Source organism: Homo sapiens, chromosome 11 (genome assembly GCF_000001405.40).
Source record: "Homo sapiens chromosome 11, GRCh38.p14 Primary Assembly".
Lineage (NCBI taxonomy): Eukaryota > Metazoa > Chordata > Mammalia > Primates > Hominidae > Homo > Homo sapiens.
Genome location: NC_000011.10, coordinates 113,562,537 through 114,058,535, shown reverse-complemented (window position 1 = coordinate 114,058,535; position 495,999 = coordinate 113,562,537). Strand labels below are relative to the sequence as shown.

The 495,999-nt window shown below is 43.8% G+C and overlaps 6 protein-coding genes, 5 long non-coding RNA genes, 1 other non-coding gene and 8 pseudogenes across 77 annotated transcripts, besides 39 other annotated features; 9 read left to right on the top strand and 11 right to left on the bottom strand.

The window, feature by feature from the left end:
• Positions 14,275-14,569: an enhancer, noted in NCBI's record as "tiled region #6346; HepG2 Activating non-DNase unmatched - State 21:Repr". NCBI's record gives its function as "activates a minimal TATA promoter and a strong SV40 promoter by Sharpr-MPRA in HepG2 cells {active_cell/tissue: HepG2}" and the evidence as "EXISTENCE:reporter gene assay evidence [ECO:0000049][PMID:27701403]".
• LOC124902761 (uncharacterized) lies at positions 21,352-23,266 on the bottom strand. Its single transcript, XR_007062896.1, has 2 exons — positions 23,159-23,266; positions 21,352-21,874 (listed from the first exon to the last, which is right to left on the bottom strand). It is a non-coding gene; the product is annotated as an uncharacterized LOC124902761 (long non-coding RNA).
• Positions 21,473-22,413: an enhancer, noted in NCBI's record as "H3K4me1 hESC enhancer chr11:113906845-113907785 (GRCh37/hg19 assembly coordinates)". NCBI's record gives its function as "activates a minimal SCP1, AML or CMV promoter by ChIP-STARR-seq in naive H9 embryonic stem cells {active_cell/tissue: H9 hESC(naive)}" and the evidence as "EXISTENCE:reporter gene assay evidence [ECO:0000049][PMID:30033119]".
• Positions 22,211-22,260: a silencer, noted in NCBI's record as "silent region_3914". NCBI's record gives its function as "represses an Ori minimal core promoter by ATAC-STARR-seq in GM12878 lymphoblastoid cells {active_cell/tissue: GM12878}" and the evidence as "EXISTENCE:reporter gene assay evidence [ECO:0000049][PMID:35858748]".
• Positions 23,267-40,458: 17,192 nt separating the features above from the next.
• LOC124902760 (uncharacterized) lies at positions 40,459-62,575 on the top strand. The gene is made up of 2 exons (XR_007062895.1): positions 40,459-40,672; positions 62,466-62,575. It is a non-coding gene; the product is annotated as an uncharacterized LOC124902760 (long non-coding RNA).
• Positions 41,257-43,179, bottom strand: LOC124902759 (uncharacterized). The gene is made up of 2 exons (XR_007062894.1): positions 43,043-43,179; positions 41,257-41,581 (listed from the first exon to the last, which is right to left on the bottom strand). It is a non-coding gene; the product is annotated as an uncharacterized LOC124902759 (long non-coding RNA).
• HTR3A (5-hydroxytryptamine receptor 3A) lies at positions 68,223-83,428 on the bottom strand. Of its 4 annotated transcripts, none has more exons than NM_000869.6 (9): positions 83,144-83,428; positions 80,614-80,765; positions 79,259-79,303; positions 77,224-77,333; positions 75,247-75,416; positions 72,361-72,521; positions 71,808-72,018; positions 71,490-71,711; positions 68,223-69,071 (listed from the first exon to the last, which is right to left on the bottom strand). In NM_000869.6, the coding sequence occupies exons 1-9, from the start codon at positions 83,208-83,210 to the stop codon at positions 68,773-68,775; spliced, it is 1,437 nt and encodes a 478-aa protein (NP_000860.3). In that variant the 5' UTR covers positions 83,211-83,428; the 3' UTR covers positions 68,223-68,772. The 4 variants fall into 4 exon arrangements, 3 of the variants coding, with proteins under 3 accessions (NP_000860.3, NP_001155244.1, NP_998786.3); NM_001161772.3 differs by lacking the exon at positions 83,144-83,428 and adding an exon at positions 80,960-81,036; NR_046363.2 differs by lacking the exon at positions 72,361-72,521.
• Positions 68,442-68,941: an enhancer, noted in NCBI's record as "H3K4me1 hESC enhancer chr11:113860317-113860816 (GRCh37/hg19 assembly coordinates)". NCBI's record gives its function as "activates a minimal SCP1, AML or CMV promoter by ChIP-STARR-seq in primed H9 embryonic stem cells {active_cell/tissue: H9 hESC(primed)}" and the evidence as "EXISTENCE:reporter gene assay evidence [ECO:0000049][PMID:30033119]".
• Positions 68,942-69,443: an enhancer, noted in NCBI's record as "H3K4me1 hESC enhancer chr11:113859815-113860316 (GRCh37/hg19 assembly coordinates)". NCBI's record gives its function as "activates a minimal SCP1, AML or CMV promoter by ChIP-STARR-seq in primed H9 embryonic stem cells {active_cell/tissue: H9 hESC(primed)}" and the evidence as "EXISTENCE:reporter gene assay evidence [ECO:0000049][PMID:30033119]".
• Positions 82,544-83,203: an enhancer, noted in NCBI's record as "H3K4me1 hESC enhancer chr11:113846055-113846714 (GRCh37/hg19 assembly coordinates)". NCBI's record gives its function as "activates a minimal SCP1, AML or CMV promoter by ChIP-STARR-seq in naive H9 embryonic stem cells {active_cell/tissue: H9 hESC(naive)}" and the evidence as "EXISTENCE:reporter gene assay evidence [ECO:0000049][PMID:30033119]".
• Positions 83,204-83,865: an enhancer, noted in NCBI's record as "H3K4me1 hESC enhancer chr11:113845393-113846054 (GRCh37/hg19 assembly coordinates)". NCBI's record gives its function as "activates a minimal SCP1, AML or CMV promoter by ChIP-STARR-seq in naive H9 embryonic stem cells {active_cell/tissue: H9 hESC(naive)}" and the evidence as "EXISTENCE:reporter gene assay evidence [ECO:0000049][PMID:30033119]".
• Positions 93,174-93,673: an enhancer, noted in NCBI's record as "H3K4me1 hESC enhancer chr11:113835585-113836084 (GRCh37/hg19 assembly coordinates)". NCBI's record gives its function as "activates a minimal SCP1, AML or CMV promoter by ChIP-STARR-seq in primed H9 embryonic stem cells {active_cell/tissue: H9 hESC(primed)}" and the evidence as "EXISTENCE:reporter gene assay evidence [ECO:0000049][PMID:30033119]".
• Positions 100,941-101,826: an enhancer, noted in NCBI's record as "H3K4me1 hESC enhancer chr11:113827432-113828317 (GRCh37/hg19 assembly coordinates)". NCBI's record gives its function as "activates a minimal SCP1, AML or CMV promoter by ChIP-STARR-seq in primed H9 embryonic stem cells {active_cell/tissue: H9 hESC(primed)}" and the evidence as "EXISTENCE:reporter gene assay evidence [ECO:0000049][PMID:30033119]".
• Positions 106,018-106,571: an enhancer, noted in NCBI's record as "H3K27ac-H3K4me1 hESC enhancer chr11:113822687-113823240 (GRCh37/hg19 assembly coordinates)". NCBI's record gives its function as "activates a minimal SCP1, AML or CMV promoter by ChIP-STARR-seq in naive H9 embryonic stem cells {active_cell/tissue: H9 hESC(naive)}" and the evidence as "EXISTENCE:reporter gene assay evidence [ECO:0000049][PMID:30033119]".
• HTR3B (5-hydroxytryptamine receptor 3B) lies at positions 109,457-159,613 on the bottom strand. 5 transcript variants are annotated; one of them, XM_024448767.2, is made up of 9 exons: positions 159,453-159,613; positions 149,081-149,241; positions 127,108-127,152; positions 126,669-126,778; positions 126,078-126,247; positions 125,443-125,600; positions 115,344-115,554; positions 113,781-113,963; positions 109,457-112,634 (listed from the first exon to the last, which is right to left on the bottom strand). In XM_024448767.2, the coding sequence occupies exons 4-9, from the start codon at positions 126,740-126,742 to the stop codon at positions 112,399-112,401; spliced, it is 1,032 nt and encodes a 343-aa protein (XP_024304535.1). In that variant the 5' UTR covers positions 126,743-126,778; positions 127,108-127,152; positions 149,081-149,241; positions 159,453-159,613; the 3' UTR covers positions 109,457-112,398. The 5 variants fall into 5 exon arrangements, with proteins under 5 accessions (XP_024304535.1, NP_006019.1, NP_001350492.1 ...); NM_006028.5 differs by lacking the exon at positions 159,453-159,613 and adding an exon at positions 153,551-153,740; NM_001363563.2 differs by lacking the exon at positions 159,453-159,613 and having other exon boundaries at positions 149,081-149,540.
• Positions 115,325-115,454: a silencer, noted in NCBI's record as "fragment chr11:113813804-113813933 (GRCh37/hg19 assembly coordinates)". NCBI's record gives its function as "represses an EF-1alpha promoter that drives an FKBP-Casp9 reporter gene in an ReSE screen in phorbol 12-myristate 13-acetate-treated (for megakaryocytic differentiation) K562 erythroleukemia cells {active_cell/tissue: K562(+PMA)}" and the evidence as "EXISTENCE:reporter gene assay evidence [ECO:0000049][PMID:32094911]".
• Positions 162,562-162,762: a silencer, noted in NCBI's record as "fragment chr11:113766496-113766696 (GRCh37/hg19 assembly coordinates)". NCBI's record gives its function as "represses an EF-1alpha promoter that drives an FKBP-Casp9 reporter gene in an ReSE screen in HepG2 liver carcinoma cells {active_cell/tissue: HepG2}" and the evidence as "EXISTENCE:reporter gene assay evidence [ECO:0000049][PMID:32094911]".
• Positions 172,376-173,162: an enhancer, noted in NCBI's record as "NANOG-H3K27ac-H3K4me1 hESC enhancer chr11:113756096-113756882 (GRCh37/hg19 assembly coordinates)". NCBI's record gives its function as "activates a minimal SCP1, AML or CMV promoter by ChIP-STARR-seq in naive H9 embryonic stem cells {active_cell/tissue: H9 hESC(naive)}" and the evidence as "EXISTENCE:reporter gene assay evidence [ECO:0000049][PMID:30033119]".
• Positions 175,521-176,307: an enhancer, noted in NCBI's record as "H3K27ac-H3K4me1 hESC enhancer chr11:113752951-113753737 (GRCh37/hg19 assembly coordinates)". NCBI's record gives its function as "activates a minimal SCP1, AML or CMV promoter by ChIP-STARR-seq in naive H9 embryonic stem cells {active_cell/tissue: H9 hESC(naive)}" and the evidence as "EXISTENCE:reporter gene assay evidence [ECO:0000049][PMID:30033119]".
• Positions 181,744-182,405: an enhancer, noted in NCBI's record as "H3K27ac-H3K4me1 hESC enhancer chr11:113746853-113747514 (GRCh37/hg19 assembly coordinates)". NCBI's record gives its function as "activates a minimal SCP1, AML or CMV promoter by ChIP-STARR-seq in naive H9 embryonic stem cells {active_cell/tissue: H9 hESC(naive)}" and the evidence as "EXISTENCE:reporter gene assay evidence [ECO:0000049][PMID:30033119]".
• Positions 182,456-182,705: an enhancer, noted in NCBI's record as "active region_5543". NCBI's record gives its function as "activates an Ori minimal core promoter by ATAC-STARR-seq in GM12878 lymphoblastoid cells {active_cell/tissue: GM12878}" and the evidence as "EXISTENCE:reporter gene assay evidence [ECO:0000049][PMID:35858748]".
• Positions 182,695-182,989: an enhancer, noted in NCBI's record as "tiled region #42; HepG2 Activating DNase unmatched - State 1:Tss, and K562 Activating DNase unmatched - State 1:Tss". NCBI's record gives its function as "activates a minimal TATA promoter and a strong SV40 promoter by Sharpr-MPRA in HepG2 cells, with weaker activation in K562 cells {active_cell/tissue: HepG2 | K562}" and the evidence as "EXISTENCE:reporter gene assay evidence [ECO:0000049][PMID:27701403]".
• Positions 182,695-183,265: a biological region, named in NCBI's record as "Sharpr-MPRA regulatory region 42".
• Positions 182,726-182,885: a silencer, noted in NCBI's record as "silent region_3913". NCBI's record gives its function as "represses an Ori minimal core promoter by ATAC-STARR-seq in GM12878 lymphoblastoid cells {active_cell/tissue: GM12878}" and the evidence as "EXISTENCE:reporter gene assay evidence [ECO:0000049][PMID:35858748]".
• Positions 182,906-183,265: a silencer, noted in NCBI's record as "silent region_3912". NCBI's record gives its function as "represses an Ori minimal core promoter by ATAC-STARR-seq in GM12878 lymphoblastoid cells {active_cell/tissue: GM12878}" and the evidence as "EXISTENCE:reporter gene assay evidence [ECO:0000049][PMID:35858748]".
• USP28 (ubiquitin specific peptidase 28) lies at positions 182,964-260,661 on the top strand. 51 transcript variants are annotated; one of them, NM_001346265.2, is made up of 27 exons: positions 182,964-183,091; positions 204,201-204,278; positions 205,903-206,035; positions 216,768-216,873; positions 217,779-217,938; positions 224,201-224,287; positions 224,979-225,116; positions 226,543-226,616; positions 227,593-227,669; positions 229,191-229,339; positions 229,616-229,692; positions 231,176-231,303; positions 234,836-234,931; positions 240,699-240,878; positions 243,154-243,362; positions 244,581-244,651; positions 246,032-246,260; positions 249,282-249,473; positions 250,099-250,238; positions 250,400-250,585; positions 251,952-252,047; positions 253,490-253,668; positions 253,785-253,863; positions 254,659-254,738; positions 255,255-255,378; positions 256,858-257,053; positions 259,121-260,661. In NM_001346265.2, exons 11-27 carry the CDS (start codon positions 229,690-229,692, stop codon positions 259,294-259,296), a joined length of 2,364 nt encoding a protein of 787 aa, NP_001333194.1. In that variant the 5' UTR covers positions 182,964-183,091; positions 204,201-204,278; positions 205,903-206,035; positions 216,768-216,873; positions 217,779-217,938; positions 224,201-224,287; positions 224,979-225,116; positions 226,543-226,616; positions 227,593-227,669; positions 229,191-229,339; positions 229,616-229,689; the 3' UTR covers positions 259,297-260,661. The 51 variants fall into 51 exon arrangements, 50 of the variants coding, with proteins under 50 accessions (NP_001333194.1, NP_001333199.1, NP_001333181.1 ...); NM_001346270.2 differs by lacking the exon at positions 250,400-250,585 and adding an exon at positions 183,657-184,019; NM_001346252.4 differs by lacking the exon at positions 229,616-229,692.
• Positions 184,576-185,076: an enhancer, noted in NCBI's record as "H3K27ac hESC enhancer chr11:113744182-113744682 (GRCh37/hg19 assembly coordinates)". NCBI's record gives its function as "activates a minimal SCP1, AML or CMV promoter by ChIP-STARR-seq in primed H9 embryonic stem cells {active_cell/tissue: H9 hESC(primed)}" and the evidence as "EXISTENCE:reporter gene assay evidence [ECO:0000049][PMID:30033119]".
• On the top strand, positions 193,223-193,284 carry LOC124902821 (U7 small nuclear RNA). Its single transcript, XR_007062998.1, has one exon. It is a non-coding gene; the product is annotated as a U7 small nuclear RNA (small nuclear RNA).
• RNU6-1107P (RNA, U6 small nuclear 1107, pseudogene) lies at positions 199,087-199,190 on the bottom strand (annotated as a pseudogene).
• Positions 206,713-207,252: an enhancer, noted in NCBI's record as "H3K27ac hESC enhancer chr11:113722006-113722545 (GRCh37/hg19 assembly coordinates)". NCBI's record gives its function as "activates a minimal SCP1, AML or CMV promoter by ChIP-STARR-seq in primed H9 embryonic stem cells {active_cell/tissue: H9 hESC(primed)}" and the evidence as "EXISTENCE:reporter gene assay evidence [ECO:0000049][PMID:30033119]".
• Positions 207,253-207,793: an enhancer, noted in NCBI's record as "H3K27ac hESC enhancer chr11:113721465-113722005 (GRCh37/hg19 assembly coordinates)". NCBI's record gives its function as "activates a minimal SCP1, AML or CMV promoter by ChIP-STARR-seq in primed H9 embryonic stem cells {active_cell/tissue: H9 hESC(primed)}" and the evidence as "EXISTENCE:reporter gene assay evidence [ECO:0000049][PMID:30033119]".
• Positions 207,794-208,334: an enhancer, noted in NCBI's record as "OCT4-NANOG-H3K27ac hESC enhancer chr11:113720924-113721464 (GRCh37/hg19 assembly coordinates)". NCBI's record gives its function as "activates a minimal SCP1, AML or CMV promoter by ChIP-STARR-seq in naive and primed H9 embryonic stem cells {active_cell/tissue: H9 hESC(naive and primed)}" and the evidence as "EXISTENCE:reporter gene assay evidence [ECO:0000049][PMID:30033119]".
• Positions 208,335-208,876: an enhancer, noted in NCBI's record as "OCT4-NANOG-H3K27ac hESC enhancer chr11:113720382-113720923 (GRCh37/hg19 assembly coordinates)". NCBI's record gives its function as "activates a minimal SCP1, AML or CMV promoter by ChIP-STARR-seq in naive and primed H9 embryonic stem cells {active_cell/tissue: H9 hESC(naive and primed)}" and the evidence as "EXISTENCE:reporter gene assay evidence [ECO:0000049][PMID:30033119]".
• Positions 236,634-238,122, top strand: ISG20L2P2 (ISG20L2 pseudogene 2; annotated as a pseudogene).
• Positions 251,851-251,900: a silencer, noted in NCBI's record as "silent region_3911". NCBI's record gives its function as "represses an Ori minimal core promoter by ATAC-STARR-seq in GM12878 lymphoblastoid cells {active_cell/tissue: GM12878}" and the evidence as "EXISTENCE:reporter gene assay evidence [ECO:0000049][PMID:35858748]".
• Positions 266,784-267,070, bottom strand: LRRC37A13P (leucine rich repeat containing 37 member A13, pseudogene; annotated as a pseudogene).
• Positions 267,083-268,498, bottom strand: ATF4P4 (activating transcription factor 4 pseudogene 4; annotated as a pseudogene).
• On the bottom strand, positions 268,539-269,398 carry LOC390251 (SH3 domain containing GRB2 like 1, endophilin A2 pseudogene; annotated as a pseudogene).
• On the bottom strand, positions 278,051-278,740 carry CLDN25 (claudin 25). Its single transcript, NM_001101389.1, has one exon. It carries the CDS (start codon positions 278,738-278,740, stop codon positions 278,051-278,053), a length of 690 nt encoding a protein of 229 aa, NP_001094859.1.
• Positions 284,654-284,713: an enhancer, noted in NCBI's record as "active region_5542". NCBI's record gives its function as "activates an Ori minimal core promoter by ATAC-STARR-seq in GM12878 lymphoblastoid cells {active_cell/tissue: GM12878}" and the evidence as "EXISTENCE:reporter gene assay evidence [ECO:0000049][PMID:35858748]".
• Positions 284,844-285,113: an enhancer, noted in NCBI's record as "active region_5541". NCBI's record gives its function as "activates an Ori minimal core promoter by ATAC-STARR-seq in GM12878 lymphoblastoid cells {active_cell/tissue: GM12878}" and the evidence as "EXISTENCE:reporter gene assay evidence [ECO:0000049][PMID:35858748]".
• ZW10 (zw10 kinetochore protein) lies at positions 284,844-325,349 on the top strand. 2 transcript variants are annotated; one of them, NM_004724.4, is made up of 16 exons: positions 284,844-284,974; positions 289,569-289,703; positions 297,618-297,719; positions 297,946-298,023; positions 298,168-298,327; positions 299,830-299,982; positions 300,683-300,874; positions 310,116-310,279; positions 310,823-311,005; positions 314,496-314,734; positions 316,771-316,842; positions 319,154-319,323; positions 320,142-320,272; positions 320,833-320,964; positions 321,714-321,916; positions 324,722-325,349. In NM_004724.4, the coding sequence occupies exons 1-16, from the start codon at positions 284,870-284,872 to the stop codon at positions 324,840-324,842; spliced, it is 2,340 nt and encodes a 779-aa protein (NP_004715.1). In that variant the 5' UTR covers positions 284,844-284,869; the 3' UTR covers positions 324,843-325,349. The 2 variants fall into 2 exon arrangements, with proteins under 2 accessions (NP_004715.1, XP_016874047.1); XM_017018558.3 differs by lacking the exon at positions 300,683-300,874.
• LOC100288385 (cytochrome c oxidase subunit 7A2 like pseudogene) lies at positions 288,673-288,932 on the bottom strand (annotated as a pseudogene).
• Positions 307,250-307,420, top strand: RPS29P19 (ribosomal protein S29 pseudogene 19; annotated as a pseudogene).
• On the bottom strand, positions 346,137-346,806 carry MTRF1LP1 (mitochondrial translational release factor 1 like pseudogene 1; annotated as a pseudogene).
• TMPRSS5 (transmembrane serine protease 5) lies at positions 352,228-370,986 on the top strand. 7 transcript variants are annotated; one of them, NM_030770.4, is made up of 13 exons: positions 352,228-352,314; positions 358,368-358,470; positions 358,843-358,941; positions 359,509-359,631; positions 361,118-361,253; positions 361,565-361,678; positions 363,093-363,136; positions 363,896-364,058; positions 365,287-365,465; positions 367,597-367,695; positions 368,163-368,305; positions 368,619-368,771; positions 370,262-370,986. In NM_030770.4, exons 1-13 carry the CDS (start codon positions 352,312-352,314, stop codon positions 370,274-370,276), a joined length of 1,374 nt encoding a protein of 457 aa, NP_110397.2. In that variant the 5' UTR covers positions 352,228-352,311; the 3' UTR covers positions 370,277-370,986. The 7 variants fall into 7 exon arrangements, 5 of the variants coding, with proteins under 5 accessions (NP_110397.2, NP_001275680.1, NP_001275679.1 ...); NM_001288751.2 differs by having other exon boundaries at positions 358,368-358,574; NM_001288750.2 differs by lacking the exon at positions 358,368-358,470.
• Positions 367,268-368,467: an enhancer, noted in NCBI's record as "MED14-independent group 3 enhancer chr11:113560791-113561990 (GRCh37/hg19 assembly coordinates)". NCBI's record gives its function as "activates an origin of replication core promoter dependent on BRD2, BRD4, P300/CBP and CDK7 cofactors, and independent of MED14, by STARR-seq in HCT116 cells {active_cell/tissue: HCT116}" and the evidence as "EXISTENCE:reporter gene assay evidence [ECO:0000049][PMID:35650434]".
• Positions 368,695-369,196: an enhancer, noted in NCBI's record as "H3K4me1 hESC enhancer chr11:113560062-113560563 (GRCh37/hg19 assembly coordinates)". NCBI's record gives its function as "activates a minimal SCP1, AML or CMV promoter by ChIP-STARR-seq in primed H9 embryonic stem cells {active_cell/tissue: H9 hESC(primed)}" and the evidence as "EXISTENCE:reporter gene assay evidence [ECO:0000049][PMID:30033119]".
• A 1,039-nt stretch (positions 370,987-372,025) lies between the features above and the next one.
• Positions 372,026-472,136, top strand: LOC107984390 (uncharacterized). Of its 2 annotated transcripts, none has more exons than XR_001748391.2 (3): positions 372,026-377,203; positions 468,423-468,511; positions 471,763-472,136. It is a non-coding gene; the product is annotated as an uncharacterized LOC107984390 (long non-coding RNA). The 2 variants fall into 2 exon arrangements; XR_001748390.2 differs by lacking the exon at positions 471,763-472,136 and adding an exon at positions 470,834-470,955.
• Positions 389,835-390,129: a silencer, noted in NCBI's record as "tiled region #4594; HepG2 Repressive non-DNase unmatched - State 23:Low". NCBI's record gives its function as "represses a minimal TATA promoter and a strong SV40 promoter by Sharpr-MPRA in HepG2 cells {active_cell/tissue: HepG2}" and the evidence as "EXISTENCE:reporter gene assay evidence [ECO:0000049][PMID:27701403]".
• Positions 392,802-395,722, top strand: LOC124902758 (uncharacterized). The gene is made up of 2 exons (XR_007062893.1): positions 392,802-393,447; positions 394,537-395,722. It is a non-coding gene; the product is annotated as an uncharacterized LOC124902758 (long non-coding RNA).
• Positions 393,095-393,389: an enhancer, noted in NCBI's record as "tiled region #4296; K562 Activating DNase matched - State 5:Enh". NCBI's record gives its function as "activates a minimal TATA promoter and a strong SV40 promoter by Sharpr-MPRA in K562 cells {active_cell/tissue: K562}" and the evidence as "EXISTENCE:reporter gene assay evidence [ECO:0000049][PMID:27701403]".
• Positions 393,095-393,389: a silencer, noted in NCBI's record as "tiled region #4296; HepG2 Repressive DNase unmatched - State 6:EnhF". NCBI's record gives its function as "weakly represses a minimal TATA promoter and a strong SV40 promoter by Sharpr-MPRA in HepG2 cells {active_cell/tissue: HepG2}" and the evidence as "EXISTENCE:reporter gene assay evidence [ECO:0000049][PMID:27701403]".
• Positions 428,869-429,867: an enhancer, noted in NCBI's record as "OCT4-NANOG hESC enhancer chr11:113499391-113500389 (GRCh37/hg19 assembly coordinates)". NCBI's record gives its function as "activates a minimal SCP1, AML or CMV promoter by ChIP-STARR-seq in naive and primed H9 embryonic stem cells {active_cell/tissue: H9 hESC(naive and primed)}" and the evidence as "EXISTENCE:reporter gene assay evidence [ECO:0000049][PMID:30033119]".
• Positions 444,677-444,945: a transcriptional cis regulatory region, noted in NCBI's record as "candidate enhancer chr11.5211 targeted for multiplex CRISPR interference". NCBI's record gives its function as "positively regulates C11orf71 gene expression in K562 cells {active_cell/tissue: K562}" and the evidence as "EXISTENCE:mutant phenotype evidence [ECO:0000015][PMID:30612741]".
• Positions 464,542-464,661: a silencer, noted in NCBI's record as "silent region_3910". NCBI's record gives its function as "represses an Ori minimal core promoter by ATAC-STARR-seq in GM12878 lymphoblastoid cells {active_cell/tissue: GM12878}" and the evidence as "EXISTENCE:reporter gene assay evidence [ECO:0000049][PMID:35858748]".
• Positions 470,983-471,032: an enhancer, noted in NCBI's record as "active region_5540". NCBI's record gives its function as "activates an Ori minimal core promoter by ATAC-STARR-seq in GM12878 lymphoblastoid cells {active_cell/tissue: GM12878}" and the evidence as "EXISTENCE:reporter gene assay evidence [ECO:0000049][PMID:35858748]".
• Positions 473,315-473,609: a silencer, noted in NCBI's record as "tiled region #5622; HepG2 Repressive non-DNase unmatched - State 24:Quies, and K562 Repressive DNase matched - State 13:Ctcf". NCBI's record gives its function as "represses a minimal TATA promoter and a strong SV40 promoter by Sharpr-MPRA in HepG2 and K562 cells {active_cell/tissue: HepG2 | K562}" and the evidence as "EXISTENCE:reporter gene assay evidence [ECO:0000049][PMID:27701403]".
• Positions 480,100-480,652: an enhancer, noted in NCBI's record as "NANOG-H3K4me1 hESC enhancer chr11:113448606-113449158 (GRCh37/hg19 assembly coordinates)". NCBI's record gives its function as "activates a minimal SCP1, AML or CMV promoter by ChIP-STARR-seq in naive H9 embryonic stem cells {active_cell/tissue: H9 hESC(naive)}" and the evidence as "EXISTENCE:reporter gene assay evidence [ECO:0000049][PMID:30033119]".

Sequence of the window (495,999 nt, the reverse complement as noted above, 5' to 3'; positions counted from 1 at the left end):
CAGGAGGTTGGGGTGGGAGGTGGGGGTGGCCGAGAGCGCCATCCAGGGTTCTCAGGCCAGTCAGCCCTCGAGGTCACGCGGTTTTAGCAATGCGGAGCTTATGTCACCAAGGCCTGAGTCTGCATGTTCTGTCCGTGACTCACGGGTGGGCCAGAGGTTTTCCGCAGGACTCACCTAGAATCACACCTCCATGCGTGCCTCTGGCACTGCCCCAGACCCAGTCCCATGAACTGTAGGGTCATGGAAGGTGGCAGAAATCTGTATCTGTTCGCTGAAGGCCAGGCGGTAGAGTTTACACATCGGAACTGATCCGGGTTCACAAGAGCCGCTCATGAGGCAGCCCCAAAGACGGGTCATTCCATCCCAGCAAGAGCCACTCCTGACTCTTAAGAGCAGGGAAAGCTCAGCCCAGCAGGAGTCTGCGGAGAGAGCTGGGCAGGGGAACACACTTGAGTGAAGGAAGGGCTCCTCTGATAGCACGGGATACAACCACATCAAACCCAGGGCAAGCGGAGGGGAAGCCCAGTCCCTGGGTATTCATTTCATTAACAATAAAGAGCAATCCCATTTAGAGACTACCTGTTTTTCTAACTAAGGTCTATACACCCTGTTAGAGGAAAGGGATTTAAAGAAAGTTAGGAAAGAACTGGGCTGCAAGGAGAGCAAGAGTGGAGGGATGTAAGGAGAGGAGAAAAGACCCTCCTGGTGCCTCACCAGGGAAACAGAAGAAAGAATCACTACACTTGTTGAGCTTCTGCCTAGATAGTGCCTGCTGGAGGTTTCCGCTTTGCTGTCCACATCCACCTACCAGCCTCTCCTCAGTGCAGTAGCAGGAGAAGCACACAATTAACCCCTGATCCTAATCTCCTATTAATCCTCAAATCAGAGAAAGAGAGAATCTCTGGAAACAATGGGAGAGAAAGCACAATCCTCTATGGCCCTGGCCTCCCCACCCCCGTGCCATATTCACTCTATGTGAAAATCTCCCTTGCTTCATAAACGCTGCCCATTAAAAGCCCAGCCCTTGTTAGTAAGTGTTAAAGAGAGATTAATGCCTGAATTTAAGAGGTGGAGAAGGTAACAAAAAGGAAGAAGGCAGGCGAGGCTGTGGGCTGAATGCCAGCATTGGGCTCCAAGCATTTCCACTTAGCGCTGAAGGCTGGCTGCACAGCAGTTTGATAAGGTTTATTGGGCCCAGATAAAGCAGCAGCAGCTCCCCCACCAAAACTGGCACCATTTATAGCCAGAGCTATGTCCTTGGGTCCTGGGAAGGCTGATGAGAATCCTCAGTTCAGAGATTTCATATGGCAGCACCTAAAAACAAGCAGGATGGAAAATTACAAGAGAATACTCAATCTCTCTCGCGCGCACATGCCCGCTCTCTTTCTGTCTCTCTCATGTTCGTGTATTTAGAGTGATTTTTCTTTTACATTTTTTCTTGAAGCGTCTTTTAAGGGAAACCTGGGTATCAGTTCTAAAAATACAGGAGATCTCAATCTTAGGGGGAGATCATGCTAGAGACAGAGGAATAGATGAGCTGGCCTTTGCATGGAATTCCATTGCTAAATCTTACTCCCTCATCTCCCTCTTTACCCATGTACCTCCCACCACTGGCAGCCTTTCAGAGCTCAGTTAGTGGAACAGGAGGGTATAGCAGTTCTAAGAGATCATACAGGAAGGAGACAGCGAAAATAATAACTCATTCTGAGCACTGACTACGAAACTCAACACATTACCTATGTTGTTTTATTTAATCCACATAACAATCCTATTAATGCAGGTGCTATTATTTTCCCAATTTCTGTGGACATGAAAACTGAGGTTCAGAGAGATTAAGTGCCTTACTGCAGACTGTAGATCTATTAAACATCAGAGCTGAAACTTTAAATCAGACCATTCTGACTGCAAAGCTCATGCTCTTAACTTCTAGATTATGTAGCCTCTAGTGAAATAGATGAAGGAAGCAAGGGCTTTTAATTTTCCTTCTTCTCTTACTCTGCTGAGGCCAAGATCTGTGCAGCAGCCAGCCAAGCTGAGGACCAAATGGTTCTCAGCTTGGTCACCAGGTAAAGAGACTTAGATCCCCCAGGATCTTACACTTTTCCTCCTCCCTCAGAATCTCAGGCAGAAATTGGGGAGGGGGCTTTGAATTACAAAAAAAAACTTCAACTAAAGAGATAGGAAGAAGAATACAGTGGTGTTTTGAGTATCTGAGTATGAATGGAATGTTGCAACTCTTTAAGTTCCAACTCTTAATTTGGAACATATATTTAATTTTTTTATTTCAAAGTAAACTTTTCTATCGTGATTAAAAAAATCAAAGATCCCTACCTTTTGGGGAGAAGATGCCACTTTGCATTTCCCCAAAAACTTGTGATGAGTGGAAAATGAAGCATGTTCAGGGAGAGATGCAGGTAGTGACGCCCCTGAGTAGAGGAAAAGTATTCTCTGCAGTTGAGAACTCCAGATTGCCACTGGGGAACGTACCAGGGCATCAGACCTTTACCCTGCCAGGGACTGTTAGGGGAAGACACCGCAAGCCTATTGTGTCCATTTCTGGAGTCAAAAAATCTTACAGTCTTACAGTCCTTCAGATCATCATTCCAGACATCTACTATAGAGCTGTAGGTGATGTCAACAATTGGGCAGAGTAGGCTGGGCGCAGTGGCTCATGCCTGTACTCCCAGCACTTTAGGAGGCCGAGGCAGGCGGATCACTTGAGGTCAGGAGTTTGAGACCAGCCTGGCCAACATGGTGAAACCCTATCTCTACTAAAAATACAAAAATTAGCCAGGCGTGGTGGCACGTGCCTGTAATACCAGCTACTTAGGGGGCTGAGGCGGGAGAATCGCTTGAACCTGGGAGGTGGTGGCTGCAGTGAGCTGAGATTGCACCACTGCCCTCCAGCCTGGGTGACAGAACAAGATCTCATTTCAAAAAAAAAAAAAAATTAGGCAGAGTGGAATTTACTCCTGCATATGTTGACATTTTGTTTTTGTTTTTAAATTTTAATTCTTTTACATTATGTCCTTAGATGCCCCCTCCAAAAAGCAGAGGGGGAAAGAATCAGGTGATGTATGCATTCCGGTTAGTTGAGGCTCAGCAAACCAAATAAGACAGCTTCTTTGATTAGTGATTGCCATCATCCCTCATCCCCCACCCCACCACTACCACCACCATCACCGCCCCAACCAACAGAGACCTGGTTAGTGGTGTTTACAAACTTGAGTTTCTCTCCCAGGTGCCAAGTATGCCCTTCCCTCATCTGTAGAGTAGAGAGTGACTTTTCAAAAGGGTAGGAGGAGGGATTTTTTTTTTTTAGCTCCTGAGGCCTTGGGTCACTGTGACCCCAAGATCTTCGTGATTAAGGAAGAAAAAGCTTTTTCTTCTCTCTCTGTCTCTTTCCCCAGCATATTGCAAATGGTGTTGGGACCTAATGTTGTCAACTCAGATAGCAAATCTGAGTTGTTATTAGTGCAAAGATGCCCTAAGGGGGTAGGCACTGAGGATGAGATCTGCAACGAATGTTATGGGGAAGTGTGTTTATAATTATAATGGGATTTAATGTACACTGGGACCAGATGATGGCAGCCATTTAAAAAAGAGATGCTTAATAAGAGAGGTCCCTTAATGACAGGCAGCAGGGCTCAGGATATTATGGAAGAAGCACGGTGTTTCACTGGGTGTCACAAACCATGTGCCAGGTTTTATGGGGTTCCTAACAAAGCTTTGGGATGAAGCATAGCAACCATTGACCGCTGTCAGCTATCGGGCATGATATTTGAATATTGTCTTTGAGAGGGGCATACGCACTTAGAGGAAGGCATTTTCTCCCTTTCAGATACACATACTCACCTAAGCACGGACACACAGGCTCTAGGCCAACATTGAATAGTTTTTGGTGTTTCTGGGAATCTGCTTTGTTCTGCAAAAGCTAGCCTCAATTTCAAAACTAAAATTTCATCACTAGGGAAGGGTGCATTTTCCATATCGTGTGCATGAAATGAAGCAGCATGAGTCCTATTATGGGTAATAGGAGTCCCACAGATGAATCCCCAGACACCATGCTGAAAATTAACCCCAAGTCCTCATGGGGAGACATGGGCTTTTTTAACAGTTTGCTGTTTCTTTGTTGGGGGGCCAGGAAGAGGGGATAGGTAACAGTTTCTTATGCTGTTTAATAGCGGACTGCTTAACTTTTGAGTTAACATTATGGATTTCAATCCACGGCAGCTATTTTATAACAGGAGTGTTATAGTAATGGACAAAGCCATGCAAAAGGAAAACCATGCTCCTTAGAGGTGCCACCATAGTCCAGAAATACAACTCCACGTCCTCTACCAAGTTTATTATTTTTTTTTCTCTCTCTCTCTCCTGATGTGAAAGAAGCATATGAAAACCTCATTCATCGAATACAGGCCTCAACCATAGTTACTGTGTTGGCTGTTCACAAAACATGATATTGCCAGACTTAGGGTCCTTAAAGCAGAATATTCCATTTATCCTGACAGGGAGAAAACGCAAGGGGTAAGCAAACACTCACCTTCCAGTCACGTACTCTCAGACACTGAGTTTCTGGAGAAGCCTCTTTTCAAATAGCAGTGGTATGTCAGGGGCACACAAGCCATAAGAAGAAACTATTTTACTTGATAACAGGTAATTTATGCCAATCATATTAAAATTATAGCAAGACAAATGCTCGTATCTTGTGGAGTGGAATTGCAAATTTGTGTGGATTTGTAAGATGAAATGAAAGACGTCTTTGGAGTTCTCCCTTGAGAAAAGCTCAGTGCCTTTCCCTGAAAGGACTGAGTGAGTGGAAGACCGGGAGATGCCTGTGAGCCAAGGCTGTGGTGGGCTTTGAGCCAGACACTTTGACTCTGCCTCCCTTGCCAGGCCAGGTTCATTTGTCTCTTCTGGAAGTCATTGCTGGATCTTGGATGTAATCTTCTCCACCCACCCTTGAGTCAGATTTAATTTCTCCCATTCTCCATAAGCCCCTTAGCACTATCTGAACATTTATCATAGTATTTACCACCATCTGCCTTATATCTGACTGAGTCATGTGCATTCTGACCACCCACTCCTTTGTGAGTTTCTGGAAGGCAAGGCCTCAGTCTTGTTCAATTTAGTATTTCCACTCCCAAGCCCCAGAGCCTAGCACACTGTCAAACAGAGTAGATGTAAATGTTTGTCGATGAACTAACTGAAAGCATGCATGCATGAATGAATGAATGAACATAGAGACCAAATATTTTAGGAATTAGGGAGAGAGGGGACCATTCTGTATTCAAACATTTAGGGCAGAATTCTTTGTGCTATGAGGTTTTCACCAACCTTTGAAAGATGAATGGGATATGGATAAGGGTTGAGGATATCTGTGAATTTAATTGTATACAGCTAATTGAGAGTATAACTGGGCTGTTTCAGTTGATGTCTTCCCCAGTGGCCTAGAACCAAGCTTTTCTCAATATCCTAGAAGTTTTAATAAATATTTATTAAATTGTCTGGGCATGGTGGCTTACGCCTGTAATCCCAGCATTTTGGGAGGCTGAGGCGGGAGAATCACGTGAGTCCAGGACTTGGACAGCAGCCTGGGTAACATAGTGAGACCTCCTGTCTACAAAAAAATAAAAAATAAATGAGCTGAACATGGTGGCATGCACCTGTAGTCCCAGCTACTTGGGAAGCTGAGGAGGGAGAATTGCTTGAGCCCAGGAGGCTGCAGTGAGCCGTAATGGCGCCACTGCTCTCCAGGGTTGGCAACAGCATGACAGCCCGTCTCAAAAAAAAAAAAAAAACCTGCATTGAATTGAAGTGAAATGAATTTGTTTGAATCACATTGCTTATCACTCTCACAATGGCCTTGTCATCCCAGTCCGAAGTAGCTAACCAGTTCAGGGCAAAGAGGAGAGCATCTGACCCCTCCTAGGGACCCCAGCGGATATAGGACTGCTGACTGAATCCAGCACTAGCATATGAGACACGCATTAGGCACGAGTACTGACAGATTCACTCTGCTGTTACCAGGTGTGGCAGAGACTGGCTAGCTGTTCCCCAAACTTCTTCCTGGGCACACCTACATTTTTCTGGCTTAACTTGCAGTTAGGTGCAGGCCATGTGATTGAGTTCTGGCCAATAGATTGTGAGCAGAAATCCTCTGTGCCGCTTCCAGGACTGGCCCATAAAAACTCCCAAGTGGAACTCCACATTCCCTTTTCTTTCCTGTGACTTGACCCCATGAGCATAGAGCTATCTTAGAAGCTGAGCAATGAAAGACGTCAGGGCCAGGATGGACAGAACCCAGAGCCCTGAATTACGCTTAGAGAAGAGCTGCCTGCCTACTAAAAAACATCTATTTTGGACTTTATATAAATAAGAAATAAACTTTTGATGTCTTCCATAGGGCTGCCAAATAAAATAAATTAATGAAAATGTTAAATTTGAATATCAGATAAACAATGAATAACTTTTTAGTATGTCTCAAATATTGCATGGGACATAATTATACTAAAAAAATTGTTTATCTGAAATTCAAATTTCAATTGTTTTTTGTTTGTTTTTATTTTCCTAAATCTGGCAACCCTAGCTTTTAGCTATTATATATTTTTCAGCTTATTGTAGTAGCTAGCATTACCTTAATTAATACACCTTGGTTTCATTTGTCAGAAGCAGCAAGGATATAACACCTGAGCTGGGATTTCACCTGGGACAAGGAGAGGCCTCCAGATCCACTTGACCACGAGGAAGTGATGCATGGGGCATCCTGTGTGGACAGGACCAAAGGGCAAATGAGGAAAGATCCTGACAGTTTCCAGTTTACCCGTTCTCCTACGAGCCTCTTTTTCCTTAGCAGCCTCTTCTACCTGACTGGGTTTCTATGGGTGCAAGGATGGGGGCAGAAAGGAAGGCATCATAATGTGGACCTATTCAAGACCTTGGTCAAGCCAGTGATCTTCCCATCTTCCGCTTCCTCCTTTGTACCGTAAATACTTTATGCTCCTTTGTAGCATAAAGGCTGAGAGCTTGGGCTTTGATTTAATCAGGTGGGTCTATATTCAATACGTCCACCACATTGGTCCTGGGTGGTCTCAGGAAAATTACTTAAGCTCTCTGATTTGCAGTGTGCTCGCCTGTAAACTGAGGACAATTAGAGTATCCACCTCACTAAAGTTTCTGTGAGAATGCTCAAGGAGTGCCTGGCCCACAGTAAAAGATCTGAAAACGTCAGGTAATATTAGTGTTGTCAGGTAATCTCTTTCTTTCTACCCTCCTCCTCCAAAATAACATTATAAATATTTGGAGTAAGGCATTGTAATTAATTTTATTTTTGTTTTGTTTTGCTTTGTTTTTTGAGATGGAGTGTCGCTCTGTTGCCCAGGCTGGAGTACAGTGGTGTGATCTCAGCTTACTGCAACCTCCGCCTCCCAGGTTCAAGAGGTTCTCCTGCCTCAGCCTCCCGAGTAGCTGAGATTACAGGCACCCACCACTATGCCCAGCTAATTTTTGTATTTTTAGTAGAGATGGGGTTTTGCCATTTTAAAGAGGCTGGTCTTGAACTCCTGACCTCAGGTGATCCATCCACCTTGGCCTCCCAAAGTGCTGGGACTACAGGCGTGAGCCACCGTGCCCGGCCAATTTTAAATCTCTTTAAAAGAATGAAGCATGACCTGTGTTTCTTGGCTTCTAATTGCAGCTGAGCGCAGCTGTTTGTGGTCCTGTTCTCCCAGGCTCGTCTCGTTCATTCTGTTGGGAGTGAGGTGAGCAGGCAAATGGAGAGCGAGGCAGGGTGTGCAGGGGGTGGTGGTAATTTTCACCTCGTAGCATGACATGTTTATTAGTGTGTACGTACGTTAAGCGCAGCAGCCTGGTTTCCTTGAGTTAAATAGCAGTCATGCCCAACTGGCTCTCCATGTACCATTACTCCAAGTGATTGAGCCAATTTCTCCCTCTGCCATGAGTTTAAGTTGTAAACCTCTCAGCCAGACAGGGAGGCAATGATGGGCTGCCTGTTGTGATTATTATTAACCTTTAGCATTACACTTACAAGACCAGGGGGGTCTGTAGAGACGCCCAGGGTGACGCAGGCACAGACTACAGGCTCCCATCTACCCACCTCGGTTCAGCCTGCATCTCTTCTCGACAAGAAAGGCAAGCATGTGAGTGTTCACTTTGGCCATGCTGGGAGGCTCCAGCCTACCAATCTGGGGTGAGAGATGGCTTGTGCTGGGTGAATAGAGAAATGTTGGGTGTGCTCTGTTCCATTTGGGCAGAGGAAAAGAAAACACATGGCAGGAAAGCTGGAAAAGAGATTTCTTTCTTTCTTTTTTTTTTTTTTTCTTTTTTTGCCCAGGCTGGAGTGCAATGGCACGATCTCAGCTCACTGCAACCTCCACCTCCCGGGTTCAAGCGATTCTCCTGCCTCAGCCTCCGGAGTAGCTGGGATTACAGGCATCCACCACCACGCCTAGCTAAGTTTTTGTATTTTTAGTAGAGACAGGGTTTCACTATGTTGGCCAGGCTGATCTCAAACTGCTGACCTCACACAATCCACCCGCCTCGGCCTCCCAAAATGCTGGGATTACAGGCCTGAGCCACCGCACCCGGCTGGAAAAGAGATTTTCTAGGGGTGCCTGCATGTTCAGAAATCATTTGCCAGCCAGAATTTTTTCTCTTTGCCATATATTTGTCAGCCAGCTGCTAAGTTATCCAGGCAAAATTTGCAGGGACAGCAGCTACCCCCTAGCTGTTAGCTGGTTGACCAAGACCACATATATTTAGCATAATTATACCGGGAACTTGGAGTCACAGAGGGCTACACGGAAGGAGGAAGTGTTAAGGAAGCTGTCTATCCCAGATCCACCACTCTCCGTGACTTTCCCCCTTCCAGTCCGTATTTCTTTTATTTTCCTTCAAGGAACCAACCTTCTTCCCTGTTGATTAATCACGAATTGGCAGAGATGGCAGTTCCCTGAATGTGGGCAGCTTGTTTTGCTTTTCTGAACAGTTTGGTCTCTGAAAATCTCTGAGAAGAAAAAAAGTCCACCACCCAGCCCTAGGGTGCTTGTGTTGCTGCTTTGTTAAAAATCCGAGGGTACCTTTGGGCTGGCACTGGGGGAAATCTGCAGTCAAAAAATAATTCTGCCCTCAGGAAGGTTACTGTTTAATAAGCAAGGCTGGAATCAGGAAGGGCAGGTGGTGGGAGGCCTTGTGTTACTGTTGTTTCCCAAAATGAAAGAGGATGGGGGAGGGGGAGGTGTTTGGGAGGACAAGCACCACACAGAGCCTGCCTGGGTCAAAGGTAACAGAGTAACCATTGTCTGGCTGAGCAATTTCCTACAGTCTCTTGGAGGGGCCCCTGCCAGCAGCTTGATAAACTCCGTTGTTTATGTAGAATGAATATTGATTTGATAGGTATAAACAAATTTAAACCATACCTTCCATTTATCTTGGCCATGACATTTATTGAATACTGCTTATGAGGGAATAACCTATGGCTAACACAGGTTGAGGACTCACTCGGTGTCAGGCTCTGGCTCTTGACATGTGTCATCTCCTTTACTTATCCAAATAATCCCATGAGTTGTGGACTGTTGTCAAACCCATTTTACAGCTGAAGAAAATGAGACAGAGAGATAAAGCAGCCTTCCTGAGGCCACAAAGCTAAAGAGCAGCCAGCTCCCACAGACTCCATGCCTGGACTGCTTGTCCTTATACTTCCTCTTTGGATTAATTTCCATTCCTGATGGCAGAGGCATTTGGTCCTGCATCAAGAGAAGGGAAGGAGATGGGGCCGGGCTCATGGCTCACGCCTGTAATCTCAACACTTCAGGAGGCCAAGGCAGGCAGATCACTTGAGCTCCAGAGTTTGAGACTAGCCTGGGCAACATGGCAAAACCCTGTCTCTACAAAAAATATATATATATGTAAATTAGCCAGGCATAGTAGCGCGCCTGTAGTCCCAGCTACTTGGGAGGCTAAGGTGGGAGAATCAGTTGAGCCCAGGAGTTTGAGGTTGCAGTGAGCTACGATCACACCACTGTACTTCAGCCCTCTGTGACTCCAGGTTCCTGGTATAATTAAGCTAAATATACATGGTCCTGGTCAACTAGCTAACAACTAGAGGCTGGCCATTGCCCTGCAAATTTCTGCTGGATAACTTAGCGTCAGGCTGATAAATATATGGCAAAGAGAAAAAAAAAACTCTGGCTGATGAATTATTTCTGAATATGGAGATGCTCCTAGGTCTCTTTTCTGGCTTTCCTGCCATGCCCCTTCCTTTCCCCTACCAAATATAACAGAGGACACCCAACATTTCTCTCTTTGATTTTTTTTTTTTTTTTGACAGAGTCTCACTCTGTCGCCCAGACTGGAGTGCAGTGGCGTGATCTCGGCTCACTGCAGCCTCCACCTCCCAGGTTCAAGTGATTCTTCTTCCTCAGCCGCCCGAGTAGCTGGGACTACAGGCATGCACCACCATCCCTGGCTAATTTTTGTATTTTTAGTGGAGACAGGGTTTCACTATATTGGCCAGACTGATCTCAAACTCCTGACCTCAGGGGATCTGCCTGCCTCAGCCTCCCAAAGAGCTGGGATTACAGGCGTGAACCACCACGCCCAGCCTCTTTTTCTTTCCTCTAGGTTGAGGAGAGGAAATGGGGCGGTGGGTTAATATGAAAAATAGATAGACTGGTAAAGCTGTTATGTTCATTTCTAAATGAGTACTCACCAGGCACTCATGCCTATTCGTATACATTAGGTATAACTAGAAGACAAGGCAGTTCACTTTTCCGTAAGCATGCAAGAGTTTGCCCTCTTCAAAATAGTTGCCCTCTTCAAAATGCCAGATAGACTCTTAGAAGCAAAAGAGACTTGAAATATCAACTAGTCCTAAGGTGAGTGGTGGGACTCGACTCCAGAGGCGGGGCTCAGACACCAGACCAGATTGAGGGCTAGCTAAAACACAGACGGGCAGAAGCAGCTCTCCATAACACAGCCCACCTGTGTGCCATGTCAGTTTACCATTGCCATGGCAATACTTGGGAGTTACTGCCCCTTTCCTTGGCAATGAACTGCTGACCCAAAAGTTACTACCCCTTCCCTGGAAACTTCTGCATAAACCACCCCTAATCTGCATGTAATTAAAAGTAGGTATAAATATGACTGCAAAGCTGCCCTGAGCTGCTGCTCTCTGCCTATGGAGCGGCTCTGGTCTGCAGGAGCAGTCACAGAGCTTAGCACCACTGGAGCTGTAACACGGCTGCTTCAGTACAGCTGTTTTCTTCTACCTCAGCTTGCCCTTGAATTCTTTCCTGGATGAAACCAATGACCCTCATGGGCTAAGCCCCAGGTTGGAGTTCACCTGCCCTGCATCAGTCCAATCTCACCATTTTACAAGAGAGGAAGCAGAACAGAGAGGTGGCACAGCATTCCCAAAGCCATACGGCCAATGAGAGCCAGGACTTGGGACCAGAGCCAGTTTGGGGCCATCATGAGGATGTCATGGAAGCCATTCAGCCATTCTTGGAGATCTTTTGGTATTGCCTTCCAAGTACATAGCATTAATTTTTTTTAAAATCTTCAGTCATGGCATGTCTTGCCCATAGAGGGAAGATTTGATTTTCAAAACTAGCACCAATATCTCAAGAGGGTGGTGAAGCTGGGTAATAAAATTTGAGGTCACAAACAAGGGGGACTAGGGAGCAGTAAAGTTGAAATCCTCCTGTAGCTCATAACCCAGCAATAACAGCAACATAGTGGTAAGAATTCTATTCTCAGGGCCGTGGCTCACGCCTGGAATCTCAGCACTTTGGGAGGCCAAGGGGGGTGGATCACCTGAGGTCAGGAGTTTAAGACCAGCCTGGCCAACATAGTGAAACCCCGTCTCTATTAAAAATACAAAAATTAGACAGGCATGGTGGTGGGCACCTGTAATCCCAGCTACTTGGGAGGCTGAGACAGGAGAATCGCTGGAACCCAGGAGGCAGAGGTTGCAGCAAGTTGAGATCACACCACTCCACTCCACCCTGGACAACAGAGCAAGACTCGATCTAAAAAAAAAAAAGATTTATATTCTCTTTCTCAATGTGTAACGTATATTTTCTCAACATGTAATCTACATTTTGAGATATATTATCGCTATATCTGTTTATATATATATATATACCTATGTGTGTCAACACCCACACAGGTGTGTATAGTCATTCTGACATACTAGTTTAAATGTCAGAATCCTGTTACTTGATAGGTGTGATTTCTACGTGCACAATCCATTAATGTTTTTCTTTGGGGTGAGAGATGATTCCGTGGAGAAGCAATGTGCGGTGTCAAGGTCTAGGCTTTGAAATCATACTAATGTGGGTCTCAAACCCAGATCTATCATTTAATAGCTATGAAAGTTTGGCAGATTTCTTAAGCCTCAGTTTCTTTACCAATATAATGATGATATCTAAGGTCTCTGTAACTTTGAAGAAATTAAGGAACATGGCCAAGATCTCCCATTCATAAGAGACAAAGCTGGAAGTAAACCTAGGTCTATCGGATTCCCAAAGCTGGCCCTTTCCTGGACGCCCCTCTGACTGCACCCCATGCATAGGGAAGCAGAGGGCATTTCCCTGGGAATGAATACTACTATTGGATTGGAGATGAGATGCCGATCCTGCCCAATCTTTTCTTTTTAAAGCTACCACTTTTGCCCTGTGTGAAAGCAGCCAATAGGTTAAGATTACGTATGTTTCTAGTGATATGTATATTAGACTCCAGTAAAAAAAAAAAAAAAAAAAATCCTCTCCCACTCCCTCACCCATGACTAAAAATAAAATGCCAAAAATATTGCCAGGAAGAGAAATTTGGTGAAAAGCAGGAAAGACTAAAAATTGACTACAGTCTACTGCAAAACATGGATTTCTCCAGTTTCTTCGTTCTGTATAAACTCTCAGTCATCAGAAGAGATTTTCTTTCAAGGGAAAGCATTCGAATAAACTACACCAATATTTGACTGTGTAGAAGTTCTTCTCAAAGAAAGACAATATCCAATCTTTCCAGAAAGATGATTTTCCTTAATTGAGTTTACTACCTGCTGAGTGCCTTTAGTAACAAGAAAAAAATCATGGAGGGGTGGTAATTTTTTTTTCTTCCCCAGCATCTTTTTGGAATGTTCTGAAATATTTACTTATTGATTTCCATCAGACAGATTGGAGAGAGCATGGTGAAATGATGAGAACATTAGATTTCCACTCAGAAGGCCTAGATTCAAGGTCAGCTCTGCCAAACACTTCCTGCGTAGCCTTGGGCAAGTCACTTAACCTCTCTGTGCTTCAACATTCTCCTGTGTAAAACTGGAGATATACGGAAAAAGTTTTGACCAGTTTAAAGTACTTGCTCAGTTCTTTGAGAAGAGCTCTAAGAGTAGTCTCTAACTGACTCTGAGCTTCAGCAAGTTAATTCCCCTCCTTGGGTTCCTTGTGGAGAACATGAAGATGTTGAGCTAGTTTTATTACTAAACCTCCTCTACCTAGGAAATTCTCTAATACTCTGTGAACTCTATCAGATACACTGAAATGAGGTGCTGGTAGCTGCGGATGGAGAGATGGTGTGATGTGGGTGTGCTTAAAGAAAGGTCTCTTTATCACAACCTTGCCCCCCGATCCTGAGGGTGCTCAGGAACTGAGAGGACTCCACACACAGGAGCAGAATGAGGAGAGTGAATTCAAGCTGGGCTTCAACTTTAGCAGGGAATGGGAAGGCGCCTCTGCCAATGATGGCTCTCTGTGGCTCTGGAAAGGAAACAACATAGCAGCAGTGAAGCCACAGTCAGGTCATAGAGGAGGGAGTAGGAGAGGAGGGCATGGCACCTGTGGTTATGGAGGCTTTAGCTGTGACCCAAATAAGGTCCATGGTATAGAGGGGGATGATGAAGAACTAGAAAGAGATATAGGTAATGCTACTTTGAATCAGGTCTGCAAACACTGTTCCTCCCTTGTTCAGAGATCATTCCCAAACAGCATATGCCTGACTCAAAACAGATAACATAACGAAAGATGGCTAGTGCCCACCTCAGGGCCTTGGCACTTGCTGCTCCCCCTGACTGTAGCTCTCTCTGCAGCACACAATACTCGTTTCCACTGGCCCTTTTCTCAATATCCGCATCAAACAGCTCTTCCCCGCTGAGAGCCAGAGCACCTCCCTACAGCTGCCCTGTCTGGAGCTGTCTCCCTCTCCTTCAGGCCCTCCTCTGGGTTTGATTGTTTTTATAGCGCTTGTTACTCCCAGAAATGGTTTCCTTTGTGTATATGACCTTGTTTATTTCCTGTCGCCGCCCTTCCTGGAAACTCCCTAGGGCTCCCCTCTAGTTAGTGTAAGCTTCATGAGGGCAGAGGGCTGGACTGTGATTCATTCCGTCATACCCCAAGCTCCAGGACAATGGTTGGCATAAAGAGGCTCGTAATAAATATTTGTTCAAAGAATGAAAGAACAAAACAAGAAATGTGCTATTTTTTTTTCTCCCCAGGAAGACTTTTAAACAAACAGGCAGCATGTTCTTGAGAATGTGGGATTCAGGCCCAAAAAATTAACAGCTGGGGAAATGAAAGGAATATGTCCTTCCATCAGCTCTGAGTAGAGATTCCATTTGTGTGTTATGGTTATTTTCATTGATACTGCTAACCGAAAGAAATAGCCTCATGCATCATTATGTCCCTGCTGTCTGAGGGTGGGTCAGCCAGGAAGAAGGCTGGCTGGGCACAGTGGCTCATGCCTTTAATCCCAACACTTTGGGAGGCCAAGGTGGACAGATTACTTGAGGTCAGGAGTTCGAGACCAGCCTGGCCAACATGGCAAAACACCGTCTCTACTAAAAACACAAAAATTAGCTAGGCATGGTGATACGTGCCTGTTGTCTCAGCTACTTGGAAGGCTGAGGCAGGAGAATCGCGTGAATCCAGGAGCTGGAGGTTGCAGGGAGCCACGATCGTGCCACTGTGCTCCAGCCTGGGTGACAGAGTGAGACTCCGTCTCAAAACAAAAAAAGAAGGCAAAATGAATGATAATGTCTGAAATTTGTGTGGACCTATACCCAGTACTTTTACATAGCAGTAGCTTGTTTTACCACTTTGTAAAGTATAGAGCTAAGACCTGGATCCAGGTCCACCAGCAACATCAGCACTCTTGCCTTTGCATTTAAACATAGTACAAATGAACACAGGCGGCCGGGTGTGGTGGCTCACATCTATAATCCCAGCACTTTGGGAGGCCAAGGCGGGAGGGTCACGTGAGGTCAGGAGTTCGAGACCAGCCTGGCCAACATGGTGAAACCCCGTCTCTACCAAAAATACAAAAATTAGCCAGGCGTGGGGCAGGCTGCCTGTAATCTCAGCTACTTGGGAGGCTGAGGCAGAATTGCTTGAACCCAGGAGGTGGAGGTTGCAATGAGCCGAGATCGTGCCACTGCACTCCAGCCTGGGCAACAACAGCGAAACTTCATCTCAAAAAAAAAAAAAAAAATTAACACAGGCTTCCTGGCTCCCCATGGAGAGGTCAAAACCGGAGCCCCTGTAGATGGGGCAGGTGATGAGAAGCTTGCGAGCAAGGCCCAGGACTAGGGTGAGGCAAGTGAGGCAGCTAGGATGCAAAATTCAAAAGGTATCACTCTCGGAGCACTTGCGTGATTCTAAGTGTGATGCCTCCTTACATTTTGTACCATAATGCCACACACTGCCTCACCCAGTGCTGGCCCCGCCCATTGGAGTTTTTTGCAAGTTCTCTGTCCTTTTCTCTCATGTCATCTGATGCTTCTTTGTCTAGAAATAGCATTGAAATAACCAGAGAGTGAATTGATCTTGGAGGAGGATTTGGCCCACTCTGCCAACTTGTTTCTAGCCACCTCTTGGCAAGCTCCTCTCCAAATGGCCGATGGAATTATTTTCTAAAGGACAGATCTGTCACTCCCCTTCAAGGGCTCTTTTCATGACCTACATTTAAAAAAAAAAAACACCCTAAACAACTTGGCATGGCCTTTAAGACCTTTACACGTTGGCAGCATTCTCCTACCCCAGTGAACCGCTCCCCACTCCCTGACTCGGCCATGCACTATCATGCCTCCTCAGCTCTGGACAGACTGTGCCTTCTACTCGAGGCACCCTTCTCTGTCTGTCTAGACCAAAGTCATTTCTCCTTTGAAGTCTAACTCCAAGGTCACCTGTGCCCAGCACACTGCCTCACTTTCAGAAAGTCTGGAGAACATTTAGGTAGACAGATGAGAGGAAGAGAGAAGTTCCAAATTAGGAGAAGTGCAAAGATACTGAGACTTTTGCAGCACCTTAGATTACAGATTTCCTTCGGCACGTTGCCACTGAGAAGGCTAAGGAGGAGGATGGTGAATGTGGTGAGGAGAGATGAGGGATGAATATAAGTCCTTGCACATGTGTATTGGGATATGGCGGACCAGTTGACAGCCAGCGTAAGGTCCTCTTTCCTCATTAGTCCTGGGAAATCCATCCGTGTGCCATGGAATTTTAAAAGGCCGGAAGATACTACCTCTGGCTGACAGTTTGTTTGGGGTGACCCGCCCCCATCCTTCTCCTTTGGTTTCCTCTTCGCCATGATTGTCTCAGAAATTGGAAAGAATCGGCCAGACGCGGTGGCTCACGCCTGTAATCCCAGTACTTTGGGAGACCAAGGCGGGCGGATCACGAGGTCAGGAGATCGAGACCATCCTGGCTAACACGGTGAAACCCCGTCTCTACTAAAAATACAAAAAATTAGCCGGGCGTGGTCACGGGTGCCTGTAGTCCCAGCTACGCAGGAGGCTGAGGCTGGAGAATGGCGTGAACCCAGGAGACGGAGCTTGCAGCGAGCTGAGATTGTGCCACTGCACTCCAGCCTGGGCGACAGTGCAAGACTCTGTCTCAAAAAAAAAAAAAAAAAGAAAAAGAAAGAAAGAAAAGAAAAGAAAAGAAATTGGAAGGAATCAGGCCAGTCAAGGTGGCTCACACCTGTAACCCCAGCACTTTGGGAGGCTGAGATGGGCAGATCACTTGAGGTCAGGAGTTCAAGACTAGCCTGGCCAACATGGTGAAACCCCATCTCTACTAAAATTAAAAAAAAAAAAAATAGCCAGGCATGGTGGCGTGTGCCTGTAGTCCCAGCTACTCGGGAGGCTGAGGCATAAGAATCGCTTGAACCCAGGAGACAGAGGTTACAGTGAGCCGAGATCATGCCACTGCACTCTAGCCCAGGCAACAGAGCGAAACTCTGTATAAAAAAAAAGAAAAAAAAGAAATCAGATGTGAACCCAACTCATTCCTGGTGGCCAGAGGGGTATCCAGATCTAGGAGGTTAGTGCTAGGCACAGGGTTGGGATCCTACCAAGCCAGCCAGCCAGGGCCTCCCAGGGCTCCTGCCCTACATTCCCTGCGCAAAAGGGGGTTGGGGAGTTATCTTTAGTACTTAGCCTGGGCAGAGCTAACTTTATAGCCTGGCTAAGTGTGAGTCACTCTTTGAACTAACTTGTTTATATAGTATTTTCCCGTGACAACCTGGATCCTAGTTGTTGGTTGTAAAATGAAACCAGGTTTCCCGGGACCTCCCCAATCTACCCAGGGCCCATTTTTAGACTTTGCCTTTTAGCATTCAGGCTTCCTCAAGCCGCCGGGGTCAGGGATATGTAACTGGTTTGCAGGCTTAACATGCAGGCTGTACAGAGCCCAGACTCTGGCGGCTCGCCTCCTCCCCATTTTTTGTCTAAGTTGCCATCTATTTGTTTCCCCTCCTCCTCTGTGTTTCAACTTTTCTGTCTTCTTTGCATGATCTTGAGAATCAAGCCAAAGTCAGGCTGACATTTTGGCCTGGTCTCCCCAAGGAACTCAGATCTGAGATCTTTGTTCCTGGAAAGAAAGTTTATGTATGTGTTGGTTCAGAAGAGGCTTTGGGGGAGAAAGGACAGACATGAATGCTGTGATAACAATAATTATAGTCATAGATAATAATGATGTCTACATTTACAGAATGCTAACTCCATAGTAACTAGGCTGAGTGAGTGATTTCTCATGCTTTTTCACAGTTAACTTCACAACAATCCTAGAAGATGGGTTTGGCTGCTATATACCCATTTTAAAGACGGGTATTTCCTATAGTCTGAACGTTTATACACCCCCTCAAATTCATGTGTTGAAACTTAATCACCAAGGTGATGATATTAGGAAGTAGGCCCATTGGAGTGTGAGTAGGTCATGAGAGTAGAGTCCTCATGAATGGGATTAATGTTCCTATAAAAGAGGCCCCACAGAGCTGCCTTATCCCTGCCACCACGTGAGGACACAACCAGAAAGCACCATGTAGGAACCGGGAAATGGGCCTTCACCAGAATGGAATCTACCAGCCCCTGGATCTTGGTCTTCTCAACCTCCAGGTCTGTGAGAAATAAATGCTCAATGTTTATAAGTCACTCAGTTTATGACGTTCTGTTATATCCATCCCAAAGGTGGAAGACAGTGTTATACCTATTTCCAAATGAGAAAATTCAGGCTCAGAGAGTGACATTTGTAGCTAAGTTCACACAGCTAATAAATGGCGTTGGTGTCTGGATCAGTCTTAGAAGCTTTAGCTCTTACAATTTGGGTGACCCTAAGCAAGTCACTTCATCTCTCTGAGCATCAGCTATATTGCATCTGTTACCAAAAACAAACAAACAAACAAAAAAGGCAAGAGAGTCCTACTTACTTTACAAGATAGTTAGGATGATTGCATGGGATGAGGAATGAGAAGAGCTCTGTAAGTGTTGGTAATCATCCTTATGAAATCTGAAACCCCGTGAGATCTGGGATAGAACAGAGTAACATAAGAGACTGGGAATTTTTTTCACTTATAAAAATTATTTAAATGTTTTCTTGTTTTGATTTGAGGCCATCTCTTCTGTTTTGAGAGATTATCATCCCAGAACTATCTCTCCTTGTTTTTTTACAATCCAGTCTCGGATAGACCACGGGACTTGATGCTCTTTAAAAGATGGTTTTATTTGAGCCTTACGCCTATCTTGGGAGTTAAGTAGGACAAATATATCATCCCCATTCTGCAGGCAGGAAAATTGACATAATAAGTGGCTGTCAGGAGGTTGCTCAGAGCTGGATTTATTCTGGTCCTCCTTGCATTCCTTCACATTTCTATTGTAGGAACCTGGGCAGGTGACAGGGCCAGGTGGGGTGAGGGAGGTTTTGGTGGTGAGTATCGTAGGGGAAGATCCTAGGATCTCCCTTAGAGGCCACCATCAGCTTATCAGAATGTGCATATGCCCCTCATTAAAATCGTTTCTATAAAACTGCATAACATGTGAGCTGTGTTAACTACTTTGTCACAATGTTGTTTTGTTGTCATTTAAATAAATGTTTTTAAACCTTTCAGTTTCATCATTTTCTCTTTGCATTTTGGAATCAGTGCAATTTGTCAGGTGTCAGGCAGTTTCATAGACCTTTGTTGGCCCTAAGCACTTTGTTCTAGAATGCTTGGACAGAATAATAAGAGGCTTTACCTTTTATTTTGTTTTAAGGTTGAGCATTGGCCAGACAGATGTGAGTTCAAATCCCATCTCTGCCCCTTACTGCCTGTCTGTCCTGGGCAAATTGCTTAAACTTTCTGGGTCTCATCTGTAAAATGGAGCTGGTAATACATATGTGTGGTATTTTTCAAAGTCGGTATGAGGTTTTTATTTTTTTTAGATGGAGTTTTACTCCTGTTGCCCAGGCTGGAGTGCAATGGTACAATCTCCAATCTCAGCTCACTGCAACCTCCGCCTCCCGGGTTCAAGCAATTCTCCTGCCTCAGCCTCCCAAGTAGCTGGGATTACAGGCATGCGCCACCACACCTGGCTAATTTTGTGTATTTAGTAGAGATGGGGTTTCACTATGTTGGTCAGACTGGTCTCGAACTCCTGACCTCAGGTGATCCACCCTCCTTGGCCTCCCAAAGGGCTGGGATTATAGGTGTGAGCCACTGCACCCAGCCTAAAGTTGGTATAGTTTTAATGTAATGTATATAAAGGTGCCTAGTCTAATGTCTGGAACATAGTAAGTGTTCAATTATGTAGCTATTTTAATTATAGCTTTTTTTTTCTTTTGCCCTAATCTAGATGGGATCATGGAGATGGCTCGCTGCATGGCAGCCTTTTTGACAGTGTCTTTGTGAGAAAAGAGAAAGGGCTGTATCATCGTGATCTGTGGCTCTTTGGAGAAGGTTTTGATGGAGATCCAGGCGGTAGCCAGGCGGGCCCAGGTTGCTGGATAACACAGAAATTAAACTCTAGGTCCCCAGAGCCCTCTTTCCACTGGCTGCCCCTCATTTCTTCACTCCATTAAGGGCCAGGGCAAGACCCAGAACCACATCCACAAGGGCCCCAAGTTTGGTCAACAGGTCAAGTTTCAAACAGCCCCACAATTATCCCATAGTGGGGTGTGGACCCAGAATGTTTGCCCTGCATCAGCTCCTGGGATTGGTAAGGAGAACCAAGGAAAGGCGTAGCATAAATTAGGAGTTAGGAGAAAAGACAGAAGAGCCATTGAGAGAGAACCAGGCCAGGTGGAGAGGGAGAGCCGCCCTGATGACCTTGGCGCCGGAACCAGTGAGAGCGGCTCACAGCTCATCCTGCTAGGAGGACAAAAGGACTGCAGCCCCCTTAGAAGTGTCAAACCCCATCCTAGCCTGTCTCCCTGGACCAGAGCTGAAGTCAAGGCTATAAAAAGAGCCTAGCCTGGAGATGGGGGGCAGCAGAGAGAGAATGCATTCCCCCTTGATAATTTCAGAATCACCATTCTCAGTTGTTACAAATGCAAGTTCCTGAACCCCACCCTAAACCTACCCAATCACCGTCTCTTGGGAGGGTAGGTAGGGTTTAGCAAACTTCACCAAACATTTGCAAGTTAAGAATGGGGTCTTGTGGCCGGACACAGTGGCTCACACCTGTAATCCCAGCACTTTGGGAGGCCAAGGCGGGGAGATCACCTGAGGCCAGGAGTTCGAGACCAGCCTAGCCAAGATGGTGAAACCCCGTCTCTACTAAAAATACAAAAAAGATAGCCAGGTGTGGTGGCAGGCGCCTGTAATCCCAGCTACTCAGGAGGCTGAGGCAGGAGAATTGCTTGAACCCAGGAGGTGGAGGTTGCAGTGAGCCAAGATCACGCTACTGCACTCCAGCCTGGGCAACAAGAGCGAAACTCCGTCTCAAAACAAAACAAAACAAAACAAAACACCAAAAAGAATGGGGACCTGTGTGGAGCTTAACAGAGAAGGGTCTAGAAAAGTTTCTCTCTGGGTTGGTTTTACATATTAGACAAGTTAGATTGAAGACAAGATTGACAACAAACATTTTGGTTTAACAAATGTTTATTGTGCACCTACTATGTGCCCAGAACTTATTCTGCCATCCAGCAGCCTCACAATTTGGAATGAAAGGTGGACTCTATAAGAGGAATCATAATACCCTGTTATGAGCAGCACTCACTAAGAGTGCAAATGCGCAATGTGGTCATGAGGTGTCCAGGAGCCAGAACTAGGAAGGAAGAACCTGGAGCTGATCAGGGAGGCCATCTTATTTTTCATTTTTGAGTTCAGGTATCTTCAGTGGTAGATGAGTCTTCTTTCCATTTCTCTTAAATTGAAATGTAGAGAAGCCAATCCTATGTGCCCTTGGGTGTTATTCTTTTTGAAGATGATGAAGGAAGATTGAACCACTGGTCCGCTTCTATTTGCTCATCAGAAATTCGGGCTCAGGGCAGTTATGTGTGCCACATCTTAGCCAAAGTAAAGGAACTTTCTGTTTTACCCTTCTCCAGCAAAAACAGCAGTGAGTCAAAATAAACAACCCTTGGGATCCAAATGCTGGCTCCTCCTACGGAAAAGACAGAATAGTTATTTTATACTTATGGGGGCCCTGGAGTGCCGGGCTGGCTGTGAGTGCGCGTGAAGCTCGCGCCCACCCGCGCACAGGGCCAGGCAGTGACCAGGTCAGAGAATCCTGGTGCAGAGAGGCTCCCGCTGCGGAAGGGTGGGGGCGGGATTGTGAGGCTTCAATCTGGGATGCTTTTTAAAAACCTTCCAAGTGAAGTTGACTTTCTGCGGCTCACGGGCCTGATTTTGCCAGCAGGCCGCCCCTGCCCCCTTGCGGCGTCCCCTCTTAGCCCGGGGCCAAGTCAGCGCCTGACCTCCGTCCGCTGGAGGCCAGAAGGGGAGAAGGCTGACGGTCCCGCCGCAGCCAGAGCGCAGCGCCGGGCGGGACCCTGCTGGGCCACCCGCGGCCACGTCCTCCAAGCCCTGCTGACCTCTAGTGGTCACCGGGCAGAACCGAACGGGCGCTAGGCCAGAGTGGGAAGGAAGGTACCTCTCAAGGCGCGTTCTCAGCCCTGGTTTGCACATTGGGATCACCTGGGAGCTTTGAAAACTACCACTGTGCAAGCCCCACTGCAGGCTTTTGTTCAGAATTAAGTCAGAAGCGCCGACTGTGGGACCTGAGCGTGGATATCGTTGTTAAAGCTCCCTTGGAGGCTGAGCGCGGTGGCTCACGCCTGTAATCTCAGCATTTTGGGAGGCCAAGGTGGGTGGATCACTTGAGCCCAGGAGTTTGAGACCAGCCTGGCCAACATGGCAAAACCCTGTCTTGGCAAAAAATACAAAAATTAGCCGGGCATGGTGGCGCGTGCCTGTAGTCAGTCTCAGCTACTAGGAGGGCTGAGGTGGGAGGATGGGTTGAGCCTGAATGGTGGAGGCTGTGGTGAGCTATGATCGTGCCACGGCACTCCAGCCTGGGCGACAGAGCAAGACCCTGTCTCAAAGCCCCCACGCACCCCCACAAAAAAACTCCCAGGGAATTCTAACGTGCAGCCTGATAGAGAGCCATTGGGCAAAAGTGGGCATTCGTTCGCCTCTACTGTGGATGTCTGCGCTGGGTGTAATGTCAGTGTCTGCATATGGCTGTCTGTCCTTGATCCAGTCTGTCCCTGCATCCAGTGTCAGACACCAGTGTGGACTTCGTGCCTGCCTGACAGTGTGTGTGTGTGTGTGTGTGTGTGTGATGCTGATGTCTGACTGTGGTGTGGGTCCGTGTGCCTGCATGGAGTGAGTGAGCTGAGGTGGAACTCATACACTAGGTGCAGACTCAGGAGGCGAAGGGTCCTACCAATGTCTCTCTATCCTTAAGAGTTAGAGAAGATGGTTTGCAGCCGCCTTCACGTATTCGCATAGTTCACACTCTTTGCTGTTGGGAAGTTCTTCCTGTTGTCTCACTTCAGTCCCCTGTCAAGAGGAGAAACGTCTAGATTGAAAAAGTGCCAGTTTTCCCATCTTCTCTGGTAGCAGCCATAGGAACGGGAGGAAGTCCGGCCTGGAGCTGCATACCCAGGGCTGCTGGCTGGCGCGGCCGGGCTGTCTTCCTCGGTCTCATCACTCCATCAGGCCCTGATGAAACGGGTTTGAAGGGAGAAGAGCCAGCACCAGCACAATTAAATTAATTTCCAGCAGCTGCATGGGATTAAAATTACCCACTTCTCCTTTCTGGCCTCTATCTAATGTTCCTGAAAATGATCTCCTGATACTCTGCTTCTCCTCATTTCTCTTTCTTATGGTCTCAGCTTTTGGTACATCCACTCCTGATTGCGTTGCCCGTCCCAAGCTGCCCTTCCTTCCCCTACATGTGGCTGTAGATCAAAGTCCTGGTGAGACCCCTGTCCCCCGGGCCTGACTGGCCTGACCCTCTCCTTCCCAGACTGCGGGAGCTGGCCAGAGGCAACATCCAGAGGCAGAGTGACCCTCAGGAGTGGGACAGTCTGTCTTGGTGCCTCAGCCCTCACGGAGGTCCCATGGGAATGGAGACTTGCACTCCCCATGCCTGTCCTTTCAGGAGGCAGAGGAAAGGCAACACCTTATGGTGGAGTGAGCACCAGACTTAGAGTCCAGGCATATGGGCTCCAATGCCTGTGTTTCCATGAGTAACTCGACCCCTCTGAGCATGCCTTGCCTTCTGCAAAATAGAGAAGGGAATATCTATCTTACAGATTGCTGTAAAGACTAAATGAGAAAATATAGGGAAATATGTGTGTGTGTGTGTGTATATATATATATATAATGTACATAGATAGCTAGATAGATACTAGAACCTGCCCCATGGTAGATGATCATGCATAATATTAATGAGTACAGTAATAGCTAGTATTTATTCAGTGCACACTACAGGATGATGTTTTAAGCTTTGAATAGGTTGTGTTTAATCATCACAGCAGTACTTTGAGGTAGAACCTTTGATGACTCCCATTTACAAATGGGGAAAGATGAGGCAGAGAGGTATCAGGAAACATGCCCAAAGACACACAGTTCTTGGGTGATAGATCAGGAACGTGACCTCTGGGAATCTGATTACATGTACTGAAAGAAAAAAAGAATATATCACTGAACTATGCACATACTTAGGTATAGTATTTGCTTGTATCTGTGCATGTAGGAACACACACACACCACACACACACACACACACACACACACACACATCTTTGCATATTATCACTGCATAACCCCAGGCCCTGCACCCTCCCTCCTAGAAGAATCCAGGGGAAACAAACTGGTCAGCTGCAACTAGTAGGAGAAAACTAGCCAGAAAGGAAGCCAGGTGCCTACGGACAGAGGAAAGCTTCCGGAGGAACCTGCTGGGCCAACTGGGTAGGGCAATCTGTATGACTCTCACCTCAAATGATGAAGCAGGCTCATGAAAATGGGAACAGGCTTTCCTTTGACACTGTTCTCACCCAGAGTAACCTGAAGGACTCAGGTTCAGCAGGTTGGGCATGAGGGGCAGCTCTCCCTGCATTGCTATGCTAGAGTCAGCTCATCTCAAAGCCTCATCCACTGATTCCAGCAATGAGGCCTGATCCCTTCTGTGCTTTGCATGTGATTGGCACTTAATGGAATTTAATTTCAAGTTCTCCTCTGCTGCACTCAGTTCCCTTCCTCACTGGTCTGCTGAGTGGAGCTGGAGGATGGGAATGTATTCTAGGGACTGGCCTCTGCCCTCTCCCTGCTGTATAATGGTGGCCTCATCACTGCCTTCTCTGGTCATCTCTAAGGTTTCATCCAGCCTGACATTCTGAGTCTCTGATTCCATTCAGGTCCTTAGCAGCCTTGGCTGCCATGGTTTGAGGGTAGGGGTAGTGTGTGCGGGGGAAGTCATGTAGTTGTAAGCCCCAAACGACACATGGTCCAGTGGAGGAAATGATGTGGAAATGAGGGAAATGTCACCCTGGCGCTGCCCCTGCCCACATGGCTTGACCTCAGGGTCAGAATCAGGATGTGGGATGATGCAGTATGATTGTGGAATTGGGAGCAGTCCACCCTCCCAAATGCCTCAAAGGGATAAAAGGAAACATCAGAGCAAAAGTAAGAGATGGTTCAGGCTAGGCACGGTGGCTCACACCTGTAATCCCAGAACTTTGGGAGACCGAGGCAAGTGGATCACGAGGTCAGGAGTTCGAGACCAGCCTGGCCAACATGGTGAAACCCCGTCTCTACTAAAAATACAAAAATTAGCAGAGCATGGTGGCTCACACCTGTAGTCCCAGCTACTTGGGAGTCTGAGCCAGGAGAATCGCTTGAACCAGTGAGGCGGAGGTTGCAGTGAGCCAAGATCGCACCACTGCACTCCAACCTGGTGACAGAGCAAGACTCTGTCTCAAAAAAAAAGGAAAAAAGAAAAGAAAAGAAAGAGATGGCTCAGTAGAGCCTTCCCCAATCCCAGCTCTCCCCTGTGTAGCACTTGCCTTGTGCCAGCTACTGTCCTAGGCCCTTAAAGAGACCAACTCATTTAGTTGTAGGAATGACCCTATGGCAAGGTACTATTTTTATCCTCGTTTTACAGATGAAGACACTGAGCCATAAAAAGGTTACACAGATAAGTAAATGGTGAAACTAGGATTTGAAATGAGAGACTCTAGGGTTTATCATTTTAACCATTACATTTGATGGCTTTCCAAAGACAGTTGCCATCCAGGTCCAAGGAGTCATTTGAGAAAAGGTAAAGTACAAGGTACTCTCTGGAACCTGCATGGGAATACTGCCCAGGCACACCCTTCATTCAGAGGACGCTGCAGCTGGGAGATGAGGGGAGCCCCTCACAGCTGGAGGACCTGCTTACTAAAGAGCCCCCCGAGTTCCTGCTGTAGTTCTTTGCTTGTAGCCCCAAGGCAAATGCCTTGCACTTCTACATCCAGGGGATAAAGGACAGGGAGATGCTTCGTCCTCTTGAGATGGCTTTGTCGGATTGGCCCTAGGAGGTGCATCTCTCCACCCCTCCTGAAGTCTCCTCTTCCTGCTCTGACCACCCCGGCCCCACCCTCCACAGTGGGAGGACTGGCAAGGCCTGGGCAGCAGAATGCGTTGCTCAACACAGGGCAACATTGGCACATGCATCCATTTCCAGTTTCTACTGAAAACACCGGCTGAAGAAGGCAGAACAGGGAGACAAAGCCCTGAGGAGGGATTAGAACCCAGCAGGCTGCCAGGGCCAGGGGGCTGGGCTATGATGGACCCCAGGAGCAGATGAATTGGGAGAATCCCGAGCGCATCCATCACCCCATCAGCAGCAAACCCCCAGGCCTTGGGGTGGTGTGGGCTGAGATTGACCTCATGCCACAGAAATAAAGAAGTAAGAGGGGAAAGATGAAAGTGAAAACAACCCCAAAAGAGAGCGGGGAGGAAGATGAGTGACAGTCCCAGCTGATGCAAATATTGACATAACCATTATGAGGGTAAATAAAACTCCCATTTATGTTATGCAAGTGCTCTATTCTTTGAATACTTCTGTCTTGAGGAATTTTTTACTTCGCCATAGAAGAAAAATGTTTTCATATTCTCTCCCGCCGCTCAGACCCAGAACCCAGCGAGGCCTTGTGCCCCCGAGAGCCATAATATTATTTGTTAACATTTTTATGATGCCAAATGGTCTGTAGGAGAACGGGCGCCATTCTTTAGCTGGGAAACCATATGGCACGATGAGTAATAAATAAGGTATTGTGATAGTTAATGAACCTAATTGCCAGCGAAGGCTTTAACACGGAGACTGTGCTGCTGAGAATTTAGCACCGCATTAGGGATGCTGCGGAGCTCCCCTGACTTCCGAGGCTTAATTTAAGTTCTATATTGCAAACTCCAGAAAATAATTCCAAACCCTCCTGCTGGAAAAGCAACCTGCTGGTAGACTGTGATTATACCGAATTACTAAAATCGCAATCAATTTTATACACACAGTTAACCCTTGCCAGGAAGTACTCCCAGAGAGGAGAAGGATCAAGATTGTAGCCCATTCTACTTTGCTGCAGACTAAGGAGGACAAGAGTCAGGAAAGGTGTGCCCAAAGGAGGGGACCAGTTAGTTCTAAGGAGGCTTGTTAAGCAAAGAGAGGACGTACGGGAGATGCTCGTAGCAGACCTGAGCATACTTCTCCAGTCCTACAGGGTCTCCTTCATTGAAGGACAAGAAGACAGAAGGTCTTGGAGAGCGGGGTCTATGCTCACCCACCACTCCCAGCAGCAGGAATCCCTGGCAGGAAAAGAAACTGAGCCATTGCTGCTATTATTCCATAAGTCAAGGTTATTAACTAGAGAGGATCGAATCCTGGCAGTCAAATAACCTTGCACTGTGTAAAATGTAAATGCCGAACAGCTGCTGCTGAACTTTCAGTGGTGCCTGGAAGGTTCCCTGGGTGAGAAGAGCACACCACAATGCCAGGGGGAAAGGCATTTCTTCCCAGCTCATTTTCGGAGCTTGTAACTGGCCCTCCAGCCTTGGATAAGATAGAGGAGAATGGTTGGCTGTAGAAAGGGAACTTCCTGGGAACAGGTCAAGCCAGGTGTGACAAGAGAGAATGCTTCAAGACCCTGGATCTCCCTAGAAGATGCCCGTGCCAGGGCACCTCTCATCCATCAGGCCACCTCCCATGGCAATGCCCCAGGCTGTGGTTTGGAGAGCTCAGAAATTTCCTTTCCAGAAGAGTACTCCGAAAGAGATGGGAAACCCCACTTGGCACTCCCTGTGCTAAACTTTCCCGCATTCAGAGAGAGGCCAAGGGGGCAGGCTGAGACGTGGGAGAGGAGATTGGAAATAAGGAATATCTGCATAAGTCAAGAAGACAATGGGAGAAGCTTGGGTCAGAGAAGCCAAGAAGGCCAAAAATGTACAGAGGAGAGTTAGGAAGGTCTTGAGACCAGGTAAGACCCAGAGGCAGGTGTAGAAGAGGGGTCTGGCCCAAAATGTGAAACCCTGCAAGGGATGACCATGAGTGGCCATGTCCCTCCTTCCTCAAGAGCTAGGACAAAGACCCTTTTCCTACTGTGGTCTAAGGCACATTCAGCCTCATCTGGAAGGCAGGGATCTTGGGTAGGCTATGGAAACTCAACAGTAGGGTTTATAGGAGAGAGGCCTCAGGAGCTTTGGCATTGAGAAGTTCTCTACATAAGGCAGAGGCTGAGGCTTGGGAGTAGGATGAAGGATGGGGCATTGCTATAGATGTTAAGCTTCTAGAAGGCAGGGAACCTACCTGATCTTAGCAGCTAGCCTGTATGCACTTGGGAACCTGAGTGAGATGGACATCAGAAAAGTATACTCCACAGGTGACCAGGAGAGGAAGCACTGCATCAACCCAACTTGCCAGGCAGCTGGTGTGGGTGACGGCTTCTCCAGGCAGTGCTGCCAGGATACAGGATCACCATGGTCCTTTTCAGCCCCATTCTGGGTTTTCGACTTTCTCTGCTGCCCTTGGTTTGTCCCAAGGCTGTGGTACTCAGCTGCTGCTGTGGTCCTGAAGTGGAGTCTAGTGGTCCTGAAGTGGAGTCTATTATCTGCCTTGTTTATAATTCCTACCACCAAACCCAGTGATAGAAGCTGAGACCCCAAAGGTATTCCCAATTCCTACCTACAGAGGTAGAGGGTGAGGGAGAAGGGCCATAGGATCCCCACATGGCCCTTGAACTCTGCTGGAGCTTCAGAATCAACTGGGGGCAGTCTTGAAAAACACAGACGCAGGGACCCAATCCCCAGAGGCTCCAATCCAACGGATCCAAGATGTGCCCCTGGCCTGTGCAGGTGTTGAAAGCTCCACAGGTGTTCCTGATGCAAAGCTGGATGGAGAACTATTTCCCCTGGAAGGTCCACACCCAGCCCTCACTCTAAACTTCCCCTTCTCAGCTCCAGATGGTGGAAGGAGAAATACCTACACTCTCCCTGGTAAGCAATTGAGGAACACAGAGATTCTGCCTGAACTACAAGCAAGACATAGAGGCAAAAGGATGACATTCTTAACTCCAGGGTGGTTAAACCCTAGGTAAGAACACAGGTAAAGTTGTTAAGTAAAGTTGTTGAGATCCCCCCTCTGGCAGCCTTTCCAGGTTACACAGATACCCATCTGGGAGCAGAAGGTTGAGCCAAAAGACCTTTAGATCTTTAGCTTTTGTAAGATTATAAGTATTTCCATATTTTATGGATGAGGAAAATAAAGGCCAGAAAGGTTCTGTGACTCTGTGAAGGAATTGACTAGAACCCAGGTGTCTTGACTCTAAGTACGTTTTCTTTCTAGATTATTTTTTGCATCTTTTTTATTCCAGTTATATAATCTGGGCATTGAGAGAATAAAAAAAAGAGCAAAAGAAATTCCAGGATTCATAGTCATACACTGGATGTAAGGAGGACAGTGGGACCCCTGAAGAGGCTTCCAGTTCTGAGATTGTAAGATGCTACAGGGGCTTGTCATCTGGTTGAAGAGACTTTTAAATATTTGACAAAGCCGTGTATTAAATATGCAAGTTAATATGAGCATCAAGGACATGGAATGAAGGACCTAATCCGCCAGTGCTTCCTAGAAAGGGACTCAAGGCAATACCTATTTACTGCTCATCGTAAGTTGATCACCCAACTCTGTGCTTAAGGCTTTGGGGAAATCAAGAGAGGTGGATGATCTTGTGCCTGTCCACAGGGAGCTTTCTGTCTAGTTAGAGAAGCAATGTGCACATGAAAGGGCTGGAGGACACTAAAGCAAGCAAGTCACCAGGACCCAGACACAGATGCTGTGGTCTACTAGTGAGCTCTCACTTTCTCTAGATTCTGAGAAGAGTGGGGAGTTGGACCAAGTTGGACCAAGACTCCCATGGCAAAGGAGGCTCCCTGGGGATTCTGGGCAAAGATCCCAGAGGCAGTGGGGGAATGGCTGCTTTCTCCAAGTCAAGGTGTGTTGAGGGGAAGTTAAAGCTAAACATAGGCTCCTGAGATGGTCTCTCCATACCACTGGGGCCTGTGGCCAAGCCAGTGGCCTCAAAAACCCCAGCTTTCCCTCTCCCAACTGGAAATAGTGGGACCTCGTCAACCCCACCACGGACAGAGCTCTGTCTCATCAGGCAAGTGCTGTGATGAAGAGCCACCTAGTGTGCATTTAATACTGTATATAAATACACTTTACAATCACGAAGAAGACTTTCTACTCAGAGGAGACCACTGGAATATTTTATAGTGATGCAGATCAAGTGAAAAGAAGGAGAATAAATAAAAGGGAAGATAATTATCCGATGGAGTTCTTTCAGTATATGCCACAGCAGGGCATACTTACAAAGAATACATATTACTAGAGAGACACAGCTTTTCAAGCATCAAACTAACCTATAAATTGTCAGACTCGAGAATGAGAGGAAAGGAATGGGAGAGATTTGGGTGCCCATCACGCCATTAGCACTGGGTTCCGTGCTCCACCTTGCTTGCAACAGCTCTACACGCCAGCCACAGCACAGTCCCGCAGAAGGGAGACGCCACCTAATAAATGTCTCTGGAAAATTACGACTGTACTGCTACAGTAAAAAGATGGCGCCGTTTATCTCAGCACCATCTGCACAGGCTCATTTGTTGCTCCTGAGGCAGCCCACACGCACCCAGCAAGTTTGCAACTCTCCAACACTTGGAGTGTTTTCTTCACCAGGATGCTGTGGGACTTGGAATGCAAATTTCTCTCCCGGCTCTGCGAGGTCAGCAGGAGAGATGATGCAAGAGGCCTGCAGCTGGACCTCCTGGCTGGTACAAGTCACCTGCTCCAGCATCCGATCTCAAGGTAGGGACCAGGAGCCTGGAATCCTTCTCATGCCAGTGAAAGCAAACATGAAACATCGTTCGTTGTTCATCCATTCATTCAGCTATTTAACAAACAACATGGAGTAGATGCTACATGCCAGGCACTGCAATGGAAATTAGGAGTACCTGCATAGCTGGCTCATACTTCCTGCAGGTTCTTATTCAAATGTCATCTTCTCAAGGAGGTCTTCTCTGGACCTCCTTCTCTAGAATTGAAACACCTCCTTTTTATAGCAGATTTGGTCCTGCTCTGTCAATATCCCCTCAGATCCCTTTGCCATTTTCATGTGCACGGACTCCCGGCGTGTGCTCATTCCCAGTAGCCAGCACCTGTGTCCCTTTGTAGATTGACTGTCTTCAAAGCTGCTGGAATCTACTTTGCTGTAGGTGCCCGGGAATCTATACAAACTGACTCCTACCCACCCTGGAGGTAGCCTTTAAATATTCATTGAATTCATGTGTACAAATCTATCAATACTTGCCCCCAGTGGCTACTACATTGTGAGGTGTTGGGTGTTGTTGAAACATAAAAGACTGAGGAGGGGGTAGGCAGTTATGAAACTAGGAATATGCAACCTCTGCATTGCACAGGAACTGTGAGCTTTTAAAGCATATGCAGTGAGCTCATTTCAATGACAGGGCTAGAGGCGGCATTGCTGAAAGCTGGCAGCTGAAAGGGACAAGGTGTTGGTGTGGCTGGATGAGGCCACACTTTCTGCTGTGACCCCAGACTATTTTCCTATCCACCTGGAAGACACAGGCTGCTTTAGCATCACTTGTAGTCTCTGCACAGCAGCAACCAGACCGCAAAGACCACATGACCACAGTGGCCTACAGGATTCCTTCCTTCTCTTTGGTAGGCTCCCCCTGCAGGTACTGAAATAAAATCCCCTCTCTGCTCCCTCTAGGCTTTCCTCTGGTTTCCTCCATACCCAGCCCACTTTTCTATATGCAAACCCACCTTCTTGCCTTCAGGAGAAAGAAGCACTGTTCTTGCAGAACAGAATCCACTCCCTGTTGGGCTTTGCTTTGGGACTCATTTGAGCTAGTTATGCCACTGGTGGAGAGAGTGGACGCTGGGGAAATAGGGACCTGATTATGATGAAGCTTGGTTGGGCACTTTTCAGTAGGCAACACAGAGCCAGTGATGGTGTTAATTGTGGAAGAGACCTAATTGGAACTGCAGGAGGGTAGAGAATGAACTAGCTGAGCCCATACAAGAGGTGGGAAGTCCAATGAGGGGCTCTTGGACGTATCTGGGTGACTGTAAGTATAGGCAGTAATGCTATGATCCAGGAGCCTTAGAAGTGGGACTAGAAAGAAGGGAAGAGCTGACGGCTATTCAGGAAGTTTAATCAACAGAAATTTGTTGACTGATTAGATGTTCACGTGGGAGGAGAGCAGATTTTTGTGGGAAGGAGAGATGAAGGACAGAGACAGAAACTGAGAAAGGGAGATAGGCAGAGAGAAAGGGCAAAGAGAGACTAAAAGGATGATAGAAAGACAGATGGAATGACAACACCAAGAGAGAGATGGAAAAGGAGAGTTGACAAGACTCTTAGGGAGACTTTTAACTTATTTGGAACTAATTTTAGACTTACAGAAACATTGAAAAAATAGTACAGAGAATTCCCACATACTGTTCACCCAGCTTGCCCTGAAGTTGGCATCTTACATAACCATAACACAGTTATCAAAACCAGGACATTAACATTGGCACAATGCCATTACTCAAGCACAGACTTTATTCAGATCTCACCAGTTTTGTAGTGAGATGTGGAGAGTGAGAAACATAAATACAGAGAGCCAGACAGGGAGAACGAAGTTAGACACAAGTTCCCAAGTCCCTCCTCCTGGGAGAAAGTTTACAGAGTTGACACATCAGAGCCTGAGGGAACAGGCTAGCTGTTTAGCACGTGCCATATATTAGGTGCCTCATACATGGCTATTTAATAAATAAATGGAGTCAAGCGCTCTAGGCACAGAAGCAAAGGCATTGCAATGAGTGTCCACATACAACCAACCCACAGTTCTTTGTCTTTTCTAAGCTTCCATAGAATCCAGGATCTGGGGCTTACAGCAACAGACATTTCCAAAAGGCCTAATGCCAAGAGCATCTTCTGTTCAGTTCATCAGCTGAGCTTCGTTCTCCAGAGAGAGGTTCCTTTATTAAAGCCCTTTACTGAGCCTTTCCCCTTAAATGCCTTTCTTACAGCACAGTCATGGCCGCCAGGATCTCCACTGCCTCCCTTTGAATTTTATAATTTTTAAGAGCCTAGGGGGAAGTTGATCACTGTTCTACAGGAAGGGAAGGAAGACTTTTAACCCATCAGTGGGATCCTGAGCAATCTTGTCCCCTTAATTTAGGAACCAGGCAGCCTAGGGAGGGGTGAACTGTCAATCACCAGAAAGTTCATTGATTTGTCCCCTCCTGGGTCCATCCAGCATAGAGAGGAGCCATCCTCAGCAGACAGCAAGTGTGGAAATGGCAGTCTAACCAAGGCCCACCATGCCCTCTTCCCAGGCCAACTCCAAAAGCCTGTAAGACAGTCCATGGCCAAGCCAGCCTGCTTCCATAACAATGACACACTCAGAGTCTTCTTTAACAAGTCCCAGTTCTGCAGGTCTTTGTGGCATTAAGAGAAACACATCTGCCATTTTGTCCCCTCTTGACTTCCTTATTTTTACCCCTAGTTATTCAGCAGCCCCTGGGGTTTCTTGATGACCAACAGCAGCCCTTAAGTGGTAGTGTCAGAGGAAAGGTAATGCAAAACTTTCCCCAGCAGCAGATAGCAGGGCAAACCTGTGACGTGTCCCCAGCACCAAAGGACCCATGATTCTGGGTCAATCGAGATTGCCCTTGATGGAGCTCCTAGACCATATCAGAACAGATGCGTGTGTGTGTGTGTGTGTGTGTGTGTGTGTGTGTGTGTAGAATGGGGGAAGGGAAGGGACTGAGGACACCCCTTAGTTGAGGGATATCTAGATAAACTTGGATAAAGTTACATCTCACATACCTCCAGGCACCAGGAGTGGGCCCTGCAGGATACTTGCTTGTCCCAGCCCTTGAAGACCTTCCCCTGGCTCTCCCATACATTCAGAGATAACGCTGATCTTTCTCCCAACTGGTGGAGAGATGCACGGGAGCAACAGACAGAAAGAATCAAGGACCCAAAACCATTTTTTCAGGTTTTTCGTGTTACCTTATTTGACTCAACTCCCTAAATAATGGAGGAAATCACTCATTAGTCCACTTTTATCTTTTTCCCTAATAAGAAGGATAAGAAATAGCTAGCTTATACTGAAGCAGAAGGAACTCAGTTCAGCTATAGTGCCCAGCACAATGCCTGGCACATAGTAGGTGCTCAAAAATATATGCTAACTGAGGCCGGATGCAGTGGCTCACGCGTGTAATCCCAGCACTTTGGGAGGCCGAGGTGGGAGGATCACTTGAGGTCAGGAGTTCGAGACCAGCCCTGGCCAACATGGTGAAACCCTGTCTCTACTAAAAATACAAAAATTAGCCAGGCGTGGTGGCAGGCACCCGTAATCCCAGCTCCTCGGGAGGCTGAGGCAGGAGAACCGCTTGAATCCAGGAGGTAGAGGTTGCAGTGAGCCGAGATTGCGCCACTGCACTCCAGCCAGGTGACAGAGTGAGACTCCACCTCAAAAATAAAAAATAAATAAATAAATAAATAAATAAATAAAAGTAAAATATATGTTAACTGAACAAATGAACAAGTGGTGAATATAGGAGAATCCTTAGTAGCTTATTGTGGAAAGACCTTTGAAATCAGAACCAAGCTGATATTCTGGACCTGCTCCTTCTCGTGTGCCCACGGGTAAGTTGCTCGCCCTCCATCAGCCTCAGTTTTTCTCACTTGTAAACACAAAGATGAATAGCTTGCTCCTTCCTTGCTATGATGAGGATTGAACAGATAATAGGTGTGCTAAGCAGCATGCATAGCACAGTGCCTGGCATGAGGTAGATAATAAATAGTAGCTACTTTAATGGTTTTTTATGTAGTTAGAAGCACTCAAACTGAGAAGGTTCTGAAGAACATTAGCGAAGAGAGCAGACTTAGGGGTTGTTCGAGAGCAGTCCTGCCCCGAGGCAGAAGGATGGACGCTTGAGGTGAAGATCTGAGGCCCAAGCCTGCCTTGGGGTTCTAGGTTTCTGGGTTCCCATTGCCCGTGGGATGTAGTTGTCCCCTAATGACTGGGGAGAGCCAGGTGCTGAAGCATAAAATTAGCAGCCATGTCACCTGTCTTGTCCGTGTCTTCCAGGAGATTTGGGGGTCTGCAGCCCACCCATGTGCATGTGGCTACCCACCTCTCTCCTCCTCTCTTTCTCACAAAAGTCTAAAGATCCCCCAGGGCCACGCCCATGCCCCACAGTCATTCAGTTACCAGTGCATCTCCAGGTGAGAGACATGGGTTGTCTTTGGTGCCAGAACACACTTTTCCTCCCGGGCTACCAGCCTGTAATACTTTAGAGCAAGCTTGCCCGATCCACAGCCTATGGGCCGCATGTGGCCCAGGACAGCTTTGAACGCAGCCTGACACAAATTCGTAAACTTTCTTAAAACATTATGAGATTTTGGGAGGATTTTTTTTTGTTTTTAGCTTGTCAGCTATCATTAGCGTTAGTGTATTTTAGGTGTGGCCCAAGATAATTCTTCTTCTTCCAGTGTAATCAGGGAAGCCAAATATTGGACCCCTCTGCTTTAGAGGGAAGTGAGTGTGTTTTATTATTGCTGGCACTCTGCACACAGTAGGTGCCTAATCAACACTTGTTGATGGCACAGATGAGGAACAAGGGTGTTTCAACAAAAGGGCAGGCAAGATGAGGAGGCTGTGGCAGGCTGAGTTAGATACTGTGCTGTCTGGAAGCAGCAACATGGACAAGAAGCCTTTCTACCTGGTTACAAGTCCACAGCCACAGGGATTTCCACAAGTAGATGACCATTGGCACCAAAGTCAACTAAATAATTGTCTATGGCCATTTTAGGTTTACCAGTCACAACTTCGTCTTCTCACTCTCGCCTTCTGTCTTCTATTTTTTTTTTTTTTTAGACAGAGTCTCTGTCGCCCAGGCTGGAGTGTACTGCAACCCCCACTAAACTTCCCAGGTTCAAGCAATTCCCCTGCCTCAGCCTCATGAGTAGCTGGGATTCCAGGCGCACACCGCCATGCCCAGCTAAGTTTTGTATGTTTAGTAGAGACAGAGTTTTGCCATGTTGGCCAGGCTGGTCTCGAACTCCTGACCTCAAGCAATCCACCTGCCTTGGCCTCCCAAAGTGCTGGGATTACAGGCATGAGCCACTGCACCTGGCCACCTTCTCCTGTCTTCTTCTGATCTCTTACCTGGTTTTGTTTTGATTTCTTTCTTTTTCCTTCCTACCTGTGGCTTAGTAAGACCTTTGGAGGCACCTGCTTACTCAGTGTCTCTGGTCCTTGCTGAGATGGAGTCTGGCTTTAGAATCCCTCAAAGCCTGAGCCACATGAGAGGTCTCCCTCCTCCACAGAAAGAGAGTAAGGGCTGAGGTGCCGGGTGCACCCTGGATCCTCAACCCTCCACTACAGCCAACACTGCAGAGCCCCTTGTGTGACAAGATGTGGTGCCAAGAACTTCATGCTGTCTCCCTATTTAACGCAACAACCCTGCAAACAGACTTTTTCTTCCCATTTACCAGATGAATGAAAGTAAGTCTCAGACAAGGAAAATGACCGCAGGGTGCTCTGCAACTTGAGTGTGCACTAGATTCGCCCTAAGGGCTGGTTAAAACACAGTGTGCAGGGCTCCAGTTTGAGTTTCTGACTCAGTAGGTCAGGGGTGGATAACCGGCATTTCAGCAAGTTCCCAAGTGATGCAGATGCTGCTGCTCAGGGACCAGACATTGAAGCCACTGACTTCAGTGGTCATGGCTGGTAAGTGAAAGGCCCAGGATGGAAATTGGAGGCTTCTGGCCCCCAGTCTAGTGTTCCTTCCCCTCCACCACAGCTGGCTTCCCTCTGCAGAGTGCCTGGGTAGGATCTCTGTCAATGCTCTGAAATCTGTCCACCTGGAAGTCTGGAGGTCCTACAGATGGTCTGGGGTCCCCTGTAAATCTACAGGGCCCCTGGGACATGGGGTAAAGCAAGCACCGAGTATGCTGGGTTCCAGAACCAGGGGAGAAGATCTGAGGACAGAGGCCCCAGTCACAAGCCTGGCTCGCTGGGCCCTAGAGCTTCTTTAACAGGGTGTTTTATGGGGGAGTTTTCAGTGCCAGCATCAGGGCAGGCTGAGGAGCTGAGCCTTGCCAGAGTAAACAGCAGCCTGTTCAACCCATGGGGGCTCCCACCTCAGGGCAGTTTTAAATTGCTACTGTATTTAATTGTTAGCCAAGCTACTCCATTGGTTGTGGGAATGGGGAAGGTGGAGGCAGGCAAGCTCCAGGAATGAGCTGCACGATGTTGTATTTCTCTCCATTTTTGGCTCACTGCGGACTCTGTACAGAGCAGCCCCTTGGGGCTCAGCACTGGAGTTTATGTCAAACCCTGTGCTTGATGGGTTCGAGGTTCGTGCCTCCCGGTTAGTGGGACCCAGGAGGCTGGGAAACCCAGATGCTCCCCGCACACATCTCTCTATCCCTGCAGGTGGGGACTGACTTTGACCTTTGTGGGTCCTGAAAGAGAGGAGCTATCATGCCACACCGTAAAGCTTCTTGGCAGCCACCCGCCGTCACCTGGCTCTTTAGGGCCTCCTACTAGCAGAGCCTCTCCAAAACAGCTGCCCAGAGGCAGGAGGATGGCCTCGGAGGCCCTGCCAGCCCGAAACCCCAAGGACCTTGCGTCTCCTTGAACCTTGTTGTTCAAAGGTGAAAGCAAGTATCTTCTTTCCCTGAGATCTGGGTGTAGTCCAGACATCTGTCTGTCTTTGACTTTCTTTCCCTGCTATAAGTTTTCAATAGGAAACCAAGACCACTGCCTCAGAGTGATTTAATTCAACCCAATGGGGAAAACGTGGAACTAAGGAAACTCTATCCCTAGAGAGAATGATAGCAATAATCATTATTGCTAATAATAATTTTTTTTTGAGATGGAGTCTCACTCTGTCACCTAGGCTGGAGTGCAGTGGTGCGACCTGGGTTCACTGCAACCTCCGCCTCCCAGGTTCAAGCTGTTCTCATGCCTCAGTTTCCTGGGTAGCTGGGATTACAGGCACTCACCACCACACTCAGCTAATTTTGTATTTTTAGTAGAGATGGGGTTTCACCATGTTGGGCGGGCTGGTCTCGAACTCCTGACCTCAAGTGATCCTCCCGCCTTGGCCTCCCAAAGTGCTGGGATTACAGGTGTGAGCCACCATGCCCAGCCAATAATAATTATTAATTAATTATTATTATTATTGCTCTCATTCATTCAGGACATCTAAGTGCTAGGCACTGTTCACATATTTCTTCATTTAATCATCTCAATAAATAATAAACAGACTGGGTACAGTTATTATCTCCATTTTATAGATGGGAAAACTGAAACACTTAGGGGCTGAGTAACTTGGCCTTGGCCACACAGTGGGAGGTGAGTGAGCAAGATGTGAACCTGGCTGGTTTGGCTGCAGGGTGTGCGCCCCTAACCTCTCCTCTCTGTTGCAGCTCAGCGCCCCCCTGCCTGCTACTGCAGCTGCCAGGGCTGGCTTAGGAATTCCCAGCCCCATGCCCTCCAATTATGCGGCCTCCAATATGTATCCTCCAGTTACACGGTTACCAGGGTTCACATAGCATCTAGAGATATATTGCTTTGCAGGAAACGAAATGGCAGGAAGATGACAGTGAGGACAGAGAGCTCTTGGAAAGAATCAGAGGACAGGGCTGTGACCCTCGAGACTGGAATGTAGCAGAAAACACCAGGACTTGGAATCAGAAGACAGAGTTCCTCAGCCAACTACCTGACTGGGGGGGTAGGGGGGTAGGTTACTGAACCCCTTTGGGTCTCCGTTTGCTCACATATAAAATGGAGATGATACTTATGTGACATGCTGAATTGTGTGCCCCTCAAATTCAGATGTTGAAGTCCTATATGACCACATTAGTTTAGGATTGAGAGAAAGATCAGGTGCAGGCCCCACTTGGGTCAATCAAGCAAGGCTTCTTATTTACAGACTGGGAAGGAAGCCAGTTGATTTGGGACGCATGGCAGAGAAGCCAACACCCTTTCCCAGGACAGTGCAAGTGAGAGCTTCGGAGTAAATGAGGGTCACATTAGGTTTTCTGGAAGCCTGAATCTCTCCAAGGTGTTGTGGGCATGAAGCTTATGAAGGGCCCTCTTCAAGAAGAATAATACAAATATGAATATACAATTAGGGACAATGTGAATATTTATTTAGAATGAAAAACGAAGTCAGCAAATTACACATTTTAAAAAGCTAATAAAGCCTGGGTGCGGTGGCTCACATCTGTAATCCCAGCACTTTGGGAGGCCAAGGTGGGCAGATCACTTGAGGTCAGGAGTTCAAGACCAGCCTGGCCAACATGGTGAAACCCCATCTCTACTAAAAATACAAAAAATTAGCCAGGTGTGGTAGTGCCCGCTTGTAATCCCAGCTCCTTGGGAAGCTGACATGGGAGAATCACTTGAATCCAGGAGGTGGAGATCGCAGTGAGCCAAGATAGTGCCATTGCACTCCAGCCTGGGCCACAGAGTAAGACTCCATCTCAAAAAATAAATAAATAAAATAAAAACAAAAAGCTAATAAATACAGCAAACATTCGAGACGGAGCGCTCTGGTGCCCAGGCTGGAGTGCAGTGGCGCGATCTTGCCTCACTGCAACCTCCACCTCCCAGATTCAAGTGATTCTCCTGTCTCAGACTCCCAAGTAGCTGGGACTATAGGCACCTGCCACCACGCCTGGCTAATTTTTGTGTCTTTAGTAGAGACGGAGTTTCACCATTTTGGCCAGGCTGGTCTCAAACTCCTGACCTCAAGTGATCTGCCCGCCTCGGTCTCCCAAAGTGCTGGATTACAGGCATGAGCCACTGCGGCCAGCCAAACATTCATCTTTTAAGGGCCTTGGAAGGGATTTGTGCAAATGAGGGGCCTTGACACTTAGCTTCTGATAAATCTGCTTGCATTTACACTCATATACACATATCCATACCTACACACAAGGCTGGAACATTCAGCACATGACCCACGCCACATTATTGCCAAAGACCCCCACACCTGGGGTCACCGAGTGCATGATCATCTTAGAGTAGTATGCAGGCTCCAGTTTGCACACAATACATTAGGTCATAATGAAAACCTGATCCTGACTCTCCAACACAGCCTGGTCATACTCACTCCTGAACTCAGTGTATAGAACTGGAATAAAAGTTAGTTGCCCTTGCAGGCTCTGAGTCAGGCTGTCAAGCCCGTAGACCAGCTATGGGCCATGTCCTGCCCAGGCATTCCAGGCAGGAGGAAGAGTTTGAGCAAACTCCAAAAGGGAAGAGGTGGCCAGGCCCTTTTGAAGAACTGCTGGCAGTTCAGTGAGACTGGAATTTATTCATGTGGACAGAGGTAAGAGAAGGGCATAGGATAGTGGTTAGTCATGAAGGAATTTGTGGAGATGCCAAAGAGTTTTGATGTTATCATGGAAGCATGGGAAGTCATTGAAAGGAGCTAGACATAAAAAAGTCATATTCAGGGCCAGGCGTGGTGTCTCATGCCTATAATTTCAACATTTTGTGAGACCGAGGCAGGCAAATCATTTGAGGTCAGGAATTCGAGACCACCCTGGCCAACATGGTGAAACCCCATCTCTACTAAAAATACAAAAATTAGCTGGGCATGGTGGCACATGCCTGTAATCCCAACTACTCAGGAGGCTGAGGCACAAGAATCGCTGGAACTCGGGAGGCGGAGGTTGCAGTAAGCCGAGATCGCACCACTGCACTCCATCCTGGGTGGCAGAGTGAGACTATGTCTCAAAAAAAAAAAAAAACAAAAAAACGCATATTCAGGTTATGTTTTGGGAAGATCACTCTGAAAGTAATGTGGAAGGCCAAGTGGCTTAGTAACACAGGGAGACTATTCAGGAGGCTACTGCAGTGATCCAAGTGTATCAGGGTTCTCCAGAGAAACAGACCAATAGGATGGATGTATATATTTATAAAGAGATTTATTATAAGGAATTGGCTCACAGGATGTGGAGGTTAAGAAGTTCCAAGATCTGCAGATGGCAAGCTGGAGACCCAGGAGATTTGATGGTGTAATTCCAGTCCAAGTCCAAAGGCCTGAGAACTAGGAGAGCTGTTGGTGCAAGTTCCGGTCAGAAAGCCAGCAGGTTCAGGATCAAGGAAGAGCTGATGTTTCAGTTCAAATCCAAAAAACAGAAAACAATGGATGTCCCAGCTCACAGCAGTCAGGCAGGAGGAGTTCTCTCTATTCATGGGACGGTGAGCCTTTTTGTTCTATTCAGGCCTTCAGCTGATGGAATGAGGTTAACCCACATTAGGGAGGACACTCTCTCTGCTTTACTCAGTCTACAGATTTAAATCCTTTTTTTCGGGGTAGGGGACAGAGTCTTGCTCTGTCACCCAGGCTGGAGTACGTGATCTCAGCTCACTACCACTTTAACCTCCACCTCTTGGGTTCCAGCGATTCTCCTGTCTCAACCTTCCAAGTAGCTGGGATTACAGGTGCACGCCACCATGCCCAGCTAATTTTTGAATTTTTAGTAGAGACAGGGTTTCACCATGTTGGCCAGGCTGGTCTTGAACTCCTGACCTCAGGTGATCTGCCCGCCTTGGCCTCCCAAAGTCCTGGGATTACAGACGTGAGCCACCGTGCCTGGCCTACAGATTCAAATCTTAATCTCATTCAAAAACCCATAATAATGTTTAACCAAATATCAGGACACCTATGGCTCTGTCAAGTTGACAAATAAATGTCACATCAAGAGAGAAATGACAGGGCTTGAACAAGCACAGTAGCCACAGCTACACAATAATTATAGATTAGAAAAGTGTCAAAAAAGTTGAGGGCTGGGCGCGGTGGCTCACGCCTGTAATCCCAGCACTTTGGGAGGCCGAGGTGGGCAGATCACAAGGTCAGGAGTTTGAGACCAGCCTGGCCAACATGGTGAAACCCCGTCTCTACTAAAAATACAAAAATTAGCTGGGCGTGGTGGCCCGTGCCTGTAATCCCAGCTACTCGGGAGACTGAGGCAGGAGGATCGCTTGAAACCGGAAGGCGGAGCATGCAGTGAGCCGAGATCGCACCATTGCACTCCAGCCTGGGCAACAAGACTGAAACTCTGTCTCAAAAAAAAAAAAAGTTGAACAGGAGTTAAGAACCAATTAATTTTGAAAGATGAAGGAGAGAGAGAGTCTATGAAAACATCTGGGTTTTAGCTTGAGGAGAATAAGTGAGAGATGGTTGCTTTTACTGTGACAGTGTCAGCTGGCTGTCCCTTCATCTCACCAGTTCATAAGAACAAATGTTAGCACATTCACAGGGAAATATCAATTTTTTTTTTTCCTGAGACAGAGTCCTGTTTTGTCACCCAGGCTGGAGTACAATGGTGTGATCTTGGCTCACTGCCTCCTGGGTTCAAGCAATTTTCCTGCCTCAGTCTCCCAAGTAGCTGGGATTACAGGTGCCTGCCACCACACCTGGCTAATTATTGTATTTTTAGTAGGGACAGGGTTTCATCATGTTGGCCAGGCTGATCTCGAACTCCTGACTGACCTCGAGTGAATCTGCCCACCTCAGCCTCTCAACGTGCTGGGATTACAAGTGTAAGCCACCATGCCCAGCCAAATATCAATTTTATTAGCTCTGATTCCCCACCCAAAGATCCTTGCAAAGATGCTTCCCCAAGAGCTCCTGACATCTTAAAAAGCCTTCACCCACATTCGTGAATCCGTTGTTAATGACTGATCCCACCTTTGCGGAAGGTCCACCATGCCTGCCTTCTCATAGGTGTCAGCAGCCAAGCGTAGCTCTGCCCCAGGTGCAACAGAAGCTGCAGGCAGTGCAGGTGGTGCCACGTGGCTGCCTTCTGGGAGGTTCAGAAGAGGAATGCTTCCTCCCTGCTGGCTAGGAGGCTGTCATAGTGACTGACAGCATAATGGTGGATCTTCAGCTCCACCCTCAGAGCCCAGCGTGCAACCTGCCATCCACTGGGTTCTGAGGGTTCCTCCAAACCATCTGCCTTGCAGTACCTAGATCCCTGCCCTCCTTTGACTGCCAGACACTGTTGTTGGATGTACCTCATCTTGCCAGTCTCCTTTGTGGGGCGTTTTCTCCCAGAGGCTCCAAAGTTCTTATGATTTGTCCTCTGCCAGCTACCCCCACTCTCCCCCCTCCCCCCTTCCAGTGCACCTGATGTGCCTTTCTGTGCCTGGAATCCAGATGGGGATACTTAGAGTCCCTGTCCCCATACACCAACCATCTTCGACCCAAGTGAGTCAGTTCATGTAAACAGATACTTGAAGACCTAAGTATTGTGTAAATCTTGGTGGTGGTTTTTTTGTTGTTGTTTTTTGTTTTTTGGCGTTTTTTTGTTTTGTTTTTTTGTTTTGTTTTGTTTTTTGAGCTGGTGTTTTCTTTGCTTACTCTAGTTCTGGTGGTTTGTTTTATTTTGATTTGGATCTCAGGTGCAGACAGTTGAGTTAAGTGTAGTCCCCAGTTCATGTCACCTCTGGAGAATGTGAGGTCTGTGTAAGATCTCTCATTTCTTTATTCCTTTTCTTTTCATATTTACAGTGACCATATATTTACCCTACCAACAAGAGCACTTTTTAGAAGAAAAGGAGGCAATTTAATGATTATTATGCTGAGGCTGGGCGCAGTGGCTCATGCCTATTATCCCAGTACTTTGGGAGGCCGAGGTGGGTGGATCACCTGAGGTCAGGAGTTCGAGACCAGCCTGACCAATATGGTGAAACCCCGTCTCTACTAAAAATATAAAAATTAGCCGGTTGTGGTGGCATGCAACTGCAGTCCCAGCTACTCAGGAGGCTGAGACAGGAGAATTACTTGAACCCAGGAGGCAGAAGTTGCAATGAGTCGAGGTTGCACCACTGCACTTCAGCCTGGGTGACGAAGCGAGACTCCATCTCAAAAAAAAAAAAAAAAAGTTTCTAATGTTTATTATGCTGGGCTCATAAACTAGGCCTGCTGCTGCAAGTAGAACACACGGGCACCCATTTGTACTGTATGTCTGTTCCTGTGTCTCCTCTAAGAAGCCATTCTATATGGTTTACTTTGTGTGTGTACATTTGCTTTTGTTTTGGTTCTGGTTTTGGTTTTGTTCTTTTGAGACAGGGTCTCACTCTGTCACCCAGGCTGGAGTATAGTGGCGCGATCACGGCTCACTGCAGCCTTGACCTCCCAGGCACAATCCATTCTCCCTCCTCAATATCCTGAGTATCTGGGACCACAGGTGCGTTCCACCATGCCAGGCTATTGTTTTTATTTTTTATAGAGACTAGGTCTTGCTATGTTGCCCAGGCTAGTCTCCAACTTGTGGGCTCAAGTGACCCCACCTTGGCCTCCCAAAGTGTTGATATTATAGGCATAAACCACTATGTCCGGCTGGTTTTGCTTTTATATATTCTTATAAAATGTGTTCTCTGTTTGTTTTTTTTGTTTGTTTGTTCGTGATGGAGCCTCACTCTGTCGCCCAGGTTGGAGTGCAGTGGCATGATCTCGGCTCACTGCAACCTCTGCCTCCTGGGTTCAAGCAATTCTCCTGCCTCAGCCTCCTGAGTAGCTGGAATTATAGAAGTGCCACCACATCTGGGTGATTTTTGTATTTTTAGTAAAGTCAGGGTTTCTTTTTTCTTTTTGTTTGAGATGGAGTCTTGCTCTGTCACCCAGGCTGGAGTTCAATGGCACGATCTCGGCTCACTGCAACCTCTGCCTCCCAGGTTCAAGCAGTTCTTCTACCTCAGCCTCCCAAGTAGCTGGGATTACAGGTACCCGCCACTACGCTTGGCTATTTTTTTTTTTTTTTTTGTATTTTTAGCAGAGATGGGGTTTCACCATGTTGGCCAGCCTGGTTTCAAACTCCTGACCTCAAGTGATCTGCCTGCCTCAGTCTCCCAAAGTGCTAAGATGACAGGCGTGAGCCACCACACCTGGCCAGGGACGCGGTTTCACCATGTTGGCCAGGCTGGTCTCGAACTCCTGACCTCAGATGATCCGCCTACTTCGACCTCCCAAAGGGCTGAGATTACAGGCATGAGCCACCATGCCCGGCTTAGAATGCATTTTTGTCTTAAGGTACATGCATTTTAAATGTACATAAATATTTTGTTATGGCTCTACTGTTGTTTCTTACCTTTTCTGCTAAGCTCTGTTCATGTTCATATCTAATCTGTTGCTTCCAATGGACTCAGAGTACTCCACACTGCAGCCACCACACATACTGATGGATGCACCCACCTGGTGATGGGCACCCGGGTTGTGCAGCCTCGCCCCCCTCACAGGTAATGCCATTGTGATTCTCCTTGTCCAGGGATCCTCCAGGTCTGGAGTAAAAACTGCTTTGGGATCTCAGGAGCCGAACTGCTGGCTTGTCATTTAGATACGTAGTGCCAGACTGCTCTCCAAAATTTGCCTACCTCTTTGTGACTACTGTACAGATTTCAGCTCCAGCCCAGCTGGGACACCCAGGGCAGAGAAGGCTGGAAACAGAAGCCAAGGAGGCACCAGCACTTAGGGATTGAGCAAAAAGAGTGATTATGATGATGGAGACTAAGAAGAGAGGAGTCCTAAAGACAGGGGGAAAATGATGAAAGACTGTAGCGAGACAAGACCGTGTTAACAGGGGTGCGGAGTCAGACACGCATGAGTGGAACCCCAGCTCTGCCACCATCTAGCTATGTGACTCTGAGTTCCTTATCTACACTCAGGCTCACTTTCCTCACGAGTAAACTTGTACATCATGAGTCCCTACTTTGACAGGTTGTAACTCAGCTCTGCATCCAGAACATCATAAACACTCAGTAAATATGAGGTATTATATTCTCTAACAGCTTTTCTTGCAAGCACTGATCAGAGTTTGTGGCTATGTTGTCATTTGTATGATTATTTGATGATTATCTATATCTCTCACTAAGTTACATGCTTCCTCGGGACGGAGATCTTGTCTATTTGCTTACCATTTTACTTCTAGCTCCTAGCACAGTGCCTGGCACAGAGGATACACAGTAGATATTTACGAAATTAGTTGACCGATAAAAGGAGAATACAGGGCCGAGTGCAGTGGCTCACCTGTAATCCCAGCACTTTGGGAGGCCGAGGCCGTCAGATCACCTGAGGTCAGGAGTTCAAGACCAGCCTGACCAACATGGAGAAACCCCGTCTCTACTAAAAATACAAAATTAGCCGGGCATGGTGTCACATGCCTGTAATCCCAGCTACTCGAGAGGCTGAGGCAGGAGAATTGTTTGAACTCAGGAGGTGGAGGTTGTGGCGAGCCGAGATTGCACCATTGCACCCCAGCCTGGGCAACAAGAGCGAAACTCCATCTCGAAAAAAATAAAAATAAAAAGTAGAATACAGAGGATGATTATGGATTGTGGTAAGTGTCATAAGGGAAAAAAGCAGCATGATATGTTAGAGAATAACTGAGAGAGGGGTGGAGGTAGAAAGAACAGTCAGGGAAGACTTCTCTGAGGAGGTGACATGAGCTGGGAGAGGAAGAAAGAAAATGCATCATCCACACAGAGAGTTAAGTCCTTTCAGGCAGAAGGACATCATGTTCAAAGGTCCGAGGCAGGAAAGGGTGTGGCACATCATGGGAAGTCAAGGAGGGATCTTACTGGGAAAGTAATAAAAAGAGTAGAAGCAGGGAGAAGGGTTAAGAGGCTGTTGCAGGTGGAAAATGAGGGTGGTTTGAATTCAGTGTCAAAAAGAAGGGAAGGAGTGGATGGCTTTGGGATGCATTTTGGATATAGCAGACAGGGCATGCTGAATGATCGGGTGTAGTGGTGGAGGAAAATATATAAATCAAGGTTGAACTGGACAGTTTTGTGAGTAGTGTTGCCATTTACTGGGACAGGAAACCTTGAGTAGAAATAAAATTGGTGGTGCGGTGGGGAGCATGGGAATTAAAAGTTCACATTTTAACATACTAAGTGTGAGATGACTATGAGATCACTATAGGGAGATGTTGAATACGTGTTGGATAGATCAATCTGAGACTAAGAAGGAGATGTTCAGATTTGTTTTGAGTCATCAGCATCCGGATGGTGTTTACAGTCATGGGATGGAATTGGATAGGCTCCCAGAGTGATAAAGTGTCAATGGAGATGATAAGAAGGTCCTACACAGAGCCTGGGGCTCTCCAGCCAAGAGAGCCACAAAGGAGACTGAGGGCTCATGGAAGGCAAAAGAGAAAAAGACAGCGGTAAACTGTCAAATCCTGCTGGAAGGTCAAGGGGAGTGGAATAAGGAAAAGGGGAATTGGCGATGTGAAGCCTGCTGGTAAGGTTTTTCAATTGCTTTTAAAAATACAGCCTGGGCAACATAACAAGACCCCATTGCTACAAAAAAAAAATCTAAAATTAGCTAGGTGTGGTGGCACATGCCTGTAGTCCCAGCTACTGGGGAAGCTGAGGCAGGAGGATCACTTGAGCCAAGGAGTTTGGGGCTGCAGTGAGCCATGATTGAGCCACTGCACTCCAGCCTGGATGACAGAGTGAGACCTTGTCTCTTAAAATAAGAAATAATAATGAAAAAAAAACTTAAAAACCCAAGTTTATCAAGAGGCAATTCACATGTCACAAAATTCATCAATTTAAAGTGTACAGTAGGCCAGGCCCAACAGCTTATGCCTGTAATCCCAGTGCTTTGGAAGGCTGAGGCAAGAGGATCCCTTGAGGCCAGGAGTTCAAGACCAGCCTGGGCAATATAGTGAGACCCCAGTCTCTATAAAAAGTTTTTAAAAATTAACCAGGAATGGTGGTGAACCCTGTAGTCCCAGCTACTCAAGGAGGCTGAGGCAGGAGGATCCCTTGAGCCCAGGAGGCTGAGGCTACAGGGAGCTGTGATTGAGCCACTGCCCTCCAGCCTAGGCAACAAAACAAGACCCTTTCTCAAAAAAAAAAGTGTACAGTAACAGCAGTTTTTAGTATAATAACAGAGCTGTGCAACCATTATCCCAATCTAATTTTGCAACATTTTCATCACCCTAAAAAGAAACCTCATACTTATTAGCAGTCATTCCCCTTTCTCCTCCTCACAACTCTCCTTAATCCCAGTTCCAGGCAGCCACGAATCTACTTTCTGCCTCTGTAGATTTGCCTATTCTAGATATTTCATATAAAAGAATTATATAATATGTGGCCTTTAGTATCAGACATTTTTCACTGAGTAGAATGTTTTCAAGGATCCGTGTTGTAGCATGTATCAATATTTCATTCTTTTTATGACTAACATTTCATTGTATGGATATTGCAAATTTTATTTATTCATGCATCAGTTGTTGGAAATTTGGGTTGTTTCCACTTTTTGGCTATTATGAATAATTCTGCTATGAACATTGGCATACAAATTTATCTATGGACATATGTTTTCATTTCTCTTGGGTATATACCTAGAGTTGAATTGCTAAGTCATATGGTAGGTCTATGTTTAACATTTTAAGAAACTGCCAAATTGTTTTCCAAAGTAGCTGCACTTAGTCAGGTGCTGGAGCTCATACCACCTGTAATCCCTGCACTTTGGGAGGCCGAGGCTGGTGGATCGCCTGAGGTCAGGAGTTCAAGATAAGCCTGGCCAACATGGTGAAACCTCATCTCTACGAAAAATACAAAAATTAGCCAGGCATGATGGTGTGCGCCTGTAATCCCAGCTACTTCGGAGTCTGAGGCAAGAGAATCACTTGAACCCAGAGGCAGAGATTGCAGTGAGCCGAGATAGTGCCACTGCACTCCAGCCTGGGTGACAGAGCAAGACTCCGTCTCAAAACAAACAAACAAAAAACAATGTCACTGCACCCTTTTTATACCCCCAACAGCCATGTATAAGAGTTCCAATTTCTGTATATCCTCACCATTGCTTGTTATTGTCTGCCTTTTTTATTTGAACCATCCTCATAGATATGAAAAAAATATGTCATTGTGGCTTTGATTGGCATTTCCCTAATGACTGCTGATGTTGAACATCTTTTCATGTGCTTATCGGCCATTTGTATATAGCCACTGGTAAATTTGACAAAGACAGATTCACGGAGTGATGGGTGTTGAGGCCAGACTAAGTTAAAGAAAGAATTGAAAGTGAAGAAGTGGGAAAGGCAAATTAAAAGCTATTTCAAATTTCCCTTTGGAGCAGTTTCAAGGGAGATTTCTTTGTTTTGTGTTTTCTTAGTGATAGGAGACACTAGAATCTGTTGGTTTGTAAGGATGATGCAGTAGACATGGCTGTTCAGGAGGCTGAGGCAGGAGAATTCCTTGAGTCCAGGAGGTCGAGGCTGCAGTGAACCATGGTTGAGCCACTGCCCACCAGCCTGGGCAACAGAGTGAGATCCTCAAAAAAAAAAAAAAAATGTGGGCCAGGGATGGTGGTTCACACCTGAAAACCTAGCACTTTGGGAGGCTGAGGCAGGCGGATCACTTGATCCCAGGAGTTCGAGACCAGCCTGGGCAACATGGCGATGATGCAGAGGAAAGGGGAGATAATTGCAGGGCAGAGTCCTTGAGAAGGCAATAAGGGTGGGGCTCAGAGCACCAGAGGTGGGGGTGCCTTCAAAAGAATCCCCCTTCCGGCATTTTAGCCTGTGAGAATCTGGGTGAAGGAGCTGGTCAGCCTGTGGATTTGGTGGCGGGAAGAGGAAGAGGTTCCTTTGCAATGGCGCCTATTTTCTCTATAGGAGTAAAGGATGAGGTCATCTAACCACGAAGCAAAGTGAGACTGGTGTGGAAAGTTTGAAAAAAAGAGGGGAAATAATAAAAGAATTATTTGGAGAGTGAGAAATACTTCAAAGTGAAGTGTAGGTTTGCCAATGCATGTTTAGTGTCCACTGTGGTTTGAGGCTGTGAATTTATAGTAAATCCAGTCACCTCAGTTTGATTTTCTCCAAGAACATTCAACTACTCAGATGTGGGAGCAGAGAACGTGGCTAAATGGACTCAATCAGGTTGTGGCTTTGTGAGGTAAATACAATAGAAAGGGATCCTCCCAGCCAGAGAGTTGAGGATATGTGTAAAGCAGGCATTAGGATCAGAATCAAGGGCGGTGGTTCTCAGGGTGTGATTCCTGACAGCAGCATAATCACCCAGGCACTTGTTAAATATGTAACATGGTGTCGGGGGGCTCACCCCTGAACTACATGAGAGGACTACGGAGGAGACTGTGTCCTCAGAGGACAGACATGAGTATATTGCGGAGCTAACTGGTTATAGATTGGAAGCTCCAGAGGAGATGTGAAAGCATTTGGGGGATCTGGGAAATGGGTCAGCTTAGAAGATATAATCAGGAGTTTGGAGACAAGTGATCCATTGGACCAGTGATCTAATAGGTGGTCTAAAAGGCTTGGACTTCTGGAGCTTCCTAAAGTAAACAGGGATGTCAGGTATGATGGGATTTACCATGAAAGGCCCTACAGGAAAGTGGGCAAGAGTTCTCTCTAGGGTCCTGAATCCTTAGCTGTAGCTGGAAACTAGCATAATAACAGCACTTCTGCTGTATTCTATTTCATTTTTTGCAGAGATGGAGTCTTGCTATATTGCCCAGTCTGGTCTCAAACTCTTAGCCACATGCAATCCTCCCAAAGTGCTGGTATCACAGGCATGAGCCACCACTCTCAGCCTTCCATATTCTTTTTTTTTTTTTTTGAGATGGAGTCTTGCTCTGTCACCCAGGCTGCAGTACAGTGGCACGATCTTGGCTCACTGCAACCTCTGCCTCCCAGGTTCAAGCAAGTCTCCTGCCTCAGCCTCCTGAGTAGCTGGGATTACAGGCATGCGCCACCATGCCAGGCCATATTCTATTGATTAGAATCACAAATCCAGCCCAGATTTAAGGGACCACACAAGGCGGTGAATACAATCAGGTGTGTTTCATTGAGGGCTGTGAATGTAACACATCACCAAAATAGTTGATGCTTTTTGTGTCCAGCTAAAAAAATATTTGCCTACTATAAGATCATGAAAGTATTCTCTGTTTCTTTTAAAAACTTTGTCATTTTAATTTGTGCATTTAGATGTATCAGTCATCTAGAATTGATGTTTGTGATCGATGTGAAGTCGGATCAAGATACATTTTTTTCTCCATGTGCAGCCCAGTATGTTAAAGGGACCGTCCTTTCACTATCACTGTGCAGTGCCACCTTCACCTAAATCAAGTGTCTGTATGTTTTGAGTTTACTTCTGGATTTTCTATTTTGTTCTGTTGGTATATTTACCTGTGTTTGCATGTGATTATGTAATAAGTCTCGATAACCAATAGTGTACATCTTCCAATCTTGTTATTCTTCTTAAAAGATTTTCTTGGCTTTAAGCATTTTGATATAAATGCATTAGTTATGATACTATAATAAGATTTTTATGGATTAAATTGTGTCCTCTAGGAAAGATAGGTTAAAATCTTAATCCTCACTATCTTAGAATGTGACCTTATTTGCAAACACGTTCCTTGCAGATGTAATCAAGTTGAGATGAGGTCCTATAGAAGTAGGATGGGCCTTTATCCAATATTCTAATGGCTTTATAAGAAGAGGAGCAGGCCAGGCATAGTGGCTCACACCTATAATACCAGCACTTTGGGACGCCAAGGCGGGCGGATCATGAGGTCAGGAGATCGAGACCATCCTGGCTAACATGGTGAAACCCCATGTCTACTAAAAATACAAAAAATTAGCCAGGCATGGTGGCGCGCGCCTGTAGTCCCAGCTACTCAGGAGGCTGAGGCAGGAGAATGGTGTGAACCCGGGAGGCGGAGGTTGCAGTGAGCCAAGATTGAACCACTGCACTCCAGCCTGGGTGACAGAGTGAGACTTCGTCTCTGTCTCAGAAAAAAAAAAAAAAAAAAGAGCAGACAGAGACACAAGGAGAACACCAGGTGACAACAGGCAGACTGGAGTGACATGGCTGCAATCCAAGGAATGCCAAAGATTGACGACCACCATCAGAAGCTAGGAAGAGGCAAGGAAGAGGTCTTCTCTCCAGATTTCAGAGACAGCATGGCACTGCTGGCACCTTCATTTCTGGCCTCCAGTACTGAGAGACAGTACATTTCTATTTTTGAAAGCCACTCGGTTTGTGGGATTTTTTTTTGCAGTAGCCTTGGAAAACTAATATAAAGATGTTATAACAGGATGGGCATGGTGGCTCATGCCTGTAATCCCAGCACTTTGGGAGGCTGAGGTGGGCAGATCACTTGAGGCCAGGAGTTTGAGACCAGCCTGGCCAACATGGCGAAACCCCGTTTCTACTAAAAATACAAAAAATCAGCCGGGCCTGGTGGCTGTAGTGTGCCTGTAATCCCAGCTACTCTGGAGGCCGAGGCAAGAGAATCTCTTGAACCTGGGAGGTGGAGGTTGCAGTGAACCAAGATCTCACCACTGCACTCCAGCCTGGGTGATACAGTGAGATTCTGTATCCAAAAAAAAGTTATAAATGTTGTAACAAACTATTTAATTCCAAAAGATTCTGAAAATTTAAATCAAATTGACACACTCCTAATACAACACAACTTACTAAATTGGCACAAAAAGAAATTGAAAATTTGAGAAATCTTGTATTTTTTTATTTGTTATTTATTTATTTGAGACAGAGTTTCACTCTTGTCGCCCAGGCTGGAGTACAATGGCGCAATCTCGGCTCACTGCAACCTCCACCTCTCAGGTTCAAGCAATTCTTCTGCCTCAGCCTCCCAACTAGCTGGGACTACAGGCATGGCCTGACTAATTTTGTATTTTTAGTAGAGACAGGGCTTCACCATGTTGGTCAAGCTGGCTCGAACTCTTGAACTCAGGTGATCTAGCCGCCTTGGCCTCCCAAAGCTCTGGGATTACAGGGGTGAGCCACTGCACCTGGCCTCCAGTATCTATTAAAGAAATTGAATCTGTAATTAAAAAAATAAAAATCTCTACAAAGAAAATTAGAGACCCAAGTGACTTCACCTGTGAATTCTACCAAACATTAAAAGATGCATTTTAAGTCGTCAGTAACATGGAGAATTGTTCAAGGCTAGAGTTAGGCATTGCTATATCCCAGGCAAAAATGATGGGGACTTTCAGGAAAAATGTGGATGGTAAAGAGAGGATAAATGCAACAGATAATAGGGAGAAAAGGTAGAATCAACAGAACTTGGCTGGACTCAGTGGCTCATGCCTGTAATACCAACACTTTGGGAGGCCACAGTGGGCAGATCGCTTGATCTCAAGAATTCCAGACCAGCGCCTGGGCAAAATGGCGAAACCCTGTCTCTACAAAAATACAATAATGAGCTAGGTGTGGTGGTGCATGCCTGTAATCTCAGCTACTTTGGAGGCTGAGGTGGGAGGATCACTTGAACCCAGGAGGCAGAGGTTATGGTGAGCCAAGATCATGCCACTGCACTCCAGCCTGGGCAACAGAGTGAGACTCTGTCTCAAAACAAAACAAAACAACCAAAAACAAACCCAGAACTTGTGGATGTTCTAGACATGAGAGAAAAAAGATGGAATGACACCCAGGTATGTTGTTGGGACCCCTAAGTCGGTAGTTGTGACATTCACTGAAACAGGAAACATAGAAAGTACAGCTTGTAGGAGGGGGTTGATAGCAAATTGAAATCGCACATGCTGAGTTTGAGGGGGATCTCCAGGGGACGATGTTAGATAGAAACTAGATATGTAATTCAACAGTGCAGTCTGGGTTGGGGACACAGATTTGAGGGTTAGGAGCCCATTGGGTGGTATCTGAAGCTGTGAGAGTGGATGAGGTCTCCCCAGCTGTAAAGTTAGAAGAGAGGAGACCAAGAGCAGACCCTGAGGAACACGAAGACCTAAGGGTTATCAGTCAGAAAACTGTAGCAAGCCAGTAATTGAAAAACAAAAACATACTGCTATTCAACTAGCTTCAATGATAAGGAAAGTTATTTCACATAACAAGCGGTCTCAGTCCAGGGTGTCTGTAGGGTTAGTTTCTAGATCATGAGGTCCTGGTATTAGTGTCCCAGTGCTGCTATAATAAAGTCCCACAAACTGGATGGCTTAAACCCACAATGTATTCTCACAGTTCTGGAAGCTAGACGTCAAAATCAAGGTGTCATCAGGGCCACACTCTCTCTGAAACTGGCAGAGGAGAATCCTTCCTGGACTTTTCCACCTTCTGGCGTTACCAGGAGTCCTTGGCATTTCTTGGCTTGTGGATGCACCCCTCCAGCCTCTGCCTTTGCCATCACACGGCCCTCCTCTTCTGGAGTGTCTCTCTCCTCTTGTTACACCAGTCATGCTGCATGCAGGGCCCTCCCTGTTCGAGTAAGACAGTGTAACTAATTACATCTGCAATGGTCTTACTTATTATATCAATAAGGTCACATTCTGAGGTGCTGGAGGTGAGGATGTCAACATTCCTTTTGGGAGCACTCAATTCGGCCCATAGAAGACCCTTTCCATCTTTCTGCTCTGCCATTCTCAACATGCTGGCTTGCCTGTAGGCTGTTCCTCACTATCAAACCTGGCTACCACAGTCCCAGGCACCACGTCGGCACCACAGTGTTCATCAGATGAAGAGGGCTCATCTCTTCTTCATGTCTCTTCTAGAAGCAAAGAAATCTCTCTGAGACCTTCTCCTCCAGCAAGCTTCTCATCTCACATTTGCAAAAATTTTATCATATCCGTGCCTAATCCAATTACTGGAAAGGGGAACGAGACCACTCACTCACCATGATTGGCTTGGACCAGTGGTTCTCAAACTTGAATACGCATCAGAATGGCCTGGGGTTGGTTAAAACACAGGTTGCTGGATTCCACCCCCAGAGCTTTCAATGCAGTAGGACTCAAAAGAGACTCAAGAATTCAATTTTTTTTTTTTTTTTTTTTGGAGATAGAGTCTGGCTCTGTCGCCCAGGCTGGAGTGCAGTGGCGCAATCTCAGCTCACTACAAGCTCCACCTGCTGGGTTCACGCCGTCCTCCTGCCTCAGCCTCCCGAGTAGCTGGGACTATAGGCACCTGCCACCACGCCTGGCTAATTTTGTGTATTTTTAGTAGAGACGGGGTTTCACTGTGTTAGCCAGGATGGTCTCAATCTCCTGACCTTGTGATCCACCAGCCTCGGCCTCTCAAAGTGCTGGGATTACAGGCATGAGCCACCGCGCCCGGCCAAGAATTCAAATTTCTAACAGTTCCCAGCTGAGGTGGATGCTGTTAGTTCTGGACCACATTTTGAGAACCGGTAGTTTAGACTGACCAGGATTCATTGCAAGGACTGGGCTCAACTCTCAGGAACTCCATTGCCACTCAGAGGAAGGGGGATGCTTGGCCAAAATCAGAATTCCATCAGAAAGGAGCAAGGGAAGAAAACTGTTAGGTAGGCAACAAGTAGTGTCTGCCTCAGAACGGACAAAGGGCAGCCAAGAGGAGACTGAGAGGGAGGCGCCCAGATAGAGGAGAAGAAAGTCAGAACAAGGTGGCATCAAAGGAGCCACAGAGAAGAGATTTGGGAGAGTGTGCTCAACACTGTTAATGTCACAGAGAGGGAGCACTGAAAAGTTTCCATTGGATTGGACAACTAGGAAGTCTGTATTGATCTTAGCAAGAGCAGTTTAGTTTTGAAAACAAGACGTGAGAACAATTATACAAAACACAAAGTGATATATGCATCATTATCTGCTACTGACGATGCCAAGTGCTAGAGCTAACTCATGGATTCCTTGAATCCAGGTGATGAGATGAATAAGAGGAGGCAATGGGGTTTTTCACTGCTGAGCAGTGAAATAAGTTTTCAGAACTGGGGGTTCAAACACAGTCTGAGCTGGGGTTCAAACACAGTCTGAGCTCAGGTTCAAACACAATCATATCCTCAGTCCTGAGTTACAGACAAGATTGTAGGAAGAAGTTTATATATCCTAATCTATTTGCTGGTCCACACATAGCTGCCACATATGTTCAGATACATACACTTTATCCACCTATCCCACCTGTTCCTCTCTATGCATGCACATTAATTGTTTAGCTTAATATACATACAATTATCTGCAGAAGAATCCAGATTCTGCCACTTGCTACTGGAATACCTCTCTTGGCCTCCATTTTTCAACTGTGAAATAGAAATCATAATTGAACTTCTCAGAGTTGTTGTGAGGATTAAGTAAAATCATGTGTATAAATAAAGATGTATATGTTAGATTATTATTATAGCTACACATGCATTACTCTTCCCACATATATAATAACAACACCAGCTAATTAGCATTTGATTCCCAAGTGTTGGATGACAAGTTTAAAAGTATATTTATAGCTATTGACTTATACCCACCTACGTATGTCTATACCTAGAGGTACATACACCTTTGCTTCCAGCACTGCAAATAAACATTTACACGCCACTTCTACCTGTCTCTGTGTCTTCCTAACAACTATCTACACAAACAATATGGAGACACAGAATCTCTAACAGTGACACTCATACATACAATGTCCTCTCTTTATGTAAATGAGAGATGCTCTATTCCAGGTCCTCTGAGAATCAGATGCCAAGACGGGATTAAATGTGCAAGGATTTTATTAGGGCAAAAGCCTGTGAGGGAAATGGGGAGGGAGCCAAGGAAGGCTGTGAGAGCTGTCAGACAGCGATGCAGTGCTGACGTGAGTGAAGGAGGGAGGGAAGGAAGCTTGGGCAGGATCTTCCCAGACTGCCAGGCAGCATAAGGAAGCTTTGGCAAGGCCACTGGGGAGTCCTCCAGCCTGTCAGCCCTCAGAGGAGTCCCCTGTCTCCCAGGAATAGGCCTCCCTTAGCATCCCTGTCCTGCTCAGTCACTGGCTAGGAGCAGCATGGCCTTGGCACAAAAGCAGCCATGGGCTGCCATGGATTTCAGAGCAGTGCTAGGGTCCTTGATCCATTACACCCACTGTAGTTGGGGGTGCAGGGGAGGCCATTCTCATGGCCACCATATGAGGTGCTATTCATTCATCCATTTTTGTGTTTGATCCAAACACTCCAAATTCAGTAAAACAGAAAATCAGTTCAAACCCAGGAGTCTGTGTGGTCCTCCCTGCCACCATGGCTGTTCCAGATGGTGCCTCTGCTCAGATTGCCCCTCAGACTGGCACCTCAAGATGGCCAGAGCAGTGGCTGCCCATGAGCTTCGTTCATCCTCTGCCCAGGCATGACTCGGGGAGCTCTGAGTAAGCCTATTTCTGCCATTCCCTAGCTACCTCCAGGGAAGACTTCTCCACCCAAAGATGGGAGAAGCCAGGACACTCTCGACCTGTGTCTCCGGGGAACCAAACCTCAGATCAGGCACAGGGTGAATGGGGGGAACCCCCTCCAGGACTCTGCACCATGCCTCCCTCTCTCTGGAGTCCATGACCTCCTTCATCCCAGGGTTGTTGCTGTAGCCCTGATCAGAGGACAGGGGATCTGGGGGCTCCATGTGAATCACCTTGTGCTCCAAGGCCAAGTTCCACTGATGAAATCACAGGGAGCTGCAATGATGAAGCCCAGTACTGTACAGATGAAAGTCTTATTTATGTGAAAGATATATCTGCAGAGGGAGCAATAAACCGCAAAGCAAAGTATGAAGGTTTGCAGCAAACGCTGTAAAGTTTTATATTCCTGAAAACTAGGGATAAAAGATGTAACCATTTAAAGCAACGTGGATAAAAGGGGCTTCCACACGATTGTAAAACAGCCTTATAATAGTTAATTGCTAGTTTCTTATTACAACAGAGAGAGTCAAAATAGCCTTTAAAATACCCAGCAATGGAAATGAGAGGAGAGAGAGAAGAGGACAGGAGGGAGTAACCTACTAAAAAGAAGGTTTGGGTCCCAGTTTCCAAGGGTTCTCAGAATAGAGACCACTCTCATTCCTGTAAGACTGCCCTGTCCACAGTACTGAGGGCTCATCACTGCCTGAATCTATCCTGCATGTTCCCATCTGCTGCAAAAGTGAAAGACACTTCACCTGCCTGGGCTGCAGTCTCTTCTTCTGTACAACAAAAGGGTTCGGGATCCCCCACAGGCCCTTCCAGCTCCAATACTCAGTCATCATTATTCACTCCGTGCCTCCATATTCTAGCCACTGTGCTAGGAAGGCAGGGACATGGGGGAGGTTAAGATTCTGAGAAGAGTGGGGAAGACAAACACTTAAATAGATCACTGGGGCCGAGCGCAGTGGCTCACGCCTGTAATCCCAGCACTCTGGGAGGCCGAGGTGGGTGGATCACTTGAGGTCAGGAGTTCGAGACCAGCCTGGCCAACATGGTGAAACCCCATCTCTACTAAAAATACAAAAATTAGCCAGGCATGGTGGTGCATGCCTGTAGTCCCAGCTACTTGGGAAGCTGAGGCAGAAGAATCACTTGAACCCGCGAGGTGGAGGTTGCAGTGATCTGAGATCACACACCACTCTACTCCAGCCTGGACGACAGAATGAGATTCCGTCTCAAAAAAAAAAAAAAAAAAAAATCATTGGAACACTGTGTAGTAAGTCACAGAACAGAAGTCTGTGTGGGCATGATACATGAGCCAAAGAGGAAGACATGAAGACTCCGTGGAGGAGATGAACTCTGAGTTGGGTCTTGTAGGTTGAGTAGGAACTTACCAGAATGACATTCTAGGCAGAGAAACTAGCATGTGTAAAGCCATGTGATGAGAGCTTCCTAAGTGGTACAACTCCAGGGGCCCATTCACATCAGAGTCTATGTAAATGGTGCACCCAGGCCTGTGCAGTACACAACCTCTGCAACCTGACACAGCAATGCTGTAAAGCTGGGGCCCCAGACACAAGCGGGAGATGGTGATGCTGATCCCACATCCCAGCATACATCATAGTAGACCTTTGGCGCAGGGCTTCTTACCCCGTTTGCCACCATCTCTCTGACATCGGGCCCCTTAGAGGGGCTGCTGCTTAGATATGGCCTGGCCCTAGAGGGATTTCTGTTTCACCCTCAAACTCTGGGAACCCCCAGGGAGCTTTCAGGAAGCTCTGAAGAGACCCAAATCTATTTCCCCCTTTAGCAAAAGCAATTGCGCATTCTCTTTACTCTGCAGGGAAGTATATGGGTTTCTCCTCTACAAATGGGATTATTATTGAAAAATAGACTTTCAAGGCAATGGCTTATCTGGGGATCCCTTGTCAACTCAGCTCCATAGAGCCAACTTTCCACCCCACGGAGCATGTCCCCTTTGCCAGCAGCGCCCCTCCACCCACCCCACGTACAAGGATGCCTTCTGGGTAAGGGTGGAGGGAGTGACCAGAACCCTGTCCTTCTGACGGTGGGGGGTGGTGGGGTGACGGGGAGGGAGAGGGGATTCCCTCAGAGCCCCTCCCCGCCTGCAGGCCAGGGCTCCTGACCCTCTCAGCGGCTGCTTCCTGCTCCAGAATCAGCCCATCCTTCTTCCTGGGGGAGGGGAGGGCAGAGGCAGGGCTAGATCTCCTCCTAGCTCTGTTGAGGACATGTGGCATTTGACCTGTGACCCCACAGGAAATTCTTCTGACCTGAGGCGAACCTCAGGAGAAAAGCCATGACCCCACAGTGGACAAAGGGCCTTGCTGAGACCTCTCCCCTCCTCCCCTAGCCGGAGTTCTCTTGACTCTAGGGGGCAGGTCAGAGAATCCCTGGGAATCAGAAGCTCACAGCCCAACCAGCTGGGTCTCTGGTCTCAGCTGGGGCTCTGGTCTCAGCTGAGGAAGAAGGGGAGAACCTGAGAGGTAGCGTCACCGTATGCCCTGCGTGCCTGGGGCAGCCCCACCTGAGGGCGTCGTCTATGTGCAATTGTCAATGCACTTCTTTTTCCAGGACAGAAACTCTCCGGTTTGGATGATAACTTTTATGGTCATCCTGACAGGAAATGGACTTCAAGAGAACCTGCGCTAGCACCCACTTCATTAATTCTACAAAGATTGAGCCTCTGTCCTATGCCCAGCATACCGTGCAGGACTCGATATGGCACTGGGTAAAATCCAGTCAAGTCCTTGCCACAGGGGATCATGGTTTTGGAAGACACAGCCCCAAACCCACTAGAGCACAATGTGGAACTTCCGGGGGAAAAGGATTCGTTTTCTTTTCTTTTCTTTATTTCAGACAGGGACTTGTTCTGTTGCCCAGGCTGGAGTGCAGTGGCACGATCACAGCTTACTGCAGCCTCGACCTGCTAGGCTCAATCCATCCTCCCGCCTCAGCCTCCTGAGGGACTGGGACTAGAGGGATGAGCCTAGCTACTTTTTTATTTTTTGTAGAGACGGGGTCTCACTATGTTGCCCAGGCTGGTCTCAAACTCCTGGACTCAAGCGATCCACCCACTTCAGCCTCCCAAAGTGCTGGGATTACAGGCGTGAGCCACCGATTCATTTTCTTCAGGGGTCTCAGAGAAGATTCACTCTCAGCTGCCTCCACTCTTTTCTCCCTACTCAAACCAGCAGTGATGGTGAGAGCTGAAGAGTAGCCCAGAGAAGGGTTTTAGATATGGTCTTCCTTCTGCATGGTCCATGTCCCTGTTCCCAGCCCCAGTCCATTCATTCATTGCCATGCTCACTAAATACAAAGCGTGAGCTGTGTGTCAAGGGATGTGTGAGTGGAAAAGAGGGTGTGAAATATTTGCCTCCAAGACTTACAGGCTGGGAGCCAGATAAATGCTAAACAAATCACCCAACAATAAACACATGGATTACAGTTGTTGGGAGAGTACAGACGTAGGAGAGGGCATTGAGAGAGCACATCGTGGCTGAGGACAAAGTAGGAGGAGAAATGCTCTGCTCACCTTCAGGGGACTTTTAGGAGTGAACACCTCATGGGAATTTTAAGCCCAAAGACAAGCCCATATGGATTTGAGTTTCATTAGTAAGAACCAGAAAAACGAGCCCTTGGGGGAAAAGGGCAGGGGGGGTGGAAGGGTTGACCAAGAAGAAAGGATGGAGTGCACAGAGCTGGAGCCTGAGCCCTTGATTAGGTGTCACGCAGATGGAAAGGCAGGATTTCCTGGACCTGAAGCTCAGAAGGTCTCTAGAGGTCATCCTGTCCATCTCCTGCCTCTACAGGAGAGGCTTGGAAGGGGTGGGTGTCTCTGTTAAAGGCTTCTGAGTGAATAATTCTACACCCATTCTGTGTTTAACACCTCTTGCTTCAAGAAGTCCTTACCACCATCTGGGCTGGGAGCAGTGGCTCACGCCTGAAATCCCAGCACTTTGGGAGGCTGAGGCAGGTCAGGAGTTTGAGACCAGCCAGGCCATCATAGTGAGACCCCATCTCTACCAAAAAAAAAAAAAAATTAGCTGTGAGTGGTGGCACAAACCTGTAGTCCCAGCTACTTGGGAGGCTGAGGCACAAGAATTGCCTGAATCCAGGAGGCAGAGGTTGGAGTGAGCAGAGATCATGCCCCTGCACTCCAGCCTGGGCGACAGAGCAAGACTCTGCTCAAAAAAAGTGCTTACCACCATCTAAACCCCTCATCTTCCCAGGAAGATGAGCAGATCCTGGGAGTAGGAGGAGGTAGGGAAAAGACAGAGGTCGTCTTTGGCCTGACCATCTGTCTCCTGCCAGTCTGGTGTCCTGGAATCATTACCTCCATGACTCTGCTTTTCTATTCTCTTCTTCTAAAGTTATAAAGGGGCTGGGCACAGTGGCTCACGCCTGTAATCCCAGCGCTTTGGGAGGCCGAGGTGGGCAGATCACTTGAGGCCAGGAGTTTGAGATTAGCCAGGCCAACATGGCAAAACCCTATCTCTACTAAAAATACAAAAATGAGCCAGGTGTGGACCTGGCTGGGGGAGGACCCTTGCCCTCCCCTAGCTCCTGCTCTGGGCAGCACCTCACTCTTGCCCCTCATTTCCTAGGACCATTGAGGAGCACCTCAGAGCCAGTGTGGGATGGGCTGGATTTGGGGCTTTAGAGACATGGGCAGAAGAGAAAAGCAGAGAGTCCTCCATAGCCTGTGTATACATGGGTTTTGGGTAAACCTTCATTGCCATCGCATGGTGCATGAGATTAAATAAATATAATCCCAGTTACTCAGGAGGATGAGACAGGAGAATTGCTTGAACCCAGAGGCAGAGGTTGCAGTGAGCCAAGACTGTGCCACTGCACCCCAGCGTGGGTGACAGAGCAAGACTCTGTCTAAAAAAACAAAGTTGTAAAGGAACTCAATATTCATCACCACAAAGTTGCCATTTTACACAAATGCCTGATAAAAAGTATTATTTCCTTTACAGTATTAATTCAACGGGTCTGTGATGAACCATACCTCAACTTTGTTGTGCAGGAAGCTTCTAGATTTATACATACGAACAATAATAAAACCATAGTTGAAATTTGTCAACCATTTACTTTGTGCCAGACCCTTTACCTGTATCAGCTCCTTTATTCTTCACAGCAATCCATAAGGCAGTGCTTTTATGATGTCACCTTTACAGGTGAGGAAACAGGGAAGTAAAGCAAAGTGCCTAAGGTCTCAGGATAGTAGACAGAATGATGGGCCCCCAAAGATGCCCACTTCCCAATCCCCAGAACATGTGATTATGTTAAGGTGCAAGATGAAAGGGACTTTGTAGTGTAATTAATTTAGGAATCTTGAGATGAGGAGATTATTTTAAATTATCTAGATGGGCCCTTTATAACCACAAAGGTTTTTATAAAGGAAAGATGGAGTTAGGAGAGTCAGAGAAGGAGATGTGACAAAGCAAAGCAGAGAAGCAGAGATGAGATACACACACACACACACACACACACACACACAGAGAGAGAGAGAGAGAGAGAGAGGAGTCAAAGGTACTGAGCTCCTGGCTTTGAAGCTGAAGAAAGGGACTGCGAACTGAGGAATACAGGTGCAGGTGTCTTGCATCTGGAATCCGGGAAAGGCAAGGAAACAGATTCTCTCCTAGATTTCCCAGAAGGAACACAGCCCTGTGGATCCATGTGTTGGACTTCTGACCACCAGAACTGTATGATAACAAATTTGTGTTTCACATTGGTGACTTGTTACGGCAGCAACAGGAAACTAGTCCACACAGCTAGCAGGAGCAACAGCACCTGCCATGGGATGGGTGAGGCAATCATGTCACGAAAACCCTACCTAGAACCAACTTCCTCTCTCCAGTCCTTGCCCTGGAGCCCTTTGATGAGTGAACATCTCCCAGGGTCGCGTCCTCCCCATCTAACCACGGACCTCGTCCTCCCCCAGCTCCTGCTCCGGGCAGCACCTCACTCTTGCCCCTCATTTCCTAGGACCATTGAGGAGCACCTCAAAGCCAGTGTGAGATGAGCTGGAGTTGGGGCTTTAGAGACATGGGCAGAAGAGAAAGGCAGAGAGTCTGTAGCCTCTGTATACGTGGGTTTGGGGTAAAATGGCCTTCTTTGCCATCAGGCATCAATATCTTCATTGCAACAGCAGAAAGGGAAATAGCTGGAGCAACTAACTACACGTGTAGCTGAAGGTGAGGTCCAGGTGTGAGCACATAAGTAGGAGGCTGAGTTGCTGGGGGATCTGCATGGGCACAGGTGTGTGATGGGGTGGGGACTGGGGGCTGGCCTCTGCCAGAGCATCAGAATAGAGTAAAAGCACTCCAAAGCACTCTGGAGCACAGTCCTTAATGATGGCCCAAAGGAAAGTATTGGCCTTGAAGGAAGGGGGCTTCAAAGGCCCCTGGAGAGGGATGAGGGTTTTATTTTGAGGCTGGGGGACGGAAGGGGGCAACAAAATAGTTCCTAAAGGCCCCTCCATAGAACTTCTGGACTTTGCTGCCACCTTGTGGAAACCACTTAGAAGGCAGGGTTGTGGCCGCCCCGGCCAAAGATTGACATCTCACTGGGGTCTTTAGGATGGATACTTCTTTCCATCTGAAGTGGGACGGGGGTTGGGAGGGGGGGGTTGGAGTTCTCCCAGGCTCATGGTGGTGAATTTCCAGGCTCCCCTAGTCCCAGCTGTCATACTCATGATGTGTCTGTCTGCCAAGAGTTTAGCTCTCTTTGCAGATACAGGGACACAGCAGGTGGTGTTGCATAGGAGGAGCACAGAAAAGTTTGCCAGTATCCCATAGGCTTTCCCAGAGCAGGAACTCAAAGGTGTGGTTTTAGGGAGGAACCGTGTGCAAAGAAGCTCTGAGTGTGCAGAGGCAAAGGAGGGAAGGTGGTAATGGGAGAAAAGAGTCAGGAAAGTGTTGGACACAGAGGTCTGGATTCAGCCTGATAGGGACAGGAGCTTCATCCCCCTCTGGGCTTATGCTGAGTGACCAGTTCATCTCACTCGCTCATTTGTAAAATGGGGACATGAAGGAGAAAGGCTTCTCCTCCACAGTGCCCTATGAGCAGTTCTCACCCATTCAGAATGAGATGTGAGCCATCCGAGAAGGGCCGATACGCCTCTAGCCGTCTCCCCACCACAGCCTCATGATTTCCTGGACTTTTGCTCCATATTGGGAGCACGGTCCCCACCACACCTATGAGCCATGTACTAATATGATTCCCATTTTACAGGTGAGAAGATTGAAGTACAGGGCAGCTAAGTGCTTGTCCAGGGTTTCAGAGCTAGCCTGTGTTGGGGCCAGATTTCAAGTTTTGAATCTCCCTGTTCACACGGCACTCTTTCACTGTCCTCAATAAGTATGTTTCAAAAAATGAATAGGAGTGGTCAGGCTTTGGGTGTGCCAGCTCTGGGAGCCCTCCCAACTGGACCTCTGATAGGAAATCAAGGCAGATCTTCTCTTCTTCCTGATCTGCCCCTTCCCAACCTCAACAGATAAAGGTCTCTTTTTAAAGTCTTCTAGGAAATGAGATTCCAATCCTTCCCTTTCCACTCCCGATCTAATTCATGTTAGTAATAGCATTATCAGAAAGTTCTTCCTACAGTCTAAACTCCATGCCTCCAGATAGTAGAAAGAGAATATAGATCAGGCTTCTGTTTCAGAGAGGGATATTCTTGGTCTCTAAAACCAGGGTTTAATTCTCTAACCATGACAGTCAGGGCTGGCCAATCACAGGCCTCAATGGGATAGCTTAAATTATAGAGGACCAAGTTAGAAAAAAGAAAAAAAAATACCCAACTTCCAGAGCTGATACTGCAGCTGATAATTAATTATCTGCTGTTTGTATGCACTGGTAGGGCTCCCCCAACCTCTCACTGATCAGGGTGCACAGTGTGGCCCGGGAAGAAGACCAGTGAGTTGGCGTCAGGTCAAGACTATTGTGTGGGAACCATCCAGAACCTTCTCGACTTCATCCTCCCCCCTCCACCCTTCCACTTCCCTCCAATCAAGGGAGGAGCTGCCCTCTTTCGCTCACCTCCCCTCCCCAAACATTTGGGAGGGAGGAGAGAGAGGGAGTGATTAGCACGGGGCATTGTCCCCAGATAATGGGCCCCAGCTGCTGCATGAAAGAAGAGACAAAGCGCCTGGCGGCTCCACATGCATTATCCCCTCATTAAATCTCTGTTATTAGATTAGATTCAAAATGTATTGATTCAGAAGCTGGGGGGAGGTGGGGGAGGGAAGAGGATCTGGCTGGTGAATGCTGAACTGCACCTCTCTGCAAGCTCTTCCTCCCCCTCCTTCACCCAACCAGGCAACTTTTCTGCCTCGTGTTCTCTGAAGGGAATCTCCCCTATGCCCATATCCTGGCCTCTGAGTGCAGCCAGTCTGCCTGAGCTATTCAGAAAACCACTGAGTGTCCACTCCTGGGAGGTGCCCTTGAGATCCTTGAGGCCAGGTTGCCAACGTCCAGAGGAAAGGCAGCCTCCTTTCCAGGATGGCAGGAGACAGACTCCATGGCTTTGAAGCAGTGCCAGTCACAAACTCACAGAAGGGTTCAGGCTGGGCACTTTCAGCACCTTTGATGGAATCTTTTTAGTAGAAATAACATCACTGAGAAACGGGGTAAATGGGAAAAGGAAATGAGAACTGAGTGTACTTGTTGGTGAATAGAGAAGGCTGCAGGAGAGAAGCGGAGATGGGCAAGAGACTTGGCAAGCTTCCCGGAAGCACTTATAAAGACATGAGTGTTTCTGGTCTCCTCTCTGCTAGGACAGAATGAGAGGCAACTGGCTAAAGTGTCAAGAGGAGGGGAGGAAGCAGCTTCCAGGAGGTATAACAGGTGGGAGGGAAATTCTGGATGTTCTCATACCCTCGATGGAGCAAAAGTCTCCTTGGGAGAAGACCAAGATTTGTACTGATGATCAGGAGTTAGTGCACTGCGGGGGTCTCTGGCCCTGGGCCTCAGTTTCTCATACCTGGGCAACACAGCCCACATGCCAGATCTATGAGCTGATTGGATGTAGCTACTGGAGCAGAAGATGTTACATGTGGTGGCTCATTCTCAAGGTGATTAATTGGCTGCCTCGATGCTGGGCTCTGTCACCCCATTGACTGTGGGTGAAGGGTGGGGAGAGAAAGATGGAGAATCAATAGGATGATTAGTGTCTTACTAGCTCTCTGGTTGGACACTTTGCCAGTAGCCACCCGTTTACTGACCAGTGATGCATTGACAGTGCCAGAATGTTCACCTTCCTATCCCTCTGGCCTGAGACATGAGAATCACCAAACAGCATGGCTAGTCCAAGCAAGTCCTAGTGGAATGGGGCAGCTTTTGGTTCTCAGACCAGGCTCCAACAGATGGGGGCCAGGGGACATCCCAAGAAAGAAGTGATGAACACTCCCCATCTTTAGCCCAATCTCTGCTCAGCAGGAGACAACGATTGTGAGGGCCAATCCCCAGCCTCACAATCTTTTGCTTTTTGCTGGGAGACCCTAATCTCTATCCATCAACAAAGCAAAAATAAATATAAAATTTCTAATGAATCCCTGATAACTAGAATCAAAAGCACATATGTCTGGAGTGGAAGTATCAGATGAAACTTCATTCCTAGTTCATCTTAGGAGCAACCGGCCAGTTAGACAGTATTCAATGACCAAACACCAAACCAGCTGGTGCTGGCCGTGGTGCTGAAGCTCTCATCTCCATTCCGTTGCAGTATCCACTTGCAGGGAGAGAGCTTGCTCCCACCTTCACTAAAAGATCATGAGCCCAGGTAACAGGGCTGTGTGGACCCTTCCAGCATCTTTCCAAGGGGTTGCAAAGCCGAGATTCCCCCTCTTTTCTCTCCATTGCTAAGTGTTCTTGGTCCTGACCCTCATACCTTAAATCCCACCTCCTAGTGTTTCTTCTTATAACAGCTACTTAAAGTACAAAGAGTAACTTACATAACTGCAAACCCACCATTTAATTTAAATTAAAAAACTAATATAACTGAGAATCCCTGTATACCCCTCCTTAGTCTCATCCTCCACTCCTTTTCCAGATCCCTAATATCATGAAGTTGGTGTTTATCCTTCCTGTGCAAATGCTTTTCAACCTATTTGTCATCTCCCAGTTTCCTGGGCCTAGAGGCACCAATCTCTTCTTCTTTTTTTTTTTTTTTTTTTAACAGAATCTAGCTCTGTCACATAGGATGGAGTGCAGTGGTATGATCTCAGCTCACTGCAACCTCTGCCTCCCAGCTTCAAATGATTCTCCTGCCTCAGCCTCCCAGTCAGCTGGGATTACAGGCATGCACCACCATGCCTGGCTAATTTTTGTATTTTTGGCTTTCTTTTTGTAGAGGAGGGTTTCACCATGTTGGCCAGGCTGGTCTCGAACTCCTGACCTCCAGTGATCTGCCTGTCTCGACCTCCCAAAGTGTTGGGATTAACTAACTGTAAATCTCTTCTTCTAACCATCCAACCTCTTCCCAAAGCTGCTGACAAATGGTTAAGAAGAGAGTCTAGCGGGGAGCGGGGAGGGATAGCATTAGGAGATATACCTAATGCTAAATGATGAGTTAATGGGTGCAGCATACCAGCATGGCCCATGTATACATATGTAACAAACCTGCATGTCGTGCACATGTACCCTAAAAATTAAAGTATAATAATAATAAAATTTAAAAAAAAAGAAACAAGCAAAATGTATAAATACAAAAAAAGAAAAAAAAAAGAAGAGAGTTTAGGGTTTCACTGCATTTTATTCTTCCCACTCCCATCATCTGATGGGGGATGAGTGTTCAGGGAAGCTGCCACAAGTGAGGTGAAGAAAAAAAAGACACTAGGGGTTAGAGAAGCCTCGTACAGAGTTATCAGGCCTGTGTAGTAGAGAGTTGGTTTTGCCTTCAACCTAAAAGCAAAGTTGTGAAAGAGAAGCAGAATTCCAAAGTCCCTTATTCAGGTGAGGGTCAATGGGGAAAAGTCCACAACTAGAGTGGACTTAGGGAGTGCCCGAGTTTCTCCTGATCTAAGACAGCATGTTTTAAAGCCATGGTGAGCTGCTGGGGGTGGGACAAGGGTGTAAGGGCCTTGAACACCCAGTTTTTGGTGGAAGGGTTCAGACCTTGGCTTGTGATTGCTGAGATGAATTGGCATTGGAAACAGGGCACGGGACTTTGTCTGTGTCTTGAAAATGTCCCTGGCATTCCCTGGGTCCTGAGGGGCCTAAGCAGAAATCCTCTGTCCCCACCTAACCAGGACTGTACCCCCTCCTCCACTGGGCTGTACCCACTCAAGCGTACTGCCAGATGGACCAGAGCATAACCAGGGTGATGCTGTAGGCCAGCACCGCTAGCAGGTAAATGTGGAATAGCAGCTTGTCCAGCACGGAGCCCACGCGCAGCCAGTCTCGGGCCACCTCTCGGATCTCATCCCGCTTTTCCAGGAATTGCCGGATGGAGGACAGCTCCTGCAGCAGCCCACACACCGCCAGCGAGGCCTCCCGAGGTGGTGGGGGAGGGCTACATCTGTCCCTCGGGCTCTTCTCGAAGTCCTGGGGTCCTCCCATGTGGCTGCAGTGGTTTCCCATGGCTGGAAGAAGGGCAGGGCATTGGCAAGAGAGGGAGACCCCGGGTGGTGACCTGAACATGGTTCCTTATGCTTCTATAGCCTGTAAATTTTTGTTGGGAATAACTTTTTTTTTCTCACTCTGTCACCCAGGCTGGAGGGCAGTGGTGTGATCTAAGCTCACTGCAACCTCCGCCTCCCGAGTTCAAGCAATTCTCCTGCCTCAACCTCCCAAGTAGCTGGGATTACAGGCACGTGCCACTACACCTGGCTAATTTTTTTTTTTTTTTCAATAGAAACTGGATTTCACCACGTTGGCCAGGCTGGTCTTGAACTCTTGACCTCAAGTGATCCGCCTACTTTGGCCTCCCGTGGTGCTGGGATTACAGGTGTGAGCCACCGTGGATGGCCAGGAACAACTTTAGACATAAAAAGTATAAAGAGTAACTTACATACCTGCAAATCCACCATCCAATTTAAATTGAAAAACCAGTATGACTGAGGATCCTCGTATACCCCTCCTTACACACATTCTCCACCCCTCTTCCAGATCATTAATATCACGAAGTATCCTTCCTATATATTGCTTTTCAACCTATGGGCTTTCCTCAGCAATCTGATACACATTATTTCATTTGAGCCTCACAATAGCCTCACAAAAGAGGCAGAGTAGGCGTGATTACTATTCTGTTTGTTTGTTTGTTTGTTTGTTGTTTGTTTGTTTGGAGACCAAGTCTCACTCTCTCGCCCAGGCTAGAGTGCAGTGGTGCAATCTCAGCTCACTGCAACCTCTGCCTCCCGAGTTCAAGCGATTCTCTTTCCTCAGCCTCCTGAGTAGCTGGGATTACAGGTGTGTGTCACCATACCCAGCTAATTTTTGTAATTTTAGTAGAGATGGGGTTTCACCATGTTAGTCAGGCTGGTCTCGAACTCCTGACCTCGTGATCCACCACCCCCCTTGGCCTCCCAAAGTGCTGGGATTACAGGCATGAGCCACTGTGCCCAGCCAACTATTCCAACCATATAAAAAATGGTGAAGCTGAGAGAGGTTAGGTGACTAGCCTGTGGTCACATACTTGGAGGATCATTTAATGATGAGACCACCAAGGCTCAGGTATCTGGACTCCCAATCCACTGCTACTTCTGCTCTATTTTGTTGCCTCAGAGGGGCAGCAGGCTGGAGGGTGCTGCTCTCATGTCCATGACTGCAGGTCATGGACCAGGAAATACACCTACAGAAGTGGCTTCCTTCACCAAGGTAAATTAGGCAGTAGGCTGGCAGACTAGTTCACTAGCTCTTGATGAGATGGCCTTAGATGAGCCAAAAATCTCATGTAAAGGGCCTGGCCCTAGTCAGGAGGAAGGACAAAGGGGAGTGGAGTGGAGAGGAGTGGTTAGAAAGAGAAGCTTAGAGTCAGATGGGCCTGGGTTCTACCAATTCCTGGCTCTGTGATTTAGGACAAGCAAATTCTCTATAGCTCTGCTTCCTTATTGGAAAAATGAGAATGAGAATCCTCTTGGGTTGTCATGAGTATTACATGTGATCATGTAGACAAAGTGCTTTGCACACGCCTGGCACAAAATGTTCAGTGAATAAACCAACCAACTAACCACCACCAACTACAACAAATGGTAGCTATAACAATTCCTCAGGAAGTATGAACTCCACATTTAATGTCTCTCTGCCTCATAGGTGTTTGAAATTCTAAGGAACATGGTCTTTGGGCTGTGTATTTGTTGTTTTTAATTTTTATTTTTGAGACAGGGTCTTACTCTATCTCCAGGTGGGATGCAGTGATGCGAACACAGCTCCCTGCAGCCTCAACCTCCTGGGCTCAAGTGATCCACTTCAGCCTCCTGAAGTAGCTAGGACCACAGGAGTGCATGACCATGCCCAGCCAACTTGAAAAAAAAAATTAGTAGAGATGAGGTCTCACTATGTTGGCCAGGCTGGTCTCGAACTCCTGGGCTCAAGTGATCCTCCCACCTCGGCCTCCCAAAGTGCTGGGATTGTAGGCATGAGCCACCATGCCCTGCTTTGGGCTGTTTAGTATAAGAGTTTTAGAAACCCCAGTGGCAGTATTTAACCGTGTGAGGCAGGGAGACCAATAATTGCCTAAGGGGCATCCGTTTGACTTCACCCATGGGTCCATCCTAGAGAGAGGCCATTCTCAGCCCAGAGGACTCAGCTCCTGACATGCTCAGCCTCTGGGATTCATACCCTCTCTGTCAACACCCAAGGTAATGAGAGGTTGTGTAAGTGAAGAAAGGGTCTGGACTGACATCTTTGGCTGAAGGCTGCCCCCACCCCAAGTAAGGCAGGGCATGGGATGCCATGTGCAGTACAGCACCTCCTTGGCAGGCCACGCCCTCCAGAGACTTTCCACAACATCCAAGCCAGAAGCAGCCCCTCTGTATGGACTCTTCCCTTCTGTTTCTCACCTGAGCAGTCATCAGTCTTGGTGGCTTGGGAGGTGGCTGGGGGCCTCTGGGAAGTTGACTGCTCCCTCAGGCAAAGTAGCCAGGCGATTCTCTCCAGAACCAGGTGACGCAGCCAAGCAGGCACGGGCTGCTGCAGGTCTTGCTTGTGCACCAGCCGCACAATGAAGATGGTCTCGGCCAAACTTATCACCAGCAGAGCCATGCACACCACAAAGTAGACACCTGTGCAGCCCAGGGCAGAGGCAAGAGACACATGCAGGAGGTGGGAGGGGGCGGGTTTCTCACCAGACTGAGCTCTGCTGCCAGGAGGGGCCTTACCAATGAGAGGAGTGCCGATGGCAGTGGCCGGCAGCGTGTCAGAAACGATGATCAGGAAGACCGAGTAGCCCAGGAGGAGTGTAATCTTGAAAGAGACCCTCTCGCCACTGTTGGGGGGCAGGTAGAAGCCCACGATGTCCATGACCATGAGGAAGATGCTGGGCAGTAGCAGGCTGACCACATAGAAGAGGGGCCGCCGGCGGATGACCACCTGGGACCGGAGAAGAGCTTGTGGGAAGCCTGGGGCAAACAGGCTCTGCTCCCAGGAACCACCCCACAAGCTCAGATTCCTTGTTTTATGGGGCTTCCAGCCTGGATTGCTCAGAGAAGAAAACAGACAGACCCCCATACCCTGCCTCTCAATCCAGGCTTATGGCTGTTTAGAATAAGTAAGGGACATTCATGGAGTTTCTCCATCTACTTCACTGAAGTTCCAGATGTGTGCAACCCTGGGGTTGGAAAAAGGCTATAGAAGTTCTCCCAGTATGCCTCCTTAAGTCTACCTGGATGTGAAGCTTTATTCACCATTTTACCCACATTCACTCCCACTCACATAGAACTTCATTTCTGCATAGTAGTTACTGCTTTCCATGCTGAACTCCCGAAAGTAGGGCAGCACCCCCAGCAACTCCCACTCTCCCTGGTTCATGAAGACACTCCTGTCGGATTTCACCTTTTCTGGCAAGCGCCACAAAGAGATGTTGATGTCCTGGACTGAGAGAGAATAAAGCAAGCCAGCTTTGGAATCTAGTACCCAGAGCCTGCTGGACCCTGTGATGATGGGACACAGGTGGGCAGCAATTAAGGGGAGCTGATATCCGATGGCCCAACCTCAACCTCAGCACATCACCTTCAGCCTCAGTGTCCTCAGCTATAAAATAAGGTACTCACCATACCTATCTCACAGGGCCGCACTGAGGGCAGATGAAGTCCTAAATGAAAATGCACGGTGCAAAGAACCATGCAAACCATTCATTAGAAAGCGCTCTCTCTCCTTCACACACACACACACAAACACACACACACACACACCCCTTCCAAACAGCTTTCTAGCTTTCCCTGTTAGAATTGCCCATTGCAACAATGAACAAAAGTCAACATTCTTCACCTTTGCCTTGATGGAACTGCCTATCTTTAAAAGTGAATTAAGAAAATAAGCAAAATCCTCACTTATAGATTGTAATTCCACTTCTCAAGATCTGCAGCAGAGACATATGTACCAGGAACGACAGAAGTATCTATTGCAGCAAAATATTGGAAAATACTGAAATATCCATCAATCAGAAAATGCTTAATAAGCTAGGATGCAACCAAAATCATTAGATGTTTGCATTTGTGGTAGTGGTGAGCACAGCTGCCTTCCAAAATCATGAGCTATTTTATAGCAGCTAAAATTTTTGAGGAAGACCTAAATGTGCATGAACTCCAAAAAATGTCCAAGACCTAATGTTGGGTAAAAAGAATCAAGTAGTAGTATATAATAATATATATACTGATATATTCATCTAAAATACGAACTCGTAAAGCAATTTCCATGTAGTTTCCATAGATGTGTATGTGTGTATGTAAATGTGTAGAGAAGGATTTGGAAAAATATACTGTGCTAGATGAAGTTTCTACTGATAAAAGTGGTTAACTCCTGTTGTTGGTGAAGTTTGGGATTGAGGGTAGAAGTCAAAGCAGACGTTAGCCTTATCTGTAGTTCTGGTTTTGGTCAAGGCAGTCATGCATCACCGTCATAACTTAAGTTTAAGGTAATGAATACATCAGAACAGAAGTGGGGGATGCCTTTTTTTTTTCTTTTTTGAGACGGAGTCTCAGTCAGACTTGTCACCCAGGCTGGAGTGCAGTGGTGCAACCTCGGCTCACTGCAACCTCCACCCTCCGAGTTGAAGTGATTCTCCAGCCTCAGTCTCCTGAGTAGTTGGGATTACAGGCGCCTGCCACTGCACCTGGCTAATTTTTTGTATTTTTAATAGAGACGGGGTTTCACCATGTTGGCCAGGATGGTCTCAATCTCATGACCTCGTGATCCACCTGCCTACGCCTCCCAAAGTGCTGGGATTACAGGCGTGAGCCACCGCGCCCGGCCTGGGGGATGCCTTCTTGCAACAGGGTGGTGTGCATTTCACCAGCCCTCTGGCAAGCCCTTAGCTAGCATTCATCTGCTCGGTAACATTTGCTGAGACCCTTCCTCTGTGCCAGGCCCTGTGCTGGGGATCTAAAGGTGGGCGAGAAATCATGTCCCTGCCCTTTCCAAGTTTTTTTTACTTTTTATTTTTATAGGGTCTCATTATGTTGCTCAGACTGGCCTCAAACTCCTGGGCTGAAGCAATCCTCCTGCCTTGGCCTCCCAAACTGCTGGGACTACATTTGTGAGCCACTGCACCCGCCCCTTTCTAAGTTTATATCTAGGAGAGAAGGACACATTGAATAAGTACTTACAAGGGTGACAGAGGTGGGGAGAGGACCAGGATGCTATAAATTGGGCAACAGGGATGGCCTAGTCTAGGGGATGAGAGGGTAAACTGAGGAGCTGAAACTTATGCTGCCATCAGAAGGGTGAGTAGAGGGGTTGGCCAGGCTAGGTGTGGTTGGGGGGAGCAGCTGTGGGGCAAGTTGGGAGAGGGAGGAAAGGGCCAGGTAGCATAGGAGAGGAAACAACATGTGATAAAGGGAAAGAATATGAGGGTTTGGGGCTAGAAAGGAAGGCAGCTGGGTGGGAGCAGAGCTCAGAGGAGCAGATGAGCCTGGAGCAGCTGGCTGTGGCAGTCAGCTCAAGAGGGTGGATTGTGTTCCAGGGTATCTGGGATCCCATTGAGGGGTTTTAAGTGACACGGTCAGATTCGCATTTTACTAAAATCTCACTGGCTTCTGTGAGAATCGCAAATTTAGGGGGACACGAATGCATGGGGAAACCAGCTAGGAGGCTAAAGCAGAAACCTAGGCAGGAGACGAGGGTGGTTTGCATGGGGGTGAAGTGAAATAAATGGATCTGAGAGATGCTTAGTGCCAGATCCTGTTGGAGATATTGGAAAAAAATTGTCCCTTACTGAGCGTCTTGCCGTCAGTTCACACCCTCATTGAATACTGATATATTAATGTAAAATAAGAACTCATAAAGCAATTTCCATGTACTTTCCATAGATGTGTATGTGTGTATATATACGCACACATGAATGTGTGAATGTAAATGTGTAGAGAAGGATCTGGAAAAATATACTGTGCTATATGAAGTTTCTACTGATAAAAGTGTTTAACTCTTACTGTTGGGGCAGCAAGAGCAGCAGATCTACCTCATGCAGAGGATGAGGAAGCAGAGGCCCAGGGCATTAGTAGGCTGGATACGTGAGAAGGCGCCCTGGGGAGCACTCCTCGCTCAGGTGTCCCTGGGGTCCCCCAACCTCCACCCCTGTCCCGGCGAAGCCCACATACTCACTGGTGTGCAGCCAACTGGTGAAGGTCAGCGAGCAGTTCTGGACATCGAAGGGGAAGTTGTAGATGTCGAGGCTACAGGCAGTCACCACCTGAAGGGGCTTGTAGTTCTGAACTTCGCCTTGATGCCGAATATACACGTACGGGATATTTGGAGACTTCCCCACATCCACGCTGGCGGGGGAAAAGGGGTTAGTTTGGGAGCTCAAGAGACAGGGCAAGCTCTGGGTGCCTGAAGATCTTGGAACAACTGGGTAGGGAGTGAAGTTCGGGGAGGGTATAGGCAGCCGGATAACCTGGATGTTTTGCCTGGCCTCGGTTTTTCCAACCTTCCTATCTTAGGCTTCCTGACCTGCCGTTGTCAAGGCTAGTTTTCAAGCAGTCATGGGCATTTCTCCTTTATTCCCCTGGCTCCTGGCCACACAAGGCAGGGAGGAAAACCCATGGGCCCAAAAGCCATGGACAGTAGGAAGCGTGCCCAGTGGCCCCAACCCGTCACTGCCCTGGGCTGGGCAAAGCTTGGCTCCCAGGATCGCCAGTCCTGCGGGACCAGGCAGGCTTGGTGAAAGAGCAGGATCTTGTGTTCCATCCTGACTCTGGCTTCTCTTTGCTTCCCACCCCTGGAAGTCCTTTGAAATGAAAATAATCATCTCTGGATGAAAAGGAGCTAGAGAAATGGATAAGAATTGGGGAAAGCCAGAAAAGCCCCACAAGACCTCATTCCACTCTCTCAGCTGATGTCAAAGTGGTAGGCCCTCTTGAGTGACCACTGTGGCATGGAGTAGGCTGAGCCCTCAGCCTTCTGTGAGTTCATGCTGAGAGATGAGAAGTCAAGACTAAGGCCACTTCACTGTTGAAACTGGAGAGCCAGCAGAAACTGGGATTTCCCAGAGCCCTCCAGCCTGAGCTATGTAGAGGATGGTGTGTGGTCCAGGTCAACTACCCCCTTGGAAAAATGTCAGTGGCACCCCCTGGAGTTGGACAATGCTGTGGGTATGGGGTAGAGGATGGCTGATCCCACCTGTCACCTTCCCTTTTCCTCCGTCTCCCCAGCCATCTTCCCTGCCCTTGAATTCTGAAACCCAGTTGGTGGGCCCTGAATGAACCTGCAGGATGGGGAGAAGGAATGTTGTCTGGGGCCAAATGGGACCGTGTTTGGCTGCCAGGAGTAAAGCCTGGTGGAACCCACTTCGTATTGGAGAAACAATCTGTGGCCTGTCAGGTAGATGGGTAACTTGGGAGGTCTGAACATGTCCCCCAGCTCCAAATCTCCTTTGCGGGCCAGAAGTGGCAGCCACTATCAGTGTTCCAGTTTTTTGTTTTTTTTTTTTTGGAGACAGAGTCTTGCTGTGTCGCCCAGCAGGCTGGAGTGTAATGGTGTGATCTCGGCTCACCACAACCTCCATCTCCCAGGTTCAAGCAATTCTCCTGCCTCAGCTGCCCGAGTAGCTGGGATTACAGGTGCTCGCCACCACGCCTGGCTAATTTTTGTATTTTTAGTAGAGATGGGGTTTCACCATGTTGGCCAGGCTAGTCTTGAACTCCTGACCTCTGGTGATCTACCCGCCTCGGCCTCCAAAGTGCTGGGATTACAGGTGTGAGCCACTGAGTCTGGCCAAGTGCTCCATTTTTTTTAAATAAACATTTACTGTCTCCTTTATAAGTGCAGCTGTCCCATTAGGTTATTATAACTCAGTGTTAATTCATTCACTGGTTTCTTTCCCTGTGGCAGGGGCCCCTGGACTACGAAGTATGGAATTTCAACATCAAGCACCGAAAAGAAGGAGTTTTCAAAAAGAAAAGAACAGAAAAAGGTCGGGGGGGAAGACAAAGGGAATTTGGACTCACACCAGCTTTATCTACAGTCTGCAATTCCTGGTGGGACATCTCAAATGCAACAGTGACAATCTTGTCTCTCTGTCCCCGGGCTTCTCCAGCTCCTAAGCCACCCAGCCACCTCACAATGGATAACGGTACTCACAACTCATTGATGAGAATGTCCGGGACCCAGATGCTGTCCGTGGGGATGGACAACTTGGTGATGTTGTCAAAGTCCTCAGGGTTCCACTGGAGAAACTCATCAGTCCAGTACTAGGGGAGGAGCAGGGATGGTCACAGGCAGCCCCCTCCATCTCCAGTGAGGGTCGCCTGCAACTCAGGCAGACTTCACCCTCAGTGCCCAGGCAACAGGTGGGCATCTTCCTGGGAGAAGCTGGTGTCAGTGGCGCCCAATTCCCTCAGCAGTAACTGAGAGTCCCCCCACCTCTTCATTCACACTCTGCCTCCACACATAACAACTCGGCTAGATGTAGCCTTGCCCCAGGAAGGAAGTCAGTCATTTCGAATGCTGTGAGTTCCCCCTCCGCCAGCTGAGAATCTCAGACAAATAACTTCTTGGATCTTGGTCTCAACATATTTATATGGAGATCATAACATCTCCTTCACAGGGTGGAGACCGCTCTTGTTAAGTTTTCATTAATATATTCTCCATTTTCAGGCCAGGATGGCCAGTCTAAAATGTAAATTCGATCATGTCACTCCCTTGCTTAAAATCCTTCAGGGGTGCCCCATTGCCTTTAGGATAAAGTTAAACTTCACAGCCGACACAGGCTGATATAATCTGACCTCCGCTATCCCTCTAGCCTCATATTTTGGCCATGCCTCTTTGTGACTTCTACACTGCAGCCGTATGCAATGAAACACTGCTGGAACCTCCATGTCTCTGCGTATCCTGCTCCCTCTCCCCTATCTTCTTTACCAAGGTACATTTTCCTCAGCCTTCTGGGCTTGGCCAAGGCATCTGTCTGTTCCCTTCTCCAGGACATTGTCCATGACCCCCACACCCCAGGCTGGGTGACATGCGTCTCCTCTGTGCTCCCATAGTTAGCACCTTGTCCTTGCCACGTTGGAGTGGCTGTCTTGTTGCATTTCAGTTGTCAGTACCTGTATCTGGTCTGTGAGCTCATGGTGGGCAGGGCCTCGATCTAGTTCGTGTCTCTAATTCCAGTCTCTTAGCACAGTTGCTGGTGCATGTAGACTGTCATTCCCTCACTGCTGATGCAAGTAACTGGGACAGACAAGTGGCCCTAGAGCTCCAGAGGTGAGAGCTCAGACGGATGTCCTGGGAAAGGAGCTCCAGGCTGCCTGTACTTGTTTGGGTCCCTTCCCTTTGGACACTGTAGTAAGGGATCCCTCTGCGAGGCAGGGACAGAGCAGCATCTCAGGGATCAGCATTCTAGCTTCTTCCTCTACCCCACGCCCTGTCCCATGTCTGGTGGTGGTGATGGATGTGCCATGAGCCATGGGGAGGGATAACAGAGACCCACTTATGCCAAGCATGTCCCCAGAGCCTCTTGGGCATGACCTCTGTGAGCTGTCCTCATGCTTCTGCCTCCGTGTGTTCAGCCACTTTAGTTTCTCCTCTGCTCTGACTTCCCAACAACCCCAGGGGCTTCCAGAGCAGGACCCTTGGATAGTGACCTCCACTCTTTTCCTACCCCACCCCAGCTCAAAGCCATAATTCCTGCCAAGCCTCAGATGTATCCACACACCAGGGGCTGACCCAGGCCCATCAGAAGCTAAAAGAGTGGGGAAATGGCTGAGGATGTGAGGACTAAGTGGATGGAACGAACCATCCTGTTTCAATCACCCAATTTGGTTGCTGTCCAATTTGGCTGAATAGAAGGAAGAATGGTCTAGCAAACAGAGCTGGCTGAGAGTGAAGGGGCTGGCTCATGAGTTCCTTTCAACAGAGGCTGGGACAAGCCATAGTTTGGGGTGCTTTGAAGAACTTCAGAAGCCAGAGGGGGTTTGGAGGGTTTCTCCTCCACTATCTTTAAGCCTACTTCCACTCTCAGACCTGAGATGAGGAGATTCCACACTCCTGGATCTCAGGCTGAGGGTGCCCCTCAGCCTCTCCGCTCACCTTCCCTCGCCAAGGCCACTGAAACTCCCGAATTCCCGACTCCTTCCCAGGAGGATGGGTAACGGGGGCAGGGAGGGGCGGGTCTGCTCACCTGCCGGTACCAGATGTAGGTGGTCAGCACCTGATTCTTCTCATCCTGGGAAAGGAAAGGGAGCTTGAACAAGTAACCCTGTGGACTGGAGGGCCACCCTGCACATGCCAGCCCCTAAAGGAGGGGCTTCCTTGTGTCCCTATTGCTTTGGGAAGTGAAAGTGAAGAGCAGGGGCCGGGGTCGGGAAAGTAGATAGACTGGAGCTCCCTGGCCAGACAGGAAAAGTTAGTTGTTCACTAGAGCATACGCAGAAAGAAGTAAAAATGATTCATTTTTTAATTTATTTTGAGACAGTCTTGCTTGCTCTGTTGCCCAGGCTGCAGTGCAGTGGCACAATCTCAGCTCATTGCAACCTCCACCTCCCAGGTTCCAGCGATTCTCATACCTCAGCCTCCTGAGTTGCTGGGACTACAGGTGTGTGCCACCATGCCCGACTAATTTTTGCATTTTTAGTAGAAATGCAGTCGCTATGTTGTCCAGGCTGGTCTTGAACTCCTGGCCTCAAGTGGTCTGCCCACCTCGGCTTCCCAAAGTGCTGGGATTACAGGTGTGAGCCACTGTGCTCTGCCAACAGTGATTTATGTTTCAACTTCTAATATACATATAATGCCGGGAGCAGTGTCTTACGTCTGTAACCCCAGCAATTTGGGAAGCTTAGGCAGGTGGATGGCTTGAGGCCAGGTGTTCGAGACCTGCCTGGCCAATATGGAAAAACCCTGTCTCTACTAAAAATACAAAAATTAGTCAGGAGGGCTGACTAATTTTGGTAGAGTAATTTTACTAGACTAAAATTAGTAGCCACTGTGAAGTTGGGTCCTGCTTACCTGACCCCAACACAGAGCCACTGCATCTCTGCAATTGCCTCCTTGTTTATCTCTGCACAATGTCTGACCACCTCTTCTGAGTAGTGCACCCCACCCTACTGTGGTAGTTGATGAAGGAATTGAGGAATAATTGATCTGTTGGCTGATTCTTCAACAATCATTTAGTGACACCTGCCAGGTACCAGGGATGTGTGTAAGGCACTGGGAGCATAGAGATGCATGGGACCGTCTTAATCCTCATACAGCTGACATAGAGAGATGGTTATCATTATGCAGTGTATGAAGAACCACATGTGGGAAGTGACCCCCTCACTGTATGGGTGTGGGAGCAGCAGCCACAAGGTGACCCCAGGTTTCTGGTTTGGGCAGCTGTGCAGATGATGCTACAATCCATCCTGAGCTGTGGTGCCAGACCGTAGGTCCTATGGGTTCTCAAATGCCTAACAAGCTGCATAGGGGGTGACTTGTCTCACATGGCCTTCTCCCACCCCCAAAAGGTCTGCCTGTGTGCAGCTCGGGGCTGAGCCTCACCACGTTGAGGATGGCATAGACAATGACGTCAATGGATACGGTGGTTGGCTTCCTCCAGTCCCTCACGGGGCGCACACCCTTCCTGTAGTTGGTCAAAAGGTAATCCGACAGCCTCAGCAGAGCGGGCCTGGTGGTGTTTCGGCTCCTCCTGGCTGGGAAGGAGAACAGTTCAAAGTAGACACCAGCCCCCCAAGACTTCCCCCGGTTCTCTTGTCCTGGTTTGTAAGCTGTTAAAAGAGACGTATCCCCACCATCCCCACCTCACAAAATTCTAAACACAGACTGACATTCTCACCACTAGAGCATTTTGTCTGCAGAGATTTCTACCATAATTCAAATGTATTACCTTGTAGAAAGGACCTATGCATTCATTGACAGGAAAGCAGAGATCTGGCTTGGAAGAGCAAGTGGCACAAGACAGCTGAGATTCAAATCAGGTTGAGGGCTAAGAAGGTCGGAGCAGGTGGCCCACGGGGCCTAAGCGAGGGCCTCTGGGGAGCAACAAGGAAGCTGGCTCTCAGGGTATGATACTAAAAGCAAGAGGGTTGCAAGAAAGCATGACCCCAAGTGCACAATTTCTAAGCCCAAGGGTCTGCATCAGGGTTTTCCTCAGCCAAGGTCAAACCTCAGCATCTGCACACAACATCTCCTTTTTGAGTATGAAACAGGTAAAGAAAGAAGGAAGTGTGGGCATCTGGTGAAAACTGACATTTCCTCTACATCCTGCAAAAGCCACCCCAAGAGGATCCTCGCACCCTGCCCCAGGCACACACAAGCTATGGGTGGAGGGCTGGCCCAGTCCACCTCCTAGGGTTGCTGTATGGGCAAACATGATGGGCTTAGATAGGTGGTTGGGGCGAGGTGTGGAGGGAGTGAGAAGAAATCAAACGACTTCCGGGGTAGGTGGCCTATGGGGACAAACCAGTAATGAGACAGCCCAGCTCCTGGACCCTGGTGCTGTTCTATGAAGATTTCATGCACAGCTCAGTTTTCACACTGGAAGCAGCAGGAGCACTTCCAGAAGGGTGGCCTGACATGCAAAAGTGAAAATTCATGGGACGGTGAAGGGAGTACAACCTAGAGGGCCAGCATACGGGCAGCAAAGGGGAGATGGAGCTGGCAGGTAGCCAGGGTCTTTCACTAACCAGGTGCTGGCAAGGCCTGGCTTTTGCTAAACAAGACTGTGTCTTCTCTCATCTAGTGTGCAACCTGTACAACAAATCACTCCTGCAGATTCCCCCTCCTTTCACCCCCTTTTCCCTGATAAGCTACTGGCTTCCCTCAGAAGGACAGAGAAGAGCAGAGAGAACACACACACACACACACACACACACACACACACACACACACAAACTATTTTTTAAGTGTCTCCTTTGGAATAACATCAATAAACATATTCTTCATTTAACTTTAGAACAGTCCACCAGAGTGGCTATTTGCACACAAGGATCCCCAAGCACCAGAAAGGTGAGCACCTTGCTCTGCAAGTGGAGGAACTGAGATTCAAACGCAGACCCGTGTGCGTCTTTACTACACCAGCAAGAGCCTGGGTCCTATTGACTGGGATCCTGACCAGCTTGGAGAGCACTGAACTCATCCCAGCAGGCCCGGGGCAAAGGACCATTGCTAGGAGGGACAGAGTTTCTTCTCAGTCAAGGAAGCCCTCGACCACAGTCATCACTTACAGCTTGCGTTTGCTTAACCCACGGAGCACTCCCAAACGACCGCTCCCGGGAGGAAGGACATCTTACCCAGAGCTCTTCACGTCTGTCCAACCCCTGGATGGCTTCCTCTAATTGTGCCCCAGTATGCTCCACCCCAGCTCTGTAGGGAGAGAAACCTCCTAGAGGGGAATGAACATGGTCTGCAGCAAAAGGAAGCCGGTCCCTTTGTGGCTAAAACACCCTACATTCAAGGGAGTCAGGAGAAGATGGGTGTAGCGAATGTGGAGAGAAATTGGGCGTTACTGGAGTTTAGTCCTGGAAAGGAACTTGGGGAACCGCAGGCCCAGAGAACGAACTCATGCAACAAAACCAGTGAAGCTGAGGAAAGAGGACTAGACTAGTTCTGGTCCCCACTCTGCTGCTAACAAGCTGTGTGACCTTGAATGAATTATCCGCTCCCCACTCTCTGGGCCACAGCATTCCCATTTATAACAGGCAAGGGTGGACCCAATGAGTTCTAAGGTCCCTTGCAGCTTTCATTCAAATAGTTTAGGGAAAGGACAAAAAGGAGAGGAGCCCCCTCCTGGTGCCTGTCTTTTTATTTCTGATACGCCAGGCTACTTCTCTGCTCCCTTCTTTGCAAGCTCCGCTCTTGCCCCACCCCAGGACTCAACATTCCTAACTCTCTCTAGCTTAACCATGATGCCTCAAATGCTGTCATGCTCATAGGTGGTAAGATAGCTGACCTTCCTGCAGCTGCACTGTTCCCCACCCTCCTCTCCACAGCCCTCGGAGGACTGAAGCATCCCCTGCCCCACCTCAGCAGATGGTCAGCCAAGTCCTGCTGCTTCCCGAAGTCTGCTTACCTTCTCCCTGTGCCAGGAGTGTGGGGAGGAGCAAGGCGAGCAGCGCCTGCTGGACCCACAGCAGCATAGCGAGCTTTCCAAGCATAGGAGTGCCTCCGAGTGCTCAGGACGAGGCCCACCAAGGGCCAGCTTGCCTGCCCTCTGCCAACCTCATGTCCCAGCCAGCCTGCCTCTCGTGGCCACTGCTCACACCTTCTGAGGCTGCAGCCTCACACTCCCTGGGCCACCAAGGTTGGGGAGCTGCCAAGTTTTCCTGCAATCAGTCCTTCAGCTGGATCATGTTTCAGGCGGGAGGAAAGGGGAGGGGACAGCTGAGAGGGGAGCCCGCCCTAGCTGATGTCATGCTGTGGGAGCTCAGTCCACCCATTCAGCCAGGGGGCTTGGCCATGTTTCCCCAAGGAGTAACTTAGGTGGGGACAGGGGCTGCAGAAGCCCATGAGACAAGGGTGCAGCCTGACCCCTGGGAGGTGCACCACGCTGCTGCTTTCATTGATGTCCCTTGGCAAGTATGTTTCTGTGGCACTGGGCTGGGGCAGGATAGGGTGAGTCAGGCAGGAGCAGGAAGACCATTCTTTTACTCCCCAGGGTGACATAACCAAGCAGGTGACTGGGCACCTCTGTAGTTACGGGAAGGGTAACTGGAGTCACCACAGGTCTGCCCTTTTGTCCTCATCTAATTAGTTATACTTAAATAGTAAAATATATATTAAAAATAATAAAATATATAATAAAAATAAACTTTTACTATACATATTTATTTCATGCATTCTTGCCATACATAATAAATACATATAGTAAAAATAATAATAATACATGCACTTTGTAGAAAAATATGAAGAAAAATTAAAATCATCTGTAAACTTATGACTCAGAGACAGCCACTCTTAACGTTTTGGTATATATTCTTCCATAATTTTCTTCAGTAATGTGTATACAATGAAGTAAATATCACATACATATAATTTTGTGCCCTCTTTTTTTGCTTGATATCATTTCGTAAGCATTTCTTTTCTTTTCTTTCTTTCTTTTTTTTTTTTTTTTTGAGACAGAGTCTCGCTCTGTCACCCAGGCTAGAGTGCAGTGGCGCAATCACTGCTCACTGCAGCCCCAACCTCCCCCATCTCAGCTGATCCTCCCATCTCAGCCTCTTGAAGAGCTGGGACTACAAATGCGAGCCATGCCTGGCTAATTTTTGTATTTTTGGTAGTCCCCCAAAGGGACTAGAGGCATGAGCAATCACACCTGGCCTCGGAAGCATTTTCAATACCTTCCTCTTAAATGGAAGCGTCTTTCTTGAAAGAAGTGTTTCTTTCTTCATTGCAAGTTAAATAGACAAGTATCTATCCCTCAGGCCTCAGCTGTGTACCCCTAAAGTTGCCTGCAAGAAGAATTACTGTGCATTTTTATTTGAAGGAGTCCTACCCTAGCTCACCATTTGGGTAGATGTCCCCGTACCAATCAAGTTAAGTATCAACAACAAAACATTTTCTTCCTTTTTAATTTATTTTCCACTTGACTCTAAGTGTGGAATAGGCTAGGAACCCTGCAGTAAGGAGGAATTTTCTGAATTGTAGGTAAGTTAAAAAGAAAGAAAAAAAGAAAGAAACTACCTTGGTCAGGGCTGCATCCTTTCAGTTCTTATTCCTGTGCATTATGAAATCTGCATAAAGCATTATACCATTCACCATTGGGGTCCTTTCCTGTGGCCGTTAGCGGGGTGTGGTTCTGCAACGTGCAGTCAAGTTCAGGGAGCCTGGGCTACTCTTCTCTTAAGTCATGTGCTTCATCACTGCACAATCCAGAAAAACATGGACAATTAGCTCCAAGCATTTCCCTCAGGGGAATGGATATGAGGGCAGTGAATAGAAAGAGGGCCCCAAACTTTTAGAGAATTTATAGAGCCAGACCTCCCCAGAATTCCAGAATGAATGTCCTCAGACCTGAGGTTTGACAGCAGGATAAAGCAAGGCAAGAAGAACCAGGCTGCCTCCTAGGCCACCAGGCTGAGGTCTTGAATGGGGCCCAAGCAGAACACTATAGATTCCTAAATGCATCTTCAAGCCCAACAAAGATTCTTTTTTCTTTTTTTTTTTTTTTTGAAACAGGATCTCACTCCATCACCCAGGCTAGAGTGCAGTAGCATGATCACAGCTCACTGCAACCTCAATCTCCCTGGCTTAGGTGATCCCTCCACCTCAGCCTCCCAAGTAGCTGAGACTACAGGGGCATGCTATCATGCCTGGCTAATTTTTGTATTTTTAGTAGAGACAGGGTTTTGCCATGTTGCCCAGGCTGGTCTCAAATTCCTGGGCTCAAGCAATCTGCCCGCCTCGGCCTCCCAGAGTGCTGGGATTACAGGCATGAGCCACTGTGCCTGGCCAACAAAGTATTTAAGCTCCCACTGACGTCTAAGTGGCCATTAGCACTTAGAAATCTGAAAATTTCTAGACGACTTTCTCCTCCTGTTTATGTGCATTATGAAATCTGCATAGAGCATTATGCCATTTGTTGATGGGGTCCCTTCATACAGCCATAAGCTAGGGTTTGGCCTTTAGCAGTAACAAACCCATTTGGGGTTGCCATTATAATCATTTCCTCATTGAAGAGCGAATAGAACTTAATTGCTCCCCTGACACAACCTAACCACTACCACAATGCTCCATTTTGTATTTGGGGTGTTTGTGTATATCCACGAGGGCCTCCCTACCTCTTGCTCCACACCTAGGCTGGTATGGCCTGGGGCCCATTCCTCCCACAGAGCTGAACCATTTGGAGACAGCTGGGAAGAAGCATTAGAAATTGAACTTGTTCTGAAAGGACAGCACCAAAGCGGGAGGGAATGGAGCACAAAAAAAGTGAAAGGTAAAACAATATTTTCACAGTTGTGGGGATCTGGAGAAGGAGAAGAGGGGAGAAGTAAAAAATAAGAGGAACAAGAAGAAAAAGAAGACCAGACAGGAAGAAAGTTAGGAAAGAAACTGAGGAGGAAAAGGAAGATCGGCGGAAAAGGCAAAGAAGAAAGGGAGAAAAAAGAGAGGAAAATGGAAGGAGAAAAGAAAGAGAAGGAGGAGGCGGAGGAAGGATGAAGCAGAAGCAGGAGGTGGCTGAACTATGAAGCCAGGGTGGTCTGGGTGTGGCTCACCCCTTCCCAGTGTAGTACTCTAGAAAGCAGGCTCTCGGCAAGGCGGAGTGGGGTGCCAGCCATGAGCATGTGTTACAACCCCTCCAGAGGTCCTGAGAAATCTAGGAGATCCTGTCCCATCGGCCCCAAGCCTTCATTTCTGCATTGAGCTCCTGGAATCCTCTGGGACTGTCCAATTGTGTTAGGAAGGAAAGAGGATGTCCTCTGCACAGTGCGTGCATTAGAGAATTAGCTCCTTAGGTAACAGGATTAGAGGGAGCCGGGCAGGCCATGGCCTCGGATGGAGATGTATTGCCTGTGTGCCTTTCTGATGGAGCGGCAATCAAGTTTCCCCTGAAGAAATGTCCTATTAATGGATTTGATGGCACAACAGACAGGGGGAAGCTGGAGCCGTGTGGCCAGTGGCGGGGTGTAAATTGCCTCAGATGAAACTGTGGAGTCACTTTTGCCCCTTTTAAATAAGATAAGAATTAGTGCGAGGCCTTGATGAACTCGCCTTGGCTGGTGGGGATGAGGGAAAAGCAGAGCCTGGGCTAATTTGATTCGTGAGCTCTGCCTGCAGACGGCCAGGCTCCTCCCAAGGAATAGAGGCAGACACACAGATGGCGGCGATCCAGTCTGGGTAATGAAAAGCTCCGAGACTGCAGGACCCACAGGCCTGAGCCTTCCTTCCCCTTGTGTCCAGCGGCTCTAGCACTGCAGAGAGAAGGATGTGATCACATGTGGGCCTCAACTTCCCATCTATCGCTGGATGCCGTTGCCCCTTGTCCTACCCCTGATTGCTTTTCTTGCTCCCATTTTCCAGGTTAAAACACAGAGCCCAGAGAACCTCCATGACATGCGTTAATTCCCACAGCTAATTTCAGACGGAACTGAGATCTTCCAGACTCTTGGCTCCAGCCTTTTCTATTACAGCTGTGTTTCCCATCTTCTGCAGTAAAATTTTACTAGTCTGTAAAACTTTTACCACCAAAGAGCCTGACCTTTTAAAACCTATAAATGTACCAAAACTCTTCGACCCTTAGTAACATCTGGCCACACTAGGGACCCACCTGCTAGAAAAGGGCTGGGGGAGGCTTAAGGTTTGTTATCACAGTGCTAAAGGGAAGATTTGCCTTCCTCTTCCCTTATCGCCCCTTTGGTTGGGCACCCATGGTTGGCACTTGCTCATACAGTGCCCCTGCAGAGCCTACCTCTCTCTGTGCTAGGGGTCAGATAAGGAGCACCTTTCCTACTAACCAGTTCCAGAGACTTGACCCATCCTGGTATGGAGGCTGGAAGATTCAGCGGCTGTCTACTCATGGAGGGGGTGGAAGCCAGCAGGATGGCAAAATGCCTGATTCAAGTTTCCCAGTTCACCTGCCTGAAGAGGCAGCAGTGGGCATGATAGGAAGGAGAGAGGCACAGCAGTGTCTTCAACAGACATAGAAGAGCACCTTCCTTCCTGGTCTTCTTTGCCCTGCTGTCCTATCATGTATGACTCAGAGCTTTCCTCCACCAAGGCCCTGGGTCCTTGGAATGGCCCTGTTCTGCACCACTCCACCAACAGTAGCCCTCATTCATCGAGCATATACTATGTGCCCAGCACTGTGCTCAGCTCTTTATCTTATTTAATCTTTATTTCCTATGAAGAAGATATTGTTATTACTCCCATATTGCAGATGAAAAAACTGAGATAAAGTGGCCAGGCACAGTGGCTCACACCTGTAATCCCAGCACTTTGGGAGGCCAAGGCAGGTGGATCACTTGAGCCCAGGAATTGAGACCAACCTGGGCAACATGGTGAGACCTCTACAAAAACTAGAAAAATTAGCCCAGCATGGTGGCGCATGCCTACAGTCCCAGCTACACAGGAGGATGAGGTGGGAGGAGCACCTGAGCCTAGGGAGTTTGAGGCTGCAGTGAGCTGTCTGCAGCCCTCCTCATGGTAGGGAAGAGATGCTAGAGTTTTGGGAGTGTATTATTATTATGTTGGGTCTGAGGGCATGGGGTTTGGCTTCATCTGAAAGGTGTGGTTATTTTTTGTCTCCTGTCCCCATCATCTAGAAGAGGGGAAGAGGTCTCTTCTAGATCTCCAACCGGACAGGTTGGAAATTTTAAAGTAGTGACGCAGTGAAACTTTTTATTCTCGATTGTGACCTCAAAAGGTCAGATGAATGGGAGGTTGCTCCTATTGGTTGGGTGTGTGTATTGCCATCTTCTACATGGTTACAGGCAAGGAATAGAAATTATGAAACCTGGCTGGGTGCGGTGGCTCACATCTGTAATCCCAGCACTTTCAAAGGCCAAGGCGGTGGATCATTTGAGGTCAGGAGTTTGAGACAAGCCTGGGCAACATGGTGAAACGCTGTCTTTACTAAAAATACAAAAATTAGTGAGGTGTGGTGGTGCTCACCTATAATCCCAGGTACTCAGTAGGCTGAGGCATAAGAACTGCTTGAACCCTGGAGGCCAAGGTTGTAGTGAGCTGAGATCACGCCACTGCACTCCAGCCTGGGTGAAAGAGTGAAACCCTGTCTCAAAAAAAAAAAAAGAAGAAGGAATTAAAAAACCCAAATGGGCCTCTGAAGTGGCACTGTACTTTTGGGACTCTATAAAGCTATTTCAGGAAAATTGCACAGGTCTAAAAGAACTGAAACCCCTGGGTGTTACAAGTTCATAGTTCAATCTTCACATACCCCTTTTGCTTACTGCCCCTGTCTCTTCCGTTAATGTATTCATACTGGAATTTCCAATCTTCATGCTCCACATTGAGTGGAAGAGAAGGAAGGGGTCTTTGTTCCTGGTTAGGCCAGCGTGGTGGCAGCAACACCTGTATGAGAGAGAGAAGCACCAGAGTAAGCTGAGACCCAAAGAACTTCATGGTGCTCCTTGGTTCTTGCTCTGTCTGCCTGGAGATCTTCCTGGTGCTAAACTCTGCAGATTCGGGGACTTACGCTCATAAGGGAGGAGGTAATCCTTCATACAAGCCATCAGGGAATGATGGGTATGAGAAATGGCAAAGCAGGCAGGATCCTTCCTTCTTTCTTCCCTTTCACCTCCTTTCTGGCACAGAAGGATGGTCTCACTCCAGTTCTTACAGGTGTTCAAGATGGAAATGTTCTAGCATCTTGAGTATCTCTCCTTCCTAGAAAATGAAACTTTCCCCAAATTTCCTTTAAATTCTAGCTTTTTCAACTACTTGTGGGTGGAAGCTTTTTTCTGTTCCCCAAACAACTCAGTCAACTCTAGAGTGCTCTTCAGGGTAGGTCACCCTGGAAATTGTATCTAAAATTAGCAAGCTGGTAGCAAAAGCTAGGCTTTAATGGGGATAGTGATTGATCATCAGCCTATTGGTCACCCCAGAGCTAGACCTGGGGGCAGAAGGTCATTTGGCTTAGATTTCTCTCTAACCCAAGAGAGTTAATAAACTTAAAGGAGGAAAGGACCAGAGAGGTCATCCTATTCATGACGAGTAGCCATTTGCCCATTCGGCCACCCTGGAACTGGACCTGGGGCAGAAGGTGGTTGGGTTTAAATTTCCCTCTTACTTGAATTCTAAAGAACTTCTAGAAAAGAAGGGATCGAGAGGCTATCTTATCCATCTTCTTGTTTCTGGGAAAAACAGATGCTTAATGTATTATTAGTATTTTCTCAGAAATTTTCAAAGAGACCTCAAAAATCCCTTGGGGATTCTAAAACAAAGTTTCTTCTAATATCTAACTTTAATTGCACTTGGTACAATTTTGAATCATATCCTTTCATCCTGTGGAAATGAGTCCCATCTCCGATCCATCCTTTTCAGAGTCTGAGAAGGAGTGGAAACATAATGGTCATCCATGAGCTCTTCCAGAGGAAATGAAAAAAAAACAGAAGCAGAGAATAATCACATTGACCAATCTTTGTATGGCCATGCATGGTTTACAACATGCTTTCAGGCATGTTCTCTCTTACATGAACTCATTCTAACACTCTGAGGCAGGTGACTGTGTTAGTCCATTTGTATTGCTATAAAGAAATACCTGAGGCTGGTAAATTTATAAAGAAAAGAGGTTTATTTGGCTCGTGGTACTGCAAGCTGTATAAGAAGCATGGTGCCAGCATCTGCTTTTCGTAAGGAACTTCAGGAAGCTTCTACTCATGGTGGAAGCAGAGCGGGGAGCAGGCATGTCACATGGCTAGAGAGGGAGCAAGAGAGAGAGGACGAGATGCCAGGCATTTAAGAATAATCAGGTCTTGGCAGGGCGCGGTGGCTCACGCCTGTAATCCCAGCACTTTGGGAGGCCAAGGTGGGTGGATCACGAGGTCAGGAGATTGAGACCATCCTGGCTAACACAGTGAAACCCCATCTCTACTAAAAATACAAAAAATTAGCCAGGGGTGGTGGCGGGCGCCTGTAGTCCCAGCTACTGGGGAGGCTGAGGCAGGAGAATGGCGTGAGCCCAAGAGGCGGAACTTGCAGTGAGCCGAGATCGCACCACTGCACTCCAGCCTGGGCGACAGAGCAAGACTCAGTCTGAAAATAAATAAATAAATAAATCAGGTATTTTGTGAACTAATAGAGCAAGAACTCACTCATTACTATGAGCATGGCCCAAGCCATTCATGAGAGATCTGCCCCCGTGAGCCAAACACCTCCCACTAGGCCCCACCTCTAACACTGTGGATCACATTTCAACATGAGCTTTGTGGAGGACAAATATGCAAACCATATCAGTGACATTACCCTTATTTTATACATGAGGAACTAAAACTCTGAGATATTTACTAACTTGCCCAAGGTCACTCAGCTATGTATGACCAAACCTGGTATAGAACCCTCAGCCAAGCTAAGACAGCACTCCTAAAGATCTGATTCTGTCTTCTGCCTTTTCTACTGAGGAAAAATGTAAACAGGAAGAAAATACAACAATTGTAATGGTTGTTGCCTTTCAGGGTAGAATGTATGTCTGGCAGACAGGGTAGGGAGAAAGTCATTTTTCACTCTCCACCGTCTTATGCTTTAAATTTTATTTTTAAAAATGAGTGTTTTATTTCAAAAAAAATGAAGTGAGTTTTTAACAAGAAGCAACGGGAAAATGGAATAGAGCCTGGCCCCAGTCCTGGTTCCATTGTGAACTATGTGATCTTGGGCAAACCAACTAAACTGTCTTAATTGCATACTCAATTTCATCAACTATCTAATGGGAATAAAGAAACAATTGCCCTGCCTACTAAATTCACCTATCGAATTCACCAGACTTTTTGGGAATATTATAGTTCAGCAATTATTAATCTGGAATGGGTAAGGCAATATCAACATCACCTGGTTCAAATTATGCATGCCCCTTCTCCCAGATATTCTGATATCCACTCTCTCTTCCCCCTACACAGAAATCATAAAAACCATAATTCACGGTGCTACCAGCTCTCTGGAATCTCTTTATAAGGGCACTAATCACCTCCCAAAGGCCTCACCTCCTAATACCATTACATTGGGGGTTAGGTTTTAACATGTGAATGCTGGGGGTGCACAATCATTCAGTCTATAGCAGTAACTGAAGCGTCCAAACTCAACATCAGTTTTCTTTCTTTCTTACTTTCTTTTTTTTTTTTTTTTGATGGAGTCTCACTCTGTAGCTCAGGCTGGAGTGCTGTGAAGTCGTCTCGGCTCACTGCAACCTCGACCTCTTGGGTTCAAGCGATTCTCCTGTCTCAGCCTCTTGAGTAGCTGGGATAACAGGCACATGCCACCACGCCAGGCTAATTTTGTATTTTTAGTAGAGAAGGGGTTTCACCATGTTGACCACGCATGGTCTCGAACTCCTGGCCTCAAGTGATCTGCCCGCCTCAGTTTCCCAAAGTGCTGGGATTACAGTCATGAACCCCTGCGCCCAGCTCCAACCTCAGTTTTCTCATGTCTAAATTGGGCATAGGCCGGGCACAGTAGCTCACGCCTGCAATCCCAGCACTTTGGGAGACAGAGGCAGGAGGATTGCTTGAGCCCAGGAGTTCAAGACCAGCCTGGTCAACATGGCAAGACCTCACCTCTATGAAGAAAAAAATTAGCCAGGCATGGTGGCATGCACCTGTAATTCCAGCTACACAAGAGGCTGAAGCAGGAGAATCACTTGAGCCCAAGAGTTCGAAGCTGTAGTGAGCTATGGTAGCACCACTGCACTCTAGCCTGCATGACAGAGCAAGACCCTGCCTCAAATAAATGAATGAATGAGTGAATGAATGAATGAATAAATAAGTAAATAAATAAATGGGGCATGGCCATATTTATCCTCATACGTTGCTGTGAAGATTAAATGAGTTGTTGTAGATAAAGTACTCAGCATATGTAGCATATACTCAGCAAACTATGAAATTATATAACCCGTAACAAACCATATGTCCCTTTTATTTACAAATAGAAGAGATTGAGAGGATTAATAAATAAATGAATAGGTCATGAACAGTCTAAAAGAGTTAAATACAGCAGTATAACATAAGAGGGATTATTCTGAGCAGCTTGTCTCCAAGGCCTGAGGGCAGATCCTGGAGAGAGGATTGGAAAGCAATAGCTCAAGTGTGACCCAAGTGACCATCAACTTCCTCAAAGATCAACTTCTCAGTGAGACCTTCTCCATCCACCACCGTATTTTATAGATGAAATTATACCCCCTAATACTCTCTAGAGTCCTTCTCCATAGCACTTGTCAACATCTAACATACCACATGTATGTATTGGGTATTTTTCTGGCTTATGATCTCTCTCTGCCCCTGCCTCCACTAGAATGTAAGCTCTACAAGGCAGATATTTTTATATAATTTGTTGGTTCCAATCTCAGAACCTGGAAGAGTGTCTGTTACATAGTAGATGCTCAACAAATATTTGTTGAATGAATGAGTGGCATTAGCAGATAAGTAGGGGGATCTGGCAAAATACACCTGTGCTCTGGGGCTCTCCCTGCTCCCTCAGAGGCCAGTCAACTGAGGGGGAAGGATGCCACCAGCCCTGGAGCTGGAATCCTTGGCTGCCTCCTCTATTTCTGGGAATGCGCTCAGCAGACAGTCCTTGTCCCACTGCTGCCTGGACTCTGGTCTGCTGCTGTCTCGAGCAGTGAAACACAATGGAACTCACTGGCCATGGGGAACATTTGGGCCCCCAAGCTGCCATTAGCTAGAGAAAGGAAATGCTCTGGGACACGGAGCCTGTAGTCCGGAATGAGTAGACAGAGAGATGAGACAATGAGGAGAGGGCAGGCGTGGGAGAAAGGGTGGAGGCAGTGAGGTGCCACATCCCTGTTCCTCTGAGGGGACACCTCACCTTATGAGAATTCTGCCCACACTACCCTGTGGAGAGGCAAGACCCACTGAGGAGGTCACGTCGCCCTCCTGCCCCGGGGCCACTGTTGTTACCGGGGGTCCTTGCTCCCAGAGCTCCCAAGATGGTGGCGGGCGCTTCCAAAGTGGCGGCGGGCTGCTTCCAAGATGGTGGCAAGCCTCGTGTTCTCTGACCTGGGGTTCTTGGCCTCACGGATTCCAAGGAATGGAACCTTGGGCCCTGCAGTGAGTGTTATAGCTCTATTAGGAGCCGTGGGTCACAGAAGAGAACCGTGGAACCCAGTGACTAGTGTTCAGCTCCATTAGGACGAACCTGGGCACTTAGCCATGCGGGAACAAAGGCAAGCCTTTAGCCCAATCAGGAGTGGCAATGGGGGCCTCACTGGATCAGGAGCACAGCAGACAACCTGCTGGATCCAGAAGGATGGAAGTCAGCGGCAGGTCTGCAACGGCGGCAAACAGCAGTGGGGGATGGAAAGCGAAAGATCAGCTCGAGCGGTAACCAACACGGACCAGAAGAGAGTGTAGTTGCAAGATTTAATAGAGTGAAAACAGAGCTCCCATACAAAGGGAGGGGACCCAAAGAGGGTAGCTGTTGCTGGCTCGAATGCCTGGGTTTATACCCCATGGTTGTCCTTCCCGCTGTGCTCTCAGGCAATAGATGATTGGCTATTTCTTTACCTCCTGTTTGTGCCTAATTAGCATTTTAGTGAGCTCTCTTTACTACCTGATTGGTCAGGTGTGAGCTAAGTTGCAAGCTCCGTGTTTAAAGGTGGATGCGGTCACCTTCCCAGCTAGGCTTAGGGATTCTTAGTCAGCCTAGGAAATCCAGCTAGTCTTGTCTCTCACTGTGTCATTCACCTCAGCATTTGTGGGAGGGCAGCCCATCCCCAGCCGAAAGCAAGACCCTCAGCACATCCCAAAGGACACAAGCCTGTCTTGGTGTCCAAGTCCTCCAGAGATAGAGATAGCAGAGAAAACTCCCTCGGGCCTTAAAAATCATCTAGTCCAGCCTCTTCCCAGCACACAAACCTTGATGACATCCCAGCAAATGATCTTTCAGCCTCTGCAGACCTCCAGTGATGAGACCTCTCAGGATAGCCCATTTCATTTTTGGAGAACTCTTTTCTACACTGATCCCCAAAACTGTTTCCCTAAAACTTCCACCCATCCGGTCCTATCCTTTGGGACTAACTTCTTTTTTATGTGAAAGTCCTTACACCATAACACCTTCTCTTCTCTGGGCACAAACCCCTCAATTCTTTCAGCCCCAAGTGTTGGAGCTGGAAGGACTCTGGACAGGGAGGGCAGAGACTCATCTTAGTGTCTGCAGTGCTGGTCCATGTGCTTGGGGCCTCAGAGGTGCTAGTCAGAGCCTGTGGAATGGGTGGATGAGTGAATGAATCTGGTGCAAGCTGCACAATTTATAAGTGAGGAAAGTGAATCTCTGCAGTGATAGGTGACTCGAGCAAGGTCACACAACACCCAACACAGGAACTAGCTCCCAGTTCGGAGGATTTTCGTGAGTCTCGTACCAGAGTGCTTGCAGCCCTCATTTGCTTTGTCTTCTTTTTTCTTTTCAGGTTTGGCCTGGTTAGTTGCACAGAGGCCCTCATAGCTCATCTGGCCCCTGTTACCTCTTTGTCTTCTCCTGATGTGACTTTCTTTCCCCCCCCCCCTCCGACTAGACAAGTCGTCCAGGAGTATCGCCCAGGCTGGAGTGCAGTGGTGTGATCTTGACTCACCACAGCCTCCACCTCCTGGGTTCAAGCAATTCTCCCACCTCAGCCTCCCTGGTAGCTGGGATTACAGGTGCCTGCCACCATGCCTGGCTAATTTTTGTATGTGTAATAGAGACAGGGTTTCACCATGTTGGCCAGGATGGTCTCGAACTCCTGACCTCAAGTGATCCACCTGCCTTAGCCTTCCAAAGTGCTGGAATTACAGGCATGAGCCACCACACCCGGCCTGCTGTGACTTTCTCCATCAGTCTGCCCACTCCAACCTCATGGCCTTCCTTCTGTTGCTTGCACAGACCAGGTGTGCTCTGCCTTACAGCCTCTGCCCCAGCTCTCCCCTCTGCCTGGAGCTCCCCGCTCTGCATGTCCACTTGGCAAATACCCTCTCCTTCAAGTCTACATAAATCTCCCCTGCTCAGTGAGGCCTCCCGTGGCTACTCCATATAATACCCTCATCTGCCCCATCCCACCTTCTCATGCCTGATCCCTCTTCCCCTGCCCTACTTTTTCTATTTTTCCATAGCCCCATTAGTACCTAACATTCTACACAGTTAACTTCTTTTGACTTCAATTGATTCTTTACTGTCTGTCTCTAATGATGGAACTTTAGCGCCATGAAGGCAGGGACCTCTGTGTGCTTTGTTCACTGATGTATCTATCCCAAGTGCCTGGAATAGTGCCCGACACATAGTAGGACCTCAATAAATATTTGTTGACTGAATCTCCTCCTCAGAGAATCTGCAGGGCCCCAGGTCTGAACTGCCAGCCACAGGACACGGACGCCGAAATCATGACTGCTAATAGATTGGTTGATTCCACGACATGTCTCTTGGAGTCAACTCATGTAATCATTGGTTGATTACATGACAGTAATCATGACATGATTACTGCTCTGTATCACTGTCTATTGGGCACTGGCGACATGGCTGAAGGGAGATGTGTAGACAGGCTTGCTGGGGGTCATCACACAGGTTCCATACACAGCTAGGCCTGCAGGGTGCTTCCTACCCCAGGGCCAAGTGGAAGATCTATGGATGCAGTTGGGTTCACGGTTGATATAGTTTGGATGTTTGTCCCCTCCAAATCTCATGTTTTGAAATGTGATCCCCAAGGTTGGAGGTAAGGCCTAGTGGGAGGAGTTTGTGTCATGGGGGTGGATCCCTCTTGAATGGCTTGGTGCCCTCCCCATGGTGATGAGTGAGTTCTTGCTCGAATTGTTCATACAAGAGCAGGTTGTTGCAGAGCCTAGCTGCCTTGCCCTCTTTCTCTTTCCTCTTCTCTCACCATGTGAAGCCTGCTCCCCTTCACCCTCCACCATCAGTGGAAGTTTCCTGAAGCCCTTACCAGAAGCAGATGCTGGCACTATGCTTCTGGTATAGTCTGCAGAACCATGAGGCAAACAAACTTTTATTTATAAATTATCCAGCCTTGAGTATTCCTTTAGAGCAATGCAAGATGGCCTAAGACAATTGTTGCCCTTTTGCTATTCAAACCATCTCAAAAGCTTTGTGTGGTATCCTGAATAATGGCCCCAAAGATACCCAGGTCCTAATCTCTGGGACCTATAGCTCTTACCTTAGACGGCAAAAGGGAAAATTACAGATGTGATTAAATTAGGGATCTTAAGATGAGAAGTTGTACTGGGTTGCCAGGGTCCGTCCTAAATGTACTGATTTAGTGTCCTTATTAGAGGAAGGCAGAAGGAGATTTGATGATGGAAGAGAAGGCTGTGCATGACAGAAGCAGAAACTGGATTTGAGCCTTGAAGACGGAGGAAGGGGACATGAACTGAAGAATGCCAGTGACCCCTAGAAACTGAAAAAGGCAAGGGCACAGATTCTCCCCTGAGAACCTCCAGAAGGAACCAACTCGGCTGGCAGAATTGGTTTAACCCAGTGAAACTGACTTCGGACTGTTGACCTCCCGATCTGTAAGACAATAAACTTGTGTTGTTTCAAGCAGCTAAATTTATGGTAATTCTTCACCGTGGCAAAGGAAAACGAACCCATGCCATTCCACAGGCAGTTCTCATTTTGCAATCACCAGCACAAACCCTAGTTTTGTTTTCTTACATCACACAAAACCTCAGACCCTCGGAGGCCAAGGTTGGGGCGGGAGGACCCTGCAATATCCTGAGTGATTTTCAGCCCTTCTGGCCTCCTGTTCCTCCTCTGGAGTGCTCTCAGTTGAGCTACCCTCTTCTTCCTCCTCCTCTGGAGCGTTCCACCTCTGTAAATAGACCCTGAAGTGTCTTGCTGGCCTGGAATAGCTTCCTGGAGAGGACCCTCTCAATCTTCCTGGTTCCAAGCATTTAATTAGTCTTAAATGAAGAGTCCTGGAGAAGCGCTCAGCAGTCTGCGTGTATGCTGACATAATCACATTTGCACATTGGCTGTTGCCACTGATTGTCCTCCTGGAAATTTTCCTTTCTCTCTGGGTTCCCTGAAGGTGGTTTCATGCACTCAGAGAGCAGCAGCATTTCCCAAACTTGTCCTCTTGTTTCAGAGGACTCTTCTAAATCCCGTATCTTGATTTGTCATTGCACTGAAAAAGGGTCGAACTGAACAGCCCCAGAGTATTCCTGAACTTCACACATGAACATACTAATGGCTACGACTCAGTGTTCCTAGGCTTGAGATTTTTGTATATTGTCTCATTTATTCACCACAATGACCCTGCAAGGTAGAATTACTATTCCCACCTTTCCGATGAGGAAATGGCAGCTCAGTGCACTGAGGGACTGAGTCGAGCTTGGTGATTAGAAACTATGTGGTAACTGTGAGCACTGTGCCTCGAATATTCCAGTTCTCCCCCTTTCTGGGCACTTGTAAGGATTGTACTTCCTGGCCTTGTGGTGGTTCGGTGGGTTGCACGACAAGGACAGTAGGACACTGAGTTGTGAGCAGAAAGGACGTGTGTATCTTCTTTTTTTTTTTTCTCCTGAGATGGAGGCTCCCTTTGTCTCCCAGGCTAGAGTGCAGTGGTGCAATCTGGGCTCACTGCAACCTCCACCTCCCGGGTTCAAGCGATACTTCTGCCTCAGCCTCCCTAGTAGCTGGAATTACAGGTGCACACCACCATGCCCTGCTAATTTCTGTATTTTTAGTAGAGACGGGTTTCACCATATTGGCCAGGCTGGTCTCAAACTCCTGACCTCGTGATCTGCCCACCTCAGCCTCCCAAAGTGCTGGGATTACAGGCATGAGTCACCGTGCATGGCATTCCTTTTTTTTTTTTTTTTTTTTTTTTTGAGACAGAGTCACTTGCTCTGTCACCCAAGCTAGAGTGCAGTGGTATGATCTAGGCTCACTGCAACCCCCACCTCCTGGGTTCAAGTGATTCTCCTACCTCAGCCTCCCGAGTAGCTAGAACTACAGGCGCCTGCCACCACACCTGCCTAATTCTTGTATTTTTAGTAGAGATGGGGTTCCACCATGTTGGACAGGCTGGTCTTGAACTCCTGACCTTAAATGATCCACACCTACCTCAGCTTCCCAAAGTACTGAGATTACAGGCGTGAGTCACCACACCCAGCCACATGTGTATCTTTCTGTGCTGTGGTGACTGGTGATGTTCGCAATGGAGGCTGCAGCGGCCTGGGTCTCAGGGCGAGGACATAAGATCAGAGCTGGGGCTGACCTCTGTGGGCACAGAGCTTGCTGTCGTAAGCCACAGAGATTTGGGGATCATGTGTTACCACAGCAATAACCTAGCCTGTCCTAACACCATTCAAATGCCAGCTCTGCCACTTCCTAGCTACATGCCTTGGACAGGTTAGTCAGCCTCTCTGAAGGGAGGATGGATACTGTCACCTACCCCAGAGTTTTGGGGAGGACTTAATGAGGTGATCTGAATAAGATTCTTTTTTTTTTTTTGATATGAAGTCTTGCTCTGTCGCCCAGGCTGGAGTGCAGTGGCATGATCTCAGCTCACTGCAATCTCCGCCTCCCAGGTTCAAGTGATTCTCCTGCCTCAGCCTCCTGAGTAGCTGGAATTACAGGTGTTCACCACATGCCTGGCTAATTTTCGTATTTTTAGTAAAGATGGGGTTTCATCATGTTGGCCAGGCTTGTCTCGAACTCCTGACCTCAAGTAATCCACCTGGCCTCAGTCTCCCAAAGTGCTGGGATTACAGGCGTGAGCCACCATGCTGACCTAGCCCAGCCCCATTTCTGACACCTCTCCCTTCCCCACTTCCCTTCCCATTTACATTTCTTTAGCCTGGGCAGGGAGGCCCCTGTGGAGGCCTCAGGATTCTAGCCCAAGGCAATGTGTGCATCTTCTCTTCTGGAGCGGGGGCCTCTTCCCCAGCTGGGTATAACACTGCATGGGGATGATAACCCCTCACCTTTGCAGCTTTCACCCCAGGAGCCTCCACAGCTCCCTGGGGTGGGAGGGGCGTGGGCTCTTACTCTCACCACTTTGCTTTTCAGAGGAAGCTACTAAAGCTGCTTGATGTTCAAGCAAATAATCCTAATACCAAATTCTGCTCTTTCACTCACTCATTGTGTGATGGTAGGCAGGTTTCTTAAACTGGCTGAGCCTTAGTTTCTGTATTTGTAAATGTAACATACCATGGAAGATGGTCATGTGGGCTAAATTAGCTTCACCATGGAAAGTCCTCATACAATGCATGACACATACACGCTTCCCATTTCAGTAGCTATCAGTAATCATTATCATTGTCTTTAGTGTTATCTTGGGTATATTTTTATTTTCTCTCAGCCTCATCTGCAGAATGAGAGCTTTGCATGAGTTGGTCTAGATTCTCCTCCAACTTCAAGTTACTGCCTCAGACACATGTACACACACTCTCTCTCTGCTGCCCAAAGAAGCAGAGTAGGGGACCCCAGGCCTATAAAGGCACAGTGACAAGCTTGGGCTCTGCCTAGTGCCCTCTGTGTCAAGCTCAGGATGGCAGGGAGAGGGATGTGGTGGCTGAAGCGCAAGGGGGTAGGGTGTGATGGGAGGACAGGCTGCGTGGCAGAATTGTCAACAGGCTCAGGGGGACCTAAGTGCCTGGAGTGCAGCCCCAGAGCCATCTCCTGTAGCCTTGGAAGCAATACCCTGTAAAACCTAATGGGTGTTTGAAATATCACCAGAAAGGGAAGATCAGGAAGACGGAGAGAGCTTTCATCCCTCCCAGGGACCAGGGCTGAGACACGGTGGCGGCAGGGAGAACAGGCCACTCGGCAGCCTGGGACCAGAATGAGAAGACAGAGCATCCAGTCTACAAGAGTGATGCCTCCGCCAAGCACTGGCACCTCTGGGAGGAAAGGGAAGGAGCAGTGGCAGCAGCACAGCCTCCCCTGTCACCTGGGATTCTTTCCCCATCACTCTCCACCACCAGGGCTCTGGTAGGAGATGGTGGCCAGGCACTTCCCTCGCTGCAGCCCAGCTGGCTACCTTCCGGGCAAAATGGCATGGATGTTCCTTCAGCCAGAACTCTCCAGTCCTCTGCCCTGTGCCAGCCTTTGTGGTAGAAACTGGAGAAACAGAAGGATGACAACCGCATGGTACCTCTGGTCTCAGGCCTACCTCCACCTGATGTCTTATGTTTCACGCTCCGGGGAAAGGGAAGCATTTGGATGAACAAAAAGGTTGCATCTGTAGGAGGAGAGTCAGCTAAAGAAAGCTTCTCCCTCAGGAAGAGGGACTCACACAACTAAGGGCACCGGGCAGATGGTCCCTTAAGGTACCATGACCATAAGTCAGCAAGCAGGAGGGCCCGGAGGCTGGCCCAGGGCAGCAAGTGAGCTCTGGGAAACGGGGGGCCACCTGATCGCTGGTGCTGGCAGCCCAGTCTTGTTCTCCAGAAAAGAGGGTGTTCACTGCAGGGGAAGGGGGCTGTGGAAGAGGCCCTCTTTGCCCTTCACTCACTCTCTCCTTGGACGGCACACGCAGAGCCATCTCTGCCATCTGCCTGCAGCCTATAATTCAGCTGCCCAGCTGTGCTGAGTGCTTGACTGCTCTGATTGTGAGGCGGGGAGATTACCGTGTGCAGCACAGTGATTGGCAGGTGCCCCGTGGGCCCAGCTGTCCTGGCAGCAGGGGTGGGCTGCATGTAACGCTGGGCTGCCCCTGAACACCCAGCTCCTCAGGCCTCCCTGAGTCTGCGCTCTCACCTTTTACCTCCATCGTTCTTCCATCCCTGCTTCTCCAAAGACAATGTGCACATCACTCCCCTGAGAGAACACTTCGAAATCAGACTCAGATTCAGGAGGTCTGGGAGGACCTGAAATTCTGCGTTTCTAACAAGTCTCCAGGCGATGCTAATGCTGCTGGTCCTGGACCCACACTCTGAGGAGCAAACCCGGCGAGTTTACAAAGCGCTTTCATATGTGATCTCCCTGGGCTCTCATAACAGCCCTGTGGTAAGGTGGTGATGAAGAAGAATTCCTATCCTTTCAATGCCTGAGTGCAAGGCACTGTGCTCAGCACTTAATAAATCTTATCTTTTCTTTTTTTTTTAATTATACTTTAAGTTTTAGGGTACATGTGCACAACGTGCAGGTTAGTTACATATGTTTACATGTGCCATGTTGGTGTGCTGCACTCGTCATTTAACATTAGGTATGTCTCCTAAAGCTATCCCTCCCCACTCCCTGAGAACTGAACAATAAATCTATCTTATTCCATTCTCTCAATACCTCAGCAAAACACCTCTTTCTAGGCTGGGTGCAGTGGCTCACTCCTGTAATCCCAGCATTTTGGGAGGCCGAGGTGGGCAGATTACTTCAGGTCAGGAGTTTGAGACCAGCCTGACCAACAAGGTGAAATCCTGTCACTACTAAAAATACAAAAATTAGCCGGGCGTGATGGTGGGTGCCTGTAATCCCACCTACTCAGCAGGCTGAGGCAGGAGAATCGCTTGGACCCAGGACAAGCAGAGGTTGCAGTGAGCCGAGATCGTGCCACTGCACTCCAGCCTGGGTGACAGAGTGAGACTGTCTCAAACAAACAAACAAACAAACAAACAAAACCCACCTCTTTCTAGAATTTCCAGATGGAAAAGAACCGAGATTCTAAGATAGTGAAGTAACTTGCCCAGAGTCACAAACCAAATGAGTGGTGGGGTTGGAAATGAAATTAATTTATTATAACATGAGCCCCTCCCTCTTACATATAAAGTTGGCAAATATGAGTGGCTTTTAAGAAGTAAAGCTCGGCAAGACGCAATGGCTCACGCCTGTAATTTCAGCACTTTGGGAGGCTGAGGCAGGTGGATCCCTTGAGTCCAGGAGTTCAAGACTAACCTGGGCAACATAGTGAGACCCCCATCTCTACAAAAAATACAAAAATTAGCTGGGCATGGTGGTGCATGCCTGTAGTCCCAGTTACCTGGAAGACTGAGGTGGGAGGATCGCTTGAGCCCAGAAGGTTGAGGTTGCAGTGAGGTGAGATTGTGCCACCGCACTCTAGCCTGGGTGACAGAGTGAGACCCTGTCTCTATTTAAAAGAAAGAGGTGAAGGGAGCATGTCTAGAGTCAGAGTGCACCTGTCCAAGAGCATGGAGTCTGAACCCAGGATGCTTAGATTTGAATCCTAGTTTGGTCACTTTCTAGCTCAGTAATCTTGGGCAATTTACCTAATCTGTCTGTGCCTCAGTCTTTTTTCAACTGTGAAATGGGAATGATAATACTAAGGTTATTATGAGGATTATACATATTATGAGATGTCATTATATATATCTTCATATATATAATTTTCATAACATCCCTAGTATTATCCATAACTCTATCTATCTATCTATCTATATATCTATCTATCTACCTACCTATCTACCTACCTACCTCCCTATCTACCAACCTACCGAGAGAAATTCTAATGGTCTAGAATACTGCCACCCAAAGCATCAGCACAGTGCTTGGCACATGGCAAGCTCTGATTATCCCTCACCTGATGTCACCTGTGGCTGACAGCACTAATTCATTACAGCATGCTTTCCCACAGACCCCACTGGTGGCCCAAAAATCTATCTCCAGACAATACTCCAGGCAGCTTCTGCCAAACCATCAGGTTTGCATTCAGAGGAAATCCATGTCAGCTTTAAGTAACTGTGCTGTAATGGAACTTAAATGCATGTTTCTGACCTCCAAACCTGTATTCTTTTTACTGCACCACTTCTGTTGGATTAAAAGCTCCTTCAAGGCCAGAAACTCTGAGTGTCCTATTCAAGGTGCTATTCTGGCACCTGGCAAGGCCCCTGACACAGAGCTGATGCTCAAACTACTACTACCAAATGAGTGGGTGAGTGGATTAATGCATGAATGAATATGTCTTGCCCAGGTATTGCTTTCCTCAAATAACTTTTCCTGCATGCTTGCCACAATATCCAACATTTTCACCTCTTAAGCCAGTCCTTTGAGTTCTGCTGCCCATTTCTGCTAACCTACCCAGAAAACCAGAAGAAAAGGATACGTCCTGACTGGAATCTCAGAGGGGCTGTATTAACCTTGTCTTTTATTTTTTATATTCTGATGCTTTGACATCTGGGGCCTTGCTGACCCTGGCGAGACTGCCCCTTCCAGGGATAGCCAATTCCTAGAGATAGCAAACAACTCGCCTACAAGCAAACTTTTCAAATACAAACCAATCCAGTGCCCACATCCCCAGTAACCTTTTTTATCAGGTTCTCATACTCCAGGCCACTATCCACATGCCCTAATCATCTCAGAGCCGGATATCAGACAACTAGGGAGAGCTGCCATGCCCCAGAGTCCCCTGAAATGATTCACGCTAGCCCGTCCTAAGCCTGCTTACCCTGCCTTACCTGCTCTTTCCCGCAGAAACAATTAAGGCTCTTCCTCACAGCGCCTCCCCACCCCCTAACCCTGTAATCAACCTGGGTGTTTTCTGCTTGCATGCCCCACTTCCCACGGTGAAGTGTGGCTCATGCTCCCCTGTTGGGAACTAGGAATAATAAACTATCTTTTCCAGCAATTGTCTCCTGATCTGTTGGCCTTGCCAATACCTCAAATTTTGTATTAGTATGATATATTTTAAAGCAAGGGCAGAGCCAAAAAGGATCCCCTTCCATGAAGCCTGAAGTTTTATCTTTAATATGGAATCAACCTAAGTGTCCATCAATAGATGAATGCATAAAGAAAATGTGGTACATACACACAATGAAATATTATTCAGCTATAAAAAAGAATTAAATTGTCATTTGCAGCATGAATGGAACTGGAGGTCATTATGTTAAGTGAAATAAGCCAGGCACAGAAAGACAAGCATTGCATGTTCCCATTTATATGTGGGAGCTAAAAACAAAACAAAACAAAACAAAACAGTTGAACTCATGGAGATAGCAGAACGATGGTTACCAGAGGCTGGGAAAGGTAGTGGGGAGGGAGGGGGGGTAAAGAGGAAATAGTTAATGGGTACAAAATCCAGTTAGATAGAAGGAATGAGATCTAGTGACCAGTAGCACAATAGGACAACTATAGTCAACAATAATTTATTGTACATTTCAAAATAACCAAAGAGTGAGGCCGGGCGCAGTGGCTCATGCCTGTAATCCCAACGGTTTGGGAGGCTGAGGTGGGTGGATCACTGGATGTCAGGAGCTCGGGACCAGCTTGGCCAACGTGGCGAAACCCTGTCTCTACTAAAAAATACAAAAATTAGCTAGACCTGCTGGTGTGTACCCGTAATCCCAGCTACTCAGGAGGCTGAGGCAGGATAATCGCTGGAACCCAGGAGGCGGAGGTTGCAGTGAGCTGAGATCGTGCCACTGCACTCCAGCCTGGGTGACAGAGCGAGACTCTGTCTCAAAGCAAACAAATAAATAAAACCCAAAATAACTGGACAGTGGAGTTGGAATGTTCCTAACACAAAAAAATGATAAATTCTTGAGATGATGGATATTTCAGTTACCCTGATTTGAGCATTACACATTGTATACTTGTATCAAAATATCACATGTACCCTATAAATATGTACCCCTAATAATTAAAAATAAAATATTTTTAAAAATAAAGTTGTATCTTTAAGGTTTTATTCTAAATTTTTGTTTCTTCACCAAAATATATCAGTATGTATTTTCATAGGAAAGTAAATAATTCTCGTAACAATATACTGTTGAGTAAAACCAATGCTTTAGAAGGGAAATCATGTTCATTCTGGGGTTTTGAGTATAGCTAGCACACTGCTGAGCCATGCTAGGGATAATATACCCCAGGTTGAAAATGTGGCATGAACTCATTTCACCAGTTTGTATTTCAGAACAGATTAATTTTAAATGACTGTATTTAAAAGGCATTGGCACAGTGGAAGGATTTTTGGTCTCATTTGTGCACAGTGTCCGGGAAGGTAGATTTGGGAAGAACACAACAGTGAGATGTCCTTTGGGCAGTGTGCCGACATAGGTCCCTGGGTAGATACGCGTGGGAAAGAGGAAGGAATGAGAAGAAACTTCAGCTATTGCACAACTTGGCCAAAGCCAGCCCCGCGTGCAAAAGGGCAGGTGGTGGGAAGAGACCGCAGGAGAATGGGGCTGGGGTAGAGAAGGAGGCTTGTGGAAGGAAGAGCTGCAAGCCGAGACTGGGCAGGGATATGGGGAGAAAAAGAACTGCCAACAGCACCCGATTCCCTTGCTCTCAGCCTGGCGCTCTTCAAAGAGGATGAGCAGGGTGACCAGGAGCTGGCTGTCCACATGCAGCCCGGGTTACCAGTGACACTGAGGAGGGATGACCTTCCCGCTAGACTTACACACACCCCAGGCCTTCAAAGGCCAACACAGGCTGTGGGAGAGGTACAGAGGGTAAGGTAAAGGGGGAGCAAGGGGCTCCCTCTCACTCAGATCTGTAGTCTTGCCTGACACAGAGGCCGCCCACAGCCCAGCAGTTCCTTCCACCCCTGCAGAAAACCTTGATGCAATTCCTGCTTTATAGCCTCTGCCAAATGAAGCACAAACTTAATTACATCACCTCCCCGACAGGACGGGGAGCAGCGTGCTGGGCTTCTTCAGCCCCCTAATCTAATCACTGGCGTGGGTCATTTCAATTACGGACACCAGAGTGTGGGGGGAGCGTGGCTGCTCATAAAAGCCTCCATGCTGTTGCTCAGCTAATTATGAAGCTCTTACTGTCTCCGCAGGTAAATAAGTCAGGACTGAGCAGTTCCGGCTGCTGAGATGGAGTCTGATCGAGGGAACAGGACAAGGTAGGCTAAGCTCGACAGGGTGATGGCTGAGGTGGAGCCCAGGGTCACAGAGGGGGTTGCAAGGAAGGAAGCCCGGCCTTCCCGAAGGGCTCTCTGCCCTGAGGAGACAATCCACCATGCAAGAATTGATTGGTGGATTTTACCTTAAAACCCAAGCTCTGAAGTTTCCTAGAAGCCTCAGAGCCACAGGGCAGGATAAAATTCAGACTCCACCCACTTCTACTAACCTTGCCTTAACATGTGTCATTAGATCTCTGAGAAGGGAGAGCATCTGGGGAAGCCTTGAGGCTGAGCTGAGAGGAGGATGCATTCTAGCAACGGCACTTTCACTCTGGCTCCCCTCATGGCCACTCTCATTTGCTTCCCGGTTCTGGCTCATCCAGGCTGGGACGTCAGACCCCAGGAGACGTGCTGTGTCACAGTGGTTTAAAAGGTGAAAAACTCAGCTTCCTTTATCATGGCAGCTACTGCTCCTCTAGGACAACTGCAAAAGGTGTGGCGGGTATCTTGGGAGGAAAAGGAGACCCTCTGCCACCTGATTATTGGCAATACTCAAGGCTGCAGAGGCTCGGGGAGGTCATCAGAGCAGCACTCAGAAGTCGTCTTGTAATATAATTGAGGCCAGGCGTGGTGGCTCACACCTGTAATCCCAGCACTTTGGGAGGCTGAGGTGGGAGGATCACCTGAGGTCAGAAGTTCGAGACCAGCCTGGCCAACATGGTGAAACCCTGTCTCTACTAAAAATACAAAAATTAGCCAAGTGTGGTGGCGCATGCCTGTAGTCCCAACTACTCAGGAGGCTGAGACACAAGAATCGCTTGAACCCAGGAGGTGGAGACTGCAGTGAGCCAAGATCGCACCACCGCACTCCAGCCTGGGCGACAGAGTGAGACTCTGTCTCAAAAAAAAGAAAAAAAAAAAAGAAATATAATTAAGAGAGCCAAGTACAAAGGGGGAAGATCCCTGGAGAACCCCTGACCAGCCCGCATGCTGGAAGAGCAGGGTAGAGCCATGGAAAGTTCGTGCCCTCTGCGGGGAGGAGAAGCCTGGCCTCTCTCTCCTGTTCTGGGATGTGGTAACTAGGAATTCAATTTGTGAGGTGGGAAAACTGGCTAGCAGACTCTCGCTTTGCTGAGAGTCCCTATTTCCATTTTTTTTTTTTTTTTTTTTTTTTTTTTGCCCAGTAAATTCCATTTTCAAAGTGTCTGCAAGCCTAATTTTTCATGGCTGTATGACAAGGACTCTGTTTTTAGCTGTACTAAGGAGAAAGTTCTACAACATGATGAACTGGGGCTGCCTGGCTGGCCTGGGAGTTAACTAAGTCTTTGTTCTAGACATCAGTGAAGTCCCCAGAACTGGAGCTGTGATTTCTTGGTGAGTGCTGAAACCACCTTGGATTCTGCGAAAGAGCAGATGGTAGGAGTGCTCACAGCTGGGAGAATCCCATTTTTGCTCTGTTCCTCAGTTTCCTTTCTCTATGAAACAGGAATCATGAAATGTATGAACATTTGGAGGGGCTGAGCTAAAGCTGCTCTGCAAATAAGGGCTGCTGGCACCCCATATTCCTCCCACCACAGAGGGACACTATTCCAGGAGGAGATCTGTAGTGCCATTTGTTCATGATGTTGTCGAAGAAAAGAGTCAAACTCTGTAAAATATTGGAAGAGATTTATTCTGAGCCAAATATGTGTGACCACGGCCAGTGACACAGCCCCCAGGAGACCCTGAGAACATGTGCCCAAGGTGGTCAGGGCACAGCTTGGTTTTGTACGTTTTAGGGAGACATGAGACATCAATCAAATACATTTAAGATACATATTGATTCCGTCCAGAAAGGGGGGACAACTTAAAGCCAGTGGGGCAAGGGGTTTCAGATCCTAAGTAGATTTAAAATTTTTGTGATTGGCTATTGTTTAAAAGAGTTATTGTCAATAGAAAGGAATGTCTGGATTATGGTAAGTGGTTGTGGAGACCAAAGTTTTATCATGCAGATGAAGCTTCCAGGCAGCAGGCTTCAGAGAGAGTAGATTGTAAATGTTTCTTTTCTTTTTTTTTTTTTTTGAGACAGAGTCTCACTCTGTTGCCCAGGCTGGAGTGCAGTGGTGCGATCTCAGGTCACCGCAACCTCTACCTCCCAGGTTCAAGCAATTCTTCTGCCTCAGCCTTCCAAGTAGCTGGGATTACAGGCATGTGCCGCCATGCCCAGCTAATTTTTGTATTTTTAGTAGAGATGGGGTTTCATTATGTTGGCCAGGCTGGTCTTGAATTCCTGACCTCAAGTGATCCACCCGCCTCGGCCTCCCAAAGTGCTGGGATTACAGACATGAGCCACTGCGCCCAGCCAGATTGTAAATGTTTCTTATCAGACTTAAGATCTGTATTGATGTTAATGCTGGTGCTGGTCAACTTTTCCTGAATTCCGAAAGAGAGGAGGGCATCATGAGGCATTTCCGACCCCCGCTGCCCATCATGGCCTGAACCCCAGTCTTTGGGATGTCCTCACTGAAAGGATGGAGTCCATTCAGATGGTTGGGGGGCCCTTAGAATTTTATTTTTGGTTTACAATGTCATTGCTTCAGGATGCAGGCCTGACTCTGGGGCTTTGAATGAGTTCTGGGCTGCAGTTGTGATTAAGGCCACTTGCCACTAGACGAAGGAAGTGTACCGGGGACCAGTTTGGCGGCCAGGCTTCACTCTTAAAGGGCTGCTTGTTAGAGGCTGATGTAAAGAACCTGGGCAATGTCATCTGCGAATGGAACAAAGGTGAGCTTCATGTGAGATGGACTGGGAAGTCCCTTTGGCAACCCCTGCCACACAAGTTTCTCTGTAAGGAGGCATGTGATGACTTCAGCCCTTGGCCTTTGGATCCTATAATAGTGGAACAACTGGAGGAGAGTACCAGACCCCATGACTGGATTCTGATAGAGGGAGCTGGAAATCAGATCCCACACCAAAAACTCAAGACTGGAGTCCATCTGTTGATAGCAAGCAGGTCTTATCTTTATTTTGTGATGCATTATTTACTTTTTTTTAAATTATACTTTAAGTTTTAGGGTACATGTGCACAACGTGCAGGTTTGTTACATATGTATACACGTGCCACGTTGCTGTGCTGCACCCATTAACATTAGGTATATCTTCTAATGCTATCCCTCCCCCTTCCCAAAGCACTTTAAACTTTTTTTTTTTTTTGAGATAGAGTTTAGCTCTTGTTGCCCGGGCTGGAGTGCAATGGCACGATCTCGGCTCACCGCAACCTCCACCTCCTGGGTTCAAGCGATTCTCCTGCCTCAGCCCCCCGAGTAGGTGGGATTACAGGCATGTGCCACCACGCCTGGCTAATTTTGTATTTTTAGTAGAGACAGGGTTTCTCCATGTTGGTCAGGCTGGTCTCAAACTCCTGACCTCAGGTAATCCACCCACCTCAGCCTCCCAAAGTGTTGGGATTATAGGCGTGAGCCACCACGCCCCATTATTTACTTTTCAAAGCATTGTTCAATACATTTTTTCATTTTGATCCTCATAACTCTTTGATAGGGGTAGAGCAAATATAAACAGCCCCAATTTCAAATAAGGTAAGTTGAAGTCTGAGAAGTTAAGCTCACAGAGGTCCCCTGGCTAGGTAATGGCAGAGCCAGGACCGTAATCATCAGGACTCCTGACTCTGACACTGGTGCTTTCTCTAAGACATAGTTGGGAAGGAGAGAGACCCCACAGTGAGGAGTTCACCTCAGGCCTTTTCCTCCTTTCCTCCTCTGTTAACTGGAGGAGGAAGTGGAGAAAGCCAGAATCGACATGGATGGCAAGCTAAGGTGACATCAGGACCGTGATGCCTAACTGAGCACGTCAAAGCAGAGGAGGCCAGCAGTAGAAAGTAGGAAGTGAGGAAGGAAACAGGTGGAGGTTTGCATGGACACTTCCTGTTCACAAACTTCTTATGTTCCTCATTTCATTAACAGCAGCAGTGGAATTTCATGGACAATTGGCGCTGAGCACTAACTGGGAGGTAATGAGAGAGGGAAGATGCAGGTAAAGGCTGTTTGAATTTAAATTCTTTTTCTTTGGGGGGATGGAGGGGGGCAGATTTTTCTAAAGGCAATTTTAGTGCTGGAAAAAGTTTCTAGCAAACAGCTTTTGGACTTTTGTGTCTTCTACTGACAGCGTTAAGACTGTCAGCAGGTCTCCAGCCTGCCAGCCTACTCTGCAGAATCTGGACTTGCTAAACCTCCGGAATCACTAGTGTTATGGGCTGAAATATGTCCCCTTTGTCTGCTGCCCACTCCCCAAAATTCATATGTTGACATCCTAACCCCTAGTACTCAGAATATGACTGTTTGAACATAGGGCCTTGAAAAAAGTGATTAAGGTTAAAAGAGGTCACTAGGATGGACCCTAAACCAACAACACTGGTGCCCTTGTTAGAAGAGAAAATCTGGACACAGACATGAGCATGCACAGAGGAAAGGTCATGTGAAAACAAAGCAAGAAGTCAGCAACCTGCAAGCCAAGGACAGGGCTCAGAAGAAAGCCACCCACCCTGTTTGCACCTTGATCTTAGGCTTCTAGCTTCCAGACTGGTGAGAAAATAAATCTCTCTTAAAGCAACTTAGTGTGTAGTATTTCCTAGCTGACTAGTTCAGGGACAGTGGATTATAACTTCCTTGAAGCAAAGGACCGTGAACTATGCCTGTCCTCCCACTCCATGCATTGCCCCTTGTGTGTGGACTAAATGATGTGCTAGACTGGGCTTAGAAGCCTTGGCACCTGCTACTAAAATACAGAAAATTAGCTGGGTGTGGTGGCATGCACCTGTAGTTCCAGCTACTCGGGAGGCTGAGGCAGGGGAATTGCTTGAACCCGGGAGGTGGAGGTTACAGTGAGCCAAGATTGCACCACTGCACTCCAATCTGGTGACAGAGCAAGACTCTGCCTCAAAAAAAAAAAAAGAAGCCTTGGCACCTGGGTTCTCTCCAGTGGGGATGCACTGCTGAAGGGGCACAGGAAGAGGGTGGAGGCAGTGGACTTAGCTGGGAAGTGGTAACAAGAGCCTCAGAAGGTGAGGGATATGGCAGGAATTTTATGCTCTGGTTGGTTGGTACCAGGTTGACCATGGGAATCACAACAAGTGAATAATAACCTGTGCTGACTTATTTTGTATTCTCTGGTGTGCCTAACATAATGCCTAGGACTTAATACTCAATAAAGGTTTTGTTGAATGGGTGACTGAATAAATGGCCAAGGCAGGGCTGGAAGATGGAGCTATCTTACACTTTTTAAAAAACTGCTTAACCATACATAGATGCATGTGTGTGCCTAGAAATCTTCTGGAAGAAATTACTAACAGTGGTTGCTTTGGGTGAGTGGACTGGGATAAGAAGGAAAGTTTACTTTTTTACTGTATACTCATACTGTTTATACATTTTCATGAACATATGATCCTTGGGTCACACAGCAGACTATTAGGTGTATGAAGCTGGACTCAATGGAGAGGCAATGAAGGCAGAAAGCCTTTTATTTTATTTTTTTTGAGACAGGGTCTTGCTCTGTCACCCAGGCTGGGGTGCAGTGGTGCAATCATGGCTCACTGCAGCCTTGAAATCCTGGGCTCAAGCAATCCTCCCACCTCAACCTCCCAAGTAGCTGAGAGTACAGGCATGAGCCACTATGCCCAGCTATTTATTTATTTATTTATTTATTTATTTATTTATTTATTTACTGGTAGAGATGTGGTCTCACTATGTTGCTCTGGCTGGTCTCGAACTCCTGGGCTCAAGCAATCCTCCTGCTATGGCCTCCCAAAGCACTGGGACTATAGGCAAGAACCACCACACCCGACCCAGAAAGCTTTTTAACCCACTATTATTCCCCCTCCTCTCTCTCCTAAGTGCCAGCACAATTACTGAAGAACACTTCAGTCTTCACACGCCGCCCCACAGTGCCCAGAGGGAGCACAGAGTGATGGTGTAGATCCCCAGCATGAAAAGGTAGCTTTGGAAGAGCAGTCGGTCAAAGCGGGACAGGAGGACCAGCCACTCTGCCTCCTGTTGGTCTGTCTGGTCCTGAGTTTGGAGGTAGTTGCTGATAGATTGAAGCTGCGACCAGACTTCCTTCAGGGTTCCTGGCTGGGCCAGGTGCTCTCCATACAGCGAGGACTCTGTGTGATGGAGGAAAACACCCTGGGTGAGCCAGGGACTACCAAGACCCACCTGGACTTTCTCTTGAAGCTGATGGCCTCATCCTTCAAGGAAAGTTGCAGGTGAAACTGAGCAGTGGGTTGTGTTTGGGTTGGGTACTCTCCCCACCCGATTAGGCGAGGCAAAGTTGTACTGCAGGAAGCCTCAGAGAACACGTCAGAGCTGTTATTATGTAAGCAGGGTGTATGTGTGCTAGATCCGTCCAGGAGAGTTTCTGAGTTAGAGGTCAGCCCAAATGGACTCAGTAGGAGCTTTAGGGGCTGGGATGATTCTTATACTTGTTCACATTAAGCAACTAGAACCTAAATGTACACAAGCTCCTTGTATGCATGTGTGCACGTGCATGCCAGCACTGTGCTATTCTGAAATCAATGGCTCAGTCACTTTGGGTAACTGGTTAAAATTGGGGATAAAAACAAACAAATAGGCTGGGTGCGGTAGGCTCACACCTGTAATCCCAGCACTCTGGGAGGCCGAGGTGGGTGGATCACCTGAGGTCAGGAGTTCGAGACCAGCCTGGCCAACATGGTGAAACCCTGTCTCTACTAAAAATACAAAAATTAGCAAGGCATGGTGGCACACGCCTATAGTCCTAGCTACTCGGGAGGCTGAGGCAGGAGAATAGCTTGAGCCTGGGAGGCAGAGGCTGCAGTGAGCAGAGATTGTGCCACTGCAGTCAAGCCTGGGCGACAGAGCGAGATTCTGTCAAAACAAAGAGTAACTGAGGGCCTGAAATTCAAGCCAAAATTAGACTTTCAGCTGAGCGCAGTGGCTCACACCTGCAATCTCAGCACTTTGGGAGGCAAAGGAGGGAAGATCGCCTGAGCCTAGGAGTTCGAGACCAGCCTGCGCAACATGGCAAAACCCTGTCTCAAAAAACCAAACCAAAACAAACAGAAAAACAACAAAATGAGACTTTCTAGAAAGCCAGAAGCAGGCAGCCTTCAGTCTCCAGAGAGATAATATAAAATGCCACACCCAGGCTAAGAAGCAGTTGTTGTAGGTTTTTCACATAGGCCAACGCAATACCTAGTACATCATCAACGGGAATGAATTTTTAAGGTGATCAATCCAGACGGGGGAGAAACACAAGGCTTCTCACACACCTGTTACCACAGCACGTTGGGCCCTGGGTTCCACTCTAGGCCTGTCAGCATCGGTGTCCCCTCGAAGGCACAAGAAGGGCTGCTCCTGTCCACCACGCTGCTCATCATGGAGGAATTTGACCAACACGATGGACTTAGCTAAGCTGAGAACCAAGAAGGCCATGCAGATGGTGAAGAAGTGCCCTGAGAGAAGCCAGAAGAGGTGCAGTTAGCCTCCAGTCTGAAATGCAGCATCAGATTTTTTTGTTTTCTTTAGGGACAGGGTCTTGCTCTATTGCCCAAGCTGGAGTGCAGTGGTGCAATCATGGCTCACTGTAGCCTTAACGTATTGGGCTGAAGTGATTCTCCCTCCTCACCCTCCTGAATAGCTGGGACTACAGGCACACACCACCACACCAGGCTAATTTTTTTTTATTTTTGGTAGAGACAAGGCCTCACGGCCGGACTTGGTGGCTCACGCCTGTAATCCCAACACTTTGGGAGGCTGAGGCGGGTGGATCACAAGGTCAGGAGATCGAGACCATCCTGGCCAACATAGTGAAACCCCGTCTATACTAAAATACAAAAAATTAGCCAGGCATGGTGGCGGGCGCCTGTAGTCCCAGCTACTCTGGAGGCTGAGGCAGGGGAATTGCTTGAACCCAGGAGGCGGAGGTTGCAGGGAGCGGAGATCACACCACTGCACTCCAGCCTGGAGACACAGCAAGACTCCATCTCAAAAAAAAAAAAAAAAGAGAGAGAGACAAGTCCTCACTATGTTGTCTTGAACTCTTGGGCTCAAGCAATCCTCCCACCTCAGCCTCCCAAAATGTTGTGATTATAGGTGTGAGCCACTGCATCTGGCTTGCTCTTCTGTTTTTTTCCCTTCCTTCCTTCCTTCCTTCTTTTCTCTCTTTCTCTCTTTCTTTTTCTCTCTTTCTCTCCCTTCCCCTCCCCTCCCCTTCCCTTCCGTTCTTGCTCTGTCACCCAGGCTGGAGTGCAGTGGTGGGATCATAGCTCACTGCAGACTCAAACTTTTAGACTCAAGCAATCCTCCTGCCTCAGCTTCCTGAATAGCTGAAATCAATGGCTCAGTCACTTTGGGTAATTGGTTGAAATTGGGGATAAAAACAAACAAAGCGGCCAGGCACAGTGGGCTCATGCCTGTAATCCCAGCACTCTGGGAAGCTGAGGTGGGCGGACCACCTGAGGTCAGGAGTTCAAGACCAGCCTGATCAACATCGTGAAACCCCGTCTCTACTAAAAATACAACAAATTAGCCAGGTGTAGTGGTGTGTGCCTATAATCCCAGCTACTCAGGAGGCTGAGGCAGGAGAATTGCTTGAGCCCAGGAGGCAGAGGTTGTAGTGAGTATGCACTGAATGCCCTGTTGATTTTTAAAATTTTTAGTAAAGTCTCACTATGTTGCCTAGGCTGGTCTTGAACTCCTGAGCTGAAGTGGTCCTCCCACCTTGGCCTCCCAAAGTGCTGATATTACGGGCATGAGCCACCATGCCTGGCCAGCATTAGATCTTTCACAGGGGTCATGTAAGATGAGTGTCCAGTGACCCCGAGGCTGCTTACCAATCAGAGGGGTGCTCCCTACACTCCGTGGCACCTGGTTGGACATGTTGACCCTGAAGACGGTGTAGCCCACCAGCACACTGGTCTTGAACACAATCCTGGCTCGGCAGTTGGGTGGCAGGTAGAAGCTCCCCAGGTCCACCAGCATGAGAAAGATGCTAGGAATCAGCAGACTCACGACATAGACCAGGGGGTGCCTGCGCATCACCACCTGGCCGGGAACAAGTGGTCTGATGAAAAGAGGATCTAGGCCAACAGACTCAGATTTGGCCAAATTCATAGCCAGGAATTCTCCCCGAAGACCCAACGTTTTTGCATAATGTGAAAAATCTGTCTAATTTATCTTAGAAATATGTTTCAGGTTACTTTTTGGTTTAGAAAAGAGAAAAAAATCCTTTAAGTTTTACACAGAGCTAATATTAATATTATTAATAGTGATAATAAGAAGCAGCAGCTAGCATTTACTTACCACTTGCTGTGTGCCAGGCACCAGACTCAGTGGCTCATAAACTTAACTTACTCAGTCTTCACAACTTTAAGGGCTGGGTATCAACTTCATTTTACAAACAGGTATCATTAACTTCATTTTACAAACCAGGAAACTGAGTTTCAAAGAGGTTGAATTCCTTGTTTAAACTCACCCAGCTGGTAAGTGAGAAACTGTTTTGAAACTAAAATCTTCCTTCTGAAACCACTTATTATGCAATATATTGTATTACTTTTGTGTGTGTGTGTGACGGAGTTTCGCTCTTGTTGCCCAGGCTAGAGTGCAATGGCGCGATCTCAGCTCAACCTCCACCTCCCAGGCTCAAGCAATTCTCCTGCCTCACCCTCTCAGGTAGCTGGGACTACAGGTGAGTGCCACCATGCCCGGCTTATTTTTTGTATTTTTAGTAGAGACGGGGTTTCTTTTTTTTGAGACGGAGTCTCGCTCTGTCACCCAGGCTGGAGTGCAGTGGTGCGACCTCGGCTCACTGCAAGCTCTGCTAGAGATGGGGTTTCACCATGTTGGCCAGGCTGGTCTCCAACTCCTGACCTCAGGTGATCCCCCTGCCTCAGCCTCCCAAAGTGCTGGGATTACAGGTGTGAGCCACCGTGCCTGGCTTATTGTATTACTTTTTGGTCTAATCTATCTCCTTCCTTGGATTCTGAACTCCTTAGCACCTGTGTGTCTATCATTCCGGGCAGGAAAACTTGCACAATTAAATTTGGAAGTTTGAAGACGGCTCAAAAATGAGACTATCTGCAAGGTGTGAGCAGGCTTTAGGGAAACCACAAGATGGCGGGCAGACCCCTGGGCTTTTCGGGGACTGGGTGATCTGTTACCACCCTTAGGCCTGAAGGAGTCAAGGGCTGGAGTGGTGACCAGACCTGAAGAGAAAGCTGTGCAGAGGCTGCCAGATAGGACCTGTGGTTTTCTCTTAGCCTGCCTGGTGTTGACTCCACTGGGGCAGAAATGGAGAGCTAAGTACCCCGTCTCGGCCCTCCTCCCTCCTCCCATCTCCTGCCACTGCTTCCCCTGCCTGCTTCCTCTCCCTACTGGTCAAGCATGACCAGTGGTCCCATCTTTGCAAGCCACAGCTCAGTCTCCAGGAGCACAGATGCAGGGGGTGGAGGAGTGCGTCTCAGTGGAGGCCGCCTGAAGCTGTCCTGCTGGCCTGCACTGTGCTGGCCACACAGAGCTGCTCTTGTAGCTTGGAATTTGGGTCTCATAAAATTACTACTATTGTTGCCATTTTTTTATACCTCACTTCTTTGAAATGATGATGGCAAGTGTCTTTAATAAGCACACACTCCATTCTCATCCTTCCTAAAGAGAAACAGGTGAATGGCAGGGCTGCTTCCCCACTACGGCCTGGACTGTCATCTCATCCCATCTCTGGGGTAGTTAGATAATCCCCCAAGGGGCCAAAAATAAGACCTATCTTACAGTGGGTATTCAATAAATGTTTATTAAACAAATGAGTATTCTGGACCCTTTGCTGTTGGATTTGGACAAAAATGACATTTGAAATCTCCCGTTTCTCTGATTCACCAAACAATGAACGGCTCAATATGTGTCAGATAGTGTGCCGGACACTTTCACACATATGGTGTGATTTATTTAATCCTCGCTGCAAACTTGGTAGGTAATAGCCTCTACTTTATAGATTTTCAAAAGGAAAGCTGAGCTCCCTTAAGTGAGTAAGTTGAGTAAGAGACAGAGCTGGGATGTGCCCCCACATCTTCCGATTCCAAGCCCAGTGCTTTTTCCCGGGACAAGATAGCTACAACTCTTGACCTGACCAGACCTCTGAGTTGAGTGCAGGGTTCTTCTCCTTCATCCCCATCTCCCACTGGAGAAGAGTGTCACAAAGAAATGAGCCAGGGCAGAGATGAAGTGCAAAGGCCAGTGATGGAGCAGGAGGTGCCGGGAGAAGAGCTTGGCTGGGGGAGATGAAACATCACCTTGCTGATAAGAGTGGGGGCTCTCCAGCCATTGGGTCTGGGAGCACATCCCGACTCTGTGGAGCTTGGCAAGCCAGAGTTGTTTGGCAGATTGTTGTCTGCCTGTTGTCATTCACATTAAACCATAATTGGCTGCAAATACCTAAACCAGAGCGACACTCACTGCTTTGCAATAATCTGGTTAAAACACATTTCTACCAAAGTGCAGTCAACAAGGAAAGCAACAACAAAATTAACTGTCATCAGCCTGCACCCCTCTAGCTCCTGTCATCATGCAGTGACTGAGATGGCTGTGGTTAGGTGGGGGCAGGAAAAAGGGAATCAAGTGGCCAGAGTCCATGGGGGTATTATGTTGTGGCCCATTCTGGGCTATTGGTGATCTAGCCCTGTGGGGTCGGGGTGACGGGGTGACCACCCCTGCTGACTCTGGAGGGTAGAAATGGGAACACTCCCTAGAGACTTGGCAGATACTATACAAAGGGGAAGAAAAACATAAGCAAAGTACAAGAAGCCATGTTGGTTAAGCAGAAAGAGCCCAGACTCAAAATCAAGGGGACAGGCCAGGTGTGATGGCTCAGGCCTGTAATCCTAGCACTTTGGGAGGCCAACGCGGGTGGATCACTTGAGGTCAGGAGTTTGAGACCAACCTGACCAAAGTAGTCAAACCCCATCTCTGCTAAAAATACAAAAATCAGCCAGGTGTGGTGGCATGTGCCTGTAGTCCCAGCTACTCGGGAGGCTGAGGCAGGAGAATCGCTTGAACTCAAGAGGCAGAGGTTGCAGTGAGCCGAGATCCCACCATTGCACTCCAGCCTGGGCAACAGAGTGAGACTCTGTCTCAAAAAAAAAAAAAAAACACCAAGGGGACAGAGTTCCAGAGCCCTTTGATTCCAAGTGTCTGCATGGGCTAGTTTAAGTCCTCCTGGATGATGGAGTCAACTCCTCCATGCCTTGATTTCCTCCTTTTTCAAAAAGCAGTTTACTTTTGCCTTGCCAAACATCTTGGGTACAACTGAGATGAGCAGCTGTGCTCTCTACAGCACGTCCCTATGTAAAGAAAACAAGCTGAGATGACACCTCTCCACCCAGAGGCTGACACGACAGCAAATCTATGTCTGGGACAGAGCCAGAGATGGATGGTGTGGCCCCTCAAGGTCCCTGATTTCCAAGAAAGTACAGGTTTATCAGACCACGTGTTCCCCGAGAAATCATCTGAGGGAGAGCTGTGGCAAGAGCTAAGAGGTTAGGAGGTAGGCAGGCTTTGTGGATATGAACCTATGTAGTCACACAGAGCCTGCTCTTGAAAGGGCCCTGCACTTGGTTTAGTGCTCCACTGGTGCTATTTTGAAATTCTTAAAAATGTTTGAATAAGGGGTCCTGCATTTTCATTTTTCACTAACCCTGCATATTATTAGCTGACCCTGTCAGAAGGATAGTCCTCACTGGATGTCAACAGTAAATGAAGGCAGAGGGAAAAGACATAGGGACAAGGGTGGACAATTAGCTTCTGCTGTAACATAAAGCAAAGCCGTCTCTTGTCTTTGTTTGGCTTATAGAATCGCAAAACTAGATAGGCCTTCCAAAACCACCTCATCCATTCTCTTACCTTTAGGAAGGATGTTCGCATTTCTAAGACACACAAAATAGTACCTATAGTTTTGGGTTTTGGTTTTCTTCCAGAAGAAAGAATCCACCTTTTTCTTGTGGTTATTTAAGGGCAATGTTGCCTATGGACTAGTTTTTTTTTTTTAGACACAATTTCGCTCTTATTGCCCAGACTGGAGTACAATGACGCAATCTCGACTCACTGCAACCTCCGCCTCACAGGTTCAAGCGATTCTCCTGCCTCAGCCTCCTGCGTAGCTGGGATTACAGGCACCTGCCACCACGCCCAGCTAATTTTTGCATTTTTAGGGTTTTGCCATGTTGGCCAGGTTGGTCTCGAACTCCTGACTTCAGGTGATCCACCTGCCTCAGCCTCCCAAAGTCGTTAGCCACAGTGCCAGGCCTAGACTAATTTTCCCTGCAAACCCAGTGCAGCCTAAATAAACTCTAATTTCATCATATAGTTTTCAGAAATTTTTTGTTTTTATTATCTCATTGGATAATCAGAGCCCTTTATTCCTTTGTTCAATAAACATTAATTGAGCATGAACAGGTTGTCTGGTACTATCCTAAATACTGAAGTTAGTACTATTAATAAGACAGTTCCCTGCCCTTATCCCATCTTGTAGGATCAGGCAGCAGATTCTGGTGATTGAGTGTTTCATGAGTCAGTTGCAGGAGAGAAATTTTGCCCCAGAATGGACCATAATCAAGGTCATTACCTGCTTTAGATCATTTAAACAATGAGATTTGGGACTTTTCGAGTTTATATTTAGATGATATTTTGGACTTAAGAGTTGACACTGGAATGATGCTGGGTTAAACTTTGGGGGATGTTGGGATGCGGCTGAATGAATTTGCACATGGAGCAGAAGTGAATTTTGGGTTGCAGACTCTACTAGGTTGAAGAGGGCCCCCAAGAATTCATGTATTTCCTGGAACCTCAGAATGTGACCTTATTTGGAAATGATATCATTGAAGATGTACTAGAGTAGGATGAGGTCATACTGGAGTAGAGTGGGCCCTTAATCCAATGTGACTGGAGTTCTGATAAGAAGAGAAGAGACACACAAGGAGAAGGCCATGTGAAGATGGAGGCAGAGACGGGAGCAACGCATCTACCAGCCAAGGAACACCACAGGTTCCTGGCAGCAACCAGAGGCAGAGGAGAGGCAAGGAGCAGATTCTCCCTCAGAATGCCCAGAAGGAACCAACCCTGCCCAAGTCTTGATTTCAGATTTACAGCCTACATAACTGCAAGAAAATGAATTTCTGTTGTTTTGAGCCACCCAGTTTGGGCTACTTTGTTATGGCAGCCTTGTGACACTAATACACGCGACCTGCCAAGTAATGCCCAGTGGGCAAATGGCAAAGAATGGACCAGAATATACTGCACTGCCTTTAGTTGTGTGTCAGCATGATATGGAATTAGGCACATAGTTTCTGGAGTCAAGTTGCCTGGGTTCAAGTCCAGGCTCCACCAGTCACCTTGCAGCCTCCTGTAAGTTACTTAACTTCTCTGCACCTCAATTCATTTATTTGTAAAAATGCAGATACTTGGATCACTCATCTCCTAGGGATGTGAGGATTATAGGTACAAACTTTAAAATGGTGCTTGGCATAGGCTAAGTGCTCAGCTTTGTGGTTATTGCTATTATGTCTCCCTGGGCAGATTTTGGGGATCTGTGATAGATGTCAGGAGCCTTCATTTATTCATCTTTATGTCCTAAGTGTTCACCATGGAGCCTGGCACATGGTAAGAACTCAAAAGATGTTTATTGAATTGTACTGGAGTCTGGTAGTAGCACTACTTTTAGTTCCAATATAATGGAAGTGTGGAGTTAGCCTGAATGGAGGCTATCCTCTTGAGGTCAGTCTTTCTGAGGGCGACCTCTCTGCAGATCATGCAAGAAGCAGTGACTCCTGCTTCTGCTGAGTAGAAGGCATGTCACCTGCTCAGTGAGACACTGCTCTCTGCAAAACTGCCCCTACCTACAGCTCATCATTTCTAATGGACTAAAGGAGCTGGTGCCTTTAAATTCCACAGAAAGGGAAGAAAAAGCACTTTAGTTTCAGTCCATGTTCCCCATTAGACACCCTTCAGGTGTTAGCAATATTATGCCACAATTTCATTATCCATTAAAGCCAGGTAATAATAAGTACACAAAGGTATTTGGAGCCTATTGATGTTAATGAAAGAGATCAATCTAATTCCGAATGTGTGTGTGGAGAGCTCCTTGGAGATGGAATAGGCCCCAAGGTTAGCCTGTAATTGCCTCCTTGATGGTAGACCCCACCAGTACTCAGTTTTGCATGACCGTCTTTATGACACAGTTGGAATTTTGACGCCTAGACTCCGCTTCATACAGAAGAACCCATTTGCCTCCTCTCCAAAGCCCCTCCCAGCATTCCCAACTCAGAAAGAACAGGAAAGTTGCTGCCATTTAAGCACCGGAGTCAGAGTTACTTGGATCTAGACTATGGGTCGCTCTGGATTAGCAGAAAGTCAGTCTGTGATTCCCACATCACTTGAGTGACCCAGAAAGGATATCCAGGGCTCTAAATTCTCTCTCTCTTTCTCTCTCTCTCTCTCATATGATCTGCTAGCACTTAGAGGGATCTTGATTTTCTATCAAGTTTATAAGCTGCATTCAATAAGTATCTCAACAAAGTTACTCTACCTAATCTAGAAAAAAAATTATAACAGAAAAAGAGGATAAATGAAGCACCTTTCTTTCCCAAATGCCCGCTTTGCATTTTCTAGGACACCCTGTGCGCACCCCAATTCCTGCCCGAATAAACACTTTACTTGGTGTGAGGATATCTGTGGTTGGGCTCGGTTTAGTTTCCACAGCTGTCCACCCTTTTCCATCCAACACGAGTTCCTAAATTGTATTCCTACCTCCTCCCACTTCTACCCTCATTCTTTAAAGAAAAAAAAGAAAAAAACCACTGCCATGCAAAATCAAATGCTCTCACCCTGCTGTTTCTGGGAACCAGCACCTCCAATAATATATTGGAGGAAACCTCCCCTCCCATGGCTGCTGGGCCGGGTCCCAGGCTGTACACAGACATCTTTGTAGGGAGAAGTGCCTATGCTCTGGGCCCCCTGTGGAATGTAGCCTGACTCCAAAGTATCCGTGGTGTCCTCTGATAAACAATTTGTGTCCCAGAGTCGGCAGCTATGATTGCACATTAGCTGAAACTCATGGGGCATCCGGAGCACTTGATTTAGTATAAATGGCAGCAGTGTACCTCAGGCCAAGGGCAAGGATGAATTTAGAATAGATTATTGCTTCTCCTGACTTCCCTACCCGTCCCCAACCTCCCGCTGGGCAGCCTGGACTGAGACACAGCCGGCGAGTAGATTAAGAGGAGATGGTCCTTTGCTGTCAGGACCCTGGCAGGCCCAGTGTTGGCATAATAGAATCAGGCTCTGAATTTCACATCACTGGCCAAGGGCTGTTGAAGGAAAGCCAGGTGCCTTGGTTGCTAAATTCAGAGTGGGATGTCTGGTATGGAGTAAGAGAATGAGCCTAGGCTCTGTGCACAGAGCAGAAATGCATGGAGGCTGAGCGAGGTTGGGAGGCAGAAAACTGTGATCGTCACTGAATCCACTTTTAGTCTTTCTAAAGCTGCAGAATTGCTCCTGAGTCTGGCCTCCTGTCCCACCAAATATGATCTGTGACTCTACTCAGGATTCTCTCCCTACTCTGCTCCTGAGGACCAGGGCAGAGGCCAGCCCTGCTAGATAACCCACGTCCACCCCCGGGGCAAAAGGACCCATGGAAAAGTTCCAAGAGCATGAAATCAAATTGCACCTGCCTCCAGCACACTTCCACTTCAAAACGTACCCGGGGGGAAGCATGGCAGTGAGGAGAGCAGAGGAACTGGACCATGGCTCTGAGATCCAGGGAAGCCTCCCCTCCATTAGACAATCTTCTGTCTCTGTTCATCATAATTAAAATGGAGATGGTATATAGAAAACCTTCAGCTGCTGTTGACGAATTAACATTTAGGGTGAAGGAAAGTGACATGTAACTACAAATAATAGCTGCTCTATGGAGAGAGAGAGAGTGTGTGTGTGTGTGTGTGTGCACATGTGTGCCTGTGTATGCAAGCACACGCCCTTGTTTACCTGCCCCATCTCTTTCCTGTGTTTGTCTCCTCCGTGCAGTGTAGGTAATGGTGTGTGCAGTGTTCTCAGGAGCACTTGGTAGGTGACTATGTTCCACCTTGCATGTGCTACTCCTTCACATTTCCCTTTAATGCTCTCCATTATTCGGGCTGCATTAATAATGTTTGTGGGCTGATATCTTTAAAATTAATGAGGTGTTTACTCCTAGCCAAGAAACTCATTGAAATTTAAAAAAAAAAAAAGCTTGCTTGCTTTCCTTCCCTTTTCCTTACAAGAAAAGTGGACAAACAGGCCACAATGCAAGCTTTGCTTAAAACCAAGCAGGATTCTAGGCAAGAGCCCAAAGCCCACCATCAGGAGGGTATGAGTTGCGATTATACTAGCCAGCATTATACATTAGTCAGGTTCAAACCACAACTGTGTCTAAGAGGCCCAGATTTAACAAGAGCTTTGCTGGAAAGCTGTATACACCTTTAACCAATTAAGGGATACCTGTAACCTCAATAATAGTTTCTTTCTTTCTTTCTTTTTTCTTTCTTTCTTTCCTTCTTTCTTTTTTCTTTCTTTCTTTCCTTCTTTCTTTCTTTCTTTTTTTCTTTCTTTCCTTCTTTCTTCTTCCATCCTTCCTTCCTTCCTTTCTTTTCTTTTGACAGAGTCTCCCTGTGTCACCCAGGCTGGAGCGCAGTGGTATGATCTTGGCTCACTGCAACCTCCACCTCCCGGCTTCAAGCGATTCTCATGCACACACCACTACACCCAGCAAGTTTTTGTATTTTTAGTAAAGATGGGGTTTTGCCATGTTGGCCAGACTAGTCTCGAACTCCTGACCTCAAATGATCTGCCTGCCTTGGCCTCCCAGAGTTCTGGGATTACAGGCATGAGCCACCGCACTCAGCGAATGATAGTTTATTTCTTCACCTCCCCTTAGCATATCCATTGTACCAGAGCACCTTAGTCTAGTCTAAGTTTTCCTTCTTATTCCAAAGGTATATTTTTAGGATAATTCATCTTGTGTGCAGTCCTGACCTGCCTGTGGTTTCTATTTTTCAACTGAATCCATTACTTGGCATGAAGGACCACCATTCCCTCACTACCACCACCACTAGCTGACTTTTTGCAGAAAAGAAGAATGCACTGCTGAATACTAATGATGTAGTTTACCAGTTGTGTGAAATTGTTGCAGACCATGTGTCAAAACAGTTTCCCAGGGGGCCAAAGATGGGACAATGGCTGCCTCTGGAGTACAAATCAGCGGGCTTCACTGTCCTGTACCCCACCATCCCCTAGTTTCATGCCGGACAAATTTCCCTATGAACAATGCAGCCAAGGGCTGCATCGGAGGAGTGTGGGTTCCCATCATAATTTTGAGGGGGTTAATTGTTCCCTCTGATCCAGAAGCTACCAGTGGTCTCTGTGGGTCTTATTGGCTAATCCCTTAAGATATTCAAGTTAATAATATTATCGTATTATGCATCTGCATCTGGAATTAGTTGATAATTTACTCAATAAAAAAAAAATAGGACAATAATGTTGATGAGAAAGTCTTCCCAATTTGTTGTTGTTGTGTGTGGGTTTGTCTGTGTTTTTTCTGAGTAGCAATTAGAAGCCATAATGTAAGTGTGTGTGGAAAGATTGGAGGATTCCTGCTGCAGGGCATGCTTCAGGCCTCTGGTGTCTGAATACCAGGCCTCTGGTGTCTGTTATCTTCTGGAGGGGCCCAGCATCTCCCACTGAACCTCTGCTCTGTGAAATGCTGGAATGCAGGTGGATGCTCAGAGCCCGCTGAAGTCCCTGTTCTTGGGTGATAATGAATGAGAACATGCAATAGAGCAGAAATTCCTTGGCCCAAGAGAGAAGGCCAAAGGCTGGGGAGAAGCGGGCAACGGGGACAGGTAGTAAAGAACCTACATTAAACTGAATCTGTGCAAATCCTCCAGCGCTGCTCTGCAGGATGCTGTATGTGGAGGACACAGATAGAAGTTCCCACTCACTGTCATTCAAAAACGCCTTTTTGTCATGCTGAATGTCTTCTGGGCTCCTCAGAAAGGCCAGGTCTACGTCTTCCACTGCAAACAACACAAACAATTGACTTTCCCAGAGAGAAAGAGATGCCAACATCCACCCACTTTTCCAGCTCCCAATTCGAATCCTTCCTCGTTCTCCTGCCCCCATAGGCACAGTCTCCTTGGCCTTATTTGAATTAGGGGGTAGGGATGTGGAATAAAATCTTTCTAGTCATAAAAAAACAACAACTGTGAATTTATGGCTTGGAATACACTCTCTGTAGAATGATGGAGCTTGCCTGCGATTTCTATAATATTATCCATGGCAGTAGAGGCCTAACACTGTTTCCAAAACAACTATGGGGGCCTACAGCATCATACTTGGTCTGGATTACAGCAGGAGCCAAAAAACCGCAAGAAGAGATTCCAATTTTTAAATAGCCAATTATCTGCAAGAATAAAATAGACCTGAAGGATAGTATAATATCATTTCACCTATGTGCACCAACCTAGCATTAATGGGTATCTCTCATGGTTTACCTGTATGCAGAATGCTCTTGAAGGTCAGGCTGCAATTCTGGACATCAAATGGAAAAGCATATGTCTCTAAACTGCACGCAGAGACCACCTGGATGGGCTTATAGTTCTCAATGGTCCCAGATGAGTTCACATAAACATAGGGAAGGTCAGGGTATCTTTCAATGTCCACACTATATGAAACACAAGAGAACTTGTTGTCACAGAGAGGATGTTGGTCATTTCAAAACATAGGCTGATTAGGAGATGGTAGTGACCATGAGGTCCAGGACCAGCCTAGCCCTGCAAAACAGAATCGCATTTTCCATGAGATGATTCACCCTGGCAAAGATGAGCTTTTCAGTGACAGCCTCGTAAGTTAACTCATTTGCTGCTATAACAACACAGACATAATGAGTAACCTCAACATTAGTAACCAGATCTGTATCTTAAATAATGTCAACACATGGCACTTCTAACCTGAATACTCCCAACAATATGCTCCCCTTCAACTTGAGAAGCAAAAATGAGCAACACTGACTGAAAGTAAGCAGCAACTGGCCCGACTATACCAAGCAGTCTAAACCCCACAGAAATACACACTGGCACACTTACAACTCATTGATGATGATATCGGGGGCCCAGATGGCACTTAGAGGTAGGGAGATCTCTCTAATCTCATCAAACATGCTGGAGTTCCAGGATAAAAATTCATCATTCCAGACCTGTTAGTAGTAGCCAAAAAGAAAACTTATCAAAATGGGGCAATATCTACTTCGCTAAAGAACTAAAGAGGCATTTGGATTAATAATCCAATTTATCAGCCTCTTGGTTCTACCTGTTAGGAGAAAGGACTTCCCATCTGAATCCTAAAGATGGTAGTCCCAACCAGAAACCAGGGCCATACATCTTAAATGAATTATAATACATTAGGTCTGCTGCAGATCTAAGAAACTATAAATACAAAGATAATACCTATTTCTTAAATAACTATATTTTGCAGCAGATCCAGATCAGGAGTGCAATATATTTAGAAGAAAACATAATTATTTACCTCTTGGTACCATACACTTGTCTTTAATATTTGATTCTCTGCATCCTGCAAGGCAAAAAGAAAATCCACTCCAAATCTTAGAATGTCAATAAATCAAAGGCCAATTCAGCAGTAAGGAAATTCAGAAGAAGAAAATCAAATCTAACCAAATAATGCTGATATTAAAAACATTACCTAGACTCTTCAATACCTAGGCATTCTCAGTTCTTACTTATTATGCACACCTGTCGCTATGAGCTTTACTATATTATCTATGACAAAACGGCACTTTGCCTGCCCTTGACATCTTGAATGATTTGCTAATCTCTTTCCCACTCTAATTAGTTACTCTACCATTAATCAGACTAAAAAATGTTACGTTGTCTTAGTAATTTTGGGCTAAAAAGATGAGACCAAGCTTTGATTTGTAATCAAGATATTATTCATAATCTTTCAATGAGTGTTAGCTCAACTGTTATTGGCAGCCATTCCTGTTAAGTTACCGTATGTTTGGATTTCTCTGCTTATAAAACAGACTGAATGAGCTTATTATAAATGAAACATATTTTAAATGATATAATAGACGTGATTTCCCATGTCTGCAATGAGTCCATAAAATTTTTAAAAGACCCCCCAAAACAGCAATTTAAAAAACCCTCCTGGCTGGGCACAGTGGTTCGTCCCTGTGATTCCACATTTTTGGAGGCCAAGACAGGAGGATTGCCTGAGCCCCGGAGTTTGAGACCAGCCTGGGCAACACAGTGAGATTCTGTCTCTACAAAAAAGTTAAAAATTAGCCAGGTGTGGTGGCACACACCTAGTGGTCCCAGCTACTTGGAAGGCTGAGGTGGAAGGATTGCTTGAGTCCAGGAGGTCAAGATTGCAGTGGGCCATGTTTGTGCCACTGCACTCCAGCCTAGGTGACAGAGAGAGACTCTGTCTCAAAAAAAAAAAAAAAAAAAGAGAAAAGAAAAAAAAACCCTCCTCACCAATTTTTTTCATATCTAATCTAGTAAAGAACATTCTGAAACTCAGATGTTCTTAGGAATTTTTTAAAAAGGGATATCTCACACCGTATATAAACATTAACTCAAAATGAATCATACACCCAAATGTAAGAGCTTAAACTATAAAACTCTTAAAAGAAACCATAGGAGTAAGTAAATCTTCATGACTTTGAATTAGGCAATGGTTTCTTAGACATGACAACAAAAGAAAAATAAATGAGACTTCACCAAAATTAAAAACTTTTGTGCTTTAAAGAACACCATCAAGAAATGAAAAAGACAACCCACAGAATGGGAGAAAATATTTGCAAATCACATATCTATTAAGAGGCTTGTATCCAGGACATAAAGAACTCCCACAACTCAACGACAACAAAAGACAAGCAGCCCTGTTTTAAAATGGGCGAGGCCGGGTGCGGTGGCTCGCACCTGTAATCCCAGCAGTTTGGGAGGCTGAGGCTCGTGGGTGGATCACGAGATCAGGAGATGGAGACCATCCTGGCTAACACGGCAAAACCCCGTCTCTACTAAAAAATACAAAAATTAGCCGGGCGTGGTCGTGGGCGCCTGTAGTCCCAGCTACTCGGGCGGCTGAGGCAGGAGAATGGAGTGAACCCAGGAGGCAGAGCTTGCAGTGAGCCCAGATCCTGCTACTGCACTCCAGCCTGGGTGACAGAGTGAGACTCCGTCTCTAAAAAATAAAAATAAAAATAAAAATGGGTGAGAGACTTGAATAGACATCTCTCTAAAGTAGATACACAAATGACCAATAAGCACATTAAAAGATGCTCGAGGTCACTGCTATGGGCCAAACGGTGTCCCCCCAAAACCCATATGTTGAAACCCTAACTTCCAAGGTGTTCATATTTGGAGACAGGACTTATAGGGAGTAATTAAGGTTAAATGATGTCATAGGGATAGGACCCTAATCTCATAGGATTGGTGGCCTTATAAGACAAGGAAGAGAGAAAGATCTCTCTCTACCATGTGAGTATACAGTGAAAAGGTGACCATCTGAAAGTCAGAAAGTGGGCTCTCACCAAGAACCAAATCAGCCAGAACCTGATGTTGGACTCCCAGCCTCCAGAATTGTGAGAAATAAATTTCTGTTGTTTATGCCACCTAGTCTGTGGTATTTGTTACGGCAGCCCAAACTTCCTAATACAATCACTAATCATTAGGGAAATGCAAATCATCAAAACCACAATGAGATACAAACTCACACTCATTAGAATGGCGACTGTTTTTTAAAAAGCAGAAAATAACAAGTGTTGGTGAGGATGGGGAGAAATTGGAACCCTTGTGCACTGTTGGTGGAAATGTAAAATGGTGCAGCTGCTGTGGAAAACAGTATGGCACTTTCTTAAAAAGTTAAAGATGAAATTACCATATAATCCAGCAATTCCACTTCTGAGTACACACCCAAGAGAACTGAAAGCAGGGGCTTGGACAGGTATTTATACACACATGTTCATAGCAGCATTATTCACAATAGCCAAGGGGTAGAATCAACCCAAGTGTCCATCGACAGATGAATAGATAAGCAAAATGTGGACTATACATAAATTAGAATATTATTCAACCTTAGAAAGGAAGGAAATTCTACAGCTGGGCGCGGTGGCTCACGCCTGTAATCCCAGCACTTTGGGAGGCCGAGGTGGGTGGATCACTTGAGGTCAGGAGTTTGAGACCAGCTTAGCCATCATGGTGAAACCCCGTCTCTACTTAAAATACAAAAATTAGCCAGGAGTGGTAGCGCACACCTGTAATCCCAGCTACGAGGGAGGCTGAGGCAGGAGAATTGCTTGATCCCAGGGGTGGAGGTTGCAGTGAGCCAAGATTGTGCCACTGCACTCCAGCCTGGGCAACAGAATGATACTCCGTCTCAAAAAAAAGGAAGGAAGCAAATTCTGACACATGTTACAACATGGATGAACCTTGAGAACATGATGGGAAGTGAAATAAGCCAGTCACAGAAGGACAAATACTGCCTGATTCCACTTAAATGAGGTACCTAGAGTACTGAAATTCATAGAGACTGAAAACAGAATGAGTTGCTGGGGTGAAGGAAGGGAAAGTTATCGTTGAATGGGTAAACAGTTTCAGTTTTCACTGTTCGCAATAGCAAAAACATGGAATCAACCCAAATGCCCAACAATGATACACTGGATAAAGAAAATGTGGTACATATATACCGTGGAATACCATGCAGCCATAAAAAAAAGAATGAGATCATGTCCTTTGCAGGGGCATGGATGGAGCTGGAAGCCATTATCCTCAGCAAACTAACATAGGAAGAGAAAACCAAACACCACATGTTCTCACTCATAAGTGGGAGCTGAACAATGAGAACACATGGACACGGAGAGGGGAACCACACACACTGGGGCCTGTCAGGGTGGGGTTTTGGGGAGGGAGAGCGTCAGGAAAAATAGCTAATGCATGCTGAGCTTAATACCTAGGTGATGGGTTGATAGGTGCAGCAAACCATGGCACACGTTTACCTATGTAACAAACCTGCACATCCTGCACATGTATCCTGGAACTTAAAATTAAATTAAATTTTACAAAAAAGAGAAAACAGGGCCGGGTGCGGTGGCTCACACCTTGTAATCCCAGCACTTTGGGAGGCCGAGGTGGGAGGATCAACTGATGTCAGGAGTTCAAGACCAGCCTGGCCCATGAAACCCCGTCTCCACTAAAAATACAAAAATTAGCCGGGCTTAGTGGCACGTGCCTGTCATTCCAGCTACTCGGGAGGCTGAGGTAGGAGAATCGCTTGAACCCAGGAGGCAGAGGTTGTAGTGAGCTAAGATTGAGCCACTGCTCTCCAGCCTGGGCAACAAAGCGAGACTCTGTCTCAAAAAAAAAAAAGGAAAGAAAAAACATATACTCTAAAACACATTTGTCCAGAATATCAATTCTATAAGAAAACATGTGCAGAGAAAAGTAAAAATTAGCAGCGATGGTTGCTTTTATAATTTGAATTACGTGAATTTTTTCCTCTATAGTATTATATTCTTCTGTATTTTCTACATATCTATAAGTATATTATAATCAGGAAAAACATTAGTATTTTTTTAAGTTACCAAGCTGTCCCACAAAGAAATATGAATGGCCAGTAATCACATGAAAATGTTTAACCTCAGTAGTAATAAAAGATGGAAAGAATGGTCAAAACAAAAAAGGAGTTTCAGTTTTGCAAGATGAAAGGAGTTCTGGAGACTGAATCACGGTGATGGTAACACAAGAATGTGAATGTACTTAATGCCACTGAACTGTATGCTTAAAAAAGGTCAAGATGATAAATTTTATGTTGTGTATTTTATGACAAGTAAAAATGATAATACAAAGTGGATAAAGGATTTGGCTATATATTTCTCCTAAGGAGATATACAAATGGCCAATAAGCACATGAAAAGACGCTCACCATCATTAGTCACCAGGGAACTGCAAATCAAAACCACGACGAGATACCACTGTATCCTCACTAAGACAGCTAAAATTAAAAAGATAGACAATAACAAATATTGGCAAGGATGTAGAGAAGTTGGAGCCCTCAAACATTGCTGGCAGGATTATTAAGTGATTCAGTCAGTTTGAAAACCAGTCTGGGCTGGGCTCGGTTGCTCACGCCTGTAATCCCAGCACTTTGGAAGGCTGAGGCAGGCAGATCACCTGAGGTCAGCAGTTTGAGACCAGGCTGGCCAACATGGTGAAACCCTTGTCTCTACTAAAAATACAAAAATTAGTTGGGTGTGGCGGCGCACACCTGTGATCCCAGCTACTTGCGAGGCTGAGGCACGAGATCACTTGAACCCGGGAGCTGAAGGTTGCAATGAGCCAAGATCGTGCCACTGCATTCCAGCCTGGGTGACAGAGTGAGACTCTGTCTGAAAAAGAAAAAAAGGAAAGGAAAGGAAAGGAAAGGAAAGGAAAGGAAAGGAAAGGAAAGGAAAGGAAAGGAAAGGAAAAGAAAGGAAAGGAAAGGAAAAGCAGTCTGATATTTACTTAAAAGATTAAACATATATTTATCATATAATGCAACAATTCTACTCAGAAGTATATAACCACGAGAACTGAAGAAATAAGTCCACACAAAAAACCTGTATAAAAATATTCATAGCAGCATTATTTGTGATAGTTAAAAAGTGAAACCAATATAAACATCTATCGACTGATGAGTGAATAAACAAAATGTGATATATCCATACAATCGATTATACAGCAATAAAAAGTAATAAAATACTGATGCATGTGACAACATATATGAACTTTGAAAGCATGCTAAGTGAAAGAAATCAGTCATAAGAAGCCATTTATGGTATGATTCCACTTATATAATATGTCTAGAACAGGCAAATCTATAGAAACAAAAAGTAGATGAGTGTTTGCCTAGGGCTGCTGGGGGTGGAATGTGAGGTGTGACTGCTAATGGATATAGGGCTTCTTTTTGAGGTGATAAAAATGTTCTGAAATTAGATAGTGGTGATGGTTGCATAACTGAATATACTAAAAAACACTGAATTGTATACTTTAAATTGGTGAATTTTGTGGTTGAATTAAATCTCAAAAAAACCTGCTATTTAAAAAAATGTATTAATAAAGAAAAGGGCAATTGTTTTTTAAGACATTTCCAGTAAATTTATAAGAAGTCTGATGCATACTATTAAAGAACTCTCCTTGAACTCATTTTTTTTCATTTCTTTCCATGTATAATCCATCACTAAAAACTGCATCCTTAAAAGAGAATAAAAGGATAAAAAACACAAGATGAAGAAATAGGAAATAAAATGTGTAAGACCAGCCTGGCCAACATGGTGAAACCCCGTCTCTACTAAAAATACAAAAATTAGCTGGGCATGGTGGTGGGAGCCTGTAATCCCAGCTACTTGGGAGGCTGAGGCAGAAGAATCGTTTGAACCCAGGAGGCGGAGGTTGCAGTGAGCAGAGATGGCGCCACTGCACTCCAGTCTGGGTGATAGAGAGAGCCTCTGTTTCAAAAAAAAAAAAAAAAAAAAAAAACAAATTCGTAAAACATTTCCTTTGCTGATTTAGGTTCAAAGCTCAAGAGTCACTTAGGTAACATTCGTATTTCTGTAATATTTAGTACAATACCAAATTTCAGTAAATGAAAGTGTTTAGGAAGTTGATGGCATGAAATCAAATAACAGCTCTCGTTTCCTCCCCAGAACTGGGTATACGAAATTAATTGTCCAATTATCCAGCGACATAAAAATCCATATTCTTTGTGCACAGGGTCAAGACTATGTACTACTCTGGAGAATTCAGGTTGGATAGGGGGTCAGAAGGCACCACTGGTATTATAGTCCATGTTGATGGTGCTCGTGGAATTGTGCAGAACAGAGACTACACAGTGGCTCTGCGCCAGGTGGCATCATTTGAAAGAGAAACAAGAAACTTTTTTAAATTTCCCCTTTTTATAATCAAGAAAGCAAATTACTAACAATAAGCATTATTTTTTCTCTTTGAGAAAGAGAAGGCATTCGGAGCACATAGAAACATAGTCGCCCTGCTTTAGTGGTTCAACAAAGCCTGGTCTGAGTGAACTTGTTCTACAGATATTAATGGAATTTAAATAGATACTTGGGAAAGGCAAGTTTTAAAGTAGTATAAAAAGTGAAAACCTTGAATTCACAAGTATTTCCCCAAGGAACAACTTGGAGCAGATGGACCACAGGGGACTCCCAGACAAGACTGGCTCAACGGGAGTCCTGGTAGCTGAAAAAAAAGCTCTAATGAGAGCTCGAGATTAGGTGTCACCACTTCTTGGCTTTTTTTTTTTTTTTTTTTTTTTGAGACAAGGTCTTGCTTTGTTGCCCAAGCTGGGGTGCAGTGGCACAATCATGGCTCACTGCAGCCTCAACCTCCCAGGCCCAAGTGATCCTCCCATTTCAGCCTCCCAAGTAGCTGGGACCAGAGATGTGCAACACCGTGCCTAGCTAATTAATTTATTATTATTAATTTTTGTAGAAACAGGGTGGTGCTATGTTGCCCAGGTTGGTCTCAAGTTCCCGGACTCAAGCAGTCCTCCCACCTTGGCCTCCCAAAGTGCTAGGATTACAGGTGTGAGCCACCGTGCCCAGCCTTCTTTGCAAATTTTACCAACTGAGAGATCATGAAATAGATTATGTCTCACCCACTAAAGCACAAAAGGTTCCATTCTAGGCTTGGTTGCAATCAATGAGGTTCCCCACAAATAGAAAGAAAAAAAGTTCAAAATGCAGTTTATATCACTGAGATATATAGTAGTTGACTATGCTTTCACAAGAAATACATTTTTACATCTATTCGATGTTCTTACCAGTTTGTTTATCACTGTCATACCCCGTGAATGTGCCTCATTGATTCAGTCATATGGCTGGGAGGAAGGTCTCTGTTTTCATGTTTCATTTCACTATCATTTTATTCAGTTGATTCTTCTTAACTGCCATATTGATGCCTTAGCTTGTTTTTCTCTTCTTGCCCATTGCTTTGCCACATTACATATAACAATGATGTTAAGAATTTTTTTCTAACACTTTATGGGGGTGGTTGAGAGGATTCGTCATTCAGCCCTGAAGAACACAATGTCAAAAAGTATTTTGAGGCTAAAACTAAAATCTTTTTTTGTCAAAGGAAACAAGTTTCTCAATGCCAGCTGGTGAACATAATTGGTTCTCTGGTGGCATTATTCACAGCTTTTCCCTCTGTGTATCTCGCCCTGTTTTTTTTCTTTAGATACCTTCCATCTTGCTTGTTAAAAGCAAAGGATATTTCAGAGAATTGGAATTCATTAGTCTTCCTAACAGAGGGAGTCTATTTAGATCTAAATTGGTGGTTAGCAAATATACAGATAATTCCCCTACATTCTTATTTATCTTTTCCAGTTCCGGAGACTATAGAAACAGATGCCTCAACGTCTGGCTGGGAGGCTCTAGTCAATGGACTGGAATACAAAGGTATCTGGGATTCGGAATTGACAAAACTCAATAGAAACAAATTGAAACTCTTCACTGTTGAGTAGATTATCTCTATAATCAGATTTCCCTAAGGTACTCATAATACCCAGAAATTCTAAGACAAGACTGTAGTCTTTTATATAAACAAAACAGGAGGCAAAACATTATAATGGAGGCGAGGTGCTGGGCTGAAAGCTCTTCATTCTAAACAAAAGTTGCCAGCAGTTCAGATGCTGGCAGATGCATCCAACAAGTTATCTATTCACGTTGGGAGTGTCCTTGTCTGTGCAGAATCTGTGAGTGATTTTTATCAAGTCCTTCAGAACTGTCCCTGCCTCTGGAACTAACTTTAGGCTTATCCCACCTACATGCAATAGAGACATTTACAGAGCATTTTTAGAGTAGCCATTTGTAAAGATAATCCTAGAATTGACCCTTATATTTTTTAATTCATTCATTCATTGGACAAGTATCAATCCAATATCTTGGAAATCAAATACATAGTGCTGCATGTTATGGAAAATATGAATATGAGTAAGAAAGTCCTTCCCTCAAGTAGCATACACTACATTAGGGCATAATTTAACATTTTAACAAATAACTGTGCATTAAGAAATACACAGACTTGCCGGGCGCGGTAGCTCACGCCTATAATCCCAGCACTTTGGGAGGCCAAGGCAGGCGGATCACGAGGTGAGGAGATTGAGACCATCCCGGCTAACATGGTGAAACCCCGTCTCTACTAAAAATACAAAAAATTAGCCGGGCGTAGTGGCGGGCGCCTGTAGTCCCAGCTACTCAGGAGGCTGAGGCAGGAGAATGGCGTGAACCGAGGAGGCGGAGCTTGTAGTGAGCCGAGATCTTGCCACTGCACTCCAGCCTGGGCGACAGAGCGAGACTGCGTCTCGCTCAGAAAAAATAAATAAATAAAATAAAAACACAGACTTGGCTCAGCCCGGCGGCTCATGCCTGTAATCCCAGCACTTTGGGAGGCTGAGGTGAGTGGATCACTTGAGGCCAGGAGTTCGAGACCAGCCTGGGCAACATGGCGAAATTAAGTCTCTACAAAAAATACAAAAATTAGCCCGATATGGTGGTATACACCTATAGTACCAGCTACTTGGGAGGCTGAGGTGGGAGGATCACCTGAGCCTGGGAGGTTGCAGTGAACTGAGGTCACGCCACTGTACTCCAGCCTGGATGATAGAGTGAGACCCTATCTCAAATAAATAAATAAATAAATAAAAACAAAAAAGAAAGAAAAGAAAGGAAAAGAAAATCCACACAGACTTAAGTGGATTTAAAGGAAGTGCTCTTACCTTGGAGAAATGAGGAAAATTTATTTTAAGAGCTGAGATTTGAAGGACTACAATATTTTGCAGATGGAGAATGAAGAGAAAGACATTTGGTAGGGGAAATAGCAGAATGAATGACTTACAGGCAGGAAACAACCATGGGTCCAGGCTCATTGTTGTACTGAGAACCGGGAGAAGATAATGTAAGATGGTAGACAGGGATAAAACTAGAGGGACAGAATATAAAATTTTTTCAGATTTCTGTAAGAAAATTTGCCAAATTCAATATGATGACATGTCTAACATAGTCTAATAACAAACAAGTATATTCTACAATTCTGGTAGGGAAATCCCACATCTTTAAAAAGATAATGGTGTTCTCCTTACCTACCATAAAGAATCTGATTTTACTTTCTTTTGTCAGGGTAGGAAGAAAGAGTTAGAAAAATATTTTCAATTCGATACACTTGTTCCAAGGGAAAATATTAATATAAATACTTTACACCTTTTCCATTTATCTCCAAATAAACCTCTAAAGGAAAGCCTGAGCAATTTTTTTTTTTTTTTTGAGACGGAGTCTCATTCTGTCGCCAAGTTGGAGTGCAGTGGAGCGATCTCAGCTCACTGCAATCTCTGCCTCCTGGGTCCAAGCGATTCTCCTGCCTCAGCCTCCCATCTGGGACTACAGGTGCCCACCACCACGCCCGGCCAGCAATTTTCTTTATCTTAATAAATACGAAGGGGCCGGGTGCAGTGGCTCACACTTGTAATCCTAGCACTTTGGGAGGCTGAGGCGGGCAGATCACAAGGTCAGGAGTTCAAGACCAGCCTGGCCAACATGGTGAAACCCCGTCTCTACTAAAAGTACAAAAATTAGCCAGGCGTGGTGGTGGGTGCCTATAATCCCAGCTACTTGGGAGGCTGAGGCAGGAGAATCACTTGAACCTGGGAGGCGGAGGTTGCAGTGAGCCGAGATCGTGCCACTGCACTCCACCCTGGTGACAGAGTGAGACTCTGACTCAAAAAAAAAATAAAAAATAAAAATAAATAGGAAGTCAGAAAGGAAAAAGATGGGCTGGACGGGATGGCTTATGCCTGTAATCCCACCACTCTGGGAGGCTGAGGTGGGTGGATCACTTGCGGTCTGGAGTTCAAGACCAGCCTGGCCAATGTGGTGAAACCCCATCTCTACTAAAAATACAAAAATTAGCCAGGTGTGGTGGTGGGCACCTGTAATCCCAGCTACTTGGGAGGCTGAGGCAGGAAAATCGCTTGAACCCAGGAGGCAGAGGTTGCAGTGAGCCGAGATTGCACCAGTGCACTCCAGACTGGGCGACAGAGTGAGACTCTGTCTCAAAAAAAAATAAAAATAAAAAACTTGAAGGAATTTTCTATTCAAGCTGTTTAAGACTAGGCTTTTTAGTAAGAGGTATTTCCTGGTATTTAATTAAACAATATTTTCTAAGATCTTAGGGCTAGGACTCTTACTTAATAGGATAATTGGGGAAATATGGCCATGCACAGTAGCTCATGCCTGTAATCCCAGCACTTTGGGAGGCCAAGGTGGGTGGATCACTCAATGTCAGGAGTTTGAGACCAGTCTGGCCAACATAGTGTAACCCCGTCTCTACTAAAAATACAAGTTAGCTGGACATGGTGGTAGGTGCCTGTAATCCTAGCTACTTAGGAGGCTGAGGCAGGAGAATCGTTTGAACCCGGGAGGCGGAGGTTACTGTGAGCCGAGATCATGCCACTGCACTACATCCTGGGTGACAGAGTGAGTCTCCATCTCAAAAAACAAACAAACAAACAAAAAACTGGGAAAAGTACAATTTGTTGTTTAAAAGAGGGAATTCTGGGCCAGGCGCGGTGGCTCACGCCTGTAATCCCAGCACTTTGGGAGGCTGAGGCGGGCAGATCACCTGAGGTCCGGAGTCTGAGACCAGCATGGCCAACATGATGAAACCCAGTCTCTACTAAAAATACAAAATTAGCCTGGCGTGGTGGCACATGCTTGTAATCCCAGCTACTCGGGAGGCTGAGGCAGGAGAATCGCTTGAACCCGGGAGGCGGAGGTTGTGGTGAGCCAAGATCACGCCATTGCACCCCAGCCTGGGCAACAAGAGTGAAACTCCATCTCAAAAAAAGTAAAAATAAAAACAAAAATAAAATAATAAAGGAATTTTTAGGGGTACCATTTAAATATTCCTCTTTACAATGAAACAATTGATTAGGGGTTTATCTAAGTTGGGGGAAAATGACACCAAAGTAACCTGAATCAGTAAAAAGGAAAAAAAATTTAAACCTTGTACTCTTTTTGTTGTTGTTGTTGTTGTTGTTGTTGTTGTTGTTGTTTTGAGATGGAGTTTTGCTCTTGTTGCCCAGGCTGGAGTGCAATGGTGCAATCTCGGCTCACCGCAACCTCCGCCTCCCAGGTTCAAGCAATTCTCCTGCCTCGGTCTCCCAAGTAGCTGGGATTACGAGCATGTGCCACCATGCCCGGCTAATTTTGTATTTTTTTAGTAGAGACAGGGGTTTCTCCATGTTGAGGCTGGTCTCGAACTCCTGACCTCAGGTGATCCACCTGCCTCGGCCTCCCAAAGTGCTGGGATTACAGGCGTGAGCCACAGCGCCCTGCCTAAACCTTGTACTCTTAAGTTTCAAATTAATTTTTTCATTGATTTAAATGCCTAATTCTCAGTCCCAAAAAATCAAAGACTCTGATTCACTGGTAGTACTAAAATAGTAACATAGAAAAACATCCCTATTAAAATAAATTGAAACTGAATCATTAAATTATTTTAACAGGTTACCTTAAAATAATAACATCATTTTGTGGGTATATTTTGTATGTAAATGTAAAATTGAAGATAAAAGTAGCACAAAAGAGGCGGGAGCAGGTAAATGGAATTTTACTGTTGTAAGTTTCGTACATTTTATGTGAAGTGTCAAAATATTAATTCTAAGTACACTGTAATAAGTTAATGATGAATATGGAAATTCCTAAGGCAAAGTCTAAAAAAAATACAAAGATGGATCGCTAAAAAGCTAATAGAGGAACTATAATCCAATATTTAAAATATTTTTAACATTTATTAAAAATTTAAAAATTCCGGAAAATAAAGTAGGATATGAGGAATAGAACAAAAAACAGATGAGAAAACTAGAAAACAAATAGCAAGATGGTACTGGCAAATGAGCTAAACATTTCCACTAAAATGCATAGATTGGCTGGTCACTGTGGCTCATACCTGTAATTCCAACACTTTCGGAGGCCAAGACAGGCAGATCACTTGAGGTCAAGAGTTTAAGACCAGACTGGTCAACATGGTGAAACCCCGTCTCTACTAAAAATACAAAAATTAGCCAGGTGTGGTGGCGCATGCCTGTAATCCCAGCTATTCAGGAGGCTGAGGCAGGAGAATTGCTTAAACCCAGAACGTGGAGGTTGCAGCGAGCCAAGACTGGGCCACTGCACTCCAGCCTGGGGGACAGAGTGAGACTCCATACTGAAAAAAAAAAATGCATAGATTGTCATACTGGTTTAAAAAAAAAAAAAAGCCCTAACCTGGAATAGTATTCAGCAACAAAAAGAAATGAACTATTGGCGTTCACAACAACACAGATGGACCATAAGGGAATTATGCTAAAGGAAAAAAGCCAATCTCAAAGGTAGTATATTGTATGATTCCATTTATATAATATTCTTGAAATAGCCTAAAGATGGAGAAAAGATTAGTGGTTGCCAGGGGTTAGGAGTCAGCAGAGAGAAAGGAATGTGGCTATAAAGGGATAGCACCTGGGGGCCCTGTGGTGTTGATACAATTATGTACTTTGATTGTGGTGCTGATTACAAAAAGCTACACATGTAATAAAATTACATAGAACTACACACACACACACACACACACACACACGAGTACACACAAGCAGGAGAAATCTGAATAAGCTCTATAGATTGTACCAGTGTTCATTTTCTAGTATTGACACTGTAATATATATATATTTGCAAGATGTTAACAGTATGAGAGATTGAGTGAAGTGTACACAGGGCCTGCCTATATATTTCTTTTCAGCATGTACCTAACTATATATTGTTATAAGAAATGACTTCAAATACAAAGGACATCAAATGATACAAATAGGTTGGAAATAAAAGGATGGCCAAGAATATGCCATGTGGGAAGCAAGCATAAGAAAAACTTCATAAAAGGGAATATTATCAGAGATGAAGTGGAGCGTTTCATAACAGTAAAAGGATCTGTTCATTACGAAGACATATAGGCTGGGCACAGTGGCTCACCTGTAATACCAGCACTTTGGGTGGCCAAGGTGGGCAGATTGCTTAAGCTCAGGAGTTAGTGACCATGGTGGGCAATATGGCAAAACCCCGTCTCTACCAAAAATACAAAAACCAGCTGGGTGTGGTGGCATGTGCCTGTAGTCCCAGCTACTCAGGAGGGTGAGGCAGGAGAATTGTCTGAGCCCAGGAGGTTGAGGCTGCAGTGAGACATGCCGCTGCACTCCAGCCTGGGAGACAGAGTAAAATACTGTCTCAAAAAAAACCCCCAAAGACAAAGAAAAATATAAGTCTAAATGTGTATGCACCTAATAACATAGCTTCAAAATACATGAAGCAAAAGTTGGCAGAACCAAAGAGAGAAATAGACAAACAACAATCATAACTGGAGATTTTAACATTCCACTCCATCAAGTTAATAAAACAACTGGAAGAAAAAAAATAGAAGATTTCGGCCGGGTGCAGTGGCTCACGGCTGTAATCTCACCACTTTGGGAGGCCAAGGTGGGTGGATCACCTGAGGTCAGGAGTTCAAGACCAGCCTGGCCAACATGGTGAAACCCCGTCTCTAATAAAAGTAGAAAAATTAGCTGGGCGTGGTGGCAGGCACCTGTAATCCCAGCTACTCAGCAGGCTGACGCAGGAGAATCACTTGAACCCGGGAAGCGGAGTTTACAGCGAGCTGAGATTGCGCCACTGCACTCCAGCCTGGGGGACAAGAGTGAGACTTCATCTCAAAAAAAAAAAAAATAGAAGATTTCAACACCACTATCAACCACATTTATTGAATTAATATTTATAGAGCAGTATACCATTCTGTTCAACATTGTACTGGAGGCCCTAGTCAGGGTAACAAGACACTAGAAGGAAACAAATGTATAAAGATCAGAAAGAAAGAAGTAAAACTGATTTTCCTCACAGACAACATGATTTTCTACACAGAAAATCTGAAAGAATCTACCAAAAAAAGCCTCTTAAGCGAAAAAGAAATGTAAGGGTCACAGAATCCCAGACCAATATCTAGAAATCAACTGTGTTTTTGTATGCTAGCAACAGACAACTAGATTCAAATTTAAAATACCATTTATAATAACAAAAAATGTGAAATACTTAGGAATAAATTTAACCAAATGTATGCAAAACGCTAAAAATGATGAAACATTAATAAAAGAAATTAAAGAACTAAACAGAGAGATACACTGTATGTATGGACTGGATAACTCAGTATTGTTAAGATGTCAGTACTCCTCAAATTTATCTATAGATTCAGTGCAGTACCAATCAAAATTCCAGAAGTTTTTAAAAATAGACATTGATGAGTCAATTCTAAAGTTTATATGGAAATGCAAACAACCTAGAAAAGTTAAAACAATTTTTAAAAAGAAGAACGAGATTAGAAGATTCACATTATCTTATTTCAAGACTTCCATAATGCTACAGTAATGAAAACAGTGTGGTATTGTTAGAAAGACAAACATACAGATTAGTTGAATAGAACAGAGTCAAGAAATAAGCTCAGAGTATATAAATAACTCTTGTAACCTGATAATAAAATAATAAACAGCCCAACTTTAAAATTAAATAAAAGATTTGAGCAGACATATTACCAAAGAAGATATACAGTTGGCAATTGGCAAATAAGCACATGAAAAAATGTTCAACATGTTCAAATGTTAGGGAAATAAAAATTAAAAACTACATTGAGATACTACAGCAAACCTACTACAATGGTTAAAATTTTAAAGATTGGGCCGGGCACGGTGGCTCATGCCTATAATCCCACTACTTCGGAAGCCCGAGGCAGGTAGATTACCTGAGATCAGGAGTTAGAGACCAGCCTGGCCAACACGGCGAAACCATCTCTACTAAAAGTACAAAAATTAGCCAGGCACGGTCGTGGGTGCCTGTAATCCCAGCCACTCAGGAGGCTGAGGCAGGGGAACCACTTGAACCCAGGAGGCAGAGGTTGCAGTGAGCTGAGATCATGCCACTGCACTCCAGCCCAGGCGACAAGATCAAGACTCCGTCTAAAAAAAAAACATTTAAAGATTGACAGCTTCAAGGAGTAGTGATTATGTGGAGAAACTGAAGCTCTCACACATTATGAGTGACATGCAAAATGATAACAGCCACTTTGGAAAAAAGCTGGACAGTTTCTTATAAAATTAAACATAGACCCATCATACAACTCACCAATACTATACCTAAGCATTTATCCAAGAGAAAGAAAAACATATGCAAATGTTTATAGTGGCTTTATTCATAATTGCCCCCAAATGGAAACAATCCATGTGTCCCACAACTGGTAAACAGATAAATTGTAGTGCATCTGTACAATAAAATACTACTACTGAGTTATGCAACAATATGGATAAATCTCAAAGGCATTATGCTAAGTGAAAGAAGCCATGCACAAAAGGTAAAATAACATATAATTCCATTTGTATAATATTGTGTATAAGCCAAAACTAGAGGGAAAAAAAATCAGATTATGGGTCCCAGAGACTCTGTCTGTCTCTTGCCTCTATCTCAAAAACACAAACAAAGTAAGTAGAAGAAAAGAAATATGTAAAGATATCTAAAGAGCATGGGAGGTTGAGGCTGCAGTAAGCCGTGATCACGCCACTGCACTCCAGCCTAAGTAACAGAGTGAGACCCTGTCTCAAAGCAAAACAAAACAAAACAAACAAACAAAAAAATTACAAAGCCCAAAGTTGGCTCTTTGAAAAAAATAAAATTGGTAAAACTATGACAAGATTGGTCAGGGGAAAATATGAGAAAACACAAATTACCAATATGAGACACAAAAGCCATATCACTAGAGATCTTATGGGCATGAAAATAATAGAAAAAAATATATGAACAACTAAGTCAATAAATTTGACAAACTGCATGAAAGAGACAAATTTCTTAAAAATACAAATTAGCAAAACTGACACAAGAAAAAACTGAATATGTGTAAATAAAGTTGAATTTGCCTTTGATTACCTTCCCACAAAGAAAGCTCCAGACCCCTATAGTTTTACTGGTAAATTCTATCAGACAGTAAGGAAGAAAAAATATTCACATTATACAACGCCTTCAGAAAACTGAGAAGGAAACAATTCTCAACAATTCTGTTTTATAAGGCCAACACAATCCTGATACCAAAACCAGATGAGAAGACTAGAGTCTAATGCCTGTCATCAACAAACGTGTAATATATATTAATTAGAAAATAAAATTCAATACAAAAATTAGCTAGGTGTGGTGGTACACACCTGTAATCTCAGCTACTTGGGAGGCTGAGGCACGAGAATTGCTTGAAGCTAGGAGGCGGAGGTTGCAGTGAGGTGAGATTGTGTCCCTGGACTCCAGCCTGGGCAACAGAGCAAGACTGTCTCAAAAAAACAAAATTAATTTAATTTAATTTTTTTTTTTTGAGTTGGAGTATCGCTCTTGTTGCCTAGGCTGGAGTGCAATGGCGTGATCTCGGCTCACTGCAACCTCCGCCTCCCAGGTTCAAGCAATTCTCCTGCCTCAGCCTCCTGAGTAGCTGGGATTACAGGCATGTACCACCACACCTGGCTGATTTTGTATTTTTAGTAGAGACGGGGTTTCTCCACGTTGAGGCTGGTCTCAAACTCCTGACCTCAGGTGATCCACCTGCCTCGGCCTCCCGAAGTGCTGGGATTACAGGCGTAAGCCACTGCGCCCAGCCAATTTAATTTAATTTTTAAAACATTTTTTAAATCTTTTTAAAAATTAAAAAAACTGTTCATTGAAATGGACTTTGTCTTAGTCCGTTTTTTGTTCCTGTATCTGAAAACCTGAGACTGTGTAATTTATAAAAAAAAAAAAAATATATTTTTCACAGCTCTGGGGTCTGGAAAGTTCAAGCTCAAGGAGCTGCATCCGATCAGGGCTTCCTCACTGCATCGTAGCATGGAGGAGGGCATCTCACAGCAAGAGGTCAAGAGCATGTCAGGTCAGCTTTCTCTCCCTCTTCTTATATAGCCACCATCCTAATTACCTTCCAAGGGCCCCACCTCCAAATACCATCAACATATGAATTTGCAGATGAAATTTTGGAGGCCGGGCGTGGTGGCTCACTCCTGTAATCCAGCACTTTGGCAGACCGAGGCAGGTGGATCACCTGAGGTCAGGAGTTTGAGACAAGCCTAGCCAACATGGCAAAACCCTGTCTCTGCTAAAAATAGAAAAATTAGCCGGGTGTGATGGCACGTGCCTGTAGTCCCAGCTACTCGGGAGACTGAGGCTGGAGTATGGCTTGAACCTGGGAGGCAGAGGTTACAGTGAGCCGAGATTGCGCCATTGCACTCCAGCCTGGGTGACAGAGAGAGATTTCATCTAAAAATAAAATTTTTTTTAAAAAGGCCAAGCATGGTGGCTCACACCCGTAATCCCAGCACTTTGGGAGGCCAAGGCAGGCGGATCACCTGAGGTCAGGAGTTCGAGACCAGCCTGGCCAACATGGTGAAACTCCATCTCTACTAAAAATACAAAAAAAAAAAAAAAAAAAAAAAAAAAAAAAATTAGCCAGACATGGTGGCAGGCACCTGTAATCCCAGTCACTGGGGAGGCTGAGGCAAGAGAATCACTTGAACCCTGGAGGCGGCGGCTGCAGTGAGCCGAGATCGTGCCATTGCACTCCAGCCTTTGAGACTTTGTCTCAAAAAAAACAAAGAAAGAAAGAAAGAAATTTTGGGGACACATTCAAACCATAACAAACTAACAAATGTCAGCAAATTTGAAAATTTCTATTCATTGTAAGACCCATTAAGAAAATGAATAGCGAAGACACAGACTGGGAATAAACATTTATTATATAATATGTGTATGTATTATGTAATTACTATATTATATGTTATTATATTATAATAATGATTTAAATACATATTATATAATATAGGAGGTAATATCTAAAAAAAGACTGTGCCCAGAATGTATAAATAGCTCCTATAAATCTATAATAACAATAAAAAAAAACCAATGACCCAATTTTAAAAATAAGAGAAGGCTTAAATGGGCACTTCACAAAGAAAAATTTATAAGTAGCCAATAAGCACATGAAAAAGAGTTCAAAATCATTAGCCATTAGGGAAATTTTAATAAAACCTCAATGAAATACCATTATACCCTTACTAGAATGACTAAAATTAAAAAGACTGGTAACACCAAATGTTGGCAGGGATGTGTAGCAATAGGAACTCTCATAGCTTACTGGTGGGAGTGTAAAATGCACAACCACTTTGCAAATCAGTATGGCAGTTTCTCATTAAGTATACACCCTCCTGTGACCCAGTCACAGAACTTCTAGGTTTTACTTAAAAGAAATGGAAACGCCGGGCACGGTGGCTCACGCCTGTAATCCCAGCACTTTGGGAGGCCGAGGCGGGTGGATCACGAGGTCAGGAGATCGAGACCATCCTGGCTAACACAGTGAAACCCTGTCTCTACTAAAAATACAAAAAATTAGCTGGGCGTCGTGGCACACGCCTGTAGTCCCAGCTGTTCCGGAGGCTGAGGCAGGAGAATGGCGTGAACCCGGGAGGCGGAGCTTGCAGTGAGCCGAGATCGTGCCACTGCACTCCGGCCTGGGTAACAGAGCAAGGTCTCAAAAAAAAGAAAAAAGAAAAGAAAAAAGAAATGGAAACATATACACAAAAAGACTCGTACAGGAAAATTCTTAGCAGCTTTATTCATACTATCCTAAAATTGGAAACAACCCAAATGCCTGTCAACAGGAGAATGGATAAACAAATCATGATATAGCCATAACTGAATACTACTTATTAAGAAAAAGGAACAAACTGCTGATACACACCGCAACATAAGTGAATCTCAAAATGCCGAGTGAAAAAGCCAGACACAATCGAGTACACACAATAAAACTTCATCACATGGAGTTCTACAACCAGTAAAACTAATCACTGCTCAAAGAAATAATCAGAAGAGTATTTGTCTCTGTGGGTGAAGAGGATGGGGATGGACTAGGAAGGGAACAAGGGACCTTTTCGGGGATCTTTGATATCTTGATAGAGATATGGGTTATATGGCCGGGCACCGTGGCTCATGCCTGTAATCCCAGCACTTTTGGGAGGCTGAGGCGGCCAAATCACTTCAGGTCGGGAGTTCAACACCAGCCTGACCAACATGGTGGAACCCCATCTCTACTAAAAAATATAAAAATAAGCCGAGTGTGGTGGCAGACACCTGTAATCCTAGCTACTCAGGAGGCTGAGGCAGGAAAATTGCTTGTCCCCGGGAGGCGGAGGTTGCAGTGAGCCAAGATGGTGCCACAGCACTCCAGCCTGGGCAACAGAGTGAGACTCCATCTCAAAAAATAAATAAATAGCCGGGTGTGGTGGCTCACACCTATAATCCCAACACTTTGGGAGGCTGAGGTGGGCAGATCTTTTGAGGTCAGGAGTTTGAGACTAGCCTGACCAACATGGTGAAACCCCATCTCTACTAAAAATACAAAATTAGTCAGATGTGGTGGCGCATGCCTGTAATCCCAGCTACTCAGGAGGCTGAGGCAGGAGAATCACTTGAACCCGGGAGGCAGAGGTTGCAGTGAGCTGAGATCGTGCCACTGCAATCCAGCCTGGGTGACAGAGCCAGACTCTGTCTCAAAATAAATAAATAAATAAATGTTATATGGGTATATGTAATTAGCAACATTCATCAGCTTGTACACTTAATATCTGTGTATTTCCACATATGTATATTTTACCTCAATTAGAAAACAATTTTTGGCCGGGTGCAGTGGCTCACGCCTGTAATCCCAGCACTTTGGGAGGCTGAGGCAGATGGATCACGAGGTCAGGAGATCGAGACCATCCTGGCTAACACGGTGAAACCCCATCTCTACTAAAAATACAAAAAATTAGCCGGGCATGGTGGCGGGCGCCTGTAGTCCCAGCTACTCGGGAGGCTGAGGCAGAATGGCATGAACCCAGAAGGTGGAGCTTGCAGTGAGCAGAGATTGTGCCACTGCACTTCAGCCTGGGCGACAGAGCGAGACTCTGTCTCAAAAAAAAAAAAAAGAAAAGAAAACAATTTTTGAGAAGTAAATGGGAAAACAATGATTAAAATTACTTTAACAAAACGAGCTCAGTAAAGTCTGTTTTTAAGAGAAATTGCCGGGTGTGGTGGCTCACGCCTGTAATCCCAGCACTTTGGGAGGCCGAGGCAGATGGATCACTTGAGGTCAGGAGTTTGAGACCAACCTGTCCAACAGGTGAAACCCCGTCTCTACTAAAAATACAAAAATTAGCCGGGCGTGGTGGCGCATGCCTGTAATCCCAGCTACTAGGTAGGCTAAGGCAGGAGAATTGCTTGAACCGGGGACGCAAAGGTTGCAGTGAGCCGAGATCGTGCCATTGGACTCCAGCCTGGGTGACAGAGAGAGACTCCGTCTCAAAAAAAAAAAAAAAAGAGAGAGAAATCAAAATAACTCTGGGACCAATTGAAATCAAAGACTTTGTAATTAGAAAAAAGGAGGAAGAGGAAGAGGTTCTAACCATCAGGATCATCACTTGTTGATGGCTTCCTAAGAACTCTGCCAACTACTTCACAGTGTTCGTTTCATTCCCACAGCCCATCTTTCAGACATAGGAGAAAAAGGATGCTTTAATAAACAAATTCTCCCCACCATCCTTAGCAAACGCTTTAGGTATAAAAGCCCCCTTATAAACTCAAGATAATAAGGCATTTTTTTCTCTCTTTTAAATCTCAAGCAATAAGTAGTGAATCTCTTCTTAAATCTGTTATTATCATAATAAATGTGAACCATAGGATAAAATACCTATTACTGTTTTTGGTTTCAGCAATATTCATACAATATGTACTGTGATCCATGACCACAAGTTTTTTTTTTTTTTTTTTTTTTTTTTGGAGACAAGGTCTGGATCTGCTACCCAGGCTGGAGTGCAGTGGCATGATCATGGCTCATTGCAGCCTCAACCACCCAAGCTCAAGCTATTCTCCCTCTTCATCCTCTTGAGTAGCTGGAACTACAGGCATGCATCACCATGGCCTGGCTAGTTTTTGTATTTTTGGTACAGACAGGGTTTCACCATGCTGCCTAGGCTGGCCTCCAACTCGTGTGCTCAAGTGATCTGCCTACCTTGGCCTCCCAATGTGCTAGGATTACAGGCATGAGCCACCACACCCAGCTTCACAATTCTTAAAACATCTTAATTCCATGATCTAGACAATTTGCCCTTCACAGTGTCCACTGGGGGCTAGAAAGCATGATTTGCCTAATGAATATTTTACCTAACTGCTAAAATGAATCTAGCGCAACTTCCCTGCCAGTTCAACTACAATCTCAAGAATATAACCTCTCATAGGCTCCTGCATGAACTGCAGACTGTTTCAAAAGACGTTAACAAGAATAGGAAGGGGCAAGATGGTCCTTACCACATCCAATATAGCATGGACGAACAGGTCCAGGTAGACTGTGGTGGCCTTGGTCCAGTTGTAAACAGGTCTCACTTCTTTATGATATTTCTGTAATAGCTGCTTGCTGAGATGATACAGAGCAGAATCCTGGGGATGATGTGTATCTGTGGCTAGAATTCCTGGAAAATAAACTATCATTGTGAAGATAAAAGTAAGAGGAGCTTGGTTTCTTTAGGAGGTTTCAGACTGTTCAGGACTCGGTGGCTTTTACTAGAATATAGCTTTCAGCTCACCAAAATCTGCATCAATTCACAGCCAGCTGGTGGGGCCTTTGGCAAATGCTTAAAGTAAGCTGATGGCCTAAGTGCCCAATGGAGAAACCTCATTGTAAAAACAAGTAAATCAACGCCATCTCCAAGGTTGGAAAACTGTACCTACAATTCCATTTTACAACAATCTTGCATTTTGGAGACAGAATAATTTCTTTATTCCTGTATCATCCTCTCCTAGCATCTAGAAAAAACCCACCTACACACTTAGCCAAAACTTAACTCCCGCGTTGGTTTTTCTTTTGATTTTTCATGCGTAATTCAAAAATTCAATAGAAAAATCAAGCAAAAAAACATGAAGAAACCCATTAACCCAAAAAACTTGTATAGATTTCTAGATAAAGGGATTAACGAGAGCCCAATTTGTACTTTTCTCCTCAAAAATCTCTTTTCTCATTTCATCTGTCCTTAAATAAAATGCACTTGTCAGAAAATGAGATCTTTGTTTTGAGAAAATTCTCTCTGGTTCCAGGGAACAACCATTTCTTCTGACCCAAAAATCTTGATTTGTAGAGGAGCTGTGACTGGTGTTGAGGCCAGGGAGGCCAGAGGAAGGGAAGCAAGAGAAATGAGCACCAGCAATTGGAAGTGACAAATTTGTGAGGGCTTTCTCTGAATTGCAAAAAGATATTTTGTTCACAAGCTTTGCCAGCCCTTAGGGGATTCAATGCTTCACTCAGTCATTGGACCGAAGCAAATTGCACACCTCCTGACAAAGTGCGTGAGTGAAATCTCTCTGTAGTGTCCTGCGTGTGAATTTGCCTGGGCTGTCAGTGGTTTTGATGGTTATTTTGATGAGCTGCCAAAGGTATGAGGGATCCAGCAGGAAACTGTAAATGAGATCGCTTCTCCCTGTGCGACAATCCTGTTTATACCCATTTCTTTATGAATGATGTCATGTCACTTGCCGCTACAGGCAGCAATTTCTATGATTTAACAATGTCAGTGTGACCAAAACGCTAACAACAATGCTGGAGGTACAATGCCAGACTCCTTGTGGGCAGTGCAATATACACTTTCATTACCGTCGGAACTGGGAATCTAATGAGCATTTTAACTCCCTAACAATCCACCCAAGAAGATGCCTAAAATGGCGTTAGCTATTCAGGCGTGCAGGACTAAGGTGTGTGGCTTGCATCAGGCATCATTTGTAGGGTTTTTGTGAACTGTTATTGTCAAAAAGTGTGCTGTGAATCTCTCTACCTGAGAACATTTCTCGCTGGTGTACCCCAGGGGAGGGAAGTCAGGAGCACAAGGCAAAGCTGTCCCAGTGCTTTTCCTGCCAACTTTGCTGTGGGCAGCTTCACGTTTACCTCGCTTGGAAGCTCCCAATTCAAGTCTCAGTTGGGGAAACACCGAAATGAGTATGTTTCAATACAGGAAATTACCCGAGACAGCATTAAAACATAATTCTGAGAAATGAATATGTGTTCCTCGCACTGTCTGCTCACAAAGACTCAAATTCCCCTCTGCGATCTTGTCTAGGAAGCAATCCATAGATTCCCTATGGATAAACTCATGTTTTCTAGAATGGGTCAAAATCTTGGTTAAAAAGAGAAAGTTCTGGAAGCTAGGACTAGGAACAAAAGAGAATCAAGCACTGAAAGGAGAAAAATAATAAGCAAATGGAAATATGCTTAAATAAACCAAAAGGGGAAAGAGTTCTTTGTTTAAGATGGGAAGAAATAATAAATTACATTTCTACTATGAATGCAAATTTGCCTGAGGAGAAAGATCAATTACAGGAGAGAGATTAAGGATTTAAGTGACCATTAATTAACAGTAAATTATGCCCCTTGAAAGCTAATGTGACATTCACACAAGCACTAAATGACTCACAGTTCAGTGATGTTTCAACAGACACTGATGGAAGCTATCAACAGACCCAGAAAAGATTCCTCGCCAAAACTGCCTTCTTGAATGCTAATAATCAGCTTCAAATGATTCACTTGTAAGATTTCTGGAAAGTAGAATGTGTTAGGGACTGAGCTATGAAGCACTTGCAGGTGAAGAGAGATTGAAAAGGAGGAAGATAAGAACACAGTAAAATTATTCCTGTGTTTTCCTTGTTTTAATGACTTACTCTCCCATGCACCTATCTTAAAGTGTTCAGGGCACTTTGATGGAAAGCACTATTCTTGCTTTAGTCACTATGTATCTGTAGGATTATAAGAGAGTTACACATATATCTGAGAGGTTAAAAGGAAATGAGATTTATGTATTGAATTCCTAACACTAATTGAATGCTGACTGTATGCCAGGCACCAGGCTAAGTCCTCACATGAATGATCTCCTTCAAAGTTCCCAACAAACTTATGAGACAGGTACTCTACAGCTCTGTGAGGAGTGCACTATTCCTGCAGATGAGGGACTATTGGCATAGTGAGCTTAGCACTGCCCAAGGTCATGAAGCTTGCAAGTGAAGGGAGTGATATTTACACACAGCTGGTCTGGATTCGAAGTCCAAGCTCTTAATCATGACGCTACATGATTAAGTGTAACCTGGCTCCCTGAGAATATCAGGAACAACAGCAAGTAACCTTTCAAAAAGAAGACTGACATGTTGTATGGAGTATATTATTGGACAGAAATAGCCAGTGGTATTTTCTGCATGTGTTTTCAGGTTAATAATATCTTACATTTGCATTTCACCTTACAATTTAACAATGCTGTCTTATCTGATTGTCATGAATATCCAAAATAAAGTTAGCTTACAGGAAAACTGAGTCTCTAAGAGATTAATTGACTTCCCAGGGTTACGTGGCTGGTGAGTGGTGAAGCAGGAATTAGCTGGCTCTCCTTGTTCAGGCCTCCTTCTATACCAGCACACTGCCCCCTGGGATTGGTTCCGTGCTCTTACACTTAACAAATCATCTTGATTTGTAAATATAGTAAAATACGTAAAGTAAACATAGTAAAACCCAGTACAATTCCACAGGGCAGGTCTTTCTGCAACAAGTATCCACGGAATGATTTATGGTAAAGCACTGGTTATCAGACACTATTAAAACACTTCTTTCTGCTACATTTAGAACAAAAATCATGCATAATACAAAACATTAGAGAGATATTGTTAAGAACTTAGTCTGTTTTCTTACCTTCATTTTTCTATTTTATCTTAGTTTAATGTTCACGATTATTTTCTACTAAGAAACCCATTTGGCATTTAATGACACTTCCTCTGTTTTTATTTTTTACAATTAAGATATGCTTTTATCCTTTATGTTCAACATCCAGGATTTTTATACTTTAATGATAAGTGGCTATTTTTCTTCTCTACCCAATAAAAAAATCATTTCCAGCTTCCTGGCTACCAAATTTCTAACTCATCTCTATAATTGACTCATTCCACTTCCAGTTACATCCTAAAACTTGAGAATTCAGATATGAGCTCTAGGAGAAACCTCAAGAAAGTGGGGTGTTGAGAACACCAGCATAATCATAAATTCTTGATTTGTGCGCATGTACTAAGAATCAATTGTATCCTAACTAAAATGATTCAATTCAGTAGAGTTAATACTGGTGCCATGGAAATATAGTTCTAGAAATTTAGAAAAAAAAGTATTAACTTCTAAATTACTTTTAAGAGGAATTGTAGACTCAAAACTTACCAGTTTATAGTACCTGTCTTTAGAGATATACTCATCACCTATATAGATTTTGTAAGGCGAGATGTTAAGGCCTCTAATACCAAAATGATATACATATATCTGTAGCCATGACAAATCTAGTGGACTTTTTCTCTGGGCTGCTAACAGCTGATAATGAAGCCAAGACTATTTTGGATAATAAAAACATATTATCCACACATAAAAGCAAATTTGAAAAAGAATGCCCCAAACTCTCAATCAACCTGCAGAGAGCTTGATTTCTAGAGAAGCAGAGATTTATCAAGCAATTATAACATTTCAGAGCATATTTTCAGCTATGTGTAAAAAGCCCCACAGTCTGATGCTATATGTATACGTATTTGCAATCATAGGAGCCAAGTCACAAACAAATCATTGTTTTCCATATAGCTTCACAGGACTGGCATTTTACAGACGATGAATAAAAACAAACATGCCTGAGAAGTCCTACAGTACGGTGTATACAAATATTGTCTCTATCTTCTAAGAGTTAATCCTTAATGCCTAGTAAAATTATTAAAAGGACTCACCTGCAGCCACCAGGATGCAGGCCCACAGGGGAGCCATTACACTTGACAACATTCCTGGGCAGATCCCAAAAAGGAGAAATGCAAACTTGCCTACCAGATGGAATGCCGCTCAATTTCTCCTAACAGGGTTCCTCTCCACTCTGTTCTCCTCCTTCTCCGTTTGCCAGTTGATGCTATCCTTACTGGTGCTATTTTGTAAACACTCAGTGGGACCAAAGGCAATACCAGCACCATGCAAATGTTTTGGAATTGATGCCGTCATGAAATCCCTTAACTTCTCCCTTTGGTTCTGCCCCAAGATCAGACCGTGGCCAACATTTCCATTTTCCTGACAGGAGATAGCTAAGTGAATAATGTAATCTAAGAGGAGCCCCTAAGGAGAGGAAATTCCACACTAATATGATTTCCTTTACAGCCTTTACCTAAGGCAGTACTCTTGCTGACATTCAGGACACTAATTTCATTAATAATTGAAATCCAAATAGCTGTTCTAAATCAGACTTATGCAGTAACATCTTCAGCATTTGACAGTGGTTCTTGGGCTCTTGAATTACACAAGGCTAATGGAAACCTGGTATTGTCTAATGAAGAACAACTGCAAACAATGCAATGGAAAAGTGCTTTTTGTTTTTCCTAAGCCCTTTTAATTAAAAGAAACATTGACTTTTGATAAATAGGAGGGCTTCTCAAATTTTCACTGCTCACAATTCAGAAAGTAACCTTCTAGAAAGGATGCTTCTAGGCTTATTGAAGATGAAAACAAAGTTCAACATCATTTAATAAAAGTTTTTTTTTCACTTTTTGATTGAATACGCATTCATTTTTCATTACTAAGGAACATGATGCATAATTCTATACAATAACACTATTTTCCATTTCTAGACACCCCCAGATGCTCTAGAAAGAAAAAACAAATACCATTTCCAACATCTGCCTGCTTTTTTATTAAAAATGAGATTATAGAGGCAAATTTTGATATAAATTTTCACAGAGCCAACCGAAGGGGGGAAAGTATATATTTGATTCCTATTCTCCTAATCACTCAGTCCCTTTGTTTAGAATCCATGAAGTTCTACACCTAATTTTCATCTACCAATAAAATGTAGCCTAATTGCTTTCTTACTGTTGGTGAAGGGAGTGGTATACACAGAAAGAGAGAAAACTAAGATAACCATTTGGTGTTGACTTGGTTTTGGAGGTATCAGTGTGAACCCATGGTTTTCAGTACATTTGCTAAATATATAAATAATTGCAAATAAGCTGGGCGTGGTGGCTCAAGCCTGTAATCCCAGCACTTTGGGAGGCCGAGGCCAGTGGATCACTTGAGGTTAGGAGTTTGAGACCAGCCTGACCAACATGGTGAGCCCCATCTCTACTGAAACTACAAAAATTAGTCAGGCGTGGTGGCACATGCCTGTAATCCCAGCTACTCGGGAGGCTGAGGCAGGGGAATTGTTTGAATCAGGAGGTGGAGGTTGCCATGAACCAAGATCGCGCCACTGCACTCCAGCCTGGGAGACAGAGGGAGACTCCGCCTCAAAAAAAAAAAAAAAAAAAGAAAAGAAAAGAAATAAATACAAATGTAATGTGTGTTTGCACATGTTCATACATGCATATATTCCCTAGCTCTGTCCACTTAGCAGCCTAGGAGAATGACACCCCAATAGTAACAAGCACACCTAGCTTCCATAGCTCTTCCGGTATAGTCTTGCCAAAAATTCATAACTTGAATCTATTCAGGAGGAAACACCAGATGAGACAGTGGCATACTGTGGGACAAACAAAACAGCAGGCATCTTCAAAAGTGCCAAGGTGGGCCAGGTGCAATGGCTCATACCTGTAATCCCAGTACTTTGGGAGGTTGAAGTAAGAGGACTGCTTGAGCCCAGGAATTTGAGACCAGCCTAAGCTACATAAGGATACCCTGTCTCCACACAAAAAAATAAAAGATTAGTTTAATGTGGTGGTGCACTCCTGTAGTCCCAGCTACTTGGGAGGCTGAGGCAGGAGGATCACTTGAGCTCAGGAGATAGAGTCTGCAGTGAGCTGTGATTGTGCCACTGCACTCCAGCCTGGGCAATAGAGGTAGACCCTGTCTCAAAAACAAAAACACACACACACAAAAGTGCCAAGGTTATAAAAGTTAAGGAAAGACTGAGGAACCTATCAGACTAAAGAGACACAAGCACAATATCTGATTCTGAATTGGATCCTTTTGTTATAAAGAACATTTTGGGAAGAATTGAAACTCGAATGAGGTATGTGGATTAGATGGTAGTAATGTGGCAATGTAGTAATGTTGGTTTCCTGATTTTAATTGTATAGAGATTATGCAAAAGAATGTCCTTGTTTGTAAGACCAGCACACTAAGTATTCAAGAATGAGGGAAGATCGCACACAGTGGCTCACGCCTGTAATCCCAGCACTTTAGGAGACCTAGGTGGGTAGATCACCTGAGATCAGGAGTTCAAGGCCAGCCTGGCCAACATGGTGAAACCCTGTCTCTACTAAAAATACAAAAATTAGCCCGGCACGGTGGCACATGCCTGTAATTCCAGCTACTCAGGAGGCTGAGGCATGAGAATCTTGTGAACCCAGAAGGCAGAGGTTGCACTGAGCCGAGATCACACCACTGCACTTCAGCCTGGGCGACAGAATGAGACTCTGTCTCAGAAAAGAAAAAAAAAACAAAAAACAAAAACAGGGCACATCATGTTGATCATGTCGCTAACTTATTCTCAAATGATTGTGGGGGTCTAGGGGAATTCTTTGTACTATCCATCCAATTCTGCTATACATTTGAAAATATTTCAGAAGAAAGAGTAATTTAAATGTAACTTGGTGGAGGAACTTTGGTACACAGTTATGGAAAGTTTATCTGAGAAATACTCTTTAGAGAGGGTGGGCAGATAAATGGGGCTTCATCAAGAGGGAAGATCATAGAGGACTGATCTGGCCCTCAAAGTCTCAGCTCTTCCTATCAGTTCTTTGAATTGTCAGCTTCTACTTATGGGATGAATTAGGACAAGAGAAAGGCAAGCTACAGGCAATATAGCTATGTAGGTAGCAGTTTTTATGGGAAAGCAATGCAGAAGCATCCCTTTATGCAAAGGTTTAATTGAGGCGATGATCGACATTGCATTCTTGCCATGCATTGTAGTAAGCTATGACTCTAAGTCAAACCTTCTGGGGACGTGCTTCCCTCCCTTTTCTTTGCACTTTCTGATATGCCCATCTGTTACTGGAAGGCCATTACTAATGATGTGTAATACAGGTACATTACAACTTTCATTAGCTAACTTAACAACAGTCTAGTAATCCTGCCCATTATGGCTCTTTATTGGCTGATGAATTCTGTCAAGATGGCAATGATTTTGTATGAGTGACTTGTCTTCAAAGTAGTTTATATACAATGCTTCCTGATCTTTCCTTGACAGCCTTGCTCTGTACTGTCAGCTGGCTTAGATCTTTCTTTTTCTAATCTTAGTGTCCTGTCTGGACTTTGTTTACTCAGTACTTTTAGCTTTTTTTTTTTTTTTCCCTAAGAGGCAGAGTTTCACTCTGTCGCCCAGGCTGGAATGCAGTGGTGTGATCATGGCTCACTGTAGCCTCCATCTCCCAGCCTCAAGCAATCCTCCCATCCCAGCCTCCCATAGCTGGGAGTATATGTGTGTGCCACCACACCTGGCTAATTTCTTCTCTTTTTAGTAGAGATGAGGTGTTGGTATGTTGCCCAGGCTGGTCTTGATCTCCTGAGCTCAAGTGATCCTTCCGCCTTGGCCTCCCCAGTAGCTAGGAATATAGGCATGCACCACTACACCCAGCTCATACTCAGTTCTTTTAGGTTTGGTATTGCTCCTCTCCCCACCCTTCAGTTTTTCACAAAAATGGTCCCTCCTCACTATCTTACATACAGCATTTTTCATCCACTAATATGGTTTGGCTGTATGTCCCCACCCAAATCTCATCTCAAATTTCAATCCGCATGTGTCAGAGGAGGGGCCTGGTGAGAGGTTATTGGATCATGGGGGCAGATTTTCCCCTTGCTGTTCTCATGATAGTGAGTTCTCATGAGACCTGATAGTTTAAAAGTGTGGCGCTTCCCCCTTCTCTCTCTCTCTCCACCATGGATGATGTTGCCTTGCTTCCCCTTCCCCTTCCACCATGATTGTAAGTTTCCTGAGGTCTCCCCAGCCATGCAGAACTATGGGTCAATTAAACCACTTTCTTTATAAATTACCCAGTCTCGTGGATCACCTGAGGTCAGGAGTTCGAGACCAGCCTGACCAACATGGTGAAACCCCATCTCTACTAAAAATACAAAATTAGCTGGGCATGGTGGCCCATGCCTGTTATCCCAGCTACTCAGGAGGCTGAGGAAGGAGAATCGCTTGAACCCAGAAGGCAGAGGTTGCAGTGAGCCGAGATTGCGTCATTGCACTCCAGCCTGGGAACAAGAGCAAAACTCCATCTCAAAAAATAAAACAAAATAAAATAAAATAAATAACCCAGTTTCAGGTATGCCTGTATAGCAGTGTGAGAATAGACTAATACATCCACCCAGAGAAAGCTTTTTATCTGCATTGTTTCTGCTAATTCCCCAGACATCATCCTTGGAAGGATGAGTGTGGGGGTAAGTCTCATTCTAGCCTTTCCAGCAGATCAGTATATGTAAGTCAAAATTTGGAATCATGAGGGGCTAGGCATTTGGACTTCTTTCTTTTTTTTGAGATGGAGTCTTGCACTGTTTTCCAGGCTGGAGTGCAGTGGTGTGATCTCGGCTCACTGCAACCTCTGCCTCCCAAGTTCAAGTGATTCTCCTGCCTCAGCCTCCCGAGTAGCTGGGACTACAGGTGCATGCCACCACACCCGGCTAATTTTTGTATTGTTAGTAGATACAGGGTTTCACCAGGCTAGTCTCGAACTCCTGACCTCAGGTGATCCACCTGCCTCGGCCTCCCAAAGTTTTAAGATTACAGGTGTAAGCCACCTCACCCAAACGTGTTTGGACTTCTTAAGTGGCATTACTTGGGTAAAAGAAACAAAGACTTAATCTGGGATTTGAATCTGCGATTCTCTTACAGAAGTTCAGGCCAAGCCCATCATTAAGAAAGTACCTGAAAATATATTTCTTTTAGAAGTCCCCACTTCACATCCCCATGAGCCTTTGCACTCTGTTTCTCCATTATTTTCAAGTAAGATATGGCACCTATTAGATCGACCGATGTCTTTTGGAAGAAGCAAGGGGAGAGGGTTTATTATGCAAACATAATAAGGAAGTGTTTATTATGCAAACAGCAACTGAGTTATGCGTCCTTTAAGACTACTAAATAGTTTTTAATTACTGCTATACCAGTAAATCCCATAAATATGCAAATGCAATTAGTTCAAAAAATAGGCCTTAAATATCTTTATTCCTCTCCAACAAAGTTCTTTGAAGTTAATCGCTAACTCTCTTTGTTCACTCCCTTGGCAGTCATGCTAAAATTGACAGGAATTTTGACAGATGTACATATTCGGGGAACCAAATTTTCTGAGCACATCTGGTCAGGCTGGAGGAAAAAAGCAGAAATGGACATTCCAGCCAAACTCAAACATTTAATGAGTAGAGTCCCATATGAAATTTCTGTTACTCCACAGTGTTTTCCTCTGAAATCAATATCAAGCTAACCACAGAGGAGGCACCTCAAGTCCAAAGACACACTCAGCATTCGATTTTCCTCTAGCTTAGAATTTCATTTTTAATAATAATGCACATTTTACGGTCCTTAAAAAGTAAACAAATAAACAAGGGAATGGAGTCCCTCATGGTTCTGGCCTTTCGTGGTTTTTGTGTCATGGTTTTCTATGGGAGGTCATAGAGCATAAGATATAAGGTCCCAGGCCTTCAAGTCAGACTTACCTCATTGTGCATCCTAGCTTCATCGCTTGCTAGATGCTCATGGCCTTGGTCAAACTCCTTACTGCTTCTAAGCCTTAGTTTTCACATCCTTAAAGAGGGTTTAAACAGCATTGAGTTAGTTTTCTACGGCTGCATTAAAAATTACCACAAATTTATGGGCTTAAAACAGCACTCATCTAGCTCACAGTCCTGTAGGTCAAAAGTCCAGGAACAGAATGAACAGATCTGCTCAGGGTCTCACAAGGCTGAAATCATGGTCACGTGCTGGAGCCAGCTCTCACTGATCAAAAAGACCATTGTTTTTTCATTTGTTTCCAGTGATATCAGTTGGTAAATTGAAATCAGTCAGCCAGGAGCAGTGGTTCACACCTTGGAAGCACTTTGGAAGGCTAACTCAGGCAGATCACTTGAGCCCAGGAGTTCAAGACCAGCCTGGCTAACGTAGTGAAACCCTGTGTCTACGAAAACTACAAAAAAATTGCTGGGTATCGTGGTGCGTGCCTGTAGCCCCAGCTAGCTGGGAGGCTGAGGTGGGAGGATCACCTGAGCTTGGGGAGGTCAAGGCTGCAGTGAGCTGTGATTGTGCCACTGTACTCTAGCCTTAGCAACAGAGTGAGGCTCTGCCTCAAAAGAAGAAAGAAAGAAGGAAAGAAAGAAAGAAAGAGAAAAAGAAAGAGAGAGAGAAAAAGAGAAAGAAAGAAAGAGGAAGGAAGGAAGGAAGGAAGGAAGGAAGAAAGGAAGAAAGAAAGAAAGAAAGAAAGAAAGAAAGAAAGAAAGAAAGAAAGAAAGAAAGAAAGAAAGAAAGAAAGGAAGAAAGTCATAATGACAAAATTTGTCACATGGAAATCAGCAAACACTCCCACCAGGACCCCTCCCACCAGCTGTTTTCAAAACATCTAACTACATGCTGTGACCACTCCCTTGATCTTACAAGGCCTCATATATTCCTACATTACAGTACTCATTCAGGTGTGTTATAAGTATTTGTTTACTTTTCTGTCAGTCTAGAATTTGGTGAATACCTTGAAGGTGGAGCAATGTTGTGTTATTCAGCTTTATATCTCCATCGTAGAGCTTGGCACCTAGTAAGTGTTCATTGAGTGTTCCAGAAAGATGGGAGGAAAACAGGGAAGAAAGAATTAACAAATGAACAGAAAAGAATTCTGGCTTATGCCAGAAAGATGATGCCAAGAGGAATCCAGCCTTTTCATAACCACATCCAAGATGAGATACACTCACCACCCATTTCACAAAGGATGGGTGAGAATGACAACTTGGTTCTGAAGCAAGATTGCCTTTATTTGGTTTGCTCCAGAACCAGGGAGCAATTAGTGCAAAAGACAAACATGAGACACCGGTGCAGGCAGATCATGAGTCCCTTTGACTCACTCAGAGTGTACTCCAAGTTCAGAGATTTTACAGTCCTTGGGGGTAAGATGTACCCCAAAAGCTAGAGGAAAATAGAAGGTGGAAGGAACTTGGAGGAACACAGAAGCTTGCTGCTTCTGTTTACGCTCCCAATGACATCAATTCCAAGAAACCGCTTAGTGAGACTACAATATACGACAGACAGTCTTACCCTGTACACTATGTTGTTTAGATCTTCTGCACAGATTATGGGCCTTGAAGTCTTGCTGTGCCAGCACTGGGGGATCTCCCCTGATCTATGGCTCACTGTAGGGCCCCCAACATTTCCATTTAGACCCATTTAGACATTTTCTGGGGAAAGGCAGTCAATTACTGCAGCCAGTGAGATGTTCTGGTTCAGGTGTAAATCTCTGGATATTTCCATCTCTGCTATGACTCAAGATGAGGAAAGATCTTTGATCCTTTAGAAATTTATTTATTTATTCATTCATTCATCCACTTAGTAAGTAGGAAATTGTGATAGACATTGACAATCTATGGATAAGAAAGCTGGGGAGAGGTGGATTGGAGGTGACAGATAAGAAATCTTTGAGAGAAACGCCTATAGATGGATGAACTGGAGAGGACCCAGGCAAAGAAAGGAGCCCAGACTTGGAGTGGGAGTAGGTGGAGGCTTTTCACAAATAGCATTTGTGCTGAGTACTGATATTCATCTGAGTGGGGAGAGGGTGAACGGAGCTCCCAGCAAAAGGAATTGCACATGAAAGGGCTGGAGGTTGAGATGAGAGTGCATGGTGCCTTCTGGGAACGGGGTCGGGGGGAGGGTGCAAGCCTCACTTTGTAAAATTGGGGGAAGATAATTCTAGACTCACATGAGTTGAAAGAATTCAAAAGTTCATGATGCAGAGTGTTGACCGGGGATAAAATAGGAAAGTGAAATATTGTATAAGTCTGTATAAGTGCTGTTATTATAAATCTGTCTCCAAATGGCCTATAGCAATTATTCTAAAATGCACAACAGCTGTATTTGTCCCCCTTCTGCCATTGCTGAAATTTACACTGTCATCGCGCCAGGAGGAAGGCTTGGCACTAATAATAGGCTGGCTGAGTATGGCTGGAGTGTGACAGACCCCTAGTTAGAGCCCAGAAAGACTGAGAGCAGAGTGGGGAACTGTAAAGCTCTGAGGAAATTCGAGTTGGTGGCTGTGAATATAATCAGAGCACCACCTTGTGGTGGCTGTCGTGCCTGCCTTAACCAATTCTGCGCAACCCCAGAAAACTATGCCAACTCATTTTAAGTTTTATTATACAGTGCACTTTCAAATGATTTCAAAGTCATTTCAGGCCTCTCTTCATGTCACCACTATTCGTCTTTGCTGTAAATTCTCCTCTTTGCGTTCACCAGCACCAATCCACACCAACCCATTCGATCTGTTTTCACACAGCTTATGACCGGCCAGTTCCTTCCTCCTACCTCCTTACTGCAATTCTTCCAAACTCTTGGTCCCTAGGAGCTCCCAAGTTTCCTGGGAAACTGACTCAGTAACTTCTTTTTTTCTTTTTCTTTTTCCTGAGACAGGGTCTCGCTCTGTCACCCAGGCTAGAGTGCAGTGGTGTGATCATAGCTCACTTCAGCCTTGACCTCCTGGGCTCAAGTGATCCTCCCACTTCAGCTTCCAGAGTAGCTAGGACTACAAGTAAGTATCACCATGCCTGGCTAATTTTTTTTTTTTTTTTTTAGTTTCCCTATGTTGCCTAGGCTAGTCTTGAACTCCTGGGCTCAACTCCTGAGACGCCTTAGCCTCTCAAATTGTTGGGATCATAGGTGTGAGCTACCATGCCCAGCCTCAGTGACTTTTCACAAATGGCATTTATGCTGAATACTGATATTCAGCTGGGTGAAGAGAGGGTGAACGGGTGAAAGTTACAGTGTAACTTTCCTACTGTCTTCCTAAGAATGGGAATAAGTCTTCTGCACATCTGAAAAGTTATAAACAATATTATTAAAAGCCATATCAGGGATTTACTACGAAGATAGGACCCCAGAGGGACTAACTGCGTCTTCTAGTAGAGTAAAGCTCGTCTCTGGCCACCCAGCGGGCCAGTAACACAGTGTCCTGGTAGGCAGACTGGTGTATCAGGTTTCAGAGGATGCCCCAGGGAACAGGACTAGAAGTATATGAGCTCTTTAAAAGCACAAAGCAGTCGTTTCCATGTTCAGATTATTTAGAGATTATGAAGGCACCAACCCTGCTTTCGATCTGCATACAGTCAAGTGGAGCAGACACAAGTCAATAATCGCAGTAGAGCCACTTAAGTTTTCTAAAAGAGATTTATCAGCAGGTTGCAGGTGAACATGGCCTTGAGATAAATCCTGCCCCTTGTTGAAGTACAGTTTCAGTAGATGGTTCATGGTATTTTAAGAATTGGAATTTTTTAATAAAAATAAAAAAGTTTTGTTTGGTTCTGTTCTAGATTTATTTTTCCTCCTAAATAAATGAGAAAGATGTTTCAACAAAGGTTCTTTATGCTGAATAATTGTGATGCTTGAAGGTGGTAATCTGCTTTGTTTAAGTGGATTTTAAATGTCAGACAATTCTAGACAGTTTTCTCTTGGTCAAATAAAAATTTAATTAAAAGTTAAAAAAATTAAAAGCCATATCAAATTTTAATATTGACAGGAGGGATAAAACTCTGTAACGCTGACTGTCTTAGATTAGGTTTCCCTGAAACATACCTATAATAAGGCTTTGTGTACAAGCAATCAATTTTAGAAATACTCCCAATAGAAATTGGGAAAGGGGAGCGTGGTTTCAGCTTGAACCCTCAGGGAAACTTGACAGTGAAAACCACACAAGGGAAGCTGGCCTGCACACTCTCACTCCCACCTGTCAGCTGTTGGCTAAGGGGAACAGGGAGTGAACTCCCAGATATTTCCTGGTCTTTTCCTGGGCAGACAAAGCTTTAGTAGCCAAGGAGACGTCTCCAACAAAAGTCCTAGGTGTGGGCCTTGGAAGCCACAGTGCAGGGAAGCCAAGAGAGGGAGTGCAGAAGAGGAACGGAGGTCTGAAAAGATCTAGAAAGACCACTATCAGTTTCTGTTTCAGAGACAGCACAGACACACGGGAGGCACTAAGTTTCTTATTCCTTCAGAAGACAATTAAGGCCAGGCATCATGGTATCACGCCTATAATCCCAGCAGTTTGGGAGACAGAGGCGGGTGGATCACTTGAGGTCAGAAGTTCGAGACCAGTGTGGCCAACGTGGCGAAACCCTGTCCCTTTTCTTTCTTTCTTTCTTTCTTTTCTTTTCTTTTTTTTTTTGAGACAGAGTCTTGCTCTGTCACCCAGGCTAGAGTGCAGTGGAGCAATCTCAGCTCACTGCAGCCTCTACCTCCTGGATTCAAGCGATTCTCAAACGTCAGCCTCCTGAGTAGCTGGGATTACAGGCGCCTGCCACCATGCCCGGCTAAATTTTTTATTTTTAGCAGAGATGGGGTTTTGTCATTTGGCCAGACTGGTCTCAAACTCCTGACCTCAAGTGATCCACTTGCCTCGGCCCCCCAAAGTGCTGGAAGTACAGATGTGAGACACACCCAGTCTTGAAACCCTGTCTCTACCAAAAAATACAAAAATTAGCTGGGGTGGTGGCATGCATTTGTAATCCCAGCTACTGGGGAGGCTGAGGCACAAGGACCATTTGAACCCAGGGGGCGGAAGCTGCAGTGAGCAGAGATTGTGCCACTCCACTCCAGCCTGGGCAACAGAGCAAGACTTGGCCCCCCAAAATAACAATAGGCCAGGAGCGGTGGCTCACGCCTGTAATCCCAGCACTTTGGGAGGCTGAGGCTGGCGGATCACGAGGTCAAGAGACCAGCCTGGCCAACATGGTGAAACTCTGTCTCTACTAAAAATACAAAAATTAGCCGGGCATGGTGACTGTGCCTGTAGTCCCAGCTACTTGGGAGTCTGAGGCAGGAGAATCGCTTAAACCCGGGAGGTGGAGGTTGCAGTGAACCGAGATCATGCCACTGCACTCCAGCTTGGGTGACAGAGCGAGACTCCATCACAAAAAATAATAATAATAAATAAATAAAATAAAAATAAATTTAAAAGAAGACAATTAAATTTCCAGTAACCTGATGATTAACTTTGCAGAGCCCAAACATACAGAAATACAATTAACACTTTTCTTTTTCTTTTTTGAGACAAGAGTCTCACTCTGGGCCGGCCGCGGTGGCTCAGGCCTGTAATCCCAGATGGAGACAATCCTGGCTGAGATGGTGAAACCCCGTCTCTACTAAAAATACAAAAAAATTAGCTGGGCGTGGTGGCGGGTGCCTGTAGTCCCAGCTACTCGGGAGGCTGAGCAGAAGAATGGCAAGAACCCGGGAGGCAGAGGTTGCAGTGAGCTGAGATCGCGCCACTGCACTCCAGCCTCGGCGACAGAGTGAGACTCCATCTCAACAACAACAACAAAAAAGAGTCTCACTCTGTCATCCAGGTTGGAGTGCAGTGGCGCAATCTCAGCTCACTGCAACCTCCGTCTCCCGGTTCTAGCGATTCTGGGGCTTAGCCTCCTGAGTAGCTGGCATTACAGGCACCCACCACCATACCTGGCTAATTTTTGTATTTTTCGTAGAGATGGGGTTTCACCATGTTGGCCAGGCTAGTTTCCAACTCCTAACCTCAAGAGATCCTCCCACCTCAGCCTCCCAAAGTGCTGGGATTACAGACGATGCCATCACACCTGGCTAATTATGTGTTGTGTTGCTTTTTACTTTTTTTTTAGACGGAGTCTCGGTCTCTTACCCAGTTTGGAGTGCAGTGGTGCGATCTGGGCCCACTGCAACCTCCGCCTCTGGGATTCAAGTGATTCTCCTGCTTCAGCCTCCTGAGTACCTGGTTTCACAGGCATCCTTGGGATCATAACCATCACATCTGGCTAATTTTTGTATTTTTTAGTAGAGATAGGGTTTCGTCATGTTGGCCAGGCTGGTTTATTGCTTTTTTTTTTTTTTTAAAAGATGAACTCTCGCTCTGTCACCTAGGCTGGAGTGCAATGGCACGATCTCGGCTCACTGCAACCTCCCACTCCCAGGTTCAAGCGATTCTCCTGCCCCAGCCTCCCAAGTAGCTGGGATTACAGGTGTGTGCCACCACGCCTGGCTAATTTTTGTATTTTTGGTAGAGACGGGGTTTCACCATGTTGGTCAGGTTGGTCTCGAACTCCTGACCTCGTGAGCCACCGCACCCGGCATTGCTTTTTTCAAGTTAATATTTCTCCTCCTGGCCAGGTACGGTGGCTCACACCTGTAATCCCAGCACTTTGGGAGACTGAGGCAGGCGGGTCACTTGAGGTCAGGAATTCGATACCAGCCTGGCCAACATGGTGAAACCCCATCTCTACTAAAAATACAAAAATTAACCGGGCATGGTGGCGCCTGCCTGTAGTCCCAGCTACTTGGGAGGCTGAGGCGGGAGAATCACTTAAGCCCAGTAGGTGGAGGTTGCAGTGAGCCGAGATCGCACCACTATACTACAGCCTGGGCAACAGTGCAAGACTCCATCTCAAAGAAAGAAAAAAAATATTACGCCTCCTGGAAAAAGCTCTTTCCCCAAATATTTGTTGATGACTTTGCCATAATTTTACCAGAGTCACATGGTTCCTATCTTGACCACATATTTTAAGAATAAAATATGAAATTTTAAAATCTGAAGTCTAAGTTATACTGCTGTGATGTCTAAGCAAGTAATCTGCAAGCATGGCAGCACATGAGGCTCATCGAGTATTTTTAAATGACCTGGGTCCCATCTCTATAGATTCTGACATTATGGTATAAGATGGGACCCAGGGGCGGGCGCGGTGGCTCACGCCTGTAATCCCAGCACTTTGAGAGGCCAAAGTGGGCAGATCATGAGGTCAGGAGATCGAGACCATCCTGGCTAACACGTGAAACCCCATCTCTACTAAAAATACAAAAAAAATTAGCCGGGTGTGTTGGCTGTCGCCTGTAGTCCCAGCTACTCAGGAGGCTGAGGCAGGAGAATGGCATGAACCTGGGAGGCGGAGCTTGCAGTGAGCCGAGATCGCACCACAGCACTCCAGCCTGGGCGACAGAGCGAGACTCTGTTTCCAAAAAAAAAAAAAAAAAAAAAAAAAACAGTGGAATTGAGTGGGTATGGCTATTGAGTTGACTTGAACTCAGGAAAAAGATAAAGAAAAACAGAGAGCGATTAACCAACAATTAAAAGCTGAGTTTGGCTGGGTGTGGTGGCTCACACCTGTAATCCCAGCATTTTGGGAAGTCGAGGGGGGCGGATCACAAGGTCGGGGGATCCAGACCATCCTGGCCAGCATGGTGAAACCCTGTCTCTACTACAAATACAAAAAGTAGCTGAGCGTGGTGGTGTGTGCTTGTAATCCCAGCTACTTGAGAGGCTGAGGCAGGGAAATCACTTGAACCAGGAGGTGGAGGTTGCAGTGAGCTGAGATCGCGCCACTGCACTCCAGCCTGGCAACAAAGCAAGACTCTGTCTCAGAAAAAAAGTTAGACCGGGCGTGGTGGCTCACACCTGTAATCCCAGCACTGTGGGAGGCCAAGGTGGGCAGATCACTTGAGGTCAGGAGTTTGAAACCTGCCTGCCCAACATGGTGAAACCCAATCTCTACTAAAAATACAAAAATTAGCTGGGCGTGTTGGTGCAGGCCTGTAGTCCCAGCAACACAGGAGGCTGAGGCACGAGAATCACTTGAACCCGGGAGGTAGAGGCTGCAGTGAGCCGCACTCCAGCCTGGGTGACAGAACGAGACTCTGTCTCAAAAACAAAAAATGAAAAAACAAAAATTAGTCATGCGTGGTGGCACATGCCTGTAGTCCCTGCTCCTCGCGGGGCTGAGGCATGAGAATCACTTGAGCCTGGGAGGCAGAGGTTGGAGTGAGCCAAGATTGTACCACTGCACTCCAGCCTGGGCGACAGAATGAAACTCTGTCTCAAAAAAACAAAAACAAAAACAAACAAACAAAAAATTTCAATTATTTTGTGAGAACAAAGCTATTTTCTTTCTTTTTCTTTCTTTCTTCTTTTTTTTTTTTTCCTGAGACAGAGTCTCACTTTGTTGCTTAGGCTAGAGTGCAGTGGCTCGATCTTTGCTCACTACAACCTCTGTCTTCCAGGTTCAAGCAATTCTCCTGTCTCAGCCTCCTGAGTAGCTGGGATTGGAGGTGTGTGCCACCACGCCCAGCTAAATTTTGTATTTTTGGTAGAGACGGGGTTTCACCATGTTGGCCCAGCTGGTCTTGAACTCCTGACCTCGTGATCCGCCCCCCCTCGGCCTCCCAAAGTGCTGGGACTATAGGCTTGAGCCACTGTGCCTGGCCCAACAAAACTATTTTCAATCTGTCATTTAGAAAAGGGAAAATAAGCTCTTTATAGCTCAGTTAAAGATGAAGATGAGGTCTCAGCTGGACATGGTAGCGCATGCCTGTAATCCCAGCACTTACGTCAGGAGGCCAAGGCAGGAGGACTGCTTGAGGCCAGGAGTTCAAGACACAGATGAGGCATTATATCAATAAAGTGGCTTAGATTTTTAGGGTTTTTTTGTTTTTGTTTTTGTTTTTTTGACAGAGTTTCACTCTTGTTGCCCCGGGTGGAGTGCAACGGAGTGATCTCCACTCACTGCAACCTACACCTCCCGGGTTCAAGTGATTCTCCTGCCTCAGCCTCCTTAGTAGCTGGGATTACAGGCACACACCACCATGCCTGGCTAATTTTTGGGTTTTTAGTAGAGACAGGGTTTCGCCATGTTGGTCAGGGTTTCTCCATGTTGGCCAGACTGGTCTCAAACTCCTGACCTCAGGTGATCCATTCGCCTCGGCCTCCCAAAGTGCTGGGATTACAGGCGTGAGCCACCGTGCCTGGCCTAGATTTTTAGTTTTTATGAAAACCAACACAGAGACCCCCAACATCTTGCTATGGTTTGAATGTCCCCTCCAAAACTCAGGTTGAAATTTAATTGCCATTGTGATGGTAATGGCTGGGTGCAGTGGCTCACCCAGATGGGACAGGCTAGGTGCAGTGGCTCACATCTGTAATTCCAGTACTTTGGGAGGCCAAGGCAGGTGGGTCGCTTGAGCCCAGGAGTTCAAGACCAACCTGGGCAATATGGTGAACCCTATGTGTACAAAAAAATACAAAAAAAAATAGCTAGATGTAGTGGCACACACCTGTGGTCCCAGCCACTTGGGAGGCTGAGGTGGGAACCTCACTTGAGCCTGGCAGGCAGAGGTTGCAGTGAGATTGGGCCACTGCACTCCAGCCTGAGTGACAGTGATTAGGCCATGAGGGTTCTGCCCTTATGAATGGATTAATGGCATTTTCACAAGAGTGGGTTCCTGATAAAAAGCAAGGTAAGCCCCTCTTGTCCACTCTTGCTCTCATGTGAGCTCCTTTTAATTTTTGCCTTCTGCCATGAGATGACTCAGCAAGAAGACCCTCACAAAATGCCAACACCTCAACCTTGGACAAAAACTTCCAGAACTGTCAGAAATAAATTTCTTTTCTCTATAAGTAACCATGTCTGTGGCATTTCTGTTACAGCAACACAAATGGAATAAGACACCTGTGTACATGGGTAGAAAAGGCAAGAGATATGTCATAGCTTTTCTCATATGATACAAAAGTGTCATGTTTGTTAAACAAATTTTGTTCCAAGAAATCCCTCTGGCAATCCCCAGAATCTGCTCTGAATGTGTATGCTTATTCAGTAGTGTCCTCAAAGTGATAGAAAAGTGGCTCTTTACTCTTTCCAGTTTGAGCAATGCATATTTAGTTTTTTTCTTTAAATTTAATAATTAAAACTTGGCCAGGCTGGGTGCGGTGGCTCACACCTGTAATTCCAGCACTTTGGGAGGCCGAGGCGGGTGGATTACGAGGTCAGGAAATCGAGACCATCCTGGCTAACATGGTGAAACCCTGTCTCTACTAAAAATACAAAAAATTAGCCGGGCGTGTTGGCCGGCACCTGTAGTCCCAGCTACTCGTGTGGCTGAGGCAGGAGAATGGCGTGAACCCGGGAGGCAGAGCTTGCAGTGAGCCGAGATTGCGCCACTGCACTCCATCCTGGGCGACAGAGCGAGACTCCGTCAAAAAAAAAAAAAAAAAAAAAGCAAACAAAAAAAACTTGGCTGGCACAGTGGCTCATGCCTGTAATTCCAGCACTCTGGGAGGCAGAGGTGGAAGGATCATTGGAGGCCAGGAGTTCAAGACTAACCTAGGCAACATAGGAAGACCCTGTCTCTACCAAAAAACATAGTTAAAATTAAAATTAAAAAGTATTCAAGTGCTAACACATAACGTTCAAAATATTTTCATTATGTTCTTCAGATAAGCTCATAACTAGATCATTCAGATTCATCATGATCAAGTCAGATAGGGTTGGTTTTTGCCATCATTCCGTTCTCTGTCTTGCCAATGAAATAAGAATATTTAGTATAATAGAAGAGTTGTTGGTAATACTATTCATCTTTCCACAAAGCTGAGGAAATAAAAGTTGAGACTCCTCCACTTTAAATAACATGGCTAGCATTTTTTTTTTTTTTTTGAGACAGAGTGTCACTCTGTCACCAAGGCTGGAGTGCAGTGGCCTAATGTCAGCTCACTGTACCCTCCGCCTGCTGGGTTCAAGCAATTCTCATGGCTCAGCCTCCAGAGTAGCTGGGATTACAGGCATGCACCACCACGCCTGATTAATTTTTGTATTTTTAGTAAAGATGAGGTTTCACTATGTTGACCAGGCTGGTCTGGTTCACCTGCCTCGGCCTTCCCAAGTGCCAGGACTACAGGCATGAGCCACTGTGCTTGGCCCATGGATAGCAATTTGATTTATTTATTTATTATTTATTTATTTAGGGATGGAGTCTCGTTCTTGTTGCCCAGGCTGGAGTGCAATGGCGCGACCTTGGCTCACTGCAATCTCCGTCTCCCAGGTTCAAGTGATTCTCCTACCTCACCCTCCTGAGTAGCTGGGATTACAGGCAATCGCCACCACGCCCAGCTAATTTTTTTGTATTTTTAACAGAGACAGGGTTTCGCTATCTTGGCTAGGCTGGTCTCGAACTCCTGACCTCAGTCAGGAGTCACTGTGCCCGGCCTATGGCTAGCAATTTTAAGCGGAAGTACTGTTCTTTTTTATTTTATTTATTTATTTATTTGTATTTTTGTTTTTATTTTTTGAGACAGAGTCTCATTCTGTCACCCATGCTGGAGGGCAATGGCTTGATCTCAGCTAACTGCAAACTCCACCTCCCAGGTTCAAGCGATTCTCCTGCCTCAGCCTCCCAAGTAGCTGGGATTAAAGGCACCCGCCACCATTCCCAGATAATTTTTGTATTTTTAGTAGAGACGGGGTTTCACCATGTTGGTCAGGCTGGTCTTGATCTCCTTGACCTCAGGTGATCCACCTGCCTCTGCCTCCCAAAGGGTTGGGATTACAGGCGTGAGCCACTGCGCCCTGCCCTGAAGTCCTTTTCTAAAGCTTTTTATTCTTTGTTACCAGAAAGTCTTCATTTGCATAGACTAATTCTCTGATCTGCTGGCTCCAGATTTCAATACTTGTTCTCCTTAGAGCAACTGACACCCTCTCTACACAAAAAATGGTGGAAAAGTCCAAACAGTCTTTATATTAAGCACCCTGTTCCTTTGGTTTTAAGTTTCTTGCTATGGATTACTCCTGGAGAAGTATAGGAGACTACAAATACCACAAAAAAAACAATGATTCCAGGACTTCAGAGTTCTTCCACGGCCATCTCAGGTCTGAAATTCTGAACTCTCCTCACAAATGGAAACAAAAAAGACCCACTCAACTTCAGTCCTTAGCATTTTACCCCTCTGGCAGGGGCCATCAAATACTGTCTCTTCTTCCAACTCCACATCATCTCTATCTCCCAAGGGATGGCCATCTGGCATCCTTAAATCCTAATCTTAAATGCCAATAGTTGTTGGTTTACAATCCTTTACAAAAGTGAAAAAGCTGCAGTCCTTTAAGCAAATGAAACTTATGGCAATAAATGATCCCATCCACTCTCAGGGAGGTGCCCTCTGTTTCCCATCTGTGCTCTTTAGAAACAGATTAACCAGTGCTTGTTAATAAAGCATATTTCTCAGACTTGGCTCACAATTTGCATTTTTGCTGTATCTATAAGGCTTCTGGGGCCAGGTGCGGTGGCTCACACCTGTAATCCCAGCACTTTGGGAGGCCAAGGCAGGCGGATCACCTGAGGTCAGGAGTTTGAGACCAGACTGGTTAACATGGTGAAACCCCACTTCTACTAGAAATACAAAAATTAGCCGGGCGTAGTGGCAGGCGCCTGTAATCCCAACTACTCGGGAGACTGAGGTGGGAGAATGGCTTGAACCTGGGAGGTAGATGTTGTGGTGAGCCAAGATTGTGCCACTGCACTCCAGCATGTGTCACAGAGTGAGACTCCACCTCCGGGTTGCGGGGGGGGCAGGGGGTGGGGGGCGGGGGAAGACTTTTGGGAATACAATGTCAATATTCTCTAGGACCTTTGCTTAAGTTTAAGATGAAACTGCTTTATCATTCAAATCTGGAAATTTGAGAAAGGAGGAGTTACTGATAAGCATACCGGGAAAACAAGGGAAAATCAGATTGCCCCAGGCAAACTGGAACCTGTGGTTGCTGTAATTGTAACTAGTCTTCTGATTGAGTGCTGTTGAAAGAAAATACTTTAGACGAATTTAACAGCGTTTAACAAAGCAAAGAACAATTTGAGAATTGGACAGTACCCTGAACCAGAAAAAGTTCAGAGTAACTCCAGGGCTGCTACCTGATCAGATAATATTTATTTATTTATTATTTATTATGTTTTTTTCTGAGATGGAATCTTGCTCTTTTGCCCAAACTGGAGTGCAGTGGCTCAATCTCAGCTCACTGCAACCTCCACCTCCCAGGTTCAAGCAATTCTCCTGCCTCAGCCTTCTCAGTAGCTAAAATTACAGGCGTGTGCCACCATGCCCGGCTAATTTTTGTATTTTTAGTAGAGATGGGGTTTCACCATGTTAGCCAAGCTGGTCTTGAACTCCTGACCTCGTGATCTGCCCACCTCAGGCTCCCAAAGTGCTGGGATTACAGGCGTGAGCCACCAGGCCCGGCCTTGATAACATTTATTAACAAACAAAGGAAAATGACCTACAGAAAACAGAAGTGAGGCTGGGCCCTGTGGCTTACGCCTGTAATCCCAGCACTTTGGGAGGTCAAGGAGGCAGGCAGATCCCTTGAGGCCAGGAGTTCAAGATCAACCTGGCCAACATGATGAAATACAATCTCTACTAAAAATACAAAAATTAGCCGAGTGTGGTGGGGCATGCCTGTAATCCCAGCTATTTGGGAGGCTGAGGCAGGAGAATTGCTTGAACCCAGCAGGTGGAGGCTGCAATGAGCCGAGGTTGTGCCACCGCACTCCAGCCTGGGTGACAGAGTGAGACTCTGTCGCAAAAAAAAAAAAAAAAAAAAAAAAGTAAAGAAAAGAAAACAGAAGTGAGGGAAGTGAGGTACAGAAATAGCTGGATTGGTTGCAGCTTGGCGTTTGCCTTATTTGAACATGATTTGAACAGTTGTCTGCCTGTGATTTCTGAAACTATCTGGTTGGTACAAGAGTAGGTAACAGGCTGGGGGCAGTGGCTCATGCCTGTAATCCCAGCACTTTGGGAGGACGAGGTGGGTGGATCACCTGAGGTCGGGAGTTCAACGCCAGCCTGGCCAACATGGTGAAACCCCGTCTCTACTAAAAATACAAAAATTAGCCAGGTATGGTGGCAGGCACCTGTAATCCCAGTTACTCAGGAGGCTGAGGCAGGAGAATCGCTTGAACCAGAGAGGCAGAGGTTGTGGTGAGCTGAGATCGCACCACTGCACTCCAGCCTGGGTCACAAAGTGAGACTCCCTCTCAAAAAAAAAAAAAAAAAAAAAAAGAGTACGTAACAGCCTATTTACATATCCAGTTAGTTATGGTCTACTGTGTATGGAGAAACCTTTGGGCTGAACTTAAAGTATGTAAGGAGGCAGCTTTAAGCTAAACTTAGCAGTGCTAAAACTCCCATTTTTCCCCTCAGCTTTCCCTATCTTTGTCAACTCAGCTGCAGTGCCACCCCCAGGAGTCTCGCTCTGTTTCCCAGGCTGGAATGCAATGATGCAATCTTGGCTCACTGCAACCTCCGTCTCTTGGGTTGAAGCGATGCTCCTGCCTCAGGCTCCTGAGTAGCTGGGATTATAGGCCCCCGCCACCACACCTGGCTACTTTTTGTATTTTTAGTAGAGGCAGGGTTTTACCATGTTGACCAGGCTAGTCTCAAACTCCTGACCTCAGGTGATCCACCCACCTCAGCCTTCTAAGGTGCTGGGATTGCAAGCGTGAGCCACCTTGCCACCTGGCCAGATAAATCTTTGCAGGCAGTTTTCTCTCTAATTATTCATCTTTCCCAATTAGGGTTTCTCTAAACCTGAATCTCCTTATCTTTAACCTTGGGCTACAGAAAGATAGAGCTTAAATGCTTGATTTAGAGTGCTGTTTTAGAAAGACCTTGGGCAAATTACTTAATCTGTCTGTGGTGGTTTCCTCACTTGTAAAGCAGGTACAACTGTAATACTAACAGCACTTACTTTATAGGGTATTGTGAGAATAAAGTCAGTTCCTATGCGCAAAGTACTCAGAGAACCACCTGACCTAAGTGCTCGATAATGTTAGCTATTACTTCCTCTAAAAATGTTCTATTTTATTTTATTTACTTTTATAGATGGGGTCTGTCTCTGTCATCCAGGCTGGAGTGCAGTGGCCCAATCTTGGCCCACTGCAGCCTTGAACTCCCGTGTTCAAGTGATCCCCGAACTTCAGCTTCCCAATTAAAAATAGTTCTCAGGCTGGGCGCGGTGGCTCACACCTGTAATCCCAGCACTTTGGGAGGCTGAGGCGGTGGTGGGGGGCGGAATCACCTGAGGTCAGGAGTTCGAGACCAGCCTGGCCAACATGGAGAAACCCTGTCTCTACTAAAAATACAAAATTAACTGGGCGTGGTGGCACATACCTATAATCCCAGCTACTCTGGAGCCTAAGGCAGAAGAATTGCTGGCACCCAGGAGGCGGATGTTGCAGTGAGCTGAGATCGCGCCACTGCACTTCAGCCTGGGCAACAAGAGCGAAACTCCATCTCAAAAATAAAGAAATAAATAATAATAATAGTTCTCTTTTCTTCCAGAGTTAAGTACCAGATCAATAAAATTATTATTTTCTTTTTTAGAGACAGGGTCTCACCCTGTCACTCAGGCTGGAGTGCAGTGGCATAATCATAGCTCACTGCTGCCTTGATTTCCGGGCTCAAGTGATCCTCCTGCGTCAGCCTCTGGAGTAGTTGGGACTATAGGTGTGCACCACCCATACCCAGCTGATTTCTGTAGGTTTTGTAGAGATGGCATCTTGCTATATTGCCTGGACTGGTCTGGAACTCCTAGCCTCAAGTGATCCTCCCACCTCAGCCCCCTCAAGGTGCTGGAAGTACATATGTCAGCCACGGAGAGTTCATATTCTGAATACCAAAGCCAAATAGAGTCCACGTGCGTTTTAATTGCATGGATCCACTTATATGCAGATCAAAATACACACATGGATCAAAAATACTGTATTCAAGCTGGGTGCAATGGCTCACACTTGTAATCCCAACATTTTGGGAGGCCAAGTTGGGAGGATCGCTTGAGCTCAGGAATTCGAGGCTGCAGTGAGCTGTGATCCCGCCATTGCACTCTAGCCTGGGCAACGGAGAAAGACCCTGTCTCAAAAACAAACAAACAAACAAACAGTATTCAAGGATTATGAAACCCGAGTATGTAGAGGGCTGACTTTTCCTATACGTGGGTTCTGCAGGGTCAACTTCACAATTTGAGTATGTGCAGACTTTGTTATAGTAGAGTCAGGTGGAGGTCCTGGAATCAATCCCCTGTGTATACTCATTAACTGTACTTCTTTTCTTTTGTTTTTCTTTTTTTTTTTTTCTTTTTGAGACATAGTCTTGCTCTGCCACCCAGGCTGGAGTGCAGTGACGCGATCTTGGCTCACTGCAACCTCCGCCTCCAGGGTTCAAGCGATTCTCCTGCCTCAGCTTCCCGAGTAGCTGGGACTATAAGGGACACGCCACCACACCCAGCTAATTATTGTATTTTTAGTAGAGATGGAGTTTCACCATGTTGGCCAGGATGGTCTCGATCTCCTGACCTCGTGATCCACCCACCTTGGCCTCCCAAAGTGCTGGGATTACAGGCGTGAGCCACCACGCCGGCCTAGTTAACTGTACTTCTAAAATGAACTCATTAACTTTACCAAAAGCTATTTCAATTCTCCACACACTACATTGCCTGCATTACACATTTGACGCAGGTTGGAAATCCATTTATTTTTCAACCAACCATAGATCCTTTTCTGAAACATTTTCTTAACACCTGTAATTTAACCTTAAATAAGTGAACTTTTTAATCTAGGGGTTATTACTGAAATATCTGTGTTTTATCCTCCAAAGGCCATTTTCCTAGCTGCTGAGGAGCTGGCCCTTAAGGACATTTCTGACTAATCATTCCTGGAAAGGAATCCATAGCTTAAAGACCAGTCACACCTGTCAATCAGCCATAGCCTGCGGCTTTCAAACCCAGCTGCTCAGAAGCCACTGGCAAAAAACATTTACAAGAGTGAAGCAGAGAAGAAACATAAGTGCATGTTTCTTTATTTCTTCTTTTCTCTATTCTTTTCCCAACATTTTCCCTTCATTGTCACTTAGCTCCTCAATCCACACAAGAATTCAATCATTCAAACAAGATCATTTTATAATATAAATTATATTTTGGGTTTGCAGTAAATCAGAAGAGAAATCCATTGACTCAGAAAATAACTTATAGGCTGGGCGCAGTGGCTCATGCCTGTAATCCCAGCACTTTGGGAGACCGAGGCGGGGAGTTCAAGACCAGCCTGGCCAACATGGTGAAACCCTGTCTCTACTAAAAATACAAAAATTAGCCAGACATGGTGGCGCATGCCTGTAATCCCAGCTACTCGGGAGGCTGAGGCAGGAGACTTGCTTGAACCCGGGAGGTGGAGGTTGCAGTGAGCTGAGATCACACCACTGCACTTCAGCTCTGGGCAACAGAGCAAGACTCCGTCTCAGGAAAAAAATAAAAAAATAAAAATAACTTAGCATTGGGACAAAAGGTTTTCCAGGAAAAGGAAAAAGGAAAAAAAAATCAATTTCCTCTCTGGGAAAATACGCTGCAAATTATTCCCTGTTTAAACACACCAATTATTTATTATTGCTTCTTATCAATATTATTTTCTCCCCTGGATACTCTTGAAATGATTATTGACTAATAATAGAATTATTCTAGAGCCTTCATGTATAAGCCCGTTAGAGGAATGAGATGGGATTTTCTGTGGTGACAGCACATGTTCCGTGATATCCACTTTTGATATCTGATCACTGTGAGACTTGCCAACTGATGGCCAAGCACTGATGTAGACTTGCTCATTAAATGCTGTGGTAGGACAGGGTGTGTCTAGCTGATTACCATGTCCAGCACCGAGTGGAAGTTAAAGGAGGCTAACAGGATTTACCACATCTAGCCCCAAATTAATTATATTTATTAGATCTGCAGCGCTGTTTAGAACCATCCAGCAGAAAGAGGTTTAATCAAAACTCAGGGCCTACATTTACCAAAGGGCCTGTACACATCTCTTTCAGAGATAAGGGTATAGGAGGTCTGGTGGTCTTTCTTTTTCTTTTTTTTTTTTGAGACAGGGTGTCACTCCATCACCCAGGCTGGAGTAGAGTGGTGCTATCTGGGCTCACTGCAGCCTTAACGTCCTGGGCTCAGGTGATTCCCCTCCCTCAGCCTCCCAAGTAGCTGGGACTACAGGCACAAGCCACTGCACCTGGCTAATTTTTGGACACGGTTTGGCTGTGCCTTCACCCAACCTCACTTGTTGAATGGCTCTGATGCAAATGCTGATAGTGATATGAACAATAAGGTCCAGGTTGAGGTGGTCTTAGATGCAGATGAGGAACTTGTTGGGAACTGGAGCAAAGGTGTTTTAGCAAAGAGACTGGTGGCATTTTGCCCCTTCCCTAGAGATCTGTGGAACTTTGAACTGGAGAGAGATAATTTAGGGTATCTGGTGGAAAAAATTTCTAAGCAGCAAAGCATTCAAAAGGTGACTTGGGTGCTGTTAAAAGCATTCAGTTTTAAAAAGGAAACAGAGCATAAATTTTGGAAAATTTGCACTCTGACAATGTGATAAAAAAGAAAAAAACCTGGCTGGGCACGGTGGCTCACGCCTGTAATCCCAACACTTCGGGAGGCCAAGGTGGGTGAATCACGAGGTCAAGAGATCAAGACCATCCTGGTCAACATGGTGAAACCCCATCTCTACCAAAAATACAAAAATTAGCCAGGCGTGGTGGCGGGTGCCTGTAGTCCCAGCTACTTGGGAGGCTGAGACAGGAGAATGGTTTGAACCTGGGTGGCAGAGGTTGCAGTGAGCCAAGATTGCACCACTGCACTCCAGCCTGGGTAACAGAGCGAGAGCAAGACTCCGCCTCAAAAAAAAAAAAAAAGAAAGAAAGAAAAGAAAAACCCATTTTCTGGGGAGAAATTCACGCCAGCTGTAGAAATTTGCGTAAGTAGCAAGGATCCTAATGTTAATCACCAAGACCACGGGAAAAATGTCTCCAGGCCATGTCAGAGACCTTCACAACAGCCCCTCCCATCGCAAGTCCGGAGGCCCAGGAGGAAAAAGTGGTTTTGTGGGCCAGGCCCAGAGTCCCCATGCAGTGTGCAGCCTAGGGACTTGGTGCCCTGTGTCCCAGATGCTCCAGACATAGCTGAAAGGGACCAATGCACACCTCGGGCTGTGGCTTCAAAGGATGGAAGCCCCAAGACTTGGCAGCTTCCAAGTTGAATCTGCAGGTGCACAGAAGTCAAGAATTTAGGTTTGGGAACCTCTGTCTAGATTTCAGAAGATGTATGGAAACACCTGGATGCCCAGGCAAAAGTTGGCCGCTGGGGTGGGGCCCTCATGGAGAACCTCTACTAGGGCAGCATGGAAGGGAAATGTGGGGTCGGAGCCCCCACACAGAGTCCCTAATGGGGCACTGCCTAGTGGAGCTGTGAGAAGAGGGTCACTGTCCTCCAGAGCCCAGAATGGTGGGTCCACCGACAGCTTGCACTGTGTGCCCGGAAAAGCTGCAGACACTCAATGCCAGCCCATGAAAGCAGCCAAGAGGGAGACTGTACCCTGCAAAGCCACAGGGGCAGAGCTGCCCAAGACCATGGGAACCCACCTTTTGCATCAGTGTGACCTGGATGTGAGAGCTGGAGTCAAAGGAGATCATTTTAGAGCTTTACAATTTGACGGCCTCGCTGGATTTTGGACTTCCTTGGGCCTTGTAACCCCTTTGTTTTGGCCAATTTCTCCCATTGGGAACTGCTGTATTTACCCAATACCTGTACCCCCATTGTATCTAGGAAATAACTAGCTTGCTTTTAATTTTACAGGTTCATAGGCAGAAAGGACTTGCCTTGTCTCAGATGAGACTTTGGACTGCGGACTTTTGGGTTAATGCTGAAATGAGTTAAGACTTTGAGAGGCTGTTGGGAAGGCATGATTGCTTTTGAAATGTGAGGACCTGAGATTTTGAGGGGCCAGAGGTGGAATGATATGGTTTGGCCGTGCCCTCACCCAAATCTCAACTTGAATTTTATCTCCCAGAATTCCCACGTGTTTGTGGGTGGTACGCATGGGGAGGTAATTGAATCATGAGGGCCGGTCTTCCCGTGCTATTTTTGTGATTGTGAATAAGTCTCATGAGATCCAACGGGTTTATCAGAGGTTTCCACTTTTGCTTCTTCCTCATTTTCTCTTGCTGCTGCCATGTAAGAAGAGCCTTTCACCTCCCGCCATGATTCTGAGGCCTCCCCAGCCATGTGGAACTGTGAGTCCAATTAAACCTCTTTCTTCTGTAAATTGCCCAGTCTTGGATATGTCTTCATCAGCAGCGTGAAAACGGACTAATACTTTTTTTTTTTTTTTGGTATTTCCTGTATAGATGGAGTTTTGCCACATTGCCCAGGGTAGTCTCCAACTCCTGAGCTCATGTGATCTGCCCACCTCAGCCTCCTAAACTGCTGGGATTACAGGCATGAACCTGTGATTGGCCTAGGTCTGCTGGTCTTTTAAGAAAATTTTAATGAAGGTTGGGCACGGTGGCTCATGCCTGTAATCCCAGCACTTTGGGAGGCAGAGGCAGGTGGATCACAAGGTTAAGAGTTGGAGACCAGCCTGGCCAACATGGTGAAACCCTGTCTCTACTAAAAATTAGCCAGGCGTGGTGGTGCATGCCTTAGTCCCAGGGGAGTCTGAGGCGCCTGTAGTCCCTCGGGAGTCTGAGGCAGGAGAGCTGCTTGAACCCGGGAGGCAGAGGTTTCAGGGAGCTGAGATCACACCACTGCACTCCAGCCTGGGCGACAGAACGATACCCCGTCTCAAAAAAAAAAAAAAAAAAAGAAAATTTTAATGAATAAGGGTAATATGGTTTGGCTCTGGGTCCCCACCCAAATCTCATGTCGAATTGTATTCCCACTTGCCAGGGGAGGGACCTGGTGGGACATGATTAGATTATGGGGTGGATTTCCCCCATGCATTTCTCATGATAGTGAGTTCTTATGAGATCTTTGTGTGTGTGTGTGTGCGGGGGGTCGGGGGGGACACTTCTTTTGTTCTATCTCTCCTACTCTGCCATGGTGAGACATGCCTGCTTCCCCTTTGCCTTCCACCACGATTGTACGTTTCCTGAGGCCTCCCAGTCTTGCTTCCTGTTATGCCCCTGAGTCAAACCTCTTTTCTTCATAACTTACCCAGGCTCAGGTAATTCTTTATGGCAGTGTGAGAACAGACTAATACAAAGGATTATAGGTTTTGACAGCACTTACACACAATAAACATGCAATTTCCTAAAATGAATGTGTAAAGACAAATAAGGGTTGCTCCAGAGACATGGTAAATAAAGCATTCTAGCAGTGTAGAAATAGGCAATGCTGTAAATAAGCTAGACTCAGAAATCAATGTGGGCTGGGCGTGGTGACTCATGTCTGTAATCCCCAAATTTTGGGAGGCCAAGGCAGGAGGATTGCTTGAGACCAGAAGTTTGAGACCATCCTGGGCAACACAGTGAGATCCCATCTCCATAAAAAAGACACAAAAATTAGTTGGGCATGGCACATGCATGAAGTCCCTGCTGCTTCAGAGGCTGAGGCAGTTGGACTGCTTGAGCCCAGGAATTCAAGGCTGCAGTGAGCCATGATCTCACTACTGTATTTCAGTCTGGGTGACAGAGTGAGACCCTGTCTCAAAAAAAAAAAAAAAAAAAAAGAAAACCAGCATCAACCTGAAATCAACCTGTTCTACAGTGACACCCAGGTTGAGGCCATAAACACAGTCACTCATGAGGAAAGGAAAAATGGCAGAGCCACATACATAAAATGTCCTACTACTCGCAGACACAAACACAGTCAGCCTGTTGAATGTGGAAGATTCCAAGTTAGTATCACCGCAGCCATGCCAATCTGCCAGTTAATCTGCCAGGGGAAGCGGATCCCTGTATCTCCAGGTGGTGGAAGTTGCAGGAGTCCTAGTTCAGGCCTCAGAGAGTAATCTGGCCTCTCCTGGGAGCTGCACCTGACCTGTACCTGTTTCCTTTTGTCAAAAACTGCGCCCGCATGCAGACTAGGGAGGCCTGCAGGTGAAACATAACAATCCCAGCGACAACAATGCCAGGAGTATAGGAAAGGCCACCGTCCATGTTAAATTCACACTTAAAAGTGTAGCTTGAGAGTCAGACCAGACCAGGGCAAGGGTGTAGGTGCTACTCTTAAAAGACGCGCTTCCACACTCAGCCTCTACGCAGATTTGGGACACCCAGCAGCCTGTCAAGTGGGTTTGCCATCATAACACATTTGTATCTTAAATGTGAAACATGGTTCAGTAATCACAATTCCCACACAGTTGTTGAAAATACAATTCAGGCCTGGCGCGGTGGCTCACGCCTATAATCCCAGCATTATGGAAGGCCGAGACGGGCGGATCACCTGAGGTCAGGAATTCGAGGCCAGCCTGGGCAACATGGTGAAACCCTGGGTGTGGTACAGCGTGCCTGTAATCCCAGCTACTCAGGAGAATCGCTTGAACCCAGGAGGCGGAAGTTGCAGTGAGCCGAGACCGTGCGGCTGCACTCCAGCTTGAGGGGACAGAGTGAGACTCCGTCTCAAAAAAAAAGAAAAAAAAAAAAACAAACCGAAACCAACCAAACAAAAAACAATTCAATAGGAGCACCTGGTCTTTTAACATGAAATCGTAAATATCTGGCTCAAACGTAACAAAGTAACACAAAATTTTAGTTTGAACTTCTGAAAATCGAAAATGGAAAAACTGCAATTTTCCTTATCATGCCCAGGTTAAGAGCATCAGGGTTAAGGGCACCAAGCGGGACACCCATGAACGGAGGCTTTGGTCCGTTTGGTTAGCTTTAGACAAGCGACTGCATTCATCCTCCTTCTCTCCTTAAAGATGGTGAACACTTCTTCATGTCATTGGAGTTGGAAATGGCTACAAAGCCTGATGGGAAATCCTTTATTCCACGGTCATTCGGCAGTTTCCCACGGCGGGGGAACAGTTTTAACTCGCCCGTGGGGAGGGTGGAGCCGGAGGTCAGTCCTACAAATGAGGTTTTGAGGGCAGAGAGCGGAGAAGACTCAGGAACGCGGCTCCCAGGATTCGCAAACCCAGTTCCCGGACACTGGCAGCGCGGCCCGCAGCCTCCACCGGCTGTGAAGCTGACCAACAGCGACAGGCGGGGCCGGGATCACGTGACCGACGTCTGGTCAGCCGGGCGTGCGCGGGAGCACGCAGAACTGTTCGGCCCCGGGCCGCGCGCCTTGCGTGCGCGCGCATGCCGGGGGCGGGGCATGTGGGCCAAGCCTCCGGCGCGCGCTGCGGGCGGGGGCGGGACGGAGCGGGGTGGAGGGCGGGGGCGGGGCCTAGTCCTGAGAGGCTGGGCCGGCGGCGGCTGCGGCGGGAGACCGGTGACCCGCGGCTGGGCGCCTCGGCCATGACTGCGGAGCTGCAGCAGGACGACGCGGCCGGCGCGGCAGACGGCCACGGCTCGGTGGGCTCCGCGGCGGCGAGCGGGAGCTGGGGGCGGGCTCCAGGCCCTGAGGGGAGCGTGCGGGGCCTGCAGGGCTGCGGGTTGCGGGCTGCGGAGGGCGCCCCGGCCGGGCGGGACAGGGGGTGCGCCCGCCAGCGTGGGTGAGAAGGCCAAGGGCTCTGCGGGGCTCGGGCCGCGGAGATTGAGGACTGCATCTTCGCGTCCGTGGGCGAGCTGAAGTTGTAGGGGGATTTCCAGATTTTGGAAAACCAAATATAAAGGGCTGGACGTGGGGTTCTCCGCCGCAGGGATCAGTAAGGTGAGCCCTCCTGGGCCCCGTCCGGGGTGAGAAACTTCCGAAAGCGGCAGCGTTGGTTGGTTTTGTTTTGCTTTGACTTTTAAATCAGTTTTATGGCGGCGTTTTTAAAAGGTTAAAGCAGACCGAAGTTATCTCACTTAAAGTCCGGAATTAATCACCGTCTTCTATAAGACCAGGGGTCCCAGTTACCACCACTTCCCTCCCTCCCAACCCGGCTTTAAAAACAAAACAGCGCAGCCTCCCCAATTATTGCCTTCATCGCTCTAGATTTTTAAGGAGGGGGAGGAGCTGCGTGATGAATAGAAAGTCTACTGATGATGATCTCCTGTTCCCAATGTCTAAGAAGATTGAAATCAATATAAGGACTTCTGATCTAAGAATCTGGTGAGAGTGAAAGAACCCTGGTTTGAGAGAAAAGCTAATGTCTGTATGAAGAAACTTGGGAAGAGGGCAATTTGAGCATGTCTTCTAGTGTTACTTCGGAATGTTATAACTTAACACCACCTCCTCACCCCTCAAGTACTGCACTTTTTCAAGAGAAAACGGGAAATCTGTGCCAGTTGTTCAAATACGAGTTTGGAGATGAGAAACTATATTTGTCGTACAAAGCTGGCAGACAGATACCCTCAGGTGAGAATCCTTTTATACCTTTTTACTCTTTTGTCTGGAAGGCCAGTAGTATTTAGCATGGAGACACTTTTTTTTTTTTTTTTTTTTTTTTTTCGACAGAGTCTCCCTCTGTTGCCTAGGCTGGAGTGCTGTGGCGCGATGTCGGCTCACTGCATCCTCCGCCTCACCCTCCTGAGTAGCTGGTATTACAGGTGCTTGCCACCGGCCCGGCTAATTTTTGTATTTTTAGTAGAGTCGGGGTTTCACCATATTGGTCAGGCTGGTCTCAAACTCCCGACTTAAGGTGATTCGCCCGCCTCGGCCTTCCAGAGTGCTGGGATTACAGGCGTGAGCCACCGCGCCCAGTCTGGACGCACTTTTTTTTTTTTTTTTTTTCCAGACGGAGTCTCACTTTGTCGCCCAGGCTGGGGTGCAGTGGCGCGATCTCGGCTCACTGCAACTTCCGTCTCCCGGGTTCAAGCGATTCTCCTGCCTCAGCCTCCCGAGTAGCTGGGACTACAGGCGCGTGCCACCACGCCCAGCTAATTTTTGTATTTTTAGTAGAGATGGGATTTCACTGTGTTGGCCAGGATGGTCTCGGTCTCTTGACCTCATGATCCGCCCGCCTCGGCCTCCCAAAGTGCTGGGATTACAGGCGTGAACCAGGGCGCCCAGCCTGGATGCGCTTTTTAAAACTCATGTAGAAAAAGATACTTCCAGGTCCTGGGCTCCGAAACGAAAGTATCATGCACTGACTTCTAATGGAAATATTGTTAGATGTTCACAAGTGCCTATTGAAATGTGTCAAGATTTTTCTCTGGCTTCAGAGGTCAGTTCTATTTGTTTTTAGCACAGTGATTTAAAAACATGGGAAAATTTTAGTTTGGAGACTATCATATTGATTTAGAGAAGAGACTATTTTAAGGGAGAGAGAAGTCATATTTAAATTTGTCGTGGCTCAGTCATTTAAGACCATGTGCCTATTAATCAGTGGCATCTTCATTTACCTCTGCCGCAGTTTGAGTAGTGACCCTATTTCAGCATTCTCCGTTTGAGACTGTGTGTGAGCTACTTGATGAGCATTTGTATGTAAGTCATAGCTATTTTGGGAAGGCTTGGAACTCCAGTGGCTGTGGCTGGCTGGAGTACTCCGATTCCTGGCCACCTGCAGAGTGATGACATTTACTGTTCTTCCCAGTGATTTGCCCTATACGGAAAGCTGATAAGCTTGGAATGCTTGATAATGTTTGCCCCTTTTATTTTTGCTAATAAAATGCTTCAAGTTACCAGGATAGGTTGAAGGAACTTACAGGAAAAGTACCTTTTGATCTTACAGGAAAGATTTTAATAACTTCTTCCTCATCTTGGTAAGTTTCATGTTAGAATGGATTCTTTTATTTTGAACTCTCTGAGGCATTCTACCTTTCCCTTAAAGGATATTTCATTGTTCTAGTTGAGGAGAGCTATCCTTCCCTGACACTCAGAAGCTATTTAAAGCCTAGACTGCTTCCCTTCCCTTATTGGTCAGTTGTACACAGGACAGACAAAACCCTTTATGGCCTCCCAAGAATTTTAGTGCGAGAAATATGTAGTACTCTTGAAATATGCTATCAGTATGGACTCGAATCTGAGAGTAGACACTTTATGATTTCACTAAATCCTCTAGACTGCAAACTGGTATTCGAATATCTAAAGAGGTTACATAGTGACAGATTCCTGTATTTTAATCAATTCTTGACTTCGATAGCAGCAAAATTTACTGTTATTACAGGAGAAACAACTTGAAGTCAGTTTGGTTCTTATAAACCTGTCATTCTTGGCAGCTGTACTGAGGGTTCACATCACACATTCTTTATGTCAGCTGAAGCCTTATAAAAACCTGCCAGTTTCAGTGAAAATTTAATGCCCTTTTTGCTTTCTCTTGATTTATTGACCTTTCGTTTCCTTTTGTCTCATTAACTGATTTTTAAAACATCAGTAAGTCAGTGATTGGTTCCACAACTCTCATGCCCCTCTGCCCCCAAATGCAAACAGTATTTTTTTTTTTTTTTGAGACGGAGTCTCGCTCTGTTGCCCAGGCTGAAGTGCAGTGGCGCGATCTCTGCTCACTGCAAGCTCCGCCCCCCGGGTTCATGCCATTCTCCAGCCTCAGCCTCCTGAGTAGCTGGGACTACAGGTGCCCACCACCACGCCCGGCTGATGTTTCTGTATTTTTAGTAGAGACGGGGTTTCACAGTGTTCGCCAGGATGGTCTCGATCTCCTGACCTCATGATCCGCCCGCCTCGGTCTGCAAACAGTATTTTTAAGACTTACTGGCAAATAGCATCTTACCAGGCGAGATCTCTCCATGTGTTCTGTTTCATCAAAGAAATTAAATCAATAGTAAAATGAAGCAAGTACTTAACAAGGAAAATAATGCTGGTAATAGTAATAGCTAATGCTAATTGAGCATGCACTATGTGCCAGACTCGGTGCTCAGAACTTAACATAGCATTCTCTCAGTACTTACACAACTCCATGAAGTTTCTATGAGAAGGCTTATACTTGTTAAGTAATTCGTCCAAGGTCACCCAGTGAGGATATGGTACAGTTGGAATTGTATCTAGGCAGTTCTGACCCCAAGAGCCCAAGGCGCCCCTGGTCCTATCTCATAGTTGATGGGCCCATTGCCCTGGATCACAGACTTTCCACTACTCTTATAATGCCTTTTCTAGAACTCTCCTAATGTTTTAAACTTCCAGTCCTCCCTACAGTCTTTCTAAATAGATAATCTTCTTTTCTACTTGACTGAGCTCGCTGATGTCTAAAAAGAGCTCCCTGCCTTCTGTTTTGTCCCCCTCTCCCTACGCCATCTCATCTCTTTTCTCTTATTTCAGTGGAAAAGGTTCCCTTCCTTTTTCCCCCTTTCATTTCTTAGAGATAAACCTAGATTAATGGTTTTTACTAGGGAGAGATTTTGTAATCTAGGAAGCATTTGGCAATGTCTGGAGACTTTGATTGTGACTCTGGAGGGAGGATGCTACTGGAATGTAGTGCGTAGAAGCCGGGAATGCTGCTAAACATCCTGCAGTGTACAGGAGTAAGCCCCTCTAAACAGAGTTATGTGTAAATTGTATAAAATAGTGCTGAGCTTGACAAACTCTGATCTAGATGATGTCTCTCTTCTCTTTCTATTATGTCCCTTCTCCTTAGTCCTAGTCTAACCCCCAGACACCTTCACTGTCTTCTCCCTTGCTACTCACATTATGGTCCACAGACCAGCAGCATTCACATCCCCTAGGATTTAGACATGCAGAAAGTTGAGTGTGCTAGAGCCAGCTTGCTCTGCCTCTCCAGCTGATTTTGTACATCTCTTTCCAGCTCTGTGTTCAATGACCTCGTGTTGATAACTGTGCCAAGGTGGGAATATTTATACCAAGGAAACAAGCATACACTGCCAATCAGCATACCACTGCCTGTACCCCCACTCTAGACCTATTCAATCAGTTTCTGCCTTTTGACAAGATTCTTGGGTGATTCATTTGCATATTACATTTTGAATTTGCATTTTCCATTTTACCGTGCACTTGTCCTCTATCTTGAAACCAAATAACAACAACAAAAGTGTCTATTGCCCAGTCCAGCTGTTGTCTCCACCTTCCTCCTCTTGTTTGCTTTTGGAACAAAGTTTCTAACCCCACCTGTTTCATTTCTAAAACATTTTTCCAGTGACAATGTATTCAGACTCAATATACAAAACTTGGAAAAGACAGACTTGAGCAAGACTAACTCTTAGCTGACAGGAGATTGAGGAAGGTTGGTTCCCAGATTCTGCTACAGAGCTTAAGGTGGCAATAACAGCTTCTGCAAAAGCCAAATAATGAGATGGCCGTGTGGACCAGTCTGGGCTCCAGCAAATGGCTGATTGTTCAGAGGCCTGCAGAGGGACTGACTAGGCAGCAGCAGGTTAGGTTGAAAGGCAGTGAGTGGTTTTATGTAATCAGAATCTGCTCAGCAGCCTACTTTGCCAAGGCAGGATCTCTCCCTCTGTCACCCAGACTGGGGTGCAGCGATGTGATTATAGCTCACTTTGGCCTTGACCTCCTAGGCTCAAGCGATCCTCCCACCTCAGCCTCCTGAGTAGCTGGGACCACAGGCGTGCATCACCGCACTTGGCTGTTTTTTTAATTTTTTATAGAGACGAGGTCTTGCTATGTTGCCCAGGCTGGTCTTGAACTCCTGGGCTCAAGCAGTCCTCCTGCCTTGGCCTCCCAAAGTGTTGGGATTACAGGCATGAGCCACCACACCTGGCCCCCTCATACTTTTATTATTTTATGCTTTTATGATCCCTCATTACCACTTTTTTGCTGTTACTTTTTTCTTGTTTTGTTTTTTGAGACGGAGTTTCGCTCTTGTTGCCCAGGGTGGAGTGCATTGGCACGATCTTGGCTCACTGCATCCTCCGCCTCCTGGGTTCAAGTGATTCTCCTGCCTCAGCCTCCCGAGTGGCTGGGATTACAGGCATGCACCACCATGCCCAGCTAATTTTGTATTTTTAGTAGAGACAGGGTTTCTCCATGTTTGTCAGGTTGGTCTTGAACTCCTGACCCCAGGTGATCTGCCCACCTCAGCCTCCCAAAGTGCTGGGATTACAGGCGTGAACACCTGGCTCCAAATCTACATTTCTAATCCTGAGTTGCAAATGACTTCTATACTCTGTTTCCCAGTGCTTTTTGAACAGGTCTGCTTGAATATCAACCTCCTTGGCTATAAACGTTTGCTTCATACTTATTTTCCCAGGGTTGTTATACTAGGCATGGGAATGTACACTTGTATTACTCGTGTCTGCCATATGCTATGTACCACCCTAAGCACTTTTCCATACATTTTTATTTACAAAAACCCAGCAAGGTGTGAACTATTACCCTATTACTGATGAGGAAACTGAGATGTCTTGTTTGTTTTTTGAGATAGGGTTTCACTCTGTCACCCAAGCTGGAGTGTGGTGACACCGTCAAGGCTCACTGCAGCCTTGACCACCCAGACCCAAGCAATCCTCAGACACTTGAGTAGCTGGGACCACAGGTATGCACCACCACACCTGGCTACTTTTGTTTTATTTTATTTTTTGAGACGGACCGCAGTCTGTTGCCCAGGATGGAGTACAGTGGCGTGAGATCAGCTCACTGTAACCCCCGCCTTCCGGGTTCTATTGATTCTTCTGCCTCTGCCTCCCAAGTAGCTGGGATTACAGGCACATGCCACCACGCCTAATTTTTGTATTTTTAGTAGAGACGGGGTTTCACCATGTTGGCCAGGCTGGTCTTGAACACCTGACCTCCGGTGATCCGTCTGCCTTGGCCTCCCAAAGTGCTGGGATTATAGGCGTGAGCCACCGAACCCAGCCTGTGGTTAATTTTAAAAGTTTTTTTAGCAATGGGGTCTCTCTGTGTTGCCCAGGCTGGTCTCAAACTTATGAACCAAGTCATCCTGCCTCAGCCTCCAAAAGTGCTGGGATTACAGGCATGAGCCACCGTGCCTGACCTCAGATGTTAGTATGCCTTATAAGGGCCTCATATGAGATTTATTTTATTTATTCCTTTTCTTTCTTTTGTCTTTTTTTTTTTTTTTTGAGACATGGTCTTACTCTGTCACCTAGGCTGGAGTAGTGCAGTGGCTCTATCATGGCTCACTGCAGCCTCAACCTCCTGGGCCCAAGCAATTCTCCTACCTCAGCCTACAGAGTAGCTGGAACTACAGACATGTGCCACCATGCCTAGCTAATATTTTTAGTTTTTGTAGAGATGGGGGGTCTCTTTATGTTGCCCAGGCTGGTTTTGAACTCCCGCGCTCCAGTGATCCTCCCGCCTGAGCCTCCCAAAGTTTTGGGATTACAGGCGTGAACCATGGTACCTATCTCTTTTTTTCTTTATTCGTATGAGATTTTAAACTGAAGTCTGTTTGCTTCTATCTTACAGATGAGAAATGCAGCTTATGACCATGATTGAATTATAAGTAGCAGAGCTGTGACTTCAAGCCATTCTGACTTGAAGCATAACATTTCTCCGACTTTAGTACAAGCCTTTCTAAAACCAAAGTTTCTGACTTACCACTTGACTATGTAGCACTTTAATAATTTTAATAACTTTTCATTGAACCCTCATAGGCACTCTATGAAATAAAATTTAGTATGAGCAGGAAGTAGAATTTGCAAAGTGACACAGCAAGTAAGTGATAAAACCAAAACTATAACACAGGATATCAGTATTTTTACTGTAAACTCTAGAGGAGTTTAGTTGAACAGGCAAGTCCCAGTATTTTTCATTTCTATTGCATTTCTTCATTTTGCTAACAATTTATTTGCAGTACTTCCTTTGATAGTCATACAGGGCTGTCAAAGCTTTTGGTGTACTTCATTTTCCATTCTGGAAACTGATGCTGAGGAAGATTGAGATTTGCCAGGAGGCTGATGTGTGCTGGAGTCTGGGCTGCATGGCACTATTTCCAGCGTCTAGGCTTTCTACGTAAAACAGGGGTCAAAATATCAGACACACAAAACCAAACTAAAGATCTGCCTCAGTAAGTACCAGCTGCATGCTACATGATGGCTGGTAGGCACTTTAACCCTAAGAAGATTTTCTAAACAACATTTTCTTTTTCAATCTTCTTGCCCAAGTTAGTACTTTCTTGTGTCCCCTCCCTCCCTCCCTTCCTCCCTTTCTTCCTCCCTCCCTTCCTCCCTCCCTCCCTCCCCCCTTCCTTCTTTCCTTTTGTGTGGGGATGTGTATACAGGTTTCCTTATTCATTTGTTTTTTCATAGAGTTGGGGTCTAGCTATGTTGCTCAGGCTGGAGTGCAGTGGCTATTCACAGGCATGATCGTGGTGTACTACTGTTTGAAAATCCTGGGCACAAGTGATCATTCTGCCTCAGCCTGCTGCAGAGCTGGAACTACAGGTGTGTGCCACTGCACCCAGGTGATTTTTTTTTTTTCAATTGAGGCAAAATTTATATAACATAAAATTATTTTAAAGTGGGGCTGGGTGAGGTGGCTCACTGAGGTCAGGAATTCAAGACCAGCCTGGCCAACATGGTGAAGCCCCGTCTCTACTAAAAAATATAAAAATTAGCCAGATGTGGTGGTGAGCACCTGTAATTCCAGCTACTTGGGAGGCTGAGGCAGGAGAATCACTTGAACCCGGGAGGCAGCGGTTGCAGTGAGCGGAGATCATGCCACTGCACTCTAGCCTGAGTGACAAGAGTAAAACTCTGTCTCCAAAAAAAAAAAGTTCAAGTGTACAAGTTCAGTGACATTTAATATATTCACAATATTGTGCAATCACCAATTCCGTCTAGTTCTAAAACATTTTCATTACCCTGAAAGAAAACTTTGTAACCATTAAGCAGTCACTCCCTATTCCCCCATGCCCTCCACCCCTGGCAATACCAATCTACTTTCTGTCTCTAGATTTACGTATTAGAGAGATTTCATGTAAATGGATCATGCAATATGTGACCTATTATGTGTGGCATCTGTCGTTTATTGTAATGTTTTTGAGATTTGTTCAAGTTGTAGCATGTATGAGTTTTTCATTTTAATCACTGAGTAATATTCCACTGTATGTATAGATATGTTTTGCCTGTCCATTCTTCCATTGACGGACATTTGAGTTATTTACACCTTTTGGTTATTATGAATAGTTCTGTTATGAATTTTCATATACTTGTATTTGAGTACCTGTTTTCCCTTCTTTTGGGTATATACCTAGAAGGAATTGTTGACTCATATGGTAATTCTATGTTTAACTTCTTGAGGAACTGCCAGACTGTTTTCCAAGGTTGCTGGGGAAGTTTTATATTCCCACCAGCAATACACAAGGGTTCTAGTTTTTCTCTTTTCTCATCAAACACTTGTTATTTTTTGTTTTTGTTAGATAACAGTCATCCTAATGGGTGTGAAGTGGCATCTCATCATGATTTTGATTTGGCCATGTTAATGTTATGGCTAATGTTAAGTGTCTTCATAAACTTATTGACTATTTATATATCTTCTTTGGAGAAATATCTTTTTAAGTTCTTTGTCCATTTTTGAATTGGGTTGTCTCGTTTTTTGGTTGTTGACTTAAAGGGAGTTCAAAGAGAGTTTTTTATATCATCCAGATGCTAGACTCTTACCAGATAAATGATTTAAAAGTATTTTCTCCCATTGTCTTTTCACTTTCTTGATAATTTGTACACTGTGTATTTCTTTTTTCTTTTTTTTTCCCCAAGACAGAGTCTGGCTCTGTCACCTAGGCTGGAGTGCAGTGGTCTGATCTCGGCTCACTGCAACCTCTGCCTCCTGGGTTCAAGTGATTCTCTTGCTTCAGCCTCCCAGGAAGCTGGGATTACAGGCGCGTGCCAACACACCTGGCTAATATTTGTATTTTTAGTGGAGATGGTTTCACCATGTTGGCCAGGCTGGTCTTGAACTCCTGACCTTAGGTGATCCACATTGGCCTCCCGGAGTGCTCGGATTACAGGCATGAGCCACCGTGCCCGGCCAGCACTGTATATTTCTTGTTGGATTTCTTGATGTATGTGTTTATTTCTTGAATTTGTATACCGGTTGTCTTTTCACTTTCTTGATAATGCCCTTTGATGCAGAAAAGTACATCAGCCCACTTCAGTGTCCCAAGTAGCTGGGACTACAGGTACACACCACCATGCCTGGCTCAAAAGTGTTATTATTTTTTTCTTTTGTTGCTTGTGCTTTTGGTGTCATAGCTGAGAATCCATTGACAAATCCAAGGTCATGAAGACTTATCTCTGTGTTCTAAGAATTTTATAGTTTTAGTTATTTATTTAGGTTGTTGATCCATTTTGAGGAATTTTTGTGTATTGTGTGAGGTAGGGGTCCAGTGTGATTCTTCTGCTGTGGATATCCAGTTGTACCAATACCATTTGTTGAAGACATGATTTTTCCCCCATCAAATGGTGTTGGCACTCTGGTTGAAAATCAGTTGACCACAGATACGAGTTTATTTCTGGATTCTCAGTTCTATTCTGTTGGTCTATATATCTGTCCTTATGCCAGTACTACACTGTTATGATAACCGTAGCTTTGGATTAATACTAAGTTTTGATATAAGAAGTGTGAGTCCTCCAACTTTGTTCTTCTTTTCAATGTTGTTTTAGTTCTTCCAGGTCCTTTGAAATTCTGTGTGAATTTGAGGATCAGCTTTTCTGTTTCTGCAAGAAAGGCCAAAGCATTGCAGCTCTTTTAGAATTTGTCTAGCAGGTTTTCTGGTTTTCACTAGAGTTCCCCGCAACCCCCAGCCACACGCACACACAAAGGACCATTGGAATTTTGATAGGGATTACATTGAACTTTTGAATTGCTTTGAGTAGTATTGCCACCTTCACAGTATTAAGTCTTCGTGGCCAGACGCAGTGCCTCACGCCTGTAATCACTTTGGGAAGAGGCCGAGACGGGGGGGATTGCTTGACCTCAGGAGTTCAAGACCAGCCTGGGCAACGTGGTGAAACCTCACCTTTACCGAAAATATGAAAAATCTTAGTTGGGCTTGATGGCACACATCTGTGTTCCCACCTACTTGGGAGGCTGAGGAGGGAGGATCGCTTGAGCTTACAGGGTGGAGGTTGAGGTGTACTCTAGCCTGGGTGACAGAGACAGACCCCATCTCCAAAAAACAATACTGTCTTCATGATGGTTAAGTTAATGTGTCAGTTGACTGGGCCATGAGGTATGTATGCAGACATTTGGTCAAACATTATTCTAGGTGTGTCTGTGAGCGTGATTCTGGATAAGATTAACATTGAATCAGTAGACTGTGTAGAGCAGTTTGAACTCCCTAATGTGGGTAGTGGGCCTCATTCAATCAAGACCTGAATAGAACAAAAATGCTGAGTAAGAGGAAACTTTGCTTGCCTGACTACTTGAGCTGGGACATTGATTTTCCTTGGTCCTGGCACTGGAACTTAGACAACCATCAGCTCTTTTGGTTCACAGGACTTCAGACTCAGACTGGAACTTACACACTCAACTTTCCTGGTTCTTGGGTCTCATACTTACACTAACACTACACCGCTGGTCTCCTGGTTCTCCAGCTTGCTAACTGCAGATCTTGAGACTTCTCAGTCTCCGCAGTCATGTGAGCCAATTCCTTATAATAAATTTCACCTCTTATATTTATCTCCTTTTGCTTCTGTTTCTCTGGGGAACTCTGACTAGTACAGTTTTCCAGTTCATGAACCTGGATGTTTTTCAATTTATTTAGGTCTTTAACTTCTTTCATCAGTTTTTTTACCTTTTTTTTGAGACAGAGTCTCACTCTGTTGCCCAGGCTGGAGTGCAGTGGTGAGATCTTGGCTCACTGCAGCCTCCACCTCTGGAGTTCAAGGGATTCTCCCGCCTCAGCCTCCCGAGTAGCTGGGACTACAGGCACATGCCACCATGCCTGGCTAATTTTTTGTATTTTTAGTAGAGATGGGGGTTTCACCATGTTGGCCAGGCTGGTCTCAAACTCCTGACCTCAGGTGATCCATCCGCCTCAGCTTCCCAAAGTGCTGGGATTACAGGCGTGAGCCACCGTGACCAGCAATTTTTTTTTTCGAGACGGAGTCTCGCTGTGTCGCCCAGGCTGGAGTGCAGTGGCGCGATCTCGGCTCACTGCAAGCTCCGCCTCCCGGGTTCATGCCATTCTCCTGCCTCAGCCTCCCGAGTAGCTGGGACTACAGGCGCCGGCCACCATGCCCGGCTAATTTTTTGTATTTTTAGTAGAGACAGGGTTTCACCGTGTTAGTCAGGATGGTCTCGATCTCCTGACCTTGTGATCCGGCCGCCTCAGCCTCCCAAAGTGCTGGGATTACAGGCGTGAGCCACCGCGCCCGGCCTAATTTTTTTTTTTTTTTTTGAGACAGGGTCTCACTCTGTTGCCAGGCTGGAGCGCAGTGGCACAATGTTGGCTCACTGCAACCTCCATCTTCTGGGCTCAAGCAATCCTCCCACTTCAGCCTTCTGAGAAGCTGGGACTACAGGCACGCGCCACCACACCCGACTAATTTTTGTGTTTTCTGTAGAGATGTGTTTTGCCACGTTGCTCAGGCTGGTCTCGAACACTTCAGCTCAAGCAATCTGCCCGCCTCAGCCTCCCAAAGTGCTGGGATTACAGGTGTGAGCCATCGCACCCAGCCTCAGCAGTGACCCACTGCGCCCGGCCCAGGTTTTTTACCTCTTTGGTCAAATTTATTCCTAAGTATTTTATTCTTTAGGATGCTATTGTAAATGTAATTTTTTTTTAATTTCCTTTTTGATTTCTTATTGCTGTTTTATAAAAACACAACTGAATTTTGCCTGTTTACCTTGAAGCTGCTGAATTTGTTTACCAGCTCTGGTAACTTTTTTGCAGAATCTTTGGGATTTTGTATATATAGGATCATGTCATTTTGTGAATACTGTTTTACTTTTTTATACTTTATAATTTAGGTGCCATTTATTTTTTATTCTTGCCTGGTTGCTCTGGCTTAAACTTCCAGTACAGTGTTGAATAGCAGTGGTGAAAGTGGGCATCTTTGTCTTGTTCCTGATTTTAGGGGTAAAGCTTTCAGCCTTTCACCATTGAATATGATCTTAACTCTTGGTTTTTTTATAAAGGCCCTGTATCATGTTGAGGGAATTACCTTTTATTCCTAGTTTTCTGATTGTTTTTATTATGAATGTGTGTTGGATTTTGTCAGATGTTTTTCTGTATCAATCAAGGTGACCATTGTTTTTTTTCTCCTTCATTCTGTTGGTGTGGTATATCACATTGTTTGGTTTCCTTTTATGTTATTGGCAATGGCATTCTCTTAGGCATCCATTGCAAATGTATGACTAAGCTTTCTCTCTTCATTCTTTGAGATGTTCAGAGTATGTCCTACTTTGATGTTTTGCCTACCAGCATCCTGCCTCTCTCGTCACAGTTCGTTTACTCAGTAGCCCTGTAACTCAAGCTTTCTTTTCCTAGTGTCATCCCACGTTGAACCAGTTGTTCACGTGGGCTAGATTAATCCACTTAAATGCCTTTTCTTCCTTCGTATATCTTCCCTGCTGAGGAGCCTGCAGTGATTATCCATTGTTCATCAGATCAAACCTAAACTCTTCCTGACATTTAGAACCCTTTGTAATCCAATCCCACATCACCTCTCTGATCTCTGTTATTTATTTATTTGAGACAGAGTCTTGCTCTTGTCGCCCAGGCTGGAGTACAGTGGCGCAGTCTCAGCTCACTGCAACCTCCGCCTCCTGGGTTCAAGCCATTCTCCTGCCTTAGCCTCCCAAGTAGCTGGGATTACAGGCACCTGTCACCACACCCAGCTAATTTTTGTATTTTTAGTAGAGATGGGGTTTCACCGTGTTGGCCAGGCTGGTCTTGAACTCCTGACCTCAGGTGATCCGCCCGCCTCAGCCCCGTAAAGTGCTGGGATTACAGGCGTGAGCCACCACACCCAGCAATCTCTGTTATTTATTAAAAATAGAAACTACACACGAAGACCCAGCTAGTAATAACTTAAAATTTTACCATTGCTATATTTCTAAAACTGTAAGCATGTAAATTTGATTTCTCATATCTTTCCCTGATATTTTCCCAGTTTTTCAATTAGCCCTACCAATATGTTGTTAAAAATTGTATTTTCCTTCATTTTTGGAGATGTGTTCGATATGTTTGTCAGCCTCATTTCTCATATTTAGTTGGAACATGTATTCAAAGAAATGAAAAATATTGTCTTAATGTATTCTAAAATAAGGAAAAAGCAAGGTATAGGACATTATGTATCATATGAAAAAATATATTCATGTGCATAGACAATTTCGGGAAAGATAACAGAAACTGTTAATGGTAGTAGCCCCTGGGAAATAGAACTAGGTCGGGAAGAAGGTGATTTCCTTTTCATTTTATACCCTTTTGTACTATTGGAATCTCTTAGTACATGTGAAGAAAGAGATGGAAAAAATTTAAAAAGTAAATAATGATTAATTCCTTTTTTTTCTTGTTTTTAAGTCCCAGTTTTAACCCCTCTACATGATATAATAGTGGCTAAATTTTAAACACTTTTAATGGTTTTTAAAAACTTTAAGCCAGTTAATAAACTCAAACAGGCATTTTCATCATGTACTGACATTTGCATCATTCACAAAAATTATCAAGTAGTCTATTTCAGGGAATTTAGCTGTGTCCACAGAAAGCTGCTGTTTATCTTTTTTAGACAGCCATATTCTTATGGCTACTTTAGGTTTCTATTCCATGAATAAATTGGATCAGCAGGGCATTGTTGCTGGAAGAAAAACTGAAAAAATACCAAGGCTTTTGAGGGCCATTCCTTGTTTTATGGAGGTTGGAAAGGTTAGCAACCATCTCTGTTGTCCAGACAGAGGTGGTTTTTTTTTTTTTTTTGAGGTGTAGTCTCGCTTTGTCGCCCAGGCTGGAGTGGAATGCAGTGGTGCGATCTTGGCTCACTGCAACCTCCACCTCCAGGTTCACGCCAGGTTCTCCTGCCTCAGCCTCCCGAGTAGCTGGGACTACCGGTGCCTGCCACCTCGCCCATCTAATTTTTTGTGTTTTTAGTAGAGACGGAGTTTCACTGTGTTAGCCAGGATGGCCTCGGGCTCCTGACCTCGTGATCTGCCTGCCTCGGCCTCCCAAAGTGCTGGGATTACAGGCATGAGCCACCAAGCCCGGCCCTTATTTTTTTTTTTTTCGAGACACAGTCTTGCTCTGTTGTGCAGGCTGGAGTGCAGCGGTGCAATCTTGGCTCACTTCAAGCTCCGCCTCCCAGGTTCAAGCAATTCCTCTGCCTCAGCCTCCCGAGTAGCTGGGACTACAGGTGCCCGCCACCATGCCTGGCAAATTTTTGTATTTTTTTTTTCTTTAGTAGAGATGGGGTTTCACCATATTGGCCAGGCTGGTCTTGAACTCCTGACCTTGTGATCCGCCTGCCTTCACCTTCCAAAGTGCTGGGATCACAGACATGAGCCACTGCACCTGGCCAGAGTTTTTGGCATTGATACTATATGTTTTCTTTGACTCTTCAGTTGGTTTTGTTTTTGTTTTTTGTTTTTTCTTTTTTTTTTTTTTGCTTCCCTTGGGTACTTAAGTTTTATTTTATAATTGCGAACCAGATCTTTAGCTTTGGAAGGAATTTTATTAGGCACACCTTGGTAGTTCTTTGGAGTAAGGGAACATTTATTAATTATTTACTTAGTTGTAAATTTAGAAATGTCTTTGTAAGACTAGACAATTGATATCAGGAAATATGTGCATCAGAATGATGAAAATAGCATCACTGTTTGAAGGAATGGAATAACCTATAAAGCTTCTCATCACAATGCTAAATTAGGAGTTTTAACGATTAGTAATGAAATATTTTGCATTATTTCATCAGAGAGTTTTAACCTAGTTACTGTGGGATCAGGCCAGGTATTGATTGTTACAGAAACTTGATAGCTTAAGGTTTTTAGTGTCTGAATAATCTTGTTAATTGCTGATTGTGGGTGAGTTGTTTTTGCTCTAAGAAAATCTCCTTCCTGAGAAGTGGGCTAGATTGCACCAAAACCACTGAGTAGCAGTGAGGTCAAAAAGCTTGAGTTCCTTCCTGGTAAAGGTTTGTGTTTGCCTGTCTTTCTTTACTGCCTCTGGGCAAGAAAAGGGAGTACTTTTTGTTTTGTGAAAACAATGTGAATTTAGCTCAGGAAATGCAAACCTGTTGGCTCTTGCAAGTTATTTGACTTCATTGTGAGAGGAGTACAGGCTTTGTCTTGTCTCCTTGTTGGGTGTGTACTTTACATATAGCAAGGTAGAGTGAAGTTAATATTTAAATCCTCTTTCTGTGAAGTTCAGGTGAAGTGAGTTAGTAATATGGTAGGATCCTGATGGGTTTAGTGTTACTGTAAAATTAATATTTATATAAATATATATATATAGTACGAGGATTTGGAGTGCGGGTTCTGTTAAGAACTTTAGCTAAATCTTTACAAGACTGGGTCATGTCATAGCATTTGTATATGTATATAAATAATGCATGTGAAATTTGTTATTCATACCATACTCTTTACATTTTATTTTTATTTTTAAATTATGGAACACTTCATGAATTTGCATGTTATTCTTGCACAGGGTCCATGCTAATCTCTGTATTGTTCCAATTTTAGTTAATGTACTGCTCAAGCAAGCACTTAGACCCTTAATAGCTATGTGTTTTATAGCTATCTTTGATTTAGCTTTTAATTCAAGTCATTTGATGATAAATAGATTTTGTAAACCTTAATTTCCTAACGTGTGCAATGCCTGCCTTTGTTATTAGGATTACATGCATGTAAGGTGCCTGTTTCCTGTCATATGTTAAGCCAGGTATGGTGATGTGTGCCTGTAGTCCCAACAACCTGGAAGGCTGTGGTGGGAGGATCCTTTGAGTCCAGCAGTTAGGCCAGCCTGGTCAACATAGCGAGACCCCCATTTCCAAAAAGAAAAAAAAATTAAAGTAGTTGTTCAATAAATGTTAGTTCTCATTATTATCAGCACTGTCCTATGGATGATTCAAATTAGGCAGTGTACTGCATGATTCTTCCTTTAAAGAAGGCAAGAATTTCATATTTAAAACAATTAGAGAACAGGCCTGGCCCGGTGGCTCATGCCTGTAATCCCAACACTTTGGGAGGCCGAGGTGGGTGGATCACTTGAGGTAAGAGTTTGGGACCAGCCTGGCCAACATGATGAATCCTCATCTCTACTAAAAATACAAAAATTAGCTAGGCGTGGTGGTGGGTGCCTATAATCCCAGCTGCTCAGGTGGCTGAGGCAGGAGAATCGCTTGAACCCAAGAGGTGGAGTTTGCAGTGAGCTGAGATTGCGCCGCTGCGCTCCAGCCTGGGTGACAGCAAGACTCCGTCTCAAAAAAAATTAAAATAAAATAAAACAATTAGAGAACCACATGATGAGGAATATCAAGTGAAGACAGGGAGCCACATTCAGTCACAGGCGTATTCATTTCCTTAACATGGGAGATGAGAAAGGGGAGAGAACAGTATGGGCCAGAGTTCTTAGAAGGACTTCATATGGAGGAGGTAAGACAAATATAACCCCTGAATGTAGTTGGCATACCATAGTTTAATAATGTAGGTGGTATTACTAGTGATTTTAGGAGCAACAGTCTATGCATGAGAGAATGAGTTTGCAGTAAGGAACTGAGAGGAGAAAAGGTGGAACAGGCTAAGGGGGGATCAGGTAATGGTCTTTGAATGACAAGATGAGGAATTTGGATTTGAATTTCCATGTAGAACATTGTTGTTGGAGCTATACAAAATTATTTTACATAGTTGTCATCTCTACCCAGTAGCCTTTAAAAAAAGGTCACTAGGCCAGGTGCAGTGGCTCACGCCTGTAACCCCAGTACTTTGGGAGGCTGAGACAGGTGGATCACTTGAGGCCAGAAGTTTGAGACCAGCCTGGCCAACATGGAGAAACCCCATGTCTACTAAAAATAGGAAAACTAGCTGGGCGTGGTGGTGGGCACCCGTAGTCCCAACTACTCGGGAAGCTGAGGTGGGAGAGTCACCTGAGCCTGGGATGCCGAGGCTGCAGTGAGCTAAGATTGTACCATGCTATTGCACTCCAGTCTGGGCCACAGAGCGAGACCCTGTCTCAAAAAAAAAAGGAAACGAAAGAGTTTATTTTCCTTTCCTGATTGTGTTATCCCAGATATATTGATGTCCACTGCTACCTATTACAAAATGGAGAAAGAGGAATGGTAATATTACAGTGTAACTGACTTTAATCCAAGGTCAAATGTAAATAATTAGTAAATTAGTATTTGGATACTATATTTCATTGATTCACATTTATTTGGCATTCTGAGATCTCTGAGATCAAGATGTTCTTAACATTTTTACTATCATCCAAGTAGCAGATGTGATGTTGTCATTGTCTGCACTTGTATGAACCTGGTCATAGCTGTTACTATTGTTATAACAACAGTTGACAGTCTGTTAGTACCACATGGTTTACTTGCCATTGCGTATGTCACTTAAAAATTTACACTGTGATTCAACATTGAGATTAAAACAAAACAAAAAAACCAAAAAACCTGTGTATGAAGAAAGGCATGGAAGCAGAATGGCGGGGTATAAATTTGATTTTATATGAAGCAAAATATTTACCTTTGGAGGAATGTTTACAGTTTCAGATTTTCTTGCAAAGCTACAGTCAAGTGCTTTATGCAACCCAGAAGGGAAGATAGCATAAATGTATTATGCTGTGTTAAGTTTTGTTGCCGAGAAATATGTGAAAGAATTGCCTATCACATGCCAAGCAGTGCACCTGGAAGCAGGGGAAATTGCTGTATTCCTCAACATAAATGAAAAAGTTCAGAGATTTAAGAAGCTAGTGTGACTTATTTATATGTCTCCCAGGACTGCCGTGAAGACATTGTGTCATAGTTCAAGTGGCAGCAGTTTTCCTTTCTTTGTTTTCAACCGATGGCACCTTAGATTTAGTCAAATGTAATATTTACCTCTCTACTTCTGATGATAGCTGGTTTAGAACAGATTGCACTACTAAGTAATCAAACTTGTGATTGTATAAGGACAAGCAGATTTTTAAAATAAACTTGTTAGGGTGCAAAGATCAAGGTCAAAATATAAAAATAGGCTGGGTGTGGTGGCTCACACCTGTAATCCTAGCACTTTGGGAGGCTGAGGCAGGAGAATCGCTTGAACCCGGGAGTCGGAGGTTGCAGTGAGCCGAGATTGCTCCATTGCACTCCAGCCTGGGCGACACAGTGAGACTCTGTCTCAGAAATAAATAAATAAATAAAAATAAATAAAACATACAAGAATAAGATATTTGCGTTTTTTTGCATTAGATAGGTATTCTTGCCTATCTTTTTGTCTTCTCAGATACAGCGTGGTATAGTGCATCCCTTATCAGCAGTAACTTTGTGTAAAGTTAATCTCTCTGTGCCTCAGCTTTTTGTAGGACAGGCGTAATACCTATGTCATAGGTCTGTTATGAGGGTTCAGTGAGTTAAATTAGTTAATACTTGCTAAGTGTTTATAGCAGCACCTGGCTAAAAGTAAGCAGTATATGTTAGCTATTACTTTTTACTGGATTATTTTCTCTGAATCATAAATGTTAATTTTTATACAGAATAATTCCCAATGAAGATGGGATTATCCCATTGTTACCTTCTTGACGCTAGTTTGGTATTAATATACTACTGATTCCCCCTCTCGATTATTCCACCCTTTTTTGGGTATATTGATGTTGATCTTTTAGAAAATTATGTGTGATTTGTGTGAGATACATAGATTCATACCGCTTTTATACAGTAAAATCAAATGGAATTAGAATTAGTTTAAAACAACTAGTATTTAATTTTTCTAAAAATTACATGCTTGCGATTTTAGTTTTTGCTCAGGCTGAATCTGGATACCTTTTAGTATGATAATCACTCTCCCAGTGCACAGGCAATGACTGGAGTTGACAAGACTCATAGCGTGAAAGTCTGCTGGTCTCAGCAGGGTAGGATTCCATTTGTAGCCTATGACTATAGTCTGACTACAGCAGAACGACTGTTGGTGCTTCTTTGAGGACTTTATTTATTTATTTATTGAGACGGAGTTGTGCTCTTGTTGCCCAGGCTAGAGTTGCAATGCCGCGATCTTGGCTCACTGCAACCTCCACCTCCTGGGTTCAAGCAATTCTCCTGCCTCAGCCTCCTGAGTAGCTGGGATTACAGGCACGTGCCACCACGCCCAACTGATTTTGTATTTTTAGTAGAGACGGGGCCATGTTGGTCAGGCTGGTCTCGAACTCCCAACCTCAAGTGATCTGCCCACCCTGGCCTCCCAAAGTGCTGGGATTACAGGCATGAGCCACCATGCCCGACCTCTTTAGGACTTTAGAGGGATGTTTCAGTTAGTTATTTCTAGTTGTGTAATACTTTAGTGTTGCATTGGGCCCACAGCTGTTGAAGAACATAAGATACTGTTTCTATTATAGCTGGGAGTAAATGTAGGCTATCTCTCTGAGACATACTACTAACTTAATTTAAGCATAACCTTAGGAATGGTATAAATTAGATTTCTTGTTGCTGAATTAATTTCGAACTACTTTGTTTTCAACATTCATCTAAAAAGATCATTGTGTCTCAAGTTGGGCCAGCCAGTTGTTTAGATTGAGCTGTACTTGCAAATCGGTGTTTTGTATTGTCTTTGTGTAAAACAGGATAAAATGATAGAGTGAAGATGTTAAGGCTGAAGGGGTTGTAAACTGATTTTGTGTTAGCTGGAAGTTAACAATTTAGGTTTTTCCATGATTTAGGTTAATGAAGAGAAAACATTTCATACTTTATACCCTTTGAAATTATGTATTTAATTGAGAAAATTCTAGCTTTAGCTGTACTTTTTAATTAGTCAAACACAGAGTTTTAAATATGTTGGTGTTATCATTGGTTAATTACATGATTGGAAACTTATTGTCAGTGAAAAATGATACACACTAATGGCATGTGCAGGAAAGCTTAAAATAGCACATCTTTATATCCATGCAAATTCCCCGGACTCCTTATATGCCCTACTTAATGCACTGCCTACCAAAAGAAAAACCTGGAGAACTTTTAAGTGTCCATTAAGGCTAGAATATTACATTTAAATGTTTTATATATTTGTAATTTTACTGTCATCTATTTCTTTCGTAAGTACCAAAGGTATTTCCATGATTGAACTTTTAAAAGAGAAATAGATTTGGCATTTCAGAATATTTCTGACAGCCAATACCTTGTTTCTTGGAGCTTGTTGGTTCTTTAGAGTAAAAAAATGCAGGGCCGTTTGCATTGGCCCACACCTGTAATCCCAGCGGACTTTGGGAGGCCTAGGCGGGTGGATCACGAGGTCAGCAGATCAAGACCAGCCTGACCAACAATGTGAAACCCCGTCACTACTAAAAATACAAAACTTAGCTGGGCGTGGTGGCCTGTGCCTGTAATCCCAACTACTCGGGAGGCTGAGGCAGGAGAATCGCTTGAACCTGGGAGGCGGAGGTTGCAGTGAGCCGAGATCCGGCCACTGCACTCCAGCCTGGGCAAGCCTCAGGCCTGTTTATCCAAGATGCTTTTAGTTATTCTTTAAATGTACCCAGGTTTACTTTCTGACTGACATGTTTGTGGTTTTTTTGTTTTGCAAATATAGAGCTGCCAAATGCTGTTAAATCAACTGAGAGAAATCACAGGCATTCAGGACCCTTCCTTTCTCCATGAAGCTCTGAAGGTTGGTTTCCAGATCTCTGTTAGTCAGGAGGCTTTAAAGCAGCTGTCTATATTATAGTTATGTCAGTTCAAGCTATTTCTATTCCCAAATTAAAGCACATATAGGGACAGAAGCTCTACAGGTCAAATGACTGACCCAATGTCTTCAACATGTAAATTATAAGGGGCTGGGGGAGATTTGTGGTTCGGGTAACCCTGCAGGGTATAAAAGAGATTTAAGAAACATCAACCAGTTGCACTGTTTAGGCCTTATATTTCCTGATCCAAACCAGCAAACTAAATAATATTTGAGTCAGGGAAGTTTGAACTGGTTATCTGATATTGAAAAAACCTGTTGTTATTCTTAAGGTATGTATATATATATACTTTTTTTTTTTTTTGAGATGGAGTCTCACTCTGATGCCCAGGCTGGAGTGCAGTAGCACAATCTTGGCTCACTGCAGCCTCTCCCTCCCGCATTCAAGCTGTTCTCCCACCTCAGTCAGCCTCCCAAGTAGCTGGGATTACAGGCATGCGCCACCACACCTGGCTAATTTTTGTATTTTTAGTAGAGACGGGGTTTCACCATATTGGCCAGGCTGGTCTTGAACTCCTGACCTCAAGTGATCCACCCGACCTGGCCTCCCACAGTGTTGGGATTACAGGCATGAGCCACCACGCCGGGCCATGGGTTATATTTTTAAAAGATATGTTCTGAAATGTTGACCAGTGATAAGATGGTTAGGGTTTGATTCAGAATATCTACGAGAGTATAGGAGGTTTAGAGAAAATAAGAAAGGTTATGACTAAGTGACTAGGTAATTGTTGAAGATGAGTGATAGGTACATGGGGTTCTGTTATTCCCTTTCCTGGTATATATGTTAGAAATGTTTCCTCATAAAACATTAAAAACAAGAATGATCACCACTAGAAAACAGGTAACTGCGTGGCTTTTTTTTTTTTTTTTTTTTTTTTTTTGAGACAGGAGACAGGATCTCACTCAGTTGCCTTGCCTGCAGTGCAGTGGTGTGATCTCGGCTCACTGCAGCCTCTGCCCTCTGCCTCCTGGGCTCAAGCGATCCTCCCACCTCAGCCTCCCTAGTAGCTGGGACTCACGCCTGGCTAGTTTTTGTATTTTTGGTAGGGATGGGGTTTTGCCAAGTTGCTCAAGCTGGTCTCCAATTCCTGGGCTCAAGCGATCTGCCCGCCTTGGCCTCCCAGTGTGCTGGGATTACAGGCGTGTGAGCCACTGCGCCTGCCCTGCTTGGCATTTTTATTGTAGGGCTGACTTCATTTAGAATGTCTATGTTAATTGCCAGCCCCCTTTTTTGACACATCGTGCTTTAGACTGTTCAGAGAAATCATGAGTAGTAGTATCCGAAGCAATGGGAACAAATCTCCATCAAGATTTCACTTTTGTTTGGGTGTTGTGGGAAGTCAGAGCATGGAAACTCCCTCCTGTAATGAGGCATTTAATAGACGCTTCAAGCACATTAGACCTACTGTCCACCATAGTCTCATAATTCTACCCTAGAATTATGCCTGAAAGTACTCAGTGTGTCACCAGGGTAATAAAGTTAATACTCAAAACTGGTTTTAAATTCTATGATTACTTTTGAAATTTCTATTGTCTTTTTCTCCCATAGGCCAGTAATGGTGACATTACTCAGGCAGTCAGCCTTCTCACTGATGAGAGAGTTAAGGAGCCCAGTCAAGACACTGTTGCTACAGAACCATCTGAAGTAGAGGGGAGTGCTGCCAACAAGGAAGTATTAGCAAGTAGGTACCATATATCCTGTCTTGGTCCTTTGCTGAACTAGCAGAAAATAACAAACCAAGTATATGTGAGTTCCCTGTCAATCACATCAGCCCTTTGAAAATAATAGTAATAACAGCTTATTACTGAGCTATTGCTATGTGGCAGGCACAATTCTAAGCACGTAAAAAGTTCTGGCCGGGTGCAGTGGCTCATGCCTGTAATCCCAGCACTTTGGGAGGCCGAGGCAGGCGGATTACGAGGTCAGGAGATCGAGACCATCCTGGCTAACACGGTGAAACCCCGTCTCTACTAAAAATACAAAAAATTAGCTGGGTGTGGTGGTGGGCACCTGTAGTCCCAGCTGCTCGGGAGGCTGAGGCAGGAGAATGGCATGAACCCGGGAGGCAGAGCTTGCAGTGAACTGAGATCGCACCACTGCTCTCCAGCCTGGGCGACAGAGCAAGACTCCGTCTCTTAAAAAGAAAAAAAAAGTTTCATTTGTTCATTTACTCATTGTTTAGCATTTATTTAGTGAGGACCAACTATGTGCCAAGCACTCTTGAAGCCCTGCCTGCATTTAGCTTGTTTTTTAGTGGGAGAAGATCAACAAGTAAATAAATTATTAATATATTAGAATGTGATAAATACCATGGAGAAAAAGGACAGAAGAAAGAAATGAAAAAAAGAGTGCTGGGGACTGTATTTCCAATTGGATGGACTTTTTTTTTTTTTTTTTGAGATGGAGTCTCACTCTGTCATCCAGGCTAGAGTGCAATAGCGCGATCTGCGCTCACCGCAACCTCTGCCTCTGGGGTTCAAGCCTCAACCTCCTGAGTAGCTGGGATTACAGGCGCCCACCACTACGCCTGGCTAATTGTTTGTATTTTTAGTAGAGACGGGGTTTTACCATGTTGGCCAGCTGGTCTTGAACTCCTGACCTCAGGTGATCCACCCGCCTCAGCCTCCCAGAGTGCTAGGATTACAGGTGTGAGCCACTGCTCCTGGCTGGGATGGACTTTTAAGAATGTGCAGGGGAGGTGAGGGAGTAAGTCATTTGAGGCCCTAAGATGGGAGTGCACCTTGGCTTGCTCAGGGAACAGCAAGGAGGCCAGGGCTAAGGCTTAGTGAGTGAGGAGGGCCGAAAGGGATGGGGCCATGGAAAGAGAAGGAGGTGGATCATTCAGAACCTTCCTAAGTACTAGCTTTTGCTGTGAGTTAGGTGGGTAGCCTTTGAAGAGTTTGGAGCAAAGGAATGATATAAACTGATTTCCATTTTCCATCACTCTGACTGTGGTGTTGAGAACAGAATGTGGGGGAGGAGGTAGTGACAAGCATGGGTCAGATTAGGGAACCCAGGCCAGGCTGCTGTGGTGGAGGGTAAGCAGTGCTGGCATTCCGGCATATATTATTTTTAAGGTAAAGGCAGTAGGATTTACTTACTGAGGAGGTAGGGTTGTGTGAGAGAGAGAGGAGTTAAAGGTGACTCAAAAATTTTTTTCCTAAGCAACTGAAGCATTTAACCAAGATGGGAATCACTGTAGGTGGAGCAGATTTGAGATGGTAGATGAAGAGATCAGTTTGGGGAATACTAAATTTGAAATGCCTGTTAGACATTCACGGCAGAAGTGTCAGAAAGATGGTGGAGACCCAGGTGCACAGTTCAGAGGAGAGGTCCAGGCTGGAGGTAGGTGGACTTGGAATCGTAACCTATAAAGGCTCTGTAAAGCTGTGAGACTGAGGAGCTCTCCAAGGGAGTGGGTATAGGGGAAAGAAAAGGTTCTGCAGCTTAAGCACTGGTTGCTGCCTATGTTCAGAGGTCTGGGGAGGTGAAGAGTGCCCACGGAAAGCCAGGAGAATGGGACTCTGGAAGCCACGGAGGCTTCTGGGAGGAGAGACCAAGGAGAACCTTCTGGAACCTTCTGGGAGGAAGGCGAGGTGGTGTTAATGGACATTTGGGCCGTTAACAGTTTTGAGCTATTCTGGATGATGCTGCTGTGAGTATTCTCATATGTTTCTCTTGGTACACACTGCAACTTTTTTCGGTCAACATTGTTCTTTTTGAGACTCACCCATGCTGAGGATTATAACTGTAGTTCATTCATTTTCACTGGTGTGTAGTATTCCATGGTCTGAATATATACCACATTGTATGTATTTGTTGATTGACTTTGGGGTTGTTTTCAAGCTTTTGCTATTCAAGCCTGCTGTGAGCTGTTCGGATTCATGCTGCTTGTCCTTGTATGCGAGAGTTTTTTTAGTGTATATATCTAGTGATGTAGTTGGTAGGTATTAAGATACGCTTATCTTCAACTTTATAGGTAATGACAGTCTTTTCCAAAATAATTTTTTACCTATTTATACTCTCTTTAACAGGGCTTGAGAGTAACCATTGCTCTCAAATTTGTTATCTTAGATTGGGAAATTGTCACCCTTCTCCTGTGAAATGCTACCTCAGCTTCCCCTCATGGGTCTTACAGATGCTAATAAAAACATTAGGTTAATTAACAAAAGAATGGGGAAGGGGAGAGTCAAACGGCTCACTCCAGGAAGGTGGAAATTTTTAAATGGTTCTATTGTGGTATTTCTTTAGCACTGAAAGCATTTGCATGGTCTGTTGGGATAGTAAAACCCAGTTCAGAGTCAGTGCCTATACCTGTCAGGACCCATTTGTAGTCCCCTAGGGTTGCCAGCATCAGTCTCACTGGCCAGCAGCGTTCAGGGCCTTGCCACCAGGGAATCTCCCCATAGCTGTCGGCACTATCTTTCTCTTCCTGGCAGACAGAACAGTTCTTATTGGCGTTTTGTTCTTGAGAGGGTGGAAAAGGAACATGTCTAGACTCAGCCCATCTCTGCACTGTTGCAGTACCCCCATATCAACACATCTAAGGGATTTCTTCTGGTTGGCATCGACATGTCCTACTTTAATGCGCCCTTCAAATTTCCATAGGGCCATGCCTCATACGGACATCCCTTTAATAGGCCAGGTTTCCATTGCTCTCCTGCCTGATCATGTGACCACTGGCCACTGCCCATAAGTGAGTAAAAAGCCTAACACGGGCTTTTATCACTGTTCAATTCTTCCATCACTGCTAGAAAAACAACATGCAATCAACACATGCTGCTGATTTGTTTTTACCTTCTTTGATCCCATTGGCGTCCTTCCTTCCAAATAGGATGTTGTCCATTCACCTTGGAACTGCCATCTGCAAACCAAGCAGCTCTTTATTGGTCTATTGGGAGCTGTTTATTGGGAAACTGTCAAAGTGTGGATAGGATCCAGCAGTTCCTCACACAATTCCAGAGTCAGTCCTAGGGGAAAAGAGGCTTTCTGCTACCTGGGGAATGCAAAGACCTCCTTGCATTTTCCAGGTAGCAAGAGCCTGTATAAACCATTTCCATTGTATTATGGAACTCTCTTGGGCACTGCCATCCTCACTGAAGTGTTTCTCTGACATCCGCCAGCAAGACAGCATGAGTATTTCAGGTTTCAAGATTATTTTATGTCCTCAATTATAGGGGTAGCTTCAATTAATGTCTCATAGCAAGGTAATAAATGCCCCTCAAGTGGTAATTCTCTAGTCCAAAGTCTCAGGAGTCATCTCTGGGAGGCACTCACAGGCTTTTGCCATAAGCCCTGGTAAACGCTCCGCAATCAGTTTGTCCCTACCAGCACTTCAGCTTCAATTCTCTGTTGTGTAGGCTCAGGGAATCTTTCTGGTTCCCATTTAGCATGTCTAATTATTATTGCTTGAAGGACAAGTTTACATGCCTTCTGTTTTACAGGAGTAGGTAGAGGGAACATTCTCCAGGCAGATACAGTATCCATCCCCATAATACAATCAAGTAGAAAAGATGGAACCACTTCACATTGAAGCAGCTTCAGATATAACAACTCGCCTATAAAATTTTATCCTAATTCCATCAACACTTACTTTCCTAAGTATAGCCTCCATTAGGACTTTATCAACAGGTTTTGAAATCACAGTGCATTGTGCTTCTGTGTCACGAAGCCCCAGAAAGGTTTCTACTCCACACCCTGACCCCTTCACCACTGGTGTACATAAGGCTTTGGGTCCCCAGCAAGGGATTGAGCCAAAGTACTCTTGGCTGTTTGTCAGTCTTTATCTTGATTAACCTGCCTCAACATTGCCCCACACAATTGTTGATCATCTTTCTCTTTGTGGTCTCTGCCTTTCAGCTTGTAAAGTTTCTCCAAACTGGGGTAAATGCAAGAAACTTGTTTGAAGCCCTTTAATGTTGGTTAATCAGCAGAGTTCCCTTTGGTCCACCCACCTTTGGTAGTGCTGTATTAAAATGTTTAATCAGTATGTTTAATTGAAAGACTGTAATTCCCCACTGATCTGCAGTATCAATTCTGTGTTATCTCAAAATTTCTTTTTCCCTTTAGTTTCACCCCATCAGTGTTTTCTTTACTCACTTCCTTAATAATCCTTTAAACATTTCCACCTTTGTCCTTTGACTTTTCCCATCTGCCTTTCACCATTTTCCTGTTAATGAACCTGTTGTTTTTTTATTAGCATCTGTGAGACCCATGAGAGGAAGTTGAGATAGCAAATCTAATAAGGCTTCCAGAACTGTTTGTCAGTTTTGCTACAGTCATGTTGTATGAGGGGTCCACACTGAAGGGGTGTCCTTAACCAGCATGACCTGGGTAATGGGCATATTCAGTGAGTGAATATCCCTGTCATGATAAAGCCAGTGTCTATTTCACTGAGTATCCATTTTCAGTTCTTTTGTGTATATACCTAGAAATAGAATTGCTGGGTCATATGATAATTCTATATTTAGCTTTTTGGGTAACATTTCTAAAAGAGGACTGTTTATTTTTTAAAACTGCAACATTATCACACTAAAAATAATCCCTTAATATCATCAGTAATCCCTTAATCTCATCAAATACCCCATGTAGAAATTTCCCTGGTTATCTCATTAACAGTGTTGGCAGTTTTTGTTAAGAACAATGATCCAAATAAATTAGAACATTAAGTATGTTTGAAGTGTCTTTTAAGACTCTCTTTATTTATAAATCTCCACCCCGCCCCCCCACCCCCGTCCCGTTTCTTGCAGCTTAATATCCAAAGAAATCAAGTCCTTTGTTATGTCAGTTTTCACACATTCTGGAGTTTGGCGATTGTATTACTGTGGTATCTTTCAATGGATTTTTCTGTCTCCTGTCTTTCCTATAAATGTAGATGCTTATCTGGCATGACTGTGTCATCGGTAGTGTTGTGTATATATCTTCTATTTTGTTACATTGAGAAGCATATAATGTCTGGTTGCCCTCTTTTGTGTTGTTAAAATCGTAATTGTTTTTAGGTATTGTCAGGTTAATTTATCTATTATGAAGTTTCTCACTTAGCATTTTCAGCAGCCATTGATGATTGTTACCTAGATTCATTATTTTGGTAAAAATAAATGGAAATAGAATGGTAATATTCTATCATAATTATGGTAATTGGAATAGTTATAGTGATAATTGGATTATTTATTAATTTATTTATTTTTGAGAAGGAAGCTCGCTCTGTCACCCAGGCTGGAGTGCAGTGGTGTGATCTCGGCTCACTGCAACCTTCGCCTCCTGGGTATAAGCTATTCTCCTGCCTCAGCCTCCCGAGTAGCTGGGATTACTGGCACACGCCACCACACCCAGCTAATTTTTGTGTTTTTGGTAGAGACTGGGTTTCACCATATTGGTTGGCCAGGCCGGTCTCAAACTCCTGACCTCAGGTGATCCGCCTGCCTCAGTCTCCCAAAGTGTTGGGATTACAGATGTGAGCCACAGTGCCCAGCCTGATAATTGGATAATTTATTACTTGAAATTATTATTTTAGTAAAAAACACATTACATAAAATCTAAGGATATCTCAAATATTCGATTTTTAAATACTTTATCCATTCTTAAATGTAGAGTTCAGTAGTGTTAAGAATAGTCAAATTGTTGTGAAACAACCCCCAGAATGTTACCATATTGCAAATCTGCACTCCATACCCAGCCCCTGGTAACTACCATTCTGTTTTCTGTTTCTATGAATTTGACTACTTTAAATACTTCATATAAGTGGACTTATACAGTATTTGTCTTTTTGTGACTGGCTTATTTAATTTGGCATAATATCTGTCTTAAGTTTCATCCATGTTGTAGCATGTGACAGTATTTCTTCTTTTTTCCAGTCTTTTTTGGTAAAACATACAGTTTGCCATCTTAACTACTTAAATGTACAGTTCAGAAATATTAAATAAATTCATATTGTTGTGCAACTGTCACCACCATCCATTTCCAAAACATTTCACTTACTTAGTATGCGTTGAATAGTAACCCCCATTTTTTCTGTCCTCCATTCTACTCTTTATCTCTGAATTTCTAAGAACCTCGTATAAGTAGAAATACACTGTTTGTCCTTTTGCAGTGGGCTTATTTCACTTACCAATGTCTTCAGACTTCATGTTACAGTATGCCTCAAATTTCTTTGCTTTTTAAGGTTGAGTAATACTCCATTGTATGTATATGCCATGTTTTGTTTATCCATTCATTAATGGACATTTGGGTTGTTTCCACCTCTTGGCTCTTGTGAATAGTGTTGCTGTGAACTTGGATGTACAGATATCTCTACAAGACCCTGTTTTAGTCCGGGCACTGTAGCTCATATCTGTGATCCCAGCACTTTGGGAGGCTGAGGCAGGTGGATAGCTTGAGCCTAGGAATTCAAGACCAGCCAGGGCAATATGGTGAATCCCTGTCTCTACAAAAGATAGAAAAATTAGCCAGGTGTGATGGTGTATGCCTGTAGTCCCAGCTACCTGGGAGGCTGAAGCAAGTAGATCCCTTGAGCCCTGGAGGTTGAGGCTACAGTGAGCTGAGATTGTACCTACTGCCCTCTAGCCCTGGTGACAGAGTGAGACTCTCTCAAAAAAAGACCCTGCTTTAGATTCTTTTGGATACCCAGAAGTAGGATTACTGGTTCATACGGTTGTTCTATTTTTAATTTTTTGAATAGCTTCCATACTGTTTTCTGTAGCAGTTGCATCATTTATTTTATTTTATTTATTTATTAATTTTTTTTTTTGAGACAGGGTCTTTACCTTTCGCCCAGGTTGGAGTGCAGTGGCGCGATCTCAGCTCAGTGGAGCCTCCACCTCCCGGGTACAAGTGATTCTCGTGCCTCAGCCCCCTGTGTAGCTGGGACAGGCATGTCCCACCACGCCTAGCTAAGTTTTGTATTTTTAGTAGAGACGGTGTTTCACCATGTTGCCCAGGCTGGTCTCGAACTCATGACCTCAAGTGATCCGCCTGCCTTGGCCTCCCTGAGTGCTGGAATTAAAGGCATGAGCCACCATGCCTGGCCGTATTTTATTTATTTATTTTGTTGTTTTTTTTTTTTTTTTGAGAAGGGTCTCACTGTTACCCAGGTTGGAGTGCAGTTGTGCAAACAGGGCTCACTGCAGCCTTGACCTCCCAGGCTCAAGTGATCCTCCCACCTCAGCCTCCCAAGTACCTGGGACTATGGGCTCACACCACCATGCCCAGATATTTTTTATTTTTATTTCTTTTGAATTTTTTTTAGAGGCAAGGTTTCGCCACATTGCCCAGGCTGGTCTTGAACTCCTTAGCTCAAGCCATCTGCCCACCTTGGTCTCTCAAAGTGCTGGGATTACAGGCGTGAGCCACCGCACCTGGCCAGTTGCACCATCTTAAAATCCCACCAACAGTGCACAAAGTTTCCAGTTTCTCCACTTCCTTGCCAGTTTTATTATTAATATTATTTTTTGATAGCTGTCCCTATGGGTGTGAAATTATATCTCATTGTGGTTTTGATTTGCATTTTTCTGATGATTAGTGATGTTGAGCATCTTATGCTTATTGGTCATTTATCTTGTGTATTCTTTGGAGAAATGTCAATTCAGATTTTCTGCCCATTTTTGAAATCACTATTTGTGTGTTTCATTCAGTCACAGGAGTTCTTTGTATGTTCTGTGTGTAGATCTCTTATCAGATGCATGTTTTGCAAATATTTTCTCCCTTTCTATGAGTTGTCTCTTCTTTTTTTTTTCTTTTTTTAAGACGGAGTCTCACACTGTTGCCCAGGCTGGAGTGCAGTGGTACGATCTCGGCTCACTGCAACCTCTGCCTCCCGGCTCCCGGGTTCAAGCCTCCTGCCCCAGCCTCCCGAGTAGCGGAGATTACAGGCACCTGCCACCACGCCCGGCTAATTTTTTTGTATTTTTATTAGAGATGGGGTTTTACTATTTTTATCAGGCTGGTCTCGAACTCCTGACCTCGTGATCCACCCGTCTGGGCCTCCCAAAGTGCTGGGATTATAGATGTGAGCCACCATGCCCGGCTGTCTCTTCACTTCTTGATGGTGTCCTTTGAAGCCCAAAGGATTTTTTAATCTATTTTTTCTTTGGTTCCTTATGCTCTGGATGTCATCTAAGATTCCGTTGCCTAATCTAAGGTCATGAAGATTTACACCTGTGTCATCCTCTACTTTTATATTTTAGCTCTCATCTTGAGGACTTGATCCATTTTGACTTAATTTTTGTATGTGGGGCTAGGTAGGGGTTCAGCTTTATTCTTTTGCATGTGGTGTTCAGTTGTCACAGCACCATTTGTTGAAAAGATATTCTTTCCTTCTTGAGTTGTCTAGTACTTAGGTCAAAAATCAATTGACCGGGAATGTAAGAGTTTATTTCTGGACTATAAATTCTATTCCATTGATGTATATGTCTCCTTATGCCAGCAGCACACAGTCTTGATTACTACAGTTTTGTAATATTTGTGTTTTATTTTATTAAAAAAATTTTTTTTTAGTTTTTTTTTTTTTTTTTTTGAGATAGAGTTTCGCTCTTGTTGCCCAGGCTGGAGTGCAATGGCATGATGTTGGGTCACCATAGCCTCCGCCTCCTGGGTTCAAGCCGTCCTCCTGCCTCAGCCTCCTGAGTAGCTGGGATTACAGGCATACACCACCGCGCCTGGCTAATTTTGTATTTTAAGTAGAGAGGGGGTTTATCCTTGTTGGTCAGGCTGATCTCGAACTCCCAATCTCAGGTGATCTGCCTGCCTTGGCATCCCAAAGTGCTGGGATTATAGGCATGAGCCACTGCTTCCAGCCTCTTTTTATTTTTTTTTAACTGCTCCTGTGGAACAGGGCTACCACACAGGCAGTGTGCCAGAGTAGCTGTGGATTATTTTGGGTTTCCCTTGTAGGTGATTATTATCCATGAATTATGACAGCTTTGCTTCTTATTTTCCAGTCTATATTTCCAGAGTGAGATGGAGTCTCACTCTGTCGCCCAGGCTGTAGTATAGTGACACAATCTCAGCTCATTGCAACCTCCGCCTCCTGGGTTCAAGTGATTCTCCTGCCTCAGCCTCCCAAGTAGCTGGAATTACAGGCACGTGCAACCATGCCCAGCTAATTTTTTGTATTTTTAGTAGAGACGAGGTTCCACCATGTTGGCCAGGTTGGTCTCAAACTCCTGACCTCAACTGATCCTCCCATCTTGACCTCCCAAAGTGCTGGGATTAAAGGCGTGAGCCACCATGCCCAAAAGTTCTTATTGCCTGCCTAGAACTTCCAGAACCATGGTGAATAAAAGCAGTGATAATAGATGTGTTTGTCTTAGTCTTGATTTTAAAGCAAATATACTTAACGTTTCTCCGTTAAGTATAAAAGTTTTCTATGGGCTTTTCATGGATACTTTTTCTCAGCCTAAGGATATTTTTTTCTCTTCCTAGTTGGCTTTGAGTTTTTATCCTGAAAGAAAGTTGAATGTTATCAAATACATTTTCTGTATCTGTTAAGATGATCATTTTTTTCTTTTAACTGTTAAGATAGTGAATTTTACTGCTCCATCTAGTATTAACTCATTTTTTTTTCCTGCAGTAAACTCAACTTGGTCTTTTTTTTTTTTTCTGAGACGGAGTCTCACTCTGTTGCCTAGGCTGGAGTGCAGTGGCGTGGTCTTGGCTCCCTGCAAGCTCCACCTCCCGGGTTTACGCCATTCTCCCACCTCAACCTCCTGAGTAGCTGGGACTACAGGCGCCCGCCACCACGCCCGGCAAATTTTTTGTATTTTTAGTAGAGACGGGGTTTCACCGTGTTAGCCAGGATGGTCTCGATCTCTTGACCTCGTGATCCGCCCGCCTCGGCCTCCCAAAGTGCTGGGATTACAGGCATAAGCCACTGCGCCCAGCCAACTTGGTCTTAATATGTAATTTTTTTTTTTTATATTATTGGGTTCTATTTGCTAATATTTTGTTTAGGTATTTTGTATCTGTGAGTATTTTGTATCACGTGTGAGTTTCACTTTTTCTTTCTCTTACCGTTCTTAACTAGTTGAGGAGTATATCCCTATTCTCTGGAATATTTTGTATGAGATTTAAAATATCTGTTCCCTGGGTGTTTGATATTTGGCTGATGTTTTGTGATAATAGAGACTATTTAACCCACATGTATGGGATCTACTTTTGACTTTGTGGAGTGAGAATACAGAAGAGGGTATTTGGTTCATTTGATTTTTGCAGCTTGTTATTTCTGTACTGTGGGCTAGTCTAAGGTTACAGTGTAGCCGAAGTTACTCATTTGACTATGCAGTAGGGTAATAAAATTGTTACACAGTTGAGCCATTGTTGTAGTGAAAGCTAGGGAGTATGTCTTTACCTTTTTCTTATATTACAGAAGGGCAGTGTTTCCTATATATAGACTAATTAAATTTCTGTTTATCTTACAGAAGTTATAGACCTTACTCATGATAACAAAGATGATCTTCAGGCTGCCATTGCTTTGAGTCTACTGGAGTCTCCCAAAATTCAAGCTGATGGAAGAGATCTTAACAGGTTATTGATTTAACTTATAATTCTTGCCCCCCACATTTGTGTGTATCTCAAAGGCAACAGCTCTGTGAATGCCACTCAGGAATAATTCTGTTAAGCACCTGAATGACATTTCTTTTAGGAGAAATTTTGAATTTGCATTAGCTTACTCTTTGGTTCACTTTTGAAAAAGCGAAACTGAAAGGGGTCTTATTGCATCGTGTGTCTTTGAGTAGAAGTGTGCAAGGTGTTTCAGTTTACAATTGCTAGGGTGAATTAAAAACAACCTAGTCCAGGTATCTGATAAATGTATATTCTCTTTTATAAACTTTGAGGGTTATGCTGCTGCATAGTTTTAAGTGAAAGTTATTCAACTACCCTGTCTCATAAGTGATCAAGGAATCTATTTTTTTGAACTGGTACTAATTGGGTGGTTGTTTGGTACTGTTCACCAACATCCAGTTCCAGTGGTGGCCTATCAGTTTCTGGACATGTTTATTCCCTCACACTGCTGAGATGTTTATTTCAGGGAACACAGGGCTGTGTTTTATGTCCTGGGCAATTTGGAGGCTCTTATCTTTAGCACAGTGTCTCTCCTGCCCTATTCGATGGTGAGGTCTTAGATAGTACACTGTGTTGAAATCTAAAATTTCTAATATGGTAGCCTTAAATAGTCTTGAATTTCAACTTAGTTCAATCATGGACCTTATTAGTAATAATGTCTGTTATGGAGGGATTAACATTTCTATGTATAAATCTTGCTTTTCAGTTGCATTACAGTCTTACAGTTCCTTATATAGCTAGGGATTATCCAGTAAATACTTTTTCTGGTGTTTTGAATTATCCACGAAAAGTTATAGCATCCTCCATATGCTATATTATTCTTTAACTATTTTCTTTTTTGCTGTGTGGCACGCTGCACAATATAGGATGCATGAAGCAACCTCTGCAGAAACTAAACGCTCAAAGAGAAAACGCTGTGAAGTCTGGGGAGAAAACCCCAATCCCAATGACTGGAGGAGAGTTGATGGTTGGCCAGTTGGGCTGAAAAATGTTGGCAATACATGTTGGTTTAGTGCTGTTATTCAGGTATGATATTTTTAAGAGATAACTGTGTCTTTTGGAAATAACTTTGTAATTTATTAAACTGAAATGTAGAAACATAGCTTTCAAAGGATTAAAATAGATATTTAAAATTAGGGGAGTTTTTCTGGCATTATTGTGTATGGATTTAGATGCTTTGATGTCTAAGTTGGGCAGTACTAAAAAGAAATCTGCTGTGGTTGTAAATATATTGAATAGGTGTTTTGGATAAGCATTTAGTGGATACTATATTATAGCAGTGAGAGTGAATAAGGAGGAATCAGTTGTTGAAGGCTATCATAGCTATCCAGGTAGGCGACAGTGGTGGCCTGGAGTAGAGAAGTGGCAGAAGTCATGGAAGGAGAGAAGTGAATGCATTCTTGAGGCGCTGAGGAGATCAAATCTACAGGATTGGTGGGCAGTTGGATCCAGGATATGCCTGCAGTAGTTGAGTAAGAGTAAGACTATGAGGTTTCTAGTTCGAGTAACCAGGTGGATTATAGTACCATTTGACCCTGGAGGAGGAATAATTTGGGTGTGTGTTAACAGTGGGTTTCAGTTCAGGTTTTTTTGTTTTTTGTTTTTTTCTTTCTGACACAGTGTCTCGCTCTGTTGCCCAGGCAACAGTGGTGCGATCTCAGCTCACTGCAACCTCCGCCTCCCAGGTTTAAGCAATTCTCCTGCCTCTCCAGTAGCTGAGACTACAGGCATGTACCACCAGGCCTGGCTAATTTTGTATTTTTAGTCGAGATGGGGTTTCATCATGTTGGTCAGGCTGGTCTCCAACTCCTGACCATGTGATCTGCCTGCCTCGGCCTCCCAAAGTACTGGGATTAGAGGCGTGAGCCACCGCGCCTGGCCACCCGGCTAATTTTTTAGTAGAGACAGGGTTTCGCCATGTTGGCCAGGTTGGTCTCGAACTCCTGACCTCAGGTGTTCCGCCCGCCTCAGCCTCCCAAAGTGCTGGGATTTCAGGTGTGAGCCGCTGCACCTGGCGCAATGTCTTCATTTTTAAAATTTATTTTTATTATTTATTTAGTTATTCATTTGAGACAAGATGGCGCAATCTAGGCTCAATGCAACTTCTGCCTCCCAGGTTCAAGGGATCCTCTTGCCTCAGCCTCCCAAGTAGCTGGGATGACAGGCGTGTGCCACCACACCTGGCTAATTTTTGTATTTTTAGTAGAGATGAGGTTTCATCATGTTGGCCATGCTGGTCTTGAACTCCTGACCTCAAGTGATCCACCTGCTTTGGCCTTCCAAAGTGCTGGGATTACAGGCCTGAGCCACCATGCCCCACAATCAGTTCAGTTTTAGATATGCCGAGTCTGAGGTGCCTGTGCCTGTGTATGCTATGGTCTTAACTACCCTTCATTGAATTCACAGAGTGCCCTTTTGTCCTTTGATCACATACCCAGCAAATCCTCCAACTTAAATGAGTTGAGTTTAAGGAGATACCATGTAGGCAGATAATTATATGAATCTGTACTTCAGAAAAAGTGCTGGGCTCTAGATACAGTTTTGGAAATTAGTACCATATAGATGGCAATAAAACCAAGGGAGTGAATGAATTCACTAGAGGGTAGTGGCTCTCCAGAAGTATCGATCAGGCATCTTAAACTTACATAGCCCCAATGCAACCCTTGGTGCTCACCACAGCAGTCTTCTCCATCATGGTACATGGCACCTACCCAGCTGCTCAAGCCAAAAAATGGAATTCTCCCTTTCTACACATCTGCTACATCCAGCTTCTATGTGCCTGGCACTGTCTTAGGCTCTGGGGAAACAGCAGTGACTAAAACAAAGCCCGTACTCTCATGGTTTACTTTGGAAAGAGTGGCACAGACAGTAAACAAAACATGAGGAGGTGACAAGTGTAAAGATGAATGAATGAGTCTGGGGGACTGGACAGGGTTCAGCTGGAGAGGGCAGAGGGTCAGGGATGGCCTTTCTGATGAGGCGGGAATTTGAGCAGAGGTCTGAAGGTGGCCAGGGAATGTGCTATTTAATTACATAGGGAACATTTCAGACAAGGAACAGCAAATAAGCAGACTGAGGTTCAGGAGCTTGCTTAATGTGTCTGACAAATAGCAAATAGCTAAGACGGAGTGATCCAGAACTGATAGCAGTGGGATAGGAAAGGTGGTGGAGGTGGAGTGGAAGAGCTTGGGGTCATGATGAAGATTTGGGAATTCTAGATGAAATAGGAATGTATTGGAAGGTTTGGAGCAGAGAAGTGATATGATCATACTTCCAGTTTAAAAGGATCACTGGCATCTGTGTTGAGAATAGAACATAGGAAGATAATGTGGAACATGTCAGTTCTTTCCTATCTGAAAGGATAGAGAGAGAGAAAGATAATGCTCCTTGGATTCACAACCACCGCCCCCCCACCATTAGCCTTCACTCCTGTGGAGGGTGGACAAGAGCCAGCAGATGGAGAAGATAGCTGAGTAAGGCTTCTGGGACAGCATGAGCAGACAGCATAGAAAGTATATCTGAGGAGTCGGCCTTAACAAGGAAAAGGGCAGGAGAGTAATGGGAAGGGAAGAGGAAGAAATGATAACTGCAAATTAGAGTTGAAGTAGTGTCTAGTCTTTTTTTTTTTCCTCTGTGAAATTAGCAGCTATTTTTTGAGACAGTGGAGAAGTGACAGAGTCAGATTTTAAAGGGAGTGAAAGTTTGAAATAGTTGTTGGAGATGGTGGGAGAACCAGTTGGCACCAGAGTACAGTAGTAGGATTTCCAAAAATTTGAAGATCTGCTTGAAATTGTTGACTTTAAATGTGTGGTGATACGAAAATGTTCAGTTTCTATCAGGACATCCTCTTGACAGCACTTTGAACCTCTTACATGGAAAACTCAACTCATTTAATTTGGAGCATTTGCTGGGTATGTGATCAAAGGACAAAAGGGCACTCTGTGAATTTAATGAAGGGTAGTTAAGACCGTAGCATCAAAGCTAGATGGAGAAAGAAATGAAGATAGGAAGGAACTGATTGTTAGGGAGCCAGGAAAGAGATCAATTTGCTTGGGCCCCTGCTGAAGTCAAAGAACAGATATCCTGCAGGTAATTGGACACAAAGAAGACATGTAATGGTCCCAGAGTGAGCTTTTCTGAACGTGTAATCTGCGAACTGACACCTTTCATGTGTTGGTGTATTTTTGGGTGCAGCCTGGGATGTGGATGTAGATAGAGATGGAGTGGAGGAATGTGTCACTAGAGATGGGATGCCCAAGAAGCCGAGAGATCTCCATACTGGATGCATGCGAGTTCCCTCAGCAAACAATTGAACACCTGCTCTATGTCTAGCAGTGTTCTAGGCCCTTGATGTAGGAGTGAACAAAACAAAGACAACTGTGCCCACATGGAATGTAAATTCTCATGAGGTGAGATAGAAAATGAACAGTAAACTAAAAACTAACAGAATGATGAACTAGCTGAATAAAATGTGTATAATACATTAGACTGTGATTGGTCCAGTAGAAAAAAGAGCAAGGTTAGGGAGATTGGAACTGCAGGAGAGGTGGGAACAGGTTGCAGTATTAACTGTGGTGTTGGATGAGCCTCACTGTGGTGGGGAAGGGGATGAGACTGAAAAGGGAGTGAACCAGGCAGCTATTGGGATAAAAAAACATTCCAGGTAGAGGAACACATAGAGCAGTGGCTTCATGGTGGGAATGGGCTTGGTGTGTTCAGGGAACGTGCTGGAGTCCAAGTGGCTGGATGCTAAGAGCAAAGGGAGGGTCACTGGAGAGGAGGGTCTGAGTGGACAGGGAGTTACTGAAAGTCCCCAGTGGCAGACTGATCAACTCTGGCTCAAGTATTAAGAGTCTCCCTCTGGCTCCTGTGGCGAGATGAGGATGGAGGGGCAAGGATGCACAGGGAGAGACCCATGGCTGTCATCCATGAAGAGTGATGGTGACTCGGACTGGACTGGTAGCCCTGGAAATAGAAAAGAGTTGGAGTTCTTGATATATTCTCAAGGCAGCACTGACAGGATGTCCTCAGGGATTGGATGTTGACTCTAGTCACCTAGGAGGATGTCAGGACTTGGGAGAGTGAGGAAAGCTGTTACTAGATGACAGTCTTCAGTGAATCGGGAGCTTCATTTTTGCCATATTAGCGAGGTACTTAGAAGGAGCTGCGTGGCAGTTGTGAGCAAGTGTGAGTGGGTGGAGGGAAGTTCTGGAAGCAGAGAGACCATGTGCAAGTGAGCGGCGATGGGAGTTGGATTAGAGCAGCTGATGGGGTGCTGATGGGGAGAAAGCAGTTAGGTTATAAAGAGCACCTAGAGTCAGAGGCCAAGGGACTTGTTACTTACTAGATGTGAATGGCGAGGAGAAAGATTCAAGGATTTTTCTGCAGTTCTAAACTTTGGTGACTGGGGGAGGAGGATGTAATAATGAAGTGACGCAGAAAACACAGAAGCAGCAGCGGTTGGGTAAGGAATAAATTGGGAGATGTGAATAGTATTAGCTCACACTTAATGTGTTCTTTTTTGTTGTTTTTCTTTTTTTTTGTTTTGAGACAGTTTCGTTCTTGTTGCCCTGGCTGGTATGCAATGGTGCGATCTCGGCTCACGGCAACCTCTGCCTCCAGGGTTCAAGCGATTCTCCTGCCTCAGCCTCCCGAGCAGCTGGGACTATAGGCATGCCACCATGCCCGGCTAATTTTGTATTTTTAGTAGAGATGGGGTTTCTCCATGTTGGTCAGGCTGGTCTTGAACTCCTGACCTCAGGTGATCTGCCCGCCTCAGCCTCCCAAAGTGCTGGGATTACAGGCGTAAGCCACCACTTCCAGCCTAATGTGGTTTTTAAGAATAATGGCAAAGCCCGATTTTCCTGATGGTGAAGAGGTGGAGTTAAATGGCTGAGAATGTAAAGCCATTTTTCTCACAGCAGAATAGAAACTCAAGAATGTCACAGGGTAGCCAGCAGAGTAGGAATGCAAGTGTGTTAGGTAGACAGGTGAGGTGGAAGAGAAGAGAGTGGCAGAGGATACAGCTCACCAGCCAAGCCCTGGTCCCAGAGAGAACTTTGGTGCAGCATGACCTGGGTTTACACTTCAGTCCGGTTGAACACTCACCCTGTTGGCTGAATCCCGCCAGGGCTTGTGTTAGAGTGAGGGAAGCCAGAGAGGTGCACGTGGGCTCTAGTCAGTACCGACACTTGGATTCTTTGGTTGACATTAGGAAATATACCTGGGGCTTTTAGAATACCAAGAAGCTGTTTTATTTAGTTCTAATTCCAAAGTTTTGCCTATTATCTACCTAGGATGCTTCTTCAGGAGTTCCACCGTGCAGGCCTGAGAGGGTTTTCATTTGAGGAGCATGTTGGGATGAGGAGTTGTATATTCATACAGGAGATATTTTTAAAGAAAATTAACTTATGAAAGGTATTCATAGTAGAAAAATGTGATTTGCAAATAATAAAAAGAATCCCTCTCTCCAGTTCTACCATCTGCTGTTAAACTTTTAAAAAATACAATACTATGACAAGGAGTGGAGAATAGTAAACACTGCTATACTAACCACCTAGCTTAAAAAATTAATGTTACAAATTTCTGTTCTATTGAGTTCCTGTTGTGACATCCTCCCTTTCCCACAGTCATAACCACACATGGATGTATCCCTGAACAATACGTAGTATTGTTTTACATGTTGTTAAACTTAATATAAGCAGTATAATACTTTTTTTCTGTAACTTTTTTTCACTCAAAATGTGTTTTTGAGGTTTATCCATGTTGATACACATAGCTCTTGTTTTTTTCATTTTCACTTTATATAGTAGGTCATTTTATAAACACTTTTTACAATATTATTTCAATGACTGCTTAATAGTCTATTGTATAAATGTAGTATAGTTTATATAAACTACTTCTTTTGGCTGGGCTTGGTGGCTTATGCTTGTAATCCCAACACTTTGGGAGGCCAAAGCGGGCAGATCCCTTGAGCTCAGGAGTTTGAGACCATCCTGGGCAACATAGGGAGACCCTGTCTCTACAAAACCAAACCAAAACAAAACAAAAGCTACTCCTTTTGTTAGACATTAGGTTGTTTCTATTTTTTACCTAAAAGTATTAATATTCTTTGAGCTAATTTTTTGTGCACAACCATTATTTCCTTAGAAATAACATAAGTCAAATTGCCAGGTTGATAGTTTTGCATACTTTTAAATATGAAATAAAATATTTGAAGTGAAAAATACATATGTTGCTGCAGTTATTTTCAGGAAAGGCTATGAATCCCTTTCTTTCTTTATTTCAGTCTCTCTTTCAATTGCCTGAATTTCGAAGACTTGTTCTCAGTTATAGTCTGCCACAAAATGTACTTGAAAATTGTCGAAGTCATACAGTAAGTTGGTGTCAAGGAATTTCTTCACTGTTGTTTAGTCCCTTTCATCCCTAAGGCTTCTAGATTTTTGCCTAAAGCTGATATCCGTGATACTCTTTGGCTTGTGCTAATTATTTGTTTTCATTTCTAAATGGCTCATTTTCCTTTTTTGGGATAACATATAAGGGTATGCAAAAATGTAAAATTAAGTAGGAGTAAAATGAGAAAAACAGCTCCAAGAATATGTGGGTGGGGAGACCCTGAATACCTGTTGTGTTTGTTGTATCCTTTCTCTTCCTGAGCTGCTTAGGCAATGTGATGCTGGAGAGATGCCCTGATGCCAGAGACCTGAGCCGCCTTAGTCTATTTTATTCTGTTTTTGCCAAAGGTCGTAGCCTCCTCCTAGCAATTTAACCCTTCCCAGGATTTCACCTTGGCGCAATGCATTTTCCTCATGAGAAGGAGGGCAGCAGCTTCAGAAAGTGGACATTTCTGTTTTTCCAACAGTGCTGTCTCTGGCTTCTACATAGTTATTCTTCAGTTTAGAGTACAGTCCTTACCAGAGTCCCTGTAACACACATAGCCCTGTGACTTTGACCTAGATCTAGGTAAATATAAATGAGGGCATGATTATTGACAACTTTTTTTTCTTTACACGTTCTGATTTTCTAAATGAGATATTGTAAGAGTACATGTACTGTGTTTTCTACAGGAAAAGAGAAATATCATGTTTATGCAAGAGCTTCAGTATTTGTTTGCTCTAATGATGGGATCAAATAGAAAATTTGTAGACCCGTCTGCAGCCCTGGATCTATTAAAGGGAGCATTCCGATCATCTGAGGAACAGCAGGTACAAAAGAAGCCTTGTTCTTGAGTTTGAAGTCATGCCTTGTCAGTGTTAATGCGGTACTGCTTCATTTCAACTGCGTAACAAGCTGTGAACATGACTAAGCAGGACTATGGATGCTCGTTTCTGACTTTTGTTTTGCCTACAGAACAGGTGGTGAGAGAGAAAGCATGTGTGTGTGAGAGAGTGTGCGTGTGTTGCACGGGGGCTGGCAGTTCTAAAGAGAAGAAGAAATAGTAGTAGAAAGAATGTAGAATTATACCGGGGCTATTGATGTAGAAAGGAGGAGATTGGAAAATACCTCAATGAGCTGTAACAAAAGGGATACCAAGAAAAGTAGTCCTTTGTCTGCACCTTTGTCTTGGAATGGTCCAGATGGAAATAGTATCTTTAAAACTATCTAAACCTGAGTTCAGGAGCTTTTCGGAGCTTTTCTCAGCAACTTCTCTCTTCTAGACTTTCCCTTCCCTACCTCCTATTAAAAAATAGCCGGGCATGGTGGTACGCACCTGTAGTCCCAGCTACTTGGGAGGTTGAGGCAGGAAGATCCCTGGAACCCAGGAGTTTGAGGCTGCAATAAGCTGTGATTGCACTACTGTACTCCAGCCTGGGTGACAGAGTGAGACCCCGTCTCTGAAAAAATAATTTAAAAACAAAAACAAAGCTGTCACTAATTAGATCATCTTCTTCCTCATATGATTTTTTTTCTTTCTCTATTTGAAGGTCCTACAGTTCTACAAAATTCTCAAAACATTGAAGTTTTCTTTCTTTATTCAGATCTCTGTATTGTTCTAGAGTTCCTTGGGCCTTTTTCTTAAAAAGTCCTACTTGGAAGATTTTGTTTATTTTTCTTTCTTTGTCATAAATAGATGTGGCTGGAAGTAGTAGAGTTCCAGCTTCCTTCTAGCTACAACTTTCAGGTTGCTTAATGCACCTTCTTTTTTATGTATAGTAGCTGGGTTTCAGTGTTCCTATGTTTTCATGATATTCAGCCCCCAAAAATAAACGCTTTCAGGCTGTGCGCAATAGCTGATGCCTGTAATCCCAGCACTTGCGACGCCGAGGCAGGTGGATCATTTGAGGTCAGGAGTTCAAGACCAGCTTGGCCAACATGGTGAAACCCCGTCTCAGCTAAAAATACAAAAATTAGCCAGGCATGGTGGCATGTGCCTGTAATCCCAGCTACTTGGGAGGCTGAGGCAGGAGAATCGCTTGAATCTGGGAGGTGGAGGCTGCATTGAGCTGAGATCGCGCCACTGCACTCCAGTCTGGGCGACAGAGTGAGACCCTGTCTCAAAACAAAAAAAGAAAAGAAAAAAAGAAATGCTTTTATAGTAGTATAATCTTAATTCATTGGTGGGATAAGGATAAATTTTAATTTCTCTTAGTATTGCATCTAACTTTTATGCAATTTGTGCCTCTCTTATAGCAAGATGTGAGTGAATTCACACACAAGCTCCTGGATTGGCTAGAGGACGCATTCCAGCTAGCTGTTAATGTTAAGTGAGTGTTGAGGGTTTGTTTGTACATCCTTCCGACTCACAGTGGGCCAGTGAGAATTATATGCTGGAAAGTTACTCTCCTTAACTAGAAATTGCTGGTTTTTAACCATACCTCCTGGGATAACCACTGAGGTAGTCCTCATCATGTATCCCTGTCGCCTTCAGCTTTCCCCTCTGAGGATGTACCAGTCATCTTATCCTGCAGCTTTTTTTTTTTTCTAACTAAAGGACTGTAACTGTTAACTTTGTTAATAAACTCAGCATGTGCTGTAAAATGTATTTGTAAAAAGGACAAATCAACCTCTGTTGTGAACATGATGGTATAATATGGGTACTTAAATTTAAGATCCCTTTTGAGGTCTACTAAGAATGTGTAGAGGATAGGTTATAGTCATTTCAGTCACTGAGAGAAGTGAAACTTAGGGCACGATACGGATATCCCTCTGAGAAATCTGTGTTTTAAATGGTTTCAATTCTAGGTAGAAGCATTGTAACTATAAAATAGTTTTGGAAACGGCAACTCAACGTAGCAATTTAAGAAGGACTTGTAAGGAGAAACTTTTTATTTCTGTTGTACCATGGAGAAAAATTTTTTGTATTTATTTGTAAAACTATGCAACAGAGTTCATTCTTACCTTTATACTGCTTCTATACCTTGTATACATCTATCATTGGATATAGATGTATATACTGAAAGCATATTTGTCTGCATGTGTGACTCCACTATTAGGCTTTAAGCTCCTTAAGTCCAGGGATTGGGCCTTCTTGTCTTTGTGTCTTCAGAGTTTAGCACAATGCTCGAAAGAAGGTGTTCAATAAATATTTGAACTGAACTAATTGTTACTTATTTAGATCATACCTGGCTCTTTGGGGGTTGATGAAAATGCACTATTTTTGCTTTTGAATGATGCTTGGATTTTATGTAGCACATATCTTAATCCAAACAATCCAGAATTGTCTCCTTTTCCTAAAAGCAGCAGTCCCAGGAACAAATCTGAAAATCCAATGGTGCAGCTGTTCTATGGTACTTTCCTGACTGAAGGGGTTCGTGAAGGTAAATTCTCTGCTCTGAATTTTAATTCTAGACCTTTGATCATATCTTTATTACTGTGTCCCTTTGAGGAGGCAGTATAGTGAATAGGCTTGAGAGTCAGCAGTACTCAGCTCTGAATATTGGTTCTGCCTCTTGGTATCTGTTTAACTGTGGATAAACTATGGGAGCTTCTGGATCCTCAGTCTCTTCATCTGTAAAATGTGCACAATCTTTATCTCAGATTTGTCATATTAATACTTGCACAGCCCAAATCTGACATTAATGTCAGATAGTGATTTTACTCGGTTTTCTCTGTGTTGCTTATTCTAATATAATACTTAATCTCAAAAGGTTTTATTGAGTGAGACTGCCAAAAATGTTTTTCTAGACTAGAGGCTTTTCACTCTGGAGGCTTATCTATCTAAGCTACATGCAAGGCACATAATTTATTTTTAATTATGAAGAGTTTAGAATACATTCAAATAGAGCAATTTTACAACCTCCATGAACCCAGCCTTAGCCCACAGCCAGTCATTCCCCATCTCACCCCACTCTTACCAATCTGATACTCTTTTTAAAACATAACCCAATACCAATATGACTCTGAAAAATAGCATTTTAAACTATCAAATATCTAGTCAGTGTTGAGATTTCTAATTTGTTTTCATAATTTTTTAAAAATAGAAAATTTATTTTTAGAGTTTGTTTTAGTCAGGACCCCAGTGTGTGATTCATTTATGACTGAATATTTGTAGGCTCCCCCTCCATCGTTTTTTCCTTGAAATGTATTTTTTGGAGAAACTGGGTTGTTTGTTCTGTAGCATTTCCCACAGTTGGAAATTTTGCTGTTTGCATGTCCTCTGATACATATTTAACATATTTTAACATATCCCCATGTTCTTCTCTATTCCTCCTCTTATAAATTGGTAGTTGGATCTAGAGATTTGACTAGACTTAGCTAAGGCTTTTTTTGGCAAGACTATTCACAGATGGTGAGAAAACTCTTGATTAGGAAGTACATAATGTCTGGTTGTCTTTGCATTTTTTTTTTTTTTTTTTTTTTGAGACAAGTCCTTGCTCTGTTGCCCAGGTTGTAGCGCAGTGGCAACATCATAGCTTACTGTAACCTTGGACTTCTGGGCTCAAGAAATCCTCCTACCTTATCCTCCTGAGTAGCCAGGACTTCAGGCGTGTGTTACTGCACCCGGATAATTTTTATTTTTTGTAGAGACAGGGGTGTCACTGTGTTTTCCAGGCTGGTCAAACTCCTGGCCTCAAGTGATCCTCCCACCTTGGCCTCCCAAAGTGGTGGGATTACAGGCATAAGCCACGAAGCCCCTGGTCTTTTTCCAGTGTTACTGGTTTTCATTGTTCAGTGTCTAGATTGACTGGCTCACTAGAGGTTGCTATAAAGGCGTAAGTGCATTTCTAACCAGCTATCAGGAAGTTGCTGAATTTAAAATGTTGTCTCTGTGGAGCCAGAAGATAGGCTTTAGATAGTCATAGTGATGTCTTTTTTAAAAAGTCTCTCTCTTTGCCTAGGAAAACCCTTTTGTAACAATGAGACCTTCGGCCAGTATCCTCTTCAGGTAAACGGTTATCGCAACTTAGACGAGTGTTTGGAAGGGGCCATGGTGGAGGGTGATGTTGAGCTTCTTCCCTCCGATCACTCGGTGAAGTATGGACAAGAGGTACGTTGGAGATCTTTATTTGCTGTGCCAGTGACAAAGCCAGTTAAGTAGGAGTGAGCTTTTGGGCAGACTAGTTTCCCATCACATATTAAGTAACTTTACACTTAGCAGAACTTGAATTTGTCTTAAGTCTCTCATCAGTTGATGTGAGTCAGTGAGTATCAGTACTTTGATAAATAATTTTTACTAAAACTATGAATTTGAGTTACTCGTGTAAAGGTTGTATGCTGCTTCTGATGTTTTAAGTATGATCAAGTTTCTCTCTTTCTGTTGAAGCCTACCTGTACCTGAGTAGGGAGAACCCACTGCCTCCATATTTTCGGAGGGTAAAAGTACAGTGATTAACTCCTATGGTATGCCATTTAGAATATTTTCCCTATTATAGTATTTACTGTTCTCAATTGTAAATTCTGCCTTTGCTTTTAACATTTTTAAAATTTAATTTTCATTTGTTTATTTATGTATCTATTTTTTTTCTGGGTTGGAAAGACGGGGGAAGTTAAAGGGAGAGCATGGGTAGTTAACATCTCAGTATTCCAGTTAGGTTAAGAATTAGTGAATAGCATTTGTAACATAATTCTTTACACAGTTGGGATTGTTCTCCATTGATCATACATTTTGAGACAAAACTGTGGCTTATATATGATTCCAACTCAGTAATTACTATAGGAGAAAGTGGAGCTTTCCTGAATTAAAATAGGGAGCCTAACATGAGCCATATGAAAATACATTCACTGTAGAGCAGTGTTGGAACTCAGAGAGCTGCTGCCTCCCTGGATTTTCAAGGAAAAACTGATTCCTAATGGAGGAATTACGTCATCTGTACCATCTGTGCAAACCTGGTGCATCCTCTTACAAAAGAGGGAGTCTTCACCAGCTATACTTAGGCCTGTGGAGACCTGTATTCCAGGATGGGAATTCTATAAAAATTAAACAAAACAACAAAATTGTCATGCTCATTTAGATTTCACCCTGAGGTGGTCTCACAGGCTGTGTGAATTCACCTCATTATGCTGACAGGGTATCTGAAGGGAATGTTGCTTGCACTTGTGGTAAAGGAAATATTTTAAAGCTGTTGACAGGAACCTCAGACATACAGGTGAATTGAATAGAAAAGCCAAATCTGATTTAGCTTTTCCTCACCTGTGATCCCTGACTGTTGAGTCTTTTTTATGTCAGTGCCTTCCTTCTTTGAAACTCAAGTAACATCGTAGGTTGATTTGACTGGCTTCTTTATGAGACCTCTGTAAGTTTTTGAAATTCAGAGATTTTTCTTAGAAATTGAGAAATTGTAAAACCATGAGGCTATTTCAAATTTCCTTTGTATATATAAAGGAGATTCAAATTATGGTTAATAGACTAAAACAGCATGTAATATATGTACACATATGAGTCTTTTTAGCTGGCACATGGAGTTGTCTCTTTAGCTACATGCTGCTTCGATCATAATTTCATATTCTGTAGTTAGGCTAGCTGTTAAGTTTTTAAACCTCTTCTGAATACTGATGATGTAACGAATGAGTTATGTAGATGCTTAGTGCGGTTCACATATTCAAGGGTGGTTTATTCTGAGGATGATGGTTGAGTAAAATTCTGTTGACTGGCTAGTAAATTTGGAGTCTTGAGGAATGTTGAACCATATTCTGTAAGAGAATGAGATTCTAAGTGTTGATTCCCTTTAGTGTTTGGGATAAAAAAAAGTTCTAGTATGAGTTTGCCTTGAGTATAAGTTCTATACCAAAGGAAGAAACTTTAATGAGAGATATTTTAAATCTGGTTATTGTAATTTCCTAAAATTAATTTTTCTTTCTCTCACATTTCTACTCTTGACACTAGCGTTGGTTTACAAAGCTACCTCCAGTGTTGACCTTTGAACTCTCAAGATTTGAGTTTAATCAGTCCCTTGGGCAGCCAGAGAAAATTCACAATAAGCTGGAATTTCCTCAGATTATTTATATGGACAGGTGAGTTCTTGGCTGATTTTTTTTTTTCCTGAGGTATTACAGCAGTAGAGATGAGCACGTACTAAGTATAGTGTGCGTAGGAATCACCTGGGAGACATGATAATATGCAAATTTGGATTCTATGAGTCTAGGTTGAGGGTCTTTGCCTTTTTCTGAGACCTCCCAGGGTTGTGCTCATGTTGCTTCTGATCTCCGGAAGCAAGACTTTAGGTGAAAGCCCTCCTCCTTTTGGGGGTAGGAACTACCTGAATTCTGGGGGTGGGGGTGCTCCTAGCAGACTTACATTATAGAATTTTTGTTTTTTTTTTTTTTTGAGACAGAGTTTTGCTCTTGTTGCCCAGGCTGGAGTGCAATGGCGCAATCTCGGCTCACCGAAACATCTGCTTCCCGGGTTCAAGTGATTCTCCTGCCTCAGCCTCCCAAGTAGCTGGAATTACAGGCATGCACCACCACACCCGGCTAATTTTATATTTTTAGTAGAGACGGGGTTTCTCCATGTTGGTCAGGCTGGTCGCGAACTCCCGACCTCAGGTGATCCGCCTGCCTTGGCCTCCCAAAGTGCTGGTATTACAGGTGTGAGCCACCGCGCCCGGCCTAGAATTTTAATTTTATAAAAGTCTGGTTGAGACCAGGCATGGTGGCTCACATCTGTAATCCTAGCACTTTGGGAGGACGAGGAGGGCAGATATCTTGAGCGCAGGAGTTTAAGACTAGCCTGGGCAACATGGCAAAACCCTGTCTCTTAAAAAAAAAAAATTAGCTGGGTGTAGTGGTGTGCACCTGTAGTCCCAGGTACTTGGTGGGGCCAGTGAGCCCTGTTCATGTCACTGCACTCCAGCCTGGGTAACAGAGTGAGACCCTGTCTCAAAAAAAAAAAAAAAAAAAAAAAAAAAAATGGGTGTGGTGGCTTGATTTTCTTTTCTTTTCTTTCTTTCTTTTTTTTTTTTTTTGAGAAGGAGTCTTGCTCTGTTGCCCAGGCTGGAATGCAGTGGCACGATCTCGGCTCACTGCAACCTCTGCTTCCCGGGTTCAAGCGATTCTCCTGTGTCAGCCTCCCAAATAGCTGGGATTACAGGCACGCACCACCACACCCAGCTAATTTTAGTATTTTTAGTAGAGACGGGGTTTCACCATGTTGGCCAGGATGGTCTCAATCCCCTGACCTTGTGATCTGCCCGTCTCTGCCTCCCAAAGTGCTGGGATTATAGGCGTGAGCCATGGCTTCTTTTACTTATTTTTTATGTAGTCATTCTTATCCCATGGTTTATTTTTAGGCATATAACCAGTGAGTTCTGACAAATGTACAGTCAAATAAACTACCATCACAGTCAATATGTAGGGCATTCCAGCACCCAAAAGGTTTTCCTTGTCCCATTGTGATCATTCCCTTTCTCTCCATCTCCAGGTCCTGGCAACCACTTAATGTTTTTGGACCCTATAATGTTACCATTTCTAGAATGTGGCATTAGTAACATTAATATTTAGTAGGTACCCTGTTCTGGTTGTGTCCTTTCTTTAGGATAATGTTTTTGGGATTCACCCATGTTGTTCATATATAAGTAATTTGCTCCTTTGTATTGCTGAGTAATATTCTATTGTAATATGTACTGCAGTGATTTTTTGCCATTCACCATTTGGTGACGTATCTAGTTTTAGGCTATTATGAATGAAGCTGCCATGAACATTCACATATAATCCTTGGCATAATTTTTAGTTTTCTTGGGTAAAATATGTAGGAGTAGGATTGCTTGGTTCTATGAAAAGTGTATATTTAACATTATAAGAAATTTCCAAACTATTTTCTAAAGTGACTATACAATTTTGCATTCCCTCTAGCAGTGTGTGAGGGCTCCATTTGCTCTACATCCTTGCCAGTGCTTGGAATTATAAGTGTTTCTAATTTTAGCCATCTAGTGGGTGTGTGGGAATATCTTATTTTTCCTTTGATTTATATTTCCTTTTCCCCCATTGAATTATCTTGGCACTGTGTCAAAAATTAATTGAACATATACATGGGGGTCTATATCTGGAGTCTGTTCTGTCTGTTGTCTGGTCTTATGTCAGTGCCATATTGTTTTGATTACTATGGCTTTATTGTAAATCTTGACATTAGATAGTATGAATCCTTCAACTTTGTTCTTTTTCAAAATTGTTTTAGGTGTGCTGGTCCTTTGCATTTCTATGTAAATTTTTATCAGCTTGTCAGTTTCTACCCAGTGGCTATTGGGATTTTGATTGGTTGTGTTTTGAACTTACAGATCAGTTTGGGGAAAATTGACATCTTTTTTTTTTTTTTTTTTTAAGACGGAGTTTCGCTCTTGTTGCCCAGGCTGGAGTGCAATGGTGCGATCTTGGCTCACCGCAACCTCTGCCTCCCGGGTTCAAATGATTCTCCTGCCTCAGCCTCCCAAGTATCTGGGATTACAGGCATGTGCCACAACGCCCAGCTAATTTTGTATTTTTAGTAGAGATGGGGTTTCTCCCACGTTGGTCAGGCTGGTCTTGAACTCCCGTCCTCAGGTAATCCGCCTGCCTCGGCCTCCCAAAGTGTTGGGATTACAGGCGTGAGCCACCGCCCCTGGTCCAACATCTTAATAATAATATTGAGTTTTTCGGCCAGACATGGTGGCTCACACCTGTAATCCCAGCACTTTGGGAGGCTGAGGTGGGTGGATCACCTGAGGTAGGGAGTTTGAGACCAGCCTGACCAACCTGGTGAAACCCCATCTCTACTAAAAAATACAAAAATTAATCAGACTTGGTGATGGGCACCTGTAATTCCAGCTACCTGGGAGGCTGAGGCAGGAGGATTGCTTGAACCCGGGAGGCGGAGGTCACAGTGAGCCGAGATTGCGCCGTTGCACTCCAGCCTGGGTGACGAGTGAGACTCCATCTCAAAAATAATAATAATATTGAGTCCTTCAATCCATGAACAGTGTATAGCTCCATTTATTAAATAAGTTAATAGAGATTTAAGTCCTTATTAATATCTCTCAACAGTGTTTTGTAATTTTTAGTGTACAGGTCTTGCACATGTTTGATTAAATTTATCTCTAATTCCTGCTTTTAATTTCATTTTTCATTTGTTCTTTACAAGTGTATAGAATTGCAGTTGATTTTTTTTCTTTTTTTAAATTGATTTTGTATCCTTTGACTTTACTAAACTCACTTATTAGTTCTGATGTATTTTTTTAGGTTCCTTAAGATTTTCTGCATGCTTACATCATGTGGAACTAAAAGGCAGCTTTACTTCATTCTTTACTATCTGCATGCCTTTCATTTGTTTTTCTTACTTTATTGCATTGGTTATATCTTCAGTTAAGTATTTAATAGAAGTAGCAAGAGTGGGTATCCTTGTTCCTGATTTTAGGGGGAATGCATCAGTTTTAACCTTGAGTATGCTGTCAGCCGTATGTTTTTTATAGATGCCCTATATCTGATTGAAGAAGTTTCCTTGAATCTTTAGTTTACTGAGACTTTATGTCATTAATGTTTTATAATATAAATTGTGTTTGTGGGATTATTTACTTAGGTACATGTACAGGAGCAAGGAGCTTATTCGAAATAAGAGAGAGTGTATTCGAAAGTTGAAGGAGGAAATAAAAATTCTGCAGCAAAAATTGGAAAGGTGAGTTTTGGACACCTTCATGCTTAGAAATGTAAAAGAATATTAAAAACAGATAATTTGTTTTTCTTTAAAAATTAACTCAACGTTTAAATATTAACTAGAATATTTTATAAAACAGCTAAGAAAATTTTTTGTCTAAGTGTGAAGCAGTCTTCAGGATCAGCTAGTATTATTCATGGGGGTAAATAATAGTCCCAGACTACTGAAGTGACTCAGAGTCACACAGTTAGTTACTGCAGTGTACCAAGGAGAAACTGAGTTCTGATTTTATAGACTTTTTTTCTACTCCCCTTGCCATCTTTTTCACAAACATGAGAGAAGCAAGTGTCACGATGGTCCCGTCCACTTTTGGAAAAGCAGTTTCTGAAGTGTCTAAGAAAGATAAAAAACAGTGCTTTTCTACCTAGAGCAGTGCTAACTGATTAAAAGGGCTAATATTTCTGATGCATACAAAGTTCTTTCTCTTTTGGAGGAATTTTCACTTTTTTGATTGTTGGTTTTACACTATTTCTGTAGAATGGTTTTCTGTAATTTCCTTAGGAGTCAGTTTAATTTCTTTCTCGTCTAGATAGATCCCGTTGATTTTGCGCTTAAGAAAGAGATCCCATACACAGTCAATAGCTTCTCCTCCCTTTATCCACTTAACAGTTTTCTTTCTAAGACCACCACACCTCCACCTACTCCCTTATTAGGCCATTAATTTCCCTGAAGGGCAACACTTTCCATACCAGGCCTAAGATGGACCCTGCACTGTACCCCCACCGCTACCACTGCAGCTTCCACTCTCACTCCAGAAGAGCTTATACAAGATGTATTGTGACTAGTCATTTGTCTTTATAGAGACTTAAGCTGAAAACCAGTTCCTCAAATACTGTCCTGGAAGTGATTTTCAGGACTTTTAAGTCTGTTAGTATTTTACTAAACCTTTAAGTTTTAGTGATACTTTGTAAGGCTGGAAATTTTAAATTATTTTTATAGAACCAACCATACCAACTGGATGCAGTATCATGTGCCTATAATCCCAGCTATATGGGAGGCTGAGGCAAGAGGATTGCCTGTGCTCAGGAGTTTGAGACCAGCCTGTGCAACTTAGTGAGACCCCATCTCTCTCTCTCTCTCTCTCTCTCTCTCTCTCTCTCTCTCTCTGTTTTTTTTGAAGATGGAGTGTCGCTTTGTTTTCCAGGCTGGAGTGCAGTGGCACGATCTCAGCTCGCTGCAACCTCCGCCTCCTGGGTTCAAGCGATTCTTCTGCCTCAGCCTCCAGAGTAGCTGGGATTACAGGCATGTGCCACCATGCCCGGCTAATTTTGTATTTTTGGTAGAGACAAGGTTTCACCATGTTGGCCAGGCTGGTCTTGAACTCCTGACCTCGTGATCCACCTGCCTCAGCCTCCCAAAGTCCTGGGATTATAGGCGTGAGCCGCTGTTCCTGGCCCCCATCTCTTCACAACAACATAAGAGACCCCATCTTTTCACAACAACATAAAAGAAATGAGAATACCTGATGTTTTATAGTTCAAAAATACCAATTTACCAGGAGACAACAGGGTATTCTTTATTTTAAAATAGAGTATAGGAGCATTTTCCTTAGCATGATAATACTTTTGTTTTAAAATAAAATGAGACCTTCGAGTTGTACCTTCATGAAGCTAGAGGGGCCAGGGAACGTATTCCCCCACTCCCCCACCCCACCCTCACACCCTCCACCACCCACTGTCCCCATGTCTACCTGACTCCTCAATCGGGATTTGGTGGAACCTCCTCCCAAAAAGGCATTAGAAAGAACTGCCAAGCACAAAATTTTGTTAAGAAATGGCAACTTTTGGAACAGAGAGGCTTTCTGAATAAAAAGAACCAGCCCCCTAGCAAGACACCCAAGTTGCACTCAGAACCTCCAAAGAAAGAGGAAACTCCTAGGGTGCATGGCACTTGGAAGACCCCTCCCTTCCCAGAAAAGAAGGCAGCTGCCTCCAGCAGTGTGTCAGAAGAGTCCCTGGACAGGAAAGCTGCGGTGTCATGGCTGTCCCCTGCCCCTTCAAAGAATGCTGATTCTGTTGCAGCTAAGTAGATTTGCTGGAGGTGCCCTTCTAAAGATTAACAGCCACCCGACCCACTCCCAGAAGAAAGGCCTCCAGAACAAATCCTCTCAGCTCAGCGCCCCACAGAACTCTACCCAAGCTCACTCAGAATAAATGCTTTGGAGCATCCCAGAAGTTGCCAAGGAAGAATAGTGGCAATTGGCTGTGAGATGCTGGACACAGGACCCAAGGGGCATGTTACTTTCTTGGTTCCATGTAGCACTGTCAGCTACAGCGGAGATGTGCTTCATAACGAGTACATCCTTCCCCCTGGCCACACTGTGGACTGCCAGACCAGGTGGAGTGGTGTCCAGAAGCAGCACATGGTGAATGCCATGCTCTTCAAGATTGCTCATGGCATATATTGAAGATACAGGGAAGATGGTGGTGGACATGCCATCCACAATGACTTCAAAGCCCCAGTACTTTCATCCCAAGTCCCTCACCAGTGACAACTCCCATATCCCCCTTCTCCTCCCCAACTGGAAGGCTGATTGCCCAGTGAACGTCACCATGTCTTTGAAGCATCTCATCAAGAATCTGCTGAATTGGGACATCTGGGTTGGGAAAATAGGCATTCCTCTGTGGAAGACACCCAGGCTACCATGGAGCTATACAAATTGGTTGAACTCAAGTGGGAAGAACACCTTGCCCAGAATTCCCCGAAAGACTGGTGACAATGGGGATGTTGGTGACGTGGGGAGGCAGAAGCAGCACCAGGAGAAATAGGGCAGTGGACCAATGGACATCTCAACTAGTTCCACATCTTTGGAAGCTAAAATTGTTGGCAAGAGAAAGGTTCTACTCTAGATTTAATATCCATTGAAATTCCATCTCTGGTGTTATGTCCTGTGTCTGGTTAAGTGTCCCATGGAAGGAGGGCGCCTCCATGTCAGAACCAGCCCTGTGTCTTTTACCTCTTTCATGGTGCTATCCCTAGGTCCCAGGGTGCGCTGTGCCAGTGAAGCGTTTTGAATTTCAAGGGACAGGGCATACTGAGAAATGTAGTTTCCCAAAGTGCCTGATCACTAGAGTGGCTATATGGCTCATTTTGTGCCTCTTCTTCTTGAGTAATTAACAGCACCTTCTTTCACTCTCAGAAGTATCCTGGTTTGATAATAAATTATATGGTCCCATTCCTAACACAACCTCTGCTTTTGGCTCACAGTCTGCATCTAGCCTGTTTCAGGACATTGCTCATTCTTCCTACTTGACTGCCAGAGGTGCCATTGCAGGTGAGGTTTAGTTCTCCTTTGGGTTCTAAGGCAGTGGAGGTAAGACAGTAGCTTGGAAGTCAACTTTTCTGATTTAGGAAAGCAGTCTCTTTCCTAAGGCTATAGAGGATTTATTTCATGTAGGTCCCAGTTGGTAGGTTAAAAAAGAATTTGTAAAGTGTTTCTAACTCATTTATGCTGGAGGTTGCAAATTTTTTTGGTGAAAAATAAGACCTTGGCAATGACCTTGAGCAGTAGGATATTAAATTTTAACTCCCACAAGCTTAGCATTCCAATAATGGAACACTACGCATAAATGGGTTAATGGTTTTTAGTCTGGCCGGGCGCGGTGGATCACTTGAGGTCAGGAGTTCCAGACCCGCCTGACCAACATGGTGAAACCCCGTCTCTACTAAAAATACAGAATTAGCCGAGCGTGGTGGCGCATGCCTGTAGTCCTAGCTACTCGGGAGGCTGAGGCAGGAGAATCACTTGAACCGGGGAGGTGGAGGTTGCAGTGAGCCAAGATCACGCCATTGCACCCCAGCCTGGGCAACAAGAGCAAAACTCTGTCTCATAAATAAATAAATAATTGTTTTTAGTCTTTATCTTGGTAAACCAAGCCCCTAAAAATTCTAATTATTCCCTTGATACATTTTTATAATGGAAAAAATAAAATGATTATAAATTTCAGATTTTATTTTTTAAGGTTACACATATCTGCTTGTATATGTGTGACACAGTCCTGGGAAAATATAAAAGAAACTGTTAATGGATACCATTAGGTAGTAGAACTGAGATGGAGGTAGATGACTTTTATGGTCTGTTTTATACTTTTTTGTATTTGAATTTTCGTACCAGGTACATGCATTACTTTTACAGTTTAAGAATAAAAATGTTGGCCAGGCACAGTGGCTCACACCTGTAATCCCAGCACTTTGGGAGGCTGAGGTGGGTGGATCAGTTGAGATCAGGAGTTCGAGACCAGCTTGGCTGACACAGCAAAACCCCATCTCTACTAAAAATATAAAAATTAGCTGGGCGTGGCATCGCACACCTGTAGTCCCAGCTACTCGGGAGGCTGAGGCAGGACAATTGCTTGAACCCAGGAGGCAGAGGTTGCAGTAAGCCGAGATCGTGCCGCTGCACTCCAGCCTGGGTGACAAAATGAGACTCTGTCTCAAAAAAAAAAAAAAAGAATAAAAATGCTCACTATTTCTTCTTCTGTAAGATAACCTTGATATATTTTTGAAAATTGAATTTCTTGTGTATAGTATAGACATCTTTTTTTTAACCACTTTTGCTCTGATTCTACTAAACTGATAGAGGTGTACATTGTATGAAGTAGTTGGTCCTAAAAGTTGTATAAAGGAATTCAGTAGATGAACATGAAAATGATTATGTCTTGTCTTCTTTGTTTTTTTTTTTTTGGTGTTTTGTTTTGCTTTTTTTGAGACAGAGTCTCACTCTGTCACTCAGGCTGGAGCACAGTGGCATGATCTTGGCTCACTGTAGTCTCAACCTCCCAGGCTCAAGCGATCCTCCTGCCTCAGCCTCCCAAGGAGCTGGGACTACAGGAGTGTGCCATCATGCCTGGCTAATTTTTTTCATTTTTTGTGGAGACAGGGTTTTGTCATGTTGCCTAGGCTGGTCTTGAACTCCTTGGCTTCAAGCCATCTACCTGCCTTGGCCTCCCCAAGTACTGGGATTACAAGCATGAGTCACCATGCCCAGCTGAAAATTGTTATGTCATAAAATTGAAGATAAGTTTCTTAAAGAAAAAAATCTCTTGGGATTTAGTGTAAGTATTGTATTAAAATGCAGCAAACCTGGGAAGAATTAAAGTTGTAAAATGATGACTTAAAAATTGCCAGGCGCGGTGGCCCTTAATCCCAGCACTTTGGGAGGCCAAGGCGGGTGGATCACGAAGTCAGGAGATCGAGACCATCCTGGCTAATACAGTGAAACCCTGTCTCTACTAAAAATACAAAAAATTAGCCAGGCGTGGTGGCGGGTTCCTGTAGTCCCAGCTACTGGGGAGGCTGAGGCAGGAGAATGGCGTGAACCCAGGAGGCGGAGCTTGCAGTGAGCCAAGATAGCGCCACTGCACTCCAGCCTGGGCAACAGAGGGAGACTCTGTCTCAAAAAAAAAAAACCAAAAAATAAAAAATAAATAAATGACCAAAGCCTAAATGTAATATGACATCATGAGAAAGTGTAACTGGCATGACTTTGATTAGGAGCCTATTTGAAATGTTTCCTGCCAGATATAAAACTTCAGATTGTTGGCAATTTTTAGTTTTGTAGTTAGAGAATTTTTACCCTATAGATTGTTTGAGGACCCTATTAAATATTGTATAGCCTCTAGGAATAAGCCTTTCCATTGACTTGCTGTGATAAACAGATCTTTTGTCAGCGACTCTTAAAATACAAAACAGCCTTGGGCAGTAGAGTACCACTGTCTTTGTCGCTTAGGTATGTGAAATATGGCTCAGGCCCAGCTCGGTTCCCGCTCCCGGACATGCTGAAATATGTTATTGAATTTGCTAGTACAAAACCTGCCTCAGAAAGCTGTCCACCTGAAAGTGACACACATATGACATTACCACTTTCTTCAGTGCACTGCTCGGTTTCTGACCAGACATCCAAGGAAAGGTAATGAAAACATTTTTTTTTTAATGGTATGTATTGTTTTTCTGGTATAATTTAAACTATGCACCATCTTTGTACTTGATTGACAGTCACCTATAAGAGCACAGGAGCTGTGAGCTCTTTGTCTTAAAGGGAAGGGTTTTGCTGACTGTCACTTGGGTGGGAGTGGGCCCACCAGTGCATTTGTCTTATCCGTAGAATGGTTGGGTTATTTCAGAGGCTTCTCAAACTGTTCAGGATAGTGTTCAGGCTCCACCCAGTGATGCCTTGTTTTGAACTACAAGCCAGCTGCCATTAAAGGCCTTTCTCAGAGGAAACCTCAAGCCCTGCTCTTCCAAAACATCTCATGCTCACACACTTGAAGTATGCATGACTAAGAAACATCAAGGAAAGAGAGACTTATTCTTGAATAGAAAATTAGTACTTGAAAAAGAACTGGCTAGAAATAAGAGGACAGCTTAGAGGGGCTTCTCTAGTAAAGGCAGAGGGAGGCAAAGTCACAGGAGCCCTCTGATTTTATTCCATCCAGTCATGTGCAACAATCTTTATTGCCTAGAGGAGCCATGAAAGGTAGCTAGGACATTTGATATGTGTTACCTGGCTAATAAAAACACTAATACTCAATAAAAAGTTAGACTTTTTTGTCAAAAAATCTTAACTATTCTCCCCAACACATCCCCCGCCACCGCCCCACGTATTAATATTTATTCATCCATGTATGCATAGAAATGCTTATTTGGATAGAACATACCAAATGTCAAGAATGATTATCTCTAAGGAGTGACATGAGTCTGGGGATAGGAGTGGGGCTGCTCTTTCACTTTTTATATTCTACTTAAATTTTTTAATTTTTGTAAAAATAGAATCTTTTTATGTATATTATGAAATGTAAAGTTTTAATTTTTAAAAAGTGGTTCGGCAGGCTATTTAATCAAATAAAATAATAGTGCTTGGTATTAGATTTAAAAATTACAGGGAGGTGTATGTGTGTAATCTCCTCTGAAATTGAGATATCTGTTCCCTTGTTGGGCTTATTTTTCCATAAGTATGGACCTTAGGGAAAAGAGATTTCCTCCATTATTTTGTGCATGTGAGAGAGTGAGGAGGAGGGAGTGAGGTTTTTTTGTTTGTTTGTTTGTTTGTTTTTTTGAGATGGAGTCTCACTCTGTCGCCAGGCTGGAGTACAGTGGCATGATCTCAGCTCACTGCAACCTCCGCCTTCTGGGTTCAAGCGATTCTCCTGCCTCAGCCTCCCAAGTAGCTGGGACTACAGGCGTGCCACCATGCCCAGCTGAGTTTTGTATTTTTAGTAGAGATGGGGTTTCACCATGTTGGCCAGGGTGGTCTCGATCTCTTGACCTGGTAATTTGCCCTCCTTAGCCTCCCAAAGTGCTGGGATTACAGGCGTGAGCCACCGTACCCGGCAGGAGTGAGAGTTTTTTTTTAAGTCAAAGTAAAGGAAGTTTATATTCTTCAGCTTTGGTGTAAAAGAGAAACCTAACTACAATTAGAAGCTTATTTTATATTCCTGCTGGTTTGTTGACCTGCAGTTTTACTCTGACAATAGAGAAATTAACATTTACTTGATATGCTTTATTCTCTGTTAGTTTACAGAAAAGACGTAAAGAACTTAAGATTTATATTTTGTAGATGAGATATTAATACTTTTTTCCTTGGGTATTTAGCTAAAGTAGTAGAGCTAGGATTGTTTGACTTGAAGCCCTTCTCTCAGAACTCTCCAAGGTGTCACCTAGTGTGTATTCCTGTGAGTTGTATGTTCAGCTGATGCTTCCTTTTTCTTCCTTCTGTGTATTTTGTTCCAGGAAGGATAGTGTCACTTTAGTTGGCTTCATCTTGTAAACTCTGTAGTTGATTCCTTGATTCTTCCAGGCCTAGTCTTCTCTTTTCCATTTTCCTTCTCTTCCCATCCTCATGGGAAGGAATAATCAGTGATCAGAGAACATGAGCTAAAGACTGGCCGATCTGGCTTTGGATTCATTTTCATTACCTTCCAGCTTGGTGAACTTGGGCATGTTGCTTAATTTATTTAAACCTTAGGCTCACAGTTGGTAAAATAGGGATAGAAAAGTATCTACCTCACAGGCCAGTTGTGGTACGTGAGATGATAGAGAAAAAGGTTGGCTCTGTACCTTTATAGAGTTAATGCTCACTGAATACCTGTACTTTTTCATATAGCATCTTGCTTTCCAAAGTACATAATTTAGGCCAAGGTATCTTTTGGAAATTATCATATGAGCATGATTTTTGTCTTCCTCAGTACAAGTACAGAAAGCTCTTCTCAGGATGTTGAAAGTACCTTTTCTTCTCCTGAAGATTCTTTACCCAAGTCTAAACCACTGACATCTTCTCGGTCTTCCATGGAAATGCCTTCACAGCCAGCTCCACGAACAGTCACAGATGAGGAGATAAATTTTGTTAAGACCTGTCTTCAGAGATGGAGGAGTGAGATTGAACAAGATATACAAGGTTGGCTCTTTTAAAATTTGTCAGTTACTCTTTGCTTTTTCTGTTTTTTGACTATTTGGAGGTTAAGCACCTCGGTACACTTCCTGACATTACTGTACATGCTACAGAATTTCCCCCCCGCCGAGATGGAGTCTCACTCTATCACCCAGGCTGGAGTGCAGTGGTGCAATCTCAGCTCACTGAAACCTCCGCCTTCCGGGTTCAGGCGATTTTCATGGCTCAGCCTCCCAAGTAGCTGGGATTATAGGCATGTACCACCACACCTGGCTGATTTTTTTTTTTTTTTTAGTAGAGATGGGGTTTCACCATGTTGGTCAGGCTGGTCTTAAACTCCTGACCAAAACTGATCTGCCTGCCTTGGCCTCCCAAAGTGCTGGGATTATAGGTGTGAGCCACTACGTCTGGCCCATGCTTTTGAATTTTGACATGGTAATTGTGACTTCTTTTGCACTTTTAGTGCCCTGTAAACTTGGCTCACACACCCCCATTATACAGATATGGAAAGATCTCCCCCTCAAAATTTCTGGGAAATGATCACCTTTGCTGAGATTTTTCTGCATCAACTGATTTCTGTTTCTGTGGTAGATTATCTGAACTCCAGCTTAAGTTGACCCAGATTTAGCATTTAGCTTTTCTGGACTTCTACTCTTCAGTCTTTTCTATAGGAAGCATGCTTTACTGAAGGTTAATGAGGTATTTGAGCAGTATGCACAATGTAAAATTGGATTATTCAGCATTGTATTCTTAAAAAGCCCTTTGACCTCATTGCCCATATTGCTCAGACTAACCTTACCCCCCTTCCTGTCTCCTTTTGTCTAGGGAACAAAAAGATGATGGAAAATACAGATTCTTCCCAGATTCCTATTCAGAGAAATTTAGCCTTACCCTTTGTTCTGCTTTCTCATTTCAGATCCTGTCTGAGGCATACATTTTACAGCCAAGTGACCCATTAAGATCTTTTCCTAAACAGCTTACTCTTTAAGAAATTTTGGCAATTATAAAAAATAATGTTTTAAAACCTTAATGTAATTATATTGAACTAAAAGCTTTCATAACCTAAAGTACTAGCTGCTTTAAAACTGTATATTGCTTCGTGGTTCATAGAGGGAAGCTGAAATCATTAGGACCCTAGCAATATTCTTTGCTTAGTTAAAGTAGCCTGTGTGACATAGAATGAGATCATTTTAGTGAAGCTTTTGTTTTTCTTTTTCCAAACAGATTTAAAGACTTGTATTGCAAGTACTACTCAGACTATTGAACAGATGTACTGCGATCCTCTCCTTCGTCAGGTAGAATGAAAATTGATGGGAAAGTAGTCAAGGCATGTGCTAATGGTAGATACAAAAATCAAATTTGATAGTTTTCTTTTAAACCCAATGGGAATCCCCCTAAGATAAAAGAATAAACTTAAGATATAAATTGATGTTGTTCTGTTTCTTTATTTTAGGCTAAAGAAAGCAATATACCTTTTACCAAAAACAGGACCTAACACATACTTGTTTGAATTCTGCCACATGGAATTTTTTCATATTGTAGAAAGGTTTGCTGTCAGATACTAATAAAAATTACTTACAAAATGGTACTTTAAGTAGTGCAGTGGGAAAAACTGAACTAGAGAACAGTTATCCTTTCTTTCCCAAAGTTCCATGATTCTTCAAGATCTTTAATTTAACAACATGCGTTCAAGCTTTATTTCTGTAATAATAAATTCCAAAAGAGAGTTAGGACAGAAATTCTTAACTATCCACAGAAGTGTTTGTTAGAATAAATTCTGGGAATGGAGGGGTAAAGAGCCTCCAGGAGTGTCTCTGAACCTATTCTGGTTAGGGGCATGGACTTTCAGTGGCTTCTGTATGAATGACTGGAATGGGCAGAATGGCTTGGAGGAGGGGAGCCCTGTTTCTAGAATGGCATTGAGGCACAGTCCCATTGCTTAACAGGAATGCACCATGTAAAACGCAGGCTTCCCCATTTTTTCTTTTGTGTTAATTCAAAAATCTTCACCAGTAATTAAAATAGGTCAAAGTAAGTGTAAATTTAATTTGATTCTGTGACTGACTTTCATCTCTTTTACTAGTATTTAGTTAGCATTTAAGCATTGCTCTATTTTCTCTATATTGAAAATACACAAATGTGCTTTTCAAATGTTGTAACAAACAAGTATGTCATTAAAAGGGTCTTCACTCCAGATAGATAAGTGGTCACTTAACTCTAAGAAGCATGTGGCTGAATTAAATATGTTAACTTAAATTTTGTTGCCAAATAAAATAGGCATGGAACAAAATAGCTGCTAACCTTTGTAGGTCCCAAATATGCTAAGCATTTTCAGCATGAGTGGTCAAGGTGATTCTATTTTTAGATAAACAGAGTTTTGAATTAGAAGGATGCATATGTTTAGGTTATGTTTGGTTTTAGATCTGAGGAGTTTAGAGTTGAAAGAGTCTTCAGAGAGGTCATGTAGTTCAGCGATCTGGTTTTCAAGGTTTTGGAACTGAGACATAATTGATCAATTCCAAGGCTGTGTTTTTGTGGACTTCATCTTGAATCAACAAGATGTTTTAATATGAACCCCACATTAATCACATCATAAACAGTAATTTCTTAATAACCTAAACTTTATCAGATTACTTTGCTTCACCTGACTGGGGAATGTACATTCTGACTTACAGGTGCCTTATCGCTTGCATGCAGTTCTTGTTCATGAAGGACAAGCAAATGCTGGACACTATTGGGCCTATATCTATAATCAACCCCGACAGAGCTGGCTCAAGTACAATGACATCTCTGTTACTGAATCTTCCTGGGAAGAAGTTGAAAGAGATTCCTATGGAGGCCTGAGAAATGTTAGTGCTTACTGTCTGATGTACATTAATGACAAACTACCCTACTTCAATGCAGGTAAAAGTATCTTGGCAGAATCTATAGATTGGGGAAAATCTGTACTGCTCAGGGAGAAGAACAGTCTTGTACTGCTTTTTAAAAAATTTACAACTTACTATTATATAATAATAGATTTAAAAAATATAGACAGTATAAAAGGAAATGAAAAGGAAAAACAAGTTTGCTTTACTACTTTCTTCCTTGACCATGGGTCCCACTCCCAACAAGTACACAATGTTAGGTTTCTTATGTAGTCTTCAAGACACATTGTATACATATGCTAGATTCTATTTATCTGTATCTTCCCCTCCCCCTTTTCCCCAAGTAGATTATTTTTCCATTCAACTCTGAACCTTTTTCATTAATCGAGTATTTAGCAATCTCTATATTTTTAGTAAAAGAATCTTAACTGTTTAACAACTATATAGTAATTCATTGTGTGGAATATACGTATTTTTAAAATTTACTCGTAGATAGACTAATTCTCTAGTTGTTGTTGTTTTTAGTGACATCTTTTTTTTTTCTTGCCCCATCTTATGGTGCTGATAGTACATATATTTTTGCACCCTTTGGAGAATAACTAAATTTTTTCTTTCTTTTTTTTTTGAGACATAGTCTTGCTTTGTCGCCCAGGCTGGAGTGCAGTGGCGCAATCTCAGCTCACTGCAACCTCCGCCTGCCAGGTTGAAGTGATTCTCCTGCCTCACTCTCGCAAGCAGCTGGAATTACAGGTGCCCACCACCATGCCCAGCTGATTTTTGTATTTTTAGTAGAAACGGTGTTTCACCATCTTGGCCAGGGTGTTTTTGAACTCCTCACCTCAGGTGATCTGCCTGCTTCGGCCTCTCAAAGTGCTGGGATTACAGTTGTGGGGCCCAGAATAACTAAATTTTACAGGTGTATTTGCCTGAATAGTTTCACAGTTGTTGTAATACTACTACTCATACAGAGAGCAATAATAATTATCATTTATATTGGTACTTTACTTCTTAAAGCATGCTTTCAAACTTTTATTTCTCTAAGAACTTACAGCTGTGAAAAGGAGGGAAAGAGTTTGAAAATGTTGTCATCTTCATTTTCCAGCTGGATAACAGATTCCAAAGGGTTCTAAAGTTGAGTAATCACATAGTCAATAAATGGCAGTCCCAAGATTCAAATACAATTCTCCAAATTCTGTGGTGTTTTCAATTTACATTATTCTCTCTTTCTTTCACATCCTCTATGAGAGGTCTTATGATGAACATTTTATAAGTAAGATAGTAGAAAGCTTTTGCCTGTAGTATTCAAACTTTACTGTGTGGCGTAAGTAAGGAAACATCGCCCCGGCATGGTGGTTCACGCCTGTAATCCCAGCACTTTGGGAGGCCAAGGCGGGCGGATCACTTGAGGCCAGGAGTTGAAGACCAACCTGGCCAACATGGTAAAACCCTGTGTCTACTAAAAATACATAAATTAGCTGGGCATGGTGGCACACACCTGTAATCCCACCTACTTGGGAGGCTGAGGCAGGAGAATTGCTTGAACCTGGGAGGCAAAGGTTGCAGTGAGCTGAGATCGTGCCACTGCACCCAGCCTGGGCAACAGAGTGAGACTTTGTCTCAAAAAAAACAAACATGTAAGGTGTTCTGTCCAGGCAGCACGTTATCTTTCTGATTTGCTAGTGTGGTTGGGGATTAGGGAATGGAGAGAATGATAAATGAACAGTAAGTAATCTTCACAATTGTATATTTATGCTGCGAAGGAATGAATAGCTGCTTGAATGTACTAGCTGTTGTTAATATATAGGAGCCTTGTTATTGCATGCATGGTTTATTTTTCTATTATAGAAACAAACAAGTGGAAACTGTCATTTGCTTAGTGAAAAGGCTGATTAATGGCAACCAGTAAGTGAATGTGTTAATCTGCTATAGACTTTTTTTGTTTGTTTTGGTCACAGGGTTAGAAAATGAAATTTTATATGTCATTGATATCCTTGCCATTAAAGCCAGGTATTATTGACCATTTCACCATTGTATCAAATTGCTTTCTCATAGTACTGAATTGTATGAAAGTTGGTGGTATAAATGTCTTGAAATTCATCTCTAACCTTTTTGAAATGGACATTCTTATCCGCCAAATGCAGTGGTTAAATGGATAAAACTGTTTATCTTGAAATTTTTATTGGCTCTAATGATTTTCTGAATTTCCCTGAAATGATTGGTATATCCAGTGATTGACAGTGACCAGTTTCCAAATCTTTTTTTTTTTTTTTTTTTTTTTGAGATGGAGTCTCACTCTGTCTCCCAGGCTGGAGCGCAGTGGCGCAACCTCAGCTTACTGCAACCTCCTCCTCCCAGGTTCAAGCGATTCTCCCACTTCAGCCTTCTAAGTAGCTGGGATTACAGGCATGCGCCACCACGCTTGACTAATTTTTGTATTTTTTTTAGTAGAGACAGGGTTTCACCATGTTGGCCAGGCTGGTCTTGAACTCCTACCTCAAGTGATTGGCCTGCCTTGGCCTCCCAAAGTGCTGGGATTACAGGCGTGAGCCACTGCACCCGGCCCACTTTCCATATCTTTAACTCTGTGTTATTCATTCACTTAGCAGATGTTTAATGAGTGCCTACTAAATGTCAGGCACTGTTATCAATTGTTGCCCTTACATTGTCCATACAGGTTGAGCATCCCACATGTGAATATCCAAAATCCCAAATGCTCCAAAATCCACAAAACTTTATGAGCCTTTTTCATTACATGATGCTGGAAGGGAATGCTCATTGGAGCATTTTGAATTTCAGATGTTGGATTTTAGGATTTGGGATGCTCAACTATAACTAATTGTGCAGATTTTCTAAAATATGAAAAAAATTTGAAGTCCAAAACAGTTCTAGTCCCAATCATTTTGGATAAGAGATACTCAGCCTGCATTTCTGATGGATTCTATGTGCATGTATTTTTAGTTAGGAGTAAGATAAAGATGAAATACCCTGCTTTCTTCTTTTCTAAAAAGGATGTTTTCGTTCCTTGTGACCTTTTAACTCTATCTTTGCTTTTCCTCAGAGGCAGCCCCAACTGAATCAGATCAAATGTCAGAAGTGGAAGCCCTATCTGTGGAACTCAAGCATTACATTCAGGAGGATAACTGGCGGTTTGAGCAGGAAGTAGAGGAGTGGGAAGAAGAGCAGTCTTGCAAAATCCCTCAAATGGAGTCCTCCACCAACTCCTCATCACAGGACTACTCTACATCACAAGGTATCTGAGAAGGCATTTATGCCAGTGATCCAGTAACATCTCATGCTGTACTCCCCTAGCCAGCCCTATACCCTTCAGCTGGCTAGGTGATGCCACAGTCTTCACAGTATATTTCATATACAGTTGGTATGCCAGGTACAACCTGATGGAATGAATTGTGGCATTAGAATGTGATTTCTGATGAACAGAAGCAGTATCAGAAAGACTAACTACCTGTGACCTTCACTGTGTATATAGTTTTGCTTATTTCCCAGGTTATGGGAGAAACTATGATAGGGTTAATAGGTAGACTTTATGAAAACCATTCTCCAAAGGTGATCTTCCTAAAAGATGCTTGTTTGTAGAAAGTTTTCTTAATGGATAGAAATATGACAAAGTTGGGAGTGCATTAAATTTTACAGAATCATCTGTGGGTTCAAAGTTTACAGACTTTATCAATAGAGTTCTTGCTGAAGTAGCCATTTCTTATAGTTATTAATTTCTAGGGAAAATCTGCATAGGCTTTTGTAAAAAGCTGTGTTAACAGGGTTGTATATTAAACTGTATACATTCTGCTTGCTTTTTATCTGAGTGTTCTAGACTATTTATCATTAGATGCTAAGACCTTTGTTCAATTCTTTATCAGAGCCTTCAGTAGCCTCTTCTCATGGGGTTCGCTGCTTGTCGTCTGAGCATGCTGTGATTGTAAAGGAGCAAACTGCCCAGGCTATTGCAAACACAGCCCGTGCCTATGAGAAGAGCGGTGTAGAAGCGGCACTGAGTGAGGTGAGAATGACTGGGAAGCCCAAGTTCAGGAGAGCCGGGCTTTCAGCAGCGATGGCCAGTTTTCTCACATTTCTATTATTCTGTGTCTCTGCTGCCTTTAACCAACCCCTATTTATTTCTCCTGTTTTTTCTTACTCTTTCTCCCCACTCTGCTGCCACAGCTTAAAGAAGCTGAACCCAAGAAGCCCATGCCCCAGGAAACAAACCTTGCAGAGCAGTCAGAACAGCCCCCAAAGGCTAATGATGCAGAGTCTACTGCCCAGCCTAATTCTGAGGTCTCTGAAGTCGAGATTCCCAGTGTGGGAAGGATTCTGGTTAGATCTGATGCAGATGGATATGATGAGGAGGTACAGAGATGAGTGCAGGATATAGTTGTTTGTTGTCAGTCTTATATTTCCTTCTCTTGTGACTATATTAAGGTATCTGCCAATAGCTGATATTTTCTCGTTGCAAAAAATGATTGTCAAGAAAGCCTATTTGGTTTTGACCTTAGTTACCATTATTTAAAAGATAGCCATGTTTCTATTGTATAGCGCTCCCAGCATATGTATATCTACCCAGGCTTATACTTAATGGGGCCACTGCAGAGTCTAGATGGCTCAGAAAAGTAAAATTAAGTTCCCTTTTTGGTATTATGGACAAAAGATTGCCTTCTAATTTAAAATAGGGAATCTTTTTTTTGGATATTAGTCCATTGTTTTACCTCCAGATATAAATTTTTCAGTTGTCCAGTGAGCTAAACAAATGTGGATTGAAGTTATTTTTAATTGTAAAGGAATTCTATAGGAAGAAGCTATAGAACCCCAAGTTGTTTGTTGTCTGTCTCCTCTTCAGTTGCACTGCACATAAACAATAATGAATTCTGTCTCTCTCAGATTTCTGTTTTTTTTCTGTGGGGTATTTAAAAAAAAAAATCATTGACAAGGCTGGGCACGGAGGTTTACGCCTATAATCCCAGCCCTTTGGGAGGCCAAGGCGGGTGGATCACCTCGGGTCGGGAGTTCAAGACCAGCCTGGCCAACATGGTGAAACCCCTGTCTCTACTAAAAATACAAAAATTAGCTGGGCATGGTGGCATACACCTATAATCCCAGCTACTTGGGAGGCTGAGGCAGGAGAACCGCTTGAACCCGGGAGGCGGAGGTTGCAGTGAGCTGAGATCACGCCATTGCACTCCAGCCTGGGCGACAGAGCGAGACTCTGTCTCCCAAAAAAAAAAAAAGTCCTTGAAAAGTTTTTACTTTATGGAGTCATATTTGTATAGTCGCTAGTTTCCAGACTATTTTAAATGTACTGTTTATCCTAGTAAAACTCTAAAGTATTTGTGTGTTTAAGATATACACCCAAAGTACAGAACTAAATTGGAATTCTGACCTTAGACACTTCCCCTCTGAGAACTATAATTTAACTTAATTCTTCAGCAGTGCCATATTGGGAGATATTTTTAGGCATACATCTTTCTTTATCCTACTGAATTAGAACATAGAGCGTAGGAATAGCTTGTCTTGGGCAGGGTGTTGACATTATATAGAAGGACAGAGGCAGTGGGTGCACATAGGAATGGGTGTGTGAAACTCAGCTTGCAATACATGCTGGCCAAAGAGCACACTGCTCTGCTGCCCTTTAGCACTCTGTTCAGCCTGCTTTCATACAGTCTTCTGCTGAACCTTTCTTCTCTCCTTTCTCTCTGTGTTTTGTGCCCCCTTGTGGTAGGTGATGCTGAGCCCTGCCATGCAAGGGGTCATCCTGGCCATAGCTAAAGCCCGTCAGACCTTTGACCGAGATGGGTCTGAAGCAGGGCTGATTAAGGTATCTCTGTTTTTAAAATTCTAATTCTTACAATATAGGCATCATAATATTGGGGAAATAATTCTATAAGAAGGGAAAAAATGGGGTTAAGGCTGGGTGTGGTGGTGTGTGCATGTAGTCCCAGCTACTCAGGAAGCTGAAGTAGAGGCTCACTTGAGCTCAGGAGTTGGAGGCTGAAATGTACTGTGATTGCACCACTGCACTCCAGCCTGGGCAACATAATGAGATCCCATCTCTTTAAAAATAAAAAGGACTGGGCACAGTGGCTCACACCTGTAATTTAGCACTTTGGGAGGCCCAGGAGGGAGGCTTGCTTGAAGCCAGGAGTTCAAAACCAGCCGGGTCAACATAGTGAGACCCCCATCTCTACTAAGGAATTTTTTTTTTTTTTAATTAGCTGGGCATGGTAGCACATACCTGTAGTCCCAGCTAATTTGGAGGCTGAGGCAGGAGGATCACTTGAGCCCAGGTGTTCAAGGTTGCAGTGAACCATGATTGTGCCACTGCATTCCAGTCTGGGTGACAGAGTGAGACCCTGTCTCCAAAAAATAAAAAAAAAGTCTTCTGTGAAGTGAAATATGAGACTTCCTTTCCTGTCCAACTGATGAACAAGCTGTTCACTTCTCTTCTCTTGACCCTAACCCAGCCTTGGCTAGCAGTAACATTCTCTGTGACACCTAGCCTAGAGGGCTTTTCATTGTTGTTGTTAGGAGTTGTCTGTTAGTAACACTGAGTTAGATTGTGCCTTTGTAATTTTGAGGCCATAACAAAGTAGGCTGTGTTTTTAAAAATACTTGAGTAAAATTGCATTTGTATAGATTCTTTAAGTTTAAGTCATTGACACACAAGGATCTGCCTTTTATAACAATTAAAACTAAATATTTGTTTTTCTGAGAACTTTATGAGAAAACTGAATTTCTTAAGAGTACAGTAGGCTGGGCGCAGTGGCTCATGCCTGTAATCCCAGCACTTTGGGAGGCCAAAGTGGGTGGATTGCTTGAGCTCAGGAGTTTGAGACCAGCCTGGGCAACATGGCGAAACCCAATCTCTATCAAAAATACAAAAATTAACTGGGCATGGTGGTATATGCCTGTAGTCCCAGCTACTTGGGAGGCTGAGGTGGGAGGATCACCTGAGCCCAGGAGTTCAGGGCTGCAGTGAGCTGTGATCATGTCACTGAACTCCAGCCTGGGTGACAAAGTGATACTCTGTCTCAAAAAAAAAAAAAAGTACAGTATGTTTTTGGTGCCAGAATGCTAAAAGAGTTTCATCCCTTATGAAATGCAAGAAACTTAAAAATTCCATAGTTGTTTTTGTAATTCGATATGAATTTTTTAGAAGTCTTTTTAGAGTCAAGAGACTGCCTAGCTCCTAGGCATCAATTTCTGTGTGCAGAAGCCCACAGCACACTATTTTCTAACCATTGATTCTGCCCTTAATAGGCATTCCATGAAGAATACTCCAGGCTCTATCAGCTTGCCAAAGAGACCCCCACCTCTCACAGTGATCCTCGACTTCAGCATGTCCTTGTCTACTTTTTCCAAAATGAAGCACCCAAAAGGGTAGTAGAACGAACCCTTCTGGAACAGTTTGCAGATAAAAATCTTAGCTATGATGAAAGGTGAGAAGAGAATATTCAGGTGAATCCCTTGGTCTGGGTTGGGCTAGATGGACTCCTCTGTTGGGGAAGTTTTGCCCTGTGCCTTTTCATTGCTTTCTGAACTTTGTCCCACACAGATCAATCAGCATTATGAAGGTGGCTCAAGCGAAACTGAAGGAAATTGGTCCAGATGACATGAATATGGAAGAGTACAAGGTAAAGTGTTTTCTTTAAGTCTATAGAGCAAAAACATTAATTCCTGAGGTAAATGGTACCTGAGGCAAAATAAACAATTTTGTGCTATTACAAACTGACTTGTTCTTCCACTTTCCCCTCAAAATCCTGGTAAAGAATGGATAAATGATATTTTCTTGCCCTCAGAATAGCAGGTCTCTTTATTTTCATTCTTCATTTAGAGTGAGTCAACATTTCACTTCCCTTAAATACCTATTTTAGCCTTGTCCTAGGCAGTAAAATTCTTGAAATCATGCTTTTGGTTTGTTTTAAATGATAAAGTTTTAAAAATACGCATTAAAATACATAGCTACACATGTTTTCAATTGCATCCCATGTAAAACAATGTTATGTACCACCCAAGGTGTATTCACCACACTTACTGAACTTGAACTTGCTCTGTATGACTAGAAATGTCCGTGTCCTTCCATATTTTCAATATCTGGATGGTTTTACCAGTCCTAAAGAGGTCATTCACTTAAGCTAGAGCTGAATATCTTTTACATAGCTGTTAGAAATTAGGATAAAATCCGAAGCTCGTAGGAAATAAGTACTTCTGTTACTCAAGTGAAAGGAACAGAACATTGAAAATTAAGGTCAGTGGTAGACTTTTATTTTAAATGTTGAGTAGGTTTTTATCTGAAAGCTTTTGTTTGTTATTTTTGTGGCTAGCCAGATGTGCTCAGTAAATATTTGTAATGAATTTAAAACTTAGATGGGAAGGACACTAACAATCTATTATGATCATGATTATTAATAATCGTCATTCTTTTTCAGAAGTGGCATGAAGATTATAGTTTGTTCCGAAAAGTGTCTGTGTATCTCCTAACAGGCCTAGAACTCTATCAAAAAGGAAAGTATGTTGGCCTTTTATTTTACCAAGATTATTAGTCAGGATGCTGTTCTCTGTAGATGCCTACCTGGGAATACTAAGAGTCACAGCCATGCATAACCTCCCTTGTCACATACACTAGTGTGCCTCTTCTCTTGCAGTGCTTTGGTTTTGCTCTAAACATCACACATGGTTTTTCATCCTTCAAATGATTAGATGTATTAGCTGCGAGATAATATTGTGCCAGGCTGTCTTTGTGATCAATGAAGATGAACTCAGAAAATGAATTTTTGAGTTGACATAGACCCTAGTGAGCATTTCTTGTTTTAGAGATGGGAAAACCTGAGGCCTAGGGAAGTTTCATATTTGCTTTGGATGGCTAGGCCAATTTGTAGAAGAGATGAGACTGGCTACGGTCTTTGGTCCTTCACTTTTTCAGAATTGCAGCCAAGTAGGTTCTTGAAATGGGGAAAAGTGAGGTCTAAGCCCTAGATTTTAGTAAAAGAGCACTCAGCTGTTGTTTATCTCCCATTTTTCTAAGGTACCAAGAGGCACTTTCCTACCTGGTATATGCCTACCAGAGCAATGCTGCCCTGCTGATGAAGGGGCCCCGCCGGGGGGTCAAAGAATCCGTGATTGCTTTATACCGAAGAAAATGCCTTCTGGTTTGTACTGTTTGTAAAGCCTTAAGGTTTTTTTGTTGTTTACCTCTGCTCCTTGAAGCCAGGAAAATATATGGCTTTCAAAACAGACTATCTCCAACAGGTTGTAGATTTCCCCCCAAAATTCTCATGAACAGTTTTACATTGGAACAGGTTTTTTTTCAGTTACTTTTAGTGAATGTCATTCTTCTTCAATGATAACTGATAGAAGTTAAGATGAGAATCAGTCATCCCTCTGTGTGCCCTTCATGTATGCCTGCATTATAGATTTTATCACATTGCTTTCCTACTAGGTTGTAAATTCCTTGAGCTCAGATCCTTTTCTCACTCAGCCATTTCCTCTGTGCCTGTCATGTAGGAACCATGTAATAAATGTGTGTGGAAGGAATGCAGCATTTTTTCCATGTTCACATTTAAGCTGGTAGACTTAAAGTTTTAGTGACTTCTGACACTCCATTTTTTTAAAATAAAGGTAGGAACTGTAAGAATTGGTCCTGCTGTTCTGATAACATCATTGTCACATACTAGTGAAGACTAACTCTCTCCTGGCCTGATTTGCACTGTATAACTACATGGAAAGGCAGACCTACATCCCCTTGCCTCCCCAGGGGTTTATGTGATGTGTGTCCTTTGGAGAACTGTAAAGGGGTGGCCTGCCTTCAGAGTGTGGGCTTGTGTGTGTTTTCACCAATACCCAGCAAATTTGCCCTTCACAGAAGTCAGGCCAATATTTCTACCACTGCCTTTACCTTGTTCATACCGAATGGGTGAGATTAAGTCATGACATATACTCAATAGCTTTATTTTCTGATTTATACTTTGACATCTGTATTAGTTATAGGTGTGGCAGGGCCACTTTGAAGCTGAAAAGGGATCTTGTTGGTTTGATGGATCTGAATTTTATTAGAGCCATGTTTTTATATTTTAAATCACCAAATAGATTGACATTTTGAATATCCTACTCAGCTTCTGAAGTAATGCAATTATAGGGATTTAGACTCTTTCCATTATTGAGTCCCAACCCCTAGTGTGCATCAGAATCATATAGGGAGCTTTCAGACAGTCGTGAAGCTCAGGCCTCTCCCTAGCAATTAAACCAGAATCCCTGGGAAGGGCCCTGGGCATCAGTGTGTCTTCTGCAGGTGATTCTGATGCTCAGAGGAGATAGACAACCAGTGAACAGGTCTTTGGTTGAAACAGGTGTTAAGCATGACCTTGACTTACAAGTTTAGGCCAATGGGTCATAAACTTTACAGCATTAGAATCACTTTGGGAGCTTTCATAAAATCCCAGTGTCCCGGTCATCTAAACACTAATTAAATCAGCTTATCAGAAGTGGGAACCAGGCATCAGTAGTTTTTAAAGATCCCTAAGTACATCCAATGTGCAGTAAAGTTTGGGAACCACTTGTTTAGACTGTTATTAAAGAGATATTTATCTTTTTCAGACTCTTCCCCACCTAATTCTACCTTTTATCTGTAGGAGCTGAATGCCAAAGCAGCTTCTCTTTTTGAAACAAATGATGATCACTCCGTAACTGAGGGCATTAATGTGATGAATGAACTGATCATCCCCTGCATTCACCTTATCATTAATAATGACATTTCCAAGGATGATCTGGATGCCATTGAGGTCATGAGAAACCATTGGTGCTCTTACCTTGGGCAAGATATTGCAGGTATATGCTCTTGGTAATAATATTCTGAGGTTTTGAGAATTGTAGAAATTTCAGTGTTCTCACTTGATAGCACTGGTTGCCAAACCTTTTTAAGGAATTGGAACCTTCTAGCATATAAGTAAATTAAAAATGGATCTGCTCTATTGAAACAAGAGGAGGGAGCCTGGGCCTCTGCCCCTCTTAACCTCCCTTTAGCTTCCCCATGACTGCCAAATCACCTCCATGGGCAACCAACAAGCCTGGTTTGAAAAAAGTCACTGCTCTCCAGGAATGTCAGACTTCCATTACTCTCTCATGTGCCAAAAGATGAACTCTTTTATAGTTTAAAAATCAAAATCTGACTGGGTGCAGTGGCTCACACCTGTAATCCCAGCACTTTCAGAGGCCGAGGTGGGCAGATCACCTGAGGCCAGGAGTTCAAGACCAAGTCTGGCCAACAAGGCGAAACCCCATCTCTACTAAAAATACAAAAATTAGCTAGGTGTGGTCATGGGCGCCTGTAATCCCAGCTACTCGGGAGGCTGAGGCAGGAGAATCACTTGAACCTGGGCAGCGGAGTTTGCAATGAGCCGAGATAGCACCAGTGCAATCCAGCCTGGGCCACGGAATGAGACTCCATATCCAAAAAAAAAAAAAAAAAATCATGCAGAGTATGGTTATGGGAGGGGTGCCTTGATGAATTTTTTCTGTGGCTTGAAGTTATATAGCATATTAACTATGATGACTTCAAGATTAATTAGTGGACTGTCCTTGCTTGTTTAAAGCATCTTAAGGAGGGAATGTAAAGCTGGTTGTTTTTAGGTGAGTTCAGTAGACTTGGAAAATTGTTATATATTCTGATATGAATCCTCTTTGTTAGGTTCTCACTGACATAGAGATACTCTATTGATGGGGCTAGGCACAGTGGCTGACACTTGTAGTCCCAGCACTTTGGGAGGCCAAGGTGGGTGGCTCACTTGAGCCCAGGAGTTTGAGACCAGCCTGGGCAACATAGTGAGACCCTGCCTCTACAAAAAATGAAAACTTAGCTGGGTATAGTGTAGTTCTAGCTACTCAGGAGCCTGAGGTGAGAGGATTGCTTGAGTCTGGGAGGCCGAGGCTACAGTGACCCAAGATCATACCACTGCACTCCAGCTTGGAGTGAGACCCTATCTTTAAAAAACAAACAAAACAAAAAAGGCCGGGCGCAGTGGCTCACGCCTGTAGTCCCAGCGCTTTGGGAGGCTGAGGTGGGCGGATCACGAGGTCAGGAGATGGAGACCATCCTGGCTCACATGGTGAAACCCCGTCTCTACTAAAAATACAAAAAATTAGCCGGGTGTGGTGGCGGGCACCTGTAGTCCCAGCTACTTGGGAGGCTGAGGCAGGAGAATGGCGTGAACCCGGGAGGCGGAGCTTGCAGTGAGCAAAGATGGCGCCACTGCACTCCAGCCTGGGCGACAGAGTGAGACTCCGTCTCAAAAAAAAAAAAAGATATTCCATTGACTTGTTCAAGTGTTTAAGTTGATAGTATTTATTTAAAAATCCTGTAATAGCTAGTTGCCATGTGTTTCCCTTTACTGTCTTCAGTTTTTATTTAGACCAAGCTTGTCCAACCTGAAGCCCAACACAAATTTCTAAACTTTCTTAAAACATTATGAATTTTTTTTTAACCTCATCAGCTATTGTTAGTGAGGTTCATGTGTGGCCCAGGGAAGCCAAAAGACTGTACACCCCTGATTTAAAACCATGTGTATACACTGATATATTGTAAACATTTGAAAGAAAATAATTACCATCATATCTATGCTAGAGTATCATATCTACTTCCTTGTATTTTAAGAAGACAATTGGTTAGAAGACCCTTTCGTAATAAAGTAATTATATAGTTGTTATATAGCAGTGAGCTAAAGTTTGGTTTATTTGCCTTTGCTCCTGGTTTGGCCTGAAGGAATAATCATTTATTAGTAACTGGCCAGCATAATGCTTTGACCTTTGAGGTTAGGTAAGGGGCTAATAGAAGGCTTGTTCACTTTTACTCAGAAATCTGTTTAGCTGTATATGTAACCATCTGTTTTCCCTCCACAGAAAATCTGCAGCTGTGCCTAGGGGAGTTTCTACCCAGACTTCTAGATCCTTCTGCAGAAATCATCGTCTTGAAAGAGCCTCCAACTATTCGACCCAATTCTCCCTATGACCTATGTAGCCGATTTGCAGCTGTCATGGAGTCAATTCAGGGAGTTTCAACTGTGACAGTGAAATAAGCTCCCACATGTTCAAGGCCCATTCTGGTTCCTGGCTGCCTGCCTCTTGCACAGAAGTTCGTTGTCATAGTGCTCACCTTGGGAAAAGGATTAGGTGGGCACATAAGATTCCGATCAGACCCCAACCATGCTGCATGTGTAAAGAAGGATTGAAAATAAAATTGCACTTTTTAGGTACAAAATCATAAAAGCTGTTTCACTAGAAAAGGCAGAAAGCAGTGTATTAAGGTGTTGAATTACGCCAGAAGACCTGAAATGCCTTGTACCTACAACAATGCTTAGGCTTTTCTAAGCCTCTTGCCACTTTTAAAATTATCCTTCAGGCATAAATATTTTTGACAGCAGAATAGAAGAATGATTCATGAGAACCTGAACCAGATGAACAGCTACTAGTTATTTTATCAAATACAGATGACATTTAAAAATTCTTAACTACAAGAGATTAGAAATATAAACCTTGCCTGGCTCTTGCCAGGAGATAACAAAATGGGTTGCTGATGAACTGCACCCTTTTACATGTGGGTAGAATATAAGCTCACATGGCAGTGAGATGTTGAAAAGTCAAAAGAGACCTGTCTCTCTCCTTTCTTTTCTATCTTTAAACCAGAAAACCTCATACTCAGTCCTCAGTGAAAGAAAGTAAAGTATTAAGGACTTTAGACAGAAGAGCATTGTGTAACTTGACTGAAGATCATCCATTAATAGTTATTAGGCATTTAGGTAAAATTTTCTAATACCTAAAAATTGTCAAAAACAGTCAATAGGGCTACTGCTGGCCCAAAGACCATTTAGGTCCACCTCCTCTTTTTTGCTCTTTTTTTTTTTCTGTGACAGTTTCACTGTGTCGCCCAGGCTGGCGTTCAGTGGTGCAATCTCAGCTCACTGCAAACTCTGTCTCCTGGGCTCAAGTGATTCTCGTGCCTCAGCCTCCCGAATAGCTGGAATTACGGGCATGCACCACCACACCTGGCTAATTTTTGTATTTTTAATAGAGATGGGGTTTCACCATATTGGCCAGGCTGATCTCTAACTCCTGGCCTCAAGTGATCTATCTGCCTCCCTCAGCCTCCCAAAGTCTGGGATTGCAGACAAGTCATCGTACCCGGCCTTCTTTTTTGCCCTTAAAAGTAAGGGATGTGGGTTTGTACAAAAAAAAAAAAAAAAAAAAAAAAACCAGCATACATATGCAAAACTATATATATATGTATATGTAGAGAAAAATACTTCCCATTGATCATTTTTAAAAGGCTTCTGATTGGATATTGTGTTTTAACCAAATTTTAAAGATTAATGGAATCATGAAAGGGAAAAAAATTGATACAACTATGCAGATTTTATAAATGTGCAATAAAAGTATTTGTTTTACCTTTGGTGTGCAGTATGGTCTTTATTTAAATATATATTTTCCATTTGGGAAATGGACATACTTGGTATTTGTCTTGTTCCAATTTTTCTTCTTTAAAACCAAAAAGCAGATTAGAGGGTTGATAAACTGGATGGGGACTGACGCGCCAGTGTTTGAAATAAAAGGCAACAGTCAATTATTGAGCAGCACCTAGTGGTAACTGAAGCTTTTTAATCTCATTGGCTATTTGCATTGCATGTAAGCTTATCTACTTTGTCAAATTTTTGAATGCAAAAACAGCAATTTTCTTAGAATGGAGTTTCTTATGTAGTCATTCCTCAGCAGACACCGGCAATTGCTGGGACCCCTGCATATACCAAAATCCATGCATACTCAAATTCTGTAGTTGGCTTTGCAGAACCCACATATAGGAAAAGTTGACCCTCCATACACTTGGGTTTTCACATGCTGTGAATACTCTATTTTCAATCTGCATTTGGTTGAAAAAAATCCTCATGGGACTCATGCAGTTCAAACCTGTGTTTTTCAAGGGTCAAAATGTATTTTGATTAATGGTAGGCCATGCTTTACAGATATTCAGAGGTGCTTTAGTGTTTTAAAACTCATCGCAAAGATTGTTTCATGGGAAGTTGATCAATTTTCTTACTGATTACCCTTTACAGTTTAACATCCTGTGTGCCACCATTTGCCTTTCACTTTTTAATCCCTGTCAATATTGAGTCTTGTGTGCAGTGCTTCAGTTATATTATTTTAACCCTGGGATGACGATAGGGACCATGATTTATCCAAGGTCGTAGATCTTGTAAGTGGTAGAACTAGGACACTAATCCTTGGTGTGTCTGACTTCATAGCCTGTGCTTTTAATAGATGTTCAACTGTCCTTGGTAATCGTGTGAAATATTTTGTTTTGTGTCTCCTTAACAGTAGTTATTTCCTGATCAGCTATTGGGAATCTACAGTTGGCAAAGAAAGGAATGGATGGACATCTGGAGTGTATGGTGCTGAGTAGTCTGTATCATTTGGATCCACCAGGGGGAGTGCTGAGAACTATTAATAGTTTCTTATTCCTAACAGTAGCTGGCTGCCTTTAGGTACAACCAAAGGCCTCCACAAACTAAGGTCTCAGACTGGTTTGTTTGTTTGTTACCCAGCTGTCAGGCTAAGCATTTTTTTTTTTTTTTTTTGAGACAGGGTCTCACTCTGTCCCCCAAGCTGGAGTGCAGTGGCACGATCTCAGCTCACTGCAACCTCTGCCTCCTGGGCTCAAAAGATCCTTCCACCTCAGCCTCCCAAGTAACTGAGACTACAGGTGTGCACCATCATGCCCCACTAATTTTTGTATTTTTAGTAGAGACAGGGTTTTGCTGTGTTGCCCAGGCAGGTCACAAACTCCTGGGCTCAAGCAATCCCCTCGCCTTGGCTTCCCAAAGTGCTGGGATTACAGGCATGAGCCACTGTGCCTGGCCTGGTTTTTACCTTTTTAAAGGGTTGAGAAGAATAAGGATATGGGGAAGAAGAAACCTATGTGACCCTTACCCAAAATGATTCAAGAGTTTGAGCAGGATACTTCACCTCAGCATAAATTCTCTTGAGACTGGATTTAGACTGGGTTAACTGGAATTGCAATCATCTTCTGTTTGGATTTGTTAGCTCCTTTAAGAACTAGCAGGCATACTAACTCATTTTTACCCTATCCACTTCAAGAACATACGAGATAGATAACATACAATAAAACAATTAAATGAATAAGAGAGATCAAGTGGAGTGCTGGGAATGTAGCAAGGGTAGGATAGAAGGGGGAATTAATTGTGCCAGAAGTCATGTAGCTGTTAGTTTATTCATTTTCCTTGCTCAGTTTATTGGGTTTCATTGTATGACCATATTCACCATTTATTGTCCTTTGAGCTTCCCATGTTTGGCTGTTAATGCACAATCCTACCAAGAACATTCATTGTACATGTCTTGATGCACACATGAATGCATTTCTGTTGGTGTATAACTAGAAGTAAAATTACCAGGTCATATAACCAAAGTGGTTATACCAGTTTGATCCCACCATCGGTTTATGAGTTCCAGTTGCTCCATATGCTTGTCAACATTTGGTTTTATCAGTATTTTTAATTGTAGCCATTCAGGAAAGTGCGCAGTGATAATCTTGTGATTTCAATGTACACTTCCGTGAATACTGACAACATCAAGCATCTCTATATACTTACTGGCCTTTGGTCATTGTTTTTTGTAAAATACCTATTTAGGTCTTTTGTTCATTTTTGTTGTTGGATTTATTGTCTCTAACCTATTGATTTATAGGAGTTCTTTATATCTGCTAGCTATGGAGCCCTTATTGGTTGTATGCATTGCATGTATCTTCTTCCACTCTGGCTTTTCACTCTTGGTGTCTTGATGAAAATAAGTTTTTGATATTAATATATTTGAATCTATTCATCTTTCCTTTCATGGTTAGTGCTTATCATGTCCTCTTGAAATTATTACCCAAGGTCATAAAGATACTCTGTTACCTTCCGGAAGTTTCACCTTTTTTTTTTGAGACAGAGTCTCACTCAGTCACCCAGGCTGGAGTGCAGTGACAGGATCTCGGCTCACTGCAGTCTCTGCCTCCCGGGTTCCAGCGATTCTCCTGCCTCAGCCTCCCAGGTAGCTGGGATTATAGGCATGTGCCACTAGGCAGGGCAACTTTTTGTATTTTTAGTAGAGACGGGGTTTCACCATGTTGGCCAGGCTGGTCTCGAATTCCTGATCTCAGGTGATCTGCCCGCCTCGGCCTCCCAAAGTGCTAGGATTACAGGCGTGAGCCACCGCGCCCAGCCAGGTTTCACCTTTGATAGTTGATTGACCAAGCCCTGTTTATTGAGAACATCATCCATTTTCCAGTGCCTTGCACTGCTACTTTTGTCATAAATCAGATGTGTTCACAGGGGTCTGTTTCTGGGCTCTTTTGCCTGTCCCATTATCCTGTTTGTCTGCTTGTACCAATATTGCACTTTTTTTTTTTTTTCTTTTTTTTTTTGAGATGGAGTCTTGCTCTGTTGCCCAGGTGGAGTGTAGTGGCGCGATCTCGGCTCACTGCGACCTCTGCCTTAGGGTTCAAGTGATTCTCCTACCTCAGCCTCCTCAAGTAGTTGGGACTACAGGCACATGCCACCACACCCAGCTAATTTTTGTATTTTTAGTAGAGATGGGGTTTTGCCATTCTGGCCAGGCTGGTCTTGAACTCCTGACCTCAGGTGATCTTCCCACCTTGGCCTCTTAAAGTGCTAGGATTAGAGGCGTGAGCCACCGCACCCAGCCTTCACACTTTCTTAATTAGTTTAGCTTTGTAACAAGTCTTTATTTCTTGATTTCTGGTAAAAAAAAAAAAACTTCCCTCCAGTTTGGTACTTCAAGATTGTCTTGGCTATTCATTTTTTGTTTGTTTGAACAGGGTCTCGTTGTCACCCAGGCTGGAGTGCAGTGGTATGATCATGGTTCACTGCAGCCTCAACCTCCCAGGTTCAAGTGATCCTCCCACCTAGGCCTCTTGAGTAGCTGGGACAACAGTAGCTTGCCACAACACCTGGCTAATTTTTGTATTTTCTGTAGAGATGGAGGTCTTACTATGTTGTCCAGGCTGGTGTTGAAGTCCTGGGCTCAAGTGATCCTCCCAGCTAGGCCTCCCAAAGTGCTAGGATTACAGGCATGAGCCACTGAGGCTGGCCTCTTGGCTATTCTTGATCCTTTGCATTTTGGCATAAATTTTAGGATCAGTTCGTTAGTTTCACACATGCACACACAAATCTGCAAGTATTTTTGATTAAGTTTACAATGACCAGAGATAATTTGAGAAAAACTGATATCTGCGTGGTATATCTTATTTTTTAAAGGTTTTTCTTAATTTTTATATAAAGGTCTTCCACCTCTTCCAAAAGATTTATTCCTGGGTTTTTTTAAGTTTTGACATTCCTGGTAAATGTCATTTTTCAGATTGCATTTTTGTTTCTTCTCATATCTAGAAGTGAATTGATGTTTAATAGTTCAGAAGATTTTTTAATATACATAATTATGTCATCTGTGAATGATGACTTTTATTTCAAATTCTTACAATTTTTATTTTTCTTGCCTGATTACACTTACTAGGACCTTTGGTACAAAGCTGAATATACAGATGGTGAAAAGTGGGCATCTTTGTCTCCTAGTATCTGGTGGGGGGGGTTCAATATTTCACCATTAAGTATGCTGTAGGTTTGTTGTAAATTCCACTTATTAGGTAGAAAAAGATTCCTTCTGTTACTAGTTTGCTGAGTTTTTTTTAAGCTTGAATTTTATCAAATGCTTTTATTTATGTCAAGATGGTTACATAGGTCTCTTTATTCTGTTAATGTGTGAATTACATTTCTTGATTTCCAATGTTAAACCAGCCATGTGTTGTAAGAATAAAGTAAATTTGACCATGATATTTTTTATATGTAGGTGGATTTTTGCATGAATATTCATAAGACAGATTGGCCTTGTATTTTCATTTCTCATAATGTGCTTGTTAAGGTGTTGGTGTCAAGATTATTCTGGCCTTATTGAATGCATTGGCAAGTTGTCTTGTTTTCTATGCTCTGGAAGAGTGTGGGTAAAATAGGGTTATTTCTTCCTTGATGATTGGAAGAATTCATTGTTGAAGCCATCTGAGCCTGGAATTGTCATTTTGGTTTGTGGGAATGCTTTTAATTACAGATGTAGTTTCTTTCAGATATGTGGGGTTTTCAGATCTTTCTGGTTGCTTCTTTGTATCAGTTTTGGAAAATTATTAGAAGTGTATCCATTATATCTAAAATTAAAATTTTATTTACAGGAAGTTCATAATTTTATCTTGTGACTATTTGTTTATTTATTTAGAGACAGAGTCTTGCTCTGTCACCCAGGCTGGAGTGCAGTGGTGCAATCTCGGCTCATTGCAACCTCCGCCTCCCAGGTTCCAGCGATTCTTCTGCCTCAGCCTCCTGAGTAGCTGGGACTACAGGCGCGCACCACCACGCTCAGCTAATTTTTGTATTTTTAGTAGAAATGGGGTTTCACCATGTTAGCCAGGATGGTCTCGATCTCTTGACCTCGTGATCTGCGCGCCTCAGCCTCCCAAAGTGCTGGGATTACAGACGTGAGCCACCGCGCCCGGACGACTTTTTATTTCTAATTAAGGTCTGTATAGTAATATCTGTCTTTTGTTACTGATATTGGGTGATTTGTATCTTTTTTGTTTTCAGTATTTTGCAGTCAGTCTTTTCAGGGGTTTATTAATTAGTCTTTTCAAGTAATTATTTGCTTTGTTTATTTTTCTCTTTTATAAGTTTTTTTCCTGCTTTTTTAAATTATTATTTTTTTTTTTTTTGAGACAGAGTCTCGCTCTGATGCCAGGCTGGAGTGCAGTGGTGCGATCTCGGCTCACTGCAACCTCCGCCTCCCGGGTTCAAGCAATTCTCCTGCCTCAGCCTCCTGAGTAGCTGGGACTACAGGCGTGTGCCACCATGCCCAGCTAATTTTTGTATTTTTAGTAGAGATGGGGTTTCACCATGTTGGCCAGGATGGTCTCGATCTCTTTACCTCGTGATCCACTCGCCTCAGCTTCCCAAAGTGCTGGGATTACAGGCGTGACCCACCGCACCCAGCCCTTTTTCCTGCATTTTTAATAAAAAACTCTTCGGTGGTGGTCGTTAACCTTGGCTTCCAATTCAGAATCAGCTGTGTCACTTTAAAAAATAGAGCTGCTGAGGCCTCAACCCTACAGATACTGAGTTGTTAGACTTGGGCTGGGCCATTGATGCTTTTATGGTTTAAAAAGCATCACAGGTGATTCTGATATACAGTCACAATTGAGACCTACTTATTCATATAACTTTCTTTTATTTTTCTTTTCTGAAACTGTCTCACTCTGTCACCCAGGCTGGAATGCAGTGGCATGGTCATGGCTCACTACAGCCTCAACTTCCTGGGCTCGAGCGATCCTCCTGCTTCAGCCTCCTGAATAGCTGGGACTACAGGCATGAGCCACCATGCCTGGCCTATAGAACTTTTATACCTACTAAAAAAAAAAAAAAGATTTTACATTATCATCAATACTTTATGGTTTTATAAAAAGTCTGTAGAGAGGCTTGGTGGAGACGGTGTTTCCCGCTACCTTCTCAGGCCCCTGCACTATGTGAGGCTATTCCAGCTCCCTCGGGGCTGGACCCTCAAGCCTTTTTTCTTTGGCAGCGTTGTCCACAAATGCCTGGGCATCCTGTTCTTTCCTAGTGCTGTGCTTTCCCACCTCTTTGAAGTGCCTTTTCTGGATGCTCCTTGGGCCCATGAGGACTCTGTTTACTGTCTGAAGGTTTTTGCCTAACTTTGAATCTGCCAGGCTGTTTTCCTGTGGTTGGACAGTTTCTTTTTTTTTCCCCCTACAAAATAATTTATTGGAACACACAGCTACAGCAGAGGCTCCATGTACAAGCACATTGACGCTCCTGACTACCGTCAACTAGGGGACCCTTTTCTTCCCCCTTGTCTTGCGGACCTCTTCTATCAAATCTTTCAGGTACTGGATCTCCTTGGCCAGGGAATCCGCCCTCTCTTTTAGAGCCTCGTTCTTCTTTTCCAGCTCTTTGCACTCACCAGTGAGAGCCTCCTGCTCCACCCTCTTCTTCTGGCGGTACCCAGTGGCTGCTGTCTTGTTTTACTCCATTTTTTTCAACTTCTTATCCAGTTTCTCACCCTTTACTTTTGCTGCTACCATCGTCTCTCCAGGAGGATTGTAAGGTTTGGGGCGGGCAGACCCACAGAGAACACCTGGAGATGGGAGGCTCCTATTTGGAGAGCCCCTGGTAGAGGGGCTATGCTGAGGAGACCCTAGATAGGACTCTGGGCTCATACAGATGCCACTATCATTATCTGAAGGGGTGTCTTCCTCCTTTATGCACTGAGGGATCATGGCAACGTAAGCAGTGGAGTCTGGCTTCCTATCTCCTTCAGGATATCCACTTCACTGCCCAGCTCTAAACTAAAGGAATGACCTGGAGTGGAGGACAGGACCCCTGGGGAAAGGGGAAGAGGTTGCAAGAAGGTGAAGGGGGCAACCTGGTCGGGTTTTGTTAAACTTCCTGGGAGATGGCCAATTGGGTTCACCGTCTGGGGGTCTCCTTATTAGTCTCCTGGACTAGGGGGGCAAAGAGATCACAAGTGTCATCCAAAGTGGTCAAAAGTTCATCTGGCATGGTTTCCAGGTTATCTATACCCAACAGGGCATCAAAGACGAACTCCTTCAAATCCATTTTCTCCAACATCCAATCTGTCCCGGAGAAGGCATCCTCCTTGCTGTTATTGGAGGGACTGCCTAACCCATCCACAGCCAGCCATTCGGAGAAGCCCGCCTTAGCCTTGTCCCTGGAGAACCCATGAGGTTTGAAGTGCTTGGCCACCTCCAGGTAGTTATCTAAGAGACCTAGGCTTTCTTCAGCCCCCAAACCCGACTGGTCGAAGGGGGACATCAAGTCCCCCACCAATACCTCGCTGCTCAGGAAGCTCATTTCGGTCATGTTGCGGTGCTTTGCTGGAATCGAGGAATGTGCTTAATTCGAAGGTGTCTTTGTCGGTTACAGCAACGCTGCTGCTGAATGCCCTGAGAAGCGCCATGGCTTAAGCCGCTGGGGGGTGCCGCTGCAGAGCCTGGTGCTGCTGCCGCCGCTGCAAAGGCCAATGCTGCCACAGGTACTGCTGCCCCTGATACGCCATGGTGGCCGTGGACCCTGAGGGCGGGAAGGAGAGAAGGCGCGCACGTGCGGAGAAAACTGCATCTGCGGGCGGGCGCAGTAGAAATGCGGTTGGACAGTTTCTAGTTTGTTTTCAAATATTTGATGTGAGGAAGATTTCCGCATCCTGCGCTTGAGCTTCGCTGCCAGCTCGTCTAGGATCTGCAAGGCCTGCCAGTGGTAGTACAGCTGCGCCTCCACCAGGACCGGGAGTTGACTCACCTGCTCAATGTCGGTGTCCAGGACCGCATGCTGGTTTCTGCTACCTCCTTGGAGTCCTCAGACTTCTCCAGCGCCTGGCGCAGCTCCTCATCGGGGATCTTGTCCTGCCGCTTCTTTTAGTCTAAGTCCAGGCGGCGGCCCTCCAGCTTCTACAGGTGGTGCTGGATCCCCTTCAGGTCTTTCTCACACAGGTTCTGGAGGAGGTCAATGAAGTTCTGCTTGACCTCTATGTCCAGGGAGTCCTTCACCTCTGCCAGGTGCTTCATGGACTCGCCGGCATCCAGCAGTGCGTCACTGAAGTTGGACTCGTTGCCTAGCTCCTTCTGGTGGCGGATCAGGCACTCGCTCAGGAGCCCCTCCGACTGCGGGTAGCCGGGGTTCTTCACCTGGCCCCGGATCTTGCACACCGCGTTCAGCATGGTCAGCTTAGCCTGCGAGGCTGGGTTGGGCTGCAGGTACTTGATGGTCCTTGCCAGCATTTCCGTCACCGCCTTGCTGATGACATCGCCATCTCTTTGAAGTCATCGTCCAGCTTGGTCCCCTCAGCCCCTCCGACCTTCTCACTGACCAGCTGGCTGGCCTTGTAGAACTGCTTCTTCAGCCCTGCAACCTACATGCTGCCTCCCGCCGCCGAACCTCCCTCCCGGACCGCGCCAGCGACAAGCTCCCAGGCGCGCGACCCTATGCACGCCTCAGGGGCCCCACCACGTGCTTGCCAGCTCTGCGCCTGCCCCGGCGCCTCCTCGAGTTCATGATTCTTTAGTCTCCTTCAATCTAGATCTGTTCGCAGGATTGTTTTAAAGTATACTGACAAAACTTTGAGACTGTAAGTGACCTGAGATATACATTATCCTTACTTGAGAATAGTAATTTTTCAATACGCATTAAAGATCATTACACATGAGCCAAGAAAAAAAAAAAGTCTGTAGAACCTCCTTCAATGATAGATTAAAGGTTACATACCTTTTAAATTAATACTTTTTATCTCCTGCACATTCTTCATGTTAAACTTGACTCTAGTGGAGATATAGAAATATATATATATATATAATTTTCTGTATAGTTAGCCTTTCCTTTAATTACCAAAAACCCATCAGTTCCTTAAGGTTTTCTCATAAGTTGAAGTTCTGAGCTAATCAATCATTACATTACTTTTTCCTGAGCCTTTAAAAAAATTCTCTACCTTCTTTTTAAGTTGTCGAACAATAAACTGACACATTGACTTACTATAAGTCTGAGTAGAACTGGCTTAAGAGAGATATGTGTGTGTGTGTGTATAGTAAAGGGACACAAGCATAGGTGAGAATTAAGAGATTTTAAGGATGTTACCATGTCTTCCTTTTAGCACCCTTGGCTGGGCGCAGTGGCTCACGCCTGTAATCCCATCACTTTGGGAGGCTGAGGTGGGTGGATCACTTGAGGTCAGGAGTTCAAGACCAGTCTGGCCATCACAGTGAAACCCCATCTCTACTAAAAATACAAAAATTAGCCAGGTGTGGTGGTGGGCGCCTGTAATCCCAGTACTTGGGAGGCTGAGGCAGGAGAATCGCTTGAACCTGGGAGGCGGAGGTTGCAGTGAGCAGAGATCGCACCACTGCACTCCAGCTGGGACAGAGTGAGACTCTGTCTCAAAACAAAACAGCACCTTTGATTGCTGCGTTGCCCATTAAGTTGTTGGCTAGTTATGATGACCCCACAGTCTCCTTGTTGTGTTATCTGATTGCCATTTATAGACAAGAGAATAGAATCTATTCCAGGAATGGATCCAACAAGGCACAAATCTGGCCTCTTTCTTTTCAAAAGAAGATAAGCCTGGGTTGTCCCTGCTATCCTAGCAGGACAAGAAATTATCATAATCAATGAGTAGGAATATTAACTTCGAGTACAAGTAGAGGTTAGAAACCATCTGAAGAATTTAGATGACTTGGAATTGATAAGCTGGCACAAAAGTGGTACCCAGGAATGCCAATAGTGAGCTCTCAAAATTAAATATTTGCTGGTCCTGATATGAGTAGAATTCATGGAGGGATGGTTGGTTTTCTATCCAGAGTCCTGGTGATGGGCTGGATGTTTCACTGCATGGTGAAGATGATCTTCCCAAATTAGCACTTAGATTTTAACAGCCAGGGCAGAATCTCTAGTGATGACTTGAAAGTAGCATTGTCGTTCACAAAGTCATCTCGACTATCTCTACTTATGGAATAGCCAGAGCTCATTCATAGGTTAAGCAGTTCTACAGCTTTCCTGATAAGTCATTACTGAATCAGTATGTCTTATAAGATGTGGTTCCATGAAAAGAATAGTGACATTGGAATCTGACAGATCTGAGTTCAAATACTGGCTGAACCTTTTTTACTGGTCTACAAAATGAAAATATTTACCTGGGGGCTGTGTTTTAAGGGTTAAAGAAAAGAATAGACAGCAATGACTCAGTGTACAGATGCAGAGATGCAAATGCAGTTCTCACAGGGAAATTCATCATCTGGGCAAGAATTTTAAGGGTTATCCTGAACTGCATAGGGCCCACAGGTGGGTTTTAAATAATTGGAGTTTTTTATCAAGGTATCCAGGGAGCTATGGGCCTCTGGCAAGTGGATGTGTTCATATTAGCCAGTGTGACTGGAAGACAGTGTTATTGAAGGGATTGGGGCTTATGCTTGATATAAAAATTGCAGTATTTCAGATCTGATTGAGCTGAGTGTGATGGTGCATGCTTGTAGCTTGAGATACTCCAGAGGATGAGGCAGGAGGATCGCTTGAGCCCAGGAGCTCAAGATTGCAGTGAGCTGTGATCGCACGACTGCATTCCAGCCTAGGCAACAGAGTGAGACCCTGTCTCTTAAAAAAACAAAAAAAAAAAATCCAGATCTCTGACTCTTATCCTGTTTTAGATATATTTTTCTTTAGTCATCTTATTGAATGGCCTAAACTTGATTGATAGGGCATGATGAGTTGACAGCTTTATTTTTGTTTTTACTACTACTTTTTTTTTCTTTTCTTTTTTTTTTTTGAGACACAGTCTTGCTCTATCGCCCAGGCTGGAGTGCAGTGGCACGATCTCAGCTCAGTGCAAGCTCCGCCTCCTGGGTTCACGCCATTCTCCTGCCTCAGCCTCCCAAGTACCTGGGACTGTAGGCGCCCACCACCACGCCCGGCTAATTTTTTTATTTTTAGTAGAGATGGGGTTTCACCGTGTTAGCAAGGATGGTCTTGATCTCCTGACCTCGTGATCCGCCTGCCTTGGCCTCCCAGAGTGCTGGGATTACAGGCGTGAGCCACCGCGCCCGGCCTTTTTCTTCTTTTTTTTGAGACGAGTCTCGCTCTGTTGCCCAGGCTGGAGTGAGTGCAGTGGTATGATCTCAGCTCACTGCAACCTCTGCCTCCTGGGTTCAAGCGATTCTCCTGCCTCAGCCTCCTGAGTAGCTGGGACTATAGGTGTCTGCCACCACGTCCAGCTAATTTTTGTATTTTTAGTAAAGATGGGGTTTCACCATGTTAGCCAGGATGGTCTTGATCTCTTGACCTCGTGATCTGCCCGCCTCGGCCTCCCAAAGTGCTGGGATTACAGGTGGAAGCCACTGCGCCCAGCCCACTATTACTTTCAAAATGATCTTTCCCTTCCTTGCTCCTTGATAGCATCTAAAAAAGATCTCAAAGGTTTATTGTCATGTGTGAGTAGGAAAACAGAATTATTTTCATGTATGAAAGAGCCCAGACTAATCTCAATCTAAATTCACTCTCATTCATTTCAGTCCGTCTCAAAAAAAAAAAACAACAAAAAAACCCCAAAACTGTCATTGTCTAGATGCAGTGGCTCATGCCTATAATCCCAGCACTTTGGGATGCTGAAGTGGGAGGATCACTCGAGCCCAGGAGTTCAGGGCCAGCCTGGGCAACATAGTGAGACCCTGCCTCTGTTAAAAAATAAAAATTAAATTTAAAAAAACCTGTCATTTATAATAGTCTCTTGATTCAATGTCCTTTATTATGACAGGAACCCAATTACTAGGTCTTGTTACTAGGTCTTGTAGGGGGCATTTTATGGGCTTTTCAGAGAGCCCTGTAGAAAACCTTCACAGGCCATTCATTCCCTGATGTCTTTGGGTTTTCTGGCTGACCTCTTATCATTCCTCTTGGGTCCTGCCCTAGTCATCCACACTTTCCAATGGCACTTTGGAACATCACCCCGATTGCCTTCTTCACCACCCATTTGGGTATAGGACGTTCACCACCTTGTCCTAGTAAAAGGCAGAAGTGCAGGTGCTGCTGCTGGCCCACTCCAACAAGCCTCCTGCTTTCAGGCTGCTTCAGTGGAGGTCACACACCTGCCTCTAGGCTTCTGCCTAGGTTTTCCCAAGAGCTTTCTTGGGCTCCATTCTGGTTGCAGCAGGAGCGGGCCCACGGAGTTTCTGTGGCTCAGCAGGTTTGGGATGGGGGGTGTCTCAGATGCCAGTCTTCCCTCCTGGGAACAACTTGGATCTGCAAGTGGCTTTCTCAAGGTCCACCTCCATCCCATTCCTCACTAGGAAGGACAGAGAACATAATAATACTCTAGACTGTTATGAATTCCCTTCCAGGAATCCTCCCTTAGTGTGTCTGGACTCTTGTCTCCTATAGGATGTTGGGAGTGAAGGTGGACCAGTTTGGACACCTCTTAGCAGCCCCTCTCTTTAGAATATAAGGCACTGTCACCTATGGGACAGGGCTTTGAGGCTTTACTCAAAACTCTGGGCAACAGAAAAGTTCGTTCCACATCCTATAAATGTAGATGGGATCATGACAAAAACAACTGGGTTAAAAAATAATCCATCAATTGATGGAGTAGAAAGGAAACTACATCTTCTTTTAGTTCCCTGTGAGACCAGTGACTGCAAACAAACATTTTCCTAACAGAGTTTCTTATTGTCCTAATCCTGGCTGCGAGGACACGTCTCCTGGCCAGAAGCCCGTGAAACCATTTTGACTTCTTTCCCATTCCCAAATCAGGTTCCCTTAAGACTTTTCCCTAGAGCTAATTCAGAAGCTCAGAAGGGTTACAGATGAGTATTTTAATAGAGACCTTCTGGAATGCCTTCACTCCCAATGGTGAAACTTTCAAACCCAAAGATAGTTTGATGGAGAAGATAGCACCAAGTTCCTAAACTCTAACTGCATCAAATTTGGTGAATCCCTAAGTTATATTTTCCTCCACTACCTTGCACAATACTTCTGGCTTGAAATAGTGATTGATTAATGTTTCTTTCTCTTTCTGATACATATGACTACACACCTCTCCATGTGTAACCACAATAAAGAAATGTTTTTGATGTGAGAATAATCTGCCACAGATCTATATGACAAAAAGCTGTGTTGAAGTTATGATTTAATTAGTTCTATTTTTATTTCTCATTATTTTCCCCTTCAAAGCAGGTGGCTAACAACAGTGGCAGTTTTAGGTGAACAGCATCTCCTTCCTCAAACTCTTTCTCTAAATGTGGATTCCCACTAGACTGCAGATCACATTCCCTCTCAGGGAAGGACATGCTGTTGGCCACATGGCCAGTATGTCATCAAGAGTTTCTACCCACACCCATTTAAAAAATTCCTTTTGTCCTTTATAAAGAGAGTTGGGAAGACAGAATATTTTCTTAACAAATCTTTAGTGTCCATTTCTCTGCAGAGGAAGCCATAATCACTTGCTGATGAAAAAATATTAGCACCTGCAAATGCGGGATTCAGGTGAGGGCTGCAAGCCACCAGCAGGAGCAGGTGAGCCACCTGGCAACAAAGACCCTGTTTAAACCTCAACATAAGCACAAAGGAGGGTTTTATTTGACGGTCTTTGGTTTTTCCATCGACTTCAGTGAGAAGCTTTTTTTTTTGTTTTTTTTTTTTGAGACAGAGTCTTGCTCCGTCGCCCAGGCTGGAGTGCAATGGCGCGATCTCGGCTTGCTGCAACCTCTGCCTCAGCCTCCTGAGTAGCTGGGATTACAGGCACCTGCCATCATGCCCAGGTAATTTTTGTATTTTTATAGAGACAGGGTTTTACCGCGTTGGCCAGGCTGGTCTTGAACTCCTGACCTCAGGTGATCTGCCTGCCTCGTGCTGGGATTACAGGCATGAGCCACCACGCCTGGCCTTTGGCGAGAGTTTTTCCTTTGGTCTGGTAGATTGTCTAGGCAACCCATCCCATGAGGCCATAGGATAAGGTGAAGAAAGACTGCCATGGTGCCAAACCCTGGCTTCAAGTCTTGACTCAGTTAATTACTCACCATGGGCATGTCACCTAAATTCTCGGCATCTCATTCTCCTCAGTAGCAAAACTAATAATATCTGCTCTTCCAAAACTCAAAAACATTTCAAGATATGTTCAGTAAAACTACCAAAATTTGTAGAAGTGCTTTGTACACCTGCAAGCCCAACACAACCATGTGATAAGGAAATTTCACAGAGACAAGTCATTAGACAAAGGAGAGCAGGTTACTGTTGCAGTCAATTGGAAGCCAAGCTCCTGTTCCCGGACCACGTGCTTGGCTTCCCATGGTCCTGAGAATAGAGACTATGTTCCTTACTGAGGCCTACAAGGCCCTACAAGGTCTGGCTTCTTCCTACTTTGCCAGCTTCACCTTATGCGTCTTCATCTCCCCTCCTCATCTGGAACTGCTACCCACCCTTTATTGTTCAGCCAGTAATCGCTTCCTTTGAGTACTGATCCGTGAATCACTGACTAGGTTAAATCCCTCCTATTGCATGATTTTTTTATGTATATATATTTTTCTCTTTTTTACATTCATAAAGGTTGATTAAACTATTGGATGATCTTATAGAACCATGTCCCTTTCCAAATTTGTAAAGGTTGTCAAAGTTACTATTTACGTTTATTTGAGTGATTTTACATTAATATTTGTCTCCTGGCTGGGTGCGGTGGCTCACACCTATAATCCCAGCACTTTGGGAGGCCGAGGCGGGTGGATCACTTGAGGTCAGGAGTTGGAGACCAGCCTGACCATGGTGAAACCCTGTCTCTACTAAAAATACAAAATTAGTGGGGTGTGGTGGCACACACCTGTAATCCCAGCTACTTGGGAGGCTGAGGCAGGAGAATTGCTTGAGCCTGGGATGCGGAGTTTGTAGTGAGCCAAGATCGCACCATTGCACTCCAGCCTGGGCAAGAGCAAAACTCTGTCTCAAAAAAAAAAAAAAATTATCTCCCTAATTTGCCTGAATGAGGGACAAGAATATATTTTGTCTTACCATTTTATACTGGTTCCTAGCACATGGTCAGTGCTCAATAAATATTTGTTAAGTGAGTGAATAAATGATCAGATGGATGAATAATAATGAAATTATTCTTTCATGTAGACCCTGGAAGGTCAAGAAAATGCTTAGATAATTGAGCCTCACCCCTGATTGAAACTTTGTCCAAAGAGCTTTGAAACTTTATTGAGAAGGAGTAGCTAATAAAACAGACATTGGAAACCATTTTCTGACTTACCAGACACAGAAAGCCAGAATACACCTTTGATGCAAACTGGCCCTTTGTACTCAGAGCTGTATTTGCCTAGGGATCATTTTGATTTGTGCGTGCCAAGTAGACATACACAAAAGGACAGGCATAAAAGGAGAAGGAGCTTTCTGGAGAAACTGTGACTTCAAGAGAAATCTGCTCTGGGTAAGAAGGTAAGAGTTGCAGAAGATGAAGTTGCACCTGTGCAGACTCCATTTCAGCAGGAAAAAAAAAATGGCATTTTTCTAAGGAGGGAACTGTCCTGGGCTACTTTGGCAAATTTTTTTACTCTTGTGTCATAGTCTGTGTATTCTTGCTTGAGCAATGGCTATCTCGTGATATTGGGGCTATTTTATCAGGAGGCGAGAGGCGTTGTGAGACCTCAGAGCTGAGATGACAAAGCACAGCACCAGCTTGGGGAGGGCGGAATGTCCCTGGTACTGTGAGGAATGCAGCACGCCTCTGAACCTGGAGAAGTGACCTACTTAGGGCATTAGGAGCCATCCCCTTTAGCTGCTCTCCTGAGGGAATTGTTGGCAGGGCCAATGGTGATTCTTGAACTGATTACAGGAGTGGAGGACAGGTGGCAGGGAGAGGAACAAGGTGGATGCTGCAGGATAATTGCAGCTGACAAACAGGTTTATGAGCAACAGGAGGCTCCTCCTTGAGGACCTGCAGAAATGCCAGAGGAAGACCTGAGGTGGGGTAGTCAGGAGAGAGCCTGCCATTGCAGGCAGAGCAAGCAAAGGAACTTAGGTTATCGTTATGGAAGGGACTTGATTTGTAGCCACAACCTGGGTAGGTCTGCTGACACTCAGGTTAAAATTTAAGAGGAGGCCAGAAGTTTGATAACAGCCTGGGCAATATAGCGAGACCCCATTTCTACAAAATATTTTAAAAATTAGCTGAGCTTGGTGGCTCATGCCTGTAGTCCCAGCTACTCAGGAGGCTGAGGCAGGAGGATCCCTTGAGCCTAATAAGAGTTTGAGGCTGCAGTGAGCTATGATCATGCAACTGCACTCCAGGCTGGGCAACAGAGTGAGACCCTGTCTCAAAAACAAAAACAAACAAACAAAAAAACACAGCAAAACAAAATTCAAGGAGTTTATACTGTGATTTTGCACTTGGTAAAAGACATTTCTGAGAAGCTACTTCTTTCATATACATGACCACATTGGGCAGTATTTGGACACAGTCATTCTAAGGTAATCACTGGGTCCCAGTTTGCTTGGGACTTTCCTAGTTTTAGCACCAAAAGTACCTTGTTCTGGGCAAACCAGGAGGGTTGGTCACCCTACCACTCACTCAGACTGACTGTTAACCTTCAGGTGGGGAAGACAGAGTAGACTGCTCATCGCCTCACAATGTAGCAGAAACAAGCCTATGTCTCTCCTTTGGGATATTAAGGATCTATAAAACAGCAAAGGTATATTGTGAAGTTGTCTTTCAAATGGTACACCTGAGGCTGAAAATGGACACAAAGAGAATTTCTGTCCTAAGATGCTGTTCTGGAACAATAATTCATTTTCCTTTGCCAAGGTACCTTCTTCAAGTTTTATTTTTGTAACCTATTCAGAACAGTAAGTGCCTCTTCACACTAGATTTTCTCTGATGGTTGCAATTTTGTAATATATTTTTCCTTAGTAATAAAAGAATCAAATATGTAATTAAGGTTATGAGTTTTTTAAAGCATTTTTATCTAAATAAAATCTCAAATCAGAAAAATACATTTGTTAGACACTGTGCCCTGATTTTTTATTCTGAAATGAGGACTACCATATCATCAAGACAATCACATCCTTGATAAGTGGGACAGTGACCACCAGCCCCAAAATGAAGCAAACAAACCTAGAGTGAGAAAGGAGTCTACAGACATTCCTTTATTCCAGAGATCCTTGGCAGAAGCCAGTCCTAGATGACCAGGTTCCTAGGTCTTAGCATGAGGTGGAAGGAGCCATCTGACTCCTCCACTGGAGCACAGGATAGGGGGACTGTGGGACCAGCCATCAAAGGAAAAGGCACATCTTCTTTTCCCAGGCAGGCCGAGAAGATGAGGAGTAGCCCACCAAGAGCCAGGAAAATACCAGCAGCCCAGCCCAAGTAGAGGGCACCTCCAAACTCCCACCGAGGTATGATGTCAGGGATGCTGTCATCCCAGAAGTCTTGGATTGTGGCATGGGCCACCCAGGAGACTGGAAGGAGGGTAGTGGCTGAAGCGGATGCCTCCAAAGTCCTTCCCAGGAGACCAAGCCGCCTCTTGAATACCCATCTGATCCTGTGAAACTGGAAGCATTCAGACCCAAAGCTGCAGAGCAAAAGCCCCAATAGGCCCAGCCCATGGGAGGCTACCATGAGGATGCGGGCTACCTGGAGCTCCTGGGGCAGAGACAAGAAGGATTCAAAGGCCTTGCACACAGTGGCGACTTCCTCTCGATCCACGCAGACCTCCCAAATCCCCATGATCCAGGTCTCCATCTCGTTCAGTTCCAGATTAAGAGTCTTCCACTGGGGCAGGATGGTGGTAACACAGGAGCAGACCCAGCCAAGGAGGGAGAGAAGTAGCCCCCCGAGCTGGACTTTTGCACGGAAACTCCAGGCCATAGTCACTCCCACCACAGATGCAGAAAGAAAAGGAGCACGAGTGGGTCAGTGACTGGTTAGCAGGGACTACTTTTCAGGAGGCTTGAGTGGAAGATCTTTCACATTGGGAGAGGGCTCTTGTTTCAGTATTCTGAGCAGCAGCTGAGGCAGGTGCCAGGAATTGGCAATGTTTGGGTTTAGAGGGTGTGTCCAATATCGGATGTGGGTGTGAAATCTGGGGGAGGGTCCCATGACCAGCAAAAAAGCCATACAGGGAGCCATCAATACATATTTGATGAATAAATTCATAAACTAAAATCACTCCTCAGCTCTGAGATCACAAGAATGATTGATGTTCTGGAAATATACGTTGATATAATCTTTTTGAAGGGCAACATGACTTTATGTTTCATGCTTTTAAACATATGCATACTTTGACCCAGCACCTTATCTCCAGGAATCTACCTAATGTATCATGAATACGTACAAAGATTTATGAAAATGTCCATTGAAATATTGTTAAGAATTGTCAGTTTTTGTTAATACTTGGCAGCCATTTTAAAGTGATTTTGTAGAAAGAATTTTAATGATTTGAAAAATATTTTTGATATATTGTTAAGTGAGAAAAGCAAGTGACCAAACAGTACATGGAATATATAGAATGCAGCCGGGCACGGTGGCTCATGCCTGTAATCCCAGCACTTTGGGAGGCTGAGGTGGGTGGATTACTTGAGGCCAGGAGTTCGAGGCCAGCCTGGGCAACATGGCGAAACCTCACCTCTACTAAGAAAGTGAAAAAAATTAGCCGGGCATGGTGACACACGCCTGTAGTCCAAGCTGCTTAGGAGGCTGAGGCAGGAGAATCTCTTGAACCTGGGAGGCGGAGGTTGCAGTTAGCCGAGATCATGCCACTACACTCCAGCCTGGGTGACAGAGTGAGACCCCATCTCAGAAAAAAGAAAAAGCCAAAGAATATATAGAAATATGTGCGTGTGTGTGTGCGTGTGTGTGTGCGTGTGTGTGTGTATATGTGTAGACCACAAAATGTTAACATGATTATTTTGGTGATAAAATTATGCATAGTTTTTATTTCCTTATTTGTGCTTACCTATGCATTTTACGCATTTTACACATTTTATAAATTTATCACTTAATATTTTTATTACAAAAAGCCCACAAATATTAATTTTACAAAATAATTTTAAATTCCTCAATCCAAGGAACCTACCCAGACACAGAATATCCCCAGAGGGAGGTGCTCCCTCCCCAGGCTCCCCTTGCTGCTGGGACAGCAGCTATAAATAGATGGTAATCATACCAGCTTCCATTCCTGTTTGTTGCTGCTGCCAAGTAGCAGGTTCTGACAGGAAAGGAAATAATTTGCATTTACTGAGTACGGCTAAATGCCAGACTTTTGGCTAGACACTTTATCCGTATTTAATTTTCACACTGCCACTGTGTGATACATGTTACGTAACTTGCCAAGGTCCCCCAGCTGGTAAACAACAGATCCAACACGAACCAGGCAGCTCAGACTCGGACATTTGATGTTCTTGTCCCCAGGCTGCAGCAGCTGCCCCTGCACACTGGTGACACATCATGTGGGTGAGGCTTAGTCTTTATAGCGAGACAGAGAAGAAAACGGACTTATTCTGTTGGAGTCATGAATGTCTGACTCATGTGTTTCCCTATTCACAAATTAACCTGCTCCACACTGTGGTAGATATGAAGTGAAAGCAAAGGTGTTCCTGAAAGGAAGATGAAGGGGTGGCCTGCCCCTCCACACCTGTGGGTATTTCTAGTCGGGTGGGACAAGAGACTGAGAAAAGAAATAAGACACAGAGACAAAGTGTATAGAAACAACAGTGGGCCCAGGGGACCGGCGTTCAACATACCAAGGACCTGCACCGGCACCGGTCTCTGAGTTCCCTCAGTTTTTATTGATTATTATCTTCATTATTTCAGTAAAAAGGAATGTAGTAGGAGGGCAGGGTGATAGTAAGGAGAAAAACACGTGAACAATAGAATCTACGTCATAATTAAGTTCAAGGGAAGGTACTATGACTGGACGTGCAGGTAAGCCAGATTTATGTTTCTCTCCACCCAAACATCTCAGTGGAGTAAAGAATAACAAGGCAGCATTGCTGCAAACATGTCTGGCTTCCCACCATAGGGTGGTTTTTCTCCTATCTCAGAATTGAACAAATGTACAATTGGGTTTTATACCGAGACATTCAGTTCCCAGGGGCAGGCAGGAGACAGTGGCCTTCCCCTATCTCAACTGCAAGAGGCTTTCCTCTTTTACTAATCCACCTCAGCACAGACCCTTTACGGGTGTCGGGCAGGGTGACGGTCAGATCTTTCTCATCCCATGAGGCCATATTTCAGACTATCACATGGGGAGAAACCTTGGACAATACCCCGCTTTCAAGGGCAGGGGTCCCTGCGGCTTTCCACAGTGCATTGTGTCCCTGGTTTATTGAGACTAGAGAATGGCGATGACTTTTACCAAGTATACTGCTTGTAAACATTTTGTTAACAAGGTATGTCCTGCACAGCCCTAGATCCCTTAAACCTTGATTTCATACAACACATGTTTTTGTGAGCTCCAGATTGGATCAAAGTGGTTGGGTCAAAGTGGCTGGGGCAAAGCTACAAATTAACATCTCAGCAAAGCAATTATTTAAAGTAGAGGTCTTTTTCAAAATGGAGTCTCTTATGTCTTTCCTTTCTACATAGACACAGTAACAGTCTGATCTCCCTTTCTTTTGCCTACAGAAGAGACATCTCCTGAGAAAGGAGGATCTTGAGTTTATCTAACTGATGGCTCAACACCTAAGACATCTGGTATACCAGTGTTTATCCGTGGTGTGAGGGTTTGGAGGAAGGCACACAGAATCATCTGAAGTGCTCTTTTCTCTTTTATGTTTTATTACAGAAAACTTCAAACATATACAAAAGTAGAATGAATTGTATAAAGAAATCCCATATTGCATCATTTCACTTCAAAAATTATCCACTCATCCCAATCTTGCTTCATTTCTACCTGCACCCAGCCCTTCCCTTTCATACTATTTTGAAGCAAATGGGTTGCTTTTTCAAATTTTAAGCGCCTTATGCTGCTTTTATAGCAACATGATGGCAAATACTGTGCAAACGTGGAAACGCTGTCTGATTGTACTGTCCTCTACCAGAAATATGCATTCGCTACTTTGCTTCTTGAATACAGGTATGTCATGTGTATGTGAGCCATGATAGGCCAGGAGGAATCCTTTCAGACTTTGCTCCTGACTTCCTTGCCTTTTCCTGATGATTTATGAACATCTGTGAATTGGGAGACATATAAGCCATGATAAATGTGAACTATGAAGAAGGTGAGGTTAATGAGGGAATACAGAACACATGCATTTATTAATTTCTTTTTTTAAATTCAAGTATTCATTCATTGCTGCATGCATTGACTGTGTGTAGCCATCACATTCCATGCTGCACGCTCTTTCTTCTCCTTTCTCAGCCTAACTCTGGCTCTTCCCTGACTTTTCCTTGGACCTTGAGGAACAGTCTTCACCTTACCCAGTAGTCTCTCTGCTCAGGAAGAAGCAAGAACTTAGGCAGTTGTGTTTTGTGGGTCTGTACACACAGGTTTTCTGGAGGGAGGTCCCAGAACCTCAACCTCAAAGTAGCACTTCCTTTCATTCTCACTTCAGATTTCTCATTACCGTTGTCAAAAGACAAAATTACAACGAGTTTAGTTTAAAGATCTTAATTCACTTTATTTGTGATTCTAGAATCAGGCAACACTTCATTCCATAAAGTAGAATCAGTGTCCCGATGAGCTGAACAGATGAGGTTGGTTTTATAGAAAGAAAAAGGCTGAAGAAAGGAGACACAAAGAACAAAAAGCAGATTGGCTGTTTCAAATTTAATTTCCTGGTAAGGTGGGAACTGAGAAACAGAACAATAGAAAAATAACTGATTGATTGGCATCAGTTTAGTTCAGGTACTTTTTTGTAAGAATTAAAACAGAGGGAACTTCGTTATCATGAAGACTGAAACTGGCAGGTTTGGGAATTTGGTGATTATCTCTCATTCTCCTGATTTCTCAGAAGGTCAGACAGACAGCTTAGTTTTGGTTTGGCGAAGTAGAGCTTTAGCATGAGTGACTCCATTTTGGTTTGGTCTGTTGGGCTTAGTGCAGGAACTCAGTCCAAAGTGATGGCCTCCTGTAAATGTTAACATTGTGAAACCTTTCTAATTCAGTCAGAGACTGGGTGCTCTTCCTCCAATATTTCCTCTGCCATTTGCATCTTCCTCAGGGGCAGATTAAACTTCACAGCTCATTACTTGCACAAGCCCCTTCTAAGGCTGACATCTAATTTTGTATTCATTATTTTATATTCTTTTCTTTAAAGAGTCCTTCCCCTCCCTGCAACTGTATAAGATTTAAGTTCCACTAAATCTAGATCCATCCCTCATCTACCTACAAATTAGTAATTATCATATTTTTCTGTGATTATATATTCACATGTTGTGGGTCCCCAGACCTAGCACAATGTCTGCTATGTGATAATTGCTTAATAAATATGCAGTACAAAGTTTCAGAATTTTCATCTATCAGTCATTCTTTGTCATTGGGCATTTATTATTAGTTGCAGTTAGAATTCAAAGTTGACAGGTCTACCAAAAAGAAATTGATTTGGTTTTCCAAGGAAGGGAGTTTCTCAGGATGTTTTGGCTGTTTTCAGTGCTTCCTCTCTCAATCCCAGTTTTGTTTCCTTTGCTCATGGCATGTGAATTGGCCCTTGCTTCACTGGGATAAGCAGATTGTCTCAAAGACACTTAACAATTGTCAGGGATCTTAGAGTCAGTGCCTACTTGGGGTCAACCCTCACAATATATCTTTTTAAAAAACCAAAAACCTTTTAATCAAAACAGTACATCTGGCTCTTGGTATCCACGGATCCAACCAACCACAGATCAAAAATATTCTGGAAAAAACTAATAAAAAATAACAATACAACAACAAAAAATAATGCAAATCAAAATACAATATAACGACTCTATAGCATTTAGATTGATTTGTATTAGGTCTTATAAGTAATCAAGAGATGATTTAAAGTGTATGGGGAGGATGTGTGCTGGTTACTTGTAAACATTACATCATTTTATGTAAGAGACTTGAGCATCCACGGATTTTGCTACTGGGGCAGGGGAGGTTTCTGGAACCAATCCCCCCATACCAAGGGAGGACTGTGTATGTTTACTGCAGAAAAATAGAGAAAGCAAGGGCAGAGAAGAGAATAAATACCATAAATCCACCACCCATAGGATAATTTGATGTCTGTCCTTTACATACATACTTACATACTTTTTGTTTTCTGACCAATGGTTATACACTTAAGTTTTTAAAAAGGAATCATAGTATACATAGAATATTGTGAACATCTTTCTGTATGCAATGCATTAAAATAATGAAACCATTTTTAAAAGCTTTTGACACATTTATATATTTATAATATGACAGAAAGTACTAAGTATCTTGTTCACACAGGACTAATATTATGTATATCTAAGTAATATAAATATGTAATGTAGGTAATGTAAATGTGTAATGTATCACGTAGATGTAATATATGTACATAGATGCAATTATAAGCAACCTTTTATTTATAATGAGGTGACGCCACTTCTTTACACAACTCTAGAGGGCGCCATTCGTAGATTCTGGTGCCACAGCGGCCCAATAAAAGTTGAGGAAAAAAGATCGAGATGGGCTCGTTGGCTCTTTCAGTTAGATAATTTTACAAGTAAGCCTTTTGAAGTTTAGAAAGGTTCAGTTAGACCTGGTTATTAAAAACGTTTAATTTCCTCCAGTGAAAAACGGGCGGGAAGCAACGAACTTTGAAAACAACTAAGGAAGAAAACGCGTCTGCTTACAGTTTGCCAACTACGGGACACCGTGGAAATCCCATCTCGGGATTGGCGCGGTGCCTGCTGGGAGTTGTAGTGCGCCCCTCGCCTTCCGGGCGGCGGTCTGAGGCCCGCGAGACTCCGTTTCCCGGCAGGCCTCGCGTCAAGACGGCCGGCGGGACGGGAGCTGCGGCGCTGGCTACGAGAGTGACCCAGTCAGCGTTGGTTCCCGTCTTGGCCATGGCCTCGTTCGTGACAGAAGTTTTGGCACACTCCGGGAGGCTGGAAAAGGAGGATCTGGGGACCCGGATCAGCCGCCTGACCCGGCGGGTGGAGGAGATCAAGGTGAGAGCGGGGCAGCTGTCTGCTGACTGGAAGGGGACTCCGGGTCCTTGTGTGAAGGGACTGGAGAGAGGAGTCAGGGGCTAAGGGCAGACAGAGTGGGGACCAGCAGAGTGGGGCCTGTTGGGGAGATCTAGTTGTGGGGGCTGAATGAGGAGTGGAGGGGCCCAGAATGTGTGGATTGAGGAGGGATCTTGGAGGGGAGCCCACACAGGGGTTGGGAACTGAGGAGGCGAGGAGACCTGGGACTGTGGGGACGAACAGGCGGTGGCTGGAGAGCACTGGAGAGTGGAGTTATGTTGGGGAGGGGTGTGCCGCGGGAAGAGGGAGACTGAAGAGACCAGCAGAGCGGGAGGAGCAACTGGAAGCTCCGAGGAAGCTAGGGAGCGAGCGCAGGAGAGGAATAGAAAAGACAGGATCCCCCTTCCCCTTCTTCCATCGATGAGTGTTTATTTCCTCCACCCACTCCTTGATTTGTTGATGAATAAAATAGCCTGGAGGATTGCACCTTTCTCCTCCCCGACATTAAAAAAAAAACAAACCCAAACCCTCAGTATGTTTTTATTTTTATGTATCTATCTATCTTTTGAGATGGAGTCTTGCTCTGTCGCCCAGGCTGGAGTGATCTCGGCTCACCGCGACCTCTGCCTCCCGGGTTCAAGCGATTCTCCTGCCTCAGCCTCCCGAGTAGCTGAGATTACAGGCGCGTGCCACCACGCCTGGCTAATTTTTTTTTTTTTTTTTTTGTATTTTTAGTACAGACGGAGTTTCACCATGTTGGCCAGACTGGTCTCGAACTCTTGACCTCAGGTGATCCACCCGCCTCGGCCTCCCAAAGTGCTGGGATTACAGGTGTAAGCCACCGTCTCCGGCCTCTTAATGTGGTTTTAAAACTTCATCTACAAGCACATGAAGCTGTGCTGAGTGTCATTGGTACCTACGTAAACGTTGCTGCCTTGAGATTGATACAAAAACTGGAAGCACGTAGCCACACACAGTTTTGCTTTGTACTGATATTGTTACCTTGCCAGTATTTGTCCACATCTTCAGTTGCTTTCATTTAAAATTTTGTGTATCTGAGTCAAGTAGGGTTTCGAGGGAGCAAGTTTGCCACACACCATAAGGGCACAGGTATAACCCTTCCTAACAGCTCTTGATTTTACAAAAGTAGTTTCCTGAATTTTAAGTAGTCATATCCCTGACATCTCTTCTTTAATATGGCTTTCGGATTTTTCACCACTGTTTAATGTGATGGAAAGAGGACAGGTTTTTAAGTTACTCTAGCATGGCAAGCGACCCTAGCTCCTGCGTGTTCTGGACCCAACATGCCTTTCTTTGCTTTCACTAGTTTCCTTTACCAACTTGAATCTTCAGCCAATTGAGAATTACTTTCTCTGCTCTCCCTCCCTTTTTTAATCCCATATTTTGCTTATGTTGCCATTTTTCCATCTTTACCTGTAGTATTTTTCAAACCCATTTTTCAAGTTCCATTTCAAATGTCTCCTGCATAAAAAAAAATCTTTATCTTCCCTCAGGGAGAGGGGATCTCTTTCTCATTTGTGCTCCTGGAAGGCTTTGTAACTTTGTTGCTGTATTACATTTCAGTCCTGTATTCTTGTTGCTCAAGTATATAGTATCTTTACTACGTAGGAATTTGAGGGCAAGCATAATTTGTTCTTTTTTTTAATTCATGTATTTATTCCTCTGTCAAAATAATAATTTAACAAAATTAGCCAGGCGTGGTGGTGTGCGCCTGTAATCCCCAGCTACTCTGGAGGCTGAGGCAGGAGGATCGTTTGAACCTGGGAGGTTGAGGTTGCAGTGAGCCGAGATTGTGCCACTGCGTTCCAGCCCGAGGGACGGAGTGAGACTCCATCTCAAAAAGAAAAACAAAATCAATTTAAAGCCATCACATTTTTAAAAGATAAAGGAGAATTTGTGGCACAGCTGCATTAACAAAACAAGACACCAGTCTAAAGTGCAACACTAAACAGGTGTTCTCTCTTCCCATGGTGGAATACATACACACAATTACACGTAAGATTTCACTGAAGATATGGAATGAGGCAAATAACCCTTTGAAATGAACCACCCAAGGAATAGAGACAGGCTAAAAATAATTTCTTTTAAGATTTTACTGTAAGATGGACCCCCTGCCCCCACTCCAGCCCAGGTAAGTACTAACTCAAACCCCTCATTTTATGTGCATGGCCTTGGCTTCTGTCTTCTTTCCTCAGCCACATCCAAATCCAGAAAGGCTTCTGTACCCTATGCTCAAAACGCAACCTCAGCCAGGTGCGGTGGCTCACGCCTGTAATCCCAGCACTTTGGGAGGCCAAGGTGGGTAGATAACCTGAGGTCAGGAGCTCCAGATCAGCCTGGCCAACATGGTGAAACTTCTTCTCTACTAAAAATACACAAATTAGCCGGGTGTGGTGGTGGGCGCCTGTAATCCCAGCTACTCTGGAGGCTGAGGCAGAAGAATCGCTTGAACCCGGGAAGTGGAAATTGCAGTGAGGTGAGATTGCTCCACCACTGCAGTCCAGCCTGGGCGACGGAGTGAGACTCTGTCTCAAAAAAAAAAAAAAAAAAAATAGCATCCTCAAGTCCCCGACTTGAGGAAGTACAGACTGACGTTAATGAGCCTGTGTGCAACGTGCAACCTTCATCTAGAACCTGCAGGGAAATCAGGAGCACAAACACAGAGTGCAGCATCATTTCTTTTTTTTTTTTTTTCTTTTTTGAGGTAGAGTCTCTCTCGCCCTGTCGCCCAGGCTGGAATGCAGTGGCGAGTTATTGGCTCACTGCAATCTCTGCCTTCTAGGTTCAAGTGATTCTCCTGCCTCAGCCTCCCAAGTAGCTGGGACTACAGGCGCCCACCACCGCGACCGGCTAATTTATTTGTATTTTAGTAGAGATGGGTTTTCACCATGTTGGCCAGGCTATTCTTGAACTCCTGACCTCAAGTGATCCACCTGCCTTGGCTTCCCAAAGTGCTGGGATTACAGGTGTGAGCCACAATGCCGGGATGCATCATTTCTTTAAACAATGGCTTTAACTGTTGAATGAGCTCTGACAAGCCATATGCATCTCATAAGCAAGCCAAAATACTGTCTTCATATCTGTTTTTCTTGCAAACATGTATCATCCAAGTAAAAAAAAAAAAAAAAAAATTAGGCTGGGCACTATGGCTCACACCTATAATCCCAGCAGTTTTGGAGGCCGAGGTGGGCGGATCACCTGAGGTCAGGAGTTCGAGACCAGCCTGGCCAACATGGTGAAACCCTGTCTCTACTAAAAATACAAAAATTAGCTGGGCGTGGTGGCGCATGCCTGTAGTCCCAGCTACTTGGGAGGCTGAGGCAGGAGAATCGCTTGTACCCGGGAGGTGGAGGTTGCAGTGAGCCAAGATTCCACCACCGCATTCCAGCCTGGATGACAGAGCGAGACTCCATCTCAAAAAAAAAAAAAAAAAAAAAAAGAAATTTAACAGAAACAATGAAAAAGAAAATTCAAAAGGTTTATGCCAAAAAGCAAACCAGTCCTCATTTGTTTTGGTGCTAACTCATTTGTTTTGGGGCTGTGAAGCCATGTAGAGGGTGATCAGGCAGTATCCCACCCACAGTCAGCACCATGGTGGTCCAGTATAGCATTTGGTCAGGGAAGCCTCATTTCAGGTGGATGGGCACATCATCAGCTTTCTGGAGAAACTTCTGCAGCTCTGGAACTTTGTTTTTCCTAGCAAAATTATATGCAGTGGAATCAGAAGTCAGCTTAGTTGGTATGGCAAATATGATAGGTGGTGCTTCTGTGGAAACCACAGGCATTAATCCTTATGGGCTATAGGCCTCTGAAGTCCATGCTCCCACCAACTCAAACGTGAAGCCACTAAATTTGTAGTACATGATGCCTGGAGTCCGGCTTCCCGCATCTACTGCCTGCACGACCACCCCAGAGAAGGACCCATAATTTATCCTTGTATCTTTCAAGGTATTAAATAATTCAATACACAGTATTCAGTACTTTGTTTAAGTTACTTTGTATTAAAGGAGATGATGAAAGTCAAATCAATGTAGGGTTTTAAGATCAGGCCATAAAATATTATAGGCAAGAAAATAGAAATTGATTGAGATATACAGATTATGGATTTAATTTATCCATTTATTTTCTATTAGATTTATGATTAAAATTGGTGACCACAGTCTGATATAGTTCAATATGAGAACTTCTGGCTCCACCTTTTCTCTTTTCCAGCATTTGTACAAGTCTTGGGCGCCGTTGGGGTTTGGTGATCATTGTCTTCCTTTTTTTTTTTTAATTTTTTAATCGACCAGTAATAGTTGTATATACTCTTGGAGTACATAGTGATGTTTGATATTGTTGTCTTCTTTCACCCTAATAATGTTATGAGACCCCTCATGGTGGGAGAAATGTGTTTTTGAAATAAACTCATTGGCTTGGAGGGAAAGTGAATGGGTATAGGCAATTGGCAAGAAGGTTCTAACATGGAAAATGCCTTGTGGAAGATGAATATATTCTTATTAGAGTTCTCTACTCATTTCACTGTCTTTTAATATAATTCTGTTTTATATTTTAGGGTGAGGTGTGCAATATGATTAGCAAGAAGTACAGTGAATTCCTGCCTAGCATGCAGAGCGCGCAGGGCCTGATTACCCAGGTGGATAAGCTATCTGAAGACATTGACCTGCTGAAATCCAGGATAGAGAGTGAGGTAAGGATAATTTGTTATATTGGGTAGGTTTGTAGGGAGGTGGTTCAGCTTCCTGATTGCTAAGACAGCTTAATTGTGTACAACTTTTTAAACCCTCACTTTTCTGATTGGTAAATGGAGATTGAACTAAATGATTGTAGGGTGACTTCAATTCTGAAATAGAAGTATTTCCAAAAGTGCAATTTAAATAACTTATTTTTTATGGAAGAAAATTTGACCAGGCCCGGTGCATCATGCCTGTAATCCCAGCACTTTGTGGTGGCCAAAGTGAGTGGATCAATCTGTTACTTTGCACCTCTGGCACAGTTCAAAAAATATCCCCAGAGTGCATTTGTAATTAGTTGATTGATTAGGGAGTCAATATCAATAGTGTAACATTAGACTGTGCTATTAGAAATGAAGTGTCTGGAACAAGACAGTAATTGGCTCTCTGTACCTTTTACTGGCCACACCCTGGCTGTTGAAATTTATTTAGTTTTGGTTGTTGTTATTTTGAAAGATGGCTGGTCTGGATGAGAAGGTTTAGCCCTGAACACTGTACCATTTGAAGAACTGTGAAATAAACTGAGGATGTTTAGCCTTGGGAAGAAACATTTTCAATATTTGAAGCTCTGTCATATGGGAGAAATATTCAAATTTATGGTTCATAATAGAGAATTTTTTCAATAGGTGTATGTTAGAAGTTTATTCAGGCATTTGGTATATTTATTCTGCACTTAAAAGGTGCCAGGCAGTGTAATAGTTGCTGAATAAGAATGTTTTTTATTTCAAGGTGTGAATCTCGTGCCTGGTAATAGTGTGCCACAGCAATAAATAGGAGTAATACAGTTAGAGAGAGGAGATATAGCTAAGGATGGCTTCCTATAGGAAATGGCATCCAAACCAAGACGGGAAGTGATAGGCAACAGGGGAAGGAAGAGTGTTGTAAGTAGCCATAAGTTTTAGGTAGGCAGAGGCATGGAGGTAATAGAGAGATGTCACTGTTGGGGAGCTACAAGTATTCCATAAGACAAATGTGGGATTTTGGTGGGAAGGGACATAAGATGAAATTAGAAAGGTAAGCAAGGGCCTTGCATATCAGGTTAGTAGTAACATGATAAAGAGTGTGGACGTTATCTTGATGGCCCTGTGGAACCCATAGAGGTTTTTAAGCAAGAGAGTGACATCAGATTTGAATTTCCGGAATCCTATTCTGCTTGCAGTTTGAAGAAAGAACTTGAGGGAAATGAGTCCAGGATATGAGAAGGCAGTTAAAATGTTCAGAGGCAGTTAAAATAATCGAGGAAAAAAAAGGGTAGTGACTTTCTCTAAAGTCAGTGGCAGTGGGAATGGAGAAAAATTGATGGATCCTAGTGACATTTCAGAGAGGATATTTGGAACTTGTTGATGTGGGGAGTGAAGAATGTAGGAGTCAGGGATAACTGGGGAACTAGCTCATGGTTTCATTCCATTCACTGACAGAGAATCTAGAGAAAGCAGGTTTTTGTGAGAGATTTGAGGAATTTAAATTTAAGGTGCCTATGGGGTATCAAATGGAGTTTCACAGGCAATTGGATTATATTAAGGTGAAGGCTAGACTGTTGTAAAAAAAAATAAATAAAAAGAGATACCTTGAAATGCAGTGGCTCAAACAAGATCCTTTTTTTTTTTTTTTTAATCATCGTAGTTTGGTAAGCAGGCTGATTCCACAATCTAAGGCCCAGCTATTCTAGTATAGTCTGTGTCAAGAATTGAAGGGGATCTAGGATTTTAACTTGCTTGAAAGTCGGTAAGTTAGCCTGCTAAAGTTTCATGGATTCTTTAAAAAAATTTTTTTTGAGACAGATTCTTACTCTGTTGCCCAGGCTGAAGTGTGTGGTGCGATCTAGGCTCACCACAACCTCTGCCTCCTGGGTTCAAGCAATTCTCCTGCCTCAGCCTCGCAAGTAGCTGGGATTACAGGCGTGTGCCACCATGCCTGGCTAATTTTTGTATTTTTAGTAGAGACAGGGTTTCACCATGTTGGCCAGACTAGTCTCAAACTCCTGGCCTCAAGTGATCCACCCACCTCTGCCTCCCAAAGTGCTGGGATTACGGGCGTGAGCCACTATACCCAGCCTCATGGATTTTTTTTTTTTTAATTTTTAAAAATTAATTTTTTTTTTTTTTTTTTTTTTTTTGAGATGGAGTCTCGCTCTGTCACCCAGGCTGAAGTACAATGGCACGATCTCGGCTCACTGCAAGCTCTGCCTCCCGGGTTCAGGCCATTCTCCTGCCTCAGCCTCCCGAGTAGCTGGGACTATAGGCACCCGCCACCACACCTGGCTAATTTTTAAAAATATTTTTTAGTAGAGACGGGGTTTTACCATGTTAGCCAGGATGGTCTCGATCTCCTGACCTCGTGATCCACCCGCCTCGGCCTCCCAAAGTGCTGGGATTACAGGCGTGAGCCACCGCGCCCAGCCTAAAAATTCTTATTTTTTATTTTTTTGAGACGGTTTCACTCTGTTGCCTAGGCTGGAGTGGGGTGGCACAGTCAAGGCTCACTGCAGCCTCAACCTCCTGAGCTCATTTGATTCTCTCACCTCACCCTCCTGGGTAGCTGAGACTACAGGTATAAGCCATCATGCCCAGCTAAATTTTTTGGTAGGGACAGGGTCTCACAATGTTGCCCAGGCTGGTCTCGAACTTCTGGGTTTAAGTGATTCTTCTTCCTCAGCCTCCCAAAGTGCTGGGATTACAGGCTTGAGTCACCGTGCCTGGAAAGTTTCATGGATTTGTAGAAGACGTGAGTCTCCTTGGTGAGAGATGAAGGACAGTTTATTACTTACAGCAGTAGCCAGAGTATCAGCATTTTTGCATCAGTTGCCCAGTCCTGCTCCCTGTAGGACATTGTGCAGTAGATTGCTTTATATTAATAGAAAAGGACTCCTGACTTTAAGGAACCCGACTCTTTTTAATGGGTAGCAAGCATACCTCCCTTTTGCTTTGGAGGGAGACACCATCTCTGTCTTCCAAGGCTGTTTACTATATAGACATTCTTGAAAAGATAGCCCAGAACTAAAGACAGTAATTGCCTTACTTGTAAGATAGTGCAGAAATGTGAGAGACCTCTAGAGAATTGTCTTCCAAAAGTCTGTAGAGCAGCAGCTTTGGCAGTACCTGATAGCTTATTAGAAATGCAGGATCTCAGGCCTCAATCCAGACCCAGTGAATCAGAATCTGCATTTTACTGAGAGTCACTGAGTGATATGTATATGCATTACAGTTTGAGAAGTATTGCTCTTAGGGTTTTGTCATTATTTATGTGATTCAATCTGGTCTCTTTTGGTATCCAGGTTATAGCTGGAGATAAAGGGAAAAGAGAGGGCATGTAGGGGGCACGTCTATTTTCTTAAGACTCAGAGTTGGAAGTGGTACACATTACTTCTGTTTACATTCCATTGGTAGGATCTTAGACATGGTCTCACCCAACTGTGAAGGAGGCTAAAATATATAATCTAGTTGGGTGCTATTAATATGGAAAGAAGGAGAATGGATTTTAGTGGACAGTTTCCACATCATCTTACCCATATACATGTTTGGACGTGAGGAAAATAATGTGGACTCGAGATAGCAGCACTTAGTAATTGAAGCCATGGGAATGGACAAGATTGCCCAGAAAGAGTATATAAAGCAGGGTTTCTCACCCTTGTCACTATTGATGTTTTGGGCTGGATAATTCTTTGTTGTAGAGGTCTGTCCTGTACATTGTATTGTGTTAGCAGTATCCCTGGCCTCTGTTCACTAGATGTGAATAGAACTCTCTCATGGTGCAAACCAGTGACAGCCAATGTCTTCAGACATTGCCAGATGTCCCTGGTTGAGGTTGGGGCAAAATCACTTCCTGTTAAAAACCACTGGTTTGGAGTAAGACAATCAGGAAGAAAGGAGTATCAATATATACGGAGTGGTCAGAAAATGAAGCTCCCAAAAGAGTGAAAAAGGAAGGGCTAGAGAACTAAGAGGAAAATCAGTAGAGAATAGTTTCATGGAACTAAGGGAAAAGAATGTTTCAGAAGGAAGGAAAGTTAACACAGTACTGTTAAATACATTTCAGTCGACCACAGACCACATATACAAGTGTGGTCCTGTGAGATTATAGTAGAGCTGAAAAGTTCCTATCACCTATTGGTAATCTTGACTTTGTAGGGCTAGGCTAATGTGTGTGTTTGTGTCTTAGTTTTTAACAGGAAAGTTTACAAAGTTAAAACAAAAAATTTAAAAATAGAAAAAAGCTTATAGAAGATGAATTTAAATAAAATATTTTTACTACAAACCACTACTCAAGGAAATAATAGAGGACACAAACAAATGGAAAAACATTCCATTCTCATGGATAGGAAGAATCAGTATCATGAAAATGGCCATAAGCAATTTATAGATTCAATGCTGTCACATCAAACTACCATTGACATTCCTCACAGAATTAGAAAAAACTGTTTTAATTTCATATGGAATCAAAGAAGACCCATATAGCCAAGACAATCCTAAACAAAAAGAACAAAGCTGGGGTCATCACACTACCTGACTTCAAACTACACTGCAAGCCTACAGTAACCAAAACAGCATGGTACTGGTACCAAAACAGACATATAGACCAATGGAGCAGAACAGAGGCCTCAGAAATAACACCACACGTCTACAACCATCTGATCTTTGACAAACCTGACAAAAACAAGCAATGGGGAAAGGATCTGCTATTCAGTAAAATGGTGCTGAGAAAACTGGTTAGCCATATGCAGAAAACTGAAACTGGACCCCTTCCTTACACCTTACACAAAAATTAACTCAAGATGGCTTAAGGACTTAAATGTAAAATCCAAAACCATAAAAACCCTAGAAGAAAACCTGGGCAATTCCATTCAGGACATAGGCATGGGCAAGGACTTCCTGACAAACATGCCAAAAGCAACTGCAATAAAAGCCAAAATTGACAAATGGGATCTAATTAAACTAAAAAGCTTCTGCATAGTAAAAGAAACCATCATCAGAGTGAACAGGCAATCTACAGAATGGGAGAAAATTTTTGCAATCTACCCATGTGACAAAGGTCTAATATCCAGAATTTACAAGGAACTTAAACATATTTATAAGAAAAAAGCAACCCCATCAAAAAGTGGGCAAAGGATATTAACAGACACTTCTCAAAAGAAGACATTTATGCGGCCTACAAACATGAAAAAAGGCTCAACATCACTGAATCAGAGAAATGCAAATCAAAACCACAATGAGATACCATCTCACGCAAGTCAGAATGGCGATTATTAAAAAGTCAGGAAACAATAGATGCTGGAGAGGATGTGGAGAAATAGGAACGTTTTTACACTGTTGGTGGGAATGTAAATTAGTTCAACTGTTGTGGAAGACAGTATGGTGATTCCTCAAGGATCTAGAACCAAAAATACCATTTGACCCAGCAGTCCCATTACTGGGTATATACCCAAGGGAATATAAATGATTCTGCTATAAAGACACATGCACACATATGTTTATTGCAGCACTGTTTACAATAGCAAAGACATGGAACCAACCGAAATGCCCATCAATGACAGACTGGATAAAGAAAATGTGGTACATATACACCATGGAATACTATGCAGCCATAAAAAGGAATGAGAGCATGTCCTTTGTAGGGATATGGATGAAGCTGGAAGCCACCATCCTCAGCAAACTAACACAGGAGTAGAAAACTAAACACCACATGTTCTCAGTCATAAGTGGGAGTTGAACAATGAGAACGCATGGACACAAAGAGGGGAACAACACACACCAGGGCCTGGTGGGGGACGAGGGGTGAGGGGAGGGAACTTAAGAGGATGGGTTAATAGGTGCAGCAAACCACCATGGCACATGTATACCTGTGTAACAAACCTGCGTGTTCTGCACATGTATCCCATTTTTTTTAGAAGAAATAAAAACACACACAAAATACTTTTCTACAGCGTATAGTGTGTTTGCGTTTTAAGCTGTGTTATTGCAAGAGTTAAAAAGTTTAGCTGGGTGCAGTGGCTTACACCTGTAATCCCAGCACTTTGGGAGGCTGAGGCAGGCAGATCACTTGAGGTCAGGAGTTCGAGACCAGCCTGGCCAACATGATAAAACCCCATCTCTACTGAAAATACAAAAATTAGCTGGGCATGGTAGTGGGTGCCTGTAATCCCAGCTACCTGGGTGGCTGAGGCAGGAGAATTGCTTGAACCTGGGAGGTGGAGGTTGCAGTGAGCCGAGATTGTGCCACTGCACTCCAGCTGGGTGACAGAGTGAGACTCCTCAAAAAAAAAAAAAGTTAATAAGTTTATAAGGTAAAAATGTTACAGTAAGCTAATGTTAATTTATTATGAAGAAAGAAAATTTTTAAAAATAAATTTAGTGTTACCTAAATGTATAGTGTTTATAAAGTCTGCTGTAGAGTACACTAATGTCCTAGGCCTTCACATTCACTCACCACTCACCCACTGACTCACCCAGAGCAACTTCTAGTCCTGCAACTTACATTCATGGTAAGTGCCCTATACAGGTGTACCATTTTTATGCTGTATTTTTACTGTATGTTTTCTGTGTTTAGATACACAAATATTTACCATTGTGTAAATGGTACAGTAACATGCTGTATGGGTTTATAGCCTAAGAGCAATAGTTTTATATAGCCTAGGTACATAGTAGGACATACCATTTGGGTTCCTGTAAGTACACTCTGTGATGTTTGCATGACATCAAAATCACCTAACTGCATTTCTTAGAATGCGTCCCCATTGTTAGTGACACACGACTGTACTAGTAATATTTGCTTTGGATTTAGCAACAAGGAGTTTAGTGTTTTTGTTTGTTTGTTTGTTTGTTTTTTGGCAAGAACAGTTAGGAACCAGATCACAGTGAGGTATAGAGTGAATGAGAGTTGAGAATGTAAAGACAATGGATATAGATCACTATTTCAGGAAGCTGTTTGTGAGAGGGAGGAGAAAAATAAAACAGTTACTGAGCAATAGGGTGGTTGGTAAGGGGGAGGGATTTTTTTCTGAAAGATGGGAGAAATTTTAACATACTTAAATTTGATGGGATAAGCCATGCACTTATAGGCATTCAGTCAATATATATTTCACAAATGAATGAAGATAAATTAGGGAGAGGTTAATTGGAGATTTTAGGAGAGAGGGAATAATTGATCATGTAAAGTCATTGATAAGGTGGGACAGAATGAGAGGTAGATTCTGCCTCAATATTAAATCTTTCTGACAGGGTGCCATGGCTCATGCCTACAATCTCAGCACTTTGGGAGGCCAAGGTGGGCAGATCGCTTGAGTCCAGGAGTTCAAGACCAGCCTGGACAACATGGCAGAACTCCATCTCTATCAAAAAATACAAAAATTAGACAGGTGTGGTGGTGCGTGCCTGTAGTTCTGGCTACTCAGCAGGGCTAAGGTGGGAGGATTGCTTGATTCTAGGGAAGTTGAGGCTGCAGTGAGCTGAGATTGCACCACTGCGCTTCAGCCTGGGCAACAGAGTGAGACCCTGTTTCAATTAAAAAAAAGAAATTCCTAATAGAGGTGTCTGACTCTAGAATGAGTTATCACTTGGCAGTGGGGATACCTTTCTAGTAATCCAGGTGGGTGAGCTCTCTGATGAAAGATACCTGCTTAAATTAAGAATAGATGGTGACATGAGGATATTATGTTGAGAGGAATGGGTATTCTTGCAATAGGATAAGGGTTTGGACTAGTTGGACCTCTAAGGTATCTTCCTACTACATTCTGTGATTTTTATTCCAGTCTTAACTAGCATTTAAATTTCAACATAAATTATGTTGACCTAGTAAAGCTTATTGATTTGCTTTAAATTTTTTATTTCTTAGGTATGGTATAGCTTAAAAGTACTTGTTTTTGATGTGTGAATTAGGTCCGCCGGGATCTTCACGTATCAACCGGTGAATTTACAGACTTAAAGCAGCAGTTGGAAAGAGACTCAGTTGTCCTAAGTTTGCTTAAACAGTTGCAGGAGGTCAGTAAACTCAACTTGAACCTTAGTGTTTTGGTGGTGGGAAGGTCTCATTAGTCAATGGCTATCTCCTGACTATAATGGGTTTTTTTGTCTTCATATTTTTTTTTCTTTCTTTTTTTTTTTTTAGAGGGGGGAGGGGGAGGGAAAGTGGGAGCATTTCTTAATGTTTAAAAGCAAACAGACTTGAAATAATAGGATGTATAAAATATTATACTTAACTTTTCAGTTTTCCACTGCTATTGAAGAATATAATTGTGCATTAACAGAGAAGAAGTATGTCACTGGTGCTCAGCGTCTGGAAGAGGTACTAAATGCTCTCCCCAAAGCATGCGCAATAAGTGCTCTTCTTGTTTTCAGTAAATTTTGTATTTTTTATCATTATGCAAATATATTCTAATTGCCCTGAGTCCAGATGGAATGTTTAACAGTGATTCCATTTCGTTACCAGGCACAGAAATGCTTGAAGTTATTAAAATCCAGAAAATGCTTTGATTTAAAAATATTGAAATCTCTCAGCATGGAGCTCACAATACAGAAACAGAACATACTTTATCACCTTGGAGAAGAGTGGCAGAAGCTGATTGTATGGAAGTTCCCACCATCAAAAGGTGCTGCTGACCTCAGGTGGACTGCTTTGCTTCATCTGCCTGAACCAGTGTAGTGTCTGAATATATTCTACATTTTTGTATTAGTAGATGAGGGTTCATTCATAATCTTCCATGTCTGTATTGAGCACTCATGTTAGCAAGATGCTTTCTTAGGACCAACTCATCTGGGTCCCTAAAGTGCCCTCACCTTGCTTCCCTTACATCCCTCTTAGCTGTCCTGTTCCCTAGAAATGTGAGAAAAGATGCTAGGGTAGTTGGGATCATGTGGTGAGAGTGTGCTAGAGGAGATGATAGCAATTTGCGACCACATTAAGTTTCCATTGCCTTGTAGGACGTGCCCGTTCCTGACAGCCCTAATCCTAGCAGTTTATCTTGGCTAGAAAGTGTAAAGGAGCTCTCTAGCCATTCTCTCTCTTGCTTAGGAAAGAAGATGGATCAGTAGGCTTGTGGGTAGAGGAGGGGTCTTGCTCAATTTCTTTCCAGTCCTTGGGGAAAATAATGAGCTAGGGAGTGCTTTGCAAGGTGAAGAAATAGGATTACTTCTGCCCTGGCTTTGATTTATGCTACTTGGCTGTCAGCCTTTCTGCCTACCTCTGGGTATGAGCCCTCTTTGGTGTGTTGTTTGCCCTGAGAGTAAAACTTCAGAGGCTGTATTTAAAGGACATGCTATTGTACCTGGTGTATTTTCCAACACTGGATTTTGAAATTTAGTGTATTTCAAGAGAAACTTTCTCCCCCTGTTCCCTTTCCTATATCCACTTTGGCCTACAAATTCATTATATACATATGTGTGTACATAGACACATATGTGCATATGTGTATGTGTGTCAGGTATTTGAAGGGAGTTATCCTGAAAATTTTAGATTCTGTTCTCAAGTAGAATATTAGTTAAGAGAAGAGGGCAGGTGTGTTGAATTATTTGTTATAACACACCCTACTTGTTAAACTTGTTTGGCAGAAAGAACATAGAAAGGAAGGTCTGTGAAACTAGGACCTCATTTTTCTTTTTTTTTGAAACAGGGTCTCGCTCTGTCGCCCAGGCTGGAGTGCAGTAGCTCAATCATAGTTCACTGCAGTCTCAAACTCCCAGGCTGAAGCGATCCTTCTGCCTCAGCCCCAACTACTTCTCCCACCCTGCCCCCAGTAGCTGTGACCACAGGTGCGTGCTACCACGCCTGACCAATTTTTAAATTTTTTGTTAGAGACAGCGTCTCACTACGTTGCCCAGGCTGGTCTTGAACTCCTGGGCTCAAGTGATCCTCCCGCCTCGACCTCCCAAAGTGCTGGGATTACAGACATGAGCCCCTGCACCTGACCTCAAAAAGTCATTTCCTTTTTTAAAGTGATGCCAAGGACATGTATGTCATAATTCATATTTGGTTGCATTAGGAGTATATTGTAATAGAACTGCATTGGAAATATCAGAGAATGAGCTCTGAGGAATAGAAGTGGGAACATCTCATATTGGTGAGACAGCTGATATTTTTCTTCCTTTTTCTTAGATACCAGCAGTTTGGAATCTTACCTACAAACTGAACTTCATTTATACACTGAACAATCGCACAAAGAGGAGAAGACCCCTATGCCACCCATCAGTTCTGTCCTCTTGGCATTTTCTGTTCTTGGAGAACTACACAGCAAGCTTAAATCATTTGGTAAGGCATGCTACTTTGTTTCATTTACACAAAATCTCCTGAGGCCCAGTATTAAAGGGAAGACAGAAAAGATGATAAAATATTCTCTGCAGAGTATTAGTATAGGGTCTGGCCTCTTGATTCATCAAAGAGAATTGTCCTAAATATTATCCCTTTTATTAAGGGATTGGGTTTTTTTTTTTTCAACTGTTCCTATTTTTTTTTTTGGTTTTTGAATAATTTAAATAAAAATCTGTAGACAATCTGGGAAACTTCAGTGGTAAAACCTGCACCGCATAATGGTTGGTGTGTAATGTCATGGTATATGTATTTTGGTTGTTAGGTTCAAAGATTCATATTTTTTTTTTGACATGCTTACTTTTTAGAAGTGTTTTTTTTTGAGATGGAGTTTTCGCTTTTGTCGCCCAGGCTGGAGTGCAATGGCATGATCTCAGCTTACTGCAACCTCTGCCTCCTGGGTTCAGGCAGTTCTCCTGCCTCAGCCTCCCGAGTAGCTGGGATTTACAGGTGCCTGCCACCATGCCCAGCTAATTTTTGTATTTTCAGTAGAGACGGGATCTCACCATGTTGGCCAGGCTGGCCTCAGATGATCCACCTGCCTCGGCCTCCCAAAGTGCTGGGATTACAGATGTAAGCCACTGTGCCTGGCCTAGAAGTGTCTTATGGTGATTTTTTGATGAATGTTCATATGATTTTTCAGGTCAGATGCTGCTGAAGTATATCCTTAGGCCGCTGGCATCTTGCCCATCCCTTCATGCTGTGATAGAAAGCCAGCCTAACATAGTTATTATTCGTTTTGAATCTATAATGACTAACTTGGAATATCCATCACCATCTGAAGTTTTTACAAAGATCAGACTGGTACTAGAAGTGCTCCAGAAACAGCTTCTAGGTATGTGTCTCCAAGGCAGTGCTTTTATATTTTGGAAACTAAATATTGTTTATAAAAGTAAATATTATTTTAAAGTAGAAATGCCTATAATGTGTGAGAAAGGAGGATGAAAAGTAAGTAAATTGTGCCATAGGGGCAAAAGAGTTGCCTTCTTGTTTTTTTGCCTATTTTGCATTCCTTCTCTGCATTGTATTGACAAGTAGGGCCATCAGTGGTACCCCAGATTCTGTATTTGTGATATTATTTTAGTTGAATTCTAGGATGCACTTCTCTCACTGGACTCCCAGTACCGTCACAAATTGGAACTCGTGCTTTAATTATAGGAGAAGAAGAAATGAACCAAGTGTTGTTTTACATATTTCCATTAAAACCTCTATTAATCTGATATAACCAAACTTAGTTTAACATAGGAAATAAATTCTATTTCAGCCTGTTGATCTTGGTGTATTCACACTAGACACAGCCAGTTTCTGTATTCCATAAATCATGTTTTTGGTTGTTGTACCATTAAAAGTGAAGTCTCTTGTGTTTTAATACTGCTTTTTTTTTTTTTTAAGTCTATTTGATTTACCTTCTATGTGCTTTTCTCAGCTGTCATATTGAATAGCCTGGCTAACCATTCTTGCTGTGGCTAAAGTAAAAAAGAAATGCTCCTACTGTTTGTGGGCCTTCCTGGCAGTCATATACTGTATATTTATGTATAAATAATCTATATGTAAAGCAAGGACTTTTCTATAGTTTTGATGAGAGCAGAGAAAAAAAAATCCTAAGGCTTGCATAAACTTCAGAAATCCAAGGTAGTTTTTCTTGTTCCCAGAGCCTTCCCTTAGGGAGGAATACAATTTTATTTTCACTAGATATAAATTAAGTTGTAAACAAAGCATCCAAAGATTAGAAGGAATTGGAGAGATGATTTGGTCCAAATATCTCAGATGCCTGAATCTCCTCTATAATATTCCATCAATTGGTCAGATAGCCAATCTGAATGCTTTTAGTGAGAGAGAACTTGAGGCATTTTATCCTGCCCCTGGGCAGTTCTGAGTACCAGGCAGGTTTTTGTTTTGTTTTGTTTTTTAAAACTCACATTTCTTACCTGTACTCTTAAATAGTACTACGAAAATGCCAGTTTTGCAAATTAAATCTTTAGGGTAGTTATTTTAAAAGTTTGTCACAATATACTACCCTGTAATGTCTACTTTATTGATGCTATTTCTATGGTGTGGAGCCATATAGAATGAGTCTAATTCCTATTACAGATGATGGATTTTCAAATTCTTTACAGTTGCTGTTATTTCCCCTATATCTTATCACCAGTATAAACATTTTTATTTTTTGAGTGACATAGTTTTAAGTTCTCCTGATCTTCATTGCTCTTCTGGTATTGGCAGGTTTGGTTTTTCCTGAAGCCTCTCTTATCTTGCAGATGGCCTTCTTGATGTGTCTTTGCATGGCTTTTTCTCTGTGCATTTGCATCCTCCTGTCTCTTCCTCTTCTTATAAAGACACCAGTTGTATTGGATCAGGACTCTACCCTTATGACCTCATGTAACCTTAATTACCTCCTTAAAGGGACTACTAGCATACCTCAGAGATATTGCGGGTTTGGTTTTAGACCACTGCAATAAAGTAAGTATCCCAATAAAGCGAGTCCCACAAATTTTTTTATTTCCCAGTGCATATAAAAGTTATAGTTACACTGTACTGTTGTCTATTAAGTGTGCTATAGCATTATGTCTAAAAAGTGTACATACCTTAATTTAAAAATATATTATTATTAAAAAGTGCCAACGATCATCTGAGCCTTCAGTGAGTCATAATCTTTTTGTTGGTGAAGGGTCTTGCCTCAATGTTGATGGCTGCTGACTGATCAGGATGGTGGTTGCTGAAGGTTGGATGGCTGCGTCAATTTCTTAAAATAAGACAACAATGAAGCTTGCCTCATCAATTGACTTCCCTTCATGAAAGATTTCTCAGTAGCATGCAGTGCTGTTTGATAGCATTTTACCCCTAGTAGAACTTTTTTCAAAATTGGAGTCAGTCTTCTCACCCTGCCACTGCTTTATCAACTAAATTTATGGACTGTTCTAAATCCTTTGTTGTCATATAAACAATGTTCACAGCATCTTCACCAGCAGTAGATTCTGTCTCAAGAAACCACTTTCTTTGTTCATCCACTAGAAACAACTTATCATACATTCGGGTTTTATCATGAGATTGCAGCAATTTAGTTATATCTTCAGGCTCTATTTCTGATTCTAGCTCTCTTGCCATTTCTAGTACATTGGCAGTTCCTTCTTTAACTGAAGTCTTAAACCCCTCAAAGTCATGAGGGTTGGAATCAACTTCTTCCAAACTCCTGTTAATTTTGCTATTTTGACCTCCTCCCATGAATCATGAATGCTTTTAATGACATGTAGAATGGTGAATCCTTTCTAGAAGATTTTCATTTTATTTTGCTCAGATCCATCAGAGGAATCACTGTAGCAGCTATTTTATTTCTTGAATAATAAGACTTGAAAGTCAAAATCACTCCTTGATTCATAGGCTACAGATGGATGGTGTTAGCAGGCATCAAAACATATTAATCTCCTTGTTTATCTCCATCAGAGTTCTTGGGCGTCCAGGTGCATTGCCAGTAAGCAGTAATATTTTGAAAGAAATCTTTTTTTCTGAGCAGTAGGTCTCAACAGAGACCTTAAAATATTCAGTAAACCATGCTATTGGCTGGGCATGGTAGCTCACACCTGTAATCCAAGAGCTTTGGAAGGCCACGGTAAGAGAATTGCTTGAGGCCAGGAATTTGGGTAACATAGCGATACCTGCCTGGGTATTGCTATGGGTAACATAGTGATACCTGGCCTGGGTAACATAGCGATACCTGGCCTCTACTAAAAAAATAAAAAATTAGCCAGGCATAGTGGCATGTGCTACTTGGTAAGCTGAGGCAGGAGGATCAATTGAGCCCAGTTGGAGGCTGCAGTGAGCTGTGTTCACGTTACTGCACTCCTGGGTAACAGCAAGAGTCTGTCTCAAAAAAGAAAATAAGACATGCTGTTTTTGAAAAATATCCTGAAAAACCATGCTGTTGTAGATGTGTTGCCATCCAGGCTTTATCCTATCTCTAGAGCACAAGCAGAGTAGATTTAGCATAATCCTTAAGGGTCCTGGGAATTTTTTTGAGATGGAGTCGCACTCTGTTGCCCAGGCTGGAGTATAGTGGCATGATCTCGGCTCACTGCAACCTCTGCCTCCTGGGTTCAAGCGATTCTCGTGCCTCAGCCTCCTGAGTAGCTGGGATTACAGGCCTGCACTACCATGCCCAGCTAATTTTTGTAATTTTAGTAGAGACGGGGTTTCACTATGTTGCCCAGGCTGATCTTGAACTCCTGGCCTCAAGAAGTCCACCTGCCTTGGCCTCCCAAAGTGCTAGGATTACAGGTGTGAGCCATCGCACCCGGCCTGGTGCTAGGATTTTTGGAACGGTTGATGAACATGGTTTCATCTTAAAGTCACCAGCAGCATTAGTCCCTAACAAGAGGGTCAGCCTATCGTTTGAAGCTTTGAAGCCAAGTATTGACTTCTGTCTAGCAATAAAAGTTCAAGATGGCATATTCTTCCAATAGAAGGTTATTTTGTCTACACTAAAAATCTATTGTTTAGTATAGAGACCTTTGTCGGTTATCTTAGCTAGGTCTGCTGGATAACTTGCTGTAGCTTTTCCATTGGCACTTGCTGCTTCACCTTGAGCTTTTCTATTATGGAGACAGCTTCTTTTCTTCAAACTCATGAACCAAACTCTGCTAGCTTCAGCCTTTTCTCCTGCAGCTTCCTCACCTCTCTGAGCCTTCATAGAATTGAAGAGCGTTAAGGCCTTGCTCTGGATTAGGTTTTGGCTTTAAGAAAATGTCATGGTGGGTTTGAGCTTCTACACAGACCACTCAAACTTTCTCCATAAATTGCCAGGCACAGTGGCTCACTCCTGTAGTTCCAGCACTTTGGGAGGCCAGGGCAGATGGATCACTTGAGGTCAGGAGTTCAAGACCAGCCTGGCCAACATGGTGAAACCCTGTCTCTACTTAAAATACAAAAATTAGCTGGGCATGGTGGCACCCATCTGTAATCCAAGCTGCTCAGGAGGCTGAGGTGAGAGAATTGCTTGGACCCAGGAGGTGGAGGGTGCAGTGAGCTGAGATCATGCCATTGCACTCCAGCCTGGGTGACAGAGCAAGATTTTATCTCAAAAAAACAAAACAAAACAAAAAACAAAACTTTCTCCATAAATAAGGTTGTTTTACTTTATAATCCATGTGTTCACTAATACACTTTTAATACACTTTTCATTTCCTTCAAGAGCTTTTCCAACCAACTCAGGAACAGAAAACCAAATACCGCATGTCCTCACTTATAAGTGGGAGCTAAGTGATGAACACACATGACACATATTGGGGACAACACACACTGGGGCCTATTGGAGGGTGGGGGATGGGAGGAGGACAAGGATCAGGAAAAATAACTAATGGGTACTAGGCCTAATACCTGGGTGATGCAATAATCTATACAACAAACCCCCGTGACACAAGTTTACCTATATAACAAACCTGCACATGTACGCCTGAACTTAATATAAAAGTTAAAAAAAAAGTAAAGGTAAATACATAAGTAAATAAAAGTAATGTTTACACTAAAAAAACCCAGTCTTTTCCTTTGAATTCAAAACTTGGCTAACTGGTGCAAGAGGCCTAGTTTTTGACTTCTCTGAGCCTTTGACATTCCTTCATCACTGAGTTTTATCTTTTCTAGCTTTTGATATAAAGTGAGAGATGTGTGACTCTTTCACTTGAACACGTATAAGCCATTGTAGGGTTATTAGTTGGTCTAATTTCAGTATTGTGTCTCAGGGAATAGGGAAACCCTAGGAGATAGAGACATGAGTGGAAAGGGTCGGGGTATGAGGGAAAGGGGTGGCTGGTTAGTGGAGTAGTCAGAACACACACAACATTTGTTAAGTTCACTGTCTTACATGAGTGGTTCATGGCATCTCAAAACAATTGCAATGGTAATGTCAGATCATGAAAAAGTTTGAAATACTCTGAGAATTGCCAAAATGTGACACAGATATATGAAGTGAGCACATGCTCTTGGACAAAATGGTGCTCATAGACTTGCTTAATGCAGGGTTGCCACAAATCTTCAATTTGAAAATAAAACCCCAAAAACCAGTATCTGTGAAGCACATTAAAGCAAAACACAATAAAATGAAGTATGCCTGTATATCCAAATCTAGTCACATTGGGGGCTAGGGCTTCAACGTATAAATTTGGGCAGGGGCACAATTCAGTCCGTAACAGCTGTGTGTGTATATATATTTGGCAAATACACACACACACACACACACACACATCTTGTTCATGTGCAGTGTGACGTAAGTACGAAAACAAAAGTTTTTTGCCATTTTTTAATCTTTGATTATTTGAATATTTGGCAAGCATTTCTTTTGTTTTAACAAAGCCTTGAAGATAACAATGTAGTAAATGTTTCTAAAACCCTTCCAGATTCAACTAATGAGCATTGGCAAAGAACATAAGTTCATATTTATTGTCTTCTGTTTCTTTCAACAGTTCCATTAACCAGTAATAATTTATAGTATTTGCATGTATGCAAACTGAATGCTTTTAACAATGTTCATTAAACTTTTTATAGAGCATGTTTCAGATAAAAAACTGAATGCAGGTATCTATCACGTGATGGAGTGAAGCAATAAGGGAATCATTAGTCTTCTCTTTTTTTTTTTTTGAGATGGAGTCTCGCTCTGTCGCCCAGGCTGGAGTGCAGTGGCACAATCTCAGCTCACTGCAACCTCCACTTCCTGGGTTCAAGCAATTCTGCCTCAGCCTCCTGAGTAGCTGGGATTACAGGTGCATGCCACCACGTCCGGCTAATTTTTGTATTTTTAGTAGAGTCGGGGTTTCACCATGTTGGTCAGACTGGTCTCGAACTTTTGACCTTGTAATCTGCCCTCCTTGGCTCCCAAAGTGCGGGGATTACAGGCGTGAGCCACTGCGCCCAGCCAGCCTTTTGTTTTAAAATTCCAATAAATCTGAATTTTTTTCCCCTAACATAGAACTAAAACACTATTCATTGTAATAAAAATTAATTTTTTCATATCTTGCTGAAATTCTTTGACAAATGTGAAAGATTAAAAATACCTGTGGAAAACAGACAACAACTGTGCAGTGAGATTGATATTTTAGGCTGTGAATTGATAATATTTCTTTGCAAATTTGGAAGTCCCTTTGGAAAAAATGTATCAAAAGTATGATTTAAAGCTAAAGAAAAGTATTTGGCCTTTTTATTTCATCGCACTTCTGAGAGCAAGATAGGTCACCAGCAGCTGTACTGGAGCCACTGGTGAAAATTCAGCCAGGATTCTCGCTTTTGTCGTGTCTGCTCAAGCCAGCATGGTCTGATCTGGAAATATGGCCTCAATGTGTGCCTCCAGTGTCTCCGTCAGTATGCGAAGGATATTGGTTTCATTAAGTTGGACTAAGTGATCTTCCTTGAAAGGATTATCCAAGGCATCTACCTAATAAAAAACCACGATGGCTCTTTGTGCATAAAATAAACACTAAAAAAAAAAAAAAAAGTATTTGCAGTTTTCCAGAAATTGAATCAATTGATCTTTGATATTGTTAGAAAGATATTGTATTTTATGGACAGTATTCTGTGGTTGCTTCATTGAAAATCTTTTACATTTTAAAAAATATATCCTTTCCTTGTAATTTTTAAGAAAATTAAAAAAAAAAACAAGATCACTTCTTTTGCCATCTCCCCATTTAAAAAGGATTTTCTTTTTTGTGCAAGAATCCAAGTTATTTTATAGCGGGTGAAAGTTAGAAGTTCAGGTCCTGTTAAAATCACACTTTTTATTGGACATTTAATTCTAATTTCAGGTGACTAATTTTGTCAATTCTTTTTTCACAGGAAGCATCAAATTCCTAATGTATTTGCTGAAAATGTCCCTTAATATTGTTCACTTTATTGTCTTAAAAAATGTTTTGTAGCCAGGCGCGGTGGCTCATGCCTGTAATCCCAGCACTTTGGGAGGCCAAGGCAGGTGGATCACCTGAGGTCAGAAGTTCAAGACCAGCCTGGTCAACATGGTGAAACCCCATCTCTACTAAATATACAAAAATTAGCTGGGCGTGGTGGCGGGCGCCTGTAATCCCAGTTACTTGGGAGGCCGAGGAAGGAGAATCGCTTGAACCCAGGAGGCGGAGGTTGCAGTGAGCCAAGATCGCGCCATTGCTCTCCAGCCTGGGCAACAAGAGCAAAACTTCATCTCAAAAAAAAAAAAGAAAAAAAATGTTTTGTATGCAACAAGCAAGCAGCTTTTTTTGTTTTGCCCTGTTGTAGCAAATTGCAGCTGCCATTGATTGTGAAATTTGTGACATACTTTCTTCTAGTCTTTTTTACCTTTGCTCTTTCAGTGGTACCACCAGCTTCTCCATCTTCACTTGACTGTATCAATAGTATGCTTTGTTTTAAATTTAAAAATTTGTACATATTTTCTTAATCTAGAAAAAGAATAATATCATAATTAAAATGAGTATTTCAGTTCAACTACCTATTACAATTTATGTAGGTATCACCATAACTTGCGCTCTATGCATAAAATATTCAAATAAACACATTACAATGTTATGTTAGTGCATGGAGGAAAAGAACTGTGATAGGATCAGTCTGGAGAAAAAAATCATGTTGGGATCAGTCTGTTGACACTGACTGGTTTGGCAATGTATTATATGAAATACCAGAAATGACATTTGTGCCTGTTGAGTGCTTGACAATACAACAGTAATATGTGATGCAGTAGTTGCAGTTAAATGTAGTTCTATCAAAACAATGAAATTGTGTTTAATGGAAAAGTATTTTATACTGCTGCTTTAAAAAATTTTTTCCATTCAAAAATTACAGAGAGGTCTCGTGCCTCCACTGAATTTTCTACAGTGTTAACATCTTAAATATTATATAGTAATATATAGTGCAGTATAGTACAATATCAAAACCAGGAAATTGACATTGGTACAATTCATAGAGTTTATTTAGATTTCACCAGTTTTACATGCTTGTGTGTGTGTTTCTGTAGTTCTGTGCAATTTTTTCATATGTGTAAACTCATGTAACCACCACTACAATCAAGACACAGAACTGTTCCAAAACCACAAAGCTCCTTTGTGCTGTCCCTTTATAAGCACACACCCCTGCTTCTATTTTTAAACTTAAATCTCAGTTAATCAAAACTAAAAAGTTGAATTTCTCAGTCACACTAGCCACATTTTAAGTGTTTAGTAGCAAAATGTGGTTGGTGGCTATCATATTGGACAATGCAGACTAGACTTTAGATGTTGTGAGGTATCTTAAAGGCTTTGAGATAATATGTTCACTTTCTTCTAAGGCGTGTGTGTGTGTGTGTGTGTTTGTGTTTAAAGAGACTTGATCTTGCTATGTTGCCCAGGCTGGATTTGAACTCCTAGGCTCAAGTGATCCTCCCACCTCAGCCTCCTGAATGGCTTTGTCACTGTGCCCTGCTCTTCTAAGGCTCTTAATCCCCTAAGTCTTCCTTTGTGAATCAGAACTAGGTTCATAACAGCTAGTCTCTTTTATGAGTCCTCTTCCTTCTACATTGGTGCCTGGTTCTTAATTATTATTTAATTGATTAGTAAGATATTCTAAACAACATCCTCAATATGTGTTCGAAAAATGCACCATAACATATACTGTAGAGGAGGTATTGAAGTATTCTGTTTTATAAACTAGTTATGTTTTACTGTAAAGTACAAACACTCAGATTCTATGCAGAGACGAAAAAAGTATGTTTATTCATTATTAAATAAGTGAGATTTTATTCTAAACTAGTTTCAAGTTAGAATGCAGAACTTCTGAGTGCTTGTCATACAATCAAATCAGCAGCTAGCACTAGATGATTATAATGTAGATGGCTTAATACCTCATTGTTACAGAGTACAGACAGTAATATAGTACAGACAATTCATTTGAGCAGTGAAAATAAAATAATAATAATTGTGTGTCATGATTTGTCCCACGCAGTTGAGAAGGCTGTGGAATTATCTGTGCTGTTTTCTTCCCCATCATCTTAAAATTAAAGAATTCTAGAAAACCTAAGAATATTCCAGGACTGCGAATGGTTTCTTGTTTAAAACTTCTTTTTTTAAAAAATTCAGATTTGCCACTTGACACTGACCTGGAAAATGAAAAAACATCTACTGTCCCATTGGCTGAGATGCTTGGAGACATGATCTGGGAGGACTTGTCTGAGTGCCTCATCAAAAACTGTTTGGTTTATTCGATTCCAACAAATAGCAGCAAATTACAGCAATATGAAGAGGTAAAGAGCCCAGACAGCACAGAAGGTTTTAAGACACTGTTGTTTCTTATTGCTGTCTTTTGTTTTTCCTTGGAGATAGTTTGTTCTTTAGTTATACCTTTAAGTAAATTATTAATAAGGAATAGAGACAAATTCCATATAACTTCATTTTTCTCCTGGCTTCCTACCTCTTTAACTGCAGAAGTTTGTTTCCTTACTAAATATATTTTCTTTATGTTCATTTATACTTATATCAGCTATAATAGCTATTGTGTGACATTTTACTTTTTGCTTCTTTTTAGTGTTTCCTTGAATGCTAAAATAAGTATATTTGTTTTAAAGATCTTTCTATTTTTACTAAGTAGAGTCAGACATTTCTACTGAAGATATTCTTTCTAATGAATTTAAGGCTGGAAATATGTATATTTTTATACCTAGTAATTGATGGTCCATTCTAAAATGACCAGCTTGGTCCTCATTTTTTTATACATTGGATTTGAAATTCTAATATTGTAATGGAATATATGTAAATGATTCTTTTCTTTTTTTTCTTTTGTATCTCAGATCATACAGTCCACTGAAGAATTTGAAAATGCCCTAAAGGAAATGAGATTTTTAAAAGGAGATACTACAGATTTGCTGAAATACGCTCGTAACATCAATTCTCATTTTGCAAACAAAAAGTGCCAGGATGTGATTGTGGCAGCCAGAAATCTAATGACCTCAGAAATTCATAACACTGTGAAGGTACCAGTGTTATATTGCATTGTATATGAAACATTGTATATGAGAAAGCAACTCATTTTGAGATGCATATAGTAAAGTGGAAGAGAGGATGACGGTTGTTGAGCTGAGTCAAGTTATCAATCTTTTTTACATTGGTTTTGTCTCCTTTAAAGTGGTCCTAATCTCCACCTCTTCCATTGGGTATTGTGAAGTGCAGATACGATAATGCACATGAAAGCCTTGTATAAATTGAAAAAGTCTACATACATGTAATGGATTATTATTGTTGAAGTGAGACAGTAGATTATTCTCATCTTTATTTCTGAAGGTTTTAGGACACAACTTTGTGACAGGTACACTTGGGCTACATTATGTCCAGAAATTATATCCTCTTATGAAAGTGTTGACTTCATCTAATAGAGAGACTAGTTTTAAAGTTAAAATAATAAAAAGGTAAATAAAAAGATAGGATATAAATAATTACCTGTAAAGGCAGTGGACCTTTGACCTTTTTTTTTTCATATCTTACATGTATGAAATAATGTATATACCTTGAATTGGGCTGTGGTTTCTTTTAACATAAATGTCAATTGATTATGTCACTCTTCTGCAGAAAGTCCAGTGTCTTCCCATCTTATTTAGAGAAGACCCAGTAGCCTTACAGTGGACTGCAAGGCCTTATCTGATCTGCCTCCTATTGCCTCTCTGACTCTATTATCTATTGCATTCATCCTTCACTATGCTGCAGGCATCCTGGACTTATTTCTGTTCCTTGAATGTGCTAGGCCTACTTTGTTTCAGAATCTCTGAACCACTTGTTACCTCTGCATGGAATATTCTTACCGCAGATCACATGATTTGCTTTTTAAAAAGTACTTTCTGATCACTTAAAAAAAATTATAACCTCCCCTATTTCCTGTACCCCTTCCTTGGTGTATTTTTCTTTTTATTATATCATCAACCAACATTTTATATGAATTGTTTGTTGTTTCTCCCTCTAGAAAGTAAGCTCCATGAGGGTAGAGTTTTGTTGTTGTTTTTTTTTTTTTTTTTTTTGACTGTTTTGTTTACTGTTATATCTCCAGCACTAAGAAAATACCTGGTACATACATACTACTACTATGTACTCAGTGCTCATGTGCTTACTGATTACCTTTGGTAAATGAATTCATATATATCTCACAACTCCTTGATGTAAACAGCATTACTGCTGAATTGCTCTGTGACTCTGGGCTTAATCTTCTCACCTTGTTGAACCTCATTTTCCTCTTCTGTACTGTGAGAGGATTGAACTAGATAATCTGAGTTTCCTACTTAAGTAATTTTGAGAGTTTGTAAAACTGCATTTTTTCTGAGTACTCAAATCCTAATGTAGCTTCCTCTAGGTCAGGACGTCTCAGCAGTGGCAGTGTTAACATTTGGGACCGGCTAATTCTTCGCTGTGGGGGACTGTCCTATGGGATATTTAGCAGCATCCCTGACCTCTGTTCCCTAGATTCTAGTAGCACCTCTTCCAGCTGTGACAAGCAAAAATATCTCCAGACATTGCCAAATGCCCCCTTTAAGACAGAGTTTTCCCTGATTGAGAACCACTGCTTTAGATTCCAGCTGGTTCTTTCTCTTGGCATTTAGGCCCTGGAATTAGATTTTCTAAACTTCCCAACTTTGAAAAAAGCTCCTCTTCCCTTTTCTAAAAAACGTTTTCAACTTAATTGCTTTTCATGGTCTGTTTCTCAATTCTCTTTATTCCCCTATGTGTACTCACTGTTTTCCCAAAAGATCTATAGTTGTGTTTTTTGTTGTTGTTTGGTTTTTACATTTTGTCTTAAGAGACATCTTACTAGGTCTAACATTCTTCCGTCTTAGTTTCCTTTGCCCCTCCTCATGAAGTCACCTTTTCGAATCTTATGTATCCAGGCCCACTATTTTTCAGACAAAGATTAGCATTTTAAATAAACTCTGTAAGTAAATTTTTTCATCATCATTCTAATCTTAGCCATAATTTTTGACTACCCAGTCCCTGATATTTGTGTTCTCATTTAAACTTCATAACAGCTCTCTAAAGTAGATATTATTATACCATTTTACAGATTAGACAGCCAAGTCCACTGACTTAAATAGTTTTATTAGACTTTGAACCTTTTCTGCCAGAAAATCTCTGTCGAAGTCCAGTATGTGCAAAGTTGTTATTCTTGCAGTGGGAGTAGGGAGCCTGCTGCCTCTACATGCTTTATCTTTTTTTTTTTTTTTAATCCCTGAAGCATCTTTGAGGAACAAGGTTCAAAAGCCATTATTAGTATATTATTTATTTTACAGTGAGAAAATTGAGATCCAGAGAGGTTAAATGACTTTGTTAAAAGTTAGGGTGAAAAATATTACTGTTTTCACATTCACAGCCTACTGTTCTTTCATTTAGTCCCAACAAAAGAAATTTTCTATTGAAGCTTTTTTTTTTTAATAAGGGGAGGATATGCTAGTTTGAATGAGAATGAGTTATTTCTTAGACTAAGCCAACACATGTGCCTGGTACAAAATAATTTGTTCAAGAATCTAGACAGTGGAACCCCAAATTATGCTGCTCTGTAATACTAATAGTCTAGTATGAGACAGATGATTTTTGAAGGTCTTTTTATTTAGCTGAAATCTTAGGCCAGTTGCACAGCTTTGCTATTTCAGCCAAGATTAAGAATGCTTGGGGCCGGGTGCGTTTGCTCATGCCTATAATCCATGCACTTTGGGAAGTCGAGGAGGGAGAATGACTTGAGCCCAGGTGTTCGAGACCCGCCTGGGCCATATAGCAAGACCTTTTCTCTACTAAAAATAAAAGTAAATTAGCTGGGTGTGGTGGGTGCCTGTAGTCCCAGCTACATGGGAGGTTGAGGCTACAGTGAGCTATGATTGTGCCACTGCACTCCAGCCTGGGTGACAGAGCAAGACCCTGTCTCAAAAAGAGTGCTTAGAAGAATGTCACAGTAAAGGGGATTAAGGGAATTGTTTATCACTTATGACATGCTTTCATCTAGGATTCAGCAGTCATTAAAATATTGTCATATTTATTGAAATCTTTTAATTACTCTGTAGAGCCGTAGCTGTATCATGAAAGCAAGCAGTATCTTATTCTTCACCGTGTGCTTATATTTGTTTTTTTTGAGACGGAGTCGTGCTCTGTCGCCCAGGCTGGAGTGCAGTGGCATGATCTCAGCTCACTACAAGCTCCGCTCACTGCAAGCTCCGCCTCCCGGGTTTGCGCCATTCTCCTGCCTCAGCCTCCCGAGTAGCTGGGACTACAGGCGCACGCTGCCACGCCCGGCCAATTTTTTGTATTTTTAGTAGAGACGGGGTTTCACCGTGTTAGCCAGGATGGTCTCGATCTCCTGACCTCGTGATCTGCCCGCCTCGGCCTCCCAAAGTGCTGGGATTACAGGCGTGAGCCGCCATGCCCGGCCGTGTGCTTATATTTGAATTATTCTGAAAACAATATATTTTCTGTATTTTTGTGTTTGAATCTTAGATTATTCCTGATTCTAAGATAAATGTGCCAGAGTTACCCACTCCTGATGAGGATAACAAACTGGAAGTACAGAAAGTATCCAATACTCAGTACCACGAAGTGATGAATTTAGAGCCTGAAAATACATTGGACCAACATTCCTTTTCCTTGCCCACATGCCGTATCAGTGAGTCTGTGAAGAAATTAATGGAACTCGCCTATCAGACTTTACTAGAGGCAACAACCAGTAGTGATCAATGGTACGAATTCTGGGTTGTGTGAAAATGGCAATGACTTGGTTAAATGCATATCTAACTAGATGTTTATCAGGAAAATTAGCTGGAATTCTTTGGGTTTTCATATCCTAGAAGTTAATGCTTTTTCTGGAAACAAAACAAAACAAAACAAAAACCCAGTGCATCACACAGATTTATGTCTATCTCTGACTTTTATTTGCAATAGCATAGATGTTTGAGCAAGGTGTAGGAAGTAGGTGCACTTGTATGGATGGACAAATGGATTTTTTTGACATTAAAAATTGTTAATCACTTTTTAACAAAAAGTTCTTCAATTGTTGTTGAATTTTTACTTTTTATTTGAATTGAATGATATTATATGAGAAAACACATGCAAAGAACTTAGAATCCTACCTGGAAAATGATTAATACTCAAATGTTTATTATTGTGTTGGCAGTGGGTAATAGTTATATCTTCTATTCCAGCTTGCTCAGGCTCTTTAGCTTAACATTCTTTTTACCTTTTGAAACCCAGTCCCTAATTCATTTATATTTTAAATGTTTATATTTGAAGCAATAACAATTTGTTAGGCAGCCAAAGGTAGAAGGAAAAGAATGGAACATGCCAAAGATCTGGCTTCACTCTTTCAAGATGACTTCTAATCTATATTGCATTCACGTTACCTTAAATTCTACTCCATTATCTTATATGGAATCTGTTTTTGTTCAATAAGCTTCTTCCCTACTCCTAGACTAAATTGAGAAGAAAATGGCAGAGCATGGACCAAGCTGATTGCAGAGCAGGTTTATAAAAGCTTCTTTAGTTTGAATCTGCATTTAGCAATTTCATTCTTCCTATCCTCATAGAGAAAACAGTTTCAGTTAGGGTTTGGCCCAATCAAATTGCATCTTTAGATGGACTTTCCAAGTTCAATTTTTATCGTGAGATAACCTCTTTATTTTATTCTGCTCTAGGAAGAACATGTCTCCCAAGATACTTTCCTAGCTTTAATGAATCATTACATTCACATGTCCATTCAGAGTTAATTGTAAGAAGGAAGAAATGAATATAGGAGTGACTGTTGGCAAAATGAATATAGGACTGTTTCTTCACATGGCACTCTCCTGAAATATATCAGACCAGAAGTTAGAGATGAGGGCAATATTTCTTAAATTTTTTGGGAACACAAAACACCAAACAGTATTTGTATACTGACTATCTATGGACATTCTTTCCACTAAAAGTAATAGTTTTTAACAGGACAAACAAAACCACAGCTACAATGCAACAACCCCCTTTTTCATTATCAAACTCAAACAGCAGCTCCTGCAGCGAAAATGAAATAATTTAATAAGGTATTATAATAATCAAATAGTAACAGGGTTTTTGGGTATGACTTATTTTCCTAAATATTTATGAAATCCCTGTAAGCTTTTAAGGTACGTAGCTTAAGATATTCTTATGTAGAGGTAAGTTACACAAACCTTATGTTTGCCTTTTAAAAGTGCATTTTAATAATAATCTGTAGGTGTTTTAAGGCTAGATTTAAAGGGCAAAAAATCTTGAGGGCTAGATTCTATCCTAGAAATGTTGATTCACCTCCTTGCATTGAGGTAAGAAGGAGAAAAGGTGAAAGCTGAAAGTCAGACTGATTCTAAAAGAACCAAGCGAGTGCTTTTATTGATACCTTGCCCTTTGCAGAGTGTGTCAGTGAGTAGGTGACATTTGCTTGAGGCTTAGCTCCATTTGTTACTGAAGGGATACTCTGGGTACTGGCAGAACAGAAATTGATAAATAGAAAAGAGGCTTTGGGTTGAATGCGGCTCTTCTTACAATCATTAATGCATCCAGGTGTTTGGAATTGTAGTCTGGTTAGTAAATACTGGTTGAGACTATATTTCCATCTAGATTAATGGTGTTTTCCAGCAACCAAGGCAGGTGTTCTGTGCAACTGTAGTTTTAGCTTATGACTCTCACTGAAGATGCACTTAGTTTAAATTTTTTTCTTGTTTTTAGTGTATTCTTAGGCATTTCTGTTAAGTCTATGTTTTCTTTTTAGTGCTGTTCAACTTTTCTACTCAGTGAGGAATATCTTCCATTTGTTCCATGATGTTGTACCAACATATCACAAGTAAGTACCACTGTATCTCATTTCTATATAATAATTGTATGTCTAAGATGTGGAAGTTAAGTTAAAACAAATAATTTTATATTCCCACTAAAGATATTTTGTTTACTAACATTCACACTAAAATGCAGTAAATCATTTTAAAACGCATATTTAAAGGATTTGGTCATTTATTACTAAATTAATTAGGGTATTATAATCTTGCAGTGTAGTTCATGATGCACATTTTAAAACTCAAAAGAACTACCTTGTTTTGCTGCTAAGCATTTTCAGAACTGCCTTTACTTAACTTTCAGCCTCTAGTTCAGTTTTCTTTATTTGAATTAAAATGTTTAGATGTTTTTCATAAATATCTTTGATAACATGTCAACAAAGCTATTCCTTAGCCAAGAACTCTGAATTTCAGAGACAAAAATCTGCCAGGCACAGTGGCTCACACTTGTAATCCCAGCACCTTGGAAGGCAGAGGTGGGAGGATTGTTTGAGGCCAGAAGTTTGAGATTAGTTTGAGCAACATAGTGAGACCCTCGCCTCTAATTAAAACAAAGAAACAAAAAACCAAAAAAAAAAACAAAAGCTGTTTACTATTTAAAGTATTTTTTAGTTCAGATTTTTGAATATTGGGATGTTTTTAACTAGGCTCACCTGTTGTTTTTATTATAAAAGCTTATTGTGAACCTTATTAGTTTTATTTGTATTCTCTTTACTGTGGTTTAACATTCTTATTTCATTTTTTACTTAGTCAAGCAAAAGAAAAGAGAAAACATATTTGCATTAGCTGACAGCCTTGTCCTTGGGGATTTAAAGACAGGAGTGGAGTTAGATTTGCCTGTCTTTCTCCTTCGTATAACCTCGGAACTTTAGTGTGCATCAGAATCACGTGGAAGTCTTGTTAAAACACAGATTGCTTGATCCATGCCCAAGGTTTCTGATTCAGTAGGTCTGGAATGGGGCTTGGATTTTTAGCAAATTTCCAGGTGATGCTGATGTTGCCTGTCATGGGACCACATTTTGAGAACCACTGTCCTTAGATAACGGTTCTCAGCTTTGGCAGTATTTTTATATCGTTTCATTTCATTTCAATTTCATTCCATTCATTTAATTTCATATTTTGAGACAGAGTCTAACTCTGTTGCCTAGGCTGGAGTGCAGTGGTGCAATCATGGCTCATTGCAGCCTCGACCTACTGGGCTCAGGTGATCTTCCCATCTTAGCCTCCCAAGTAGCTGGGACCACAGGCACACACCACCACACCTGTCTAACATATTTTTGTAATGATAGGGTCTGTATATGTTGCCCAGGCTGGTCTTGAACTCCTTGGCTCAAGTGATCCTCCTGCCTTGGTCTCTCAAAATGATGGTATTACAGTTGTGAGCCACTGCACCGGCCAGACTTTGGGCAGTATTTTAGAATAACTTATGGAGCTTTAAAAATATACATATTTACTCTCTTCCTAGGGCATTTGATTTATGTCTGATGTAAGGCCCAGGTGTGTTTTTTTCTTTTTTTTTAAGCCCCACAGGTGATTCTGATGTGTAGCTGGAAAAGAGGACTATCTTAGTTATCTTAGTTTGTTGGCTTCTGACTTGTATATCCTAGTTTTATATTGAGTTAGCAAACTAGAAACTGTTAATTGAATGACTGTTAGTGGGTAGATAGCAGAAATATAAGACAAAATTTCTTCCCAAGCTGGGTAGATAAGACTAATACGTGTAGAAGAATTAAAGTAGTGATTTTCAATCCTGGATGAAAATTAAAATCACCTGGGAAGATTTTAAAACATATAAATGCTGTGATTTCACTCTTAGAGCTTGTGATTTAATTTGTTTGGGGTAAAGTCTAAACATCTGTGGTTTTTTAAAATTCCCAGGTGACTCTAATCTAGTCAGTTTTTGAAAACTAGTGAATTAGAAAATAATTGAACACTTCATTATATGACTGAAGTAGGAATTTGGAGAAAGGTGAAGTAAACCTGTATTTCCATAGATGTATCCGTGTAAAATTTCAAGGACATTATTATGCATAGCTCTGCTAGGTTTTCAGTGCAAAAAGTTGACTCAGGCAAACATCTTGATTCCCTTAATCTTTCTTTATTGTTAATCACCAGGATAGTTTTATAGGATAAAATCCCATTCAGGCAGAACAGCCTCCCTCTGGGAGTGGGAGTGATGAGATTGTATCTTGTTATGTATAGCATTTAGAAACTAGACAGTTATTAAAGCCTAGAAATACATTAGAGAAGTTGTGACTTTCATCAACCCCAGCTTCAGTAACAGGTGGTTGCTTTGTTTTTCTACCCCTCCTTCTGGCCTAGGGAGAACCTTCAAAAACTTCCCCAGTTGGCTGCTATTCATCACAACAACTGTATGTACATTGCTCACCACTTGCTGACCCTCGGGCATCAGTTCAGATTGCGTCTTGCCCCCATTCTTTGTGATGGCACTGCTACTTTTGTGGATCTTGTACCTGGCTTCAGGAGACTTGGTAACTGATACTTTCAATGTAGGAAAGCATATGGATTATGCAGCTTGTCAACATAGTATCTTTATAGTTTTTGAATGAGAAAATTAGAAATTAGGTGGTGGTCCTGAGCTGTATCAGAAAGTGGGAGGGCATTTAATTTGCAAGTGTTTCCAGTTATATAATTTTATAAGGTGAGTGTAGTCTTTGTGGGAGACTTTTTTACTTTTTTGTAACATGATTTCATGGTACGTTAGAGTTCCAAACTGCAGTCCTAGTGTGCATTGAATTTGCCAGGTCAGGATTCACATAATAGGATTTATAATGTGACAATTTTGTTTGTATTGTTGGTAAGAGCTCACTAATGTCAGTGCTAGTTCTTTTGCAAAACCCCAAGACAGCTCCCCCATCTTACATCTCCCTTAGTTTTACTTGGGATTACTAAAAGTCAAAAGAAATGAAATGTGGAGTAAATCAATATGTTGATCATAGCAGAGAATCTATGTGTTTCACTTAGCTTTTCAATTCTTGATTTTTCCCTAGTTGGTATAGATACATCAGAATAATAAGTAGTTCCTTTTTCTATAGTAATTTTTCTTAGCTGACTCGGGCTCTAAGCAAACTACTGGAAAATATTATCTGGAGGGTGGGGTTTGAGGAACGGGCTAATGTATTCAAAGTGATTGTTTCTAGTAGCTTTAGGGCAGCTTTATGATATTATCTAGCAATTATTTTTATATAGGCAGAACAGATACATGGTTTATGCATCTCTTGTCTATCCTGGTTTTGCAGTGTGTAATTGAGCAGCTTTTAAAATTTTTTATTCTGTTTTTCCATCATAGGGACAGAATGCTTTTTGGCCCAAATGCGGGCACAGAAAGGTGAACTTCTGGAAAGATTATCAAGTGCTAGGAACTTTTCAAATATGGACGATGAAGAGAATTATTCTGCAGCAAGTAAAGCAGTCCGGCAGGTAGGAGGCTCTTGCTAGCACTGAAATTTGTATTCTATCCTTAGATGCCTTTTTTTTTGTTTGCTTTTTTAAAGCAGAAAACAATATGTAACAAGTATTCAGTTGATTCCCTGCACCCCCACCTTTGGAAAATCTAGATACCTTTTACAATCATGTTTAAGAACTTTTTCTTCCCCTCTCCCACCAAGACAACACGAAACTATCTTTTCATTGACTCAATAATTGCAACTTGTTACCTAGAAAGTCTGTTGTGGCAAGTAGTTGATTCCTGAACTTAGATTTGGGAATTTGAAATATTGGCTTTTATCTTAATGCTCCCCTTTCTTAAGTGATTTATCTTTTTTGCTGCAGTTTTCCTATCCTCAGGTTGATGAGTCTGCTTTTCATCTACCAGGGATATCACTATGGTTAAATGTTCAAGAAGCATATGTCCTTAGTTACTTTACCTCATTTTGGCATAATGCCACTTTCCCAATGAACTCACAAATGATAAATGTAAATCTGGAAAATACGAGTCACAGTAATCTTTCTTCCACGTAAATAGCTGTATTCTTCTACAGGTACTGCACCAACTAAAGAGACTTGGAATTGTGTGGCAGGATGTCCTGCCAGTGAATATATATTGCAAGGCTATGGGGACTTTACTCAATACAGCAATTTCTGAGGTCATTGGCAAAATTACTGCCCTAGAGGTAAGGGCCATTAGATGCTACACTAGCCTTGAGATGCAATTCATGTCCCAGATTGTGACTTTGCTAAGAAAGTGATGTTGAAGAAATTGTTCATGTTTCATGTCTAACTCATGCTGTTTTTTTTTTTTTCAGTTTTGTTTTATATCTGTTTTGCTAGAAACTGTTTAATCTCTTTTATATGAAAGTAGGATTGAACTATTTCTCAGCCTACCATCTAGATTATAAATGAGGAAGTTAGAAACTGGGTAGTGGTCCTGAGATGCGTTGTATAGTGTAAAGTCATTTAATTTGCAAGTAAACTCAATAATTTGATTTAGTAAAGTGAATGCAGTCTTGTGCAGGTTCCATTTTTCCAACACACTGTTGCAGTTTAAATTTTACATGTGATTCTTCAGGAAAATTGTCTGGACTTGGCCAGCTGATGCCTCTAAATCATAGATTGACTAAATCCCTATTTGTAATCACATCCCCTGCTTTGCAACAAGCTGTGCGACATTCTATTGGAGAAACAGGCTCTTTCATGCAGGCAAACTAAATTACTGACAATCTGTTGAAACATATTTTGTGTCATTCTTATATAGAAGTATTGTCAGAGAACTGATGTAGTGTCTAGTAAGTTGTTCCAAATTGGTTGGAAAACATGTTGTAGCTGACCCACCTGGACAGCATGCATCAAAGATCTGCTGCCCTTTCCCCACTTCTGAGCTGGCCCAATTCTATTCTATTGTGTTTCCTCTGTGCAAAACCAGGACATATCTACTGAAGATGGTGATAGGTTATATTCCTTATGCAAAACAGTGATGGATGAAGGACCCCAAGTATTTGCACCTTTATCTGAAGAAAGCAAGAACAAGAAATATCAAGAAGAGGTTCCAGTCTATGTGCCAAAATGGATGCCATTCAAGGAATTGATGATGATGCTACAAGCCAGCTTGCAAGAAATTGGGGATCGGTATGTATAACCCTTCTATAGAGGCATATAACTCTCCATAGCTACAAGAGAGTAATAGTGCCCTTGATAGCAGGGCTTTTCCCTGTTTCCTGATGTTAGTCATGCAAGACTTTCATATTGAGTAGCAGTAGCTGGGGCCTTTTCATGATCTATCATAATGCAGATCTCATTACCACTTTCCCATATTTGATAGCATAAAGACTTCTCATCCATATTATTTTGGTCTTGAGTATGTGGTTTGGCATGCTGTACAAGTGATCTGGCAACTGTAAGAATTATAGCCTTCTGACATCTGGATGGAAATTGTTGCTCACTTTAAGGAGCAGTGGATGCTTTTTTTTTTTTGAGACATGGTCTTACTCTGTCACCCAGGTTGGAGTGCAGTGGCTCAATCATTCCTCACTGCAGCCTCAAACTCGTGGGCTCAAGGGATCCTCCCACCTCAGCCTCCTGAGTAGCTGGGATTACAGGTGCCTACCACCACACCTGGCTAATTTATTTTATTTTATTATTTTATTTATTATTTATTTGTTTTGTTTTGTTTTAGAGACGAGGTTTCTCTGTGTTGTCCAGGCTGGTCTCAAACTCCTGGCCTCCCAAAGTGCTAGGATTACAGGCATGAGCCACTGCAGCCAGCCTGGATGCATTTTCAGAATTACTTTGATATATTAACAGAGAAGTGACTTTTACCTGTCTGAAATATTGAGCATCAGACTACTGTTTGATTGACCTGCAGTCTTTCTGCAGGGAGTGCAGTAGTTTTAGAGGTTAAGCACCATATACCTAGAAGGGATTCATCTTTTCTCAAACGTAGTGGATGATGTTTTCTCTCAACACCATCAGTTAATGTTGCTGTGCCCAGTGAGTGTATGCTATATCATATCATAGTGTGCAGAGGCCGTTGCACAAAGCAGAATAGATGTGGGTCAGTTACACATTCATGGATGATTTTATATTGTCTTGGTAGATTATTGGTCAGTATGTATACCTTGCATAAAGGACTCTCTGTAGAGGCCTTAAGGTCATCTCCATCCCTATAGGTACTTGTCTATCTGCTTTAGCTTGGTTTACTACAGATGTCTGGTTATATTAGACCAGTCATCCTAGATGTGTCTGAGTTGTTTGCTGCAAATATTAGTCATTTGTACAATGTCAATGAGATCTCTGCTTGAAAAAAAATCACATCAGAATACCTCCAATCACATTTACTACAAAGTTTAGATTTATTCATTTATTATTTACAAGTCCTTAGCAGGTAACAAAGACACCTTTAAGTAATAGGCTCCAGAGGGCAGCAGATAAGAATTTTTCTTTCTGTTGTTAAAGGGCTTTCTTGCAGTCTAAGAATGATCATTAATTCCTTGTTATAAGAAAAATTATAACACTAGTACAACTCAACTTCTTTTTACTGCCTAGGAAATTTTTTTCCCCCAGAGATTTGTGTAAATATAAGGCTAAAGTTGTAAAATATACATATGAAGGAATACAGTAGATATACTCTGTATTTATAATGTAAAGAAAAAGAATAAATTTCATGTACCTATTACCCAACTTAAGAAAAATAATACCAGTATTTTGAAGACCCATGAATCCCCTTCTCCAAATGCTCTCCATGAGGGGTAACCATTATCTTGACTTTTATGTTATTTATTTCCTTACCTTTCTTTATAGTTCTACCCCATTTACATGTATCCTAAATAACATAAAGTTTAGACTTGCCTTTTTTTGAACTTGGTATAAGTAGAATCATCTGTAACTTGCTTCTTTTGTTCAATATTATTATTATGTTTTTGAAATCTATTCCTTTTTTTTTTTGAGACAGAGTCTCACTCTGTCGCCCAGGCTGGAGTGCAGTGGTGTGATATTGGCTCACTGCAACCTCTGCCTCCCACGCTCCAGCAAGTCTTCTGCCTCAGCCTCCCGAGTAGCTGGGATTAAAGGTGCCCATCACCACATCCGCCTAATTTTTGTATTTTCAGTAGAGATGGGGTTTTGCCATGTTGGCTAGGCTGGTCTTGAACTCCTGACCTCATGTGATCTGCCTTCCTCGGCCTCCCAAAGTGTTGGGATTACAGGTGTGAGCCACCACTCCTGGCCTGAAATCCATTCTTGATGGTATGTGTAGCTGCAGTTCATTTTCACCATCGCATCATTCCATTGTACAAATATTTCATAGTTTATTTGTCCTGTTTAGTCTCATTTTCACCAGTATTTGGAATTATCAGACTGGAAAGTTTCAGCTGATCTAATTGGCATGCAATGATAGGTTATTGTCATTTTAATTTGCATTTCCCTAAATTCTAATGATGTTGAGCATCTTTTCATTGGTCATTCATGTTTCTTCTATTATGTAATGCCTGTTCATATTTTTTTGCCCGTTATTCTAATAGGTTGTTTGTGGTTTCACTATTGATTCATGGGACTTCTTTATATATTTTTGTACTAGTCCTTCATCAGTTAAAATTGGTTGCCTGTGGTTACTTTGTAATACAGTTATAAAGCCTAAGGCATGAGAGTATGGTCATCATTATTAGTTCAAAGAGGCCTTGGTATAGAATAAGGGAGAATAGTCTCATATTCCTCACTTGGTCTCTTCATCTGGCTGTGCTGATAACCAGTTGTAGTGGGTGAGCAAAGAGGTCAGACACATTGAGGGGCAGTTCTATAAAGAAGAGGAAAGATGCCCAGGATTTGTTTTATTTCCATTTCAAGCAAATAAGCATTTGGATCAAACAGGCAATTTTTAAGTCTTGCTTATACTTCAGAGACCTAATAGGAAATGGAACTCTATCTTTCGTTTTGCAGGTGGGCAGATGGAAAAGGACCCCTGGCAGCTGCGTTCTCTTCCAGTGAAGTAAAAGCTTTAATTCGTGCCTTGTTTCAGAACACAGAAAGAAGAGCAGCTGCCCTTGCTAAAATTAAATAGCTCCATCTTCTTAAGAAAGCTATGTCTTGAATATGTGGATTCTTCCCTTGGCATAATTACTCCCTTAAAGACTTCTTTGAATCGCCCATTGGTTTTGGTGAACCAGTACATCTTGGAAGTTTGACTTTACAGAAGAACGTCTTACCTCCTGGCCTGTACGAGGCTTTGTTTAAGAACTGTTTATTAAGATAAATTGTCAAGTAAAGCACCTCAATTCATTGACTTTCTAGCCATCTTCCTTTGATTAGCTAACAAACTGTCAGGCAGCATTATTTCATGCTGCTTCCAGAGCCCTCTGGGAGCTATATACATTGTAAATGCAGGCCCTAGCTTTGGAACGAGGAATTGGGAGATTCCAGGAGTCAGGGTAGAGAATTTCTGAGCAAATCGGAGATATTTTAGGGGTGTGGAGGAGGGGAAGGGAGGAATGGGCCACCATATTTGGCCTTACAGGAATTAAGGAGACTTCCTGTAATATTTCTTTCCAATAAATATTGCTTTTTACAATTAAGGGTGAGTGTCTTTAATAACATGGGAGCTTTGACAAAAGAGAACAACGAGATTTCTTACATTCTATGCCATCCTTTTTATTGAGGTATATGACCGTCACACAGGACTCACTGACTGGTCATCTTCATTCATCATAATACTACCTGATAATTTCTCAGAATTCTTGGGACTCCTAGGACTTTGTTTAAGCACACATTTTTGGCACTTTTTGCTATTTCAATTAAATTTTATTTTCTTGGTTGGACTTTTCCTCCTTCTCAACACTGTTTCTTTATCTTGTCAAATGGCAAAGGTCTTAAATTGCCAATGTTCCTTTGGAATGTATGTGCCATGACATGCTGACTCTGGTCTTTATAGCCTAATCCTTTATTTGGTGGACATAGGTAATCCTTCAACTCAGCTTTTTGTGTTTTTAACTCCTTGCAGCCATTGGAGGAATATATTATGTTAAGGTTATTCTGAACCTGTCTAGGACTCTGGATTGTATCTCTTCATACTGAAATACAATTTCTTATTCTGAAAAGAGGATAAGGGGTATGACCTTTAGGTCCTTTTGAGGTAGGTGCTGTCTGAAGAAAGTTGCTAATACAAACCTGGCCAACATAGTGAAACCCCATCTCTAGTGAAAATACAAAAATTAGCTGGGCATGGTGGTGGGCACCTGTAGTCCCAGCTACTCGGGAGGCTCAGGCAGAGGAATTGCTTGAACCCGGGAGGTGGAGGTTGCAGTGAGCGGAGATTGCACCACTGCACTCCAGCCTGGGCAACGGAATAAGACCCTGTCTCCAAAAAAAAAAAAAAAAATTGCTAATCCAGTGGGTGTGCTTCCTTAGTCCTCAGCCTTGCAGGCAGACGGTCCTCCAGTTCCTTGCAGACATGGAACAAACTGTTCTTCCTCCTGCCCTTAACCTTTTTCTTAGTTCTGGCTCGGCCCCTTTAATCATGTCATTCTGGTTGCCTAGTCTTTCTTTTTCCTGTTTAAGGGTCATACAAGAACTATTAAGAAAGAAGACTGGTTTTCTTTTTGTGAAAGAATTCAGCTGTGGTTAACAAGAAGCTATTTATCTATATTCTGCATGTCCTATTATGAGAACGCAGAAAAGAATTGTCTGAATCAGCTTTGTTTTTTTGAGGAACAAAGAAGTTGGCTTTCTAAGAGAGGAGGAAGGGCCCATTTTCGCAGGTGAAGAAAATACCCATTTTTGAAAATTCATGTAATTTCAGGTAGCATTACTTTTCTCAGCAATTGAGAGAATGGGGAACTAAGGGTAGAACTGAAATAAATGCATCACAGGGCTATTACACAGAACAGCAGATTTCTTCATAGAAGCTATTCCTGACAGGTACAGCAATTTGGAGGTAGGATCTCTTGTAACTGAAAAGCATGCTTTTCACTCCTTCCTCACAGTAACACAGAAAACTGCATTGCAGCTCTTCTTAGCCTATGCAGATGCAGTCCCTCGGGACTGTTTCACCTAATGAATAGTTTATACTAGGTTGGTGCAAAAGTAATTGCAATTTTTGCCATTAAAAGTAATGTATTATGGCACATGGAGTAGGCAGACCCTATCCTCTTCCCTGGTCAAGGCAATTGATAGCTGATGGTTAAGTGCATGTTCATTCTGGTTAGAGATGAATCATCTAATTGAGCATGTGGAAGTTGGCATGGCAACTGTTACATGACCCTTGAGGGTACCTGTTCTGATGGGGAACCTGAGAATTCCCTGGGATCTTGAGGGTACCTGTCCCACCTGGGAATCAAACTTTCTTTTTTTAGGAAAAGAGTGTAGATTATGGGAGAAGGGGAACTGTAAGGGGCTTGACTCAGTGGATCTATGGGCCAAGTAGAAGAAACCTCCTTCCTAAAGAGCAACAAGAACTATATAAATGACTTTGAGAGATGAAATTCAAGAAAGGTTTCCCAAAGGAAAGTTTTTATTAAAAAGGCAAGTGTGCAAACAGTGTAAATCCATGCAATTATTTGATAATGGTTCCTGTTTCTGTGTGGATCCCGACTTGGTGACCTGTTTTATGGTCAGTTTTGCAAATGCATTTCTCTCTGAAATGGAGATCCTCCAGATGGCACTCTTACCTCAGCCTGGGAGCCTCACAAGGCATCTAGACCTGATCTGTGGAAATGCAAGCCAGAGAAACCTGACCGTTTTACCCTGAGCTTATATTCTGACCTTGGTCAGCTCCGGAAAGGTCATCCATACTCTGAACAACATCTGTACTATATGCTGCAGCACATTGCTCAGCAATCACTTGTGAATAGATCAAACAGTATTTTCTTTCATTAATAACACTGTTAAAGGAGTTTTGGATAATCCCTTTCTCATGCTTGCAAATACTTACGCTATCACTTAAGGCAATGATTCCCAGCTTTTTGGGGGTGGGTTTTATTTTATTGTTTATCTGATTTCCCAAGATTTTGTCCGTCTTCTGAAAGTAGAATGGTACACACAAATATGTGAGGATGTGTGCGTACACACATACACACACACACACACACACACACGATATTTTTGTGATCATGAAACCAGCTCAAGGAAGTAATTTGTTCAACTCCATAGCTGGTTTGTGGAGATGTGTAGGAGTAACTTCTTAGCCATGGGACATAGCTGTCAATGCAGGGAGGGATAAGCCTATTGGAAATTGTCTCATGTACAAAAAGTCTTGGCACCAGGTAGTTCTAAATTGGGTTTTGATGCCCACATTCTCCCTAATCACAAAACCAATTTTAAACATTTGTTATGTGATAAGTTTCTCTTAAAAATAGGCATTTTGCCAAAGCCTAAAATTTCCAAAATACTACAAAGTTCTGGTTTTGAGAAATTTTCCAATTGTTTAATAGTTGAGACAGAAATTCCTCACTTTATCATGAAGAGCTTGGTTAAGAATTTTGTGATAATCACAAGCTATAGCTGGAAATAGCCTTAGATGTCTCAAAATCAAGTTATGAAATCTCTGCCTAGAAGCTGGGGAGGAGGGCAATAATTCTGATGAGCTATGTATAAGTTTTTCACTCCTCTTCAGAAATTGGGTGCCCTAGTTTTTTTGTTTAGCTCATGAGAGTAGGGTGGGAGCAGTTGGGTCTTAGCTACTCTAGCTATTGAAGAAGACAAGGCCAAAGACACCTACACCCTCCCTTGCCACAGGCTTCTAAGTTGTTCTTAAACTTTCTGCATTCATTCTACTTACATTTATTGAGTGCCAGGCATTCTAGTCACTGAACTACAACCAAAAAAAACAAAACAAAACCTCAAAACAAAAATTTCCTGTCCCTCTGGTAATTTAAATTCCAGTGATGAAAGATAAACATGAAATATATATATGTGTATATATATGTGTGTGTATATATATATGTGTGTGTATATATATATATATATATACGTTTGAAGATGATAAGTGCTAGGAAAAAGTAAGCATACGGTGATGAGGATTAGGAGTTCCAGAGAAGGTGGAGCAAAGGGGCGAGCTGCAGTTCTCCGTAGGCGGGGCAGAGTGCATCTCCTTAAGAAGGTGAGTAAGCTGTGTGGATGTCTGGGTGGAGACAATGCTAGGGAGAGAGACCAATTCTTGCAAAGCCTGGGGTGAGAGGAGCATGTCTGATGAGCTCAGGGAATAGCAGAGAGTGAGGGAGCAGGTAGGCAGCAAGGATGCTAGAGCAGTAACAGGAAGAGAGGAGCAAGATTGTGTCAGGCCTTACAGACCAGTGTAAGAATTTATGTTTTGTTTTGTTTTGTTTTTAAACTCCGAGTTAAATGGTAAACGCTTAGTAGCTTAGGAAAAAAAAAACACACTAAAAAATGGAAACATAAAAGTAGAATAGTATGGTGAACCCGTGTACCCATTACTCAGCTTCAACAATTATTATCACGTGGCCAGTCATGCTTCATTGTGCTTATCCTACCTCCCTTCCCCTGAACCCACAAACACAGCAGATTGTTGAAGCAAAGGCCAGGCAGTGTATTTGAAACTCAGGACTCATTCCATAGTCTGAATGTTGTTTCCTGTGCAGTTTTCTCTTGTGGCATCCTTCTTTCAGCTTTCGCTCTTGTCATTCCCGCTTGCCTCTGCTCCCAGGAGCTGTCTTCCTTCCTCCTCTTGCCCCCAACCGCACTTCTCCACTCAGGCTCATCCTAGTATCTCCACTCCACTCCCATTCCCTGAACATTCAGTATTAAATAACAGACACCCCCAAAGCAGCTGACAGCTGACTCATGCCTCCACTTCCCCTTTGTCTGCTCCTTTCCTCTGCCTCAGCCACTTGCTCTACCTAACCCAATCCCATAGCTTCTGGGTGTTCAAAATCTGCATGGGAGGCTTTCCTCTTACTGATTGTTTGATCAGAGAGTATATCCCTTGTACTCTTAGAACCACTTTATCTGGGGTTACTTTCACAGAGAATCCCAGAAGGCATGGTTACCCAGCTTCACCTACTGAGTCCTAGGACTTGATGGCTGCTGGAGTCTGGGACTGGCTTGGTTTAAGGCAGAGCTACCCCTTCCCTAAGATCTGTCTGAGTGGAATGGTCGGTAGTGGAGCAGCCACTGGCTGGCTTCTGTTTCCCATTCCCCATTCCCTGCTTTAGAAATGATGCTTTAAAAGAATATGAATCGTTTCTATTTGCATGAAGGGTTCCATTTATGCTTGATTACCGTGCAGGATGATAAAAATTATGTATAACATTAAGTGTGTCATTCACTATTATAAATTTCATTTAATTTCAATACTAAGCTCTGTTCCTAAACACAGTCTAGTTTGCCATATCTATATCTACATTATTGCTTAAAACTAAAAAAATTAGAACTTTTGCTTACCAACTATTTATATAGTAATCTGTTCTAAGATCGTTTGTAAAATTGGCTTCAGTTGCATTAGTCTGAAGTCACAGTAGATCTTTTGCCCCCTTTTTGAAAATTAGAGTATTTGCTCATCTCAAGGACTATGTAACATGGTTTTGTTATTGCATTTGCAGTTTCTTTTATTTGTAAGTCCCATAGGATATAATTTCTCTGGGTCTGGTATTGTGAACTCACTGAAAACCTAGGTTCTCTTTTCCTATTTTATTTATTTATTTATTTTGAGACGGAGTCTCGCTCTGTCCCCCAGGATAGAGTGCAGTGGCGTGATCTCAGGTCACTGCAACCTCTGCCTGCCGGGTTCAAGCAATTCTCCTCCTTCAGCCTCCTGAGTAGCTGGGATTACAGGCATGCACCACCATGCCCAGCTCAGTTTTGTATTTTTAGTAGCGATAGAGTTTCACCATGTTGGTCAGGCTGGTCTCTAACTCCTGACCTCGTGATCTGCTCGTCTCGGCCTCCCAAAGTGCTGGGATTACAGGCGTGAGCCACCGTGCCCAGCTTCTTTTCCTATCTTTTCATTTATGTTAGGCTTCATTTTCCTCTCAACTACATTCGTTCTAGCCTTTTCAAGTTGAAGGTCATTCTCGATAGAGAATATAAAAGGAAAATACTGCTTGAGCCCTTCAGCTTTCTGTCATTAAAACTTTTTTATTTAATTTAAAACTTTTTTTTTTTTTTGGCAGAGCTGGGTTCTTGCTTTGTTGCCCAGCTGGTCTTGAAGTCCTGGCTTCAAGCAATCTTCCCACCTCAGCCTCCCAAAGTGCTGGGATAACAGGCAGTGAGCCACTCTACCAGGCCTCTGGCATCTCCTTTTTTTTTTTTTTTTTTTAACATCAAGTCATCAACTTCAGGCATAATCTCTTTCTTGTTCCTCTTCTTTCACTGACCATACTCCCTTCTCCCACCCCAAATTCCTTGAAATAATGCTTTTCTGGCCTTTGATTTTCCTGTTATTAATTTTCCACGTTCAGGCTATTCTTATAGTTTTGCTTACGAAGGGACTGTTTGTTGTCTTGTTTATATTGTCATAGAATGTTATAGAATTTATTGCTGGTTTCCACCTGCAGCTGCAGTTCTGCTTTTTATTGTATCATCATATTTTATTTTATGGTCATATTTTCCATTTGAAAACCTCCCTTCTCACTCCCCTTTTCATCCATAGTACGATGTTTTTCTATGACCGTGAGATTATTCTTGGCATTTTTCTGTGCTCTTTGAAACATGGTTTTCTAAAGCCAGGGCCTATGCCTATGCCACAGCATGTCTTCCTCACCTATTGTGAAATTTGCAATATTTTGCTAACTGATATTTTGGATAAAAAATTCCCTCTCCTTTGATTTTCTGAAAGGTGGTTATTAGCAAGGCAATTAAAAATCACATTGGACATTCTGATTTTTAGCAGAGTGGGACCTCTAGCTAACTAGGGAGAACTGAAATCATCTATGTCAATTTTTTGTTAATTTAAGAAAAATATCAGCCACCTCTTCTAGCTGGCTGGGTGGTGCCGCAGTACATGCATATGGAAGTATTAGTTCTGATTCTTTTTTTTGTTTGTTTCTAATCACCCCAAGTGCCTGGTTGTTTAATGTTCACTTTATCAACTTGTGAGAAATTAACTTGGGATCCCTAAGAACTCAATAGATTCTTAGTTTTTATTTGGCTTTTTTTTTTTTTAACTGATTTCTGCCAGCAAAGCAGTAAGAAGGAAAGAATAGTTCATTTAGGAGGAGAAGCAGACCTATATGACAGTGTTTTTTTTTTTTTTTTAAATAAAGATAAAGTTATGGTCTCATTGAGAGAAAATGTTATTCTTCCAATGAAGCAAAGTTAGCAAACACCTTCTTTTTAAATTTGCGATGAAGTTTGCTTCAGAGTATAAGAAAAGGGCTCCTGAGAAGCCCTTATTCTTAGTTCTCTGTTTTTTAAAAATCTAATCTTGGGAGAGATTGTTAGGAGCTGTGGGCGGAATATGTGGGGATCAAAAAAGGAAGGGGAAGAAAGGCACAAAGGAGCTTGTTCTGATCCTTTGTAGGATTTTTGCTGTGGCTACCTGCTCTACAGGACTTAGATAAGCAGACAGGTGAAAGAGGCAGTGTTAGGGGGGTGAAGCGGGCTGTAGGGTCATGCTGACTGGGGTTTCATACCTAAGTTGACATTTACTTAGCTGTGTGACCTTTGGCCAGTTACATATTCTCTGTCAAGACTCAGAATCTTCATTTGTAAAGTGAGGATAATAATATGACTCAGAATATGAGCTGATTAAGTGAGGTAATCTATGTAAAACACGCAGCACAGGGTAGGGATCATAAAAGTCAACTCTGTTCAGCACTTAAAGCTCAGCGCACACAATGCAGAATTTAATAACATAGGCAGTTCTCCAACTAAATTGGAGCTCCTTGGAAGGCAGGAATAGCGTCTAATGCTTCTCTTGTTGTGGAGCTGGGAAGAGAAGCTTAATAAATATGGGCTGATTTGAGGTCACTCCATACAATGTGTGGCAATGCAGCCCGAATAAAGAGAAAAGAATGGGGGTCCCTTTGTGGTGTGAGCTGGGGCGTCCTTGAAAGTAACCCACGAGAGCTCCAACATGAGAAGGATTTGATTTTGGGTTCCAGGAGAGCTTCCCTTGGCTGTACGGATATTTATATTTGCATATCTATTTAAAAACCTGTGTTTTAAAGAATTCATACCACCAGGAGGCACAAATCACCTCCAGTTTTTGTTATTAGAACACTTCAGCAATAACTGAGGCCCTGACAGTGTCCCCAAAACACCATCAATTTCTGCAAGACCATTAAAGAACCAAGTAAAGACCCAGCCATCCCAGCCTCTTGGCATTCGGTGTATTTGATTTACATTCTAATTCTTTAAAAGTTAGGCTTCAGTTCCGATAGGGTAACTTCTAAGTGGAGTGGGCAGTTAACCAAAATAGCCAATTTCCCCACAATTCTGGACAAAATAGAGCTTTATTGTCATGGGAGGTATTTTCCATTTGGTTTTATTAGGATTATTACCATTTTTGAGTGCAAATAGGAGAGCTTAAGTAACAACCTTTTTTTTTTTTTTTAAACCAGGCAGTGCAAAAAGACAGAAGTGCAGTTTTTGTCTCAAAGTCTATATGGCTGTCTACAAGAGTGAGCATGAGAGTGAGGTAGTGAGAGGCAGGCCCTGAGGGCTGCTGAATGGACCATCCCCTCCTGGCCCAAGTTTGGCAGGAGAAATGGTGAAGAGGGACTTCTCAGCATAAAACTGAGGTCTCCAGTCAGAGAGACAGAGCAAGTGATAAATTAAGTGGAGCAGAAAGAACTGAGAATGGTAGCATTCATCATAACACGTACAGAATCCCCTAGAGGGCATGGCAGCCTCAGGCCAGTGTGCGTTTTGTAGTTATTTTACAAAAGTGTCTCATGTTCATTATTGTCAGTATTTGGTAGGTGGTCAGAATTTACAGTGGTGACTATAACTGGTTGTGAGGGGCCTTATGGGACCTGGATCTACATAAGCCAAAGACTGTAGGTTTTCACGTTTTATTCTAACACCCCTGTGAGGAAAATGTTATCATCCCTATTTTACAGAGGAGAAATCAAGGCACAGACAGGTTAGGTGTCTTGGCTGAGGACACTGTGGGTAATAGCAAGGTCAGGGTCTCAACCCAGGTTTGTTTGCTTCTAGAACTAATGCTCTTTTCATTGTTCTCATAAAAAGTCCTCTTTATCCAGGGCTCTTTCTGCCTCTTATACATCTCCAGATGTTGCTTTGCTAGGCTGCTGTAACACAATACCATAAAGCGGGTGGCATAAACGACAGAAATGTATTGTCTTACAGTTCTGGAGGCTACAAGTTCAAAACAAGGTCTCTGAAGGATGGGTTCCTTGTGAGGGCTCAAAGGGAAGGCTCTGCTCCAGGCCTCTCATTTTTGGCTGGTAGATGTTCATCTTCTCTGTGTGTCTGTTCACGTGGCCTTCCCCCTGTCTGTGTCTCTCTGTCCAGATTTCCCGTTGTTCTGAGAATACTGGTCACATTGGATTTGGGCCCATCCTCATGACCTTTTTTTTAAACTTGTTTACTTCTGTAAAGTCCCTACCTCCAAATAAGGTCACACTCTGAGATACTGGATTGAGAACGCTGACATATGAATTTTGAGGGGCACAATTCAACCCATAATACCAAATAAATCTCCTATAGGTCACACACTCTGGCAGCTGTGCTTTAGACACTGTGTTTACATTGAAGAGACTTTTCCGATGGCCCCTTATTGTTTTTGTCCATGTTGTTTAATCTGTGAACTAACAGCCTTGAATTTAGTCACCTTCAAAGTGGGCCTGCTCACTGGAATGAGCGTCAGGTCAATAAAGCATTCAATGGGCTCTAATTTAATTAGCCAAGTTACTGTGACAGCTGCCTTGTAACTGTGATTCACAGACGGGCAGAGAACAGAGACGGGACTGGCAGAGTTCATTGTTGATTCCAGGGATTGCTGATGCCACCCCAGGCCCTAGGAACTTTGCTCCTGTTCTGGCAGGAAAACAGAGGGACACTGAAGGGGCATTTAGGATTTTCTGTCTTGGATGTGTCTTTTGAGATTAAGTGGAAAATAGATTTAAAGTCAAGGCCCTGCAGCTTCATTCCCCTCTTTCCTCATCTTGCCATATATCAACTCAGCTCTCCCATAATTTAAAAGTGTCCTGAAAATTTCCTTCACTACAAACCATGGCCCGTACACTAGGTTTGTCAGCTGCTTCCATCCCAGCCAGCCAAGCTGGTAGAGTTCCTTCAATCTCTCCCTGCCTCCTTCTTCTAAAACCTAGTCCTTGACTCACTTCTCAGTCCCGGGAGCATTGACCTTATCAATCTACCACTGTTCTTCCTACAGGAGGGGAGACAGTTCTAGGTGTGCATTCAGAAGAACTAGATTTCATTTTTGGTCTGTCACTTACTGACCAGTGTCAGCTTGGACAAACCATTTAGCCTCCCTGCCCTCAGTGTGGTCGCTAATCAAATGGACATAGGCATCCCTGGCTTGCTTACCTGTCAGGATGGTCATGAAGACAGAGTAAACCTCAGTGGAGCTGCCCCTAGCACAAGCTGATGGAAAAATGAAGAAAACTGATTTTGCTTGTATTGTATTTACCATACGAGTGGGATCACTTTGATGTCTGTATGCTCTGCATGTATGTGTCTGAGTCAGACTGTGAATTCCAGGAGTGCAGAGCACTTTGTTCGAGGTCCAGCCTGCACTGTATGCAAACAGGTATAGAAGACTTGGAATGATTGATGAAAGCCAGTCTTGGAGAATAAAGAAAAGACCAGTGGGTGAAAAGGGGGTATCTAAGAAGATTGCACATGGAGTGACTTATTTTATGTAAGTCACAAAGGGTTTACATTTATGCCAGTCATTAAACATTGATTTAAAGTATTTGATAGCTATTATTTACCAAGAGCAGATGTTTAGGAAGTTATTTTTAATCAACTGCATGATTAATATTTTTTTGCTGCTCCTTTGTGTCTTAATTAAAGCAGATGAAAAATGTCTTGTGTATTTGATATTGACACCACTGACTGTGGGGATTTGTTGTCATAGTCCATAGTCAGCTGAGTATTTTATAAGCTTAAGTCTTTACATATAAACTTGAAAGGCTCCCAGAGTAACTGGTTTTTAAACAAAGTAAAAAACTGCTTTACAAAATGAGCAATTTTGGGGGGGGCATTTTAATTTATAGTATGTAAATTATAAACTTCATATTTTATCTCTGAGCTAGAAAAATAGTCTAGAAACAATGGATGGTTCTTTGTAGACTTAGAGATAATTTCCTAGAATACAACTTGGGTCATTTTTTTGTCTGTATATTGTAACAAGGGAAGCCTTGTGTTCCCTTTCTTCCTGGGAATGCACGCTCCCGCGTGGGAGGAGAAAGCTGCTTTCCCATTTCTCCCACTCTTTGTTGCTGCCATGGTGGCTGGTGCAGGGAGACTGCAGCGCAGGGACAGAATGGGGCTTTTTTTTTGTTTTTGTTTAATTTGAGAACTATGATGTGCCATTTACACACCTAGGAAAGGTGCTAGGGATAAATATACCTATACAAACAGAAGCCATGAATTCTGGTTTTGGGGAATGAGAGGAGAGGTTTTGGGATGGGTTGGTGTTTGAGCTGTGTCTTGAGGTACCAGTAATTTTCTAATTAGGGAAGCATGAGGGAAGGGCATTCTAGACTGAGAGCACAGCCTAAGCAAAGGCATGGAGGTGGGAGTGGGTGTTTGACTTGAGGAATATTCTAGAGCTTTTTTGCAGTTGGAACATAGAGTACAGGAAAGAAAGAGTGCAATGAAACATGAGGCCAAGAAGATAAGTTTGGGATTGGGTCATGAATGCATTGGATAATCAGCCTGAAGAATTTGAATTTGATCCTGCCAGCAATGGCGAAATCAGTGAAGACTTATGTAAGGAGTAGAGTGGCCTGCTCTGACCTGTTTAGGAAGGAAACCTGGTAGCCACATGGGGGATGGGTGGTGTTGGGGAGAGAAGGGAGGCAGGGAGATTGTTGGCAGTGGGGTGAGGGGTTGGGGATGGAACTTTCCTGAATGTGCAGGAAGAGAGAGGGGAGGAAATTGAAAACAGACCAGCATCTGCACATGTCAGTTGATTGATTCAACAAAACTTTATGGAACGCTTGCCATATTCTGGGCACTGTGTGCAGTTGAGGCTACAAAGATAAAGAGGACAGGATGTCTGCTCTTGAGAACTTACCACTGACTGAGCCAAACACAGTTAACCCTCACCATGTACCATGACATGGTGCATGCTTTTCCAGAGGGGGCTATACAGTGCGAGGGTTGCCTTGGGCACTGGGGAAGGGAGAGGGACATTTAACCTGGGTCTTAAAGGATGGTGGTGAGCTGATTATGTCTTTAGGTGGCTTATTAAAAATGGTTTCCATTCTTCTGGGGGCAAAGACTGATCTTTACTGTGGCACTAAAGGCCCTGCTTGTCCTGGCCCATTCATTGCCCCAGCCTCTGTTCCACCATCTTCTCTTTGCTGTCCTGCTCTGCTGCTTCCAGTCTCTTGGAGGCACCACATTCTCTCCTGACACAGAAAATTTGCCTTTGCCTTTGTCTGGAGCTCACTGTCCTCTCCCAAATTCCAGCTGAATCTGCCTTCCTTGAGGAAGTCTTTCTTGAGTCTTTAGACTCAGTCAGACTTCTGGTACGTACTCTCTTTAGCACCTTGTACTGGTCTTTCATAGCACTTTATCAAAGTCATAAATTTGCATTTATGTGGTCCTTTGTTTCATGAATGTCTCTGCTCACCATTGTGTCTTCAGTGTTGGACAGTGCCTGGCACATAGAATATTCTCAATAAATATATATTGACTGACTGCTGGAGTAAAATAACTAAAGAAGGAATGTGATATTGTTTGGCTGTGTGTCTCCACCCAAATGTCATGTTGAATTATAATCCCCAGTGTTGGAGGTAAGTCCTGGTGGGAGGTGATTGGATTATGGGGGTCGTTTCTAATGGTTTAGCACCATCCCCCTAGTGCTGCCTCGAGGTAAAAGTTCTCAAGAGATCTGGTTGTTTAAAAGTGTTTAGCACCTCATCCTTTACTCTCTCTTCCTCCTTCTCTGGCCATGTAAGACGTGCCTGCTTCTCCTTCACTTTCCACCATGATTGTAAGTTTCCTGAGGCCTCCCCAGCCATTCTGCCTGTACAGCCTGCAGAACTGTGAGTCAATTAAACTTCTTTTCTTTATAAATTACCCAGTCTCAAGTAGTTCTTTATAGCAATGTGAGAACAACTAATACAGAAGGGTATTTCAGAAATAGGGAACAGCATGAGCAAAGGGGCTGTGGCTTATTTTGGGGATATTCTAGGAACAACAAGTGGCTGGCTTATGGAGGGGGCTAAAGATGAGGACAAAAGGTATGTTGGGTACCTAGAAAGAACCTTTCATGCCATGCTAAGGACACCTTGTTCTTCTGCCATCAGAGACTGCACTAGAATTGTTGGCTTGACTGAGTTAGACTATAAGCTCCCTGAGGGTAGGTGATGGGTGCACCAAAATCTCAGAAATCCCCACTAAAGAACTTATCCACGCAACCAAAACCACTTGCTCCCAAAACTATTGAAAAAAAAAAAGAATGTGATATGCTAATCAAGGCAGCTCACTACTATATGAGACCACACAATTTTTCTTTTCATTTTAAATATACTTTAATCCATTTTTTTGGTAAAATGGCAACGGTCACTTGGGGTTTGTTCACTGTCTATAAATATGCAGTCAATGGTCTGGATCTGGAATAAGTTAACTGGATCGAATATTTTCCTAATTTTTCATTCCTTAAAGCTTTTCTCTTCTTAGACTTCTGAATTATTCATTACTTCATTGAGAAAACCACTCTCCAGAAGGTAGGATGGAAAGAGTGTATGGTCGGGCCCCATCAGGCTGTGGGATGACAGCAGAGTGTCTGGTGGCTTAAACTAACCCAAACAGGATGACACAAACTGAACTTGAAGGGGCTGGGGACTTGTTTGAGGGGACTGGGGTATTGTGGATGCAGGAGGACCTTACTACGGGTAGAGACTAGATGATAATGAGGGACACATTATTGATAGAGACGAAGACAAATGGGGAAATAGCATGGGACCAAGGGCAATGTACAAAGCTTTCAGATTCTCAGTTTTTCATCTCCCCAGATCCATGCTGTCTCATCACCACCACCTGGAGCACCAACCTCCAACATTTCCAGAGAGAGAGAGAGAGAGAGAGATATTACAAGAGGTTCATGTGATTATGGGGGCTGTCTAAGCAAGTCAGAAAGTGCAGGGAATCAGGATGGGGAAGGTCATGGGCAACCTTGAATCCACAGACAAGGGCTGAAGTTGTTGTCCACTTACAGATAGGAAGAGAAGATCATGAGCAGGATGGAACTCCATAGGCACTGGCCAGAGCTGTGGTCCACAGGTGGAATTTCTTCTCTTCGAGCCTGTCTATTCAGTGAATACATGATTTGTGTGGCATGTGGGATGAAAACAGGAAAAGATCCTGGACTAGGAGTCAGGAGACCTGGACTTGAATTGCCTCCACATTTCTGTGGCATATTCAGCTTTTGTGGCCTCAGTTTTCTCTGATCGGAGAAGTGGTGGATTCAATGGTCTCTGTCAACAAATTTTGCAAGTCTGATATTTCTGTATGAACTAGAACTTGGGTATTTCTGCTTGGGTGGAAGAGAAAGACATTGTGACCTGTTTAAAGGTGGCAGGGTCCATCTGAAGGACAGTTGAGAAAAAGCCTTGATGTTTTTGAAAATATCAAAACAGTGACTGAAGAAGGAGAGGAAGCAAGAATTTCAAAGCTCATCCACAGATGGGCCTGGTGGGACAGGGAGTCATCAGTGGGAGGAGGCAGGGGAGCAGGGCCAGGACTAGAGTGAAGCTACATCAGCATCACCAGGGTGACAATACAGACCCCAAGGCCCCCATTCAGAGGAGTTATGCTTTGGGAAGTTTCAGATAGGGCACTCTAGGGCACACAATTTAAGAAGGCCTCACTCTTAGACAATTCAAATGCTGGCACTCCACTTGCTAGTGAGTAAGTCCTTCAATTCTGCATCTGGGCTCCTGCCTTATCCTAGAGTGGTTATTCTGTGCAAACCAGAGAAATGGCTAGGGCAAACCAGAATAGATCATCTAGAATGGAAGGGCATAGCAGTGAGAAAGAGAAAAGAAACTTTTTAAAAAACATTATACTTTAAATTCTGGGATACATGTGCAGAATGTGGATGTTTGTCACATAGGTATACACGTGCCATGGTGGTTTGCTGCACCCATCAACCCAATACCCATTAGGTATTTCTCCGAATGCTATCCCTCCTCTAGTCCCCCAACCCCCGACAGGCCCCAGTGTGTGATGTTCCCCTCCCTGTGTCCATGTGTTCTCATTGTTCAACTCCCACTTATGAGTGAGAATATGTGGTGTTTGGTTTTCTGTTCCTGTGTTAGTTTGCTGAGAATGATGGTTTCCAGCTGCATCCATGTCCCTGCAAAGGACATGAGCTCACCCATTTTTATGGCTGCACAGTATTCCATGGTGTATATGTGCCACATTTTCTTTATCCAGTCTATCATTGTTAGGCATTTCGGTTGGTTCCAAGTCTTTGCTATTGTGAATAGTGCTGCAATGAACATATGTGTGCATGTGTCTTTATAGTAGAACAATTTATCATCCTTTGGGTATATACCCAGTAATGGGATTGCTGGGTCTAATGGTGTTTCTGGTTCTAGATCCTTGAGGAATCGCCACACTGTCTTCCACAATGGTTGAAATAATTTACACTCCCAATAACAGTGTAAAAGCGTTCCTATTTCTCCACATCCTCTCCAGCATCTGTTGCTTCCTGACTTTTTAATGATCGCCATTCTAAGTGGTGTGAGATGGTATCTCATTGTGGTTTCGATTTGCATTTCTCTAATGACCAGTAATGATGAGCATTTTTTCATGTTTGTTGGCTGCGTAGATGTCTTCTTTTGAGAAGTGTCTGTTCATATCCTTCGCCCACTTTTTGATGGGTTTGTTTGTTTTTTTCTTGTAGATTTGTTTAAGTTCCTTGTAGATTCTGGATGTTAGCCCTTTGTCAGATGGGTAGATTGCAAAAATTTTCTCCCATTTTGTAGGTTGCCTGTTCACTCTGATGGTAGTTTCTTTTGCTGTGCAGAAGCTCTTTCATTGAATTAGATCCCATTTGTCAATTTTGGCTTTCGTTGCCCTTGCTTTTGGCATTTTAGTCATGAAGTCTTTGCCCATGCTTATGTCCTAAATGGTATTGCCTAGGTTTTCTTCTAATTTTTTTTATGGTTTTGGGTTTTACATTTAAGTCTTTAATCCAGCTTGAGTTAATTTTTGTGTAAATGTGTAAGGAAGGGGTCCAGTTTCAGTTTTCTGCATATGGCTAGCCAGTTTTCCCAACACCATTTTAAGTAGGGAATCCTTTCCCCATTGCTTGTTTTTGTCAGGTTTGTCAAAGATCAGATGGTTGTAGATGTGTGGTGTTATTTCTGAGGCCCCTGTTCTGTCCCATCAGTCTGTATATCTGTTTTTGTACCAGTAACATGCTGTTTTGGTTACTGTAGCTTTGTAGTATATTTTGAAATCAAGTAGTGTGATGCCTCCAGCTTTGTTCTTTTTGCTTAGGATTGTCTTGGCTATGTGGGCTCTTTTTTAGTTCCATATGAAATTTAAAGTAGTTTTTTCTAATTCTGTGGAGAAAGTCAATGGTAGCTTGATAGGGATAGCAGTGAATTGGGTAGTCAGGGAGAAAGAAACCAGCTCTGGTTAATCTAAAATCTGCTCTTGAAGGAGAGCAGAGCTGGTTTCAGCAGCTCCTGATCGCCCTATAATTGTGAGTATTCCACTGTCATGCAACACCAGAGCCATCTCTCACACTACTCAAACATGACTTACAGAGGCTCAGGGCAACTGAGCTACCTTTTTCCAGAAGTGGGACTCTTACAGAGAGAAGAGGGCCAGCCAGAGTCCCTACGGGCTGTGCCAACCAGGGTGACAAAGAAGATGGAGAGCTGTGTGCTCAATCATTTAGTCCTGCTTTCACTTACCTCTTTCTTATCCCAGGGGAAAAAAAAAAATGTCATTGCGGGTTAAAGGTGGACTTAATGACCTTGTCTTGTAAGGTGATTTCTGCTCATCCATTATTTTATTTTACAAATATTTACTGAATACCCATTGTGGTAGTTACTAGTGCTGTTCATGTATTTCTGGCTCTGTGCTTCGCTGCATATTGTAGGATTGCATTTTCATGGTCTCCTCATGGTTGGGCAGAAGCATGTGACATCTTGGGCTAATGAACTGAAAGTGGCCAGAACATTTAATTTCCAGTGTGAAGTCCTCCAGAACCCTCTTTCTTTCAGCCACTGTGACCAGTAACATTCCAGATGGAGGCTACTCTATTGTTTGGGTTTTTAACTGAGGATATGTGGACAAAAGTCCCCAGCTTGATCCCTGTGAACCTGAAGCATAGGTAAGAAATAAACCTTTGTTGTTTTAAGCCACTGTGACCTGGGAGGTGCTCCCTACTACAGCATAACCTGGCCTATCCTGGCCTATACGCTTAATATGTACCAGACTGTGCTAGACACTGGAGACACAATGCCTCACTCCAACACAATGGATCTCTTTGAGTAGAATTTTGGCTGTGTGGCAGCTGATGGAGGAACACAGCTCTTTTTACAAAGATGATGTAAGTCTGTCCAAGGTAATGGCACACCATATACCATGGAAAGATACTCAGGGTAACTGATGATTTTAAAAATAACTCTTTTGTGACACAACTTTCCCTCCTCCAATTCCTGCTGCTCCTACTAGGCCTAAAGAAGACTGAGAAGCTTAGCTGAGATGTTGCTTCCCCAGAATCACCAGGGTAAAAACAGACACAAGGACCCCCATTTAGAGGGGTGATGTTTCAGGGAGTTTCAAATAGGGCCAAGGGATGACTGTTTTAGTATCAAGCTTCCCAGGGGATTCCAGTGAACCACCCAGGGTTAAGAGCCATTGGCCTGGGGGCCAAAACTGTGAGGGAAAAGATCAGTCATGTTGCCTGATGCTTTCTTGGGTATCTTCAATAGGAAAAACCAAGTCCAGAGCAAACTCAGGGTTCACTGGCTAGAGCTTGCCCTGGAAAATTTGGAAATAGGCCTGTCTCAGCCTTCCTTTCCCTGGTGACCTTCTGTCATTCCTCTGCCAGCTCTTTCCAAACCCTGTCCCTCCAGCAGAACCTGACTTCTGAGCCACTCCTTCAGGGCTGGTTAGGTACTGTCAGCCTGCAGATGCTACCATGCACTATTCCCAGGGTTAGGGTTTCAATACGGTCAGTGTAAACCATGACCTCAGCATGACACTGTGGAACTCAGGGCTGCTGATTCTATTTGAGCCCACACTATCTACTTTTACCACCTATCCTCTCAGGTCACTCCCTTTGGTGTATTTGTTTGTCATCTCAAGTGGATTATAAACTCCTTTGAGAGCAGGGACTACAATGTATTCATAGTTTCCATGTTTTAATTCCTCTTTGGATAATTGACAGTTGGCTGTAGTTTGTTTTAATCATTATTTTGGAGTCTTTAGTGACCCCTTTCCATTTTCATTACCCAGGTTAATAGAAATTAGAATCTACATAAAAATTGCTATATTATCCTTAGAAACCTAGAAACCAAGGGGTTTAATAGGGCCTATTCTAGGATAACTTGTGTTATACTAGAAACCAAAGGTTTGAATACAGCCTCCTCCAGAATGATTAAGTCACAGCCAGCCTGATGGTAATGAGAATGGCCAGAGCTGGGGGCTGAGTTAGGGAGGATGCTGGCTGCCAAGACTTGTGTAAAAGTGATATGAGATCTCCCCACTAAGCACCCAAGCCACTACCAGCCTTCTTGAGGGAGAATCTAGATGAAAGGGGCAGACAGAGGACCAAACTGGTCAAGAACTAAGCTGCTATATTCTTTCTCCATTCCAAGATGGCTGAATAGGAACAGTTCTGGTCTGCAGCTCCCAGCATGATCAACGCAGAAGATGGGTGATTTCTGCATTTCCAACTGAGGTACCTGGTTCATCTCATTGGGACTGGTTGGACAGTGGGTGCAGCCCATGGAGTGGGAGCCAAAGCAGGGCGGGGCATCGCCTTACCCAGGAAGCACAAGGGGTCAGGAGATTTCCCTTTCCTAGCCAAGGGAAGCTGTGACAGACTGTACCTGGAAAAACGGGGCAGTCCTGCCTAATTCTGCGCTTTTCCAATGATCTTAGCAAACGGCACACCAGAAGATTATATCCCATGCGTGACTTGGTGGGTCACACGCCCACAGAGCCTTGCTCACTGCAAGCGCAGCAGTCTGAGATTGACCTGTGAGGCAGCAGTCTGGCAGGGGGAGGGGCGTCTGCCATTGCTGAGGCTTGAGTAGGTAAACAAAGTGGCCGGGGAAGCTTGAACTGGGGGGAGCCCACCGCAGCTCACCAAGACCTGCTGCCTCTGTAGACTCCACCTCTGGTGGCAGGGCATAGCAGAACAAAAGGCAGCAGAAACTTCTGCAGACTTAAACATCCCTGTCTGACAGCTCTGAAGACAGCAGTGGTTCTCCCAGCACAGTGTTTGAGCTCTGAGAAAGGACAGACTGCCTCCTCAAGTGGGTCCCTGACCCGTGTGTAGCCTAACTGAGAGACACCTCCCAGTAGGGGCCGACTGATACCTCCTACAGGTGAGTGCCCCTCTGGGATGAAGCTTTCAGAGGAAGGATCAGGTAGCAATATTTGCTGTTCTGCCGCCTCTGCTGGTGATACCCAGGCAAACAGGGTCTGGAGTGGACCTCCAGCAAACTCCAACAGACCTGCAGCTGAGGGACCTGACTGTTAGAAGGAAAACTAACAAACAGAAAGCAATAGCATCAACATCAACAAAAAGGACATCCACACCAAAACCTCATCTGTAGGTCACCAACATCAAAGACCAAAGGTAGATAAAACCACAAAGATGGGGAGAAACCAGAGCAGAAAAACTGAAAATTCTAAAAACCAGAGCACCTCTTCCACTCCAAAGGATTGCACCTCCTTGCCAGCAACAGAACAAAGCTGGATGGAGAATGACGAGTTGACAGAAATAGGCTTCAGAAGGTCGGTAATAAGAAACTTCTCTGAGCTAAAGGAGGATGTTCTAACCCATTGCAAGGAAGCTAAAAACCTTGAAAAAAGATTAGATGAATGGTTAACTAGAATAAACAGTGTAGAGAAGATCTTAAATGACCTGACGGAGCTGAAAACCATGGTGCAAGAACTACGTGATGCACGCACAAGCTTCAATAGCCGATTCGATCAAGTGGAAGAAAGGGTATCAGTTATTGAAGATCAAATTAATGAAATAAAATGAGAAGAGAAGTTTAGAGAAAAAAGAGTAAAAAGAAATGAACAAATCCTCCAAGAAATATGGGACTATGTGAAAAGACCAAATCTATGTTTGATTGGTGTAGCTGAAAGTGACAGGGAGAATGGAACCAAGTTGGAAAACACTGTTCAGGATATCATCCAGGAGAACTTCCCCAACCTAGCAAGGCAGGCCAACATTCAAATTTAGGAAATACAGAGAACACCACAAAGATACTCCTCGAGAAGAGCACCCCAAGACACGTAATTGTCAGATTCACCAAGGTTGAAATGAAGGAAAAAATGCTAAGGGCAACCAGAGAGAAAGGTCAGGTTACCCACAAAGGGAAACCCATCAGACTAACAGCGGATCTCTCGACAGAAACTCTACAAGCCAGAAGAGAGTGGGGGCCAATATTCAACATTCTTAAAGAAAAGAATTTTCAACCCGGAAATTTCATATCCAGCCAAACTAAGCTTCATAAGTGAAGGAGAAATAAAATCCTTTACAGACAAGCAAATGCTGAGAGATTTTGTCACCACCAGGCCTGCCTTACAAAAGCTCCTGAAGGAAGCAATAAACATGGAAAGGAACAACTGGTACCAGCCACTGCAAAAACATGCCAAATTGTAAAGACCATCGATGCTAGGAAGAAACTGAATCAACTAACGGGCAAAATAACCAGCTAACATCATAATGACAGGATCAAATTCACACATAACAATATTGACCTTAAATGTAAATGGGCTAAATGCCCCAATTAAAAGACACAGACTGGCAAATTGGATAAATAGTCAAGACCCATCAGTGTGCTGTATTCAGGAGACCCATCTCACGTGCAGAGACACACATAGGCTCAAAATAAACGGATGGAGGAAGATCTACCAAGCAAATGGAAAGCAAAAAAAAGCAGGGGTTGCAATCCTAGTCTCTGATAAAACAGACTTTAAACCAACAAAGATCAAAAGAGACAAAGAAGGCCATTACATAATGGTAAAGGGATCAATTCAATTAATTAATCTCAGTAGGCTGGGGTAATATTGCTACTGTCATGGTGCTAGTATGGATGCAGCCTTGCTTTTCTGTCTTTGGCACTCTTTGTACTCTGTGCACACCTCCTTCAAATTTCATGTGCCTATAGACTTCTGAACCCCCAGTGCTGGCAGACGCATGTCTACGGCCACCTATTTCACTTGGAAAATATTCCAGGGTTTCAAAATGTCATCTTTTAAATGCAGCATATTGCTGATACCTATCAAATATCTCTGAAGTAAACAACATTGCCTCCTGACCTCCAACTCCTGCAGTTACTTCCAGGATCAAATCATTTTCATCTGTTTCTTCTGATGCTTCAGCTGAGTTATTTCTTTTTGACACAAAGTTATTTCATTCTCTGCAAGTTTCCTTAAATCTTCATTCTCATGGTGCAGCAAGTGCTCGGTCTCCTGCAGCTCCTGCTCCTTCTCGTTCAGCAGTTTTACCACTGTCACCAGCTCGGGCCTCCTGACCTTCAAATGGGCCTCAGACCCCGCCTGGAGCTTGAGAAAGGTCCACAAGGGCCTGCCCTGGGCGAACAGCTCCTCCAACAATGGGCCACCGGAGCTCAGGGAATGGCAAGCTGGGCCAATGGCCCCATGGGGCCAGAGCCACCGGGCAGTGCCCCACAGAAAATGACTCTTTTTTTTTTTCAAGATGGAGTCTATCTCTGTCACCCAGAATGGAGTATAGTGGCACGATCTCAGCTCACTGCAAACTCTGTCTCCTGGGCTCAAGTGATTCTCCCACCTCAACCTCCTGAGTAGCTGGGATAACAGGTGCATGCCACATACCTGGCTAATTTTTGTATATTTAGTAGAGAAGGGGTTTCATCATATTGGTCAGGCTGGTCTTGAACTCCTGCCCTCAAGTGATCCACCCACCTCAGCCCTCCAAAGTGCTGGGATTACAGGTGTGAGCCAACGTGCCTGGCAGGATTAACTCTTTTATCATTATAAAATGTCCTACTTTGTCTCTCACAATGATTTTTGTCTTAAAGTCTATTTTGTCTGATATTATTATAGTTATTCCAGCTCTCTTTTGGTTTCTGTGTACATGGAACCTCTTTTTCCACCCTTTGCCTTCAACGTATTTTGTCTTTAAAACTAAAATATGTCTCTTATATATAGTATATAGCTTGATCATGGCTTTAAAAATTCATTCTGCCAATTTCTACCTTTTAATTGAAGAGTTTCATCCATTTACACTTAGTGTAACTACTGATAAGGTAGGATTTATGTCTATTATATTGCTATTTGTTTTTTATATGTCTTATGTGTTTTTGTTTCATTTCTGCCTTGTGTTAAACAGTTATTTTCTAGTGTTCCATTTTAACTCCTCTGTCATTTCTTTTACTATATACATTTTAAGTTATTTTCTTAGTAGCCTGATAATTTCAATTAACATTTTAAATTATAACAATCCATTCAGATTAATACCAATTTAATTTTAATAGTATAAAAATCTTTGCTCTTATTACTTCCATTCTTTTCTTACTTTGTGCTGTATTGTCATACAAATTATATATTTTTGCACCATATACCCATCAATACAGATTTATAATTATGGCTTTATGCAATTGTCTTTAAAGTCAGATGAGAGAACAAAAAGAATTACAAACAAAAAAATGCATTTATACTGTCTTTTATGTTTACCTATATACTTTCCTTTACTAGCATTTTTTATTTCTTAATGTGGATTCAAGTTACTGTCTTATATCTTTTTATTTCAGCCTAAAGGACTCCCTTTAGTATAGTCATGCATCACTTAATGAAGGAGATACATTCTGAGAACTGTGTTGTTAGGCGATTTTGTCATTGTGTGAAATAGAGTGTACTTACACAAACCTAGATGGTATAGCCTACTACACACCTAGGCTATGTGGCATAGTCTACTGCTCTGAGGCTACAAACCTGGATAGCATATTACCATACTGAGTACTGAAGGCAACTGTAACACAATACTAAGTATTTATGTATCTAAACATAGGAAAGATACATTAAAAATACAGTATAAAAGCTTCATTATAATCTTGTGGGACCACTGTTGAATATGTGGTACATTGTTGACTGTCATGTGGCACATGACTGTATTTCTTGTAGGACAGGTTTGCTAGCAATGCATTCTCTTAGTTTTTGTCTATCTGAGATTATCTAAATTACTATTTCACTTTTGAAGGGTAGTTTTGCTAGATACAGAATTTTGGTTGACAATCTTTTTCTTTAAGGAATTGAATATGCCATTCTGGCTTCCATGGTTTCTGATGAGAAGCCAACTCTTAACTGTTAAACTGTTGATTGAAGATCCCTTCGTATGTGATAAGTTGCTTTCCTCATGCTGCTTCCAAGAATCTTTCTTGTCTTTGGCCTTAAACAATTTGATTATGATGTGTTTACGTGTGGATCTCTTTGATGTATCCTATTTGAAGTTTATTGAGTTTTTTTGCATGTGCAGATTAATATTTTTCATCAAATTTGTAAAGTTTTTGGTCATTATTTTTTCAAATATTATTTCTGCTTCCTCTCTCTTCTCTTTCTTGGATTCTCATTACACACACGTACACACACACACACACACACACACACACACACACTACATATTTTTGATGTTATCTCAAATGTCTCTGAACCTTTGTTCATTTTTCTCCATTCTTTTTTCCTTTCTATCCCTTAGACTGTATAATATCAATTTACATATCTTTAATTCACAGATTCTTTCTTCTGCCTGCTCAGATCTGCTGTTGAGCCCTTCTAGTAAATTTTTCATTTCAGCTATCATACTACTCAACTCCAGAATTTATATTTGGTTCTTGAAAAAAATATATAATTTCTATCTCCTTGTTGATATTCATTACCTGATAAGATATTATTCTCATACCTTTTTCTAGTTCTTTGGATATGGTTTTCTTTACTTCTTTGAATGTATATAGAATAGCTGATTTAAAGTTTTCATCTTATAAGTTCAATATATGGGCTTCAGGGACAGTTTTTATCAATTATTTTTTCCCCCGGTGTATGTGCCTTACTTTCTTGTTTCTTTGTGTGCCTCATAATTTCTTATTGAAAACTGCATTTTAAATAACATAATATAATACAGCAACTTTGGAAATAACCTTCTCTCCCTTCCTCAGGGTTTGTTGTTGTTGATGTTGCTTCTTTGTGTGTTTAGTGACTTTTCTGAGCTAATTCTGCAAAGTCTGTGTTTTTTGTCATGTGTGGCCACTGAAATCTCTCTCTGCTTAGTGTTCAGCTAGTAATTAGACAGAGAGTTTCTTGATGCTTGAGACCAATAAGTCACCTTGTTTTTGCAGAGTGGCTCTGTGTGTATGTTGGGACATGCCTTCAACTCTCAGACAGGACATTGACAACTCCACCTTAGCCTTCCTGCTTGTGCAGAGCCTTAAGCTTAGCCCAGGGTGAGAGCTCAGGACCTTCCTTAGTTTTTCCTGCACATGTGCACAGCCCTGGGCATGTGCACCCTCCTGTGCGTACATATGGCTTTCTATATTCCTTGGGATATTTCAGAGCCTTTCAAGGCCCTTTATAGATATTTTATTCCCCCACATTTTCTTTTTAAGCTTTTTGTTTAGCCCTTTTTTTTTTTTTGCCTCAACTGTTATCCATTGTTTTAGGCAGCCACAAAGTCCAACAATTGTCTCTAGTTGTTTTCAACAAATACCCTTAAGGAAAAAGCTGTTCACTCCAGGCAAGCTTTGAGACAGGTGAAATAAAGACAGTCTTGCAAATGGTATCTTCCAGGGAACCACTAGACAGGTCAAATAATTACAACTCTCTGGGAATGAGGCTTTGAAGGAACTCCAAGGCTGTTCTACCCCTTCTTGTAGCTGCCAGGCTGCTGGTTTCCATGATGATTGTGGTTTGTTGGTTTTCAAAGCTACTGCAGAGTTGGGGTGAGGGGGATGGAATTGGAGCAAGTTAAAATGCCACAAGGCTCACTCTTCTTTCTATAATTATGTCATTTTTTTTCTTGAACGAAGACTTCCCAGATTGCTATAAACTTTTGATTAATTTCCAGAGTTCTGAAAAAATTGATTCTCACCATTTTTTGCCATTTTTCTCATTGCTTTTAGGGGGGAGGAAATTTTCAGAGGATTTTACTCCTACCATTTTCATTGACATTACGTGCAATATATTTTAATTACCCTTCTTTGTGATTGCTTTGTCACTTCTCAAAACTCAGTTCAAATGTCTCCTCCATTGCAAAGCCCTCTTCTTTGTATCCTCAGGGCAGCTATTCCTCTATTCTCCTATACCTCTGGGTTTATGTCTTTGTTATTTCACTTTTCATAATAACAGTTACTTACATCTGTTTCTATCCCTTTTTCCAGTCTGTAAGCACCCAGTCTGTGACTTGTTCATCCTCCATGCCCAGGCTAGTTTCTGACACACGGTAGATATTCAGGTTTGTAGTCTGAAGAGTATTGTCCTAGGAGACCTCAGAGCCTAGCCAAGGGCTTCTGAGTTCCAGCCACCATTTCTCTCCTTCTTCTATAATTCACAGCTGACCTCTATCTCTTCATTGTCTTATGTGTGCTCTGGTGTGATGAGAGTAAGTTCAGAATTGACACACTGAGTGTATGATATGGTTTGGATCTGTGTCCCAACCCAAATCTCATGTCAAATTATAATCCTCAATGTTAAAAGTGGACTCTGATGGGAGGTGATTTGATCATGGGAGTGGATCCTTCATGATCAAGAAACCTTCATGATTCATCATCCACTTGGTGCTATTCTCGTGATAGAGTTCTCATGAGATCTGGTTGTTTAAAAGTGTGTGGCACCTCCCCCTTCTCTCTCTTGCTCTTGCTCCTGCCATGTTAGAGGCCTTGCTCCCCCTTTTTCTTTCACCATGATTGGAAGCTTCCTGAGGCCTCCCCAGAAGCAGAAGTCACTGTGCTTCCTGTACAGCCTGTGGAACAGTGAGAACTTCTTTTCTCTTGAAATTGTCCAGTCTTAGGTATTTATTTATAGCAGTGCAAGAATTGACTAATACAGTGTATGAGGAAAATAGGGAGCAAAAAGTTAAATCCTGTGTGGGTGACATTCAGCAACAACAACAACAACAACAACAACAATAATAATAGCAGCTACTGTTTGCTGAATACAGTCTGTGCTAGACACCAGGCTATGGGCTTTATAGGCAATATCTCAATGAATTCTGACATCAACCCTATGAGGCATGTACTATTATCCTCATTTTACAGGTGAGGCTGAGTAAGGGAAGTGGGAGAACTGAGGTTGGATGAAGGCCTGACTCTAAAGCCTATATTCTTAACTGTCCCTTCTGAGGGGTTTTTGAGCAGCCAGTTGGAGGAAAGGAAGCCCCACCTGTGTTTGCCTTCCCCAGGACCTATTCTGCCTCCTTGTCTAAAGAGATGTGCCTGCTCCCAGGTGTGTTTAGCCCCGTGTGGGCTCACTTGGGTCACCTTGTGCTTTGAAACAAGATAGCACTGAGGGCTCCTGCTGCAACTGGCTCCCAGGGCAGACAGGGGTAGAGGCCCCACTTCCCTGGCATTGGGGAGACAGATGTGGCCCTCGGGCAAGAGGTGACAAAGATCTTCCATCATCACCCCAACAATTCCAACATGGTGACAGCCCCAGACTGCTAGAAAAGCCAACCCACATGGAGGCGAGATAAAATCCAGAGGGCTCAGAAACATTTCAACAAATGCTAATATCGGTCTCTCCAATACAGCTCTGTCAGCAGGAAGGGAGAATTCTGCCAGCATGCATGCATGGGGCACACTTTTTGGCACAAGGGACCTTGTTGCTAAGCAACAGTAGTTGGCCTCCCCTCCTCCCCATAACCTTTTCCTCTGTTTCTGAGTTTCCAGTTAGCAGATGGGAGGGGCTGGGGTTGCCTAGCCCAGCCCAGCCCTTGTCCCCCTTTCCTGCAACAAGGGGCCTATTCATGGGTCCTCAGCAGAGTTCATTGTCTCTGTGGCGCGTGTCTGTGTGAGTGTTGGAGTAGGGATACAGGGAGGGGCCATGTGCGAACCAGGGAGACCTCATCTTCCAACCAAGCTTGCTGGGCTAGCTTTAATCAATGCTGGCCTGAGAACAGGAGCGGAACATTGCCTAGTAGACCCTGAGGCTTTACAACAGTGCCACTGACCCCTATGGTAAGGTTACGTCTCTGTGCCATCCCTGCTGTGGCCTCTCTCTCTTTCTTTCTCTCTCCCTCCTCTGCCCTTGGGATTCTAGGCTGGTGGAAAGAGCCTCCTGAGGCAGCTCTGGTACAGGGGCTGGATCCTAGCAGGGGCCCTGTGTGGCCAATTTCCTGTTTCCTCCCCAGGGACTGCCCTTTATTATCCTCTTTCATCCCTCTTAGATCTATCAAGTGCTTTGCACATATGTGGTGCTCAACAAATCGTTATTACGTTGAACTTCCACTCAAAAAGAGGAGCAAGGAGTCCTGTAATTTTAAAGGCCATTTTTTTTTCTAGGCTAGCACATGAGCTTGGGCAGTTGAATTTTGAGGTGGAGCAGTACATGAGGTGAGGCCAGTTTATTCAGAGGCTGGGTTTAAAGCCAAGCTTCCTTGGTACTGAGGCAGAAGAAAAGACTGGCCATGCCCTGGAATTCTCTCTAGATCAGGCCTGCCTCTCCACTCAGAGGGACATCAGCTCAAGAGCAATCACACAACCCCAGAGAAGAAATCCAAACCTCACCTTCTGTTGCTGCTTCTCTACTATCTTATGGGTGCTTGACTGGCTCTCCCAAGCCTGCTGTCCTGCAGCCTCACTGCCTGTGTCCTGTGAGTCTCATCTGTAGGCACAAGAAAGAATGTGTGTGGTTTGATACAAACCATGACCTCTGTTTCTCCTGGAAAAGCAAGGCCTGCAGCTCTTGGGAGGTCCAGTCCTATAGGTCCTGGGCTGTGGCTGGTGTAGGGAATAGGGAGGTGGGGCTGGTACCTCTTTCTATAGGCAAGATGTTGGGGCTGCTGCGCTGTCTGTGAGCTGAACTGGCATGGGTGCTCTGGGTCCAGTGGAATGATTTTCGGGGCAATTTGGAGGTGACTGACCTAGGTGAGTCTGACAAAGTCTTTCCTTCCTCCTGCTGGAGGGTTAGGAAGACAGTTCAGTGGAGTACGAAGGCATGACTGGGGAGGTTTTGGCGTGAAAAGAACATTTCATGTGACACATGAAAATCACATTTAAGCCAATACTGTCCTGGAGTCAGCATTTCAGGCTTTTATCCTCATTGGGTACAACCCTATGTGTTGACAGGGAAAGATGCAGGGGAGACAGTAGTCTGCAGGGGAAACGGGAGTTGCTTCAGTTTTGAGAGATCTTATCTACCCTACTGGATTATAAATTTTGGGGGGAAGGATCCACAGCTTAGGTGTAGTTCTTATTAATATTATTATACTTAACATTTGTATTGGGCTTTACAATTTTTAAAGTCATTTTAATTCACATTATCTTATTTGTACCTCCCCCTCTGTCTCTCCCTCCCCCCTCCCTTCTTTCCTTCCCTCCTTTAATGTACTTTAACTGAATTCCCACTTTGTGCCAGGCTCTGTGCTTAGCCCTGGGATGCAAAAACCAGTGAGAAAGGAGAGAGAAGGAAGTAAATGAGCACAATATAGGGCCCAACAGGTGCTGTATGCATAGAAGGAAGCTTCCTGGAGAAGTGATGTCTGTGCTGAGTCTCGAAGGGTCAGTTGGAGTCAGTTACATGGGAAAGGGGAGAGCAGATGCAAAGTCTCTCTGTTGTGAGAGTGCCTGAAGGCACTGAAGTATGGCACGTATGTCAGTGTGATCCCAAATTTTGCTGTGGAGGGAGCAAGTGCTGGCAGTGAGGATGGAGAGGTGAGGCCAGGCGAGATCATGGAGGACTTTGTGAGCGATGCCATGGAGCTCCTGTTTGATCCTGAAGGCCACAAAGACTCATGGGGTAGAGATGGGGCTCACATGCTCATATTTGCATTTTAGAAAGATTACTCTGACTTTATGGCATGGAGAATAACAGAGAGAGACAAGATACTCGAGGAGGGAGATTATTCCTTGGAAAGCAGGAGTTATTACTCTTATTTTACAAATGAGAAAATTGAAATTTGAAGAGATGGCCTGAGTTGTCCAAGTTCACATAGTAGGTTGCAGACTTAGCTTTGAACTGTCTGGTGTTTTTTTTAAGATCTTATTTTCATTACTCCTCTTCATGGCTCATGAGCTGCAGACACACATATGACATACTCTGCTCTATGCTTTCTTATCCCTTTGCCTTTGCTGATTCAATCCTCTTTGTCTGGACTGCCCAATGCCCATTATATCAGCTCAAACCCTCTTCATCCCTGTGGGCCTGTCTCAGAGGCTGCTTTTTCTAGGAAGCCTTCTGTGATCACCTCAATGAGAAGTAAGCCCTTATTCTTTTGAATGATGATGGTAGTGTATTAGTCTGTTCTCACACTGCTATGAAGAACTGCCTGAGACTGGGTAATTTATAAAGGAAAGAGATTTAATTGACTCATAGTTCTGCATGGCTGGGGAAGCCTCAGGAAACTTATGATCATGGTGGAAGGGGAAGCAAACACACTCTTCTTCACATGCTGGCAGGAGAAAGAAGTGCAGAGTAAAGGGGGAAATCCCCTTATAAAACCATCAGATCTTGTGAGAACTCACTCACTATCATGAGAATAGCATAGGGGAACTGCCCCCATGATCCAATCACCTACTATGAGGTCCCTCCCCCAGTGCGTGGTAATTACAATTCAAAATTACAATTCAAAATGAGATTGTGGGTGAGGGGAGAGCCAAATCATATCATTCTATCCTGGTCCCTTCCAAATCTCATGTCCTCATTTCAAAACACAATCATGCCTTTCCAACAGTCCCCCAAAGTCTTAACTCGTTCCAGCATTAACCCAAAAGTCCAAGTCCAAAGTCTCATTTGAGACAAGGCAAGTCTCTTCTGCCTATGAGCCTGTAAAATCAAAAGCAAGTTAGTTACTTCCTAGATACAATGGGATACAGGCATTGGGTAAATACACCTATTCCAAATGGGAGAAATTGGTCAAAATAAAGAGGTTACAGTCCCCATGCAAGTCTGAAATCCAATAGGGCAGTCGTTAAACCTTAAAGTTCCAAAATGATCTCCTTTGACTACATGCCTTATATCCAGGTCACGCTGATGCAAGAGGTGGGCTTCCATGGCCTTGGGCAGCTCTGCCCTTGTGGCTTTGCAGGGCACAGCCCCACTTCTGGCTGTTTTCATGGGCTGCAGCTTTTCCAGGCTCACAGTGCAAGCTGTTGGTGGATCTACCATTCTGGGGTCTGGAGGATGGTGGCCTTCTTTTCACAGCTCCACTAGGCAGTGCCCCAGTGGGAACTCTGTGTGGGGGCTCCAACCCTACATTTCCCTTCCATACTGCCCTATCAGAGGATCTCCATGAGGGCTCCATCCCTGTAGCAAACATCTGCAAGGGCATCCAGGTGTTTCCATACATCCTCTGAAATCTAGGTGGAGGTTTTCAAACCTCAGTTATTGACTTCTGTGCACCCGCAGGCTCAACACCACAAGGAGGCTGCCAAGGCTTGGGCTTGCACCCTCTGAAGCAATGATCTGAGCTGTACCTTGTCCCCTTTTAGCCATGGCTGGAGCTGATGCAGCTGGGACACACAGTACCATGTCTCAGGCTGCACAGAACAGGGGGTCCTGGCCTGGCCCACAAAACCATTTTTCTCTCCTGGGCCTCTGGTCTGGTAATGGAAGGGACTGCTCTGCGGGTCTCTGACATGCCCTGGAGATATTTTCCCCATTGTCTTGGTGATTAACATTTAGCTCTTCATTACTTATGCAAATTTCTGCAGCAGGCTGGAATTTCTCCTCAGAAAATGGGTTTTCTTTTCTATCACATCATCAGGCTACAAATTTTCCAACCTTTTATGCTCTCTTTCCTCTTGAACACTTTGCTGCTTAGAAATTTCTTCTGCCAGATACCCTAAATCATCTCTCTCAAGTCCAAAGAGCCACAGATCTCATGACAGTGTGATCTAGAACCAGAAATACCATTTGACCCAGCAATCCCATTACTGTGTATATACTGAAAGGATTATAAATCATCTTACTGTAAAGACACATGCACACATATGTTTATTGCAGCATTATTTACAATAGCAAAGACTTGGAACCAACTCAAATGCCCATCAATGATAGACTGGATAAAGAAAATGTGGCACATATACACCATGGAATACTATGCAGCCATAAAAAGAATGAGATAATGTCCTCTGCAGGGACATGGATGAAGCTGGAAGCCATTATTCTCAGCAGACTAACACAGAAACACCACATGTTCTCACTCATAATGGGAGTTGAACAGTGAGAATACATGGACATGGGGAGGGGAACAACACACCCCGGGGCCTGACTGGGGGTGGGGGACAAGGGGAGGGAGAGCATTAGGACAAATACCGAATGCATACAGGGCTTAAAACCTAGATGACGGGTTGATGGGTGCAGCAAACCACCACGGCACATGTATACCTATGTAACAAACCTGCAAGTTCTGTGCATGTATCCTGGAAGTTAAAGTAAAATAAAAAAATTAAAAAAAAAAGAAAGACTATATGTCACATGGTTTCATTTATATGAAACTATAAAAAAGGGAACTCTAATATACAGTGAGAGAAACAGATCAGTGATTTTCCAGGGCTGTGAGTTGGGGAGGAGTTAACTGCAAAAAGGCAGAAGGAAAATTTCTGGGGTGACCTTCATGTCCTATATTTTGACTGTGTTGGTCATGTGGGTGTACACATTTGTCAAAGTTTTGATCTGAGAACTTAAAATGTATGTAATATTTTGAGTGTGCATTATGCCTCAATAAAGTTGAACAAAACACCCCCCCCCGCCAAAAAAAAACCACCAAAGTTCCACAGATCTCTAGGGCAGGGGCAAAATGCTTCACTTTTTTGCTAAAGCATAGCAAGAGTCACCTTTCCTTCAGTTTCCAAGACGTTCCTCATCTCCATCTGAGACCACCTCAGCCTGGACTTCATTGTCCATATCACTATCAGTATTTTGGTCAAAACCATTTAACAAGTCTCTAGGAAGTTCTAAACTTTCCCACATCTTCCTGTCTTCTTCTGAACCCTCCAAACTATTCCAACCTCTACCTGTTACCCAATTCCAAAGTCACTTCCACATATTTAGGTATCTTTACAGCAGCACCAATTTACTGTATTAGTTTGTTCTCACACTGCTATAAAGAATTACTGGAGACTGAGTAATTTATAAAGCAAAGAGGTTTAATTGACTCACAGTTCCTCATGGCTGGGAGGCCTCAGGAAACTTACAATCATGGCAGAAGGGGAAGCAAACATGTCCTTCTTCAACTGGTGGCAGGAGAGAGAAGTGCAGAGTGGAGAGGGAAAAAGCCCCATATAAAACCATCAGATCTTGTGAGAACTCACTCACTATCATGAGAACAACATTTGGGAACCAGCCCCATGATTTAATCACCTCCCACAAGGTCCCTACCCGAACATATGGGGATTACAATTTGGATTACAATTCAAGATGAGATTTTGGGTGGGGACACAGCTAAACCATATCAGGTAGTTTAGCTGAACTTTCCTTCTGTCACTTAACATATAGTGCTTTACATGACTTATCTTCAGGACCAGACTACAGGTTCTTTGACACAGTCAGAGTGGGGAGTGGTCCACGTTGGTTTATTCTGAACTCCCTATAGTGTCCCCTATAGTGACCTGTGCACTTGGACCAAATATCTATGGAATGAATGAATGGGTGGATGGGTGGGTGCATGGTGGAGGGGCACTTCTTCCTCTGAGATAGGAGGGAATGAAGAAGGGTGGGATCTTGAAGCTGAAGGAGTGTGTTGAGGGACTTTAGTAGATGCCTTCAATGTTTATGGAAGATGAAGGAGTGGCTAGGAGTGCAGGCTTTGGAGTGGGCCAAATCTGCATTCAAGTGTTTGCTACTGGCCATGTGAGAGTAAGGTCATTGGGGTTAGGGGCCCCAGGAGGGCACAGGGGAGCCTGGCAAGGTATTTGTGGGAATATACAGGGAGTCTCCAAGATGAGTAGAGGTTTACAAGTGGCAATGGAATCATGGCTGGGGTTAAAGAATGGGGACTTGGACTGGGCTGTGACTTCTCTCAGCAGTCCTTGATGTGGGGATCCTGGGTGTCTGGCCCTTATTTCCCCAGAGCCTGATGCTGGATGACCAACCCCCTATGGAGGCCCAGTATGCAGAGGAGGGCCCAGGACCTGGGATCTTCAGAGCAGAGCCTGGAGACCAGCAGCATCCCAGTAGGCCAGACTGGGCCATAGGGGAATGACAGGGTGGGGACAGTGGAGGGCAATCATCCTACATTCCCCGGATCCTCCTTGGGGTCAGCCCCACATGATTGATGGTGAGAGGCTGTCTCACTCTTTATCCCCAGACCTGCTTCTGCTCCCCATTTCCCACTTTAGGGATTGAGTGGGATTTGTGGGCTTCAGTGATCAGGCCCTCTCCATCCTCCCCTGCCCCCACTCCCTCCCTAATCTGGGCTGATGGGGCAGGAGGAGGTGTCCTGTTGGAGCTCTGTGGGTGCCTAGCCCCATAGTGGTGACTTAGGGTGAAGTAAGGCAGGCTGGCAGGAGCAGGGGACCCAGATACCCCTCTGCCCTTTCCCACAGTTTCTCAGGCAGTGTGCTGGCGTTCCATGCGACGTGGCTGTGCAGTGCTGGGAGCCCTGGGGCTGCTGGCCGGTGCAGGTGTTGGCTCATGGCTCCTAGGTCAGTGCTGGGGGCCTTTCTCTGGTGTGGGGGAGGTTGGAAGGGAGAAGCAGGTGCTGAGCAGGTGTTAAAGGTAAATGGGACAACTGTCTTCCTCAACTACTCTGTGCAGACAAGGGGAGAAAGGGTGAAATTGCAGCAGGAGGGATCTAGGCTCTACATAAAGAAGAACAAAGTGTATGATCCAAGGAGGCCGTAGTCAGACTTTTTCTGGAAATCTTTCCCAGTGAGAGAGACACAGAGAGAACACACACAGACAGAGACAGAGACATACTGAGAGACAGCTAGAGAGAGAGAGAGACAGAGAGAGAGAGAGAGAGAGGGAGAGAGAGAGAGAGAGAGAGAGAGAGAGAGAGAGAGAGAGAGAGAGAGAGAGAGAGAGACAGACAGACAAAGGAGAGTCAAAGAGGCAGAGATAGAGGCTGAGGCCGAGAGAGATGGAGCGCTATGCCCCTCCTCAGCAGGTTGGTTGGGGAGCTGCCTGAGAGCAAGGTGGCTGATGAGGAGGTCAGCACCTTGACACCTTCCTTTGGAAATCAGACCCTTTCTCTTTGTTCTTCTCTAAAGTGCTGTATCTGTGTCCTGCTGCCTCTCAGCCCATTTCCGGGACCTTGCAGGATGAGGAGATAACTTTGAGCTGCTCAGAGGCCAGCGCTGAGGAAGCTCTGCTCCCTGCACTTCCCAAAACAGGTGGGCTGCACCCCTAAGGCTACGGGCCTCCCTCCCCAGCAGGGACCTGTCACAGCTGAGGGCAAGAGAACCGACACTGAAGGGCCATCTGTTCACTGCCAACCATATGTGTTTCCCTCCTCTAGTGTGAGGGCAGTGACAAGGTGTCACCTTGCAGTGATCTCTGATTTGGGGCTTTCAGCACTGCCTGAGGACTGTCCTGATCTCTAGCTGGGGCAAGGTCCGGAGACCAGGCTGGCAGGAGGGATGGAAACTTGCCATTTGGGGCAGAGTGAGCCAGGGACATGGGGGAGGAGGGATCAGGTGTGTGTGTGTGGGAGCCAGTGTGTGACCAGCAGGGCCACCTAGGGACCTGGGAACATCAGCCCACCTCATCCCCACTCTCCCTCTCCTGATTGTCCCCTCCCCTCCAGGTAAGAGTTGGGGATCAGAAGGTACAATGCTGTCCAGAGGCTGGGGCTTAGAATAACCTCATTAGAATAAGGTTGGAGTCTGTCTTTGACTGTGTGACTTTGGGCACATTACTTCTTGTTGCTTCTGTTTCCTTCTCCATAAAATGGAAATATAAATATTTACTGCACAAATTGTTTAAGGATAAAACAAACTAATCTAAGAAAAGATATCAGCACAGAACTTGTGTAGTAGTCTGTTTGGTTTGCCATGACTAAGTACCACAGACCGGGTGGTTTAAACCACATTTATTTTCTCACCGTTCTGGTGGCTAGAAGTCCAAGATCAAGGTGCTGTGGAATTCGGTTTCAGGAGAGAGCTCTTTTCCTGGATTGTAGATGGCTGTCTTCTGCCTGTGTACTCCCCGGGCCTTTCCTCTGCTCTTGAGGAGAGAGGGAGCTCTCTGGTGTCTCTTCCTCTTCTTATAAGGACACTGGCTCTATTGGATCAGGGCGTCACCCTCGTGACCTCATTTAACCTTAATCACCTTCTTAAAGGCCCTGTCTCCAAATACAGTCACATTGAGGGTTGGGGCTTTAACATATGAATTTGTGTGTGTGTGTTTGGGGGCGGGGACATGAGTCAGTCCATAATAGCCTGGAAAAAGCATACACTCAACAACTGGTAATTATTATTATCACAAGATTTGAAATCAGAAGACCTGGATCTAAGTCCTGGATCCATCATTTCCTGACACTGTGATCTTGGGGAAGTTGCTTAAACTCCATGCCTTAGTTCTCCTTCTGCAGAATGGAGAGGATGGCAGTACTCATTGCACAGGGCTGCTGTGACAATGAATGGTAGACCACGCTTAAAAACACATGGTTAAAATAGAAAACTGAAATGCTCTACCAAAAGGGGTGATACTGCTCTTGGGACTGGTCTCACTCTCCGGGGAGCAGGGAACTTGGCACTGGGTGATCCAGATGCTGTCATTAAGGCCTCTTCAAGTACTACAGAATCCTGGGTCCAGCTCTTCCTGTCCCACCCTACCACCACCATCCTCTCCCATGTGGTTTTCATGCTGTGATTTCAGTATCTTTCAGAATAAACAGCGAAGACTTCTTGCTGGAAGCGCAAGTGAGGGATCAGCCACGCTGGCTCCTGGTCTGCCATGAGGGCTGGAGCCCCGCCCTGGGGCTGCAGATCTGCTGGAGCCTTGGGCATCTCAGGTAACAGGAGTTAGATGTGGGTCCTGTGAAGGGGGAGGCCTGGCTGGTGTGGGATGGGAATTGGAGACCTCTACCTGCCCGTCACTGGTCAATGTGCTCAGGAAATGTCAAGAGGTCTTTTTGGCCATCTTCTGGCCTCTGGGCACAATGGTGCCCCAGCCCATTTCTCTGTTTGGAGTATTACTGCTTTTTAACAAGCATAAACCCCAGCAGTAATCATTATCACAGTCTTGCGGTCACTATACTAGTATTATATCTCGTACATATTCCAGTTATGATTTCCTCCTGTTCTATTCCCTTCTTCTGCCAAGACTCACTCACCACAAGGGAGTAAACCTCACTGACATCAAACTCAACAGTTCCCAGGAGTTTGCTCAGCTCTCTCCTAGACTGGGAGGCTTCCTGGAGGAGGCGTGGCAGCCCAGGTAGGACTACTGAGGCTGTTAGGTGAGTGGGGTCCCTTACTTCCTGGTGGTCAATCCAGCAAAAATCTCCTTTCTTGGGATGCCGGTGGGGAGGACACTGGTGGCCTATGATAGGAGGACAAAGAGGAACATTTCCTAGTTAGAAATTACAAACTCAGTTCACATGAGCCCTGTCTGTCACCACTTCACATCTGCTATTTGCCCTTCACAAGAAATGTAGGGTTGGTTATTATTGTCACAAGATTTGACATGGTACTCATCACCATTTTACAGGTTAGGAAACTGAGGCTTAATAAGGTTAAAGAGTCTTGTCCAAGGTCACATAAGTAATAAGCAGCTAAGTCAAGCCTTGAAACCAGGCTCCTGTCTCCAAGCTAAGTGCTCTCTGAATCCTGCCACACATTATTTGGATAATTCGGATATTTCAGGAAAGAGATGGTTGAGTTGCTCTGGCTAAGAGTTGCTTGTAGTCTGGAGAGTCTCCTAGAGAAGAGGGCTGTGGAATGGAGCAGCCCCTTCCCCAGATCCTGGGGATGGTTTGGTATGACTGGGGCACAAGCGGAGAGGGTCTTTGTGCCTTCCTAGGCTTCCTCAATCTGCCTATCAGCCTCCTGGGATAGAAAGGTGGGCACCCCCATTACCACATTTCCAATTTGAACTGTTCCTTCAGGCCCCTCCTGTCCAGCTCCTGTGCTCAGGAATGTGGCTGGAGTTGGGAAGGTTCTGACAGGGTTCTTGTCTTGGATACCTGAATGGGAAAATGGAAGTAGGGGTGGGGCTGACTCCTCCAGGAGAGCCGGGAGGGCTATGGATTTGGGAAACTAGGAGAAACTAAGAGGGTCTAGACATTGGACTGCTAGGGGCAAGAGGTGAGTAAAGAAAGAGAAGAGAGTTTTGGTCAAAAAAGGAACTAAGAGCTAAGAGAGAAGAGGGGAAAGAGGAGAGCAAGAATATGAATATGCAAAGCCCAGGCAGAGGGACCAGGGTGGAGAATACAGCAAACCTAGGAAGGAGCATGGGGTGAAGAACCCTAGTCACCCACACACTCACCTATCCGTTCATTCATTCATTGAGTGTGTATTCATTCAGGACACTTAGTGGGAACAGTGTGGCTTTCTCATCTGTAAACACACTATGTCCCAGTTGATCTGCAAGGACCATGAAGTCCTTCTGTTGCCCTCTGGGAGACTAGGCAGGAGGTGTGCTCCTGTCCTGGGGACCACTGATGAGGAGGGGTCTGAGTGTTTGGGTGGGGGCAGGAAGGAAATGGTGGTATTCTTCAGGCTGTGGCTACATGACAGCCTTAAGAACTGTCCACCACCCCCACCAGCCTCCCCCATTCTTCACGTCCTTGGATGTGTGTGGCTGCAGGGCGGCCCCTGCCCAGCTTCTTGTTGGTACCTCTGTTTTGCAGGAACAACTGCACTTCTGGTCAAGTTGTTTCCCTCAGATGCTCTGGTGAGTCATATCTTGGTCTAGGGGAGGTGGCGGTGAGAGGAAGGGGTGTTCCCCCTGCCTCAAGTGTGGAAGAGCCCTATGGTGAGACTCTGCTGGGCCTGGGGTAGGGGTCTTGCCCACCTGCCCATCTGCCTGCCAGGCCCCTTCTTGCAGTTGCTGTTCTGCCCCAGCCGAACCCTTTCTAAGCCTCCATCATGTCCCTCACCAGCCACAGATCTGGGCTGATGATCTCCTTCCTTCACTACCTGCCACTCTCTTCCTTGGCCTCTGACACCAACTCCATCTTTCTTCTGGAAAGCCCCAGAGGTGAAATTATTATTGGCTATTGAGTGACCTGTTAGCAGCTTCAGGAAACTAAGGGCAGGTGGTGAATCAGGTACCAAACGGGAAGCAATCTGTGGAGTTCCTTTCATTGGTCTTCCCGTTCATCTACCCGTCTCTTCATCTGTCCATTCACACATCCTTCCACACACCAACACTTCGACCTTTACTACAGGACAGGCATTCTGTTAGGTACTAGGGCTCCATTAGTGCAGATACAGTTTCTGCTTTCAGTGGGCCCACAGCTGGATGGGGCAGGCAGGGGTGAAATCAACACTTCTACCTTCCCATCCCCCATACTTAGGACCAGGAATAAGAAAGGAGAGCTGTCCACACTGGCTCTCTGGGGCTTAGCACTGGGCCACGCTTCCTGAGAGTTAGGACCATGCTGACACTCACCTCTCTCTCTCTTTCTATCTCACCCATCTCTGTTGGCAGAGTGTGGAGCGAGGCCCCTGGCTTCCCGGATAGTTGGTGGGCAGTCTGTGGCTCCTGGGCGCTGGCCGTGGCAGGCCAGCGTGGCCCTGGGCTTCCGGCACACGTGTGGGGGCTCTGTGCTAGCGCCACGCTGGGTGGTGACTGCTGCACATTGTATGCACAGGCAAGTCTCTGTGGCTGCTGAGGACAGAGAGCCTCAGTTGCCCTTTCTGTTCGGCTGTTGGTATGTCCTGTATCAAATGTTCGTGTCCAACTGTCTCCAGCTTTTTGCTCCAAAAGGGTAAGACTGGTGTTTGTGAAGTTCTCTCATTCAGTATCAAGAACAGATCTGCACAAATAACAGTAATAATATGAAGATTTGTTCTTTATATTCATCAGTTTTTTTTTTTTTTTTTTGAGACAGAGTCTCACTTTGTTGCCCAGGCTGGAGTGCAGTGGCGCAATCTTGGCTCACTGCAACCTTCACCTCCTGGGTTCAAGCGATTCTTGTGCCTCAGCTGGGCACCACTATGTTCAGCTAATTTTTTGTATTTTTAGTAGAGATGGGGTTTCGCCATGTTGGCCTGGCTGGTCTCGAACTCCTGACCTCAGGTGATCTGCCTGCCTCAGCCTCCCAAAGTGCTGGGATAACAGGCGTGAGCCACCGTGCCTGGCCTCATTAGCTTTTAAGTGTTAAAAATACTTTCACATTCACAGTATCCTGTGTTTCTTCAGGCTTATCTTTGGTTCAATCATTTTCCATGTAATTATTTGGTTAATATGTTTCTTCCCCTTTAGATGGGAAGCTCTGCAGGAGCAGGGACTCTCAGTCTTATTTACCACTAAATCTCTTTGTAGATTTATCCACTGCTGTGTCCCCAGGGTCTAGAACAGTCCCTGGAATATAGTAGGTGCTTAATAAATATGACTTGGAGGAATGAATGAATGATGAGTGAATGAGCTCTTTGATCTTCTCTTGGTGCCGGACAGGGCAGAGAGTGTAATCCCCATTTTACCGAGGCTGAGAGGGAGAAGTGCCTCTCCCATGATCACACACAGTAAGTTGAGAGATGGGACCAGGGGAAGTTTTTCCAACACAAGGCCCTCTATGTGTTTGTTATAAAACTTGGAGGGAAGTTATGCAGGAAAGAGGGAGTGGTGGTTGCAGATGACCCATAGTCTTCTCTATCCATCAGTCCTGCAGCATTTATTAAGCACCTACTGCATGCCCAGTGTCTTGCCGGCTGCTGGGGTGATACTAAGAGGCATAGTCTGTGGGGCCTGGGAGCTCACCGCCTGCTGACGGCCCCCCCACCAATGGCTGCTCTGGCCAGCTTCCTCCACCTGCTACCTTGCTTAGGAACACCTCTTCTGCCCCTTCCTTCCCCGCTCAGCATGGCCCCTGTGTGCAGTTTCAGGCTGGCCCGCCTGTCCAGCTGGCGGGTTCATGCGGGGCTGGTCAGCCACAGTGCCGTCAGGCCCCACCAAGGGGCTCTGGTGGAGAGGATTATCCCACACCCCCTCTACAGTGCCCAGAATCATGACTACGACGTCGCCCTCCTGAGGCTCCAGACCGCTCTCAACTTCTCAGGTGCGGCACTGGCTTGAGGGTGGGCAGGCTGGAGACTATGGCGAGAGAGGGCGGGGGCTGGGTGGGAGAGTGGTGAGCTGATTTCTGAAGTTTCCTCTGAACACTGTAAACCTTAAAACATTCTATTTATTTTGGGACTAGTGAATTTTGGCATCATCTGGTTCTGAAATTGTTATCAACTCTTGTACAGGCTCTTTTGGGAAAAGAGGTTCAGACCCATTTCATGGCTAGGGGGCAGGTGGGCTTTGCCTTGAGGTCTGAAGCAGCTGCCCCATCCACCAATAGGCTGCTCCACCCCTGTCCCCAGGCTAGCCTCGGGTCCTAGCCATTTGGTGCCATGTTACAGTTTATGAGATACATTTTTTCAAATATCTTCTCTTTCAGTCCTCGTAACAACCCTGATAGATAGTTGAAACAGGTAGATACAGACAAGAGCACTGCAGTGCAGGGAGGGAAGCAACTCTCTTCAAGGTCATGTGGCAAACAGTTCCTAAGCCTGATGCCAGGGCTCCTCCTGCTGCTGCACCTGCCCGTGAGCCCAGGCTGGAGCTATACCAGCAGCCACTCTCCCCGACACACACGTGCATGTGGGCATTCACCTACAAACACACACACACATGCACTCACACAGTCATGTGCACATAGACTCACACGTGAGCATTCACACATGCTCACATGTACGTGCTCACATGAACACACTTGCGCACACACACCACACACACAAACATGCACACTGTACACACACATATACGTTCACATATACTTAACACTCCTTCCTCCCGTCATTACCTGTAGCCTTAAGTTTCCCAAATAACAGTCATTGCCATACACATTTCACAAATTGTATCACATACGTGAACTATCGTTCAACAGATATTTCTAAGGCTGGGCATGGCGGCTCACGCCTGTAATCCCAGCACTTTGGGAGGGTGAGGTGGGCAGATCATTTGAGGTCAGGAGTTCAAGGCCAGCCTGGCCAACATGGTGAAACCCCGTCTCTACTAAAAATACAAAAATGAGCTGGGTGTGGTAGCTCATGCCTGTAGTCCCAGCTACTCGGGAGGCTGAGGCAGGAGGATCACTTGAACCTGGGAGGCAGAGATTGCAGTGAGCTGAGATCATGCCACTGCACTCCAGCCTGGGTGACAAAGCAAGACTCCGTCTCAAAAAAAAAAAAAGAAAAAAAAGGAAAAGAAAACTTTCTTAGTTGACCGAAATAAGTGTATTTAAAAGAAAAATACGACTATATTAGTATCTAAGTAGTAGATACTACATGAGTATCTACTGTAGTAGTATTTCTCTTTTAAATATACTTATTTAGTTATAATAAATAGTATATTTACTATATAGTATAGTAAGTAAATAGCATATTTACTATTTAAATATACAAAATAGGTATAGTAAATAGATAATAATTAGTATCTCTAGTTAGAGAACCTATATTACTTACCTAACTAGAGAACCTATGTTACTTATAATAAATAGATCCTAACCACAAAAATATGTAGCATGAAAAGAAATCAGTGTGGAAGTTCTAGGTAGCTGAGTCCGCTGCAGAAGTTGCTGCACCTGGGCGTGCTGTCTCCTGTTTGGTGGGAGGACGGCAGGCAGTAAGAAAGGCACAGACCAGCACCAAATGAAGTCTTTCTCTGTGATGCGGTTAGAGGGACTGAAAGAGAATTGAAAAGGACATGGCGTTCTCCCCAAGTGAATGCTTTACTCAATAGTGTGCCTATGTACTACCTAAAATCATGCATGGCTGCACCCATGGGATATGTCACGTTTTTGGAAACACTGTCCTCATTAGAAGTTGGGTGCCCATGGCCTGAAAGAATTTTCACCCCCACTCCATCCCCAGGTGTGGGGAGGGGGCAGCATGGGTCCTGTCCACCCATAGAGGGCGCCATGCACACTGCAGTTTGCATGCTGTCCTCTGTGACAGGGGACCCCAAAGATGGGACAGTGCCCCACTTGCATAGCCATCTAGGAGGCCTGGCTGGTGGAACCCAGGAGCCAGGACTGTTTGAGAAGGGGGCTGAGGAGGACTTGCCAGTCCTGGGTCCTTCGCCCAGGCTCTGCAGTGGGGGAAGCCAAGCCTGACTGGGGACCAGGACCATGTGCCTCTCTACAGACACTGTGGGCGCTGTGTGCCTGCCGGCCAAGGAACAGCATTTTCCGAAGGGCTCGCGGTGCTGGGTGTCTGGCTGGGGCCACACCCACCCTAGCCATAGTGAGTCAGCTCCCTGGGCCCTCGGTGCAGGGGCGGGTGTGGGAGGCATTCTTCCCCAGGGTGAGGCAAGGCCACATCCCCTGGCCACATGACAGTGCCAGCCCTGTTTTTCCCTGGCATCACCCTTGGTCAGGCCTAGGGTCTCCAGTCTCCCCTGCTTGGGCCTTTCTGGGGAGAACATCTACTGCAAGTTTTCCCTAAACCCAGACCCTTTTACTCCCCCTCCCCTTGTCCCAGGAGCGCCATGGTCTCACATTTGGTGTATGTGTGAGTCCTCCTGCTCTTCCCACTCCCAGCCCCCAAGTCCGATAGCCTACTGCTTCCTTGCTCAGCGTCCACAGCTCCCACCCTGGGCTCGCCTCTTTGGGTCTCCCTGTCTCTGGGACTTCGAATTACCTCCCCTCTTGCTGCTCTGCCTGCCTGGGCCTTGCTTTGTGCCCTGCAGTTTTTCTCGGTGTCTCTCATAGCTTACAGCTCGGATATGCTCCAGGACACGGTGGTGCCCTTGTTCAGCACTCAGCTCTGCAACAGCTCTTGCGTGTACAGCGGAGCCCTCACCCCCCGCATGCTTTGCGCTGGCTACCTGGACGGAAGGGCTGATGCATGCCAGGTGTGGCCTGTGGTGGCTGGGGTGAGGGTGGGAGTGGAGGTGGGGGTGGGAGGGCAGGGGGCCTGCTGTGACTTGGCCCCCTGCCCTGGTCTGAGCTTGTCAGTGGTGTGAGACAGCCTCTCTAGAAGGAGGGGCACCTAGGCAAGTCTGGAGCTCATGCTAAGGGTTTAAGGAGGGGTGAGGCCAGCAGATATCTCAGCTAGAAGCAGGCGGGGCCCAGTAAGGAGATTCCACTTGCCATAGTGGTCTGGTGCTCTCCATCAGGAAGAACTAACTGGCTGTTTCTCTGTGTCTCCATGCCTGGATCCCTTAGGGAGATAGCGGGGGCCCCCTAGTGTGCCCAGATGGGGACACATGGCGCCTAGTGGGGGTGGTCAGCTGGGGGCGTGGCTGCGCAGAGCCCAATCACCCAGGTGTCTACGCCAAGGTAGCTGAGTTTCTGGACTGGATCCATGACACTGCTCAGGTGAGTGTGGGGGCAGGAGTAGGGCAGGGAGATTTCTAAAGGACCTGCCCTCGAATGCAAGGAACCTTACCCCTTAGGCCCGGGCCCTGCTGGGGACTGGGGAGGGTGCTAGGACATATTCCCCAGAGTGAGTGGAGGAAGAAGTGAAGCTTAAACATGGAATCCATTGGATTTCTATCAGTTTAAGGATGAACTGGGTAAGAGTATGCCTGAGTTTGTATCCCAGATCTACCATTTCCTGTGTCGACCTTTGGCAAATTTCTAACTTTGTTAAACCTTAATTTCCTGATAATAACCATGATGGCTACTTATATGCTATTGTTATATGCTATTAAATAAGACCCGTACAATGCCTAGCACAGTGCTAGGCTTAGAGTGAGTGATCTGCAGTGTTTTTTGTTTTTTTTTGAGATGGAGTTTTGCTCTTGTTGCCCAGGCAGGAGTACAATGGTGCAATCTCAGCTCACTGCAACCTCTATCTCCCGGGTTCAAGCGATTTTCCTGCCTCAGCCTCCCAAGTAGCTGGGATTACAGGCATGCACCACCACGCCTGGCTAATTTTTTGTATTTAGTAGAGATGGGTTTCACCATGTTGGTCAGGCTGGTCTTGAACTCCTGAGCTCAGGTGATCCACCAGCCTTGGCCTCCCAAAGTGCTGGGATTACAGGCATGCACCACTGTGCCCGGCCTATCGTGTTATTTATGTGTATATCTGTTACCATCATTCATCCCTGGTCTCTAAGGCAGTTACTAGTGGCCACATTCCCTGCACTGTGGAGAGAGCTCAGCATTTAGCAGTTCGGGTTCTGCACCTACGTAAATTGTGTGACTCCGGGCAAGCCACTCTCCTTCATCTGTTCAATGGGAAGGCCAAGTGAGATAATGTGTATAAAAACACATTACTGGTCGGGTGGGGTGGCTCACGCCTGTAATCCTAGCACTTTGGGCGGCCGAGGTGGGCGGATCACGAGGTCAGGAGTTCGAGACCAGCCTGACCAACATGGTGAAACCCTGTCTATACTAAAAATACAAAAGTTAGCTGGGCATGGTGGCACGCACCCAGCTACTTGGGAGGTTGAGGCAGGAGAATCGCTTAAACCTGGGAGGCGGAGGTTCCAGTGAGCTGAGATCGTGCCACTGCACTCCAGGCTGGGCGACAGAGCAGGACTCTGTCTCAAAAACAAAACAAAACAAAAACATTATTTACCTAAAGTATTTTACAAATTTAGGGCATGATCATGAAAAGCATCTTCCTCTAAGGTTGGGCAGGGGTGGGGGTTGGTAGATAATACATTCGGAGTTTACAGGGAATGTATGTATTGATCTTCTCAAAGAAATCTTACAAAAAATCTTGAGCAGCAGATATTTTTAGCCTCATTTGATAGAAGTGAAAATCAAGGCCCTGCATGGTTAAGTGATTTACTAAAATAAAAGTCGCTTGGCTAGTGTAGAGCCATGCTGTGAATCAGTTCCTTTCCCTTTTGGTCTAGGACTCCCTCCTCTGAGTCCTGCTGTTTCCTCCAGTCTCACTGCACACCACTGCCTCATGCTTCCTGGGGCCTCCAGCAGCTCCACTAATGGAGGAGAGGCAGTAGCCTCCGACACAGAACGCATGGACCTCCTACTACTGTGTGTGAGGAACAGTCACTACCCACTGGCCAGCCACCCAGCCAACAGGTCTCTCCTCTTGGGCCCTGATTTCAGAGTCCTCTTTCTCACTAGAGACTCAATGACAGAAGAGAGGCTGGGACTTGGTTGGGCATGCTGTGGTTGCTGAGGGATGAGGGGGAGGAGAGAGGTAGGAGCTGGAGATGAAGAGGCTGCTAGAAGCAGCAGGAAGCCTGCCCTTCTGCCCTCTCCCCTCCCTGCCCCTGTGTGAGTCTTTTGGGAGGGTGCTGGGAGGTGCCCCCCGTCCCACCTTTTTCCTGTGCTCTAGGTGGGCTAAGTGCCTCCCTAGAGGACTCCATGGCTGAGAGGCTCCTGGGCAGATGGGGTCAAGGCTGGGCCAGCCCAGATGAAGCCTATGGGAGTCAGGACCCTCTCCACTCTCCCTCTCCACTCCCCTTCCTGTTCTCACCTGGCTGTGGCTGGCCCTGTGTGGGGTGGGTACACTGGAAAACAAGAAGGTTGGAGTTGGTCTAGGACATTGGTTTTAAATGACAGTTCTGTGAACTGGTCCAAGGAGTTCTGTTATTAAAGTGATATATGGTCTTGGTCCAGTTTTCTCTGTCTCCTCTCTCTCACTCGCACAAAGACAGACAGACAGACAGACAGACACAAACACATATTACAGGGTAGAATTACAATTTTCCTTCTATCTTCTATACATATTGAAGCTTTGGTGCTGACTCCTGTTCATCTACTTGAGAATTTTGGTTTGTGCTTATTTGTTTTGCCCAGGCTGGAGTGCAGTGGCACCATCTCTGCTCACTGCAGCCTCGATGTTGTGGGCTCAGTGCCTGCCACCTCAACCTCTCTGGTAGCTGGGACTACAGGTGCATGCCACCACACACGGCTAATTCTTCTTTTGTATCTTTTGTAGAAATGGGGTTTGTTTAATTCTTTAAATTTGTTAAATCTATATGTTGGCTGGGCGCGGTGGCTCACCCCTGTAATCCCAGCACTTTGGGAGGCCGAGGCCGGCAGATCACGAGGTCAGGAGATCGAGACCATCCTGGCTAACACAGTGAAACCCCATCTGTACTAAAAATACAAAAAATTAGCCAGGCATGGTGGCGGGCGCCTTGTAGTCCCAGCTACTCGGGAGGCTGAGGCAGGAGAATGGCGTGAACCTGGGAGGCAGAGATGGCAGTGAGCCGAGCCGCACTCCAGCCTGGGTGACAGAGTGAGACTCTGTCTCAAAAAAAAAAAAAAAAAAATCTACATGTCATGATCTGCAATGAAAAGCCTTAGCCATCCAGGTGCTCTGAGATCTTGAGTCTGAGAAGCACTTAAGTCAATGCTCTCTTGGGAAGGTCTGGTTTCCCTGCAAGGCCCATCTCTCCTTCTCTCTCCCCTTTTTTTTTTTTTTTTTTTTTTTTTGAGACGAAGTCTTGCTCTGTCACTCAGGCCGGAGTGCAGTGGTGCCATCTTGGCTCACTGCAACCTCTGCCTCCCGGGTTCAGGCAATTCTCCTGCCTCAGCCTCCCGAGCAGCGGGGATTACAGGCATACTGCAGCCACCATGCCTGGTTAATTTTTTGTATTTTTAGTACAGACGGGATTTCACCACGTTGGCCAGGCTGGTCTCGAACTCCTGACCTCAGGTGATCCATCTGCCTCGCCCTCCCAAAGTGCTGGTATTACAGGTGTGAGCCACCGCACCTGGACCCATCTCTCCTTCTTAGCTCTTGTTTTGGAACTGGGCCTTTGACTTGGCCTCTCTTTTTGAGTTTTATGCCCAGTTAGCATTTCCTTGGGTAAGCCTCTCCCCAACTCTCTCCTCTCTAGCAGTTAAAATGTGACTGGCATCTTCTTTCTAAAAACTGCAGTGAATTTTTTATGGTGCTTACCCAAGGAAATGCAACTAGTGTTTAGCAATAACAGAACTTTGTGAGTTTATCAGCATATTTTTTGAGGAGTTGTACAAATGATTACTCATTTCTAGAGGGTCTGCTCCCTTTACATGAAGTGCACTAGAAAATGAAGGTTTCAATTTACTGCCAGTTTATTAACCAGGGAAGTAGTTGCTGGGAGTCTGCTGTCAAACTGTAGAAGCAACGTGGGAGAAGTTCTGCTGAATGGCAAAATAGCCTCGCCCTGTGTCCCTGGAGGTCAGACCTTCAGCCTCTACCCTGGGATCAACATTTACTGCCCAGCTCCCTTAAGTCCCTGCCTCAGGAGGCACTGATGGGGTAGTAGATCCCCCTGGGCAGGGATAAGTTAACAGCAAATCCAGCAGCTGTGATCTTTTTTGTGTTTCTGATGTCAATCATAATCATTTGCATATTTAAAGGGAAGTTTAAAAAAATTACAGCCATCAAGGTCTTTCAATACTCAGTAACATTTGAATAGTGTTTTACAGTTTAGAAAACATGCCCATATGTGGGAGCTCACAAATCTATGTGGTGCAGATGTTATTATTATTGTCCTCATTTTCCAGATAAGAAAATTAATTCAGAGAGATTAAGTGACTCCCCCAAGACCACCCAGCTGGTAAGCACTAGAGCCAGGATGTCAACCGTGGGTCTTTTTACTCTAAATCCACATTACTGTCATGCACATGAATGAATGAGATGGTCCAGTATTGCACAGAAGAATAGAATTGGAAGGTACTTGCTCAGGTCACCTGGTGTAAGTCACCTGCTTATAGTAATGCCTTGGCACACCTACCTTTTTTTTTTTTTTTTTGAGACAATCTTACTCTGTCACCCAGGCTAGAGTGCAGTGGCATGATCTTGGTTCACTGCAATTTCTGCCTCCCAGGTTCAAGCGATTCTCATGCCTCAGCCTCCTGAGTGGCTGGGACTACAGGTGTGCACCACCAAGCCTGGCTAATTTTTTTTGTACTTTTTTTTTTAGTAGAGATGGGGTTTCGCCATGTTGGCCAGGCTGGTCTTGAATTCCTGGCCTCAAGCGATCCACCTGCCTTGGTCTCCCAAAGTGCTGGGATTACAGCCGTGAGCCACCACACCCGGCCTCCCACACCTACTTTTTTATAGATGAAGGAACCAAAACCCAGGAATTTAAGAGGCTCCTGCCAAAGACCCTTCTCAACAATATTCTTAGAAATTTTCAGTTCTCCCTGAGATTCACGGTCTTGACTAAAACTTACAAATGAATATCTCCTATAGGAGAGCTATAAAGGGTACCCTAATTAGAGAATTTGCTAATAAAGATTCCTTGCTTACCTATACAGAAGTTCTTGTTCTCTTTGGCCAGGCTACCAGTCAGATCTGCAGATGCAGAATCTCTCACTTTCCTTATTAGCATCTGCCAGTCCAGCTCTTTGGAAAGGGAAGGGAAGCGAGTGGCCTGGCCAGCTCCGTTCCCCTGAGCCTGCTCCTGGAATGAAGGGGTGGAGGTGGGGCCAGGAAGGTTGGGAAGATTCGGGTTCAGAAGGGCCTTAATGAGGACCAGCTGGGTTCCCAGCTATCTTAAGCTCTGTAGGGAATTCGGAGGTAGAAAAGCCGACTGTCTTATTGGAGAAATGAGACTTATTTGCAATAAATTACTAGTAGCCAGCCAGGCAGAGAGCTGAGTGGGGAGGTAGTAATTGCTCAGGGAGTTCCAAGAGCCTGTTGTTACAGAAGTCAGAGTAATTCTGTATGTGGGAAACCTCTGCCTTCCTCCGGTAGGATTCAGCATCCCACCTGCTTGGGCAGAGCTTTCGAGCCTCCTGAGATGTTCCAAGAGGGTCATTCCTGGCTGCCATGATGGGTGCAGATCCCTTCCCTCTTCTTCTGTGTGCTTGTGGGGTCTCAAGGATGCTAGAGGGTTCAGCATCCCTCTAGCATCAGATTCAGGTTCTCCCCTCCTGACACCTTCTGTGGAGTCGTGCTTTTCCTAAAAGGGTTTCTGGGAACAAGGGGCGGCCCTGCCATTCCTCAGGAACATTTCTCAGGCTCTTTCTTATATTTTCTTTTTGGAGGTGCTTGGCTCACCCACAATAGGACAAAACTGGAAATGCTATAAATGCTTAGAACTGGTTTGGTAGCTGTCAGATGTTTTCCCAAGTCCCTCTGATGCTTCTTCTCTCCTCTCTACTCTGCCGTCTCCTGGCCATGCTCTCAGGACCCTCTTGCTGCTCCACAGCTACTCAAAGGAAAACCTACCTTCACCTGCCCCCACTTTCCAGTCCAGCATCCTGGGCCTGAGCCCCATCTATACCTCCCTAGCAGACATGCTGCAGTGAACACTCAGGGTGTGCCGCACCCTCAGGACTCTGTTTCCTACTAAACTAATCAGAGCCAGGTGTTGTTAATGACTTTTTCAACTGTGTGTTAAATCCCTCCACCTCTAGGCAGGTTCGTAAGGAAGTAGGTAGGCAGCAGCTTCCTACTCCTGAGGGCTGAGGCTGGTCTCTCTCATACATTCAAGGCTGGGAAAGAGAGAGGCCAAGCAGGCCTGCCTGCTCGGAGTCTCCCCAGGGTGGAGCACTCCAGGGGGATCTGTGGAGGCTTTCACCTGGAGGTGGTGCTGGAGGGAACCAAGCTGGGGAATCAAACAGAATGGAGAGAGAAATCGTGGCTGCAGAGGCACAGAGTCCTTGCTACTTAGCCTCTCCCAGAACAGCACGTGGGCTCCAGGAAGGCAGAGACTTGCAAAAGGCTGGCATCATCTCGGAGCTTTCTCCCTTCCAAGGAACCTCTGGCTGTGACATCTGATAGTAGGAAACAATGGTTCTAGATGCAGAGTCCCATCACATCCCACGTGGGAATGTGCTGCTCGAGCAGGTGACTCAGTCTCCCTGGATTTTGGTCTCTCATCTGTCAACTTAGAAGTCTGGGCAAGATGGTCTCCACGGGATCTGCCTTGTTAGACCAGCTTTAACTCAAACTTCTTTTGCCTCTTGAGATGTCTGCCCACCACTTCCAGTTTGGATAACCTTTAGGAGCAGCCTGTTCCCTGGGACAGATCTACAGAAGTCAGCTTGCTATAGCTTCACAGCACTGCAAGGCTGCCGTCCCTGGGAGCCCTCTGGGTCCATGGGAGCAATAGAAACTGGGCAAAAGACTTGGAAGGCAGCTTTCGCCATGTTGCTGTACCTAGCATTTGTACCCTGGGCAAGGATTCAAGGAAAGGTTGAGCCCCTCAATCTGGCAGTTTTTTAGGTGCTCTCCAGCTCACTTTCTGATACCCCAGGCTCTGTCTGAAGCCTCATGGGCCCCAGCTCCGCAAAGGCAGCCAAAGGAATTTCCTCTCTACCACGAAGACCGTGAACGCTTTCCTTCTTTCTGTTTTCCTTGACAGCTCCTAAGCTGGCCATGAGGACCCACTCCTTCCTCCAGCCTTTCTTCATGCCTAGAATAGTGAGGAAAGTTGTGGGTTAGCAGAACCGCTAGAAAACATCTGGGATCCAAACCCTGCTCTGGACCCAGCCACATGCCAGGCTCAGGGAGGGAGGATCGGTTTTCCCACAGCCCCTCTGTTAGGGTGACCCATCTTCCAAGTTGGCCCAGGACTGTCCTGGTTTTAGCACTGAAAAGCTTATGTCCTGGGAAACTTTTCAGTCCTGGACAAACTAGGACAGTGGCTCACCCTAAGTCTAATGCATCTCTTCTGTATAAATGGAGTTCTGCAAAATTCAGTGCATCCCCGAATCCTACTATCCTTCCTCAGTTTGAGGAAGCACTCCCTGGTGCACAGAGTTGGAGGAGGAAGGTCCTGGGAATTCTCAAGGTCTGAACTGTTTTGCAAAGGCTGTGACACCAGCAGATGCTGCCTTGCCCTGGAGGCCCTTAAGGAGAGAGCCCCTCCTTCCTCAGGGCCTGCAGCTTCCCTGGTTGCCACTTCCCTGTGGTAGCTTCTGAGCCTGCAGCCAGGGCAGCCCTCCCTCACCTTACCTAATGTTTTGCGCAAACAGCCTGGCCCTCCTAGGCCCAGAACTTCTCTGGCAATTTGCGGGAGGCTAGGAAGGTGAGTCAGGTGTAGTGTTACTCCGGCAAGCCATGCATATCGATGTCCCAGTTTCCCCTGGTCACTCTGATTTCTGGTTCCTAGAGCCCGGTGCGGGCTCAGCATGTTATAGGTGCTGGCTTCGAGTGGTTGAGCCCACTCAGGAGGAGGAAGAGAAGGGCCTGCCGCCCGTACGGGAGCTGGATGGGCTTCTTCTCCTGGCCTCTGCCTTCCAAAGATCATCAGAGAGGAGCAAAGAAGAGACTGCCAGACTGCCAGAGCCCACAGGGATTTTGTGGGGTTTGTTTTTCCTCAGCAGTCCCTGCAGAGGTGAGGACATGAATAAAAGAATGAGGGAAGATTTATTGTTCTCACTTCTTGGCAGTGAGCCTGTATTTGTATAGTGGATCCAGGAGGGGGCTGGAACAGTTGAGAGGACTGCTGAGGCCCAGGCAGAAAGTCAGACCTTGCAAAGTTTTCTGGAGGGACCCAGGTGGGTGGTGGAGGGCGAAGGTGAGGCTGGGAGGAGTGGATTTAGACCAACTCCTCCCCAACCATCAGGGGCCAGAGTGTCCCCACCAGCCACCAGCCTTTTCCCACATGAGGTGGGACAGTGAACAAAGTTTTGGGCTAGCAGAACCATCGGCAGGCAGCTGGGGTCCAAGTATCTCCAAACCCAGCGGCACATGGTGGGCCCGACAGGGTGTGTTACCAGTGAGGATCCCAGAAGAAAGGGCTCCAGCTGAGCTCGTCTGTCACTCCTGCTCCTGATAATGGACGCAATCCAGAAATAACTTTTATCACGGCCTAGCCTGCCTGGGTGGGCCTGGGTGGTGGCTGAGACTTGGAACCTTGCAGCTGAAGATGACATTGCAGGTATGTTACCCCTGCATGTGTGTCTAAGGCTGTACAGCCCATGTTTTGGTGACATTGTACTGTCCCTGGGGCCACCAAAAGATGGGCCTCAATTTGCATGATGTCAATCCTAATGGGTCAAAACTGGTGGCGGAAGGTAGCAGGAGAGTGGAAAGCCTGGGGGCTTGGGAGGCTCTGAGAGATCACAGGATCCATGTGCATGCGTGTATGTTGATTTTGTGGGAAGCTTGAAGGGCCTGAAGGAAGTGGAGAAAGGGAGGGACTCGAACTTCTGACCTAAAATGATCCGCTTGCCTCGGCCTCCCAATGTGCTGGGATTATAGATGTGTCACTGTGCTCGACTGAAGGGAGGAAGTGTAAGGACGCCGAGGTAAGACTCTGCAGAGCTGCTCCCCTAATTGTGAGAGGGACAGATCTGATTCTAGCCACTTTCCATGTGCAGGGCCCCACCATGTTTAGCTGCCTCCTTCAATGGACAATGTCAGGGAAATTCTCTTGCAAATGACCATGCTTCATCCTCAGCAAAAATGGCTCATCCTTCGTGAGTGACCATGTTAAGCCTATCCCCTCATACACATGCTTACATACCACCTGGACACTTTACCTGGCAGGCAGGATCATAAATCCGACAAAGAATTCATTGCAATGGTCCTATACAAGCAATAGAGACCTATAGTAGTAGGTGTGTGTGTAGGGGTCATTTCTCCACAGAGTCTTCTGACGTTTGGGTCATCCTCTCTCAAGACTCCTCCAGGCTCACATTTATGGGGTCCAGACAAGAGTGTGGATAGAGGCCCGTATACCACATGTCTAAATAGTTCAGAGTAATACATCACCCTAACACACTGTTAAACTAAAAACGTTCTATCTTCCTACCATAAAAAATAGACCATATAAAAATATGGAAGGTCAGATCCAAATTTTGAATCCTTGAATTTTTGGATTCTGTCCTGGAGCTTGGTTGATGAAGAGAGTAGGCTTCTGGCCACCTTTTCTCCCCACGCCCTCAGCTAAGGGCTGTCTGCACAGCCGTGCAGACACTCCATCCTGCTTAGGGGTATGCCCAGCAGGGGTACCTGTGCAGCCTCTGGAAGCGGGCTCAGGGACCTTGGGAATTTCAGGATCTAGAGAGAGAGAGACGCAGGTCTGGGTAGGCACAGGACGTCAACATTGCAAATTCTCCCCTTACGGTGGGTCTGGTCAAAGAAGGGCCAGGACAGCAGGGCTGGGACTAGGGTGAGGCAGGTGACGTGCCTCAGTGCAAAATTGAAGGAGGCATCACTCTCAGGGTCATACAAAGGCAGGCTGGCTCCTGCCTCACTCTGGTCTTGGCCCTGCGGGGGGCGGGCCCTCTAAAGTGAGCAGCCCGGAGCAGGAAGGGCTTCTCCCATCTGGTCTCCATGGGTATTGATGGTTACTCCTAACCGTTGGAGTGAGACAAAAAGGCAAGATGACAGAAACAGACCTCTCTCCTGTGAGTCCCTACTTCCCTAAAGCACTGTAAAGCATCCCCTGATTACATTTCAGGGAGCTCCACGTCCGCATCAGCCCAGCCACCATGGTGGTCCCTGGGCTCATTCTCTGCGGAAAAGTACCCAGAGTGATTCATTATCATCCCCACTCACATAGCCTCCTAGAAATTAATGTCGATAAACACCAAAAAAAACTCTAGTGTACAAATACACCGTACTCCAGAACTCTCGCAGGGCAGACTTCAGTGAAAACTAAGGTAAGCCAAAGCTAATTAGGAAAAAAGGGATGTGCAGGGTCAAGGAAAAGCTGTGGAAGAGGAGCTGGGCTGTGAGTCCAGATGCATTTTGGAGAGGTCTGCATTAAACTAAATCACATAGAGGTGCTCATGAAACAGCGGAGAAGGTATGGGAGTCAGTTGTGGGTGTTCTGGAGCCTGTTGAGCAGGTACTGGCTGTTCAGTGTGTGGAGGCATTCGGTGGAGTGGGGCAGGGCGGGGGGGCTGCGTGAGGAGGAGGGGAGGGTGTTTCCCCAGGAGCTGGCAAGTCTGGGTTCTAACCTGGATTCCGGTGCTTGTTGACCAGCCCAGCTAAGTCACTGGACTTTGCTGAGTTTCTATTTTCTCCTTTGCATAATGGAACTAATAATATGTCGCCTGTTTAACTTGCGGAAAAGGTGGGAAGACCAAGTAAAGTAGCAAGAAGGCTTTGAAGGTTGTGTAGGGCTAGGACAGTGTAAAAGGTTGTGGTTAACCTGTGTTGGCAAATCTGCCAGTTGTCTTGTTTATCCAATCAAACCCCATTTACTGAATGTCTCCTTGGTGCCATTCCCTATCTAATCCTTGAGCACCCAGAGATGAATGAAATATCACTACCTTCACGGAGCTTACCATCTAGTCAAAGTAGCTATATTTATTGTTTGCTGTTAGAGCACAAATATGGAATATTTTGAAAGAGTTTGCTACAATTACTTTACAACCATTTATAGATAGATGCTTGTTGACAAGAAAGAATTGATGTGGTAAATGTAAAAATTTCTCATCTACTATCAGCATGTAGCATTTTAAGAACACCAATAGAGGCAAATGGTGTTTTGATTGCAACCTCAGAAGCATGGTTTCCATACCAACCTATTTGCACAGAATAAAAAGCCCAAGGCAAAATGCTGCTTCTAATTCACGAAATGGTAGCTTTGGCTCAATCATCTCTTTAATAGAAAAGACTAAGCCATGTTCCTCCCACCACAGTGCCCCACCAAAGTGTGCAGACTTACACACACATACATATGAACTGAACACACAGTGATGGTAAACTGGGCCCTTAGAGGAATTAGACCAGGCCCTTGGCAGAATTCTGGCCCATCACCTTATGTCTCTGGTCTCAGTTACCTCATCTGTATAATAGGAGTAACGCTGCTTCACAAACGTTATTCAGTGTCACCACGCTGAAATGGAATCAAAGGTATTATTATCTTGAAAGAGCATGGAAAAGAGTAGTCATGCAGGTAGTCCAGGAACACAGCTTAATCTGGAAGGGCTATTTCTGTGATCCTGGGAGGTGGGCAGGCATGGCATGAGAGGCTTGGCTGTCACTTCCTCCCCTTCTGTCCTCTTCCCTCTTCCCTCTTTCTCCTCCCTCTCTTCCTTCTACGTTATTAAACACCTGTGTGTGCCAGAATATAAAGACAAATACATCACTACATCAGCAGAAGCTCTCAATCAGGTGGGGAACGTGGAGATGCACGCTGATGATTTCACTATAGAGCCAGGCGTAAGGCACTACAGGGGCACCAATGAGCCATGGGCTGCTTAAGGAGATGCTGCTTGAGTTGGGTCCTGACGGATGAATTTCAGAACTGAGTTGGAGTGAGGGGAGGTGGCTGGGAGCGGGAGAGAGATAAGGGCATTTGGGACCAAGGGAATAGCATGAAAATACCTGACATTTCCTAGGAAATACCAAGTAGTTCTGTGCAGCTGGAGCAGGGACTGATGCCAGGGAACAAGAGATGCCAGTGAACAGTGTGTGGGAATGAGATTGCTATGCCCTTGTCTGCCAAGCCGAGGAGTCCTCACTTTGTCTTATGGGGAATGGGAGGAGCTGCTGAAAGTTTTCAAGTAGGAGAGAGTCACAATCATAGGCGTATAATGGAGAGATTGCATTGCTCTGGGAGAGGCGTGGAGGAGGGTTTTGAGGGACACTGGCATACATTATAACAATTATAGTGGGATTTCAGACTTCTTTCAATAATAAAATATTTATTTGGAACCCTTAAACACATAAGAGATGAGAGCAGTATTTTATGAGCATGCATATATTTTGTAATTGGTGATACCTACTCTGTATCGATGTGAATGATGTTGTTTTGATGAGCACAGGAAATTGAAATCAGGGCCTATGCATCAAATTACAGAGTTGTATCAGTCTTGGCAACCAGTTTCTCTCTAGATTTTGGTTTGGGTTGCATAGCACCAAGAAATCCCGATTTATACAGTTGAGTAGTTGCAAACAGCAATAGCCTTTTCACAGCTTGACTTTTAGTCTCGGGGTAATTTTTAATTAAAACGAGAAAACTTCATTCAGAGGCCTGCATAAAAATAAGTTAATCTGGCATCCTAAGCTAATGGGCTGGTGGCCTCTATGTATCAAAATTGGGTATATACCACATTGTCATTATGGTTTGTTTAGATGGTTAAAATAAATTTTAAATGAGATTTAAATAAAATGTTTGAGAACCCCCCTAGCCATATATGAGAACTGAAGATATATGAAATTATTCCTACCTTGAGAGTGAAGGGTATTTTCTGACTTATTTGTGTCCGTCATTCACTGGGAGACCACAATTGGCCTTCACCATGGCTGACGCTGGACTGTTGGGGTTGCATTGATAAAGACTTCTTTACTGTGGCAGTTGAGGAACTTCTCTCAAAAATATTGGAAAGCGGGGTGGGGGATGACTACACTGGGCTCATCTTTCTTATAGACAGTGTGTGAAATGTGCATAATCTTGGTCATTGTCTGAACCATGACTGTGGACATTGGGGAACTCACATAAAATGTTGCTGATGTCAGGATTTTGAAAGACCCCACATCCATCTGGAAACTTCTGTCTGTGTACTCCCAGGGAGCTCCATGCAGTATAAAAGTCCATCAAGAGGAGACTGGCGAGTGCTCCTTTTACTGAGCACTTGCTATCTGCTGGGTGCTGTTTTATGCGCTTTATATGTACTGACACTTTTATTCTTCACAGCATCCCTACAAGTTGATTGCTATTATTATTTCTATTTTACAAATGAGGAAATTGAGGCACAGAAGAGGTTAAACATCTTGCCCAAGTCACACAGCTAGCAAGTGGCAGAGCTTGGATTTGAATCCAGTAGTTTGGCACTAGAACCCGAATCTCTAATTACCATGCTCTAGTGTGCTTCTTTAAGGAAAGAATTCATATTGGACCTTTGAAGTCAAATCTCTTTTAATTGGGAATGAACACTGCATTTGTGCTTTAATTGTCCCTAATCATGCCCCCAGTGCTAGTCAGAGAATGTGGGTTCTATGATGATGTTCTTATGGCGATGTTCAGGATGGGGTTTCAGTGAAATCATATAATATGCAATACCAGTGGGGAGGGGGTACTTTACATCTATTTGACATTTTTTGAAATGTACTCTCTGGAGCTGGGCTTGAGCCAGGCATTCATGACACTCTCAGGTGCCATGAAGTCAGTAAATTATCCTCGGGGTCTGTGAGCTAGGCAGTCTCTGCTTTCTCTTTTAATTGCAGGATCCAAGGTACAAAAAGGATGGAGCAGACCCAGAACAGCAAGGGTAATGCTCAGGCTCTGGGTAAGGTGTGGTCCTGGCCCCTGAATCCTTCTCAAACCCACCCTTATCTGGCATTCGTCCTTCCAAGTAGAGAGAAGCTGCCCATTTAAGCCTCCATTGTGACAGGAGGCTGAAAAGTGTAAGAGAAGGCTGGAGTGAAAGTGAATTGGCAAAGCAACTAAACTGAGAGGAAACAGCAGGGTCGGAGTAGTGACTGCAACAAAGCCAGTCTATTAATGGAAGGTCCTAAGGGACCAGGCTGGATTTTCTCAAGAATGAACACTAAGCCAAGCTGACTGAATAAATGAAGACATGTCCATCAGGGACGCACTGATTGGCAGGAGCAACATGCTGTAAAATCAAGTCACAGTCAGGGTCGAAGCTGACATGTTTGCTGAGTCTCGGAGTGGCCACCACTCCTTAAAGCTGGACAAAATTTATTTCAGGATTCACGAAAGAAATCTCCTGCTGGGGACAATTTTATGGCACTCCTTACTCTGATATTCGAACCACAGAATGAAAATAGCATCAAGAAAGGATTTAATGAGTTCTTGGAGAGTGAAGACAGAAAGGGCTTATTAAGGAAAATCAGGGAGGCCCAAAGAATTTGCCCAACTGCGTGGGAGAGCCACTGTGAAGTTCAGCATGCTTCCCCTGACCCCTCTGATGCCACTGCACACCCAAGTATTCTTAAGTCATGATTTCCAAGTGTCCCTTGAGGGTTTCTGCTCAGGCGCCAGCATGCTGTACTCACCCCCAACCTCACATTCGGGGTTTTGTGTGAGCATCATGCTGGAAAATCTCACACCCCTTAGTCATAGCCCACAAACCTCAAACTGTCAGCTCCTGGGGCTCCTGTCCAGCTCAGGACTCTGAGAATGAGTATGTGGCCCCTTTGCATGTGGCTAAACTGTTGCCCCAGCACAGAAGAACAGAGAGAACCAGCACTTTTTGCACCGCTACTTTGTGTCATGCACTAAGCCAGGTGTGTTATTAGAGTTGATTCACTGAGTCTTTACAAAATCCCTGTGAGGGGGTAGCCTGTTCTTCTCTGCGTAAGAGGAGATGGAGCCTCAGAGATATTAAGTAACACACTTAAGGTCACACAGCTGGTGAGGGGTAGGAACGGATTCAAGTCTACATTTTCTGGCTCCAAAATCTGTGCTCTTCTACTATTCCTGCCTCCTGAACAGAAGACAAGAAGCTCCCCCTCTTTGCCCTGAAGTCTAGAAGCAGTGTCTCCCAGCAGGGATGAGACCAGAATATTCCATAGGGGAGTTAGAAGCTCTTAGTTCTTGCCGTGACCTTTGGGCAAGTTATTTGACCTTTCTGAGTTTCAGTTTCCAACATGGATAAAATAGGAATAATATACTCCCTCACCTCTTTGCAGAGCTGTGATAGATCTAAGATAAAAGCAAATGTGCAGAAGCACTTTGCCACTGTCAAGCATGCATTTGATTGTAGAATAACCCTTGTTAAATGCTGTGAGTTTACCCTCTTCGTCCCACATCACGATTCATCGAGGTTTGCTGAGTGAATGTTGATCCACAAACATTCTGGGCTTGGACTGATCAAGATCTCACTACTCTGCCAAGAGGAAAAAGTCATTTGCTATTCCTTTCAGAGTCTGGTCATTGTGGGGAAGAATGGTGAAAAAAAAATCCATCTAAGGGGCAAAACTTCCTTTTGTGCCACCATAGGAAAGAAAGTAACTTTTGGATTTAAGGCCTGGCAGCCAGCCAAGCTCCAGAGAACAATGGAAGCTGCCCAGGCACCAGGCAAGAGGGGAGGGCAGGTGATGAGTCCATTACCTGGGATGAGGACGGCAGCTCCAGCCAGAATCACAGGCATTTCAGGACTTTCAAGAGTTAGACTGGGGAGGGGGTAGTGATGGCAAATGCAGGAGGTGATGTCTGTGTAGACCCTGGGAAGGACTGTGGCTCACCTGGGCTCAGTGGTATAAGGAGGAGCCCTTGTGATGTCTGGAGCCCTCCTGATCTCCAGCTGTCCCACTTGCCTGCTCGTGGTGGGGTCCTACTGAGATTGCCTCTCTCTCAAAGTACTTCCTTCATCCTACATCAGAACTCCCCTTCCTGCTACCTGTCCCTCCAATCTTGTTGTCTGCTGCCTGTCAGGGATGGAAAACAGTGTGATCAACACCTCCCACTCCGACCCTTGTGTGTCTCCCGAGACATAACTGGTTTTTCTGTGCTGCTCTTCTTAGTCTTTTCTGTGAGCAACCACTGAGCCATCTGCTATGGCCAGGCACTGTGCTGCAGGCAGGAGGAGATGGATAAATAAATCAGCACTGACTTCATCATGTCTTTTTATTTTCTGTATTTTTTGATGTTTTGACATCTGGGGCCTGGCTGATTCTGGAGGGACTGCCCCTCCTAGGGCTTAGTCAATTCCTGGATATAGAAAGGACTCACTTGCAAGTGTGCCTTTTAAATGCAAACAAACAAATCCAAAGCTCATACCCCCAACTACCTCTTTTATTGGGCTCTCACAGGGTACTCACACTCTGGGCCACTCTTACTAGAAACAAAACAGAACAAAACAAAACAACTCTGTAGTTACTGATGAGGAAGAGAATGCCTTGAGATGACTTCAGGTCAGAGTAAAAGAGTAATCTGAGTGTTTGCCCCTAGAACCCCACTCTTAGGGCTGAGAGAGGTACCTAGGGGCCGAGGAAGCCCCTGAAGGATGGTCTTAACCACCAAACAGAAACTCTGAGATACTAGGATTCTGTTATGTCAACTTGACAGCTCTGAAATAGTGAGTGATCTGGTCTGAGATCGCCCCGTGGGGAGCAGATCAGTGAAAGAAGCAGAAAGAATAGGAAACAGGATTGGGCCTGTTTGATAAAGGATGTGCTTGTGTGTGTGCATGTGCGTGTGTGTGTGTGTGTGTATGTGTGTGTGTATTGGAGGTCTTTAGGAGGAGAGAAGCGTGGAAGGACAGCATCAACACCTGGCATGGGAGCCAGGCTTTGGCACTGGTGGTAGTGGGGAGGCAAGTTGTGTTATGGGGCATGCAAGCACCCTTACTCCTTGGGACACTCATCATTCCCCAGACATTGCTTGCCTGTGACATCTCTGTGGCAGGGGTGAGACGTGATGCTGACAGGGGCAGTAGAGTAGGGGTTAAGAGCAGGACGTTTGAGGTTGCACAGACCTGGAATTTCAGCGTCAACTTTTACTGTGCCCTTGGATGAGCTACTGATCCTTTCTGGGGTGTTTTTTTTTATTATTATTATACTTTAAGTTTTAGGGTACATATGTACAACTTGCAGGTTTGTTACATATGTATACATGTGCCATGTTTGTGTGCTGCACCCATTAACTCGTCGTTTAACATTAGGTATATCTCTTAATGCTATCCCTCCCCACTGCCCCCACCCCACAACAGGCCCCGGTGTGTGATGTTCCCCTTCCTGTGTCCATGTGTTCTCATTGTTCAATTCCCACCTATGAGTGAGAACATGCAGTGTTTGGTTTTTTGTCCTTGTGATAGTTTGCTGAGAATGATGGTTTCCGGCTTCATCCATGTCCCTACAAAGGACATGAACTCATCATTTTTTATGGCTGCATAGTATTCTATGGTGTACATGTGCCACATTTTCTTAATCCAGTCTATCATTGATGGACATTTGGGTTGGTTCCAGGTCTTTGCTATTGTGAATAGTGCCACAATAAACATACGTGTGCATGTGTCTTTATAGCAGCATGATTTATAATCCTTTGGGTATATATCCAGTAATGGGATGGCTGGGTCAAATGGTATTTCTAGTTCTACATCCATGGGGAATCGCCACACTGACTTCCACAATGGTTGAACTAGTTTACAGTCCCACCAACAGTGTAAAAGTGTTCCTATTTCTCCACATCCTCTCCAGCACCTGTTGCTCTGTCACTCAGGCTGGAGTGCAGTGGTGTGATCTCTGCTCACTGCAACCTCTGCCTCCCAGGTTCAAGCAATTCTCCTGCTTCAGCCTCCTGAGTAGCTGATACTACAGGAATGCACCACCATGCCCGGCAAATTTTTGTAGTTTTAGTAGAGATGGGGTTTCACCTTGTTGGCCAGGCTGGTCTCAAACTTCTGACCTCAGGTGATCCACCACCTCGGCCTCCCAAACTGCTGGGATTACAGGCGTGAACCACTGCACCCAGCCTGCTGATCCTTTCTGAACACTGGAAAATGGGGATAATACCACCCTTAAAGGGTTGTGTGAGAATAAAATACAATGATGTCTGCAAGGAGCTTAGCACATGGTAGGCATACTCCTACCCTAGGGTAATCCTCCACCGCCTGGATTGTTCTTTCTCCAAATGTCTGCAGGGCTACTTCCTCTCTCTGACTTAAGTCTCTGCCATTCTAAAAAGAGCAAACCCTCCCTAGTCCTGGGCAATTCCTGGTCCTATTCTCTGCTTTATTTTTTCCCATAGTACTTGTCACCATTTAACATAGCATATATTTTACTAATTTGTTATTCCCCCGACTAGGATGTAAGTTTCATGAAGGCAGGAATTTTTGTCTATTTATTATATCCTGAATGTCTGATATGTAATAAGCATGCCATAGATATTTGTTGAATGATTGACTCACAAAATATATCATAAATTTTAATTATACATATTAGTTGTTGGACACTTTTGCCATGTCATAGCCTTGGAATAATTAAGTCTCATGAACCTCCTTATCCAAGAGTCCAGGTCTCATTATCATAGGGGACCCTCCTTTCTTAAGCATTAGAGACCAGACAGAAGGAAGGTGGGATTCACACAAAAACTTTAATCCTCAGCAGTTCTCAACCCTGGCTGCATGTTAGAATCACCTTGGTGGCTTTCTGAAAATAGCAATGATTGAACCACTTCTAGAAACTCTGATTTAACTGCTCTGGGATGTGGCTTGGACTTAAAATTTCCTTTTAAGCTGCCCTGTTGATTCTACTGTTGAGGATCAATAAACTATGTGAACTCGAAGCTACTGAAGGCTAGAGAATGAGGGTCTTGCACAACAGCCTGCCATTGAGGTTGGAGGAGACATTGTTCCCAGACCAAACTGAGGGTCAGGCTGCTTATTCTTGCAGCCCAATATGGAGATGCAGATGAACTGGGAAAGAAGAGAGTTATTTTTGTAACCGGGTACAGGGAGAAGACCTGGAAAAAATCGCCAGACCAACTCAAAATTACAAAGTTTTCCAGAGCTTATATACCTTCTAAGCTATATGTCTATGTGTAAGTGTGCAGGCATCTAAAGATATAAGTGATTAACTTCTTCTAATCTATAACTAAGGTCTGAGTCCTGAAGACATTCCTCTGGAACCTAAGTAAATTTACTTAATCTACATGGATCCCAGTGCTGGGGTGATTACCCTTATCTTGTCTCCTGCTAAATCATGGAGGTTTGGGGAGTTCAGACCTCCAAACCTTCAGACCTCCAATAAACTTGTTTGTGGAGGTCTGGAGAGTCTCTTCAGACCTCCAATAAAAATTTGTTTAATCCTAAATGGGTCCTGTTAAGAATTCTTTCATTATCTTGTCATGCTTCAAGGCCCAGGAAAGGCCTAGGCAAAACTCTTGGTGGGCTTTTGTTACATTCTAGTCTTTGTATAAGGAGACTTCTTCAGCTTTTAATATTTAACCACTCAGTCAGTGCTGAAACAGCTGTTACAGAGGCCTGCCTGATCAGCCAGGAGTGAGATCTGGCCTGTCACAAGGTAGAACAGTCTCTGGATTGACCAGGGCACTCTAACCCTTTAGCCACAGGCAGATGGAACATTCCAATAACCAATTAAGAAAATAAGAGGCATATCCTGAAGGAGGACTTGTTCTGCATTTATAATTTTGAGTTTAGGTTTAAATCAGCACAGTTCAGTTCCAAGCAGCTGTAAAACTCAAGTGGAGGTTTGAACTTACAATAATGTGAATATCAGTCTGGATCTAGGATATTCTGGATCCCTCCTCTCATTAGGGTGAGTAGAGGTCTCTGCTTTCACTACACACAGTTCTCCCCCTCTTGTCTCCTTTCTGCACTCTTCTACACTTAGCCAGTGGTGGGGATGCAGGAGACTTCTGCGACCTAGAGTGAGGCTTTTTCACTACTAGCCACATGCAGGTGGGCTCCATAGAGGGTGAATAATCTCACCTTGCCCAGCTCCGTGCATATGTTGCCCCTAATTGTGCCTGGGCTTCTCCCTGCTAAGTCCAAGCAAAGGCCGGCTTTCTTGGCTAACAGAGCTGTTGTTCTTCAGCATACATCAGAATCACCTGGAGAGATCATCAAAACACCAACTGCTGGGACCCTCCACCAAAGTTTCTGATTCTGTAGATCTGGAGTGGGGCCTGTGAAATTGCATTTCTTTTTTTTTTTTTTTTTTTTTGAGATGGAGTCTCCCTCTGTCGCCCAGGCTGGAGTTCAGTGGCACAATCTCAGTTCGCTGCAACCTCTGCCTCCTGGGTTCAAGCAATTTCTGGCTTATTTTTGTATTTTTAGTAGAGACGGGGGTTTCACCATGTTGGCCAGGCTGGTCTCATACTCCTGACCTCAAGTGATCCGCCCTCCTTGGCCTCCCATAGTGCTGGGATTATAGGCATGAGCTATCTCGCCAGGCCATGAATTTGCATTTCTAACAAGTTCCCAGGTGGTGCTGATGCTGCTCGTCTGAGAACCACACTTTGAGAATTTCTGCTTTAAAGAAACAAGATCCTTTCAGTCTGGATTCTGTGGGTATTAACCCAATTTAGGGAACCAAACCCTGGGCATATTTCTGGCAATGCAGGACATAAAGCTGTGTACTTTGTTCCTTCTTCACAGAAACCACTTAAGCAACCTATTTTTAGTCTTATTGACTGTTTTCCTTTCTCTTAGTTCTCAGCCTTTTCTTCTATTCTGGATTGAAGTTTTCATCTTTTCATAAATTCCAGGCTGTTTTATGACTTGGCTGTGCCTGGAATGCCCTTTCCCTTTCTCTGTCTGGCTATTTTATTTGTCTCTTTTGGTTAGAAGGCATAGGCACTCACTCAAATTACAGTCATCCCTTGGTAGACATGGGTGGATTGGTTCCAGGACGCCCCATGGATACCAAAATTTGTGCATACTCAAGTCCCACAGTCAACTCTGTGAGACCCGTGTATATGAGAAGTCAGCCTGAAATATACACAGGTTTTGTATTTCATGAATACTGTATTTTTGATCCCTGTTTGGTTGAAAAATATCTGTGTATAAGTGGTCTTGTGAAGTTCAAACTGTGTTGTTCAAGGAGGTCAACTGTACTTCATTTCATTTTAAAGATCCCCAAAGAAGCTGAACAGATCTCAGGAAGAGCAGGAACAAGTACATGGTTCTGATTTCAAGGTGGCAGAATGGGCAAGAGGAGCAGAAGAAATTTGTGTGTCTTTCTTTCATCACTAGAAGTCCAATGTGCTATTCATTGCACCACAAAGCCATCTGTTTGTGTGTCTTTCTTCTATTGTTTGACCATTAAGTGAATCAGCAGCTCTGTGTATCTGCTCCTTACTTGGCTCTCTACCAATACCTTATACTTCCCCAGTACTCTATTTTTGTTGACTTTATAGCTTCTGCTTACTCTTCCTCATCTTATTTATCATTTCTGTTTCCTTATAACTTTGGCTGCCAAGGCTTAAGTTTTATCTCACTGACATTCTTTCAGATAGAGCCACCATTAGGGGTTTAGGGCCCTGTTTACATAAACAATTTAAAGCACTCTGGAATGATCAGGTGAGAACCTCTTAAAATCTTTGCCTTCATAAAAGCAACAGGAACTCTGGAAAAAAATAGTCAAAATTAATTTTTCAAAATTCTGGAAATTAACCAAAAACTTGCAATAATTTGAAAATGTTTTATTTAAGAAATGACTAAATGTTAGTAAGAATAGCACATTTTTGTAGCATTTAAACTTATCCTATCCTTCTTACGAGCTACTCAGTAATCTTGGAAACCAGCTAGCCTCAGAACTGTGCTATGAAAACCAGGAGCCTAGTGGCCACTGAAGAAAACAGAATGAGTCTGGAGCTCTTCAGAAAGCCTCATACCCAGAAAAGGGTCACTATTTGACCTGCCTGGCAGATCCCTGGAGAAGATCCATTCTCAATGCTTGTCTTTATTATAGCCAACTCAGAGCTTAGACTTGCAGGAAATCAAGTTACCAACATAGCTTATGTGAGTCCCAGAAGAAGAATGAGAGAAAAGGACAGAAAGAATATTTGAAGGAGTAATGACTAAAGTCTTTCCAAATTCAATAAAAACATTAATTTACACACACCAGAATGTCAACAAACTGATAGCAGGATAAACCTAAAGAGATCCATACCTAGACACATTATAGTCAAAATATCAAAAGCCAAAGCCAAAGAGAATCTTGAAAGCAGCAGGAGAGAAGTAACTCATCACCTACAAAGGATCCTCAATAAGATTACTATCTGACTCTCATGGAAGCTAGAAGGTATTAGGATAATGTATTCAGAATCCTGAAAGAAAAAGATTAGGAACCAAAAAAACTAAATCCAGCAAAGCTATCCTTAAAGAAATGAAAGTAAAGTTTAGACAGTTCCAGATAAACAAAAACTGAGAGAATATCTTGTTAAAAGACCCTCTGCAAGAAACACTGAAGGGAGTCCTTCAGGACAAAAGGAAAGGGCACTAGACAGCAACTTGCATCCACATGAAGAAATAAAGAGCACTGATAAAGGGAACTACATAGATGAATATAAAAGACAGTATAAATATTTTATATCTGTAACTCTTTTTCTCTCCATCGATTTAAAAGACAACTGCATAAGGTAATAATTGTAGAACTGTATTGACATGGTTATAATGTATAAAAATGTAATTTATGTTACAATAAAAGTAAAAGGGAGGGAAAAGGGAACAGAACTATATTGGAGTAAAGATTTTGTATACTATTTTGAAATTATTTGTATACTATTTTGAAATTATTTGTATTTTGAAATTAAGTTGATTTTAATTCAAACTAGATTGTTTTAAGTTGTACATTTTAATCCCCAAGGCAATCACTAGAAAAATAACTCAAAAAATAATGTAAAAGAAACAAAGGAATTAAAATGGTATACTAGAAAATATCTATTTAGCACAAAAGTAAGCAGTAATAAAGGAATGGAGCATCAGAAAACACATGAAATATAGAAAACAAATAGCAAAATGGCAGAAGTATATCCTACCTTACTAGTAATTATATTAAATGTAAATGGCCTAAACATTCCAATCGAAAGGCAGAGATTGGACACAAAACCATAATCCATCTACATGCTGTTTATAATACAGATATTTTAGATTCAAAGACATAAAGAGGTTGAAGGTAAAAATATGGAAAAAGGTATGCGATGCAAGGAGAAACCAAAAAAGAGCTGGAGTGGCTACATTAATATCAACAAAATAGACTTTAAGACAGAAATTATTACTAGACAAAGAAGGATACTTTAGGCCAGGCACAGTGGCTCATGCCTGTAATCTCAGCACTTTCAGAGGCCAAGGCAGGAGGATCACTTGAGCCCAGAGGTTCAAGACCAGCCTGGGCAACATAGTGAAAACTTATCTCTATTTTAAAAAATCATTAGAAAAGAGAAGAACATTTTATAATAACAAGGTGCAATTTATCAGGAAGATATAACAATCAAGCTTATACACATCTAACAAAAGAGCTCTATGTGGATTGAAGGAACAAAAGGCAACTCAATAATGGTTGAAGCCTTCAATACCTACTTTCATTAATGACTGAAGATCAATAAGGAAATAGTGGCAGCACTATCAGCCAACTAGACCCAACAGACATCTATAGAACACTCCACCCAACAACACAGACTACACTTTCTTCACAAGTGCATATGGAACATTCTCCAGTATAGACCATAGTCCATAAAACAAATTATTATAAAAAAGATAGACAATGACAAGTTTTAGTGAGGGTGTGAAGAAATTGGAACTCACATATATTGCTGGTGGGAATGTAAAATGGTGCCAGCCACTTTGGAAAACAGTTTGGCAGTTCTTCAAAAGGCTAAACATAGAGTCACCACACAGCCCAGAAATCCCACTTGTAGGTGCATACTTAAGAGAAGTAAGGACATCTGATCATATAAGTGTCTTTACCTGAATATTTATTTCAGCATTATTTATAGTAGGCAAAAAGCAGAAACAACCCAAATATCCAACAACTAATGAATGAATAAATAAAATGTGATATATGTATAAGCATACAATGGAATATTATTTGGCAATAAAATTGAATAAAGTACTGATATATGCCATAACATGGATGAATCTTGAAAATATTATGCTAAGTGAAAGAAGCCAGAAACAAAAGACTACCTATTGTATGATTTCATTTATATAAAATGTTAGGAATAGGCAAATCCATTGAGGCAGAAAGTAGAGTCATAGTTGCCAGGGTCTGGGAATGGGAAGTGACTGCTCATGAGTATGAGGTGTTGGAAGTAAAGCTCGGAGTCACAAAGAAAATGAGTACTCAAACAAAAGATTTTTCAGTAAGGCTAATTTACTTCTGTAGAAGGGTGTTTTCTGCAGGACTGGTTGTCATGAAAGTACACTGAACAAAGGAGGGAAAGAGTTTTTATTTTTAATGCAGTTTGTCCCTACTACTGTGTCCTTTCTCCGTTGGCTGAAGTTGGACCACACAATCTAAACTGAACCCGATTGACTAACTTGAAAGACAGCTTTGGCGGGAAGAGCCGTTACAGCTGGAGGGGTAAATTACAGAGTGAGTAGCAGACGTGGGCTCTGTAGATAAAGACTGGCGGGAGAGTTATTTACTGGAACCAGGAGCAGGGAGGCACAAAGGATAAGGAAGTTGGACCTTGAAAGTAGAGAACAAAGAAACTAAACAAACTAAACCTTTGAAGAGGAACTTCTCTTGGATCTGACAAAGGTTTCTTTGAGGATGTTTTGCAGCGAGCAGGTAAATGCAAACCTACCCCAGACGAATCCAGTTTCTCAGAGAGAAACATTTAATATGGACTTACAAACAGAAGTGATATCTTAGGCAACTGCCAGACAGTAGATCCCCACACCCACCCTCCAGAAAATATTCTTTATATAGTAAGCTTTTTTGATAAAACACTTGCATCTGTCATGCCTCAGACTTTCTTGCAAATACTCATGACCACTGGGGAGGTTAGATAAACATCTTTATGAGGGGTTCTCTGCGCTACATGAACACTTTGGTACGCAGGAGTCAAACATCGGTCATCACGGCAGTTTTGCTTCAAGGCGGCATCACTCTTACCATGCAACAGGCTGTTTTCCTACAAGGGTGGTGAAAATGCTCGATAATTAGATAGTTATCATGGCTGTGCATCTCGGTGAATATGCTAAAAACCACTGAATTGTACACTTTAAAAGGATGGATTTTATGGCATATGAATTATAGCTCAATAAAGCTGTTATAAAAATGCATGATAAAATCCATAGGTCCATGTGAAGCACAGTAATTTACCAGTAAAGATTTAGAATAATGGGTAGAGAAGGGGTACTTATGTATTTGTTTATCATCTAATCTGATAAACAAATTTATCTTTCTTCATAGTGTCTAGGCGTCGGCTGTTCCTAGGAGCTATCACCTCATGGTCTTTATTGTTAAATTTATGGTTTCTGGCTAATTTTATACCTCCTACTGAGAAAAAAGCGGGAATGTTTTTATTATGCATAATATCATCGCTCTTAGAAATGTGTTTTTTATTGAAATGGTATAATCTTCTTGCTACTGCAGTTCCCTAATACCATGCATTTCAGACTGGTTACATCATTACTCATGACCCTGTATCATGTGTCACACCACCTGTGAGTACTGACTTTTAATGACTCTCTCAAAGGTTGTTACTATGCTTCTTTGTTGAGGATGACTACTAACACAAGTCTTAACCAGAGTATACAAAAAAATGTGACCAATCCTTTGTACTATGGTCACATTAAATTCATCCTTTGGAATTTTGTAGCATAAACTTTGAACAACACATTTTACAATAATGTATTCTTTTGACTTCTTTAGGGACTTAAGAATATGATTTTTTCCACTGTTGACTGCTCTCTGGTCTTTCGCACACTGCCACCTGCAGAGAAGATAGATGAGGGAAACACAGGTGGAGGGATAAGGGCAGTCTCTTGTCTGGGATGGCTTAAGACTAATCTAGAAGAACATGATGTCACCACTTCAACTGAAATCAAGAGAAGACATCAATCAGAAGGGCCTGTTGGCACTGTGGAGCAATGATGTCTAAAGACCTTGGAGGGGATGATTCAGCTACCCCAGGCAACTGCCTGACATGTGGCACAGAGCATGGATGCCGGGGTGGGAGTACATGTGCACCCTCATTGCTTTTGGGTACTGTCAACTGAAGGTGGCACCATGATTGGAACACAGATGGATGAGAGCTGATGCATGGGCCCCCACACATAGTTTAAGCCCAAGGATGGGTGGTGGATTTCTGATAGCCTAGAGTTATGAACTCATCTTGTGTCTGACGTGACTGTCACCAAAAGAAGTGTGACAACACCACTTTGGCAGCCCAATCTTTTGCAACCCCATGAAAGAAATACTGCAGAAGCCAGTAGAAGCAATCCACTTGCCAGGTTGCCCTCCTGGAACCAGGGTCCACCCATGAGAGCCAACGACAACCACATCAGCCTTTGTGCTCCTTGGGGCATCTGGTCAATCTCCTGCATGGGATAGAAGCTCCGGGAATACCCCAAAGGGGAGAAGCAGAGAAGAGGGCCTATGCCCTTCCTTGTCCAGGCTTGGAGTGCCTCGCTTGGATGATACTGCTAGCCCCAACTGGTCCCAGACATCAGAGAGGAAGTGTGGTCCTCCTGAGGTTTGGGGCCCAGGACAGGGGCTCTGCTTGCTCTGATCTAAAAGCAGTACTGTTTCTAGGTTTACTACTCACTACTAACTACCTTATTGATTTTGTGCTTCTTGATTTAAAAATTCCAGAGAAAATGGTTGTCTTAGCTAATCAGTTTTGCTCTGAGCCAACGGTATTCAAAGCATGGCCTGTGGACCCCTAGTGGGTCTCCAAGACCCTCTCAGGGGTCTATACAGTTAAAACTATTTTTTTCATGATAATATTAAGATGTCATTTGCCTTTTTCACTATGTTGACACTTGCAATGATGGTACAAAAGCTATGGTGAATAAAACTGCTGGCACCTTGGCACAAATCAAAGCAAGGCCACCAACCATTCTAATAGTTGTATTTTTTTTTTTTATCATCGGGCACTTTTTTTTCTTTTACTTATTATTATTATTATACTTTAAGTTTTAGGGTACATGTGCATAATGTGCAGGTTAGTTACATATGTATACATGTGCCATGCTGGTGTGCTGCACCCATTAACTTGTCATTTAGCATTAGGTATATCACCTAATGCTATCCCTCCCCTCTCCCCCCACCCCACAACAGTCCCCAGAGTGTGATGTTCCCCTTCCTGTGTCCATGTGTTCTCATTGTTCAGTTCCCATCTATGTGTGAGAACATGCGGTGTTTGGTTTTTTGTCCTTGTGATAGTTTACTGAGAATGATGATTTCCAGTTTCATCCATGTCCCTACAAAGGACATGAACTCATCATTTTTTATGGCTGCATAGTATTCCATGGTGTATATGTGCCACATTTTCTTAATCCAGTCTATCATTGTTGGACATTTGGGTTGGTTCCAAGTCTTTGCTATTGTGAATAGTGCTGCAATAAACATAAGAGTGCATGTGTCTTTATAGCAGCATGATTTATAGTCCTTTGGGTATATACCCAGTAATGGGATGGCTGGGTCAAATGGTATTTCTAGTTCTAGATCCCTGAGGAATCGCCACACTGACTTCCACAATGGTTGAACTAGATTACAGTCCCACCAACAGTGTAAAAGTGTTCCTATTTCTCCACATCCTCTCCAGCACCTGTTGTTTCCTAACTTTTTAATGATTGCCATTCTAACTGGTGTGAGATGGTATCTCACTGTGGTTTTGATTTGCATTTCTCTGATGGCCAGTGATGGTGAGCATTTTTTCATGTGTTTTTTGGCTGCATAAATGTCTTCTTTTGAGAAGTGTCTGTTCATGTCCTTTGCCCACTTTTTGATGGGGTTGTTTGTTTTTTTCTTGTAAATTTGTTGGAGTTCATTGTAGATTCTGGATATTAGCCCTTTGTCAGATGAGTAGTTTGCGAAAATGTTCTCCCATTTTGTAGGTTGCCTGTTCACTCTGATGGTAGTTTCTTTTGCTGTGCAGAAGCTCTTTAGTTTAATTAGATCCCATTTGTCAACTTTGGCTTTTTTTGCCATTGCTTTTGGTGTTTTAGACATGAAGTCCTTGCCCATGCGTATGTCCTGAATGGTAATGCCTAGGTTTTCTTCTAGGGTTTTTATGGTTTTAGGTCTAACGTTTAAGTCTTTAATCCATCTTGAATTGATTTTTGTATAAGGTGTAAGGAAGGGATCCAGTTTCAGCTTTCTACATATGGCTAGCCAGTTTTCCCAGCACCATTTATTAAATACGGAATCCTTTCCCCATTGCTTGTTTTTCTCAGGTTTGTCAAAGATCAGATAGTTGTAGATATGCGGCGTTATTTCTGAGGGCTCTGTTCTGTTTCATTGATCTATATCTCTGTTTTGGTACCAGTACCATGCTGTTTTGGTTACTGTAGCCTTGTAGTATAGTTTGAAGTCAGGTAGCATGATGCCTCCAGCTTTGTTCTTTTGGCTTAGGGTTGACTTGGCGATGCGGGCTCTTTTTTGGTTCCATATGAACTTGAAAGTAGCTTTTTCCAATTCTGTGAAGAAAGTCATTGGTAGTTTGATGGGGATGGCATTGAATCTATAAATTACCTTGGGCAGTATGGCCATTTTCACAATATTGATTCTTCCTACCCACGAGCATGGAATGTTCTTGCATTTGTTTGTATCCTCTTTTATTTCATTGAGCAGTGGTTTGTAGTTCTCCTTGAAGAGGTCCTTCACATCCCTTGTAAGTTGGATTCCTAGGTATTTTATTCTCTTTGAAGCAATTGTGAATGGGAGTTCACTCATGATTTGGCTCTCTGTTTGTCTGTTATTGGTGTATAAGAATGCTTGTGATTTTTGTACATTGATTTGGTATCCTGAGACTTTGCTGAAGTTGCTTATCAGCTTAAGGAGATTTTGGGCTGAGACAATGGGGTTTTCTAGATATACAATCATGTCATCTGCAAAGAGGGACAATTTGACTTCCTCTTTTCCTAATTGAATACCCTTTATTTCCTTCTCCTGCCTCATTGCCCTGGCCAGAACTTCCAATACTATGTTGAATAGGAATGGTGAGAGAGGGCATCCCTGTCTTGTGCCAGTTTTCAAAGGGAATGCTTCCAGTTTTTGCCCATTCAGTATGATATTGGCTGTGGGTTTGTCATAGATAGCTGTTATTATTTTGAGATACATCCCATCAATACCTAATTTATTGAGAGTGTTTAGCATGAAGCGTTGTTGAATTTTGTCAAAGGCCTTTTCTGCATCTATTGAGATAATCATGTGGTTTTTGTCTTTGGTTCTGTTTATATGCTGGATTACATTTATTGATTTGCATATATTGAACCAGCCTTGCATCCCAGGGATGAAGCCCACTTGATCATGGTGGATAAGCTTTTTGATGTGCTGCTGGATTCGGTTTGCCAGTATTTTATTGAGGATTTTTGCATCAATGTTCATCAAGGATATTGGTCTAAAATTCTCTTTTTTGGTTGTGTCTCTGCCCGGCTTTGGTATCAGGAAGATGCTGGCCTCATAAAATGAGTTAGGGAGGATTCCCTCTTTTTCTATTGATTGGAATAGTTTCAGAAGGAATGGTACCAGTTCCTCCTTGTACCTCTGGTAGATTTTGGCTGTGAATCCATCTGGTCCTGGACTCTTTTTGGTTGGTAAGCTAATGATTATTGCAACCATTTCAGATCCTGTTATTGGTCTATTCAGAGATTCAGCTTCTTCCTGGTTTAGTCTTGGGAGGATGTGTCAAGGAATTTATCCATTTCTTCTAGATTTTCCAGTTTATTTGCATAGAGGTGTTTGTAGTATTCTCTGATGGTAGTTTGTATTTCTGTGGGATCGGTGGTGATATCCCCTTTATCATTTTTTATTGTGTCTATTTGATTCTTCTCTCGTTTTTTCTTTATTAGTCTTGCTAGTGGTCTATCAATTTTGTTGATCCTTTCAGAAAACCAGCTCCTGGATTCATTAATTTTTTGAAGGTTTTTTTTTGTGTCTATTTCCTTCAGTTCTGCTCTGATTTTAGTTATTTCTTGCCTTCTGCTAGCTTTTGAATGTGTTTGCTCTTGCTTTTCTAGTTCTTTTAATTGTGATGTTAGGGTGTCAGTTTTGGATCTTTCCTGCTTTCTCTTGTGGGCATTTAGTGCTATAAATTTCCCTCTACACACTGCTTTGAATGTGTCCCAGAGATTCTGGTATGTTGTGTCTTTGTTCTCATTGGTTTCAAAGAACATCTTTATTTCTGCCTTCATTTCGTTATGTACCCAGTAGTCATTCAGGAGCAGGTTGTTCAGTTTCCATGTAGTTGAGCGGTTTTCAGTGAGTTTCTTAATCCTGAGTTCTGGTTTGATTGCACTGTGGTCTGAGAGACAGTTTGTTATAATTTCTGTTCTTTTACATTTGCTGAGGAGAGCTTTACTTCCAACTATGTGGTCAATTTTGGAATAGGTGTGGTGTGGTGCTGAAAAAATGTATATTCTGTTGATTTGGGGTGGAGAGTTCTGTAGATGTCTATTAGGTCTGCTTGGTGCAGAGCTGAGTTCAATTCCTGGGTATCCTTTTTAACTTTCTGTCTCGTTGATCTGTCTAATGTTGACAGTGGGGTGTTAAAGTCTCCCATTATTATTGTGTGGGAGTCTAAGTCTCTTTTTAGGTCACTCAGGACTTGCTTTATGAATCTGGGTGCTCCTGTATTGGGTGCATATATATTTAGGATAGTTAGCTCTTCTTGTTGAATTGATCCCTTTACCATTATGTAATGGCCTTCTTTGTCTCTTTTGATCTTTGTTGGTTTAAAGTCTGTTTTATCAGAGACTAGGATTGCAACCTCTGCCTTTTTTTGTTTTCCATTTGCTTGGTAGATCTTCCTCCATCCTTTTATTTTGAGCCTATATGTGTCTCTGCATGTGAGGTGGGTTTCCTGAATATAGCACACTGATGGGTCTTGACTCTTTATCCAATTTGCCAGTCTGTGTCTTTTAATTGGAGCATTTAGTCCATTTACATTTAAAGTTAATATTGTTATGTGTGAATTTGATCCTGTCATTATGATGTTAGCTGGTTATTTTGCTCATTAGTTGATGCAGTTTCTTCCTAGTCTTGATGGTCTTTACATTTTGGCATGATTTTGCAGCAGCTGGTACCGGTTGTGCCTTTCCATGTTTAGTACTTCCTTCAGGAGCTCTTTTAGGGCAGGCCTGGTGATGACAAAATCTCTCAGCATTTGCTTGTCTGTAAAGTATTTTATTTCTCCTTCACTTATGAAGCTTAGTTTGGCTGGATATGAAATTCTGGGTTGAAAATTCTTTTCTTTAAGAATGTTGAATATTGGCTCCCACTCTCTTCTGGCTTGTAGAGTTTCTGCCGAGAGATCCACTGTTAGTCTGATGGGCTTCCCTTTGTGGGTAACCCGACCTTTCTCTCTGGCTGCCCTTAACATTTTTTCCTTCATTTCAACTTTGGTGAATCTGACAATTATGTGTCTTGGAGTTGCTCTTCTCCAGGAGTATCTTTGTGGCGTTCTCTGTATTTCCTGAATCTGAATGTTGGCCTGCCTTGCTAGATTGGGGAAGTTCTCCTGGATAATATCCTTCATAGTGTTTTCCAACTTGGTTCCATTCTCCCCGTCACTTTCAGGTACACCAATCAGACGCAGATTTGGTCTTTTCACATAGTCCCATATTTCTTGGAGGCTTTGTTCGTTTCTTTTTATTCTTTTTTCTCTAAACTTCCCTTCTCGCTTCATTTCATTCATTTCATCTTCCATCACTGATACCCTTTCTTCCAGTTGATTGTATCGGCTCCTGAGGCTTCTGCATTCTTCACGTGGTTCTCGAGCCTTGGCTTTCAGCTCCATCAGCTCCTTTAAGCACTTCTCTGTATTGGTTATTCTAGTTATACATTCGTCTAAATTTTTTTCAAAGTTTTCAACTTCTTTGCCTTTGTTTTGAATTTCCTCCTGTAGCTCGGAGTAGTTTGATCGTCTGAAGCCTTCTTCTCTCACCTCGTCAAAGTCATTCTCTGTCCAGCTTTGTTCCGTTGCTGGTGAGGAACTGCGTTCCTTTGGAGGAGGAGAGGTGCTCTGCTTTTTAGAGTTTCCAGTTTTTCTGCTCTGTTTTTTCCCCATCTTTGTGGTTTTATCTACTTTTGGTCTTTGATGATGGTGATGTACAGATGAGTTTTTGGTGTGGATGTCCTTTCTGTTTGTTAGTTTTCCTTCTAACAGTCAGGACCCTCAGCTGCAGGTCTGTTGGAGTTTGCTAGAGGTCCACTCCAGATCCTGTTTGCCTGGGTATCAGCAGCGGTGTCTGCAGAACCGCGGATTTTTGTGATCCGCGAATGCTGCTGTCTGATTGGTCCTCTGGAAGTTTTGTCTCAGAGGAGTACCCGGCTGTGTGAGGTGTCAGTCTGCCCCTACTGGGGGGTGCCTCCCAGTTAGGCTGCTTGGGGGTCAGGGGTCAGGGACCCACTTGAGGAGGCAGTCTGTCTGTTCTCAGATCTCCAGCTGAGTGCTGGGAGAACCACTGCTCTCCTCAAAGCTGTCAGACAGGGACATTTAAGTCTGCAGAGGTTACTGCTGTCTTTTTGTTTGTGCCCTGCCCCCAGAGGTGGAGCCTACAGAGGCAGGCAGGCCTCCTTGAGCTGTGGTGGGCTCCACCCAGTTCGAGCTTCCCGGCTGCTTTGTTTACCTAAGCGAGCCTGGGCAATGGCGGGCGCCCCTCCCCCAGCCTCGCTGCCGCCTTGAAGTTTGATCTCAGACTGCTGTGCTAGCAATCAGCGAGACTCTGTGGGCATAGGACCCTCCGAGCCATGTGCGGGATATAATCTCCTGGTGTGCAGTTTCCTAAGCCCGTCGGAAAAGCGCAGTATTCGGGTGGGAGTGGCCCAATTTTCCAGGTGCCGTCTGTCACCCCTTTCCTTGACCAGGAAAGGGAACTCCCTGACCCCTTGCACTTCCCGAGTGAGGCAATGCCTTGCCCTGCTTCGGCTGGCGCACGGTGCACTGCACCCACTGTCCTGCGCCCACTGTCTGGCACTCCCTAGTGAGATGAACCCGGTACCTCAGATGGAAATGCAGAAATCACCCATCTTCTGCGTCACTCACGCTGGGAGCTGTAGACCAGAGCTGTTCCTATTTGGCCATCTTGGCTCCTCCTTCTATCATCGGGCACTTGAAGTAAGAAAAGAGTCCTTGATGAAGCAGTAAAGATTATTAATTTTACTAAATTGTGACTCTTGAGTATATGTCTTATTAAAGTCTGTGTGAAGGGTATGTATAGCACTTCCGCTGTATACTAAGGTACAATGGGAGTATCTAGGAAAAGCACTTACATGACTGAATTGCAAGCTGAACTAGCCACTTTTTCCTTTTTTGAGACAGAGTCTCACTTTGTTGCCTAGGCTGGAGTACAGTGGCGTGATCTTGGCTTGCTGCAACCTCCTCCTCCTGGGTTCAAGAGATTCTCCTGCCTCAGCCTCCCGAGTAGCTGGGATTAGAAGCGTCCACCACCACACCTGGCTAATTTTTTTGTATTTTTAGTAGAGATGGGGTTTCATTATGTTGGCCAGGCTGGTCTCGAACTCCCGACTTCAGGTTATCTGCCCACCTCAGCCTCCCAAAGTGCTGGATTACAAGTGTGAGCCAGTGCGCCCAGCCCCACTTTTTTCATAAACGTCATTTTACTCGTGAGAACAATTGACAGAAAAACTATGGTTATTCAGATTTGATTTTTAGCAGACATTTTCTTGAAAATGATTGGCGTGAACCTGCCACCTCAAGGAAAACAACTGACGGTGTTGATGATGAAATTTGATGTTACAAGTGAACCACAAGGATCCACAATGAACTGGAGAGATTTCTACTTCTTAAGACTTCTCTGATGGGATTGGTGGTGATATTAATCAATGTGACATTTGAAATATTCTATAATAAAATGTGTCATTTGAAAAGTCTACATAATTCAGTAAACCAATTTTTTTTTTTTTTGAGACAGAGTCTCACTCTGTCATCCAGGCTGGAGTGCAGTAGCGCAGTCTCAGCTCACTGCAACCTCCTCCGCCTCCTGGGTTCAAGCGATTCTCCTGCCTCAGCCTCCCGAGTAGCTGGGACTACAGGCATGCACCACCACACCCAGCTAATTTTTGTATTTTTAGTACAGACAGGGTTTCACCATGTTGACCAGGCTGGTGTCAAACTCCTGACTTCAAGTGATGTGCCTGGCTCAGTCTCCCAAAGTGCTGGGATTATAGGCGTGAGCCACTGCGCCCAGCCAGTAGCTGATATTTTCTAAATGACCAAGACATGGATGTTACATCATCGTTCAACAGTGAAGAGTCCAGTTAAAGTCTGGGATACACCAGTAGATTTCAATATAATAGAGTATACAAAATTTGCCAATATGGTTTCTGGTACCCCATTTAGGGATCTACCCCTTGTCAAGTCTTGATGCAGTATCAAAGAAGAACAGCCACGATTATCTGAGATGGCTATTAAAGTTACTCCCACCTTTTCCAACTACATATCTGTGTGAGGCTGGATTTTCTTCATAGGTCAACCCAAACAAGACATAGAAGATTGAATGCAGAAATAGATATAAGAATCTGGCTGTCTTCTATTAAGACAGACACTAAGCAGATTTGTAAAACTGTGTATTCTTCTCACTAAAATATTTGTTTTCAAAAATTTAGTTGTTTTTCATAAAAATATGTTGTTTATGGGCCAGGCATGGTGGCTCATGCCTGTAATCCCAGCACTTTGGGAGGCCGAGGCGGGCAGATCACGAGGTCAGGAGTTCGAGACCAGCCTGGCCAACATAGTGAAACCCCGTTTCTCCAAAAATACAAAAAATTAGCAGGACATGGTGTTGGGCACCTGTAATCCCAGCTACTTGGGAGGCTGAGGCGGGAGAATCACTTGAATCTGGGAGGTGGAGGTTGCAGTGAGCTGAGATCCTGCCATTGCACTCCAACCCCAGGTGACAGTGTGACTCTGTCCTAAAAAAAAAAAAAAAGTTTATGTTAGGATATAATAAGTTTTCTATTTTTATTTTTAAATGAACTCCTGAATGAATGTTTTTAGAGTTAAAAATATGGTAATGTTGATAGATATGTGGTGTTGTGTAAAAATATGTTTAATATTAGTAGATATAAGCCACATAAACAAAAGTTTTCTGTAGTTCTCAGCAATTTTTAAGCATTCAAAGATGTTCTGAGCCCCCAGAATTTGAGCACCGCTGCTCTATGCCATGCCAGAAAGCCTGGGAATTGGTTGCCCTCGGTCAGGCACCCCCGACTATGAAATCAGCTGTGTCAGGGAGCGGAAGGTCTGGTGGGTAGGTCTGGGGTAAATGCATGGCCATGACTACCCATTCCTCAGGGCAAGGTGGGGCAGCCATCCCTTAGAAAGAGCTGTAGGAGCAGCAGGTGCCATGACCAAATGGCCGGCACACTAGTGGAGTTTGGCTTATCCTTTAGATGCTCACAGACTCCAGGAAGCTGGTGTTCTCTTGGGCTAATGTGGCTATGCCCTAGACCTTGCTAACTTCAAAGGCTTGTGATTTGGTTTGGCTCTGCGTTCCCACCCAAATCTCATTTTGAATTGTAATCCCCATGTGTTGAGGGAAGGAAATGATTGGATTATGGGAGTGGTTTCTCCCATCCTGTTCTCATGATAATGCGTGAGTTCTCATGAGATCTGATGGTTTTATAAATGTTTGGCATTTCCCCTGCTTGCACTTCTCTGTCCTGTTGCCATGTGAAGAAGGTTCTTGCATCCACTTCTGCCATGATTGTAAGTTTCCTGAGGCTTCCACAGACATGTGGAACTGTGAGTCAATTAAACCTCTTTCCTTTGCAAATTACCAGTCTCAGGTAGTATCTTTATAGCAGTGTGAGAATGGACTAATACACCTTGATACCTTAGATATTCAGTTAGAATGTCCTGTTCATAGATGTGTCTTTAGCATGAGAGTATAAGTTTCTTGATGAGAAGGACTCACTCATATTTGTGACTCCAAGTTGTAGTATAGGGGCAAAGAAACACATGACCTGTGCCCTCCTGGAGCTTATAGTCTGATGAGGAAGACTTAAACACACTATTGCATGAATAATTACATAATTACAAACTATGGAGTAGAAGTATAGGGTACCATGAGAGAATAAAACAGCAGAAATAAATCTAGATTAGGGTGGTCAGGGAAGGTCTTTGCTAATGTGAATTTTAAGCAGACTTGAAGGATAGCTGGAGCTAGCTAGGCAAGGAATGAGCATGGGAACACAGGTGTCAGTGTTTTCTTCTAGACACAAAGGCCAGAGTGTGCTGAGGGACTTGGGAAGTTTGAAGACTGTGATTGGCAAGGAGGGGTAAGAGTGTAGTGTATCCTGGGAGAAGGTTCAAGCGGTGGTGGTCAGGGGTGAGATCATGAAAGGTCTTAGAGCCATGTAAGGGACTTGCGATACTTCTTTTTTTCTTAGTACCATTGGAGAGTTTTAAGCAGGGGAATGATGTGATCAGATTTGGTTTGGGTGGCTCACTCTGGCTACAGTGTGGAGGATAGACTGAAAGGGAACAGTGTGGGAGCTGAGACACTAGTGAGTGATCCACTTGAGAGGTAGATGATAGTGGCCCAGGCTAGTGTCATGGCAGTGAAGGAGAGAAGTGGATAGCCTGTGAGATATTTTGGAGATAAAATATTCTGGGCTTGGTGAAAGAATGAATAGAGGAGAGGCAAGGGAAAGGAAGATGTCAAAAATGTATCCTGGCTTTTAGCTTGAGCACCTGGAGATTGGGAGTGCCCTTCTTCAAAGGGGAAGATTGCGGGAAGGGCAGAACTGAGGGAAGAGCAAGCCTTTCCATCTGGACTTGCTGGGTGTGAAGAGCTTTCATTATGGAAGCCAGCCTCAGGAAAAGGGCTGGAACTCAGGCTCTGGGAGCTGGAATGGGTGAGGCTGAAATGTTCCTCATGTGGGGTGGGCACTGCCTGAGGACACACTGGTGGTCTGTACCCTGTGTGGAACTGTGTGGGCTGTTTCCTCATGTGGACTGAGTTTCTTTGGAAGTTTATTTGTATCATCCAGCATGGTGAAGTCTTGGGAGAGGCTGGCAGTTGAGGCTGGGCTCAACTACCTCCTTCTTCTAGGCTGACCACATTCTTCTTGGAGACTCTGGGAATCCTGGAAGGTGACATCTGAGACCCAAGGGAGAGAAGGGAGCATGGATAGACATACTTAATAGCCCCATAACAATGCTAAAAATAATCAGACTGTGCCCAGCTCTGCATTCCAAGCCATGCGTAGAAGCCAGATAGACACCCCCAGTCTTCTGTAGCATATACGATACTGTGTTTTTCAGAAATCCCAATCAAATCCTAGGTATTACTGCACAAACACCCTGTGCATAAATGCAGGGGAAGACAAATAAGTCTGAAGCTCTGGAAGAGCAGATGAGACCAATAAAGCAAGGGAGAGAGAGCTGGAAAAACATCAAAGTAAAGCCAGTTTTCTTCCAATGAGTTCCAAATGCAGTAATCAAATATGGGAAGGAAGAGAGAATTTGTCCTGGCCTGGGGTTGTGAGGAAAGGTCCCCTTTGATACAAGTGTTCTTGTTTAACCCTTTTCTACATGTTCCTACCACTGGGTGAGGTGGCACATAGCTTAAGCTGGTGGTCACAACCCCTATGTCTACACCAGCCCTGAAGGGAAAGGCAGTGAGATGGGGGCAGTGGGGAGAGGTTGGAGTGTGGCCTGGAAGGATTTCAGCTGAAATAAAGATGCTAGTCCGGGGTACTTTGAAGTCTTCAATAACAATATTTTGCATGAAAATGGTCTTATTTGTCTCAATATATTCAACCTAGTGCTGGCTGGCATAGGCAGCTGGAATTTGGTCACTATTTGTGGCATTGTGCTGTGAACTGCTTTGTGGGAACAATGTAGAGGGGATAAAAAACTCAAGGCTGGAAGGAGGAAGGGGCCACAAGGAGAATCAGCAGAGGAGGCCAGGAAGTCCCCAGAAGGCTTGTTGAAGAAGGTGAGCCTATTAGAGAAGGGGTGGGGAGCAGGATAAATGTTGGACAGAATGAGAGGACAAGGACTGACAAAGAAGAGCAGAGAGAGGGATGGGAGATTCCTGATGGGGATCAAAATGCAGGAGGAAATGGATGTCCTGGGGAGCCTTCTGCAGGTCAGAAGGAGAAGTAGAAATGGCAGTTCCCAGGCCTAGGCTCCTCTGGTTATTAAGCACTTGGATGGAGGCATATGAAACTAGAGTGGAGATTGCATCTTGAGCTGGCAATTTTGCCAGCAGGGTCACTCAGCAAACCATGAATCTAGAGACCTTTCTTAGCAAGCGATATGGTTTGGATTGTGTCCCCACCCAAATCTCATGTCGAATTGTAGTACCCAATGTTGGAGGAGGGGTCTGGTGGGAGGTAATTGGATCATGGGGGCAGACTTCTCCCTTGCTGTTCTCATGAAAGTGAGTTCTTACGAGATTTGGTTGCTTAAAACTGTGTAGCATCGCCCACTTTGCCGTCTCTTCCTCCTGCTCTGGCCACATAAGATGTGCCAGCTTCCACTTCCCCTTCCACCATGATTGTTAAGTTTCCTGAGGCCTCCCCAGAAGCAGAAGCCTGTACAGCCTGTGGAATCATGAGCCAATTAAACCTCTTTTCTCATTAAATTATACAGTCTCAAGTTCTTCATAGCACTGCAGAAATGAACTAATACAGCAAGTATCCCCCAATGCCTCTGCCATCATGCCATTTCTCAACTCAGTGACTCTCCTGTATCTGTAGCTTTAAGTCTAACCTTTATTTATCCATCCATTTATTCATTAATTAATTTAAAACACATTTATTGAATGCATCTTATACATCAGGCACACGGTGGGTACAAGGGTTAAAATGCTGTAGCCATTCTCAAAGTGCTGTCCCTGGACCAGACACATCAGCATCATTTGGTGTATTAACTATCTGTAGCTATGTAATAAATCTCCCCAAAGCTTAGTGGCCTAAAACAACAAGAACCATTTATTGTGTCTCATAGTTTCTGTAGATTCTAGGTTAGGGTCTACCATGAAGTAGCAGTCACAAATTGGCTGAGGCTGCAGTCATTTTCACACTTGATAGGGACTGGAGGATCTGTTTCCGAGGTAGCTCATTCACCTGGCTGGCAAGCTGGGGTTGGTTGTCAGTGGGAAGCTTTAGCTTCTCCCCATGTGACCTCTCTTCACAGCTGCTTGAGTATCCTTTCAACATGGCAGTTGGCTTCCCCCATAATAAACAATCCAAGAGAATAAGCTGAAAGCTGCGTTTCTTTTATAAGCTATTCTTCAAAGTCATACACCATCACTTCCACAACGCCCTGTTGGTCACATAAGTAAACCTATTCAAGGTAGGAGGAAACTCCACAGGAATATGAATATCAGAAAACAGGAATCACCAGGGTCAACTGTGAGATTTGGAATTTGTTAGAGATGCAATTTTGCAGACCTACCTGAAGAGCTACTAAATCAGAAACTCTGGGGGCGGGGGCCTATAATTGGAGTTTTCACAAGCTGTTCCTGTGATTCTGATGCACACTAAGGTTTTGAGACCATTGCAGTGATGTGTGAAGTGATCTCCGCTCTCAAGCTTGCCCATGGCCTAGCTTAAGTTACTAAGAAGTTATGACACAATGCTATAGCAAGCACATGAGGAGATGTCAGGGAAAGTTTCTTAGCCTGGAATTTAAGGTCTTTCCTAAGCTGAGCTGCTCTGATCCATTTGTTTTCATTTTTCTCCTACTTGGGCCCCCCGCTATAGTCTGATCATTCTCCTGTCCCCACAGAGGGAGGGAATAAACACCATGTAGGTGAATGAGCTGCTAATGGGTGTGACAGCATCTGGCATGGTCCCATTGAGAGGTGACAACGTGCTAGCAGCCCTTGCTTGCTCTCAGCACCTCCTCAGCCTCGGTGTCTGCTCTGGCCATGCTTGAGGAGCCCTTCAGCCCCGCTGCTGCACTGTGGGAGACCCTCTCTGGGCTGGCCGAGGCCAGAACCAGCTCCCTCTGCTTGCGGGGAGGTGTGGAGAGAGAGGAGTGGGCGGGAACCAGGGCCAGCACAAGTTCCGGGTGGGCATGGGCTCGGTGGGCCCCCACTCGGAGCAGCCGGCCGGCCTGGGCAGTGAGGGGCTTAGCAGCCGGGCCAGCAGCTGTGGAGGGGGTGCTGGGTCCCCCAGCACTGCTGGCACGCCTGCAGCGTGCTCAAATTCTCGCCAGGCCTCAGCCGCCTCCCTGTGGGGCAGGGCTCGGGGCCTGCAGCCTGCCATGCCCGAGCCCCCCCATGGTGGGCTCCCACACAGCCTGAGCCCCCCTGACGGGTACCGCTCCCTGCTCCACAGCACCCAGTCCCATCGACTGCCCAAGGGCTGAGGAGTTCAGGTGCGTGGCGTGGGACTGGCGGGCACGGCCCTGGCACGGGATCCACTAGTGGAAGCCAGCTGGGCTCCTGAGTCGGGTGGGGACTTGGAGAACTTTTATGTCTAGCTGGAGGACTGTATATGCAGCAATCAGCACTCTGTGTCTAGCTCGGGGTTCGTGGATGCACCAATCAGCACTCTGTATCTAGCTAATATGGTGGGGACTTGGAGAGCTTTTATGTCTAGCTAAAGGATTGTAAATACACCAATCAGCACTCTGTGTCTAGCTCAAGGTTTGTAAACGCACCAGTCAGCACTCTGTGTCTAGCTCAAGGTTTGTTAATGCACCGATCAGTGCTCTGTGTCTAGCTAATCTAGTGGGGACTTGGAGAACTTTTACATCTAGCTAGAGGATTGCAAATACACCAATCAGCACTCTGTGTCTAGCTCAGGGATTGTAAATGCATCAATCAGCACGCTGTCAAAACGGACCAATCAGCTCTCTGTAAAATGGACCAATCAGCTCTCTGTAAAATGGACCAATCAGCTCTCTGTAAAATGGGCCAATAAGCAGGATGTGGGTGAGGTCAGATAAGGGAATAAAAGCAGGCTGCCCAAGCCAGCAGAGGCAACCTGCTCAGGTCCCCTTCCACAGTGTGGCAGGGTTGTTTCTTCGTTCTTTGCAGTAAATCTTGCTGCTGCTCAGTCTTTGGGTCCACACTGCCTTTGTGAGCTGTTACACTCACCGCTAAGGTCTGCAGCTTCGCTCCTGAGGCCAGCGACAGCACGAACCCACCAGGAGGAATGAACAACTCCGGACCCGCTGCCTTAAGAGCTGTAACACTCACCACGAAGGTCTCCAGCTTCACTCCTGAAGCCAGCAAGACCACGAACCCAACAGAAGGAAGACACTCTGAACACGTCTGAACATCAGAAGGAATAAACTCCGAACACACCATCTTTAAGAACTGTAACACTCACCGCGAGGGTCCATGGCTTCATTCTTGAAGTCAGTGAGAACAAGAACCCACCAATTTCAGACACACCACCATATAACAGTTGCTCAATAAATGCTTCCTCTTTTCAATTTCCTTTGCTCTAGATTTTACATTTGGAAGACTCAGCTCCAGACTTCTTTAACTAACCAAATTCTAATTTTTCTTCAAGGTTCAATGCAGGACCCCAGTTCCATGAAGCATCTGACTTCATCTCCCCTGGTCTCTCCCTTCCTCTCTCTGAATCTCTGAACACTTAAGAGTGTGACTCATAAAGCCTAGCCTGTGATTCTACTGATGCATTCCGCCTTGCATTTTTTCTCTAAGATTTTCCATTTGTGATGATCTTTGAGGCTCTTAGAACTGTGTGAAATTGCCTTGTTTATCGTTCTTTATCACCACCACCTATGATGCATCCCCTACCTCCACCACCTCCTCCCTGTGAAAGAACAACCTCCAGTAGAACCTCTAGGTTGATTTGTCTTAGGTAATGAGCTCCGACCGTGCACATAGCTAGAAGTAAGGTCCTGGAATAACAGAGTTCCCTTTCACATTCTATTACCCGTGGAGCATCCATAGCTCAGGAAAGGCAGCTCCCCCGTGGCTGAAAGAGGGTGAGACCCCCAGGTGAGAGACTTGTAGGATGCTTGGCTTTTCCAGCTACCAATTGGGTCATCCAGGCAATTCCCCTTCACTGATTCAAACTTCAGTTTTCTCAACTATGAAATGGTGCTCCCAGCCGCCAACATCTGAAGGGTCATAGCTACCTAAGTAAAGAACAGGTGTGAGATGGAATTAAACTAGAAAATTGCCGGTGGCAATAAAATGGTAATGTTTAAGAGCTTTTGGTCACCTAACACATTTATTAAATGTTTAGTATGCATCAGGACCTGTATCAGACCCTGGTTAGAAAATGGTGAAAGAGGTCCCTTCATTATCACTTGAGATTTTGCAACAGTTATCAGAAAGAATTAAGCAGAGTTAGGCAGATGCCTTTGAACAAGGGGGTGGAGACTGTGTGTGGGCGAGGCCTGTGTGTGGGTGGAGACTATGTGTAGACAGGACTGTGTGAGTGGGCAAAAAGAGGGACAGGGACCGTGAGAAGGTGCAGGGCAGGGTCTAGAGTCAAATGGTGCTTGTTCACACGTAGTTTCCTAAGTTCTTCAACTTCCTTTCTTTACCCCACTGAGGGCCCCAGCCACTTGCTGCAGCACATAGCTGACCTGTAATCTGGAGGGTGTGAGGAGGCAGAGCTTTTAAGAAAGGGAAGGTGGGGTCTCTGTGGCTGCCTCTAAGTTCGGTTTCATTGGAAGAGGCCCCTTGGAGAGCCTTGCCCCCTGGCCAGTATCTCTTCCCTGAGGACATTTTTCATGCCCCATCCTTCTGGTTTTGTTTTTTTTTTTTTTCCTTGAGACAGAGTCTCACTATGTCACTGAGGTTGGAGTGCAGTGGCACCGTGTCGGCTCACTGCAATCTCCGTCTCCTGGGTTCAAGCAATTCTCCTGCCTCAGCCTCCTGAGTAGCTGGGATTACAGGTGCCCACCACCATGCCTGGCTAGTTTTTATATTTTTAGTAGAGACAGGGTATCACCATGTTGGCCAAGCTGGTCTCAAACTCCTGACCTCACTCAGGTGATCCACCCATCTTGGCCTCCCAAAGTGCTGGGATTACAGGTGTGAGCCGTTGTGCCCGGCCTTTCTTTTTTTTTTTTAAATGTGGCGGCTGAACTGTGACTCACTTAAATATTCCTCAGATTGTTTTCATTTTTAAAAGCAGGTGTCAGTTCTAATTGTCTCCAGGATGAATTCCCCTGTCCAGCTGGCTTAATTGCAGACATCAACATGCTTGACAACATTGTTTCATTCGAAAAGCCAGCCTAGAGACGGTGATCGTAGGGGCTGAGGAAGAGCTGCTTTGACTGGCATCTGCTGGAGGGTGGCCATGCTCTAGTGGTTGGCTTCTAATAAGGGGCTGTACTTGGTCGTCTTTTACTAAGTGATGCTCTTCCAGTCCCTCTCGCCTGATTAGGAGGAAAGCAGTCATCTGCTTGCCTCTGATGAATTTGTGTTCAGAGACGATGACAGACGGATGTAGTGGAAGGATCATTGAAATGGAGTCAGGAAACCATGCTTTGTTGCAGCCCTGTCACTAACTAGCTGGTATCCCAAATCACAGAGCCTCTTTGGACCTTGTGTCCTCATCTGTTAGATGAGTGGGAAGGATGACGATGATTCCTCAAGTCCCTTCCTGTCTTATGGTCCAACCTTGTTTCATGCCCTGTCAGTTTATGGATTCAGTCCAGCTACTTCTCAACATCTCTCTTTCCTCATCACAAGCTGGAATTTCTTTGCATGTCAGTTTTCCTCCAGACAGAAATTCAGTATTTATTGCACAAAAGATAAGAGATGAACGTTGTAATACTACGAATACCTTTCAGCCTACATGTAACACTTTATGTTCTGTATCTGAGAAAAGTTCAAAGGAAACACTAGAAAGGCAATCTCTGGGGTGTGTCCAGTCCTAGATTTCATACATAGGCTAAATTTGGGTCTGTGTCAGTGCCCATGCTTAAATTGCCATCTGTACAGCCCAGTGTTCCTAAATAAGGCTATGATCTCCTACATTATTATTGAAATGGCTCACACTGGTTTATCCTTGGTCATTTGCCAAATAGCTAACAGCACCTATCATGTACAAAACTCTATGGCAGATAGTGTAGGCAACAATAAGGACAGAACAGTCTTCCCTGGGGACATAATTTTATAGAAAGTGGATTTTATGCACTGATTGTACAAGGGGATAATCTCATGTTTTGAGCATCTTAAGATCTTAGCACATTGCCTTCAAAATAACAGCAATGACACATTTTTAAATTAATGCAAAACTATGTGCTAGACCCCATACTAAGCAGTGTAGGTATTTTCTCATTTGGTCTGCACAACAACCCTATTCTATGATGTGGAAACTGAGGCCCAGAGACTTCAAGGTAACTTGTCAAAGTCATATAAACATTAATGACAGAATAGAGACTCGAACCAGGTCTACCTGTCTCCCAAACTCATGTTTATCTCATGAATGGTCTTCTTTGTGTAAAGTTGACAATCCATAAATATTGGTTGAGTAATTGAGTAAGTGAACAGTGAGTGCTTGAAAGAATAAATAAATAGAATTTTGGCTCGAGGGAGTTGTATGCTGCACCATTTACCCTGCTGAATGGGGCCCAGGCCCTATAGCTGGGTATGGTCCTTGGGTCCTTTTTGTTCTTGTCTGATCTTGCCTTGTAAAGAATCCCACCTCACTCCCAGCACACCCATGTCTACCTTTTAATTTGAGTGGAGGCTCTGCTTTGAGTCAACCAGGTAATTTCTTTTCATTTTGCCTCCCCCGACCACTCACTTCCATCCCAGGCCTCCTTCCACCTCAGCTATTACACAGTCCATTTCCTTGCCTGAGATCCTGAGATATTCTGGGAGATACTCAGAATAATTTGCTTATCTTCTTTCCAGATTCCCAGAATGGAGACCAGGCAGAGGAGCAGGGAGACATCTGATTTGTTGCTGCTTTCAGCTTCCTGTCAGCACCCTTGTCTACCACGCAGGGGTTCTGCCAAGCTGAGCTGAACCAGACACTGACGTGGGAGAGACCCAGGAAGTGGGAGGCACTGGCCAGTGGTAGTAGCCCTTCCAGTGGGCCCTCCAAATTCACAGCCACAGGAGTGGAGAAGTCCTGCTTGATGCCCTCTGGTGTCAGCTCCTGAAGGTTCTGAGGGGAGGGATGCCTCGAAGTAGGGACCTGGAAGTCTGTGAACTCGCTCCAGACAATGCAGGGAAAGGGAGGTGCCACAGGTTTGCTTTTTCTGCCCTTCCTGACTGGTGCTACCTTTGTATTTACATCAGGAACCCAGTTGGATTATGATGTCTTCGGCCTCCCTGCAAATCTCAACCCTGCCTCAAGAAAGGGTGAAAGCGTCATTCCTACTGAAGTGGAGATGCCAAGGCCATCTAGAGATGGGATGAAGGGAGGGAGGGGGAGAGGGAGCGGAGTGTGCAGGCCGGTCTGAGGCAAGATGCTGTGGGGGTGGGGAGGAGCTGGCCTGTAGATTGCACATTGACCCCGGCAAGGCTGACCCTCAATGCCCACTGAGGGAGAGAAGGGCAGGCGGGAATCAGGTTTTTTGAGAGCTTACTACTGTGTGCCAGGGGTGTTGCCAGGTAGTTGGGTTTATTCCCATCCTACAGATGAGGAAGCTGAATCTGGAGAGGCTGAGTGACCGTATGCTCACAGCAAGTGATGGAACCTGAATCTGAAGCCAGGTGTATGTGACCTCAAAGGCCCCATACAGCAGCTCCCACAGGAGTGGTGTTTCCACCTGGCCCTTTTCATTCCAATGCAGCATAGACCCCTCTCTTCCCTCTTGCTTCCTGGCTGCCTCGCTGCGGTAGGCTCAGACTGGGGCTGCTAGTGCTGGACAGCGAAGCCCGTGCTTGTGTACCTGTTTGTGTATGCATGCATGCATGCATGTGCACATGTGTGTGCATACCTGTGTTCACACACAGCACACACATACAGTGGGGAAATGCAGAGAGGAGGAAGAAGGCTTATCATTCTCAGATCTGTGGCAGAGACAGCAGAGATGCCCCCTGCCGCCTCACTACCAGCTCCTGCTTCTGCCCAACCTCTCTTCTCTCCCCCGAGCTCAGACTCCTTGAACAGCCTTCCCTAGGCTGCCTCAGGGCTTTGGGGGTGGGAGATGCTACTGCGTTACAGGCTTTAGTCTCTTTCCCTGCTGGGGGCAATTGCAGAAGACTCACATGTGGTGCAGTATCTAACTTTATTTTACTCAATTCCCCCTTCTTTATGTGCTGAAAAGCTTTAGGGGAAAAAAAGATTCTTCCAGAAAATCACACCCTGCGTCTTCCTTTCTGCTACTCCTAGGAAGTTATTTAAGATGGAAATTAGAGCCCATTATTGCACATTTAATTACCCACCAAGTGAATGGCATATTTAATAGAAATGGCAAAATCCTCCAACATGTGTAAGATTTCTAGTTCATGTGTCTCCAGACGTGTTGCAAAATAATTCATTAACTAGAGACGTGTGGTTGCTGGGGCTGTCTCGGGAAAAGCGGAGCCAGAAACTGGGGCCAAGGATGTGTGAGTTGATTAGCCCCCAGGATTGAGGTAATACAGACTTTGCTCCTAATGTGCTCTGAGGTGAAGAGTGCCCTTCTCACGAGGGGCACGGCATGGAGGCCTGTACTGGGGGCACAGGGTCTTGAGTAGGCTGGTCCTTGGCTGAGTGGGGAGAAGAGGGGGAGGCTGGTGCATCTCCAGCCATTCTTCCTACCCCAGGTTCCTGAATCACCCATGAGCACCAGGACAGATGTAGAAGCAGTGTGGGCTGCGGGGAGAACTTCAGAAATGGCAGGGACAAGGGGACAATTTCTGAGGCAGTTACTGGGGAGGGGATAGGGTCTATTACCTCCTCTCTCTGACCGGTGCTCTAGCTGTGTCCTTTCGGCTTTGACTCCAGGCTGTTGTTACATTTTAGGAATGTTTGTTCATTTACTCAGCCAGCCAACATTTATGGAACATCTGCTATTTGTGGAAAATCTGCTTGTTAATTCAACCGTGCAACCGATCAACCTTCTTATTTAATACCTATTATTCATTCTTTTTCTCATTCACTCATTTATTTTAAGCAATGAAGTAACCAGACAACATGTAGTGAATACCTACTGATTCACATATTTGTGCAAACCAGCAGCATTTACAAAGTACCTACACTTATCCCTTCATTCACCCACCCACCCACCCAGATATTTACTGAATTCTAAATGCCTATGCATTCAGGCTATCGACAAATATATACTGAGCACCAATCAATATCAAGAATTGTGTATACACTAGGGAAACAAAAGCTAAGACACAGGTCTTGCCTTTTAGGAGCTTAAAGCGATAACATTAATAGCTAACATTTATTCAGCATTTAGTATATATGGCAGCACTATGCTAAGGGCTTTACATATATGAACTCATTTCCTATGGTGAGTAAAATGAAGAAACAGGCATAGGCATTTCTCAATGTTGCACAGCTTTTGAGTGATAGAGTCTCAGGGTTTGAACTCAGGCAGATGGGCTGCAGAGTGTGTACTCCTAACCAGGACACTGACTCCCTGGGTGGGGAAGGTGTGGGGGGGACAGAGACACATTGCACAGTCCTCTGGCAGGAGAAAATGGGGAGATAAATTGCTATGCTTGGAGGAAATAGAGGAGTTGGTATTTGAGCTGGATCTTAGAGAAGGCACAGGAGTCTGTGAGCCAGGAAAGGAGGTGGAGGTGTCATAAGCCAACACAATGTTGGGAACTGGCTGGGCAACAGAAGGACATAAAGGCATGGTTTCTATCCTCAAGGAGCTTCCAATCTCATAGAGGAGGTAATACATGGATACAAATGACTTCACCACAGGAAAAGGTGGGGACTGATGGCAGGTGTAAGGTGGGCCTTGGTGAATCATACAAACGGTACAAATGCAATCTCTAGAGAGGGGCCGAGGGAGAAGAGGATCTTTCTCAGTTGGAGGTTATTAGAGATGCCCTCATAGACAGACCTTGAATCGAGGCTGAGAAGGTTCTCCTAAGAGAAAAGGGGCTGGGGAGAGCATACCGGCAGGTGGAATGGCAGAAGACCCAATGGGCCAGGAAACATGTGGTCCTGACCGACTACCATTGCAGCCTCAGTTGTGTTAGCAGTGAGTGGAAGAACAGTGTGGAAAGATGGTGCAGATTATAAAGGGGCTTGAACCTTCAGTTATGGAGATTAGACTTTATTTAGTAGGCAGTGGAGAGTCTCTGGGAGCTTTGGAGAAAGGGAGAGTGCTAATTATTCTGTTTGTCCCCTTGTGTTTGTGTGCCAGGAGAATGAGCCCCACAAGCTGCATGCTCTTTTGCTGGCCAGCTCCTGGTTAGGCTCAGTCAATGGGGGCATGAGCAGTAGCTTGGAGTGTGGGCAGAGACAGAGGTCAAGAGACCTCTTTCCTGCTGGTGATAGCTGAGTGTCACCAGAAATCTGTATTTTAGCAATCACTCCAGGTAATTCCAATATTTAGGCAGGTCTAGAATCATTGATCTATGCTGTTTACAAATCACCTTTTCATTCAATCTTGTAACCCATAACAATATTCTTATCTCTATTTTATAGTTGAGAAAACTAAGGCTCAAAAGAGTTGTGACATGTCCAAAGTCAAGAACTTTTAAGCAGAATAGCTAGGATTAAAATAAGCATTTCTACCTCTATATTCAGCTTCTTGGGGGAAACTCTGGGTCAAGAAGTCTAGTTAGAAGGCCTTTGTAAAAATTGAGGCATCATGCTATCCTCTCTGACTTGCTTCCTCTAATCTTTGCATTGCCAAATATTGCCCATTTACTCTGATGCCATATATACGTACACACACACACACACACACGTAATTTTTTTGAGATAGGGTCTCACTCTGTCACCCAGGCTGGAGTGCAGTGGCACGATCATGACTCACTGCAGCCTCTACCTCCCAGGCTTATGCAATTCTCTCATCTCAGCCTCCCAAGTAGCTGGGACTACAGGCATGCACCACCACACTTGGCTAATTTTTGTATATTTTTTAGGGATGAGGTCCCATTATGTTGCCCAAGCTGTCTTAAACTCCTGGGCTTAAGTGATTCTCCCGCATTGGCCTCCCAAAGTGCTGGGATTACAGGAAGAAGCCACCAAGCCAGGCCATGATGCCCATTTTAGGTAGCATATGCTCCACACAGCCCTCTGTGGGTTCCCCAGCTAATCATAATCTCGCAATCCTGAGGCTACCTGAGCTTTGTATGTGCATGTCTTCTCTTTCCAGTTGTCTCTAAGCCTTTTAAAATAGGCAGTATTGTATAGTAGTTAGTGCATGGCTTCTGGGATCTTTAATCTCCTGGGCTCAAAAATCTCACTGATGCCTTCACTCAAACCTTGCACATTGTCATCAGCTAGCATGGCTTCACTCCTGAAACTCTAGGACATCATCTCACCCATGGCTTTAGTACATTCCCTACCCAGCTGAGAGTTCTCTGTAACAGATACAATCACCAGTCACAGACAGCCCTCTCCCCCATCTCACCTTAATGCTCTCCACCTGACTCACCTGATCCTCTCCACCTGAACCACCTTAACCCTATTCACTGATCCACCCTAACTCTCTCCACCTGACCCACCTAACCCTCTCCACCTGACCCACTCTAACCCTCTCCACTGACCAACCTTAACCCTCTCCACTGATGCACCCTAACTCTCTCCACTTGACTCACCCTAACTCTCTCCACTTGACCCACCCTAACCCTCTCCTCGTCTCACCCTAACCCTCTCCACCTGAACTGTCCTAACTCTCCCCACCTGTCTTACCCTAACCCTCTCCCCATCCTACCCTAAGCCTCTCCACCTGACCCACCTTAACCCTTTCTCTCATCCCACAGACCTCTAACCCTTTACCATTATCATTCCTATACTTAAACGTCGTAGAAAATCACAGACCCGTGTATGATGGATCTACTGCAAATGTATGGCTTTCAATCTCAGCAAGGTACTTCTATGACCCCCCAACCCATAACTTCCTTTCCCTACATCTGTTATTAATACCCTCCTCCCTCCCTGAAGTCTCTCATCAAATGCAATCCCTGTACCCACGTCTTTAATTCCATCGCCTCTTCTCTCCTCCAGAGCCAGGACTTTGGTAGCACTTTGATTTTCTTTCTCCATTCATAGCCAAACATCTTGAAAGGATTGCTTGTGCTTTTATATTGCTGCTTATACATTGCTTGAAGTCTCTTTTCCCCGAGATTCCAGTGGGCCTTCCCTATTTATCCTGCCTTCCTGACTATTCATTTTTAGTCTCCTTTGCAGACGTGTTTACAATGCCCCCTCCTGAAATGCTGGTGCTCCCTAGGCCCTGTCCATGGCCTTTTCTCACTCCACATTTTCTATTTGGGTGATTGTATCCATTTCCATTGCATTGTTTACCATCTCCATTCATGGCTGTTAAACTTCTACCTCTTGCTCAGCTCTCTCTCCCAAGTCCTAGTTATATTTCCAACTTCCTACTATATAGCTCTACCTGAATGTCCTGCAGATGCCTCATGTCTGTAAGCCTACAAATGGAATCTTTGTCTCTCCCCACCCCAAACCCTCCTCCCAAATTCCCTCTGTTTGTGAATGGCACCACCATCTACCTGGTCATGTCCATCTACTCTATTCCTCTCATCCTCCACATACCCCTGGTGACCAAGCCATGTAAGTGCTGTATCCTTAATAGCACATGTGTTCCTTCTTTTCCCTCCCTCTTCTTGCAGTTGCTTTAGTTCAGGTCCTGGTCATCTCTTGCTCAGGCTATTTGCAGTATTCTCCCATATAGCCTTCCACCTCCAGTTTCTCTCCCATCTCATTCATTCTCTATGTAACAATAAAGGCGATCTATCTGAAAGTAAAATATCTTCCCCTCAACTTAAAACCCATCAATGATCCCCATCATCTACAGGCTAATTCACAAGCCCCTCAGCATGGCATATAAGGACCTCATGACCTGGCCTGTGTCCTACATTCCCATCTCATCTCCCCCGGTGCTCCTCATGTAAGCCTTGGCACAAGGCCGGAGGCAGAGACACCGGAGCTGGACGGCAGGTCTCAGGACCCCAGCTATGCCCAGGGATCTCAGCGCGTCTTCAGGCTCCCAGGCCCTCCCTCTCTTCCCTCTGCTCCTGCGCACCCGCTGATTTCTCCAAAGAAGCCCCTGGTAATGACTCAGCTGGGAGCTGTCCAGCCTTACCTTCTAGACCTAGCGGGAGAGACTTCTGAGGTAGATAATGTCTTTTAAAATGTAATTTACTTTAATGCACTGCTGTATTGTTACTAACATGTGCCCTATTATGTGTGCCTCTGAGGCAGCTGATTATAGAAATGTTCCTAAGGAAAATGTCTAAACCCAGGCAACTGTTACTTTTCTGAATAAGTGGGATGGGGTTTAAACCATCTGGCCAGGGCCTGGCATTTGTGGCCTCAGTGCCTGTAGTTTGGACCCCAGGCTTCTGAGAAAGTGTCAGGAAGCCAATCCCTAATCCTGCAGGAGTGGCATGGAAGACCTTCTGTGTCTAGGATGCCTCTGTTTTTATGCTTCCTGCACCTGACAGCCTTGCCATGGTGGAACAAAGCTGCCAACATCTGCTTGGGGATTTCTGTATGCATGTGGGCCGAATTTGTCATGTTATTAAAAAGACAGCTCAGAAGAAAACAAAAAAGAAGACTGGTAATAAGTATTCTTCAGGCTAAGTGACTAGGGAGTCTTGTAACAGATTGCTAGCATCTGGGGACAGTGGGTCAAGTCACAGCTCAACCCTCATCTGACTGCTATGCAGAGAAAATACTTAATATGCTTAGGTAGGAGCTCCACTTACTGTCTTCCAGTTTCTGACGTTCATCTACCCTTCCCTTCCCTTCCCTTCCCTTCCCTCCCACGCCAAAGCTGTCACTGAGGGGTTCCACTGGGTTCCCTGCAGGGAGCCACCATCCCTCCTCCTCTCTGTCACTCAAGCCTCACTTCAGTGTTCCTGCTCCAAAGGCAAGTGTGTGACCCACCTCTGCCCTGTCACATTGGGTTTTAGCCCCATGTGCCTTTGAGATTTCTGAGGGCCACAAACCAAATCTTAAGGCAGCTTCCTCACTTTTTAATAGGATCGTGTGGGAAAAATCAATCCACATATCTGATGTTAAGAAATTCTCTCGGTTGGGCACGGTGGCTCATGCCTGTAATCCCAGCACTTTGGGAGGCCGAGGTGGGCAGATCACTTAAGGCCAGGAGTTTGAGACCAGCCTGGCTAACATGGTGAAATCCTGTCTCTACTAAGAATACAAAAGTTAGGTGAGCATAGTGGTACATGCCTGTGATCCCAGTTACTCAGGAGGCTGAGGTGGGAGAATTGCTCGAGCCGAGGACACAGAGGTTACGGTGAGCTGAGATTGTGCCACTGCACTCTAGGCTGGGCAACAGATCGAGACTCCTTCTTAATAAAAAGAATGAAAGAAAGAAAGAAAGAAAAAGAAAGAAAGATAGAAACTTTCTCTTTGAGCCTGTTGGCTTGGAGAGGTCCTTCTGGGACATGGAAGTCAAAGGCCTTTGGTGCTGTTGTGTGATGTGAGGCCTTTGGAATGTGTGTGTCTATGTGAAGTGACTAGTGCATTTAAGAAGTATTGGATGAAAGAAAATAAATAGTTTTACCCAAAAGACACATGCACACATATGTTCATCATAACACTTTACTATTTGTTATATTCACAATAGCAAAAACATGGAATCAACCAAGGTGCTCATCAATGGTGGACTGGATAAGGAAAATGTGGTACATATATACCATGGAATATTATGCAGCCATAAAAAAGAATGAAATCACTTCCTTTGCAGCAACATGCATACAGCTAGAGGCCATTACCCTAAGCAAATTAACATAGGAACAGAAAACCAAATATCTCATGTTCTCATTTACAAGTGGGAGTTGAACATTGGGTATACATGGACATAAAGATGGCAGCAATAGAAACTGGGGACTACTAGAGTGGGGAGGAAGGGAGTGGGCAAGAGTTGAAAATCTATCAGGTACTACGTTCAGTACCTGAGTGACAGGATCATTTGCACCCTAAACTTCAGCATCATGCAATATACCCAGGTAACAAACCTGCACATGTGCCCCTTGAATCTAAAATTAAATTTGAAATTATAAAAAATAAAAATAGAAAAAGAAGTAGTAGATAGACAAGGGAAGCCCTTGCTTTCTTCAGGAGGGTCACACAGAGCAGAGAGAGCACTGGGCCTTGCCTGGGTCCTAGTCTCTGCCTTGCTGGCCCTGATTTTCTGGGACTAGGGAATCAGAAGAAGAATATCATAGCTTTGGTGGAGGCCAGGTTATCGTTTGCTTTAGGTCCACCTGTGATATCCAGTATCTTCCCATCCATCATCAGTCCTTCAGTCCATCTTTCTGTCCATCTTTCCATCCATCTGGACTTACACCTTTTCCAAATTAGTAAAGAATGCCATCCTCAGGAGAGTCTGAACTTTGATGAAGGTTGTAAGGCTCTTCAGCCCACCCCCTCCAGCCTTGTCTCTGCTGACTGTCTTCTTCATGGTCTCTACCCTGTTGAAAAGGCCATGTTATCACCTCCCCAGTGAGGCACATGGTGGCCCGCCACCTCACACTCCCCTCTACCTTGACCCCTCTACTGTGCCCATCTCCCACTGACTGTGTCCAGGTAAATGTCCCTTCTCATCTGTGCTTCTTTAGCATCTTCAGTTTACCCCAGGAGGATACCTGTCACCCTCTAGGTAAGGCCATGAGTGTCATCTCAGATTAGACAGGTCTGCTCATGGTCCATGTCCCTGGGTTTTAGCAGTTAAAGAAAAAAAATACACAAAATGCTTGTCCAAAATGGCAAGAAATACTTTATTCAAGACTATTGCAACAGGGAAGAGAGAGTAAACTCAACTCCAAACGCAAAAGGGACAAGTGGGGATTTATAGCCAATGACAGGGTAAGGAAGTAGATGGAAAATCACTAAGAGGAACTTGCCTAGGTGTGCAGGGTGTGGGGAAGAGGAACTTGATATCAAGGTGGGGGGATTCTCAATAAATTCTTTGCTAAAACTGGACTCAGTTGGCCAAGGATGGGGGCTCATCAGAGTAAGGAGTAATGAGTATGTTTGGTCGAGGAGGGAGTTCTTGTCATGGATGGGGCAGGAAGCTGGTGCTGTGCCTGAGGCCAGCCCTTGGCCTCCATCATGGGGCCATCCAGGCGGCTGGAACCTCCTGCACAATCCTAATCAGTGGGTCTCCCTAAAAATAGCAGCCTCTGCCCATGCAGAAGCCTCACACACAGATCCATGTTTGTTGTGGGTACCTCAGCTGCTCTGGGGTGAGAGGGGATATATTTATTTTTCCTTTGTGCATCAGTTGAGCCTGGCTTCGTGGCCAACCTACCTCGTCAGAGCTCTGCATTCAGGCAGGGTCGGGGGAGTCAGACAGCCCATATCCAGCCATTCTGCAAGTCTAGGCTTCCTTCCTAATGGGGAATGATGTAAAAGTGGGAAATCCCAAGGAGGTATTTTGGGAAGGGTTGTGGAGAGAGAGGCAGACAATACTGCTCCAGATGGCCTGTATGTTCACTGGGAAAAGTGCTGTCTCATTAAACGTTTCTTAGGCCTTGGAGCTTATCTCTTCTGTCCAGGTGGGATTTCAAAGCCTGCTGGAGAAGGGAATCCTGGGACAGAGGCAGGAACATGTCATAGGTTTTTATGGCAGAGTCATCCTTGGAATTTTAATTACCTTATCATCATCACACTATTATATATTTACCTATCCTAATGATGAGATTACACATTCAATTAGGATGTAATTACTAGTTCTATTACTTAAAGAAAAATACTTAGGGATAATTACACAATTATGAAATACAATTAGAAAATGACATATTAAATTTAGAAAAGCTTTTGAAACACTCCTCCAACCCTCCCACCCCACCCTCCTGTACAAAAGATTTCTTGTATTTATTCTCTCTCCTCTTTCTCTTCTGCAAGTACAAGTGCAGCCCAGTCTGGTCCAGTGTGATCAAGGGGTGGGTATTTCCCTGGAGAGCACAGGACATTGTATCTTAGAGATTCAACCCCTTACGGCCTCTTGGGGATTTAGGGGTAGCTCAACTTTGGAGACTCTGCCTGAGGTTCTGGAACCACAGGGCATTTTCGCAGGCCACAGGTGGTGGTTGTTCAACCTTCCCTGCTACCCCATCTGCTGGGAGTGCAGAAAGGGAAGGAGCAGGGTGGGGCCTGGCAATTCCAGGGCTGAATGTTACAGGTGGGGCTCTCAAGAGGCCCCAGAGGCAAACAAATTATCAGAGTCTGTCTCACACATGGGTACAGTGTTTCACCATTTTGATAACACTTTCACATTTCCCAGCTCCTTTAATCCACAGCACCATCTAATGAGATGGGGAGATGGTTAAGTGTTCTTGTTCCCCTACTTGGAACTCCCTCTTCCTTTAATCTCTGTCTCCACTCTGGTTTTTGTCTTTAGTTGTCTGATTACCCATCTCAATCTTCTTTGTGGCTTCTTTTTATCCTTGGCTTACAGATTGTTTTATTGCTCTCCAGAGTTCCATCCTCTTCTGTTTGTTTGTTTGTTTGTTTGTTTCTCTCTCTCTCTCTTGGGCAGTTCAAATGGGATGGAGGGGCTCTCCCAGGCTTCACCACTGCTGTGTGTGGTGTATGATTATGGGTGGAAGTAAGGCACTCTGCTGCCAGGCTTGAGCCATAAGACTCCCCTCTCAATGCTTCCCTCTCTCTTTGCCCATGTGTGGGCTGTATGTTGCTGTCCAGGACAACCTTTGAAATGGCTTTGAAGCAGACAGGGACCCTGCCATCTCTGGAGCACAGTGCTCATTGTCACTCACCTTGCCACTGTTTAGAGTTTATCTGAGTAAGAAAAACTTCATTGTATTAAATCACAAAATATTTCTATGTTTACCTGATACAGCAGCCCCTCATAAATGAAAACAGCCTTACTGGTAGGAAACAGATTCTGGACCATAAGATTTGAATTGATAGTGTTTTTGTGCTTTCCTCTGGCAAGTCCAAATAGGAAGCCAACTTATATCCAGAAGTTGGTAAAGTTGGTTAGTCTAGTGGATGTCATGGTGGCTTCCCTGACATCCACTTCCTCTTCATCCGGTGATTATTGCAGTTTTGCCCAAGCCTTGCCCACACAGCCACTGTAGTTGAGGGGCTGCTGCCACCCTCAGCTCCAAGGTTGGGCCTAAAGGGCCTAAGAGTAACCTCACTCCCTTGGCTTTTGGAATCCAGGCCAATGTGAATCAGTCCTGGCCTCAGAACTAATTCAGGAAAAGTTATGACCCAATTTGGTCTAATGAGACAAAAGGCCAAATTTATTGGGGTCTGCTTGGAAAGAGATTTCTTCACTCTTAAGACAGCCATAGAAACTATGTTGCAGATGAATCCAGAATTCTGAAAACAGAAAGCAAAGATCCAGATCCTGTCCAAGCAGAAAGCATGGGGAGCATGCCCTGACCCTCAGACTCGAGTGCCCTGGTCCCCAGAGAGGTGCATTCCTACTGGGACTTACTCACTTCCTCCTCTTGCTGTGCTTCCAAGCTCACTGAGTGTACCAGCTTAGCATGCTTTTGGCTGCAATGATCAGAAAATCTGACCCAACTCAACTGAAGACAATAACAGGAATTTATTGTATCGTATAACCAAAAAAGGCCAGGGTTGGAACATGGTTCAGACTTGGCCCTGGCTTGGTTTATTTGAGATACTCTCAGCCTTTTGTCCCTTCTTTAGGCTGCTGTTAGGATAGCTGCAACAATGCCAGGCCTCCTGGCCAAAGACTAGGTCCACAGACAGTAGGTTACAGCAAGCCATGCTGATGGATATTTTAGGCCTTCTCAAATTCCCTGGGCACAGACATCTCCTTTTACTCCCACAATGAGCTCCTCACATCCATTTTGTCTGTATAACACTATTTAGTTCTTAGTGGGGGTGACTGTATTTTTCTATTTTGAAGTTCTTGGGCAGAATGGGCATCTTGCTGTTGCTCCCATGCACGGCCAACACAGGTTAGATTCTCTCTCTGACTGATCTCATCCTCTCCCGTGGCTTAAGCTATATCACTTGTCCATGACCCTAGATCTACAACACCAGGGTGGACCCCTTGCCAGGCTCTTTCCAGTCTGCTCTGGCTCAACAGCTATTGGGCAGCTCCCTGTGCACACTGAGCAAGAACTTCAAACACAGTGTCCAGACGGGAGACTCCTCATCTGCTCTTATGCCAGCATTTTCTAACTTGGTTAGTGGGGCTTCTGTTTATCCAGTCACCCAGGCTTAAGTCCTCGACACCATGTTTGCCTCTTTCCTTGCTTTTCCCGACATGTTTAGTAGCTTACAAAGTTCTCTGATGACATTTCCTGAATACGTTTCTAATCTGTCTCCTCTTCAAGGTCTCAGTGGTCATAATCTAAGCTCAACCTCTTCTTATATTTTACCTGGACTATGGAAATAGTTTCCTAACTTGTCTGTCTGCCTCCAGTCTTGCTTTTCTCAATTCCATTTTTCTGAAAACACATAGATTGGCCTTTCTATAATACAAATATTCATTCTTTGGCTTACAATCCTTTCACTGGCTCTGCATTTCTGCTAGAGAATAAGATCCAAATTCCTTAGTCTGACATTCAAAGTTGTTCACATCTGGCCCTGGCTCCAACCTCTTCTTCCACCATGATGTCCCTGATACTCTACTTCCTAGCCATACTGAGTCAGTCACTCTTCTCTGAGTACATGCTACTGCATCATGACTACAGACTTTTCTGCACGCTTAACTTCCTGCCTAAGAGATTCTTTCTCCACTCTCTTTAACTCATGTCCTCCTCCAAAGTCTTTAAGCCCTTATAAATGGGTCAGTGCATATCTTTTACCTCCTCAGTGCACCCTCCCTCACCCTTCCTCTTGCAGTGAGCAACTTCTTATTCCACTCCCCACCACCACACACTGATACATACCTTCCATAGCACTCACCTCACTCCATTGCCATTATTTGCTTATATGTCTGTTTCCTACACTGGACAGTAAATACCTGTCAGTCATTCTATCAGCTTGTATTTATTAAACACCTAGCATGTGCCAGACACTGTGCGGGTGCTGGGGACAAAGAGATAAACCATACTAGTTAACACTCATATGCTACTTACTACATGCTAGGCACTACCCAAAGTTCTTTGCATACATTAACTTAAAGGGCAATAATTTGTGGGGAGTCTTGAGAGAGAATGTTACCTGTGTTAGCCACATATGGGGGCAAGAATAAGGTGCCCATTCTTTTCCCAAGAACTTGGAAATAAGGGAAATATAGTCACACTTTTAAGAATTAAATATAATATACAGACACAATTATTTTTGCAATCTAGTTGGTTGGGGAGGCAGGGCTTGAATTCGGGTATTTAGATTCTAAATCTTATGTCCTTTCTGCTATGTCACACCTGTTTCATTCAACCTCCTTCCAGCTTCCTCAGCTGTCACAAGGTAGTAGTAATGATACTTTGCTTTTTTACCTCATTTGGTTTGTGAAGAAGATCCAATATGATGGTGATAAAGCCTTGCAAACTATAAAAGCTCCGTGCAAATGAGAATTATCTATACACGAATCTATACATCCATACACACATCTATACACACATCTAGGGAGCCCTATTTAACATCTATTTTTGCCTGAAATAAGACATCTCTTAACATCACCAACCTCTAGTGTTCTGAATTGCACAAGAAAATGCTGTTGCCCCCATGGGGTTGAGAGTCTTTGGTCGTTTTCTGATTCCTCTTGTCACCCGAGGCTTAGATCATTTATAATTAAGTAGGTCATTTGGACCTGCCTTCCCTGGAAGAGTTTTGGTCTCCTCTTTATTCTGTCTCACCATTGTGTGCACCTCCAAGCCTTTCCATCTCTTCTTCAGGCAAAACGATGCCAAATACCCCACTTCTGATTCTTTCCATGGGAGCAGAAAGAGGAGCTGAGACCTGCTGGACGTTGACCAGAAGGCCCATCCTAGGGCTTTACCTAGAGCTGGTTCCTCCTGACTTCCACTCACACTCTCAGCCCTGGGGTAGAAAACTCTTTAGGCTCAAAGGCAGAACCCTGCCTTCCCCAGGTGGCAGAACGAGGCAGGAGGCAGGTCTGCTGGGTTCCTTGTCCCTGTAGGAAAGGCATCAACTTCAGTGACAGCCTAGTGGTCTGGGGGCCACTGCACCCCATAAAGCCTCCTAGAGCAACCCCAAACTGAGGGCAGAGAGATGGACTCATCTCTTGGATTGGCAGAGGGTGGGGTGGAAGGGGTGTAGCTGTATACAGAGGGTCTCTTCTCATCTTTTACAAACGCAGACTCAGTCTCATCTGATGCAGTTCAGTTGGCTGGAAAATGATGGAAAGTTTAACAAGCTCAGCCTGGCGGCAGCAAGGAGGCAACCCAGGCTGTGTGCAGCATCGCCCCTTCCCTCCAAGGCAGGCTGGGGGCCAGATCTTTCCCTGGCTTTGGAGGAGCGGAGGGCATACTTTTGGCTGTGGCTTCTAGACAGCTTCTGACCCTGTGGTCTTTAGGCTGGCTTCCCATAGTGATCCTCAGAATTATTAAGGGAGTCCTCCCATCTTCCATTTTCTACCTTCAGGTTTTCATTTTCTTAAAGTTTCATTTTTTAACAATTGCCACGACAGCAGCTCCGAGTGTCAAAGACAACAAAGAGTCCGAGGGCACGGTGCTCCTTGGAAGAGAAATCATCCAAATTGCAGATCCAATCCCGTCGTTTGCTCCTCTCCTCCTCCTGCGCTGCGGACTCTCCAGATACCTTTAGATGTCCAAACTTCTTATGGCGCCTGCGATCCAACACCCAGCTATGGCCTCCTTTTCCAGTCTCTTTGCTCACTAGCCCTTCCTCCTGTCCTCTGTTCCGGCTAAACTGAACTTCTTTTAATGGCACAGAATATGGCAGAGTTTGTCCCTCCCAGTGTGTAGGGCAAGCTGCCTGGACACCTATTGCTTCACCCGATCCCCTGGCCAGATCCTCTTCCTTCTGTTCAGATATGACTTTCTCCAGGAACCGCCTCCTGCCTTGGGCATCGGGTCTTCCCTGCTGTCTCTGCATGCTCAACACCTCAACTTGTGTGTGGCTGAGAAAATTTACCAGGTGTTGTAAGATCACAAATTTGCTTGTTTATTTCCCCATCAAAACAGTTCTAATAGGACAGGGGCTGCTGAAACACTTGACACCTATTATTAAATGCTGAATGAATGGAAACCTATTCACTTTGGAGCTATCTGGGCTTTTAGAGGAGCTGCAAGGTGGTGATTAATAACATCTGTACTTTCTATTGGGGTGGTGCTTAGATTTCACCCCCGTTTTCTCTGACATCCAACTCCTATAATTGCTTTGCACACACAAAGCCACCGTGCTGTTGGAGGGAACTCCAGCCTCTTCAGGGGTTCTTGGAAGCACTGAAATTGAGCATTTTTGTTTTGTCTCTCAGTATTTGTGCAAGCAAGGCACCCTGGGGAGGGCATTGCTTCTAGGCTTCAGAATAATGGCTTGCAGAGACTCCCTAGGGCAGGCTTGAAAGAGAACACTTGATTCTTTTCCTACCTGTTGTTTTTCTGCTTCCTAGCCGTTGATGAAACCTTTCCAGTTCTGCTGTGAGATCTGTGGGGAGAGTAGTCCTGTGGCTACCCAAAGGTTATCCCATTGGCTGAGCTTCTGAGCAGGGCGGGTGTGGGCTGAGAGAACACAGGACTGGCTCTGTAGCTCACAGCCCTTCTGCTGGGGTAGGGGTGGTAGCAGGTGTGGGAATGAAACAGCTGCTCCCCTTAGCAAGTTTGGGAAATTTTATTTTATTAACACTGTTGACATTATGGTGCAGACCAAGATGAGAGGCCATTGTGGAAATTTCAAAGCCAGTCCCTGAAGGAGGTAGGGAAGGTAGACATAGGGTGGCAGCTACTTGAAGCAATTGATCCCCTGAAACTCATGGTGCTGGCATCCCCAGCTCATGTTCCTTAGGATGTCAAAGTGGTTAACTTTTAGCCCTAGGCCCTTACAGGCAGCAAGATTACCATTTGCTTGGTTTTGAACTGAAAAGTCTGGTGTTGAGCTTGAAGTCTGGTGGAAAAAATACTGAACATATAAAGATTTGTTTGCTTTTTTTTTTTTTTTTTTTTTTTTTAGACTGCAGTGTGGTGGTGAGATCTTGGCTCACTGCAACCTCTGCCTCCCGGGTTCAAGTGATTCTCCCGCCTCAGCCTCCCGAGTAGCTGGGATTACAGGCACGCACCACCACACCTGGCTAGTTTTTGTATTTTAGTAGAGACAAGGTTTCACCATGTTGGCCAGGCTGGTCTCGAACTCCTGACCTCAGGTGCTCCACCTGCCTCAGCCTCCTAAAGTGTTGGGATTACAGGCGTGAGCCACTGCACCTATCCTGTTTGCTTTTTTTTTTTTTTTCAAATCAAGAAAAGATTTTATTATGGCAAGATGTGACTTCTGTATATACAATCAGTGTCTTCAAATGCCAAATATAAACTGTAGTGGTAATGGTTGCCAATTTGCTGTCCATCTCTGTTTTTTCGGTTTGGCGTGCACATATTTTATCAAGAGTGACTGGTATTTTTTTTGTTGTTGGGAACCATCTGTTGCCTCTAACAGGAAAGGCATAAAAACCCTACAGCAATTTCTTCCTGCTAATAATCACTTTCTGGTGATAGTGGGATGTGTGAATTCCAAATGTTGATATTTGGAGCCAAGTATTTGTTGTGCTTTGCTAGGAATATCCTCTATGTATCTTTATTAAATAATAATAAAGTTAATTATTGGTAAGGAAACAAGAGATGAGTAAAGGAATAGAGAATTCTGCTCTGTCTCCTTCAGGGAAGAGAAAAGAGCTCTGGGCCTGGAAATTAGAACTGGGGAGTTCTGGCTGGAGGCAGAGATCTGCAAGAGGTAGTGAAGACTTGGTTTAAGGGATGAGTAAGATCAGCTTTGGAGAGAGCCCTTTGGAGGCAGGAGGAGAGGGCAAACCAGGCCTAGATTGGGAGAAGAAGGCGCAATGATTTTCTAAGCAGGGAAATAAGGACTAGATGGAGATCTTAGAGACGTGGTTCCCTGGCTCAACATCCTTAATGCTATGGCTAGGATATTAGAGACCTTCAAGACTGGCCTGCCTTCCTTCTTTTCTTCCTTCCTTTCCTCCCTCCCTTCCTTCCTCCCTCCCTCCTTCCTCCTTTTCCTTCCTTCCTTCCTCCTTTTCCTTCCTTCCTTCCTTCCTTCCTCCTTTTCCTTCCCTCCCTCCCTGCCTCCCTTCCTTCCTTCCTTCCTCCTTTTCCTTCCCTCCCTCCCTGCCTCCCTCCCTTCCTTCCTCCTTTTCCTTCCATCCTTCCTTCCTTCCTTCCTTCCTTCCTTCCTTCCTTCCTTCTTTCCTTCCTTCCTCCCTCCCTCCCTTCCTTCCTTCCTCCCTCCCTCCCTCCCTCCTCCCCACCTCTCTCTTTCTTTTTTTCTTTTGTTCCTTCTTTCCAGAGGAGGAAACAAGCCTAGAAACTTGAAGAGCAGACTGAAGTCACACACCTGATTAGTGAAAGTCAGCAGAAAGCTGACTGTGTTTCTGATGATGTTGTGAGTAGGGGTGTGTGAGAGGATGGTTTCAGGAAGCCTCAAAGAGTGACATTTGGGCTTGGTGGAGAATGTCCAGGCAGGCAGAAGAAAATCAGGGCTTTTAGGATGAGGAATGGTGTTGCTTCCTTCTAACATCTTGGCCTCCCTTCAGTTCTGGGGTTTTCTAGAAATGATGAAAATCTTTCTTGCTGTTGGTAACTTGAGAAGTTTTCTTAACAAGGAAAAGTTAAGCAACTCTGAAGAGGGAAAAAAAAGGCCTCTCAAGATGGGCTCAAAGGAATACATTTAGACCTAGGTTTATACAGATTACAGGAGCTACATCCCCTATCATGTATGCCCGGAGGCCTAGTGGGTTGAATGGTGATCCCCAACTCGAAAACACATATTCAGGTCCAAATTCCTGGAAACTGTGAATGTGACTTAGTTCAGACAAGGGGTCTTTGCAGACATAGTTAACTTAAGGATCTCAAGATGAGATCATTCTGAATATAGGGTGGTTCCTGAATCCAATGACAGATGTTCCTAGAAGAGAAAGACAGAGGAAGATTAGAGACACAAGCACACAGAAGAAGGCAAAGATGGGAACAGGGATTGAAGTGATGCTACCAGAAGTCAAGCAGTGCCTTGAGCTACCAGAAGCTGGAAGAGGCAAGGGAGGGTCCTCCTCCTTGATTTTGGCCTTCTAGCCTCCAGAACTAGAGGAATACATGTATATTTATATAATTTTTTTAGAGACAGGGTCTCACTTTGTCACCCAGGCTGGAGTGCAGTGGCATGATCATAGCTCACTGTAACCTCAAACTCCTGGGCTCAAGCAATCTTCCCACCTCAGTCTCTTGAGTAGCTAAGTAGCTACAGGCATGCACTACTATGACTGGCTAATTTTTAAAAAACTCTGTGTAGAGATGGGGGTCTCACTATGTTGCCCAGGCTGGTCTCAAGCTCTTGGCCTCCCAAAGCACTGGGGTTACAGGCATGAGTCTTTGTGCCTGGCCTAAATTTCTGTTGTCTTCAGCTATCAAGACATCCTGTATTTATTTCCTAGGACTGCCATCTGCAGCCCTAGAAATGGCAGCTGTAAGAAATAAATATAAGAGGGGACCATCTATTTTTCTGTTTTTCCACTTTGAATTCTTCTTCTTTCTCTTATTCCTAAGTTTCAGGACCACCATGTCTAAATCAAACCCTCTCTGACCACCCAGATTCTCTGGAGTAAAGATCCAGCATCTCAGGAGGCAGCAATAAATAGTGGTAAGGAGTGCAGGTTCTGAAGTTACATTGTGCAATATTGGGCAAGTTATTTATTCTGTGCCTTGATTTTTTTCAAATATAAAATGGGAACATTAATTTTGCTTAACTTCCCAGAGGGTTGGTGAGGACTGAAAATATATGTGTCTATAGACACACACACACACACAGACAGACACACACACACACACAATTAATGCTCAATAAAAAATAATTTTAAAAGTTTACATACTCAACACATGTTCCATATCATTAGTTCTCCTTTGACAATATCAGATTACTGCTAGGGTCACCACATAATTTATTACACAAACTGAAGCAGTTTTGGGAGTGAAAGAGAGGCTATAATTACACTGGGAACAGACTCCTAAGGCAACAGGGAGATGGGGTCACCCTTGAGAGGGCCCATATTTTACATGTTGGGGTATGGAGGACAGCATTAGGTTATCAGAAAACCACAAAAGGCTTTTATGTAGACAACTACTAAGATATTTTTGAAACAACTCACTGGAAGAAAGAAATAAAAGGAAAACGTACTTGCATAAATTTGGCTATTCAAGTTCTGCTTTGAGGTAATGGTAAATCTCCCAAACCGAATGGTAAAGAAGTTCCCATTTGCCTGCATGGTTCACTCCTTTCTGTTTGAATATTAAACCATCATAACCTTAATACCTATTGCTAGGGGCTCGATTTTCATGTTCCTCCAGAATTCCTATGTTGAAAACCCCCAAGTTGATGGTAGTAGGAGATGGGGCCTTTGGGGGTGATTAGGTAATGAGGATGGAGCCCTCATGAATGGGATTAGTGACCTTATGAAAGAGATCCCTGAGAGCTGCCTTGCCCCTTCCACCAAGTGAGGGCATAGTGGGAAAGTGTCATCTATGAACCAGAAAGTTAGCCCTCTTCAGATGTCAAATCTGCAGGAGCCTTGACCTTGGACTTCCCAGCTTCCAGAACTGTAAGAAATAAATTTCTGTGGTTTCTAAGCCACCAGAATATGGTATTTTGTTATAACTGTCTGAGCAGACTAAGACATCGATTCACAAGCAACATGGACAAAGGCTGGAGGGGTTAGCGAATGTGAAACCCTCTAGAGCAGGAGCTGGGGCTGAGGAGGAGAAGCAGGTAGGTGCTCTAGGTCGCCCTCAGAGTACCCCTCTCTCCTCGCCACCACCTGCAGGCTCCTCAGGGATGCTCTTCCTCCAGCCATGGGCCCTTCAGACAAGAAACGTGCTGCCCCTGCCTTTCTACCCACCTTTTCTCCACAAGAAGTGCCCAGAGAGCTCCAAGCATTGAAAGGCAAGTGTCCTGTGGAGGTTTCCTCTGGACCCCTGGCTGCTTTTCAAAACATATAGGAAAAGACTCTAATACATTTAACTTTGAATATTTACCTAAACATCCCAAAATTTTGATTCTCACTGGCTGCTCTGAAGTGTTTGGTCCACAGTGAGCCATTTTCCATACTCAGTGAGTGCAGGTGCTGGACAGGCTGTTTCCATGAACCAAGTTGACAGTCTAAGAGCAAGAGGCATGGGTGCCTGTCTGCCTGTTGAAACCCTCTTCCAAAGACCACTGGGAAACCATGCTCCCTCTTTCATGGCATGTTTAATAATGCTTAAAACAATGCTCTTTCTTTCACGGCATGAGGGAGCATTGTTTTGACAGAGACTCAGTGGTGGCTCAAAATGGGGAAGTTAATGGGTTTTTGTGATAGAGTGGTCATAGGGTAGAAATTTGTGAGTGAAGTCTGGACTGGGGTTGGTCAGAATTTATAAACAAAGTGAATTTCTGGAATAGTCAGGGGTCTTGTCTCTAAAGCCTGAGTCCAGAGTCACTGCTGAATCCTTTTCCCCGTGGTCTTGGCATCAAGCCTCTGTGCATACAACACACCAGTGTGCTGGTCTTAAAGTAGTTTGATCTTTGCTGGTGTTGCAAGATATGGTTTGATACAATTAATCTATTTTGCAGGTCATAATACAGTTTTGCAGTTTGTAGTTTCAGTTGTATTTCTTACTTCAGAGGAAAGGAGAATAAATCTCCAAAGAGCTGCCTCTCCTCTTATTTAGTCCAGGAACAAATCCCTAATGGAAGCAAGAATGAACATTTGTTTCCACTGGGAATGTCCCATCATTCACTGCCTCCTCATGCTCCACCAAAGTTTCAATCTTCTGGCTGAGTCAGGGATCTTCGACAACCTGGCCTCCACCATCCACCACCCCCGATCATCACTTACCACCTCCATTAACATAACCCAACTTTCATCACCATCACCCACCATCACCCTGCCCACTTCCATGGCCCACCCCATCACCAACCCCACCACTCCCAACCAGTACCACTTATAAAACAAGCACTGTGTGCCAGGAACTGTGCTATGTGGGTTTGCCATGCTCATTTTATTTCATCTCCATTCCAGCTTTTTGATGTGAATTAGTGGTTCTTAACTAGAAAGATATTGATGCCTGGCTTCTCGCCCAGAAGTACTGAATCAGAAGTTGTTGAATTAGGGCACAGGAATCTGTATCTTACAAATATTTCAAATGATTTTGATGCACAGATAACATTTGAGAACCACAGATGTAAACAATATTATCTTTGTTATACAGATGGGCCAAGGGAGAGGAGATTAAAAATGATTTCCCTTGCAATTCTAAGAAAGGCTATTTTGAAGATGTTTGGGGAATAGTCTTAAAGAACCAAGAACAGTGGCTGGGCACAGTGGCTCATGCCTATAATTCCAGCAATTTGGGAGGCCGAGACAGGAGAATTGCTTGAGCCCAGGAGTTCAAGACCAGTCTTGGCAACATAGTGCAAACCCATCTCTACCAAAAATACGAAAATTGGCCAGTCTCAAAAACCAGTCTCAGAATAAATAAATAAATAGATTAAAATTAAAAAATAAAAAATTATATTAGAAAAAGAATCAAGAAGAAATAATTACTTCTGTTTAATGAACAGCGAATCTATTGTTGATTTCATTTTACAGAGGAAGGAACTGAAGCCCAGAAAGGTTAGATCAATTTCCTAAGGTCACATAGCTCATGAGGGGAGAACCTGGGTTCAGAAGCAGATCCTCCTGACCCCACATGCTGTGCTCTTTACTGGATACCACGGTGGTCTCCAGGAAGCCCCTCTCAGGGTGGCCTACGTGTTTCTTTGTTTTACAGACATACTGACCATATTTCAGCTTCTACACCTTGGAAACACAGTTTTCCCTCCAAGAACGATGTCCTCTCTGCTGTCCTGGCTTTTTCAACCGTGGAGTGTCATTGTCACCTTCCTTCTTCCCCAGCAGCTCCTCTTAACACCCCAACAGGCCTCTGTCCTCCCTGGTACCCAGGCGTAAGATGTCAATATATTTTCTCTTTTTTTCCTTTTCTCCAGCTATACCTCCTTTTTCAATATATTTATTTCCCCTGTCTTTCTCCAATTTCACTGCTATTGCTCCAGGTCCTCACACTTTCTGAATCTTTGTAAAGCCCTCTAACTGGCTTATTGACACCTCCAGTTTCTTCCGCATGTTTTCCACCCTGCACTCAGTAAAAGATTTATCTTCTAAAAATGCTTTTGTTGTCACTCCTGGCTCCAAAACCCTATGAAGCCCTAACTGTTCATCCAAAGCCCTCCCCAAGAGGGGCAAGTCTACAGATTTATTAAAAAACAAATAAATTATAACAAACCTGATTTTGTTTTAAAATTCCTACACAAACAGCTAAGCAATTCTGACATTCTACTCAATATTTGGACTCTTACTGAAACACTAATGGATTCTCTTCAACACATGTCAGTGTTAAAAATCACAGTGAATGTGGACATAAACACATGCTCTAATTTTGTATAACACAACACATAATATTTATTGTTTCCTTTCTTAGAAATCAATTTATATGTAATTTCTGTGATTTTTGTAATATCTAGTTCAGTATCTAGCTCTCAAAATATCTAGTTCAGTATCTAGCTCTCAAAAGTATCTTTTATGTGTGCTCTTTGCTGCTTCAAGAAATAGTTTTTTTACTTTATGTCCCACTTGAGATAATATATCTAAACTAGTACAATCATATGTACTTACTCAAATCTAGTAAGTGTATAAATTAGGACCATTAATCCTAATGAGAAAGCTATAACCAACATTTATACATTTATATAAAAAGGAATCTTTAACTGGTTCAAGAAACACCTAAATACTGAATATATCACTAACACCCCCCTCAACCCTTGCAAATAATTAACTGTTGGATTACATTAACAATTCTCTAATTTCAGATATGATTTTCATTTCTGTTATAATGCAGGACTTTAATTCACGAGTTGTTAAATTAGTTTATAAACATAGTGTAAAAACCAACACACTTTAAATGCTATTTTCTGGCAGAACGCCATTCTGTGCATCAGAGTGACCCTGAGTAATATACGAGCAATTACTTTCACTCACTCTTGTCTCAAATGCTCAGAAAGTCTCACCTTTTTGACTTCCTGGGCTGAATTCCAGCCTGGAGTATGTGTTAGGGACAGTTATCTAGCCACTGAGATGAACAACCCTCAAATCTCAGTGGTTCATCACACAAAATTTTTGTTAATGGGATGTGTCTTATTCTATTGGGCAGCTTCACTCCAGGTGGTGTCTCAGGGACCCAGGCAGGCTCCTTTTTCCTTATGGCTCTGCTAACTGTTCAGGTGGGACATCTATTGTGGGACTTGCTGAGGACCAGGCCCAGAAGTGACACACATCATTTTCTCCTGTATCCTACAAGCCAAGACTTCAAAGCTTGGCCAACCTATGGCAAAGGATCTGGGAAATATTGAGGAGCACACAGATTCAGATGAGGACTACTAACTTCTAAAACAGAGCAGATAAGTTCACCTCTGAAGTGGGTTGGGAGAGTTGAGTATCATAGAATTAGGAAGACTTGGGAGCTAAGTTGGGAAGGTTCCACCTTCTAAGTCCTTTTTTTTTTCTCTTAGAGACGGGGTTTCTCTTTGTCACTGAGGCTGGAGTGTAGTAGTGTGATCATAATTCACTGTAGCCTCGACCTCCTAGGCTCAAGCGATCCTCCCATCTCAGCCTCCTGGGTAGGTAGGACTACAAGCATGTGCCACCACACTTGGCTAATTTTTAAATATTTTTAGAAATGGGGTCTCACTATGTTTCCTAGCCTGGTCTCAAGCTCTTGGCCTTAAGCGATACTTCTGCCTTGGCATCTCAAAGTGCTGGGATTACAGGCATGACCCACCATGCCTGGCCCATCTTCTAAGTCTTAATTAGAAGACTGAATTCCTTGGAGGTTCAAATAGGATGCCAGAAACCTGACTATCCAATCTGCAACCCATGGACCAAATGAAGTCTACCTAAGGGTTTTAAACAAACTTTATTTTATTCAATTAATAAATATGATACTCCTTAACGGAAAGAATAGTAGCATATGATGTTATGCTGAGAGGCTTAGATCAATTACGAATTGGATTTTAAATTGTACATGAGGGAATTTCAAACATTTTATGAAAAATGGAAATAAAAGATAAAAATTTAAAAAATATACTTTTTTTTTAAAACATAAACTCATTCAAGATTAAGATACTTTTGTAAGACATGATACCAGCCATTTTGTCTATCCCCAAAGAACTGAGGCTCCAGGGAATTTAACCATGCTAATGTAATCTTTTTCACATTATTAACTGAAGAAAAATGAGTGCCCTTGAAATATTTTTTAAGATTAGGAAACAAAAGCAAGTCAGAAGGAACCGAAGCAGGATGGTAAGGTGGATGCCTAATGATTTCCCATAGGAACTTAAGATTGCCTTTGTTTGATGAGAGAAATGAGCAGGAGCATTGTCGTGGTGGAGAAGGACTTTCTAGTGAATCTTTCCTGGGCATTTTTCTGCCAAAGCATTGGCTAACTTTCTCAAAACACTCTCATAATAAGCAGATGTCATTCTTTGGCCTTCCAGAAAGTCAACAAGAAAAATACCTTGAGCATTCCAAAAAACTGTTGCCATGACCTTTGCTCTTGACCAGTCTGCTTTTACTTTGACTGGACCACTTGCCCCTCTTGGTAGCCATTGCTTTGATTGTGCTTTGTCTTCAGGATGGTACTGGTAAAGCCATGTTTCACCTTCTGTTGCAACTCTTTGAAGAAATGCTTTAGGATCTCAATTCTACTTGTTTGAAATTTCCACTGAAAGCTCTGCTCTTGTCTGCAGCTGATCTGGACACATAAATTTTTGTACCTTTGAGTGGAAATGCTCAACTTTAACTTTTCAGTCAGAATTGTGTAAGTCGAACCATTGAGTTGGCTATGGTGTTGGCTATTGTCTTTGCTGTCAATTATCAGTCCTTTTTATTTAGGGAATGAGCAAGATTAATTTTTTCCTTGAAAATTAACATGGATGGTCTGCTGCTTCAGGCTTCATTTTCAACAGTTTTCTAGTCCCTTCCTAAAAAGAGTTATCCATTTGTAAACTGCTGATTTCTTTGGGGCCATTGTCCCTATAAACTTTTCATAGAGTATCAATGATTTCATCATTCTTCCCCCCAAGCTTCACCATAAATTTGATGTTTCTCCTTGCTTGCCTTTTAGCAGAATTTATGGTGTTTTGATAGGAGCTCTTTTCAGACTGATGTCTTATTTTTCTTAGTACCTCCAAATAGATCCTGTTCAGACACATTATAACAAGTTTGTGCAAGTTTATTTTGATGCAAAAATTTGAAATTCATGCAGGCTTTTTTCATAAATTGCATTTTCCATGAACTTTTGGAAGACTCCTTGTATAATCAATTATAATATTTTGAACCCTTCATGTTTTAATTTACTAAGGCTGTTTTTCCCTAACTTTAATTTGCATAAGAATCACCTGGATTTCTTGTTAAAGCATGGGTTTTGACTGATTCACAGGGCCTCAGGTTGTGCATGTTTAACAAGCTCCCAGGTGATGCCCATGCTGCTGGTTTGAGGACCAGGCCAAGCAGCAAGGCATCAAAGTAGAACCCAAAATGATGCATTATAAAAGATGATTGACAAAGAGTAAGTAGTTATGAATGTTCTTGACTCACCTTTGAGTCAGGTTCAATTTTAGTACATATGTGGATTCTAATAGAGATGCTGTAGAGATACAATATTAACATCATGTATAAAAGTAAGTGTCCTGGAATTAATACAACTTGGGTGTAAATCTTGACCCTGTCATTTATGGGCTATGTGGTCTTGAGTGAGTAATTCAATCCTCTGAGTCTTTCTATGAAGGATAAACAATACTCACATCAAATGATTGTTGTGAGATTTGAATGAAAGCCTTGGCAGAATCTCTGCCATAGAACTGGCACTGAATAAGTGGACGCTGTAATTCTTAGTTCATCTTTGACATCAATAAAACAATCCTATGACTAGCATGCAGAAGAATTTCTGGCCCTGGCCCTAAACTGAAAAAATAATGTTGTGCCTGACCAGAGTTGCCGGTTACTTCCACATTTGGGCATCAGAGTTGACTTTCCCCATCACCAGAATACAGGATTTTGCCTCGAGTTCTGGAACAGATTTCAATGGAAACATCTAAAATCTTTGGGTCTTTGGGTTTGTCTCCTTCAGTCTGAGAGTCACATTAATTTTTCACACATTGTATTCCACTGACTGCTATCTCTTTTTTTTTTTTTTTTTTTAAGACTGAGTCTTGCTCTGTTGCCCAGGCTGGAGTGCAGTGGCTGGATCTCTGCTCATTGCAACCTGCCTCCCAGGTTCAAGCAATTTCCTGCCTCAGCCTCCTGAGTAGCTGGGATTACAGGCACCTGCCACCCTGCCTGGCTAATTTTTGTATTTTTAGTAGGGATGGGGTTTCACCATGTTGGCCAGGCTGGTCTCGAACTCCTGGCCTCAAGTGATCTGCCTGCCTCGGCCTCCCAAAGTGCTGGGATTTACAGATGTGAGCCACTATGCCAGGCCTGCTATATCTCTTTGCACAGTCACTGGAATCCCTTTTCTGGGGCCACATCAAACAAGCTGATTGCTTTGTATACAAGACTCCATGTGCTCACTCCTTGGGTTTTATAATCCACTTGTCTAATTTTAACTTTTTATTTTTTATTTCTTAAGTAACATAAATATGTTTTTCTTAAAAAAATAATGAATGCTGCTGAAAAGGCTAAAGTCTCCTCAACCTTATTCTCTCTCCCCTAACTCCCTGCCCTAAAGTAACCAAGGTTATGAGTTTAGTCTCCCTCTCTTCAGTTTTGAAGACAAGTTTTTGTAGTCTGAAGTTCTGTAAACCTTTAAAAGTGTTTGCTGTGAATATAAGGTTTGTTCTATTGTTTGCTTCTCTTCAATCTAAATGTATTTCCTGGGCAATCTCATCTACACTTATGACTTCCACTGCTACCAATGATAACTTCACAATTTATGTCTTTAGCTCATATCTCTCTCTTGAGCTCTAGAACAATATATCCAAGTGTCCCCTGGACGTCTCCATCTGGAAATTCCACAAGCACCTTAAACTCAATCTGTCTCAATCTCAACTTGTAAGCTTCCTCCTAAACTTGTTCCTCTTCCTGGTTTTCGCCTCATAGTTAGACATCTTGATGTACCCTATCGTCCAGGGCAAAAGGAAAGTGAAAAAAATATATGTATAGTGATATTGACTATACGCAAAGTAAGTGTTCTTATGGATATGACCATATTGAAAAAATTGTATTCTTTTTTCTCCCTTCAAGGTAAACATTTACATACATATCATTTCCCCTATGGTGAATGTTTTGGATTGTTGTCTTAGGCTGGGATCCTAGAAAAGGAATTACTAGATCAAAGTAAATGAACTTTTCTATGGCTCATGTCATATTTGTGCCATTGCACTTGCTAAATTGTTTTCCCAAAGAATTGTAGCACTCTTCAATGCCATGTGTTTCACTATCCCTGCCAACATTAGATATTTTAAAAATGTAAAATAAACATTTTTCTAAACCTGCAGAAAGCAGATTCAAGGTTACCAAGGGCTAGAGGATGGGAATGCGGGGTTATTGTTTAATGGTAACAGAGTTTGTTTTTGGGGTGATGAAAAATTTTGGAAATAGTAGTGACGGTTGCACAACATTGTGACTGTAATTAATGCCACTGAATTGTACACTTAAAATGCTTAAAATGGCAAATTTTATGTTATTTACATATGTAATTTTTATTGCAATAATTTTTTTAGTATAAAAAGAGCACAGTCCTAAAAGATGGGAGACTTCTATTAAATTAATATTAACACTGGGTGTGATGGCTTACATCTGTAATCCCAGCACTCTGGGGGGCTGAGGTCGGAAGATCACTTGAGGCCAGAAGTTTGAGGTTGCAGTATGCTATGATCACACCACTGTAGTACAGCCTAGGTGACAGAGTGAAATCCAATCTCTAAAAAGAAAAAAAAAAAAAAGAAAAAGAAAAAAAATTAAATGATATTTAATGTTGGCAGGGATAGTGAAACACATGGCATTGAAGATTGGTACAATTCTTTGGGAAAGCAATTTAACAAATGCAATGGCACAAATATGACATGAGCCATAGAAGAGCTTATTTACTTAGCTCTAGTAATTCCTTTTCTAGGATTCCAGCCTAATACAACCATCCAAAACATAGAAGAAATGATATGTATGTAAATGGTTACTTTGATATTACTAATAAGAGAGAAAAAAACCAATTTTTTCAATAACAGGTTGAGTGTTTGCTATTTATTAGACTCCAGGCTAAGTGCTATACATATATTAGCTCCTTTTTTCCTTACAGGAAACTTTTGAGTTAAATACTATTCCCATACCAATTTTAGAAAGCAGGAAACTAATGTCTAGTGAGTTTAAGTATCTTGCACAAGGTCACGTAGCTAGTAAGTTACATAGTTGGGATCTGAATTCAGTTCTGGCTTCATGCCTGAGCTTTCAACTACTACTACTAAACTGAGAAGGCACTTGCTTGAGTAAATGATGTCATCCTCTTAATGAAGCATTATGCAGCTGTTAAAGATGATAGATGTAAAGGTTATGAAGCAGCATGAAAATATAACTCATTTATTCAATAAATATTTGTTTCTAAATATATTCATTTGCTGAATGAATAAAATGTTAAGCCAACAAAACAGGATGGAAAATGGCATGTATGTATATTTCTGTATGTGTGTGTATACACACACATACACTGTAAATATATATTTATATGCAAATGGATATAATTTGTAGGAAATATAATATTATATCTATAAAAATATGTAGGAAAAAATACCAGAAGGGAATACAACAAATTATTAACTCTGTAACCCTGTTCTTAGAATGGTGAGATTATTGATTTTTCTAATTTTCTCCTTTTAATAACGATTTCTACGACTTTTAAACTTGTTTTTACCTTTCTTTTGTTATGAGAAAAACTTGGGACCATAACATCCTTCCCTCAACTCCCAAACTGGGAAGGTGTGAGAGACCAAAGAATGCCTTGGATAAGACACTGGGCAGCAGCAGGACAGTGCTAGAGATCTGCATTGTCCCCGCCCCTCCCTCCTGTCTGTAAACTGCTGTTAAGCTAGTTTTCAGGCTCTTTGCCTACTGTGTTTGAGCAATGGGACTGTTTTCCTCGGAGGGTTCTCAGATACTCTCCATGATGTTGGGCTTCTCAGGGACACCTGCTCTTTGGTTGGGCACCATAACCTTGGCTCACTGCCCAGCCTTCAGGGTTCAGGCAGTGGACATATACCCGGTGGGGGACCCACCACACTACATTTATTATAGAACATTTTAAACATATACAAAAGTGGAGAGAATGATATGATGAACATCACGTACTCATCACCATGTTTTACCAGTAATTGGCTTACAGCTAATCTCATTTCATAACACAGTTATCCCTCCTTATCCATGGGGGATTGGTTCTAGGACCTCCTACTGACAGCAAAATTTTTGAATGCTCAATTCCCTGATACAAAGTGGCATAGTATTTATACATAATCTATGCACATCCTCCCATATAGTTTAAATCACCTCTAGATTACTTGTAATACCTAACACAAAGTAAATGCTATGTAAGTAGTTGTTATACTTCATTGTTTAGGAAATAGTGACAAGAAAAAAAGTTTGTACATGTTAAGTAAAGATGCAATTTTTTCCCCCAAGGATTTTTGACTTGTAGTTGGTTGAATCCATGGATGTGAAACCCACAGACAGGAAGGGCTGACTAAGCCTCTACTTTAAAAAAAAATTAATTATTTCTTTTATCTTCTATTCCCCTTCTTTTCACAGGTGTTGATATCCCCACTCTTGTCTCTCCATCTTCTAAATTGTTTTGAAGCAAATCCCAGAAATTTTAACATTTTATTTTTAAATATTTCCATATGTATTTTTAAAGATAAGCAATTTTAAAAAATAACTATAATACCACTACCTAAATTATTAATAATTCCTTTATATCACCAGCTATCCAGTTAGTGTTCAAATTGATTTTATTGCATCCTAATTTATTTCTTTGTATAGTTTGTTTGAACCAAGATCCAAATAAGGTCCATACTTTGTAACCAGTTGGTATGTTTTAAAATCTCTTTTCATTTTCCGGTTTCCTCTTCCGCTTTTTGTTCCCCCTTTGCAACTTATCTGTTGAACAAACAGGATCATTTGTTTGTAGACTTTCCTATTTTCTGGATTTTGCTGGTTGTATGCCTATGGTGTCATTTACTTTGTTTCTCTGCTGTCTATATTTACTGCAATTTGGTAGCAAGACATAAAATCTTGATCAGATTCAGGGTCCATTTTTTTGGTAAGAATATTTCAGAGATGGTGTTTGTACTTCTAACAGGAGGCATATGCTATTTGGTTAGCTCTCATTTTGTATTGTTAGTAGCTATTAGTGCTTAGTGCTTAGATCTGTGCTGTCCAACAAAAATATAATGCAAGCCACATATGTCATTTAAAATTTTCTGGTAGCCATTACCAAAAATAAAAGCAAATCGAGTTAAAATTTTAAGAGTTTATTGTGCATGAAAAATCCCCAAAAGTCTCCTGGTTTGATAAGCAGCAGAGTTGACGCCGAAAGTGGCAAGCAGTTTGGCTCACAGCGGTCACAGTGCAGCTTCAAAAGCCTAAATGAGGAAGTACATTGATCTTTGTTGTGATTGGCTATTAAAACTTACATTCCTTTTAGGACAAGTAAGTCTGTATTAGCTTATTTATCTGTAGCTGATTGGTTCAGAATTCAGAAAGAAAAACCTAAGTTGTGTTCGTGGTTAGAGCTAATATTTGAGGAAAATCATGATAGCTTAAGTTTCAGTGATGTGGCTACAGGCAGTTGGCCTAGCAGTCTATCCAAACGGTGGCCTCAATTTTGAATTTTCCTTAACACCAGGTTTTTAGAAAGTAAAAAAAAGAAAAACAGGTAAAATTAATTTTAAACATTTATGTATGTCTTTAATTTTTAAAAATTGACAGTATTTTATGTTTTTTAAGTGTATAACATATTTTGAAGTTTATGTACCTTGTGGAGTGTTTAAATCTAGCTAATTAATAAATGCATTACCCCACACAGTCACCATTTTTGTGGTGAGAACAGATAGCATCCATTCTCTTTACATTTTTCAAGAATACAATATATTGTCATTAATTATAGTCACCTTGATGCATAATAGATCTCTTGAAATTTATTCTTCCTAAATGTAATTGTTTTAAAAACTAAATTAAATTAGCTAAATTAATAAAAAGTTGTTTTTAACCCAATATATTTCACATACTATCATTTCAACATATAATCAATATAAACATTATTGAGATATTTTTCATTTTTATACACGAAGTCTTTGAAATTCAATGTGCATTTGACACTTACAGCACATATCAACTCAATCTTGCTACATCTCAAGTGTTCAATAGTCACATGTGGCTAGGGGCTGCCATATTGAATTGTGCAGAACTAAATCCATTCTGTCACTGGAGGCTACAAAACACTGATATTCAAATTCTATCATTCCTTCCTCATTTATTAGCTAACACACGTTTATTTTTAAAAGGGTTCTCTCGGCTGGGCACGGTGGCTCTTGCCTGTAATCCCAGTGCTTTGGGAGGCTGAGGGGCGGATCACAAGGTCAGGAGATCGAGATCATCCTGTCTAACACGGTGAAACCCTGTCTCTACTAAAAAATACAAAAAAAATTAGCTGGGTGTGGTGGCGGGCGACTGTAGTCCTGGCTACTCAGGAGGCTGAGGCAGGAGAATGGCATGAACCTGGGAGGTGGAGCTTGCAGTGAGTGGAGATCATGCCATTGCACTCCAGCCTGGGCAACTGAGCAAGACTCCGTCTCAAAAAAAAAAAAAAAAAAAAAAGGTTTGTCTCATCAACTACTTACTTTTCAGGATTGATCTTGATTCTTTTTCTTATTTGCCAATTTCCAAATAATGAGTTGGTTTCTCAGCATGCTCCAAAGATGACCAATGAGGTTTTTTTTTTTTTTGATGTAACATTATGTGTTCATGATTTAAACATATTTTTAAAATGTTTAAATAATCGTGCTCTTATTAATGCTTGGATTTTCCTGTATTTGGCCTGTAGCAACCTCTTCAAGTTGGCTCTTGAGTTTTCTTGACATGACCCCAGTTATCTTTGATAGGTTTCTGGTAAAATAAGATGTCCTAGGCGTAGCTTGCAAAAGTTCTGGCCAAGACTTAGAATCAGCCATTTTTCCTCAGAGCCCTGGTTTATTTTGGCTTTAAAAGAAATGGCTTTAAAGACCACAATCTAGGTACTAGAAGTGCTCATTGCTACTGGCTTTTTTAGTCATTGTTTTTAGACCCTTTTAAAGTTAGAAAATATTTTTTAAAAATATATTATTAGTTTATTCTGATACTCCCAATTCAAATTCAGGACTGTAAGGTTTTTACTCAAATGTTTTGATGTTACATTTGCATCTCCTTTCCTCCATGCAGAAAATACTGGTTCTCAATGATAGCAACAAAATTATTCATTTGCTTTATCCCACAACAGTCTCCAAATATGCTAACACTTCTATCAACAATGTGATTATTAAAAACATTTAAGCTTTTTCTACACATTGAATGCAAAGTGCATTGTGTCCCCTCCCAAATTTATATGTTGAAGCCCTAATATGCAATGAGATGGTATTTGGAGATGGGTTCTAGTGTTAGATGAGGTCATGGTAGGAGTTGGCTGGGAAAGAGGTTGTGTGGGGGGTGGTCATGATGGCATTAGCTCCCTGGTAAGAAGAGATACCAGACAGCTTTCTCTCTTTGCCTCTGCCATGTGAGGACACAGCAAGAGGGAGGCTATTTGCAAGCCAGAAAGAGAGCCTTGGCGAGGTGCGGTGGCTTACTCCTGTAATCCCAGTACTTTGGAGCCCAGGCGGGCGGATCACAAGGTCAAGAGACCGCGACAATCCTGACCAACATGGTGAAACCCCGTCTCTACTAAAAATACAAAAATTAGCCGGGTGTGGTGGCAGGCGCCTGTAGTCCCAGCTACTCGGGAGGCTGAGGCAGGAGAATCGCTTGAACCCGGGAGGCGGAGGTTGCAGTGAGCCGAGATCGCGCCACTGCACTCCAGCCTGGGTGACAGAGCAAGACTCCGTCTCAAAAAAGGAAAAAAAAAAAAAAAAAAAGAAAAAGAAAAAGAAAAAAATAAAAAGAAAGAGAGCCTTCACCAGAAAGGGAACTCTGCTGGACTTAATCCTGGCCGAGGCGGGCAGATCACTTGAGGTCAGAAGTTTAAGACCAGCCTGGCCAACATGGCGAAACCCCATCTTTACTAAAAATACAAAAATTTAGCCGACTGTTGTGGTGCGTGCCTGTAATACCAGCTGCTTGGGAGGCTGAGGCAGGAGAATTGCCTGAACCTGAGAGGTGGAGGTTGCAGCGAGCCGATATCACACCACTGCACTCCAGCCTGGGCAACAGAGTGAGAGTCTGTTTCAAAAAACAAACAAACAAACAAACAAACAAACAAACAAAACCAAAAAACTATTTTGTTATGGCAGCCCCAGCAGACTAACACAGCTGTTCTTTTTGTCCTTAGGGTATATTCTTGTCTTTGGGTATAGTCTAGGGTATATTTTTAAAGTAAATTTTAAAAGGGGAAAACAAAAACTAGAGGTTTTAATGGATTTTATTTTATTTTTATAGCCAGTCAAATTCAGCAGTGGCGGGGGGTTGTATACCAACTTTAGTGAAATTAATGTTAATAAGTAATGGATTTTAAAGGTTAAATTTTTTTCTGACTTTCAGACATTGCCTTAAAGATAAGTTCAGTTTATTGTAAGTTGAAAATTAATTTCTGTTACCTATGGGATAAAATATGAAACATTTGAAATATAAATTCCTTGTAAGATTATAGCTTACAACATAAGTTGTTGCGAATGTTCCAAAATTATTTTTGTGATTTGAATTGGGAAATTATGAAGACAAAAAGAGTACGTAAAATTTAGAGTAATTTACGAATAGACTCTTACTTTTTCAAAGTCTCCCAGAATGTTACTGTGGACATTCAGTAAAGTGATGTGTATGTGTATTTGTTGGTAGGGATGGTGTTCAGGGGGAAGGTACATACACATGTCTGTATAAGCATATACAAACACATGAACACATATATTTTATTAGCCTAGGCTTTAAGGAGTAATCACACCATTGGTGTCTGTTCCTATAACTAAAGAATGAGAGTAATTTAACTAAATAAATTTATTCATTTAACTAAATAAATGTATTAATTTTCACATATTTCTTTCATTGTGAGACAGTTTCAGTGGTTGATTTTATTATTATTATTATTATTATTATTATTATACTTTAAGTTTTAGGGTACATGTGCACAATGTGCAGGTTAGTTACATATGTATACATGTGCCATGCTGGTGTGCTGCACCCACTAACTCGTCATCTAGCATTAGGTATATCTCCCAATGCTATCCCTCCCCCCTCCCCCCACCCCACAACAGTCCCCAGAGTGTGATGTTCCCCTTCCTGTGTCCATGTGTTATCACTGTTCAACTCCCACCTATGAGTGAGAATATGCGGTGTTTGGTTTTTTGTTCTTGCGATAGTTCACTGAGAATGATGATTTCCAATTTCATCCATGTCCCTACAAAGGACATGAACTCATCATTTTTTATGGCTGCATAGTATTCCATGGTGTATATGTGCCACATTTTCTTAATCCAGTCTATCATTGTTGGACATTTGGGTTGGTTCCAAGTCTTTGCTATTGTGAATAATGCCGCAATAAACATACGTGTGCATGTGTCTTTATAGCAGTATGATTTATAATCCTTTGGGTATATACCCAGTAATGGGATGGCTGGGTCAAATGGTATTTCTAGTTCTAGATCCCTGAGGAATCGCCACACTGACTTCCACAATGGTTGAACTAGTTTACAGTCCCACCAACAGTGTAAAAGTGTTCCTATTTCTCCACATCCTCTCCAGCACCTGTTGTTTCCTGACTTTTTAATGATTACCATTCTAATTGGTGTGAGATGGTATCTCATTGTGGTTTTGATTTGCATTTCTCTGATGGCCAGTGATGGTGAGCATTTTTTCATGTGTTTTTTGGCTGCATAAATGTCTTCTTTTGAGAAGTGTCTGTTCATGTCCTTTGCCCACTTTTTGATGGGGTTGTTTGTTTTTTTCTTGTAAATTTGTTGGAGTTCATTGTGATTCTGGATATTAGCCCTTTGTCAGATGAGTAGTTTGCGAAAATGTTCTCCCATTTTGTAGGTTGCCTGTTCACTCTGATGGTAGTTTCTTTTGCTGTGCAGAAGCTCTTTAGTTTAATTAGATCCCATTTGTCAACTTTGGCTTTTTTTGCCATTGCTTTTGGTGTTTTAGACATGAAGTCCTTGCCCATGCGTATGTCCTGAATTGTAATGCCTAGGTTTTCTTCTAGGGTTTTTATGGTTTTAGGTCTAACGTTTAAGTCTTTAATCCATCTTGAATTGATTTTTGTATAAGGTGTAAGGAAGGGATCCAGTTTCAGCTTTCTACATATGGCTAGCCAGTTTTCCCAGCACCATTTATTAAATAGGGAATCCTTTCCCCATTGCTTGTTTTTCTCAGGTTTGTCAAAGATCAGATAGTTTTAGATATGTGGCGTTATTTCTGAGGGCTCTGTTCTGTTCCATTGATCTATATCTCTGTTTTGGTACCAGTACCATGCTGTTTTGGTTACTGTAGCTTTGTAGTATAGTTTGAAGTCAGGTAGTGTGATGCCTCCAGCTTTGTTCTTTTGGCTTAGGATTGACTTGGTGATGCGGGCTCTTTTTTGGTTCCATATGAACTTGAAAGTAGTTTTTTCCAATTCTGTGAAGAAAGTCATTGGTAGCTTGATGGGGATGGCATTGAATCTATAAATTACCTTGGGCAGTATGGCCATTTTCACAATATTGATTCTTCCTACCCACGAGCATGGAATGTTCTTCCATTTGTTTGTATCCTCTTTTATTTCCTTGAGCAGTGGTTTGTAGTTCTCCTTGAAGAGGACCTTCATGTCCCTTGTAAGTTGGATTCCTAGGTATTTTATTCTCTTTGAAGCAATTGTGAATGGGAGTTCACTCATGATTTGGCTCTCTGTTTGTCTGTTATTGGTGTATAAGAATGCTTGTGATTTTTGTACATTGATTTTGTATCCTGAGACTTTGCTGAAGTTGCTTATCAGCTTAAGGAGATTTTGGGCTGAGATAATGGGGTTTTCTAGATATACAATCATGTCATCTGCAAACAAGGACAATTTGACTTCCTCTTTTCCTAATTAAATACCCTTTATTTCCTTCTCCTGCCTCATTGCCCTGGCCAGAACTTCCAACACTATGTTGAATAGGAGTGGTGAGAGAGGGCATCCCTGTCTTGTGCCAGTTTTCAAAGGGAATGCTTCCAGTTTTTGCCCATTCAGTATGATATTGGCTGTGGGTTTGTCATAGATAGCTCTTATTATTTTGAGATATGTCCCATCAATACCTAATTTATTGAGAGTTTTTAGCATGAAGGGTTGTTGAATTTTGTCAAAGGCAGTAGTTGATATTTTAGTTGAAATATTTAGGTCTCTAAAAACCCCAGTTAATTTTGAAATCCTAGTCTGAAGACAGACCTAAATGAAAAAAAAAATTAAACCTAGAATTAATTTTTTTTTAGATACCCAAATCATTTCAACTAATTTAAAGAATATTTCCACCAATAATTTTTGTCATTTCATTTTATTTTTGATCCATGCAATATAAATGAAGAACTGAGTTGTAGTATTGTGTTTTGCAAATAAGAATACTTCAAAATTTCCATTTTCCAATTCAACCTATATTTACTAGTTGGAAAACTAAAGTGTTTTAAATTTATTCACATATTGCAATTCTAGAAAAGAGCAAATAGCCAAGATAACCAGACCATAAACTCACTTGGCCACTCTTTAGGGCACAGAACATCCTTCTGGGTAAATCTGGGAGTAGCATACTCATTCACAGCCCAGGGTCAGAGTTTGCATCCTCTTTATTTTCTCACTGGACATTGTTTAAAGCCTTGGCACCCAGACCCATAGGATGTTAGGGCCAGAAGGACACTTAGAGATCCAGCCCAACCCTTTTACTTGAAAGATGAAGAGACTGAGGTCTCAAAGTATGATGAAAATTTCTAAAAGTTATAAAGTTAGCTACTTTTAAAACTCAGATTTATAACATCAATAACAAAAAGTTTATACAATTGAAAATATTAGCATTCATGTGCTCTTAGGCAGAATTAATATAAGGTTTATAGAGTTGAAACTGACTGTGAAGTACTACAGTTGGATTTATGATTTAAGACTCATGACTTAGAAAGAAATAAGGGACTTAGGATTTAGGAAGGAAATCTATAGAATAGCTCTCTCTTGTTTCTGAAATAGTACTTGAATTCTGTTGATGAGATGAAGTGATACTGTTCTGTAACCGGAATTCATATCAGCAAAGTCAGTTCAATTCCCTTGGGTGTACAAAAGCTGGGGCTGTCTTCTGATTGTGAGAGTGGCTTCTCCCCAAAACGAACCACAAATTAAATACATGTGGGATAACCATCATTTCTGTAGAAATCTCATGATACAGCTGGGCTGCCATTTTCCTTTTATAAAAAGGAAATCCAATACCTGAAATAGCTGATATAACTAGTTGAGTGAGGATGAAGGGGCATGACTGGGGGTCTGTTGGTGTTAGTTGCTAATAGGTAAGTCTTTTATAGGAGAGATAACTGGGGAGAGTTGGAGATGTGTTATATCTGAAAGTGATATGCATCTAATTTTTCATATCAAAAGTGATAACTCTAAATATAAAATAATAAATACTAAACTTAGAAATTGTAGTATATCCCTGACAGCAATAGCTCCACCCATTTGGTAGTCGAGTCAGTGCCTGGTTAGCTTCAGTTTAGTTATACTATGAAACTTGGACATGGAGGGAGCCTCATAGGAAGAGATACACAAGGGAGGTGACTCTAGTCTTATTGGTGAGATTGGGCCATGTCTAATAACAAACTCAGCTCATACAGACTCTGGGATAGGAAGAGCCTCAGATTACAAAGCCTGGGAGTGCAGTATTGAGGATGATGGAGAAAAGTGGGTTAAGACTATAATCCCCAAATCAGGCAAATACAGATCAGATAAGACATTTATCTCAAATTCTTAGGGTTCCTCTTTACTGGACACATGAAGCTTCCAAAAAACAGGTAGAAATGTGGGGGAAGACGCAGCTTGCTGCAGATGCAAACACCAAGAGAAGAGGGAATTCCAAGCAGTGTTAAGTGCTTCAGGCAGGTCAAGACAGCAGAATTATTCTAAATTATTAAAAATGAAAATTATTAAAAAGCATTAAGAAACAATTTCTGTAATGTAGTAATTCTTAAACTCTAGACTTCTAGTCACCATCTCTAGAAATTCTGATTCTTTGATCAAATAGTGTTCAGAGATGTGCATTTTAAATACATCTCAGGTAATTCTTAGCAGATTGTTAGAGGAGGTTTCCTTAACCTGACCAAGGATACTCCTAACAGATTTACAGACAGCAAACAATATACTTAATGGTGATATTGTAGAAATATTCCCATTAAAGACAGGAATAAGAAGGGCAACTATCTTCAGTTCCATAGCCCATGCAATAAAACAAGAAAAAGAAATAAGAAGTAAAAGATTGGAAAGAAACATATAAGCTGCTGTTATTTGTAGATGCTATGACTGTCTACACCAAAAATCCAAAAGAATCTACAAAATATGAGAACTAATAAACGTTTTAGCATTTTGGCTGGATACCAAAACAACATAAAAAGACAATCGCATTCCTACACAAAACAATAACCAATCAGAAACATAATTAGAAAAAAAAATCTCATTCACAGTACCAAAGAAGCAATAAGACACTTATACATAAACCTATCAAAAGATGTGCAAGTATTCTGTGAAGAAAATATTTTCAGTGAAAGTTTCCATCTCTTTCATGTTTTGTCTCCTTCTCTTTTTCATTCCCCCTACTCCTTCTTGTCTAGTGGCTTGCATCTCCTCCCAGCTTACTTGGTCCCTCTTCCAGAACCAAGTGTTTTAATAGTTACTCAGAGTTCTCCCCCACCAGGGAATGGTGGGTTGTCACAGATCTCAGACCCTGGTCTGAGATCGGGTCTCTGGACTCCCACATCTGTAGGCTGAAGCTTACAAAGACGTGTACCCTTAGACAGCAATTGTCAGTAATATTTTCTAGCTTCCTTTTGCAACCTAAGAGAGGAGTAAGTTGGTAAAAACTCCTGACTCAAGTTCCTTGTTTCCTGTGAAGTATTTTAAGTTCCTTTCTCCCCAGGATCTGAACTCTTAGCTACCATTCCCTCCACCTGGGCCCAGAGCCCAGCAAGCTCACAGCTCCATTCAGGTTCACTTTTTAAAATTATTTTATCTTTTCATTTTTATTGTTATACTTTAAGTTCTAGGGTACATGTGCACAAAGTGCCGGTTTTTTTTACATAGGTATACATGTGCCATGTTGGCTTGCTGCACCCATCAACTCATCATTTACATTAGGTATTTCTCCTAATGCTATCCCTCTCCCAATACACACCCCGCTGACAGGCTGTGGTGTGTGATGTTCCCCGCCCTGTGTCCATGTGTTCTCATTGTTCAATTCCCACCTATGAGTGAGAACATGTGGTGTTTGGTTTTCTGTCCTTGTGATAGTTTGCTGAGAATGATGGTTTCCAGCTTCATCCATGTCCCTGCAAAGGACATGAACACATTGAGGATCACTTTTTAATATTTTGTTTTGTTTCTGATCAATGCAGATGCTTATCTCATATTAGAACCTTGTTATGTATTTTGTGAGTGCGTTTTCACTTTTCATTTCATTGCTATATTGTTTGGAGTGGCAGGAGTTATCAAGCATGAACTCACTGCCCATCTTGACCAGAGAGACTTCATTTCTTTTCTTGGAGAACAAAGGGAAGTAGAGGATGAGAAAAGACACATTGTTTATCAAATTGGTTACTGATTAACACCAATTTGAGTAATACCTATTTAAACATTCCTTTGGGAAACTGGCAAGATGAAAGTGAGGGGTCAATTGAGAAGGAATGAAGGAAGGGGAGACCTGGGAAGTTTGGGGCTGGGCAAACAGGCAGGGAATGAAGAGGGAACCCTGTCTATGAGCACCTGCTCCTCTTTAGGCATCTTGAATGTTGTCCTTTTTCTTCAGTATGGACAAGAACCCTTCTCCTATTTCTCCTGCTCTTCGGCTTCCTCATTCATTCTCTTCTTTCTCCTAAGAAAGGGAGGTTGAAGGCTGTGATTTCCTTTTTCTCCTTTCCTCATGGATTCTCACAAAGCAGAGGCCCAAATATGCTCCTAGGATTCAGCCAGGACCTTCCCTTTGTTCCTGAATACCCATCGGCAAGTCAAACTAATCAGAAACACAATTCTCCTCAGAGCTCAGTTCAAGACTTGCACTGATAAACTCTTACTTTCCTTCTCTTGCGTAGTAGTATTTTTGAATTCCTACTATGTGCCAGGCTCAGAGAACCCAAAGGAAGAGTCACAGATAAGAAATGAAAAATGACATTGAGCAATCACCTACTCTGAAGCCATCCTTGATCAAGGAGACTCCCCCTGATTTCTGAACACCCCTTCCAGCTTCTCCTTTCTTTCCCCACCCTGCTACCAAGAAAAGAAGAGCCAGATCTCTGGTTAAAGAGCTAAGGTCCCTACTTATTTCTGGGTCTTTTGTTTCACAGTGAGGACCCTGGCTCTGGAAGTAGCTCTTCTTTGGCTCCTGGCCATTCTCTGATGAAGTCATCTGAAGAGGCCAGTGCTGTCATTGTGGCCACCAGCAGTCTGCCAGGGCCTGTCCTGGGGCTCATCCAAGCCCCAGCTCCAAGAGGCAAACTGCAGATGTTTCTTCTATTTTTAGATGCTGGGATGTTGCCCATGAACGAGCCAGTGACCTGGAAAAGCCAATTCTCCCTCCAATCTCTGCTTCTGACTCGCTCATTTCCCTTCATTGTTCTACCAGATTTTTCCTCCTACTATGGGACCGGCATGAAATGACCCAGAGTTAACTGAGCTAGACCTTGGTCTGGGGACACAGATCTTGACTTCTCCTGCACCTACTAGGACTGTGGTCACCAAGACTGGTTTTAGGTTTAAGAGATTGAACTCTTTGTTATATTAGGGGTCTCCAAAAAATTTCCATCATGCTTTCCTATCAGTAAAACATTTTTGAGCACCCATCCTAGTTTTTGCTTATGTTATTTATTTATAAATTTTGTACATGTAAATTTGTACTAATATATGTTATAAAGCTTATACAGAAAGTAGAAGATGTATAGGCTGAAACAGTTCTAAGGGATTAGGAGTTCTCACATCCTTTTCTTGTGCCCCATGTATCTTCTGGCACCCCCTCTGTGGTAATCACTGCTCTGCATAGCTAAATGAGAAAATGTCCTTTGGAAACACTTTTTAATTTTTTTTTGAGCTGCATGCTAGCTATTGTTGATTTGGGGAATAATGGAAAGGTTTTTGTTGGCTAAAGTATTGCCTCTTTTCCAATAAACAGCAAGATCTGAAATTTCTCTATTAGAGAAGTGGTAACTTTGGGTTAAGCATTGCCTTCTCTCTGAGGTCTCTTAAATCAACAAATCCTTTTGAAAGAAGTTGGAGAAGAAGCGTGTTATATCTCCAGTCCTTTAGGTCAGTACCTAAATTGGGCTGCTTTCCTCAGAGCCCTGGATGCCCAGCATAGTGTCTGGCACAGAGGAAGAGCTCAATATACACATTTGTTGAATTAGTGAATGAGTGTGGGCAATTCAGAGAAGGGAAAGATCAAAAAGAGCAAGAAGGAAGCTAAGGTACTGGAAGGCAAAGTGAAGCTGAGTTTTCTCCTCTTTCTAATTTCGCTCAGGGCCAGAGAGGTTTCTTCTCTTCCTGGGAGTAGTTATTCAGCACAGTGCGGTTCCTTCCCGGGCAGGGCTTCTCTTGGTCTGAGATTTTATTTCCCAGGAATGCAGGGGTAGCTGGGTTGCTCCAGAGCAGAGAATGGACCCTCTGCAATCTAGTCATCTGGAAAGAGGACTAATCTATTCCTGCCTTTCTGAATAAGCCAAGCAGAGTCATTGTTCCATTCTTTGCCACCTTCACTCTGTTCTTAGAGCAGCCTATGATGAGGGTCAGACGTCTATATCCACAGGTGGTTGCAGAGTATTTGTGGTTTGCAAAGAGGGATCTGGTCCCTTTTGGTATCCTCAGGACATTTTTGTAGGCAATAGAAGGAGATTTCTTTTCCCAGAGAAGAGATACATGTTGAAATAGATTCTACCCATCTAGTCAGCCTTGCACAGGATTTTTTTGCTTGTTTTTTTGATCTCCCCCAACCCCCTGCCAAAAAAGGTGTGTGTGTGTGTGTGTGTGTGTGTGTGTGTGTGTGTTAAGCAGCATCAATTTAGTTGGAATTGTACTGAATTTATAGATGTACTCAGGGAAAATAGACATCTTTGTAATATTGAACTACCACACATTTGGGCAAATACTATGTTTCTATGTCTCTCTATTTATTCAGGTCTTTTTTAATGCCTCTCAGCCATCCAGTTTTCACCTTGTCAGTTGAGTTTTTATTTGTTGAATCCCAGGAATTTTACATTTTGTTTTATTATTGTGTGCTAGTTACTCTTAATTGATATTTGCAAGTTAACATCTTTAGTTTTCTAAACAAATTGTTAAGGATTGTTTTATTAAGTTCCTGAAAATTTCAGTTAGTATTTTGTTTGCAATTGCATAGATTTGATAGATTAGTTTGGGAAAAATTAGGGCTCTACCTTTACTTCTACTTTTACTCATTTTCTTCATTATTTTAAACAAGCTTAAAAGATTTAGTAGAGTTCTAAAGTTCTAAAGCTCTCTCTTTAGAAGAATGTGCATTCTTTATTAGCTTATTTCCTAGATGTTAGAGGTTTTGTTGCTATTGTGAATAATGTCTTATTTTCGTGTTTTAGTGTAAGTCTGTAAAAATGCTATTGATTTTTGTAGATCGATTTATTTTTTAAAAAGTTTTTGTAGAGATGAAATCTTGCTACGTTGCCCAGGCCGCTCTTGAACTCTTGGCATCAAGCAATCTTCCTGCCTTGGCTTCCCAAAGCGCTGGGATTACAGGTGTGAGCCACCAGGCCTAGCCTTATGTAGATTGATTTTGTATCTAGTTCCCTTGTTGAACACTTAATAGATCTTTCAGTTTGTCTTCAGATCTATTGAGATTTCTCATACATGAGCATATAACTTGAAAACAATAGAAATGTTATCATTTCCCTTTTAATTCTTAAAAACTCTTATTGCTGTTGTTATTATTATTAGTTTTATATAGCATTAGGCAGGATATCCAGAAATGGTCATAGCAGACATCTTTTGGGTTATTTCTGATCTTATCTATTTAGTGTGATGCTTACTGTATATTTTGGGCATAGCTCCTTTACTAACTTAAAGGAATTCCTATTTTACTAAGTGTTTTTATTATATATATATATGTGAAATTTCTATAAAATATTTTTTCTGAATCTATTGAGAAATCATTTGATTTTTCTCCCTTGGTCTAGTGTATGGCTTATATTAACAGATTTCTGTTTTTAAATTACCTCAAGATTACTGCAATAAACCTTATTTGATCACAATTTTTAAAAATGTGCTGTTGAATTCAGTTTGCTTATATTCTATTTTGGATCTGTAAGTAAAAAGGAACTATTGTGTTTTTCCCCCCCTCTCTATTCTTATTAGGTTTTAGAATTAATCTAATAGAATGAGTTGTGCTGCTTTTTTTTCTTACTTTCTGGAACAAATTTTCCAGACAGGAATACTTTGTTTTTTGAAACATCGTCTGTAAAACCATTTAGCCTAGGAGCAATTTTAAAAAATATTATTATTATTATTTTGCTTAGAGATGGGGTAGGGGTGTCTTCTCTGTTGTATTTAACCATTTCAATATTTTGTTATTGGTTGGTTCAAATTTCTGATTTTTCTTGGGCTCGTTTTAAATTCTATATTTTTCTATAAATATATCTATTTTGTCTTAGTTTTCATTTTATAAGTGAATAGTTATTTTTTAATAATTATTTTAATCTCTTTGATATCTGGAGTTTTTTTTTCCCTTTTGAATTTTATATTTCTGCATCTTCTTTCTGATGAGCTTTTGCTGCAGGTCGGTACAGCTTAGCAATCACTTCAAACGTTCAGCTTTTGTTTTAATTATTCTTACCGATTTTGTAGTTGCTGCTGCTGCTATAGTCACTCTTTTATTGAATTCTGCCTTTATCTTTATTTTCTTTCTTATTTTTTGTGCTCAGTCAACTGTTCTTTTTTTAATCTTTTCAGTTAAAACCTTACTTCATTTGTTTTCAATGCTTTTTTTCCCCTAGTAAATGTATTGAGAACTATAAGTTTCATTCTTAAGTCTGCTTTTGCTGTGTCTCTGAAATTCTGGCATGTATTTTCCCTCATTATCATTTAGTTCCAAGTATTTTATAATTTCTTTTATATTTTCCTGTTAACCCAAACATTATTATGTTACTACTTAACAGAAGTACAAAGCTTTAAAGTTATTTTATTCATAATTTATAATTTTGTTCCATTTTGTTAAGATAACAATGTGAATGATGATGATTTGGGGAGAATGTATTGAGGCTCCCTTTGTGATCTGGTAAATGTTAAATTTTTTGAATATTTTATGTGTGCTCAAAAATGTTCTCTCTTCTTATTGATGGTTGTAAAGTTCTCATATAATTAGTATTTCAAGTTTATGAATCATACCATTCAGATCTCCTCTATAATTGCTTATTTTTTGTCTGTGTATCCCATCAGTTTCTCAGATGACTACAAAAAACGTGTCTAGCTATAATTGTTATATGGTTCTCTCTTTAGTTCTGTTGGTTGTTGCATTTTGTACATTGAAGGTATGTTTTTAAGCAGATGTATGTTCACAATTGTTATATCTTTCTGCTCATATTTTTCTTCTATTGTTTGACATTAAATCTGCTCCCCAGTTTCATTTGGTTCAAAATTGCATCATATACCTTTTCCATCATTTTATTTGTGACCTCTCTGTCACCTTTTGTTTTAGAAATATTCCTTTCAGAAAACCTATTGTTAGATATTGCTTAAAAAAAAAACCCAATTTGCAAGTGGCTGTCTTTTGATTAGTGAACTTAATCTGTTTGTAAATTGTGTTAGTTTCCTAAGGCTGCCATGACAAAATAGTTCACACTGAGGAGCTTAAAACAGCAGTAGCTTATTGCCTCATAGTTGTGGAGGATAGAAATCTGAAATAAGGTGTTGGCAGGGCTATGCTCCCACTGAAATATTTAGGGGAATTCTTTGCTTTTTCCTAGCTTCCAGTAGTTTGCTGAAATCTTTGGTGTTCCTTGGCATGCAGCTGCACAGTTCCAATCTCTGCCCTCATTGCAGCATGACACCTCCTTGGGCATCTCTCTCTCTCTTCATGTGGCATTTTCCTCTTCCTATAAGGACACCAGTCCTCTTAGATTAGGGGCTCACCCTACTCCAGCATGACTTCATCTTAATGTAACTAATTACTTCTGCAACAACCCTATTCCAAATAAGGTTACAATACGAGACATGGAGGGTTAGAACATCAATAAATCTTTTTAGAGGAGACATGATTCAATCCATAAAACAAATTATGTAATTAGTTGTGTATTAGGATTTATTTCAGACATCTTATTTCTAATTTATATTTAAATATCTTTTACTTTCCTCTCCCTTTTTCCTTTCTCATCTTTCATTGAATAGAATTTTCTTCTGAGGGCTTGAAAAGTTTGAATTCCATTCTCTATACTCGGTAGCTATGTTTAACTTTAAAAATCATATTTATGTTTATTTTTCTCATCAATTCTCAATAACATTTATATCATTCTCTATAACAAAATAATACTCTCACTTTCCACTGGTATCTCTTTGCAGCCACCATTTGTTCACTGCCCATTAGTCGTTTTGGATTCTCTCTGTCTCTCTCTCTCTCTCTCTCCCCCTTCTTCTGCCTCTCCCTCTCTCTCTACCGTTGTATACTTGAATTAACTTTTCTATATTATGTATCCACTCTTGTTTCCTTTTTATCTCATGGTAGTCTCATGGATTTATTTCTCTTCTAACTGGGATACATTCTTTGAGAATATTTTAGAAGAGAATTTTCCGTGTTAACTTCCTTAGGCCTTTTGTGCCTGAGATTATTTTTATGACATCCTCTTATTTAATTTTTTTGAATATAGATTTGAGGCTTGAAGTTCTTTAGTACTTTAAAAATATTATGTACCTGTCTTTTTGCCTCTATTGTCATTGTTGAACAGAAGTTAGATATCAATCAGATTCTTATTCCTTCATGGGTAATCATCTCTTTTTCTTTAGCAGCTTTTAGAATTTTGACTTTGTGTTTTTAAATTTCCTTATAAAGTATCAAGGTTTTAAATCATATTTATCTTATTAGACATTCCATAAACTCTTTCAGTCTGAAGTCTTTCATCTTTCTTTAATACTAAAAAATCCTTGGTTATTTTTTCTTTGACACTTCTCTTTCTTCATTTTTTTCTTCAAAACTTCCTATTACACAGATGATGACACTTTTATTTTATTCTTCACAGCTTCTAATTCTGTTATATTTTCCAACTGTTTGTCTTTTCTCAGTGCCTTCTGGGAGAGTCCATCAACCTGGTCATCTGGCTCACTTATCCCAGCAGAATCCATTTTTAATATTTATGTCATTTATTGGATTCTTTATTTCAATTATTAAATTTTTGGCATCCAATGTTTCTGTTTGGTTCTTCTTTATAACTGCTTTATGTTACCATTATCTTTCCTTTTCCTTATTTATTACACTTATTTTAAATTATTAATCTGTGTGGTTTCATTAGTTCTAATTTATCTTCTATAGGTTGTACAGTTTGTTTTCTTTCTAACGGTGATGTTTCTCAGATGTCCGGTGGTTTTTGCTTGGGGGTTCATTTTCCCCTGGGGGCGGGTTATTAGCTTTTTGGCTTAAATTGTTACTGGGAAGGAGACCCTTGTTCCTAACTGACAAGCCCGATGAATGTGGAAGAGCGTGGGGAGAAGAGAGCTCCCAGGGGCTTGCTGGTGTCCTGCACCTGCTGTCTCCTGCTTTTTGGCTCAGTTTCAGTTGCTTCCTTGGCACTTCTCCTACTCCTTCTGTGGTGCCCGCTGGATCTGTTGTTTTCTCTATCCTGTAGGGGCTGATGGGGGCCACGATCCACCCAGGATAGTGTGGTGCACAAAGACAGCTCAGAGACCTTCCCCCAACAGTGGTGCCCGGTGCTTTGCTGCTCTGAGCTGCTCTTTCCTCCCCATCCTCAGATCAGAACCACCCTCTGTCTCCCTAGGGTTCCTCACAGTCTTAGGTTCTTCAAATCTGTACTTTTCCATTTACTTCTGAGGTATCCCCAGGGTTGGAATAGAGGATGAAACTTGCAATCCCCTTTGCAGCTCCACACCTCCACCTACTGCGCCGCCTTTTACTTCTGAGTCTTCTGCCCCACCCCCACCCCATCTCCAGGGAAACCTTCACATCTCAGTTACCTCTTCAGGCAACGAGGCTGCGTTTTCCCTGCTCTGCCTCATTAGTCACTGCTTCTTCTCCTACTTTCCGTCTTCAAAACAGTTCTAAAATTTCTAGTCTACTATTGACTCCTCTCTAGCTTATATTATCTAGATGTGTTTGCACACCTTTTTATTCTACTTCACTTTCATATTTGTAGGATTTTTATGAAGTAGACAAATAGGAGTATTTGGTCAACACACTATGTTTAAATAGAAGTTCTCCAGTGGGAAATATTTAGGCGACTAAACAAACTGATTCTCAAGTTCATCTGAAAGAAACAAATATGAAAGAATAGACAAGAAAATTTTGAAAAAGAGAAAGAGATTAACTTATTAAAACATACAATAGAGATATAGGAAATAAAACAGTATGGCATTGACACGAGGAAAATACATTATTAGACTAGAATATAGATCTGAGAAGGAGATGCACATAGATATTTAGTTCATGGACATGAGTAAGCATTTCAAGTCTGTAGGAACAGCTTTTCAATATCCATTGCTGGGACAACTAGCTGTCTGTTTGAAAATAAAATTAATGTGGACCACTGTTATGAGTTGAATTAAAAAAAAATCTACCTGTACATGTTGAAAAAGATATGAACCTGATATCTGTGAATGTGACTGTGATGGTTAATCTTATGTGTCAACTTGGTTAGGCTTTGTTACCCAGTTAGTTATTCAAACACCAGTGTAGGTGTTGCTGTGAAGGTATTTTGTAGGCGTGATTAACATTGCCATCAGTTGACTTTAAGTGTAACAGTTTACTGTCCATATGTGGGTGGGTCTCATCCAATCAGTTGAAGGTTTTAAGAGCAAACACTGAGATTTTTCTGGAAAAGAAGAATTCTGCCTCAAGAGTGTAACAGAGAAATCCTCCCTGAGTTTTCAGCCTGCCAATATGTCTACAGATTTTGGACTTAGGACTGCAACATCAGCTCTTACCTGCATTTCCAGTCTGCTAGATTTTGGACTTACCAGACCCCACAATTGCTTGAGCCAATTCCTTTCTCTTTCTCTCTCTCTCTAATATTTCTCTCTCTCTATGTAGAATATGATGAATGAAAATATCATATTATACACACACATACACACACATATATATACATATATAATTTCCCTCTTTTTATATATAGTGTTATATACCAATATACTATTGTTCTCTTTCTCTGGAGAACCCTGAGTGATACAGTGATTTGAGCCCAGATCTAGTATGCTTGGTGTTGTTTTAAGAAGAAGAAAACCACCATGCGATGACAGAGACACAGAAAAAATGACATGTGATGACAGGCAGAGATTGGAGACACAGCTGCAAGACAAGGAAACCAAGGATTGGTGGGCATCACCAGAAACCTAGGAAGATGCAAGGAAGAATTCTGCCCAGGGTCTCAGAGGGAGCACAGCTCTGCTGACACCTTCATTTTAGACTTCCAGCTTCCAGAACTGTGAGAGAATAAATCTGTGTTGTTTAATTCATCCAGTTTGTGGCACATTGTTATAGCATCCTTAGGAAACAAATATAACCCTTTATCTAATGCCACCCATAAAAATGCATTCCAGAGGGATTAAACATATTGAGTAACAATAAGAATAATATACAAAATTTTGATCACTAAATGCCAGGCAAAGTGCCGAGTGCTTTACACATTATCATTGTCTCTGTTTTGCAGATGAACAAACAGTCATGGAGCCAGCAAAAGGCAGCGTCAAGATTTGAACCCATGACACCTGAATTCAGACTCTGTAACAGAAAAAAAAAAAGTTGGCAAAGAAAGGGTTCTGCTACGAAAGATACAAAACCACAAGCCAAAAACAAAACAAAACAAAAAAACAAAAACAAGACGAAATCAATAGCTTACCTATGGGAACATTCAAACTATTGAGTATGACAAAAACATCAAAAATAAAGTTAAGAGACTGGGAGAAAATATTTTCAATATGCAGTCATCCCTTGGTATCCTTGAGGGAATTGTTCCAGGACCTCCCAAGGATACCAAAATCCATGGATGCTAAAGTCCCTGATATAAAATGGGGCAGTATTTGCATATAACCTATGTACATCCTCCAGTATACTTTAAATCATCTCTAGATTACTTCTAATACCTAATACAATGTAAATGGTATGTAAATAGCTATTAGACTGCATTGTTTAGGGAATAATGACAAGGGAGAAAAAGGCTGTGCACGTTCAGTACAAATGCATTATCTTCTGAAATGTTTTTGATCTGAAGTCAGTTGAATTCATGGATGTGGAACCCATGAATATGGAAGGCTGACTGTATCTGACAGACAAAGGAAATAGCTACTATAAATCAAACAAGAGAAATCAAATAACCTAAGAAACAATGACGAAGGGCATACTTAGATAATAAAGAGAATACAAGTACTGTGGGCAAAAAACATATGAAGTGATGTTGAGCCTCACTAATAATCAGGGAAATCCAAATCCAAATGACATGTCACTTTTGCTTTTTAATTTGGCAAAGAGTAACAGGGTTGATCGTGCTCAGTTTTAGAAGGGGTGCTCTCCCACACTTTAGTAGGAATATAACTTGGTAAAGGCTTTTTTGGTACTTGATTTCACAATGTGAATAAAAGTAAAAAATGCACATTCCCTTCAATCCAGCAATTCCCCCACCCCCACATACACACTAGATTTCTATATCAGTCAGGGCTTATGGTTGCAAAACCAGAAGTGGGTTCTGGCTAACTTAAGCAGAAAACAAATGTACTGGAAAAATATCTGGTAGTTGACAGGGTGGATGAAAAGGCTTGGAACCTTGGTTCCACAATCTTGCAGGAGCCAGTGGAAACCGGGGTGCTGAAGACCCAGCAAAGCTTATGCCTCAGGAGCGGTCAGATTTTTTGTGACCACTGACTCCGTCACCACTGGGACTGTGGCCACCACCACTTCCTCTCTGCTCTGTCATCACTACTGCTGCCACCAGTGATTTGTGTCTTTGAAACTTTGTCTGCAAATTCACAACGCAAGTTGAGTTCTGATTGGCCAAACCCTGGCAGCACATTCTGACCGCAGGACCAAGGGCAGACTGAGGGGACAGAGACTTCTTTTGGCTTTTAAAGTGGATGTGAGGGGCCTGCCACCCAGGTAGACTTCTGACTTACACCCCAAATTGGAAGGGTATTTGTATAAAGAGTAGCCAAAGCCAGTACACACCTATAAATGGATCCACTATTGTGGCTACCCAAGATTTATATACATTCTTCTCATATTTTCACTAACCCTCTCCCTGTCAAAAAATATCCTGTTACCATTATGAAACTATCCCACGTACAAAGTGAAGGACTCACCTTCTCTCTAAAGGGAGACAGCCCAGGGTCTTATCAATGACCACACCCAGACCTTGAGTCCTGTGCATCCCATCTCTAACTCTCGCAATTCCATTTCTATATTCTGTAAACTGTAATGATGTGCTGAAGCCGGCTCATACCAGAAATTCTGCGAACTGGCTATTAAACACAGCAATTGTTAACAATCAAATTATATATGCTTACAATGAAATAAATTATATTAAAAGCAAAAGTAGTAAATACTAAAAGCTCATCACTAATTATTTTACTACATTTTACCATTCTCTATGCTCTTGAGGTTATTAATATATATTGGATCTATATGGTGGAAATTCTGTATTATGATTTCTACTGAATACTTCATCTCAACTCTGTGTTTAGTGATGTCATGTTAATGGCAGGAAATTGGCCACAGTGGGAGTATTTTTGGAAAAATGGGCAAAAACACTACAAATCAAGGCTTGTTTGTTTCTTTTTCGGGATGATTGTCAGACTTAAGAAAATGATGGAGAAAATGTTAGTAATGGCGATTAAACTTAAAAATGCATTATGTCGGCCGGGAGCAGTGGCTTATGCCTGTAATCCCAGCACTTTGGGAGGCTGAGGCGGGCAGATCACCTGAGGTCAGGAGTTTGAGACCAGCCTGGCCAACATAGTGAAATCCCATCTCTACTAAAAGTACAAAAAATTAGCTGGATATGGTGGCAGGTGGTCGTAATCCCAGCTACTTGGGAGGCTGAGGCAGGAGAATCACTTGAACCCGGCAGGCAGAGATCGCGCCATTGCACTCCAGCCCTGGCAACAGTGCAAGACTCCATCTCAAAAAAAAAAAAAAAAAAAAAGCATTATGTCTATAGCTGTTACATTGTGGATAGCACAAAAATTACGAAAATAGTGTCTCGTATTTGAAAACTATTACCTAATTCAGCAATAAAATTTTTCATGCTGTTGACAAACAAGTGAAGTCTAAGATCTATCTTCATTGCTTTACTTCCATCTTATTCGTGAGAACTACGCTAACTCAACTGCAATCAGAGATTGGCTATGGATACAAAAGTTTGGCAAAAATCAATAAAAGCAGTCTGTGAGAATCAATTGGCTACATTAAAATCATAATAAAGAAGATTGTATATTATTATTTGTAAATTTGTGCAACACATTCTTTTTATCAATAAAATTGATAATAAACTTACATATGCTGACATTTTATTTTCTGGAAAGCTGGTTTGTAAAAATTTGCCAGTGCGCCGATGCCTATGAATTATAAAGTTCACCACTACTGCCACCACATCAATACAAATGAATATTCTCAATATAAATGAAAAACTTAAATCCCCAGATATAACATAGACAATGATCTTTTTGCAAAGTTAAAAGTAATTCATGCCGGTAATCCCAGCACTTTGGGAGGCCGACGTGGGCGGATCACGAGGTCAGGAGATCAAGACCATCCTGGCTAACATGGTGAAACCCCGTCTCTACCAAAAATACAAAAAATTAGCTGAGTGCGGTGGCACGTGGCTGTAGTCCCAGCTACTCGGGAGGGTGAGGCAGAAGAATTGCTTGAACCTGGGAGGCGGAGGTTGCAGTGAGACAAGATCGTGCCACTGCACCCTAACTTGGGCGACAGAGCAAAACGCTGTCTCAAAAAAAAATTTTTTTTTGAAAGAAGACATATATTAATGTCTATTTGCATCTTTTGCTTGTTTTTTAATTGGGGTTTTAAAAATTGCTGAGATGTAAGCGTTTTTTATGTACTCGGATACTAGACCTTTATCAGATTTGCAAATGTTTTCTCCCATTTTGGGTGCCTTTCCACTTTCTTGACTCCTTGACATTTTGCCTCACCCTCTTTGCAACCAGAGTGAGGCATCTCCCCGGAAGCAGATTAACTCTTTAGTATAAGTGTTAGGGCTCAGGGGGAAGACAACAGTCTCAGAAGAGAGGAAACAGTTAACCACCTGGTCTGAGGGAAGCAGCAGTACTCAAGTGGATGATAATTAATTAAACAAAAGTTCTGAATTCAATCAGAAGCCAATTTTGGCATCAGCAGACATTCAATTAGCTGTGATTACAGCCAGAGACTGGAAATGCTGTGCCCTGAGGCTCCCAGGCCCCAGCATGCTCAGGCTTAAGGGCCATGTCTGGAGTGGCTGGTGGGGCAGCAGCCTTTCCAGACAGCTCGTGCCCGGGGGTGCTGCAGCAGGGACAGCAGCAGTGCTGCAGGTTGTGTTTCAGCCCTGAAAAGCAGACCGCTTTCCCCTGCCCAAGCCTAGATAAGTCTCTGTGAGATCTGTGGCCAAGGCTTTCCTGTGGTTTAGCTAAGGAGCTCTTCTGCTAAATGGGATCCATCTATTTCCCTTGGGCAGATAGTGTGTTTTTGGTGCCTTCTAGGTTCTCCTGGGCAGGCTCAGGAGTTTCAGAGAGGACTCTTCCTAAGGACTCCTCTTGAAAACACTCAGAACAGAACAGAGCTGGAGGAAGGTGCATGCTGGAGACAGTCCTGAGTGGTTTGTGGGAGGTCCCTTTATTCTGGCATTGCTTCTGTGTTTTAGATGTGCACTCTGTACCATGGCATGTCATGGAGTAGAGGATGGTCACTGCTATATTCTCCATTTTATATACAAATAAACTGAGATTCGGGTTAAAGTCACATAAGTGCTAAATGGGGGACTTAGGGCTGTTTGACCAGATCCTGAGCTCTTTCCATAGAAAGCTTAGTTTTAGAATAAGGTTAATGAGCTAATGAGGCTCATGTAGGAATCATACCTGAAGCACAAAGTCCACTCACCAAAGATTAGTTCTTGTTCTTCTTCCTTGATCTACCTGATACTCCAATCCATACCCGAGCTTCTGCAAGTGAAGTCTGGTATTTCTCAGCCTGCGTAGAATACCTTCTTTTTGTCTTTCCCCCCCTACCCATTAGCCCACCTCACCCTGGCCCTTCTTCTCCCTGTATTAAAATGAAGTTTTTAAGAGTGGTTCAAAAGTTGCCTCCTCCAGGCGGCCTTCCCAGACAGCCCACCAAACTCTCCAGTTCCCCTTGCTGCCTGTCAGTCTTGCTATGGCTATTGCAAAGCTGTAAGATGAGTTTATTGCCTCTGTCGTATGCACTCCTCTGCACACCAAAATGTAAATATTCATAGTAGCATTATTCATAATAACTAAAAAGTGGAAACATTTCAAATGTCCATCAGCGGATGAATGGATAAACAAAATGTGGCATATCTGTACAATAAAATATACTAAAGCCATTAAAAGGAATGAAGCACTGATATACGTGTGGGGGCTTGTATTCCTACCACATTGACTGCCCCGAAAGCAGAGCCTGAGGCTTCTTAATCTGTGTCTCTCTTCTATTCCCAGCTGTACCTACCCATGGAGGCTGGGGACAAGAGCCAATCATCATGGAGCTTTCTACTGACTTGGCCACCTGCAAGACCCGCTGCAATATGGTGGGTACAGCAAGACAGGGATTCCTTCTAAAACAGAACTTTGATTCTGGAAGGTGTTTAGCAATTGTCTCTACAAAATAACTCAAGAAAGGGGAGCCCTGGATCAGCTCGAAAGGCTCAGAACCCATCTCCTCATGTGGGAAAGCCTCTTCATCATTTTCTCCTCACAGATAACAGTCTAGCCACAGGTGGGGGAAAAGGGACAAGAGTAGAAAGTTATAAGCCAGGTTGGAAATGGAGCCAGAGATGCGGAGGATGTCTCCTGGAGCTCTAGCTGGCGTGTGTCGGGGGAGGAGGGTCATCGGGTAGAATATAACTTTGCATACCTGTTCTTTACCTTGCTCCCTCCCTGCTTTCCTTTTTGTCTCTTGGTCATGATCCAGTTCAGATGGGACCCACACACAGCATGTGTGTGGAGGACTCATTGGACAGGAAGATTGACTACCTGAGCTCTGCTTCTTAGCTAACTCTTCTCACTTGAGTGTCCCTGGGCAAGGTTCCCAGCTGCTTAGGGCTTCAGTGCCCTCATCTGCAAAGTGTTAAAATGCAAGATCCTTCAGGGCATGTCATATATCCCTTCTGAACCCCACAACATTTAGTGCAGTGCCTGAACGTAGCAGGTGATCAGCATGTTCTCATTTCCTGCCATCATGCCTAAAACCTACATCACCTACCTGAATACCTAACGAGGCCATGAAGGTTAAAGATCTTAAACCCTAAAGTCTTATAAAACAGGAAGCTTTACAGTTGTCATGAATAGAGTTGTCAAGGAGAGATGATCCCTGCCCTGGGCAAACCATAGTCAAATATTGGCCTGCTTTTTACCTTCTTATACAGGTTGATGGCAGCTTTATTTGAGGCTGCCAAATATTGCAAACAACCCAAATGGCCATTGCCAGGTGAATGGATAAGCAAATTGTGACATATCCATGTAATGGAATGATGCTCAGTAATAACAAGGAACAAATTATTGATGCAGAGTAGGTGCTGTATAATTCCATTCATAAAGAATTGTACAAAATACAAATTAATCTATAGTGACAGAAAGCACATCAGTGGTGTTTTGAGGATGGGAGTGGAGGCAGGGATGGATTACAAAGGGGCACAGGATATTTTACGTATGATGAGGATGTTTGTTATCTTGATTGTGGTGATGGCTTTACTGGTACACACATATGTTGAAACTCATCACATTTTACACTTTAGCTACACTGAGGCTGGGTGTGGTGGCTCACACCTGTAATCCCAACACTTTGAGAGGCTGAGGTGGGTGGATCACTTGAGGTCAGGAGTTCGAGGCCAGCCTGGCCAACATGGTGAAACCCCGACTTTACTAATACTACAAAAATTAGCTTGGCGTGGTGGCATGCGCTTGTAGTCCTAGCTACTTGGGGGGCTGAGGTGAGAGGATCACTTGAACCCGGGAGGCGGAGATTGCAGTGAGCTGAGATCGTGCCACTATGCTCCAGCCTGAGCATCAGAGTCAGACTCTGTCTCAACGGAAAAAAAAAAAGAAATTAAAAAAAGGTACACCGTATTATACTTCAATAAAGCTTTTAAAAAAGAACAGGCTGAAATGGTTTTCCATTTTGGGATCTCTTTTCCCCTTCTTTTCTCCCCTTCTAGAGAAAGTTTCTGAGAGGTAGGCATGTGATTGTCCTTCTTTGGCATGAAGTGGGTGGGGAAAATCTGTCTTTGTTGAATTTCACTATTCTTCTTGCTGAAGTTTGTCCCAGCCTGACTGCAAGAAAACAAGCTTCTTTATAATTTACTGTTCTGTCTGTGCCTTCTCTTTTCCAAAGGTTTTGCTTGATGGCCCTGGTAGGTTTCTGGATGGAGAACAGTATTGTATGGTGGTTGCATCCTAAGCTAGTCTTGGATCCATCCTTTAGAACCACCTATTATCCATCACTCCATCTTCCACTTCTCCTGTACACCAGCCTGTCTCTACTCCACCACCTGCATCCCATCTGAGGTGGCCATCACAGAGAACATGGCATGATAATGATTATTTTCTCTAAAAATCAGAGACTAATCAAGATGAACCTCTACCCTCTTTACAGAGCTCTGAACTCTTTGGAGGGTGGGAACTGGGGAGGAGTAAATGACTATGACATTTCAAGGCTGTAGAGACCCCTCTGTCCACCCAGAGTCAGTTCTTGGGCCATAACAACTAAGTTCAACTTCATTTTGGGCCTTCTGAGTTTCTTCAGCCTCTAAGACCCCAAGTCTTCTCAGTCTGCTTCTTGATTTTTCTGTCATCTTTCTGAGTTTTCTAACCACACTTTCCTGTAAAGAGTAATAACACAACAGTTTCAATAGTCCTCAGCACTACAGAGACCTTGGGCGCCCTCTGAAAGCACTTGCAGAGATATGATCATGCTTACCGTCACACCAAGCTAAGAAGACACGAAGGGGGACCTCATTTAGTAGATGATGACAAAGAGGTGAGTCACTTGGGCAACATCATGTAAAAGAAACCAGCTGAATGTTTTGATCATTGGTGTCCCTGGCTGGGGCTTTATCCTCTAGTCTACCTGCTTTTGCTGCTGTGCATGTGGGCCTCAGAGATGGCAGGGAGCTGGCAGCATGGGCCTATGCTCCCAGACCCAAGTTGGTCTGAGCCAAGGTAAGATAGGCTGGAGGCGCCACTGCCTGGTTCAGCCTAGTACAACATTTGGTGCCTCAGGATAAACAACTTCTCCACTGCAAATACCATTTCATCTCCTAGGAGCTGACCCTGCACTCACCTTAAACAGGGAGGCTGGCCTTCTGTATTTATTCCTGTAGACCTCCCTTCCTCTTCACCCCCATGCAACCCCCTCAGGAGCACTGGAGCTTTCTGGGTAAAGGGGAGGAAATAATAAATAAATAACTTGTAGTAGCAGCTGCATCTGATCTGTGCATGTGAGCGTCCCAGCTGGTCTCTCCATCATGCCAGACCTTCAACAAGTCCTTCTCCATAGAAGAGCACCGTGTTAGTTTGCTAGGGCTACTATAACAAAATACCACAGACTGGGTGGTTTAAAAGCAGAAATTTATTTGCTCATAGTTCTGGAGGCTAGAAGTCAAAGATCATAATGTTGTCAGGTTTAGTTTCTTCTGAGGCCTCTGTCCTTGGCTTGCAGATGGTCACTTTCTTGGTGTATGCCCAACTGGTCATCTCTCTATGGGTGCATGTGTCTAGTGTCTTTCTCTACCTGTAATATATACCCCTAATCTCTCTCTCTCTCTTTTTTTTTTTTTTCAAGATGGAGCCTCTCTCTGTTGCCCAGGCTGGAGTGCAGTGGCGCCATCTTGGCTTCAGTGGACCCGGAGAGAAGGCCAGACTGGCCGGAATGGCTGATAAGGGAGGTAAGTGGTGACAGAGCAGGCTCCATGCATTTTGCTTAGAGAATACACCCCATGAGAGTACCTTCTTCAGAAAATAACCATTGGGGGTGATCTTTAGAGACTTGAAACCTCCTGGGAAGAACCATGGTCTGACCCAATATGCCATCCCTTCTAGGCCTAGGTTGTGGTAGATTGGAAAGCAAGATGGAAGGGCATAGGTAAGTAAATAAACTTTGGAACAAGACCAGCCTGGGTTTGAATCTCAGCTCTGCTGTTTACTAGCTATGCATTTCAGGGCAAATGATATAATTTTAAGGCAAATGATACAATTTGCCTTAAAATACATAGTTTTACTGGTCAGATTCATCACCAGTAAAACTGCCATAATAATACATTTCTCCCAGAGTTGATGTGAGAAATACATTAGATAATGTATATAACACACTCAGCATAGTTCCTGGTAAGTTATATATCCGCATTACATAGTTATTTCATATTATTATTATTATTATTGGTTCACAGCAAATATGGTGTGTATTAGTCAGGGTTCTCTTAGAAGGACAGAACTAACAGGATATACATATATATATATGATATATATGGGATATATATATACCATATCCCAGGCTGTCTGCAGGCTGAGGAGCAAGGAGAGCCAGTCCGAATCCCAAAACTGAAGAACTTGGAGTCTGATGTTCAAGAGCAGGAAGAATCCAGCATGGGAGAAAGATGTAGGAGAGGCTAGGCCCATCTGCCTTTTTTCACCTTTTTTTTGCCTGCTTTATATTTGCTGGAAGCTGATTAGATTGTGCCCACTAGATTAAGGGTGGATCTACCTTGCCCATCTCACTGACTCAAATGTTAATCTCTTTTGGCAGCACCCACAAAGACACACCCAGGATTAATACTTTGTATCTCTCAATCCAATCAAGTTGACATCACAAGTCCACCCCTTGTCAACTTGAACCCCTACACATCTCCTGAGATCATATATAATCTTCAAATAAAGACAATAATAAGGTCATAATTACACTAACATAATACAACTATCCTTCATACAACCAGAAATGCACCAATCCCCAACCCAAATACTATTACATAAAGTTAACAATACTTAAATGTTGACGTGAAGTCAATAAATCTTATATCACATGATAGAGGAAAAGGAAATAAAATGAAGATATTTTCTAGTACTAGTGTATACATTCTTTTGTTTTTAACAAAAGAAGGAGGAAATACTCATGACAGTTACAGTCCTCATTTCTGCAGCTGATCACGTGGTCATAGCTGGTATTGATGCCTACCTTCTTTTACTACCCATTCTAGGTTACCTTTGCCTTCAGCAAGCACTTCAGCAGGTTGTGTTTTTTTTTTTTTTTTTTTCCCTGGTGGAGTGACCCAAACCTTCATTCCTGAAAGGTGTGGGTCATTTGTAGTCCTGCCTGGATTAGGCTATTGTAGTTTCCCATTGACCTTAATCACAGGGCATGGTAATACTAAGAGACGCCCTAGTGGATCTCCTATATTCCATACTTACTCTTTCTTATCTCCGTTGTAGAGTAGTAGACTGATTTCGTCTTGATAGTCCGGGTCAATCACCCCAGCCAACACCGTAACTCCCTTCTTAGCATGTTGACTTAAAGATAGGAGAAGCCCAAAGTGTCCAGGTGGCAATCTTAACTTGCAGTTTAATGGAATCATTGTTGTGTCTCCTGGTGGCAGTGTTCCTCCCTCTGGAACTAAGACCTCTAGGCCAGCAGAACGTAATGTAGTGGGAACAGGGAAGCAAAAATTTTGCTACTGGATCACTAGGGGTGATGGTGAGTGTGCCATTTTCACTTCCACCCCTTGATTCCCAGACAGGTGAATGCTGGCTGTTGGAGAAAGAGTACCATATATTGGACTCTGATTCAAAGCATACACAGCCTTCTAGAGAAGTTTGCCCCAGTCCTGCAAAGTATTGTCACCTAGTTGGTGTTGTAATTGTGACTTCAAAAGGCCATTTCACTGTTCCATCAATCCAGCTGCTTCAGGATGGTGGGGAACATGATAAGACCAGTAAATTCCATGAGCATGAGCCCACTGCCGCACTTCTTTAAGCATAAAGTGAGTGCCTTGGTCAGAGGAATGCGGTGTGGAATACCATGACGGTGGATAAGGCATTCTGTGAGTCCATGATGGTAGTCTTGGCAGAAGCACCGCGTGCAGGATAGGCAAACCCATATCCGGAGTAAGTGTCTATTCCAGTGAGGACAACCTCTGCCCTTTCCATGATGGAAGTGGTCTAATATAATCACCATGCCACCAGGTAGCATGCTGATCACCCTGAGGAATGCTGCCATATCGAGGGCTCAGTGTTGGTCTCTGCTGCTGGCAAATTGGGCACTCAGCAGTGTCTGTAGCTAGGTCAGCCTTGGTGAGTGGAAGTCTATGTTGCCAAGCCCATGCGTAACCTCCATCCCTGCCACCATGGGCCCATTGGGCAATGACAGGAGTGGCTGGGGAAAGAGGCTGAGTGGTGTCCACAGAATGGGTCATCCTATCCACTTGATCATTAAACTTCTCCTCCACTGAGGTCACGCATTGGTGAGCACTCACATGGGATACAAATATCTTCACAGTTTTTTTTTTTTTCCACTCAGAGGCATCCGTCCACATACCTCTTTCTCAAATGTCTTTGTCACCAATTTTCCCATCATGCTTCTTCCAAGTTCCTGACCATCCAGCCAAACCATTGGCTATACTCCATGAATCAGTATATAATTGCACATCTGGCCATTTCTCCTTCCATGCAAAGTGCACAGCCAGGTGCACTGTTTGAAGTTCTGCCCACTAGGAAGATTTCCCTTCACTGCTGTCCTTCAGGGATGTCCTAGAAAGCGGCTGTAGTGGTGCAGCAGTCCACTTTCGGGTGGTGCCTGCACATCGTGCAGAGCCATCTGTGAACCAGGCCCTAGTCTCCTCATCCTCTCTCACCTGATCATAGGGGACTCCCCGTGAGGCCATCAATGCAGGCTGGGGGAGAGAAGGAAGGGTGGCGGGAGTGCAGACCATGGACATTTGAGCCGCTTCCTCATGTAACTTACTTGTGCCTTCACGGCCTGCTTGAGCCCCATTACATATACACCACTTCCATTTGATGGTGGAATGCTGCTGTGCACAACCCACTTTATGGCTTGATGACTCAGAAAGCACCCAGTTTGTGATAGGCAGTTCAGGTCGCATGGTGACTTGATGACCCACAGTCAAATGTTCAGTTTCCACCAAAGCCCAGTGACAGGCCAAGAGCTGTCTCTCAAAAGGAGAATAGTTATCTGCAGAAGATGGCAGGGCCTTGCTCCAAAGTCCTAGAGGCCTCTACTGTGATTCATCTAGAGGGGCCTGCCAAAGGCTCCAGATAGCATCCCTATCTACTACTGGCACCTCAAGCACCATTGGATCTGCTGGGTCGTATGGCCCAAGTGGCAGAGCAGCTTGCACAGCAGCCTGGACCTGTTGCAGAGCCTTCTCCTGTTCTGGACCCCACTCAAAACTGGCAGCCTTTCGGGTCACTTGATAAATGGGCTGGAGTAACACACCCACATGAGGAATGTGTTGCCTCCAAAATCCAAATAGGCCCACTAGGCATCGTGCCTCTTTCTTGGTTGTAGGCGGGGCCAAATGCAGCAACTTATCCTTCACCTTAGAAGGAATATCTTGGCAGGCCCCATACCACAGGACCCCTAGAAATTTTACTGAGGTAGAAGTTCCCTGAATTTTAGTCAGATTTATTTCCCAACCTCTGGCACACAGATAGCCAAGGACTATCAGTGTTCTCCATACTATTAGAAGTAGAGTCCTTAGCATTTTGGGGCCTAATCATATTAAGCAGCCAACTCCAGAAACCCCAAAACCAATGAAAGAACTCCATCCTTAATATACTGTTCCTCTAGAACCACTCCTGGTACCAAAATCTATATTAGTCAGGGTTCTCTTAGAGGGACAGAACTAACAGTGTGTGTGTATATATATATACACACACACATATATATACATATATACACACACACACACACACACACACACACACACACTAAGGTCACTAAGGGTGTTGGCCATGGGAATGCTGCATATAGAGGGAATCTGGAGTGTAGCAAGACATAAACAAGATCCCAAGTGGACTATGTGGAAACAAGTGCATGGGATGGCTGTGTAGGTTGAAGTAGGGGTAGATCAGGAGGGAAGAGGACTTGAAGCCAGGGTTTCAGGAACAGGGACTGGCTAGCCTGAAGTGAAAGTGCATTCCCCAAATATTAGTGTGTATATATATATACACACACACTAATAGTATATATTAGTATTCGTGGTTATATATATAGACATATATATATATATAATTATTAAGTATTAACTTACACGATCACAAGGTTCCACAGTAGGCTGTCTGCAAGCTGAAAGCCAGTCTGAGTCCCAAAACTGAAGAACCCAGAGTCTGATGTTCGAGGGAAGGAAGCATTCAGCATAGGAGAAAGATGTAGGCTGAGAGGCTGGGCCCATCTTTCTTTTTTCAGGTTTTTGTGCCTGCTTTATATTTGCTGGAAGCTGATTATATTGTGCCCACCAGATTAAGGGTGAATTTGCCTTCCCCAGCGCACTGACTCAAATGTTAATCTCTTTTGGCAACACCCACAAAGACACACCCAGGATTAATACATTGTGTCCCTCAATCCAATCAAGTTGACACTCAGTATTAACCATCACATGGTGGAAAGAGAAGACTGTCCGATTTAGCTGGAGCGATTGTGTAACACTTGCTCTCTGGTTTGGCCTGTCCCTGAGACATTTCAGGCTTCCATGAAGCTGCAATCTAAAGTCTGTCAAGTAGCAACATGGTTATTTGGCTAATGAATGCTCTAAGAAAGAGCTGAGAAGTTGAGATAGGCAATCAAGAATAGGAGGCTTTCCTAACTAATGCAAATAAATACTGAGTGATTGAAATATAACTAAAATTTTTACCACAATATTTATGGAGATCTTTTATTCCTTGGTAGAGTTAGACTTAAGCACAAATGACTTCAGAGGAACCATTGGGGGAATATTAAATGTTCTAACTAATTAATTAATGCAATTAATTCTAATTATGCAATTAACATCCACTAAGCTACAGAAGCTATAGCTTGGCGGGGGGTGTGGGGGGAAGAGAGAGAGAGAGAGAGAGAGAAAAAAAAAAACGAAAAACAACAAAAACCAACCAAAACAATTAATGTGGTAGGCACTGCTGCCATTTCTTATTTCCTTAATGGAGTCGGCTATTTATACAAAGTAATTAAATGTTACTATTAATAAATGGCCTTCTTGCATAAGGGAAAACTAGTTCTGAAAAATGTTAGAAACCGTGGCCATCAGTACATCTTTGGGGTCTTATTTGTGTCTCTGAAAAGAGGAGTTTCATTGCTAAATCACTACATAGAGAATAAAAAAATTGATCTCTTTCTGTGTTGAGTAGCTTAGTATCCCCATGTCCATCTCTGACCTGAGTTTGGAGAGTGGCAGTGACTGTCTTGCTGGGGAACAGCAAACTACTGAGCAACACAGGTCTGCTGCCCTGGAGCTGGTGAGAAACCTAGACAGAGCACCCAAAGACATTGGTGATAGCAGAAAGAGGCAGACCCTCCTAATTCCAGCATGGAATTCAGTTATGGATTAAAAGGGGAGAGGGTGGGTGGGAAGAAGGTTGTTAACAGGCAAACACCAAGCCCCAAAGCAAAAGGACAACACTGCACTAAAATTGCTACTAAAACTCCCTTTGGAACATATAAACTGGGGGAATGTGGGATAAACAGGGGCCTATCAAGGTCTGTGGCTCATGAGTGCCATGAAGCCTCAGACCCCTCCTAGTTCTCCTGGCTCCTAGTTGTGTCTCTGCCTCAGGCTGTTGTCCTTTTACCCTTCTTGAGCTGACCTTGCACATCTTTTAAGCCTTGAGAAAAAGGGAGGAAACAGGACAAGGAAGCAAGCTGTCCCTGCCTCTCATACAGATGTTCCCTTCTTTACGAAGGCTATGTCCTCAGTGAGGCTGAGGTTCCCCAGGCTCCAGAAACCCATGGAACAGGAAGTCCCTTACACTCTGGAGGGTCATGGTCTCAGGTTAACCACCTGTCAACCTAGATGACCTACAGCTTGAGAGGGACAGCAGTCTGAGGAAGGGTGCTACCATCAAGATGCCCAGCAATCTGAGATTTTGGGAGGCCAATTCCTGCACTTATATGTTGGAAAGTGACATATCTTAGAGGTAAGAACACAGATTTTAATTCAAACTCTTCCTGGGTTTGAATCCTGCGGGTCGAATTCCTTAAACTCTCTGAGGTACAGTTTCTTCGTTCGTAAGGTGGAGATAACAACATCCCCTTCCAGGACTGTGGGAGGAGGTAATGGAATAATCTAGATGCAATGCCTGGCTCAGGTTAAGTGCTCCACATAGAGTGTCTATTGCTACTGTTATTCATCTCATCTACCTGGCATCTTGTATCACATCTGGCACACAATAAACTGTCCAGATACGTTTGTTCACCTGCTACTGGGGTCCAGGGCTGATCATGGGAGAAGGGTGTTGGGGACATGGGCATCAGGATAATGGGGAAGAAGCCAGGCTCCTTGCACAGCTGAGAGGTCCATCCCTGCCTGAAGCTACCAGCTGGGTGGAGCTGGCTGTCTTAATGGATCCGTATGTAATCTCCACTGAGAAAAGAGAACAGTATGGCAGGAAGAGAGTATACAACATCTTGATTTCAGGTCAAGGTTTCTACTCAGCACATTGCCCATGGTGTGGCTTTAAGATGCATAACGCCTTGAACCTGACTGAAGTCTGGCCTCTCCAGTTGTTCATCTGACCCCTTCTGGACAGGGCACCTGATTGTGAGGCCGACTACTTTAATTCGAGGCCTCTCGAGGATCTCCAGTGACTCTTCCCAGAATAGTTTAGAGCCACATGCTCTCTGTGTCATGCAGTTCTCCCTCAGCTCAGACAGAACGTTCAGTGCTGCAGACCCTTGCAGAGTGTGTTCGAGGCAGCCCCGGGCCCTGTGTGCAGCCTCTGGGATGTGCTCCTGAACCTTCCTCAGCCTTCCTTCCTGGGCTGTCCTGGCGTGTTCTGTGGAGTGTGAGAAGTCTGCTAAGGCTGTGATGTGAGTTCTTTAAACTTCACTTTTGAAACGAGGACATGAAGTTACCTGGAACTTCAGGCTCCCAGCTTGCTGAGCTCTGCAGCTCTCTGTGGGACTGGCTGCTGCCGTCAGAAAGAATAGAGCCGTCACTCTGCAGGAGGGTTTCTATGATAATAGGGCTTTTGCCTCCCAGTAATTGGAAAGGTGCTAATCTAGTGACTCATGAGATACATAGAAGGAAAAAATCCCACCCTGAAAATGAAACTGCATTGTGTTTTCTGAGTGCTTCATCTCCTTATTTCCACGGGAAGGGCAAGCTGAGGTTTAGGTGTATGGAGCAGGGTCCTGGTGTCCTGGCAGCACTGCTGGAGTGACCATTTTCCTCTGCCTTTCCTCCAAGTAGTCCAGCGATGCAGAAAGCAGGGAGGGCTGAACACCAGCCAGATGTCTGGGGCAACAAACCCAGCCTGAAGCCGTGGGGAAGGGGAGCTGGCCTGTGAAAGATGTGCAGAGGAGACAGTCATTACCAAATTAGTGATAGCCCCTCCTAAGACAGATTGGTGAGCCTGCAAGTGTGAGTGCACAGGTGTGCGTGTGTGTGCCTACATGCATTTGAGTTTGGGTGTATGTGTGCATGTGGGTGGATTAGCTGTGTGGGCATGTAGTGAGTGTGTGAGAGCCTGTATATATGTGTGTGTGTGTGCACACAATCCTGCAGATGTGCCCTGACCTGAATGTTGCTTCTCTTTTTTCTTTTGGCTTGGGCTGCAAATATTTTTGCTTTTTCCATCCACGTTGTATCCTTTGAGCTTTAGGGACCTGAGCTGAGTCCTGAAATCTGGCTGTCTATGGACAGGTGCCTGGGGTAGAAGACTGAGCTTGCTACCTACCAGAGGGCAGGTAGAGTTTCAGCTGGGCCCCCTGTTGGAGAAATGCAACCCCTTTATCTGCCCCTAAAGGGGCAGAGGACTGGGGTCTGCTTCTGCCTGAGGGTACTGGGGACTGCCCAATACCTGGACTGCTCTCCAGGGGCTCAGGGATGAAGCAGCCCCTCTATATCTTCCTGCATTCTTTCTGTCACCCTTCTGTGCTCCCTTTGCTGGAGGAAGTCCCCGTCCAACTTCTAATTCCTGTTTTCTTCCCATCGGATCACACTTCCTGACCTTGGGAACCCCTGACCTTGGGGTACCCCCAGGACTTCTGGAGCCCAGAAAGGCAGAGTCCTTCCAGTCACAGCCCTCCCCTAGTCTCCATCTGTCCATCTGGCAGCTCCTAGAGTGAGTCATAGTGCCCCCCAGGCTCTCCTCTCCTCCCCCTCCCACTCCCTTCATTAGCTTCATTGAAGCTAATAGTCCTGCTGGCAATTCCATTGTCTCCTCTTAATTCCAATTTCCTTTTGTCTCAAGGGGCAAATCAGCAGTGAAAGTAGTGAAGTGGCAGGCGCAGCCTCTAGGTATATTAATTAGGAGAGCATTAGTGAGGTAATAAAAATGCACCTTCAGTATCAGGGTGCTGCACCCTCCTCTCTCCCCCCTTTTCCCTTCTCAGCCCCAGCCAGAACAGGAAGAGCAGACTCAAGCCAGAAACAGGTAGTGGCTGAGGGGTGGAGCATCCCTGGGTCCCTACAGGCTGCCCGCAGAGGTGCCTGGCTGACGGCCAGATGCTCAAGGAGAAATGTGCCCTGCCACCCCACTGTGGTTCAGCTCCACTTGCTCCCTCACCTTTTCAGCATGTCAGTCACCAAGTCTCATAAATTAACCTCCTGATTATGTGTCAACTTCTTCCCCAGCTCTCCCTCCATATGATCATTGCCTGAGTCCACACCACCATCGGCTCCCACCTAGGTGATTGTGGTGGCTTCTGAATGGGCTCTCTGTGCCCAGCCTTGCCCTCGTCAGATCCTGTCTCTACCCTACAAGCAGATGCAGCACTTGCTGTTTCTTTTGAGCACCCATCCAGAGTGGGCACCATGCATCCATCCCATGCACATCTTCTGGGTACAGTCCCTGCCCCCTTGTCACCTGCTGAGCTCCTGCTCCCTGTCTTGTTTCTTGGACCTCTGCTTCTCCAGGAAGCCTTCTCTGACCTGCCGGACTGGGCTGGGTGAGCCTTCTGTGTTCTCACAGCAGCGTGGGCTGATCCCTAACAGCACATTGGTTATGCTGGATTACAGCTGCCTTGGCTGGTCTGGCTTTCCTGCCATGAGAATGAAGGCTTTGGGAATTGAGGGGGAAGAGGAGATGATAATGAATCATGCCATCTAGCTGTGAGTTTTGAGTTGGGAGATAAGCACAGAGTTGGATAGGGCCACCGTGCCATGCCAGTTTTATTATTAATAGAACTATGTTGGAGAGAGTGACTTTGGTCCAAAGACAAAATGAGATTCCTACTCCTTTCCTCCCGGATTGAGTTTAGACTCCTAGACAGAGCAGCACAGCAGGAAAACTGCAGGCCTCAGGTGCAGGGCAAAGTCTGCCTCAGAGGCGTTACTAAATGGGAAGGAAGGATGTGTCTGGACTCCAGCAGGCGATTCCAAAAAAGTGAGTCAAAATGTGGCCATCACATATCTGCTTAACCCTTTTTCCAATCTCAAAATGATTGGATAGCCACTCTTTTTTTTGAGGGCAGAAAAAGTGAGGGAAAGTGAAGAGGAAGTAGCAGTCTCTGTTTAGTAGTTATAAGCAGGTATCAGCTCCTATTTCATGGGCTGGCAGGAGTGTGGGAAGGGGTATGGGATGCTTCTCCCTATATGAACTGTCTCTGGTTTGCCATGAGGTCTCAGCTCCCAGCCCAGAGCCTGGCATGTTGCATATGATAACAGTTTGTTACATGGAGGGAAGGTCTCATATTTATTGGCTTCACTCAACCTTAGAGCTAGAAGGGCTCTTGATTAGGAAGTTGAGTCCCAAGGGCCAAAGTGACTTATCCAAGGTCCCAGAGGTAATCATTGTCTTCTGTTTCCCCTTCATCCATCTTGCTATGGCATCACGCTTCCTAGTCCAGCTTTAGTTGAGGGCTAAGGTCACTAGGGGTGTTGGCCATGGGAATGCTGCATGTAGAGGGAATCTGGAGTGTGGCAAGACATGAATGAGATCCCAAGTGGACTATGTGGAAACAAGTGCATGGGATGGCTGTGTAGGTTGAAGTAGGGGTAGATCAGGAGGGAAGAGGACTTGAAGCCAGGGTTTCAGGAACAGGGACTGGCTAGCCTGACGTGAAAGTGCATTCCCCAAAGGCCCATTTAGCGGGAGAAGAGTCAGGCTTATGCTGGATATTCCCTGAGAGTGGAGCTTGGACCAAAAAGAAACATCTTTTGTTTTGTGCACTAAATTACACAAATATTTAAAAGTACTGGGCTGTGTGCACCGTGAGGAACCAATCCCTGTTGCTGAGGAGCATCTGGCCTAGTTGAGTCACAAGCAATACAGTAACCAAAATGCTCAGTGCTGGCATTCACTGTGGATATGAAAGTACGGAAGGGCCAGGCGCGGTGGCTCACACCTGTAATCCCAGCACTTTGGGAGGCTGAGGCAGGTGGATCAACTGAGGTCAGGAGTTGGAGACCAGCCTGGCCAACATGGTGAAACCCCATCTCTACTAAAAATACAAAAATTAACCAGGCATGGTGGTGGGCGCCTGTAATCCCAGCTATTTGGGAGGCTGAGGTAGGAGAATTGCTTGAACCAGGGAGGTGGAGGTTGCAGTGAGCCAATATCATACTACCGTGCTCCAGCCTGGGTAACAGAGAGAGACAGAGTCTCAAAAAAAAAAAAAAAAAAAAAAAGTACAGAAGGCTCTCTGACTCTGCCATGGGCCAGGTGAAAGGTGGGGTGGTCCAAAAGCTTCTAAATGAGAGCTAGTCAAAATGGAAAGAGCAATCTGAAAGAATAGTTGCTAACCAAATGGCAGAGACAAGAGTTATAGGGAAGATGGTGGTGGTGGTTGGGTCTGAAGGCCCCACCCCCAAAAACCAGATCAGCTTGCCTTCATCTATTTCTTTATTTGGTCTAATACTGCAAAGCCAGGCTGCACACTGCCATGTTGACTCTACCAGAGCCCAGCATGCTTGCTTGAACTCCACTGGTGAGCTGGCCTTAGACTGAATTTCTAACTTGCTTCAATGTATTCCTACTCCTAGGTAGGTAGAGAAAGGGCTATTATTCCCTTTTACAGATGGAGGGGGCTTAGATCAAGGTCTGATTGCTTCAAGGAAAGGTTAGGCTGATTCAATCTTTTAAAAACTTTGGTTTATATTTTAGCTCCTTGCCTTATTTCTTTAGTCTCAGCTAATTCACACAGCTGTTCTAGAAGGGCCCCATTTTAAAGGATCCCATGTTCCATGATTTAAAAAATGAAAGCCTCAAATTCTTAGACACTACTGTCATTAAAAGGAGGCATCTATGTCCCCTTCTGTCTGAATTTGTATGGGGTTGTTACTGCTTTGGCCAATGGAATACAGAGGAAGTGAAGACCTGAGAGTAGGTCATGAAAGGGCATGCAGCTTCTGCCTGGCTGTCTTGGAACTTTTACCCTCTGGGTGCGTTCTCTGGGGATGCTCCCTCTTGGACCCCAGTTAACATGTTATGGGGAGTCCAAGCCGGATGGAGAAACCACATGTAGGTACCAGGGCAACAGTCCTAGCTGGGCCCAACCTTCAAGTCATCCCAGCCCAGGTCCCAGACATGAGTGTGAAGAAGCCTCCAGATGATTCAACCCCCAGCTGTTCACATTGCCCCCAGCTGTTTGAATTTCTCATGCCAGGCATTATGGAGAAGAGGTAAACTTTTCATCTTGTCCCCTGTCCAAATTCTTGATCCATAGAAGCTGTGAGCATAATAAAATCAGGCCACTTAGTTTGGAGTGGTTTGTTACACAGCAACAGATAATTGGAACATTATGCCGGACTAAAAGGTTATGTGAAATCACTTTCTCAGTCTCCCAATATTTAATTCCTCATCACTCATAACAAGGCGTAGGCTTCCGGGGTGCAGGCAGAGATTGGCCTGTGGGATCGATTGCTAGGCCTGCATGGGAGAGCTGGGTCACTTTACCTTTCCCTCCTGTCAATCATTTGGCTAAAAGAAGAAGTAAATTGTGCCATTAATCACTCTTTACTCTCCTTCCTCCCTCCTACTGTCTGAAGGGGGCTGCTCCCAGGACTCAGGGCTCAGCGCTGAGCCCTGTGGGAAGAGACTTGGGCCCTGGAGCGTAATTAATACTTGCCTCTGAGCCAGCTCTTAGGGGCTGTTAGCTCCTGGTCATTTACAAAATGATTGTTATTTTATTGACCCAGGAGAAGATAATTGCAAGTGACAAATGCTGACTTTGACATCCAGCCCTCTATGGGGACCTGGCAGGGCTGCTGTGCCTCCTGTGTGTATATGTTGTGTCTGGGTGTGGGGAGGCACTGATACCTATTAGTCTGGGAATAAATGGTGGTGGGAAGGGATGGAAAATGTCACAAAGTGTGTGTGTGTGTGTGTGTGTGTGTGTGTGTGTGTGAGCATATATGTTTGAGAGAGAGAGAGTTTGGGGAGGACTCTGACCTATTAGATCATTCCATGTCTATGTCCTATGTGGGCATCAGATCAGACAAAGCTGTGAAATATGGACAAGGTAAGGGCTGCTTTGGGCTGCATATTTATTTATTTATTTATTTATTTATTTATTTATTTATTTATTTATTTTTTAGTGGGACCTAGGGACTATGGAGTAACTTCTTTCCCAGTTCCTTTCTTTAACTACCTCCTCCAGGAGCTGAGTGAGGTGAAAATGATCAGTGCCAACCACGATCACCAGGGAATGAGAAGGAGGAAAAACACTGACTTAATTGGGGCAAGAATAGGAGAACAAATGGACACAGGGAGGGGGACATCACACACTGTGGCCTGTCGGGGGGTGTGCAGCAAGGCAAGAGAGAGCATTAAGACAAATACCTAATTCATGTGGGGCTTAAAACCTAGATGACTGGTTGATAGGCACAGCAAACCACCATGGCACATATGTACCTGTGTAACAAACCTGCACGTTCTGCACGTGTATCCCAGAACTTAAAAAAAAAAAAAAAAAGAAACGTAGAGGCTGATTCTGTAGGGTAGGACCCAAGAGTTTGCATTTTTGACAAGTTCTCATGTGATGCTGGTGCTTCTGGTTTCTTGACCACCCTTTGAGTAGAGAGGATTTAGACTGTTTTCAACGTTTTTTCATTATAAACAATGCTGTAATAAATGTTTTTTGCAATGGCCTTTCACAATGTACAAGTCTATCCTGAAGGATAAATTTATAGAAACAGACTTTCTGGGCCAAAGATTTGTATTCTGGTACATTAGAGAAACACTTTAAATTGCCCTTCATAGAATGCCTACTCTGTCAACCCTAAAATGTGAGTGTCTGTTGTTCCACACCCTTGCCAATAGTGGGTATTAGTCAACAAATGTGTGTCCATTTCTCATTAATATTTTTAGTTTTTATTTTATGAATTGAGATGTTACATTATTATTGAACAGATATTCAAGGATGTTAGACCTTCAATGTGAACTGTACCTTTTACATAAGGCACTTTTTTGTTTGGTTTGATTAACACTTTTTACCCTGCATTTCAGCTTCAAACATGCATTTGCATGGTGTGTTTTTGACCCTGCTTTTCCTTCATATTCCTGTGTATTTCCATCTCATATTTTTCCAACTTAAAGTTAGCTTATCAATTAGTTCACTTACATATGCATTATTAAAGTCATATATTATATAAAATCACATGTGAACTTAGAAATGCAGTTTCCCCCACCCTCATCATTTCATGAAATCTTTTCATTTAAACTCTTTTCATGCATTTTCAACATTAGTGTTTTCTTCCCCATCATTAGAGGTAATATTCTGAGTCATTTATCCCAATTTTCCAAAACACATCATCTTCACTTCCTTCAAAAAGTTGAGATACCACAATTTTTGTATCCATGTATGTGTAATAACGTCACTGCAAAACTCATTCCAAACCGCAAATACCCCTTCTTTAACATTCCCCTGTTTTAGCCATTTGTCTTGTAGGTATCTATTCATAAGCTCCTCTGTGTAGCTACTTACTGTGTTGTTTTTTTTCCCTTTCACTTAGTTTTTGTTTTTATTACTAACACATGTGTATAAATATAAATGTACAGCCATAAATGTCAAACATCCTAAGAGATTTATATTTTAAAATACTGAAAAGCAAAATTCCCCAGTCCTCTCCAGCCTCAGTTTCAGACAAAGCAACCACTTTGAATTTCTTTAGTTTTTTGGGCATTTTTCTCTTAATTTCTAAACAACACATTCGCATTGCTTTTTCTTAATGTTTTAAAGTGTTGCATATTATTTATAGAGTTTCCGTAATAAAAAATGTGGACTTGGCTCTTTCACTCTGTTCCTTCCCACTTCCTCTCTCATTTCTAATATAGCTACATCACAGTTTGTTGGATTAAATAATTATTCATTGTTTATATTATTATGATTATATGAATGTTATTTATAGTTAAGCCATGTGCTGAATCATAGTTAGAATTCCTTTTAGGTATAATTTTCTGTTTTTCTATTTTGTTACTACTAACTTTGTTTTTTCTTTTCTTTCCTTTTTTTTCTGGTTTTCATTTGCCTAGTTTCTCTGTATTTATCATTAATTTACCCCAACTCTCTGGCAAAAGTATAATTCTTTTCTCGGGATATTAAAAAACTCCAGTAAGATATTCTTTTGGAGGCCCTGCCTTTTGCTCCAATCCAGACGGGCCACCTTCTTATTCTGTTGTACAGACTCACTCTGGGAGCTCTGTTCACTCCCCTAGGCACCTCCTGTGCTCTCTTATTTGTTGACTCCTGTGTCCTCTGGATCCCAGAGCTTTCTCTTTGTTTCCTCTTGTTTTGGCGGAGCTATCTTCCCGTGGCTTTCTGAGAAAGGGTGGAAAGGGTGTGTGGAGAATCAAATTTTGAGAATTATCATCTCTGAAATTTTTTTTAAATTTATTTTTTATTTCAATAGTTTTTGGGGAAAAGGTGGTGTTTGGTTACACGGATAAGTTCTTTAGTGATGACTTCTGAGATTTTGCTTCTCGCCTTCTCCAGTCTACTCATGCAGGCAGTTAGGCCCAGCTCTTTTTAGTCTGCAAAACTTATTTGTGCTCTTTCCATTTTCCTCCCAAATTTGAAAATTTTGTTTACATCTCTTGCATACTTTTATCTCGTCTCCCATTCTCTTTGTTGTAGTTTTATGCCTTTTTTCATCCTTTTACTGTCACCTTTTTAGTCACATCTGGGAGGAAACAGAGGTAAATATGTTAAAGCTCATGTTTAGCTGGAACTGGTCTATGCTTTCACTTCCACCCTTTTTGAATCACTTTGTTTTAGGTGTGTCAGAGTGACCTTTGCAAATGGCAAGCCTGATCTTATCTCTCTTTGTCTTCAAATCCTCAAGGCCCCTGATTTTTTTTTTAGGATGAAAGTCCAAAGTTTTGACATGGCTTGCAATGCACCTATATGATCTGTCTCCTCCTCTTCTCTCTCAAGACAATACTCCCTTTACTTACTCTTCAACCAGGCTGGATTTTGAACATGCTATTCCTTCTGCCTGGACCCCTCTTCCTTCAACTGCCCTGGCCCTGGCTAATTTCTTCATCATTCAGTGCTTGTCTCTAATTTCCTTCTTTGGAGACACTTACCCTGCCTCCACACCAAGTCAGGTTCCCTGTTACATGCTCCAGCAGCCCTCTATACATACATTGAAAGCCAAGTAGATACTGGATGCCTGCGTCCTTCACTAATGTGTAAGCTCTTAGCTTTGGTGGTGAGTTTTGCTGGAGGTAGGAGATGTACAGGTGGGTTCCATGAGGCCAGGGAACCTGTTGGTCTTTAGTGTTGTGTTCCCATGGCATTAACACAGTGCTTACATAGAAAGGCTGCCCAAAGTATAGCTGTTGAGCAAGTGAATGAATGAATGAATGAGCAAATGTGTATGCACTTGGACTCAGAAATTGTTAGAGCAAGGGGGAAACTTAGAGACTGTGTAGCTTTATAGCTACATTTTATTATTTTTTTTTAACAGTTGGCAACCTTGAGGCTCAGAGACATAAGGGAAAGGTCCCCCAAATACACATGTGTACATTTTTCATAATACTGCTAATAAAAATCCTATGAGGTGCTTTCCATCACTCTCATTTTATAGAAGAAGAAATTGAGGTTCCGAGGACTAAAGTAGCTTTCCTAACATCACACATCTAGTATATGTCAGAACTGGGATTAGCACTCAGGTCTACCTGCCTCTAAAGCTCATCCATGTCTTTACTTCATGATACCTGAATGATAACATTTGGATCACATTTGAATGGACCTGCCAAGGATCAAGGAAGTGAGTATATGAGTTGGTTTTTGCTATGATAACAATCTCTAAACCTCATGGTTCATAGCAATTAACATACAGTTTTTACTTATGCTCTGCAGGTCAGCTGTCATTCTGCTGGGCCTGGCTATACTTGGTATTGGGCTGAGAGTCAAGTTCATGCCTGCTTTATGTATGTTCTCATTCCAGGACTATGCTGAAGGAGTATATATATATATTTTTTATGGTAGAGAGCAGACTGTCAAGAGGTCTACCATAATCATACAGCCCTTCTAGAAGCTTTGGGTCTGTATTCTGTATCTACTCACATTCCATTGGCCAAAGCAAGTGGCATGGTCAAACTCAATATCTGATGTGTGGGAGGCACCTCTTCCCAGGGGGTTGGGGGCTTAAAAGAATGAACATTTGCTGAGCAGTAATACAGTCAAGCACAGTGAGAGACACAGAGATATCTCCGGATAATGACAACATTCAAACCTATTTTCTAGGGGTTTGCCAGCTTGACAGCAATGTATTCTAAGACGCTTCACAGTAGCCCAAAGACCAAGCACCCAGCATGTATAAATGCATGCCTGCTGTTCCCTATACTCACAGATCCCTGGTGAGGCAGTACTGGATGCCAAAACAGGCATCTGTCCTGATTTATCGTTGCCATACCAGTTTTTAAGTATTTTAAGCACTACCCCCTGAGTATATATAAATGCAAGCTATAGATTTACCCTTTTTCTAACCTGGCATGTCAGTCCCTCCTCTGGGACTGGATAGTTCAATAGCTAGGATCTTCCATATCCACAGAGAACTCTGAAGAAGAAATGTGATAGAGCTCAGACACAAAAATCTTCTGCTGAGCTTACAGGATAAAAGGGGAAGTTCCTTTCTTTATTAATTTAATAAACATTTTAAAGATATCTTTCAGTGGTGGACACTCTGTGGGTCCTTGGGGTGGGAGGGTGGGAATAAAACATTGCACAGCAGGACTTGAAAAAGCACACTTTTTATCTCATGAAATGCCAGCATTGAGTGAGGCTTTAGTGCCCTTGCAGGCCAGCTTTTCAGAGAGAAGGAATGTCATTTCACCCTGTTAGTGGAGTGACAGAGCTAGGACCTGATGGCAAGCTTGCTGATTTCTGGGTAAGTGCTCTTCATTGTCTTCAGAGAACACAGAAAACCAATTTTGAGGTTGAATCCCTGGGTAGTGAGATGACAGGTGATTGCTGGTCTGCTTGGAGGGTGGCATTATCTGGCCCTGTCCAAGCGTGTATGTGCTGGACTTCCTTGGGGCACAGAGATGGCCTGGACTCCAAATCCCTTGTCTAGAAGCTGGAATTATTTCCAGCCCCAGTGATAGCCCTCGGGGGAGGGGAGGCTAGCAGCCTTTGTAGCTGATTTAATCATGCCAAGGTGTGTGTGGGAGCCCGTGTTCCTTCTCTGCTTAATCCAAATTACATTAAAAACAAGACTCTCTTGGGGCCTCTGTTAATAATAAGTGGTTTATGCTGCTGCCTGGAGTGGGGGAATTTGTTTGCCTTTCATTCATTCTTGTCCTCCTCCCTCCTCCCCTCATCCCCGCCCCTCCTCTTGCACCTGTGGATGGCAAGAGGAAAAAAAAAAAAAAAAAAAAATAGAAAGATACTTAGCATCCATTTGTTTAAATGGATATTTAAAATAAGGATTTATTTTTTAAGACCTCATTGCCTGGGTTTCTTTACATCTCTCGACTTGGTTTCTAAGCCCCCACACAGTCTGGGCTTCCCGGGGAGGAAAAGGAATTTGCAGATCTGGTGAGCAGTTCTTGGTATTAAGCCCAGTGTGCACAGCTGGTTTTTCCACCTGCAGGGAGAATCCGGGTCCCCCACTCTGTCGTACAGCTCTGGAGGCTTGGTGGAAAAGAGAGCACTGGAGGAGAAGTCCTTCTCTGCCAGTTTTTGTGGTTTGAACTTAGGCAAGGCAGGTCACCTCTGGGAGTCCATTTCCTTAGCTGCACAACAGGAATATAGAGTCGTGTACTCACAAGGCTGGAGTGAGCATAAGGAGGAACTTATTCCTTCTAATGCTTGGAAAAGCAGCACTTTGAAAACTGTTCAGCAGGGAACACATGTGGATGGAGATTATCATTATGATCGCAAGCCCTGCTCTTCTAGAGAATACGGTTGGCTTGGTGGGGCAGTAAGGGGACCCCCTCCTGCTTTCCTCATAATGGTAGCGATAATGAGGGGTCCTGGGGACAAGTAGCAGGAGAGCAGGACCCCAGAGTCCCGCGCCAGTGACTGTGGCATCTGAGAGGCTAGGACCTGTGGCTCCACATGTGTGCAGGCTCGGAGCCCCCCATCTGCCAGCCTTTCCCGCCAGAGCACGTTGGTAAAGCTCTGATATGGCACCGGCTCTCTCCATGGGGCCCTCAATTAGGCTTTGTCTCTGGGACAGGTATGGGAATGGGACACTACAAGAGCTGGGTCTTGGTGGGTGCTGAGGCCAGGTGAGGCCAGCTCTCCTGAGTATGTGATGCCAGGGACAGATCCGTCTCCAGCCCCCGCCTCAGCCATGGTGGTCTCTGCTTCAGAGCCACCTTCCTCCAAGATGGAATTCAAAACATGTCCCCTTTCAATCCCACCTCAACAAATGAGCCCTTCACCTCTGATCTCTTTTTTTGTCTCCTCTGGACATGACAAGGATGATTTTGATATCTGTGGTTGGGTGCTTCAGAGCCCAGGTTTACGAATGAGAAACTCAACGACTCCAGAATAGAAACACCAAATTCAAGTGGGTTAAACTCCAGCCCTGACATTTAATTAGAATCTTTTCCAGCTCCCACACTTGAAGAGTACCTGTTATTTCTTTTCTTTTACTCACAATACACTGTAAGCCAGGAGCATTTTCCTGAGCTCCCGAACCTCTCATCAGAAGTCAATCACTTTGGAAGCATGATAAATACTTCTGAAAGCCTGCTGAGGATTGTGGCAGATCGTGGCTTAGGAAGTGATGAGCTTCCCGAGAGACAATGAGGAGACAGATGAGTGAGGGCAGGTGGCACGCACAAGCTCCCGGTTTTTAATCTGTCCACCATGTCCCCATATTCCTGAACAGGTCACCACCTCTCCAACTGAGTAGAGGCATCTAATGAACCTCTGGACCATTTGCCTTTGAAAATAGCAAGGAGAGAATGCATTGGAGCTGTTGGAGATGGCCTGGGAGCTCTGCCTGCCTTGCTGGGCCATGCTGGGAGTGGCTGGAAGCTTCTGGGAGCAGAGCAGTGGAGTGGAGAGAGAGTGTGGCCAGAGGGATAGTCACACTCCCAGTCTCACACATCAGTGGCCAACGCAGTGGCGAGAAGTACGGTGAAGGAGAGTGTGAAGCTGGGGCCTGGACTAGCCTTTGGAAGTCATGACAGAGACCATGAGGACAGGAACGTGTGAGACAGCAGGCAGCCTGGGTGGGAGGCTCCAGCAGAGGAAACTGGGTGCTCACGCCCTGAGGCAGGGGGAGCTGGGAGTCTGTGAGGAACAGAACAAAGTGTTTCTCACATCCAACCTCCTCTCTCCTCACCTCTGCTACCATCCTGCTTCTGGCCTCTGATCCAGTCTCTTGGCCCCTTTCCTCAGTTCCTTTGAACCCATATTACTGGTTGCTACCAGGTTAATTGGTGTAAAATATAGCTCTGATTGTAACACTCATCCAGATGCAGCTGTGTTTCCCAATGGCCCCCTGAAAGAAGGCTTTGTGTGCTGTGACCCTGTTGTTCCCATGTTTCCCACCATTTTCCTGTGTGTGGCCTCAATTTTAGCCACACTAGGCACTCACCCTCCTGCAAACATGCCTTGGGATTTTCTACTTTGGCACCTATGCTCTTGTCTGAAGTCACCCCACTTTGCCTTAGCCTCCTCCAGTACAAGCACTGAAGCCCTTGAGTCTGGAGCTCAGGAGAATGACCTGGGCTAGGGCCATACATTTGGAGACATAGGATAGAGATGGGATTTCAAGCTGGGAGGATGAAGGAGATGCCCATGGGATTCAGTGTGGGTTGACTAGAGATGACGACCAAGGACAGAGCCCTGGATTCTCCAGCTAGGATTTGATCTCTCAGCAGCCTTCTCTGTGCAGGGCTCCCTAAACTTCCATCTAGAATTCAAAGTCCAAGGAGAGAACCATGAGTTTCTCCAGGCAGGACCACCCTATCTGTTTCTGGGGGATGTCTTGATGCATAGGCTGATGACTCCAAGCTGGAATGAAGCTCTACTTTGGGTAATGGTGAGGGAAACCAACCTTCTCCTCAGCCAACAGAATTTTGTGCCACATATTCTAAAAGTCAATAACTCAAGTAACAAATATCTATAACGTTTTGTTCTCTCAATGTCAAACTCCCTCTTTGTTCTTCTGAACAAATACTGGCACCTTCTTTCTTTTCAAACTTCTCTGTCTCTCATCTATTTATGAATTTCCTTTCAGTTGCATTCTTTACATTGTATCTAAGACTTCCCTGTGTTTTAAACACGTAGATTTGAATCTCTTTCCAAGTACATGTTTTGCCTTGTTTACTATCATACCAGGTGTACCAAATGTATATTAGCTATCTTTTGGAGCTTGTTTACTTGGAGCACAAGGCCTGACTCACCTATTGAGCCCAACGCAATGACTGGAAAAGTACATATGTGGGGAATCTTAAGTTGTTCCCATAGGAAAAAGGGAATTCATGCAACTGATGCTGTAAGAACTGAAGCTTAGTTCCTGGCTTCAAGCTGGCTGTCAGTCCTACTCATTTCTTTCTGCACGTGAATCTTGAGTAAATGATAAAACAACAACAACAACAACAACAAACAAACAAACAGACAAAGGCATTTCAGAACTCTGACTCTTTTTCCACAACAGTTAATTACGGCAGCCCCTAGGGTTCCCCTGCTACTGTGCCCTTCCCCAGTATCTCCCTGAAGACAGTCAGGAGAGAAGTCACTTCGTCCTTTTTAATACGAAAACCTTGTATTTGGGTAAAATGTGTTTTGGGAAGTTATATTCTAGAAATTCTGGGAATATTCCGTATTCCTCTGACAAGACTGCAGTCTTCATCAGAGAATGGGCTGTCAAGAGGTGCTGTGGCTTTTATAGCTTAATGAGTACATTTAAATGTTGGATGCAAATTAGGCATAATATTAATGTTAGCTTCAAAGAGCAGAGAAGATAGTTAAACAGCTGTGAGGCTTTCTTCTGACTAGGCAAGCCTAGGAGTTGCATTGCCAACACAGAGACATAATGTGATAGCTTTCTGATGGCTTCTGCCAAGCCACATGGATGTAAGAACATAATGATGTAAACATAAAGTAGCTGTTCTTCATGCAGACCTGGGCAGACCACCAGAATCTGTCTATCCAAGAACTCTCCTGCTCTCTGCATTTCTCTGCCTTCCTCAGGCTGGCGAGACAGTGCATGGTGGCCACAGCGTGAATTATCTGTGGGCATGTCAGGAAGGGCATGCTCCAGCTCCCACCTGCCTGCAATAATTCCACTCGTCAGACAGCACTCCAGAGGTGCCAAATTCTATTAGCCACAGAGAGCAATATTTCCATATCTACCCCTCTAATCACCTCCCTCCTGCAAGCGGATTAATTAAAATGCACATGCAAATACATTAGTTACAAACCCAGTGTCCCTCTTCACATGCAGATGCAATCAATAGATGCTAAGATGATTTGCATAATGGAAAAAGCAAAAGGAGTCTTTACTAATGTGGCTTTTGGGGTGAAACTTGAAAACCTTGTATGCATCCTATGTAATCTAAGCCTGCCTGGGAGTCTGGCACAGCATGTGTTGTTCTCTTACGCTTCTAGGTAAACAATTGCTCTAAGATCTGAGACATTTCTCCCAGGAAGTCCTCCTTATTCTACTGTCTGCTCCCTTACTGGCCCCTCAGTGGATAGCCTCAGGTCAGGGCTGGGTCACTGTCTTGCATTTGTCCACACCTTTCATTCAGAGTGCTTTCCTTGTAAGCTGGAGGCCAGAAAAATGCCACTGTCCTCCCAAGCCCTGTCCATGCTTAATAGCTTAATTCTGAGAACATGTAACCACACCGTCTCATTGTTCAGCTGGGGACACTGAGATCCTCAGTGGAGACATCAATTGTCTAAGGCTACACTAAATAAGTAGTAAAGCTGGATCCAGAATGAAGCCAGCTCTGTGAGAGTGCCCAGAGCTGGTTGTGAGGTAGTGATTAATCAGAGATGCCTTCTTCCCTCAGGCTATCATTATTATACTGTATCACTTAGGCTCAAGGTGCTGTTATTAAACAACTCAAAGTACAAACTCAATTGCTATTTACCACGTGAGGGCTGGAGAGTTCCACAGCCTAGAGAATCTCTGTAGATTCTCTATATCAGAGATTAGATTCTCTATATCAGAGATTACTAGCATTTTTTGTTTGTTTATCAGAACACTTTTTACATGAAGAATATTTTGGGTCTCTTTTTAACACAATGCAATTGTATAAAAGTATATATTAAGAAGATAGAAAATGACAGAAAGTACTCTGACTCTAGTAGCAGTACATACATTTCAAAAATAGCTTGTACATTGGCTAAAATATTTTTTCAGCACATAGGCAAGGTTTAAAGAGCCAGTGGATTTGTGGATTCTCCAATGACTCTACTGTGCCCAGGAGTCTATGGGTTAGAGTAGAGATATCTTTGCCTTGGATTCGAAAGTCTCTGGAATAGAGCCTGTTGTTGGGATTCTTCAGGAGGCTGAGACAAGTGGTAACCAGCTGTTAAAATAAAAACTTTAGACAAGATACATTTAACAGTTTATTTGAGCATTACAGGATTCGTGAGTCAGGCAGCATTCAAAACTGGATGAGGTTCAGAGAACTCTGCTCCAGCATCACGGCAGCGAGGTTTTATAAGCTGAATGCAGAAATAAAGAAATGACTTGATTGGTTATAGCAGCATTTGCCTTACCTGGGTATGGTCGAATGGGAGATCCCCTAGTTATATAACCAGTCGGTTGGTTGACCATCTGTGATTGGCTGAAGCGCAATTCAGAATTACTCAGTTATAAGGAAGGCCTCTAAGTTAAGTTTTAGTCTGCTTGTAAGAAGGTTTTGGGTACAGAAACAACCCCATGCTAATGGCTTCCTGCCTGTTTCGCTTTAACGCGGTCAAACCAGTTTTTCTTCCAGTCATTCTAAAACCAACTGTCTGTAGGGTGAGTCTTTCAGGAGATGGCAGGAGGGAGGATTTCCAAAACATCAAGTTATGTCTGAGAAGAATGTGAATCTCAGCCCCAGAGCATGAGGTTGGTGGCTAATGATAATAATAATAACAATGGTAATCTACCATTTATTAAGTAGCTACTAAGTGCAAAAGAAGAGACTCTGCAAAGGGAGATTAGATACAGAGATAATACACCTCCCTCCAACAAAACCCAGGGTCTCATGCATACCAGCCTCTTGCATTGAGTCATGTTTTAAGAAACAAATTCTAACAACCAAAAGTAATTAAGCAGAAATTTCAGTCTTTACTGCCATCTCTCAAAGAACATTAAAATGATTGAATTCAAGCCTTGCAGTAGATCTCTCAACATTGCCTTTCCTTCTTTGGTCTCCCACACTCTGCAGCCTACTTCAGAACCTCTTACTTGGCAATTACTCCACAGTGCTCCCTGGCATTTAGCTT

Bases quoted from the DNA above. Each gene is read 5' to 3' on its own strand.
- HTR3A (NM_213621.4), bottom strand. From the start codon at position 83,210: ATGCTGCTGTGGGTCCAGCAGGCGCTGCTCGCCTTGCTCCTCCCCACA. The intron at 80,766-83,143 runs GTAAGCAGACTT...TCTCCTTCCCAG, and splicing joins ACTCCTGGCACAGGGAGAAG to CCAGGAGGAGCCGAAACACC. The intron at 69,072-71,489 runs GTGAGAAACAGA...CCCTTCTTCCAG, and splicing joins CAAGACTGATGACTGCTCAG to CCATGGGAAACCACTGCAGC.
- HTR3B (NM_006028.5), bottom strand. From the start codon at position 153,602: ATGTTGTCAAGTGTAATGGCTCCCCTGTGGGCCTGCATCCTGGTGGCT. The intron at 149,242-153,550 runs GTGAGTCCTTTT...TTTATTTTCCAG, and splicing joins CTGCATCCTGGTGGCTGCAG to GAATTCTAGCCACAGATACA. The intron at 125,601-126,077 runs GTAAACCATGAG...TGTTGTTTGCAG, and splicing joins CAAGAGCATTCTGCATACAG to TGGAAGACGTAGACCTGGCC.
- USP28 (NM_001400785.1), top strand. From the start codon at position 183,035: ATGACTGCGGAGCTGCAGCAGGACGACGCGGCCGGCGCGGCAGACGGC. The intron at 234,932-240,698 runs GTGAGTTTTGGA...TTTGTCGCTTAG, and splicing joins CTGCAGCAAAAATTGGAAAG to GTATGTGAAATATGGCTCAG. The intron at 255,379-256,857 runs GTTTGTACTGTT...TTTTATCTGTAG, and splicing joins ACCGAAGAAAATGCCTTCTG to GAGCTGAATGCCAAAGCAGC.
- CLDN25 (NM_001101389.1), bottom strand. From the start codon at position 278,740: ATGGCCTGGAGTTTCCGTGCAAAAGTCCAGCTCGGGGGGCTACTTCTC.
- ZW10 (NM_004724.4), top strand. From the start codon at position 284,870: ATGGCCTCGTTCGTGACAGAAGTTTTGGCACACTCCGGGAGGCTGGAA. The intron at 297,720-297,945 runs GTCAGTAAACTC...TTAACTTTTCAG, and splicing joins TGCTTAAACAGTTGCAGGAG to TTTTCCACTGCTATTGAAGA. The intron at 300,875-310,115 runs GTATGTGTCTCC...TAAAAAATTCAG, and splicing joins GCTCCAGAAACAGCTTCTAG to ATTTGCCACTTGACACTGAC.
- TMPRSS5 (NM_030770.4), top strand. The intron at 358,942-359,508 runs GTCAGTGCTGGG...TCTTCTCTAAAG, and splicing joins TGTTGGCTCATGGCTCCTAG to TGCTGTATCTGTGTCCTGCT. The intron at 359,632-361,117 runs GTGGGCTGCACC...CTGTGATTTCAG, and splicing joins CCCTGCACTTCCCAAAACAG to TATCTTTCAGAATAAACAGC.